The following is a 576,716-nucleotide window of genomic DNA, read 5'->3' on the forward strand; positions in this document are numbered from 1 at the left end:
ACACACAACTACGTTAGTGCAGTTGTGCACCATTTTTCATAAATATAGGCCCATGTTTGCAAAAGCATTTCAGTAAAATCAACGTAACATTTCAACACTGTGCTTCTGGAAAAATACTAAAACGTGGGCCTTTTTACTAATGTTAATATATAAAGAATAAAACATTTCTAATAATTTCAAACCATTAGTTTTGTAGTACATTAATATTATTCATGTTGTGTCAGTGTAGGAGGCTGGCCTGGTTTGTAGTGGGTACCTTGGGTACATACACCTTACACCAGGTCCAGTTATCCCTTGTTAGTGAGTGTAGTAGTGTTCTAGCAGCTTAGGCTGATAGAGGTAGCTATAGAAGAGCAGCTTAGGCTGAACTAGGAGACATGCAAAGCTCATGCAATACCACTTATAGTTACACAGTACTTATACACAAGTAAAGACAATACTCAGTGTTACCAAAAATAAAGGTATTTATTTGGGTGACACAGTACAAAAATATTTTAGAGACAATACTCCTTCTGGAAGTAAGTATTATACACAATATATACACTAGACACCAAAATTAGACAAGTAAATAGTCATAGAACAATGCAAACAGTAGGAAATCCTATAGAATGCAATGGGAGAAAATGGGTCTAGGGGCAACACAAAGCATATACTAAAAAAGTGGAATGTGAATCACAAATTCCCCCCTATACAAATGTAGTGTGTGCAGAATCGCTGGGAGAGTAGGAATACAGTAAAGATAAGTACATTACCCCAACCCAGAGCCCAGAAAAGCAGGAGTAAAGTAGTACTGCAAGTTTCCTTAGGACACACTACACCTCTTTTTTGGGATTTTGCAGCAGCCAACCAAGTCTGCAAAGAACAACTGCTGGATTATTGGACCTGAAGATCTGCAAAGGAAGGGGACCAAGTCCAGAAGTTGAAAGAAGTTCCAGGAAGGACAGGAGCCCCTGCCAACCCAGAAGAGGGTGCAAATGAAGAGTCGCTGGTTAGAAGAAGACTGCAGAAATGCACCCTAGGAAGGGGACAGCGGTTTCCTGCATGATGCAAAAGATGTCCCACGGCGTGAAGATCGCTGCAGATGAGATTTTGTGTTGGAAGGCGCTAACAAGCCTTGCAAAAGTGCATTTTTCATCAAAATGGCACCGGATGGACCCATGAGGGACCTGGGGGCCTCAACTTGTATGAGGAGGAAGAGGGGGCTCTCAGCACTTTAGAAAGCCCTCAGGATGCCAGCCAGCACCCCCAAAGCTGTAGGATCTGGGTTTAAAGGAGGTGCAAAACATGGTTGATGCAGCAAAATAAAAGAAGGTCCCACGCCGCTGGAGAACAATTCAGCAAATTGAGCATCCAGGTTGGAGTGCTGGGGACCTGGGTCAGGCTGTGCATGAAGGAATTTTGCAAAGAGTGCACAGAGACCTCAAGAGACAAAGAAGACACAATACGCAGGGGTACCTTTGTTCTTGAGGAAGGCAAGGTCTTACCTCCTCCAAATTGCATCAGCAGGACCACAGGACAGTCTATGTCGATGATACCCACCCTTTGTGTCCTTAGGAGCACGCTCATCGCCATGAGAGGAGTCCCAGGGTACCGGTGGTCTCCTTGGAAGGTGCCTGCTTGGAGCAGGGGAGTGACTCGGTCACTCCACTTGAGATTTCTTAGGTCCTTCTGGTGCAGGATGAAGAAAGGGAATCCCCAGAGCATGCACACCATTGAAACTGTTGCAGTTGCTGACTTGGAGCTGAGGTTGCTGAAGAAAAGTGTCTCCTGTAGACGCTTTGTTGCAGTTACAGCGTTTCTTGGAGCAGGCTGCGGTTGATCCGAGGTCAGAAGAGTCTGAAGTTGTTGCAGAGTATTCCTGAAGGAAACTTGCAAGCAGAATCTGAAGAGAACCCACAGGAGAGGCCCTAAATAGCCTTGAGAGGGGGATTGGCTACCTTATCAGGTATGGACCCATCAGGAGGTGTCTCTGACGTCACCTGCTGGCACTGGCTACTCAGAGCCCTCCAGAGTGTGCCCACACCTTGCAAAGCAAGATTGCTGAAGTCTGGGACACACTGGAGGAGTCCCTGAACCAGTGAAGACTGGTTTATGCAAGAGGTGCACCATCTGTGCCGTTCTGTCAACATCAGGACAGTGCGCGCTCTACGGGTAACAAAAATGCAAAAACCCAGTCTTTATGCAAGATCATAATTCATGCATTGTGTTTATATGCAGTAGGTTAACCTTTTGCATTGCAGAGTTTAACCTTGAAAAACACTATTAATGATGTTTGCAATAACTGTTCATTTGCAAGGTATTGCTGCAGGCTTACTGAGTTTGTTAGAGTGTGGTCCCTTTCTAGGACCTTCTAGAAGCTTTCCCTGCAGCATGACTGGGTGTGGTTTGTGGACTGGGGGCCAAACTCTATATAAGGGAGCCAGCCCAGCTCCACGTGCTCACTATTTAGATGTCCCGGTGCAGAGCAGCAGCAACTTCCTGAGCTCCTGTTCCGGAGGCCTACCTTGATGTTCCAGGCCTGCCCCTCATTATATTGGTGATCCTTGAGCAGGGCAGTAAGGCGGAGGTCGGACTGGGCCCCCGACCCCGTTCTCAAAGACGTTCGAGTTTTGGGCCTACTTGTGAAACTTACAGTGTTCGCAATCATTTCATGGCATTTGCATATTCTTGTTCGAATCGGCAGTGTGAGCGATTCATTCCCAGCATGTAAACCTTGACGTTCAGATCGGCAGCAGTGTGTGAGATCATTTCATGGCATTTGCATATTCTTGTTCGAATCAGCAGAGTGCGTGATTCATTGCTCTCAAGTAAACCTTGGCATTCAGATCGACAACAGTGTGCGCGATCATTTCATGGCATTTGCATATTCTTGTTCGAATCAGCAGTGTGCATGATTCATTTCCAGCATGTAAACCTTGACGTTCAGATCGGCAGCAGTGTGCGCGATCATTTCATGGCATTTACATATTCTTGTTTGAATCGGCAACAATGCGGGATTCAACCCTCGTATAAAGCGCTTGTCTCTTAGTTCAACAGTGTGCGCGATCATTTCATGACATTGAAAACTTTGGTGTGTTGTGTTTGTTGAGGTGCACACATTTATCCCAAGCTTTTGGATTTTCTGTGAAGATGCTTAATTCAAAGTGTGACATTCTTTGTGCATATTAAGTCCTTGGTACAATTCCTCTTGTTTCCAGGGAATGTTTCTGATAGCCTTTGTCCTCATGTAAAAATGCAATGTTTGTTCTGAAACATTATTCTAGACGGTTCTGGTATTCTGGACAGTATGTGATATTTAATTGAAAAGCTCATATGAAACATTGTATTAACCCATTCTAGTTTTTTCCAGGTACCTAGATTTCTTGAGGTCTAGTTATAGACATTTCTTAGGTTATCCATGGTTACAGTATGAGAAATCGTAGAACCATAATCTATTGAAAGCCAATGAGATTATGGGGGTCATTCTGACCTCGGCGGGCGGCGGGAGCCGCCCGCCTGGCGGGAACCAGGAGCCGCCCGCCTGGCGGAAACCGCCGAATGACGCACCGCGGTCCAAAAAACGCCCGCCGACCCAGCGGGAAACCCCCTGCAACAATGAAGCCGGCTCCGAATGGAGCCGGCGGAGTTGTAGGGGTGCGACGGGTGCAGTGGCACCCGTCGCGATTTTCAGTGTCTGCAAAGCAGACACTGAAAATCCTTATGGGGCCCTGTTAGGGGGGCCCTGCACTGCCCATGCCAGTGGCATGGGCAGTGCAGGGGCCACCAAGGGCCCCACGACACCCGTTCCTGCCATCCTGTTCCTGGCGGTAAAAACCGGCAGGAACAGGATGGCGGGAAGGGGGTTGGAATCCCCATGGCGGCGCTGCAAGCAGCGCCGCCATGGAGGATTCCCTGGGCCAGGGGTAAACCGGCGGTTTCCCGCCGGTTGCCCTTTTCTGACCGCGGCGGTCAGAATGGCCCAGGAAGCACCGCCAGCCTGTTGGTGGTGCTTCCGCGGTCCCCGGCCCTGGCGGTCATGGACCACCAGGGTCGGAATGACCCCCTATATCTTGATATTGTGATGTTTAACCTCTTGCCTCCTACAGGTCTCCTTCCCAGCTGTTCCCTACCTAATCCTCTTTTCCCCCACTTGGACTCTCTCAGGCTCTGTGGTATTTCTATCGGAGCTTTGGAGCTGTCTGATGGTGGACATGTTGGGAACGTGCGCAGGCCCCGAGGATCTGGTCTCCCTGACACCTTCAAAGGAGGCTACCCCTCCCCAGCCTGTAACACCTATTTACAAAGAGAGAGGGTGTAACACCCTGCTCTCAGAGGAAATGCTTTGTTTTGCCTTCCAGGGACTGGGCTGCCCTGACCCCAGGAGGGCAGAACCCTGTCTGTGAGGTGGCAGCAGCTGTAGCTGCAGTGCAAGCCTCGGAGAGCTGGTTTGGCAGTTATGGGGGTCCATGGTGGAGCCCCCAGGATGCATGGAATTGGCTCCCCAATACCAGATTTGGAATGGGGGGACAATTCCATGATCATAGACATGTTACATTGCCATATTTGGAGTTACCATTGTGAAGCTACATATAGGTATTGACCAATATGTAGTGCACGCGTGTAATGGTGTTCCTGCACTCACAAAGTCTGGGGAAATGGCCCTGATCTATGTGGGAGCACCTTTGCTAGTGCAAGGGTGCCCTCACACTTAGTAACTTTGCAAATAACCTTCAGCAAGTGAGGGTAAGACATATAGGCGGCTTATCAGTTACTTAAGTGCAGTGAAAATGGCTGTGAAATAACATGTGCGTTATTTCACGCAGGCTGCAATGGCAGTCCTGTGTAGGGGTTTGTCTGAGCTCCCTATGGGTGGCAAAAGAAATGCTGCAGCCCATATGGATCTCCTGGGACCCCAATGCCCTAGGTACCTCGGTACCATATACTAGGGACTTATAAGGGGGGTCCAGTATGCCAATTGAAATTGGTAAATTAAGTCACTGGCCTACAGTGAGAAATTTTAAAGCAGAGAGAGCATAAGCATGGAGGTTCAGGTTAGCAGAGCCTCAGTGACACAGTTAAGCACTATTGACAATACATACATTAGGCCACAAACCATAAGCATTGGGGGTCCTGGCTAGCAGGATCCCAGTGAGACAGACAAAACACACTGATATATAGGTTTTTATCTATGAACACTTGGGTCCTGGCTATCAGGATCCCAGTCACACAGTAAAAACACACTGACACACACTCACAAACAGGCCAAAAGTGGGGGTAACCATGCTAGAAAGAGGTTACTTTCCTACAGTCAGTACGCGGCGGTCTTTCAACCGCGGTATTCCATTGGCGGTACACACCGCCGTGCTCAAAATACACAAACATTGACAAAACACTGCCACATTGGACAATTCGAAATACACACACCTGATACACATACACACACCACTCCCACACACCCATTACAATATAAAACTCACACCCACATCACCCACAAACCCCTACGACCAAATTACTGAAAGAAGGCCAGAGAGAGAGACTACAAACTACTACCAAGCATCCACAGGCACACAATACCATCACCCACATAACTTCCACGCACCTCACACAACACAACACTAAATATCACCCCACTTATCACTACACACACCACCCCACACATCACCCACACCACCCCATTGCACAGCAAGACACTCCAGGTTCTCTGTGGAGGAGCTCAGGGTCATGGTGGAGGAAATCGTCCGGGTAGAGCCACAGCTATTCGGAGCACAGGTGCAGCACACCTCCATAGCTAGGAAGATGGAGCTATGGCGAAGAATAGTGGACAGGGTTAATGCAGTGGGACACCACCCATGAAATAGGGATGACATCAGGAAGAGGTGGAACGACCTACGGGGTAAGGTGTGTTCTGTTGTCTCAAGACACCACCTTGCAGTTCAGCGGACTGGCGGTGGACCCCCACCTACTCCCCCACAACTAACAACATGGGAGGAGCAAGTCTTGGCGATTCTGCATTCTGAGGGCCTCACAGGAGTGGATGGAGGAATAGACTCTGGTGAGTCAAATCTTAACTATTACATCTCCCACCCTACCTGCATGCCATCACATACCCCCACCCACGCCCTCACCCACATCACTCCAACTCCTCACAAACATCCCAATATCACAAACCACACATCCCAACACCAAGCCCTGCATGCAACAACAAAGCATGGACACCAATAACCAAAGCATGGCCACTGCACATATCCATACACCCCCGAAACCACCATCACACAAGGTCCCACACAGGAATGCAAACACTGGGGTACACGCTCACCCACCCATTGCACACCATGGCACACACATATGCAATAAACATCCTTTTATACCCCTGCAGGACCCCTACCCAACGTCACTGGACAGGAGGGTCACAGATGTCCACACCACCAACAGAAGAGGCCCACAGTGATGACAGCAGCTCTGTCCAACTGGATCTAGATGACCAGCCCGGCCCATCTGGGACCTCAGGACTGTCGGTTCCCCTCACACTGGCACAGGCCACCACAGAACTTCCCCCCTCTGGAAACACCAGCACAACACCCACCCAGCGGGCCCATACCTCTGTCCCCAGGACACGTCAATCAGCAGTGTGTCCACCACTACAGGGAACCCAGGCTAACCCACCACCCCAACAACAACAGGGACCTGGGGGCAGTGGGCACACGGTCCAGGGGACAGAGGCCCAGGAACATAGGGGAACTGGGAGAGCTGCTGTGCGACAGGGGGAGGACATGCCCAGGGAACCCACTCTCCACGAGGCCCTCTCCAACATCATGGGAGCCTACCACCATTCCCAGGAGACGATGGCAACGGTACTGGCCAAGTTTCAGGAGACCCAGCGGCTGCAGGAGGAACAGTATTTGGGCTTCAGGAAGCAACTCAGATCCATCAATTCTACCCTGCGCACCATTGTAGGGATGCTGAAGGAAGTCCTCAACACCAGGAGGGACACTGTGGCACAAAAACAGGCCCCTGACACTAGCCTGGACAATGAACTGTCCACCACCTCCGCTGGCGCTATTGGACAGGAGGCACCGCCACAGGACCACCACACCAGCACCCCACCCCCTGCAGAGGGAGAACCACCCCACAAACAGTCCCTGAGATCCAGGACAAAGACAGAGAACGATGCCAAGACCTCCGCCAAGAAATAGACCGCCCTGATTGTCATCCTTTTGTCCCACCTTGTCACCCTGTCCATCCTCAAACTGCCCCAACTCCACTTCCTATGCCCCTTTGGGCAATGCACCTGTGAGACTAATAGACTGGACTCTGCCGTGGACATTCCTCCACCATCACCTCTCGCCATTTTACAGCACCCTCCAATATTGAGCACTTAAATAAACACCCTTAAAGCACAAAACAATCTGGAGTCTGTTTGTGATTTCGAAATAGTGTATTAGCAATTACACTGTCAAAATGCTCTTTCAATTGTAATGTCAACATACCTATGTCACACAGCTCTAGTCCACAAGGAAACAAAGCAGATGTCACACAGTGGGACTCACATCTGTGAAATCATAAGGGAAAGTGACAACTCAGTGACCATACACTGGGTGAAAAGGACAGACAGTAGAGAGGTAGTAGTACATGTAGTAGGCAGGTTTGTATTCTTACCTGTGTCACACTGGAAGTATTGCAGGATCACCGAGTTCCTGTTGTCGATGTCTACTTCTTCTGCTTCCTCGTCGTCACTTTCCACAGGCTCCACAGCTGCCACAACACCTCCATCTGGACCATCCTCCTGCAGAAAAGACACCTGTCGTCGCAAAGCTAAGTTGTGAAGCATACAGCAGGCCATGATGATCTGGCACACCTTCTTTGGTGAGTAGAATAGGGATCCACCTGTCATATGGAGGCACCTGAACCTGGCCTTCAGGAGGCCGAAGGTCCGCTCTATAATCCTCCGAGTTCGCCCATGGGCCTCATTGAAGCGTTCCTCTGCCCTTGTCCTGGGATTCCTCACTGGGATCAGTAGCCACGACAGGTTGGGGTAACCAGAGTCACCTGCAAATGGCGAGGGACAACTGTTAGACACACACTAACCTGGAGGGATATCCCCAACCATTCCCACTGACTTGCTTCCAGGTGCTCACCTAATAGCCACACACGCTGCCTCTGGAGTTGCCCCATCACATAAGGGATGCTTCTATTCCTCAAAATGTAAGCATCATGCACTGAGCCAGGGAATTTGGCATTAACATGGGAGATGTACTGGTCGGCCAAACACACCATCTGCACATTCATCGAATGATAACTCTTCCGGTTTCTGTATACCTGTTCACTCCTGCGGGGGGTACCAAAGCCACATGTGTCCGATCAATGGCACCTATGATGTTGGGGATATGTCCCAGGGCATAGAAATCACCTTTCACTGTAGGCAAATCCTCCATCTGAGGGAAAACGATGTAGCTCCGCATGTGTTTCAGAAGGGCAAACAACACTCTGGACAACACGGAAAACATAGGCTGAGACATCCCTGATGCTATGGCCACTGTTGTTTGAAAGGACTCACTTGCAAGGAAATGGAGTACTGACAGGACCTGCACTAGAGGGGGCATTCCTGTGGGATGGCGGATAGCTGACATCAGGTCTGGCTCCAACTGGGCACACAGTTCCAGGATTGTGGCCTGATCAAGCCTGTAAGTGATGATCACATGTCTTTCCTCCATTGTCAACAGGTCCACCAGTGGTCTGTACACCGGAGGATGCCGCCATCTCCTCACATGTCCCAGCGGGCGGTGCCTATGAAGGACAACAGCAAGCACAGAATCAACCAACTCAGAGGTACGTACCCACAGCTTATACAGTACACAATTCATAATCCGAAATAAGCATGTATGAGTGTTGAGGCAAGGCCTAGGTATGTGTGACGCAGTTAAAAATTAAGCCATGTGGGCCCCTGAAATGACGACTGCCTGACCTGTAAAGTGGGACAATGGGATGTGAGGTAACTGCACTGGCGTTGTATACCGTCGTGGTAGACTGTCGAAGACCGTAATTCTGCATTGGTTAACATTGGAACCTATGGGTCCCAGGAGCCAATGACGATGTACGCCGGTGGTGACGGTACGCACCGCCGCGGACATGACCGTCATTTCTATCTGTTCAATCACTCGATACCTGATCTTCGACAGGAGAGGACCTACACTGCAAGTGCTGCTGTGACCTCAGTCTGGAAGAGACAATGGCTCGTGCGTCTGGGGAAAGGGCCCCTGCCTTCACATCGGAGGAGTTGGAGAAACTCGAGGATGGGGTCCTACCCAGTACACGCAACTCTACGGTCCTCCAGACAAACAGGTAAGTACACTGGGAGCATGCTGTATGGGCTATGCCTGTGTGGAGTGGGGTGGATGAAAGATGGGGGGGGAGATTGAGGTGTGCATGAAACGACGGTGAGTGCATGTGCCACATGGCAAGGGTAGGGATGGGGGCCAATGACTGTGACGGTGCAGTTGGTAATAACTTTTATTTTTCCCCTGTAGGTCAGCACCCACCAGAAGAAGGATGTTTGGCGTGCCATCGCCAAGGACGTCCGGACCCTAGGTGTCTATCACAGACGGAGCACCCACTGCCGTAAGAGATGGGAGGACATTCACTGCTGGAGCAAGAAGACGGCGGAGGCCCAGCTGGGGATGGCCACCCAACGTGGGAGGGGTGCCCGTCGCACCATGACCCCCCTGATGTTCAGGATCCTGGCAGTGTCGTACCCGGAGTTGGATGGGTGCTTGAGGGCATCACAGCAGCCACAAGGGGGTGAGTACACTCTCATTCAGCTGATTCAGCGCGCAGTGGAGGTGTCTGGGTGGGGGAGGTGGGCTGTGGGTTTCCCTAGGCCAGGGCGAGTGTGCTAGTTAGGTCCCCTTCTTCTGGCAGACCCTGTGCCACCCCCCCCACCTGTGTACAGTGCCAACTACACCTGGTCAGGCTCCTGTGACATCCATGTGTGCAGATGTCAGCCATAGCCTTGTAGGCCATGTCCCAGGGATTGAACAGTGGACCCCAAGTGTGCGGCGTAGTGCAGGGGGCTTCTGTGTCTGTTGTGTCCGCCAACAGTAGCGGTAATGCATGCACTCAACATGTCTTTCTTCTGTCGCCCCCCCTTTTTGTGGTCTCCCTCTTCTTTTGTGCATTAGCATCATTAGGCGGAGGAGCAGTGGCACCGGAGCAGGAGGGAGCTGCATTCCACATGGTCCTGGAGGGCGAGACTACGGACTCGGAATTCACCAGTGGGACGGAGGGCGAGTGGAGCTCCATGTCAGGGACAGGAGCTGAGACCAGTGATACGGACTCGTCCTCTGATGGGAGCTCCCTTGTGGTGGCGGCCACATCTGTGCCCCCCACATATACAGGTACAGCCGCCACCCCCCTACCAGCACCGCCCTCCCAGCAGCTCCTCAGCCTTTGCATCGTGCCCGCTCACCCAGGAGGGTGGGCATCACCTTTGCCCCAGGCACCTCAGGCCCTGACCCAGTCACCCCTGCTGCCCTCAGTGAGGAGGCCATTGACCTCCTCAGGTCCCTCACTGTTGGGCAGTCTACCATTTTGAATGCCATCCAGGGTGTAGAGAGGCAGTTGCAACAAAGAAATGCATTCCTGGAGGGCATTCATTCTGGTCAGGAAGCACTTCAGCGAGCTTTTCAGACTTTGGCCTCAGCACTGATGGCAGCTATTGTCCCTGTCTCTAGCCTCCCCCTCCAGCTTCCTCCACCCAGACCCACACCCCTGTACCTCAGCCTACCCCAAGCACACCATCAGACCAGCATGCACACACATCAACACACAAGGGAAGCTCTGGCAAACATAAGCACCACACATCCCACAGGCACTCACGCAAGCATCATACACATGCAAACACACCAACATCCACTGCCTCCACTGTCTCCCCTTCCTCCTCGTCTCCCTCCTCCCTCTCAGTCTCGTCTCTACTCACACCTGCACGCACTACATCTAGAGCCACTACTTCCATCACCAGCACACACACCACCACACCCCGCTCATGTGCTGTCACTACCCTCACTACCATTCACACGTCCCCTGTGTCCTCTCTCAGTGTGTCTGTGACGCCACCTCATAAGATACACAAACGCAGGCGCAAACCCACCCAACAGCCATCCACCTCACGACAGCCTCCAGCACACGCACCTTCACCCAAAGTCACCAAACGAACACCTCCTACAACCACAACCTCTTCCTCCACTCCCAAACCTCCTCCAGCTACCCGTCCCAGTGTTCCCAAGAAACTTTTCCTGTCCACCCTTGACCTCTTTCCCTCACCTCCCCCACCCCGTCAGTCTCTTAGGGCCCGAATCTCCAGGTCCCAACCTAGCTCCTCAACCACAACATCTCTGGGACCAGTGGTGCCAGTAGTCACTGGATTCTGGAGTGCACCAGGCAGCAGGGCAGCCAGTGTGGCAAGGAGCCACAGCATGGACAGTCCCCCACCTGTCAAGCATCAAAAGTTGGCCAGTGCCCGGCGGGAGAGGGGGAAGACTCCAGCCACCAAAGCCGCTCCCAGGGGTACAGCTTGGAGTGTGGAGTCAGCTGCGACACCTTCCTAGGTGGGAAAGGGGCACAAGAAACTCAGCAAGTCTGAGAAGAGCAGCATGGTGGAGAAGACTGCCATAACCCCTCTGCTCAGGAGACAGCCGCCATCATCCCCACTGCCCAGGAGGCCACTGCCATCATCCCCGCTGCCCAGGAGGCCACCGCCATCAGCCCTGCTGGGCCAGAAAGGACTGCCAGCACCAGCCCCGCTGGGCCGGACAGGACTGCCAGCACCAGCCCCGCTGGGCCAGACAGGACAGCCAGCAGCTGAGTCATTGCCAAGGACCCCACCGCAACAAGCACTGCTGAACAGGACACCGCTGCCACAAGGACCGCTGAACAGGACACCGCCGCCACAAGCACCCCTGGCCCATGACCGCCAAGGGCACTGACGCTACTGTGTCCGCCACGAGCAGGATGAAGCACTCTGGGCACAAAGCCCCCTCCAGAACCAGTGGAGATTTACATCCACTACCTCAGTCCTTGGCAGGATGAAGCACTCTGGGCACAAAGCCCCCCCCAGAACCAGTGGAGAAAGGCATCCACTACCTCAGTCCTTGGCAGGATGAAGCACTCTGGGCACAAAGCCCCCTCCAGAACCAGTGGAGATTTACATCCACTACCTCTGTCCTTGGCAGGATGAAGCACTCTGGGCACCAAGCCCCCTCCAGAACCAGTGGAGAAAGGCATCCACTACCTCAGTCCTTGGCAGGATGACGCACTCTGGACACAAGGCCCCCTCCCGAACCAGTGGAGACTATTATCCACTTGAGAGACTGTGGCTATGCACTCCCCAGGATTAAGCAGTGGGCAAACCACCCACTGTAGAGACTTGAGAGACTATGGCTTTGCACTCCCCAGGATTGAACAGTGGGCAACCCACCCACTGTAGAGACGTGAGACTGTGGCTTTGCACTTTCCAGGATTGAACATCGGGCATGTGGCCCCCTCGTGGATTTGGTGTTGTGCACTCAACCGGCTGAGGTGCCCCCCCTTTCCCTTCCTCCTGAGGCACCTGTTTTATTGCTATCTGATGCCCCTGCAGTGTTCTCTCTGTCATGTTCGGGTATTGAGTGTGGGCCTCGCGCCCATGCCGTGTGGGCCCAGTATTCCACAGACTTCAATGGAGCTATACCTGGACTACTATTCTTGGTGTATATATTTGTTAATAGTGTACATATATTTTTGCGTACTGGATGTTAATATATTACAATGGTTACACTAATTTCCTTTTGTCTTTGCATTCTTCCTAGGGGTTTGGGGCGTGTAACTGTAATGTATCATGCTGTATTAGTGTGTGTGTTGTAGTGAGGGTGGGGGTGTTGCATGTGTGTATCCCTGTTTTTTCCCTCCCCTGTGTCGTAGGTGCAGTACTCACCGTGGTCTTCGCTGCCGGCGTTCATGCTCCTGGTAGAGGAGCAAGAAGTTAAGGGCAGCTCTGGTTCCATGGCATCCTGGTTCCTCTTGGGGTGTGTAGAGGTGAGCGTTTTACCTTCGAAGTCCTGGTTCCACCGTTTTTTTGTTTGCGGTGAATCCGTCCCGGAAAAGGTAGCGGATTGGTAGATTGTTGATACTGTGGATGGTACATTGTCCTCCGCCTGTCTGTTGGCGGTGACCGCCATGCTGTTTGTTTGTACCGGCGTGGCGGTTGGAGTGTTAAAGTGGCTGTCTTTGTTGGCGGTTTCCGCCACGGTCGTAATTCCAATTTATTTTACGCTGCATGTTGGCGGTCTTACCGCCGCTTTAACACCGTCCGCCAGGGTTGTAATGACCACCTTTGTTTGTATAGTATATATCTACAGCTAGGCTTTCTCAAATGTTCAAAATTTCTCATATCACAAAAGTATCTGCTTCTCATCTTTTCCATTTCTATTTCTTCCCTCCTCTGTTCACTGTTCATCCTTTGTAATTGTATTAATATATACAGTTTGTAAAGTCTGATTACACAAATGAGACACACAACCACTAACAATAATGGCTTAGGTATCATTCCCACAGCACCCTGCCAAGATTTCCCAAACAATTTTCCCATTTTAGTGAATCGTTTGCCTAGATTTTCCTATACACTGTTTCAGGTCTTTCAAGTCAGAATTAAAATTTGTTAAATTTCTACTATAACTTCTAATTTATTTACTGTTGTCTGGGATAAAAGTGCAATGATGTTGCACCTTAAGCAGCTGAAAAACTCCACCCTCATTTGCTAAAAGTATATCTAACGCAAGACGGTTCAAAAGAACCATTGAATGTACTGCGACCATTTCTGTATCCATTAGAATTATTACCTCAGAAAAATCTGTTAACATTTTGTCCACAATGGTTGATAGTATTCATATCTCCATGTCATTCAAAACAACTTCTACAGAAGGAATAATTGCTCCAAATATATCCCCAATTATTTCTGAATAACTTGCTCTTTTTGATCTTGGTCTTTAATTCTCATGTGTATCATTTAGGTTGTCAATCTAGTGCATTTTAGTGAAAACCACTCCCTGGTACCAAGTCCCATACCATCTCCTAGGGAGACGATAATAGGCATTTTCACAAGAAATGTAATATACACCAGGTATCCCAGGATCTTGTCCATTTAGCATAAAGGCATAAAGTCCCATGTATTCTTAACTAGAAATACATGTCTGCATTCACTTATTGCCACAAATGTAGAATCAGTTCTGGTTTGCGGCATATATATGTATATATATTTATATATATATATATATATATACATATATATATATATATATATCCCTACTTGTTGGTAATCTAAAGCAATCTTTCCTTTTATGTTAATTACATGGTCATCCTTGTAATTGCACTTTACTAAACCCTTCTCTATTTTCTCCTTCATTGCCTTTCTTCTATCATCAGCCTGATTCAAGAAACTTTCTCAATTAGTGAAAGTATACATGTACAATTATTTCTATGAGCACAGGCTGTACCAAATGTCAGTGTAAGCTTCAGTCTTCCTTGAGATTATATACAGGCTCTCCAGAGCTTGTAAAAAATCAGAGTAGCTGCTCTGTCAAAATAATTTTCAAACGTCTCTTTTAGTAGATCCCAGTCCGCTGATCACTATTACTTCCAGTTTATAATGTCTCTCTTGCTCATTTGGCAATGTAATTTCAAAATCCAGCTCAAGTTTGACTTAAAGTTCCAAAATGTAGAACTGGATTCTCACGGTCAAAGCAAAAGGACATAACCTGGTGTTCCCACTCATCAGCTGAAAGATACATCCACTCAGTAACTGAGTATCTTCAACTTGTAATTTTATTCCTTTTCGATTTTCGACTTGCATTTATTTCTTCTTCACTCAGATCTGTTCCTTCTGTTCCTTCTGCTTCCTCATTTATGCTCGACAACACATCAGGAACTTTTTCAGTTGCATGCAAAGAAGGCCATTTATCTCACAGTTATTCTAGGCAGCGATGACACAGCTGGACTTACAATTCTTCTTGATTTAGCAGGAATTTGACAAGCTCTTCTTTGACTTTGACTTGCTTCGCCTGCACCATCAGCCACTTCAGGATGAGTCAAATCTGCATGACTTTGATTCAACTCCATTCTTGGATACTTCAGAAAATGAGATTTGCTTAATTTCTTTGTCTCAATCATCTGGTTCTGGGAGAGTCCTCAGACTTGACTCTCCTGCTACATCCACTTCTGATTCTGCTGATAGAGTAAGGACTGTTCTTGAGTTCATCTCTCAAAGGAGTACCTGGATCTGGGTCTTCACCAGTTTGCACTATCTTTACTTCTGCAGTCTCTTCTTCTGTTTTTGTCACTTGCGCTTTTTGAGACTGTACAGTTTCTCCAGTTGCTCTCAGAAATACTGTATCTTCATCCTCCAAAGGCTATTGCACCTTATGAGTGTGGCTTGCATGGATCCATTTTGGAATTCCAGCACACTTCACAGCAGTCACTAACTCACAAATCTAGAATATTATTAATTCCTCAGCAAATTAACTAAGGCCTTTTGATATATTTTCTTTACAAACGGGCATTCAAGTAAATGTTCCACTCCTTTCTTTCATAGACTTATCATGGTCCCCTAATTTCCTCTCATTTCCGAAACACTCTTCGTATTTGCGGAACCAGCTTGAAATATGGAATTTCTTTCTTGCAACATTGACCTTTTCAAACATAGATGAGGTATGGCCATAAAATTTCTGCTCGGACACACACTGTCATATCTTTATAATCACACGTGGTCTGTCTTACTACTCTCAGCTAAGTTAACATCTAATTGTGGTATCTGGCTGTTTACCCTATTCACGGTGACGTATGCGTTTTTCACTCTTCCACCGCCATATAATTCTTTATTTACTACACATCTAAGGTGATACATTATTTCTAAAAAAAAAAAAAAAAAAGAATGTATTCGTAATATACTCACCACACGGGGCTTCTCTCTCCTTTTCTTCTTCTTATTGCTATCAGACTCGCACATTTTTTGTTTCTTGCACGTAGCACACGAAAATGTATCCCATTAATACCAACTAGATTCATGACTGCTATATTACATCTCCCACAGCCTTGAGAAAGTCAAGAATGACGAAACACGTGTCGGCTGTTTTCCTACCATTTTGGAATCTATCTACAAGCAACCTCATGAATTCTTTTCATTGAATCGGGATATTGTGTTCTTCCTGCAACATCATTAAACAATATAATGATATATACCATGTTCATGTGATGTGCCGTGGTTTTCTTATTACTTACATGGACTGGACTGGACCCATATGGGCAACAGCTTTCCACACCCTGTGGCTGGGTGTTTAACCACTTGAGCACTCCTTTTTCTACACGAAGAGACTTTTGCTGTTATGATTTCTGTTTTCTATTGGACAAAAGCCTTTGGAAGTGCGCACTTCTTATACACAGCCACGTTTCGCCTTGTTTGTTATTGTATGCATACTCAGTGTACAGTGCTGCACCCTTGGCATATACAGACACATCATCATCAACTGTGAATAATGGCAACTTTTAGCGATAATAGAGAAGCCCTGTTAGATGAACTCTTTAACACTGACAAAACTGTTGTTATGGACAAAAATAAAAATACTAGTAACAGGATAGAAGGCTTAAGGATGAAATTCACGAGGTTAGAACGTTTAAAAAAGCAAGAACTTTCAAGATGGTGGAACTACACCATTTTGGAAAGATATTTAAAAATTGAACAAATTCCGAGGGGTCTTAGAGTTGTACTCTTTCCATCCTTTGGTGATCTCAACCCCGCATTACTACAAGAATGGGAACAACTATTGATCAATTCTTCTTTTGGCATCATGGATATACTCATTCGCGACGCCAAAGAAAAAAGAGAACGACTACTTGTGGAGATAGATAACTTGGAAAAGGAAATACGTGACACAAACCTCAAAGAAGTAATAGAAAAAAATTACAACATTCTTAAAAATGTACTCCAACAACATCAGGAATATATTAAGGATAAGAAAACACGCAAGCTTAGACGTGACGCTAACGACTATGACACAGGCAGAATTTTCACTTTTGCACGTAAATTTGATATGTCAAATTCAGACGTCAGTACGAACAGAATGCCATCAGTAGCACATAATGTCCCAAAAAACATAACTACTAGCGACACTGACCTTTCTAGCTGTTCTAGCATCACAAGCAGTGAGGCTAACAGCTCCCTAGACGAACAAAGAGGCATCACACACAACAAATCCTCTTTTTTATTAGAAATGGAAAGATTCCGCAGAGGTCAAAAATACAACAGATCAGTACAAGCTACATATACAAAAGGATCAGAAGAGGCAAGAGAAAGAGGGGCAGATCCAGCCAACAACAAGTCAGGCATGACAACGAGATCAGTCACACGAAACACAAAGAACTGAACGAACACATAACACACGAGGACGATTTATGTATCATCAACCTATCGGATAGAGTACTCGATGACCCCCAGTGTAGGGTCCTCCAAAAAGGTTTAGGGTTTGTACCCACTACATTTCCCAATTTCACAGAGATGCATATCGACCTCTTTAAATTTATACGAAGATGCAAACTTAAAAAATTTTTGACCAAAAACCTCCTCCTAACTACAACCGGAGGGTTGACCCTGAAACATGCAACTTCTCCGTTGGTGACATAAGAGACGTACAAACCTTACTCTCTCTAGAGGAAAATGTCAATAGCAGTCAAACACCTACCTGTTCTGACATTTTAACGGACTTAGGGGGTCATTCTGACCCTGGCAGTCACCGACCACGGGAGCACCGCCAACAGGCTGGCGGTGCCCCGTCGAGCATTCTGACCGCGGCGGTTCAGCCGCGGTCAGAAACGGAAAGTCAGCGGTCTCCCGCCGACTTTCCGCTGCTCGGGAGAATCCTCCATGGCTGCGGAGCACGCTCCGCAGCCATGGGGATTCTGACACCCCCTACCACCATCCTGTTCCTGGCGGGTCTCCCGCCAGGAACAGGATGGCGGTAGGGGGTGCCGCGGGCCCCTGGGGGCCCCTGCAGTGCCCATGCCAATGGCATGGGCACTGCAGGGGCCCCCGTAAGAGGGCCCCACAAAGTATTTCAGTGTCTGCAAAGCAGACACTGAAATACGCTACGGGTGCAACAGCACCCGTCGCACCTTCCCACTACGCCGGCTCCATTCGGAGCCGGCGTCCTCGTGGGAAGGTAGATTTGCCCTGGGCTGGCGGGCGGCCTTTTGGCGGCCGCCCGCCAGCCCAGGGCAAATCTCAAAATACCCTCCGCGGTCTTGCGACCCCGGAGCGGTATTTTGTCGGGGGTAGACTGGCGGGCGGCCTCCGCCGCCCGCCAGTCTCGGAATCACCCCCTTAGGCTTTTCCGACACCATCACACATAATAGCGGTCTGAAACCTAGGTCTAGGTTCACACCTGTTTTTTCCTCAGACAATTCGATTGATGTTTTCCATAGACTAGTGACTAGAGATCTATATAAATTGGAAAATCAGTATATACTGGGTAAAAAGATATGGCCTCACAACCTTAGCCCAGCTGAACATAAAGCTCTACTTTCCTTTAATTGCATGGATGACATAATAATAAAGGAGGCAGACAAGGGAGGCAACATTGTCATAATGAATCGAACTGACTACATAAAGGAAATAGATAGACAACTCGAGGACCGGACAGCCTATTGTAAAGTTCCTAATAACCCTATAGATAAAGTCATCAGTGACATAGAGATCAAATTACATTTTTGGAAGCACAGAGGTCTCCTAACTGATCTTGAGTTTAAGTATCTATACAATCCTACGCCTGTCTTCCCATGTATCTACATTCTACCGAAAGTGCACAAGCCAGCATCCTTTCCACCGGGTAGACCTATTATTTCTGGCATCAATTCACCCACGGAAAAACTTTCCGAGTTTATCGATTTATTTCTACAACCATTTGTATGCAACCTACCATCCTACATAAAAGATACATCTCATCTTTTAAGCCTTATCACAGATTTTGAATGGACAGCAGGTCATTTTTTAGTGACCCTAGATGTCTCCTCACTATACACATGTATACTCAAAACAGAGGGCTTGGCTGCCATTCAACACTTCTTGGACAAAAGACAAGCAACTCTATATGAACATTCTAACATGTTGATGGACTTAATCAACTTAGTGATGGACAATAATTTTTTCCTACATGAGGGTACCTGGTACAGGCAGACACAGGGGGTGGCTATGGGTGCAAAGTTCTCACCTTCCTTTGCCAACCTCTATATGGGACATTATGAATACTATCATTTGTGGAATAAAGGCCTTCCAGAACTTACACAATATATCCTATACTGGGGTCGTTATATCGACGACGTACTTTTATTTTGGGCAGGTGACCACATGTCCTTGGAATTGTTTATCCAATATCTGAACACCAATCAATACAATTTGCATTTTACTTCTTTCTTTAGCACAGTGAGTGTTGACTTCTTAGATCTGACACTATATATTCAAGACAATCAAATTCTTACCAAACTTTTTAGAAAGGCCACAGCTTCAAACTCAGTTCTACACGCTAGCAGTGCACACCCTTACTCTCAGATCAGAGCAATTCCATATGATGAATCGGTGAGAATCAGACGGAATTGCCTTGATGACTCTGAATTCTATAAGCAGTTGAATTCTTTGGAACGTCGTTTCTTAAATAGAGGGTATTCCCAAGAACTGCTAAACAACACTTGAGACAGAATTCTAAAAACAAACAGACCTTCCCTTTTTGCCAAAAAAACGCACAAACAAGTCGGGAAGAAAAAAACTCCGGCCTTTGTCACAACATACACCTGTGCCAGCACAGAGGTTTTTAAGATTTTTAGAAACAACTGGCAGATCTTACTTTCCGATGAGACCCTGAGGAAAAATCTCAAGGATAAACCATTGATAATCCACCGTAAAGGACGCACTTTAAGGGACAGGCTATGTCACAGTTTTCTACCTAAGCTAGCAAATGAGAGCTGGCTACCGTCCCCGCCACCGGGTTTCTACAAATGTGGCCAATGTAGTGTATGTGAATACACTTTAGTCAAGACAAAAAAATTCTGCTACAACACCAAAATGACACATACGATAAAACAGTTTATAAACTGTAATACCAAATTTGTGGTCTACTGCATCATATGCCTATGCAATAAAATCTATGTAGGCAGCACCATCAGACCACTCAAAGAAAGATTACAAGAGCATATACGGGCTATCAAAAACAATAACAATGATTACCCTTTTGCAGTCCACTACAACTCAGAACATCCATCCCAAGAAAGATAAAAAATTAAAACACATGGCATTGCCACCCTTGGAAGGGTTAATAGGGGGGGTAACAAAACTCTCCAGCTGAGACAACTGGAGAGTAGGTGGATAATCAGACTCCGCACAGTGGAAGAAGGGCTAAACTCGGACAAAGATTTACATGTGTTTCTATAATCTGCTTATATCACAGTACTGTACTTCTTATATATTGTTACTCATATGTATTTCATTTGTACATTTTATGAATTACCAATTCAATATGCCTTTATCAGCAAGATTAGCCTAATATCCATTGTTTTCTCATTACATATTTACATATACTGCATTCAATTAAGGACACCATCTATAATGTGATATATTCCCTTGTATTTGCTTACATATGTTGAAAATAACATTGGCAACATTGTAATACGGTTATGTAACGCAGAAATGATATATCAACAATTTTTATGTTTGGCCATATGTATGTACCTTACCTTTGTATTCTATACATTACCAACTTATCATGCCAATACTAATCCAATTAGTTCACTATCGATTCCATCATTATGTACATCTCCGGTTATCGCTTACTTTATAGGTGTCTATATATATTGCATATAATTGATGACAACATTCACCAATTTGAAATGTGTCCGTGTATCTATTTAGATTTGTTTCTTTAAGTATTGACAACATTGCAACACAGCTATGTAGCAGTGTATTGGAATTTTTGTGTACCCACACTGTCACCTAAACAACATAAATACAAGCGAGGTCCCCTACTTCCTCATTTATCCTCTCTTACATCTCTCATATCTCTACTGTTCTTTTCACTGATCTCTTCACATTGTTATTGACACTGCGTGTCCTAGCACAAGTCCAAGATGGCGTTCACGATTTCTGTTTCTAGTTGATAAGTCCGCTTTTTATTTCCATCATTTGCCCCTTGTTTAAATAACGTGTTGCCGACGTTCGCCGCAGACACGGCACTCGAACTAAATAACAGACGGACCGGCTTCAGGTAAGAGCGCTATGCTGCCAAAATTTCTTTTCCCCTGGTATACCAAGCGACTTTAGTTTTCATTTCTGCAAACACAAGGCGGTTAACTCAGTGGCATCCAGTGGGTTAGCTTAGTCTATATTTCTACACGCGCAGGAGTACAAGTTACTAATCGCATAAGGGCGCCATGCCGTTCACTCTGTTGAGCTGTTTCTACTATTTGGCCCCTGCCTTTCTGTGTACGGGGCACACGCCCCACGACTTAGTCTCCAGTTAATCATTTTATAGTTATTTGTTCCCCGTATAAGGTTGGGTGAATCGCCACAACACATTTTGGAAATACTAAGATTAAACCATAGTTCAGCCGTTTTTAGTAAACATTACGGCGTATGTATACTTTTCTACTATAATCCCAGATTTCCAAGCATGAATGTTTTCCGCGTTCTTGTTTTGATAGCACTTTATTCCTATGTATGACTTTTCCATTATTAATCTGAGTCTTCTAGTTCTGGTAGCGGTTCAATATCAATACTTTGAGTTACTACTAACTCACGAATCTAGAATATTATTCATTCCTCAGGAAATTAACTAAGGCCTTTTGATATATTTTCTTTACAAACGGGCATTCAAGTAAATGTTCCACTCCTTTCTTTCATAGACTTATCATGGTCCCCTAATTTCCTCTCATTTCCGAAACACTCATCGTATTTGCGGAACCAGCTTGAAATATGGAATTTCTTTCTTGCAACATTGACCTTTTCAAACATAGATGAGGTATGGCCATAAAATTTCTGCTCGGACACACACTGTCATATCTTTATAATCACACGTGGCCTGTCTTACTACTCTCAGCTAAGTTAACATCTAATTGTGGTATCTGGCTGTTTACCCTATTCACGGTGACGTATGCGTTTTTCACTCTTCCACCGCCATATAATTCTTTATTTACTACACATCTAAGGTGATACATTATTTCTAAAAAAAACAAAAAAAAAACAATTATTCGTATTATACTCACCACACGGGGCTTCTCTCTCCTTTTCTTCTTCTTATTGCTATCAGACTCGCACATTTTTTGTTTCTTGCACGTAGCACACGAAAATGTATCCCATTAATACCAACTAGATTCATGACTGCTATATTACATCTCCCACAGCCTTGAGAAAGTCAAGAATGACGAAACACGTGTCGGCTGTTTTCCTACTATTTTGGAATCTATCTAGTTTTTATGTTTACTTTGTCCTTGGGACAAGTAGGCCCAACCCTCTGCAGCACAAACCCTTTGGCTGCCTGTTTACAGAGAGTTGAACTCTCTACAGTTGAGGTAATGTGTTTCCAAAAGATAATGCTGTTCGAACTTGTATTTATGGTTCATTATTTGAAAACCTTCATTATTAGGGTGAGTGCTGTAAATAAATGTTTTAAGGTCACACTTCACTACTGACGTTGGTTCCAGTACAAATAAAAAAAACGTGTATACACATGTTTGAAAAGTTTAGGCTATGAGGCTAAGTATAATGCTCCCAGAATGCTCTCTGATTAGATGCAAATGAGGTGTCATTTAGTAAAATGTTTTGATGCATGCTAGTATTTCCCAAAAATATTTCTAATGGAAAATCAGTGTAACCATTTTCAACACGATTATGGGAAGCATGAAAATAAACAAACACTGACAAAGCCAACTGATCTGACATATTTTTATAAGTCTTTTAGTTTCATCAATGCGTGTCTTGTTTTGACATGGCTTTTGTAACACTTTATTGTTGTGGGAGCTACCAGGCCCTCAACATTGTAACAAATACTGGCAAAAAAAAAAAAAAAAAACGTTTTTGAACACTAAAAGCGCACGTTGCCACCAGTGGCATAACAAAGGTCTGGAGAGGGGGCTCCTCCATGTTCTTTGCAAAGGGGCACCCTCCAGTTTCGTTACGTCACTGATTGCCACTGTAGTTCCTGACACTGAACAAAACTACTTTGTGTGCCAATATGCTCCTTGTGGAAGAGAAGAATGCGATCACTCACAGTAAAGCCAGCCGAAAGAGAGTGAAATAGAAGTTTAATAAAAACAAAATGTTTTTAACACCAGACCTAATTAGGGACCAAGACCCACATGTAGGTAGCTTTTTGCATGTCGCAAACAGCGACTTTCGCTGTTTGCGACGTGCAAAAAGCACATTGCGGTGCACAAACCCAGTTTTGCGATTCGGTAACCTGGTTACCGAATCGCAAAACGGGTTTGCGACTCGCAATTAGGAAGGGGTGTTCCCTTCCTAATTGCGACTCGCAGTGCAATGTAGGATTGTTTTGAGAACGCGGGCGCAAACCAATCGCAGTTTGCACCCATTTCAAATGGGTGCTAACACTTTCACAAAAGGGAAGGGGTCCCCCTGGGACCTCTTCCCCATTGTGAATGTCACTGTAAACATTTTTTCAGAGCAGGCAGTGGTCCGCAGGACCACTGCCTGCTCTGAAAAAATGAAACGAAAACGTTTCAATTTTCGTTTTTGTAATGCATCTCGTTTTCCTTTAAGGAAAACGGGCTGCATTAAAAAAAAAAAAAAAAAAACTGCTTTATTGAAAAGCAGTCACAGACATGGTGGTCTGCTGTCTCCAGCAGGCCACCATCCCTGTGAGGCCGCCATTCGCAAGGGGGTCGCAAATTGCGAACCACCTCATGATTATTCATGAGGTGTGCATTTGCGAAGCCCTTGCGAATCACGGATTGTGTCAGGGACACCATCCTACATTCGGATTTGCGACTCGCAATTTGCGGGTCGCAAATCTGAACCTACCTACATGTGGCCCCAAATTCTTAAAGAAAGTCACAAAAGTGCACCCATGGTATATGTCGTACCCCTATAAAATATTTGTGAACTGTATTTTAGCATGGGTAAATACGCATGTGTAGATTTGCTTATGTGAAAATCTATTGAGCATTTGCAAGTTCATTTTCCCTCCAGCCACTTTCTTCCCAACCCTGGAAGAAGTTCTAATTCTGCCATTGTCAGGAGTAAATGTCCAACCTTTCTTATTATGGGAAAATATTCGAGAGAAGCTGGTGAAGATCTTTAAAACATGCAGGTTAGTAGGTCTGCAGACTCAAAGGCATTCCAGCCCTGGAACTATTGCTTACTGCTTCCTCCAGCCCCAGTATGCAGATCTGCAGAAAGGTGGAAAAATAAGGAAATTGCTACAGTAGGGATTGAAACTGCAAGTATTCAAGCCCTACTATGGTAGTAGCCCTGGCATAATCAGAGAGGCTATTATCAGAGCTCTTACATAATGAGATTGCTGCCATAATTAGGCGCCACACTACATGGCACCAAAGGGACAAGTAGATCTTTTTACAGGACAAGTAGATTTGAGAAGCAACCTGTCCCGTGGACAAGTAGATATTTTAATAAATTCCACACCCCTGTGATATATACCATGTTCATGTGATGTGCCGTGGTTTTCTTATTTCTTAACACTTCACAGCAGTGGCCGTCACTAGAATGATTTGAAAAGGACTCTTCCACCTAGATTACAATGCAAGTCTTCCACTCGTTCTTCTTGTTTCCTCTGAATCACTAACCCGAGGACTATGAAACTGGTCTTGGGATGGTGGCACAGCTGTAACTTCCACCTGATGAGACATAGAGCGCATCACATCAGCTAGACCCTTGCAGTAATCCTGGACCAAGTCCCAAGTCATCTGTTATGCTTATAAGCACTTTTGCAGGCAGTTAAAGGATGTCCGATCACATTGCTCTCACTTTGGGCAAGGCTGATACGAACCACGGCTACCTGCTTCAGGCAGCCTGGTAAAGCAGCAGGAACCGGATCCAATGTAGCTGAAAAATATGCTACAGGACGATTTACACCACCATGTACCTGTGTCAGGACAGAAAGAGCACAACAATCACTTTCAAGAGAAAACAGTGAAAAATGTTTTGTGCAGTCAGGCATTCCCAGAGCTGGTGCTCTGCACAGACTATCTCTCAGCTCTGTACAAGCTTTTATATAAGCTTCACCAAGGGGCATTGGATCAGTGATATCTTTGTGGGTCAATCTCTGCAAAGGCTTACAAATAACAAAAAAAGTGGGAATCCATTGGTGGCAGTAACTCATCATTCCCCAAAACACCCGAACATTTCTTTGAGTAACAGGAGGATTAATTTGTAATACATCTGTAACCCTTTCTCTGGACACTTTCCTTGCACCATTCTCTATTTGACACCCCAAGTACTTCACTTCTTTCTGACAATACTGTAACTTAGCTGGATACCCTTTGGTGGTCATTCCGTTTTTGGCGATAACCTGACTGCAATGCTGGTGGCGGTGTTGTGACCGTCACCAGGGTGGCAGTGCAGACCGCCATATAATGAGTAAGGCAGTGAACCCAACGCAACACAGACAGCTGACTGCCAGTACCGCCACCACCGACGAGCAGCATCAGATGGCAGTAGGCAATTTCAGGCTGGCGGAAAGCAATGTCGCACCCACTACATTCTGAATCACCATACCGCCAGGTTATCAGAGGTGGGCTGGCCGCGATGAAAATTCTGGCAGAAACAGAATGTACAAAAGGAGACACCCACCTCCAGGCACAGAGACGCATCTGCGGCCGCCATGGCAAAAAAAGGCTAGTCTTCCCAGCGTTGTATCTCGCCATACACCTTCATGGCCAGCGACAACAATGAAGACCACAACCGTAAGTACGCATAGAACAGAGTGGAGAAAATGGCAGTGATACACTCCCCCACACATGACACACATTCCCTGCATAGATAGTGAAGGCCATATACACAGGCACACACAAAATACGTCAAAACCAAGTACACAACACACACGCAAAGCCAAGCAGATACATGCCTAACATAAAAGACAACACACACAAACACCACCAACACAGTCATATACATCCATACACAACACCCAATAACCACACCAAGGCAACTTGACCAGAAACAACTCAACGCAGGCAGACAGGCACGTTGTGAACCACCACACATACACACACACACCATAAACTGTATGTAGCAATGACACAATCGATATCGGTGAACTCACATCCATACAATGACACAGGTGACACATCACATACAACCAACATACTAGGAAATCCACAGATGCAGCACCATACACAGGGACGCACACAACATCCTATTCAATCCCACAAGCAAGTACTCATACACATAACAACAGGCACATGGCACAACCTATCTACCCAGCGCATGCAACAACACAGACACAACCTATACACAGACCACACGCACCGTTGCACACAGATGTCACACCACCATGTAGAAGGAAACCAGGGCAAGCATCTCAACTTGCCAAGCACAGCAATTTGGTAATATGTATTTGTAAATAAAATATTAACATGAACTATATACAAAATTTGCCAAATGGCAATCCCATTGTCCGGAAATGCATAAATGTGTAAAGTCCACATATCATGGCCCAAACTTGACTCCTGAAAGCAACTAGGCCTCCACGTCATAGGGACATCAATGGGACAGACAGCCACCTCAGGTACTGGGGGGTGGTGGGGGTGGCTTGGATTTGGAAGGGGCATGTCTTAGTTTGGGCTTGTGTCAGAGTCACCAGATCCTCGGGGTCTGTGCACGTTCCCAACATGTCCACCACTGAACAGCTCCAAGACTGATAGATAAATCACAGAGACTGAGAGAGTTCAAGAGGAGAAGAGGGGATTAGGAAGGGAACAGCTGGGAAGGAGACCTGTAGTAAGAAAAAGGTTAGAACACACAAAATGTAAATTCTCCTGAAATCAATACTAGACTATGATTCTAAACCTAGTCACTCTGAAAACATGAACAATAAAAGAGTTAAGTTTAAAATGACTAAGTTTCAAGATGGCCGGATACCTGTAGATGAATTAAATGAAAACTTTCTTATTCAAGTACTTTCCTTTACATGTGAATCAGAAAAACATTCTGACTAAATTTTAAACCAGTCATATAAATCCTATTTTGAGAATGTATAGTAGAACCATACAATATTGCATCTAGAAACTCTGGCCTTCTGTGTACTCTTAAAATGTTTCAACACAAATTGCTCATATTGCAGATATATATATATATATATATATATATATATATATATATACATATATATATATGTATATATAGTAAATACCATAAAAGGATTGTTCACAATGAATAACACAATATGGATTCAGGAAACAAATCACATAACTTATCAACTCGAATATTACATAATAAATATCTTAGAATAGTGGCATACAATAAACAACATGAATTAAACTCGAGGAGAGAATCGTGCGTCTTGCCGATTCGAGTGTCACCATGTGAAATACCAAGAAATGGTAGCATGCCATGAATATCAAAGTCAAATCATCATTAATCGAATCGCGCGTCTTGCCGATTCGTAAAACACGATGTAAATGTCAAGAAATAACAGCTCACAATAAATAACAAGATCAAAGTACAATGAAACGAATCGCGCTTCTTTTGCCGATTCTTAAGCCACCATGTAAATGTCAAGAAATAGTAGCGCGCAATGAACAACAAAGTTAAATCCTCATGAAACGAGTTGTGCGTCTTGCCAATTCGTAAAACATCATGTAACTGTCAAGAAATAGTAGCGTGCAATGGACAACAATGTTTAAACACCATAAAATGAATCGCACGTTTTGCCGATTCTTAAGCCACCATGCAAATGTCAAGAAATGGTAGCGCGCAAGTAATCTTTTACTCATTTAAGAATTAAAACAAGAATATGAAAATTGTCAATAACGGTGTCGGTAAAGTCCAACCACCGTCTTACCGCCTGGAACAATGATCACCAATGAAGGATGAAGTGCAGAAGTCTGGAAGATCCAAATAGGCCGCCGGTACAGGAGCTCAGGAAAAAGCTGCTGCTCTGCACCGGGACCTCGGAATAGTGAGCACTGGGAGTTGGTCTGGCTCTCTTTTATAGAGTCTTGGCCCAGCCCAGAACCACGCCCAGGCATGTTGCAGGGAAAGTCTCTGGAAGGCCCTGGAAAGGGGCCACACCCTAACACACTCTGAAAACCTGCAGCAATGCATTGCAAAGGAACAGTATTTGTAAGCATATTAAAAATAAGTTTTCAGGATTGAACTCTGCAATGCAAAAGGTTAAACCACAACATATCAGCACAATGCATAAATTACGTTGTTTTGAGAGTGCTGGGTTTTTGCATTTTTGTCGCCAGTAGAGCGCGTACTGCTCTGGTGTTGACAGCTTGGGAGGGGTATTTTTGCACTGGGAGGGGTGGATTTCTTTCTGGCTGGAGGAGCCGGGGAAACACCAGAGGTGGCACCCGAGGAATGGGAGGTGGAAGGGCCGGGTGGGGGTGGGGGAAACAATGTTTAAGGCTAACAAGGGGGTGGGAGAGGAGTAGGGAAGAGGTCAAGGGTGACAAGAAAGACTTTTTTAGGTACACATGGGCGGTCACATGATTGAGGGTTGAGAGTGGAGGTGGAAGGAGTGCTCCTCTGACATGTTGGTGTGCTGTACTTGGATGCTGGTGTGTGCAATGTGTGCATGTCTGTGGCAGGAGAATGTTGGGTGGGTGCGTGTGCATTCATTGGGAAGAGGGAGATAGAGATGCAGGGAGAGGGAATGGGAGATGTGTGAGTGGATGTTGGGGTGGTGCGTGCAAGTGAGGTGGATGTGCTGCAGATGGCAGAGAAGGTAGTAGTGGTGAGTGTGGGTGCGGTGTGTGGGGTGGGTGTCTGTAACTCTGCTGTTGTGGTGATTGAGGGTATGACAGGAATGCTAGCAGGACCAGTGTGTGATGATGCAGTGCTGGCAGGTGTGAGTGGGAAGTTTCTGTTCTTGTGTATGCAGATGTGTGCTGTGTGTGAGGGTTCGTTTGTGGTGCTTATGTCTGTCTTTGCACACCTTGTCTGTTGTAGTGAATGTATGCTGGTCTGCAGGTGTGCCCTGGATAGGTGTAGGGAGAGGGGTTGTGGATTGAGAACTGGTCGCTGGAGGGGGGACGGAAGATGAAGGGACACTGGCTGCCATCAACGAGGAGGCCAGAGCCTGACACGGCCTTTGTAGGCCAGACAAGGCACCGTGAATGCCTTCCAGGAACACATAGAACTGCTGCATTTGGTATGCTAGTCCCTGGATGACATTCACGATGGCTGTCTGCCCCACAGAGATGGACCTCAGGAGGTCAATAGCCTCCACATTGAGGGCAGCAAGGCTGACTGGGGCAGGGGCAGAGGGGCCTGCGGTGAAGGAGATCCCACCCTCCTGGGTGAGCAGGAACGGGCAACTGGGTGGGGAGCTACAGGGAGGGTGGTGCTGGTAAGGGAGGGGGCAGACAAGGATGGGGCTGGACTCGTCCCAGATGGGTTCGCCACCACCAGGTAGCTGCCATTGGAGGAGGAATCTATATCAGATGTGGTGGTTGCTCCAGTCTCCCCTGTGGTGCACCCCTCGCCCTCCGTCCCTGTGGCCTCCTTGGCTTCGCTTGTGTAAGCCTCCTGAGTCCCGTGGGCTGCTGCATCCCCACCCACCGGTGCCCTTCCTCCTTCACTAGATAATGCTAATAAATACGTAGACAGAGGTGGAGAGAGAAGGAGGGTGGGAGAAACAGAAAGAGAGGCAATGACGATAACCCACACATCCACTTCACATACAAACAATACATACATTAGCCCATGCCAGGATAGCAAGAGACCATTTTGCAGTCATGAACAATAGTCATGCAAGCAATATCCAAACATATCAGCGAGCACCTCATCCCTGCAGCCTATACACCTGATTGAAAACTCCTACATGCCTGTCAACTGGCTAAATAACTGATCCAACAATTCAACCTATTAACCTACCCAACCACATGTCAGTGATGACAGGATGAAACAAATCTGACCTCAGAGGAACTGTGCACTCAACCTAGATGACAGGAATGTGTGGAGTACATTTGGTACAGAGATCCCTCGATGTTGCAATTGAAGCAATTGTAATGTTAACAAAACATACCTGTCATTACCTAAATACAGTTATGTTATGTTATGTTATGTTATGTGAATTTGTAGCGCGCATGGCTACCCGAAGGCCTCCCAGCGCTGAAAGCGAGACACTCAGAATCGACAGAAAAGTTATACTTTGAACAGCCAAGTTTTAAGAGCCTTCTGGAAGGATAGTTCATGGCTGATCAGGTGAAAGACTAAGGCCCTCATTACGACCATGGCGGTCTGCGGTAATTTGTGGTAAGGTACTGCCAACAGGCTGGCGGTACCTTTTCCCACATTATGACATTGACGATTTGGCTCCACCCAAACCACCAATGTACCACTCCGTCCGCTAGAGTGGTAACGGCCGCTGTGCTGAAGACTGGTGAGGTCTCCAGCCCGGCAGCTGTCACAATCCCACCCTCTGGATTATGATGCTGCCTACCGCCATGGTTTTTGTGGCAATCTTACTGCCACGAAAACCATGGTGGTAGGCACTATCAGTGCCAGAGAATTCCTTCCCTGGCACAGATCGGGGTCTCCGCCACCCAAACCCCTCCCCAGTGTCCTCCACCACACTCCCCCTCCCTCTCCTGCCCTTGCACATTTTCACACCCACACTCGCACACACATACACACATGCATACCCACATTCACCCACGCATGCACACATACATACCCACACACCGCAACACACACCAACATACTTTGCTGCATACATGCATTCACAACACACAACATACACGCACACTCACATTCAGGCATTCACGCACTCATTCAACGTGACTCACACCCGCATGCACGCAGTCATACACAGACACCACACACACACACAACACCACACACACAACACCCCCCACCACCCTCTCCTGTTGGAGCACCCGACTTACCTGCATGCAGGGGTCCTCCGGCTGGAGACGGGACATGGCGCAGCTGCCAGCAGCAGCATCTGCCAGCTAAACACCGCCAGGCCGTATCATTGCTCATGATACCGTAGGCAGAGTTTTGCTGGCGTGGCGCTGCTGCTGACAGCAGTGCCACCTTACCGCCATCCGCTGCCATGACCGTCTGCGGTATTCCCCCAGTCTTCTGGTGGAATTCCGTCCGGGGTCATAATGCGGATGCGCAGCTGGTAGCCACGGCGACTGTATGTTGCCGGCTGTCGCCATGGCCACCAATGTCTTAATGAGGGTCAAAGTGATAGTGAGTTCCATAACTTAGCCCCCTGATAGGCCAGAGAACTTCCACCCCATCTTCTTTACTCTGGGAATCACGGCTAGGGAGGCTGTAGAAGACCTAAGCTGTCTAGAAGGTGTATAAAAGGAAGCCAATGTCCTAAGCCAGGGTGGACCACTATTATGCAGGGCTCTGTGAATATATCACAGGGTCTTAAATTCTATCAGGTGTTCCACAAGAAGCCATTGAAGAGAGCAAATTGCTGCTTTTACAGATTCATGCCTTGGTATGGACAGGCCGAGGCATTCTGAACCACCTGCAGCTTTTTAATCACAAATCTGGGAGATCCAATATACAGAGCATTGCCATAGCCCAGACGCGAACTAATCATGGCCTGTATGAAGAGTCTTTTGGCAACAAAAGGGAGGATTCTAAAAACCTTACTCAAAAGCCTAGGCAAACCAAAAGAGGTAGCAGAGACTTTATTGACCTGTTGAGCCTTAGTGAGTTGAGGATCAAGCCAGACACCCAGGCTTTTGATGAGTACTTTAGGGGGTGGAAGATTTCCCAAGCCTTCTAGGATAGAGGGATTAGATCTAAGCTGTGAGTGATGTCCAAGTATCATCACCTCAGTCTTATTATCATTGAGTTTCAGCCTACTTAGGGACATCCATGCCGCCACGGCTTGAAGGCAGTGCCAACAGGATCACCTTATACTACTACAGTACACGCAGAGATTGAAGATGCAGCCAGTGAAATGATAGAACTTTTGAGCAACCAATATGTACAGTTGAATGTGTGTCACAGTACCACCACTTAAGTTCATGAACGGTTCTACATAGCTAACATGTCACACTCCTGCATGATAGGTATGACAACCAGGACTGTACACTCCCCAAATCTCATCTGACCAGGTCAATCCCAAATCCAGTGAGGGTCACAGTAAACAACCATGCAGAAGTCACCTAACAGTCTACACATACCCCCTTGTGGCTGCTGTGCTCCCCTCAAGTGCCCATCCAACTCTGGGTAGGCCTCTGCCAGTATGTGGGACATTAGGGGGGTCAGGGTCTGACAGGCACCCCTTCCACATTGGGAGGCTAACCCCAGCTGGGCCTCTGCAGTTTTCCAAGCCCAGCATCTGAGGTCCTTCCACTGCTTCCTGCAGTGAGTGCTCCGCTGGCTATGGAACCCCAGGGTATGCACTTCCTTGGAGATGGCTCTCCATAACCTTTTTTTTGTGGTGGGCACTGACCTGCACGGGAAACATTCTGAAAATGGGGGACATGATGTAAATGATACCAATTCAGCTGCAATCTTTAGCGACATACACGGACCATGCACACTGCTAATATACCACACACATCATGTGCATGCAAAACCCCAGATCAGTCATTACATGTCAACGTGCACACTCATTCTTCATCAAACACCACCCGAAATGTGGGACAAAGGATGTTGTACTGACCTGTTGCCCTGGAGCACCGTACAAGCGCCCATACAGGAGTACGACCCCTTCCACCAGTTTTTCTAGCTCCTCACCTGCGAAGACTGGGGCCCTATCCCCTGCAGTGCGTGCCATCGTTTCTCCAAGATTCCGGACACAGCAGCACTCGAAGTGGAGATCTTTCTTGCCCAAATGCCAGGAGTCAAGTGAGCTGGCCCATACAAAATGGTGGTTACGACCGCAGAGGTCATGACCGTGACCGCCGGCGGTGATTGTCATTTGTTCCAGTTTCCCATTGACATCAATGTCATCCAATGAGGAGTGGCACAGTGGTTCCGACCGCCTTCCGCCATGATGACTGCAGGCGGCGGAATGAGGTCACTTCCATCTGTGCAATGCATGCTGGACAGGTGGATGCCATTTTAGTATGTTACATGACTGTCCTGGGTTCACACTGCGTTATTACCTGCATATTGTTACAAAGTGATTCATTGAGGTTACACTTTGTGGATAATCACATATGTAGTAAGTGTCAGGTGAAATCATCACACTTGTCACTACATTTGTCAGTTTTGACAATCTGTATGGTGGAACACATTGAAGAGGGTATGTTTACATGTCCTGTCCACATACATTATCACAGGGATTATGTGGCATTGCGTGGTTAGTAATGGAGTGTGGCATAATGTGTCTTCCCACAACATGACAGCCAACTTACATGACCAATACTTTGTGATTATCGTATGTCATAGTTGGTGCACAACATTATGAGAGGTTCCCAGATTGTTGTTTGTCACGCTGCCTATATATCGTCAAAATGGAATGATGAGAAATGTACCAGTTTACCGGCCACTCGTAGATCTTGAAACCATGGAAGAGTGACACATCATCCTGACCTATCGACTGAACCGTTTGTGCATTAGGGAACTGGTCACACAGTTGAAGCCACACCTCCTGTCGGCTTTGAGAAATCCCCATACCATCCCTCCAGCAGTCAAGGTGTTTTCAGTCCTGCATTTTCTGGTGAGTGGCTCTTTTCAGGACTGTGGGACTGGCTGCCGGGATGTCACAGCCCAAGTTCATTAATGTGTTGCAGGATGTTCTGAATGCCCTACTCAAGCATGTCAATAGGTACATTAGGTTCCCATAATGTGCAGAATTGGCCACTGTTAAACCAGCCTTCTACAATATATCAAATGTCTCACATGTAATAGGGGCCATTGATGGCACTCACATTGCCTTGGTACCTCCGAGGGCCAATGAACATGTCTTCAGAAACCGGAAGAGTACATATGCGCTCAATGTACAAATGGTGTGTCTTGCAGACGAGTACATAACACATATTAATGCAAATTTCCCTGGATCAGTACATGATTCCTACGTCCTCAGGAAGAGGACTTTCGGTCTCTTGAACGCTAGATTTCATTGCCCCCATGTGTCCAGTCATGCTCTACAATACCAAACAGGGAAAGTCTGCAAGATCTTTGTTGCATGCTGCATGCTCCATAATCTGGCCCTCAGAAGGCACATCCCACTGTTGGAAGAGGAGGACATTGATGCTGGAGCAGTGTTTGGGGCTGGTGACTCTGATGCTGAGGAGGAGGCAGACGAGGATAAGGCACATAACAACAGGACTGACCTGATTCATCACTACTTTCAATGAGCAGGTAAGTGTGGTTTGTATGTCATCTGCACTTGGTATATGTATTGTTAAAGCCAGTCAGTACCCAGATTTTGCATGCATCAAGGTGTGTGGGCACAACAGCTGTACATCTTGGTTTCGGACCCTAAAAGGTAGGTGACATACCATGAGTGGCAGTGGGAATGCATTGCGGCCAATGACATGTATGGAATGCTGGTGCCATTATGGAACATCCCTATGGTTCTACCAAAGGATTTGAGGCCTAAGTCTGCCTGTTTGGGTAAATGTAAGGGGGACTTAGTAGTCTTGTCCTGCTGTGATGGCATGTCATGCTGCATTGTCAGCTGCTGTGTGGCATCTACCTGTTCCTGACTACTCAGGGAGGTGAACGGTAGTGGATGTTACCTATGTGACATCTTTCCTATCCTACACATATGTGTGAGTGACAATGCAGGCCCTTATATGCGTGGTATCATAGCTGCTGGGACAGTCCTCCTGTGTTTGTGTGCAACTGGTGTTGATGTATGACTGTGGATTACATACCTTACAACATTGTGTCTAATTCCATGTAATTTTCCCTCTTTAGGTCACATCTCTGTTTGCAATCAGCTTACTGACTTTCCTTTTGGCATCGGTGATACTGGATATTACTACAATATGGATGTACTTACACACCTGCTGGAGTATTCCACTACATCTGTCAATTTAACATATTTGTGGTGCTGACATATGTGTATATTCGTTGCCTGTTCACAGAATTGCCACTACAAACAATGAAGAGACATGCACCATTACTTGTGATAATTGGTGTTTATTTAGTATATTACATCACAGTCCAGAGGAGTGGGGTAATGGTCTAGGTGAAGATCAGAGTGGGTTGTACAGCTGTTTGTTTCACAGGTCATGTATCCATTTGCCTGAGAATGTTGGGAACATGGTATTGGACAGCCAACAGAGTGTACCGATGGCACACAAGAGTGAAAGTTCAGAAGAGAGATCACTTCCTGGTAGGGGGATTGGTCTTTGCCTCAGGTTCTACAGGATGTCTGGATGGCCAACCTCTGTTACAGGGGGGTCCCTCAGCTGCAGGGATAGGGGTGCTGGTGGCCTGTGGGTCTGCCTGCTGGGCCTCCATTCCAGTAGCAGGTGCTGATGTTGAGGGCAGTGGTGTTGACTGACTACTGGATGGGGCCTGCTGTTGGGTGGAGGATGTCCGCAGCTTGTTTTTCAGTTCCTCGAACTCCCCTAATATGGAGACCATGGTGGCAATGAGTGCCTGCCACTGCTGCATGGTCTCCTGGTGGTATTCCCCCAGCAGGCTTTGGGTGTCCTGCAAGGTGGTAAGTATCTGGCCCATCTTGTCCTGGGATTGCTGGTAGGCTCCCAGGACTAAGAGACGTGTCCTGCACCTGCCTCATCCCTTGGCGGACGATTGCCCTCCCACTGGCCCTGGCACCCTGTGCCTGTGCCCCTGGTGCAGTGTGCCCCCTCCCACTAACACCAGGACCACCACTGTCTTCGGTTTGCACCATTGACTCCTGCCCCTGTCCTGTAGGGCACACTGATGATTGTATTGTATTGTATTGTAATCGTATTTATATAGCGCTTACTACCCCTGACTCGGCGTCAAAGCGCTTTTCGATGAGTAGCACGCTACTCCGGAACCCAACAAGAATTAGTGATGGATTAGTATAGTTTAATAATGAGTACGGTTTTAGTATTATTATCAGTTAATGTGAGCCGCGGATATGAGAGTTTGTTAGTTAGATTGACTGGAGTAATGGAGGGGTGGAGGAGGAAAGAAATCCAGAAGTGTTAATTGGGAGTATATCCTTCATTTACTCAACCCAAAGGCTTGGGATGAATAAAGGGGGGCGGAGGGGGAAGAGTGTGTGGAAGGGTTAGGGAGAGCATAGTAGCAGGGTGAGATGAATGCAGGAGAATTTAGTAGGGTTGTGTGGGAGGTCACAGAGGTAGAGTGAGGTTTGGTGAGTTTGATGTGGAGGTGGAGGGAAGAGCTTAGGCAGAGATATTTAGGAGGTGAAGGTGGTAGAAGAGATTTGGGATGAGTCAGAGTGAGAATGGAGGATAGTTTGATAGAGACATGATATAAGAGTGATGAGTAGATAAGTGTGATAAGATGAGAGCTGGAATTCATAGATATCTAGTATAACAACCCAAAAACCAGGAGCCATGCAATGATCCTCGAACATGCCAAGCACAGAAATAACATATACACATACATACACATAGATATATATATGTATATATATATACACACACACACAGAGGAATACATACACATATGCACATACAATACATAATTAGAATCATGGGTAAAAAAATTACTTAGACAGGTTTAAAGGGTGTGTGTGTTTTTTATTGTTATGACAGTAGCAATACATATTTTCCAAAGAAACTATAAATAATTAGAAATATATATCTAATCTGAAGAAGAAAAAAAATTATCCACACAGGCATATGCAGTTCATAGTTGTTTGAAAAAGGTGGTTATGAAGGAAAGAGCCAACTCTTGAGTAGTTTTCTGAAGACAAGAAAGTTATCTGTGGCTCTTATAGTTGGGAGTAATGAATTCCATAGTTTGGCTGCTTGGACGGAGAAGGATGTACCACCTACAGTCTTTTTCTTGTATGGTGGTGTTCTAAGGCGGGGTGCCAGTCTTGAGCAGAGGGTTCTTTGTTTGATGTATTTGGTAAGTTTCTTTCTGATAAAAAGTCGCCCTGTTCCATGTATAGCTTTGTGGGTGATACAAAGCAGCTTGAAAGTGCATCTTCTGGCAACGGGTAACCAGTGTAGTGCTCTCAAGGCAGGGGAGATGTGGGCTTGCGGCTTTATATGTAGTAGTAGCCTGGCTGCGGAATTCTGGATACGTTGTAGTTTTTTCATAACAGATAGAGATGATTCATGGTAGAGGCTATTGGCATAATCCAGTTTGGATAGTACAAGTGAGATAGTAGCTTGTACCTTGTGTGGAAATCCGAGGTGGGGGAAGATGCGTCGTAAAGTCTTTAAGGTGATAAAGCTTGTGCGTGCTAATTTGTCTACTTGGGCATTCATAGTTAGCTTGGAATCCATGGTGATTCCTAGGTTTTTCACTTCCTTGGATAATTGAGGAGGTGGTCCGAGATCGTCAGGCCAGAAGCACAGAGGATCATAATTTTTCCAGTCACCACATATGAGTATTTCTGTTTTGGAGGTATTTAGTTTGAGATGGCTCCAGGTCATCCACTGATCAATGGCTCTGAGGCAACTGAAGATTTCTGAGTTTTCAATGTTTTTGGGGTCTTCTAATTTAAGTAGTATTTGTGTGTCATCTGCATAGTTGTAGCATGTGAGATGGAAATCATTGATCAGTTCTGGTAAAGATATCATGTAGATGTTGAAAAGCAAAGGTGAGATGATTGACCCTTGGGGGACCCCTGCTTTTGTGAGGTAGGGTTCGGACGAGAAGGGGGGCGAGTGGATCATATTCACTCTTTTTTGGAGATAGGAAGTAATCCAGTTGAGAGCAAGATGTGGCCTTGAAGCACGAGTTTGGGAAGGTGAGCTCTGCAGTGTAATGGATGCCACAGGTGAGGTTGTTTCAGTTATGGGCAGGGTTAGGCTGGTGGTGGTGGACTGACCAATCAGGCCTATGGGCCATGTTTGTTATCCATACATCGACATCCACGGGATTCCGTCACTATTAGACCTGCTTCCAGGCCTGGACTTTTTGTCACTGCACTCCTCTGCTATGTGGCAGTAATTGGGAGACCTGTGGAATGGAAGGTATTGTGTCACAAGATGGTATTGTAGAAGTGATACTCATAATTGTGTACCATAATTCACTGGATTTGCAGGGCAGTAATGGAATTGACAGTTACTGGACCACTGCTTGTGTTTCCATCAGTGGAATGTTGTAATTTTACTATGTTGGGGAATAGCTTATGTTTGTCTTGCTACTGTCATTGCCATGTACTGATGTGCATTCCAATTACTTTTTGGTGAAGGGGAGTGACATGGTTTAACGTGCAAATGCAGAGATGTGAAGTGGATGTAGCAGTCATGCAAGGGTAGGGAGTGTTGCACTGTGGTAGTTGTAGTACTTGCTACAGTGTTGGGTATCCATGCACTAGGTGGGACTGTGAGGGAATGGTGTGAGTAGGGAGCTGTGGCATGCTAGGGTGGGTATTGGGTCCATGGTGGGTTTCTGCATGTTAGGGTAGTGTAAGGTGGTGGTTAAAAGGGGGTGGTAGTACATGTTGTGCATAGGGACATGTTGGCCTGGGTGTGTAGTTGACTTACCAATGTCCAGTCTACTAGGTATTCCCGTCAGCCCTTATGGGTGTAGGATGGCCAAGACCTTTTCCTCCCACAATGAAACTTCTGTGAGAGGCGGTGGGGGCCCACCACCAGCCCTCATGACAGTGATTTGGTGCCTGGAAGCCATGGCCCATACCTTCCCCCGTAGGTCATTCCACCTCTTCCTAATGTCCTCCCTTTGGCATGGATGGTTCTCCACAGAGTTCACCTTGACGACTATCCTCTGCCGTAAGTAATTTTTCTGGGCAATGGATGTCTGCTGGACCTGGCTCCAATCTGATGATTTCTGCGACCATTACCCTCAGCTTCTCGTCTGTGAATCTTTTTTTTTTTGTAGTACCATGGTGATTGGGTTATGAGTGGGAGGTGTGTGTTGTGCAGGGATGCTGGGTTTGCTGTTTGTTGGTTTGAGTTTGGGTAATGGGATGTGCGTGTGGTTTGTGTGCAGTGGTGTGTCGTGTGATGAGTGTTCAGTGTGATGGTGCCTGTGATATCTAGGTGCAGTGCCTTCTTTCAGTGTGCTCTTGCCTCGCTCTAACAAGGTTTTTGGGTACAAAAAGTTCTGGGTATGTGTGGGGTGGTGATTTGTAGTGCTGTGGTCAGGTGTGTGTATGTGTATCCGGTTTGGTGTAATAATATTGCCCAAAGTGGTGCAGTGCTCTGGTGGAGGAGCACCTTCTTGAGATCGTGGTGCAGATTTGTGATTCCTTATTTGGCGGGCGGGATGCTCTTCGCGTGGCGGTGCTGGTGCTGCAGACGCCTCCTTCACGCCGTCGTTTTGGCTGACTGTGCCGTTTTTTGGGTGATTTTTTGGCAGTATTGTGTTGGTGACTCGTATTGCGGTGGTCTTCAGTAAAGACCGCCAAACTCGGAATGACCACCTTTATGTCCATTTTCACCCAGATGATTCAATAAGGCAATCGCATCTTGCCTGCATGCTTCTAGTGTCTTTGAAGCAATCATCAGGTCATAAAGTTGTACTGAACCAATGTTGATTGGGAAGGCATTTCCAATGCTTCCAAATTCTTTTTCAACACTTTATTAAATATTGATGTGGAATCTGAAAAGCCTTGGGAATTCTACACCAGGAATACACACAATTGCAGAATTTAAAACAAAAGAGAAACTGGGTATCCTCATGTAGAGCCACTCAGAAAAATGTTTGTGACAAGTCCACCACTGTGAACCACTCTGCATCACATGGCATTTGGAACAAAATCACTGCTGGTTTAGGTATCGCTGGCCAATATTTGACCTCTTTGTCATTACTTTTTTCACAAATCCTGAACTATGCAAGATTTCCTACTAGGTTTTCGCAAACCCATAATAGGCGAATTACATGGGCTGCTCAGCCCTTCTTTTAAAACCCCTTGCTCAAAACAATCTGCAATTACAGGAATAACTCCTTCAATTACATCTGGTGCCATGTGATATTCAGAAGTTTTCGGGAAAGCTGTATTAGGTTTAACTGTGACTTTGACTAGTTCCACTCCATTAATTAGACCAATATCTTTTCCAGAAAGATCCCACACTTTTAGAATTACTGTGTCTTGTAGTTCATTTGGCAAGTCCAGTACTGTAAATGGAGGAAAAAGACTGATTAATGGGAATTCTTCATTAATTAGATTACAGCCAGTTGGTATGCATGATTCCTCATCGTCACTATTTGTTTGAATGGCAATTCCATAATTTGTGCAAGTAATCAAACATTTTAATTTGCACAACAAATCTCTTCCAAGAAGGCACACTACACTATTCAGTCACAGACCACAAATTTGTACATGCCTTCAAAAGTACCATTTTTAACAGGAATCCTCTCTGTAATCAGATTTGTCAGGTGTTGATTCGCTACTCCTACAACCTGTACGGTTCTCCCAGAAAGTGGCATATCGGGAAATTCTGCAGTTCTAACAGTAGAGCATGTAGCTCCTGTGCTAACCATGAATGAGACTTCATGACCTATAACTGCTCCATTTACATAGGGGCCACTCTGATCCACCTCAAATGAAGCTGCTAGCACAAAATCTTCTTCGCCCGAACTCTCACTCACAAATTCATCACTCAGTTCATCCTCACTGTGTAACAGGTACTGTGTAATCTGTGGTTGACTGCTTTGGTTTAACCTTTGACCCATGCTCTACTGAGGAACCACTACCCACTGCTGTGCCATTGGAGCTTGAGATATTTGCATTTGCTCCTGCTGCGGCATCATTTGCGTCTGCTGTTGCATTTGCTGTTGTGGTACCTGAAAATGTGACACCTGCTTTTGGAGAATTTGCATTTGTAGAATTTGCATTTGATTATTCATATTCCGAACATTTACTTTAGGATTCAGATTTCTCGGTCCTCTCAAATTTGGTAAAAGATTATATTCGTTCATCTGCACAACACTTTCCTGCACCATCAATGGACACTCCTGCTTCCAGTGTCCAAGACCCCCTCAAGCATGACAAGGTAACATCTTCTTCATTGTCTGCATATCAACTAGATTAACATTAGTATTCAAATCAAAACAATTTCCATTTCCAGCACCACCATGTCCTCTTCCTCTCTACTGTCCCTGACCCAGAATCATTTGTATTTTTCCCTGTTGTTGTGGAATTTCCTGCTTCCCTGATTATGCTGCTCTAATCTGCATCATCATCGCCTTTTATTTCAATCTTTTCTGTTTAATGTCAATTTAGTCATTGCAGTATTTAGCAAACTGCAATACATCATCAACCAATTTTGCTTGCCAGCAAATCAAATGACTCTTAAGCATATTACTAATTTTGGGTCTCAATCCCTGCACAAACCTGAACATGAAATGAATCATGTCTTTGGACTCAATTGTCTCTGTACCACTGTAATTCCTAAATTCCTGCAACAACATTTCATAATATGCATGTATCGATTTCTTTGCTTCTTGAGATGCCCTATCAAGTTTCTGCCAATCAATATCTTTAAGGGAAATCCTCATTTTAAAAAATGCAATCACTTTGCAATAGCTTTTCAGACGGTGCACCTGTAACTGGATCTCATGGAGGCTTTCTTGTCGACCAGTCAACACTCCTTTTGCATTCAATCCATAAGTCAGCTGGAATCACTATTTCTAAAGGAATGTTTAAATCTTCCCGCAAACATTTTGCAAGTTTCACAGCCCTGTTTGTCTGCTGATACAATTCCACTGGCTTCTCTATCAATCTCGGGTAATCATTTGTGTATGGCAAAATATCCCTCCTGCTCCAAGGGACATAATTCCCTCCAGGAATTTCTCTCATTGGTAATATTTTTACTGAACTATCAGTCTGCTGAGTGTCTGTAGAGTTCAAAGTCACAGACTCTCTTTCCTTTGTTCTCTTTCCTTTACACATCTTCCTTCCCATGTATCTAATGCACACCAGTTACTGTGTGATGCTCATGTGGTTTGAGTTAAGCTCATGATTTATTATGCTTTCTATGGTCCCTTAAATGTTGGCCTGTGTTGTGTGTAGGTTACATATGCTACATTTTCAGTGTACCCTGAGCCACATATGCCCCATATGACACCATAATGGCAGGGATCCTGTGCGTTACTTGATGACAATCTGACGCTAAACATGGATTGGCCATTTATCTAAATTAATACAACAAAGAAATATATGCTGACAATGTATATTTTGGTCATCCATGACAGAATGAATGGGCACAGGTGTAGTCATTGCACCTGAAATGTGTCACTTATTGCCCTGTGTACCCATATTGGGTTTTGGAATTCACAGTTAGCCACATTCATCATCTTACATTAGCCAAGTAGGGAGATCAGCAGGTATACAGCATACTGACACTGTCCCATTATTGTAACACTATTTAGCAAATGTCGTACTGTGTCAATCATGATGATATAGGTTTGAAGTTGTATGTAAATTGGGAATGGCAGCAGTCACAGAAATGCTGGTCTTCTGATCTTAGCATACACCCATGTCTATGATAGCCTTCATACTGGGAAGTTAGCTATTGTACATATGCTGCACTAGATCAGCAGGGGTGTACCAAACGTAAAATAGCAAAGTATTTGGGGACTTTATATGTTTGATGGAATTGGCAAGGGGTCCCTTGCACAACATCATGCAAGTAATACATTGTGACCATGCATTTGTCAACTTCAGGTATCCCATGATGACCCAATAATTAATGAGAACTGCATGGCTATAAAGTAACACAGATGGCAAATGCATCAGCTCTGTTCCAGCTATTGTGCCCAAGGCCAATTTAAAATACACAGGAACAATGAACAGAGGGCCAGGGATTTTTGTCATTCCTCAATTTGTAGCATTTGCTTCATGTTTTACGCTACAGCTATGGAAAGTAGCACCAAACATTTCAATATGAACCTGTGTGCATTACTTTGGCATCCCTTCCTAATTTAATTGTGGCACAAACCAAGTCAAACTATCAGCCTAAGATATTACCTGAGGTTAGGAAGAACTTTGTACGTATGGCCTGGAATATAGTTGAGACATGTATTCAAAATAATTGGGGACCACATTAATTACTTGCTTTAGCTTGTGAAATACATCTCTTTCCTGGTACACTCACAGACCATGGATAAAACATATGTTTGAGCCGCATTACCATAATCTATTGTCGTGAAAGCAGCACTAATTTACAAGATCAAGTTGTGTTTTGGAAGTTTGTGCAGCTGTTGGGTCAACAAATGACCGTAATGTGTAGCAATTATTGTATAACTCAGGGCCACTGTATGTTTAACTTGCATTTTACATGTCCAAAACATTGCCTGCAGCATATTATTAAATCTGCTACTGTCACTACAGAGCATTTAAATGTGCACATTACTCTGAATTGTACTCACCATCAGGGCCACCAATCACAACACCCAGGTGGTTCAGCAGGTGTTAAAAATTCTACGCAGATGGTATAGCACCTTTGACCACCTGAGCCTCCTCGCCTCCGTGTGATACCCCTGTATCACCCTGCCACCTGCTTCAATCATCAGGGGGAGGAAGTGGCACACCAGCCAAATGAATGCCCCCAGCTCCTCCTCACCCATTCTCCCCAGATGTGGCCTACCCAACATGACAGAAATAATAGTACTAGTGAAGGGTACAGAGGTAAATAAAGGGAAAGGAGGGAGAAAAATGAAAGTAAAGTAACCCACAAACAGCCCAACTATCCCCAAACTAACAATACCCACTACACACTCCCAACAGTACAAAGACAATATTAGACACCAAATATGACAAATACACACTTACAATGAACAACTGAGACAATTACAAATAAAACAGATGACAAATAGGATGGCACACAGGAGACAAAAGCATAAAGTGGATAGACAAAACTCTCAGCACAGCCACACAGTCTAGAAAAATCACAGACTGCAAAGTGAAAGTGAAAGTACACCCACTGTACCATTTTTTAAACAGGATATCCTATTACATCACTTCCTGCCTCAAATGCGGTGCGTTTTTATTATGATGCATCAAAATATTATGAAGCTTACAGTGTGTGTGTGCCAATTTTTTTTTACGCAAATGCTTAAAAGTTACCTTGCATTCATAGTTCAAAATATTTTGCTTTGGTAACCAATTTCATGGGGTACAGTGTAGGAATTACTGCTTGGGGCCAATGGATGTATAATGGCTGTGAGCGTCATTCTTCAATGCATATGCGGCAATTCTTGACGCATATGCATCTTTTTTGGCGGGTTTGCGTCAAAATATATGTCTTTTGCTGTGTTTGTGTCATTTCTCTCATTTTTAAATTGCATGAAAGCTGTAACTGTACAGAGATAGGCTGTTTGCACCTGCATTGTGTGTTCCAGTGTTTGGGCACATGTGGCAGACCACACTTCTGCAGACCATGATACTCATGTTGTTGTACCGCATGAACACTCTTCACTGACACAATAGATACCCAAACTTTTTTAATAAATATTAGTATTACCCAGTTTGAGCAGGTTGTGTGTCAATAGAGGATAGCAAGGCTATGCAACTTAATACGTTAACTCGTTGCCTGTGTGTTAATGTCTGTGAATTGGCTATTTAAATTTTTGTTGGGCCTCTATGTGAATGTCACAAGACGTGCTTTCATTAATGTGCTTGTATGCCTGTGCTGTAAATGTGGATAACCATCAGACACTATTCAGTGCAAATATGAGTCAGGATATGTGTTAGTGATACACGTAGCATCTAATGCTGTGTGAACTGCTCTGACTTTTGGGACAATACATCTCCCATGACGAACTATGCACATGATAGATAGAAGACGGTTGATAATGGCAATGAGTAAGCCATCACATGTACAGGAATGTTGGATACCACATCCTGGTCACTTGTTTGTATACTAGCCATGAGTCAGTCATTTGAAAATGCTATGTAGGTACAGTGTTTGTGACACAGAGTCGGAAAACAGTAAAAAAATGTAATGTCACTCCACAGTTTGAGTCATATAAATGACCTATGTTTATCTTGTGGTGGTGGAGGACCAGGTGACCAAGCTGCATGTGTTCATATATTTTCAGTGGTTAATTGCACAAAGGTGTTCCGTTCAAGTGTGTGGCCATGTGTACCCTGTGTCATTATTGTCCTCCATGTTGTCACTGTTATGTGCATGTCGACTCATGAGTCTGTGGATCCATACCCTGCATTAACAGAGTATCCTTCAAAGCAGAAATTACCGAAAGCGAAAGGCGAATTGACAAAACACATGGGGATAGTCCAGCTATGGCACTGCAGAAGTTTTATGAGGCTGACAACAGGGCAACCTTGGTGTGCTCACAAATGTAATGGATCAGTAAATAGACCCCGGAAGCTTTCATCACAACATTTGTACACAGGGTGGTATTGCAAATTCCCACTGCAACAGGGAACATCTGTGCCTCTGTGCTGATTAATCTCACAGCTAGTCACCATGCAACCACCATCATTGGGTTGCAGCCAATGTGAATCTGTGTGTGGACCGTGAGGGCACAAACATGTTTTGTCCTTTCATGCACATAAGCAAACGTTGTTTGTTGTGCTGGAGGCACCATACCCAATCCATGCATACAGCCATAGTACACTGTCACTGTTTGTCACTCATGCATACATGAAACACAGGCAAGGGATAGGGCCGGAATTAGGCTATTTGAATACATGTCCCAGACCTTGATACCATATGTAAACTGATTAAACTATACACCATATTTGTGGATTCATCTTAGACCTACCAGATACAATACCTCAGGAGAAAAGTGAGGGCATGGAAAGCAACTATGAGAGAAATGTAGCCACAGGGAACCTCTATGGTAACACAAAGACAGGAAACAATCAGGCTAACAGGATGCACGCTCTGTCAGGAACTAACATGAACAAGGCAAATGCACAGTGAGCAGACTCAGATTGGGAAAAGCCTGAACAATACTGTGGAAAATGAAAACTGGTTTTGTGCTGTCGGCTGCAACGTTACACAATAACCCAAGGGCTGTGTTACACAAGTGGTTTATACAGCAATGCACAACAAGGATATACATAAAATGGCAGCTTCTAAGCAGTTCCAGGCAGCAGCAATGGCAGTGCAGGTTCAAATGTCTGGTCTGCATGGAAGTTCTCACAGGTATGTGCAGCTTCAGGCCCATATTTATAAATTTTGACGCAAAACTGCGCCGACGCACTTTTGCTTCAAAAATATTACCGCCGGCTAACGCCTTTTCTTTGCACCGTGAGGGCGTCAAATTTATACTTTGACGCACGGTGGCGCAAACCGCAGGTGTGAGTCATTTTCTTTGACACACACCACAGCGTCACGTCGCAAAGGAAAATGACGTTAACGCAGCGGAAATGACGGTGAGCCGATTTACGACACCGCAAACCGGATATGCAGCGTTTTTGGAAGCAATTGCGTCAAAATTCGTCGCAAACACAGCTATTTGTGCAGAGGAGAGACAAAATGGATCCCAGATGCTTGCATAGACCCCAGGAAGATGACAACAGACCAAGAACCAGCCAGGAGGACCCACACAAGACCCAGGACAGGGAGAAGAAGAAAAGAAAGTGTTGCTTCAGTTCAGAGGAGCAGGAAATTCTGGTGAAAGAGGTGACGGAACACCAGCACCAACTGTTTGTCACCTCAAAGTTGCCAATCAGTAGAAGAGAGGCAAAATGGCAACAAATTGTTAACAAGATTAACAGAATGGCAGAAGTATGCAGAACAGTCATTGAATGCAAGAAACGCTGGCATGACTGCAAGTGCAGGACCAGGAAGGCAGCACTGCAGACTGGAGGTGGGAGTCCAGCACACCAGGAGGCCCTGGACCACATGGAGTAGATGGTCGCAGCCGTTATCCCTGAGGAGATCGTCACAGGGATTCAAGGACAGGACAGCGCAGACTACCAGTAGACAACTCGCATGGGGAATTAAAATGCACAAATGTTAACTGCCAGCGGGGGGGAATACCTACTACACAATGCACGTAAGTCATGATATTCAGGGAGTGGAATGGGTAAAGGGTCACGGCACGGGGGCATGGCCCGTTCAGAGGAAACCTGGGGTACACCACTACACAACACCAACAACCTTTCAATGGGGGTATGCTGCTATGCCAAGGATATTGCAAAGGTAAAGCCAGGCCAGGAGGGAAGGGCACAACGTCAAACTGCCATCCCGTCACATATCAGCCACTATACTCCCTACATTAACTAGGGCCCAATTAACAACCTCTGGCCATACCTACAAGTGGAATGTAACATTGACAACAGTTGCCACTACCACCTCCGCTGTGTGTGCTGGTCAAGTAGCTAATGGCATTAATGTCCCCATGGATCTAAAACACTCAAATTAGAAGGTTCAGGATGACAACGTTAACAATCCCCTGAAACAAATGTTCCAGTCCTGTCAAATGTGAATGTCCATAGATGCCGCAAACATCAGCCAATGTCATCAACATTAGGAGGTACACAGTACTAATGTCATCCCCATGCTGCATATGTCAGGGTCCACCCTGTGCCTGGGTCACAATGCAACATCCCAAATGTCATACTGTTCAGACAACAGCATTGAGGGGGAGGACACATGCAACTGGTCACAGAAATACACCTGCACAGTCAGAGGAGGAAATAGAACACTGCTACGACAATCAGGGCAATCCAATGTACCACACATTCCCCAACATCAGCAGTACACATTACCAATGCTGACATCCATATTGTGACATAACAATGCTATGCATACTATATGCTACATTTCAACTACATATAGGTGGATGTGAAAGATCAGAGACTGGGGCAAGTCCAGATTGCTAAGTGTGGGGGTTGTGCCATCAGAACAACCACAGCCAGTGAAAGGCCTCACCATGAGAATGGAAGTGGATGGAGGGTTGAGTAGGACAAGAACGTGGCAATTCACTATTTGTCCAGAACCAACACCTAGAGGAGAGGATGCTGACAAGTCCACAAACTGACTACAATACATGTGACATGCAGGTGGGGCATAGGCCTGAGAGAATGCCAATCTGAAACCCAGGAACAATGAACAGGAACCAAGATCACAATGTGAAAATAATCACAAGGCAGGCATGTCACATTACAAATGCCACAACGCAGACACACTAATTGTGCCGTATTTCATTGCAGAGGAAGATGGATCTCCTGTGGATATGCCTGTCCAGAACTACCCTGATGACATGGATGACGAGCTGACAAACATCAGCCAGCAGACCCTCCAAGAGGTCATTGGAACCCTCCAGACCCCACCTTCAGTCACAAGGAGAAGCACAGAACTAGCAGCCATCACAGAGGACCCACCCACAACCCCTATTGTACGACCTGCCAGCTCCAATACAGCTGAGGACTCGGACGACACTGGCACAAGCTTTGAGAGAACTGTAGTCGGAGTACAGCAGGAGCTGGCCAAGCAGGTGGTGTGGGTATGCAAACTATAGCAGCCAGCCTAAAGGGGGTGCGTTCGTGCATGATGTCAACTGAAGAAGAGGCAGCAGCTATGCAAGGGCGAACAACTATCTTGCAGGAAGTAGAAAAAAGGCTGAAGGAAATCAGCACAGCCGTAATACAGTTGACCCAACACCTATAACAGCAATCCTGTCAACGCAAGCACTAATGCAACATTGAACCCCTCAGGGCCGACCTGGCTGCCTACCACCGTGATGTGGCTGCTATTCTTAAGAACCAGCAGATCCTCCTTGCTGCAGTACTGCCCTTAAGACCCCCACAGTTAGCAGCTACCGGGATGTCTGACTCCACGTCTACACACACTGAGGTGTGTGTTGCCCCTTCACAACCACGCATACCTTGCATCTCATTAAGGCAAGGTAGGTTTCCACTTCCAAAAAATGACTTTCACTTAATAAATTTGGAGCTAGACAGGTCTAGCACCAAAGTATAAATATGGAGTTAGTTTTGCACTGAATTAGAGTAAAAACAAATGACGCTAATTCAGTGCAAACAGAGTATAAATATGCCCCTTAGCGTCAAAAAAATGACACTGATCTAGTTAGAGTCATTTATTTTGACTATAACCTGCCTAATGTCATTTTTTTTTACGGTAGCCTACCCTTTGCACCGGCTTGCACCATTCCATAAATATGGTGCCCAGCTGGTGCTAAAAAATGGTGCAAGCCAGTGCAAAACTTTTTGGTGCAAAACTGCGTTAGTGCACTTTTGCACCAAAAAGTATAAATAAGGCCAATACTATCCTATACTAAACAAATAGATATTTTTTTGTATTTTTTTATTTTGTAATTTTTTTTTTAAACAATAACCCCAACATTGCCCCCACCCACCCACATAAAAATAAACAGTAGAAATATTCAGAAACCCCCACCCCCACCCACTACCACTAACTAAACTAACAGCCTATACTAACCTAACACTAAGCCCCCTAAACCCCATCTAGATGTCTACAGGTTGGCCCTCCTCAGTGTCTTCTTGATGGAACGCACCCGCCGGTTGACCTGTGCCACCTCCTGCTGCAGTCTGGTCATCTTTCTTAGGACACGGTCCAATTTCCTTTGCATCCGAACAAAAGCAGCAGGGTCAATGGCTGCAGCAGGGGTGGTCTGGGTGCCAGCCGAGGAAGTATGGGCCAGTGTTGTAGCAATGGCTGTAGGCTGCCCAGCAGGTGGTGCTGTGCTTGGTCCTGGAGCAGTTGCAGTTGATGGTCCGCAAAGGTCCCAGCTGCTGTTGGTGCCACCTGGGTGGTAGTGGTGGTGCTGCTGGTGGTGGCTGTGGTAGACACAGAAGGGCCTCCTTGTGCAAATGTCCTCCAAGCTCCGGAGGCTCGTTCATGGCGATATCTCCGGGCCATGTTGCGGTACCCAGACTCGACATCAAGTATGTGGCGGTATTGCATTGCCCGCTGTTGAAACTCCATGACCTGGACGGGAGTCATATTTGCAGCTGTTAAGACAAATAGAAAATCAAACATTAGGTACTGCATTGTGTGAAATGGCACAAGAAGTAAAACAGACAATACATCTAATGTTCTTGTAACAGCACATATCATCATACATATCATTGATTGTCCCTGAGGAAGCACATGGCAAGCCAGCCTACAAAGGTCCTATCACACATAGCACATCCAAACCCTACAAGATGGGTAACAACTGGCATGATTTTGGCATCATAGTTCTGCCAGTTGTCAGCTAAAAATCATGCTGCACATCCTCCACCACTGCCAGGGCAACAAATGTCATTGTACTGGATGGCAATCTAGGGCCACAAGATCTGCGAGTTGTAAATGGTCTGAGGGGGGGTGGACAACCAACTAATAATTTCTAACAACCAGGACACCCAGGAAGCTTAGGAAAGCTGGACATGTGTTTGGTCCAACACACACACACCACAGGTAAGGAGGATCTCCAAATAGGAGACAGCTAACCCTTGGACAATCCCATCAACACTCATGTTTGGAAATGCAGACCTTTGTCCACAGCATTTACTACCAGTAAGCCATGACTTACAACAGAGAGATGCAAGAACACCTCTGGCCATGAGTTGCATGTACACCTAGGTCATTGTACTCAAGTGCCACATACTCGTAGCACTACATATGGAGCTACATGCTGCTAGGAAGTTTAACATACAGTTCAACATGTTCATTAGTGAGTAGGGAAGCAGAAGTCTGTGGGTAAGACTTTGGCATCCCTATTCTGGGAGAATTCGGGTCTTACTGGCTGACTAAATCACTAATTGTCCACTGCTACTTTTTCTGAATCAAGTTTTATCCACATGACTCATCCCTATTCACATTGCCTTGCCTACAGAACTGACCTAGAATACCAAAATATGACAATACGATAAGGATTGGCCAGCTCAAAGATGGTGATAAAATGATATTCCACTCATGGAACAAAACAAATGATTGGCCAGCGCATCACACCTTGATATGTGTCCAATGCACAGGAGTCCATCACCCTTCAGCAGCAAACACAACACATAGCAGAAATATCAACACTTACTGGAAATGTCTGGGTTCTCAAATAGAGCCACCTCGCCAACAGTGTAGGGTGCCGGTCCACCTGTAAGGCATGGAAGGGAGAAATGTGCTCAATGTCTGTGCAATGTACAACAATTCAAAAGACAAATACTATGTGTAAGATTAAATCAGAAAGTAAAGCCTCTCAAACATGATGATACTGCATCCTACATACCACGGCAAACATGCACAGACTCAGGGACTCCAGTGAGTGATACACACATATCTGCACACATGCAGTGGCCCTTACTATCATGAGGTGGCAAACATGCTCCTTCATTAGTGAGCAGACAAAATCATGGAGTGTATTCGTCTCATCATGTGTATCAATGAGAGACATCCAAGGCCACTTTCCGTGAGGACTGCATTACCAGTCAACCAGCCATTGTGACTATGACCAATTTATGACACACAGTTACAATGTACAGAGGGCCAGGGACAGTTGTTAGCCCTCAATTTGTATCAGTTTCTTCATTTGATGTGGCACAGCTATGATGAGTTCCACCAACCATAGAGATTTGAACCAATGTGCATACCTTTTGCCTGCCATCCCTAATTTAAATGTGGCACTACAAACTCCAAATACCAGTATAAGATGTTAGCTCAGCGCAGCTAGAACTTGTTACATATGTGTTCAAATCCAGATCAGACATGTATCCGAAATGAATGGAGGGGCACAATAATTCCTAATATTTTCGGGATTTCCATGATCGGTTTCCTGACACACTCACCGAACACACATGAACATATGTTACCGCCACATTGCTATCATCAATTGACGTGAAGCCTGCACTAATTTTCAGGCTCCTGTTGTGTTGATAAAGTTAGTCTAGCTGTTGCGTCAACAAATGACGGTAATGTGTCGGAAAATGTTATACCTCACAGGCAACTGTGGCCTATATCTATACATATTTTGCACCTGATTTGTGTTGCTGTTTGACACAAAGGCGGCGCAAACTTACTAAATACAAATGTATTCAGTAAGTTTGCGGAGCTCTTGCTTCCAAACAGCTCACAATTGTGGTCCTTAACAAGTAGAAAGATGGCCCTGTATGTTTCACTTGGATTCCACACGCTCAACAACATTGTCGGCAGATATTGTAAAAATCAGCTAATGTCACTACAGAGAATTTAAATGTGCAAATTAACATGATTTGTACTCACCAACAGGGTCACCAATCACAACCCCCAGTGGTCCAGCAGATCTTGCTCCCTGGAGACAAGGTCAGCCCAGCGGTGCTTCAGCTGGTGGTCGTTTCATGGTGTATTGTATATCCGCTGCAGATGATGCAACACCTTTGCCCACCGGAGCCTCCGTGCCTCAGTGTGATACCCCTGGATCATACGCCCACCTGCCTCAATCATCAGGGGTAGGAAATGGCACACCAGCCAAATAAACCCACCCAGCTCCTCCTCTCCCATCCTGCCCAACATAATGGTACAAAACTAGAAATAGGGGATAAAGGGGAACAAAGGAGAATAGGGGGAAAGTAGGACAGGAAAAAATTTAAAAAACTACTAACACAGCCCAACTATACCCAAACTACCACTACCCACAACAGACTCCCAACAAAACAAAGACCATTGTTGACAACACAAATGACCACAAAAACACTCAGACAGGATACCACAGACAGCTTTTATACACAAAAATACAATTAAAAGACCACACTGGAGACAAAATCACTAAATGCACAGAGACAAATCGAGACACAGCCACACAGTCAGGAAATATCACAGACTGCAAAGTGAAAGTAAAAGTACACCCACTGTACCTATTCTGTAAACAGGATATCCTATTGCATCACTTCCTGCCTAAAATGCAGTGCGTTTTTATTGTCATGCGTCAAACTATTATGACGCATACAGTCTGCACGTCATATTTTATTGATGCACAGGAGTAGATTTAACCCCGCATCCATATGGTTCATAATTGTTTCAAACTTAACCAATTTTCGGAGGTACAGTGTGGAAAATACCGCTCAGGGCCAATGGTTCTTTCAGGGCATTATGCGTCATTTTTCGGGCATAAGCATCATTTGTTTACGCATATGCGGCAAAATTTCTGGCATTAACTGGGTTTGGGTCATTTTATCATTTTAATGGTACATTACAGTTGTGACAATACTGAGATAGGCTGATTGCACCCACTTTGGGCATGACGGTGTATGGGAACATGTGACACATCATACTACTGTGGACCATGATCCGCTACTTCATGGACAGGATTTTCACTCTTGACTGACGCAATAGATGGCCAAACCTGTGGCCTACATATATGTATTACACAAATTGATAGCAAGGTGATGCACATAAGTACAATAACTCAATGCCTATGGGTCAATGTGTGTGCTTTGGCTACTAATGTTGTTGACCCACTGTGTGACCATCACAAGATGCATTATAGCAAATATGATTGTATGCATGTGGAGTCAATGTGTCCAACCCTCAGATGTAAGTCAGTGTGGAAATGAGAGAGGACATGTGTTAGTCATACATGTAGCAACAACTGCTGTGTGCACTTTCTAGTTTTTGGGTAACAGAAACACCACAAATGACAAACCATGCACAGGATAGATAGCAGACGGTTGTTCATGTAAATGGTCGAAAACTTGCCCATCTCATGTCCTGGAATGTTGGATACTGCTTCCTAGGCACTTGTTGGTGAACCTACCATGAGTCAGGCACATGTACATACTAAGTGGGTACCATGTTTGTGACACGGAGAGCCAAAGATAAACCACATTTGTAATGTCACACCACAGTTGAGGTCATATAACTGAGCCACAACTTTCCTGTGGCAGTGGAGGACCAGCAGACCAAGCAGCACATGGCCACATATTTCCAGTGATCAAATGCAGAGGTGTCTGGTTCATGTGTGTGAGCCAGTGTTTAGCCTGTCTATTTTTAGGGGTCTATGCTGTCACAGTTACGTCCAAGTCTAGTCATGAGTCTGTGGCGGCTATTCCTGTATCTACTAAGTATCCATTGGAGATCAATGGAAGTAAAGCCAATGAGGATTTGAGAACCCACATAGGGATGGTCCTACCCTGTCACTTTAGACGTGTTATGAGACTGTCAACAGGGCAACCTTGGTGTGCTGAGTAAGATAATATCTCAGGATTCTTGTACCCGTTAGGTGTCATCACAACATTTGTACACAGGATGGCCTCTAAAATTCCCACTGCATCTGGGAACATCATAGCCTCTGTGCTGATTATTCTCGCAGCCATTCACCACGCACGGCCCATCAATATGTTGTGATCAATGTGAATCAGCATGTGGACTGTCAGGGTCCTAACATGTGTGGACTTTTCATGCACATTATCTGACGTTGCTGGTTCTGCTGGACGCACCATACCCAATCCCTGCATTCGGCCATGGTACACTGTCACAATTTGTCACTCATGCATACATGAGACCCAGACAAGGGATAGGCCATGATTTGGGTATTTGGAGACAAGTTCCCAACAATGGTACGATAAATAAACAGATTATGCTATACAATGTATTTTAGTATGAATTGTAGACCCACCTGACAAAATGCCCCAGGAAGAATGTGAGGGTTGGGGAAGCAACTATAATACAAATGTAGCCACAAGGAACCTTTAGGGTAACGCACAGACAGGAGCCAGTCAGGCTACCAGGATGCAGGGTCAATCAGGATCCAGACATTTCACAAGGTAAATACTCAGTGCTCTGACTGAGGCTGGTCAGAGGAGGAACAAGGCAGTTGAAATGGAAAACTGTATTTGTCCTGTGTTTTGGAAGGTGACACATTAACCCAAGGGCTGTGTTACACAGCTTATGTTTATAGCAAGGCATAACAGTGTAATCGATAAAATGGCAGCTTCTATGCTGTTCCAAGCATCTGCAAGGGCAGTGCATGTTCAAATGGCTGGTCTGCATGGAGGTGCTCACAGGTGTGTGCTGCATCAGTCTCTCACAAGTCCTGTAGGTGAGATTCATGTTCAAATGGCCAACAGTACCTTTCACATGGGAAGCAATCTACAGGTGATAACAGGGCTTAGAGACTACAAGCCTTTGCATTATTTAACCTGACGTCCATGCAGACAGAAGTACAATGACTATGTCATACCATACTAAAGGGCGAAGCACACTGGATTAACATTGTGAGTCTGGGTGTGTGTAGAGGAGGGATTATCTGGGTACACATATTATCATTCCAGGGACTTCTTAAGACGGGTGGGGTGAGACCGGGAACATGGGTGTTTCAGGACTTAGGACATGGGCTGACATGTAGATGCAATGTCATGTGCGCAATGCTTGTCATAGCTGTGGCACTTGTGGTATCTATTTTCTGCTTATATGGAATTCTAGTCACACATAGTCCTTGCAAAGATAGGTGATGGAACAGTTACTGCTGTCAAGGGTCTGGTCATACATTCCTGTTACTAATACAATTGCACATCCACTGCCTCATGTATGATGCTTTTTGTTCCATTATTGACTGATGGTGTATTAGTTGTGTGCCATATGCTGCAATGAACCATGTTGCCACATGTATGTGTGAAATAGGTGTGGTCCTCTGCTATTGCCCTTCAAAGCTGAAATGTACAGGATATATGTCATTTACAGTGTGTGAAGGTGACTGTTGATTCATACGCATCACAATTGCTTTGGAAATGTCTGTGTCCTGAACGGTATATCAGAAATGCTTCATGAGGCTACACTCTTATTCTGATAGTTAGAGATAATGTTATGCAAAAATTATTTCCCAGACCATGATATCGTGATTATTATAGGTGTTTATTTACATATGTTAAAACAGTGGTGATCGTGAGTTGAGTCGAAAGAAATTGTTGACAATATGTTGGCGCCTACGCAATGTGTTTGGTTGGTCCCCCTTATGTTGATGGCCAGCATCCTCCTCTTCCTCCTCTTCAGGCATTTGTGGCTCTGGTTCTATTAGGGGAATGTTCCTTCATACACAAATGTTGTGCAGGATGACACAGGTTAAAATGATCTTGCAGACCATTTCTGGTGAGTATAGGAGGCTGCATACAGTGATGTCGAGGCACCTGAATCTTGACTTCAGGATACCAAAGGTCCTCTCGACTATGGTGTGTGTCCTCCTATGTCCCTCATTATAGGCACGCTCTATTGCAGTGCTTGGGTTGGCAAATGGGGTCATAATCCATGGCTGTATCCCATACCCCTGATCAGCTGAAAGAGAAAATGATTGAGATCATGTTGATGTAACTTACCCCCTTAATATTACCTTGCATGGCAGTAGTTCTCTTGTGTTGTCTGTGACTCCTTTGTGTTTGTGTTATTGTGTTGATTTCTAGGGTTCTAGGATGTACCATCAGCATTGGGTTGTTTCCTTAGCTGAACGAGTGTTTGGCTGCTGACTGCATGTCAGCAGTATATTTTGAGAGTTGCAGTACAGTGTGTACTCCCTTGCATTGGGACTTGTGATACAGGTGTCCCTGTGTCTTCACTGGGGGTGAGATGATAGTTCCATACACAGAATCAAATCAACAGTGGTGGTAACACGTTTGCATCTGTGTACCCTGGACATCCAATACATTTTGACATATGCAATAGATCAATTTAACCATCAGTGAGATGCTTAGATTTTGCAAGGTGACAATTAGCCAAACTTCTCCGTACGTTGTGATAACTGACGTCTTAACATTTGACTGTACGCTATTTTCACATGTGTGACAAGTTCACTGCAGACCTAGTTCTCTGCCCTTGGCAAGTTGACTCAGGTTGTAACGTCTACCTAGACTACTACACATAGGCGGTCATTCTGACCGCGGCGGGCGGCGGTCGCTGCCCGCCATGCGGTCACCGCCAAATGGCCGCTTTTCCCGCTGGGCCGGCGGGCGACTGCCAAAGGAGCGCCCTCCGGCCCAGCGGGAAAGGCCCTGCAACAATGAAGCCGGCTCCAAATGGAGCCGGCGGAGTTGCAGGGGTGCGACGGGTGAAGTTGCACCCATCGCGTTTTCACTGTCTGCTAGGCAGATAGTGAAAATCATGGTGGGGCCCTGTTAGGGGGCCCCAAGACACCCATTCCCGCCATCCTGTTCCTGGCGGTAAAAAACGCCAGAAACAGGATGGCGGGAAGGGGGTCGGAATCTCAGCGCCGCCATGGAGATTCAGCCCAGCCAGGGGTATTCCGGCGGGAAACCGCCGAATCCCCTTTTCTGACCGCGGCGGTAATGGGCTGGGAAGCACCGCCAGCCTGTTGGCGGTGCTTCTGTGGTCCCCGGCCCTGGGGGTCTTGGACCGCCAGGGTCGGAATGACCCCCATAGTCTAGTTCAGCTGGCTAACTTGGCAGTGAGGTTGTCATTTAGAGTTTCAGAAGGTCCGTATGGCAGTACATCTGACCTTTATTGTAGTCATCACAATGCTATGTGTGTCATGGTGTTTGACCTGCAGCAAATAACATTCCACACCCCTTACACAGTACGTATTGATTTGAAGGGTGTTTGATTGGGTGTTATTGGTGTGTTATTGAATTTTAATCTTCGCAGATGTAATGCCAGTTGGTGCCATGTCTTTGTCATTGTCTTGTTTTACATTTTTCCCTTGTGTCTGTGGAGTGGCTTCAGTTTTTATTTGGAACTTTACTTTGTCCCTAGGTGTGTCTCCCATTGGGTGAGGATATCACACATGCCTAGCAGTGTCACAACCTCAGTGTGTTCCTGTCCACATGTCGATGTTGTGGTGTATGTGTTGTTTGTCCTAGAGGGTTGGTGTGCAGTGTGTATATAAGTAGGTTTCTGTAGTTACCAACAAGTAGTCCATTTCCATATCGTCCATCCTGGAAGTGTTGATTGATGGTGCAGTGACGGAAGATGAATGAATCATGTACACTCCCAGGATACTTTGCCACGATGTTGGTGATCAATCCCTGGTGATCCACAATGGCCTTCACATTGATGGAGTGTGTGTGCTTCCTGTTGCGGTATAGATGTTCAGTTGCAGCAGGTGGCACAAGGCGTACATGTGTGCAGTCATTGGCACCAAGGAATTGTGGGAATCCATTAATGAGGTAAAACCCCTGTTTTATCTCCTGCTGCTTCTGCTGTGTGTTGGGGAAGCAGATGTGGCAGGGTGTGAGTGTGATGATGGCATCCACTACCTTGGGCAGGAAGGGCTGTGAGATCCCGGCAACCAGGGCACTAGTGGTTTGAAAAGAGCCACTTGCCAACATGTGGAGGACAGCTAGCAGGTTGGTCTCTGGTGGAATGATGTGGAGTGTCTGCAAGCTGGGTGCCAACTGTGGCTCACTGTGGTGCAGCAGCTGCTGTATGGCTTGCCAGTTTAGTCTGTACCTCTGGATGATGTCATGTTCCCTGAGGCCCAGAAGGGTTGTCCTGGTCCGAAATACCCTCTCCTGCCTTCGGCATTGTCTTCGGGGTCCCTGTTGGTGTTGTGGAGCTGCTGATGTTGGTCCTGTGCTCTGCGTCTTCGTGCATGCTGGATGAATAGCACCTCCATATCTTCCTTTTTGAGCTCTGATGTTGCTTCTGTGTGTTTTCCTTAAGCAATGGTGTGTTTGCCCCATTTTAACATCTGCCCTGACCCAAGCCGTTATTTTTTTACGCAAATCGGGCTGTGCGCCATTTTCTGACTCCGCCTCCCAGCCGTGCGGGATTTTTGCGTGGTAGGATAAATATGGCGCACGGGTGTTTAAGTTATTTTTTGGATGGGAACGCCTAACTTGCATGTCAATAACGCAAGGCGGTTTCATGCATCCAGAAAATGACGCACACAGCAGAATTTTGCTGTTGGCGGCCTCTGGCATCAAATTATGAATATGGTGTTAGGTTTGTACCAAATTTGCGTCAAAAATGTTGACGCAAATTTGGCCCAGTTGGAGTATAAATTTGCCCCTATGGCTCATTGTTAACACTTGCAACATTTATCACAGAGAAGTACAGTACAAGCAGAATAGAGAAAGCATTCGCTTTCCAGTGCGAGCTTTAATAAACAATTGGCCAGATTTAAGAAACATAGCGCTACCCCCACTGCAGCACCACTTTTCTGCCCCCCCCCCCTTAGCACCCTCTTCCACCACCATGTGTGCGCTGTATTTAAACTACAGTTCACCATGGGGCAGGGTAGGGGGCAATAGCATCAGAATGTTTGACGCTATTGGTGTACTGTTCAGGGTTAGCGCCAACATTTTGGCACTGACCCTGAACAGTACATTGGGTTCCATTGTAACCAATGGTGTGCCTCCTTTTAATGCCTGCTCTGAGCATATTAGATTACACTGCACCATTATTGCTGTCCCCCTAACGGGGGGGTTGCCCCTTTTGCATATAATATGCATGGCGCATGCATAATATGGCGCAAAGCGTTACAAAGTGGCGCAATGCATGCATTGCACTACTTTATAAATATGGCACAGTGACTATTGAAGCCTAACACCACATTAGCGTCAAAACAATGACGCTAATGTGGCACGAGTGCTTCTTAAATCTGGGCCAATGTTTGCAAAAGCATTTCAGTAAAATTTGCATAACATTTTAACATTGTCCTTCTGGAAAAATACTAAAACGTGGGCCTTTTTACTAATGCTAATACATGAAGAATAATCACACAAGTGGGAGGCGGACCTAAATAATGGTTCTAAGCCCGCTTAGCGCCATTATTTAACAGCTGGTCAGACCAGGCGTTAATGTGCTGGTCGAAGAGTTTTCTTGGGGAAACACCATGGAATGGGCACAAAGATGCCCACCCCAACCTCCAGGAAGACTGCCACCCACACCGCAGGGACACTCAGGAGGAGGGAGCCCATCCCAGGTAAGTTTCAGGTAAGTGTATGTGTGTGGTGTGCCATTGGGGACCCTTTACATGGGGCCCCCTGCCTGGCCTGGGTATGTAGGGCTTGCCCAGGGGACACTGGTCCACTGTGGTGGCATTGGGGTAGTGGTAATGACTCCTCTTTAGATTAGACAGGAGTCATTATTTGGCTGCTTATACATCAAAAAATGCCGCTAGGCTGACTAGCGGCAGATATTTTGCAGCTAATCAGCCTAACTTCATTTTTTACCCACTAGCATAATTTTCCCTAACGCCATCCCTTACCGGCTAGCGTCTTTTGTTTGAGACGCTAGCCATTCCTTAGTGCCATTGTTCGTCATTTTATAAATATGGCGCACGGTTGGCGTTAGGGAATGGAGTTAGCTTGCGCTAAAACAAATTGCACATAACTGCGTTAGCGTAGTTGTGCGTCATTTTTCATAAATATGGGCCCATGTTTTCAAAAGCCTTTCAATAAAACAGCATAATATGTCAACACAGTGCTTCCGGAAAAATACTAAAACGTGAACCTTTTTACTAATGCTGAGAGAATAAAACATTTATAATAATTTAAAACCATTAGTTTCATAGTATACTAATATTATTCATGTTTTGTCAGTACATGTAGTTATAATTAATCAAAATACATTTTCACAGTCACTTTTTATTTCACATTGAACTTGAGGTGGCTGACACCATGTCCACCACATTTAAACATACACTTTTACTTTTCTAACACACGTTTTTCTGTTTAGGCCTTTTAGTGCACATTAAGCATGTCATTTTAATTACACAGTTTTATTAATAATGTTTGCTCTCTAACAGCCCACAACGTTTAGAAATATGCACAGAGATTTTTAAAAGGCGTATAAACAAGTCGCCATCGATATCTTCTTTCTAGTTATCTCTGTTCATGTAGAAAAGCAGAGCAGAAAAGGAGAAAGTCACTTTTCGGTTTTGTTTTTGAATGGAGCTACAGGCTCTGACAGCAGATATTGTGAGGTCAAAAATGGATTGTAATAAGGCGGCTAGTCATTTCTTTACTAAAGATGATTAGGTGCGTCAAATCATCTGAAATGAGGAAATTAGAAATGGGTTTATATTAAACTATTAAAGACTCCCACCCATTACATAGTAATACATGCATCCTGTAGGCAACGAAAGGGCCAAATGTAAAACCCATTGCATAGAAGCAGCTCTTCAATGAAATCTGACATCATTCAATGTATTAGTTGAGGTTGTACCTTTTAAAGCTCTTTACATGAAGACAAAATAATGACAATTATCCATAATTTTATACATGAAAGGTGAACTCCAGTAAATATCTGATATCAGGTTGTATCAAGGAACTGAAAAATTCAGTCATCATACAGGAAGGCAGTGAGGGAAGTACTAATGGTGTGTCTCAGTCAAATGCAAAATCAGCCTTGTGTGTACATCACAAACCAGTAGCCCCTAATCTGTGCTGTCCTGCACACCCCGGAAGAGGGGGCTGTGCTTTTCCCAGGGAAACAACTTTTTTTATTTGCAATGCCACCAACCCTAAAAGCAAGGAGCTGGGGGTCTCAGGAAAGAAAACTCTCCTCTCTGAGGTTTCACAGATTGGAGCAGGGTTCTGAGTAACTTACAGGAATGCAGCCTCTATTATGTTGTGCATTTAAATAATGAGTGCCTGCCAATTACTTGCCCCCTTAGCGCTCGTCCAAGCAGACATATGTGTCTGCGGAAGTGGATTTTTCACAATTCTCTTCTCTATGTGCTTAGCTTTGTGCCCCACAGATACAAGTCCTCGGCTCTGTCTAGTTCCACAAACGCCACTGAAGTGAGGAGTGCTTCACAGGTATGCAGTGTTTGCACTATGCCGCCCCTCACGCACTGACGCAGGATCGTATATGCCTCACATGTAATCAGCATCTACTCTGTGCAGTCTCACTCACTGCGGTAATGCGAACACGCATTGTCAAAGCCAATAGCACTGTACAGATGGGAGATCTCTCGGCTTTGCCAATGTTGTTTTTTTCATGCAATGTATGACACTTGTGTAGTGCGTAAGTGAGTTCAAGGTGTGGAGATGTGTTCATGACATGGCACGATTGAGAGCTCAGGGGTGAGGATGATGGCAATGCGAGTTTCACACAGAGCTTGACAGTGGGTAATAAAGGTGTACAGACTACACGTTCCTCCAATCCTTGGCCTCTCAGAAGGGTCCACAGAGCAATGACCTGTGTGGCAACTGTAATTATAATTGCATGTCAAAGTGAGTGAAGGAGGTACAGAGCTGTTAAAACATTGACAGAAAATGCTGTGTTTAGAGGCAGGGAGAGGAGAGAGGGTGTGTTTGAGAGAGAGTGGGGAAAGGGCATTGTGAAGGGGATGTGAAGAAATGGGTACAAGCAGAAGGACAGAGTGAAAAGACACTGAAGAAATTGAAGGATATGATGTGTAAAAGAGATGATGTGTAAGATATGCAGATGGAGGATTTCAGAAAGATGTTGGAAGACCAGCGTCTATTAGAGCGAGAGATTTCAAAGGAAATTGGTGTGTAAGGATGAACAGGAATGACTGAGACACTCTGTGGAGCTCCACAGCTTCAAATTACCTAAACAATGTTTAATTCAGAGAATCATGTTTTCAGAATTGAAATATTTTAGTTTATAATCTGCCAGAACTTGTTTCAGAGGGCCACGGGCAAGCAGGAGTTACTGGGCCCAGCCGGGGTGGTGGAGGCCTTTTACTCCTGATGCCATGGGGCCTGACCTGTTATGGGCTCTGAGCCACTGACCCCATTAACTTTTCAGCATTTGAATCTCAGTGGTTACTTGGGTTGAGCAGTCCAAAGCATCTTGAGGAGGAGGTAGGTGTAGAGCAAGCACAGACTCACAATTCAAAATGGATTTAGAAAGCCTACTAAAGGATAGTCCAGTCAAATACTTGCTTTATGTAAATAGGAGTATTTATCTACTAACACAAAGTAAAATGCAACACACTACAAACAATATACAAAGCCTTCTGATGCAAGCCTACTGGTGTTACCTGGGTAAGCTTTCGAGTACCACTTTGTAGGAAAATCATTCTTTTTGCCCTGATCACCCCCCAAACCTTTGGACTGATACTCATGGTTACTGACTCTGAATCTGCCCTGGGTACTGCTAACCAGTTCCAGGGCCAGTGAGTTGTATAAAATGGTATATGCCAATGAGACCTAATTATAATTGGCTCTGACAACATACCTGTAATCCCCTAGTATATGGGAAGGCATGTAGGTTTAAGGACCTCAGTACAGATAGTGCACCCAGAGGTGCACTGCTATACTGTCCAGTGTCCTTTTAAAGGCAGACCTGCATTGTTGGCTGTTTTTTAAGTTGAAGTTTATCCCAAATTCGACATTGGAATAAAAAGTACTTCCAGAGTCCTAAACTCCCTTGTTTTTACATATGTCACCCCTAAGGTCTACCCTAAGTGCCCCCATGGTTGGATGCACTGTAAATATAAGCAGGGATTTCATAAACAATGTTTTGTAAGCCCTGGTGAGGGAAAAACAACTAAATTCATTTTTCCCATTGTAGCCAATGGACCCCATTTGGAGACTTTATTTTAAAATAATAAAGTCTTATTTTCAATGGAGATGCACTACATATAGCACGTTTGGTACCAAATTAAATTTTATAATAAATCCAACAATTTGCCAATGTAGAATTTAATATAACTAACACAGGAAAACAGTTTTAAAACTCTTTCTGAAAGTTACCAAATTCAGCCCTGTAGGACCCTTTCCTGATTGCCTCATGCAGCCTGAGCCAGGCTGCCTTAATGAGGTGTGAAGTGGCAAGCGCTGACACAAAGGAAGCATCTGGGGGATGAGAACTGCTATAGTAGATGGCAGAGCTGGATGGAGAAAAGTAGCCAAACTTTTCTTCAAAGGAGGGAAAGCCACTTGGGACAGAAACTGGACCTCCCCCATTTCCTGTACCTCCAGACAGCTAGGAGCCCCACTGATTAGATTAGGATAGGGGCTAAAGGAGGTGTGGTAGGGAAACTTGGCCACACCAGTAGCTAGGCTCAACCAAATGTAACCTTCAAGGAGAGATTCTCTCCATGTTGGATGTTAAAAGAAGGTTGCATTCTGGGATTGATTTTTGCCACACTTCACAGAAATGGTCACCCAGAGGGTGTTTGCCTGCACCCATTAGACAGGAGCACCCCTGCTTTCCACCCCCAGAAGCAAGGATGAATATGTTATAACTGCCCCACAATTCAGATCCCTGCTAGAAGAAGATACTGGAGAAGAAAGACTGCCATGTTGGACTCCTGGCCTGCACCTGAACACTGCACTCAGAAGGACTGCACCAGCTGCACACTTTGGGTTTCATCAAGTAAAGGACTTTTCCCCGTCGACTAGACTTCTAGGAGTTGACTGGGACCCGCGCTGAAGCAAGCCACCGTTGTCACATCGCAGCCAGCCAGAAGAGGAGCCTCGTCTGACGACAAGAGAAAAAGCTCCAAAACAATTTATTACGTCCGAAGGTTAAATTTTGACCGAGGCCTCCTGCTCAGTGTAGCTAAGCAGGGTTCCATCACGGTAGGTCTCAAACTCTGACTTTGCCCCAGTTGAGTGCGACGAGATGTCCCCGGTTGGCACTTTTGGTTTTTTTTGGCTCTAGAAAGCATTTCTTTACATATTTTTTTTTATTCAGATCTCCAGTTCCCTACATTGCATTTTTGACATTGTGGTGCCATTTCCAAGATAAAACTAAATGTCCTATTTTTATAAATTTGTGATTTTTATTGTGTATTGTGTGTTACTGGTTTACTATTTTGTTGATATTATAGGCTTTACACACGTGTCTCCTAAGTTAAGCCTAACTGCTCGTGGGCCAAGCTACCAAGGGTTGAGCAAGGATTAATTTGCTGAGACCTTGACTGGACCTAGTGGGGGTCTGTGGCCTATTGCTAAGTGTAGGTTCCTACCTGCCCTTACCAATAATCCACTTTCCAGCACACTTACTAGTTTATGACTGTTGGTTATTTCCCATTCATGTGTGGCGACATCCAACCTAGGCCCACTAAGGTGTTCAAGTTTCAGAAATTCTATGAGGGCTCTTTAGTAAGATCCCAGAGTCCCCAACTGGAGCACTTCAATTCAGAAGACGTTCTCCATGGCCCAGCCGTCCATTTGTCAGTCTTACCTTCTCTCATGGATTGGAGATTCATAGTCCATAGGCACCCCTCAGCAGCTTGGCTGTAACCAGTCGGCGGAAAGGCAGCATTTTTGGTGCTCCCTTGATGTGGTAGGTCTCTCCTGGGCTCCAGGTTTTCAGTGTTCCCGAATGGGGAAGTTGAAGTCATTGCTCTCATTCTGCATGAGTCAGGACCTGTGGTGTCTTCTCCACTGTAAGTGGGGTCAAGGCAACAACCCTCTTACTTCTTCACAGCCGCTTCCTCCTGACATACAGGTAGGGTCGCAGCAGCACATAGAAGATGATGGCCCTCTCTCTTCACCACAATCCCCACTTGGCATTTAGGAGTAGCAGGCAGTATGAAAAAGGTGAAGGCACTCTTTGGGTCACAGCAGTGTATCGGCCCTCCATTTCTCACAGAGCAGCGCCAAGGGTGGTAACTCTTATTCTTCAGAGGCGTTCACTTGGAGAAGGGGTCATGGACTTTGGCACACAGCTGGCAGCCCATTCAGTGTGGCAGTCTGGACATACCAGCCTCTCTCACTTCACTCCTGGGCTCCACGCAAGGGGATCCTCACTGGACTTCACTCCCTCCAAGTGATCTCCTTCACCTAAAATGGCTCACTGTTCTCAGGTCAGGCAGAAGCTGGTGCTAGAGGCTCCAGTTGAATGTTCTTAATCCTCCTGGGTGATGTCCCCTCAACCAGCATGGGAGACTAGTAGACCCTTAGTCCCTAGTCCTGGTCACAACAGGCAGAACTTATTTTGAACTTCTCCACACTGATGTACAGCTCCAGTTTGACAGTTTAGGAGTCTCAAGCTCTCCTTTTATAATCCATGACTAGACATGTGTGATTTAGTGTCTCTGTATTTGAAGCTTTTTGTTCTGGGGGTTGCTCACTTTGAAGTGCCCACACCTTTGTTGACAGCGAACAGTCTATCACTGCAGGACAGTCTCCAATCTTGATAGTCCCAAACAAAGGCCAAGGGAGTGACTTGAGGTTCAAACTGGATGTCAGCCTCAGTGATATGTTTTTCAAAAGGTATCCACAGGGCCCCAGTCCTACTATTCATAATTCTTTTATCAGACCCATTTTTTTGAACTCAGATGTACCCAGGCTCCTTTCACTAGTGACCTCCTTTCAAGGTAAAAAAATGTCTATTGGAGAGCACCGAAAAGCCTAGCTCTTCCTTCCTCCAATGTGTGCCCCTTCCAGGTCTCAGAAAAGCAGCAATCCACAAATTTGCCTGGGCAAACCTCCACCTCGCGATTTTCCTCCAGCAAGCTATTTTAGCAAGCTGTAAGTCTCCCAAAATAGAACCCAGTCTCTTCTGTGTATTGCTCTCTCCAAAAGCACACACATACACCTGCGCACACATGCATTCATACGTGTGGATTTTCCAATGTACTGTACATTTTCCTGGGTACACATACAAACTTGCTCATGCAACATCACACACTATCTTCTATTTGATGTACCTTCCCACAGGTACACAAACATCCTAGAGCGTGCATGCAGCTGCTCATGCTATCCCTCCTGCACTGTACCATCTCCTCAGGTAGACGTACCACCACATGCGCACATTCAACTGCTCATGCTATTCCTCCTGTGCTGTACAATCTCTCAGGCACACGTACATCCTCGCGCGTGCACATGCACCTGCTTGTGCTATTTCTTATGTACTGTACCAGCTCTAATGCATACATACATTCTTGCACTGCACACAGCCCAATTCAGGCTAAGGGCTGAGTTAAGCACACAGCAGCAGAATTTTACCTGGGTGGGCCTGGAGGCACCACTTTAGTGACACAGGAAAACTTTACCTGTTCACACTACTGATTACTGCATACACCACCACAGCACTCGTGCTACTTGAATCCAAATGAAGGCAGTAGCCTTACACCTCCTGAGGGTAACGCTTTGGGCACCCTGTCTGGTCTAAATGGATCGCAGTCCATAAGACAAGCCTAGGTCATAGCACACATGCATGATCATATAAGCCTTGCTGCCTAACGAATCAAGTAGCACTTACTATAAACTACTAAACCAGATTAAAATGAAAACAAACAACTTCGACACACATAATATAATAATAGACATCGGCAAGCTATAATCAAAACAATAGTTAAACTGTGCCCACATGTAGCTATACAAGACTGTTACTACCATTTTAACCAAAGCATTTAGAGACATCTCCCATACTCAGCCGCCAGGGGACCACCATCACCACCAGGACCGTGGTTCCTGATAGGCTGACTGCAGACTGAGTTGTGGGCATCCACGATGCCATTGCACTCAGTGCTGCCATGCTGTTTGCAACTCAATTTCTCACCAGCCTTATTGTGGCAAGCCAGTGCACGGAGCCCCTGCACTGTCTATGCCCATAGCATGGGCAGAGCAGAGGCCTCCCTGCCCAGCACCCATGGAATGTCACCCTTAGAATGCACACAGTATGCTTTGCAGATAGTGAGCATTCCGAGAGTGCTGGAGTGCTATGGTATTTGCCTCTGCTTCCTTACGGGAGCCGAGACCATTGCCATAGCACTGTTCTCACCAGTCAGCCCGGCAGGAACCTTGTAATACAATGTTCCCATCGGTCAGCCTGGCAGGAACAATGTAATACGATGGCTGGGACGGCGCCAGCATGATGGCAGCGTTCTCCCCGCAAGCTTGGAGGTCGGCTTGTCCGACCGCCAAACTCATAATGAGGCCCTAAGTCCACTAATGAACTACTTTGAAGACACTAGGCTTGGGAGACTGCACCGCTCAGGACACAGACACCAACTCAAAAATCTAAATACCATAGTTACAGATATAATAGTGCCCTTGTGTGTAGCACATACCGTCCATTAAGTGTAGCACAGATTAAAAATGATTTGGGTGTAACATGATTATTGATATAGAGGTTATATGATGTTATTACTTTGATACCAGCAACATTTTTTATTTAGGGAACATATGTACCACTTATTTTGCACCTGGTTCAGCTGTCAGTTGGCAAAATGTGACTTATTTTGCCATAAGTATCTTGGAAATAGTGGCACTATTATTTTCAACTCATCCATTTAAGTAAATTATAGACATTAAATGACTATAATTTGGGCACAAATTCATCATGGTACCAGCCACAATTTAACCCTTGTTTTGTGCACGAAGTGGTGAACATCTTGTACAATATTTATCATGAACAAGGGGTAGAATTGGACCACTCAATTAAGCATCTTTTGACCATCATCATTTAATTTGGTATTAAATTGATCATTATTATGGATGCAAACTGACTAATATATTAGTCTCAATATAACTATTAATTTATATGAGTGCTATAAGTCAGTTCACATGGGCACAAATGGATTTTTAAATATCTATTAAGTCATCTACAAATTGGCGTTAAAGGTTTTGAAATAAAAATATTTATTTATCTGGGCACAGACTTACTTTTACATTTGGCACAAAATTATCCTAATTTTAGGGGATATTTGACAAATACTGCCATTGATATATGCATAGAATAAAACATATTAATCTACGTCTGGGAATGTGAGAGTTAAACAAAAAAAGGATGGTAGAAAACAGAGTAATTGAAAAAGAGGCAGGCCAAGAAATGGGTGCCACCTAAAGGTCCCCATAAATATTAGGAACAAGCAGAACCCGACAGTGGCAAAATAGAGAACATAGGGCCATATGTACAAACACATTTTCCCATAGACACAGAATGGGTAAAACCCTTTGCTACATCTGGCCCATAATAAGTTAATTGAGCATTTATGGATAGGGTAGGTCAGGAAACATGGAAGGAAAAAGAGACCGGTCATCAAAGTGGAAGTAGAGGCCTACCCACTGAGGAATTCCTTGCTTATAAATACATTTAGAGAAAAACACATTTGTCAGGATTACTTCATCAATATTAGCAATGCCATTTTGATTTTTTTACCTTGTACGGCCATCGGTATAACTCTGCATTCCCATTTGATTAGTATGAGTTTACCATTCCTGTCAGGTTTGTTATTTGAACTACAGATTTATGATGCAAATCCATTTATGTTGTGTTGTGTGTCAATTCAATCAATCCAAAATCTTTATTCGGCCTCAAGCAGCCATAAAAGACACAGAGCAATACAAAACATCATACTTAAAAAGATTAATAACACACAAGATTAAGGACACAAGGTCGTCCACGCCATACCAGTGTAGATGACAAAAAAGGCGCCACAAAAGATTGTTAATACACACAGGATGACTCTAGACAGTTGGCGACACTCATATAAAATGCCCTGTGCATAATAAAATGGTAAAGCATTGTAAAGCATGACAATAAAAAATACCTAAAATCCTATAGCAGCATAATATAGACTAGTTTAAATCGCAAGTTTGCAATCGGAGCGCACATCCCTCCATAGTTTTCCTCACGCCTACTGCAGCTTTTAACAAAGAGCACACGTCAAAACAAATATCAGGTGTTTTCAATAATTACAAGTGAAACAGGGCGTCTCTACATCTACGATGTCCCAATGAGCTTAAGAGGGGGTTTAGAAAGAGTTTAAGTGGGTGGCTGTAATACTCACAGAAAAACAAATAATGCATGAGAGACTCCGTAGAGACTCCATAACAAGGACAGATCAGAGCTGGCAATCCCAAAATGCATAATTGGCACCCATGTCTCAAGAGCCGCCAAACTGTGCTGCCTCTGAGACAAAAGAGAAGGGATCTTTCCCAATCGGTAAGTTCCAACGAGAGATACAAAGCAGACTCCGTGTAGGCAAAAGAACGATAAAAGACCAGCACTTTACTTTTCGCTAACTCGGATTTTAATCTTCTCTCCTCACAATACTACCAAAAAGGCGCTTTACCCTGAATTTATCGTCTTTCTTAATATTCTTGAAATGAGTGAATAGGCCAAACAACCGCAACGACTAAAAATGTTCTCGAAATGTAACTCAGCCAGGGAATAGCTCACCCGCTCCCCAGGCCCCTTAGACCTATTAACTGAATCAAAAGCTGTTGAGAGGTCCATAAAGGCCAGGTACAGAAGGCAATGCTTAACATGGACATACTATTAAACTCAAGTTAAGACACTACTCTACTGTACCCAGCCCTAGACAAAACCCAAAATGAAAAGGGGGAGAGAATATCTCTCTCCTGGCCCCAATCACATAGACAATTGTAGATCACCCTGCCAATGATCTTAACGGTACTAGCCAACAAAGAGATAGGCCTATAACATTTTGGGGACATACAATTGCCCTTTTTAAAAATAGGCACTATGGTTGATTGTTTCCAAGAACAGGGAATGTGCGCATTCAAGTTACTATTAAGAAAATTGGTAATTAAAGGACCCCACAGTGCGATGTTACATTTTTAAGATCGATTGGGATTCCGTCCGGGCCTGGTGCTTTACCTCCTTTGCTCTGGCCTATTGCCAGCTAAACTTCTGACAGGAGTACCATGACAGATGGTGCATTAGCTAGCCTGTTAGGTAAAGAATTTACCATCTCAATGTTCTCCTATAGATGAAACATTACCAAGAAATGAGCCTCCCAATCAGAATCTAGGATATTACAGTGCAACAGGGGACATTCAGAGATGCTTTTAGCTCTGATTCAAATAACTACACCCCCGAAGCTTTTACTGTTTCCCCCACTGCTACAGATTCCAACATTTCCCAGTCCTGCTTGTGCAGGGTCTCCTTCCTGATTTTAAGACCAGATTTATAAGCAAGACGGGCACATCGTACCTCGGCAGCTATTCTCGGCAAGGCAGTCAGAGCATGACGGTTAACTACTAAGCAATTCTTATCCAACTAATGCAGGATCTCCTTGTTTACCTGCATGGGCTTGTGGCGAGATTGTTTGCCAATCGAACACTGCCACTGGTGGCTGACAGACAATTAAGAAAAGTCCCCAGGTGTTTATTCAAAGGCGCACCCAAGGTTGCAGGGGGATCTTTAAGATGCCAGACTAGCCTTAGCCCATCTGAGTAGTGCTGTGTGGGGATGATGTTGGAAATGAATTTAAGCCTGCTTAACGGCAACTGCCCTATGGTTGACAGAGTGTTATGGTCCCCCCAATCAGTACGCACAACCTCCTGCTTATAAATTGCTGTAACAAGTTCCTGGTTACAAAAAGCATCCTTATCCTCTAAACGTTGGCTGGGGGATGCTCTTTCTCACTTAGGGAAGCAACTAGATTGATCAGGTCAAACACAGCCAAATATCTTACTAACTCAGCTCCCCTTGCATAGCTATAGTCTACCACAGCTAACCTCTCCAGAGCACCTCCCAACCACATAGGGTCTAACAATTTGGCATTGAAATCCCCACAAAGTACAGTAGCAACCTTCGTCTTAGCACTCTCCTGCAGATTGTGAAAAAAATCAACAATTGCAATTAAGGAAGACATGAAGAGTTTACAAAATCAGTGTTATAAAAATTAACCAAATAAAAAGTAAACAATGAAAAACTGTCCTTGATCTGTAACACTTGAAAAGCAGCAGACCCAGAGTCGGTCAATTTGGCTTCCATCCTCAGGTTCACATGGACCCAGATAACAAGACCTCCCATAGCCCTTCTGCAAGGGGATAGGATTGTTTGACTGTAATAGCATGCGTAGCCATCAAATAAAATAGGAGAGGTAGCCCAGGTCTCCTGGAGAGCAATAATATCATACTTGTGGATGAAAGCCCACCAATCTGGCTTGTCTATTTTTCCTTTCAGACCAGCTATGTTCCAGCTCAGTAGTGCATATTTACTTGCTTTGCTTGGGCTAGTGACATTGCTCTCGGAGGGAGGGGAAGGGAAGCTAGCTGGGAATCAGTAACAGTAGGGGGTGCTTCCTTTGGTAAAAGTCAATCTACATTTGCTATGGCTTCAAATCTAAAAGCAGTAGGGATGTTGAATGAAATAGCCAGCCCCGTGTGGTAGCTAAAGGTTCCTGATACTTGGCCTTAGATGGTTCCACGTTAGGATAAGAATCGAAAGATTTGCGCTGTGCTGTGTGTTGGTTGCTAATACTAACTTCGGATTGGCCTGCAAAGGATTCCAAAGGACAAACACTATTTCCCAGATATTGATTCAGAGGTTTGTAAAAGTTGCCCAAGGGAACCAAGTTAATACTACTCCTCAATGCAAGGGACACATAAGGGACATACAGTATGTTATGGGCCAAAAACAGTGACCTGATGGTTATGATGACACAGTCGCTTGTGTGACCTTCAGAGCTTGGGCCAAACCAGGCCCACCTGCGCACCATTAATATATCTCTGGTGTGGAACATTGGGAACCCTTTGTTCCGCACTAGCCAATCCAAGGATTTGTTGAATAGCTCCTCATAGGGTTTGTTCTGCCCCCTGCGCGGAGGGGGCACTCCAGTATGAACAACAACTTAAGGAGATACGGCAGGAGGAAGATTAAATATATCTCTATTAGGCACTAACAGCCTCATTACAAGTTTGGTGGTCCCACCGCGGGACCGCCAAACTCGTGGGGAGGACACTACCTCCATGCCAGGGTGACCCCCCTGCCTTATTACAATGTTCCTGCTGGTCTGACGGGCAGGAACATTGCAATACAGCATTCCCTGCGGTCAGACCTGCAGGAACAGTGCCTCGAGATAGCATTTGGCTCCAATAAAGGAGCCGAATGCTATCTTGTAGCAGAGAGGGGCTGATCAGCACCCTCGGAATGCTCTCTGTCTGCAAAGAAGGAGGTACCCATTCCCATGGTGCTGGGCAGGAGGGGCCCCTGCACTGTCCATGCAGTAGACAGAGTTCCATAACAGGCATGAATAGGTAACGAAAACATTTTTAACACATTTCTTGTCCCTATCACAAAAGCGTGTCAATCTCTGTCCAGGGCATGACTCTTATCTTGGCCTCACGGTCAAATTCCTAATGATGCCTGAGGTGAGCTACTCAAATTTAAAGTAGGCATTGAAACCAATTATCTCAAAGTCCTAAATTACTTATACTAAAAAGTCCTGGAAGATGAATACATTTCGTTTAAAGACTCATTCCTTTGTCGAGGAAAAATCATAGGAAAGCAATGCAAAGATAATTCAAATTATTTTTGGAAGGTAACATCAATGATTGACACAGTTGCAGAAAGTTTCACAGTTGCAGAAAGTAAAATTTGAGCTAATCTATTGAGATAAAATCATACAATATATATGCATCAATGCATCCAGACATTATCATGGAAAAAAACACATAAACATTAATTGGGATAAAAGCTTACGTTGCAAATAGATCATGCAGACAACAAAAAAACTAGCATAGACCATTCTTGATTTTGTTTAGATAACCCTAACCTTTTCCCCTAAAACAGAAAAAACATGGTCATGATAGTCATTATATGAGAAGAATAAAGATAACTTTGACCATGTAAAAGCTGTTGTATTGAAGTTACTATTGTGCAGAGGGAGATCACAACGTCTGATCGGAGACAACGGAATGAACATGAACAGTAATCTTCAAACTTCCTTACAAGTTTTTAAAAACTTGACACAAATGAGGGTCTTTTGTTTCTTCCCTTAACACATCAGAAGGGAACGGAAAATGAGATTATATTTTACACTTACTTAAATAAATAAATAAAAGTGTGAAAAATGCTTCTATTGAAAACAAGTTACATTTTTGGCAATGTTTTTTTCCGAATCCATCTTCACCTAGCTCAAGACAAGCATGCCAAATCCATCAATGTCTATGCTAAAATCTTTTTTTAAATAAAATATCCTTAAAATCCTCTTTGGTTTTTCATTTCGCACAAGGCACCCCTGGACTACACCAGGAATGCACATGGGTATATTGCTTTCATGTGTCGCAGATCTGAAACTGTGCCATCTTTGTGTAAGTATTAGTCGAGTTTTCTTCTTTTGCAACACCCTGGGCTCTGGACACCTGGTATTCTTGGGATATTTCAGCTCGGTGAAGGAGGTAGATCTTCAAAGAGATGCCAGCCATCCCTACAAGTGCTAAGGCCCCAATGACAACACCAAGGATAATCGGCAAAATATCTGAAAAATAATAACACTCTTTGTATTTTATTTTTTAAAGCTACATGCTATTTTTCAAAAATTATAGTTTCCTCAGACTAATCTATATTTCATGTTCCACTTATCACGGGATTGGATCAAATAAATGCCATTTTTGAGCTGTCTAAAAATGAAATTACAGCAGCAACATATACATTTTAAAGTACAGAACATGAAATAAAGTATTGCATTCTGAATATTTTTTAGAAATACCATATGTAGCAATCAACTCTAAAAATGATGACTGTCCTATTGTCAACAAACATGCAATAAAATTAAGACTCCACTAGCTTTTATTCAACTTTCAGCCACCTGACTATGTAACAAACGGTAAAATATTACACATTTGATAACATCTTCACAATCCCAAAATAAAAAAGAAAATCAATCATTTGAGTGTAGGCTCCTAAAGCAACGGAATTCCTGGGGGGGGGGTTAATCACTGGCTGTGAGAACTAATGGCCGCTTGAATCCAGAGCTCCGAACGCCAGCGGGCCAGATCACAGGAAGCAGCATCCTGAGCGTGGCAGGGGCTGCACATTATGCATTGGAGCTTACCCCCAACCGGGGGCCAGGAGGTGGCAGCCTGAGGAGAGATCATGCGCCGGTGGCCGACCCTGCTTGAAATTTCTGGGAGCGAGGGGTCTAGCTGACCAGGTGATGCAGTGGCGTTTCCTGTGAGCTGTGGACTCCCGCCTTCACCCCGACCCGAGGACACAGACTGCCATCGGCCCAATTTGCAAAGAGGGGGGCACCTCCCTCTAATGTCTCCTGGCTTCCCTAGGACTCACCCACTTAGATATCCATGCCCTCTGGACCTGAGGACCTTAGGAACCGGATAGGCCCATACCTGGCCTGCCCTTGTCGTGGAGGTGTGAGGCACAGCCAACCAACTGCCGGCCCGGTCTCCCGCCTAGCCTTCCACAGTTCAATCATGCCGCTGGCTGGAGCAGCGGCCTGTGGATCAGCCCGGCCCGCCTCTGCGCAAGTGCTGCATCTGGGGCTGACAAGTCCTTCCCTACCATGCCCTTGGGCCTGGCCGATGCTGGCAGTGGCCCTCTTCTTCTCTACTACAACTTGGGCAACTGTCTGATGAGGAGTGTGTGCTTCTGCAGCAGGAGGGGGCTCCCCTGATCCTGGTCCCTGCCCCAGCCGCCTGTCTCATCTGCTGCAGCGCTTTGGAGGCTTCCACTGCTACTGAGAACAAGTTGTGCAGTGAGGCCCGACCGGACTTTGCGCTTCCGAAGAGCTGCCCGAGCTTTCCACTCCCTGAAGGACTCTAAATGATGAATCCCACGCCTGGAGCCTTCCTCCTCCAATCTCACATGGGCAGCACCTCCATTGGAACTTTTGCTACAGACCTGGTTTGAGGGTTCTCCAGACTCTCTCAGCACTAGGAGGCGAGGCTGCATCTTCCGCCCCCTCCTTTCTCACAGAGCCTGCCCCTGACCAGCACAGGTGTGAGGTGGGTCGGCGTTCACCTGCGGACGCACCGGACTCTGACCTTGCTTAACTTCTGCCTTCTACTTCCTCAACCGAGACGCTCAACACCCTGGTGCAGACAACCTCGTCTCCGCAACGTCCTTCCTCTGCAGTGCTTTCACCTGGGCTAGCCAAGTTCTCAGAGGGCACATGCTCCCTCTCCCCTTACCCCCATTTTCCCAGAGATGCCCCAGACTGATGAACACTACTGGCACCTTTTGGAACTCTCGGACCTCTACCTCCATTCAACCGAGTGGTCTTGCCCACCCCTCCCTCTTCCTTAAACCGGCTGCACCTCTGAGACAGGCCCTTTGAACACGGTGAGGCTGGACCCCTATTGTCCCAAAGTGTGGCTTTCTTGACCTATTCCAGAAGCGGACACACGCTGTGGGCCATCTATGTAGTACTATTAACCTACCAGAAACAGTACCCCTCCTCATCTGCAAGTAGTGACCCCTTAGTCCGCACTATGCGGCTGCGACCCCTGAGATCAGCTGGGAGATGCCCTCAAGCAAACACAGCGGCAAACCTGTGAGTAAATACACACGCAAACTCCTTTTCTCAGAAGCCCTCCAACAGCCCCACTCCATGGCTGCCAAAAAGGGAAAGTTGCTGCCAGACCAATCCTCCACCCCTCCTGATTTCGTGCAGGACACCACCATGGAGCGCATCCTCCAGGAAGCCATGGCTGTGTATCACAGATTGGAAGGCGTTGGACTCCAGCATCTCAGCCCTGATGCCTGAGACCAAATGTATCCACCTGGACATTGGCGGATTCCAGAATCGAGTCAAGGACCTGGAGCGCATGTTTCGACAATGGAGCGCCACCTCAATATTGTACAGGATAGGGCCCAGGAACTCCTATTCCGATGCAGCAAGGTAAATGACCTCGAAGGCTGGAGTCGCAGGGACAATGCCCGCTTTTTCAATTTCTCGGAACAAATGGATGGGACGAATGTCACAGCTTCCTCCCTGCGCTAACGGACCTCACTTTCGACCCCCCCATTGGAATTCCAGCGAGCATACCGCATGGTTCCGAAGCATCAAGCTGGTGTGACATGACCTTACCCCATCATTGCCTGCTTCCTGTGACATGAGGAGGCCTGCCAGCTCCATAATACGAAAAGGGCCCTCTTGAGGGATTTAACCTCAGATCATGGACTGCTAACTCATTGGAGACTTACCCATCCGGTGAACAAGGTATACACTTTTCTCTTCTCCGTCCACAGCATCTGGACTATTTCCTCGTCTCGCAGAATATGGTAAAACTCACTTGGGACTCTAAGATCCTGGAAACTGAGCTCTCGGACCATCCACCAGTTCTGACAACTGTAAACATGGGCCTCACCTCTCCAGACTGCAAACCCTGGTGACTAGCCGTACATCATTACCGCGCCCCTCAGGGCAAACTTCAACTCCAGTCTCACATATCCACTTACTTACAGGATCATAAAGGCTCCTTTACCTCCCAAAGGGTACTATGAGCAGCAGCTAAAGCAACCATATGGGTGGGGGATGATGCAAGACTTGGCACTGGCTAGCAGGCAAATGATAGCCTGCCAAGGCGAACTCGAGGATCATATCTTGTCCCTTACCTGCCTTTACAGAGCTTGTCTCTTGCTACCTTCGCCAGACCCAAGACCTCTCGACATTCAGGAAACGCCTCAAGAAATGGCTTTACGACCAGTAGCTCCCCCCAGCGCCTTGAGACCCTAACGGGTGATTAGTGCGCTTTATAAATCCTTTGATTGATTGATTGATTACCTATGTGCCGCCGTCTGGACCAAGCTTGCATAGCTCTAAACAAACTCTACATGTCCAAGGCAGAAAATACGTTGCAATGACTTAAGAGTCCCCATTACGAGCAGGGTGAAAAGACTGGCCGGTTACAGGCAGCTCCGCTCGATGAGGTCCTCACAAGACCGCAGGAAATTGTCAATGGATTTGCTGCATTATATTGACGGTTGAATACCCCAAAGACGATAGCCAGTTCCCATCAAATAGCAACCTTTTTGGAGGGTGTACGGCTGTCTCTGTTGTTTGACCAAGGGATGGGTTCTGTTGGATGGGGACATTAGCAAAGATGAGATAGCATAGGCCATATCAAAATTCCCATACCATGAGCCCACTGGGGAAAACGGCTTCCCTGCAGAATTTTACAAATGTGTTGGAGATGAGATAGTTGACTACCTTTATGAAGCCTTTCTGGAAGCTAGTAGTGAGGGCTGGCTAGGCTCTCTTTCCAATAGAGCTATGATAGCTGTGATCCCGAAGTCCGGGAGGGACCCCCTCCAATGTGGCAGTTACAGACCTATATCCCTCTTGAACGGGGACGTGAAAATTCTTGCCAGAGTCTTAGTAGCCCAGCTCCACAAAGTCATCCGTCTCTAATACACCATACCCAGGTGGGATTTGTTCCAGGGCGCACCTCTAGGAATCATCTCTGCACACTGTCCCATGCCCTTTGGGAAGCTATATACCTGCCGGATGAGGCTATAGCCCTATACCTCAATGCAGAAAAGGTGTTCAACTGCATAAAATGGGACTATCTGTTTGCTACCCTACAGAAATTTGGATTTGGAGACCAATTCAACACTAAGGTTTGCTTGTTATACCAGCACCCTACAGCGCAAGTTAAATGTTGTGGCTATCTGTCTGACCCCTTCTTGATCCAGTGGGGTAGGAGGCAAGGCTGTCCGTTCTCAACCCTCCTATTTTTGCTGGCCCTAGAACCCCTAGCGGCCACTATCAGCCACTCTCCCCTTCTTACTGGGATACCCCTTCCGGGAGGAGAGTCCAAACTCTATCTGTAGTCAGATCACATCCTGCTCACGCTAACAGACCTGCAGCGATCCCTCCTGGCCTTGCTGGAGATCATAGACGGCTTTGGACTCTTGTTAGGCTACTGGGTGAATTGGGATAAGAGTGAGGCACTACCCCTCTCCACCACTAACACGAGTGCAGCGGTCCCTGGCTATCCCTTTCGGTGGACACCGTCTTACCTGCAGTACCTAGGGATCCTTGTCAATAGGGGACTGGATACCCTACTAGCCCGCATACGGCTTGACTTTCAGAAGTGGTCACACTTGAATCTCTCCATGTGGGGAAGAGCGCAAGCAGTGAGGATGGTCATGCTCCCCTGCTGTACATTTGTGCTGGCCAGCTCCCCCTTCTGGTGGCTCTATCGACCATTCGTCTTAAAGATGCAGCGATCCGTACCTTTGTATGGGGTGCCTTCTGTCCCAGTTTGGCTTCAGCTAAACGTTTAGGGCACTGCTCACGTGGTGGTCAGGGGCTTCCATGGGTGGAACAATATGCTGTCCCAGCTGATGTTCATGTTCCCAGAGATGCCATACCCCCCGCAGTGAGTCTCCACTGTACGACAGTTAATGTCTGGCCAGAGCAGCCGCGGCCTTAGCCTCCTGTACAAGAGCAGCTCTCCCCATTCTCACCCCACCAACCCAATGATTCAAGCCATGCATAAAGCCTGAAACAGGGGGCACCTACATCTTGATGCCCACCCCTCCTCCATAAGTGAGCCCTCCTATGGAGATATGATAGCCAGCGCGTCAGTGGGAAGGTCCTCAACTGGACACAGTGGCATACGGCTGGTCTCCACAGTCTTGATCAGATCCTAACTGATGGTGGACTCAAGTCCTTTGAGCGCCTGCGTGAGGAATATGACCTTCACTCTCAGCAGGAATGGAGATATCTGCAACAGCAGCACTGCCTTTGTCGCTGTCTGGGAGCCGGTCCTTGGAATCTCCCATCCTCACCTGTGGTGTCCTATCTGATGACCTGGGGCCGTTTCAAGAGCATGATGTTGGGTCTTTACGGAGTCCTTAATGACCACCTTTTTCAAAGCCCCTCCTTAACAGTCTCCACTCTAAATTACTATTTCAGCTCCATTGGAAATAGAAGAAGAGGTCTGTACAGACATGGTGGAGGCTTTAGACAAGGGCGTTCAGGAAGCAAACCTGAAATTCAGCCTGTTGAAAAACGCTGCATGACGGGCACTGGACGGTGGTAAAGCTTCATAGGGTAGGGTTCCTGCCACACACAAAATGCTGTGACATTGTGCACGCCCTCTGTGAATGCCCTTTGATTCAGCCCTTCTGGGCCACATTCAGATGCACCCTAGGGATGTCCATGACTCTTCAGATGCCTCTCTCCCTCTAGCTCATCCTCCTCCATGACATAGCGGACTACCCTGACTGATCCCGACCAAAATGCCACCTTCTACATACAGGCCTTGCGACTGCCAAGATATGTATTCTTCATCACTGGAGATCACCTACCCATCTTACACCAGAGGAATGGACAACGGCAATGATCCAGACTGTGGCCCATTAACGTGTCATTTATAATCTACATCTACAGGACCAGCCAGCATTATTTATGCAGACATGGGCACCATTCCTCAGAGACAGCCCCTAACTTAAGACATGTCTGGCACTCTCTGTTTTCCAGCTGTTGTGAGAAGTTGGGATACCCTGATATTCCATCTGCCTTCCCCCCTCACCATTCCTCCACCTTCCCATCTTTCCTTCAGGCATCCAGATTCTTCCCACCCCTCCCCTTAACCCTTTTTCTCTGCCTGTCGCCATGTCCCTGTATTCTCTTATCCTCGTTTTCTTCCCCTTCCCTCAACCCAATTATGCCACCCCCCACAGACCCACCCAGCTGCTGACAGCCTCGCCCTTTTTTCATACCTATCCCATCCCTCTCGCCTATCCATGCATCCCTGTACATCACTGACCTCACCTCTGACTAGTTTGCCCTTTATCCGCCCAGTGCCATTCTTCTCTACCTACTCAGAAGCCTTCCACCTGTCACCCTCCCCCTATCCCTACTCGCCGTACCTAAGTCCCCTTCAATTTAACAATCTCTCTGGAATCCTACTTTTCCCTGGATCTTTATTCACAATGGACGGGGCCTTTTGTGTTGTCATACCCCCACATCTGCTGATGTTTTGCAGTATTGTGTGCATTGTTTATTGCCCCCTTTCTCTCCCTTCCCCCGTTCCGCTCCTTCCTCCTTCCTTCCCTGTCTCCTGTAGCCTCTTTTTAATTTTGCCATCTTGCGTTAACCTGATTTGCACTGCACCTTAAAATTGTTGTTTTATCCATGTAATAAAAAATTGCAACTGAAAAAGAACAACGGAAATACAAATTGCAAAAAGAAGGTGATGGGGTGCCAGCTGTCTTTACACCTGCAAATATTCAATATGGTGTTTAATATATTTATTGCTCTTGCTGTTACCTCATGGAAAAGCCTTTCAGTTGCTGCAGGAAAAGCTATGACCATGGTCATTTACATCTCTTTCGTAACTGATGCTTGCTCAGTGTTCCATTTTGCTTCATTCTTATTGTGTTTACCCCTTGTCTAGAGTCCCACTGTACTTGCCCTACTCTTTGCCAATTTTTGGAAAACACTAAATTTTTGTAGGCTACATGGGTGGGACTGTGGTAACTTTAAGGAATATTCAAGAGTTGAACTTTGAGGAGTGTACAAGACATCATCTGCCACCATACTGGGAAAGAGTGCAAACAATCAGCAACAAAATTGGTATCAACACAAGAACAGTGCAACAGCATTATGCCAAAAAAGCAAATGTAAATTCACAAATCTTTTCCAGGTGTCTAATTTAATGTTGGAAAAAGGCAATGAAAGAGCATAGCTTGGCTGTGCCACTACGTCTCTGGGAAAAAGAATGTGAAGGGGTGATCATTTTTTTTTTGCTCATAAGATGGTGGCCACATTTATGTGCAACATTTAATATAATGCATTTAATTCCTGCACTGCAAAGCATGTGAGTGGAGTGCATTGTTTTATTAGTATTATTTTGCACACCAGTCTTGTATGTTCTTATATGTAGTCTTTAGAATTTATGTAATTTGAAAATATATTTATTAACTTGGCTTGAGTGAAGGCCTACACATATAATTTAGTTTTTCCATTAAAATTCAATTTTTTTTCTTATATGTTTCTTTCGAGATGCAGGTGTTAGGAGCAGAGGCGGACTCAACAAGAAGCTCATTGTGCATGAAAGCTAAGAAAGCCTGGGGCGTACTTTGCAAGGACGAAGGGAGGAGTTTTCTGGAAGCTTGGCAGTCGTAACCCTTTTGAATTTGCTGTGACCGAAGAGTATCAATATGGGATGAGTCAGGGTCTGGAAATTGTAACTTCCAATCAATTGTTCATTTGAGAAGCTTCGACTGTGATGTCATCGTCCGAGGAAATAGTGATTTAAGGAAGTTTTAGTTAGGGAAGATTAAGACCCTTTCCTATCTTTAGAGATGAACGGACCCTTCTGAGGTATAGATCTCATACTTTGTGTGGCTTCATGCCATCACACCTCTCTTGACAGAATATTCTACTGAATTTCTGTTTGTAGACCTTTCTCAAATATGTTTAGTATTAGGATGGCTAGAGTTTAGTTCAAATGATTAGGCAGGAGAGTTTGGTTCTCCTGTTATCATTGCAATAGAAGTTTTAGTCTCGTATATGCTAACTAGGTTTAAGATTGTGCAACACTTTATCTCTCCTTTAGGTATATTATATGTTTATACTATGGTTTTGAGACTCATTTATGCAACGTTGACTTTGAGTATGTAATAAACCCATTTAACCCTATGTATTGACCCACAAATGTTATTGTTTGACATTTGGGTTATAAAGAAAGTGTTTGATGAAACTGAAATTTCTTACTCTTCACCCCTCGGAACTGAAAAGAAAAGATTCATCGAACCCCAGAATTAGAGAAAGGGCCCTAGGCTCTATCAGATGGTAGCAGGAATGGATGGATATCTTTCCGAAGTGGAGAGAATTAGAACCATGCTATAGAGAAAGTAGTCCCCCTAACCAAGTTTCCAGTGTCCAGGCCCAGAGGTGGAAAATCGGAGGCATCGCAGAATAGTAGAAGGGAGTTGTTCTGGTGGCAGACGAGTGAGTATTAACAGGTTGCGGAGTGCATCAGCTTGCAATTAGATTGCATTGATTGTAAAGTTGGATGGTGTTTTGCCGAGATGTGTTGAATGTTGTGTGAGAGTGGTGCTTTATAGAGAAATTGAAATGGTTATCGGGTCTGACGTGGTCTAAGATCCCGGGATAGTTTAAAAGGTGTAGAAGACACTATATTATATTGTCTGCTGAGGATTTGCGGTCACTGTGGGACGTCGTCAATGGGCAGGTTAAAATAGAAGTTCACTTTGTGTGAATGTGAGAGAATTTGTATAGTGGATCTTATTGTGCAGAGAGAAACTGTACTGATTTGGATGTTACCCCGCAGGTCGAGGTCTCATCAGAAGTGATTGTGAACTTTCTTGTGTGATTGTAACTGTTTACTCTTTAGTAAAGCAGGCAAGGGTTTATTGTATTGTATTTTATATGCTCGTGTTGTTTGGGAGAAAGTGTGCTTGCAGATTGTAAAGGAGGGGGAACTGTTGCGAAGAGTGAGGTCTTCATCACAGTGTGCCGTGCTGGTTTGGTCGGGTGGTGTGGTTCTGCACTGTAATAGGTGGGCGACGTCACCAGTTGCTGCGCAGTGATTGGTGGTTGCGGTAGAGTGAGGGATTGTGGATTTGGCATTATTTCTAATTGAATTTTTATTATCACACCGATTTTGGCAAGATTAAGGCCCTCATTACGACTTCTGTAGTCTTACACAAAGACCGCCAAAGCACTGGGTGCCACAATACCGCCAGTGCTGGCAGTATTTGTGGCTCCCTATTTTGACATTTCCTCTGGGCCAGCAGACGGAAACAGCATTTCCGTCCGCTGGCCCAGCGGAAAAGTCACATCAACATTGCAGCTGGCTCATAATAGAGCCGGTGGCAATGTTGATGTGCAGCAGGTGCAGCAGCACCCATCGCGCATTTCACTGCCTGCAATTCGGGCAGTGAAATGCGCGATGGGGCCGTGTCTGGGGGCCCATGCCAAGTGCAAAGCAGTGAAGAGCCCCCAGGGGCACCCCGAGTCCCCCTTACCGCCAGCCTTTCCATTGCGGCGTTTACCACCATGGAAAGGCTGGCGTTTGGGGACTCATAATGCCCATGGCAGCGCTGCTTGCAGCACTGCCCTGGGGATTATGACCGCCAGGCAGAAGCCTGGTGGTCAACTGGAGGGGCCAGCGGTATGGCCGTGGCTAATGCGCCACGGTCATAATACACTGGCGGCACACTACCAGCCAGTTGGCGGTGTTACCGCCAGTGTACTGCCAGCTGCCAGGGTCGTAATGAAAGTAATACAGGTCATATTTTAGAGGAGATGTTTATATTCCCAGTACGGAGGGAGAAATGATTCCTCCTGAAGATACACCAGGTCACTACATGGCAACGAATGTAGGGCTTCATACATTTTTCTGGCTTGGTCAATGGTACAAAATCAAAGAAACGGATGGTCCATTGAGATACCAATAAAATGCCACATTTAATTTTTGAATTATTGTGAATTTAAGGAGAGTGTAATACAAAATGTAGCCGCCTCCTAGATCTTCACAGTTTGAAGTGCTTAGGCCAATATTTATACTTTTTGACGCAAACCAGCGATAGCGCAGGTTTGCGTCAAAAAGTTTACCGCCGGCTAACGCCATTCCAACGCACCAGCCGGGCGCCTTATTTATGGAATGACGTTAGCAGGTGCTGCGGCCTGGTTAGAGTAAAAAAAAAGTGGCTCTAACCGGACAGTACAGGCGTAGGGAAGAATGGGGGTTGTGCGTCAAAGAATGGTGCAAGTCAGGTTAGAGTCAAAAATCTTGGCTCTAACCGCACATTGAAATGACTCCTGTCTTAGGAAAGACAGGAGTCATGCCCCCCCTGCCCATTGGCCATGCCCAGGGGACTTCTGTCCCCTGGGCATGGCCATTGGGCACAGTGGCATGTAGGGGGGTCCAAGTTAGGACCCCTATGCCACTTAAAAAAAGGAAAAAAAAATACTTACCTCTGCTTACCTGGGATGGGTCCCCCCATCCATGGGTGTCCTCCAGGGGTGGGCGAGGGTGGCAAAGGGTGTCCCTGGGGGCAGGGAAGGGCACCTGTGGACTGCTTCCATGGTCTCCCACCATGGAACTGAGCCTACAGTTCCCTTAACGCCGGCCCTGACCCTGCGCTAATCAGGCTGGGTGCCATTTTTTAAGGCCCGCCCCCTCCTGTGCGTCAAAATGACGAGGGAGTATAAACAAGGCGCACATGCCTTAAAGTCATTTTTTGTACGGGAACGCCTACCTTGCATATCATTACCGCAAGGTAGGTTTTCATGCCCAAAAAATGACTCAAACTCCAAATGTTTGGCGCTGGACGGGTCCAGCGCCAAAGTATAAATATGGAGTTAAGTTTGCGCCGAATTTGCGTCAAAATAAATTACGCAAATCCAGTGCAAACAGAGTATAAATATGCCCCTTAGTACTTAGTGCTGCTCATGCAAAGGAAAGAGAGAAATATCAAGGTAGGGTTAAGAAAGCTATGCACAGTTATGCAGATGCTAGATGAGACGCTGACCTGAAGAGATGGAGAACAGACATGATAGAAGGAGTCACGCTGAATCCAGCTCTGAATACTGAAGCGTCTGAGGGAGAGGGGGAAAGGAAAACAACATGAAAACCGAAAGAAAGGAAATCAAGGGAGCCAGATGACATGAATTTGGATAGTGATGGGGATTCTGGAGATAGTTTTTTCGGCATGTTACTTTCAGAAGGTCCGTCCCCTTATTATGAAAATAGAGACGAGAATGGAAATCAGAATGTTAGGGGGAGTGGTCCAGTTGCTATTGCGACTGCCCCCAACAAATTCGACCCCTAGCCTGGTGGCAGTTCCTTCTACTGGGGCAGCTTGTGGGTCTTGGAGAGGAAGACAGGTAGAAAGTGTTCCCCTTGATCCTACTGTGAGTACTGTGTATGCCCTTACAGTTCCAGTCACTATTGGTACAGTGTTGGAAAATGGGTTATTGATAAGGGCAGGTAAGTACCTACACTTAGCAATAGGCCACTAACCTCCACTTAGGTCCAGTTAGGTCTCAATAAATTAAACCCAGCTCAACCCTTGGTAGCTTGGCAACGAGCGACAAGGCTTAACTTAGGAGACATATGTGTAAGGCATTTAGAAATCACAAAACAGTAAATACGAAAAACACAAAACACAATAAAAATCCAACACTGATTTATATAAATAGATTATATTTTATCTTTAAAATGACACCAAAACGATTAAAATCGGATAAGGGGAACTGGCGATATGAATTTTTAAAGAATTAATTCTTTTTAGCATTTCAGAAACGAATAGCGCCAATCTGGTCATCTGGTCACACCTTGACTGGGGCAAAGTCAAAGTTTGAGGCCGTCCGCGATGGAGCCCTGCTCGGTTACAGCTCACGGGTGGCCTCAGTCAAAAGTTTACCTTCGGACTTAGTCGTTTTCTTGAAGATTTTCTTCAACTGGACCAAGTCTCCAGTCCAATCCGACCTCCTGGAACTCTTCCTCAGATACGCATTGCCAGAGCCCTCATGGAGATTTTTACCTTCGGACGTAGCTGTTTTTTCAAGATGAAAATCCTTTGACTGGTGCAAACCTCAATCTTGATCCGACGTCCCGGGAGCCCTCTTCGGATACACTGCCTGGGAGGTCTCTGTCAACTTTCTACGTTCAGACTTAGGGCCTGATTCTAACCCTGGCGGTCGGTGATAAAGCGGCGGCCAACCCGCCAACAGGCCGGCGGTCGAAAAAATTGAATTCTGACCCTGGCGGGAACCGCCAACACAGCCCGCCACATTAACACTCCGACTGCCGCGGCGGTGCAGACAAACAGCGTGGCGGTCACCGCCAACAGGCAGGCGGCAGACAATGTACCGCCCACACTATCACAACTCACCAATCCGCCACCTTTTCCGGGGCGGGAGCCCCGCCGAAAAAAACACGGCGGAAACAGACTACGAACGGGAAAACGCGCACCAAAACACACTCCACGAGGAAGGAGGACAGCATGGAACCCGAATTAAACATCCTACCTGCTCTCGTCTACCTTCTCATCTACGACGAGTACGAACTCCGGCGCAGACGACAACGGTGAGTACTGCACCTACGACACACGGGAGGGGGGAGGAGGGAAGCTTACGGCACACACATATGCGCCCCCCCCCCAAACTATGTACACACTAATGCAGAGCAACAATGCACAGTGACACCACCCAAACCCCCCTTAAGAATGCAAAGACAGAAATAAATTGGGACGAAAAATTTATATAAAAAATAGACTCTGATATGGAGCGGTCAACTACGCAAAATATCCATAACAAAATGATACTATATACACTGGCATGGAGAGCCGAGGCAATTAGTCCTGTACATGAAAGTTAAATGGAACAGTCCGTGGGCTACAGTGTAGCGACACAAGGGCCCACACAGGAGACCTGAGTCCTTTGGAGAGAACACTGCAGGGGCATCTGTTGAAAAAATTACAGGCACCTCAGGGGGACGGGAAGGGGGAGGCACCACAGCCACATGAGTCCACGACGCCAGATCCACGAAGGGGCCACCATGCCCATTGATGTATCCTGGGGAGTGCAAAGCCACAGTCTCTCAAGTCTCTACAGTGGGTGGGTTGCCCACTTCACCATCCTGGGGAGTGCAAAGCCACAGTCTCTCAAGTCTCTACAGTGGGTGGGTTGCCCACTTCACCATCCTGGGGAGTGCAAAGCCACAGTCCATCTGGTGGATGACAGTGTCCACTGCTCAAGGAGGAGGCATGGTGGGCACAGTGAACCATAAACAGTGCTTGACAAGAAGGGCCCAGCGGAGCGGTGCTTGAGAGGAAGGGCCCAGCGGAGCGGTGCTTGAGACGGCGGGGCCCAGCGGAGCGGTGCTTGACAGGAAGGGCCCAGCGGAGCGGTGCTTGAGACGGCGGGGCCCAGCGGAGCGGTGCTTGACAGGAAGGGCCCAGCGGAGCGGTGCTTGAGACGGCGGGGCCCAGCGGAGCGGTGCTTGAGACGGCGGGGCCCAGCGGAGCGGTGCTTGACAGGAAGGGCCCAGCGGAGCGGTGCTTGAGACGGCGGGGCCCAGCGGAGCGGTGCTTGACAGGAAGGGCCCAGCGGAGCGGTGCTTGAGACGGCGGGGCCCAGCGGAGCGGTGCTTGAGACGGCGGGGCCCAGCGGAGCGGTGCTTGAGACGGCGGGGCCCAGCGGAGCGGTGCTTGACAGGAAGGGCCCAGCGGAGCGGTGCTTGAGACGGCGGGGCCCAGCGGAGCGGTGCTTGACAGGAAGGGCCCAGCGGAGCGGTGCTTGAGACGGCGGGGCCCAGCGGAGCGGTGCTTGAGACGGCGGGGCCCAGCGGAGCGGTGCTTGACAGGAAGGGCCCAGCGGAGCGGTGCTCTTCTGCACGGCGGGCCCAGCGGAGCGGTGCTCTTCTGCACGGCGGGGCCCTGTTCAGCGGTGCTCTTCTGCACGGCGGGCCCTGTTCAGCGGTGCTCTTCTGCACGGCGGGCCCTGTTCAGCGGTGCTCTTCTGCACGGCGGGCCCTGTTCAGCGGTGCTCTTCTCCACGGCGGGCCCTGTTCAGCGGTGCTCTTCTCCACGGCGGGGCCTGTTCAGCGGTGCTCTTCTCCACGGCGGGGCCTGTTTTGCGGTGCTCTTCTGCACGGCGGGCCCTGTACAGCGGTGCTCTTCTGCACGGCGGGGCCTGTTCAGCGGTGCTCTTCTGCACGGCGGGCCCTGTTCAGCGGTGCTCTTCTGCACGGAGGGCCCTGTTCAGCGGTGCTCTTCTGCACGGCGGGCCCTGTTCAGCGGTGCTCTTCTGCACGGCGGGCCCTGTTCAGCGGTGCTCTTCTCCACGGCGGGCCCTGTTCAGCGGTGCACATCCAGTAGGTCAAGGGAGCCAGACCTGGCCTGGACTCCCTGCTCAGTCGCCCTCCGACCGTGATGCTTCTGGACCCTTCGGGGACGGAGTCCTGGGCCCTTTGGTGTCCTCCTTTCCAGCTGGGATGTGGCATGTGGGGCCCACCTGCTCCGCGCTCCTGCTGCCTGACTTCTCCGCCCTGCTGCCCTTATGCTCCTTAGATGGGGCTCTCGGGCCCTTGCCTCCCCTAGATGATGTGGCTGGTGAAGTGGGCGAAGTTTGCTCCTTGGGGGCAGCCGTGTCAGTCCTCGCACGGCGGCCCTTGTGTTTCCTGGTCCTCTTGCCGGGGGGGGGGCTGGATGTGTCCTTGCTGCTGATGGAGGTGTCACTGCTGGCAAAGGGTGGACTCCAGAACCCATGCACAACAGTGACACCCGAAGCTGGGCTGGTGGTGGCTGTGGTGCTCTTGGGACTCTTTGCAGATGGAGGGGGTAGGTCATCGGAGGGAAAGAGGTTAAGATTAGCCAGGAATTTTTTTTTATGGTCAAGGTAAAGGGTAGGAGAAGTGGTGATGGGAGTGGAGGAAGAGGATGTGGTTGTAGGAGAGTCAGGTGTGCTGTCATTGGGTGAAGGTGCTGGTGCTGTAGGCTGTCGTGAGGTGGATGGCTGTTGGGTGGGTGGCTGCCTGCGTTTGTGTGTCTTGGAAGAGGGGGTGACAGACACAGTGGGAGAGGACACAGGGGACGTGTAAATGGCAGTGGCGGTGGTGACTGCACGCGTGCGGACTGTACAGGAGGGTGTGGTGGTGATGGAAGCACTGGCTGATGTTGGTGTGCATGCAGGTGTGGGTGTAGACGTCACAGGGAGGGAGGAGGGAGACGAGGAGGAGGGGGACACAGGGGTGGCAGTGACTGTTGAAATGTCTGCATCTGGGTGTTGCTTGGGTGAGTGTTTGTGGGATCTGTGGTGCTTGTGTCTGGATGAGCTGCCCTTGGGTGTTGAGGTGTGTGCAGGCTGGTCAGATGGTGTGGATGGGATAGGCTGAGGAACAGGAGACAGAGACAGGCTGGAGGCAGTCAGAAGAGGGAGGCTGGAAACAGGGACAATGGCTGCCGTCAGTGCTGAGGCCAGAGCAGTGAACGATCGTTGATGGGCAGCCTGACCCAAATGAATGCCCTCCAGGTAGGCATTGCTCCGATGCACCTCCCTTTCTACCCCCTGGATGGCATTCAAAAGGGTAGTCTGCCCAACAATGAGCGTCCTCACAAGGTCAATGAGCTCCGCACTGAGGGCAGCAGGGGTGACAGGGGCAGGGGCTGAGGTGCCTGGGGCGAAGGAGACGCCCGCCTTCCTGGGCGAGCGGGCACGGAGCGTAGGCTGAGGGGCTGCAGGGAGGGCGGGGCTGGTGCGCTGGGTGGCGGCTGTACCTGTAGAGGCGGGGGTCCCGGATGTTTCCGCCACCGCTAGGGAGCACCCATCCGAGGACGTGTCTGTGTCGCTGCTCTCACCACCGGTCCCCGTTGTGGTGCTCCCCTCGCCCTCCGGATCACTGGTGCCCTCGGTGTCTGTTCCTGGGCCCACCGGGGCCTTGTGACTTGCAGCTCCCTCGTGCTCCGATGCCAAATCTCCTCCGCCTGATGATGCTAATGCACACATGCACAAGAAGACGAAGAAGAAGGGGGGGGGGGAGAAAAAAGAAGACCAGGTTGAGTGCATGCAATGTCAACACCGTTGGCGGAGAGGACAGACACAGGAGCCTCATGCACTAAGCTGCGCATTCGGGGTACACTACTCAGTACTTCTGACTAAGACAACAGGTCAAGAGAGGACAAACGCGCAGATGTGTGAGGCCGGACCATCAATAGCTGTACATGTCACCCTACAGAGGTGGGGGCCATGCCTAAGGGAGAGGACTACACTACAGAAAGCGCCCTGGCCTAATGTCACCCACAACCCTCCTCCCCCACCCAGATGACTCCACTGCGCAGAAAGATAGCAGAATGTGCTGATACTCACCCCCTTGTGTCTGCTGTGATGCTCTCAAGCGCCCATCCAAATCAGGGTAGGCCACCGCCAGGATCCGGGACATCAGGGGGGTCAGGGTACGACTGGCACCCCTCCTAGGTTGGGAGGCCATCCCCAGCAGTGACTCGGCGGTCTTCCTGGTTCCGCGGCGGATGTCCTCCCACCTCTTGCGGCAGTGGGTGCCCCGTCTGACGTGGACCCCCAGGGCCCGGACTTCCTTGGCGATGGCACGCCAAATCTCGACTTTCTGATGGGCGCTGACCTATGTGACATGTACAGGGTGGGAAGGAAACATTCATCAACTTACTGCATGTTAGATGTGATTGGCCCCCCTCCCCAACCTTGCCATATGGCACATGCTCTCATCTGTCGTGCGTTGCACTCCTCATTCGCCCCCCACCCCACCAACTTACATCCACCCCACTCCACACAGGCATCGCCCATTCCATGTGCACCCGGTGTACTTACCTGTTGGTCTGGAGGACCGTAGAGTAACGCATACTGGGGGAGGACCCCATCCACGAGCTTCTCCAACTCTTCAGACGTGAAGGCAGGGGCCCTTTCCACAGTCGCAGCAGCCATTGTCACTTCCAGACCGAGGTCACAGCAGCACTTGCAGTATAGGTCCTCTCCTGTGGATGATCAGGTCTCGAGTGATTAGGCAGATAGAAAATGGCGGTCACGCCCGCGGCGGTGCGTACCGCTACCGCCGGCGCACATCGTCATTGGCTCCTGAAACCCATAGCATTCAATGTTAACCAATGCGGCTCCGTGTAGCGGTCTTCGACCCCCTACCGCCACGGTGTGCTCCGCCAGCGCATTGACCTCACATCCCATTGTCCCACTTCACAGGTCAGGCAGCCGCCATTTCAAGGGCCCACATGGCATAATTTCTACTGCGACACACAGGCCTAGCCCTTGCATTGCCACACATACACGCCTTTCAAAACATAGTTAACCGTGTGCTATGCAAGCTGTGGTGAACGTACCAGTGATTGGCTTGACTCTGTGCTCCATGTTGTCATTCCTAGGCACCGTCCGCTGGGACTTGCGAGGAGAAGGATGAATCCTCGCGTGTACCGACCGCTGGTGGACCTGTCGACAATGGAAGAACGCCACATCATACTACGATACCGACTTGACCGTGCCACTATCCATGAACTGTGTGCCCAGCTGGAGCCAGCCCTGATGTTCCCATCCGCCAACCCACAGGAATTCCCCCTCTGGTGCAGGTTCTGTCAGTCCTCCATTTTCTTGCAAGTGGCTCATTCCAGACAACAGTGGCCATGTCATCTGGAATGTCTCAGCCTATGTTTTGCAAAGTTTTGTCTAGAGTGTTGTCTGCCCTGACGAAACACATGCGGAGTTACATTATATTCCCTGAGGAGGTTGATTTGGCCACTGTGAAGGGTGATTTTTATGCCCTTGGACATATTCCCAACATCATTGGTGCCATTGATGGGACCCATGTAGCCTTAATCCCCCCAAAAGACGATGAGCAGGTGTACAGAAACAGGAAAAGTTACCATTCTATGAACGTCCAGGTGGTCTGTTTGGCTGACCAGTACATCTCCCATGTGAATGCCATGTTCCCTGGGTCAGTGCATGACACGTATGTGATGCGTAATAGCAGCATCCCTTATGTGATGGAACAGCTACAGAGACAACGTGTGTGGCTAATAGGTGACTCTGGTTACCCCAACCTGCCTTGGCTATTGACCCCAGTGAGGAATCCCCGGACCAGGGCTGAGGAACGGTACAATGAGGCCCATGGGCGAACTAGGAGGATCATAGAAAGGACCTTTGGGCTCCTGAAGGCCAGATTTAGGTGCCTGCATATGACAGGGGGATCCCTGATGTACTCACCAAAGAAGGTGTGCCAGATCATCGTGGCCTGCTGTATGCTTCACAATCTGGCATTGCGACGTCAGGTGCCTTTCCTGCAGGAGGATGGTCCAGATGGTGGTGTTGAAGCAGCTGTGGAGCCTGCGGAGAGTGAAGAGGAGGAAGACTCAGAGGACGACACAGACAACAGGGACAGAGTTATCCAACAGTATTTTCAGTAGCACACAGGTAAGAATCAACCACGCCATTTTACTTTTCCAGCAAGCCTCCTGCTTCTCAACTTTGTCTATGACCCCCCAGTTCTTTTAAACTGATATTTGATTTTCCCTTCCCTTTTCAGTGCTGTATGACCCACTCCGTGGCTACTGCTTGGTTAGCCCATGGACTAATGCTTATTGATCTCGGTATGTGTTCAGCACAAAGTTAACAGAACATAATTGATCGGTAATGTGTTATACATTGGTAAATAATACAGCCTGACTCCTGTTTGATTTCAGTGCATTGAGTGATTTATTTTTTGTGCTAGATAATGGTACATGATATAAACACGGTGATGGGTGGGGGTGGAGTAATGGCCATGGCAGAGTCCAGTTCTCAGTCTCACAGGTGCATTGTCCATATGCATGTGGAAGGATGGAGCAGTGGCAGTTCAAGGTTGGACAGGGTGGCAATGTGGGACAGTGGGATGACTTCAGGGGGTGTCTCATGCTGGCGGGGGTCTTGACATCCTACTCTGTCGATTTTTTTGATCTCAGGCTCCTCTTGCGGGGTGGTTGTTCTTCAGCAGGAGGTGGGGTTCTGGTGGCCTGTCGTTGTGGTGGGGCCTCCTGTCCACTAGCGCCGGCGGAGGTGGTAGGCTGTTCCTGGCTAGTGACAGGGGCCCTGTGTGGTGCCACATGGTCCCGCAACGTGTCTTCTATCCGGTTGAGGGCCTGGACTATGCTCCCCATAGCGGTAGAGATGTTGGTGAGTTGATTGGTGAACCCCATGTAGCGTTCCTCCTGCTGTGCCTGGATCTGGAACCTGGCCAGTACCGTCGCCATCGTCTCTTGGGAGTGGTGGTAGGCTGCCATGATGGTGGTGAGGGCCTCTTGGAGAGTGGGTTCCCTGGGCCTCTCCCCCCCCCCCTGTTGCACAGCAGCCCTCCGAGTTGCCCTGTTTCCCCCGGCCTCTGTCCCCTGGACGGTGTGCCCACTACCACTGCCCCCAGGTCCCTGTTGTTGTTGGGGTGGTGGGTTAGCCTGGGTGCCCTGTAGTGGCAGACACACCGCTGATTGACCTGTCCTAGAGACAGAGGCATGGGCCCGCTGGGTGGGAGCTGTGCTGTTGTTCCCAGAGGGGGTTGGGTCTGCTGTGGCCTGTGTGTGGGGAACCGACTGTCCAGAGGTCCCCGATGGTCCGGGCTGGTCATCAGGTTCCAGGTCGACAGAGCTGCTGTCATCACTGGGGGCCTCTTCCGGGGGGGGGATGGACATTTCTGGACCCTCCTGGCCGGTGTGTTGGCGTTCGGGTCCTGCATGGGGTAAGAGAGTATGGTTATTGTTTCTGTGTGTGCTATTGCGTGCCATTGATTGGTGCCCTTGTCCCCCAGTGCTGCCATTCCCTTGGGGGAGGTGTTGTGGGGGTGTTTTGGGGGGGGGGGGGTATGTGCAGTGGTCATGCTTGGGTGATGGGTGTCCATAGTTTGTGGGGGCATGCAGGGGTTGGTGTTGGGTGGGTTGTGCTGGAGAGACATTCTCAGGGAGGATGTGTGATGGGGGGTTGGGGGTGAGGGTGGTGGTGGGGGTTAGCATGCTGGGGGGGGGTGAAGTAGTTGAGATTGTACTTACCAGAGTCCATTCCTCCGTGTACTCCAGCGAGGCCATCAGGATGCAGGATGTTTAGTACCTCTTGCTCCCATGCTGTGAATTCGGGTGGAGTGGGTGGGGGTCCCCCGCCAGTCTTCTGCACTGCGATGTTGTGTCGCGAGACCATCGAGCGCACCTTTCCCCTTAAGTCGTTCCAGCGTTTGCGGATGTCGTCTCGATTTCTGGGATGCTGTCCCACCGCGTTGACCCTGTCCACGATCCGCTGCCATAGCTCCGCCTTCCTGGCTATAGTGGTGTGCTGCACCTGTGAGCCGAAGAGCTGCGGTTCAACTCTTATGATTTCCTCCACCATGACCCGGAGTTCTTGGTCCGAAAAGCGTGGGTGCCTTTGGGGTGCCATGGGGTGGTGTGGATGAGGTGTGGGGTGGTGTATATGGTGATGAGTGTGTTGGTGTGTGGTGCTTTGTGCTTCTATGTGGTGTGTGTGATGGTGTAGTGTGCCTCTGTGTGATGTAGCTCTCTATTCTGTGATGTGTCTCTCTCTCCTTCGTCTCTGATCTTCGGTCGTAGGGGTTTGTGGGTGATGTGGGTGTGTGTTTTATAGTTGTATGGATGTGTGGGAGTGTTGTTGGTATGTGTGTCAGGTGTGTGTATTTCAAATTGCCCAATGTGGCAGTGTTTTGGAGCTGTGTGTGTATTTTGACCGCGGCGGTGTGTACCGCCAATGGAATACTGCGGTTGAAAGACCGCCGCGTGGATTGGTGGGTCAGAATGGCATGGGCGTGTTTGTGTTGGCGTGGCGGTGGAGGTTTGGTCATCTCCAGTTTTCCGCGGCCCGCTGATGAGGCGGCCTTCCTTGGATGTCGGGTTTTTGGCGGATTCACAGTTGGTGATCAGAATGACCGTGGCGGTTTACCGCGGCCGCGGCGGTAGTATGGCGGAGTTCTGACCGGCGGTATGGCCCTTTTACCGCCAAGGTCAAAATGACCCCCTTAGTGACTTTTTCGTAGATTTTCTTCATCTGGACAAACCTGCAAGGCAGGCCAGGTCGCGGTTGAGGCAAGCCGGCTAGAGTTGTCGCGGCGGGTCGGTCCCTTTATGGAGCTTTTTTCCAAAAGTTCTCCAAACTTCTCCAGTCTTCTGGATCTTCTTCCAGATGTTCTTTTAAGGTTCTTTTGGTGTCCACAGCTCACCCCAAGGTTCCAGAAGCTCCCAGTTGCTCCTTGAGGGTGCAGACTACAACTCCCAGAATGCACCTGGCTCAAACTCCAAATTGGGCACTGGGCAGTGGTCAGCTGGTCAGTTTCTTCAGGATTGGGGCACTGGACTCTGGGTAGAAAATTTTCATCTGTAGCAAACAGGGAGTCCTTCCTTGAACCAGTTGAAGTCAGGCAAAGTCCTCCGTGTGGTGAAGCCCAAGTGTGCAGCTGGTGCAGTCTTCCAAAGTACAGTGTCCAGGTGAGGGTCAGGGGTCCAGCGGGGCAGTCCTTCTTCTTCTGTAGTTCTTCCTTGTTGGAATCTGGTAGGGATCTGAGGTGTGGGTGCAGGTCTGCCAGTTTTATCCTTGCTCCTGGGTGAAAAACAGGAGGGTACAGGTTCTCCAGTCAGGCGCAGGGTCCTTCCCCCTGCGATGACCACTTCCTGGGAAGTGTGGAAAAAATCAGTCCCAGGTGGCAACATTCCTCAAAAATCCATCATGGCTGAAAATGATTTTTGGAGGTTACATCTGGCTGAGCCCACCCACTGGTGTGGCTAAAAATCCTAAACACACCCCTCTCCTGCCCTCTCCTAATCTAATCAATGGGGCACCTAATTTTCTGGGTTTGCAGGATGTGAGGTAGGTGTTGGATTGCTCCAAATGTTCTTCCCTGCCTTTGAAGACCAGTTTGGCAGCCCTCCCCGCTTCCCAATCTGCTGAGTGAAGATCTCCTCCCCCAGGCACATATCTTTGTTGAGCCCAGGCCACTTCACACCTCATCAAGTCAGCCTAGCCAGGCTACCAGAGGCTGGCCAATCAGAGCAGAGCACTACAGGGCTGAAATTGGCATCTTTTCAGGGAGAGTTTAAAACTCTTTACCTGCACAAGTTATATTAAATCCAGCAATTGTAAGTTGTGGGAGTTATTATAACAATTAATTTGATACCAAACTTAAGGTATCTGACACTTAAGGGGACTTTATAAATTAAAATAAAGTTTCCCCATTCTAGCCTACTAGGGCATTCACTACAATGAGGGAAAAATTAATGTGGCTGTTTTACCTCACCAGGGCTTATAAAACTAGTTTTATAAGGTCCTTGCTTATGGCTACATGGCACCCAGCCATAGGGGCACATAGGGCACACCTTAAGGGTGACTTATATGTAAAAATAAGGTAGTTTAAGACTTTGGAACTACTTTTAATTCCAAAGTCGAATTTACATGTAACTTTACTTTAAAAGCAGCCAGCAAGGCAGGCCTGCCTTTAAAATGACACTGGGCACCTAAGCAGTGCACCTATGAGTGCACCACCTATGCTGGGGTCCCTAAACCTACATGCCCTACCATGTACTAGGGACTTATAGGTAGGTTGACTTAGCCAATTATAATTAGCCTAATTTGCATACTCATTTTATACAGAGCACAGACCCTGGGACTCGTTAGCAGGACCCAGGGCACCATGAGTCAGAAAAACACCAGCAAAAAGTGAAAAGTGGGGCAAAAAGTTAGGGGGCCTCTGCAGTCAGCCATGTTTTCTCACGTCCAATGGTTCCTATGTACAAGGCAGAAGATTCTGAGAGAAATATGTATAATCTAAATGTACATGGGAACGCTGACGACAGAGTGGAGTCTCCAATGTTTTGAGTGCCGAAGATTTTGTTCCTTTAATTCCAACTCATGCTAGTACTCCTTGTGGGGCAAGCGCAGATACGACAATGAATATGTCAGGATGTGCTTCCATAGGGTCATATCAATAGATGCTTTCTCATTTTAACCCCATCTGGGAACCATCTTTGAGTCAGGAAATTGAGTCCACCCCAAAGATTCCTGTGGTTATACGATCCATAAGTGCCAAGGAACTAGATGAGTAGGTACAATTCTTTAATGGAAACACTCCATCGAGGGAGAGTCCCAACACTGAGGTGAGTGAGAGGATGCTTCGATCACCCCCAAGGGAGAGAATTTTATATGTGACTAAATTAGTGGCTGAATTGGACACAATGATTGTTTAAAATCTTAGGTTGGAGAGGCTAGATACCTAGCAAGAAGGTGATCTCACTTTCATGTGTAGGGACATTACCAAACGAGTGGGCCAAGTACATGATTAGTTGGCAGATTGACACAGAAATATGAGGTAGATTTGAATAGAACAAAAAACTTGCAGAGAAGTTACCGGTGTACTTTAGTGACAAAGATATTTCTGAGATGAGGACGCCAGGATTAAAGACCCAGATTAAGGAACTGATTCATAACATTAGGAAACAGAATGAAGTGGATAAATGGGAGAACGGATGGGCGAAAAAGAAAGAGGCAAAGAAACCCTCTGGTGAACCATCTCCAGTTGGAGTAGAGGGAAGCATCAAAACTTGCCCTCTGAGAGAGATGCGTGGTGGGTGTTATGTACATGTGACATGGAGTAGCAGCGATCTTGCATCATTTACCAATGATTTCCCAAATTTGCGAGAGAAGCCAGTTGAATGGTACAACGGGTTGAACGATTTGTGAAGATTTCGCAGGTGTTGTGGGTTGATCTAAATACTTTGGCCCATATTTATACTTTTTGATGGAAAATTGCATTTCCACACTTTTGCATCAAAGAGTATAGCGCCGGCTTGCGACATTCCAGAGCACCAGCTGGGAGCCAGATTTATGGAATCATGCAAGCCGGCGCACTGGTTGGGCTAGCATAAGAAAAAAATGACGTTAGCCGGGTGGGGGTGGCGGTACAGGGGAAGGTTGTTTTGCCTCAAAAAATGACGCAAGGCTGGTTAGAGGCAGAAAAAATTGCTTTTAGCCTGCCTAGCGTCATTTCCTGATGCAAAACCATCCATTCCACATGACCCCTGTCTTATAAAAGACAGGAGTCATGCCCACCACCCCAGTGGCCAGGACAGGGGACAAATGTCCCCTGGGCACCTGGGATGGGTCCCCCATCCTCTGGAGTCCCTCTGGTGTGGGTGGGGGTGTTCCTGGGGCTTGGGGTGGGCACCTGTGGGCTCTTTCCATGGTGTTTGACCATGGAAATGGGTCCACACGTCCCCTCATCTGACCCAGGCATTAAATAATGGCGCTAAGCAGGCTTAGTGCCATTATTTAGTACCGCTTCCCCCCGTCCACCATTTTTGCACGGGAGGATAAATAAGGCGCTAGGGGCTTAGAGTAATTTTGTGGAAGGAATGCCTAACTTGCATCTCATTGACGCAAGTTGTTTTCATGCATCAACAAAATTACGTTAACTCTTATATTTTGGAGCTAGACGGGTCTAGCGTCAAAATATAAATATGGAGTTAAGTTTGCGCTGAATTTGCATAGAACAAAAAATTTAGCAAATTCAGCACAGAGTATAAATATGCCCCATTGTTCGACATTGCTGATCCAAGTGATTTGTGAGCGGAATGTAAAATAGCTGTTCACAGGCCTGAGAAGGAACCACCTAGGAATCTGGTAAACAAGGGTCCTTCAGCATTGGTAATGAAGAAGTATCAGGAAGTCATAACGTTTCTGAAAGGAAATGTCCATTGGGTTAAAATTGACAGGACAACTCAAGAACCAAGGGAGACGATATGTGCCTGTTATGAGAGATTGCTACAGGCATTCAAATAGTATAGTGGTATGGAGACTATAGAGGAAAAAGATATGGGACATTTTGTGTCAAGGTTTGTGATGGGTTTGAGACCAGAGATTAGTTTGATGATCCGTCAGCATTTGATTTGTTGGCAGGATAAGTCCATTGATGAGATTATGTATTACGCTAAATACTGCTATGATGAAATAGAAATGAAGCAGAAAAAAATCAAAAAGAAGTTGATGCTTGCTCAGATGAAAGCAGCTCAAAGAACTAGCCAGATGCCCATAGATGTGAGTAATGCATGGACAATGCAAAGTGTAAATCAACAATCAAAAAATCCAACACAAGGGAGAGGTGGAGGTGTCCCACTAGATCCTAGTACAGGAATGAATATTTGAAGAGGTCAACTCCATGTTATGTTTGTTCCAAACTGGGATATTGGAAGCGGGAATGTTGTTTAAATCCTGCTAATCAAGCTCAAAATGCAGGGTTTGTACCTTCGCAGAATATTAACTTTAATCAGATGCAGGGAGTCCAAAGATCTAGGAGTCCAAATTTCAATGTGCCCTAGCCCCAACCATGCAAGTCCATCAACCTCCAATGCCACAGCAAAATGCTACCGGCATATGTCAACATCCAAATCAAGGCCTGAGGGTGAGTGTGAATGAAACGTTTAATGGAAATCCATTCCAGCAATATCTTTTGTTTGAAATGGGTGAAGGAAATGGCTCCTTCGCCTATTTCAAACAACAGATATTGTTGTCTACCAGCCTGATGGTGCCTGACAGGGGAGGTAGACTGCGTACTAGCCGCAGTCTTAGAGGTAGACCACAGTGGAGCATTTGTAGATAGTGAAGTGGATGGCCACCCTGTGTCAGGTGTGGTTGACACTGGTGCTACCCGCTCTACTCTGAGAACAGAAGTCCCAAACCTACCCCTCTCGGGAAAAACAATCCAAGTTGTTGATGTGGAAAATAGACAGATGACAGTTCAGGAAACCGCCCCAGTTTCAGTTAAAATAGGGTCCGTTGAAGACAGGCACACGTTCATATTATGTGACCATAGTCCAGTGAATCTCTTGGGAAGAGAGATTTGTTGGCAAAATTAAATTGCGCCATTTATTGTACCCCAGGAGGAACAGAGGTTTATACTCAAGATGGAGATGCTACTTTTAAGTTGATGAAAAACTAGACATACTGCACATTGCTTGCTTTAACAGTCGATGATCAGCCCTTGGATTTGAGGGAAACTGTTAAGCATGAAGTGTGGGATTTTTCAGGAAAGGAAATTGGACTGATAAAAGGTGTCGAGTGCTATACAATGGCAGCTTATGAGTACAGCCTTTGCACTGAAAATATATGAACCAAGTTTTTTCTGATCATTCGTAAGTAAAACAAACTCACGACTGAAGCTTCCAATCAGCTCTCCGTCCACAAACAACTGACACTGTGGAATGATGAGTCAATCAAACGCTTCGAATGGAGTTCCATATTACATCATACATTTATTGTTTAAAAATGCTTTACCCAACTTAAGCACTTAAGCACACTACATGGCGCCTGTCCAAAACACTGTCAAACCAAATGTTGAGTTTCCAAATACCACATAATATACCTTGACACCTAAAATGATTGCTGGAATAACTCGATAATTCAGCAGGGAATTCTGAAGGAGATAATGGGAAGTCCTTCTTCAAAAACAAAACAGAAAGTACAGGATTAAACAAGATTTGAGAAAAGTAAACAATATCTTTGTTCCCTGTTGCTCTGTGGTACCGAATCCAGCTGTGATATGATTTCAAATTCCATGTGAGGCTGAGTGGTTCACTGTCACTGACCTGTGTCAGGCCTTCTTTTTTATGCTGCTGCATGAGGACAGTCTTTTCCTTTTTGCACTCCGGCTCAGAAATAGGGCCTTAACATGGTGTTATATCCCACAATAGTATACTGAATCTCTTTTGATCTCTAATCAGATTCTAAAGAAAAATCTGGAATCTTTGATTGGCCTTGCAATTCAGTCTTGATTCAATACATCAATGACCTGATGGTGGTGTTGAATACTCAAGAAGCATGTAAACAGGGTACTATTGCATTATTGAACCACCTGGCTGAGAATGGACATAAGGTGTCACCAAGGAAATTGCAATATTGTCAAAAACAGGTTCAGTACCTTGGACATCAAATTGAGAAAGGAGTAAGAAAGTCATTAGAGAGGATTTCAGCTATATTGAAAATGGGTCCACCAGCTACGCAGAGGGAGGTCTGAATGTTTTTGGAAATGGTAGGCTATTGTAAACAGTGGATCCCCAGCTTTTCCATAGTGGCCAAGCTTTTACAGAGGCTGACACAAAAGGATGTGCCTGATCCAGTACCATGGGACAATGACTGCCTTCTCGCATTTCTCGAGTTGAGAGAATCTCCCTGTCGTGCCCTGGCTCTAGGAATGCCCAATTATAATAAACTTTTTGCACTTTTCTGCAGGGAGAGGGAGGGCTGAGCTCTCTCAATGGTAACATAAATGCATGAAAATGCCAAGAGACCAGTGGCATATTTTTCTGCTATAATGGATCCTGTTGCATCTGCTTTGCCTGGCTGCCTTAAAGCAGTGGCTTCAGTAAGCAGTGCAATTGAGAAGTGTGAAAATATTGTTATTTGTCATCCATTAATTGTATACATGGCCCATTCAGTTGAACTCTTATTGACGAGGAAACACACTCAATATCTTACTAGAAGTAGACTTACAAAATATGAGGAGGTGATTTTGGCTGCGGAGAACATTACCGTTAAACAATGCAGAATTTTTTATCCTGCCAGTCTATTGCCAGTAGTGGGTCAAGGATCAGTTGAAGACTGTGAGGGATACCGTGATTGCCTTGATGTCACTGAACTATGTACCAAACCCTGACTGCAAATGATGCAAATCAGGAATTCTAGGAATGTGGGCATCAGCATACTGGTTCAGCTGAGCCTCCGTGAACTGGACATTGTGATTGAGATGTATCTGAAACTTTCATTGTCATCTGGTAGCGTAGTTTGTGCACATATTAGAGACATTTATATTGATTGGGATTGAGAACTTGGAAAGACACTTGGGGCAGATTTATGGAACGTGGCACTGCACCTAGTGCCGCGTCACTTTCCCTGCACCCCTTAGCACCCCCTTACCGCCACCATGTGTGCACTGTATTTAAAATACGGCACACCATGGCGCAGGAAAGGGGGCAATAGTGTAATTTTGTATGACGCTATTGATTTATTCTGTAGGAGTAGCGCCACAATATTGGGGCTACTCCTGCAGAGTACATAGGGGCCCATTTTAAAGAATGGAAGCCCCCTTTTAACACCTGGTCTTGAGCAGGTGTTAAAGGTTCCGTAAAAAATGGCGCAAGGAAGTCTCATAGATTTCCTTGCACGATTTTACTGTCTCCACTGATGGGGGAATGCCCCCTTTGCATACATTATGCCTGGCGCAGGCAAAATGTAGTGCATTGTGCCACTCTGTAAATACGGCGTGATGATTTTGGCCTCGTTGGGCCACATTAACATCAAAATAAATGATATTAATGTGGCGAAAGGTGGCGCTAGGGTCCTATAAATATGCCCCTTAGGTCACAATAGAAGAACAAGGTTGTCCTTTAGAAGAACACAGTGTAGGGTAAGGAAGCCTCGTGAAGATTTATATGTATGAACTTTTAACATTTGAAATATATTTTCCTGATTGTATAGATCAAATCAACGAAGAGACATATTTTGCACGATAATGTAGCTGATTCTAAAGATTCAACACAGTTGTGGGGAGAAGAAGCTTAATATATGCATCATAGTAAAATACAAAATCCACCACAAGAGAAAAATTACTGAAAAGTATATCTGTATTATTCTGTAGGTGCAAATCACCGAATCACAATTCATTATATATTAAGCCATAGAACTATTCCTAATGTATCAAATCATACCAATTTATATAATATATTAATACAATTGAAACAGGCCAATAATTGTCATAACATCATCACCATCCACATTATAATAATCAGCATTTCTTAGTACTGAAATTGGCGAACCTGCCAATGCGTGTCTCGTGGAATCTCCGCATTTTCAGAGCAGAACCAATTACAGAGATTAAATTGTAGAACCTTATGGCCCTCATTACAACCCTGGCGGTCGGTGTTAAAGCAGCGGTAATACCGCCAACAGGCCAGCGATAAAAAAATCAGGATTTGGACCATGGCGGTTACCGCCATCCAAAACCGGCGCTTTAACACACCGACCGCCAGGGTGGTAATGGCCGCTGGGCTGGAGACTTTGGTCTCCAGTCTGGCAGCCATCACATTTCCACCCTAGGGATTATGGCCCGGCCTACCACCATGGTTTTCGTGCCAATCTCACCACCAAGAAAACCATGGTGGTAGGCATTATCAATGCCAGGGAATCCCTTCCCTGGCACTGATAGGGGTCTCCACCCCTCCCCCGGGTTCTCCCCCACCCTCCTGCTCCCTCTTCTGCCCCCGCACATATACACACCCACACGCGCACCCATATACACACATGCTCACACGCATACCCACTTCCACCCACGCATGCAGACATACATACCAACACACCACAACACACACCAACATACCTTTGCACACACATGCATTCACAACACACGACACTCACAATCACTCATTCAAGCATACATTCAACGTGACTCACACCAGCATGCACGCATCCCAAAACATACACACGCCCCCCCCCCTACATACACACAACACCCCCCTCTCCGGTCAGCAGCAGCGTCCGCCAGCAGAACACCGCCAGGCCGTATCATTGCTCATGATACACTCAGCAGTGTTTTTCTGGCATGACCGTCAGCGGTGTCCGCCAGATTTCTGGGCTTTTGTCTTTAATTTAATTTGTTGGTAGGAGTTTCTTTGCAGTGGGAAGTCTGCCTGAGTTTGGTGTGAGTAGACGACTGGAACATCAGAGGTGGGGGCGGTGCAGCATTTCCTGCATATGAGTTGTTGACTGGCTTATGAACGCAGACGTTTTGGTAGAGAAGATAAAACCCTGATTGAGGTGCATGCCGAAATGTGGGAGTCCATCTCAAGCTCCAAAATTAGGACATGGATGGTGCAACTTAAATTAAAAGCCAATTAGAAAAACATTGCTTGTATATTTTTATTTTGATAAATAGTGAGAACAATATTGGATTCATTGAAAAACCTTCAAAATGTTCTTACATCTTGTGAGGCAATCTTTTGTGTGCATTTTGTTCAAGAAAGGGCTAAATTCCAGCCATTTTGTCATGAAAACCACATCAGACAAAAGTATGTACAATATATTTAAATAGAAATGATCCCACAAATCAGACTTGTAATAGAGTTTTATGGGCTAATAGCTGAATTCTCTAGAGGTCCTCTTTATTTTTGGCATCGGCAACCATTTTTTTTGCTATCGCTTTTCACTTCTTAGTTAGCATACCACCATGTCCATTTATCACTTCCTTTACTGAGCTCAGTATGTCCATGGAAGATAATCCTTTGTAAACAGAGTTTTCTTTTCTGTACATATGTGATCCTTCCTCAGATCCACTTTCCTATGTGTTGGACCTTGCTATTGCCACAAGAGGCTTAAATGTCATCGCCTGAATTGAATGAAAGTGCTCTTATACCATTGTCCTAAACCAGCAGTGTCCAGCAGTGGTATGCAAGGGCCTTAACTGTGCCAAACTAAATGTGTGTTAATTGATGCCATGTAAATATCCTGATTATCTGGCCACCTAGGATCAACTTTAAATATCCCTGTCCTACACCACTAACAAATGGTTTTCCTCTGCTAAGAAAGCAACTTACTTTATTGCTTTTCAAGATCATAAAATGGGGAAGGAAATATTGCTACCAGGTTAACAAACTGATGGTTTAAATGTAACACACAGCATACAAAAGGCCTAATCTAACTAGAAGACTTCAACTTGAAACTTATTTTCATCATGTGTGATTGACATTACCTTTTACATGAATCTCTTTTTGTTGGCGGTTGCTTCCATGCTTGTTCCGCACCTCACATTCGTAGACTCCACCATGCTGGAACTCCGCAGCCATGATGGTGACTGTGCTGTTGTCTGGTGAATAGGTAAGAGAAGAATTGTAGGGGGTCCTCCAGTGGTATGTAGGTCCTGGAAACCCATTTGCCTGACACTTCAACGTCACCTTTTGCCCTCGGTAAATGCTTTCTGAAGGGATGATTTCAATACATGTGATATCTGGCTTGTCTGAAGATGAAGAAAGAATTGTTTAATGGGCATGCTTCAATTTACTTTCGAGCCACAGATGCTGCACAGTTTTAGTATTTGCAAGGAATTCCATAACTCAGTTGTGTCAGCTATTTTGGGAGCAGTTGTAATTATGCTATACCCATGTTGAAACCACCAGCCACAAGAGGAATTACCATGCATTAAGAGAATCCCTCTTGACTGGTTCAGTCTACAAATCCCAAAGTGCACCAGCATCTGAGGATTTATACATTTTATTTATGGTCTATGAAGATTAACTGGTGTGCGTACAGCTGGTGCAATCCACCTGTCTCATTTAGAAGAGTGCAGCATTTCCACTGGTTGAGTCTCAGATGCCTCGACCAGTGGAAACCGTTGACCTGGCAATTCTTACTTCACTGGGCTGTCAGGTCTTAATGATGGTCACCTGGCTTAGCGGCCTGATCTGCATAAAAACTCTCTGCATGTCAGAGTTATTCTTTTTACACAAACTCCCACTTTAGAAGTTTAGTGGTCATATAGAGTTGGCATTTGCCTTAAAATGGTAGATGTACCATTACGGAAAACTTGACATCCCTCAGACCCATTTATAGGCTGGAGACCCACTGAGTTCCCATCTCTATACACTCTTGACTCTGTAGCCAATCTACAACTTCACTGCTGGAGCATAGTGGTGGGCACAACACACAATTTAGGGTGGGTTGTCCGTAACTTGTTTTCCCTATTTAGGATGGCCATACAGGACACTCCTTGTCCATTGGGGTGATGGTTAATTTTGTTGTGCTAGAACAAATTCACGCTTTGAGAGTTTGTTCTTGCAAAGCAAAATATTTTGCTGCACAGACACATCAAACATAGGCCCATATTTATACTTTTTTAGCGTTGCATTTGTGAAATTTTGTGACGCAAAAGTGGTGCAAACGTACAAAATTCAATTATATTTTGTAAGTTTGCGCTGCTTTTGCGTCAAGAAATTGCGCAAATGTGGCGCTAAAAAAGTATAAATATGGGCCATGGTCTGCACACAGCAAACAATCTGTGTCATCAACGGAGCTGCCACATAGACTGCTCCACTGTATTCATTGAAGGCACCAAGGGGCATATTTATATTCTGTTTGCGCTGAATATGTGGCAAAGAATTTGACACAAATTCGGCGCAAAACTTAACACCATATTTATACTGTGACGCCCGACACCACGAACGTCAAAAGTCAGCACTGAGCGTCATTTTCTGGATGCAGGAAACCGCCTTGCGTTAATGACATGCAAGGTAGGCGTTCCCGTCCAAAAAATGACTTTAAGGCCTGTGCGCCTTATTTATACTCCGCGTCATTTTGACGCACAGGAGGGGGCGGGCCTTAAAAAATGGCACCCAGCCTGATTTTGCCGTTTTTTAACGAATGGGTGAGGGCAGATGTTAAGGGACCTGTGGGCTAATTTCCATGGTGGGAGACCATGGAAGCAGTCCACAGGTGCCCTTCCCTACCCCCAGGGACACCCCCTGCCACCCTCGCCCTCCCCTGGAGGACACCCGTGGAGGGGGGGACCCATCCCAGGTAAGTTCAGGTAAGTAGAGGTAAGTATATTTTTTTATTTTTTTAGGTGGCATAGGTGGGCCTAACTTGGGCCCCCCTACATGCCACTGTGCCCAATGGCAATGCTCAGGGGACAGAAGTCATTTCAATGGGGGTTGTGCGTCAACAAATGGCGCAAGTCCGGTTAGAGCCATGATTTTTTACTCTAACCTGACTTGCACCATTTTTTGACGCACAACCCCCATTCTTCCCTATGCCTGCGCTGCCCGGTTAGAGTCATTTTTTTTTCCTCTAACCAGCCCGCAGTACCGGCTAACGTCAATCCATAAATAGGGCGCCCGCTTGGCGTGTTGGAATGGCGTTAGCCGGTGGTAAATTTGTTGACGCAAAGCAGCACTGGCACTGGTTTGCATCAAAAAGTATAAATGTGGCTTCAACATCCTTCTCAGGCAGACAGGGATCTCTGTATCTGGCAGGTGGTCCTCTGCCAGGGAACAGAGCCTCAGCGGAACTCATGGCCAGGGAGTCTGACTTTAAACGATGTCCATAGAGTTACTTAGAATTTGATAAAGAAGGACCCTCGCTTAAAATCAGCAGAGCTCCCTTTGCGCCAAACTCACACTTCACCCACATCATTGCCCACCCTCTCCCTGCCAATGCATGTATCTCCCCGATCTCAGGGCCTGTTCCCCATAGCCACTGCTTCCTTTTCTTTACTCCACCGCCTGCCCTCTTCCGATGCATTACATCTTTTGCAGGTATGTGTCTGGCGTTAGTATGCTGACGCTGGACCCGATTCACAAAAGTAAACTTAGACCAAAAGTCTAAGGGGCATATTTATACTATGTTTGCGCCGAATGTGCGTCAAAAATTTTGATGCACATTTGGCGCAAACCTTGCCCCATATTTAAACTTTGACGCCCGACCCCGTGGACGTCAGAATTCTACTGCGTGCCTCATTTTTTGGAAGTGGGAAACTGCCTTGCGTAAATGATGTGCAAGTTAGGCATTCCCTTCCAAAAAATTACTTTAAGGCCTGTGCGCCTTATTTATACCCCAGCGTCATTTTAACGCACAGGAGGGGGTGGGCCTTAAAAAACGGCGCACAGCCTGATGTGCGCCGTTTTTTCACACCTGGGTCTGGGCAGGCATTAAGGGATCTGTGGGCTCGGAAGGGGTCCAGAGGTGCCCTCCCCTGCCCCCAGGGACACCCCCTGCCACCCTCGCCCACCCCTGGAGGACACCCATGGATGGGGGGACCCATCCCAGGTAAGTAAGGGTAAGTTCAGGTAAGTATTTTTAAAAGTTTTTTTTAAGTGGCATGGGGGGCCTAATTTGGGCCCCCCTACTTGCCACTATGCCCAATGACCATGCCCAGGGGACAGAAGTCCCCTGGGCATGGCCATTGGGCAAGGGGGCATGACTCCTGTCTTTGCTAAGACAGGAGTCATGTCAATGTGGGTTGTGCGTCAAAAACAATGGCGCAAATCCGATTTGAGGCCTGATTTTTGCCTCAGACCTGACGTGCACCATTTTTTGAAGCACAACCCCAATCGTCCCCTACGACGGCGCTGCCTGGTGTGCGTCATTTTTTTTTACTCAGACCAGTCCGCAGCGCCGGCTAACGTCATTCCTTAAATAAGGCGCCCGCATGGTGCGTTGGTATAGCTTTAGCCGGTGGTAAAATTTTTGATGCACAACTGCGTTGGCACATTTGTGCATCAAAAAGTATAAATATGGCCCTAAGTTTAGTCATAAAGTTTAACTTCACTCTAGTAAAGTTAGGCCCTGATTTATACTTTCACATGCAAAACTGCAATGCTAACCTGGAGGGGGAGGCATAGGGGGAACTAGAGGTTGTGTGCCGAATTATGGCGCTACACTGTTTAGAGGCAAAAAAATTGCCTCTAGGCAGAGTAATGCCATTTCCTGGTGAAAAATCCCCATGGTCATGGCTCCTGTCTTAGTAAAGACAGGAGTCATGCCCACCACCCAAATGGCCATGCCTAGGGGACAAATGTCCCCTGGGCATGGCCATTGAAGCCAGTGCCATGCAGGGGGGCGCAGGTTAGGGCCCCCGAGAGGAAAACAAAAATTATACTTACTGGGACCTACCTAGGATGGGTCCCCCATCCTACGGTGTCCCTCTGGTGTGACTGGGGGTGTCCCTGGGGCCATGACCATGCCCACAGGACCCCTAACACCTGCCCTGACCCTGGAGTTAAATAATGGTTGACCCCCTCCTCTCCCCTGTGTGTGATTTTAGCATGGAGAGATAAATATGGAGCTAAGGCCATAGAGTCATTTTTTGCACGGAAATGCCTACCTTGCATCTCATTGACGCAAGGTAGATTTCCACATCCAAAAAATTACTTTAATTCCATAATTTTGTCGCTAGACGGGTCTAGAGCCAAAGTATAAATATGGAGTTAGTTTTGCACTGAATGTGCGTAAAACAAATGAGACAAATTTGGCTCAAAACAAGTATATATATCTATGCCCTTTAGACTTTTGGTCTAAGTTTAGACTTTAGGTCTAAGTTTAGGCCATAAGTCTTAACTTAGGCCAAAAGTCTATTTTTACTCAGAGTAAAGTTAGACTTTTGGTCTAAGTTTAGACTTTAGGTCTAAGTTTACATTTGTGATTTGGGCCCGCTGTGTTTTCATGTTTTAGGGATTCAACCCAGATCATTTGGCTTTGCCAGGGCTTTTTGCTCATGTCATTGTGTAAAAGGTGAACTTTAAGCGGGTGCATTATGTGAATATTCCACACGATGATGCAAGTGACTCAAAATCTGGTCAGAAGAAATGGTTTGACTTCTCATGTATTCAGGGAATATAAACCTAATCTTAGTAGCGATAGGAAAGATGAATAACTCCTTGTAAAACTTTGATATTGCTAATAATTAACTAACTACGGTAATGAATGCCTGGAAGAAAATGATACTTAAGTACAATAAAACAAATACTTGATACATGATATGCTCCAGTAAACCTTGATAAAGAGGAGAATGTTTCTTCCTAAACGCAGCTCGTCGGTATGCGTCTACCAACATGCATTGAAGGCTGTTGGTTATCAGTGGCGGCTGACGACGTTTCAAAGTGGTGGGGGCTGGAGCAACAAGGTGGTTGCAGCATAGGGGGCATGGGCACATTATTAAAGAACCGCACACAAAGGCACACAAACCACAGACCTGTTGGACATAAAACCTCCCGATGCACACATTAAAAGCAGATAGGACACAAAAAGAGGCATGCATGGAAAACAAGCACAGAGACATGTTCTCTCTCATCAAAAGCACATTAAGGGTGAGGTGAGCTCTCTCACTGAAGCCATGGTTGTCACAAACACATCTTTCGAGGTGTCATAGCAAATACGCCAACAGCCCTCTCACAAACATACAAGCTGGTCACACACTGCCTCCTCGTTTTTACACGCAACCTCTGACTCTCAAATGCACACACCCAACACCTCAGTTACTCCAAAATATACACCTGGGCCACGTCAGAAATGGTGATACACTTTCACCTACCTATCCACATCAGACAAACCATCTCCCTCCTCAGCTTCATGAAGGAACTGAAGACATGGCCTTTTTAAACCACCTCACAGGTACATGCTACACTCGTCCCCCCCACCTAGTGCCTTGAGAACCTAACAGGTAAGTAGCTGCACTTTACAAGCATTGATTGATTGATTGATACACTTAAGCCCCCTTATGGCAGACAAATCATCCATGCCCTCCCTCAACCCCACCCTGCTCACATTAGAGTCACCTGAAGCTCAAAAACAACAGGAATTTTGGTGAACACGGAAACCAGAGTCAAGCTCACAAATGCACGCAGGAATCCAAAGCAAATGAATTACATCATTATAAAGTAGTGTTGTGCCGTCAGCCGAGGAGAAATTACAACTAAAATAGTACGTGCCAAGAAACAGTCTCTGCTCACAGACATTAGCCACAGGCACCAACCAACACAGACCTGAGGACCAGTGGTGAAATGAAACTTGAGGGGGCCTCCCTGCAAAGTCCCTGGAAGGGGTCGCTCCCCTGGACCCAGTCAGGGGCCTGCTGCCCGGGCACAGTGTACTGTGCTGAGGGGGCTCCCTGGAGTCTCACCCCTCTACACCGCAGGGGTTGCAGGGGCTGCAGGGGCTTTGTTAAACCATTGCCGAGGACCACCAGACTCAAACGGACGAAAGAAAAGCAACATCAAAACCATACTGCCCACAAACAGCAAGCCAAAAAACACCCTATAAGAATAAACTGTAGTTTATATTAGGTAGTGTGTTTACTTTGGCACTGCACGTCTTCCTTTTCATGCCAGTAAGGGTCTCTGCATTGTGCTATACGCCCCCTTCTTACATACCACCACACACTAGTGAAATCTACCATATCAGTAGTGGCTGCTGCCAATAACAATTGGTGGGGCAGCGCGGGTGGGGGGGAGGGGTAAAACCGCTGTATCAGTGCTTCTCTGCTCCCCCCACCCAATGCAGACACTGCTCTCATACTGTTACCCAGCAGGAGAGAAGCACCGGGATTGGTCTGAGCGGGCTGAAATGCTCAGGGCCTGGGAGCCTGCACTGATTCTCTACCTGGCTGTGCAACACAGCTCGGGTGGAGGGATCTAAGTGCGCATGTCGGTTTGGCCATCCTAAAATGGCCAGCCATGCGCACTTACAGTGGACCTCCCACTCCTCCCTAGCTGCTGCTGACGCAGAGGATGCCCCGCTCCACCCTAGACTGTGACCTGCCTGAGGAAGCTGCCTTTCACTAGTGGGGTGATGCACTTCCACCATTGCCATAACCGAGGGGCTGCCCATGTACCTTACCCTATCAATGCCAATTTCTCTTTCAATGTGAAAGTAAACATACGAGGATCTACACCTCCCTCTCAAGCCCCAATATCTTTTGTACACACCTAGACTTCGTTGACCACTTGGCCAATTGCAGCTGCTGCCACCTCTTTGTGTACAACACAAGCACTCCTCTCCCACCACTCTCCACCCTTTCCTTCACCCTGCACATGGAGCAAAACGTCTATACTCCCTTCCATTCACGTTGAAACACAACTTAAACTTCATTCGCTATGACAGCAGTGGCACTATGTTGCACTGCTGGACTTTGATTCTAGAACTATAAGGCATTTTGGGAGCTGAAGCCTTTGTGCACTTCAAATCAAAATGGGCTCCTGTGTTCCCATGAATAGCATGCAGTCATCTGGTAATTCTATGTATATCCAAATACCCAATGTTCTACAGATAGGTACATGTAGGAGGCTGGCCTGGTTTGTAGTGGGCACCTAAGGTACTTACACCTAAAACCAGGACCAGTTACCCTTATTAGTGAAATGTAGTCAGTGTCTAGAAGCCAGGCTCTCTAGGGTAGGGTAGCCAGATTCTTTAAAAAAAAAACGTGGACAGGCCATGGACATAGAAGAAGGACTTTAGTTTGCAGCAACCATCGACATAAAAGTAAGACTATTTAACAGCTTTCATAGACATAGAAAAGGGGCTACAATGACAGCCTCCTCCACAGACACATATGAAGAATTACAGAAGACAAATCAGAGGTCTTTTATTGACTGTAAACTTAGTTCCTTTTTAACAGACTTTGCTTCAACATTTGGTATAGCTGGTGACTCTGGTGATTAATGTTCTGTCAGGCGAGAGATAGGATCCTCTACTGGACATTTTAAGGTAGCACAGAGAGTTAATATGCCTGTTGTAAAAAAAGTGTGCCATGCAGATTAAGTGCATACAATGCAAATAGGTCAGTGGCTTACTACTTCTGTCAGAAAGATCCTTTTATTAAGTTAGAATCCTAATATAGAACAGTGAGCTATTCCCTGTCATTAACGAGCTTCATGCAAAGTGCAAGGTATAGATTAGAGCGTTATAATTTTTTCCCAGCTTTTCTTTATTTTAATGTTGCAAAAAGGGCTCATTTTGGTAGAAATCAATTCTTATTATTAAAGAGAATCCTTAACTGTGGTGTTACATTTAAAATTCTGAGTTTGTGCTTTGCAAGACCAAGCACTCAAACTATATTCCCCACCAGGCCACTTTTGCCTTTAACAGCTGCTTGATTCTGAACTGCGTAAAAGGACAGAGCAGTGTCAGGAAGGTGGCTGGCTGGATCTTACTGCAGGTGTTGACCTTTGACTCCTGTGAGCAGGGCAGGATCAGGCTGGTCACTGTTGGTTCGAAGGCGCTCTTGTCCAGATGTCTGGCACAACACCATTGTTGCTGTTTTGTATAAAGAGAAGGGAAATCCAGAGAGAAAATGTCTCTTTTCTCTCTGGATTTCCCTTCACGCTACAACGCTCAACTAAACAACGTCACGCCGCAACTTCTCAAGCAGTGAAAAGTGAGCGTGTGCACATCGATTTTACAACAGTGCACATGCTCAACTCAGACACAACTGAAAAACCGGGATATTTCTATAAATAATCTAGCTACTTCCCAAAAACCGGGACATTTCTTCATTTCTGACTAAAGTGTTGGGACACTTCCCAACAAAACGGGACCGTCTGGTCACCCTACTCTAGGGGTAGTGTGGATGAGCAGCCAAGGCATAACTAGGATGCATGCAAAGCTCATGCAATCCCACCGTAGTCACACAGTAATCACACACATGAAAGAAAATACTCAGCTTTACAAAAATAAAAGTACTTTATTTTGGTGACACAAATGCCGAAAATACCATAGAGACTATACTCCCTTAGGAGGTAAGTAATACACAAATTATATACACTAGTATGCAGAAATAGCTGCAAAAACAGTTAGAAAACAGTGCAGATAGTGAAAATAACAATAGTTAGAAATGGTTCTAGGGGAAACACAAACCATATACTAAGAACATGGAATGCGAAAGTCGGTTTCCCACCTAGGCAAGTGTAGTGTGTAGAGGGGCGCTGGGAGTATTAGAAAACACCAAAGGTGAGTAATAAAACCCACTCCTGAGCCCAGGAAAGCAGGAGTAAATCACAGTAACTTTCCTAGAACACACAGGAACACAAGAAAGATCATGCAAGAACCAGAAGAGACTGCAAGACACCAATGATGGATTCCTGAACCTGAAGACCTGTGGAAAAAGGGGACCAAGTCCAAGAAGCACTGAAGAGTCCAGGGAGAACAGGAGCCCCTGCTAACCCGGATGAAGGTGCAAAAGAAGAACCACCGGTGAGAAAACAAAGTCAGTAATGCACCAAAGAAGACAGATGTGGGTTCCTGGTTGGTGCAGAAGATGTCCCACGCCGGATGGATGAATGCAGTCTGGGTTGCGTCATTGGATTCCACCAACAAGCTTTGGCACATGCAAAGCTCACGGTTTGCCGAAAATGGCACCACCCGGAACCAGGAGGGACCTTGTGGTCTCTACCCAGGAGGGGAGGCAGAGGGGGCTCTCAGCATCTCAGAGAGCCCTCAGAAGACCTGGCATCACACACAGGAGTCCCACAGCACGGGGACAAAGAATGTACAAATGGAGGCCCACACAGCATGACACAAAGGGATCCCACGCTGCCAGAGAACCACGCAGGAGGCTGTGCATCACAGGAAGGAGTGCTCAGGGCCGGATCTGCACGGTGTATGAAGAAGTTCATGAAAGGATGCCAACAAGCTTTGGCAACTGCTCAACATGTGGTGCACGGGGGTACTGTCTTGCATGGGAAGGCAAGCTCTTACCTCTACCAAAGTTGGACAGTGGGATGTCAGAACCATTGGGACTACTTCAGTCCACCACCTGTGATGTTCGATCCACGCACTTTGACAGGAGAGGGGATGCAAGCCACTGGTCGTCACTGCAGAGGGGTGCCTGCTGAAGCAGGGAAGTGAATCCTTCACTTCAAGGGAGATTCCTTCGTTCTTCTGGTGCAGGCTGAAGACTCGCTGTCCTCTGAGGATGCACGACTGGGAAACAGTTGCAGTTGCTGGCAGGAGCTGAAGATACAATGTTGCAGAAGTAGTCTTTGCTTCTTTGTTGCAATTGTAGAGTTCCTGGAGGGTGCAGATGCAGTTTCTTTGGTAAGAAGTTGAACTAAAGGATGCAGAGGATTCCTGCTGGAGTCTTGCAATCCGAATCTGAAGAACCACACAAGACAGAAACCCTAAATAGCCCTGAAAGGGGATTGGTCTGCTACACAGGTAGGCACCTATCGGCGGAGGGCTCTGACATCACCTGTTGGCACTGGCCGCTCAGATGCTCCCAGAGTCCCTGCCACCTTGGAATCCAAGATGGCAAAAACCAGGGACCCTCTGGAGGAGCTCTGAGCACCACCCCTGGGGTGGTGATGGACAGGGGAGTGGTCACTCCCCTTTCATTTGTCCAGTTTTGCGCCAGTGCAGGGACTGAACCCGTGTAGATTGGATTATGCAAGGAGGGCACCTTCTGTGCCCCTCAAAGCATTTCCAGAGGCTCAAGAAGGCTACCCATCCCATGTCTGTTACACCTATTTGCAAGGGGAGAGGGTATAACATCCCTCTCCCAAAGGAAATCTTTTGTTCTGCATTCCTGGGCTTCAGCTGCTCAAGCAACAGGAGGGCAGAAACTTGTCTGTGAGGTGGAAGCAGCTGGGGCTGCCTGGAAAACCTCAGAAGGCTGTAATGGCAATACTGGGGGTCCTCTAAGGAGACCCTAGAGTGCCTGGAATCATACAACCAATGCTTGCAAAACCCTTGGGGTATAATTCCAACATGTTTGATACCAAACATGGCCTTATTCCATTGTGAAGCTGGACATAGATGGTGACCTACGTCCAGTGCAAATGATCCTGGAGGTCGTGGGGGCACCTCTGCTAGTGCAGGGGTGCCCTCACACACAGGTACTCTGCACCCAGCCTTCACGGCTGGAAGGCCTGCAATAAGGGTAACTTATAAGTGACCTTGTGCAGTGTAAATGGCAATGAAAGGATGCATGCACCTTTTCACAAAGGCTGTAATGGCAGTCCTGTAGAAGCCTTTGCATGGGCTCCCTATGGATGGCCAAAGCAGCCCATAGGGATCCCCTGGAACCCCAATGCCCTGGGTACCTAGGTACCATAGACAAGCGACTTATAAGGGGGGGGACCAGTATGCCAAATTTGGGTGAAATACTGGGTTACCAGTATGCAGTGACACAATCTAGAGGAGAGAGAGCATAATCACTAGGATCCTGGTTAGCAGGATCCCAGTGAACACAGTCAAACACACTGACATCAGGCAGAAAATGGGGGTAACATGACAAAAAGAGGGTACTTTCCTACAGTACCTTGCACTCCCTACGTTCACAGCCTATCACCTTTCTAACATGGGAGCACTGCTTCTACAACTATTTGCTGCCAGCTCTGTTTAACCCAGTCTATACCATGCTCCTTTGCCTTTTCTACTTAGTACTTGCCCACTTTGGACTACTCTTTCGGTAGGTAAGACACCTCGGTCAATCACAGAAAGCTCTTGTTGTTCTCGAAGCCTGCAGTTTTGCTCTACTTCTGGGTCTGGCATTGTTTGGAGGAGGTGTGGTGCAAGGCCACCCATATTCAATCTGTGCCTGTGAAGTGTGTGGGTCTGCAGGCTGGAATATCTCACTGCCAGGAAAAGACATCAGGAGGATGATTTGAGGGTTGCTGGGAGAAGATAGAACACAGCATGTGAAACAGACACCTTGAGTTGTGTGTGGGCAATGTGTCTGCAGGAATCGTGATTATCCACTGCGCAAACTCGATTTCTATACTTCTCACCCACAGTATCTACCCCACCCTTTCACTGCTCGTTACAGGGTGGGGTCAATGTCGAACACTGACCCCCCTTCATCCTGTGACAGGCAGTAAAAGGGTGGGGTGACAATGGTCTCCACTTCCTCAATGATGTGAAGCACCGCTGCTACAGGAACTCAGCCTGATGCGTCCAGGACTTATTGTATCACCATGTCATCAGGGGATGGAGATTACACCTGAGGCTATGTCCTTGCCGCACTGAAGACCACAAAGGCCTCCGGGCTGTAAGATCATCAGCCTGGCAAACAGTAGTGTTTGAGGACAGATTTTGGGCATGCGCCAGTCTTCAATGCAAACCACAAGAGCGCTTGGTGAGTGCAGCTGCCCAAACAGACTGGCCAGGGCAAACGAGTGAGTGTGAGGGTATGCTGTTATTGAAAAGAAACAGCAATCTCTAACTACTGAATGTCTACTACTAATGTGTGAATTTAGTTTCACCATTGCCCCCGGGAAGAAATAAAGAGGGCGAAGCCACTGTGCCATGTTTAGAAGCCACCTCTAATTAAAATGGGCATTTTCCCATAATTATTTTCTTTTTGTTTTAAAAAAGACATAAAATATAGATCTGATTGTTTCGACTTAAGGAATATTTTTGGGAAGTGCAGGGAGTGATCAAGTGTTGAATAAAGGATTGCTGTGGTCAACAAAGTTGTTCATAAGCAGTACCCGAATGCCACATTTCTCACCACCATCGTAGTTAAGAAGCAGACTAGGTTGCGGGGAATTGTGGTGGTGCAGATAGTGGCTCGTCATATTCAAAGAGCAAATTCTTGCTTTGGTAGTTTGTCCGCATTTGATTTTGAGTTGGTGCATAAAAAATGGTGCCTTCTCAACAAAGGATCAGTGTTTTCAATTGACAATGAAACAATTATGTTGACAGTGCTGCTTGAGAGGCGCTGAACCAAACAACTGCAAAGATGTGGGGGACCAATCAACCATTGTGCCCAAACCTCGGTGTGTTCATTTGCTGAAAAAGCAAATAACATACACACTAATGTACTTCTGTTCCTAAATTATCATTTTCAGCTTCTGCTGTGGCGAAGAGTCTGTCACTGATGCACTATAGGGCCCATATTAATACTTTTTTAGAGCCGCATTTGTGTCATTTTTGTACGCAAAAGTGGCGCAAACTTACAAAATACAATTGTGGGCCACATTTATACTTTTTGACGAAACCAGCGGCAGCACTGGTTTGCGTAAATATTTTTACCGCTGGCTAACGCCATTCCAACGCTCCAGGCAGGGGCTCTATTTATGGATTGACGTTAGCCGGTGCAGCGGGCTGGTTAGAGTAAAAAAAAAATGACTCTAACCGGGCAGCGCAGACGTGGCCATTGGGCACAGTGGCATGTAGGGGGGGCCCAAGTTAGGCCCCCTTTATGCCACCTAAAAAAATATAAAAAAATATACTTACCTCTACTTACCTGGAATGGATCCCCCCATCCATGGGTGTCCTCCAGGGGAGGGCGAGGGTGGTATGGGGTGTCTCTGGGAGCAGGGAAGGGCACCTGTGGACTACTTCCATCGTCTCCCTCCATGGAAATGAGCCCACAGGTCCCTTAACGCATGCCCTCACCCAGGTGTTAAAAAACGGTGCAAATCAGGCAGGGCGCCAGTTTTTAAGGCCCCCCCGTGTGTCAAAATGCCGTGGAAGTATAAATAAGGCGCTCAGGCCTTAAAGTAATTTTTGGGACGGGAACGCCTACCTTGCATGTCCTTAACGCAAGGTGGTTTCCCGCATCCAGAAAATGACGCACACTGCTGACTTTTGACGTTCGCGGGACGGGCGTCACAGTATAGATATGGTGTTAAGTTTGCACCGAATTTGCGTCACAAATTTTGACGCATATTCAACAAATTACACAAACGCTGTGCTAAAAAAGTATAAATATGGGCCTAACTTTGTAAAGGTCACATTTTATGAAAGCTTCCTACCACATGATGCAAAACTATTCTCGGGTAACAGCTCTGGTACTTTGAAAGGTTTTCCCTTATATTTGGCCCACTAAATTTTGTTATAGTTTTAAACTTTACATCAATAAGCCATTCCCTTCGACTTCATAGCTTCGTGGTACATATGTATATTCTCAGATGGAATAATTAATGCATGACTAAACATCCTGACCTACATGATACTTTTTGACAACATTTCTTACTAATGGCACTCGCCTGTTTCTAAGTACTGCCAATTGGGCAGAAATCTGAAATGAAGCACTGTATGATGACGTCATTTGAGCAGGATTACGCAAGGTAATTAATTTAGAAAGTAATAACAAGAGTTCCACCTACTAAAATCCATACTTCCTTCCATTAGCTACATCTCTTGATACACCACATCTCCTCTCTAGACATGAGTGCAAACAGTTATTTGTGATGTCTATTCACATTCAACCATTACAGCCCTGACCTTGGAACCGTGTTTGTTGGAAGCGATGCACTGGTAGGAGCCGGAAGCATGCCGTTCAATGCTCGACCAATCTCCGACTCCATACTTGCCACCATCTTTGGTGCACTCAATGCGTGGGGCAGGATTTCTATTAGATCTGCAGGAAAAGGTGGCAGGCATTCCCTCAACAAATGTCAGATGGCTTGGGCACAGGGTGTCAGTAAATGCAGGTCTACCTCTAATTGGACCAATAGAGAGTTCATAATATCAGAAAGCTTCCATATAGAACGAAAGACACCTGAGTGAAGATGAAGAACACAGGACATTGGATGACTTTCATGAAGAGCTAGTGACATATATGAAATTTGTTTTGGAATTATTCATATCAGAGCATGCTGATACAAAACTAATCACATTATACTTTTAGAATCAATGCCATTAGAGCACTTTCTTACAGAGCTCATGACAACAGGATATGTTTTTATAACACAATTGACTTAAGGGATTTGTCTTTGAGAACAAATGTTACTTAAGTGTTTTTTGTTTGAAGGTTTACCCTAGTGCTTATGGCACCTTTAGATCTGCCAGCTCTTGGCGTGTTTTCCCCTGTCTTATTGCTTCTGACCTCCTGTTTTGATCCTGTGCTGAATTTCGTTTTTGCTGACTTTAGGGCTCTGTGTACTTTATCATTGCTGACCAGTGCTAAAGTGCAAGTGCCCTCTGTCTAAATTGTATTGGTGATTGGTTTATCCAAGATTGGCATATTTGATTCACTAGTAAATCCCTAGTATAGTGCACCATGTGTGCCCAGTGCCTGTAAATCAAATGCTACTGGTGGTTCTGCAGCACTGATTGTGCCACCCACAAATAGTCCCACAAACATGTCTCAGACCTGCCACTGTAGTGTCTGTGCGAGCAGTTTTAAACTGTCACTTCGACCTGGCAAGTGCTCCCTCTTTCCATGCCCAAACCTTCCTTTTTACTACATGTAAGCCATCCCTAAAGTAGGCCCAATGGTGGCCCATGGGCAGCGTGCAGTGTATTTAAAATGTAGGACATATACTTGTGTGTTTTACATATCCTGATGGTGAAATACTGCTTAATTCGATGTTCACTATTACGAGACCTGTCTCTCCCATAAGGTAACACGGGGATTGTATTGAAATATCCTTTATGTGTAATTTCCCATTGGGGGCAGATAGAGATGTGGAGTTTGGGGTCTCTGAACTCACAATTTAAAAATACATCTTTTGGTGAAGTTGGTTTTGGAATTATAGGTATGGAAATGCCACTTTTTCTTCCTTAATCATTCTGTGCCTCTGTCTGTCTGAGGAATACACGTCTGGGTCAGGATGACAGTTAGGCTGTTTGTGAATTCACTCTACGCAGACACACAAAGGGAGCTGAGGTGTGTCCTACATTTCCTGATGGGTTTTCCTGAGCTAGAGTGGTGGGAGGAACTGACACTTACACTTGAATAAGGCTGTGCCTGTCCTCACACAAAGCAGTCTTCAACTCCCTGGATTATGTCTGGGACCAGGGCAGGGTCTCGTGCACTGCAAAGACTTCTCTTTGAAGTTTGCCTACAGAAATTGGTATACGTACTGGGCCTCTGACACCACAAAGTTTGAACACTTCTGTACAGAGGACATTCTGCCAGGAAGAAAAGCTGGATTCTGTAGGAGGGACTGCTACTCTGCCTGTTTATTTGTTATGCTGGTTTGCTGCTGGCTGCTTCTGTCCTGGGACTGAAAAGACTGGACTTTGCTTTCTATATCCTGCTTACCAAGGTTCTCCAAGGGCTTGAACTGAGCTTGCATACTGTTAAAAAGTCTCAATGCCATCAAAGACTTCATCTGCCAGTGCCCCGGGTCTCCAGCTGAGAGTCCTGACTTGCCAAGTGGTGCTGACTCCAGTCCCCAATCCCTCGTAAGAGTTGGCAGGTGACATGAAGGAGAAAATCCATGCACCGACGTGCTGCAGCAGAAACATCGACGCAGAACGTGTCCCCCGGCTGGAGAATCGACACAGCGCCTGTCTCGTGGCTGCAGAATCAAAGCAGCACCTGTTTCACCACGGCTCCATCAACACAGCTTTTCTGGATTTTCCACACATTGTCCCCGGGGAATCAATTTCTCACCGACCCTGCACTGCAATAAGGAACTGAAGCTGCGTGTCCAGAAATCAACACCTCTCCTGCGACGAAAGAATCAATGCATCACCTCCACTGCATAGGAAGGAACCGATGCATCGCTTTGCTTTTCGGTGACTCACCTCCCCTGTGGCCTGCATCGTCTTTGTTTTTGTGCATCCTAGGTACTCTGTGCTAAACAGATAAAACTATTGATTCCTATGGATTAAGACTCATTTCATCTTTTAAAAAGAGAGATCTCTACTTGTGTATGTTGGATTTTTGTTGTTTTGGTCTTGTTTATTCAATAAATATTGGCTATTTTTCTAAACTGGTATGGAGTCCATTTGTAGTGTTTTCACTGTGTTAGGGTGTGTGTGTGCACAAATAATTTACTCATTGCCTTTGAGATAACCCTCACTGCTCATGCCAAACTACTGAGGGGGTAAGCAGGGGTTTTCTTAGCTGTGGGACTCCCTTACACTGACTAGAGTGAGTGTCCCTTCTTGGACAGGATGCAAACCAGTGCCAATTAGTGACCCCATTTCTAACAGTGTCTTACAAAACAGTTGACTTGACTAGAAACTAGACCACACCTCATTGTAATAAACAAACCCTATCGGAAGTAGACTGAAGCCGTTCTCACTAAGCCATACACTCTTTCACTGAGTATATCTGTCAGTAGTCTGCATTTACTTTCACCAGATCACATATCTTCTCATAGGATCATATGTCCAACTGCTAAATTATAATTTCCCACAAGTAATTTCATTCTCACATCGCATATTACTCCCTACTGGAACAAATCTCCTATCTACTTTACACCATCTCTCAAAATATCACAGCTCCTCTTATTTATAATAATTTCCAAATAGACCACTTTTCACCAGGCAGCACTTACTCTCGCTAGACAATGCTTTTTACTAACGAACACTGCTTCAAATGAGCCCATACATCCCTGCCAATGAACCATACCTCCTTCTTCCAGCACACTTTTCAATACAGTAGTCCAACAAGACCATAGGCTGCTCCCACTAAATCCCACCTCTGCTCACTTCAGCATGTCTCCTTGCACTAGACCCTATGTCTTCCCCCGTGACAAGACTGTCTTACCTCTCCCCACAAGATGACACCTTCTTTCAATAGACCACATCAGGTTTTTTGGACCACATCTCTTCTACCAGACCACATCTCCTGTCACTAGACAACAACTAAAATTAAACCATACCTCCCTGTATTAAAACACACACACACCACCTCCTACATTTTATCCTCACAATACACATTGATTCAAACATTTTATTGGGCAACAACTCTTTCAATAGATCATGTCTGTATACACCTTGCCCACGTCTTTCCCCTCATCACAGCACCCACTACCGTAGCACTTCTCACTACACTATTTTGGCTCCCATCATAACTTTCTAACCCCTTTAATGTGGAGAACACGAGGTTTACATTCTCCACACTACTTCTCTGGATGGATTTCCTTTTCTATTCTCCATTTCAACCTGTTAGGCAAGAGCTTTCCTTGCAGCCTGGGATGTTTTTTTTTTCAGTGGCAGTTGCAGTGAAAGCAGCTGGGGCTTAAGGCTCTGGTGGCATTCAGTTTGTTGTTGGGAGCACAGCTTAGCCCTCCAAGAACCAATTTGGATTGGAGAGTTACGACTGTAGGATCTCTGTTTGGGGGCTACAGCAGGAGGATGATCCATTATGATATCACAATGAAAGCACGGCCCCAGGCATGGACGATGTCTTCCCCCTCTAACGATGGACAAACTCAGTGTAGGGAGTTTAACCCAATCTAGCTGCTCTGTGGGAGCAGAAAGGCCACTAGACACCTTAAAAAGAGGTAAGGAATCAAATGCCATTGACCCAAGACAGTCTACCTGCTGTTTTTGAGAAGACTGGAGTTGAACCTTTCAATCTCCTTCCAAAAGCAGTCTGGTGCATGGTCGTGTGGTGGGAGGTGCAGCCCATTGTCAGGATGGTCAACCCAAACCACTTCTTTTCTCACTTTGTTCCTGGTAGTCTGGTAGGCTTTGCAACTCTGCACACTCTAGGTGACAGGGAACCTACTAGTCCACCAGGAAAAAAACATATCAGGAAGTGGGTAAAAAGCCCACCATGAATCAAGCATTGGTTTCCATAAAAGGAATGGTGTGTGGCGACAGCCCACCTTGTAATCAGGCCTTGATTCAGAAGCAGATAGTAGTTCAGCCCTAAAGGGTATCCAGAATAAGGGCCTTGTTCCTGGACACCGGGGACACCAGAGACTCCCATCTGTCCCCCAACGTCTTCTTGAACCACCACAGACACACTTTGGTAACAAATGATCTGCCTTTAAGCAGTGTAATTAAGCTCTTAGCCATGCTTCAGGTTACAATGAAATACAGCCACAACTTATCACAAATACATTCCTCTACCTTAGGGACAACACAAAAGGTATGGTCCACAATCACTCTTTTGAAATAGTCAACCGGCCAGTTTGTTTGGGGATCATGCAATGTTGTTATAATATGTCGAGGACTATTGTGTTGCAAAAATTCCTTCAGGAAGTGGTTTTAACTGACCCCTTTTGTCAGCTATGAGGGCCACCGGGTACCCCTTTCTGGCAAACAGCTCTTTAAAAACTCAGTCATTACCTGTGTAACTGTGTAGTGGCATGCCTGATCCTGGATTCCAATGGTAATTTATTGAAAGGTCCCACATTACCCTTAACCCTTTACAACTACAAACAATTGCCACCAGAGAGAGACAGCAAGAGTACTCAAACAACCAGAGCCACATACCACCATCACCTATACACCACCCACGCACCTTACTTCACACACCCCAGCACATCACCCTACACACCCTCACCCACACCACTCACACTACACTCATGGCACCACAATGACACCCCAGGTTCTCTGTCTGAGGAGGAGCTAAGGGTCATGGTGGAGGAAATCATCCAGGTAGAGCCACAGCTATTTGGATCACAGGTGAAGCAGATAGCCATTGCTAGGAAGATGGAGCTATGGTGGAGGATCAACACTGTGGGACAGCACCCCAGAATAAGGGATGACATCAGGAAGAGGTGGAACGACCTACGGGGGAAGGTACGTTCCATTGCAGCAAGACACCAGCTCGCAGTACAGAGGACTGGCGGTGGACCCCCACCTCCTCTACCACAACTAACAACAAGGAGGAGCAAGTCTTGGGAATCATGCATCCTGAGGGCCTGGCAGGAGTTGCAGGAGGACTGGACTCTGGTAAGACAACTCTTTACTACTTACACCCCCCTACCTGCATGCCATCACATATCCCCACCCTCACTCCCAACACCCCAACACCTCCCACACACCCCACCATCACAACCCACACATCCCAATGCCAAGCCCTGCATGCACTACTAACGCACAGACACCTATCACTACAGCATGCACACTAGAAAGAATCAGCCAGCCCACCAAATAACAACTCACACAAGGCCAATCTGCCAGGGCAATAACAACCATACAGGGCAACCCACCCATGCACAAGGTGTCACACACAGAAACAATAACACTGCATTTACATCCTCACAGGACGCCCAGCCAATGTCATCGGAGAAGAGGTGCCAGCAACATCCAGTCCCCCACAGAAGAGGCCCACAGTGATGACAGCAGCTCTGGTCTCCTTGACCTGGATGACCAACCGGGCCCATCAGGGACCTCTAGACAGTCGGTTACCCAGGCACACTCTCACACCACCACAGAGCCTCCACCCTCAGGAAACAACAGCACAGCACCCACCCAGTAGGCCCATACCTCTGTCCCCAGGACACATCAAACAGCAGTGTGTCCACCACTGCAGGGACCCCAGGGCACACCATAAACCCAGGACAATCAGGGACCTGGGGTCAGTGGCAGTGGGCACACGGTTCAGGGACAGAGGCACAGGACAACAGGGACACTGGGAGTACTGCTGTGTGACAGGGGGAGGACAGGCCCAGGGAACCAACCCTCCAGGAGGCACTCACCACAATCCTGGGCGCATACCAACATTCCCAGGATACGCTGGGCCAGATCCTGGACAAGTTGCAGGAGAACAAGAGGCTGCAGGAGGGACAGTACCTGCGGATCAGGGAGGACTTCAAAGCCATTAACACCACCCTGGTCTCCATTGCAAGGGTGGTGGCAGCCATGGCCAACAGTATGAGGGAGGCAGTGGTACACCAGCGGGCCCCTGTCACTGCCAGAACACTGAACAGCCCTCCACCTACGTAGCCGCTAGTAGACAGGAGGCCCCGCCACAGGACCAACAGGCCACCAGCACCCCTTCCCCTGCAGAAGGAGAACCACCCCCACAAACGTTCCCTGCAATCCAGGCAGAAGCCAGAGACTATTGCCAAGACCCCGCCAGGAAATAAGACTCTCCTGATTGTCACCCTGGTGTCCCACTCTGTCACCCGTCCACCTTAAACTGCCATTGCTTCCCTTCCTATGCCCCCTTGGACAATGCTGTGATACGAATAGAATGGACTCTAACCTGGACTTTCCTCCATCATCACCCCAGCCCATTGCACTACTCCCTCTTCTTCAGAGCACTGCAATAAACACACTTTGAAAAAATACAAGTATGGTGAATGTCAAATGATTTCAAAATGTATTTGTTTAACAAGGTTCAAACATTGCAATTCAACTGTACAGTAATGTTTACATGGGAGAGACCTGTAGTTGGCTGCACTGAACACACCAGGAACAATAGTGGAGCATCAACATCTGCAAACAGAGATGCCAAAGGGTACAGTGAGTGGGCATAGAAGTTGGAATGCACAGCCTGCCAGTGACAATGTCACACATCAAACTGTAAATGAAATGTGAAATAACCATGTCTTACCTGTGTGTCATTGGAAGTATTGTCGAATGAATGCACTTCTGTTGTCCTCATCCTCATCCTCTGCCTCATCTTCACTGTCCACAGGGTCCCCGGCTGCCACACAGCCATCTCCATCCTCCTCCTCCTGTAGAAAAGGCTCATGGCGGTGCAAGGCAAGGTTGTGCAACATACAGCATGCCACGATGATCTGGCAGACCTTCTTGGGTGAGTAGCACAGGGATCCACCTGTTAGATGTAGGCACCAAAACCTGGCCTTCAGGAGGCCGAATGTCCTTTCTATTATCCTTCTTGTTCGCCCATGTGCCTCATTGTAACGCTCCTCTGCCCTTGTACTGGGATTCCTCACAGGGGTCAGTAGTCATTAGAGGTTGGGGTAACCAGAGTCACCTGCAAATATCGAGGGACAACATTTAACCACACACTATACCATATGGCCCACGCCATACCCATACACCAACATCTACTGGGTGGGAACCAGGGCTCACTTATTAGCCACATCCGGTGCCTCTGGAGTTGGGCTTTCACATTTGGGATGCTGCTATTCCTCAGGATAAAGGCATCATGCACAGACCCAGGATACTTTGCATTGACGTGGGAGATGTACTGGTCCACCAGGCACACCATCTAGACATTCAAGGAGTGAAAATTCTTTCGATTTCTGAACACCTGTTCATTCTGCCTGGGGGGGGGGGACAAATGCAATATGTGTTCCATCAATTGCCCCAGTGATGTTGGGGATATGTCCCATTTCATAGAAGTCAGCTTTCACTGTGCACAAATCCCACACCTGTGGAAAAACGATGTAGCTGCACGTGTTTAATCAGGGCAGACAACATTCGGGTCAGCACTATTGAGAACATTGGCTGTGACATTCCTGCTGACAAGCCCACTGTCACTTGGAAAGAACCTGTTGCCAGGAAATGGAGTACAGCTCGGACTTGTACAAGAGGGGGGGATCCCGTTGGGGTGACGGATAGCAGCTATTAGGTCAGGCTCCAATTGGGCACACAGCTCAGTGATTGTGGCCCTGTCAAGTCTATAGGTGAGGATAATGTGCCTGTCCTCCACTGTTACCAAGTCCACCAGGGGTCTGTACACAGGGGTATGTCTCCATCTCCTATTCATCTGCAGCGGTTGCAATCTATGTGGCAAAAGAGTGAGCAGCTGGTCATTATCTGTACATTGTAACCACTACAGTTAAATGCATATTGTGATTGTTTCAATATTTTGGTGTTATAGGTCCAGAATGTGAAATTTTGTACTGTGACACAGTTATGATCCATGGCCTGCCCCCCCCTTAAAATGGGGCCCGCCTGTCCAGTATGGTGGACGTGAGGTAATTCCGCTGACGTTGTGCACCGTTGCGGGAGGTGGTCGAGAACCGCTGTGCAACTCCTCATTGGTTATCATTGGGTCCTATGGGGTACAGAGGCCAATGGTGATGTACGCCGGCGGTGACGGTACGCACCTGACCTCACTACCTGACCTTCAACAGGAGATGACATACACTGCATGTGCTGCTGTGACCTGTGTCTGGAACTGACCATGGCTCGTGTGACTTGGGAAAGCGCCCCTGCCTTCACCTCGATGGAGTTGGAGTAACTGGTGGATGAGGTCCTACCCCAGTACCGACTGCTGTATGGGCCTCCAGACCAACAGGTGAGTACACCGTGTGTACGATGCATGGGGCATGAACGCATGGAGTGCTGTGTGTGAAGGCCTCGTGTAGGGGGGGTTGGTGGATGGGCCCTGGCCAGCATGTATGTTGGGGCATTTATGTGCTAATGGGGATGGGAATGGGCATGGTGAGCCATAAGTGTAACAGGCAGGACGGTAAGACTAATACCTTGCCCTGTGTGTATTTCCCTGCAGGTCAGCGCCATCAAAAGAAGGGTATGAGGCGTGCCTTTGCCAAGGACGTGCAGACCCTGGGGGTCTACGGCGGGTGGAGCACCCACTGTCAGAAACGGTGGGAGGACCTGAGACTCTGGACACGGAAGACAGCAGAGGCCCAGCTAGGGATGGCCTCCCAATGTGGAAGGGTTGCCCGTCAAACCCTGACCCCCCTGATGGCCCGCACACTGGCGGTGGCCTATCCGGAGCGAGATCAGCGCTTGGGGGCAGCACAGCAGCAACAAGGGGGTGAGTACAGTGTCCTTCATTACAACTTACGCCTGGTGTGGTGGTATCCGGGTGGGGTGGGGGCCTTGTGGCTGCCCCTAGACCAGGCCTGACATTGCAGAGTGGGTCCCATGTTGGGCAGGGTTCTGATGTGAAGGTCCTCCAACCAAGCTAGTAGGCATCCACTACTGGACAGGTGTCTGTGGGTCTCAGGTATGCTGCAATTGGAATTAGGTGTCCCTATCCATGGGCTGGTGACTAGCATTGTGACTGGTAGTGCATTGCCTAATGCGTAGTCCCTGTGTGTGAATGTGTTGTGTACGCCAATGGTGGTGTTGGTGCCGCCACTGACCAAGTGTATCCTTTGTCTCTTCCCGCCCCCTTTTTGTTTTGTCACCCTTTCCTTATGTGCATTAGCATCATCTGGCAGAGGAGCAGAGGTACAGGCGATGGAGGGAGCTGCATCCCACGTGACCCAGGAGGCTGAATCCGCCATCGGTGAGGGCACCAGGGTGACGGAGGGCATGGGGGGCACCACGGCGGAGACAGGAGGGGACAGTTCAGACACGGGTACCTCCTCTGATGGAAGCCACCTGGTGGTGGCGGACACCTCTGTGGCCACCCCAGCAACAGGTATAGCCACCATCCCGTACCAGCACTGCCCTCCCAGCAGCCCCTCAGTGAGTTTCCAGTGCCCGCTCACCCAGGAGGGTGGGCATCTCCTTTGCCCCAGGCACCTCAGGCCCTGCCACAGTTAGCCCTGCTGCCCTGAGTGAGGAGGCTATTGACCTCCTGCGATCCATCTCTGTTGAGCAGTCAACCATTGTGAATGCCATCCAGTGGCTGGCAGCCCAAATGCAACAGTCCAATGCATTTCTGGAGGGCATTCACACTGGCTTGGCGGCCCAACAGAGATCAATCCAGGCTCTGGCCTCCTCTCTGATGACAGCCATTGTCCCTGTTTCCACCCTCCAACTTCATCCACCCAATCCCATTCCCCTCAACCCCAACCTATGTCAAGCACACAGGCAGACAAGCAGGCATCCAGAACAACACACAAGAGTGGACATGGCAAGCACAAGCACCACACTTCATTCCACAGGTACTCACACAAACACCATCCAGATGCAGACATACCAACATCCACTGCCTCCACTGCGGCCCCCTCCTCCTCCACCTTCAACCCAGTAGCATCTACACTCACACTTGCATGCACTACATCCTCATCCATTACCATCACAAGAACACCTATCAGTACACACCCTCACTGGCAGTCACCACCCCACATCCATGCACACGTCCCCTGTGTCCTCTCCCACTGTGTCTGTGCCCCCTCCTCCCAAAGTACACAGACGCAAGCACTCAGACACCCAACAGCCATCCACCTCAGAACAGCATCCAGACCATGCACCTGCTCCCAAACACAGCAGACTGACACCTCTTACAACCACTCCCTCTTCCTCCACTCCCAAACCATCTCCCTCTTCCCGCCCCAATGTACCTAAGAAGCTTTTCCTCTTCACCTTTGACCTCTTCCCTCCCCCCGTCCCTCACATCCGGCCAGGGTGGTCAAAATCAAGACAAGCACCTCAGCCACTCAGTCCATGGCACAGTAGTGTCCCTAGCAACTCCAGGTGGTAAAGGATCCTGGCCACCAGCCGCCAGATAGAAAGGGTGCCTGTCCCAAGTGCTTCAAGGAAGGGCAAGGAGCCAGCCCCAGCTACAGGAATGAAGGGCAAGGAGCCAGCCCCAGCCGCAGGAAGGAAGGGCAAGGAGCCAGCCCCAGCTGCAGGAAGGAAGGGCAAGGAGCCAGCCCTAGTTGCTTGCAGGAAGGGCAAGGTGCCTGGTGCTGGGACTCAGTCAGAGCCCCCACCACCAACCATGGTAGTGCAGCCATCCGAGGCTGCAGGGGATGGGCTGGAGACTCCCCCCACCACCAGCAGCATCACCGCCACCAGCACCACCACCAGCAGCAGTCCCAGTGGGCAGCGATCCGAGGCTGCCGGGGATGGGCTGGAGCCTCCTCCCACCACCACCCGCAGCACCGCCACCAGCACCAACTACAGCAGCAGTCCCAGTGGGCAGCCATCCAAGGCTGAAGGGGATAGGCTGGAGCCTCCCCCATTCACCATCGCCAGCAGCACCACTGCCAGCAGCACCACCATCAACAGCAGCAGTCCCAGTGGGCAGCCATTCGAGGCTGCAGAGGATGGGCTGGAGCCTCCCCCAACACCAGCAGCACCACCACTGCCACCACTGAACAGCTGTCACCACCGGCGGACAGTGTGTAGTTCTGCATTCATGGGCTATTGTGCGGCCTGGCCCCTGACAATCCTGTGGGTCTGACACCCAGGTGACAGACTGTGACCTTGCACTTCCCAAGACCTGCATCACAGGGCACAATGCCCCCTCCAGGGCCAGTGGAGATGCCATCCACTCACCCCATCCTACCCAGGATAAATCTCACTGGGCACGATGCCCCCTTCAGAACCAGTGGAGAAGACATCCACTCACCCCATCCTCCCCAGGATGAAGCTCACTGGGCACGATGCCCCCTCCAGAACCAGCGGAGAAGACATCCACTTGAGAGACTGTGGCCTTGCACTCCCCAGGACCAAGTAATGGGCATGTTGCCCCCTCCAGGGACAGTGGGCAAGCCATCCACTTGAGAGACTGTGGCCTTGCACTCCCCAGGACCAAGTAATGGGCACGTTGCCCCCTCCAGAGCCAGTGGGCAAGTCACCCACTTGAGAGACTGTGGCCTTGCACTCCCCAGGACAGAGTAATGGGCATGTTGCCCTCTCCAGGACCAGTGGCGTCGTACCATCTTCCGGCTGAGGTGCACCCCCATTCCCCTTCCCCCTGAGTTGCCTGGCTATTTTCGACCTGATGCCCCTGCAGTGTTCTCTCCATGTTGTTGATGGAGTGAGATGGGGCCTTGGACTTTGTGATATGGCCCTGTGGCACACGAACATTGAGGACTGGGCTGTGTCCCTTGATTTGTAAATATGCATATACTTTTTGATTTGGATGAACGTATTCCTACTATATTTGTCTTATTACACTCACTTTAATCTATTTTAGTTGTCCTTGCATTATTCCTGAGGGGTACGGGCCAATGTATTATGTTACTGCATCTGCTTGTGTGTATGGTGTTGTGGGTGGTGGTGTTGCGTCTTGCGTGTGTGTGTCACTCCCTTTTTCCTCACCCCTCCCCTGTGTGCTAGGCGGCTGTACTCACCATGCCCCCGCCTATTTTGTGTCCCAGTCCGACCCTCACCTGTCAGATATTTCCTGGCACTAGATCTGTTAGAAGGTCTGAGGCCTCCAGAGGAAGTGGTCGCACCCCGTCTCTGGTAAATGAATAAGTAGGTAAATGTCTTTAAACACCAATGAAACTTGTGGAAGCCTCTAAAACATTGTCTAAAACAGGAGATGTGGTGTGATGCCTCATCTGTCAACTGGAAGTACCCTGTTAAGCCAGCCGCATTCTCTCCACTGAAGTGAGTAACTTCTTACCGTACAACCATCAGCCCCTTGGTTTTCAGAGGATCTTGTAAAGCAAAATTTGCACTAAAAAAAGATTACGTGTCTGATGAAGGGGGCAATAAGCTGAAGAGAGACGGACGTACTCTACATAGCTCCAATTCTATAAAATCGTGAAGGCCAAAGTGTATTATTATGCAACTAAAATAACAAGGGGCCTATTTTGTTGCGCCCCCACAACGCCACCATGTGGGCACCATATTTAAAATACAGCGCACCATGGTGATAGTTAGGGGACTAGCATCAGAATTTTTTACTCTAGTCCGGCACGTTGCAGGATCCTGCAAAGTACACAGAAGCCCATTGTAACCAGTGGAATCCTCCTTTTAATGCCTGCTCTGAGCAGGCGTTAAAAGTGCCAAAAAAAAAGTGACAAAAAGAAATCTGTTATATTTCTTTGCACCATTTTTTTGGCTCCCCTAATGGGGAAATGTCCCCTTTGCATACATTGTACCTGTTGCAGGCATAATGTAGCGCAAAGGGTTACAAAGTGGCGCAATGCATGCATTGCGGCACTTTATAAATATGGCCCAGCGTTTTTGGCCTTCTAATGCCACATTGGCATAAAGAAATGACACTAATGTGGCATTAGAATGGTGCAATGGGCTCTTAAATATGCCCCAAAATGCCTCAAATTCACATAGAGATTAGAACTGTTTAGAAGTGTCGAATCATAGACAATTCCTACTGGAGCCAAGAAATCTCGTCCTTTTCAACAGGAACAGTACGATTCTATAACAGATTTTTTTCTTGATTAACATTCCAACTGTTTTCCAGACCTTTACCGTAAAATCCTCTTTTAATTCTTATCTTGAGGCCTGTGTCAAATGGAGCATAGTTAAGTCCTCAGAAATATGCTTGTCTGAGTTCTCTTCCCTGAGCCCCTAGGAGACAATATCGTTGCTCTCCTTAGGAAAATCTGTTTCCCCTCTGGAAATCTATCGTTGATGGATTTTACATCGAGCATCTAGACATTCTCTTCCGTCCTGTCCCCATTTTCAATGCATACTTATCATCAGCGATAGGTTCTCGGGTTCGAAAAAGCTAATGGTTACTTCTCATTTAAAGAAACCTACAGCTGACGCTAAGGTATGGAGTAACTATCTCCCTATTTTACTACTTCCAGTCACAATTCAAATTCTGAAATGTCTTCGATTTTGTCCCATTTTATTAATAAAAGAGAACTTTACGACCCAGAACAATCAAGGTTTAGACACAGAACAGAAACGGCGCTCCTGTCTATTAGTGATGCCATACGTTGGATGTTTGGCGAAGGTGACACAGCAGTTTCCAATTTATTAGATCTCTATGATACCTTAGGCAACTTCGCATGACAACCTGCTACTAAAACTACATCAGGAAGACACTGGAGGCAGTGCATTGGCTTGGACTAGGTACTAGATGGATCACAAAAGTCAAGCTGAGAAAATGTCTTTCTCTCAGTGTACATTTGTAGTAAAGCAGGGGGTACCTCAGGGATCACCATGAAGTCTGCCACTGTTTAACATCTACAGCACTCCCCTGGCCCATTTACTTTAATCTTTTGCCTTCACCCTTAAGACTTATGGAGGTGACACTCAGAAGGCCTCTCGCCTGAAAGAAGTAGAGTTTGAATCCTGTTTGACAGACATGGTGGACTTATGAATGCCTGAAAATAAACTGATGTCTCATAAATGGGATACTCTCCAGAAGTGTGGGCCACGGATTGTTGGCCTGTGCAGTTTAGAACCTCATCTTTTCTCATAACAGAGGCAAACAATCTTGGGCCCAGATTTATATTCTGTTTGCGCTGAATTCGTGGCATTTGTTTTTACACTAATTCAGCGCAAACCTAACCTAGTCTAACGTCAAAATATTGGAGTTAAAGTCATTTTTTGCCTGCAGAAAACTACCTTGCATCAATGAGATGCAAGGTAGGCGTTCTCAGGCAAAAATGACTCTAAGGCCCTAGCTCCTCATTTATCCTCCCGTGCAATAATGGTGCACGGGAGGGAGGTGGGCCTAAATAATGGCGCTAAGCTTGCTTAGCGCCATTATTTAATGCCTCGGTCAGGGCAGGCGTTAGGGGACCTGAGGGCCTATTCCCATGGTCAAACACTATGGAAAGAGCCCACAGGTTCCTGCCCCAGGAACACCCCAACCCACACGAGAGGAACACCGGGGGATGGAGGACCTCATCCCAGGTAAGTATAGGTAAGTAGAGGTAAGTATTTGGTTTAATTTTTAAAAGTGCCATTGGGGGCCCTGAAATGGGCCCCCCTACATGGCACCGAGTGCAATGGCCATGCCCAGGGGACCCTTGTCCCCTGTGCTGGCCATTGGGGTGGTGGACATGACTCATGTCTTTTCTAAGACAAGAGTCATGTGGTATGGTAGGTTTTTTGTTGAGAAATTACGTTAGGCTGGTTAGTAATTTTTTTCACTCTAACCAGCCTAACATCATTTTTCAGTGCAAACCCCCCTTCCCCATACCGCCAACCCCACCCGGCTAACGTCATTTTCCTTGACGTTAGCCCGCCCCTAGAGCCGGCTTGCACCATTTATTCCTTAAATATGGCGCCCAGCTGGTGCTCTGGAATGGTGCTAGCCAGCAGCAAATTTTTTCATGCAAAACTGCGTTAGCACAGTTTTGTGTGAAAAAGTTTAAATATGGGCCTTGGTGTCATTATTGATAATATTTAGATGGCACACCAACAGGATCACTTCTTTCTGTCTTTATTACCTAAGGATGCCTGCGAAAATATGTCCACTGCTGTCTGTTGCTTGCCAAAAAACAGCAACCATCATTTTTTCAAGACAGGACTTCTTGCCATGGCATATTTTTGGGACTCCCTAAATGTATGCTGGCCACATTTCAGTTGTTCTAAAAAAATTGGAAATACAGACTTTGCTATTTTTACTGAAAAGGACCGATGTCACCCTGGTTTTCAGAGTATCTGGTCTTGATCTTCATTGGCTCCCCATTAAAAAGGATTTTAATTAAAACAAAACGCATGCATCACTCATCGTGTCCTGCTACAGTGAGGACCTGCGTACTTACAAGCAAAATTTGGACTCTATCAACCACCCCGGAGACTCACCTCCCCAGCAGCACACTTGGCTGTTGTGACTATTTTTAAAAGGTGCAGTGCTGGCGCCATTTGTATAGCATCCTTGCACAAATAATTGGATGCCCTGCCTATAGGATTAAGGGCCAGATTTACAAGGCCCTAGTTCCACCGGTGCATCACTTTTTGCGACGCTCCGGTGGTGCTAACCACTTCTCCATATTTACAAGGAGGTGTAACGCTACTTTTTGTGGCTTTACGCCTCCTTGTAAATATGGGCCCCTCCGATGCAGTTTTCGGTGTCAGAGGGGCATGTAATGGGTATTTCAGTGGGCGTCCCACCATAACACCTATTGCTTTTGACACTGCCACAGATTTACATGAATTTGTAAATCTGAGGCAGTGCCAAAATCTAACACCACCCATGGGATGGCATTAGCATGGCACAACGAGGAGGAATACTTTTATTCCTTCTAGTTTTTTGCCATTATTGATTGTTTACGTGCAGGAAGGGACACCTTCCTGCATATAAACAATCACACCTCTCAACGCAGACACCCTTGCACTATGGTGCAAGGATGCCTGCGTTGGCGCAGGCTGCTTAATTTAGCACTGGCGCAGGGGGAAATGCAGGTGTGCACTGTATTCTTGTAAATACAGCACATCCCTGCACTTCAGAGCTGGCACAGTGCGGCGCTGCAAATTTTGGCACAGCACTGCGCCAGTTTCTTGTAAATCTGGCCCTAAGAGCTGAGACATATCATGTTACTTTTAAAAAGGAATTTAAGATAAGGCTTGTCCCCAAATGTGGATCTAGGTACTCATGCTTTGAACACCACAGCACCTCAAGGTAGCAGTGCACGGTATAAATTAATTCACCTAGTCCCAGTTTTTTATACTTGATCAAACTGCGTGATCTTGAGTGCCCACCTAACCTACTTCTTTTTCTGTTACCTGACAAAACTGTCAATTCTTAGAAATAGATTAAGTATTAAATAATATATAAAAAAGGCAGTTACTTATTATAGTTAGCATCTTTATTGGTTTCTGTCTCTGTCTTTGTATATCTATTCTTAATGAAAACCATAATATTCCATAGTATTAGGTTAGATGTGTTTTGATTATTGTAGTAAGTAACTATTAGCTAATTAAATGTGTTTTATGATTTTATCATTAAGAATCGGTTAAGCTTGTCAATGTTCCTACAACAACATTTGAATATAAAGTGAACTGTGGGTGTTAATAACTCATGACAGCTTTTGGTCTTGAATGATGAGTCCAGGTAAATGTTAATCTTGTTGAGACGATGCTCAAGTGAGAGTGTAAAGCAGTTACTTTCTTACTGGTTTTATGTTTCTCTACTGGCCACTTGGTGGCGCCAGCTCCTTAGCAAAAACGTGGACTAAACGTTTCACGCATACCTATGAATTGCAGGGTGCACACAGATTTCTGGAGCACACTTTATTCCAAATGCATAATGTTTTGCAAGAGAAAGTGTGTGAAGCAGTGAAGAGTAGTAGTGCATATCTCCTTATTTGTAACCCATAGAGTCCTGCTATAAACATTACTAGAGGCAAAAGTGCAGAAAAGAGGTAAAACGAAATCTCAGCCTAACTCTCATAATCTTAATGATCAGGAGCTGGCCATATCGGGTCATAAAGGAGGCTTTGCCACTGCTTATCATTGGGTGTCTTTATTGTCCCTCATTTATGCACTTCTCGGCATATTTACAAACCCTTAGCGCCTCCTTGCGCCACCCTAACGTCATTTTTTTAACGCTAAGATGGGTCAAGGAGGCCTTTTCCCCACACCAGATTTACAAAGTGGAGAATGCAAGCATTGCACCCCTTTGTAACCCCTTGCGCCACATTATGCACACACCAGGCATAATGTATGCAAGGGGGGGTGTTTCCCCATTAGGAGGCCCAGCAAAATGGTGCACTGAAATTTACAAGATTTCACTGCGCCATTTTTCCTCTCATTTGTAACGCCTGCCCAAGGCAGGGGTTAAAGTGACGCTCTCATTGTTTCCAATAGGCCTCCCCATGCATTGCTGGACTAGTGCCACCAGTTGACCAATGTGCCACAAAAGCGTCAAAAGTTTTGACGCTATTGTGCTATTGTGGGCCATGGTGTACATATTTTAAACAAGGCACTACCATGGTGATGTTAGAGGGGCGCAAGAAAAGTGGTACACAGTAGCTGGTGCACCACTTTCTTGTAAATATGCCCCTCCTTGTTGGATGGCTTGCCTTCCTCTTCTTGTTTTTGTTCCCCTGGAGCATAGCCTCTGCGCCATCTTTTCGATTGGATGACTTGTATACTTCCACTGTTCACATTCAGGGAACTACTGTTTTTATTTTTCTGTCAGCACTCTATATGCTTTCTAGCTTTCTTCTTCATGTGCCAGTGGCGCTGGAATAATTGTTAGAGTGGGGGTGCCACCATTAATGTTACATCACTGAAGTCATATTACATCACTGACAAACCCAAGCATCACACAAAGAACAAGAGTAGCAAATGAGCCATGTCCATTGAGTAGAATGGTAAGGGTGTGATAAGTAGCTCATGGTGTATTTTGGAGCACACTGTCACAGATATATTATTAAAGTATGGTGTGATCGAGCACTGTCATTTACTGACGCACTTTTTCCATTGACATGGCTGCTAAATTTGCAATGATGTGCTGTTTTACCGATAAAACTATCTAACACTCAAAAGATAATGTTTGAAAATCCAGTTTCAGCAAATATTTATCATTTGCACATCGCCAAATAAAGTGCCTTGATTTGTTTTGCTCCTTTACAAATCTTGTTTCCTTCACAGTTCAGAACTACAAAATAAATTAGCTTAGTGTATTCTTTATTAGTTGCAGATATATTTTGACGTATTAGCACAGTTCACTTACATGTATTTAAATTTTGTTGTGTACAAGAAACACGTTATCCTACAGCCTTTCCTTTCACACTCCTTTGTGACCAATAAATACTATCACATAGTTTTACTTTACAAAATCCTCTAGTTTTGCAGTCAAAGAAAAAAAGACCAGGTTCAATGTTTAAAGCATAAGCAGCAATTTCTAAGAAAACTGCGTAACAACTGACATTTGTCTTTGAATGCACATCAAATGTGACAAAAGTAAAAAAAAAATATGTAAGGCATCTTTATTGGCCCAGCGTCAAGTGCTTCCAATTCTTCATCACCCACTCCCCTTTCTTTTTTACAGAACACCCAACCACTCCTTTATTGCTTCCCAAATCCCTTGTGGTCTTTTACATTTTTTTTATAAAAAATTACATTTTTTGGAGGGCCTTGTTGTCATTTGCTGTGCAGTGTAAAAAGAACTTTTATGCAACATAATTTTTTTTATTTATTTACAAATCCAACTGGTGTACATCACCTTGGAGCATTAAATAAACAAACAAAATGGTCACCACATCATTCCCTAGGCCTAGGTGTATGTGGGGTGCACGTATGTCATCACACATGTGCAAGCCTAGGGGATGACATAGCCATATCGTAGGTCTTTTTTTTCAATGTTGCACAACTTATGTAAAAAGAATTGACAACGCTAATAAGTAAAAAAAACGAGACCTGTTGGCTTTGAATTTTGCCTATGAGAAAAATGCATGAATATGCAGATAATGTAATTTTTTTATCCCAGGAATAGGCAGTACCTTTTACAATACAGCTCATATACAATTATAATAACAACAGTGCTAAAAATAGTATTAATAAGGCAAATGAGGGCATTAAAGCACACATTCAATCTCATGTGGATACCTAACTCTAGGGTGAAAACAGTGTACAATAATCATTTGAAGATACCCAACAAGGTGAAACAGTATACCAGCACCTCTTGGTGAGACATATTTCTAGCGGCGGAAGCCGCAAATGTCAAGGGGAGGGGATGGAGGGGATTTTTTTTTTATCTTATTGCCGTCTCCGTGTCCTGCTGCCTTGCGCTCCTCTTCCCTCCATGTATTGTCCCAGCATTCATTGGGACACCAGCACAGGAACCCCAGCAATCCTGGTGCTGCTTACATGCTAAACATAGCATGTAAGCAGGGTCAGGATTGCTCTGAGCAGCAGGCACTGCAGCTCAGATACAAGCCTGGGGGCTGTGCAGTTTCTCCAGCTCAACTGTGTATACAGCTTGGTTGGAGAAACCTAGGTGCGCATGTGTGTTTGGCTGGCCTCAGACGGCCGGCCAAACACACATGCGCACTTAGTACACTCTCCTCTCCTCCCACCTCCCATGGCCCAGCCCCATCCCTCCCCTGCACTGCTGGCTGAGCAAGCAGATGAAAAAGAAAATGATAGTGGAACTATTGTTTCATTTTTCATCTCCTGGCCAGGGGAGCAACTGTCCTTTGCAATTCCGGAGGAGCCACCCCTGCATAATTCAAGAAAGACATCAGGAAACATCTCCTGAACATCTCAGCTGGTGTGGAGACATCCCCACACATGCAGTTCCCTAAAAAAAAAAAACTAGGGTGAAACCAACAAAGAAGCCTCACCTGAAGATTCCTAACTCTGGAAAGAAATCAGCAGACATCTCTTGAATTTAACACTCTCTGCTGTGAAAAAAGCAAACAGATTCCCTCTGGAAATATTTGAATTAGCTGTGAAGTCATCAAACAGGAAATTCTCTGCAGATAGCCAGCTGTCGGATTTATCCAGCTAAGGAACGCACCCCAAAAATACTTGACTTTACAGTGCAGTCAGGAACCAGATAGCTCACATAGCATCCTACCTCCTTCATGATGTGAGCACTCAGATGGCTAACTCCAGAGTGAAATCAGTAAGTGATCGCCTCCTGAAAATGTCTAGTACTAAAATAACATCAGGAAATAAAAATCTAACGAAGATGCCCAACTGTAGAGTGAAAACAGCAAACAATCCGCTCTTAAAGACATCTAACGTTGGAGCGAAATTAGTAAATGTGCATCTCACATAGAGTCTACCTCTAGAGTAAATCAGCAAGCAAACTCTTATTGAAAATATATAACTCCTGTATGAAGTCAGCAGTAATCTCCTGAATATTTCTAAAAGTAGAGATAAATCAGCAAACAAATATCTACTAAAGATAATAAACTGTAGAGTGAAATCAGCAAAAAATTATCCTTTCATATACTTAACTCTAAGATGAAATCAGCAAATCTATTTTGGCTAAAGAAGCTAATTCTGAGTTAAGGTGGGTAAACATGTATCTCATGAAGGCATTCCTAGTGGGATCCGAAAATATATGAAAAGACCTCATGATAATACCTGGCTTCTGGGAGAAATCAACAAACAGTTACCACAGATAGCTTACATTACATTGAATTCAGCAAAGAGATAAACAGACTTGATCTAAGGTGAAATTAGCAAACACATCTCCTAAAATACCTACCTTTAAAATGAAATCAACAAAATAAATCGTTTGAAAACCTCAAACTCTAAAGTAAATAATTACCAAACACGCACGTAGTTTAGATAACTAACTCTAGGGTAAAAGCAGAGAATAAACAACTCTGAACTTTAGGATGAAATCGGCAAACAAACACCTACTGAAGTTTCCCTACTGCAAAATGAAAGTAGCAACAGCACCCCCTGAAAATATAAATTTCAATAGCAAAAACTCCCGCCGAAAATACCCATGTCAAGAATGATGGCAGTAGCTCCTGAAGACAGAAACTCTAAGGTAAGTAAATAAAGACTTGCCACCAGCCACCATTTAAAACGGGTTAGGTGAGGCAATGGCAAAAGCCTGCAGGCAGCGGAGTGGCTCAAAGCCAGTGGCCGAGTCTTCATATAACAATGAGAAGAAAAATGAAAAGTTTAAATTGCGCTGGCTTTTTTTCTGTCCTTCATCTCTATTTCTTTGTGTAGATACACTGCATTAATATATTGTTTTCTTTAAAACAACAACATGGCCTGCCAGGCCCTGGGGTGGCTATGGAATGATACCACGTGGGCTTGGAGGGGCAGCGACAGGCAGGGATTGAGAAACAATCAGTAACTTGGGAAAATGCCAATGACCTAAGTAATGTGCCAGGAGAAAACTCATTTTGTTTAGGAATTCCGGGGGAGGACAGAGTGCAGTATTATCACTAAAAAGGCTGAAAGCAATTAATCAAATGTTTCAAAGGAGTCGAGAATATTAAAAACTGGATTAGTGTCAACACCTCCATGATTTTCCCTGAAATGAGCTTTGTTTACTATCCGGGAAGTCTTAGTTAAGATTGAAGTGGAGCTTGCATCTCGTGGGAGCACAGCTCTATGGGTCCGGTGTACTAAGAGACAGGCCAGAAACAGTGGGTGTAACTGAGCACCAACTGTATGCTACCTGACTCTGATTTTGTGATGAGACCTCTATAAGTCACATTGTAAAATCTCCATTCATAGGGGTCTCAGAGCAACATGCCTAATGAAAATTAATTAAGCAGATCACTATTTGCGACCCAACGTGATGGGCTACAAACATAAAGATGGTGGCTTGCAAGGAACAGCAGACCACATCCTTCTATTTGCATTCCCAAGCAGGAAATTTAAAGAACCACATGCTGCTTCTACAGAACAAAACAAAGGTTCACATTTGGGCACCCAATGAAGGACCCAGGGGCCACCACTTCCTTCTCACCACAGTTGCCGCCACGATTCCCAAAGGGGAAGGTGTCCAACAGGGACCGATTCCCATTTGAAAATGGGCTACCATATCCTTGAAGAGCCTGAACTTATCAATGGACTGTGACAGTCACTGCGGTTACAAACCAGGGATACTTCTGATTGCAATTCAGTTAGGAGGGAACGAGTGAGTAAACCTGTTTTAAATATTGGGAATGCTTGCCGAAATCGCAAAACAGGTTTAGTAGATAGCAAAAAGTCATTTCGGGTCGAAAATCCTGTGAATATGCCAATCACAGGTTTTGTGACTGGAAAATTGCTTTGCACATCAAACCCCAAGTCATTTGAACACCAATTTCTGGTACTGGGATATCTTTTCACGAATCGTTGTATACTAGAAATTGCAGTGGTACTGGTTTCCATGTAAATGAATAGAAAAGTGACAAGAATGTTTGCATTCATTAATTTAATGTGTTTATTATGTGTAGCCTAGCAAATCAGCAATGGCACGCTATCACTATAATGAACTGATAGGGAGAGCTGAGTGAGAGGGGATACAGAGGGAAGCCTTAGTGAGGAAAGAAGACAAAGAAAAAGACAGAGACAGAAAGAGAGGGGGGAATGGGGAACGACAATGTGCAAAGATAGAATCAGAGACAGCAAGAGTAAAAGAAACAGAGCGAGACGGAAAGACAGAAGCAGATACAGAAATGGTATTTCCAGAGAGAGACAGAGACCAACAGAGAGACAAAGAGAAAAACATAGAGACAGTACAGAAAGAGTGACAGAGCACGAGATTTACTGAGGCAACGTTAATTTGACAGAAGGAATAAGGTATGGAGAGAAGGTGAGAGAGAATGGGAAACAGAAAGAGCGGGACCTAGAAAAGTAGAGAAGTAGAGGAGAGAGGGAAATGTAAAGATAAATAAAGAGGGAAAAGAAAGTAAGATACAATCAGCGAGAAAGACTGAAATGTAGAAACTCTAGAGAAAGATTTAGGCAGAGGCACAAACTGAGAGAGAAAGAAAGGGAGAGAGAGAGAGAGAGAAGAGAAAAATCAAGAGAAGGGGAGAGAAAGCGAGTGAGGTACAGAGGCAGAGTGTGCGTGTGAGAGTGCGTGTGGGAGCGTGAGAGCGAAGCAGTGAGCTGACATGGACAGATTAAGCAAGGTTTTTTTTTCATGAGCAGGCGTGACTGACTTCATGAAACTTGAAGAAGTTCAGTTTTACTGAAAACACATCCAGGCGGATGTCGTGAGGGTACTTCACACAAAAGCTCAAGGGAACACTGTGATTTGGCCACAAGGAAGCCGCCTAAAGCCTTTTCAAACATTTTAATTTCACGTCGCACATTGGGTATCCCTCACCCTAAGATCCTGGAAGGAAAATTCAGACATTTCGGCCCATATTTATACTTTTTGACGCAAATCAGCGCTAGGGCAGATTTGCGTCAAAACGTTTACCGCCGGCTAACGCCATTCCAATGCGCCAGCCGGGTGCCTTATTTATGGAATGAAGTTAGCCGGCGCTGCGGCCCTGTTAGCATCAAAATAAATGACTCTAACCGGGCAGCAGAGGCAGAGGGAAGAATGGGGGTTGTGCGTCAAAGAATGGTGCAAGTCAGGTTAGAGGCAAAAATATTGGCTCTAACCTGACTTGTGCCATTTTTCGACGCACAACCCCATGGAAATGACTCCTGTCTTAGCAAAGACAGGAGTCATACCCCCCTGCCCAATGGCCATGTCCAGGGGACATTTGTCCCCTGGGCATGGCCATTGGGCACAGTGGCATGTAGGGGGACCTAAGTTAGGCCCCCCTATGCCACTTAATAAATACAAATATATACTTACCTGCACTCACCATGGATGGGCCCCCCATCCATGGGTGTCCTCCAGGGGTTGGCGAGGGTGGCAGGGGGTGTCCCTGAATGCAGGGAAGGGCACCTGTGGACTGCTTCCATGGTCTCCCACCATGGAAATGAGCCCACAGGTAATTTAATGCCTGCCCTGACCCATGCGTTAATAAACAGCGCAAATCCTGCTTGGTGCCATGTTTTAAGGCCCGCCTTCTCCTGTGCGTCAAAAAGACGCTGGAGAATAAATAAGGCCCACATGCCTTAAAGTCATTTTTTGCATCGGAACACCTACCTTGCATGTCATTAGCGCAAGGTAAGTTTTTCACGTACAGAAAATGACGCACACTCCATAACTTTGGAGCTGGACGGGTCCAACGCTAAAGTATAAATATGGCTTATGCTTGTGTTTGTTCAGCAAGACAGTCTGTGCACATTTTCCTGCTGACAATCTTCACCTCCCCAACGCAGATGCAGGGATTTTATGCCAGAATCCAGCGCAAACAGCTGACAAAGAGATGCCAATATACGCCCAGGACGGGACACAAGCGGCATTTTTTAGTCCAAGCAAACGCTTAGAAAATGAACCTCTATCATGTAAAGACAGAGGCCCAGAATTTAAAAAAGTGGTGCTTCATGTCGTGAAGCGCCACTTTTCTAGCCGCCGATTGCGCCCCCTAACTCCTCCATATGTGTGCCGTATTTAACATTCGGCACACTATGGTGCAGGTTAGGGACAATAGCGTCATAATTTTTTACTCTATTGTACTTTGCAGGATTAGCGCCAAAAATGTTTGTGCTAATCCTGCAAAGTACATAGAGGCCCATTAAAAATAATGGTATGGCTCCTTTAAAAGCCTGCTCTTTGCAGGTGTAAAAAATGGTGCAGTGGAATCTTATAGATTCCACTGCAACATTTTTGTGGGCCCCCTAATGGGGAAACGTCCCCCTTGCATACATTATGCCTGGCGCAGGCATAACGTGGCAAGGGTTTACAAACTGGCACAATGTGTGCATTGAGCAACTTTGTAAATATGGCACAGTGTTTTTACCACACTATTACCACATTAGCATTATCGTAAAAATAATTATGCTAAAGTGGCGATAGTTGTCGCTAGGCCCTCTTAAATTTGGCCCAGAGTTCCTTCTACATGCTTTTACCTGGCAGGGACAGAATTCCTCCCAGCCCATACATAGAGGGATTGGTGTGTTAATTTAAGCTGTGCTTAAACAATTTTTAATAAAACATCCAAATATAGAAAAACAACAGTACACTGATACACAAAAGGCACTGTGAGGCATCGTACAAAAAAATAAAATGTTCCTTCTGCTCCAGCGGTGCATAAGAAAAGACACGTGTTATTGGGGTGCCTGTGGCACAACTGATAGCTGCGTCTCTGAAGCAAACAGGGAACCCTTGTCCTCCACATTCTAGGTTTTAACTAAACAAATGCAAGAGTCAGAGCTCTTTGATCTAGGAGGCTTTCGAGCAGCTCAGGCGAGGAGGGTGCTAGAATCAGAGTTCCAAAAACTAAGAGGTGCCAAGTTACTCAGACTAGGTGGTGTGTGAGACCCTCAGACTAGGAGACTGCTTGCTCAAGTCAGAGGTCCTCAGACGAAGAGAGTCTCAAAGTCAGTGCCCCAGAGTAGAAGTTGTCTCATCCCTCCGACAAGTAGAGGGTAAGAGTCCCTGTGTATGTAGCAGTAGCTGGAAATAACAAAGCTCTGTGCATTATGGGGGTGTTAGGAGCCGATCAGGAGCACAGCTATCAGTAGTACATCAGGTGCCAAGGCACTGGTTTCCATGGTGCGAGGGCCCACATCTCCCAAATTAGTGGTTTTTTTTTTTACCATAAAACCAATAGGTGTTGGGACAAATTTCCCTCTTTACTATGCCACTGGGGATGATAGACAATTGTGCATATCAAGTGAAGATTTTAATCATGGAAGTACATAACTACATTGCATATATTTACTGCTTGTTACATATTTTTTTTTTTAGGTAAGGGAGAGTAATTGATTTACGAAAAATCACACATATTACAATCAATTAATAGGATTCAATTCCATGTTCCCAGATTCCAAAGTCAGCAGTTTAGCCACTAGACCACATCTCCTCCCTCAGATTTAGAAGGTGTCAGTGTCAGAGCCCCTCATTCACCAATTCAATTACACTGAGCTAGTTAAATGCAACATTTACTGGTGCCGACCTTGGTGCTATTTCTGCAGCATTGCTGAATTTGCAGTCCCCCACACATGAGACTCTAAAACCAAGCTTTAAAACTCTGGTTCAACCTAAAGAAATAGGCGCAGTTGTCCCTGGCCCTGACAGAGCATCGCTGGCTCCCACTTGCCCTAGAAAAACATTTACATTTCTATATACAGCTTTCAAAGTGCTTATGTGCCACAGCAGAAGACACCTTCAGAAACAGATTCCCTGCTGCTCACCCCACATTAGCCTTTTATCATGCAATGTGAATCTGATCACCCTGACAAGACCAAATCAGACCAGACAGAACCAGAAAAAGCATTTTAAGGTGGTCCTAACAGAGTATGGGACACGTAACTCTGGAACACCCTGATCCCAGACTTGAGAAACCAAACCAGACTACTAACCTTCAAACAAGCCCTGATAACGTTCATCTTCAAAGAAGTAGTTTTCGCTTATCAAGAGTAAACTGGCTTGCCCAAAAAACCCTTCCCAACCCGAGTAATCCCTGGAAAATGTCTTAATACCCTTAGGAAAGGAGCTCCTGATCTTCCTTAAGCCATCGTGTGAAGGTTAGGATGAGAGTATTTTTTAGGAATATTCTTTCTCTTTTACTGTGCTCAATTCCATTTAACTTTCTACCTTTGCGAGGTGGCCAAATGTTACAAGACAGAACACTTTAAAAATAAATAAAGACTTAAATAAATATATTCAAACAGGTCTCATGAGATAAGTTTGTTAATAAAAACAATTATAGTCTTAGAGCAGTAACAAAAGCACTTTCACAACTTGTGCATGCTTTTTGCTGACACAACGGATAGTTGGGTTTAATGAATGTAACAGTATAAAGGAGAACACTGACTTACATTCAACGATCACTTCCACATTCCAGACATCAGAGCCGTGACTGTTTCTTGCAATGCACTGATAGAATCCAGAGTCATTTCTTGAAATTTTGAGCCACTGGTTCACTGGCTTGTCTATGCCATCTTTGGTGCATTTGACGCTTGGGGTCGGATTGCCATCGGCTTCACAGGAGAAAGTTGTCAGAGAACCTTCAGTCCACGTCAGCAGGCTCAAACAGAGTGCGTCATTGAACTTAGGTGGATCTAAATCAACAACACAGGTTATTTCTACTCAATCTAGTCCTGATTCATAAAGCTTTCTTCCACAAGTAGAGGTGCTGTACTCAAGAAAGGGGTTGACATATCTCAGCGGGCAGTCAATATGTATGGGAGGGTGATGGAGTAAATCACTTCTTGACCCTGGTAGGGATGCCTCCCACCGAATTTAGAAATGACTGCCAAGCTGGTGGTCATTTCTAGAGCATTGACAGGAACCAACATCACAGTGGTCCCTGTCAATGCTTACTGCCATTTTGTGCAGGGCTTTGTTAACATGATGGAGTCTTGCACCAAACTGATTTATTTTTATTTTCGAAAAGAAAATCCTGAATTAGAGTTTCATTTGAAAAATAAAGCAGATAATGCCTCCATTGCCATGAGTCATGTTTTTTATAGTGCCATCCCATCAAGGTCTGCCTGGTGGTGAGGGACGGTAAAAAAAACAGCTAAATGTCCACCATCCTAATTAGGTGGAAAGACATAGCCAATTCTCTGACTGCCCTTACTCTGTCAGGCCAACAGAGAAGTTTGCCCATGGCAGTGACAGAGTAGTCACATCCGTAGCTGACCTATGGCCCGCCCACCCATAATTCAGGCGAGCAGACCACTGTGTTGATTAGGAAGCAACTCCATTGCCATTGCAACTGAGTTCCCACTCTGCCAACATATAAATTGCCTCTAAGTCAGTAGTAGGCTAGTAAAAAGTAATTTAAAAAAAAAGATCAATGTAAAACACGTCTATTCACAGAAAACAATTTCTGAAAATTTTTGCCCAACTTTAAGTGACGACTAATGAACACGTTGCAGGCTTTATGCTCTCAGCCCTCACAATTTATGCCTAAGTGCAGTTGGTTGATACCAGGGTTTTTTCAGAGTGTATACCAGCCTACTCCACCCCATACAAACATGGCTTCTTCAAAGCAGATTAAGTTTGAATGTGGAGTGAGCTTATTAAAGATATTGAGAAGCAGCATCTGAGGAAGTAATATTTCAATCATACAAAAAGAAAATGGACTCTGCTAAAAGAAAGTAGAGTCTTTTACAAATGATTATGTTTTGTAGTGCTTCTGGCAGCTACACTAATGCTGCTTTTCCTATAGGTTGTTTATTGTGCAAAGGAAGACGGGGGAACTGCAGACATTTCAAAGATGTTGGATTCCCTTAGGCCCCAAAGGATCATTAACCTGACTCTTTCCCTACATTGGAATTTCCATGGGTTGTAACAGCCTTTCTCTGAGTGCCCAGAGCACACATTTTGTTCAATAATGTTACTTAGGTTTGAAAAATCCATTTGAAATTCTAAGTTGAATGTGCTGATTCACAGAACTGGTATAAGTGTATGTTTGGGGGAATGGTGCACAATTGTAAGATGCACTTACAACAGTTGACAATTTGCCAGCATACTGACCCTTCACCCCAATTCTTGTGTTCTCCTCCACCTTTTCATAGCCCTCCTCTATTGATGGAGCACTGTAATCAAGATTTTCAGTTTTCTGAGCAAACTTGAATTTCATTCTAAGGACAATGGGGGTCATTCTGACCCTGGCGGGCCAACGACCGCGGGAGCACCGCCAAGAGGCTGGCGGTGCTCCCATGGCATTCTGACCGCGGCGGTACAGCCGCGGTCAGATACGGGAAACCGGCGGTGTACCGCTGGTTTCCCGCTGCCCAAGGGAATCCTTCATGGCGGCGCTGCAAGCAGCGCCGCCATGGGGATTCCGACCCCCTTACCGCCAGCCTTGTTCGGGCAGTTTTGACCGCCAGAACCAGGTTGGCAGTAACGGGTGTTGTGGGGCCCCTGGGGGCCCCTGCAGTGCCCATGCCAATGGCATGGGCACTGCAGGGGCCCCCTAACAGGGCCCCACCAAGATTTTCAGTGTCTGCCACGCAGACACTGAAAATCGCGACGGGTGCAACTGCACCCGTCGCACCCCTTCCACTCCGCCGGCTCCATTCGGAGCCGGCATCCTCATGGAAGGGGGTTTCCCGCTGGGCTGGCGGGTGGCCTTCTGGCAGTCGCCCGCCAGCCCAGCGGGAAACTCAGAATTACCGTGGCAGTCTTTTGACCGTGCAGCGGTATTCTGCCGGCGGGACTTTGGCGGGCAGCCTCCGCCGCCCGCCAAAGTCAAAATGACCCCCAATGTCTTTTAAAATACATTCATGATGCTGTTGTACAGTGTCAGTGTATGAAGGCCGGTTCCATCCTTGATTTTCTAAATAACCATTGACTACATATTAAAACTGCACTTATTCTACTTTGTGTAAATGTACCTTGAGAGGAAGTACTGAAGCCCAACATTAATCCACCCCTCATTAACCTACTTGGACCCCACGATACATGGCATATAAGTGAAACAATAAAGAAACCTGACTTACATTGAGTGACCACAGTAACATTCTTCAAAGCAATGCCATGCAAGTTGCTGGCTTTACACTGATATAGGCCAGAATGGGGTCTTGTGATTCCAGGTCCATGGCCCTGCACGTCAGGTCTATCATCTACAAAGCATTTCACAACTGGAGCTGGATTTCCATCTGCATTGCAGGTGAATATGTCCTGGTCCCCCTCGACCCACATCTGAGAACTGGGACAGAGGACATCAGTAAATTCAGGTCCATCTACAAAAGCAATAAAATGAAAGTTATTTTTTTCACTGGGCCCAAAGTTAAAGGAACATAGAGGACCATGGGCTACTGGATTCCTTCTGTATAATGTGTTATAGACTAACCAGGGAGTGGCTCATGAATGAGTTTCAATGGCAGTGTGTGAAAATAAAGAAACCATTATTAAGAAATACAATAACCACAAATAAAATATGAAGAAAGGATATGTTGACAGCAATAATGAAGAAAAATTAAAGAACGTTAAGTCAATGTAATTTTTCAACCTTCTTAAAAACATTGCAGCATTGATAAAAAAAAGAAGGTGAGTTGAGTTCAGATGTAGGGTAAGGGTTCATAACCGGTAGAGTTTAGGGCTGGAGGTGGGATTAGAAAAGAAGGTCAGTGTGAGCGTTAGGGTTAGACTTCATGTTAAGATTATTTATAAATTTAGGGTAAGCGAAAGGCAGCAAGAGTAAGTTTTAGATTTAGAGGATGAGCTATGGTAAGGAATAGGTTTAGGGTTAGGAATATGATTAGGGTCATGGTAAGGACTAGAAAAAGTGTATGGGATGCAATCAAGGGAAGGGATGGGTTTATGGTCACAGTCATTCTTAGAGTCACCATAAAGTATTGGACTAGGGTTAGAGTAAGGGATAGGTTTAGAGTAGGTGTCAGGGTTATTGTTAGGGCTGGGACCGGTGTATTAAGTAGGATTAGGGATAGAGTTAGAGCTGAAGACATATTTTCAGCATTATAGTGTTCTTGTTTATGTGTTCCTCATTATTACTATCCAAGTTGAAAACAAAGAAGTAGTCAGTATGGTTTCTTGATTATGGTGTAGTCACTGTAGCACTATGTTAATATGGTATTTAGCACTCTCACATAATGTGCTTCGATAATTTCTATCAGTCTGCTGAAACGACATGCAAACAGGACCTCTTCAAAGCATAGCAGGAGAATATAGGGCACAGAGCAGATAAAACACAGATGCAACTGAGCAGTCAAACCTTTAGAACCACAACCCACGTTTTAGAAAAACAAAAGTTCCTGATCCACCTAGTATTAATGAACATGAGGCAGGATATGTTTTTTAATGTAACTAAAGATTTGTTTAGTAGCTCATTATTATTGTATAAAGATAGCACAGTTTCCATTGAAATATTCACAAAAAATGTACAGGCATATATTATTACTGATGAAACAATATTGCAAACAAATGATAATGGGTAGAAACCTGGATTCAGTGAATATTTATTATTTGTGCACCGCCAAGTAAAGTGTTGTGATTTATTCTGATCCTATTAAAATCTTTGTTTCCATCACACTTCAGAATTGCAAAAGGTGTGCTTCTTTTTTGCTTTCTTAACTGCTGAATGTGTAAAGTTAATTTACAAGTATTTACATTTTTTGTATGTAACAAAAAAGGAAAGCCTTTCTTTTGACACTGCCTGTAACCCATCAAGATTGCCACATAACTTTTACTTTTCTTATTCTGAAGGCAAAGTGGGAGGAGTTTGTAAAAACCAGCCCCAATGTTAAAACATAAGCAGCAGAAGAAATAGCCCGTCATTTGACCTCAGACTTTGAAGCACACCAAATGTGATAAGATAAACACATAATTTAAAAGCATTTTTTTTATTGTTTGGACTTTTATGACCCACCAAAATCAGCTTTTGCACCACAGTTTGGGAAATGCTGTTATAAGCAATACATTGCCTCCAGACAATCGGTCAACACTTGACTGTCAATAGCAATCGCATGCATTTTTAGAGCATCCATTTGTTAATCATCATTCCTGGTTTGATCCTCTCATTCTAGACGTGGATTTATTATAATAGTGTTATAATATGTTACAGTATAGTAATGTGTGTACACGTGCCCTTTATACAATATAGACAACTAAAAAGTAATGGATGGAAACTCTTTCATTGATTTAAATAAACGTTACTTATTCTACGTAGAATTTAATTCCAGTGATTTTTAGCATGACAAAGTCATTAATCTAGAGAGCTATCCTTATTAAAATCAGAGTGGCACATAATCTCTGTGCTTTACTTTAACTGTTTCTTTACAGTCACAAAGAAAATGGGGCAAGTTTGTCAACAATGTAACTTCACATACATTGAACAGCCGACACGTCTTGCTCTGGCTATTTTAGCCCTGAGCTTTCTGAAGTTTAGGAAAACGAAATGTAGAAAACTATGTGGTATGATTTGATGTGTGAGATTAGAACTTCAGGTCGTCTAGTGTACAAGAGACTATTGACAGAAGTGTAGAAAAGTTGTCGAGTTCTAATTCCAAAAACAGATTTACAAGAAAAAATATCTTTCTATGGTTGCCCTTTACATTTATCCTCATATTCCAAAGTGTAGTGATGCTCACTTGTAATTGAATATTTACATAGAACTACAAAGTTTTGTATGTGAAGAAAAGTAAATACATTTAACATTATTTGATCTGAAACAAACAATACTTGATTCCATTGGGGGAGGGGATAGAGGCACAACTAACAGGCTAAGGGCCGTATTTATACGTTTTTAGCGCCGCATTTGCGCCGCTTTTTGACGAAAATGCGGCGCAAACTTACAAAATAGGGCCCGTATTTATACTCCGTTTGCGCCGAATTAGCGTCGTTTTTTTCGACGCAAATTCGGCGCAAAACTAACGCCATATTTATACTTTGGCGTTAGACGCGTCTAGCGCCAAAGTATGGGCAAATAGCGTAATTTTTTTGCGTGAACGCCTTCCTTGCGTTAATGAGATGCAAGGAAGGCGTTCCCGTCTAAAAAAATGACGGCGACGCAAATGCGTCGTATTTATACTCCCGGGCAAAAATCACGCCCGGGAGTGGGCGGGGCAAAAAACCCCGCATTTGCGCCACTTTTTAACGCCTGGGTCAGGGTAGGCGTTAAGGGGCCTGTGGGCTCAAAATGAGCCCACAGGTGCCCTCCCCTGCCCCCAGGGACCCCCCCTGCCACCCTTGCCCACCCCAGGAGGACACCCAAGGATGGAGGGACCCATCCCAGGGACATTCAGGTAAGTTCAGGTAAGTATAATTTTTTATTTTTTTTTATTTTTTTTGGTGGCATAGGGGGGCCTTATTTGTGCCCCCCTACATGCCACTATGCCCAATGACCATGCCCAGGGGACATAAGTCCCCTGGGCATGGCCATTGGGCAAGGGGGCATGACTCCTGTCTTTACTAAGACAGGAGTCATTTAAATGGCGTCTGGGCGTCGAAAAAAATGGCGCAAATCGGGTTGAGGCGATTTTTTTGCCTCAACCTGACTTGCCCCATTTTAAGACGCCCTAACGCCATTTTCCCCCTACGCCGGCGCTGCCTGGTCTACGTGGTTTTTTTCCACGCACACCAGGCAGCGCCGGTCTGCTAGTGCCGGCTAACGCCATTCCATAAATACGGCGCCCGCATGGCGCTTCAGAATGGCGTTAGACGGCGCTAAATTTTTTGACGCTACACTGCGTTAGCGCAGTTTAGCGTCAAAAAGTATAAATATGGGCCTACAATTGTATGTTGTAAGTTTGCGCCACTTTTACGTCAAAAAATGACGCAAATGCGGCGCTAAAAAAGTATAAATACGGCCCTAAATATTTGTGATAGTTTCCCATAAACTGTTGCTGGTACTCATAATGTAATCTTTGCCTGGTCCCCCAACATTCTAGTGCCAGGATTTGCATGAACTGTGTTAACAGTGAAGAAATGCAGAACAGGAATGAGATAAGGATTACTTGCTTGTTGTGATAAGCTCTAAGATCTGGATAAAGTTACATGTCCAGGGGACTATAAGGCATTATGAAATGGAACTGTTCACATAGATAAGTGGCATGGGCAATGTAATACAATGTAGATATAGAAACAAAAGGTAAATGGTGTGCCTACAATATCAAGCTCAATTTCTTAATATCTTGTGCGGTATTCCATTATGCATATGTATATTAGGTTTGGTGCTTTTACTGCACAAAATGAAGTGGTATTGTTTGAAATGGTGTTCCTGGTTGGCTAGGGTAGGTACCTCAGCCAGGCAGGGCCACCACTCTAGTAAGGGTGAGGAAGCAACACACACAAGATAACCCCTGCTCATCGCCCTTAGTAGCTTGGCATGAGCAGTCAGGCTTATCCCACAGGCAATGTGTAAAGCGTTTGCATAACACACACAGCAAATGTGACACAATAAATACACCACAAAGGAAACATTACAACAAAATATATAAAAATAAACGGTATTGCACATATATCATTATACCATATAAGACATGTATTAGTAATACCCTGCTACACAAGCAGTTGTCAGAACATCACACAGGTTCCTAGTATTCTGCGAAAGCAAGCAGTAGTCAGATGAACACATGGGTTAATACTGTTCTGCAACACAAGCAGTAGTCAGGTCATCATTATTAGCATTAATGCACGCCATAGTAAACACATTATCATAAATGCCAAGACATCATCAAGAATGCACGTAGAAGAGAAACATTTCCCAATAACATACAGCTTATAAAAAAATTATCATGCATGCCAATGAAAGGGAACAAGCACAGGTATTATAAAACATCTCCATGTGGCATATGTGACAAAACATTTCTCTTCAAGTGTACTCTAGGCCGGTCCTGATATAAATTCTTATTACCCTGACGAAGCAAAAATGATGCAATATTACATCAGGTCCTGAAGTACAGTTTTAACCCTGAAGGCACAATATCTCATTGCGAAATCAGAATATCCAGCCATCACCAAGAACATCACCATATACAGATCAACAGCCTCATCATGAGACACAGCACTCATGTGCTTTTATTCCATACGATCCAGTAAGTCATCCCCTAGTCTTCAGTACTGGGCCCTCTGCCCACTCATAGAAGGGAGTGCGGTGAATTCCTTGGGGCGCAGATACTACTTCACGCCTACTCTAGGGAATACGGCCACTGAGGGGCTCGCCAGGCCTTGGGCCTCCTTCTGCAGGATATGTGTGAATCGCCCCCTCAGAAAGATGTGCTGTAAGAGTAGGTGGCGGGTGCAAACACACCTCCCACGTTGGCAGGGAGACCTTGCTAGGTCCCCCACGCAGAGCAAGGAAAGGCCACTGCAGACTCACATGGGGAGGCCTGCTGCCGTCCTCCCTGCCATCAGAACACCCCTGCAGCCTCCCTCTCCATGTTGCTGATGGCTTTCCTGGATCCTGTGTGGCTCTTGCATGCAGGTAGAAAGAGTCAGGGAACAGGCCCAGCAACCTGTGCAAGGCTGGTCCTCGAGGGGCGGGGTGCTCCTGCCCAGCTGTGCATGAGATCCTACCGGCACTTGCCATCGAATGGGGACATTCACGGGGGTCTCCACCACACTAGGGGAATTTCTTGGCCCGTGCCCACCACCACAAGGTGCCTGCACCCGGCAAGTTGTGCTCGATCCTTCAAGAATCGTGTCACTGCCTGCAGGCTGCTGTCACTGAAGGAGGTGCCTGCTTTATCCCCACTGTTGTAAAAACTGCTCCACCTGCTCTGGGCACCAGAGGGGAGTAAAGAACACACGCTGTGTAGTATATGGGGGGAGCACTCATTACGCTGACTCCACCTGGTCACCTCAGCCCCTCCTGGGACCGCAAGAGAATTCCAGCAACTGAAGGCAGACTCTTGCAGTGCCCACCAGGCACTTCTCTTTTGGCCACAGCGCTCACTTTGCACTTAAAAGTAGAATACAGGGGGGCAGGGGGCACACCACCCAGCCCCTAGAGACAACTGTAGAACACCAGGCAGAGATCATGCCGCAGGCCATCACATCAGGGTCCTTTCTTGCAAACCAGCAGGCCACAGGCCAGCACAACAACAGGTCAGTCCAATGGCGGTTCCCTGCAGCATAACAGCACCCTCCAGCAGCATCTGGTATCAGTGTTCACGCAGTGTCTACTAACATGGGGAACAACCCTTTGTACTTATACTCATTTTTCACAGCCTCCTCAAAGGGGGATAGGAGGTTCCGACCAGCACTAATCAGTTCCAGGAATGTCCCCTTTCTTCTCCAGCACTGGCTCCAGACATCAGTAGGGGATAAATGAGCCCTTTGTGTGAGGCCAGGGCACAGCCTTTACAGATGAAGGTGTGCCCCGCCTCTACCTCTCCCAGCCCAGGAAGACCATTCAGTATGCAGATGTACTTGTGTTACACCTCCATCCTCCCTGTGTACAGGCTGTATGAAAAGTATGCACAAAGCCCAGCTGTCACTCTGCCCCAGACGTTGATTGGACTCAAGCTGCAAACGCAACAAAGTTATAAGCACAGAGAAATGCCCACTTTCTAAAAGTGGCATTTCTACAATGGTAATAAAAAATCAACCATCAACAGTAAGCAGCATTTCTCACTACCACTTCAACCATACCAAACATGCCTATTTCACCTCTGATAGACCAGACAATACCACTTAGACATATGTAAGGGCGTTTCCAATGTATTCCTATGAGATGAGCAGTGCTCACAGTAGTGAGAAACTAAATAGGCTGTTTTTCACTACTAGGACATGTACTACATAAAAACATATGTCCTACCTTTTACAAATACAGCACCCTGCCCAGAGGGCTAGCTAGGGCCTACCTTAGGGGTGACCTATATGTAGTAAAATGGGAGTTCAGGGCAGGGTAAGTAAATTAAGATGTCAGGTCTCTGTGGCAGTAAACTGCACATGCAGGCCCTGCGGTGGCAGGCCTGACACATGTTTGAAAAGCTGCTTTCATGGGTGGCACCAGCTGCACTGCAGGCCCACTAGTAGAATTTAATTTACAGGCCCTGGGTATATAAGGGATACCACTGTCTAAGGGACTTAGAGGTAAATTAAATGTGTCAATCAGGTGTAAGTCAATCATAACAAGTCTAGAAGAGAGAATGCTCTTTAGCACTGACCAGCAGTAATTTTTTTTTTTTATGTCGGCCATTTTTCTTAAAGGAAAGTGGGACGCATTTTAAAAATATATATATATTCATTTCTTTAAAGACACTAACATTTTTGACCTGACCATTCATCATCACAACACAGTCTCTATAAGCTCCAAGGGATAAGTCTGTGGCTGGAGCCCTTCTGGGCTTCATAAATCCCTTTGTCACTCTCCCACCCCATGCTAGCATCCCTTCCCACCTAGTTAGACTGTACTTATCAATAAGCGCGTCATTTTCAAAGTCCTTTAGTTCACCTATCAGGCTATCTTCATCAACATCATCGTCATGTACTTGGTGGACAGAAAAGAGAGAGGAGCTTCAGAAGCAGGTGAGCTCTTCACGGCTGCGGGGATGCGGTGGTGAAGCATGGCTGAAATGGGCCCTAATAGAAGGAAGGAAAATGGTCCCACTAGACCATGTCAGTATGGTAAAGGACTGAAATATTTCAGAGTTGCGAAGCCCCCCTCACCCTTGGGCACTGGTGCCACTGCATCTTCTTCACTACAGAGAAGCTTGCGGTGTATAGATTATAGTTCTGTAAATGTCTGTACTATGCATAAAGTATTTGTCCGGTTTCAGGTCTGCACTGGTGTGATGACATCCTGCTTTATGAGTTGCTGTCCCAAGGGCAGCAGAGGTGTAGGTGAAGAGGCACTTGGAGAACCCCATGCTGGCTTGTATGTGACTTTTAGTTTAAGCTCACACTCATTTCTTTCCTTACATGGGTCTCTTTACCCCTTCTTTCTGTTTAAGTTTGGCCTGTCTTTCTCCCATCCTTAACTGCCTCTCTCCATCTAGGGTGATCTTCCCTTTCACCCTCCTCCCTTCTGACCCACCCTTTGTGACTCTTAGGCCCATAATTATACTTTTTTAGCACTGCATTTGTGCCACTTTGTGACGCAAAAAAGGTGCAAACTTACAAAATACAATTGTATTTTGTAAGTTTGCCCCATTTTTGCATCAAAAGCGGCTCAAATTCAGCGCTAAAAAGTATAAATATGGGCCTTAATCTCCACATTATCATATCCTTCTTTTCTTTTCCTTTCCTTTCCTTTTCATTCTTCTCCCTCTTTCTTCACTTTCTCTCTACAAATCACCATGTTTCACACTCTTTTTTCCTTTGTACCTTTGTGTCTTCTTTTCTTCCTTCTTTCTCTAGCTCCTCATCTCTAGCTCCTCCTCTCTCTTAATGGCATAGGCAGATAATGACAGTGATGCTGCCACTGAGACGGTGAAGCTGGCCAACATACAAGGTTTTAGAGTAACAAGAAGGCAGAAAATAGCGGCTGGCTCAAAACAAATTGGTGCAAAGGCACTGGGAAAATGCAAGCAGAAAGCTGGAGACCACGTTGGTCCATAAATAAAGAACCAATGTAGCCTTGAGCCCTTTGATAGGGATGTACTCTGTATCAAAGTCCACACTGACCAGCTGTGATCTGATGTAGATGACATCATATGATGTCATTTCTTGTGATGTCATTGTCAGGTTGAACGTCATATGATGTCATAATTTTGCTAATTAGCATGATTGGAACTTGCAAAGTCCTACCCTCTATGGTCATGGAATGTTGGCAGATATGTTAGCCACTTCAGTTACTCTCAAGCAAGCAACATTCAATAGTGTTACAATTATGGAAAGTATATGAGTTAGTTCAGATCCGATGAGAAGTCTGGTCCTTTTAAGTCAACCTACCCATAGCATTTGAATTTTGTTTCATTATTTGTCAACAGTGCTTATTGTGAGCTGGTGGTTTCCAGTGATGCCCACCGACTCATTTTTGGGGGCCGCCGATTAATTTTCTGTATCAGACATTTTCCAAGAGTAAAGTAGAATGCGGAGGAAGGGAAAGAAGGAAACATCATCACATAGAGAGAAAACAGGAACTTGCAAGAGTGAGATAAAGGGGCAGGGAGTGTCTGGGAGTGGATTCAAGAGGCATTAGGGATTCAGAATTATGCAGCCCTGGTATATGGCGTGCCGACATATAAAAGTGTCGGCCTTGGGATTCTGAGCAGAGCTATGGGCACCAGCCTTAAGGCTTTTACAAATTAAACTCTGGCTGTCACCAAAGAACAGTTAGGCCCGTATTTATACTTTTTTAGCGCTGCATTTGCGTTGTGTTTTGACGCACAATCGGCGCAAACTTACAAAATACAATTGTATTTTGTATGTTTGCGCTGTTTTTGCATCAAAAAGCGGCGCAAATGCGACGCTAAAAAGTATAAATACGGGCCTTAGTGATTTACAAGTATTATGCATATGTCTTTATATGAGACTGCTTTCCGTGTGGTAGGCCCCTTTCTGTACAGGCACAGAGAAGCAAAATATGATTGAAAGGAATGCAACCAGAACAATTTTGAGTAATTAATAGGGATCTTATCAGGCATTTCACTCATCTTACTGTCCCACCCTTCAATACAGACAATATTCCATTAGCTGGAGCAGAGCTGCATTATTCGTCAGACTTTAAGCCACTGCCAATATACAACTGAAGGAGCATTCCATTACAAATCCATTTTTAATGCCTAAATAAACTTTTGTAAGACCATAACTTACATTCAACTGTAACTGTCACATTCTTCGCATCAAAGCCATGTATGTTGCCGGCATGACACTGGTATGTTCCATAATCGTATCTTGTGATGTGATTCCAATTTGTAAATGTCTTAGTTCCTCCTTCTTGGATGCACTCAATATAGGGAGTGGGATTTCCACTGGCTTGACAGGCGAACGTAGCATCGGTCCCTTCCACCCATGTAACAGAGCTTGGACAGAGGGTGTCACTAAATTCAGGCTTGTCTAGAAAGCATAAGGAAAAAACACTATTCTTTCTCGTAGCTTGTTCATATAATTCAATCGATGACTCATACCTACCTATATTGCAACCTACAAAGTCTGATAATGTAGGCCCTCCTTGCCAATGCCTGATTTTGGCAACAAGTTTTACAGTCTCTTGTACCCCACAGCTTTACTGGGAACCTCAGCCAGTACTCCAGAATACAATGATTTATATGAAAGCCCATCCAATCTGCATAAGCAGATCAGTTATACCTCCGAAGAAGGATTATGAGCATGCTTCCCACATGGCTATAACGGTGTCTGCTTCCTGTCTTGACCATATGTGTTCAAAATTAGTTGGGTAGGTCTTCTTTCGGCAAGACATGATCAAACAAGCCTGAGTTGCAAAGATTTTTTATGCATCAAAGTTCAACTGAGTTGTGTAAAAGTACCACTGGTCAACAAAAAGGGCAGATCCTAATTTTAAAAAAATCAGGATCTCTGGAAATTAAGGACAGCAGATGGAACTTACAGCAGTGGAAAACCCAAATGTATAAAGAATTTCTGCAGAAATACGTTTACGATTAGGACTTAGAGCCTGATTTTGAGGTTGGCGGTCGGGTTACTCCGTCACAAATGTGGCAGATATCCTGCCCGCTGTATTACCATTCCGATAGGATATAATGAGATCGAAACATGGTGGACGGGAAATCCGTCATGTTTGTGATGGAGTAACCCCATCCGCCAAACTCTAAATCAGGCCCTTGGTGTTTGGAACAGGGATGCTGCCTATGGTGGCTGGAAGATGGTGAATGTTAAGAAATGTGTAACTTCATGGGTGCACCAGAACTTAATATTGGCTTTTCACACCCAATTTGTGATTTAAACTTGATGCTCTAAAAGTCTGGAAAACGTGTCTAGATTCAGTGTGAAAAACACCCAGGTAACCTCATGTTTCCTAGGCAGTGCTAAATATGTAAATATAAACGTGCTGGTGCCCAAAGCCCTCCTCTTAAACACGCAGCTGCTGCAATTAAATGGGCAAACGCGGAGTACTAAGGCAGCATAATCCTGAAGCCATCTTGGGCCTCTTCAATCCATTTACAGCCACTCCCTGTCCCTTCAGCTCACTCTTGCAGCTTTCCGCTTTCTCCCATTATGGCGCTTTTTGTTTTTTCTCTTCCTCCGTCTTTCCCATATGTGTCTTTTGCTCGCAGTAAATGCTTGAGGCAGAAAAATAAGTGCCGGCCCTCAAAAATAAGTGCCAGTGCAAGCATTGTGCCACTTTGTAAATATGGTGCAGCATTTCCGGCCTTCCAACGCCACTCCAACGCCACATTAGTGTAAAAAAATGACGATAAAGTTGCATTGGAATGGCGCTAGGCACTCTTAAATCTGGGCCTGAGTAACTAAATGTTCCAATTGTCCATGGTCAGTCTTGAAATCTTGAAGTCTGTTACATTTAGCGGCTTTAGTTATTGCAAGTTTCAAACTTAAATGTTTATATGCAATCTATATTAGTTGAGGATAAATGTATTGTAATGTGGAAGCACACTGTCCTGGTGATTTTGCAACTGTATAAAGAAGACTGTAAACAACAGAGGAGTTCGGTGTATGCACATGGTAGAGAGTATTTGCATAAAGGGATGTCTGCTATGAAGTAAGGGCTCTTTTATGAATTATGTGGTGTATATTTACTAAGGTTTTACACCGTGTTTGTGATGCAAATCAACACAAAATCTTTTTTTACCTATTTAATTTCCAGTGCAAAACTTCTTTTGTGCTGGAAAGTACCCTTAAAGTAACTTGGCACCAAGGGGGGCGCTACAAGGGTGGTACATGGGCGTTCCCATGCAACCACCAATGTCTTTTGATGTAAAACCCATCTGCAAAAAATAGTAGTCAGGGTTTTGGGTCTAAAAATAAACCCAGGACAAAAGCAGGCGTTAAAAGGAGAATTGTTTTAATTTCTCCCTTCTTTGCATGCACGCTGCACTGTGCAGCAAACATACAAAGTAGGAAAAATGTTAAAATGTGCCTAAGCATAGTATGTTGTACTGGAAGGGTTAACGTCCAGTACAAAACCTATGCTAGACTCACACACACACACCCTTGCACTATAGTGCAAAGGTGTGTGCGTGGTGCACAGCAGCTAAAATCAGCGCCGGCGCTAGGGAGAGGGGAAGAGAGAGCCATATGACTGTAAATATGGCGCACTCCTGCTCTCTCCTTCTCACACAGCGCAGCATTTTTTGCTGCTGCATTGTGCTGCATGACTATGTAGCAGATCTGGGCCTATGTATCCCTTGCAACGGCCAAAGGTGACATATTCAAGTCCCAGCAGTCGGCTGGTCTGGAACATTTGTAGGGTTCTCCGCGATAGTTGTCAGGAAGCCTGTCACATGTTCACATTTCCATGGAGTTCACGAGTTTGTGTCAACATCCCTATACAATAGACAGTCACGTATCCAATTTGTTAATTCATTTTTAAGTGATGATTACACTTACGAATTGAATTTTCCATTTAAATATATCCTTGTATTGTCATAGTAATGTACCAATTTATATATGAAAGTGTATATAAATCTGCTTATGTTATAGGAGCAATGTAAAAAAGTAATGCACTTTTTTCAACACTATTTTTACTGTCTTTAGGTAAGGGATCCAGCGACTTTTTATTTTCCTAGGAAAGAGCTCTCTGTCTCCTCTGAGATTGTTCATGTTACAAAACTTGAGGGTTCGTTATTGATGTGGAAATTGCAGAAGCCTCCCATCAGCTAATGTGAAACCTCTAGATATGGACCTGCTTGTTAGTGTTCCTGTACTCCTGATTACAGTTGTTGTTTTGTGCTGCCCTCTTAGATATTTCCACACGGACAGTATTTATACAATAACTGTGCTCTGATAGTTTATTATGCTTGTTATTTTAAGTTTGTTCATTTTTGTCTTTAAAGGTTTGCACTTGTTGATGTCTAACAAAGGTTCCTTGGTGGTAGAACATATAAAAATCACTTAGTCGATCATTTTTTTGCAAATCAGCTTAGCTCCTGAGCTAAAAGGGCAGTCAGTCTGAACTGGTAGGCCACATCCTGCAGAATGGCAGATCAAACAAACCCCGATGTGTTTTACCTTTTTAGCATTTCTCATTGAGATGCCAGAACTTGGCTAAGATTTGGTGACTTGGTCTGAGCGACAAAGCAATCACAAATTAAGCAAACAAAACAAAAAGTTAATAGGGCTTGCAGGAACATGCCTTAACGAACTTGTCAGAAAACCAGAAAAGATACGGTGTATGATGGCAGGTGTCCACATTCCCTCCCTTCTGCCCCCTCGCTAGAAACCAAGGGCAGGAGATTTCATACCAAGAAGGATGGCCGATGGGAGAATGGATGGGTCCGTGAAGGGGCTTTTGTCTGAATCTAAACCCCATAATGTGTGCTCCAACCAGTTAAAATAAAGGGGCAAATATAGGGGAGCATGGTGATACTTCTGGCAACAGCCTCCTTATGCAGGATGCAGGCCCGATGCATGCTGGAGGAATTTTATAACACCTCCATAGCTGGCGAGTCCTTGTGCATTCTCAGGCCACTTGGCATGCGCCCATCCTTCCCTTATGACAACACACGAGTCATTGCTGGTGCAAAAAACGAACACAGTTTTATTCACACAAAAATGGTGTATGAAACTGGCACTTGTTGCAGTTACCCCCCCCCCACACTTTTTGCCTGATTTTAATGCTGAATTGACTGAGCGTGTGCTGGGATCCCTCTAACCATGCACGGGCACCATGTTCTTTCCCTAAAAATGTACCATTTTTTACACAATTGGCACACCTCTGGCTGACAGTCCCTTGTAAAAGGTACCAGTGGTACCAAAGTCCCTGTGACCAGGGAGTGTCCCTAAGGGCTGCAGCATGTGTTGTGCCACACACCCTAAGAAACCCCTCACCTAATACATGCACCCTGCCATTGCAGGTTGTGTGTGTTGGTGGGGAGAAAAAGGCAAAGTCCACATGGCATCCCCCTCAGGGTGCCATGCCCACAAAACACTGCCTGTGGCACAGGTAAGTCACCCCTCTAGCAGGCCTTACAGCCCTAAGACAGGGTGAACTATACCACAGGTGAGGGCATAGCTGCATGAGCAATATGCCCCTACAGTATCTAAGTCCATTCTTAGACATTGTAAGTGCAGTGTGGCCATATTAAGTATATGGTCTGGGAGTTTGACATTTCGAACTCCACAGCTCCATAATGGCTTCACTGAGTACTAGGAAGTTTGGTATCAAATTCAGCACAATAAACCCCCACTGATGCACGCATGGGATTTATTAAAAATGCACACAGAGGGCATCTTAGAGATGCCCTCTGTATTTTACCCAATCCTCTAGTGTAGGACTGACTGGTCTGTGCCAGCCTGCCACTAGCAGACAAGTTTCTGACCTCATGGAGTGAGGGCCTTTGTGCTCTCTGAGGTCAGAAACAAAACCTGCTCTGGGTGGAGGTGCTTCACACCTTGCCCTGTAAGAAATGTGACACCTGGCAGTGAGCCTCAAAGGCTGAAGCCTCGTGTTACAGTACCCAAGGGCACTCCAGCTAGTGGAGATGCCCGCCTCCAGACAAAGCCCAACATTTTGCCAGCCAGTTTGGCAGGAAACTTAAGAAAAACAAGGAGGAGTGACCACTTCAGCTGGGACCGTCCCTAAGGTGTCCAGAGCTGACGTGACCCCCTTCCTGCAGAATCCTCCATCTTGGTTTGGAGGGCAGGGACCAATAGGGATAGGAATGTGCACCCTCCCCAAAGGGAGAAGGCACAGGAAGGGTGTAGCCAACCTCAGGGACAGTAGCCACTGGCTACTGCCCTCTGACCCCTGTAACACCCCTAAATCGTGTATTTAGGGCTTCCCTGAACCCACCTCACCAGATTCCTGCAACCTACAAGAAGAAGAAGGACTGCTTATCTGAAACCCCCAGCAGAGAAGAAGGAAGATGACAACTGCTTTGGCCCCAGCCCTACCGGCCTGTCTCCTGATTCAAAGAACCAGCAAAATAACAGCAACACATCCAGCGGGACCAGCAACCTTTGGCAAGCTCCAGAGGGCTGCCCTGCACCCAAAAGGACCAAGAACTCCAGAGGACAGCGGCCCTGTCTAAGAAAAAACAACTACTAAGGACTCCCACCTCACTCCGAATGCGTGAGCCCTGACCACTCTGCACCCAAGTGCCCACCCTGGGTTGACCTCTCCACCCCTCCACAACGACGCCTGCAGAGGGAATCCTAAGGACCCCCCTGACCACGGAGCTCCAGATGAAGATATCCGATGCATTAAAGACACACTGCACCCGCAGCCCGCAGGCCCTGGAGAAACCGATACCCGGTGCAGCCACGTTCAGCAGGCGGCCCTCCTCCCTGTCCAACTAGTGGTGTGCCCGACACACCCAGCTCAGACCTCACTTGCAGCCTTTGAGGGACCGCCAGGGTCCCGTCATAGACCAGCATTGGAAACCCAACATCATGTTTGCACCCTGCACCTGGTCATACCTGTGCTGATGAGGGTGTGTGTTTGGTGCCATCTAACAGCCCCTCCAGTGCTCCTCTAATCCCTCCTGGTCTGCCATCCGAGCCGCGGGTAATTACCTGCAAGCAGACCGGATTCCGAGTACCCCCGTCTCCATGTGAGCCCACGTTAAATTTGCTCATCTTTGACCTCTGCACCCGGCCGGCCCCCTTTTGCTGGTGGTGGGTGTTTGGGGTTAACGTGAACCCCAACCGGTGGACTTTCTAAAACCCGGAGAATGAAACTGTAAGTGTTGTACTTACCTCCAAACATATTAACATTTCTTCCCCCCCAGGAACTGTTTCGGAAAATTGCAGTGTCCATTTTTAAAACAGATTATTGCCAATAATTCAAAAACTGTATACCTTATCAGTTTAAAACAAAGTACTGTTGATACATGTGTGAAATACAAATCTATTGAAGTACTTACTTGCAACTTGAATCTTGTGGTTCTAAAAATAAATTAAGAAAATATATATTTGCTAAATAAAAACCATCGGTCTAGAGTTAAGTCACTGAGTGTGTGCTTCTTCTATTGTCTGTGTGTGCATAACAAATGCTTTGCACTGCTCTCTGATAAGCCTAACTGCTTGACCACACTACCACAAAAGAGAGCATTAGTATTATCTACTTTAGCCTCTGTTGAGCCTCTGGGGAACGCCGGACTCTGTGCACACTATGGGCCTCACTATGAGTTTGACAGGTGGATGAAGCTGTCCACCAAGCTCTTCCCGCCTGAACCCAGGCGGCCCTATACTCCCAGATCAAATAGCCCCATTTTTTGCAAGGATCTAGCACTTCCGGCGCCTTCTGCGCTACACCTAGCTGCCAATTGTTGTGGGAAGCCCCTGTGCCTAGCTCGGGCCTTAAGTGCTGTGTCCACCCTCTGCTGATCACCTGCTGACCATTGCCCTGCTCCTCATACCCCTGCCGTCGGGCATCCCAGGGGCCCTCGCTTGAGTGGCTCCACCTTTGGCTAATGCACTCCCCCTGCTGTCTCTCTGTGCTGTCTCCACCTCAGCCCACACTTTCCTCACGTCTGCGACGCTCACTTTTCTAGTGTTGGTGGGTGGGCCAAAGGTGAAGGCTTCAGTACCCCTTGGAGCCCCTAGCTTTTTAACCCTGGTGGCAATTCCCAAGGGCCCCGCTGATTGGTTCATTTAAATAATGCCGCCTATCCGGCCCATACATTTTTAAGAACTTCGGTCTTCCTGCTCCCAGGTTCCGTCTCTCGTTTGTTGCGGGCACTTCAGTGGTCCGGCCGTGCCTCCCTGGCCCAGAAGATTTCACTGCTCTTCCTTTTCTCTCACCATTTTAATAAACAATTACAAATGCAACTATCCCAGCAGGACTAACTCTTCATCTGCAGGTTGACTGCCTTCAGTTCCAGGAAGCTTTTTAGGTATCAGTAGCATTCTATAAGACTAGTCATCATCATTGTCGTCATCATCATCATCATCGCCAAAGTCATTATCATCATGTGCCAGGCTGAGAGGAAAGAGTGAGGAGCTTCAGATGCAGATGAGCGTTTCTGCTAGGGCACCACCTGGGGAGTGGAGTAGGGGCTCCCCAGAGTCAGGAGTGTAAATCCGCCTGCACAGATCAGACACTATGGGGGTGATTCCAACCCTGGCGGTCGGTGATAAAGCGGCGGCCAACCCGCCAACAGGCAGGCGGTCCAAAAAATGGAATTCTGATCCTGGCAGGAACCGCCAACACAGCCCGCCACTCCGACCGCCACGGCGGGACAGACAAACAGCGCGGCGGTCACCGCCAACAGACAGGCGGCAGACAATGTACCGCCCACCCTATCACAACTCACCAATCCACCACCTTTTCCGGGGCGAGAGCCCCGCCGATAAAAACACGGCAGAAACAGACTACGAACGGGAAAACGCTCACCTATACACACTCCACGAGGAAGGAAGACAGCATGGAACCCGAATGAAACATCATACCAGCTATTGTCTACCTGCTCATCTACCACGAGTATGAACGCCGGCGCAGACGACAACGGTGAGTACTGCACCTACGACACATGGGAGGGGGAGGAGAAAAGGTTACGGGCACACACATACGCGACACACCCACCCCCCCACCCCAAATACCCACACCCCAATGCAGAGCAACAAGTCAGAGTGACACCCCCGAAACCTCCCGGAATAATGCAAAGACATAATTAAAATGAAGTTTAAAATTTATGTACATAATAGCTCTATTGAAGTTATTAGAAATATGCAATATGAAAGATACAAAATAAAGAATGAACATAGTGAAAAATATATACATAGGCAATAAGTCCTGCACATTTTGTCAAAGTTCCATAGTCCGTGGGCCAATGTGCACAAACACGTGGGCAAAGCCCACACAGGAGACCAGATACCATTGGTGAGAACACTGCTGGGGCATCAGATGATAAAACTACAGGCACCTCAGGGGGAAGGGAAGGGGGGACACCTCAGCCACATGAGTCCACGAAGCCCGATCCACGAGGGGCCTCCATGCCCACTGTACCATCCTGGGGAGTGCAAAGCCACAGTCTCTCAAGTCTCTACAGTGGGTGGGTTGCCCACTGTTCCATCCTGGGGAATGCAAAGCCACAGTCTCACAAGTCTCTACAGTGGGTGGGTTGCCCACTGTTCAATCCTGGGGAGTGCAAAGCCACAGTCTCACAAGTCTCTACAGTGGGAGGGTTGTCCACTGTGCCATCCTGGGGAGTGCAAAGCCACAGTCCATCAGATGGATTACCGACTCCACTGGTAATGGAGGAGGCATGGTGCCCAGAGTGCTTCGTGAAGCCCTGCTCGACACAGAACCGGCACTGTCAATGGGCCAGCGGGGCTTGAGACGGCGGGGCCCAGCGGAGCGGTGCTTGAGACGGCGGGGCCCAGCGGAGCGGTGCTTGAGATGAAGGGCCCAGCGGAGCGGTGCTTGAGATGAAGGGCCCAGCGGAGCGGTGCTTGAGATGAAGGGCCCAGCGGAGCGGTGCTTGACATGAAGGGCCCAGCGGAGCGGTGCTTGACAGGAAGGGCCCATCGGAGCGGTGCTTGAGATGAAGGGTCCAGCGGAGCGGTGCTTGAGATGAAGGGCCCAGCGGAGCGGTGCTTGAGATGAAGGGCCCAGCGGAGCGGTGCTTGACATGAAGGGCCCAGCGGAGCGGTGCTTGACAGGAAGGGCCCAGCGGAGTGGTGCTTGAGATGAAGGGCCCAGCGGAGCGGTGCTTGAGATGAAGGGCCCAGCGGAGCGGTGCTTGAGATGAAGGGCCCAGCGGAGCGGTGCTTGAGATGAAGGGCCTAGCGGAGCGGTGTTTGAGATGAAGGGCCCAGCGGAGCGGTGCTTGAGATGAAGGGCCCAGCGGAGCGGTGCTTGAGTTGAAGGGCCCAGCGGAGCGGTGCTTGAGACGGCGGGGCCCAGCGGAGCGGTGCTTGACAGGAAGGGCCCAGCGGAGCGGTGCTTGAGATGAAGGGCCCAGCGGAGCGGTGCTTGAGACGGCGGGCCCAGCGGAGCGGTGCTTGAGATGAAGGGCCCAGCGGAGCGGTGCTTGAGATGAAGGGCCCAGCGGAGCGGTGCTTGACAGGAAGGGCCCAGCGGAGCGGTGCTTGAGACGGCGGGGCCCAGCGGAGCGGTGCTTGACAGGAAGGGCCCATCGGAGCGGTGCTTGAGATGAAGGACCCAGCGGAGCGGTGCTTGACAGGAAGGGCCCAGCGGAGCGGTGCTTGAGACGGCGGGGCCCAGCGGAGCGGTGCTTGAGATGAAGGGCCCAGCGGAGCGGTGCTTGAGATGAAGGGCCCAGCGGAGCGGTTCTTGTCACGGCGGGGCCCTGTTCAGCGGTTCTTGTCACGGCGGGGCCCTGTTCAGCGGTGCTTGTCACGGCAGCCCCTGTTCAGCTGTGCTTGTCACGGCGGGGCCCTGTTCAGTGGTTCTTGTCACGGCGGGGCCCTGTTCAGCGGTTCTTGTCACGGCGGGGCCCTGTTCAGCGGTTCTTGTCACGGCGGGGCCCTGTTCAGCGGTGCTTGTCACGGCAGCCCCTGTTCAGCTGTGCTTGTCACGGCGGGGCCCTGTTCAGTGGTTCTTGTCACGGCGGGGCCCTGTTCAGCGGTTCTTGTCACGGCGGGGCCCTGTTCAGCGGTTCTTGTCACGGCGGCCCCTGTTCAGCGGTGCTTCTCACGGCGGGCCCTGTTCAGCGGTTCTTGTCACGGCGGGGCCCTGTTCAGTGGTGCTTCTCACGGCGGGGCCCTGTTCAGCGGTTCTTGTCACGGCGGCCCATGTTCAGCGGTGCTTCTCACGGCGGGCCCTGTTCAGCGGTGCCTGTCCTGTGTTTCTAGGGAGCCAGACCTGGCCAATACCTCCCGCTCAGTCGCCATCCGACCTTGCGGTAGCGGGGCCCTCCTGTGATGGAGTCCTGGGCCCGTGGGTGTCGTCCGTTACACCCGGAATGGGGCTGGTGGGGCCCTCCTGGGCAGCTCGCCTGCTGCCTGACTTCTCCGCCCTGCTGCCCTTGCCCTCCTTCGCTGAAGCTCTGTGGCCCTTGCCTCCCTTTGATGATGTGGCAGGTGACGGGGCAGGGCTACTGTCCTTGGTGGCAGCCGTCTCAGGCTTGTCGCGCCGGCCCTTAGTTTTTTTGGTCCTCTTCCCAGGGGGTGGGCTGGCTGTCCCCTTGCTGCTGGCCGATGTTCCTGCCCTAGGAGCTGGGGGACTCCAATAGCCCTGCACTATGGTCATAGTAGATGCAGGGCTGGTGGTGGCTGAGGTGCTCTTTGGACTCTTACCAGATATAGGGGGTGGGTCAGTGGTTGGAAAGAGGTCAAGGTTGGAAAGGAAAAGCAATTTTGAAAGACAGGGACGGGTAGGTGTCGTGGTTATGGGAGTGGAGGAAGAGGATGTGGTTGTAGGAGAGTCAAGTGTGCTGTCTGTGGGTGCAGGTGCTTGTGCTGGAGGCTGTCGTGAGGTGGATGGCTGTTGGGTGGGTGGCTGCCTGCGATTGTGTGGTTTGGAAGAGGGGGTGACAGACACACTGGGAGAGGACACAGGGGACGTGTAAATGGCAGTGGGGGTGGTGACTGCACGTGTGCGGACTGTACTGGAGGGTGTGCTGGTGATGGAAGTACTGGCTGATGGTGGTGTGCATGCAGGTGTGAGTGGAGACGTCACAGGGAGGGAGGAGGGAGACGAGGATGTGGGGGACACAGAGGTGGTAGTGACTGTTGGCATGTCTGCATCTGGATGTTGCTTGGGTGAATGCTTTTGTGATCTGTGGTGCTTATGTCTGGATGAGCTGCCCTTGTGTGTTGAGGTGTGTGCAGGCTGGTCTGATGGTGTGGATGGGATAGGCAGAGGAACAGGAGACTGGGACTGGGTGGAGGGAGTTAGAAGAGGGAGGCTGGAGACAGGGACAATGGCTGCCGTCAGTGCTGAGGCCAGAGCGTTGAACGATCGCTGATGGGCAGCCTGACCCGAATGAATGCCCTCCAGGTATGCATTGCTCCGATGCACCTCCCTTTCTACACCCTGGATGGCATTCAAAAGGGTAGACTGCCCAACAATGATGGTCCTCAGGAGGTCAATGACCTCCTCACTGAGGGCAGCAGGGGTAACAGGGGCAGGGCCTGAGGTGCCTGGGGCGAAGGAGATGGCCGGCTTCCTGGCCGAGCGGGCACGGAGCGAAGGCTGAGGGGCTGCTGGGAGGGCGGGGCTGGTGCGCTGGGTGGCGGCTGTACCTGTTGTGGCGGTGGGCACGGATGTTGCCGCCACCGCAAGGGAGCTCCCTTCCGAGGACGTGTCGGTGTCGCTGACGTCTCCACGGGTCCCCGTTGTGGAGCTCCCCTCGCCCTCCATCTCACTGGTGTACTCGGAGTCTGTTGCATGGCCCTCCTGGGCCATGTGAGATGCAGCTCCCACGTGCGCCGATGCCACTTCTCCTCCACCTGATGATGCTAATGCACACATGAACAGGAAGACAAAGAAAATGGGGGGGGGTGGAGAAATGAAGACAGGTTGAGTGCATGCATTGGCAACACCGTTGGCGGAGAGGACAGAGACAGAAGCCCTCAGCACTAGGCCACGCAATCGGGGTACACTACTCAGTTATTGTGACTAGGCCTACAGGTCTATGGACGACAAATGCACACATGGGTGCGGCCGGACCATGGATAGCTATACTTGGCACCCTACAGAGGTGGGGGGCGGGGGCACAGGGCCATGCCTAACGGAGGGGCCTAGCCTACAGAATGCGCCCTGGCCTAGGGATACCCACAGCCCTCCTCCCCCACCCAGACACCTCCACTGCGCGCAAATATAGATGAATGTGCTGCTACTCACCCCCTTGTGTCTGCTGTGATGTCCTCACGCGCCCATCCAAATCGGGGTAGGCCACCGCCAGGATCCGGGACATCAGGGGGGTCAATTGGCGGCTGGCACCCCTCCTACGTTGGGAGGCCATCCCCAGCAGAGACTCGGCGGTCTTTCTGGTCCCGCGGCGGATGTCCTCCCACCTCTTGCGGCAGTGGGTGCCCCATCTGTTGTGGACCCCCACGGCCCGGACGTCCTTGGCGATGGCACGCCAAATATCGATCTTCTGATGGGCGCTGACCTATGTGACATGTACAGGGTGGGAAAGGAAATATCATCACTTTTCTGCCTGGTCAATGAGAGTGGCCCCCCCTCCCCAACCTTGGCATGTGGCACATGCTCTCATCTGTCGTGCATTGCACTCCTCATTCACTCACCTCCCCACCATCTTACATCCACCCCACTCAACACAGGCATAGCCCATTCAACGTGCACCCTGTGTACTAACCTGTTGGTCTGGAGGACCGTAGAGTAGCGCATACTGGGGGAGGACCCCATCAACAAGTTTCTCCAATTCTTCTGAAGTGAAGGCAGGGACCCTTTCCCCAGTCGCAGCAGCCATTGTATCTCCCAGACCGAGGTCACAGCAGCACTTGCAGTATAGGTCCTCTCCTGTGGATGATCAGGTCTCGAGTGATTAATCAGATAGAAAATGGCGGTCACGCCCGCGGCGGTGCGTACCGCTGCGGTGCGTACCGCGACCGCCGGCGCACATCGTCATTGGCTACTGAAACCCATAGGGTTCAATGTTAACCAATGCGGCTTAGCACCGCGGTCTCCGACCGCCTACCGCCACGGTGTGCCACGCCAGCGCATTGACCTCACATCCCACTGTCACACTTCACAGGTCAGGCAGCCGCCATTTTGAGGGCCCACATGGCATAATTTATACTGCGTCACACAGGCCTAGGCCTTGCATTGCCACTCATACTAGCCTTTCAATGCATAGCGATTCGTTTACTGTGCAAGCTGTGTGAACGAACCTGTGGGTTGCTTGACTCTGTGCTCCATGTTGTCCTTCCTAGGCACCGTCCGCTGGGACTTGCGAGGAGAAGGACGAATCCTCCCGTGTACCGACCGCTGGTGGACCTGTCGACAATGGAAGAACGACATATCATACTTAGATACAGGCTTGACAGAGCCACTATACATGAACTGTGTGCCCAGCTGGAGCCAGACCTTATGCCCCCTATCCGCCAACCCACAGGGATTCCCCCTCTGGTGCAGGTTCTGTCAGTACTCCATTTTTTGGCAAGTGGGTCTTTTCAGACAACAGTGGCAATGTCATCAGGGATGTCTCAGCCTATGTTTTCTAAGGTTTTGTCCAGAGTGTTGTCTGCCCTGATGAAATACATTGCGGAGCTACATTGTTTTCCATGAGGTGGGAGATTTGCCTACAGTGAAGGGTGATTTCTATGCCCTTGGACATATCCCCAACATCATTGGTGCCATTGATGTGACCCATGTGGCTTTGGTCCCCCCCCAAAGAAAGTGAGCAGGTGTACAGGAACAGAAAAAGTTATCATTCGATGAATGACCAGGTGGTCTGTTTGGCTGACCAGTACATCTCTCATGTAAATGCTAAGTTCCCTGGGTCAGTGCATGACGCGTATGTCATGCGAAATAGCAGCATCCCTTATGTGATGGAACAGCTACAGAGACACCGTGTGTGGCTATTAGGTGACTCTGGTTACCCCAACCTGTTGTGGCTACTGACCCCAGTGAGGAATCCCCGGACCAGGGCAGAGGAACGGTACAATGAGGCCCATGGGCGAACTAGGAGGATAATAGAAAGGACCTTCGGGCTCCTGAAGGCCAGGTTTAGGTGCCTGCATATGACAGGTGGATCCCTAATGTACTCACCAAAGAAGGTGTGCCATATCATCGTGGCCTGCTGTAAGCTTCACAATCTTGCTTTGCGACGCCAGGTGCCTTTCCTGCAGGAGGATGGTCCAGATGGTGGTGTTGTAGCAGCTGTGGAGCCTGTGGAGAGTGAAGAGGAGGAAGACGACGGGGACGACACAGACAACAGGGATACAGTGATACAACAGTATTTTCAGTAGCACACAGGTAAGAATCACCCACGCCATTTTACATTTACTTAAGGCCTCCTGCCTCTCTACTGTCTGTGTTTCCCCCAGTTCCTGTTAAGTGATTTGTGACTTTCCCTTCCCTTTTCAGAGCTGTATGACTCACTGCGGGACTTCTACTTTGTTTGCCCATGGACTAAAGCTTATTGACATTGGTATGTTGTCATCACAATGTAACTGAAAAATATTGCACCGTTATGTGTAAGACATTTGTTAAGAATACAGGCAGACTCCTGTTATTTTAAGTGCAATAAGTGATTTATTTCAAGTGCTAGATATTGGTACATGATTGTAAAATGGTGATGGGTGGGGGTGGAGTAATGTCCATGGCAGAGTCCAGTTCTCAGTCTCACAGGTGCATTGTCCATATGCCTGTGGAAGGTGGAGCAGGGGCAGTTAAAGGTTGGACAGGGTGACAATGTGGGACAGTGGGATGACATCAGGGGGTATCTTATGCTGGCGGGGGTCTTGGCATCCTACTCTGTCTTCTTGTGAGATCTCAGGTGCTGCTTGCGGGTGGTTCTTCTTCAGCAGGAGGTGGGGTTCTGGTGGCCTGTTGTTGTGTGGGGGCCTCCTGTCCACTAGCGCCGGTGGAGGTGGTAGGCTGTTCCTGGTCTGGGTTAGTGACAGGGGCCCTTTGGGGTGCCACATGGTCCCGCAATGTGGTGACTATCTGGTTAAGGGCCACGACGATGGTCCCCATTGCGGAACCAATGTTCCTCAGTTCCTCTCTGAACCCCATGTACCGTTCCTCCTGCTGTGCCTGTATCTCCTGGAACCTGGCCAGTACCGTAGCCATCGTCTCCTGGGAGTGGTGGTATGCTCCCATGATGGAGGAGAGGGCTTCTTGGAGAGTGGGTTCCCTGGGCCTGTCCCCCCCCTGTCGCACAGCAGCCCTCCCAGTTCCCCTGTTTCCCTGGGCCTCTGTCCCCTGGACGGTGTGCCTACTACCACTGCCCCCAGGTCCCTGTGGTTGTTGGGGTGGTGGGTCAACCTGGGTGCCCTGTAGTGGCGGACACACCGCTGATTGCCGTGTCCTGGAGACAGAGGCATGGGCCCGCTGGGTGGGAGCTGTGCTGGTGTTCCCAGAGGGGGTTAGGTCTGCTGTAGCCTGTGGCTGTCTGTGGGGAACCGACTGTCCAGAGGTCCCCGATGGGCCGGGCTGGTCATCTGGGTCCAGGGAGACAGAGCTGCTGTCATCGCTGGGGGCCTCTTCTGGGGGTGGGATGGACATCTCTGTACCCTCCGTGGTGGTGTGGTGGCGTTCGGGTCCTGCAGGTGTATAAGGGTATGGTTATTGCTTCTGTGTGTGGCATTTCGTGTGATGGGTGGGTGACCATGTACCCAAGTGCAGGCATTCCCTTGTGGGGGCTCTTGTGAGGGTGGCTTGTGGGGGTGTTGTGTGTGTGCAGTGGGCATGCTTTGGTGATGGGTGTCCATGGTTTGTGGTCGCATGCAGGGCTTGGTGTTGGTATGGGTGGGTTGTGATGGTGAGCCATTTGCAAGGAGATGTTGTGGTGGGGGTGGGGGTGGGGGTATGTGCTGGCATGCAGGTTGGGTGGGGGATTGTTAGAAATGGGGTTTTTGGTTGGCAGTCAGGTTACCCCCTGTCCAAGCAAAAGCCCTCACTCTAGTCAGGGTAAGTCACACACAATCCAAGATTATCCTGTGCCCACCCTCTGGTAGCTTGGCACGAGCAGTCAGGCTTAACTTAGAAGGCAATGTGTAAAGTATTTGTGCAATAAATCATACAATACCACCATATAGCACCACAAAAATACACCACACAGTGTTTAGAAAATATATAATATTTATCAGGATAATTGTAGGTCAAAAAGAATAAAGTTGCAATGGGAAATTGTAGAGATATCACTGAAAAGTGATATAAAGTGTCTTAAGTCTTTAGAATAGAAACAAAGTCTCTTTCAAGCACAAGTACCTGGTTTAGCGTGGAAAAATCTCCTCAGAGGGCCACAAGAGAAGAGGTGCGTGGAAAAAGGATGTGTGCGTCGATTTCTCCCCAGCACACACGGACTTGCGTTGTTATTTTCCACGCGGGGAAGTCGGGCGTCGATTTCCGGTGCGCGGACAGTCTCTTTCTGTGGATCGCGGGGATTACCAGATGTCCCGGGTCTGTGCGTGGATTTTCCTGCTTGTTCTCCGGCTGCGCGTCGGTCTGCGGGGCTGCGCGTCGAAATTACGATCTCACGGCGGGCGTCGCGTCGATTTCTCCTCTAGACTTCGATCTGCAGGGCTGCGCGTTGAAATTACGATCTCATGGCAGGCGTCGCGTCGATTTCTCCTCTAGAGGTTGGGCGGCATTGTCCTTGCGAGGCCGTGCGTCGGATCTTCGATCGTCCCAAGAGCGTCTAGTCGATCAGCGTCGGAGTGCGGCGTTCTTCTCGCCGCGAAACAAGCTGTGCGTCGAAATTTTCGGCGCACGGAGCGTCCAAGTAAAAGAGAGAAGTCTTTTTGGTCCTGAGACTTCAAGGAACAGGAGGCAAGCTCTATCCAAGCCCTTGGAGAGCACTTTCACAGCCAGACAAGAGTTTAGCAAGGCAGCAGGGCAACAGCAAGGCAGCAGTCCTTTGTAGAAAGCAGGCAGGTGAGTCCTTTGAGCAGCCAGGCAGTTCTTCTTGGCAGGATGTAGTTTCTGGTTCAGGTTTCTTCTCCAGCAAGTGTCTGATGAGGTAGGGCAGAGGCCCTGTTTTATACCCAAATGTGCCTTTGAAGTGGGGGAGACTTCAAAGAGTGGCTAAGAAGTGCACCAGGTCCCCTTTCAGTTCAATCCTGTCTGCCAGGGTCCCAGTAGGGGGTGTGGCAGTCCTTTGTGTGAGAGCAGGCCCTCCACCCTCCCAGCCCAGGAAGACCCATTCAAAATGCAGATGTATGCAAGTGAGGCTGAGTACCCTGTGTTTGGGTGTGTCTGAGTGAATGCACAAGGAGCTGTCAACCAAGCCCAGCCAGACGTGGATTGTAAGGCACAGAAGGATTTAAGTGCAAAGAAATGCTCACTTTCTAAAAGTGACATTTCTAGAATAGTAATATTAAATCCGACTTCACCAGTCAGCAGGATTTTGTATTACCATTCTGGCCATACTAAATATGACCTTCCTGCTCCTGTCAGATCAGCAGCTGCCACTTCAACAGTGTATGAGGGCAGCCCCAATGTTAGCCTATGAAGGGAGCGGGCCTCACAGTAGTGTAAAAACGAATTTAGGAGTTTTACACTACCAGGACATATAACTACACAGGTACATGTCCTACCTTTTACCCACACAGCACCCTGCTCTAGGGGTTACCTAGGGCACACATTAAGGGTGACTTATATGTAGAAAAAGGGGAGTTCTAGGCTTGGCAAGTACCTTTAAATGCCAAGTCGAGGTGGCAGTGAAACTGCACACACAGGCCTTGCAATGGCAGGCCTGAGACAAGGAAAAGGGGCTACTTAAGTGGGTGGCACAACCAGTGCTGCGGGCCCACTAGTAGCATTTAATTCACCAGCCCTATGCACATAAAGTGCACCTTACTAGGGACTTATAAGTAAATTAATAGTCCAATCAGGTATGATTCCAGGTTACCATGTTTTAGGGGCGAGAGCATATGCACTTTAGCCCTGGTTAGCAGGGGTAAAGTGTGCAGAATCTATAAACCAGCAAAAACAGTGTCCAAAAAGTGGAGGGAGGCAGGCAAAAAGTTAGGGGTGACTACCCTAAGGCTGTCAGGTCTAACATGTGTCCCCCCCAGCTGAAAGTGGGGAGAGCTACCCGACCTCCTGGGAGCTCTCATCGCTAAGGCGGAAGTAACTGGAGAGACCATCAGCATTGGCGTGGTCAACCCCTGGGCGATGTTCCACCGTAAAGTCCATCCCCTGTGGGGAAATGGACCACCTCAAGAGTTTTGGATTCTCACCCCTCATCTGCATGAGCCATCTGAGGGGCCTGTGGTCTGTCTGAACCCGGAAGTGAGTCCCAAACAGGTAGGGTCTTAGCTTCTTCAGTGCCCAGACCACAGCAAAAGCTTCTCTCTCAATAGCACTCCACCTCTGTTCCCGGGGTAATAGCCTTCTGCTAATGAAGACTACCGGTTGATCATTGCCCTCCTCATTCAGCTGTGCTAGGACTGCCCCTATGCCATGCTCTGAAGCGTCTGTCTGCACGATAAATTCCTGGGAGTAATCAGGGGCCATGAGTACGGGGGCCGTGCACATGGCTTCCTTCAGGGCGTCAAAGGCTTTCTGACAAGCCTCTGTCCAATTCACCAACCTAGGTTGTTTCTTGGAAGTGAGTTCTGTCAAGGGTGTTACAATGGTACCATAGCCCTTGCCAAATCTGCGGTAGTATCCTGTGAGGCCTAGAAAGGCTCTTACCTCAGTCTGCGTTCGTGGTGGTTGCCAGGCCTTGATAGTTTCAATCTTGGCCTGGAGTGGCTGCACCTTGCCACCACCCACTAGGTGTCCCAAGTACACCACGGAACCCTGCCCAATCTGGCACTTACTGGCCTTGATGGTCAGGCCTGCCTGTTGCAGGGCCTGAAGCACCTCCTTGAGGTGAAGCAGGTGTTCCTCCCAGCTGGAACTGTAGACAGCTATGTCATCCAGGTAGGCTGCACAGAAGGCATCCTTGCCAGCTAGGACCCCGTTAACCAACCGTTGGAAGGTAGCGGGGCATTTTTCAACCCAAACGGCATCACCCTGGAACTGGTAATGGCCATCAGGGGTTGAGAATGCGGATCTTTCCTTGGCCCCCTCAGTCAGGGCGATCTGCCAGTACCCTGAAGTAAGATCAAACGTACTCAGGAACTTGGCAGCGCCTAGCCTGTCCACGAGCTCATCAGCTCGGGGGATGGGGTGAGCATCAGTCCGTGTGACTGAGTTGAGACCCCGGTAGTCCACACAGAACCGGAGTTCTGGCTTCGCACCTGGGGCAGTAGCCTTAGGGACCAACACCACTGGGCTGGCCCAGGGACTATTGGATTTCTCGATAACCCCTAGAGTCAACATCTTGGAGACCTCCTCCTTGATGCTGGCCTTCACCTTATCTGATAACCTGTAAATTTTGTTCTTCACAGGGAGACTGTCACCAGTGTCAATATCATGAACACAGAGGTGGGTCAGTCCAGGAGTAAGGGAGAACAGGGGGGAGAACTGCTCCAACAGCTCATAGCAGTCTCCTTTCTGGTTTAGAGTCAGGGAGTCAGACAGAATGACCCCGCTTACTGACCCATCACCTTCTTGGGCAGAGAGGAGGTCGGGGAGAGGTTCACTCTCCTCTTCCGTTCCTTCATCTGTGACCAGAAGCATGTTGATCTCCGACCTCTCAAAATGAGCTTTTAGTCGGTTCACATGGAGCACCCTTAGGGGATTCCTAGGGGTTTGGAGGTCCACTGGGTAAGTGGCCTCCCCTTTCCGCTCCTTTATTTCAAATGGGCCAGACCAGCGGTCCTGGAGAGCTCTGGGCTCTACTGGCTCCATTACCCACACTTTGTCTCCAGGTTGAAACTCTACCAGGGTGGCCTTCTGGTCATACCAGTGTTTCATTACCTCTTGACTGGCCTCAAGGTTACTTTGGGCCTCTTTCCAGAAGCGGGTCATCTGGTTGCGGAGGGCCAACATATAGCTGACCACATCCTGAGGGGGTGTCTTTGGAGCTTTCTCCAATCCCTCCTGGACAATGCTTAAGGGTCCCCTGACAGGGTACCCGTAGAGAAGCTCAAAGGGACTGAACCCTACCCCCTTCTGGGGGACCTCTCTGTAAGCAAAGAGAAGGCATAGTAAGAGGACGTCCCACTTACGCCTTATGGTCTCAGGGAGGCCACCAATCATGCCCTTCAGGGTCTTGTTGAATCTCTCCACAAGACCATTAGACTGGGGGTGATAGGGGGTGGTGAACTTGTAAGTTACACCACACGCATCCCACAGAGACTTCATGTATGCAGACATGAAGTTAGTGCCTCTGTCAGACACTATTTCCTTGGGGAATCCCACACGGGTAAATATCCCCATCAGGGTTCTGGCCACCACCGGTGCAGTTACGATCCTCAGAGGGATTGCCTCTGGGTAACGGGTGGCATGGTCCACCAAAACCAGGATGAACCTGTTGCCTAAGGTAGTTTTGGGGTCCAAGGGACCAACAATGTCGATGCCCACCCTTTCAAAGGGGGTGCCAACGACAGGAAGTGGAATCAGGGGGGGTTTAACCCTTTTGCCTGCTTTACCACTGGCCTGGCAGGTAGGACAAGATCTGCAGAACTTATCTGAGTGTGTCCTCATTTTGGGCCAATAAAAGTGGGTGACAAGCCTGTTAAAGGTCTTGTCCTGCCCCAAATGTCCTGCCAGGGGAATGTCGTGATCCAGACCCAGTAGGATGGTTCTGTAACATTGGGGGACCACCAGCATGCGTGCTGCCCCAAAGGCCGGAACCTTAGGCTCACTGTAGAGGAGATCATTCTCCCAATATAGGTGGTGAGCGCCAGAGGCGTCGCCGGCTGCCTGGTTTGAGGCTTGTTTCCTCAAACCTTCCAGAGTGGGACATTCTTTCTGCACCTTGCAGAATTCCTCCCTGGTGGGTCCACCCTCCACTTGCCAGCCAGCAAGCTCAGGTAAGTCACCTAGGGCGGCAATGTCTTCCCCAGTTGGCTCGGGAGCCTCCTCCTCAGGAGCCCCGTCAGCCACTGTGGGAACTTCTGGGGCTGGTTTCCCGTGCCCCTGGTCCCTCCTCCTGGCAGCTCTCTGGGCCATCGTTCCAGGCTCCAGATGCCCTTGACTTCCCTCTCGGTCAGCCATGGACCGTGTGGTCATGCAGACCCACTCAGGTAACCCTAACATCTCCAGGTGAGACCTGAGCTCCACTTCTTTCCAAGCAGTGTGCTCAAGATCATTGCCTAACAGACAATCTACAGGCATGGCAGGACTCACAGCTACTTTCAGAGTACCAGAGACCCCCCCCCCACTCAAAGGGAACCAGAGCCACCGGTAGGTGACTCTCGCGATTGTCAGCGACTCTGACCTGGTGGAATGTATTAGGTACTATCTGCTCTGTTGACACCAGCTGACTCTTGATAGTAGTCATACTGGCTCCTGTGTCACGCAGAGCCTCCACCTTCTGCCCATCAATGGTGACCCACTGCCGGTACTTAGAAGTATTTTTGGGCATGTGGGCCTTGGGCACCATTTCTCCTTCTCCCAGGGACACTAGGGAAATCTCTACCTGCTCCCCAAAGCTACTTGGGTCCATCTCCCCCCCGAGCGCTACACTAGTCAACCCAGGTGCCTGTCCGGTAGTGGACGGTGCCCTCTTGGAGCACTGTGGATCGCCTTTGTAGTGACCATACTGGTAACACTCCATGCATTTGGGGCTAGATTTCCCTGACCTGTCATATGTCCCTGGCTTTTTCCCAAATTTGGAAAAGGAAGGGTTGCTACCCCCTCCCTGAGAATTCTTTTGGGGGCCTTTGGAGAGTTCCTTATCTGCAAGTTTATCTCCCCCCTCTTTCTTCTGTTGGGAACCCTGACCACCTTTGTGGGAGTCCCCCCCAGGTACCTTCTTGGACACTCTGGTGCTAACCCAGAGGTCCGCCTCCTCAGCAAGCTTCCTGGGATCAGTCAGCTTACTATCCACTAGGTGCTGGCGCAAATCTGGATAAGTAGTATTAAGCATATGCTCTCTCAGAATCAAGTCATATAAACCTTTATAATCTGCTACTTTGTTGCCCCGCACCCATCCATTCAGGGCCTTACTGGAGAAATCAAAGAAATCTACCCATGTTTGTGTGGTTTGTTTGGTGCTGTCCCTGAACCTCTGACGGTATCCCTCAGGGGTCAGCCCAAACTTGGCAAGTAAAGTGGCTTTCTGAAGTGGGTATGTGTTTTGATCAGGTTGATCCAATGTGAGAAGTGTGTCCCTCCCCAATGGCGGCACATAACCCCACATAGCTACCCCCCATTGCCCTTCAGGAACCTCATGAGCCCTTAGTGCAACTTCATAAGCAGCTAACCATTTATCTATGTCATCTCCCACCACAAAACTGGGCACCACATTTTTGGGTATACGAACCTTCTTTTCTCCAGCAGGTCCTGTCTGTATGCTGCCACCATTATTGCTGGATTCAGACTGTCTCGCCTTGATCTCCAGCTCCTTGAGACTCAGTTCATGAGCCAACAATAGTTTCTTTTCAGCCAAAGCTCTTTCAGCTTCCACCTGTTTGGCTGCTCTTTCAGCTTCCGCTTGTTTGGCTGCCCTTTCAGCTTCTGCTTGAATCTGTTTGGCTGTTCTTTCAGCTTAAATCTGTTTGGCTGCTCTTTCAGCCTCAGCTTGTTTGGCTTCTCTCTCTGCCCTCCTCTCCTCCTGTTGAGCCTCAATTTTCAGTTTTGCCATTTGCAATTGGAACTCCCTTTCCTCTCTCCTTTCCTCTGCGGTCAGGCTTTGCATAGAGACACTGCTCCCTGGTCTGGAAGGGGGCACAATTGCAGTGGTAACACCATCCACAGATAGTGAAAATTCCTCTGAGGGGCCATGTTCTGGCTCCTCTTCCTCATCATCCTCTAAATGGGCTTCTGCCCAGGCCCTCAGCGCCACTTGAAAGTCCTCCTTTCTGGAGGCCCATTGGGTGGGTACCCTCAATGCCCTGCAGAATCCTCTTAGTTGTTTGACCGTATATGCATTCAACTGGACCCCTGTCTGAGACCCAGTCAGAGACATGTTGAGTGAGGATTTAGTTTTTGAAAATTGTCAGGAAAAAAATCAGGTTTTCAAAAAGAGATAAAAACCAAGTTGACCTTCAACTGTGGGTAGGTAGTGAAATACTTAGCTACTGTATGTCACTGCACAAATACAAGTCCTATCCTCACCGCTGATCACCAGTGTTAGAAATGGGGTTTTTGGTTGGCAGTCAGGTTACCCCCTGTCCAAGCAAAAGCCCTCACTCTAGTCAGGGTAAGTCACACACAATCCAAGATTATCCTGTGCCCACCCTCTGGTAGCTTGGCACGAGCAGTCAGGCTTAACTTAGAAGGCAATGTGTAAAGTATTTGTGCAATAAATCATACAATACCAGCATATAGCACCACAAAAATACACCACACAGTGTTTAGAAAATATATAATATTTATCAGAATAATTGTAGGTCAAAAAGAATAAAGTTGCAATGGGAAATTGTAGAGATATCACTGAAAAGTGATATAAAGTGTCTTAAGTCTTTAGAATAGAAACAAAGTCTCTGTCAAGCACAAGTACCTGGTTTAGCGTGGAAAAATCTCCTCAGAGGGCCACAAGAGAAGAGGTGCGTGGAAAAAGGATGTGTGCGTCGATTTCTCCCCAGCACACACGGACTTGCGTCGTTATTTTCCACGCGGGGAAGTCGGGCGTCGATTTCCGGCGCGCGGACAGTCTCTTTCTGTGGATCGCGGGGATTACCAGATGTCCCGGGTCTGTGCGTGGATTTTCCTGCTTGTTCTCCGGCTACGCGTCAGTCTGCGGGGCTGCGCGTCGAAATTACGATCTCACGGCGGGCGTCGCGTCGATTTCTCCTCTAGACTTCGATCTGCGGGGCTGCGCGTTGAAATTACGATCTCACAGCAGGCGTCGCGTCGATTTCTCCTCTAGAGGTCGGGCGGCGTTGTCCTTGCGAGGCCGTGCGTCGGATCTTCGATCGTCCCAAGAGCGTCGCGTCGATCAGCGTCGGAGTGCGGTGTTCTTCTCGCCGCGAAACAAGCTGTGCGTCAAAATTTTCGCGCACGGAGCGTCCAAGTAAAAGAGAGAAGTCTTTTTGGTCCTGAGACTTCAAGGAACAGGAGGCAAGCTCTATCCAAGCCCTTGGAGAGCACTTTCACAGCCAGACAAGAGTTTAGCAAGGCAGCAGGGCAACAGCAAGGCAGCAGTCCTTTGTAGAAAGCAGGCAGGTGAGTCCTTTGAGCAGCCAGGCAGTTCTTCTTGGCAGGATGTAGTTTCTGGTTCAGGTTTCTTCTCCAGCAAGTGTCTGATGAGGTAGGGCAGAGGCCCTGTTTTATACCCAAATGTGCCTTTGAAGTGGGGGAAACTTCAAAGAGTGGCTAAGAAGTGCACCAGGTCCCCTTTCAGTTCAATCCTGTCTGCCAGGGTCCCAGTAGGGGGTGTGGCAGTCCTTTGTGTGAGAGCAGGCCCTCCACCCTCCCAGCCCAGGAAGACCCATTCAAAATGCAGATGTATGCAAGTGAGGCTGAGTACCCTGTGTTTGGGGTGTGTCTGAGTGAATGCACAAGGAGCTGTCAACCAAGCCCAGCCAGGCGTGGATTGTAAGGCACAGAAGGATTTAAGTGCAAAGAAATGCTCACTTTCTAAAAGTGGCATTTCTAGAATAGTAATATTAAATCCGACTTCACCAGTCAGCAGGATTTTGTATTACCATTCTGGCCATACTAAATATGACCTTCCTGCTCCTGTAAGATCAGCAGCTGCCACTTCAACAGTGTATGAGGGCAGCCCCAATGTTAGCCTATGAAGGGAGCGGGCCTCACAGTAGTGTAAAAACGAATTTAGGAGTTTTACACTACCAGGACATATAACTACAAAGGTACATGTCCTATCTTTTACCCACACAGCACCCTGCTCTAGGGGTTACCTAGGGCACACATTAAGGGTGACTTATATGTAGAAAAAGGGGAGTTCTAGGCTTGGCAAGTACCTTTAAATGCCAAGTCGAGGTGGCAGTGAAACTGCACACACAGGCCTTGCAATGGCAGGCCTGAGACAAGGAAAAGGGGCTACTTAAGTGGGTGGCACAACCAGTGCTGCGGGCCCACTAGTAGCATTTAATTCACCAGCCCTATGCACATAAAGTGCACCTTACTAGGGACTTATAAGTAAATTAATAGTCCAATCAGGTATGTTTCCAGGTTACCATGTTTTAGGGGAGAGAGCATATGCACTTTAGCCCTGGTTAGCAGGGGTAAAGTGCGCAGAATCTATAAACCAGCAAAAACAGTGTCCAAAAAGTGGAGGGAGGCAGGGAAAAAGTTAGGGGTGACTACCCTAAGGCTGTCAGGTCTAACAGGGATGTCATAGTTAAGAATTTACTTACCAGAGTCCATTCCTCCGCCTACTCCTGCAAGGCCCTCAGGATGCAGGATGTGCAAGACTTCCTCCTCCCATGCTGTAAATTCGGGGGGAGTAGGTGGGGGTCCGCCGCCAGTCTTCTGCACCGCAATGTTGTGCCTTGATACCATGGAACGCACCTTCCCCCGTAGGTCGTTCCACCTCTTCCTGATGTCATCCCGATTGCGTGGATGCTGTCCCACCGCGTTGACCCTGTCCACTATCCTTTGCCATAGCTCCATCTTCCTAGCAATTGTGGTGTGCTGCACCTGTGCCCCGAAGAGCTGGGGCTCTACACGAACTATTTCCTCCACCATGACCCTGAGTTCTGCGTCAGAGAACCTGGGGTGTCTTTGGGGTGCCATGGGGTGGTGTGGATGAGGTGAGGGATGGTGTATGTGTTGTAGAGTGTGATGTGTGTGGTGGTGTATGGTGTTTTATGCGTGGTAATTGTGTGGGTGATGTTGTGATTTGCCTCTGTGTGATGGTCTACTCTAAGCAGTGCTGTCTCTCTTTGTCCTTAATTCGCAATTGTGGTCGTAGGGGTTTGTGGGTGATGTGGGTGTGTGTTTTATATTGTATTGGGTGTGTGGGAGTGGTGTGTGTATGTGTATCAGGTGTGTGTATTTCAAATTGTCCAATGTGGTTGGGTTTTGTAAGGGTGTGTGTATTGTGACCGCGGCGGTGTGTACCGCCAATAGACTACCGCGGTTGAAAGACCGCCGCGTGGATTCGTGGGTCGGAATGGCATGGGCGTATTTGTGTTGGCGTGACGGTGGAGGTTTGGTCATTGCCATTTTTTCGCTGACCTTTGGTGTGGCGGACTATTGTGGATGTCGGGTTTTTAGAGGTTTTCAAGTAGCGGGTCAGAATGACCGTGGCGGTTTACCGCAGCGGTGTTATGGCGGTCTTCTGACCGGCGGTAAGCGCCTTTTACCGCCGAGGTCAGAATGACCCCCTATATCATTGCAAAGACTGGTTATTATGATAAGGGTATGCAGTGGTGAGGCATGGCTAAAATGGGCACTAATGTAAAAAAGGGAACTGCTACCACTACCCCATGTCTGCGCATTAAAGACTCCCATATTTCAGAGTTGTGTAGCCCCCTCTAACCCTTGGGCCTCGGTGCCACGGCATCTTCTGCATTACTGAGAAGCACATTGTGTGGAGAGGTGTACTTTTAATATTGCAGGAGACTTCTGTAAAAGTCTGTAATATGTTTAAAGTATTTGTTCAGTGCCAGGTCTCACTGATGTGATGAGAACCTGCTTTATGAGATGCTGCTCCAAGGGTAGCAGAGGTGTAGGTGAAGAGGCACTCGACCAACCCTACGCTGGCCTGCACCTGACTCCTAGTCACAGCTCACACTTGTCTCTTTCCTTATGTAAGCCTTTTTACCTCTTCTTTTCTTCTATGCTTGGCCTTTCTTTTCTCCCATCCTTAACTTCCTCTCTCCATCTAGGGTGATCTTCCCTTTCACCCTCCTCCCTTCTGACCCTCCCTTTGTGACTTTTAATCTTCATATTTCAGTCTCAAATCCCTCTTTTCCACTTTTATCTCTTCCTTCCCTTCCTTCCCTTTCACGCTTCTTCCCTAAGTTCCCACCATCTCCCTCTTTCTTCACTTTCTCTCTATAAATTACCATGTTTTACTCTCTTTTTTCTTTGTATCTTTGTTTCTTCCTTTTCCCCTTCTTTCTCTACCTCCTCATCTCTCTTAATGGCATAGGCAGATATTGACAGTGCTTCTGCCCCTGAGACGGTGAAGCTGGCCAACATGTAGCGTTTGAGCGTAACAAGAAGGCAGAAAATAGCGGCTGGCTCAAAACAAATTGGTGCAAAGGCACTGGTAAAATGCAAGGTAAAAGCTGGAGACCACGTTGCTCCATGAATAAAGAATCTCAATCAGTGTAGCTTCAAGCCACATGATAGTGATATACGCTGCATCAAAGTCCACACTGACCACCTGTGATCTGATGTAGGGCACATCACATGATGTCATTTAGTGTGACATCATTGTCAGGTTGAAGATCATGTGATACCATCATTATGCTAATTAGCTTAATTGGAACCTGCAAAGTCCTACCCTTTATGGTCATGGAATTTTGGAAAATATGTTAGGCACTTCAGTTACTCTCAAGCAAACAACATTCAATAGTGTTACAATTATGGAAAGTATATGGGTGAGTTCAGATTCAATGGGAAGTCTGGTCCTTTTAAGTCAACCTACCCATAGCATTTGAATTTTGTTTTATTACATGTCAACAGTGCTTATTGTGAACTGGTGGTGTCCAGTGATGCCAACAAACTCATTTTTGGGGGCCACTGATTACGTTTTCTGTATCAGACATTTACCAAAAGTAAAGTGGAATGCGGAGGAAGGGAAAGAAGGAAAGATCATCACATAGAGGGAAAACAGGAACTTGCAAGAGTGAGATAAAGGGGCAGGGAGTGTCTGGGAGTGGATTCAAGAGGCATCAGGGATTCAGGATTATGCAGCCCTGGTATATGACGTGCCGACATATAAAAGTGTCGGCAGTGGGATTCTGAGCAAAGTTATGGGCACCAGCATTAATGCTTTTACAAATTAAACACTGGGTGTCACCAAAGAACAGTTAGTGATCTACAAGTATTATGCATATGTCTTTATATGAGACTGCTTTTCGTGTGCTAAGCCCCTTTCTGTATAGACACAGATAAGCAAAATATGATTGAACGGAATGCAACCAGAAAAATTTTGAGTGATTAAAAGGGATCTGCGCAGGCATTTCACTCATCTTACTGTCCCACCCTTCAATACATACAATATTCGATTAACTGGAGCAGAGCTATGTTATTCTTCAGACTTTAAGCCACTATCAATATATAACTGAAGGAGCATTCCATTACAAATACATTTATAATGCGTACATACATTTTTGTAAGACCACAACTTACATTCAACTGTAACTGTCACATTCTTCACATCAAAGCCATGTATGTTGCTGGCATGACACTGGTATGTTCCATAATCGTATCTTGTGATGTGACTCCAATTTGTCAATGTCTTAGTTCCTCCTTCTTGGATGCACTCAATATAAGGAGTGGGATTTCCACTGGCTTGACAGGCGGACGTAACATCGGTCCCCTCCACCCATGTAACAGAGCTTGGACAGAGGGTGTCACTAAATCCAGGCTTGTCTAGAAAGCATAAGGAAAAAACACGATTCTTTCTCGTAGCTTGTTCATATAATTCAATCGACGACTCATACCTACCTATACTGCAACCTACAAAGTACAATAAAGTAGGCCCTCCTTGCCAGTGCCTGATTTTGCCCACTAGTTTTACAGTCTCTTGCACCCCCACAGCTTTACTGGGAACCTCAGCCAGTATACCAGAATACAATGTGAAAGCCCATCCAATTCGCATAAGCAGACCAGTTATACCTCTGAAGAAGGGTTACGAGCACACTTCCCACATGGCTATAACGGTGTCTGCTTCTTGTCTTGAGTTGTGTGAAAGTACCTCTGTTCAATATAAAGGGCATATCCTAATTCAGAAAATCTGGATCTCTGGAAATTAAGAACAGCAGATGGAATTTACAGCAGTGGAAAACCCAACTGTATAAAGAATGTCTGCAGCAGTACGTTTACGATTAGGATTTAGGGCCTGATTTTGAGTTTGATGGACGGATTACTCCATCACAAATGTGCTATCCCGCCCACCGTATTACGATTCTTATAGGATATAATGTGATCGTAATATGGTGGACGGGATATCCGTCACATTTGTGATGGAGAAATCGCACCCGCCAAACTCTAATTCAGGCCCTAAGTGTTTGGAACAGGGAAGTTGCCTATGGTGGCTAGAAGATGGTGAATGTGCACAAATGTGTAACTTCATGGGTGAAGCAGAACTTAATGTTAGCTTTTCACATTCAATTTGAGCTTTAAACTTGATGATCTAAAAGTTTGGAAAACGTGTCTAGGGGCCAGATGTAGCAAAGCTTTAGCGACTCGCAAACGGCGAAAATCGCTGTTTGCGAGTCGCTAAAGACACTTTGCTATGTGAAATGCATTTTGCGAGTCGGAACCGACTCGCAAAATGCATTTCCGAGTCGCAAATAGGAGGGGGTGTTCCCTTCCTATTTGCGAGTCGCACTGGTATGCAATTTCATTTGCGACCGCGATTGCAGTCGCAAATGAAAGCGCAGTTACCATCCACTTGAAGTGGATGGTAACCCAGTCGCAAACAGGAAGGGGTCCCCATGGGACCCCTTCCCCTTTGTGTCTGGACCAAAACATAATTTTTCAGAGCAGGCAGTGGTCCAATGGACCACTACCTGCCCTGAAAAATACCGAAACAAAAGGTTTCGGTTTATTTTTCAAAGTGCAGCTCGTTTTCCTTTAAGGAAATCGGGTTGCACTTTGAAAAAAAAAACTGCTTTATTTAAAAGCAGTCACGGACATGGAGGTCTGCTGACTACAGCAGGCCTCCATCCCCGTGAGTGCCCTGAATCGCTATGGGGTCGCAAATTGCGACCCACCTCATTAATATTAATGAGGTGGGTCTTTGCGACCCCATAGCGACTCACAGAAGGTGTCTGAGACACCTTTCTGCATCCCAAATTGCGACTTGCAATTTGCGAGTCGCAGGGACTCGCAAAATGCAAGTCGCAATTTGGGAATTTGCTACATCTGGCCCTAGATTCGGTGTGAAAGACACCCAGGCAACATCATGTTTCCTAGGGGTTTTCGAAGTAGATAAAAAAAGCAAAAAAAACATATGTGCACTAATGCGTATGCCCAAAAAACTCACTGCTGTGGATTGGCTACCTGGAGCAGCTAAGAAACTCATTTAGGTTTCACTGCCTCCTGAGGGTGAGGGGCTTTTGATGGGGAGGAGGATCTTCTTCTGCTGTGAGATAGAGGGGGCAGCCTAGCATCTATTATACAGTAGATGCCTGATAGCAGACTTCCGTCTTCCACCAGTCTACCCTTCGTGGCCAGATGCCCTACCATATGACTGTGGCAATAGGCCAGTCGAGACAAACCTTGCAGCTCGGAGACCAGGCCCTCTAGAGGCTCAAGAGTGCATTAAGCATGCAGTGAAGGTCCAGAGCTAGTAAAAGGGAAAGAAGACTAGCACCTCCGAGAGTCATGCTATGTGTCACCCCTGTGGCACTGTGCAGTGCACCATACTTACAAGGCAGTGTTAAGCCACTTTTCCTGGCTTAACACAGGCTTGTAGCTATATGCCACCCCAACGCAGTTTTATGTGGCTAGGGGGCATGCAAAGGGTGTTGCACAACATCCATTTCTTTTTGACACTGCCTCAGATTTACGAGAAATCATAAACCTGAGGCAGCGCCGAAAACTAAGTCACCCCTGGGTAGGCATTAGAGTGGCGCAGTGTCCCTTCCTGCACAAAAAACAATTTCTCCTGCAACGCAGCCATCCTTGCACGATGGCGCAAGGGTGGCTGAGTTGGCACTAGGCAGCTAATTTAGCGCCAGCACAGGAGGAAACACAGGTATGCCCCTAATTCTTTTAAATATGGTGCATCCCTGTGTTTTGGAAATGATGCAGTGCCACAAGATTGCTTGCAGCACTGCGCAGCACCATTTCCTTGTAGATGAGGCTCTTACTGTCTGGAAGACTTCCTTGAACTAGAAACTGAGGAAAAAACCCCAACAATCAGACCCTTGTGGAACACATGAAGTACACCCAGCTCTCAAAGTCCTGTTTTGTTAGACTAAAGGACCAGGACATTGGTAAGATGCCTGAGCAGGCTAACGTGAGTTTGTCAGAAAGGCGTCTGAAGAATAAGACGATGGGGCTCCATCAAGAGACCACTTTCATTCTTGCAGAACAGGAGGAACCCTTGAATCAAACCCTGGGGAGAAGGCAGCATTGTCAGTGAAATGGATGTTGGGTGTCAACTGCACCATTGTCAGAATGCTCCGGTTTACTCACTTGGGGTGAAGGCGGCGCTGACCAGTCTGCCCTTTTGGCACTTACAAAATAGGCTGAGTTTGGGATGCTGCTTTCAGAACAGGATGGGCAGCCATGGCCCCATTCTGGCCCTAACCTAGTTCAGTAGGTTGTTTCCTCCTGCAACACGTGTTTGGTTTCAACATTGTTGTCAGGGTTGTTTTTGGTTTCAATCTGCCACTTCCTAGGTTACTTAACTACTGAATGGGACAACGTGCCCAGGGCCCTTACCAAAGGGAAAGGATAGATAACTAGGGGAATATTTATACTCTGCTTGCACCAAATTAGCGTCATTTTGTTTTACTCTAATTCGGTGCAAAACTAACTCCATATTTATACTTTGGTGCTAGACCCGTCTAGTGCCAAATTTATGGAGTTAAAGTCATTTTTTGGAAGTGGAAATCTACCTTGCCTTAATGAGATGCAAGGTAGGCGTTCCCGTGCAAAAATTACTCTATGGCCTTAACGTCATATTTATACTCCCGTGCAAAAATGGTGCACGGGAGTAAGGAGGGATCAAAAAATGTTTCTTAACTCCTAGGTCAGGGCAGGCGTTAAGGGACCTGTGGGCCTATTTCCATGGTGGAACACCATGGAATAAGCCCACAGGTGCCCTTCCCAGGCCCTAGGGGCACCCACACCAGAGGAACTGCGGATGATGAGGGACCCCATCCCAGGTAAGTTCTGTATAAGTACAGGTAAGTATTGCATTTAATTTTTTTAAGTGCCATAGGGGGACCTGAAATGGGCCCCCATACATGGTACAGGGTGCAATGGCCATGCCCAGGGGACCCTTGTTCCTTGTACTGGCCATTGGGGTGGTGGGCATGACTCCTGCCTTTTCTAAGGCAGGAGTAATGCGGCATGGTAGGTTTAGCACCATAAATTGACACTAATCTTGTTAGAGTCATTTTATTTTACTCTAACCTGCCTAAAGTCATTTTTTGGTGCTAAACCCCCTTCTTCTATACCGCCAGCCCCACTCGACTAAAGTCATTTTTTTTTTACTCTAGCCTACCCTTTGCACCGGCTTGCGCCATTCCATAAATATGGTGCCCGGCTGGTGCACAGAAATGGTGCAAGCCGGTGCTAAACCTTTTTTGTGCAAAACTGATTCAGTGCGGTTTTGCACCAAAAAGTATAAATAAGGGCCCTAGGGTTTAAGGGAACAGGCATTTTGCAGGGTTACCCCCACTTTTTACCCCATTTTGACTACTAGGTACTGGTGTAATGACTGAAAAGCCCTGAGCCCTGCTAAACAGGACTCAATGCATTTGCTGCGACCCTTAAAATGATGCATGTTTCATTGTGGTCCCAAATTGGCATAGCCTAACTCACTGGTAAGTCCTGGGGTGTATGTTGTGGACTGCAGCACTAATTGTGCCACCACAAGTACAACAAAGTAAAACATGGCTCCCAGTCTGCCACTGTAGATTGTAAAGGCAGTTTAAACTGCTTAGACGAGTGTGCCTTTTAGAATAATGGTAAGACCCAAACCTCCCTTTTTAATACAAGTAATGCAAGTAACTCACCCCTAAGGGAGACCTAAAAAGTCCTAAAGCAGGGCGCTGTATGTTAAAAGGTGGAACATGTGCTTTTACATGTTCCAGCATTGAAAACCCTAAATTGTTAATTTTACTGTGGAAAGGCTAGTAGTCCCATTGTCAAGTACACAATTAGAAGCTGACACCTCAGCCCTGCTAACGTCTGAATGGTACTACTGAAATTGGTACTGTAAGGTATCAAAAGAATCAGTGCATTCAATTTGATTTAATGGTTAAACTGAATTTAATATGACTGATGGACCAAGTGCAACTTTAGAAGCTGTCTTTAGTTGCCCAAGGTTTTCACTGACGATTTTCTGTTTACTCAATGTCCGTCCTGCAGACAGCTTTCTGCCCTCCAGGGGAGACATGCTAACAACTCCCAGGAAAGGATTCAATAGAGGCCTGCTTTGGAAGGAGGTGTCATCTCTTTTCAGCAGGAAGCCACGCAGGTGTTAGCCCAAAAGACAAGCTTCAAAGTAGAAGCTGTCTGTGAAGGGCAAATGGCTAACACATGGGAGAGGAGCAGGCAGGCAGGCTGGAACTGGGGATAGGAGAGGAGAAACCAGTTTCCAAACCGGTTTTCCAGTGGTATGTACCACGTTGGCAGCAGGGGGGCGGGAAGTTGGTAGGCTATTGGCTACCAACCGCATTCTGCCATAAGGACATTTTATGAGCATGACCCTGTACTCTGAACTAGACTAAACTGGAAGAAGGACCAGGAAGGACTGCCCTACTGCACTGTAGAACCAGCAATAAGAGAGTGCACCACCATGGAATGTCCCTGCTACACCTGGTGGCTAACAAAGGAGTGGGACTGTGCCTGCCATGTCCTTCTTGTCTCCAGACCCCAGCCAACACTAAGAGACTCTAAGGGCCTAATGACGGGCCTGTTTGCAGAATAGGGACAAAACAGCTAAAGAAACCTGCTGGACCAAGTTAGCCACCCAAAGTCTTCACCCTGCCGCCAACTGTCACTGTGCAACACCAAAGACCAGGACCCAATGCACTCGCTTTCTCTGAACTAGGAAGTGTTGTCCAAGTGCAGCTGGTATCCCCAGAGGACTTGTTATTGACTAAGGAAGATTGGTCTGTGACTGCAATACTGGGCGACTGGTCATCCAGTGGCGACTGGAGTTCTGCCAGCACCGAGAGGACTTCGAGACATGTTGAACCTGTAACCAGGGCCACCTCATCCCCAACGTGGACTGAGGAGCAGTCACAGCAAGACTACCATCAACCACATTGCATCCACAGCATCCTTTGAACATTTTCAGCATCCTTCATCACTTGCATCAGGACCACTTCCATTGGAAAGTCCTGCAGAAGAAATAAGTGATGGGAACTGATCGAAGGCTACTTCACTTGCTGAGGTATCTATTTCTGAGGAACGTGCTGGTCCCCATGACTGACTCCCCATTGCAGTTGTTCATCTAAAATTACTCCAAGTCAACACATTACATCTAATTCCTAAGTGTCAATTTATTTTAATTTGCCAGCGCTTGTTAGTGGTTGAGTGAAATACTTTGATTTACTATATCTTGTAAATGCTATATCTCAGGAACCCTCTGGTGGATCTTTTTCATTGCTGTGTCAAAAAATACATAAAAATACATATTATTTTTATAAATTGGTGTCTGATTTCTTTGGTATCTTATCGATTTTGACTATAATTGTGTTCATGCTGTTTGAAAGCTTTACACTTGATCCTTTGTGTAAGCCTTGCTGCTCAGAGTCACAACTACACAGAGTTGAGCTGAAGGTTGGACAGATCCAACCTAAGTGTCCTAAAGGGGCTGGTAAGTGTATTACACAGTGAGGCTGCACAGCCACACCATACAATACACCCCATTTCCTCACATTGGTGGGGAGCTCACACATCAGCAGGCAATCCCTTCAAGAAGCACTGGTAACCCTGGAGCTGAAAGAGAGAGTCCTGGTCCTGGATGAAAGGAAGCTGGCCCTTGAAGAAAGAAGAGCCAAGGTGGTCATGAAGCCCAAAGAGAATGGTGGCAGCAACAGAGGCCCAGAAATATCTGCCAAGGTTGCCCAAGTCAGATTGCGCAAAGATCTTGCCTCCAGCTATATACCAGGGGATGACATAGGCACGTGGCTGGCCTTATGTGAGAAAGCTCACAAAATGAGGAAGGTGGGTATACACCACTGGGGAAGCCTACTATGTAAGTTAGTACCAGGAGTTGCTAGGTATAGACTGATTAAACTTGAGGATGAGTTAGTAGAATCTTATTCACGTATGAAGGCAGCACTTGTCAAGTTGTTTGGCCTCACTCCTGAGGAGTACAGAAACATCACAGAAGGTGGCACCACAGACATGGGTGGACTTTGTAGATGCATCAGTGAAGACACTGGATGGTTGGGTAAAAGTTACCCAGGTAAGACCTATGAAGGAATCTATAATGTTGTTGGTCAAGGAGCACACCTTTACAAATTGCCCTCAGAAAAGTTACACCAACATCTAGTAGATTCAAAGCTAACTGGCCCATGAGAGTTGGGCAAGATAACTAATGAGTGGCTCAGGACAAGAGTACCCAAGAAGACCCCAAGCAGGGCAGTTAAGTTCACAGAAGGGAAAAGAGGGAAGTAGGAAACATATCAAATAGGTTTCCTCAAAACCCTAGGGAGTGGGTAAAGACCCAGCCCACCTCCAACATGCAGAGTAGTAGAGACCAAGGGCTGAAAAAACTTTTAGACAAGAGGTTGTGTTTTGACTGCCAGCAAGCAGGACACCAGGATGCAGTGTGCCTCAAGAAGGTTTGCACTCGGATGGCTAGTCCAGCCCTTGAGGAGGATGCCCAAGATGATGAGGTCCTAATAGCTTCCAAATGGGAGAAGGGTCATGCTCACCACCTCAAGGTGAATGGGATCCCAACCACAGCCCTGAGAGACACAGGTGCCAATCACACCATAGTGGTGGACAGGTTAGTGTCCTCATAGCAGTATTTGGCAGGAGAGGTAAGAGAATTTAGGGCAGTTCCGAGGGAGGTCACAGACCGCCCCAGGGCTTTAGTGTCCCTTAAGGTAGGAGGGTATCATAGGGTGGTAGTCAGTACTCACCTTCTCCTAGATTGTCTCCTAGACAATGGCCTCCCAGGAGTTGGTCTGAGCCCAGAAGGAGAGGCTGCCTTGGGCACTGCCACTTCCAAGGATTCTAGGGGTCCTGTCCCTAAGGTTAGGAGATGCAGGACCCAGATAAAAGGTAAAGGTGGGAGAGAAAGGCCACTCTTAGTCAGAGACCCAGAAAGCCAGGGTAAACCTACCAAGTAGGGAAGGGCCATAAGACTGGCCCTGATGAGTCCCTTTGTGACAACTACCAAGTCCTGGAGATTCAGGCACCGACTTAAATTCAGGGTGCCAACCCGAACCTGACAGAAGAAGAAGTGGAGGGAGAGTGTCTGCTGCTCTGAAAATGTAGTGAGGCTCTAAGAAACCACTGCTACTCTGAAAATGTAGTGAGGCTCTAAGAAACCAAAGTAGCCCCTCAGGCAGCTCAATCACCTGTCAGTGGAGAACTCAGCATATGGTTATGGGCACTGACAGCTCACTGTAGTCCCTGTTGGGTGCTTGCCTTTTTGGCAGCACAATAGGGCACCCCCTTGCCACAATGGTGCCTGGTAAGGGTGTTTACAAGTCCCATGAGGGGAAATCCAGAACCACCAATGCTACTATAATGGTGGTGGCCTCTAGCCATCTTGCAGGGGAAGGCCAAGTAACTGACCAATATGAGCGACTTATGTGTAGTAGCTACCCACTGTTATAATTTAGAGAGGTCATTCATCACACTTGAGGCCGAAGAGCCATATATTGATGTCTCCTGGAAATGGAGGGGACATGTATTATTCTGTCTGACAACCACAGCTTTCACCGTCTGCAGGAAAGTACCCTCTTTTTGGCATTGTTACCCCCCATTTGCCTGCTATCAGTGTGCATAGACTGTTTTCACTAGGATCCTACTAACCAGGACCCCAGTGATTGTGCTCTCTTCCTCCAAATTTGGTTATCTACAACCTTTGTGCACTCCACAGTTGTCATACCGGTGTCCCCTTATAAGCCGCAAGTATACGATACTTGGGTACCCAGGGCATTGGGACACCAGGGGTTCCCCATGGGCTGCAGCATGTATTATGCCATCAATGAGATCCCACACAAAATGTGTCTGCAGGCCTGCCATTGCAGCCTGCGTGAAAAGGTGCACGCACCCTTTCACCACAGGTCACTACAACAGATCAACGTAAGTCACCCCAGTGGTAGGCCTTCCTAGCCCAGAGAGCACGGTGCAGGTCCCTGTGCGTGACAGCATCCCTGCATGAGCAGAGGTGCCCCTATGAACTCCAGTTCCATTGCAATAGACATCATAAGTGTGAGAAAGACATTTTACCCATGTACTGGACACCTGTGTCCAGCTACATAATGGTAACACCAAACGTGGGCATGTTTGGTATCAAACAAGTTTCAATCATTCCCCAGTACTAATGGCAGTATTGGTTAAATGATTCCATGCACTATGGGGGCTCCTTAGAGGACCCCTCAGTATTGCTTTTACCAGTCTTCCAGGGCTTTCCCAAGCAGCCCGTGCTTCTGCAGCCCCTCAGACAGATTTCTGCCCTCCTGCTGCTTGACCAGCTCAGGCAAGGGAAGGTAGAACAAAGGATTTCCTGTGAGAGAGGGAGACAACACCCTCTCCCTTGGAAATAGCTGTTACAGGGCTTGGGAGGGGTAGCCTTCCCAAGTCACTGGTTTGCTTTGAAGGTTACATTTGGTGCCCTCCTTCCATAAACCACTTTGCACCAGTCCAGGGACCCCCCGATCCCTGCTCTAGCATGAAACTGGACAAAGGAAAGGGGAGTGACCACTCCACTGTCCATCACCACCCCAGGAGAGGTGCTCAGGGGTGGTGCCAAGAGTTGCTCCTGGTGGCCACTTGTAGGAAAATGGCCCTTGTTGCTGCCCCCCTACTTTTTGCCTGATTTTGATGCTGACTTGACTGAGAGTGTGCTGGGATCCTGCTAACCAGGCCCCAGCACTAGTGTTCTTTCCCAAAAAATGTACCATTGTCTCCACAATTGGCACACCTCTGGCAAACAGATAAGTCCCTTGTAAAAGGTACCAGTTGTACCAAGGGCCATGTGACCAGGGAAGGTCCCTAAGGGCTGCAGTATGTGTTGTGCCACCCTAAGGGACCCCTCACTTAGAACATGCACTCTGTCACTGCAGATTGTATTTGTTAGTGGGGAGAAAAAGGTAATGTCGCCATGCCCACAAAATACTGCCTGTTGCATAGGTAAGTCACCCCTCTAGCAGGCTTTACAGCCCTAAGGCAGGGTGCACTATACCACAGGTGAGGGTATAGCTGCATGAGCAATATGCCCCTACAGTGTCTAAGTCTATTCTTAGACATTGTGAGTGCAGTGTGGCCATATTAAGTATATGGTCTGGGAGTTTGTCAAAACTAACTCCACAGTTCCATAATGATTGCACTGAATAGTCGGAAGTTTGGTATCAAACCTCTCAGCACAATAAACCCCCACTGATGCCAGTGTGGGATTTGTTTAAAAAAATGCACAGTTCTGGCTTCTTAGAGATGCCCCCTGTATTTTACTCAATCCTCCAGTGCAGGACTGACTTGCCTGTGCCAGCCTGCCAATGAGTGACGGGTTTCTGACCCCATGGGGTGAGAGCCTTTGTGCTCTCTGAGGCCAGAAACAAAGCCTGCATTGGGTGGGGGTGCTTCTGGTGTGCCTTCTCTGAACTCATAGGGCCAGATGTAGCATTTTCCGAATCGCAAATTCGGATGCAGAACGGTGTCTCAGACACCATCTGTGAATCGCTATGGGGTCACAAAGACCCACCTCATTAATATTAATAAGGTGGGTCGCATTTTGCGACCCCATAGTGATTCCCTGCACTCACAGGGATGGTGGCCTGCTGGAGACAGCAGACCCCCATGTCTGTGACTGCTTTTTAAATAAAGCAGTTTTTGTTTTTTGCATTGCAGCCCGTTTTCCTTAAATACAAAAAAAATAACAAAACCATTTGGACCACTGCCTGCTCTGAAAAAACATTTTGGGCAACATTCACAAAGGGGAAGGGGTCCCATGGGGACCCCGTCCCTTTTGCGAATGGGTTACCACCAGTGTGACACTGGTGGTAACTGCGAATTGCTTTGTGACCGCATTCGCGGTCACAAAGCAATTTAGCATTGCGGTGCGAGTCACAAATAGGAAGGGGACACCCCTTCCTATTTCTGAGTTGCATTCACATTTTGCGTGTCGGTACTGACTCACAAAATGTGAATGAGCATTGCAATCTGCATTTTGCATGGCGCAAACTGCGATTTTTGCGGTTTGCACCATGCAAAATGCTTCCTACATCTGGCCCTTAGTGCCTTTATAATGGCAAATCCCCAGGCTGTACCAATAGCTCTTAACATGAGACAACCACTTACGACACATTTACTAGCACATGGTCTTACAGCACATGGAGGTCCAGTCACATTTGTGGTGGACGCTCACGCAGCCTATAGAAAAGAGCTGTTTTACTCTTGGGTCACATTTCCAGCAGTTGATGGGAACACAAATACATTTCGTGCATATACAGTTGCGAACGCGCCTGGGCAGTACAGGGCGTATGCATACTTAGAGATACCTCTATCTTATCAAGAACATAATAATTGGCTTGATGGCGCCCTACCCCATACAATATTACAGGTGAGGTTAGGTCCACTAAGTAATGATGGTCCTACCTGGCCTTTATTGGCCACATATACACCTCATCCTGTGGTTGCGAATATGGCGGAAGCTGAGGTTCACCGCTTATATATTGAATTAACAGCAATATATAGACGATTAGTACAATTTGTGATGCAGACAATAAATACAAACCCAGCGAATGCTGCTCCAGCACAACCACATGCAGTAACACCAGGTATAAATCCGGTGACTGTACACTCTATTATGGGTAAAGTCCCAGCCAAACGAGAGAAAACTCTGTTTTGGCTAGCACAAAAAATTACTACGCTGGAGGCAGTATTTCCCCATACGGGACCTCAGGATAAACATAGAATATTAATTATGTGCCTGCCCTTTGGGATGGTTCCTACAGTTGAACACTGTAATACATGGGCACGGTATTTGCCACGCTCTATACACCGGCACACGGTACACCAACGCTAGCCAACCTACCAGAAGGGCTTATACAAATTCAAGATGAATACGGGGCTGCCCCAGTCCTAGACTCGGGAATGCAACTGAGGGGCAACTTTGCCACAGTTTCTTCAATTATCCTAAGTAACCTTAAAGGGGAAGCATCTGCACTTGCAGTGCGCATGCGTCTTCGTGACATTCCGCCACAAGATCAGGAGCGAGAACTGCCTAAAATAATAGCTGAAACATATTCCAGTACTGGTCGAGATAGCCTTGGGGCTAGACCACAAAAACCTCAAGTTCAAGGTAAAATTAATAAAGACAATACTAAACAACAACCTGAAGGCTCAGGCTTTGTGTTACAATACTCCAAGGTACTTCAGCTACTGGAGATGCCCAGCCTCCAGACAAAGCCCCACTTTTGGCGACAAGTCCAGAGGGATAATAAGGAAAGGAGTCACCACTTCAGCCTAGACCACACCTAAGGTTTCCACAGCTGAAGTGACCCCCTCCTTGCAGAATCCTCCATCTTGTTTTGGAGGATCAGGGCCAATAGGGATAGGAATGTACCCCTCTCCCCAAAGGGAATGGGCACAAGGAGGGTGTAGCTACCCTCAGGGACAGTAGCCATTGGCTACTGCCCTCTAATCCTAAAAACGCCCCTAAATCGTGTATTTAAGGTCTCCCTGAAACCAAGCTAGTCAGATTCCTGACGACCTCACAAGTATAAGAAGGACTGCTTAGCGGAAACCCCAGCAGAGAAGGAAAGGAGACAACAACTGACTTGATCTCAGCCCTACCTGCCTGTCTCCTGCTTCAAAGAACCTGCATAAGAAAAGCGACGCGTCCTACAGGTCCAGTGACCTCTGAAAAACCTCTAGAGGACTGCCTGCATCACAGAGGATCAAGAACTCCTGTGGGCAGCGGCCCTGTCCAAAGAAGAACAGAAGAAGAAACCTCTTCTGAAGGACTCCCACCTCACTCCAGAAGCGTGAGTCCTAACCACTCTGCACCTGGTGCCCGTAGGCTGATCCCAGGTGGCCCAACCAACCAGAGAGGACCCCCAGGCAACGGTGACAAAGTGCACACCTTGGGTTGACCTCTCCACCCCTCCACGACGATGTCTGCAGAGGGAATACCGAGGACCCCCTTGACCGCGATTCCCTGGACGAAGATAACCGACGCCAAAGGACCCACTGCAGAAATCGACACCCGGTGCAGCGACAATTAACAGGTGGCCCTCTTCCTGGTCCGAGGCAAGTACCCCCGGAACTCGCTTGCAGCGCCTGAGTGACCCCCCCGGGTCCCCTCAGAGTTTACTTGGAAACCCAATGCCTTGTTTGCACCCTGAATCCGTCCGCGCCAGTGCCACAGAGGCTGTGGGATTGGTACCAACTTGGGGCCCCTCCAGTGCTCCTCTAATCCCCCCTGGTCTGCCCTTTGAGCCGCGGGTATTTACCTGCTGCCAGACGGAATTCCGAGTACCCCCTGTCTCCATAGGAGCCCACGTTAAAATTCCTCAACTTTGACCTCTGCACCCGGCCAGCCCTGTGTTGCTGGTGGGGGGTGTTTGGGGTTGACTTGAACTCACAATGTTGGACTATTTATAGCCCAGAGACTTTAACTGTAAGTCATGTACTTACCTCTACATCTGTACTTTATTTTCTTCCCCCAGGAACTGTTCTGAAAATGCACTGTGTCCACTTTTAAAATAGATATTCTCTGTTTACTTAAAAACTGTTTTCTTTGCTAAAGTGAAACAAAGTTACATTGATGTCATTGCTAAGAACGTACCTGCAACAGTATTCACTTCTGAACTGAGTCTTGTGGTTCTAGTAATAAAGTAACACAAATATATTTTTCTATATAAAATCCTATTGGTCTGGAGTTAAGTCATTCAGTGTGTGTTCTTCTACTGCCTGTGTGTGTACAACAAATTCTTAACACTACCCTCTGATAAGTCTAACTTCTCTACCACACTACTACAAATGGAGCATTAGTATTATCTATTATTGCCTCTGTGAACCCCTGGACTCTGTGCACACTATGGGGGTCATTCCAACCCCGGCGGGTGGCGGGCGCCGCTCGCCGGGCGGAAACCGCCCAAAGACCGCACCGCTGTCAAATGACCGCGGGGGTCATTATAACTTTCCCGCTGGGCCGGCGGGCGATCTCCAGAAGATCGCCGCCGGCCCAGCGGGAAAGCCCCTGCAAAGAGGAAGCCGGCTCCGAATGGAGCCGGCGGATTTGCAGGGGTGCGACGGGTGCAGTAGCACCCGTCGCGATTTTCACTGTCTGCCAAGCAGACAGTGAAAATCTTTGTGTGGCCCTGTTAGGGGGCACCTGCACTGCCCATGCCAGTGGCATGGGCAGTGCAGGGGCCCCTAGGGGCCCCACGACACCCGTTCCCGCCAGCCTCTTCCTGGCGGTGTAAACCGCCAGAAACAGGCTGGCGGGAAGGGGGTCGGAATCCCCATGGCGGCGAGGATTCCCTGGGCCAGGGGAAAACCGGCGGGAAACCGCCGGTTCCCCTTTTCTGACCGCGGCTTTCCCGCCGCGGTTAGAATAGCCCAGGAAGCACCGCCAGCCTGTTGGCGGTGCTTCCGTTGCCCTCCACCCTGGCGGTTTGAAACCGCCAGGGTCGGAATGAGGGCCTATATCTCATTTTGATATAGCATATACAGAGCCAGCTTCCTATACCACTTGGCTCTGCCATCTTGAAAACAAGATGTGCAGAGGACCCTGGGAGCATCTGAGTGGCCAGTTCAGGCAGGTGACATCAGTGACCTCCTCTGATAAGTGGTCACCTTGCAAAGTGACCAACCCCCTGGTAGGTCTATTTAGGGACCCCCTTGCGGGTGGGTCCCCAGATTCCACCAAGACTACTCTGCATTGTTTACTTCTGCTCCTGGCCACTGGAACCGCAACTGACACTTCAGGAACCAACAAGACTGCAACTCCCGGGACGACCTCCCCTTGCAACATTGTTTTGCCAGCTCTTTCCAGCAAATGCAACATTTTCCCGGCTGTGTATCCTCTGGCAACGGCAAGACTTCAGCTTCATCAAGAAGCAAGAAGGAATCTCCCTTAGCGTGAAGGAGTCACTCCCCTCCATCTGCAGGCACCTACAGCAACGACGTCCAGCTGCGTGGATCTTCCCTCCTCTGGAACTGTGCGGATCCTGCATCACAGGTGATGGTCAGGAGTGGTTTCCTTGGTCCTCTCTGCCAGCTGTCCAACTTGGGAGACAGTGAGCCCTTGCCTCTCCCTGCAGGACAGTACCCCTGTGCGCTGCGACTCTTGCAGCAACTAAGGCTTGTTGAATCCTGCTCCAAGGGATCTTCAGGCTCCAAGTAGCCCTGACCTCCATCCTGCCAAAGACAGTCTCCTGCTCCAGCGACGTGGGGCTCCTCTCCAGTTGTGCTGATTGGGCCTTACTGCAACTTAATGTGCCTCCTGCCAGTGGGTTGCCTGAGGGGGCTGGGGCTGCTTCTGCCAGCTCTTCCGACTGCTGAGGGTCAGCCCGGACCCCCCTCCAAGGGTCAAGTCCCCTGGACCTTCTTCCTCTGTCGACCCAGATCTTCATCCATAGAAGGGTGGGTAGTGGCTCCTGCCCCCACTGGACACTCCATCGTCTCTGTCCGTCCCTTCCTTTATAGGTCCTCTTCTTCCAGAATCCACCTTTGGGTTCCTTTGGTCTGGTCCTGTGCTTGCACAATCCACTTTCTAGGTCATCTTATTAGTCCTTGGGGAAATCCGATACTTACCTCTGCTATCCTGGTCGCTGGTCGCTGGTCGTACTCATCTCTTGGGGTCCCGAGTTCTCCCAGCGCCCCTCTAACTACTCCATACCCTTGGGTGGGGGACTTCATTTCTCATTCCACTATTTTAGTATATGATTCGGCCCTCCACTAGGGCCCTAGCTATTTTCTACAATTCTTGCCAATGCTTGTTGTTTTCTATGCTAATTTCTGATTAATATTGTGTGTATATATAGTGTATACTTACCTACAGTTGGGGGGACTGCCTATAAGCAATCTAGTGTAGTGTTACTGTAATAAAGTACTGTTGGTAATGGCCTTTCTGCAGGGTCACCCCCAAACTTTTAGCCTTCCTCCTTCTCTTTTTCTGACCTCACTTTTGCTGGTTTTAGGACTCTGTGCATTGTACCACTGCTAATCAGTGCCTAAAGTGCATATGTGCTATCTTTAAAGCATGGTGACATTGGCTCATACCCAATTGGCATATTTAATTTACTTGCAAGTCCCTAGCAAAGTGCACTACATGTGCCCAGGGCCTGTAAATTAAATACTACTAGTGGGCCTGCAGCACTGGTTGTGCCACCCACATAAGTAGCCCCTTAACCATGTTTCAGGCCTGCCACGGCAAGGCCTGTGTGTGTAGTTTCACTGTCACTTCGACTTGGCATTTAAAAGTACTTGCCAAGCCTTAAACTCCCCTTTTTCTACATATAAGTCACCCCTAAGGTAGGTTCTAGGTAACCCATAGGGCAGGGTGCTATGTAGGTAAAAGGCCAGACATTTACCTGTGTAGTTTATATGTCCTGGTAGTGTAGAACTCCTAAATTTGTTTTCAACTACTGTGAAGCCTGCTCCTTTCATAGGATACCATTAGGGCTACCCTTATATTCTGTTTGAGTGATAGATTCTGATCTGAAAGGGGTAACCAGGTCATATTTAGTATGGCCAGAATGGTAATAGAAAATCCTGCTTACTGAAGCTGGATTTAATATTGCTATTCTAGAAATGCCACTTTTAGAAAGTGAGCATTTCTCTGCACTTAAAACCTTCTGTGCCTTACAATTCACGTCTGTGCTGGGCTGGATGACAGCTCCCTTTTGCATTTCACCCACACAACCACAAACACAGGAGGCTCAGTCACACCTGCACACATCTACATACTGAATAGGTCTTCCTGGGCTGGGAGGGTGGAGGGCCTAACACTTACATTTGAAAGGAAAGTGGCCTGCTCTTACACAATGGACTGCCAGACCCCCTACTGGGACCTTGGCAGACAGGATGGAACTGAAAGTGACCTTGTGCACGTCTAAGCCACTCTTTGAAGTTTCCTGCACTTCAAAGGCACATTTGGGTATATAAACTGGGTCCCTGACCCTACCAACTCAGACACTTCTTGACAAGATACCTCCTGGGAAAGAAGCTCTGAACCAGAACCTGCAGCCTGCTAAGAGAAGCTGCCTGGCTGCCCAAAGGCCTCGCCTGACTGCTTTGCAGTAAAAGACTGATGCCTTGCTGTTGCCCTGCTGCCTTGCTGCTCCCTGGCTCTACTGAGAAGTTATCTCCAAGGGCTTGAATTGAGCTTGCCTCCTGTTCCTTGAAGTCTCAGGACCAAAAACACTTCATATCTGCAAAGAAATCCTAGTGCGGCGGAAATCGATGCACAGCCTGCCAGAATCAACGCACAGCCTGCCCTGCGGTGAGAAAATCACTGCATTGCCGAACCAGAATGATGCAGCGCCAGCGTTGCAACCGGAACTTCAATGCATGGCCCACTGGATCGACGCATCGTCGAGCCAGAATGATGCAGCCTGACTTACTGCGAGGGGAATCGACGCAGCACCTGCCGTGCAACAGAAATTTCCCCACATGGTCCACCGGATCGATGCAGCTCCTGTGACTTCGCCCTGCATGCCCACGATTTCTCTGCATCGTTCCCGGGGTGTCTAAATACCCCACAACCCGAAGAGGACCTAAGCCTGTGCGTCAGAAATCGACACAAAGTCCTTGCTAATCAACACATTATCTGTGTGCACCCGGAGAAACCAACGTACACCTCCCCATTTTCCACGCATCACCTCTTCTGTGGTCCTGTGCAGATAATTTAGACGCAAACCTGGTAGTTTGTGCTTGCAAGAGACACTTATTGCTTTTTAAGAACTAAAGACTCTATTTATAATTACAAAAGTGATATTTCAACTTGTATTTATCAAATCTTGATCCATTTGACCTCAATCTACTCATATAAATATTCTATACTTTTCTAAACCTGTGTGGTGTATTTTTGTGCTGTTATACTGTGTTATTGCATGATTTATTGCTCAAATACTTTACACATTGCCTTCTAAGTTAAGCCTGACTGCTAAGTGCAAAGCTACCAGAGGGTGGGCACAGGATAATTTAGATTGTGTGGGACCTACCCTGACTAGAGTGAGGGTCCTTGCTTGGACAGGGGGTAACCTGACTGCCAACCAAAGACCCCATTTCTAACAAGTACCTTTATTTTTGTAACACTGTGTGGTTCCTTTCATGTGTGCTAAGTTACTGTGTGACTATTGTGGTATTGCATATGCTTTGCATGTCTCCCAGATAAATCTTGGCATCTCATCCACAGCTACCTCTAGAGACCGTTGGTTTCCTAGACACTGTCTTCATTCATTAATAGAGGTTACCTCGACCCGGTATAAGGTGCCAACCCCATAGGTGTCCACCACACACCAGACCAGCTTCCTACACCCTCTAAACGTAAATCAAAATGTTCTTGCCATAAGTAATTAAATAAAGCCAACCAGTCATGAGAAGGGTAATTTTTCTATGTCTCTCTAAGTCTCTTTTTGATTACTTTGGGGGTTATTACAACTTTGGACGAGGTGTTACTCCGTCCCAAAAGTGACGGTAAAGTGACGGATATACCACCAGCTGTATTATGAGTCCATTATATCCTATGGAACTCGTAATACGGCTGGTGGTATATCCGTCACATTTGGGACAGATTAATACCTCCTCCAAAGTTGTAATAACCCCCTATATTCCTTCAACCTCACTCTAACTTTTCTGTATTTTTCATTCTTTTCACCCTATTCTTCTCACATGACTTTTTCTACGTACTTGTCTCTTACATTTCACATCTTTTTTCTTTCCTTACATTCTTTATCTCAATCTACACTTCTTTCTTCCTTTCTTTCTTCCTTTCTTTCTTTCTTTCTTTCTTTCTTTCTTTCTTTCTTTCTTTCTTTCTTTCTTTCTTTCTTTCTTTCATTCGCCCTTCACAAGGCGGGATAAAGAAAAAAGAAGCATTCTTCCTTTTGTTCTCTATTTGCTTCTCTTTTCCAGTATTTTCACTTTTAAAACATAGCTGCCAAGGCTTCAGATTGCTGTGATATTTTCATAATTTCAGTGTTATTATGAGTGACAGTTCAACAACCATTAATGACACTTTTTTGCCAGCAAAATCAAACAATGAAGACGAGGTGTAGGAAAATGGCTTCTTGTTGCAGTTACCCCCATAGTTACTTTATTGATGCTGACTTGACTGAGAGTGTGCGGGGATCCTGCTAACCAGACCCCAGCACCAGTGTTCTTTCACTAAAAAGGTGCCGTTGTTTACACAATTGGCACACCTCTGGCACACAGATAAGTCCCTTGTAAAAGGTACCAGTGGTACCAAGAGCTCTGTGACTAGGGAAGGTCCCTAAGGGCTGCAGCATGTGTTGTGCCACCCTAAGAGACCCCTCACCTAACACATGCACACTGCCATTGCAGATTGTGTGTGTTTGTGGGGAGAAAAAGGCAAAGTCGACATGGCATCCCCCTCAGGATGCCATGCACACAAAATACTGCCTGTGGCATAGGTAAGTCACCCCTCTAGCAGGCCTTAAAGCCCTAAGGCAGGGTGCACTATACCACAGGTGATGGCATAGCTGCATGATCAATATGCCCCTACAGTGTCTAATTCCATTCTTAGACATTGTAAGTACAGTGTGGCCACATTACGTATATGGTCTGGGAGTTTGTTAATCAATCAATCAATCAATCAAACATTTGTAAAGTGCGCTACTCACTCACTAGGGTCTCAAGGTGCTGAGCGGGGGAGGGAAGGACTGCTACTGCTCGAATAACCAGGTCTTGAGGCGTTTTCTGAAGGTCAGGAGGTCCTGGGTCTGTTGAAGGTGGGTGGGGAGGGTGTTCCAGGTCTTGGCGGCAAGGTGGGAGAAGGAGCTGCTGCTGGCTGCAGTTCGATGGATGCGAGGGACGTGGGCGAGGGAAAGGTTGGCGGAGCGGAGTTGGCGGGTGGGAGTGTGGAAGGTGAGTCGCTCGTTGAAGTAGGCCGGGCCTGTGTTGTGAAGGGCTTTGTGAGCGTGGATGAGGAGTTTGAAGGTGATCCTCTTGGTGAAAGGGAGCCAGTGCAGGTCTCTGAGGTGGGCTGAGATGTGGTCGCGGTGAGGGATGTTGAGGATGAGGTGTGCGGAGGCGTTCCCTATCCGTTGTAGTTTCTTCTGGAGCTTGGCTGTGGTCCCTGCGTACAGCGTGTTGCCGTAGTCCAGTCTGCTGCTGACGAGAGCTTGGGTGACCATCCTTCTTGTTTCATTGGGGATCCATCTGATGATCTTGCGAAGCATGCGAAGGGTGTTACAGCAGGAAGATGAGACAGCGTTGACTTGCTGGGTCATAGTGAGCGATGAGTCTAGAATGAAGCCTATATTGCGTGCGTGGGTGGTGGATATTGGTGCGGTTCCTAGGTTGGCTGGCCACCAGGAGTCGTCCCATGCGGACCGGTTGGAGCCGAGGATGAGGACCTCTGTCTTGTCCGAGATAAGTGTGAGGCGGCTCTTCTCCATCCAGGTGGCAATGGCGTGTAGTCCGTCGTGGAGGTTGGTTTTGGCGGTGGCGGGGTACTTGGTGAGTGAGTGGATCAGCTGGGTATCGTCGGCGTAGGAGACGATGTTGAGGTTGTGGGATCGGCGATGTTGGCGAGCAGTGCCATGTAGATGTTAAAAAGAGTTGGGCTGAGAGAAGATCCTTGGGGAACGCCGCAGATGGTTTTGGTGGCCCCGACAGGAAGGGAGGAAGGCGGACTCTCTGCGTTCGGCCAGAGAGGAAGGACGTGATCCAGTCAAGAGCTTTGTGGAAGATCCCTGCATTGTAGAGGCGAGTGCAGAGGGTGTGGTGGCAGACGGTATCAAAAGCAGCTGAGAGTTCCAAGAGGGTGAGGGCCGTGGTTTCGCCCTTGTCGAGCATGGTCCTGATGTCGTTGGTTGCGGCAATGAGGGCAGTCTTGGTGCTGTGGTTCCTAAGGAATCCTGATTGGGAGATGTCCAGCGTGTTGTTGTCTTCCAGGAAGTGGGTCAGTTGGCCATTGACTATCTTCTCAATGACTTTTGCTGGGAAGAGGAGGAGGGAGAATAGGTCAGCAATTCTTGAGGTCTTCGGGGTCTGCTTTGGGTTTCTTCAGAAGGGCGTTGACTTCGGCGTGCTTCCAGCTCTCTGGGAAGGTGGCGGTCTCGAGGGAGCTATTAATGATCATACAGAGTTGGGGGGCGATGATGGGGTTCGCTTTGTTAAAGACATTGTGGGGGCAGGGATCGGAGGGAAAGCCAAAACAAAACAAACTCCACAGTTCCATAATGGCTACACTGAACACTGGAAAGTTTGGTATCAAACTTCTCAGAATAATAAACCCACATTAATGACAGTGTTGGATTTAATAAAGAATTTTACCCAATCTTTTAAGTGCAGGACTGACTGGTCTGTGCCAGGCTGCCACTGAGAGACGAGTTTCTGACCCCCTGGGGTGAGAGCCTTTGTGCTCTCTGGGGCCGGAAATAAAGCCTGCACTGGGCTGAGGTGCTTCACACTTCCCCCCTGCAGGAACTGTAACACCTAGCAGTGAGCCTCAAAGGCTCAGGCTTCATGTTACAATCCCCCAGGGCACTCCAGCTAGTGGAGATGCCTGCCCTACGGACACAGCCCCCACTTTTGGCGGCAAGTCCAGAGAGATAATGAGAAAAACAAGGAGGAGTCACCCCTCATCCAGGTCCACCCCTAAGATGACCAGTGCTGAAGTGACCCCCTCCTTGGAAAAACCTCCATCTTGTTTTGAAGGATTTAGCCCAATAGGGATAGGGATGTGCTCCCCACCCCAAAGGGAAGGAGCACAGGGAGGGTGTAGCCACCCTCAAGGACAGTAGCCATTGGCTACTGCCCCGTGACCCTAACACCCCCCTAAATTCAGTATTTAGGGGCAACCCTGAACCCAGGAGTTTAGATTCCTGACGACCTAGCAAGAAGAAGGACTGCTGACCTGAAAACCCCGCAGAGAAGAAGGAGACGACAGCTGCTTTGGCCCCATCCCTACCGGCCTGTCTCCAGATTCAAAGAATCTGTAACAGCGACGCATCCAGCAGGCCCAGCAACCTCTGCTGACTCCGAGGACTGCACTCCAAACCCAAAGGACCAAGAAACTCCTGTGGACAGCGGCTCTGTACAAAGCAACAAAGAAGAAACCATCTTTAAAGGGACTCCCACCTCACTCCTGAAGCGTGAGTCCCCAACACTCTGCACCCAACGCCCCGGCCCATGTCCAGAGAAACCAACACCGCAGAGAGAACTCCTGGTGACTCCAACGACGTGTCCACCCTTAGACAACCTCCCTGCACCCCCACGAAGACGCCTGCAGAGAGAATCCAGAGGATCCCCCTAACCGCGACTGCCTGGTAACAAAGAACCTGATGCCTGGAAGAAGCACTGACCCGCAGCCCCCAGGCCCGAGAGGAACCAACTATTGGTGCAGGAGTGACCAGCAGGGGGCCCTCATCTTTTCCCAGTTGGTGGCTGGCCCGAGAAGCCCCCCTGTGCCCTGCCTGCATCGCCAGATTGAACCCCGGGTCCCTCCATTGATTCCAATACAAAACCCGACACCTTGTCTGCACACTGAACCCGGCCGCCCCTGTGCCACTGAGGGTGTATTTTGTGTGCCTGTTTGGGGACCCCCCAGTGCTCTACAAAACCCCCCTGGTATACTCCCTGAGGACGCAGGTACTTACCTGCTAGCAGACTGGAAACGGAGCACCCCTAGTCTCCATATCACCCATCTTATTTGGGCCCCTTTTTGACTTCTGCACCTGACCGGCCCTGTTTTGCTGGTGCTAGGTGTTTAGGGTTAACTTGAACCCCCATTGGTGGGCTGCCTATGCCCTGGAGACTAGACTTATAAGTGCTTTACTTACCTGACAAACTAACCTTTACTTACCTCCCACAGGAACTTTTGAATTTTGCAGTGTCCACTTTTAAAATAGCTTTTTATCATTTAATGCTAAACTGTGTACATTACTGTTTTGATTCAAAGTTCTACATTTACCTATGCCAACTACCTTACAATTGATGTACTTACTTGATATCTGAATCTTGTGGTTCTAAAATAAATGAAGAAAATAATATTTTTCTATATAAAAACCTATTGGCCTGGAGTTAAGTCCTTGAGTGTGTATTCCCATTTATTGCCTGTGTGTGTACAACAAATGCTTAACACTGCCCTCTGATAAGCCTACCACAAATAGAACATTAGTATTATCTATTATTGCCACTATCAACCTCTAAGGGGAACCCCTGGATTGTGTGCACACTATCTCTCACTTTGAGATAGTGTATACAGAGCCAGCTTCCTACACGAGTGAAACATATAAATATCAGAAATTAAGCCCATTTGAGCAAGAGAAACTCTAAGAAGATCATAAAACTACTGCAAAGCACTAGAAATGGAAGGGTACTTCACAAGCCTAGTGCCCTTGTAACCCGATCATAAACCAAGGCAGTCAGCCTTTAATTACAACAATCTGGAGATCAGCTGACTTGCGGATTCCACCGCAAATAGACCCCAGGCTGTATTATTTCAAAAGTGACAGTACTGTGCAGTATTATAATAAAAATCAACAATTATTAGCAGTGAGCACACTGCCCCCGGGGTCCGTGAGAGTGTTCAAGTTGCAGCACAGCTCTAAGAAATTAACGTTTAGTTACCATGACAGAAGTGCACTGCTTTAGGTCAAATACCACCACTCACTCAGGCCTGGTACTTTACGTGACAGTGCTGAGCAGATTATAATAAAAATTAATTTATTAGCTGAGGCTGCAAACCACCCCAGGGGTTGTACGGTGCACACGCCAGCCACTCTTAATGAGGCTGAGTGAGAGTATGCACTGCACAGCTCTCTAATCAATATTACAATCATGACACAAGTGTTTTAGGTTAATACCACCTCTGGCGCTCACTCAAGCACAGTTACTTGATGCTTGCACTTTGGCCCAGTAGGCTGGGGACAGGTCTGAGCCGTACCGTATTGCAACTGCAGCTCTGAGCTAGGCGTCTGCAGTGCGTGTGCAGCTTCCGACCACCGGGCCCTTTCCAGTAGGCGTGGGTAATTAATTCCACTCTGCTGGCGGAGTACATGGAGTTTTGTCCACTCTGCAAGTTTTGCCCACGGAGTGTGGAGTTCTGAAAAACACCACAGAGCAGACTTTTTTCCTCTCTCACGGCTCACCAACATTAGGTGCGTTGAGGAAGCTGCCACTCGAGTAGAAAATCTACTCGAGAGGCAGAACGAAGCAGTGCTCTCTTGCGTTGCACGTTGCTCTGATTTTACAGCACAGGACAAACTCACAGCGCTAAAAATCAGAACAAGCACTGCAACTTACCGCACTCCGCCACTCGTGTAATTCTGTGGAGTGCTGCATAGATTTTTTTTTTGCCACTTCGCAGAGTTCCACATAGCAGATCTCAGCAAACTCTGCCCGAACCTACTTTCAAGTAGTCCTCGCTGCGGAACGATGCAAGGTACCAGTGCCATGGTCGGAGGTGAACATTTGCCTATTAAGGACAGCCAATAATTTAATGCCACCCACTTGCTTAATGGGCAAGAAGGACCGTATTTACTGACCTTAGCCTATAACTCCCTATAACTCTAAGTGTCTCTCACACTACAAACCATGAGTAGATGGGCACTGCTGTGACGTCAGTTATGTTTGTGTGTCCGGAGGGGGTGATACACTAGCGAGTGAGCAGTACTCTGAGCTGATCAGATCAGCCCAGCCTCCTTAGCCTGCTGAGAGCAGCGTGCACCATGCTACTGCTCCGCCCATCATGATGTGGTGCATTATAGCAGTGCTTTGCATGACAGCTTAGCAGTGCTATAATGCATAATTAATGCATGTCAGTTCAGTGATACTGATCACCACACTGAAATGCGTTAGAATAACACCTGATGCGTGGTACTTGGAAGAGCTGTTAAAAGCGTACATATTGAACTCCGCTTACAATTCACACAGTGTCCTAAATGTTAAGTACTCTGCTCGGCTTATCTGATAGCTACACGGTGGGAATATAACTTACATTCAACTCTGACTGCTACATTCTTCAAAGCAACACCATGTCTATTGCTTGTGTTACACCGGTATGTGCCAGCATCGTGTCTGGTGACTGTAGGCCAATGTCTGATTGCATTCGGGCCGCCATCTTTGGTGCATTCGACGCGCGGAGTTGGCCTTCCATCTGCCTCACAAGAGAAAGTGGCTGCTGTGCCTTCCACCCACATCAGAGTGCTCGGACAGGTGAATTCGCTAAATGCAGGTCCATCTAGAATTTTAAAAAAATTATACCTTGAAAAATATTACATATTTCTTATGGCTGCTTGTGGCTTTAGATCACAACAGCCATCTATGTCTTAGTGTGCATTTAACTTTTAAATATATGATGAAGTGTTCTGTTACCCACTTAATTTTGCCACCGACCACAAAATAAATAGGCAAATTATATACCGAAACGATGAGCACAACCTAAATATGACTCAATACAGATGGAAATATTAAAACAAAAACAAAAAACACAGGAGACTTACTTATAATCCATTTTTATTCACAGTTATTTGCTAGTTCATGGGGCAACATGGTCAAGCTACAAAGTTTTTGTAAAAAACAGATTTAAACCCTTATTTATGTGAAACTTGTTTTGCAGCGAATTTGCGTCATTGTTTTTCACAACTCGGTGCAAAACTAACTCCATATTTGTACTTTGGCGCTAGACCAGTCTAGCACCACATTTATGGAGTTAAAGTCATTTTTTGGACGTGGAAACCTACTTTACGTCAATGAAATGCAAAGTAGGTGTTCCCATGCAAAAAATTACTCTATGGGCTTAGTGCCATATATATCCCCCAGTGCTAAAATCACGCACAGGAGGGGGGAGGGGTCAGGGCAGGCGCAGGAGTTAGGGGACCTGTGGGCCTATTTCCATGGAATAAGCCCACAGGTGATTTCCCCAGGCCCCAGGGACACCCCCACCCCTACCAGAGGGACAGCGGAGGATGAGGGACCCCATCCCAGTTAAGTATAGGTAAGTACAGGTAAGTATTATTTTCTTCAAAGTGCCATTTGGGGCCCTGAAATAGGGCCCCCCTATATGGCACTGGGTGCAATGGCCATGCCCAGGGGACCCTGGTCCCCTGTGCTGGCCATTGGGGTGGTGGGTATGACTCCTGTCTTTTCTAAGAAAGGAGTCATGTGGTATGGATCGTTGTGCGTCAGAAAATGACTCTAAGCAGGTTAGAGTCTTTTTTTTTTACTCTAACCTGCCTAACGTCATTTTTCCATACCGCCTGCCCCATCCAACTAATGTCTTTTTTTTTTTGCGCTAGCCTACCCTTTGCACCGGCTCGCACCATTCCATAAATATGGTGCCCGGCTGGTGCACAGAAATGGTGCAAGCCAGTGCTAAACTTTTTGGTGCAAAACTACATTAGTGCAGTTTTGCACCAAAATGTATAAATCAGGGCCAATGTCTCTGAAGAATATCAAACTTGACAAATACTTGAAAACACTAAAACTTCTTTTTTAGGTATCTTCATGTATGGATTACCAGGGGTCTTAACGTTAACAACGGTATGGTACTGTTACAAACAAGTTTTAGTTCCCATTTCTAGGCACCAATGGGAGAAAATGAAATGCATTATACGGTGTGGTTGTGCAAAGTCACTGTCACTGTGTAATACCCTTACCAACCTCTTTAGGACCAGCAGGTTTCATTTGTAAAACCCTTAGCTCAACCCCGGGCAGCTGTGGCACTGAGCAGCAAAGCTTACACAGAGGAACATGTCTTAAGCATTTAAACAACACAGAAACAACTAAAGAAGAAATCAACATGATACTCAAGAAATCTGATAGCAATTTATAAAAAATAGACTTTATTTTTATGCGGATTTAGACCATAGAATGAAAAAGATCCATTGGAGTGTTCCAAACATATAGATTTTGAAAGAAATAATAAACTAGAGCAATTTCATTCAACTGGGAACAAGCCTTGTCAAAGTAAACAAACTGAACATTTATAATTTTTTTAAAGGAAATGTAAGTGTTTTTTGCAAGTAGTTGGGGGTGACCAACTCCAGCAGGGAGCTTAAGGATGTTATATATGTGACAAGGGCGACAGGGGTCTTCCTGCAGGAATTCCTCAGTCCATGAAGATAGTAAGGGGGTCCCGTTTACAGGGTCAATGTTCCACAAAGTCCTCTCCGGGCTGGCTCAAGTCCTGTCCCTTCTGGATTACCAGTCACCCGTTTTTGAGGTCACAGGCCTATAATTCCTGTCTTGATAACTCACCTTCTGTGGGTCCCAGCAACTCTCCGACAGCACTCCCAGATTCAGCGAACTCAGGTGCAACTCTATGCATTGGGTCTTGGCCATTGGTACTGCACGGCAGCGGCGGTAGCAACTTGAAGACCTTGGGCTACTAACTTGCCTGAGTAGGTTTCTGCAGCTGTTGTGTCACTGTGCTGCAAACAGGTGGCCAGTCAGCTGGCACTTTAAGTTCTCTTGGCTTGAAAGGCTCTGAAGACAGCTTCTCCTTGAGCAGAAAACAGCAAGCACAGTCCCTCTATTCACTAGCCACCAAGTGCAGCAGGTGCAGTCCTTGTAGGTGAAACCTCTCTTTGCTGGTCCCTCAGTGGAGCAGGGCAGTACTTCTTCGGTCTGTCTTCCAAGTTGTCCAAGGTCTGAGTTCTGATTGGTGAGGGTGCCCTATTAATCTTCAGAAAATACTGTCAGGGTAGGATGGGGTTGGTAGCCAATAGGCTAATCGGCTCCCTTCCTCCTGATAACCACTTCCTGGGAAGCGTGGCATCTATCTATCCCAGGATGCACCATTCTGTCTGCTCTCAACATGGCAAGACCCCTTTCTCAACACTCAGCGCTCCCTAGCCCACCTCCAGAGCTGTGGCTAACAAGATGCCACACACCCCTGGAAAAAACGGTTTGACAGCTGATTTCTCCACTCCTTTCCCAAGTGGCAGCTTGTCGGCCTAAACAATAGAGTGTCCCTCTCCTTAGTGTTACCCTTTTGAACTCCAAAGGTGGCTTCTCCTTTGATGTTCGCCTTTTCGGCTAGCATATGTGTGGCTTCCTGAAGGATGGATATAACACCTCTTTACCATGCAGGTCCCTATTGTGTTGTGTCTCTCCTGGGAGTCAGTGTAGGAAAGTGCCCCTTTTGGCATGGTTACCCTCCCACTTTTTGCCAGATATTGATGCTGACTTTACTGAGAATGTGCTGGGATCCTGCTAACCAGGCACATCACCAATGTTCTTTCCATAAACTGTATCCTAGCTCCCACAATTGGCACACCCCTGGCATACAGCCAAGTCCCTTGTAAAAGGTACCGATAGTACCAGGGGATCTGTGACCAGGGAGGGTCCCTAAGGGCTACAGCATGTATTATGCCAACATAAGGGACCCCTTACCAAGCACATGCACTCTGCCATTGCAGATTGTGTGTGCTAGTGGGGAGAAAAAGGTAAAGTCGACCCTGCATCCCTCTCAGGGTGCCATGCTCACAAATCACTGCCTGTAGCATAGGTAAGTTACCCCCCTAGGAGGCCTTAGAGCCCTGAGGAATGGTGCACTATACCACAGGTGAGGGCAGAGCTGTATGAGCAATATGTCCCTACAGTGCCTAAGTCTATTCTTAGACATTGTAAGTGCAGTGTGGCCATATTAAATACATGAGTAGGGAGTTCGTCATTACAAACTCCACAGCTCCATGATGGCTTCACTGAAGGCTGGGAAGTTTGGTACCAAACTTCTCCGCACAATAAACCCACACTGATGCCACTGTTGGATTTATTCTACGATGCATCCAGAGGGCATCTTAAAGATGCCACCTGTATTTTAGCCAACCCTTTAGTGTAAGGCTGACCAGTCTGTGCCCGCCTGCCACTAAAAGACAAGTTCTGGGTGGAGGTGACTCACCACTCGCCCTCCAAGAACTGCAACACCTGGCAGTGAGCCTCAAATGCTCAGGTCTCCTGTTACAGTGCCCCAGTGCACACCAGCTAGTAGAGATGTCCGCCCCCCCGACAAAGCCCTACTTTTGGCAGCAAGTCCTATGGGAAAATTAGGTAAAGCAGGGAGTAGTGACCACTCCAGCTAGGGCCACCCCTAAGGTGTCCAGAGCTGAAGCGACCTACTCCCTGCAGAATTCTCCATCTTGGTTTGGAGTAGAGGGACCAATAGGGTTAGGAATGTGCCCCCGTCCCCAAAGGGAATAGACACATGAAGGGTGTAGCCACCCTCAGGCAGTAGCCATTGGCTACTGCCCTCTGACCCGAGTAACGCCTCTTAATCTTGGATTTAAGGACACTCCAGAACCTAGCTCACCAGATACCTGGCGACCTCAAGAAGAAAAGAAGAAAGAAGCAAGAAGAAAGACTTTTAAACCGACCCCAGTAGAGAAGGCACACTGAGATTTCCTTGCGTCATTTTGTACAGCAGTTTTAACGCCTGCTAAGAGGAGGCATTAAAAGGGGGCTTCCATTATCTAAAATGGGCCCCTATGTACTCTGCAGGAGTACGGCCAATATTTTGGCACTACTCCTGCAGAGTACATCAATAGCATCATAAAAAATGACGCTATTGCTCCCTACCCTGTGCCATGGTTCGCCGTATTTTAATACAGTGCACACATGGTGGCAGTAGGGGGGTGCTAAGGGGCTCCGGGAAAGTGGCGCTGCACTTGGTGCAGCACCACTTTCCATAAATCTGCCCCACAGTCGTTGTTGAGACCGTGTTGTAAAGGCATGCGTGATTTACCCATGCGTTGTTGCATCATATATCACCTCGTAACTCTGTACTTGCCTATAGGGCTTCTAGCTTTTCCACAGTAAAAATGATAATTTAGTGTTTTTACTGCTGGAACATGTAAAAGTACAGGTTTCACCTTTTAACCTACAGTAGTCTGCTTTAAGACTTGTTAGGCCTGACGTAGGGGTGACTTACATTCATTAAAAATGGAGGTTTGGGCTTTGCTATTACCTTCAGTGGCAAAATTGAGTTAGCAGTTTGCCCTTCCAGTCTGCAGTGGCAGACTGGGAGCCATGTTTGACCTTGTCATACTCATGAGGGCCCAACTAGTGCTGCAGATCACAAGAGACACTTCACCCTATTGGTTCTGGGTACTTATGGTACCATATTCTCAGGACATACAAGCAAGTCAGATATGCCCGTTGGGGACAAACCATTTAGAGGTACACCTTTTTAAGGGTCAGAGCACATGCACTGAGCCCTGTTTAGCAGGGCTCAGACATTTCAGAGCCATTTCATCATTACCTTGTAGTCAAAATAAGAGCCGAAATTTGGTTAGCGGTAAACGTGCAAAAGACTGTTTCCTTACACAACCCCCTCACCAGCTAATACATCCAGGAGGACTCAACCAGACTTTTGGTAAATCTCTTTGACTATTGATCGAGGAAGGATGTAGGGAAACTGGCTGAACGTTGCAGGGCCTACTCCACCTTATATCCTTCTGCCCAGGTCACTGCCTCCGGGGGTGGGGGGTGACCTACCTCAACCATGTCAGGCCCCAACCTAAATTGGACCTTGGCAAGGATGGTGTCTTTGCCAACTGTCTCTCTACCCTCTACTTTGAATTGGAGGTACATACCTCACCTAGCCCTACCTTAGCTAGGGCAACAGCTAGATGACACAAAGAGGTTAACCAACACTTGAGCAATCCCACCATGATCAACAGTGCCAGGAGGCCCACCTTACTTCTTGTAATGGAGTCTGACTCCCATGCCAATGATAGTGCTACCACAAAGGGAAACACCTAATAGAGGCTACTGGCAGCTGTCAGTGCCTGGAACTACACCCTGAACACTCCACTAACAGGTGGATGGGCTACCTTAGGGGCTATTGTGGATTCTGGGGCCTCTCTAACTTTACAGAGTGGGATGGCTACCACCTCAAGTGTCAGATTCCCTCCTCTAGCCACTTTTGTTTCAGGGTGGACAATCTGGCTGCGAGTAGTTGCCTGCTTCTCCACAACTTCTTGTCGGTCAGGAGAGGCCACAACAGGGTCAGTTTTGGAGCCCTCCCCTACTTGGGTAGGTTGACCCCTGCCTCCCTAACTAAGAGTGGCCTTTCTTTCCCATCTTTACCTTTTTTTTGGGACCTACATCTCCGAACGTTAGGGACAAGATCTCAATGATCCTTGGGACTGGCAGCACCCTGGGCAGCTGCCCCCTCTGGGCTCAGACCAACCTCTGGGAGGTCATTGTCTAGGAGACAATCTAGGGGGAGGTCAGGACTGACTACCACTCTATGCCAGCTAAGGGACAATAATGCCACAGGGTGGTCTGTGACCTCCCCTTGGGCTACCATAACTCTCCTTGCCTCTCCTGTCAAATGCTGGTCTGGGAACACTAACCTACCCACCCCTATGGTGTGACTGCCACCTGTGTTTCTCAGGGCAGTGGATGAGATCCCATTCATCTTGTGGTGGTGGAGGGGGGGCGTGGCCAAGATGGCGCACGCTTAAGAACGTGGCTCCGGAGGGGCCTACTATTAATCCTTGAAAATAGCCCACTCTCGGGCAACATCGACTTATGGAGTCGGTACCCGGAGGCACCGGGGGTCCAGAGGAACAAGGGGGAGTCTGATCCCGGAACGTTGGGGTTGCGGCCGTGACCAAGACCGGGGACTCGCGTAGTGACGTGGTCCCCCCGGCGGCTTCGGCGCTTGCCAGAGGAGCGCATTGAAGGGCGGACTCATCCGACTTAGCAGAGAACACGCTGCAGTGCATTGGATAAAGCGCCCGTGTGCGCTGGGGGCACGGTCCGCCGGCTGTGACGGTGAGGGCCCGGCACCCATGACGAGGAAGTAATACCGAGGAGTGAGGGACGAGGCATGGAGCAGACTCCCAGGGGGCTTGTAGGGGACGTTGAAGAGCGATCCCCACTCGGCCTGGCAGAAGACACCCTACAGCACACTGGACAAGGCACCCAAGAGCACTGAGGGTGCGACGGAGTGCGCGATCCGCAGGCGGTGTCGGTGCCGGCCTAGTGCCTACAACGAGGATCGAGGTACGGAGCGCACCACCAGGGGAATTGTAGAGGTCGTTGAGGGGTGGTCTCCCCCCGGACAGGCAGAGAACACGCTGCAGTGCATCGGATAAAGCGCCTGTGTGCGCTGGGGGTGCGGCGGAGTGCGCGGTCCTCCGGCGGTATTGGCGCGGGCCTGGCACCCACGACGAGGAAGCAACGCTGGCGAGCAATGACTAAGGTACGGAGCATAGCCCCGGGGGACCTGTAGAGGACACCGAGGAGTGGCATCGACTTGGCCTAATAGAGAACACACTACGGTACACCTGTGCGCGCTAAGGGCACGATGGAGTGAGCGGGACACTGGCGATGCCGACACAGGCCCGGCATCCACATCAAGGAAGTAACGCTTGGGAATGAGGAACGAAGCACGGTGCAGGTGCAGGGCCCTGGGGGACTTGTAGAGGGCATGGAAGGGTGGCTTGGCGGAGAACACGCAGCAGTGCACCGGATAAAGCGCCCGTGTGCGCTGGGGGCGCGGCGGAGTGCGCGGTCCACCAGCGGTGCTGGCGTGGGCCTGGCACCCACAACGAGGAAGCAACGCTGGTGAGCAAAGACTGAGGTACGGAGCACAGCCCCGGGGGACTTGTAGAGGACACCGAGGAGTGGCCTCGCCTTGGCCTAATAGAGAACACGCTACAGTACGCCTGTGCACGCTGAGGGCGCGATGGAGTGAGCGGGACTCTGGCGATGCCGACACAGGCCCGGCATCCACATCGAGGAAGTAACACTGGGGAATGAGGAACGAGGTACGGAGCAAGGCCCCAGGGGAACAAGGACAGAGGTGCTGAGCATAGCCCCACGGGACTGAGAGTGGACGTGGGGGGGCGGTCCCGCGTTGGCCTAGCAGAGAACATGTTGCAATGCATTGGATAAAGCGCCCGTAAATACTGAGGGTGTGATAGAGCACGTGGTCAGCCGGCGGTGTCGGTGAGAACTTAGCGCCCACAACAGGGAAGGGTGCTGGGGAACGAGAACCGAAAGTAAGTGAAACGCGTAGGTGAGTAGAACAATCCCACACTACACACGAACCTTGGACACCAGGAGTGAGCCCAGCTCCGCATAAGGATGTAAAGCAGAAGTGAGGGGGTGAGTCCTACTGAGGCCTGTAATAATCACTGCTGCCCTGGGTAGTGTACTGCACCCGATAAAGGAAACCCTGGAAGTGGAGAGCAGCAGAGACCTGGACCCGGTGCTTATGGCAATAATAAGAAGGGGCTGCTAGGCCCCTAGGAGTGAGAGAACCAGGTAAAAGAGGGGGAGCACCCTAAGAGAACCACGATACTACTGGGTGGAAGAGCTGAATTGGGCTGCTGGATGACACTGATTGGCGCAAGATAAGCCTTTGAGCTTATGCAACTGATTGGCGCAAGATAAGCCTTTGAGCTTATGTGAATGAGTGCAATATAACAGTCCAGCTTACCTTCCCGTTAACACCGAAGTGAAGCACTGCAAGTTCAATGTCATCCAAAAGTCGGCACAAGACCAAAGCTATGGACCGTCCAACACACACTGATCCTAAAGAGGGGGAGCCTCTGAACTTCTTGCAAGCTAGAGTGCAGGATACCCTGGACAAGATCCTGGGGGCAATCGAAGACACAAAAGCTACGCTACAGCACAATATCAATCAAGTGGCTGTAGAGGTGGGGCTTCTGAGGGCAGACCATCAAAAATTAACTGACAGAGTTAAAGAGGCAGAGACTGCATTGGCGGATATCACTCCTAAACAAAGAGACACAACAATTATGGTGGAGAATCTCAACGACAGAGTGAAGTGGCTGGAACAGGGAGCTGAGGACGCAGAAGGGAGGAACCGAAGAAATAATATATGAGTGGTAGGCCTGCCGGAGGGAGCAGAAGGGACGAATATGGTGGCATTTCTGGAAAAATTGTTGCGCACGGCTGCACCAGCAGACTACCTGACTCCATTTTTTACACTTGAACGAGCACACCGAGTGCCCTCGAGACCCCTTCCCCGGGGCAGACCACCCAGAGCGGTGATAGCCAGAGTCCTGCATTACAGAGACAGGGATGCCCTAATCCAGAGGGCCAGGGAGGCAGGCCCCTTCAGAGTTGAGAGCGGAGAGGTGACGTTATTCCCAGATTTCACCTTTGAGGTCCAGATCAGGCGAAACTCGTACGTGGCAGTCAAAAAGGCCCTCAGAGCTGAAGGAATCCAGTATTCGCTCTTCTTCCCGGCTCGCTTGAGAGTGACACACAAGGGTAAATCTTTGTTTTTCCAGAACCCTGAGGAAGCCTGGGAATGGTTTGAAGCCCACGGAGGCCAGTCAGCCCAGAGCGCAAAAGTTAACGTGAAAGAGACTGGAAAGCGCAGAGTCCTAGGAAGGCGGAGGAACAGGGACCGCTCTCGTGGGATGCCAACGCAGACACAGAAGGAACTTGGAAAGCGAGCGGCCCTTGAGGTGGTGGCATCCATGGGCAGAGAGGAATCTCCCCCTGGAGGCTCCGGTGTAGACTCAGATGGCACGGCCGGGTCCTCCATAGGATGCTCGGAGTCCTCGCCACATGCTCCGAAGGTGACTCCCCAGACATCAGACAAACTTGTGTAACGGATGTGAAACCAAGGCCCTGGGGCAAAGTGAATGGTATGTACACGTGGCCCCTCCGGACTATGCCCCCCCATACGAGTTCTCGTCCAACCAATCAGACTGGCGAGAATTTCAGATACTCTTTTGAACATGTTGCACAGTTTATTGGGCAACCTACTGTTTGCGAGGCGCTCTGGGGTTAGGGAGTTGGGTTTTACAGTTACAACTTTTGCAGGTGCGATGGGCAGGGTGGAGAGAAATACTTATTTATAAATTCCATGACACAGGGAGACTGTACCCAGGGCAGGGGTGGGCAACCTGGAATGCTAATTAGATAACCCTATGGTGGAATATAATATACTAACATGAAATGTATGCGGTATGGGGTCCCCATCCAAGCGTCACAGAATACTGTCCTTTTTTCAAAGAAGGGGTGTGCAGGTGGCAATGCTACAGGAGACCCACTTAACCGCAGGAGAGGTGGACAGATTGAAGTGTAGATGGAGAGGACAGGTGTTTGCCACTGGCTATTCAGCGTATGCGAGGGGCGCCTTGATTTGGATAAGAGTGGGGGTTCCCTTTGAAGTCATATCTAAGGACATAGACCATGAGGGTAGGTTTGTGATAGCGGAGGGGAGACTTCATAGAACTCCAATTGTCCTGGCAGTGTCTACGCCCCTAATCAAGATCAGGTCCCCTTTATAATGCAATTGTCGAGTCATCTCACATGCCAACAAACTGGGGGTATCTTAATCGGGGGGGACTTTAATGGAATATTAGACGTGGACTTAGACCGATCCTCTCCACCGGTTATAGGGGCAGCAACACATAGAGTGGCAAAAAAATTGAGAAAATGGATGAATGCGTGGGGCCTAGTGGATGTATGGAGGGTCCAACACCCCACTGAAAGGGATTATTCATTCTATTCAGGACTTCACCAAGTACATACCAGAATAGATAGGGTGGTGTGTACAGCAGATATTGCGCAGGGAATGACCCGCTCAGAATACCATGCTCGCACATTATCGGACCATAACCCCCTACTGGTCACTTGGAAAGCTACAGTGGATAGGCTTCCTGTCCCGACATGGAGACTGACCCCTGGCTCGTTAGAGGACCAGGCATACAGAGAATCCCTTCGCCTACACCTCTCAGACCATATTAAAATCAATAAGGGATCAGCCTCTTCAAGATCCTTGGAATGGGAGGCTCTCAAGGTGACAACTAGAGGTTTTTGCCTAGGTCAGATGGTTGGAGTGAGACGCACTCTAGAACGCAAACTGAATAGTTTAGAGAGGATAATACATGAAGGGGAACGAGGTGACGAGAATGGGGATACATAGCACAGGAAAGATATGTCCAGGCATGGAAGTCATATGCCCAGGCGGAAGAGCAGCTTCGCTGTCACAGTCTCCGGGAATATCTGGCATCACTCCAGGCTGAGGAGGGCCGATCAGGTAGAATGCTGGCATGGTAAGTGAGTGCTGAAGGAGACAGTGGACCTATCACCAGTGTCTATGACAAAGGGGGGAAACGTCAGTGTATGCCGGGACCCATAAATGACGCCTTCAAAGAGTACTACTCCCACCTCTATGGGGCCCCGGTAGAGCTTAGAGCGGATGATCTCAATGATTTTTTGCGCCCACTCCCTCTGACCACACTAGCACACTATCCTGAGGAACAGGATAGTTTAGGAGGCCCGCTGACGATAGATGAGGTACAGGAGGCTATTGCACAGCTGGCCTCCGGTAAGACCCCAGGGACGGATGGACTTCCCATGGACTTTTACAAAAATTATACTGCACTGTTAGCCCCCCAGTTGGTGGAGATGTACACGGTGGCATTGCAACGCGGAATGCTACCGGACTCACTTAGGGAGGCACTGGTGGTCCCTCTGCCCAAAACGAAGTCGGGAGAGGTCTCAGTAATGGACTTTCGACCTCTATCGATGTTAAATAATGATTTTAAAATCCTTACTAAAGCCTTAGCCAATAGACTCCTACGCCACATCACCGGGTTAGTACATACTGATCAAAATGGCTTTGTCCCAAACCGTAGCACCTCTTTGAACTTGAGGCGCTTGTTCGCCATCTTGCACATGCCCGAAAAAGATAGGTCCGGGGTGGGAGTGCTGCTTGCAGTAGATTTTGAGAAAGCATTTGACTTGGTTAGATGGGACTATTTGAGAGCAGTGATGCGGCAGATGCGAATGGGAGAAGGCTGGATAAAATGGGTCGATTTACAGTATTTGTCACCGTTGGCGAGGGTGAGAACGGGCAGAACAATATCAGATACTTACCCTATATATCGGGGGATGTGACAGGGGTGCCTGCTATCGCCGCTTTTATTTGCTCTGGCCATAGAGCCACTGGCGGTTGCAATGCGTAGCAAGGACACTGGCAAGGGAGTAAGATGGGGTCAATCAGAACATATCATTTCACTATATGCTGATGATATACTTATATACCTCATTGATGGAGAGTTGGGTCTACCTTGGCCCTTGCAGACACTGGACCCTTTCGGTGCACTCTCAGATCTCTGCCTCAACAGGAGCAAGACATTCATTTTTCCCCTAACACAATCTTATGGGCGACCCTCCTCCTGCCCTGGGGATATAGTTTGGGCTCCATGCACGTTTAAGTATTTGGGTATACAGGTATACCACGAGACTGGGGATCTGAGAGATGGAAACATTGGAAGGGCATTTCGCTCCCTGAAAGCCTCAGTAGGTTTCCGGCGCTCATTAAAACTATCCATCATGGGCAGAATTTCTTTATCTAAAATGATCATGCTTCCCCGCGTCCTCTATTATTTTGCCAACCTACCAGTATCGATTCCCTCAGCGTGGTTTCGAGAGTTAAATACCCTACTTAGGGAGCTTATCTGGGATGATGGCCGCAGACGTACAGCACTCCGACCCTGTGTAGACCAACTCTAGCAGGGGTCCTGGGGGTTCCAGATTTTGAGGCCTACTGTCTGTAATGCCAACTACAATGGATCACCAGTTGGTTCGCTGGAAAGGGATGCCTGGACAGATGGATTACAGTGGGAGATAGAGGTACGGACCGAGTCATAGCGCAATTGATTAATAAGAAGGTGACACGCCAAGTGGACAGTCTAATGACAAAAGTAGCCATTCTTTGCTGGAAGAGGTGCGCAAGACGAATGGGGGTGGGATCCCCTTATTCTCCAGCCCTGCCACTGACCGCCTAATACTAGATCAAGGGGAGGAGGGCTTGATGGGTACAGGGCTCGGGATTTGGAAAAGGGCGGGAGTAGAGACGGTAGGGGACTTATTCCGGGATGGGGTGTTGAGGCCCTTTACTGATCTAGTGAATGACAGAGGAATCCATCCGGGACAATTCCTTCTATATCAAAAGTTAATGCATAATCTGCGGGAACACTGGGAAACAGTGAACGCAGAGCCCACCACCCATCAGATATTACACCTCCTCCTAACATTGGGGGATGATGCACACCGCATCACAAGACTGTATCGAGCCAACAGGAAGGAGCCCTTGACCCAATGCAATCCTTACGGGAGGGGTGGGAGAGATCCTTGGAAAATGAAATAACAGACTCAGAATGGAGTAGAGTACTAGCGTACCCAAAGGAAGTATCGAGAAACACGAGACTGAGATATACTCAATATAATTACACGCACACGACGTACCTCACCCCACACCGTCTATCCTTAATGTACAGGGGGGTCCCCAGGGCATGCCCCAGGTGCGGTGATGTGAACGCAGACTTTGACCACATGGTGTGGAGCTGTCCAGACCTGCGTAAGGGCTGGGGCAGGCTGATGACGGAGCTCTCTAGACTGCTTGAAAGGGACTTGGCCCTATCTCCCAGTGTGTGCCTATTGGGTCTTGGAACCAGACTCCCACGTAGGAAAGTGAGGGGTCGTTTTCTGAACTTCGCTCTGGTTTTATACCGGAGACTGATCACCTTGGGGTGGAAATCCCCCAGATGCTCATCACTGATGGAATGGAGACGGGAAGTAGAGAAGTGGGTCAGAGCAGAACTGCAGATACTGAAGAGAGAGGAGGAGGGTGGACTCCGCCAGACCCCTGGTGCCCCAGAATGGGAGGAGATACTGACAAAGTGGGAAGGGATGCTGAGGGGTACGGACACAGCCACAGAGGGACTGACATAAAGATCAAAATAAAGACCAACGATAGAGACCAGTAATGACACAAATCATGGGGTAGGGAAGGATAAATCCAGGGTTCAGAACCTAGAAGACACTAGAAGGGAAACGAAAACAGACATGGAATGTACGGCCGAGGGCACAGAAATGACCGAGTGGGGTTAGAGGAGACGGGCATTATTTGAGGGAGTTACCGTCTTGGGATTAAATTAGGGATGAATAGCATGAAAGGTGCCAACCCCGCTCCAGGGTAATGGAGAGGAGGTTGAATCCGGACAATGGAACCACCTGCCCACACAACGTTCATCACACCATTAACCTGTTTAACTTTAGTTAAAGACTGTTCTAGATGTATAACAATCAGATCGATGGCATAGCTCTCAGGTGGTGCACAGGCAAATATATGAGGCTTCAGAATTAGACAATAAGCAATTCAAAGTGGTGTAAAAGAAAATACATGATATTTGACCAAATATGTAATACCTTGAACTATATGTGTAATCTCAACTGCCACGCCAAATTACTCTGTATTTGTATAACAGCAAATTGTTAATAAAAATATTTGTAAAAAAATAAATAAAAATACAAATCTTGTGGTGGTGAAAGTGCCTACTCCCTCCCTCGGGGATTAACAGCTTATCATCTGATCCTTCTCCCAGTTGGAAGCTCTTAGGACCTCTTCATCTGAGGTGCACTCCCCAAAGGCTACACTAGCCACCCAGTGACACCCTTCCTCTTGGGACACACCAAATTCCCTCAGTGGTGTCCTGAATGCTGGCGGTCAAAGCAAAACCTCTTGCCCAAGAGTTATTTACGCCACTTCTCTGCTTGCTAGAGGTGGACTGGGTCTTCTCTCCCTGCTTAGGGTTCTGGGGTTCTGAGGGATTCTCCTTGGTTGGCTGACTATCTCTCTTTTCCCTTCTGTGGGCCTAACACCTCTTTCTTGGAATCACCCCCTGGGCCTTCATGGGTACTCTTGTCCTAACCCACTAATTAGCTATCTTGCCCAGCTCTCTGGGGCTAGATAGCTTGGAGTCTACTAGATGTTTGTATAACTATTCAGAAGGGCAATGTGTAAGGATGTGCTCATTGACCACCAAACTGTAGAGTCCTTCATAGGTACTTACCTGATTTGTGTTTGCCCCCAGCCTACCTATCAGACCAGCCCATGGGGCACTGCTTAATTGTCCACTGGGCCAGTATGGCCTTGCTTATTAGATACTTTTACAAAGTAAATACTCAAATGAGCATAGAAGTGATAAACTAATGGGGTCCTTAAAAAATGTCCACTGAGAAAAAAGGCTAACATGGACCACCAGTGACTGAAACCAACTGTAACCTCCACATTATGAGGCACAATACATGCATTAATGTGCTAGAACACATAATGATAATTAATGCTATGCAAATTAACTGGTAGTCACACACTTCCACTGAAATGTTTTCTACTGAGGCATATTTCTGAAAGGATTTGAAAAGACAGTACACATTTGGTGAGCCTTTCTTAATCATGCAAACAGTGCCATAGGGAGAGGAACAAAGACATGTATCACAGCCTGAAAGCTGACCCAACCACCCAAGTATTGATGAGCTGTCACTTTTTGTTCTTTCTATGACAGCGTAATCACTCTCTGGGACTATTTCCCTGTTGTAAGCAAACGTATTTCACACATCCCAGTGCACTAAAAGCAGTGTCCCCTTATATTTAGCACATTAGCTATAGTGTTCCTGTGCTTGAAACCATGCTTGAGAAAATAAAACTAAACCAACTTAATATGGATTTAGACTGCTTTCTACACCTTTAACATAGTTACTGAAGTGAATGAGCTTAACTTACATTCAACTGTCACTGCTATATTTATAGCATCGTGTCCATGCTTGTTGGTAGCCAGGCATTGATAGATGCCTGACTGGTTTCTAGTGATCTCAGACCCATTCCACCTCACATTGACGCCAGCATTGTTGGTGCATTGTACATGTGGGGGTGGATTCCCAACGGCTTCACAAGAGGGTATTATGGCCTGGGCACCTTCCACCCAAGTGTGAGTTTTAGAGCACAAGGATGAATTGAACTTCGGTGCATCTAGGAAAGAACACAAAGAGAGCATTACTAGGATAATTCCTTCATGCATTTAGGTGGGTACATGAAAGATAATCTCCATTTTCACAAATAAGGCAAACATCATAATACCACTCTTCATTAGCAAGAGGGTTCATAAGTAATTATTCATCACATTTGTTATTTTCTCTTTTATTTAATTTTCATCTTACTGGCATGTAATAATTTCCCCCCAATTAGCATATATAAATTTTTTCACTTATTTGCTATTTTCTCTGTTCTACTTTCTATAGCTCTACGGCATCGGGTTTTCAATGGTTGGGAGTAATCTCCAAAGAGACGAATGTGCCTTCAGAGTGTGAGAGCATTCCTCAATGAATAGGAAGTTTCTCCAATGTGCATTGGAGGTTTCTTTGAATTGGGAGGGTCTTTTAAACATAAAGTAGAGCCTTAAATTAATTAGAATTGTGTTCAATGAGTTTGATGTATTTGCAATAAATGGAAGTGGTGTTCAAAAAGTGGGATCCCTTTTTAATGACAGTAAGTGGATTTCAATCAGTGAGAGTGGTCTGGGATGAATGGAAAGTGAATCTGGGCTCAATGAGTTACACTGGTCTTTTACGGGTGGTATAGCCTATATTTAATAGGTCAGCCTCTGACTGGGAGGCTCATTTTCATAAAGTGGGTAAGGTTCAAATCATCAATGAAAGTGGCAGGTCTTCAAAGTATATATAAGGTCTTCATTAAGTAGGTTATATCTTCATTGAGTGGATCTGGTCTCTACTTAGTGGGCCCAAGCGTTAATTATTGGACTAGCTCTTTAATAAAAGGGAGGGTCTCTAATGAGTAGATGATGCACTTACAGAGTCCTCCACACTTCCACTGGTCTTCAATTAGTGGGGCTGGACTGTAAATAGACAGTTCATGTACCAGTAAGGTCTCCAAGGAACTGACCAGGTCATGTATGAGTTGGTGAGCTATACAGTGAAGGGGATGAATGTCAACCTCAAACGAGTGGATCATATCTACATTGAGTCTTCCTGGTCTCCTATGATCAACAAGTTCAATGAGTAAGATGGGTGTTTTTCAATAAGTGGGACAAACGTTCAAGGAGCCAGTCCGGTCTACGAAGTGTGGGTCAGATCTATATCAGTGCATCACATCTTCAATGGGATTGTGAAAGGGATCCTTTGCAGGTTGGTGAGTCAAATGCTGTACAGCTGGGGTGGTGGAGATGCCAGCTCTGTCACACCAGTTGTTGTTGGGTCAGCAAATCTGGTGTTTGCCAACAGGACTTTAATATGTTTCCTCCTGCAATCTCCTGTCACCGCAGCAGCAGCCACATTCAGGACAAAAACATTGCGGGATAGGTCCCTCACTTTTATTTTACCCAAAAATAAAACACCAGAGTTTTTTTGTGGCAAAAGCGAAACTAAGGACACCAACATCCACTCACCTACCTTTGTTAAGAGCTTTCTCCCAGCACCTTTGAGATATTCGTGGTGTTGTTCTGTCTGGGATCACTATTACTGACGTGGTCACATAGCCAGGACAGATATGGGTGGGAGTGGCATGAGAGGGCTCTTTGTGTGCAACAGTTTTCCTGAAAAATCACATTGTCATGACTTCTAAAAGAAAGGAGTGAGCGGTTAGATGGGCAAATGAGAAATACTCTATTGTGGCAGATGCACTTTAGCACCCTCTTCTAAATGAGGCCCACAATCTTTAATGAACGTGCTAAGTCTTCCTTTTGATGCTTTCTTTACACATCCTTTTCCTTCTTTTTCTTCACAGCTGATGCCTTGTTTTTCACTTGTTTTCTCTCTATTCTCTATACATCTTTCCCTTACCTTTTGTCTGTTTCTGTCTCACTATTTTCATTATTTTAGTGGTCTTTTCCATTGATCCATATATTTTCCTTCCGTAGTTGCTCCAACAAAACTTTTCCTCACTTTCAAATTTGGCTTTTCAAAAATGAAGCAAACACTAATAAGTATGGATCGAAGGAGGGATTTTTTTCAATTTCATATTGTTTCCAGCTTACTAGTATAACACACAAAAGTGAAACGTATTATTTCTCCCAAAATCTAAATTGTGTGATATATGTTATATAAGGATCTGGCTTACATTCAACTATAACTGTAACGTTCTTCACAGCCACGCCATGTCTGTTGCTTGCTTTACAACGGTAAGTTCCAGAATCATGCCTGCTGACTTCAAGTCGATGTCCGATGGCATTGATCTCATCATCTTTGGAGCAATTAATGTGTGGCTCTGGACTTCCATCGGCCTCACACGAGAACATATAGGGTGTACCTTCCACCCACGTCAGACTGCTTGGACAGAGGGAGTCACTAAATTCAGGACCATCTAAAATATATAAAAGAGTAACTGGGAAAATAAACAACTTATAACCCATTTTCCAGATATGCTCATTTACCTGTTGTTGGGCTACTTTAGTTATCAAATATAACTTTCTAAAAACAGTGGTGTTAACAGCCCCAAATTCAGAAGCACTTGAAATATGAGACACTAACATGACCCATAAACTAAATCCAACAGTCAACAGGCACATCACATGAACGGGTATGACTAATCACTAGGCCACAGAGCCTCTGGGGGAACTTGATTTGACTGTAGTGCCTATGTGCTGAAACCATTGTGGAATTGCTGAGACTTGTACTCACTAGTGAATCCTAACCTGAATGTTGCCTCAAGTAAATGGGGAACAATCACAGTCTGTAGACGGGGAAGTGAGACCCAAGATTTGCTGGCTCTAGGAAGAGTCTTTATTATGTGGTATGCTGTAATTCACTTAGTGTTCGTTCATAAATATTACTTTTGAGTCTTGTGCTCGGGCACACCTGCACATAACTCCCCCTGAGATGCCTTGGACTGCTCGACCCACACTACCACTGAGGGTCCAGAGGTAAAGGAGTAGTACTTAGCCCAGTTACTCAGAGCCAATAATAGGTCAGACATAAGGAGTAAAAGGCATCATCCCCCATGGTTGAGCCTAGTAACGCCTACTTGCTCTGTGGCCTTCTGAAGTGTATTCTGACAGCAACTGAATGTCCTGTCTCAACCATGTATTTGCCGCTTTTTTCATTTCCTGAAAACTGTAGATTTCAATGTATAAAAATTAATACTTGGGTGCTGTGGAAAACAGACCTAACCTGACAGTATCAGTTCTTTTTAAAAAGTTATAGTAGTTAAAAAGTGTATATACACAACTTACATTCAACTCTCACTGTTACATTCTTGACACGGTGGCCATGAATGTTAGTAGCCAGACATTGGTAGACCCCAGACTGGTTCCTAGTGACTTCAGACCAACCAGTGATTAGATTGTCTCTACCATCCTTGGTGCATTCAACATGGGAAAGTGGGTTTCCATCAGCTTCACAGAAGAAGGTGGCCTGGGCACCTTCCATCCATGTCACAGTGTCTTGACAAAGGGAGGGACTGAAATCAGGTGCATCTAGAAAATATCACAAGGGAAATTAAGGTAAATTGTTTTGTGAGCATTCCTAAGTGCTTCTGTGCAAAAGAGCACAGATTTAAAAAAAACAATTGCACAAAATGTAAGTTTAAATATTTGGGGCCCGATTCACAAAGGCAAACCTAGACGTTTGGTCTAAAGTAGAATCTTTCGGACCCCACTCAGGGCCGAGATCTGCCACAAGTGCAGACCTAAAGATACTACTCGTAAATGCCCTTTGTGAATTCCCAAAGTCGTAAACTTAGATGTTTGGTCTAAGTTTAGACCAAACATCTAAGTTTACCTTTGTGAATCGGGCCCATGGTTTCCTTTAATTAAGAATTTTCTATCTCTATCTTTTCTATTGTTTGCCTCCTTTTCTCTGCCAATCTATCTTTTTCTTTTTGTTTCTCTCTCATCCCTTTCTCCTGTCCCTACACTACTGTAAATAGGTGGACTAGGCAAATAGAATGGAGCACATTTTTAATGAGTAGGTCACGTCCACAATAAGTGCATCAATGATTCGTAGAATTATGGGTGTTTGATGAGCAAGAAGGGCTATAAGGATCAAACCGGTTCTTAAATAATTTGGGCACAGTATTCTGTGCAAAGGTCAGTTTTTTAATTTCAATAGTTGGACCAAGTCTTTAAGCTGTTAAAGGGTGGTTTTGTTTGTCTATGCTACATTCACCTGAAGAGGGTGGCATGTTCAAGAAAGTGACTATGTCTTCAATGAACATTGTTTGTCTTCAATGAGCAAATTAGATTTTCAGTGAGGGAATCATATCTTCATTAAAGTGATCTGAACTTCAATGAGTGTGTCAGGATTCAAAGAAAGCTCCATGTTTAATTATCAGATCAAGTGTTCAAAGAAATGATTAACACCTCAATGACTGGGTCAAGCATTCTCTGAGCTGACTGAGCCCCCATTGTATATGTCATGTCTTCAAACAGAGAGTCAGGTCTTCCATGGCTGTGTCAGTGCCTCAATGAGTGGGCCAGGCCTTCATTGATTGGACCAAGAGAGCTGGATGAGTCTTCAGTGAGTTGGGCAAGTTTGCAACAAGAGTAGGCTTTGATTTCTAATAAATGGGCCAAGTAATTCATATAAAGGTCTGTCACATGGCTGATGGCTGATGGAGTCTCTGAGGTTCCTTGCAGGTCTGGACATCCAGATCTTCACAGTCCTAATCTGCCAGAGGTAAGAGATAACCCGTCCAGTAGCCATGCTGCTGCCAACACTGGGTAACTCCTAGCAGAAGGTGGATATGGCTAGGGGGCGTGGCTCAAGGAACACCTAGGCAGACAATTAAGGAGGTGATGAAACCAGTAGAACTCCAAAATCACCAACAGGAGTCATGGAACAGAAGCTGGAGAGGCAGGAATGAACCTGAAGGATGAGAGGAAGGAAAATCAGGATGCAGGACTGACAATATCAAGGAGATTACCCAAGAAAAAGGTCAGGTGCAAGGAAACACAACAAAGACCTGCTTGAAGCATTGTGATGCAAGGAGTATAAGGTTCTCTCCCCTTTTACAGGTTAGAAGCAGGAAATGACGTCAGAACCAATTGCCCTCCATCTTAACTTGGGCAGATTCCCCTAGAATAGTGGTTCCAGCCCTGTGGTCTTGGGACCCCTAGGAGTCAATGAAGCCTCTGTAGGGAGTCTGCAACTGCTTAGTAAATGAAATATTAACATATTTATTAGGTGCATATGAATAAAGTGGCTAAGGTCCATATTAATACTTTTTTAACGCCGCATTTGTGCCGCTTTTTGATGCAAAAACGGCGCAAACTTACAAAATACAATTGTATTTTGAAAGTTAGCGCCTCTTTTGCTTAAAAAAATTATGTAAATGAGGCGCTAAAAAAGTATAAATATGGGCCTAAGTGTGCAATGAAAATGTAAAAATGTACTGTAAATGTCAAATAATTTAAAATTGGTGGCTAAAACTTAAATTAGTATCCTCAAATAGATTCGTGGGAAGCAGTGCAGGTGCATCAAACAGAATATATTATGGAGGATTCAATTGAATTTAGAAAAGCTCCAAGCTTCCCTTTAAAACTAAAATGTTTATTTTTTTATTTACATTTGTTTGCAAATCAAATAATATGTGTTATCATTTGTGTATGTTTGATGAATGCATGTTTTTATATTTTTGTGTATTGTTTTGTGGTTCAAACCATAAAAAATGTTTAGACCCGGGTCCTCAGCTTCCAGTAATGACTCAGTGGGGGATCCCTAGATTCCAATAATGATTCAGTGCGGGTCCCCAGGCTCCAGTATTGATAAAGTGGGGATCTCCAGAAGTCAAAAGGTTAACCTCTTAAATGCGGGCGTCGGCCACTGGCCGACGCCCACACACCCTCCCTGGTGCGGGTCACGACCAGTGGCCGACACCAGGAAGGGCATTAATAAATCCTCGGGTGCGTCGCACCCGAGGATTTATTTTTTATTTTTTTTCCCCCCCCGGGAGACACGGAAGCTACCGTGTCTCCCCCCGCCCCCCACCCGCCCCTTTGTGACGTCAGCGCGCCGCGAGGCGCGCTGACGTTGCAAAGGTGTTTTCCCCATGAAAGCAGGAAGCAGCCTTGCGGCCGCTTCCTGCTTTCATGGGGAAAACGGCCTTTTTCACGTTCGGGAAGGCCTCGTAAGAAAGGGGAGAGTCTCCCCTTTCTTACGAGGCCTTCCTGAAAGTGTTTCCTGGCCCCCGATCGCAGCACAGCTGTGATCGGGGGCCAGGAAACACTTTCAGGAAGGCCTCGTAAGAAAGGGGAGACACTCCCCTTTCTTACGAGGCCTTCCTGAAAGTGTTTCCTGGCCCCCGGTCGCAGCTGTGCTGCGATCGGGGGCCAGGAAACACTTTCAGGTTTCCTGGCTCCCCCGATCGCAGCACAGCTGCGATCGGGGGGGTCAGGAAACATTTTGAAAAGGCCTCGTAAGAAAGGGGAGACTCTCCCCTTTCTTACGAGGCCTTCTGAAACTGTTTCTGGCCCCCGATCGCAGCTGTGCTGCGATCGGGGGCCAGAAACAGTTTCAGAAGGCCTCGTAAGAAAGGGGAGAGTCTCCCCTTTCTTATGAGGCCTTCTGAAACGGTTTCCTGGCCCCCGATCGCAGCACAGCTGCGATCGGGGGCCAGGAAACCCCACTAGACACCAGGGATTTCACTTTTGGGGGGCAGCCCCCCCCCGGAAAACGGGCCGCCCCCCCCCGGATAATTTTCCTAAAAAAATAAAAAGGTAGGTGCCCCCTGGGGAGGGGGGGGGGGGGCGATCGCGCCCCCCCCCCCAGGGGATTTTTTTTTTTTTTCAAAAAAAAAAAAAAAAATGAAATGACAGGGGGTCGCCCGTGGGCAGGGTGACCCCCTGTGGGGGCATTTTTTTTTTTAGATGTTGTAGGGTTTCCCTGGGGGGCATTTTGGCCCCCAAGGAAACCATACAACAACTAAAAAAAAATATATGTATATATCTATATATATATATCTATGTAGATAGATATATCTAGGTACATGGATATATCTATAGATATATCTATGTAGATATATATTTATATATATATATATAGGTAGATCTGTATCAAAGAGATTTATAAAGCGCGCTACTCACCTGTGAGGGTCTCAAGGCGCTGGGGGGGGGATGGGGGGGAGGGAAAGGGGCTAGGAGGTTCACTGTTCAAAAAGCCAGGTTTTGAGGCCCTTCCTGAAAAGAAGTAGGTTTTGGGTCTTGCGAATGTGGGTTGTGAGTGCGTTCCATGTTTTGGGTGCAATGTAGGAGAAGGATCTGCCCCCGGTGGTGGTGTGTTTGATGCGGGGGTCAGAGGCGAGAGAGAGGTCAGCTGAACGGACGTTTCGTGTGGGGGTGTGGAAGGTGACTCTCGTTGAGGTAGGCAGGGCCTGTGTTGTGGAGTGATTTGTGTGTGAGGATGAGGATCTTGAAGGTGATCCTTTTGTCAATGGGGAGCCAGTGGAGGGATTTGAGGTGTGGAGAGATGTGTTCGTGTCGGTGGAGGTCGAGGATGAGTCGTGCTGCTGAGTTCTGGATGCGTGTAGTTTGCACTTGAGTTTTAGAGTGGTGCCGGTGTAGAGGGCGTTTCTGTAATCAAGCCTGCTGCTGATGAGTGCGTGAGTGACAGTTTTTCTGGTCTCTGTGGGGATCCATTTTAATGTTTTTCAGTATACGGAGTTTGTTGAAGCATGAGGAGGTAAGAGCGTTGATTTGTTGGGTCATAGAGAGGGAGGAGTCTAGGATGATGCTGAGGTTGCGTGCGTAGTTGGCGGGGGTGGGTGCAGGGCCTAGCGTGGTGGGCCACCATGGGGGGTCCCAGGTTTTTTTGGTGAGGGCCAAAGAGGATTATTTCGGTTTTGCTTGAGTTGAGTTTCAGGTGGTTGGCTGTCATATATACATCACTTTTGTCAATATGTGTGTGGTTTCCCTGGGGGGAAAAGGGTCCGACTTGTCTAGTGGCAGTTTTAGTGCCATAAAGAAGCGCAGAAGGTTTATATGCCTACTGCAAAGAGCACATCTGTATTTTATGTAAATAGCTGAGTACATTAGTAAAGTCTATGGAGAGATGAAGGGCACTTTTGCTGGGTGGTAATGAGGGAATCCGAGGAGGAGGGAGTGGGAGCACCAATAATGATTGTTGGACTGGGCGCAGGAGGTGCTAAAGACTGTGACGAATGGTATGTGACAAGGTGTTTTTTGAGTGTCTTGAAAGTACATGCTGATTGAGGGAAGAAGCGCAGGTAAGGTGGCCTCTACTGTTGCACGTATCTCACACACACCATCGATTTTGTGACTGTCTACGTAGGCTAGTGTTTTAGAGCAACAGTTTAGCCAATAGCAGAGATGGCATCTTGATGGATGACTGCTGCCTGCACTCGGGTTATAGAGGACCGCTCTGACATAGGATCAGAGACTGAGACATCAGATACTGAGACAGCATCTGAGGGATAGGACAATGGCGCAGACTCTGGGAGTGATTTTTCAGTCAGAGGAGTCCCATTCGAAAACTCCTCTTCCAGTACATTATGAGGGAGGTGATGAGGACAGTCCTGCTGTCCCTTCGCAAGCTGTTCGTGCAACTGGGTAATAGTGGGTTAGGCCAACCCAGAGAGCAGGTGAATGCGGCGGCAAGCAGAGAGAGAGTGCTCTCTTGGGAGCTCACCAATTTAGTTCAGCCCCAAATTCCACCACCCAAATCATATTGTGGAGACATCAAAATTGTCTATGGCAAAACAAACTGGTTTTGTAAGGCAGGCACCTGTGTTTTTGGTCCTGGATTCGGCGGCCATATAGAGAAACACACTAAACCCAAACATTTCTGGAAACTAGACATTCGGGGGAGTCCACAGAGGTGTGACTTGTGTGGATTCCCCAAAGTTTTCTTACCCAGAATACCCTGCAAAGCTGAAATGTTGAGAAAAAACTCTATTTTTCTCGCATTTCTGTCACACAAACTACAGGAATATGCTGGGATCCACAACATTCCTACCACCCAGTGACTCCTCACCTGTCCTGATAAAAACACTACCCCACTTGAGTGCCTACACCTAGTGCCTGTGTCAGGAATGGATCACCCCAGGGTCAACAGCTGCCTCACGTAAGGACCAACATTGACCGTTGTGTGATCTATTCCTGTCGCAGGCACCAGGCCTACCCACACAAGTGAGGTATCATATTTATCGGGAGACTTGGGGGAACGCTGGGTGGAAGGAAATTTGTGGCTCCCCTCAGATTCCAGAACTTTCTGTCACCGAAATGTGTGGAAAACGTGGTATTTTAGCCACATTTTGAGGTTTGCAAAGGATTCTGGGTAACAGAACCTGGTCCGAGCCCCACAAGTCACCTCATCTTGGATTCTCCTGGGTTTCTAGTTTACAAAAATGTGCTGGTTTGCTAGGTTTCCCCAGGTGCCGGCTGAGCTAGAGGCCAAAATCCACAGGTAGGCACTGTTTTCTATGAAAAAATGTGATGTGTCCACGTTCTGTTTTGGGGCATTTCCTGTCGCGGGCGCTAGGCCTACCCACACAAGTGAGGTATCATTTTTATCGGGAGACTTAGGGGAACGCCGGGTGGAAGGAAATTTGTGGCTCCTCTCAGATTCCAGAACTTTCTGTCACCGAAATGTGAGGAAAACTTGTTTTTTTAGCCACTTTTTGAGGTTTGCAAAGGATTGTGGGTAACAGAACCTGGTCCGAGCCCCGCGAGTCACCCCTCCTTGTATTGCCCTAGGTCTCTAGTTTTCAGAAATGCACAGGTTTGGTAGGTTTCCCTAGGTGCCGGCTGAGCTAGAGGCCAAAATCTACAGGTAGGCACTTCTCAAAAAACACCTCTGTTTTCTTCCAAAAATTTTGATGTGTCCACGTTGCGCTTTGGGGCGTTTCCTGTCGCGGGCTCTAGGCCTACCCACACAAGTGAGGTATCATTTTTATCGGGAGACTTGGGGGAACGCCGGGTGGAAGGAAATTTGTGGCTCCTCTCAGATTCCAGAACTTTCTGTCACCGAAATCTGAGGAAAACTTGTTTTTTTAGCCACTTTTTGAGGTTTGCAAAGGATTCTGGGTAACAGAACCTGGTCCGAGCCCCGCGAGTCACCCCTCCTTGGATTGCCCTAGGTCTCTAGTTTTCAGAAATGCACAGGTTTGGTAGGTTTCCCTAGGTGCCGGCTGAGCTACAGGCCAAAATCTACAGGTAGGCACTTCTCAAAAAACACCTCTGTTTTCTTCCAAAAATTTTGATGTGTCCACGTTGCGCTTTGGGGCGTTTCCTGTCGCGGGCGCTAGGCCTACCCACACAAGTGAGGTATCATTTTTATCGGGAGACTTGGGGGAACGCCGGGTGGAAGGAAATTTGTGGCTCCTCTCAGATTCCAGAACTTTCTGTCACCGAAATCTGAGGAAAACTTGTTTTTTTAGCCACTTTTTGAGGTTTGCAAAGGATTCTGGGTAACAGAACCTGGTCCGAGCCCCGCGAGTCACCCCTCCTTGGATTGCCCTAGGTCTCTAGTTTTCAGAAATGCACAGGTTTGGTAGGTTTCCCTAGGTGCCGGCTGAGCTAGAAGCCAAAATCTACAGGTAGGCACTTCTCAAAAAACACCTCTGTTTTCTTCCAAAAATTTTGATGTGTCCACGTTGCGCTTTGGGGCGTTTCCTGTCACGGGCGCTAGGCCTACCCACACAAGTGAGGTATCATTTTTATCAGGAGACTTGGGGGAACGCCGGGTGGAAGGAAATTTGTGGCTCCTCTCAGATTCCAGAACTTTCTGTCACCGAAATCTGAGGAAAACTTGTTTTTTTAGCCACTTTTTGAGGTTTGCAAAGGATTCTGGGTAACAGAACCTGGTCCGAGCCCCGCGAGTCACCCCTCCTTGGATTGCCCTAGGTCTCTAGTTTTCAGAAATGCACAGGTTTGGTAGGTTTCCCTAGGTGCCGGCTGAGCTAGAGGCCAAAATCTACAGGTAGGCACTTCTCAAAAAACACCTCTGTTTTCTTCCAAAAATTTTGATGTGTCCACGTTGCGCTTTGGGGCGTTTCCTGTCGCGGGCGCTAGGCCTACCCACACAAGTGAGGTATCATTTTTATCGGGAGACTTGGGGGAACGCCGGGTGGAAGGAAATGTGTGGCTCCTCTCAGATTCCAGAACTTTCTGTCACCGAAATCTGAGGAAAACTTGTTTTTTTAGCCACTTTTTGAGGTTTGCAAAGGATTCTGGGTAACAGAACCTGGTCCGAGCCCCGCGAGTCACCCCTCCTTGGATTGCCCTAGGTCTCTAGTTTTCAGAAATGCACAGGTTTGGTAGGTTTCCCTAGGTGCCGGCTGAGCTACAGGCCAAAATCTACAGGTAGGCACTTCTCAAAAAACACCTCTGTTTTCTTCCAAAAATTTTGATGTGTCCACGTTGCGCTTTGGGGCGTTTCCTGTCGCGGGCGCTAGGCCTACCCACACAAGTGAGGTATCATTTTTATCGGGAGACTTGGGGAAACGCCGGGTGGAAGGAAATTTGTGGCTCCTCTCAGATTCCAGAACTTTCTGTCACCGAAATGTGAGGAAAACTTGTTTTTTTAGCCACTTTTTGAGGTTTGCAAAGGATTCTGGGTAACAGAACCTGGTCCGAGCCCCGCAAGTCACCCCTCCTTGGATTCCCCTAGGTCTCTAGTTTTCAGAAATGCACAGGTTTGGTAGGTTTCCCTATGTGCCGGCTGAGCTAGAGGCCAAAATCTACAGGTAGGCACTTTGGAAAAAACAGCTGTGTTTTCTATAAAAAAAATAGGATGTGTCCATGTTGTGTTTTGGGGCATTTCCTGTCGCGGGCACTAGGCCTACCCACACAAGTGAGGTATCATTTTTATCGGGAGACTTGGGGGAACACAGAATAGCAAAACAAGTGTTATTGCCCCTTATCTTTCTCTACATTTTTTCCTTCCAAATATAAGAGAGTGTGTAAAAAAGACGTCTATTTGAGAAATGCCCTGCAATTCACATGCTAGTATGGGCACCTCGGAATTCAGCGATGTGCAAATAACCACTGCTCCTCAAAACCTTATCTTGATCCCATTTTGGAAATGCAAAGGTTTTCTTGATACCTCTTTTTCACTCTTCATATTTCAGCAAATGAATTGCTGTATACCCAGTATAGAATGAAAACCAACTGCAGGGTGCAGCTTATTTATTGGCTCTGGGTACCTAGGGTTCTTGATGAACCTACAAGCCCTTTATATCCCCGCAACCAGAAGAGTCCAGCAGACAAAACGGTATATTGCTTTCAGAAATCTGACATCGCAGGAAAAAGTTACAGAGTAAAACATAAAGAAAAATGGCTGTTGTTTTCAGCTCAATTTCAATATTTTTTTATTTCAGCTGTTATTTTCTGTAGGAAAACCTTGTAGGATCTACACAAATGACCCCTTGCTGAATTCAGAATTTTGTCTAGTTTTCAGAAATGTTTAGCATTCCGGGATCCAGCATTGGTTTCACACCCATTCCTGTCACTAACTGGAAGGAGGCTGAAAGCACCAAATATAGTAGAAATGGGGTATGTCCCAGTAAAATGCCAAATTTGTGTTGAAAAATTCGGTTTTCTGATTCAAGTCTGCCCGTTCCTGAAAGGTGGGAAGATAGTGATTTCAGCACCAGAAACCCTTGGTTGATGGCATTTTCAGGGAAAAAACCACAAGCCTTCTTCGGCAGCCCTTTTTTCCCATTTTTTTGGAAAAAACAAAATTTTCACTGTATTTTGGCTATTTTCTTGGTCTCCTCCAGGGGAAACCACCAACTCTGGGTACCATTAGAATCCCTAGGATGTTGGAAAAAAAGGACGCAAATTTGGCGTGGTTAGCTTATGTGGACAAAAAGTTATGAAGCCCTAAGCGCGAACTACCCCAAATAGCCAAAAAAGGGCTCAGCACTGGGGGGGGAAAGGCCCAGCAGCTAAGAGGTTAAGAACCACTGCTCTAGAATGTAGAAAAGTGGCACTCATCTTAGAATGGGAAGAAAATAACTTCCCAGAGGGCTCTGCTGAGCAAGCCTGCGAAGGAGGGAGTCCAGTTTGCTGAAAACGCTGCATGCATCTCATGATGGGATTTGCCCACAGAGAAGACCATCAGAGAAGAGGACTACATGCGGCCAGCCACCATCAGATATGTCTGTTTATGGAAGGTGGCAGCCCACCGGTGTTGACACAGACCTCCTCACACTCAAGTGTGGAAGTGGCAGCATATTCCCCCACCCAAAGCAGAATCAGAAGAGGACAGTGGGCAGGTGACAGCCGCTGCAGTGACAGTACAAGGTCAGATGTTCAGTTGAGCAGGCCTTATTTGCAGGTTTTCAGTGAGAGGGTTCAGGTTGCAGTGAGGTGATCTGGTATTATATAAGTTATCTGATCTTTTAATAAGTAAGTTAGATCTCAAATAAAGGGCAAAGTTGTTTGAGTTTGTCACATTTTCAATAAGTAGCTCTGATTTTCAGTGAGCGTGTAGCACCTTTATGGAATTAAGTGTTCAGTGAGTAGATGAGATGTTCAAAAAGAGAGTCACATCTTCATTGATTGGGTGGAAATTGCATGAGCAACCTATAGTTTTAAATAGGGTGTAATATATTCAGCCAGTGAAAGACATGGTGTATAATATGTCTTCTTTTTCAGTGGGTGTGTTTTCAATGGATAAATGAGATTTTCACAGAGAAGGTAAATTTTTTCTGATGAGTACGTCAGATGTTTTCTGAGTGGAAGGGGTTTCTAATAATTGCTCTGGATTTCCAGTGAGGAGGTGTGTCTCTAATGAGTAGATCAAGATATTTGTTACAAGAATGCATCTCATCTGCAAATAGTCAGTCCATTCTTAAAAGTGCTTGTCAGTTCTTTAAAGAGTAACTCAGGTCATGAAAAGGTGGGTCAGGTATATTAAAAGTGAGTTTCATCTTCGAAGACAGTCTATAGACTTCAGGTTTTAAAAGTACACATTCAAGGAACTTGTGCTTAATAAGAGGGCATGCAGTCAGGGAACAATCCATTTCGTCCAAGTTCTGGTCCAATTGTCAGGTAAAGTTTGTAGGAACTTCGTCATATCTACAGTTAGTTGCAAGCAGTTGTATAAGTGCATATCTCTCTTCAGGAAACGAATGCTACACACCAAGACCTTAAACAAAAAATATATATAGAGGCCTCCACACACACCCCAAAAACTGAAAGTAGGAACATAATTCAGGTGAGTTCAGTAAGGCAAAGGCCCTTTCCTGGTTGTTAAGAGCTGGCCTAACTATCCAATGGAGATGGTCTGAGTTTTGGGCAGCTTCTTGCAGAACACAAAGGTAATTACACTTAACAAAGCAGCACAAAGAACGATGGAGGAGATCAGTGAGAATGGGACAATTATGATGAATGTTTCATGTAGTGAGTTTATAGTATAGTGGTCTTACGTGACAAGCAATGTGTCTAGGGCAAGCTTGACAAAATGGAAAACTACAACTATTGGTAACTAGGAACAGGTTGTTTACTTACAGGAAACATTTAGCACGAATGACGCTGTCTTAAATATATTCAGAAATCCGAGTGTCGCTTCGCATGTAATTTTTCGGTTGTGATCTTCTTTTTCTATCCTCAAGATGTGGCTGCATGAAATCTCTGTTCTTCCTTTACAAGTCTTCAACGTGGCATTGCCCTTGATTACTACTAGAGCTTCACGTGGATCAGATTTCTGCAACACACATGTAATATTAACGTCTTGACCAGCCAATGTATTCACGTCTTGAATATTCAGGTAAGGTTCAGGAAAGCCTAAAAATATAGTTATGAAAGATAATTAGTACCTCAACTGGGGGGGTGTAAATGTAGCATGGAAACATTTTTTCCCACATTATCTCCCTACAATATAGAGGTGTGCATATGTGTGAATGTGCGTACTATGCGCACTGCTTTTTTCTCATTTACGAGAACTTATTAATCTTTGCCCCATTCTGTGTTACTCTCTAGCGGTAACTATTCACAACTGCCTCACTCACTGTGTAAAATGTTCGCTTAAATTACATCAGCACCAAGTAGTACAAAAGTTAAACGCCATGTTATATACATCTCTAGCATTTGAAATGCATTTTGCAAAGGTCTGGTCTGGTGTGAAAAGGCATTGCTTCCTTCATAGGAGAGATGTAGGATGTTGCCTGCCCTGCTTCCATGTGAAACCGAGGACTGGCTGTAAATATGAGACCTCCGAAATCATGGACTCTTGCAAAATGTCTCCCTGTAAATGTCAACTTGTTTAAAAGTTATAACTCGAGCCTAACACACTTTCTACCTGTTTTCAGTTTATTGGGATAAACCACTGACTGTGCAAATACATGCATATCAAGAGTTTTTGTAGGGAGATGTTTAATTATGATATATATGTGTATATGAGTCAAACATTTTGTTGTTTGTTTCATATTCTGACGAGTACATCTTGTTTTGTCGATTCAGCCGTTTAACTCTGTATTCGACAGCAACGTCCATTGTGATGGCTGTGTCAATCTCCGGGTTTGTTAAGATGCACTGAAGTCCACTTGTAGTTGTAGCTTTAGGCTAATTTATTTAAGTAAGGTACAGGTAATACTACCCCACCAGAAGAATGTTGACACCAGCTCAGCCCTAGCACTTCTGCGCTCTTCCAAATGACATGTGAAATCCACGACACACCAGGGTTCTGTATTACCTCGCTGATTCTATAGACAGCAGACACTAGATGCACAGAATACTAGATAGGACATAAAACATCCCCCTTTTTTCAACAAGCACAAGTAGACAACCTCCACTATACACATAAAACAAATCACAATAGAAAGCATTAAACTGCACCCAGCCTGCCCATGACATGTTCATAGCATGGAACACAAGACCCACAAGCAGATCCACAGCACAATGTAACCTAAATAATTAACATGGGACAACACAGCTTGCCCATGAATTACACTCAATCTGAAGCATTGCACTCAATCAATAGTTTGCCCATGAATTACACACAGCTCAAACAAATGATGTATGCAACCCATCATTTGCCCATGACCCACAACTTGCCAACGATTTACACATAATGTGGTGCAATGAATGTGACCCTCAAACCGCCCATAACTTAAATACACCGAAGGTGCAACACATGCGCCCTACAGGTGGTCCATGACATATGCACAGTAAAGGTGTGACACATGCAACCCATAGCCTGCCCACGACTTATACACCAACATAGCATGAAGCATGCAACTACACAATTTGCCACATTTTGCCAATATGACAAAAAACACAACTAACGTGTTCAAGACCCAAACAACACATGCAGCACATGATCCAGAACTGGATGAGTGGAATGAAAATCAGCACCAGGATATCCTTGCTGGTGATAGGGCTCTAAACAAATACACATGACATAAAAAACTACACATAATACCAGCCTGTGGACTTGACTGACTTAACTATGGCCCTAACATGCCCTTTTTCAATATGCTTGTCAAAAGCTCCCAACAGCATTACTCCAAAGTACCAGACACCAACACAATACTTATAACATAGAGAGCCAATTTTTGCGCTAGGCACTAGCATGCTTGAAACCTGCAACACCAAAAATTACACCCGTAGCCCATAAAATAACCTATATTGGTAAAACATGTGCACCCTTAAACATTCATACACCAATAAACAGTACAGCCCAAACTTCCACGCCAGTCTCCCTGGGGAGAGAAACAAAAGCAACCCTAGACTGGTTTCAATATATTTAGGTATAATTACAAAAAGAGGTCCCTGAATGAAATATATAGGGTAGCCCTAGCGGGGGAAATAGCTGTAAAAGTATACACTAAAAAGGCTACCCTACTGTAATACCTGTACCATTACAGGATTCATATATCATATCCATAAAGCCCATAATTATATACAAAAATATTTCTCTTTATTACATATAGATTTACATTCAGTTGATAATAAGCATAAGTATCACTTTCTCAAAATTGCATTAATATACCAGCCATAAAGCATAATCAATTAAAAGATTAAAAAGAGAAAAATAAAAAAAGAATTTAAAACATTCAGAGAGAAAAAGACACCCCCCTAACTCAATCAATCACACCTTACATTCATAATCCAAAGCAGCTATCACTCAAACCCATTCAATCAATTTTCCACAACAATCTAAGTACAATTCATCCATCCTAGATCATTCCCCTACTATAACAACAACACATAGGCCCTCATTATGACATTGGCGGTATATTCAGAAGACCGCTGTGGTGAAGGCTGCCAATAGACCACCGTGGAGGCGGCAATCCGCCCGCCAGATTATGACACACAAACACAAAACCGCCAGAAAGCAGCCAAAACAACAATTCCACCAGACATTACGGAGGTGAAAAACAGTCGGTCCCACCACCGTCCCCGCCTGCAACACACCGTGCTCCAAATAATGACCCACGAATAACCAGAGGTCACTCAATGGTGTCGCTCATTGGCAGAGCGGACCGCCGCAGTCGATTTGGCCACTCAACACCAACAGAAGACAACATTGGCCAAATTGAAAAACCCACACCTGACACATATACACACACCTTACACATGCACTAACAGCACTATAAAGCACACCCCCACACAACCCATAATTGTTTGCAAACTTGAAAATATTGCTACACGTTGCCAGCCCACATATCCTTAGAACTGCACACACAAACCACAGCCACCTATACACCCTTCACGGATCACACATCACACACCATACCTCACACCTAACACCCTCTGCGCAACACACATACTACACATTAGGCATGTTCCCACAAAAACATTTCACTGATGAGGAGTTGCGGGTGATGGTAGAAGAAATTGTTAGGGTAGAGCCACAGCTGTTGTGTACAGGTCTAGCAGATTTCCATTGCCAGGAAGATGGAGCTATGGTGGAGGATCGTGGACAAGGTGAATTGCGTGGGAACCTATCCATGCACAAGGTATGACATTCGAAAGAGGTGGAACGACCTACGGGGAAGGTGTGTGCAATTCCTCCAGGCACCACATTGTCGTAATGAAGACTGGCGGTAGACCCCCACCTCCTCCCCCACAGTTGACAGAATGGGAAGAGAAAGTCTTGGCTATCCTGCATCCAGAGGGCCTCACTGGAATCACTGGAGGGCTGGACACTGGTAAGTCACCATTACCACCCCACCACTACCGATACCTGCACAGCATGTCACCCCCTCACCCTGACTTCTTTCACCCCACTCCATCCCAAACAGAGAACCACCCTCAACTGTGTACCCCTGCATGCCCTACCCACTGCGAGCACACCCCTCCACGCTCTGCATGCACACACAACAGCAATGCATGGGCAGCATGTAGCACTACAAATCTCACAATCCATCACCTTACACTAACCAACGATTGAAGGACAACACCCATCCCATGGGGCAAGCCAGAAATGCTGAATATGTAACTGACAATGACTGTAAAAAATCTTATACATGTCCACAGGTACCCCAGCCAATGTCAGCGGCCAGAATGTGGCATGGCAAATCAGTCCTCCACCTGAAGAAGGCTCCAGTGATGACAGCAACTCTGGATGTCTGGATCTGGATGATATCCCTGACCTATCTGGGACCACTGGTCAGTCAGACACCACAGTCAACACCCAGTCCACCACAGGGTCCCCCACATCGGACTCCAATACCACAGCAGACACCCAACGCCCCCAAACCTCTGTCCCCAGGACACGACAATCAACAGTGTGCCTGTACAGGGACCCGAGTCGACACCACACAGGCCAGACGATGAAGCTCCTGGTGTCAGTGGGAGTGGGCACACAGTTCAGGGGACACAGGCACAGGGGGCCAGGGCCAGTGGGAGGATCGCTGTGTGCCAAGGGGTGGGTCAACCCAGGGAACCGAGTGCCCAGGAGGCACTGTCCCATGTCCTGGGAGCATATCAGAAATCCCAGGACAGGATGGGCCAGGTACTTACCATCTTGCAGGAGAACCAGAGGCTGCAGGGGGAACACCGCCAGGAGGTCAGGCAGCAGTTGCAGTTTTTAAATGCCAACGTGGCCTCCATTGCAGGGGTGCTGAGTGATATGGCTACCATCATGCTTGAGTACACAAGACGCCAGAGGGCCCCTTCCACTAGCCAGTGTACTGACCAGCGCTCCACATCTGCTGCAGCTAGTGGACAGGAGGACCTGCCATATTTATACTTTGATGCTAGACCCGTCTAGGGTCAAAATATCCCAGTGTGCGCCATTTTCTGGATGCGTGAATCCGCCTTGCATCAATGAGATGCAAGGTAGGCGTTCCCATCTAAAAAATGACTTAAACACCCATGCGCCATATTTATCCAACTGTGCAAAAATGGCGCACGGCTGGGAGGCGGAGCCAGAAAATGGTGCAAATCCCGATTTGTGCCAAAATGTAACGCCTGGGTCAGGGCAGGCGTTAAGATGGGGCAAACACACCACAACTTAAGGGAAACTCACACAAGCAACATCATAGCTAAAATAAGAAGACATGGAGGTGATACTCATCCAGCATGCACGCAGATGCAGAGCACAGGACCAACAACAGGAACTTCCACAACACCAGCAGGGACCCCAAAGGCAACGCAGAAGGCTTGAGAGGATATTCCGCACCAGGACAACCCTTATGGGACTCCGCCAACAAGACATCATTCAAAGGTACAAGCTTAACTGGAAAGCCATTCAGCTGCTGCTGCACAGCATTGAGCCACAGTTGGCACCCAGCTTGCAGACACCCCGCACCATTCCACCAGAAACCAAGCTGTTAGCTGTCCTGCACATGTTGGCAAGTGGCTCTTTTCAAACCACTGGTGCCCTGGTTGCCAGGATCTCACATCCCTCATTTTCTGCCTCCTTCCCAAGGTACTTGATGCCATCATCTCCCTCACACCTCGCCACATCAGCTTCCCCAGCACACAGAAGAAGCAGCAGGATACCAAACAGGGGTTCTATCAAATTCATTGCCTCCCGCACGTGCTTGGTGCCATTGACTGCAACATGTTTGGATTGTGCCACCTGCTGCAACCGAGCACCTATACCGCAACAGGAAGCACACACTTGTGGACCACCGTGGATTGTTCACCAACACCATGGCAAAGTATCCTGGGAGTGTACATGATTCATTCATCTTCCACCAAAGCACCATCAATCGGCACTTCCAGGATGAACAATATGGCAATGGCCTACTTGTTGGTAAGTACTGAAACCTAGCTATTTACACACCCAACACATACACCACTACATTGACACGTGGCCAGGAAGACACTGAGGTGTGACACTGGTAGTCATGTTTGATGTACTGACCCAATGGGATACACACCTATGGACAAATAACAGATGCAAATAACAAGAGATGCCACTCTAGAGGCACACGGTACCAATTTAAAACCACACAGTGACAATGACATGGCCTTAACTGGCGGTACAACTTGGAGGATTAACCTTTCAATATCACATCAATAACACTCGATCCCACACCCTTCCAAGCAATACATCCTGTGTAAGGGGTGTGTAATATGTGGTGCTGCAGGTCAAACACCATGAGACACATAGTATGATGACTCCTACTCTAATGAAGGTGACATGGAATCATTGAGGCAGTACCAACATCTCATATCACTCCTGGGGTGACATTGCCAGTTAGCAATAAGGAAGTGGACTGTGCTATGAAAACATGTGTATGTGTATGTGACATTAATGAAAAGTGCACACTGCTACACATTGAGACAATTCGTCATATACATAACAGATGTACAGGCAGATGGTCCTTCTGACACTAAAACCTTCACCCCCACAACCAAGTTAACCAGCTTACCTGGAGCAAGTTCAGTAGTGTAGGTACACGTTTGCACATGAGCCAACTCAGTGAGGGCACAAAAATAGGTTGGCATAGAACTTGCCACACTCAATTATGAGCACTTCACTGCTGCCAACTTATGGAGATGTGCTGTGCATTGTCACCTAGCCAAATCAAAGGGCCTCACTGTTGCATTTCACCTGTAATTATATATGTCGAATTGGATGGGATGTTCAGCCCATATAGTGCAACCGTGTTACCACCACAGTGGAATCGATTGTGTGTGTGGAAGTATCATGTCACCTCCTGTGAAGTCCATCTGACACTTCTTTCACATTACATAACTCATGGGAGATACACACTGAACTGCAAGTTTCGAAATATACCACTGATATCATGTCAATCAGCCAAACACCAGTTTTGATAGTTAAACAAGCCAATGCAGAAATAACATCACAGAAGCCTAGGATCCTACACAATACCACAAACACAGATGAGTTACAGACGACACAAGATAACAACTGCCATGCAAAGTGACAATCACGGTGCAACCAACAACCAAATACTTACCCTCATTTTTTTTCTCCAGCTGATCAGGGTTACGGGATCCAGCCATGGATCATGACCCCAATTGCCAACCCAAGCACAGCAGCAGAGCGTGCCTATAATGAGGCACATCGTAGGGCACGCACCATAGTTGAGAGGACTGTTGGCATCCTGAAGTCCAGAATCAGGTGCATGGACATCACCGGAGGCAGCCTCCTATGTTCCCCTGAAATGGTCTGCAAGATCATTTTGACCTGTGCCATCCTGCACAACATTTGTGTGAGGAGGAACATATCCCTCTATGAACCGGATGAACAAATGCCTGAAGAGGAGGAAGATGAGGATTCTGTCCATGAAAATGAGGGGGAACATCCAAACACAGCTGAAGGATTGCGTCAGAGACAACACATTGTACAAAACTTCTTCTAGCTGTGGTCACCATCACCACTTTGTTATCATATGTAATTAAACACCTCACTTCATCACTCAATCATGCTCTGGGTAATTATTTATGCACCACATGATTTCTAGGAATCATATTCAGAGTTTTGCCTCATGGAACATTGCAGAAATACAAATTTGCATTCTGAAAAAGCCACATCACATTTGATAGGTATGAATGTACAGCAAACATCACACACAGTGTTAATGACATATATCCTGTCTATTTCACATTTGAAGGGTAATATCAGAGGACCACTGCCATGAGACACATCCATGTTGCCAACATTGTCCATTGCAGCATATGACACACAACTAAGATACCATCAATCATAAGGTAAAAAGTGCATCATACATAAGGCTGTGGATGTGCAATTGCATTGGCAACAGGAGTGTATGACCAGACCCTTGACAGCAGTAAGTGTGACATCAGCTATCTCTGCAAGGAGCATGTGTGAAATTAAGTGCATCAAACATAAAAATGGGTAGCACAAGTGCCCCAGGTATGATAAGCAATGCTCACAAGACATGCCTTACACAGTCCATCCCAGGTAATAAGTCCTGCCACTGCCATGTTTAAAGTCTCTGCCCACCCTTCTGCAGGGGCCCCTGTAAATGGACTATCTGTACCCTGAGAATCTTCAACTAAACACACCCAGACCCCCATTCTGACTCCTGTGTGCTTACCTCTTCAGTATGGCATGCCATAGTTATAGTTCATCAGTCTGCATAGACTTCATCTCCAATAATGCACTGCCTGGTACTCGGTAGGACCTGTAATCAGCTGTCCACTGCTTCCCATGTGAAAGGTCCAGTTGGCCCTTTGAACTTGATTCTCAACTCCAGGACTTGTGAGAGACTGAAGGTGCACACACCTGTGAGCACTTCCATGCAGACCAGCCATTTCAACCTGCCCTGCCCTTGCTGCTGCCTGGACCTGCTTAGAAGCTGCCATTTTCTGAATTTCCTTGTTGTGCATTGGCGTACAAATCACTTGTGTACCAGAGCCCTTGGGAGCTTGTGTAACGTTGCAGACCACAGCACAAACTGTTTTTAGTTCCCACAGTGTTGTTCCTGCTTGTCTCAGTCAGAGTCTGCTCACTGTGTATTTGCCTTGTTCATGTTTGTTCCTGACAGAGCCTGCATCCTGTTAGCCAGACTGGTTCCAGTCTTTGTGTTAAACATAGCGGTTCCCTGTGGCTACATTTGTCTCATAGTTGCTTTCCATGCCCTCTCTTTTCTCCTGGGGTATTGTGTCTGGTAGGTCTACGATGAATCCTCAAATGTATAGTATAGTATAATTAGTTTACTTAGCGTATTCTGTTCTGAGGCATGTATTTGAATGGCCTAATCCAGCCCCCATCCCTTGTCTGGTTTTGCATGTATTCATTACCGCCAAACAGTGACAGTCTGCTATGGCTGTATGCATGGATTCGGTACGGTGCCTACAGTACAACAAACAAGGGTTGCTAATGTGTATGTAAGGACAAAACATTTTTGTGCCCTGACGGTCCACACACAGATTCACTTCTGCCCCCATCTTTTGATGGGGCTTGCGTGGTGACTAGCTGTGAGATTAATCAGCACAGAGGCACTGATGTTCCCTGTTGCAGTGGGAATTTTAGAGTCCATCCTGTGTACAAATGTTGTGATGAAAGCTGCCTGTTTCCTATTACTGACCCATAAAGTTTTTGAGCACACCAAGGTTGCTCTGTTGTCAGCCTTATAAAAGTTCTGCAGTGCCATAGCTGGACTATCCCCATGTGTGTCTTTAGTTGATCTTAGGCTTTAGGTCAATTCTGCTTTGAAGGATACTCTGTTAATTCACGGACTGGCTCCACAGACTCATGACTAGACCTGCATGTAACTGTGAGAACATGGAGGCCAATACTCATACAGGGTACACATGGCCACACACTTGAACTGGACACCTTTGAGCAATGAACCACTGGAAATATGTGAACACATTCAACATGGTCTGCTGGTCCTCCACAGCCACAGGAGAAACATAGGTCATTTACATGACTCAAACTGTGGTGTACATAACAACTTTAGGATTGGATCTGAGACTCTGTGTCACAAACACTATACCTACCTAGCATGTTCAAATGATGGACTCATGGGTAGTATACACACAAGTGACCATGAAATGGTATTCAACATTTCCTTAAATGTGATGGGTTACATATCTGACATAGCCATTATCAACCATCCTCTATCTATCCTGTGTATAGTTCGTCATGGAAAATGTTTTGTCTCCAAAGTCAAGGAAGTACACACAGCATAAGACGCAACAGATATAACAAACACATATCATGACTGATGTACCTCAATGAATGGCATCTGATGGTTATACACACTTATAAGGCATTCATACATGCACATTACACCAAACTTTTCTCATGACGTTCCCACAAAGGCACAACAACAATTTGAAGAGCCAATTCACAGAGATAAACACACAGGCCAAGAGTCAATTTGTTTAGTTGCGTAGCCTTGCTATCCTCTATTGATGCAACACCTGCTCAAACGAGGAAATACCAATTGTATTCCAAAAATTTGTGTTGCTGTTGCGTCAGTTAAGAGAGCTGATCTTGCACAACAACATGAGTATTATAGTCCGCAGTAGTATGGTCTGCCACATGTGCCCAAACACTAGAACCCACACTGCAGGTCATACAATCCTACCTTTGTATAGTTATAGGCTGCATGAATGTAAAAAAATTAAAAATCACACAAACACAGTTTAAGACATTTTTTTACGCAAACGCATCAAAAAAGGTGCATATGCGTCAAAATATAATGCATATGCATTAAAAAATGCCGCTCACACCCATAATACATCGATTGGTCCCTAGTGTTAATTCCAACACCGCACCCCAGGAAATCAGTTATCCACTAAAAATGTATTGATCCTTGAATGCGGGGGAATTTTCATGCATATGCGTAAAAAAATATTGACGCAAACCCCGTAAGCATCATAAAATTACACACAATATAAAAAAAAAAACGCAATGGAGATAAGAAGTGATGTAATAGGATAACTTGTTTACAGAAATGGTACAGTGTGTGTACTTTCACTTTCACTTTGTAGTCTGTGATTATTCTAGACTGTGTGGCTGTGTCTTGAGTTGTCTCTGTGAATATTGTGCTTTTGTCTCCTGTGTGCTATTGCTATTGTATTCTGTTGTTTTGTAAGAGTCTGTGTTAATCTGTGTAAGTGTTTTATTGTTATTTATTGTGATTAGATTTGTCTTTGTACTATTGGGAGGATGTTTGTGGGTATTGTTATTTGGGGTATTGTTAGGCTGTCTGTGGGTTAGTTACATTTCCTTTTCATACCTCCTTTCCCTGTTTTTCCCTCTTTACCCTTTCCTATCCTTTGTTGTTTGAGATGTTGGGAAGGCCACGTATGGGGCGAATGGCTGAGGAGAAGCTAGGGGCTTTTGTTTGGCTGGTGTGCCACTTCCTCACCCTGATGTTGGAGGCTGGGGCTGGGTGATACAGGGGTATCACACAGAGGCAAGGAGGCTCAGGTGGGCAAAGGTGCTATTTCACCTAAGAAGAATCTTCAACAGCCAGCGCAATGACTATCAATTGAAACATCGCTGTGCTGACCTGGTGGCCCGAGAACAGGACCTGCTGGACCACCTGGGTGTGGTGGCCCTGTTGGTAAATACAAATTTGACTAATGTGTACAGTACAGTTCTCTGGAGTGACAGTAGCAGATTTTGTGACATGCTACATGCAATGCTTGTGGACATGTGGAATGAAAGTTGAACAAACTTTGGCCCTGATTTAGACTAATTTTGCAATCCATTACCGTCATTTGTTGACGCTAAAGCTGCACAAACTTACAAAAGACAATTTTATCTTGTAAATTAGTGCTGCTTTGTCGTCAAGAGATGGTGGTAATGCGGCACAAACAAATTTATGATTCAGGGCCTGTGAGTGTACCAGGAATGGGATGTATTTCACATGCTAATACAAGAAACCAATGTAGTCCCCACTTTTTTTAAACCATGTCTGAACAGTATTCATGGCCATACGTACAAAACTCTTCCTAACCTCTGCTAATATCTTAGGCTGATATTTCAACTTTGTTTGGGTAGCATTTGCATTATTTCTGGATGCCAAAGTATAGCACACTTGCTACAATCACATTTTTTGTGCTAATTTCAATAGCTGTAGCGTAAACAAATGAAGAAAATGCAACACAAAAAAAGACACATCTGGCCCTAAGTTAATTGTTTCTGTGTGTTCAAGTCTGAACAGATAATCTTTCACATGGCCAAACCCAATTGTGCCCGGATGCTACCAGACTTCAGCAGCACAAAACAGGTTAATCTTGTGGCTTTTTGAAGTAGGCGTTGAAATCCTATCATTGAGTAGCATGGCCCAACAACATTTTTGCCTTGGGCGCAATTGCTGGTACAGAGCTGGTGCAGTTACCATCTGTGTCACTTTATCGCCAAACAATTTTGTAAAGTGAATGGGATCCCTGCTCCTTGTGAATGCATGGTCACAAACTATTTATTTGCATGATGTTGTGCAAGGGACCACTGACTGCTTCCATTATACAATTTAAGTGACTAAATAGGTTGTTATTTTACTTTTGGTACACCCCTGATAATATAGTGCAGCATATGTACAAATATTAACTTCTCAGTATGAAGGCTATCACAGACGTGGTGGTATGCTAAGATCAGCAGGCCAGCATTCCTGTGAGTGCCACCATTCCTGAGGTGCTTTCAAATAGAGACCTACCTCATCAAGATTGCAGAAGTAGGACATTTGCTAACACATGTTTTAATTAGCGGATAGTGTCAGTTCGGTTGTATTACCACAGATCACCCAGCTTGGCAATTCTAAGTTAATGAATGTGGCAAAGTGTGATTTACAATACCTGATATAGGTACACAGGGCCCAGAGTAACACATTTCAGGTGCAATGACTACACCTGTGCCCATGCATTCTGTCACGGATGATCAAAGTAGACACTGTCAGCAAACTTTTTGTTGTTTTGAATTAGATACATGGCCAATCCATGTTTAGCGTAACATTGTCATCAAGTATCACACAGGAGCCCTGCCATCATATTGTCATAGGGGACATATGCCAATGTGACATATGTAACCTACATGCAACACTGGCACACATATAATGGACCACTGAAAGCACAATAATTCCTGAACGCAAATCAACCCACGTGAGCATCACACAGTCAATCATTGTTCCTCGATGCACAAGTCACAATACCTGAGCCACTGGTATTGCAGTGCAAAAGGAATGTGGCATTGCATGTCTCTCATAATTACAAATTATGAAATGGAGTACCCTCTAGAATGAATTAAGCACAAAAATAAGTAATCATGTTTGGCACCACGTGATTGTTAGGGCCAGTGCATGTGTGCAAATGTGTGTCTATCACTCATTGGAGTGACAGTGTCAATGCATGTTTGCAGTAGTATGTCTGTTGGTGTGTCTACATGCCTGATGTGCAGCTCTATCATATAAAATGTCACACACAGTAATTTGTTGTTCCAAGTTTTGTACAGTGAGCAGACATTGAGCACATATCACCGTTCCATGTTTTACAGATGGACCCGTCCCCTATACAATTGGTGAAGTGGCTCGATTTACGGACCCAGACGTATCCAGTAAGTGTTAATATGTTTGTCCTGTGTTGTGTCTGCAGCTGTTGTGTGATTGACACCTGTGTGTTGGACTCATTGCAAGGTATGATGTGCTGGCACGTAATCTGATATGTGACTTGACTGGAGGTTGACATTTTGTTCTATGTTAGAGTTAGACATTCTGTGGCGGAGAGTCATATATTGTGAATCAAGTGCAGCGCTATAGGCATGGGAAGGTGAACTGGGTGATTTGTTGCTACATGGATGCCAATAATTAATTTGGAGGTGGCCAGTGTCATAATTTAGTCAGCAACTCATACCCTGATTCACACAGACCAGTGATGCATATGTTTTAGACACAGACTTGAGCATCCCTGTTAAGTAATGAACATGTAGGACTGTAGGGGTGACTTTCCGGCACCATCTAACTTCACATGTTGTACTCCATTTATATGGCACTTGAGTGAAATGTCATAGGCATGCATGCAGGTCAAGGCCAGATGGGTGCTTGCATCAATGTGCTTGATTTTGGAAAGGTGTCATTGAGATCTAATGATGTTGACAATTGGCTGCAATTAGAAAAATAAATGTAGATGTGATTGTCCAATGGTTGACTCAATCCTAGTTGCCAGCCCTCCTTACCTGTGATGGACTGACTAAACCCATGGACAGCTGTACAAAGCTTCATGGTTGTCCTTGATGTTTGAAAGTATGGGGGTCATTACGACCTCAGCGGTCTTTTAAAAAGACCGCCGGGGCCGCGGGAGACAGAATACCGCCATTGCCGGCGGTATTTCTGTCTCCCTATTATGACATTTCCGCTGGGCCAGCGGACGGTAACAGTGTTACCGTCCGCTGGCTCAGCGGAAATGTCACATCAACATTGCAGCCGGCTCGCAATAGAGCCGGCGGCAATGCTGATGTGCAGCGGGTGCAGTAGCACCCGTCGCACATTTCACTGCCCGAAATTCGGGCAGTGAAATGCACGACGGGGCTATGCCTAGGGGCCCCTGCACTGCCCATGCCAAGTGCAGGGGCCCCCAGGGGCACCCCATGTCCCCTTCCTGCCGGCCTTTCCATGGCAGTGTGTACCGCCATGGACAGTCCGGCGGTCGGGGACTCATAATCCCCAGGGCAGCGGTGCTGGCACCACTGCCCTGGGGATTATGACCGCCAGGCGGAATCCTGGCGGGAAAGTGGAGGGGCCGGCGGTATGGCCGTGGCAATTCTGCCACGGTCATAATTGCTGGCGGAACACCGCCAGGCTGTTGGCGGTGTTACCGCCAACATACCGCCGGCTGCCAGGGTCGTAATGACCCCCTATGTGTTGCCTGTCCATCCCCCCCTGAGGCACAGGGTTAGGTCTAGAAAATATGTGTTCCTAGGTGTGATGATCCCAGTGTAGATGACAGACATGTCATTCAAACATTCATGTGTTCAAACTATAATGCCCCCTCATGATTACCAACTGCATACCTTCCTGGCAGTTCCATATACAAATCACAGGTCTTGTGTGTCTTGATTGTGATCCTGAAGATAGTTATTAGTTGGCCTGGCACACGTGGAGTACTTGCAGCGTTTATTATTTGACTAATAGCAGTACAAAGATGCACGGATCATTTAATTAAGTACACACCTTGTTGTGCATTGCTGTGCTGTTAGATAGTTGATGGGTAGGCTGCGTTGGCATGCCATTCCTCAGAGACATTCTATCATCTGTACTGTGATTTGGACTGTATGTGCTATTTTTGATGAAGTGTTAGAATATCATCTGTAGATGTATCACACAATGATGTCACTAATGTTTGTCTTTCTCTATTTTTACAGCTGCCAACATGAATGCCCATTAGATACGGGAATTCCAGAGGCGGGCAGTGTGTTACCGCCACATACTCGATGTGGGGGCTGGGTTCCGCAATATGGCACGTAGATATCGCCATGAGAGAGCCACAGGGGTACGGATGGCATTTGCCCAAGGGGTTCCAGCATTGCCCACAACTGCCACCACCACCACAGCTCAGACCACAGTGGCCCCAGGGATGATAGCCACTGTAGCAGGTCCCTCGACTTCGTCAGCCTAGGCCCCACAAGCAGCACCTCCTGCGCCTCCCCCTCCAACCACGGCACCAGCAACTGCTTCTACAAGTGGTACCCAGACAACCCTAGTTGCTTTAGAAGATAATCAGGATTTACAGACACTAAAACGTGACATGCAGCGAATGTTGCGCAGGATTGACAGGCTGCAGCAGGAGGTGTCCCACAATAGCAAGAGACTGCGGGGTATTAAAAAGATCCTGCAGAGGGCCAATTTGTAACTTTTGGATCCCCACCCATGATTCCCTCCCCTCCCTCCTCTTTCCTTGTTTTTTCTTTAGTGGGTTTAGGGGGCTTAGTGTTAGGTTAGAGTAGGCTGTTAGTTCAGTTAGTATAAGTGGGGTGGGGGTGGAGGGTGTTATATTATTACAAGCATTTTTGTGGGTAGGTGGGTGGGGGATGATGTTGGGGTTTACGTGCATAAAAAAATACTAAAAGAAAAAAACAAAAAAAAAATACAAAAACATATATATTTATTTAGGATACGTTAGTATGTGTTTAGGTTAGTATATATTGCCCTACATGTGTCCCGTCATATAAGGGGGGTGGGGGGCTTGATGTTTAGAGTGTTTAGTTAAATGTGGTAAGTAAGTTTAGCTTAGGGTAGTTAGGGCCAGTTGTGGGTAATGTATAGTTAGGATAGGTTAGGTTAGTTAAGGTGTTTCCCCTAGTTTAAGTTTCCTTTATTACTGTAAAATAAAGTTTTAGTTACTCCTTTACAGTATGTGTCATATGCTTGGGGATCAGGACCTCTGCATGGGTGTACAGTGTCAATTTAGTATATGCATTTGTGTTCCATCCTGCATCAGAATCCCATTATTGACATGGTTATTCCCAATTCCAAATGAGCTGTCACATTGGCAGCTACAACAAAGCTACTTCTCTATGCATCTGCCATCCATTGTACCCACCACTCAAGGTAACTATGGTTCCCAATGTGTTGTAAAGGTTGGTGTGTTTTTAAATCTGTCATTGTTTGAGTCCTGTATTGGATTCTTGGCCACTGTGGGACGTCTGCCTGCAGCCTGATGTTCATGTGAACCATGATAAACTGAGTGATGTTATAATCTTATGACGTTCTGTATACATAACTCACACCTATAATTTATTACATTGTACTCCCAGGTTACATAATTGTCCATACACTCGTACACATCCATTCCTGCTGTATGGTGTGTGTGTGTGAGATTAAAGTTTATAGTCAGATGTCACATACATAAAGATTGTCTTGAAGGGAATGTTGGCCCCATTGAGTTTCATTTTATACATACTTTAGAGCTGACTTTTTCAGTGCTACACAGCATTATACTGTTTGTTCTCTTTAACTTCACAAATAAGCCTAAGAAAGCCCAGATGATGATAAAATCCAGACCCCAGTGCATAGTTATCACCCCACATTCTTTCTACACTGTTGTATTGACATTCTATGGCCATTGACATGTTACATACATCACAAATCTCCTACACAGTTGATGTGTCACATTACACAGATACAAAGTGGTTGTGAAAGTGCTATTTATTTTAAAGTGCTGTAGTGCAATATTTACATAGTCCAGGATTGTAAGTCCATTAGTGTGACACCTTCTATTGTGATGCAACACAAGTGCAATGGTGAGGGATATGTCATTGGACATGCTGTGGTGAAGTGTCATTCAGTGCAGAGGAACATGAATTGCCAATGAGTTAGTGAGAGACAATTGCAGTGCATAGTGGTAAGGTAAACAGTGTGCTGGAAAACAGTGCATGTTACCAACTGTAGCAAGACTGGCATGTTAACAAGCACAGGACCTAGGAAATTAGTGCCCATGTGGCATGGACATGGGCTACCGGGTACTCCTACGGGTGAAGGTGATCTGTTCCACGTCTTCATCTTCTGATGTGTGTATCGTCTCCTCTGCCCTTGGTGATGGTGGGTTTGAAGGGGCAACAAACACTTCAGTGTTTGAAGATGTGAAGTCAGAATTCCGGGTAGCTGCCAACTGTGGGGCTATTAAGGGCATTACTGCAGCAAGGAGGAGCTGCTGCTTCTTGAGATTGCATTCATGCACTCTGTGAAAGGTTTGGGATGCCAGGTGTTGTGGCAACTCCCTAACTGCTGTGGTGAAACCCCTCACACATTGTTGTAGTCCTTGCAGGATGGATGGAGGCACATGCATGGCCGCTGACTGTTCTGCAGATGACATCATGCACATACGCATCCCCTCAAGGCTGGCTGCCATATTTTGCATCCCCACCCGCGCTTCCTTGGCCAGCTCCCGCTGTAATCCCACTACTGTCCTCTCAAAGGTGGTACCAGTGTCATCAGAGTCCTCAGCTGCATTTGAGCTGGCAGGTCGTACTATTGGGGTGGTGGGTGGGTCCTCTATGATGGTGGCTGCTGCATCTGTACTCCTCCTTGCGATTGGAGGTGGGGTCTGGAGAGTTCCAAGGACATCTTGGAAGGTCTGCTGGCTTATGTTTGTCAGCTCGTCATCCATCAGGGAAGTCCAGGACAGGCATATCCACAGGAGAGCCATCATCCTCTGCAATGAGATATTGTACAATTAGTGTGTCTGTGTTGTTGCAGTTGTAATGAGTCGTCACTGACTTCCAATTAGTGAGACATTGTAATCTTGGTTCCTGTTCATTGTTCCTGTCATTCATATTAGCATTCTCACAGGCCTATGCCCCACCTGCATGTCACATGTAGTGTGGGCAGTTTGGGGAATTATCTGCGTCTCATCCTCTAGGTGTAGGATCTGTCCACATTGTATGTTGCCACCTTCTTGTCCTACTCAACCCTCCCTCTACTTCCATTAGCATGGTGAGGTCTTGCAAGTGCTGTGGGTGTGTGATGCTACTTGCACCACACTTAACAATATGGGACTGACCCAGTCTCTGATATTTCACATACACCCATGTGTTGCTGAGACCAAGCACATACTATGTATATCATTGGCATGGCACGATACAGGTGTCAGCATTGGTAGTGTGTCATGTTGATGTTGGGGAATGTGTGCTACATTGGATTGCACTGATGGGACTGGCAGTGTTCCATTTCCCCTTATGTCTGCGCGGGTGTGTTTAACTAGCTAGACACATAAGTCCTCCCCCTCAATGCTGTTGTCTTAGCAGTATGACAGTTGGGATGTTGCAAGGTGGCATTGCAGCTATTGTAACACAGGCACGGGGTAGACCCTGGAATGTGCAGCATGGGTATGACATTACTACTGGGTATTTCATAATGTAAGTAACAATACCTGATGTTTATTGCACCTATAGACATGAGCATTTGACAGGATTTACACTTTGTTAGGAATTACAAGGGATGGATAACGTCGTCATCCTGAACCCTGTATTTTGGGTGTGTTTGATCCATGGGCACCTAACTGCTATTTGCTACTTGACCAGCACACACAGCACAGGTGGTAGTGGCAATTATTGTCAATGGTACATGGCACTTGCGGATATGGCCTGAGACTGGAAATTGAGCCCTAGTTCATGTTGTGACAATACCAGCTGTCCTGTGACAGCAGGCCAGTTTTACGTTCTACCCTGCCCTCCTGGACTGGCTTTGCCTTTCCAACAGCCTTAGCATGGCAGAGTACCCCAATGCAAAGGTTGTTGGTGTAGTGTTGTGCTGTGCCCCTGGTTTCCCCTGCACAGTCCATGCACCCATCCTGTGCCCTTTTGCCCTTTCGACTGCCTGATTTCCTTGGCTGACATGCATTGTATATGTCCCTCCCCCTGCTTGCAGATAACATTTAGGCATTTTTGTCCACCATGCAACTTACCCTTCATCTGTGTTGTTTCCTGGTAGTCTGCGCTGTCCTGTCCTTGAATACCTGTGATGGCTGCCACCATCTCCTCCATCTGGTCCAGGGCCTCCTGCGGTGCTGGACTTCCACCTCCAGTCTGCAGTGCTGCCTTCCTGTTCTTTGCCATTTTTTCCTTGGTCCTGTTCTCCGTACTTCTGCCACACTGTTTATCTTGGCCACAATTAGTTGCCAAATTGGCTCTGTCCTCCCAATTGGCAATTTTGAGGTGACAAAAAGTTGATGCTGGTGTTCCATCACCTCTTTCACCAGTATTTCCTGCTCCTCTGCACTGAAACAACATTTCCTTTTCTTCATCTCCCTCTCCTGGGTCTTCTCTTAGTCTTCCTGCCTGGTTCCTGGTCGATTGGGGTCTTCCTGGGGTCTCTCCTGGCTTCTGGGACCCATTTTGGGGCTCCTTAGCACATTTTGCTGTGTTTGCGCCGCTTTTTGATGCTATTGCGGGGAAAAATGGCGCATATCCGGTTTGCGACGTCGTAACGGTTAGTGTAAAAAATGTACTCTAACCCATGGTGTGCGCCAGGGAGCGGAGTTTTGCGTCAAAAAGTATAAATATGGCCCCTAGTGTAGGCCAACCTGTCAGGGACATTGAAGTCACATAGCGGTTGTGTGAGCAAATTGTAATTCACATGACATTCCTAGGAACATATGCTAAGTCCTGAATGGAATGAAGACACACTTTGCAGTGGGCATGTATTGTAAAAAGCTAAACTAGTAACACATTGCATGGGCTGAATAACCTTGTTCACTATCACCATAACACTGGCACGACTGATCACAGATGGAACAGTGTCAGGTCACATAATGCACACATTTGTGCTTGGCACAACACAGCAGCCACACGGCACTTAAGTGTAATAGAGGTATGAACAGAAGAACAGTCTTATCTGAGTGCTATTGGAAGTAGTGTTGTATGAGATGTGTCCTGTTGTCCACATCCTCTTCCTCCCCATCCTCATCACCCTCTTCAGTGTCCTCTGCTGCCACAGGTGCATTGTCTCCCCCCTCCTCCTTCAGGAATGGCACATGGCGTCTGAGGGATAAACTGAGCAGCATGCAGCAGGCCACCACTATCTGGCAGACCTTCCCAGGGGTGTAGAGTAGGGATCCACCAGAAATACAGAGGCACCTGAACCTGGCTTTCAGTAGCCCCAAAATCCTTTCGATTACCCTTCTGGTCCGACCATGTGCTTCATTATAACGATTCTCTGGCCCTGTCCTCGGATTCCTCACTGGTGTCAACAGCCAGGATAGGTTTGGGTAGCCAGAGTCATCTGAAAGTAGTGAAAGACACATTACTCATGTACAATAGCACAGAGTACAACTCCAGGTGGCATACAGTGACATACATTGTGAAACCTCAAGCTCACTTATGAGCCACACCGTCTCTCTCTGTAGATGTGCCATTACCTGTGGGACGCTGCTTTTCCTTAATACATAGGCATCATGCACAGATCCAGGAAACTTGGCAGTAACGTGGGAAATGTATACTGATCAGAAAGGCACACCATCTGGACATTTATTGAATGGTAACTTTTTGTATTTCTGTAGACCTGCTCATTTGTCCTGGGAAGGATGAAGGCAACATGGGTCCCGTCAGTGGCCCCAATCAGATGTGGTATGTGTCTCATGGTGTTCAATGCAGCCTTCACAGTGGGCAAATCATCACTTTGGGGGAATGAGATATAGCTGCTCATGTGTTTCAGCAAGGCAGCCAAAGCTCTTCTAAGCAAATGTGAAAACATTGGCTGTGACATACCTGCAGCTAAGCCCACAGTCATCTAGAAAGAACCACTGGCCAGGAAGTGGAGCACTGACAGTACCTGTGCTGCAGGGGGTATTGCTGTGTGCAACGAATAGCAGGAATTAGATCTGGCTCCAATTGCTGACACAGTTCAGTAATTGTGGCCCTGTTCAGACAATAGGTGAGTATAATGTGGTGTTCCTCCAGTGTAGCCAAGTTGACTAGGGGTCTGTACATGGGTGCCTGCCTCCTCCTCCTCCTCTGCAGTGGTTGGTATCTAAGTAAACCAAACATCAGAAGTGTGTGACAATAGGAAGGATGGACAGACAATATCACAGTACACAGAGCAGTCACATCCAATTGACGCAAACAATGATTCTAATTTGTATTGGTGTCCTCTACATTCAAAGGGACTTTCTCAAAAATACATACTTTTTATTTGCCATTGTGTCTCACAGATGTAGTCGGAGTTGTGTGTCGTGATTAGTAGTATCCCATTTTACATGTTCTGTCAACTACTCATCTGCCAGCAGTGCTCTGGTATGAGGCCTAATTCGAGTGCCAGAGTCTACAACCAAACCAAAGTATGTAGGGGACTGGAATTGCATTGGTGTCTACCATCGGAACCTAGAACGCACATGAAATTGACCGTCATGAGTACCAGCATCAGGAAATGGCAACCGCCTGTCCTGCATGCAGGGGAGGTGGAAGTGACCTCACTCTGCTGGCGTTTGGCGTCATGGTAGAGGGCGGTCTGCACCGCCAGGCAACTCCTCATTGGTTAACATGGAAGTCTAAGGAGCACAGGGGCCAATGATGATCACCGCCGAGGGTGCGGTGTTCACCGGCGCAGACGTGACCACCATTTTCTGTATCCCACTTCACTTGATTCCTGACTCTCACCACATCAACACCTCCACTGCGTGTGCTGCTGTGTCCTGTGTCTGGAACCCACAATGGCCCGGGCTACAGGGGATAGGGCCCCAGCATTCACATCTGAGGAACTGGAGAAGCTTGTGGATGGGGTCCTATCCTTGTATGGACAGTTGTATGGGCCTCCAGATCAACAGGTGAGCACCTTTTGGGTACTTTGGATGCAACATGGCTGTATGTAGATGTATGTGTGTGCTGGCAGTGTTCATTTGGGGAGTGTATTTTTGCTGCATGCATTGTGTACGCAGAGGTATGAGTAATGTGTAAGGTTAATGTGGGATCACTGCAGTATGTAAGCCATTGCTGTAACAAAATGTAGTGTGGAGCTCACGGTGTCCCTCTGTCTGTGTTCCCTATGCAAGTCAGCACCTATCAGAAGAAAGGGTTGTGGCGTGCCATCGCCAAGGACATGCGGACTCTGGGGTACATATCCGGCGGAGCACCCACTGCAGAAAGAGGTGGGAGGACCTGCGATGCTGGGCCCAGAAGACCGCGGAGGCCCAGCTGGGGACGTCCTCCCAACGAGGGAGGGATGCCCGTCGGACCCTTCCCCCCCTAATGGCCCGCATATTGGGGGTGGCCAATCCGGAGTTGGAAGGGCACTTAAAGGCAGCACCACGGGGAGACAGGAGCTACAACAACAGACTCTGATTCCTCTTCCAATGGAAGCTCCCTGGTGGTGGCAGACCCTTCTGGGACCACCCCAGCTACATCAACTTCAGGCCCCCCGTACCAGCACCACCTCCCAGTAGCCAGTGCCAGCTCACCCAGGAGGTGGGCGTCTCCTTCTCCCCAGGCACCTCAGCTTCAGTCAGCCCTGCTGCCCTCACTGAGGAGGCTATTGACCTCCTAAGATCCATCTCTGAAGGGCAGTCAACCATAGTGATGCCATCCAGGTGCTGGCATCCCAGATGCAGCAATGTAATGCCTACCTAGAGGGCATTCACAGTGGCTTGGCTGCCATACAGAGATCATTTCAAGGTCTGGCCTCCTCTTTGACAGCAGCCAGTGACCCTGGTTCTTCCCTCCCCCCTCCAACTCCCTGTTCCCAGTCCCAGAGCCCTTTCCCCCCACCCATCCCAAGCACACAATCAGACCAGCATGCACCCAGGACAACAGGCAGGACTCGCAAAGAGAAGCACAGACACCACAGATCACACCATGAGCACACACACAGTCAACACTCAGGTGCACACACAACAACAGCCACTGCCTCCACTGTCTCCCCCTCCTCCCTCACAGTCACATCAGCACTCACACCTGCAAGTACTGCATCCTCGGTCCCAGATCCTGCCACCTGTACAGCCTTGCCCACAGTCACCACAACAGCAGACATGCAGACTAGAACCCCATTCACCAAATGCGCAGTCACCACCACCACCAACACAACATGCCTCACACCTTTCACTTGCAGACACTACCACAACATACATGCTGACCTGTTTGTCCTCTACCACCCTGTCTGGCTCCCTCCAAAAACACATAAATGCTCCCACTCAGACACTCAACAGCCATCCACCTCACACATGCACACCGTACATGCACCTGCAACCTAGTCCAGCAAACCTACTTCTCCTACAACCACTCCCTCTACCTCCACTCCCAAACCTCCTCCCACACTCCTCCCCACTGTATCAAAAAAACGTTTCCTTGCCAGCTTTGACCTCTTCCATCCTCCTCCCCCATCCTGTGTTGTCCGTAAAAAAAAGGTCTGCTCCCCTGGCGAGTACCTGCAGCTCCCAGTCCTCCCAGTCCTGTCATGGCCCCTCTGGTATTGCACATGTCCCACCCTGCAGAAAAAACAATGGTCACTACCTATGTACAGCTACATAATTCAAACTCCGAACATAGGAATGTTTGGTATCACACATGTTGGAATCATACCCCAAGGCTTTTGCAAGCATTGTTTGTATGATTCTATGCACTCTGGGGGCTCCTTAGAGGACCCCCAGTACCGCCATTCCAGTCTTCTGAGGTTTTCCAGGCAGCCCCACTGGCTGTCACCTCTTAGACAGGTTTCTGCCCTCCTGTTGCTTGAGCAGCTCAAGCCCAGGAAGGCAGAACAAAGGATTTCCTTTGGGAGAGGGGTGTTACACCCTCTTCCTTTGGAAACAGGTGTTACAGGCTTGGAAGGGGTAGCTTCTCAGAGCCTCTGGAAATGCTTTGAAGGGCACAGATGGTGCCCTCCTTGCATAATCCAGTCTACACACTGCTCTGGGGCAAAACTGGACAAAGGAAAGGTGAGTGATCACTCCCCTGTCCATCACCACCCTAGGGGTGCTGATCAGAGCTTCTCCAGAGAGTCCCTGGGTTTTGCCATCTTGGATTCAAAGTTAGCAGGGAACTCTGGGAGCATCTGAGTGGTCAGTGCCAGCAGGTGATGTCAGAGCCCTCCCCTGATAGGTGCCTACTTGTTGAGCTGACCAATCCCCCTTTTAGGGCTATTTAGGGTCTCTCTCTTGGGTGGTTCTTCAGATTTGGATTGAAAGACTCCAGCAGGAATCCTCTGCATCCTTTACTTCACCTTCTCACCCAAGAAACTGCATCTGGACCCTCCAGGAACTCTACAACTGCAACAAAGAAGCAAAGATGACTTCTGCAACATTGTATCTTCAGCTCCTGCCAGCAACTGTTTCCCAGTCATGCATCCTCAGAGGGCAGCCTGTCTTCAGCCTGCAACAGAAGCTCGAAGGAATCTCTCTTGGAGTGAAGGAGTCACTCCCCTGCTTCAGCAAGAACCTCTCTACAACGATAACCAGTTGTGTGGGACCCCTGTCCTGATGGGATGCATGGATCCTGCATCACGGGTGGTGGACTGAAGTGGTCCCGATGGTTCTGACGTCCAACTGTCCAACTTTGGTGGAGGTAAGAGCTTGCCTCCCCACACAAGACAGTACTCCAGTGCACCATGCATTTTGCAGTTATCAAGGCTTGTTGACATCCTTCCATGAAGTTCTTCACGTACCGTGCAGCACTGGCCCCCAGCACTCCTTCCTGCGATGCACAGATTCCTGTGTGGTTCTCCGGCGGCGTGGGGCCCTTTGCTGTAGTGCTGCATGGGCCTCCTTTTGGCCCTTCTTTGTCCCTGTGCTGTGGGACTCCTGTGCACGTTGCCTAATCTTCTGAGGGCTCTCTGAGTTGCTGAGAGCCCCCTCTGACTCTTTCTCCTGGGTAGAGTCCACCTAGTCCCTCATGGTCCCGGGCAGCGCAATTTTCCTCTAACCGCAAGCTTTGCGTGTGCCAAGGCTTGTTGGCGAATCCACCGATGCAAACCAGACTGCAATCATCCATCCGGCGTGGGACATCATCTGCACCAACCAGGAACCCGCATCCATCTTCTTGAGTGCAGTACTAACTGTTGTTCTTTACCTGTGGTTCTTCTTTTGCACCTTCAGCCGGGTTAGCAGGGGCTCCTGTTCTCCCTGTACTCTTTAGTGCTTCTTGGACTTGGTCCCCTTCTTCCACAAGTCTTCAGGTCCAGGAATCCATCATTGCTGTCTTGCAGTCTTTTCTGGTTCTTGCATTATCTTCTTTCTCGTGTTCTTGAGTGTTCTAGGAAAGTTAATGTGATTTACTCCTGCTTTTCTGGGCTCTGGGGTGGGTTCTATTACTTACCTTTGGTCTTTTCTAATTCTCCCAGCACCCCTCTATATATTACACGTGCCTAGGTGGGAAACCAACTTTTGCATTCCACTTTCTTAGTATATGGTTTGTGTTCCTCCTAGGCCCATTTCTGACTATTGTGGTTTGCATTATTTTCACTGTTTTCTAACTGTTTTTACACCTATTTATGCATACTAGTGTATATAATTTGCGTATTACTTACCTCCTAAGGGAGTATAGTCTCTATGGTATTTTTGGCATTTGTGTCACCAAAATAAAGTACCTTTATTTTTGTAACACTGAGTATTTTCTTTCATATGTGTGAGTACTGTGTGACTACACTGGTATTTCATGAGCTCTGCATGTCTCCTTGTTAGGCCTTGGCTGCTCATCCACACTACCCCTAGACAGCCTGGCTTCTAGACACTGATTACATTTCACTAATAAGGGATAACTAGACCAGGTATAAGATGTAAGTACCTTAGGTACCCACTACAAACCAGGCCAGCCTCCTACACTTATCATCTCTTTCTCCATTTTACCTCTTTCCACTTGCTTCTCTCTCTATTCCTTCTGGTATTTTTCTCCCAGCTCCATTCCGGCTTTCATTCCCCTAATGTCCCATCTCTTTCTCTCCCCTTCACACCTGATATACTGTCACGTAGGCTCTCATTATCCTAAAGAGACTACTGGATTTTGAGCAGCAGGGTCGTCCGCGGTGAGGGAGACTGAATCTAACCCACTGCGTGTGACACCTGTCGCTCTAATCCGAGTTTTGCTCTGGCTAACTAGCATTGCCTCATCCCTACCAAAGGATAGTGATGATTGGGCAGCCGAGCGCATGACATACTAGGCTTCTCAGGAAAGTCGTGGTCACTCAGGTCCCATCCGGTTGTCTCATTTATAATTCAGTCTCACATACAAATGACAAACAGAAGCAGTATATGTTTCAATAATGAGTTTAATAGAATGACTGCATCTTAGATAGCAGAGCGTGAGCTGCAATAACCAGGACGACACAACATGACAGTATTAAAATTGTGACGAGAAGAGTGAAGAATAAAAACAACGCTATCATATTGGTACTATGATTGATAGATTACCTCCTATCCAAGTTATAAATTGAGCACAGCATGTTAAGCTCTAGTTCTGCCTTTCAGGTTCCCCTGGGAAGACATCAACCCCCATATCTGAGCAAAGGCCTGTGGTCTGCGTTAGCATCAGTAGCGAAGCATTCAGCAATCAGCATACAGTCATGGTTCCCTGGCTGGAATCTCCCTCGAACGTGTAAGGGACAAGGAAGTGTTTATATAATAACACAGATAATGTTCTGAGAAAATGTCCCTATGTAAGGATGTGTATTTTCTACGAATGTTGGAGACTAAACCACCTTGTTCACCGTCAATGTACCGAACTCCAGCCTTGAATGAAGCACATAGTGAACAAGAATGTATTGTTTGAGAACAGAGTGCTGGCCTAGGCAAAAACAATTAGATAAATGAAAAATAAAACAAGGCCATAAAAATGGTTATTGTAATAATAATAATGCGAAGCTGAATAAAATATATCTAGGTTAAAGTACACAGCGGCCTAGTGTGTTAAAATAACGTGCATGGAGCTATAACTAAAATGGCTACACAATACTACCTCATCTTTCCTGCAACATTTAGGCGGCTGTCCTTTCTCCCTTCTTCCCTGCTCTCTTTCACATCTTTCCCCTCTGATCCTGCCATCCAGCATTTCTCAGGCCTCCACATCTCATTGGTTCATGAGAATAACACTCTGACATTAGAACACCCCTGTAATTTTGTCTTATTGCATAAATTAGGAAAGAACGAAGGCCCACATACATGTTGATATCTTGATTCAATTCGTAAATTCTTTGCTTGGTGTTATATAGCCTGTCAGTGTAGTATTTGACTCAGTAATCCCAGGCTCAGTGGTGGGCCTTCGGATGGACAGTATTTCCTTTTAATTATGGCAGGTTTGTTTTGGCGATAGCAGAGCAGGGATGGAGGCATGACTTAGCAAGATCTGTCTTTCCATACAAAGAGGATGGCTTCAGCATATCCTTTGACTGCTCGTGCTGTGGACACCTACCTAGACCCTCAGTGGAGTCTGCTCTGCTGCCTGTGCACAGCCAGGGACAGTATGAGCCTCTGTAAGATGGCAACTGCTTACTGCTGCTGGGCAGCACAGTGCAGTCTCGGCTCAAAGTGGACAATATCCACAGGCAGATTCAACTGAGCCGGTGAGTCCACCGTGCCACTGCACCAAATCCCTACTTTGGGCAGCACTTACCCCGGGGTCCACCATGGTACTCAGGTGGCACTAGCCACTTACATAGGTGGCATGGGAAAGGAGACTACCAGGGCAGGTGGCACAATACTTTCACTTTTGCTTCATAGTGCTGTCTGTGCCCATGAGGTATGACAGATCATCCCATCCTGCCAAAGCTCAGCAGCAGCCTAGTGTCTACTGGTGCTGCATCTTCAACCCAGGACACTGGTGTCCTTGGCGAAAGGACATGTAGCCAATGGACATTTCCACTTTTACAGAACTGGATTGAGACTGCCACCGTGCACTAGCAAAATCAGTACCAGTCCCAAAAAATAAGTGCAGGTAGGGACACCTCCGGCAACTAGCAGCGTAAGTTAAGCACTTGTGCCACTGTCGTTTGGGCAGGGGACGGTCACAGGAATGTTACTCCGTCCATGTTTAAAAGCTGTCATTTTTTATAAATACAGTACACAAAATCTAATGTATTATGGTAAAATGCTGCCATATGTGATTATATATAAGACCACCAAGGTGTGTATATATATATATGTATATATATATATGTGTATGTATGTTCTCCCGTGTTTTTCGTCATTGTAAGCTAATTTATGCCCCCTTGCCTCCCGTGCCTTTACGGGCACCGACAAGGGAAACCTATTTTAAGGGTCCTTGCACGCCTCCCTTGATCCATGGGAGGGGGCCATCTTGAAAATTCAGCAGTCTAGTGCTGCAGGCTGCAGCACACCAGTACGCAAAGGCAGCAGTCCACTTAAACTCAGCTCCGGTGTGAGCTCGAGTGTTTCAGACCCCAGGGAGATGAGCATTAGGTACTGAGCGGGAGTGTCGCTTTGAAGAAGTAAGTGTTATTTATCTTTGTTATGTCACGTCACGGATATTGACAACTACGACAAGACTAATACTCTGCTTAACCGTTAGTGTGTGACTACAAGCACACCACCCTCCCGGCGGTTCTATGACACAAGAGTCCAATTACCATTGGGTAGGTTACGCATGCACCACATGTGCATTTATGGTGTGCTTCAGATGTTTACATTTCTTTTTAAATGTAGTATGTCTTGTATTGTCTAATATAAAGGTACTTTGATATTCGCGACTGACTCTTCCCACAAGTGGGGTACAGTTTGCAATTTGGTGGCACCACACCCACAAGCAATATAGAAAGGAGCCCAAAATCAGTGAAGGCTATGATAACTGTTGTTTTCTCATTTCTACAGGTATCACAGACAGACATTGCAAACAATAGGTATCATCTTAAGGCACTACCTCGGTTAGGTGTATTACACCATACCACGTAGCATGTAATATTATTATTGCTCTCAATTGTGGTAGTCATACAAGGAGTGACATCAGGGAGTCAACCTTGGTCTTGAAGAGGAGTCTAAGGGTAAGGCTCTGAAATATGTAGACCAGAAAGCAGGATACATAACACACCTGACTTCCGATGCCCCCTTTTTAATCATACAGTCTTCGTGAGATCTCCGTGAGGCAGGTATTTTTAACTCACGAGACCCCATCACTCCTATCTCTTTTATGATTCACATTCATGAGACTACAACAGAGTTCCCACATATTTCATCATAGCACGCCCTGCTCCGTAGCGGAACAAGAAGAAACCCAATGATGAAGCATGCCACCAAGGGGTAACCCTGGTGGGTGAGAGCTTTTCTAACAAGAAGATTTTTTTTCTTTCCCTGTCCATCTTGTGGCATTTCTTTGAGCTAGGTCTCTTTTTGTAAGGAAAAGTTATAATATAAATGACCACCAAGGTGTGTGTGTGTGTGTGTGTATATATATATATATATATATATGTATATATATATGTATATATATATATATATATATATATATTTATATATATATATATATATATATATATATATATCTATATATATATATATATATATATATATTTGTAGTAGCTCCCTACGTGCAGGAGATGGGGGCCTCTGGGACCGTAGGCACTTTGAAGCTCCCCCGCACAGTTCCCATAACTTTACACTGGGTGCCTTGGGTACCCAGTAACATGTGGCCGGGCCCAGGGGATGGAGTTCCCAGGGTTAAAATCGACCTAGTGAGGTGGGCAACGTGGCTCCACTTCCTTCTATTAAAAAATGTATTCGTCCCCAGGGAGCTGGTACTCCCCCGTTCTAGGGCCATGCAAAATATTTTTAGAATGGCCCTGATGAGGTAGTGGTTCTCTGGGTTTGGGTGGGGGTCTGTGCAGCCCCCATATATTTTTTCTATGTTGTCCTGGAGAGGTAGTGGTTCTCTAGACTTGGGGGGGAGCCCGTCTGGCCCCCAAGGAGTTTTTAAAATGTAGCCCGAGAAGGTGGTGGTCCCCAGGGCACAGGTGATCCCTGCAGCCCCCCCATATGTTTTTCTATGCTGTCCCAGGGAGGTAGTGGTCCCTGGGGGCATTGGGGATCCACACAGCACCCCCCCACAGAGTTTTTAAAATGTAGCCCTGGAGAGATTGTGGTACCCAGGGCACAGGTGGGGGGTCTTTGTGCCCCCCCCATATATTTCTCTTATGTTATCCTGGGGAGGTGGTGGTTCCTGGGACCCAGGGGGGTCTACATAACCCCAAGATGTTTTAGTATGTAGCCTTGCGGAGGTGGTGGTCCCTTGGGCCTAGGGGTTATGCGCAGCCCTCCCTAATATTTTTTGATATGTGGGCCTGGGGAGGTGGTGGTCCCCGAAGCCCTGGAAGGTCCATACGGCCCCATTACATATATGTATTTTATGTTGCCCCCTTTAAGCTCGAAATACCTTTGGCATGCATGGATTAGGGTATGGAGCTTAAAGTGGGTTGACTGCAGGTCAGGCCCTGTGGCCAACCCCCATCGTGTGACAATGGGTTGGGTGGTCATAGGGAGGATGGCTGCAGGGCCTGGCAGCAGGCAAGACCCTGATGTTAACCCGTGCAGTGCATGGCCAAAAGTTGTGCATGGCGTGGGGTTGGGTGGTTATATGGGGGAGTTGGCTGCAGAGCCTGGCCCAGGCCGTGCATGGCGTGGGGTTGGGTGGTTACAGGGGGCTGGCCAAAGGCCTGTACCGAAGTGGTTGGATTAACATATAGGCCCTCATTTGGACCTTGGCAGTAAAAACTGCCAAAAGGCCGTCATCTCGGCTACCAGCCGTCCGCCAGAATATGACCACAGCCGGAGTTCCACCAGAAGGATGTTGGAAATCCGGGTGTGGCCAAGCCGGCGGATGGCGGTAAGGTGGCACTGCTGCCACCAGCAGCGCCATGCCAGTAGACCACCACCAGCCGCATTATGAGAAATAATACGGCCTGGTGATTTTCTGCTGGCGGACGCTGCTGCTGGCAGCCGTCCCCCGTCCCATCTCCTGCCGGAGTACCCCCTGGACACAGGTAAGTGGGTGCTCTGACAGGGAAGGGGGCTGGGGGTGTTGTGGGGATGTGTGTGTATGTCTGTGCGTGCATGTATACGGGTGTGTGTTGGGTGTGGTATGTGTGTGCATGTCTGGGGGTGTGAGTGCATGTATGTTGAGTTGTGTGAATGCGTGTCTGCGTGTATGTATGTAAGTGTGAATGGATGTATGCATGCATGGATGAATGTGGGACTGGGTGTGTGTATGCGTGCGTGTGTGAAGGGAGGGGCATTATAAAGTGGGGTCTGGAGAGGAAGGGGGGTGGAACCTTTGGAGGGGGTGGGGGTAGGGATTCCCTGTAACTGATAGTGCCTACCACCATGGTTTTCGTGGCAGTAAGGAAGCCACGAAAACCATGGTGTTAGGCGGGGTCATGATCCCGCAGGCGGTACAGTGACGGCCGCCAGGCTGGAGATTGATGTCTCCAGCCCGGGGGCCGTTACCGCTGTGATCATCGGTGTGGTACATTGGAGGTTTGGCTTCAGCGAAAAAACCCCAATGTCATAATATGGATGAAAGTACCACCAGCCTGTTGGCAGTACTTTCCTACATATTAACGCCGACCACCGGGATCATAATGACCCCCATAGTACTTTAAATTACTTTGCGTTAAAAAAAGACATAGAAATTCACTTTTTAAAAAACCAAAGAGTACAGCTTCACATTTTAAGTGTATAAAACTATAGAAATTCACCTGTTATAGTTAGTGCCTCGTGCCCAAAGGTGAGTATAACTCACGCCCTCACCATGCACTGCTAATTACCCCAGATATTACAGCACTCATGACATCTTTGATAACATCATTGATAGTGTCACTGTAACATTTGCAGTAAGAGTATTGATGAGAAAACTGTGCATGACAGGGGGGCAAGTTATACTTACCTTAGAGCACAAGTAATAGTTACTTGAAGCAGCTCTAACTATAACAAGAAATCTCATCCACTTCAGCTCCTTTTGGAAAGTTTTGGGATGATCCCTCAAGTGGGGTTCTAGAAAATGTAGGGTTTCCATAGAATATTTAAACACAGCTGTAGCCTAAATGGCTGAACGGATTTACACCAAATTTGACACAAAGCTAGACCTTGGTCCAGAAAGCAGTCCTTTTATGATTTGGTGTAAATCTGTTCAGTACTTCATGAGATATTTATGCTCAAAACTTTGCATATTTCCCCCTATGGAGGATCCACAGGACCAGCAGGTGACGAAATGAGATCAAATTGGGTGCTACCACATCAACAACGATGTGAGGGCGGCCATCTTAGAACTCTGGAATTAGCCCCTTGCCTTGTAAAAAATGTTCAAACTAAACATATTAGTGGGCAGAGTGGGGATACCCTACCCCTCTGGGTCTGGTGGTGGATATCCAAATGGTGCTCCCTTGGCCCAAAAATGATTATTTAAAAAAAAGTACAGCAAATATGCAGTGGATCCACAAACCTTTAGCAATTCTTAATTTTTTTAAAGTGCAGGTTCCTGTGCAATATAAAATACATCCCCAGCGGGTGGGCTGGGTTAGATCTGTGGCACACAAGAAGATCCAGCCTACCGCATGGACCGTTGGCATATCGGCAGTTACCCTCCACTGCACAACATATACGGGAAATGGCTGCGGTATAGGTCCCTTTTCCACCTACAAAAGCCACAGTATGAGTTTGGTGGGCATCTCTAAAAGACATGGGAGGTGAAAGTGGCATATAAAAACTCCCTGAGCTCAGCCCCCTAGAGTCAAAACTCATGATGGGCCCACTCCCCTTCTAAAAGCTGAATATTCATAATCTACAAATCTCTAGTACTAACCACACCTGACTCCAACCCATGGCTACAATAACAACAAGACACTAACCTTGGCAGTCTGGAGGACACAGAGTGGGCACTCTGACAGGCAGCAGTGTTGACATGTTTGCCTCATACAATACAAATACCTATTACCTGACTCCCCAGCACCTGTGGCTCATTGACGGAACATCCAACCCCCACTGCCTCTAATTCAGAAACACAGTCAGTGACGTATTCCACACAATGTGGGACTGTAAAGTCCTCTGAACTTTCTGGAAACCTGTGAGAGACAAACTAGGAGCTGTCCTGGGATTCCCTATCAACCTCACCTCTAAAGTAGCCCTTCTCCAACTGGTAAATAATAAGGGATATACACACACCCTGAAAGTACACTCTTTAAACTGGGGCTGGTGATAGAGAAAAGGGATATTGCACGCTTCTGGCGGCGGGCACTTGGAGAACAGAAATGCACATTTGTTGCATCTGTGAGGAACCTGTACATGAATCTGTGGTATGCCTGTAGAAAAACGACAGCTTTGGGGAGCATGGTCAATACATGGAGAAGGGGAAAACTAACTCCCTCAGAAACAAGGGATGCAGATCCAAGCCTGGGGCCACATAGACTTGGATACACCACATGGACTTGGATACACCGGGAAGTGAGAGACCCTACGAGGGGACAAAATAGTGTGTAACTACTGTATATAAATGCTGTAAGTTGATTGCGATGGTGCTGTTTTCACATTAAGGCCCTCATTAAACCCCTGGCGGTTGGTGATAAAGCGGTGGCAATACCACCAAGAGGCCGTGGAAAAAAAACGGAATTACGTCCATGGCAGAAACCGCCAACACAGACAGTCACTTTAACACTCCGACCGCCACGGCGGTAGAAACAAACACCGCGGCGGTAACTGCCAACAGACAGGTGGAAGACAATGTACCGCCCACACTATTACAAGGCACCAATCCGCCAGCTTTTCCGGGGCGGTACTAACGCCATCAAAAGCACGGCAGAAACAGGAATTGGAAGGGAAACCACTCACCTCTCGACAGTCAACGAACAACCAGAACGCCATGGAGCCCGAGTTACAGGTCCTGCCGATGCTGGTCTACCTCCTCATCTACCAGGAACATCAAAGACGGCGGCAACGACAACGGTGAGTACTGCACCTAGCACACCGGGAGGGAAGGAGGAAAAAGAGAGTGACACACGCATGCAACACCCGCACCACCCACCCCCCACCCACAAAAACACACACACATATGCAATCCCATCACAGATACAGCCTGTCACCCCATGGAAGAATGCAAGGACCAAATGAAACAAGTTTAACGAGTGTAATATTCAAACAATCAGATAGCCCAAGATAACTTTAAATCATCAGTATATACAAATATTAACAGCAAGTAAACAAGTCCGTACACTGTCCCATTAAATGTCCGTGGACCATTGGTCCCAAAAAGCATGGGTGAAGCCCACACGACACCTGCCTCAAAACGGAGAGAACACTGCAGGGGCATCAGGTTGAAAAAAAACAGGCACCTCAGGGGGAAGAGGAGGGGGGGGCACCTCAGCCAGATGATGGGATGACGCCACTGCTCCTCGAGGGGGCTCCATGTCCACTGCCTGGTCCTGGGGAGTGCAAAGCCACAGTCTCTCAAGTCTCTCAAGTGGGTCCACTGCCCACTGCTTGGTCCTGTGGAGTGCAAAGCCACAGTCTCTCAAGTCTCTCAAGTGGGTCCACTGCTACTGCTTGGTCCTGGGGAGTGCAAAGCCACAGTCACTCAAGTGGGTGCTTTGCCCACTGCTTGGTTCTGGGGAGTGCAAAGCCACAGTCTCTCAAGTGGGTAGCGTCTTCCACTGGTACTGGAGGGGGCTTTGTGCCCAGAGTCCTTCATCCTGCAAAGGACTGTGTTAGTGGATGCTTTTCTCCACTGGTTCTGGAGGGGGTTTGGTGCCCACAGTGCTTCATCCTGCCAAGGACTGGGTTTGTGGATGCTTTTCTCCACTGGTTTTGGAGGGGGCTTTGTGCCCAGAGTGCTTCATCCTGCCAAGGACTGGGTTAGTGGAAGCTTTTCTCCACTGGTTCTGGAGAGGGCTTGGTGCCCATAGTGCTTTATCCTGCCAAGGACTAGGTTAGTGGTTGCTTTTCTCCACTGGTTCTGGAGGGGGGTTTGTGCCCAGAGTGCTTCATCCTGCCAAGGACTGGGTTAGTGGATGCTTGGTGCCCAGAGTGCTTCATCCTGCCAAGGACTAGGTTAGTGGATGCTTTTCTCCACTGGTTCTGGAGGGGGCTTGGTGCCCAGAGTGCTTCATTCTCCCAAGGACTGGGTTAGTGTATACTTTTCTCTAATGGTTCTGGAGGGGGCTTGGTGTCCAGAGTGCTTCATCCTGCCAAGGACTGGGTTACTGGTTGCTTTTCTCCACTGGTTCTGGAGGGGGCTTGGTGCCCAGAGTGCTTCATCCTGCCAAGGACTGGGTTAGTGGATGCTTTTCTCTAATGGTCCTGCAGGGGCCCAGAGTGCTTCATCCTGCCAAGGACTGGGTTAGTGGATGCTTTTCTCCAATGGTTCTGGAGGGGGCTTGGTGCCCAGTGTTGCAGCACCAGGGGTGTGGCAGTTCCCATTCCCTCACCTGGGTGTCTGAGCCACAAGTTTTTCTTTCCGGTAACAGGTAGCATGATACTCCATGGAGGCAGAGCCACACTCTACCTTGCGATGACTTAGGGTGCAAACTGCTGGTAGTGCCAGTACTGGTGGTGGTGCCTTGTGTAGTGTGTGCAGGGTCCATGACATCTCCTGCAGCCTCGGACGGCTGCACACTGGGGATGATGCTGATGTCCGCTGTAGTGGCACTGGCTGGGCACTTCGCGGGCTGGTGGCGGTGGCTGCGGCGGTGTCTGCAGTGGAGATGCTACCGGTGATGCCCGTGGTGCAGGTGTCTGTAGTAGTGGAGGGAGACACCAGGCCGTCTCATGCAGCCTTAGAAGGCTGCCTACTGGGGATGATGCTGGTGACTGTAGTTGTGGCAGCTGCTGTGCAGGTGGCGGTGCAGATGGCGGTGCAGGTGGCGGTGCAGGAGGCGGTCGTTGCAGCAGTGTTCACCACAGTACAGGTTGCTGGCCTGTCTTGAGAAATGGGGGTCGCCAGTCCCTCACCCAGAGGCTCCGTGCCCTGAGGTGACTTTCCTTTGCTCTTGTGTCCCTTCCCCACCTTGGAAGTCGCTGCTGGGACCTTGGCACTGTCCTCTTTGGTTCTGGATGAGGCCTTGCTGGGTGGGAGGTGCAGCTTTTTTCTTCTGCATTCTGGCCCCTTCTTTACCTTGGCAGGTGGCGGAATAGGGTGGTCCTTGGCTTCAGTAGGTGGCCCACTGGCAGCCCTGATGGGTGCCCCCTTTGATCCTCCCGGACTTGCAGGGACCACAGTGGACGACGATTTGGTGGCTGAGGTGCTGGTCTGGGCTCTAGACAACCTGGCCCTAGGGGAAGGATGGGGGGAGGTTTACAGAAGAGGTCAATGTTAGCCAGGAAACGTTTTTTTAGATACACTGGGATGGGAAAATGGAGGGGGTTTGGGAGTGGAGGTAGAGGTAGTGGTTGTAGGAGGTGTACATCTGCGGAGTTTGGGTGAAGGTGCATGGGTTGGAGGCTGTTGTGAGGTGGATGGCTGTTGAGTTGGTGTGTGCTGGCATTTGTGTACTTTGGGAGGAGGGCTCACAGACACACTGGGAGAGGACGCAGGGGACGTGTGAATGGTAGTGGGGGTGGTGATTGCACATGAGCGGTGTGTAGTGATGGGCGTGCTGGTGATGGAGGTAGTGGCTGAGGATGTAGTGCATGCAGGTGTGAGTGGAGTTGAGACTGGGAGGGAGGTGGAGGACATGGAGGAGGGGGACACAGTGGAGGAAGTGGATGTTGGTGTGTCTGCATGGGGATGGTGCTTGTGTAAGTGCCTGTGGGATGTGTGGTGCTTATGTCTGCCTGAGCCACTTTTGTGTGTTGATTTGGGTGCATACTGGTCTGATGGTGTGCTTGGTATAGGCTGAGGTAGAGGGAATTGGGTCGGGATAGTGGATGTTGGAGGGGGGAGGCTGGACACAGGGGCAATGGCTGCCATCAGTGCTGAGGACAGAGCCTGAAATGCTCTCTTTTGGGCTGCCATGCCAGAATGAATGCCCTCCAGGTATGCATTCGTTTGCTGAAAATGCCTCTCGACACCGTGGATGGCATTCAAAATGGTTGACTGCCCAACAGTGAGGGATCTCAGGAGGTCAATAGGCTCCTCACTGAGGGCAGCAGGGCTGACTGGGGTAGGACCTGAGGTGCCTGGGGCAAAGGAGATGCCCACCCTCCTGGGTGAGCAGGCACGGGAAACACGCTGAGGGGCTGCTGGGAGGGCGGTGCTGGAAGGGGGGTGGCTGCTGTACCTGTTGTTGCGGTGGGCACAGAGGTGCTCGCCACCGCAAGGGAGCTCCCATCAGAGGAGGAGTCGCTGTCGCTGGTGTCCCCTCCTGTCCCTGTCGTGGAGCTCCCCTCGCCCCCCGTCACACTGGTGCCTTCAGACTCCGTACATTCACACTCCTGGGCCGTGTGGGTTGCAGCTCCCTCCTGCCCCAGTGCCACTGCTCCTCCGCCAGATTTTGCTAATGCACACAAGGACAGGGTGACAAAACAAAAAGGGGTGGAAAGACAGAGGAGACACATGGTCAATGCCAGCAGCACCACTACTGTTGGCGGACACTACACACAGGGAGCAGCCATATGCACTAGGTTATGCACTAACAGTTCGTAGGAAAATCAACTGCCCATGGGGGACTATGCCTAACCCCATGTGCTGCACACCTGGAACCCACAGGAGCCTGACTACTTGTAAATGACCACTACCACTTTTGGGGTTGGAGTGCCACAGAGTCAGCCTAACAAGGGACCTACCCTAGCAACGTGGAACCCACAGCCCACATCCCCCAACCAGACACCTCTTAAAGCATGCAGAGCCAGCTGAATGAGAATGTACTCACCCCCTTGTGGCTGCTGTGATGCCCTCAATCGCCCATCCAACTTTGGATATGCCACCGCCAGGATCTGGAACATCATGGGGGTCATGGTGCGAAGTCACCCCTTCCACATTGGCAGGCCATCCCCAGCTGGGTCTCCGCTGTCTTCTTGCTGCAGCAGCTCAGGTCCTCCCATCTCTTGCAGCAGTGGGTGCTACATCTATGATAGATGCCCAGGGTCCGCACTTCCTTGGCGATGGCACGCCAAATACCCTTCTTCTGGTGGGCACTGACCTAGAGGAAAGGTACAGGAGGAAAGGAAATTACTCCCCTGTCCAGTTCGTCATACTCATTGCCCACCACTTCCCACCCATGCCCTGACACACATACACTCACCATCCACACATGCAGGCCTCAGACCCCCGCCCCAACATGTCTCTTCCATCCACACCACTCCATACATTCATGTCCCATGCATGATGCTCACAGTGTACTCACCTGTTTGTCTGGAGGATCATAGAGTAGCGTGTACTGGGGGAGGACCCCATCCACTATTCTCTTCAACTCCACCACAGTGAAGGCAGGGACCCTTTCCCCAGACACTGGAGCCATTGTCGCTTCCAGACTAAGGTCACAGCAGCACTTGCAGTGTAGGTCCTCTCCTGTTGAAGGTCAGGCATCAAGTGAGTGAACAGATAGAAAATGGCGGTCACGTCTGCGGTGTTGTGTACTGTCACCGCCAGCATACATCGTCATTGGCTCCTGGAACCCATAGGGCCCAATGATAACCAATGCTGAATTGCGCGACGGTCTTTGACTGCCTACTGCAACACTGCACAACACCAGCGCAGTTACCTAATTTCCCCTTGTCCCTCCTTACAGGTCAGGCAGCTGCCATTTCAGGGTGGCACATTCAGGGCACCTAACTGCGTCACAGCACATTTGGGCACAAACACAGACAGACAACACCACACACCGATTTACTCACATTAGTGCAAAAACCTTGTGCAACCTATGTGGTACATGACCCTCTGCTCACCATGCTCCTCCATAGGGCCCATCCGCTGGGGCAGATGATGAGATGGCGTCATCCTCCGGTGTACGGACCCCTGGTGGATCTGTCGACAATGGAAGGCAGACACATCATTATCACCTACAGACTTGATCATGCCACAGTCCAAGAACTGTGTGCCCAATTGGAACCAGACCTGATGTCAGCAATCCGCCATTTTTCTGTTGAGACTTTTGTTCTGGTTGGTCATGTTGTCCTTGTAAAAATTTTTACAGTGCTGGAAAAAAATACAAATTAAAAGAAGAAAAAAAGTTATTTTCAGAATTAACCAAATGTCTCAAAAGATAATGATACTAACCACATTGAGCTAATTGGTAAGTTTGAGGTGAGTAGTATGTGCCTTATGTTAACTACATGGTTACTTGATAATAAACTACTAGAGCAACATAACACAAAGTTAATCCATGAGTCTTTTCCTTTTTATATGTTTCTAGACAAAACAACCATTCCTGTTACTCTACATCATTAGTCAGAACATTTACAGTTCAAGTTGATCATATGGTAGTGGTCATCATGAAACACTGGGGCAAAACAAATCAGTTGGATTGAGAAAAAAACTCATAGATGGTGTCCATGAGAATGAGAATACACCTGCAGGCAAACCATTCCACCAGGTTGGCACGTGTAGAAAGAACAAGTTTGAAGGAGATGAAACCAGAGGGGATAGAAGAGGCGAAAGAATGAAGACAGGCAGCAGCTACTTCTTTGGTTAATGCAACACATTCAACTTCTGCTCTATGAGCAACTCCACCTACACCCAGGGCATCATTCCTAAATGCTATGCATGTCCAACTGGTAATATATCTAATGAAGTAATTTGATATATGCCTGCAAGTTGGAGAAGTGAACGGTAGTTAGTTGTCACTCTTCTCTCCCCACCTAACTCCCCATGCCCCCAACCCTCCTGCCTATACAATTAGTTGCTAGGCTGCCATCTTTCATATTAGTCATCCGAAATGACTGAGGAGGATAAAGACCTGGTGAGTAGGCTAAAATTCATGTTTATTTGGTGTCTACACACCGCTGCTGCTGGTTACATATTCCTATGTAATTCTTAGTGTTATTATTTAATGATTTTAGTGTATGTTGCTAACGGTCTGGCTTTGGAGACCAGACACATTTAAATTCTTGAGGCTGTAATGAACAATTGATTGCTACAATGAGGTACAAGATACAACTCCAATGTATTATTTCCCTTGTTTCATACAATGATTATAATAAATATATTTTTTGAAAAGAAATTATTCTATACATGTGAAAGCATACAAGGCAACAATACTTAGAGCAGATTTTTAGAAATATTGACTCCCATGGCAGGGCACATAATGGCACATTTCCTGAATTATCGAAATACAACTCATTAGTTCCATTTATTGTATTATACCGATGGTAACATCGTAACTTAGAATTTTTTACGTAAAATAAGAAGGTAAAAGTCTTGTACGTTTCTAGACAGTCTGTGCTTAAAATAATAGGATTATTACATTCTACTCAACCTGTGTTAGACAAGCTCTGGTTCACAGTTTGTACAGCTTCAGATATTAAATTGTTAAATGGAATAGATTTAGATATTGGTACATATACAAATCTTGTAAATTTTGTAACAGTGTCGCTGGAATGCAGACACTTTAAGCGTTCATGTTCCCAAGAGTAGCTTCTACCAAACAGGTCACAAGTAGGGTGAGTTTCGGTAGCTATTATTCCTAGAACAGTCATACAGATCTATATAGAAATGGACATGTTTTATGTAGAAATAAGTAGAAAAAAGTGAAGAAGTATAATTTTCAATTTTTCTGTTATGTCCTTGAAGAAGAAATAGCACTTTATTGCTTTACAACAGTCAGCTGAGTCTCTAGGATTTTGGTGGTATTTAGCAGCATTGGCTTGTGTTTATAGCCCATTTTGTGTTATTAACAATCACATAACTCATTACTTCTTAATTTTATTTATGTAGTTTTATTTTCATAGTCATGAGGCAAGAAATGCATTTATCTAATGCCTTTTAACTTCACTGTTGCGAACTAGTTGATTTTCCTTACACAAAAAGGGGGAGAGGTAATGAAGCCAAACCTGTAACCTCCCTTCATAACGTTCATAACACACACAAAAGGGTTTGGGCTTCTATTGAGCCTTACTAAGAAACTATCCTATGAATTTCCCTCTGGGAAAAGCAAAGCCCTCATCCACATTGAGATGTGGCATGCTCCATCATCAGGCTTCCCACACTTCTCACCCAAACGAGTATGGTGCGAGATTCCACTACAAGGAATTCTGTGAAGTGTCTAAAAAACGCTGCGGAATTCTGCCAGTGGGCAGAAATGCTCGACACACCCATTCGTGCTCCTTTTTTCACAGTCAGTAGTGTGATGCGTGTTCTCGCATTTAAAACATTGCACAAACGGCTCCACGTAGTTCACATGTGTGCAGCCATTATGTTTTCTCTGACTCTCTGTGCATGGTGCTGGGCCTAACTTTAATCTGCCCCTAATCTTTTCAATGCCACCCTTTTCTACACTATCCACCACTCATTTTCCTTCATTTCATTAGTGTGTGTCTTTGCGTTTGTGTATTTTACGTTTCTGTCCTGTGGTCTTTTTGTGACTTTTTTGAATGCTTTATTTTTTTTTGCTTTTCCCTTTGCTTCTTCTTTTTTTCTTTCTTCCACCCAGTGCCATGGCAGAGCAGGGCAGCAGAGGGTGTGGCGGCACTGGGGCAGCTGCTAGCCGCTTGCCTTGCGGACATAAGCACCTCCCTAGGGTGCAGCCCCAGCCCATTTTCACTGAGGTGGAGGTTGCAGCACTTGCGTTCTTTGTGCAGCGTCGCCTCCCCTCCATGCTGACAGCAGGTGGCAGGTCTGGGAGGGGTTACGCCCTTTGGGAGCGTCGACTTGTGTGAGGGGGAGGCCGCCGGTGTGTGCGTTGGCACACTGGAGTCCAGAGTAACCAGCAGCAGTTGACACACTGTTGGGCAAACATACTGGACCACAAGCAGGACCTGCTTGACCTGGTGGGCATTATGTCAGGACTCAGTAAGTTATAATTATTTATTTGTTGTGTGTGTTCCACAATGCTGTTTTGTTTTCTAATAGCAGTGCTGAGTCTCAGAGGTAAGTTAAGTTTATGTTACAATGAATATTATGTGATCCAGTTTGAGCTAACCAGGTGCTCAGACATCGCTTCCTAATTGTACTTGTCGGGCGCATCTGGGCCGATTATTTAAAAAGCCATGCAGACTGAGACTCCTCCTATCACCAGGAATAAGATAGTGGCAGTAGCAGTAAGTAATGTCAGTGAGTTAGCATTCCCTTCTCTGTGCCTTTTTTATGTATCTTATGCAGCCCCTCCCAATCGCAATCTCCCGGGGATGTGTAGTATCATAGTATGTATCTATGCATTGAAACAAAAGGGAGACTGAGTTGGCCAATCAAAGGTGGTTGAGAAGTAAAGATAATTTGTTGCAATGTGAATGCATTAGTAGTGGTACGTAGCTGCAAATGTAGTTTAGGAAATTTGAAGTAAGGCTTACGTGTAGGAAATTAATAGGTCAACTCAATTCAAGTCGATACTAGTACTATTAGGAAAGTACAATGTTACCTGTCAAAGTGTTTTGGGGAGATTAACTGTACCCCTAATCTACTTTTTATCTTCATTATTTCTCACCTCAGCACCCAAGGGGAAGAAGAAGCCAACATCTGAGGTGGGTCCAAGAGACAAGGGTGCCAGTGCCACCACCAGTATGGCAGCTGGCTGATCTGGTAGCCCCAGTAAGTCGTCCTGTTATATTATTATTATTTCCCTAACTTTCACCTCTCCTCATTTAGATTTTTTTGTTCATATTTTTACTGTACCTGTCTACATTTTGTTGTACTTATTTTTGTTCTATCTAAGCTTTAATTCTTGATATCCTTGCAGTTTTCAATTTTGCATGTTTCTGTACCTGATTTCCTCGTGTCTGTATTAGTATGTAGCTTTCTTCTGCTTTGTTACTAAGCTTAGCTTTCACTTCTCTCCTTATATATCTTGCGGACTGGTACTGTAATACTAAGAGGACAGATTTTTAGGACAGGTACCCTACTGACAAGATTGCATGCCTAAGTCAGCTTTTCTATGCATGTTTGTGAAGGTTTCCTTTTTCTTACTCATGCTCATTGCATTTGCCAAACAAGACTTCACCATAGGTCCTACTAGATTGACCAAAATATTCCACCCCTTCATTGCACTTCAGTGACTTAGCTCTGCCCCTCCATTACAAAATATTTGCAGTTGATTTGACTACCTGGCTTTTCTAACATTATTACCCTACAATATTCCTAAAGTGAATGATAAAAGAAGACAGAACTGTAGTGATGACAGAGGAAGGTATAACTGTAGTGATCTATTGTGGTTGTATTTTATTGAATTAGTTCTTAAGAAATAAGAAGGGGACTGTTTCTGGCATGTAAAATGTTTAACATTTTATCCAGCTGCACCGACCACCAGTGCAGCGTCCAGCGGCAGCACCAGTGCGCTGGATGCAGCAGCAGTCGGAGGGGAGAACCAGCCATAGAAGGGACAGGCATAGGTAAGCCATATTGCTTGCTTATTGACAATTAGTTGCATACTCACTGCAAAGGTATTGCTTGTGAAGCCCCTGCTTTAGCAGCTACAGTGGGGGTTGAGTTCTTAATTGCCTCTTCTATGTGCACCTCAGCAGACACAAATATCATAATAAATGGATGCTTCAAATGATGGGTTAATGGATAAGGGGACGAAGGATGTGCGGATAAAAGAAAGGATGGGTAAAATGGTATATGAGTGAAAGGCTGTGTGGGTGGGTGAAAGGATGTGTAGGTGGGTGATAGTGGGTGAAACAATGGATGAAAGGGTATATGGGTGAAATGATGCCTTGGTGGGTGAAGGGTGGATGGGTAAAAGGATGCTCAGGTGGGTTAAAGGATGGGTGGAAGTTAACTAATGATGCATGGATAAATGGGTGGATGGGTGAACGGATGGTTGAAAGGGTGGATACTGGATAGATGAATATGGATGGATGGGTGAATATATCAATGGATGGATTGTAATGTTGAAAGACTGGATATGAGAGTATGTAAAGCTTAAATGGTGGGTATTTAAGTGAATAGAACAATGAAAGGATGAATGGATAGTTGTGTATATCAAGAAATAAGGGAGCTCTTCTGGAGAGGGATGTGTCTGTTTACCTACTTTGCTTGGTTATCAAAGCTTTGGTTCAAAGTGGGGAGTATTTTAATTTTCTGTCTACTCCCTTAACTCACTGTAGTTGTTAAACAAGGCAGATATGTATCCTATCACCCATCGTCATACCTCCCTGCCCTTTAGTCACCCATGCTACTATGACCTAAAGGTAGCATGGTTCAACTCTGCAGTACAATAGTGTTGTTGTCTATGCAATGTGCATCTGCTTTAGTTAATGCAGCATTTACAATGTTGTCAACCCACTAAAAATGTAAAACAATGTGTTTACCCTCCCTCCCTGTGCCTACTCTGTGACCTCCTAGTACTTCAGTCCTTTATTCTTTCCAAAGTTCTATCCCAGCAACCCAAACAAATTTGAAAAATCCCTTTTCGGCATGTGTCACATTTATGTACCAGTGATTTCATGGCTTCTATAGCGTATTCAGGTGAGTTCAAATTTTACCCTTTCAACATTCATCAACTACAGTGAGGCATGTGGGGGAGAAAAATGGCCCTGTGACTTGTAATCAGCCACATCAAATTTCAATTGCACTAGGGGACCAGCAATGTACTGCCACTGTGCCACTCTACTGTATTTTTTGCACAGAGCACTGTTTATAATTTGTCATTTTCCTTTCTTGCTATAGCTATTCCTGGTGGACATCCTCCTACACACCAGGAGATAGCAGCCCAGATGCAGCAGCGGAGTCTAGAGGCCATTGCGCAGACTATCAGTGGCTAGAGGCCCTTCAAAAGGAGGAGGTCGAGGTTCAGGCATCTGCCAACATGACCACAGGTCTGAGCTCCTTCAACCAGCCGCCAGCACCTCCAGCCACCTACCATCAGCACCTCCACCAACTTGCATCAGCCCATCTATGTCCCACCACTGCTGCCCCTGTCACACTAAGACCTCAATTTCCAGCACTGTGTCCTGCAACACTTTGTGCGCCTAGACCGCTGGGTGGCACACATAGAGGCAACCCTCGAAGATCTTTAAACCTGCAGAGAGAATGCCCTCTTTTAACCCTTTTTTATTTTTTTTGTTTTCGCAGGAGGGACACTTGTTGTGGGTGGAGAGGGTGGGAATGGGAGTTGGGACCGGGTTTTTTTCACTTTGGACTTTTGTTGGATTTTGGACTTACATTGGACTTTGGATGGGGACAGGTTGATTTGTTTGGGAAGAGGGGTGGGCCTGTTGTGGGTGGAAAAGGTGGATTTTCTATTTGTAAATCATAAAAAGGGAATAATTCATTTTATTCATGCCTCAAATCTTTATTTTGGTGTTTTTTTTGCACTGCTGTCTTTTAGTCTAGCCTGTTTTTTTTAAATCTGCTTAAAAAAGTGAATGTCAGTTAGTTACAACCTTGCTCTACTGTCCCCCTAATAATATTGGCCACTAGAATGTGATGGTCATTGTCTTCAGGAGAAGTTAATTACTAACTAAAAGAGTTCACTTCAATCCATAGTTCATTTACCTGAATAGATGAAGCAAGGCCTGCTACCTCAGTCTTATTACTGCAGGGTATTCCCAAGGTGGCATCTGGAGGTGGTGGAGGTAGTAGCAGGCTAGTGCGCTAATGGGGAAGACATACGGTGCCACTCCCATCTATGCAAACTCCACCTGCAGGATTAATCAAAGGGTTATCCATCACTGTAAACTAGACTGAAAGAAAACAGAGAGTTAGTGGGTTATATTTATTTCATAACTTTAGAAAGACTGAGATAAGACCACCACAATGACAGTATGATTGATAACGTACAACAAAGAAGGCGTAATATGATTAAAAAAGAAAAATAGCAATATCAACTTCTTCTGAGCAATGGGGAGCTAGTCTTTAATAAAAACTAAACTTAAATAATTAAATCCTCGAGTCAGGAGAAGTGGGCTCAGAGTCATGGTTGGTGTGGACAAGGTTAAGCGTTTATGAAACACACAACATAAGGCCTGAATGATGATGTCAATGAATGATGCGTGGGTGCGTAAATGGAGCCGGCATGGCCTTTTGCTCAGGTAATGGAAATCATGCAATGAGTTGGTGTTGCTTTCATTACATCCGCCCTAGCAAGTGTGTGATCCGTTTATGGTGTAAAATTAAGTTACACCTCAATAGAAATCACACAGCCTGGGAGAAGAGGGCTAGGGATTTGATGAATGGATGGGAAAGGGGATTTGGAGAAAGGTGTAACTAAGACAAACACTACACAAAAGAAACACCTACAATATTCATCAGGTGCTGAGCAGCACACCATCATCAATCTGTTGTGAAAAGACATGAAGGAATGAGTATGATATATTTCAGTTAAATGCATAGCAAACAATCCTTTAGCACCAGAGAGGCCCAAGATAATATATTTTTAAATGTTATGTCTTCTAGGTTTGAAAAAAATAATTTATGGAGGAGTGAAGGTAACCTACAAATTTCTAAAAATGATGATGGTTAAAAAGAAAATGATACTATATTGCCAAATTAGGTAGCGCATCTCCAATCTTTTCGGAATGTCCCTCACTCCTGGGTGCCTGGCTGAACCTGTCCCGTAAGTAAGCTAGAGTGTTTTGTTCGTGCAAGAGAGGAATAGGAGAAGGTCTGAGTATTGAAGAACAGTAATTGTATTTTAGAGTAAAGGAGAAGGATAGAAGGAAGCAAGGTAAGCTTCAGAAATTGAGTAGTTTGTGTATAAAAAAGTGACTGGTCTGGCCTCTGAAGAACTAGAAAAACTGATGAACCTTGCAGGTAGGTTTTGCTGAGTTTGAAAGGCCAATCACTTTCAGGAAAAAATTATCACCCATCAGCCCCCAAACATTGCAAATCGTCAAATCAAGTTAGCAAATTTGTTGAACTCCCTACCTCACTGTCTGCTACCACATACATCATCAATCATCACTCACAATCACTCATTGTTGCGATAGTTAGTAGTAGCCTCTTCCAATCCAAGCATGGTGGTAAATGCAAAGTTGTTTCTCTGCTTTGATGCTAGCAACACATTGGAATTTGACATTGGCACCGCCAGTCTTTTAATCAGTGATCATAATCAATGATCTTCTGTGGCAGTCCTGCTAGGTGATGCAAAAAGGATAAGCAATGGCATGTGAAGGAGCAGGCATTGTCTCCAATGTCCTGAGGGGAATGTGGATGCTTCTGCACTGCACACTGGTCCAACTCCAATACAGCTATATGTGTGACAAAAAAATGGTGGAGCAGCATAAATCCGCCACAGAAGAATGTTTTTGTAGCGTGGATCAAGTAGGTTACTCTTTGGCCGAGATAATGTCATTTTAAAGCCTTGCATGACAAGTGAGGCGATAGCTTAAGTTCTCAACCAAGGCATTCGCTACTGGGTATTTGTTCACACCTCCAAGTGCAAACCTTTCAGGCACCTTCTTTCGCTGGTCCTGTTGCTGATGCATCAACTGGATAGCTTGGCCCATCGTATCGTCCTCCTTGCTAAATTCCAGTGTGAAAACCTCAAAAGGGAGCAGTATCTCTATCAAGCATTTGAATAGGGCCCATTTGTCCGCATCAATGGTCATAGCTTTCCCAATAGCATCCCCTCCTCTTTGAATGACATATTAGTCTGTCTGCTACTCTACTAGCATGTTAAGAAATCCACAACTGCTTCCGAGCTTTAAAATAACATCTGAAATGAGTGCAAATTCATCTGCAGGTGATCAGTGTGTTGCTGACTGTGGACCTGATTTAGATATTGACGGATGCAATACTTCGTCACAAACATGATGACTATCCCGTCTGCCATATTACAATCTTCATAGGATAAAATGGAATCATAATAAGGAGGACAGGATGTCCATCATATTTGTGACATCGCATTCCCCTCTGCCAAGAACTAAATCAGGCCCTATGTCTTCTTTTTTGAGAAACTCTTGCACATTCAGGTTGATGCAGTGCACCAAACACAGGAACCTGAAATAGCCACCGCCTGCCATGGGCTTGTCTATGTTACCACCATTCTCCGTAGCAACAAATCCAATTGAGAGACCTCTGGGTCGCAGTCATTTAGACACCTTGCTGTTAAATTCATGCAAGATATTTACAGCTGTATGTGATTTCTCCATGGCAAACATGGCTACTGTTGCATGCCACTGAATGCTCTTCAAACTTTCTTCAGGACCAAGACCTGTAGATAGCTTTTGCTTTACCCGTGCAAAAGAGATCCAGTGGGCAGTGAGCACATGTAATCATTAGCCTGACAACTGGTCCTCATGTCTATCGTCAGGTTGATAGTATGGACAACACTCTGCTGCAAAGCTTGTCCAACCAATTGCAGCACATCATGTTACAGCACTGGAACAGCATCTCTGGAAAATATGCCGACCTGAAACCTTCAATTTCGGGCAGATGGCTGCCACAAATTTTAAGAATCACACTTCTTCTACAAAAGAAAAAACAGAGGAGGTCCAGAGCTAACATTTTTCCCAGCTTCCCATTGGACAAATGTGCCATTGGGTAGTTGCGGTCTTAGGTCCCCTCTTGCCTAAACATGTCTGTACTAGTAGCCTGGATTTTCTTCTTTTCTGGGGGGTCACTGGTGCAGGAAACTTTCGAGACGTAGGTGGTGAGGGACTCAATATGCTTGTTGGGTGCTCACTGTATGCCGTGGAGTCTTCATCTGACTCTTAGGCCCATATTTATACTTCTTTAGCGCCGCATTTGCATTAGTTTTTGATGCAAAATCAGCTGAAACTTACAAAATACAATTATATTTTGTAAGTTTGCTCCTCCACCAGATTGCCTGATGATTTTTCCTAAGGGTCATCTGGCCTTCAATACCATAATGTTAACCAGACTTACCTCTATTAAAACTTGTGTTGCAAATTGAGCATATTACAATTTTTTCCTCCAGTTTGCTAATGATAAAAAAGTCCCAAACTGGGGAGGAGTATTTTCTTAGGGGGCCAATGACTGAAGAAGAACTGGAGGTGGGTAGGTGTGTCGTCAATTGCCTCTCAGCAGAGCATACTTCTACTGAGCTAGGGGTATGTGTAGGTCTCAGCTGGGGCTTTATAAATATGGGAGCTGGCGGTGCTACCTGTGCCACATCCCTTGGAGCAGGTTGAATAGTAATGCCAGACTCCTCTGTGCCAGCTTCAATAGTGAATGGATCATTTTCATCATCCTCCTCATCCCCTTTCATGATTCTAAGTCTTTCAGGAACTTTTCTTTTCCCTTGCCTCTCCTGGCATCTCATGGACTCTGTAGGGGTCCACTTTATGTGCCTATCATCATCAAAAGTGGAGCTTGGAGAAGATGGTGGAGTAGTACCCTTCCTTTTACATGCTGGAGATCTGGGATCCAATGAATCTAAAAGGGGAGGTTCTTGCTTGGCAGGAAGCTCGACCTCCTGTTCTGCTCCAACTTCAGCAAGATCTTCTTCTATTGCTGGCTATGACTGCTGTCCACTTTGCCCCATTTCCTGAAACAACTGGGTACTACTTTGTCAAAGGGACAAATCCAATTCAGCGTTACTGCTTCTCGGCGTCGCCATGATTACAGTGGCTGCCTCACTGACAGACATGGTCTTGGGCTTAGGTTGGGGTGGTGCTATGGGGCAGGAGTGCTGCTCCCTAGTTCCCCCCCAGAGGATGGTGTGGCAGGCACATATCTCCCGAAAAAGGTTGCGGTCGGCACATCACTGGTGGAAAGCTGCTTCTTCTCACTGACCACTTTCTTGGGAGCAACATTCTTTGGGGCCATCTTAAAGCTCTCAGTTGGCCGTGGCACTAAGCTGCACAAGCGGAAGAGACTGGAGGACTGAAATCACTGTACAAACCTTCTCTTTGGCAATACTGCGTGTGATGTCAAGCAAGAAAAACATATAGTGAAATGTGACAATGTTGAAAGTTGAAATAGTACAGACAAATGCAAAATTAGTGTGGTTGGTTACTTATGTAATAAATAATTTATTCAAACATTGTAAAGTCAACCCACACCACTACACCATAAAATTTCATTTCAAATCAGGCAACACAACATGTAGCTCTGTGCTTTATCTCTATCTATTTTAAAGGAGACACCTGTGGTAGTCAGAGAGGTGCATGAGTAAATGGAATAATCCTTAGAAAAACCTATGGCGGCAAGGTAGTCCAAGGGAAATAGAATAATCATTAAGAAAATGAATGATGCTGCTGATGTATCTGCAGTGCACCACAGCCAGTGTGTCCAGGACAAAATGGAATTATATATCTAAAGAAACTGGATGCTGTTGGGCAAATGTGCATCTATGGTGGATGAATGGACGGATGGATCAAGGCAAAATACAAAATTAAATAAATAAATTGTGAGAATGAAAAATAAAATAAAAATTTCTAAAAATAAGAAATTTAAATTATAAAAATAAAAAATTAAAAAAAATTTAAACTTAAATTAAACAAATGATCAATAATTGTGTATGTTTGTATGGGAGGATGAGAAGAAAGAAACCTATTGTGAGAAAAGGAGGCGCAAAATAAAAAATGCAAAAAAAAAGCATTTAATGATATAAACAATTTTCATCAAAATCCTATTGTTAGTATACATATACTACAATGATCCCCAAGCATATTATTAAACTGGCATCACACATCAATCCATGCAAGCCTATGGCAATGGCACACTGGCTGGATGCACAAAATATCCCCCAGCCACATGGTCAAACGACAACAGCTAGTAAGGAAGCTTGGAGAACAAAGAACACATGCAAGACTATGGCAAATGCACACTGGCTGGATGTGCAAAATGGCCACCAGCCACATGGTCAAACAACAACAGCAAGGTGGCACGGGGAACAAAGAAAAATGCAAGCATATGGCTCATATTAGCTGGATGTACAAAAATGGCTGCCAGACACATGTTCAAACAACAGCAAGGAAGGAGACATGGGGGACAAAGAACACATGCAAACCTGTGGCAAAGGCACACTGGCTGAATGCACCAAATGGGTGCCAAACACATGTTTAAATAAGAACAGAGAGCAAGAAGGCATGGGGATAAAAGAACACATTCAGGCTTGGACATAGACTACTCAAAATGCCCCCTGGCCACATAGCATGGAGAACAAACACAAATGGAGGCCGATGACAAACACACATACACACTGGTCAGAAAAGGAGGCATGAGGGTAACACTGAAGAAAACACAAAAATTAATTCTGCAATGCAAACACAAAAATTAACTGAGCTTTAAACATTATACAACACAGGCCCTACTATGCCATCAAATATCACCCCACATGTACACTTTTTTGCAGACAAAAAAAAGATGCAAACAATAGCCAATATTCTCGCACTAAAAACAACTTAAAGGGTCTATTGGAGAAACAAATCCACTCAAAAACCTCTTTCTAGGTAGAGTTAGGTGTATCTCGAGTAGAAAATCAAGCAAGGTGTATTCACAAGCGGCTCTGTATACGGTGCCGCCGTGGCCGAAAGTCGCATGAGTGGGCGGGAAATCTCATGTGTGCTCACTAGTGGCCTTAGGGTATTGTAAAATAACAATCTCACTTGTGGGAACAGAAAACAAAACTCTGCTTCGAGCCGGATGGTGGAATTTGGGAACTGCGTTTTACTCCGAGTAGCGCAAAGTGCCCGAATTCCGAAAACTCTGCCAGTGGAGTGGAGTTTTGTGTCCAGGCCTATGAATGGGCCCAAATTGAATGTTAAAATGACCTAGAATTGTCTTAATACATTGATTTAATCCATGATACCCGGATAGGATTAAAAACATTGAGGCATGAATGACTGGGAATAATGATCCTATCATCTTGAACAGGTCAACATGATTTGGCTGTCTCTAGAGCCCTACAGGGTCAGACGCCTTTATCAGGACCCTATGTTGCTGGCCTGCTTACTGAGTAATATTGTCCCTTACTTCTATCATTCCCTAGATACATTCCCTAGATACATTTTTAAGCTCCAATAACCTAAGGGGAGGATGTTCTGCTCTAAACTATTTGCAGATCATTGCTCTGAAGGTTATAAACACTTAAAAATGGACATTAGCCAAAGTTTGAGCTGAACGCCTTGCGTACCACATAAACATACCGACAACGGACGCATACCGTCTGCTACATGCCATTAACTTGGGAGGTTTGTCATAAAGAACACTGCAAAGCTCACTGTGCCCTGCTGGTGTCCTAAAAGCTCCAAATCTAACCAAAGCCAAAAAGCCCTGTGAGAACACAATGCTGTGTGATCAAAAACACTGTTGTGCGGTGCCCTACAGACTGAGGGCCTAATCTATGAAAAGTTAGCACTGCCTTTATGTAATGATTTGATGCAAAAGCGGCACATACTTACAAAATATAATCATATTTTTGGAAGTTGGTGCCGCTTTTGCATCAACAAATGATGTAAAGATAGCGCTAACTTTTCATAAATCAGGCCCTGAGAATCTTCACACACAAGAGCAAAGCATGCATGACACTAAAATGTCTTACCCAGATCAGTCAGAAACAATTCCCAATCTGGGAAACACAAGGAGGTGTCGCTCTGTAGTTACACTCCAACAAATATGTCCAGGTTTAATTTATCTATTCACTCTGCTTTATTTACCAGTTATTCGTTCTCATACTTCCTGGTATAGCCCTATAGATTATGTTAATATCCTAACCTGCTATGTGCAGTATATGTATATATATATATATGGGATTTCAAAATAGGGTTATCCTTAATTTCTAATCATAATAGTGGTCATCGCTCTTAAAACAGTCGCACTATATGTTGACTATTTGCCATGCTAAAGTAAGTAAGTTCACCACATAAATCGCCGTTTTACATGAAAATGGCATTAAGCATTTACTCAAATCCCATAATCTCTTGTTATCAACAAGTAAACCCATTGCCGTAAATTTGTAATGTTATTATTAATAAAGCCCAGGCCCACCTTTCATGATGTAGAAGACCCCCAGACCTCCACTTTCTACTCCAAGAGTTGGGCGTCATGTCCCTGCCTTGGATTTATTTCCATCACTGATAACCAGTCACAAAGCGGCTGATATTTTGAAGCTGGGCCCCCCATCAGCGTGATGGGGGTGATAGATAAACGCTCGTAAGTATCAGTGCAGCCGCAATCTTGAAGGTCCCAAATGTACATTACTAAATAGGGACCGTGATGTTGATAGTTAATTTCACGTAAGGTTCATAACCAAATGTACAGAACTAAATAGGAATAATATCATAAAATATTATAAACTGGGATTCCCATGGACGATTTCCAAGAATTAGATAAAATAGACTGATGCACTGAGGCTAAGTAAAATAGTATTAACCCATCATCAATGGCTTTAGTGTGGGTAGGGAAACATGCTTCTACCTGCTGGGAGCAGACTTTGTGTTTGCTCCTGCTAGGTGGGAGATTTGAAAGTGCTCCCACCAGGTGAGAGCAAACATAGGTTTCCATACCCTTGTCAGGGAGGGAAGCTATGTGGCCCTCCTCCCCTTTCTATTTGCATCCGGGGATGGGTCCATAGGGCGGATATAGGCCTCGGGAGGGTAGCACATGTCGCCCCTTCCCATTACATATATGGTTGGGCGCTAGGGATGGGATCCCTGGGGCTGAAATTGTCCTAGGGAGGCAGGCTGCATGGCCCCTTCCCTTTTTTTAATATGGTCAGGCCCCAGGGGATGGGGTATCTGGACTGAAATTGGCTGCTGATTGGGTTTTGGTTATTTGGTGTAAATCCGTTCAGTAGTTCATGAGAAATTGAAGGAAAAACAAATTTGTATTTCTGAGGCTGCAAACTCTTTGCAATGACTTTCCGGAGAATAAGAGCTCATGCATGGAGCTGCACATTTCTGATTGACTGTCAACACTTCAACCAGGAAGTGTTGGCAGCCATTTTGGGACTCAGCTTCAGCCAAGTCCCTCAAGTGTAAAATAGTGGGCCAGGGTAGGGACACCATGACCCTTAGCTCTGGTATTGGGTCCCCCCAGAGCTAAAAAGCACTTTTTTAAAATTTTCACTGTGATTTATGGCTGATCTGCGAATCTGGGGACATTTCTTTTTTTTAAAGTGTGGGCTCCAGTGCTTCTTGTTTAGTAAGTCCCCGGTTGGGCCAAGTCCCAGAGGTATTTCTATTTTAGTGCAGGAGGCTGCCCAGCCTTCCCGCAGCCCCAGGGACTGCACCTCCTGAGGGCATTGCTGCGCAGCCCACCACCCAAAAAAATTAAGGGGGTCATTACAACATTGGTGGTAAAAGCCGCTTACCGCCATGCAGAAGACCGCCAACGCACCGCCGCGACCGCTGAATTCCGCCACAACTATTATGACCCATAGCTAGGAATCCGCCAAAATTTAGACACCCACACAAGTCCGCCACACCAAAGGTCAGTGATAAACTGGCGATAACAAAACCTCCACAGTCACGCCAACAGGAATACGCCCACACTATCACGACCCACGAATCCACGTGGCGGTCCTTCAACCGCGGTATTCCATTGGCGGTACAAACCGCCACACTCAAAATACACACACATCTACAAAACACAACCACATTGGACAATTTCAAATACACACATCTGATACACATACACACACCACACCCACACACCCAATACACTATAAAACAAACACCCACATCACCCACAAATCCTTATGAAAACAATTGCGACAGAAGGCCAGAGAGAGACACCACCAGAAAGAACAATAGCATCCCCAGGCACTCAACACCATCACTCACACAACATCCATGCACCTCACACAACACACCTCTAAATATCCCCCCACACATCACAACACACACCACCCCACACATCACCCACACCACCCCATGGCACCGCAAAGACACCCCAGGTTTTCTGAGGAGGAGCTCAGGGTCATGGTGGAGGAAATCATCTAGGTATAGCCACAGCTATTCGGATCACAGGTGCAGCACACCACCATAGCTAGGAAGATGGAGCTATGGTGAAGAATCGTGGACAGGGTCAACGCAGTGGGACAGCACCCAAGATCTAGGGATGACATCAGGAAGAGGTGGAACGACCTATGGGGAAGGTGCGTTCCGTGGCCTCAAGACACCAGATTGAGCTTCAGAAGACTGGCGGCGGACCGCCACCTCCTCCCCCAGAACTCACTACATGGGAGGAGCAGGTCTTGGCTATACTGCATACTGAGGGCCACGCAGGAGTAGCTGGAGGAATGGATTCTGGTAAGTCAAACCTTTAACTACTTCATCCCCCACCCACCTGCATGCTATCACATACCCCCACCCTCGCCTTCACCCCCATCACTCCAACACCTCACATATGTCCCAATATCACAAACCACACATCCCAAACCCAAGCCCTGCATGTAACACCAAATCATGGACACCCATCACCAAAGCATGTTCACTGCACATACCCATATACCCCCCTAAACCATTATCACACAAGGTCCCACACAAGAATGGAAGCACTGGGCTACAGGGTCACCCACCCATTGCACACCATGGCACACACAGATGCAATAATCATGCTTTTACACCCCTGCAGGACCCCTACCCAACGTCACCGGACAGTGGGGTCCAGACATGTCCACTCCACCCACAGAAGAGGCCCACAGAGATGACAGCAGCTCTGTCCAACTGGATCTAGATGACCAGCCTGGCCCATCTGGGACCTCGGGACAGTTGGTTTCCCTCACACTGGCACAAGCCACAACAGAGCCTCCCCCCCCGGAAACACCAGCACAGCACCCACCCAGCGGGCCCATACTTCTGTCCCCAGGACACGTCAAGCATCAGTGTGTCCACCACTATAGGGAACCCAGACTAATCCACCACCCCAACAACACCAGGGACCTGGGGGCAATGGTAGTGGGCAAACGGTTCAGGGGACAGAGGGCCAGGGAAACAGGGGAACTGGGAGGGCTGCTGTGCGACAGGGGGAGGACACGCCGAGGGAACCCACTCTCCATGAGGCCCTCTCCAACATCATGGGAGCCTACCACCATTCCCAGGAGACAATGGCAACGGTACTGGCCAAGTTTCAGGAGACCCAGCGGCTGCAGGAGGAACAGTATTTGGGGTTCAGGGAGGAACTCAAATCCATCAATTCCACCCTGGGCACCATTGTAGGGGTGCTGAAGGAACTCGTCAACACCAGAAGGGACACTGTGGCACAACAAGGGGCCCCTGACTCTAGCCTGGACGATAAACTGCCCACCACCTCCGCCAGCGCTAGTGGACAGGAGGCACAGCCACAGGACCACGACACCAGCACCCCACCCCCTGCAGATGGAGAACCACCCAGCAAGTGGTCCCTGAGATCCAGGACAAAGACAGAGAACAATGCTAAGACCCCTGCCAAGAAATGAGACCGCCCTGATTGTCATCCTTCTGTCCCACTTTGTCACCCTGTCCATCCATCACCTGCCCCAGCTCCACTTCCTATGCCCCTTTGGACAATACACCACCATCACCCCTGACCATTTTATAACCCCCTTCACTATTTAGCACTTAAATAACCACCCTTAAATCACAAAACAATCTGGAGTCAGTCTGTGCTTTCGAAAATGTGTATTTGCAATAACAGTGGCAAAATGCTATATCCAATGTAATGTCAATATACCTATGTCACACAGCTCTAGTCCATGCGGAAACAAAGCAGAGGTCACACAGTGGGACCCACATCTGTGATATCGAAAGGGAAAGTGACAACTCAGTGTCCATGCACTGGGTGAAAATGACAGACAGATGAGAGGTAGAAGAATTAAATCTGATGTAGCAGGCAGTGTTGTCTTCTTACCTGTGTCTCACTGAAAGTATTGCTGGATCACAGTGTTTCTGTTGTCTATGTCCTCTTCTTCTGCTTCCTCGTCTTTACTGTCCACAGGCTCCACACCTGCCACAACACCTCCATCTGGACCATCCTCCTGCAGAAAAGTCACCTGTCGTCGCAAATCCAAGTTGTGAAGCATACAGCAGTCCACGATGATCTGGCACACATTCTTTGGTGAGTAGAATAGGGAACCACCTGTCAGATGCAGGCACCGGAACCGGGCCTCCAGGAGGCCGAAGGTCCTCTCTATAATCCTCCTAGTCCGGACATGGGCCTCATTGTAGCATTCCTCTGCCCTTGTCCTGGGATTTCTCACTGGGGTCAAAGCCATGACAGGTTGGGGTAACCAGAGTCACCTGCAAATGTCAAGGGACAACTGTTAGATACACACTAACTCTTAGGGACATCCCCAGATCCAGACACCTAGTCACACTGTATTGGGTCCATGTCCTCACCTAATAGCCACATACGGTGCCTCTGGAGTTGCCCCATCACATAAGGGATGCTGTTATTCCACAGAATGTAAGCGTCATGCACTGAGCTAGGAAATTTGGCCTTCACATGGGAGATGTACTGGTCTGCCAAACACACCATCTGCACATTCATAGAATGGTAACTCTTCCGGTTTCTTTACACCTGTTTACTTCTGCGGGGGGTACCAAGGCCACATGTCTCCCATCAGTGGCACCTATGATGTTGGGGATATGTCCCAGGGCATAGAAGTCACCTTTCAGTGTAAGCATATCCTCCATCTGAGGAAAAACGATGTAGCTGCGCATGTGTTTCAGCAGGGCAGACAACACTCTGGATAAAACGTTGGAGAACATAGGCTGGGACATCCCTGATGCTATGGCCACTGTCGTCTGAAAAGACCCACTTGCCAGGAAATGGAGTACTGACAGCACCTGCACTAGATGGGGCTTCCTGTGGGATGGCGGATAGCTGACATTAGGTCTGGCTCCAACTGGGCACACAGTTCCAGGATTGTGGTACGATCAAGTCTGTAGGTAGTAATTATATGTCGTTCCTCCATTGTCGACAGGTCCAACAGCGGTCTGTACACTGGAAGATGCCGCCATCTCCTCACCTGCCCCAGCGGACGTGCTCTATGGAGGAGAACAGCAAGCAGAGAGTCAACCAACACTGAGGTACGTAAACACAACTTAATTGGAAAATGTTTTTAAATCGACATATGGCTGTATTAGTGTTTAAGCAAGGCCTAGATATGTGTGACGCAGTCAAAAATAATGCCATGTGGCCCCTGAAATGGCGGCTGCCTGACCTGTAATGTGGGACATGGGGATATGAGGTGACTGCTCTGGCGTTGTAAACCGTCACGGTAGGCGGTCAAAGACTGCGGCGCAATCCTGCATTGGTTAACATTGGACCCTATGGGTCCCAGAAGCCAATGACGATGTACGCCGGCGTTGACGGTACGCACCGCCGCGGACGTCACCGCCATTTTCTCTCTGTTCACTCACTTGATACTTGATCTTCGACAGGAGAGGACCTACACTGCAAGTGCTGCTGTGACGTCAGTCTGGAAGAGACAATGGCTCGTGTGTATAGGGGGAAAGGGCCCCTGCCTTCAGCACGGAGGAGATGGAGAAACTAGTGGATGGGGTCCTCCCCCAGTACACGCTACTCTACGGTCCTCCAGACAAACAGGTGAGTACACTGTGAGCATGCTGTATGGGCAATGCCTGTTTGGAGTGGTGTGGATGAAAGATGGGGGGGGGTGAGAATGAGGCGTGCATGAAACGATGGTGAGTGCATGTGCTTCATGGCAAGGGTAGGGATGCGGGCCAATGACTGTGACGGTGCGGATGGTTATATCATCTCCTTTTCCCCTGTACTATTCCTGTAGGTAAGCGCCCACCCGAAGAAGGATAGTTGGCGTGCCATCGCCAAGGAAGTCCGGACCCTGGGGCTCCACCACAGACAGAGCACCCGCTGTCGGAAAAGATGGGAGGACATTCACCGATGGAGCAAGAAGATGGCGGAGGGGTGCCCGTCGCACCATGACCCCCCTGATGTTCCGGATCCTGTCGGTGGCGTACCCGGAGTTGGATGGGCGCTTAAGGGCATCACAGCAGCCACAAGGGGGAGAGTACTCTCTCATTCAGTTGATTCAGCGCGCATTGAAGGTGTCTGGGTGGGGGAGGTGGGCTGTAGGTTCCCCTAGGCCAGGGTGAGTTTAGTAGGCAAGGTCCCTTCTTAAGGCAGGCCCTGTGGCACCCCACCCTACCTGTGTACAGAGCCAACTACACCTAGTCAGGCTCCTGTGACTTCCAAGTGTGCAGCAATCGGGCATAGCCTTGTAACCCATGTCCCTGTGATTGATTAGGGTACTCCAAGTGCACGGCGTAGTGCAGGGGGCTTCTATGTCTGTAGTGTCTGCCAACGGTAGCGGTATTGGATGCACTCAACATGTCTTTCTTCTGTCTTATCCCCCCTTTTTGTGGTCTCCCTGTGCTTGTGTGCATTAGCATCGTCAGGCGGAGGAGCAGTGGCACCGGAACAGGAGGGAGCTGCATCCCACATGGCCCTGGAGGGTGACACAATGGAGTCAGGAGCCACCAGTGGGACGGAGGGTGAGGGGAGCTCCACGGTGGGGACAGGAGCTGAGACGAGCGACACGGACTCCTCCTCTGATGGGAGCTCCCTTGCGGTGGCGGGCCCCTCTGTGCTCCCGCATCTACAGGTACAACCGCCACACCCCTACCAGCACCGCCCTCCCAGGAGCCCCTCAGCGTTTGCCCCATGGCCGCTCACCCAGGAGGGTGGGCATCTCCTTCACCCCAGGCACCTCAGGCCCTGCCCCAGTCAGCCCTCTTGCCTTCAGTGAGGAGGCCATTGACCTCCTCAGGTCCCTCACTGTTGGGCAGTCTACCATTTTGAATGCCATCCAGGGTGTAGAGAGGAAGTTGTAACAGACCAATGCATACCTGGAGGGCATTCATTCTGGTCAGGCAGCCCATCAGCGAGCTTTTCAGACTCTGGCCTCAGCACTGATGGCAGCCATTGTCCCTGTCTCTAGCCTCCCCCCTCCAACTTCCTCCACCCAGACCCAAACCCCTGTACCTCAGCCTATCCCAAGCACACCATCAGACCAGCATGCACACACGTCAACACACAAGGGAAGCTCAGGCAAACATAAGCACCACACATCCCACAGGCACTCACGCAAGCATCATACAAATGCAAACATACCAACATCCACTGCCTTCACAGTGTCCCCCTCCTCCTCGTCTCCCTCCTCCCTCCCAGTTTCCTCTCCACTCACACCTGCATGCACTACATCGGCAGCCTCTACCTCCATCACCAGCACACCCACCACCACACCTCACTCAGTCACCACCCCACTACCATTCACACATCCCTGCGTCCTCTCCCAGTGTGTCTGTGAGCCCCCCTCCCAAGGTACACAATCACAGCCACACACCCACCCAACAGCCATCCACCTCACGACAGCCTCCAGCCCATGCACCTTCACCCAAAGTCACCAAACGTACACCTTCTACAACCACTACCTCTTCCTCCACTCCCAAATCCCCTCCATCTACCCGTCCCAGTGTGTCCTAAAAACTTTTCCTGCCCAACCTTGACCTCTTCCCCTCACCTCCCCCACCCCTTCAGTCTCCTAGGGCCCACCTCTCCAGGTCCCAACCCAGCGCCTCAGCCACAACATCTGCGGGAACAGTAGTGGCAGTAGTAACCGGCTTCTGGAGTGCGCCAGGCAGCAGGGCAGCCAGTGTGCCAAGGAGCCAGAGCACGGACAGTCCCCCACCTCAAAAGCACAAACAGTTGGCCAGTGCCCGACAGGAGAGAGGAAAGAAATCTTCCACCAAAGCCTCTTCCAGGGGTATAGTTGGGAATGTGGAGACAGCTGCGCCACCATCCAATGTGGGGAAGGGGCACAGTAAAACAGGCAAGTCTGGGAAAACCTGCACGGCGGACAAGACCGCCACAAGCACCACTGCCAAGGACACCACCGCCACAAGCACAGCTGAACAGGACACCGCCACCACCAGCACCGCTGAACAGGACACCGCCGCCACCAGCACCGCAGGCCAGTGAGCGCCAAAGATTCCGGCGCTACTGAGGCCGCCACGAGCAGGATGAAGCACTCTGGGCACAAAGCCCCCTCCAGAACCAGTGGAGATAGGCATCCAATACCTCTGTCCTTGGCAGGATGAAGCACTCTGGGCACAAAGCCCCCTCCAGAACCAGTGGAGATTCACATCCACTACCTCAGTCCTTGGCAGGATGAAGCACTCTGGGCACAAAGCCCCCTCCAGAACCAGTGGAGAAAGGCATCTACTACCTCTGTCCTTGGCAGGATGAAGCACTCTGGGCACAAAGCCCTCTCCAGAACCAGTGGTGAAAGGCATCCACTACCTCAGTCCTTGGCAGGTTGAAGCACTCTGGGCACAAAGCCCCTCCAGAACCAGTGGAGAAAGGCATCCACTACCTCTTCCTTGTCAGGATGAAGTACTCTGGGAACAAAGCCCCCTCCAGACCCACTGGAGATTTACATCCACTACCTCAGCCCTTGGAAGGATGAAGCACTCTGATCACAAAGCCCCCTCCAGAACCAGTGGAGATTCACATCCACTACCTCAGCCCTTGGCAGGATGAAGCACTCTGCGCACAAAGCCCCCTCCAGAACCAGTGGAGACTGTTATCCACTTGTGAGACTGTGGCTTTGCACTCCCCAGGATAAAGCAGTGGGCAAACCACCCACTGGAGAGACATGAGAGACTGTGGCTTTGCACTCCCCAGGATAAAGCAGTGGGCAAACCACCCACTGGAGAGACTGTGGCTTTGCACTCCCCAGGATAAAGCAGTGGGCAAACCACCCACTAGAGAGACTTGAGAGACTGTGGCTTTGCACTCCCCAGGATAAAGCAGTGGGCAACCCACCCACTTGAGAGACTTGAGAGACTGTGGTTTTGCACTCCTCAGGATAAAGCAGTGGGCAAACCACCCACTGGAGAGACTTGAGAGACTGTGGCTTTGCACTCCCCAGGATACATCAATGGGCATGGAGCCCCCGTGTGGATCTGGCGTTGTGCACTCATCTGGCTGAGGTGCCCCTCTTCCCTTCCCCCGGAGGTGCCTGTTGTATTTCTATCTGATGCTCCAGCAGTGTTCTCTCCGTTTTGATCGGGTATTGAGTGTGGGCCTCCCCCATGCATTTTGGGCCCAGTGGTCCACGGATTATGATGGTGGAATACCTTGGACTTTTATTCTTTTTGTATATATTTGTTTCTAGTGTAAATATATGTATATGAATGCATTTTGATTACTGTTTTTGAATAGATTACAAACGTTCGAATCATTTCCTTTTGTCCATGCATTCTTTCAGGGGGAGTTGGGGGTTGTTAATGTAATGTATCAACATGTACTTGTGTGTGTGTGTTGTAGTGGGTGAGGGTGGGGGTGGGAGTGTTGCGTGTGTGTGTCACTCTTTTTTCCCTCTCCCCTCCCCTGTGTCGTAGGTGCAGTACTCACTGTGGTCTTCGCCGCCGTCTTTGTTGTTCCTGGTAGAGAAGCAGGAAGATAAAGGCTTGCAGTATCTGGAGCTCGGGTTCCATGGCGTCCTGATTCCTCGTGGGGTGTGTAGAGGTGAGCGTTTTCCCTTCCAAGTCCTGATTCGGCCGTGTTTTTGTTCGCGGTAAATCCGCCCCGGAAAAGGTGGCAGATTGGACTGTTGTGATACAGTGGGCGGAACCTTGTCTTCCGCCTGTCTGTTGGCTGTAACCGCTGCGCTGTTTATTTGTACCGCTGTGGCGGTTAGAGTGTTAAAGTGCCTGTCTATGTTGGCGGTTTCCGCCATGGTCGTGATTCCGTTTTTTTTACCGCCGGCCTATTGGCGGTTTTACCGCCGCTTTAACACCGACTGCCAGGGTTGTAATGAGGGCCTAAGTGTTTAGGTCGGGCTCCAGGGAATGGAGTCCCCGGGGCCGAGATCGGCCTGAAGAGGGGGTGCCATTAGAAACTCACTGAAAAAAACAAAGGTTACAGGAACGTTATAGTCAGGAAATAGAATTTAAAAAAACCTTAGAAATTCCATGGAAAAAAACAAAGGTTACAGGGACGTTATACTTAAGTTCTGAATTTACTCGTACAAAACCATAGACACTTAGCAGTTATAGTTAGAGTTCTTTCAAGTAACTATAAGTTGCGCCCTGCACATATATATATATAATCTATCTCTTTCTCTCTCCATAGCCATAGAAATTCAGCAGTTATAGTTATGGTTAGCTCCAGTAACTATAACTCGAGCCCTGAGGTAACTGTTACTCACACCAGCACCATGCAAAGTTTTCTGCTAAATAATGTTACTGCAAATGCTACATTGATATTATCAATGATGCTATTAAAGATGTCATGAGTGATGTAATTTGTGGGGTAATTACAAGTGCATGGCGGCGGTGCAAGTTATAGTTACCTTAAGGGACGAGTTATAGTTACTTGATCTAACTATAAAAATAATTGATGAATTTCTATGGTTTTGTGTGATTAATTTCAGATCCTAATTATAACATCCCTGTTTTTTGTTTTTTTTAAGGGAATTTCTATGTTTTCTTAACTCTATTTCATAACTATAGCATCCCTGTAACCTTTGTTTTTTTCAGTGACTTTCTATGGTATTTTTAACGTAAAGTAATTTTAATTACTATATCATAATGCAACCACCGCCGCGCATGTGCAGCGGGAGTTGGCTGCATACTCTGGACTGCGGTCAGGCCTTACAGCTAACCCACTCTAACTACTCAATCCCTTGCCATGCACAGCCTTTGGCTGCTGTGTGCACCAGGAGTTGGCTGCCTTGCCCCCCTATAACCTCTCAGTCTCACATGCATAAGTCTCTGAGTGGGTCTGTGACTGTGTGCATGAGTATCTCAGTGGGTCTTTCAGTGGGTCCATGGGTCTTTGAGTGGGTTGTGTGTGGGTGCAGGAGTCTCTGAGTGGATGTGTTAGTGGATGCATAACTCTTTATTGGGTCTGTGAGTGAATGCATGACTGTCTGAGTGGGTCTGTGAGTAGCTGCGTGAGTGTCTGAGTGGGTCTCTGAGTAGGTGCATGAGTGCCCGAGTGGGTGTTTGAGTGAGTGCATGAGGGTCTGAGTGGGTCTGTGGGTAGGTGTGTGAGTGTCTGAGTGGGTCTGTGAGTGGGAGCGTGAGTGTCTGAGTGGGTCTGTGAGTGAGTGCACGAGTGGCCTGATTGGGTCTGTGAATGGGTTTGTGATGGTCTGAGTGGGTCTATGAGTGGGTGCGTGAGGGTGTGAGGGGTCAGTGAGTGGGTGCATGAGTGTCTGAGTGGGTGTGTGAGTGAGCGTGACTCTGGATGTGTGATTGGGTGCATGAGTCTCTGACTGGGTGTGTGATTGGGAACATGAGTCTCTGAGTGCATTTATGAGTGAAGGAATTAGTGTCTGTATGAGTTTGCTTTTTTATATATTGTTTTCGCTAATATTTGGGAATTCCTTGCGATGTTACATGGGGGGCCACACTGACGTCACAACAATTCATGAATATCACACGTGGGATAAATACCTGTTCCTCAATATATTATAAACCTCAGGGTCCCTCAAAGACCCCTATATGCCAAACATAGGGTCATGGAACCTCTACCTTGACCCCTTATGCCAATATTGATTTTAAATTTCTGCCCCAGGGACTGTGTCCCATTACCTAAAATGGAGGCCACAGCTTTCTGCTCAGGTTGCGGCCAGCCAATCACAGCATTCGTAGTGGAGTGCGTGTTCACGATAATCACAAAGTTGTTGCGAAAGTTCTGCAGCCCTACATATGCAAATGTATTTTCCCTTTAATATCTCTAAACTACCAAACATATTTACACCAAATAACAAAAAGCACAATCTGCAGAACAAAATCTAGCCTTCTACCAAATTTAGTGTAAATCTGTCCAGCGGCTCGGGCTGTAGTTGTGTTCAAAACTCCTATGGGAATGAACATGGGAAAAGCACTTTTTTACCCCCACCCCCTTTTTCTTGGCCCCCGCTTGACAGGTCACCCTGAAACTTTCCATGCGCAACAAGAATCACCTGCAGTTTTTTCTTAGAAAATTTTATGAAGATTCGTCAACGACATCAAAGATACAGGCAAGTCAAAAAAAATGCTTTTCCTATGGAATCATGGTCCTAAATTTGACTACCTCCTGGCGACTACCAGTAGGTAATTGATGAATCTTCATTTTCTCAAAACTTTCCAAAACAAAAAATTAATCCCCCTCAGTTCCATACTGGAAGAGTTTGGGGCAATATGTCAAGCAGGTTACCATGAAAAGGAAAAAGGGGGTTCCCAAAACGTAATTTCACCATCCAATTTCTATAAGAATTTTAAACAGTGCTACAGTCCAAAGGGCGTGGGGGAACGGAATTACACATATTTGGCAGGAAGCTAGATGTTTACCCAGAAAGCAAAGCATGCTTTTTGTGTTTTGATATAATTCTGTACAGTAGTTTTTTAGACATTAAGGTTTACAATGTATAGATAGCTGTACCATTGGGCCGAAAGTCAAAAGTTCAAGCCTTCTGATTGGCTGAGAGTACAATTTCAAAGCTTGTGCTCTGATTGGCTGGACAAACATGAACAAAAATATGAAATATTGCAGTGGCCATTATAGAAATAGGGGACTTAGTGCTAGGCCTTGAAAGTGTCTTATAGAAGGACATAAGGGGGCAGAGTAGAGAAGTGGTGGTAAAATTAATTCTTTTTTTACCTATTTTATGGCCCTCAGGACCAGCAAATAAGTATTGGACACCTTTTTATTACACTGTGGTGGGCCAGGGCTCAGGTCTAGATGCATTTAGAGTTGTATTTAATAATGGGGTGAGAGTGTGCATGGTTTCCCACCCCCTCAAGCCAACTTCCAGCCCTGGGGACCCCATTCTCTGGGTCCCAAAGCATTGTTGTCCAGTGGACCCCTTCCCATGGGACTATGTAAGTGGTTAGTTTCCTGCCCAGAGTGGATATGTGAAAGAGTGATTTGCTCCTGTTGGGGGAAGCCAAGAAAAAAGGATGCTCCCACCCGGTGCAAGTACACAGGAAATGATGCCAGCTTCACCGCAGCCCTAATGGACAAGTGATGCATCTGTGATCCTAAGGTACAGTGGGAGCCTTGGAGCACCCCCCCCCCCCCGGTCCCCCCAAAAAAGAAGTGATGATCCGGGTAGGACCAGGCACCCCAAAATAAAAGATTAAAGGCAGAAAAAATATTAAGAAATGAGATACTGGAACCACCAATTTATTCACTGCTCCCAGACAGGAATGTCCCATAATACCCTTCATAGGATTTTCAATTTATTTCCTGCTTTGTGGTGCCCCAGTCTGGGCACCAACATCTTACAAAAGTGTTGTGGGGCACTGCAGGTAAAGCAGCAGCCCCCAGAAATAATTTATAAAAAGTAACCCTATATTTCCAGGGATGTATACAACATGACCAGAGGAAAAGTTGATTGCCTTTCTAAGTATTCTTAGAGTTGGAGCTTTTGCTTTTCGGCTGATCATTTACAAGGCCTTGTAATTGATCTTATGACTGCATTATGTGGCCTAAGGGGTGTAAAGGAGAATCTCTAATATTTGTTTCATGTTATTGTTAAAACCAGTGGGTTTGCTTTCACATATTGGTATGGTGACTCCTTGACAGCACCAAAAGGTTTGCCTTGTATATTTAAGTGGCCACTCTTTGATATAGCTAACAGGACTTCCTTTCATATAGTCATATTGTTATTTCTTAACAAGGTCAATAGGTTTGCCCTGAATACTGATGTGATTGCACTCTGACAAAGCCAATAGGCTTCTCTGGTATGATAAAGTAGTCACCACTTGACACAGTCAATTTCTGTTTCTTCAAATAATGATGTGTTGACTCCTTGACAAAGCCAATACGCTTGACTTGTATATTGATGCAGTCACCCCTTTACACAAAGCCTATAGGCTTGTCTTGTAAATTGAAGTGGTCACCCTTTGACATAGCCAATATGACTTCCTTTCATATAGTGATATTGTGATACCTTAGCAATGCCTATAGGCTTGCCTTGAATATCGATATGGACATTCTGTGACAAAGCCAATAGACTTGTACTGCAAAAGGATGTGGTCATCCCTTGACAAAGCTGTTAGGCTTGGCTTCATATAATAATGTGGTGACCCCTTAACAAACCCAATAGGCTACCCCTGTATATTGATGTGGTACCCCTAGACAAAGCCAGTAGGAGTTCCTCTACATAATGATGTGGTGGGCTCCTTGACAAAACCAACAGGAATTCCTTGAATACTGATGTGGTCCCTTCTTGCAAAGCCAATTGGTCTGCCTTTTATGTATTGATGTAGTGCCCCTTGAGCAAGCCAGTAGACCTGTATTAGTTGAACTGACACCCCTTTATACTGTAATGAGTGCTCTCATTGGCTGGCTGTGCACGGAGGTAGGGGGTCACCACCTCATGAGGGATAGATTGTCCACCCCTGGTGGGGTTGGGTGCAGGCCTTGTATGCCACAGGCCAATAATGTTATGGTTATTTATGGTAGTAAAATCATATATTGCGTTATAAAAAACAGAAGAAATGTGCTGACAAAACAAAGGTTAAAGTGACATTATAATTAGGTAAGGCAATATGATTTTACTCTTGTTAAAAACACTCAGAAATGTACATAATAAAATACAAAGGCTGAAGTGCCATAATAGATAGGTCTAGTAATAATATCTTAATTTACATAGAAACAAAACTCTGAAATTCACTGAAAAACAACTGAAATGCACCTGTTATATTTTACTGAGCTAACTACATATATATAGATACATAGTTTCGCAGCCCTAGATATACACATTTCTTTTCCCTTTAATATCTCGAAAACTACCAATGAATTTACACCAAATAACAAAAAGCACAATCTGCAGATCAAATTCTATATATATTATTGATCGTTCCATAAACAGATCTCCGAAAACAATACTTACTTCTGATTTATAAATACCCCTTGCTACCATTATAGTCTGCCAATCACTGCGTCCTATGCAATATCTATTCCTCTGGGGTAAAAATAAATTATTTAAATGGTAAACACTCATTTATGTGGCCTAAAACCTAATCAATCACAAACCACAATACCCATTCCTGGCCCTAAAAACTAGTTATGAAAACAAGTGCAATACCCAACCATGTACCCTAAAAACGTAACCTGTAATCTGCCAAAGCACCCATCCCTGCACACTAAAAACAAACTAGTATAAAATAATTAGTTGCTCAGTGCCTACTACCAGCTTTCTCTTCTAAAGAAAGTGGACATGTTTCTTATAGAAAGTGATTTCAGAACTTCTATTTAGGCCCTTGTTATCTCCCATCTCGATGTTGGTAACACCCTGTTACATGGCCTCCCAGACTCTACAGTGGCACCCCTTAAGGGCATCCAGCCCCCACCACCTACAAAACCAGCTGCATTATTTAAAAAGACATCATAATAAGCACCCCTGCTTATCATGTAAATATGCTCACCATCTCTGGTGTTTATTGAAACACCCACACTCAGGTCTTGATCAGACTACAAACTAAAAAATGTAAAAAAGAAAAAACAAGGCGTATGCCTTGTTTTGTTTATGCAACCAGGATCTGGAACAACACCCCCCTGACCATCAGGACTGTCCCAATGCTGCTCCTATTTATTTAGGAAATCGTTGATGATGCATCCTTTATAGAAAACCTCTTCACAATGCATTAACAGTCCACCAACCAGGTACCTCCCTTATCGAGCGTTCACTTAATATGGCGCTCGCCACTGGGTAGTTATGGTTAGATCAGCATTTCCATGGGAAATGCCTTCATTATTTTGCTAATAACTTTGGCACAATTTGGCAAATCTTCACAAAACTTCCTTAAAAAGTGCTCTTTTTTACCTAGTTTGTACATGGAAGGTATCAGGGTGATCTGTCAAGCAGGGACCAAGAAAAAAAGGTAATCTTCAAAACACATGATTCCCAAGGGACCCAAAAACCCCATCTCTCAGTGCCAAATTCAACTAAAAAGGGGAGGAAAGTCCCCATGGTCCCCTCCCTGAGTCTTCATAGGCCCCAGGGAACTCATCCTCGGGGCCATATTATATTATGCATTCAAATATGTGTTGAAAGCAAAAACGGGATATTCGACATGGCAAAGTCACCGGTTCTCATGCCCATGATCATTCCAATAACCCCATGATAAAAATGGTCCCCCTCAGATCCCAAAGAATTCAAACTTTTTATACTCGGGGGTCTAATGGGACAGTTTTTATTAAGGTGTGTAGTTCCAGATTCCCTTATCGCAGGATTATTGGACTGATCGTGGGCATGAGAACCAGATATTTTGACACATCATGCATTTATTTTTTGCTGTCAACACATATTTGAAACCTGTCATATATTATTGGGAGGACTTGAGTACATTGATCCAAAATCTTTAGTCTAATTGACATATTTGTTTCATCCTGAAGACGTGACTATGTCGCGAAATATGTGTTGGCTGTTCTGGCAGTTTTTTCCATTTGCATTTAATATTTGGATGATGAACTTTACTATGTTTTCCACTTTGATACTGATATTAATATAAACTCCATATATTGAGGATCAATGGACTGATTGATTTGAGGAATACACACACACAGAGAAGATGCTTAGTGACTTCCCCCCAGGAGACAAAACTCAGCACAGGATTGAAACCTAATGTTATTCAAGTGTGTACATCTACAATTGAAGCTCTGAATGAGCAATTAGTGGGAGTTCTACAGATATGTGTTATGCCACTGGAAAGAGACCACACAGCTCAGTGAGCCACAGCCACTGTTCACAGGGTTTAATTTCCTAAAAAATAAGCCCAAGTCAATGTTTTCTCCGAAATGTGAAACCGGAAAAAATACCCAAAGATCAGCTTTATGTGTTTTGCTGAAATTTCAGTGGTTCTCAAAATCATGTGTGGGTGAAATTCTGCAAAATTGCACAAAATCCCTCAATATCATCCCAGCTGAACATATTTGCAAAAAAAAATAAAAAATACACAATCCATTCTACAAGAAAGATTTCTACACAAGTAGATTTTGCAAATTAGGCATTTCAGCAAAATAAATTCACCAACCGCTGGTCAATAAGAACTAAGGCAACACACCTAGTGATCTAGGCCCATATGTTCGAACTTTCCCCTTTGCGATTCCCAAAGAGTAGATCCGTAGAAATCACAGTTTGGGAATCACAAAACAGAACGTATGTAATTTGCAATTTCGTAATAGCAGTTTTAAATTGCTAAATTGCGATTTCCTAGTAGGAAATCACACATTTTACACACATGGGCATATGACCTTTTGCACAGTAAAATATCCACGAATATAAAGGCAGGGGAATGCAACTTCTTTGTGAATAGGCTGTTTACATCAGGATACATAGAATGAAAAGGTCCTCATCACAGTACACCAGAATCACTGCACCACAATCACAGTTTATTGCACAAAAAGGCTAAAAAACGAATTCGTTGAACTTTCTGGTACGCAGGTTCTGATTCCTCGTACCAGTTCTTAAAGTGGGATGATTGAGGTGGGGGTTGTATGAGAGCAGTGTGACCACAGAAGTGTAACTAGGAGACCTTTACAAGAGATATGGCCTGTGCATTTGCAGGTGTGGCTAATGCATGTGAGCTAGATTCCTGTGCTTGAAACACCATGCCACCTGACCAGCTTTGAACTTGTAAAGACACACTGTTAGGGTAGTTCATGCGAGGTATGGGGGATTGCACTCATTTGTGTATGCAGCAGGCAATGATGGTGGTAATATCATGGAACTTAACAGTAAAAACAAGCATTGCCAATGCCAATAGATCTGGTGTTACAAGAATGTTGTATAGAAATGTAAAGCATTACACATAAATACCATAGGAACAAATATGTACTTTTGTGGTTGTAAAGACACACTGTTAGGGTAGTTCATGCGAGGTATGGGGGATTGCACTCATTTGTGTATGCAGCAGGCAATGACTGTGGTAATATCATGGAACTTAACAGTAAAAACAAGCATTGCCAATGCCAATAGATCTGGTGTTACAAGAATGTTGTATAGAAATGTAAAGCATTACAAATAAATACCATAGAAACAAATATGTACTTTTGTGGAAGCAAATAACTGTCGAATAATATTGGTATATGTTAAAAGGCCAGGTGACAGGTGGGGAAGGTGTGCCAAAGGCAAGCCGTCTGCACATGTCTGTTCCTGGACCGTGTCGAGCGGCAGGACCTGCGTGTCTGATAACCCAAATGTACTCTGTCGCCAAACTCCAAGTCTTAGACCCCAGATGCCACAAAACTGCTGTCTCGCTTCTGCTCGCTCAACTGCAGAGCCGTTCACCTGCCACCCCTGTCTCTTCACTTGCAACTAAGGACCTCCGCCTTCATACATAGAAGCACCATTCCCACTTCGCTGACCTCAACCCCACAAAACCTCTCTGATGCCTCCTGCTTAACATCCGATGTCTCTGCAAACATGACACCAAAGTCTATGACACCATCACCACATTCACACCTGACACGCTTGTCATCACAGAAACCTGCCTCAACGCCACCTCCAACCCAACATCGCCACCGCAACGCCCAATGTAGACAAGATGGCACATCGAAACCACATCAACAAACACGGTGGAGGCCTCTCCATCATGCACAAAGAAACAATTTGATGTACCACCAACGAAGACAACACCACACCGACCATGAAACACCCTAATTTCTAAATACACACCGACAACAGAATGACCATCAGAGACACCCTCACCTACAGATCCCCAGGACCATGCATCAGTTTCTGCTACGCCATCACCGACTTCATCCCCCCTACTAGTTATCAAGTCCAAACACTACTTTTCCCTCAGAGACCTCATCTTCCACCTGAACGAACCCAAAGACACTAAGGGGGTTATTCCAACTTTGGAGGAAGTGGTAATCCGTCCCAAAAGTGACGGTAAAGTGACAGATATACCACCAGCCATATTACGAGTCCATTATATCCTATGGAACTCGTAATACGGCTGGTGGTAAATCCGTCACATTTGGGACGGATTACCACCTCCTCCAAAGTTGGAATAACCCCCTAACTCCACTAACCTCCTGGAACACAAGAGAAACATCGGCCTGACCCAATTGGTCACCAACCCCATAGACAGAGCAGGACACGCACTGGACCGAATCTTAATGGCCAGCAACAGAGTCAAAAACAGCCATGCCACAGAACTCACCTGGACTGACCTCTCATTCGCCTACTTCACCATTGCAGGATCACCATGCACATCCACCAGCCCCCTCCCAATGCCTCTTCTACAGCTGGAGTAATGGAATTGTATTATTAAATTGAATTCCAAATTCCCAATGAATTGAATGGGGAAGAAGATCTGGCTGTACATATTGGTAAGTACCCCATTTATGTGTTTCTGTTTTTTTTGCTTTTATGTTATTTTATTTTGCACATTTTGCACACTCTTTTGCACTATCTTGAACTGATCCTGGGAGGATGCGATGGGGCCATTAAAGCAGATATTTAAGTGAATGTATTTGCACATAATCTGACCAGTCTAGCTTGAAACTTTATTGATGATAAAACTATGAAATTGCTGTTTGGTGCACTAATTTTCAAACAGCACTTGCTTAGTATTTCTCTAGAATGATGCGTTAGATTTATATTGTATTTACAATACCAAGATGAATTGTTGCTTGAGCTGTACGTGATTTTCTTATTTGGTGCGCCACTCTTCAGAGGGCACTTGCCCAGTATTCCTCTAGAAGGATGGATGCTAGATTCATGATTGCAATGATGACACCAAGATGAAATGTTGTTTGAGCTGTACATGATTTTCTGGCCGAACATGGCTTTGAGTATTTATTCGGAACCCTTCCATTATCTCCAATATGTTTGCTTATGGAAACTGGGCAGTCCTCCGGTGTCCTTTTGCGACTATATATGACCCACCAGCTTTGTTAAGAAATTTATGCTTCTATATATTTGCATTTTGTTTTTGGACAATAAGACAATGGAATCATTTTTTAACCACCTAGCACTTGAGGTCTAAGATGTGCTATTTAGAATTGAATGAATTATTATGGAGTTATGAGGGACTGACTAATCAGTTACTCCATTATCCTGAGCTCCTGATTTTTGCTTATGAAATGAGAGGTCTTCCGTACATGTAATAGATTTGGAATTCAATACGTATAATTTTCAGTCATCTATTGTTATACAATTACAACTGTTATGACATATTGCACGTTTTGAACTACTCCTGCAAAAACAGTTTTTTGGTTTGTGCATCAGTATATTTTCTATGTTGATTAACAGTCCGAGTTTTATTGCTGATGCATAAAAGTATTCCGTAACTTGACAAAGGCTGCTGCATAGCCAAAATGCGTCATGCTGCTTGGCCCATTAAACAATGGTACACAAACTGGTGTGTTCTGTCTTCATTCCAGGATAAGTTATATATATATATATATGTATATATATATATATATATATATATATATATATATATATATATATATAGATGGAAAATGTCACTTACCTAGTGTATATCTGTTCGTGGCATGAGACGCTGCAGATTCACACGCTGCCATCTAGTGTTGGGCTCGGAGTGTTACAAGTTGTTTTTCTTCGAAGAAGTCTTTTCGAGTCACAAGACCGAGTGACTCCTCCCTTTCGGCTCCATTGCGCATGGGCGCCGACTCCATCTTAGATTGTTTTTCCCGCAGAGGGTGAGGTAGGAGTTGTGAGTATACTAGATGTGCCCATGCAATGGAGTAGGTATGTATGTACTTAATGTGTATCAAAAGAATATTTATTTACAAATTTACAATTTTCATTCAATTAAGAACGGCTACAGGCTACCGGGGAGGTGGGAGGGCGCATGTGAATCTGCAGCGTCTCATGCCACGAACAGATGTACACTGGGTAAGTGACATTTTCCGTTTGGTGGCATGTGTAGCTGCGGATACACATGCTGTGTATAGACTGACAAGCAGTAATCTCCCCAAAAAGCGGTGGTTTAGCCTGTAGGAGTTGAAGTTGTCTGAAATAATGTTCTTAATACAGCCTGCCCTACTGTGGCTTATTGCGTTGCTAACACATCTACACAGTAATGCTTAGTGAATGTATGAGGCGTAGACCAGGTGGCTGCCTTACAAATTTCTGTCATAGGTATATTCCCAAGAAAAGCCATTGTGGCGCCTTTCTTTCTAGTGGAATGTGCTCTTGGTGTAATAGGTAAATCTCTTTTTGCTTTAATATAGCAAGTTTGAATACATTTAACGATCCATCTGGCGATGCCTTGTTTGGATATGGGATTACCTGCATGAGGTTTTTGGAAAGATACAAACAATTGTTTTGTTTTACTAAATTGTTTTGTTCTGTCAATGTAATACATTAGTGCTCTTTTTATGTCTAATGTATGTAAGGCTCTTTCAGCTACTGAGTCTGGTTGCGGAAAGAAGACTGGGAGTTCCACGGGTTGGTTTAGGCGGAATGGTGATATGACCTTTGGTAAGAATTTCGGATTTGTACGGAGAACCACTTTATGTTTATGTATTTGTATAAAGGGTTCTTGCATATTAAATGCTTGTATTTCACTCACTCTTCGAAGTGATGTGATGGCTATTAGAAAGGCTACTTTCCAAGTTAGAAATTGGATTTGACAAGAATGCATGGGTTCAAAAGGTGGGTCCATGAGTCGTGTTAATACAATATTAAGGTTCCACGAAGGTACTGGTGGTGTCCTTGGGGGTATGATTCTTTTTAGTCCTTCCATAGAGGCCGATATTGCAGTGAGATGGATTTTAATGGAAGAGAAAGCCTGATTAGACTTTTGTAAGTGTAGTAAATAACTTACAATGTTTTGAGTGGAGGCTTCTAGTGGCATAATTTGATTAGCCTGACAGTAGCAAACAAATCTTTTCCATTTGTTCACGTAACAATGTGTTGTTGTGGGTTTTCTCGCTTGTTTAATGACCTCCATACATTCTTGTGAAAGGTTTAAATATCCGAATTCTAAGACTTCATGAGCCAGATTGCTAGATTGAGCGATGCTGGATTCGAGTGTCTGATCTGTTGTTTGTGTTGTGTCAACAGATCTGGTCTGTTTGGTAGTTTGATGTGGGGTACTACTGATAAGTCCAACAGTGTTGTGTACAATGGTTGGCGAGCCCACGTTGGTGCTATAAGTATTAGTTTGAGTTTGTTTTGACTCAGTTTGTTGACTAGATAAAGAATGAGCGGGAGAGGGGGAAAAGCGTAAGCAAATATCCCTGACCAGCGGATCCATAGAGCATTGCCCTTGGACTGAGGGTGTGGATACCTGGACGCAGAGTTTTGGCATTTTGCATTTTCTTTTGTTGCAAATAGGTCTATGTTTGGTGTCCCCCAGCGGTAGAAGTGATCCTGTAGGATCTGGGGATGTATTTCTCATTCGTGAGTTTGCTGTTGATCTCGACTGAGATTGTCGGCTAACTGATTTTGAATGCCTGGTATGTATTGTGCTATCAGGCGAATATTGTTGTGAATTGCCCAGTGCCAAATTCATTGTGCTAAGAGACACAGCTGTGACGAGTGCGTCCCCCCGTTTGTTTAGATAATATATTGTTGTCATATTGTCTGTCTTGACAAGAATGTATTTGTGGGCTATCAGTGGTTGAAACGCTTTTAATGCTAGAAATACCACTAGCAGTTCCAAGTGATTAATGTGAAGTATTCTTTGTTGATTGTCCCATTGACCTTGTATGCCGTGATAGTTGAGGTGTGCTCCCCACCCAACCATGGAAGCATCTGTTGTGATAATGGCGTGAGGCACTGGGTCTTGAAAAGGCCGCCCTTTGTTTAAATTTATAGGGTTCCACCATTGAAGAGAAGAGTGTGTTTGACGGTCTATCAACACTAGATCTTGTAGTTGACCCAGTGCTTGCATCCATTGTTGTGCTAGGCACTGTTGTAAGGGCCGCATGTGTAGTCTTGCCTTTGGGACAATAGCTATGCATGAGGACATCATGCCTAGTAGTTTCATTACAAACCTTACCGTGTAGTGTTGGTTTGGTTGTATGCTTGATCTTACATTTTGGAGTGATTGAACTCTTTGTGGGCTTGGAGTGGCAATTGCTCTTTGTGTGTTGAGTGTTGCTCCCAAGTATTGTTGTAGTTGGGATGGTTGCAGATGTGATTTTTGGTAATTTATAGAAAACCCTAGTTTGTGTAGAGTTTCTATGACGTATTGCGTGTGAAATTGACATTGTTGTTGAGTGTTGGATTTTGTTAGCCAATCGTCCAAATATGGGAATACGTGCATGTGTTGTCTCCTTATGTGAGCTGCTACTACGACTAGGCATTTTGTAAATACTCTGGAGGCTGTTGTTATCCCGAACGGTAGCACTTTGAATTGATAATGTTTGCCTTGAATTACAAACCTTAGTTATTTCCTGTGAGATGGATGGATGGGTATGTGGAAATACGCATCCTTGAGATCCAGTGTTGTCATGTATTCCCCCTTTTTTAGTAAGGGAACTACGTCTTGAAGTGTTACCATGTGGAAACGATCTGATTTGATGAAGAGATTCAGGGGGTCATTCCAACCTCGGCGGTAAAAGACGCTTACCACCAGACAGAAGGCCGCCATTACACCACCGCGGTAAACCACCACGGTCATTCTGACCCACAAGAGGCAAACCGCCAAAATCCCGACATCCACAACAGTCTGCCACACCAAAGGCCAGCGATAAACTGGCGATGACCAAACCTCCACCGTCACGCCAACAGAAATACGCCCACACTATCACGACACACAAATCCCCGCAGCGGTCTTTCAACCGCGGTATTCCATTGGTGGTACACACCGCCACACTCAAAATACACACACTCTTACAAAACACAGCCACATTGGACGATTCCAAATACACACACCTGATACACATACACACACCACTCCCACACACCCAATACAATATAAAACAAACATGCACAACACCCACAAACCCCTATGACCACAATTGCGACAGAAGGCCAGAGAGAGACATTACAATCTACAACCAAGCATCCACAGGCACACAACACCATCACCCACACAACATCCACGCACAAAACACCACACACCACTACATATCACCACACTTATCACCACACACTCCACCCCACACATCACCCACACCACCCCATAGCACCTCAAAGACACCCCAGGTTCTCGGATGATGAACTCAGGGTCATGGTGGAGGAAATTGTACGAGTAGAGCCACAGCTGTTCGGGACACAGGTGCAGCACACCACCATTGCCAGGAAGAGGGAGTTATGGAGCAGAATAGTCAACAGGGTCAACGCAGTGGGTGGGACAGCACCCAAGAAATAGGGACGACATCAGGAAGAGGTGGAACGACCTACGGGGGAAGGTGCGTTCCATGGTATCCAGGTACAACATCGCGGTGCAGAAGACTAGCGGCGGACCCCCACCTACTCCCCCAGAATTTACAGCGTGGGAGGAGCAAGTCTTGAACATCCTGCATCCTGAGGGCCTCGCAGGAGTATCTGGAGGAATGGACTCTGGTAAGTCAAAACTTCACTACTTAATCCCCCCACCCCACCAGCATGCCAACTCATACCCCCACCCTCACCCCCACCCACATCACACCTACTCCTTGCAAATGTCTCACCATCACAACCCACCCATCCCAAAACCTGGCCCTGCATCTGACCACAAAGCATGGCCACCCATCACCAAAGCATGCCCACTGCACATACCCATCCCCCCCCCAAACCACCGTCACAACAGCCCCAACAAAGGAATGCCAGCCCTGGGGTACACGGGCACCCACCCGTTGCAAACTATGGCACACACAGATGCAATAATCATACTTTTGAACCCCTGCAGGACCCGAACACCAGGTCACCGCGCAGGAGGGTCCACAAATGTCCACTCCACCCCCAGAAGAGGCCCACAGTGAGGACAGCAGCTCTGTCGACCTGGATCTAGATGACCAGCCCGGTCCATCGGGGACCTCTGGACAGTCGGTTCCCCTCAGGCAGTCACAGGCCACAGCAGACCTTCCCCCCTCTGGGAACACCAGCACAGCACCCACCCAGCGGGCCCAAACCTCTGTCCCCAGGACACGTCAATCAGCTGTGTGTCCACAGCTAACCACAGCTGTGTCCACAGCTGTGTTAACCCAGGTAACCCACCACCCCAACAACAACAGGGACCTGGGGACAGTGGTAGTGGGCACACGGTCCAGGGGACAGAGGCCCAGGGAAACAGGGGAACTGGGAGGGCTGCTGTGCGACAGGGGGGGGACAGGCCCAGGGAACCCACTCTCCACGAGGCCCTCTCCTCCATCATGGGAGCATACCACCACTCCCAGGAGACGATGGTGACGGTCCTGGCCAGGTTTCAGGAGATCCAGCTTCTGCAGGAGCAACAGTATATGGGGTTCAGGGAGGAACTCAGAAACATCAGTTCCGCAATGGGTACCATCGTAGTGGCCCTGAATCAGGTAGTCACCACATTGCGGGACACTGTGGCACCACAAAGGGCCCCTGACACTAGCATGGACCAAGAACTGCCTACCACCTCCGCCGGCGCTAGTGGACAGGAGGCCCCGACACAAGACCAACAGGCCACCAGAACCCCACCCCCTGCAGAAGGAGAACCACCCAGCAAGCGGGCCCTGAGATCCAGGAAGAAGACAGAGTAAGATGTCAAGACCCCCGCCAGGAAAGGATACCTCCCTAATTGTCATCCCACTGTCCCACATTGTCACCCTGTCCAACTTTAAACTGCCCCTGCTCCACTTCCCACAGGCATTTGGACAATGCACCTGTGATACTGATAGTCTGGACAATCCTCCACCATCACCCTCACCGATTTGCAACCACCCATCCAATTTAGAGCACTTTAATAAACACACTTGATTCACAAAACAATCTGGAGTCTGGCTTTGATTTAGAACAAATGTATTAGACATGACCGTGCCAAAATGTTCATACACATTGTGATGCCAACAAACCGCTGTAACACAGCTGTAGTCCATGGGGAAACAAAGCAGATGTCACGCAGTGGGGCCCACATCTCTGAAAACGGAAGGGAAAGTCACAACACAGTTACCATACACTGGGGGAAAAAGTCAGACAGTAGAGAGGTAGAAGTCTTTAAGTAAATGTAATATGCCGGTGAGTACTCTTACCTGTGTGTCATTGAAAATACTGCTGTATTACTGTGTTCCTGTTCTCTATGTCGTCCTCTTCGCCTTCCTCCTCTTCACTCTCCACAGGCTCCACAGCTGCTACAACACCACCATATGGACCATCCTCCTGCAGAAAAGGCACCTGGCGTCGCAAAGCCAGGTTGTGAAGCATACAGCAGGCCACGATGATCTGGCACACCTTCTTTGGTGAGTACATTAGGGATCCACCTGTCATATGGAGGCACCTGAACCTGCCCTTCAGGAGGCCAAAGGTTCGCTCGATCACCCTCCTAGTTCTCCCATGGGCCTCATTGTAGCGTTCCTCTGCCCTGGTCCTGGGATTCCTCACTGGAGTCAGTAGCCAGGAAAGGTTGGGGTAACCAGAGTCCCCTAATAGCCACACCCGGTGCCTCTGGAGTTGACCCATCACATACAGGATGCTGCTATTCCGCAGGATGTAGGCGTCATGCACTGACCCAGGGAACTTGGCATTAACATGGGAGATGTACTGGTCTGCCAAACAGACCACCTGGATATTCATGGAATAATAACTCTTCCTGTTCCTGTACACCTGTTCACTCCTGCTGGGGGGACCAAAGCAACATGTGTCCCATCAATGGCACCAATGATGTTAGGGATATGTCCAAGGGCATAGAAATCACCCTTCACGGTAGGCAAATCCCCCACCTCAGGGAAAACTATGTAGCTCCGAATGTGTTTGAGCAGGGCAGACAACACTCTGGACAACACCTTGGAAAACATGGGCTGGGACATCCCTGATGATATGGCCACTGTTGTTTGAAATGACCCACTTGCCAGGAAATGGAGCACTGACATCACCTGCACTAGAGGGGGGATCCCTGTGGGTTGGCGGATGGGTGACATCAGGTCTGGCTCCAGCTGGGCACACAGTTCCTGTATAGTGGCTCGGTCAAGCCTGTATGTCAGCATGACATGTCGTTCCTCCATTGTCGACAGGTCCACCAGCGGTCTGTACACGGGAAGATTCCTCCATCTCCTCGCATGTCCCAGCGGACGGTGCCTAGGAAGGACAACAGCGAGCACAGAGTCAAACAACCCACAGGTACGTTCCCACAGCTTGCACACAACACGATTCACTATGCATTGAATGGCTTGTATGAGTGTTGATGCAAGGCCTAGGTATGTGTGACGCAGTACAAATTAAGGCATGTGGGCCCTTGAAATGGCGGCTGCCTGACCTGTGAAGTGCGACAGTGGGATGTGAGGTCAATGCGCTGGCGTGGCACACCGTGGCGGTAGGCGGTCGAAGACCGCGGCGCAAAGCTGCATTGGTTAACATTGAACCCTATGGGTTTCAGGAGCCAATGACAATGTGCGCCGGCGGTCGCTGTACGCACCGCCACGGTACGCACCGCCGCGGGCGTGACCGCCATTTTCTATCTGCTTAATCACTCGATACCTGATCTTCCACAGGAGAGGACCTATACTGCAAGTGCTGCTGTGACCTCGGTCTGGAAGGGACAATGGCTGCTGCGACTGGGGAAAGGGCCCTGCCTTCACTTCTGAAGAATTGGAGAAACTCGTGGATGGGGTCCTCCCCCAGTATGCGCTACTCTACGGTTCTCCAGACCAACAGGTAAGTACACTGGGACCATGCTTTGTGGCCAATGCCTGTGTTGAGTGGGGTGAATGAAAGATGGTGGGGAGGGGAGCGATTGAGGCATGCATCAAACGAAAGATGTGAGCATGTGCCACATGGCAAGGGTGGGGATGGGGGGCCACTCACATCCAGCATGCAGAAGGTGATGATTTTTTTTCTCCCCCTGTACATGTCACATAGGTCAGCGCCCATCAGAAAGTCGCTATTTGGCGTGCCATCGCCAAGGACGTCCGGACCCTGGGGGTCCACAACAGACGGGGCACCCACTGCCGCAAGAGGTGGGAGGACATCCGACGCTGGAGCAGGAAGACGGCGGAGGCTCAGCTGGGGATGGCCTCCCAACGTAGGCGGGGTGCCAGTCGAACTTTGACCCCCCTGATGTCCCGGATCCTGGTGGTGGCCTACCCCGATTTGGATGGGCGCGTGAGGACATCACAGCAGACACAAGGGGGTGAGTACAAGCACATTCTGCTATCTTTGCGCGCAGTGGAGGTGTCTGGGTGGGGGAGGAGGACTGTGGGTATCCCTCGGCCAGGGCGATTTCTGTAGGCTAGGCCCCTCCGTAAGGCATGGCCCTGTGCCCCCACCCCCCACCTCTGTAGGGTGCCTAGTACTGCTGTTCATGGCCCTGTGTCATCTATGTGTGCAGTTGTCGTCCATAGGCTTGTAGGCCATGTCCCACGGATTGAGTAGTGTACCCCAAGTGCGCGGCGTAGTGCAGGGGGCTTCTGTGTCTGTCCTCTCAGCCAACGGTGTCGCCCATGCATGCACTCAACATGTCTTTATTTCTCCACCCCACCCTTTTTTTGTGCTCTTCCTGTTCAAGTGTGCATTAGCATCATCAGGTGGAGGAGAAGTGGCATCGGAGCACAAGGGAGCTGCATCCCACATGGCCCTGGAGGGCCATGCAATGGACTCTGAGTACACCAGTGGGACGGAGGGCGAGGGGAGCTTCACGGCGGGGACAGGAGCTGACACCAGCGACACAGACTCGTCCTCGGAAGGGAGCTCCCTTGTGGTGGCGGCAACATCCGTGCCCCCCGCAAGAACAGGTACAGCCGCCACCCAGCGCACCAGCACCGCCCTCCCAGCAGCCCCTCAGCGTTCGCCCCGTGCCCGCTCACCCAGGAAGGTGGGCATCTCCTTCGCCCCAGGCACCTCAGGCCCTGCCCCAGTCACCCCTGCTGCCCTCAGTGAGGAGGTCATTGACCTCCTGAGGACCATCACTGTTGGGCAGTCTACCCTTTTGAATGCCATCCAGGGTGTAGAGAGGGAGGTGCACCGGAGTAATGCATACCTGGAGGGCATTCATTCTGGTCAGGCTGCCCATCAGCGATCGTTCAACGCTCTGGCCTCAGCACTGACGGCAGCCATTGTCCCTGTCTCTAGCCTCCCCCCTCCAACTTCCTCCACCCAGACCCAAACCCCTGTTCCTCTGCCTATCCCAGACAAACCATCAGACCAGCCTGCACACATCTCAACACCCAAGGGAAGCTCATCCAGACATAAGCACCACACATCACACAAGCATTCACACAAGCAACAGCCACTGCCTCCTCTGTGTCCCCCTCCTCCTCGTCTCCCTCCTCCCTCCCTGTGACGTCTCCACTCACACTTGCATGCACAACATCTTCAGCCACTACGTCCATCACCAGCACACCCACCAGAACACTCCGCACACATGCAGTCACCACCCCCCCTACCATTTACACATCCCCTGTGTCCTCTCCCAGTGTGTCTATCACCCCCTCTTCCAAACCACACAAACGCAGGCAGCCACCCACCCAACAGCCATCCACCTCACGACAGCCTCCAGCCCAAGCACCTGCACCCAAAGACACCAGACTTCACAGTCCTACAACCACATCCTCTTCCTCCACTCCCATACCCACTACACCTACCCGTCCCTCTCTTTCAAAATTGCTTTTCCTTTCCAAGCTTGACCTCTTTCCAACAACTCCCCCACCCCGTCCATCTCATAAGACTGCAATCAGCACCTCAGCCACCACAAAACCCGGACCTACAAAGACAATAGTCCAAGGACTTTGGAGTCCCCCACCCTCAAAGCCAACTAGTTCGGCTAGGAGCCAAGACATGGCCAGCCCACCCCCGGAAAAAAAAACAAAGATTGCCAGTGCCCGGTGCGAGAGGCCAAAGACTGCAAGGTCCAAAGGCCCTACCCTGGCTCCGTCAGGAAGTGGGGTGCCACCTGGCACACCGCCAAAGGGAGGAAAGGGCCACAGACGAGCAGGGAAGGGTGGCAAGGGCAGCACGCCCGACAAGTCCGGCAGCAGGCCAGCTGCCCAAGAGGGCCCCACCAGCCCCATTCCAGGTGTGCAGGAAGACACCCACAGGCCTGGTGCTGCAGCACAGGAGGGCCCCGCAAGCAAAAGGACAGATGGGCAGGAAGGCCCCGCCAGCCACATGTCAGGTGGCGAGTGACATCCATGGCATGGCCGGATCTGCTGACCTGGACACTCATCTCAAGCACCGCTGAACAGGGCCCTTCAAGTCAAGAACCGCTGAACAGGGCACCGACGTCTCAAGAACCGCTGAACAGGGCCCTTCAAGTCAAGCACCGCTGAACAGGGCCCTTCAAGTCAAGCACCGCTGAACTGTGCCCTTCAAGTCAATAACCGCTGAACAGGGCCCTTCAAGTCAAGAACCGCTGAACAGGGCCCTTCAAGTCAAGAACCGCTGAACAGGGCACCGCCGTCTCAAGAACCGCTGAACAGGGCCCTTCAAGTCAAGCACTGCTGAACAGGGCCCTTCAAGTCAAGAACCGCTGAACAGGGCACCGCCGTCTCAAGAACCGCTGAACAGGGCCCTTCAAGTCAAGCACCGCTGAACAGGGCACCACCGTCTCAAGAACCGCTGAACAGGGCCCTTCAAGTCAAGCACCGCTGAACAGGGCACCGCCGTCTCAAGAACCGCTGAACAGGGCCCTTCAAGTCAAGCACCGCTGAACAGGGCCCTTCAAGTCAAGCACCGCTGAACAGGGCCCTTCAAGTCAAGAACCGCTGAACAGGGCACTGCCGTCTCAAGAACCGCTGAACAGGGCCCTTCAAGTCAAGCACCGCTGAACAGGGCCCTTCAAGTCAAGCACCGCTGAACAGGGCCCTTCAAGTCAAGAACCGCTGAACAGTGCACCGCCGTCTCAAGAACCGCTGAACAGGGCCCTTCAAGTCAAGCACCGCTGAACAGGGCCCTTCAAGTCAAGCATCGCTGAACAGGGCCCTTCAAGTCAAGAACCGCTGAACAGTGCACCGCCGTCTCAAGCACTGCTCCGCTGGGCCCTTCATCTCAAGCACCGCCCCGCTGGGCACCGCCGTCTCAATCACCGCCCCGCTGGGCACCGCCGTCTCAAGCACCGCCCCGCTGGGCCCTTCATCTCAAGCACCGCTCCGCTGGGCCCTTCATCTCAAGCACCGCCCCGCTGGGCACCGCCGTCTCAAGCACCGCCCCGCTGGGTCCTTCATCTCAAGCACTGCTCCGCTGGGCCCTTCATCTCAAGCACCGCCCCGCTGGGCCCTTCATCTCAAGCACCGCTCCGCTGGGCCCTTCATCTCAAGCACCGCTCCGCTGGGCACCGCCGTCTCAAGCACCGCTCCGCTGGGCCCTTCATCTCAAGCACCGCCCCGCTGGGCACCGGCGTCTCAAGCACCGCCCCGCTGGGCCCTTCATCTCAAGCACCGCTCCGCTGGGCACCGCCGTCTCAAGCACCGCCCCGCTGGGCCCTTCATCTCAAGCACCGCTCCGCTGGGCACCGCCGTCTCAAGCACCGCTGGCACATTGGCAGAAGGGGCAGGCCCGCATCTGTGTCGGGCAGGGCTGCACGAAGCACTCTGGGCACCATGCCTCCTCCAGAACCAGTGGAGTCTGTCATCCACTTGTGAGACTGTGGCTTTGCACTCCCCAGGATGGCACAGTGGGCACCCACCCACTGTAGAGACTTGAGAGACTGTGGCTTTGCACTCCCCAGGATGGCACAGTGGGCACCCACCCACTGTAGAGACTTGAGAGACTGTGGCTTTGCACTCCCCAGGATGGCACAGTGGGGAACACACCCACTGTAGAGACTTGAGAGACTGTGGCTTTGCACTCCCCAGGATTGAACAGTGGCCATGGAGGCCCCTCGTGGATCTGGCGTCGTGGACTCATGTGGCTGAGGTGCCCCCCCTTCCCTTCACCCTGAGGTGCCTGTAGTTTTGCTATCTGATGCCCCTGCAGTGTTCTCTCCATTGGAGTCAGGTATCCTGTGTGGGCTTTGCCCATGTGTTATGGCCCAGTGGCCCACGAACATTGGCTGATACACTATTCTGACAGGACAATTTATATATATAGTTATAGATGTTTGATATATTTTTTACTCAGCCTTACAATGTAATCCAAAATTCATAATCAATTTCTTTTGTCTTTACATTCTTCCGGGGGGTTTGGGGGGGGGGGGGTAACTGTGATGTATTTTTTTGCATTGATGTGTGTGTTGTAGTGGGTGAGGGTGGGGGTGGGTGTGTGGCGTATGTGTGTCCCCGTAATTTTTTGCCTCCCCCCTCCCCTGTGTTGTAGGTGCAGTACTCACCGTTGTCTTCTGCGCCGGCGTTCATGCTCCTGGTAGAGGAGCAGGAATACAATAGCTGGCAGTATGTATAGTTCGGGTTCCATGCTGTCCAGATTGCTTGTGGGATGTGTTGAGGTGAGCGTTTTCCGTTTGAAATGTCTGTTTCCGCCGTGTTTTTATCGGCGGGGCTACCGCCGCAAAAAGGTGGCGATTGGTGGGTTGTGATAGGGTGGGCGGTACATTGACTCCAGCCTGTCTGTTGGCGGTGACCGCCGCGCTGTTTGTTTGTACCGCCGTGGCGGTCGGAGTGTTAAAGTGGCGGTCTCTGTTGGCGGTTTCCGCCAGGGTCAGAATTCCATTTTTTTTACCGCCCGCCTGTTGGCGGGTTAGCCGCTGCTTTAACACCGACCGCCATGGGTTGGAATGACCCCCTCAGTGTTCTGAGATCTAAGATAGGCCTTAACATTTTGTCCTTTTTTTAAATAAGGAAATACAGTGAGTAAACGCTTGTTCCTTTTTGGTGATTGGGTACTAGCTCTCTTGCTTGTTTTTGTAGCAGTGCTTGGACCTCTACAGTATATGTAATAGGTCTAAGTGTTGTGGAGACAGTCTGTGCGGTTTTGGTGGCACATCTGGAGGGAATGTTGTGAATTCTATGCAATAAACATGTTGGATAATTGAAAGGACCCATGTGTCTGTGGCAATATGTGTCCAATTGTGGTAGTATTTGGTTAGCCTCCCCACCACTGGTGACAAGTGGTGGGGTGTTGTGACATTGAAGTCACTGCTTGCTAGGGCTTGGTTTGGCGGGCTGGAATTTCCCTCTTCCTCTTGGGAATTGACCTGTATAGGAACCACAAACCCCCCCCCCCTTTGGTATTGTGACTGATAGGTGGGTTTTCTTTGGGAGGTGGATGGTTCAGATGTTTGTTGCCGAAACCCCCCTCTAAATTGTGGTTTCCTAAAAGTGCCTCTGAATTGTTGGGAGTAGAGCGCGCCCATGGCTTTGGTCCTGTCTGTGTCTTTTTTCATCTTTTCGATGGCAGTATCGACTTCCGGCCCAAACAACTAGTGCTGGTTAAACGGCATGTTTAGTACCGCTTGTTGTATTTCTGGCTTGAATCCAGAACTCCGCAGCCATGCATGCCTTCGAATTGTTACAGCCGTGTTGACAGTCCGTGCTGATGTATCTGCCGAGTCTAATGAAGACCTTATCTGATTGTTTGATATGGCCTGTCCCTCTTCAACTACTTGCTGGGAACGTTTTTGGTGTTCCTTGGGCAAGTGCTGGATGATGTCTTGCATATCGTCCCAGTGTGCCCTGTCGTAGCGTGCAAGTAGTGCTTGTGAATTTGCAATTCGCCATTGATTGGCTGCTTGTGATGCCACTCTCTTGCCCACTGCGTCCAATTTTCGACTCTCTTTGTCAGGTGGAGGGGCATCCCCTGACGATTGTGAGTTCACCCTTTTTCTTGCCGCCCCTACAACCACTGAGTCCGGTGTGAGCTTTTGCGTTATAAACACTGGGTCTGTTGGTGGTGGTTTATATTTCTTTTTGACCCTAGGCGTTATAGCTCTTTCCTTTACAGGTTTTTGGAAGACTTGTTGTGCGTGCTTAAGCATGCCCGGTAGCATTGGCAAGCTTTGATAGGATGCATGAGTGGATGCCAGAGTCTTGAAAAGGAAGTCATCCTCCACTGGTTCAGAGTGCATTTCTACGTTGTAGAACGTAGCTGCCCTGGCTAGTACTTGCGTATATGCTGTACTGTCTTCTGGTGGTGACGGCTTCGTTGGATAACATTCTGGGCTGTTATCCGATATTGGTGAATCATATAAATCCCGTGCATCAGCATCATCTTGGGTCATCCCAGTATGTGTGGGTGGGTGACTGCATTAACGGTGTTCCCACTGGTGACAAGTGTGGTGAGTGCAGTGGAGATGGTTGTGGTGAGACCTCTGGTGGTGGTGACTTGTCTCTAACCACTTTGGCTTTTGGTTGCATCTCTGATTCTTGAAAAGCTAGTTTTCTTTTAGATTTGAGTAGAGGGATGGTCTGAATCTTGCCTGTATCCTTTTGGATTTGTAACCTTTGTTGCCTTTGGTCAGGTTCTTCTATATCCAAATCTTGCTCAAATCTATGCTTTTCTTCGAGTTGCATCGAAAGCCCTTGCTCCTCAGTGTATGAGGGTCGTTTCGGCTCTGAGGCTGTTTTTTTCTGTACCGAAATTTGTAGTGTAATATTCTTTTTCGGTTCCGAGGAGCTTTTTCGGGGCTTGCTTGATTCGACCACTCGATGTCAAAAATTTGCAGTGCCGGAATCTCGACCGAAGTCGGAACTCTTCGGCAACTCTTTGGCCTTTTTCGGTGCCGATGTTTGGTCACCTTCCCTTCTGTGGGTTGAGCCATGGCCTGTTGGCGGTGGCGTCCCCATGGCCTTGAGTTTCTTGGTGTGACCCTGGGTTTGGGACGGGGCAGGTTTACTCACGGTTTGTTGCACAGTCGAGGGTCGTTCACTGTCGGATTCATCCGAGTCCGTTTCTTGGATGGAGATTCTTTCTTCCTCCTCGACGTCGAGCTGTTCTTTCAGCTTCAACGCCATTTGTAGTCTTCTTGCGCGTCGATCTCTCAAGGTTTTCTTCGATCTAAACGCTCTGCAAGCTTCACAAGTATCCTCTCTGTGTTTGTGGCGACAAACACAGGTTACAGACCCGGTGCTGGTCTGTATAAGGATACTTTGCGTGACACCTAGGACAGAAACGGAAGGGGGTCCGGTCCATTAGTCTTGGACAACGGGTGTGGTCGGGCTGACCAGGCCTCGATGAAGAGTGGAAGCCCCGAAGGGCCGCCGAAGCGGTCTTGATGTCAGTGCCGATACACTAACACTAAACCGTTACCGAACGAGAACAATACCATCGAATTTTTGATACTTAGCTAACTTTCCCGATTCAAAATACGGAGCGAAGAGGAAGGCGTCCGAACTCGATGGCGGAAAGAAAACAGTCTAAGATGGAGTCGACGCCCATGCGCAATGGAGCCGAAAAGGAGGAGTCACTCAGTCCCGTGACTCGAAAAGACTTCTTAGACGAAAAACAACTTGTAACACTCCAAGCCCAACACTAGATGGCAGGAACAGTGCACAGCATGTGTATCAGCAGCTACACATGCCATCGAACATATATATATGTATGTATAGATATATATATTGTTTTGTTTCACTTACCTGCGAAATTCTTTTCCTTATTATTCTTATCCTCCAGGATGGCCAAAACTGCCGATGGGAATGATCCTGATGCATTTTAGGGTCATTTTTTTTAGATTGCACCTGGTTACCACCTAATCTGATTCAACAGTAACAGCATTTCCTAAATGCCCATTTTGCAAATAGGAAATTCTATGTACATGCAGTTAGGAAATCGCAAAAAGGAAATCCATATTTGCGACTTCCTATTTTGCGACTCACGAAATGCGGTTTCTACGGGATAGAAATTGCATTTTGGGATGCCGCATAGACCTTTGGGGCACATGTACATTTGCTACATTTTGCGAGTTCCTAATTGCAACTTTTTGTGACACACAATTAGGAACTCGCAAAATGTGATGTACAACAGTGTGTGTCACACTGTTTGTGATTCCTAAATGGGTCGCAAAGGACCTGCCTCATTAATATTTATGAGGCAGGTCACAATTTGGGACCCATTGGGAATGACCTGCAGGGATCAGCATACCTCCATGTCTGTGACTGCTTATAAAATAAATCATTTTTATTTTAAATGCAGCCTGTTTTCCTTAAAGGAAAATGGGATGCCTTTCAAAAACAAAAATAAAAAGTTTTATTTTCATTTATTATGAGTGACAGTGGTCCCTGGGATCAGTGCCTGCTCTTAAAAATTGTTTGTGCCCCCATTCACAAAGTGGGAAGGGGTCCATTGGGGAGTCTTTCCCATTGCGATGGGTTAAAACCCTTTTGAAATTGGTGGTAAACTGTGACTGTTTTGTGGCCACATTAAGGTAGCAAAACATTCATACATAGCCCGCTGAGTCGCTATTAGGATGGGACATCCTTTACACACCCCTTCCTAAAACGGAATCGCAAACCGTATTTTGCAAGTCTATTATAGGTAACCGACTCACAAAATAGGGTTGGTACATGTCAGAAGGCTATTTAGCAGTCGCAACGTGCCTAAATTCGATGTTTACATGCGCTAAATCCTTTCGAACATATGGCCCTTTGTTTATTAGAAAGGCAGTTTGCATTTCTTAATGACCCAAGTTAGCGATCCGGACCATTAAGAAATGCTAAATCCTTTTGTCCACAGGTCCTTACTACATCTGGAAAGGCAGTTTTGCATTTCTTAAAGGTCCGAAATAGCGATTCAGGTTGTTAAGAAATGCAAAACACTTTCGTACATTTGGGCCTTCGATATGCACCAAAGTGGATGGGAGAAGATTACATTGGGATCAGACTGATTACGTTTGATTGGACTAGAAGCATTAATTTAATCAGTAATGCAACTATTTTGCTTAAGTAATTGGAACCACTGCTTCTAGAAGTTTATAATACAGAGTTTGTTCCATGGGGAGTTTTGATATTTTACTTTGCTTTTTTGCTTCCTTTCGATTTTTCATTCTCAAAGTAATGACTGAATGCCAATCAAGTACCTAATCTGAGTATTTTTTAACCATATTATGTTTGATTACAAGTATAGCTTAGCTTTTATAACATGAGTGTGACTTTGATGCTGAAAATTAACTAGATTTTTATATTATTTACCTCTACTAGTGCCCAAGATATCAAAGTTAAGAAAATTAAATGACTTACTGTAAATGTAAACAAACCGCTCTACTGTTTTGGCTTCTCCTTTAGGGCTTACTGTGGCTTGGCACGCCAGCATGTGCTTCCCAGGCCAGTCCGACGGTACAGCTCCCTCCAGAGTCAGCATGTCATTGTCCCTGGTCACCGAGACGTTCAAATCCCTGCCATCAAATTGCAGGGCCACTTCCACATCTTCAAGTGGGAAGGCCTCGGCCACCTTGCACGTGGCCATCACAACTGATCCTAGCTCCATGTAATCTAGGACATCAATGGTGGGTTCCTTTGGTAGGCCTGCAGTCAAAAATGAAAGAACGGGATGGCTTTAGTATTGAGTTTGTTGATAAAAATGGCATTTGTGGAAACAGGAAGTTGGCTCATTTACACTTCCTGTTCCTAATAACTCGAGAGAGGATGACATGCTCATTCTTAAATTATGAGATTTGTTTTTACTATCCTTGAGCCCCCTGGAAGGCCGCAGTGGAGGCATGATGGTGAATGTAAGCTTCAAGATCCCTGCCTAACAGTGAAATATCTCAGCTTCTCACTTAAACTCTCCACCTCTCTTGACAGGATGCATCCTTACATTAAGAATAAGGAACCCTCCCTGTACTTTAAATGCTGTTGGCCAACAATCTCCTGCTAAACATGGAGATAACCAAAATTAATTGCTTTGTTTCTTTAATGATTCAACTAAGGAGTCGTGAATAACATTTTGGTAACTTTTCAGAACACAGTTATGTTGTCCTTGCATTGGTACTTTTTTAATACATCAGAGCCAGTGAGCAATGGCAATGAACAATACACAATCCTTGGGGCTCAGCCAAAGCACCTCTTTGAGGCACTATCTGAATGTTTAGCTTGCACTTCTAGAGAACCTTCTGCCCCCACACATACTAGCATTAAAGGAAGATTTATGTTTTTGGCAGTGAGACACTAGTTTTCATGTACCTGTGTTTGCCTATTGAATCTGAATGCTCTAGTCTGTTTTTGGGAAGCTGACCAGTACCTAGATCGTGGTGTTTCCACATTTTCACTAGATGCATGAGATATATTTAAAATGATGATATGGAAATGTGTCTTATGGGTATCCTTAAAAGTCTGTAAATATATTGGTCAGCTCACAATTGGCTAAAATATAAGAAAACTCTCTAGAGTTAGCTTGAGATTTCCCTGCAGGCACCTAGCTTGGAAAGAGTGGTAGGGCTGGGGCAGAGACCTTCGAAATTCATTCCAATCCGTGGCTTTAGTTAATCTGGTTAAATCACTTTATCACATTGACTCCCTATTGCCTTGTCTGTCCCTCACAAATCTGAAGTGGCCTAAGGCCATTCATTTTCGCTTGCAATGCACTTAGGTTGGGTCTCCAAATAGTAATGAACATTGAATGTTCACGAGGGATTTTAAAATAAAAAGACCAAAAGGGGGGACAAGAAAGTAAATGGGGTGACATAGGAATTTGAGAAGATAACTAAGGTCAGCAGAACTGGGGCAGGGGCATTCATCACATGAAAGATGCACACGTACCAAATGTGTGGACAAGTACACTGGCAGACTTCTCAAAGAGCTCCCCACTTGGCGTAAGATAGAGGCGGGCCAAGCAAGTGTACTCCACTCCGTGGTCTGCTCGCTGGGCGATGATGATCTGGCTGTGGGTGAAGTTGCTATTGCCAAAGACATTGTGATAGCTCGTCGCATGAAGAGTGGTGTTCCCTTTCCTGAGGAACATTGTGAAGTACTCCATTGGTGCAACAGCCTGGACACTACAGGTGAAAAAGTAGGGATGCCCCACCTGCATCAATGGGGGTAGGGAAATGCTCACATTTTCTGGAGGCTCTAGGAGGAGAAAGAATATGACAACTTACATTCATGCAATCTCACCAGATCTGTTTTTACATTGTGGTGACATACAACAACATTCCCAGCATTCCTCTCCTCTTCCCAACTACCTGCCCACCCGACCAGATGCCAAAGCTTACCAACTTATAGTGCACTATTGTTCAACCTGTTAGTGAAGTACTGTTCTAAGTAAGAAAATTCCAGTCATGATTCTCCTCTTTCATTTGCTCTCAACTTTTTCCTTCTTCTTTTGGCCTGGTCATTCCCCCTCACATCCCCTGCCCTCCATTCCCATCAATTGGAGGTGGTTTAGGCCTGCCTACAGTGCTTTACAAGTAACCCAATACACAGAAGCGTATCTTGGTCAGTAAGATTGGGGACGGGATGAGCATGTAGATTGGGGGAAACAAAGAGACAAATCCTGGTCGTTATGTGTGGAGTGAATTTATTTCAAAGGGCAAAGAACCCATGACTTCAGAACAAGAGAAATGTGACAACAGCCCACGGCAAACCATGACTCCAGGAGCTCGACAATGTCCACTTGTAACAGCGTCATTCCTTAAATATGACGCCCGGCTGGCGACCAGGAATGGCACTAGCCGGGGGTAAACCTTTTGATGCAAACCTGCGCTAACTCAGGTTTGCATCAAACAGTATAAATCAGAGCCTAGGTCTGCAGGCCTGCCATTGCAGCCTGCGTGAAATGGTGCCTGCACCTTTCACTCTAGATATACGGCTTGCCTTATATCGCTGTCACTGCACTTGGACCTTTAAGTCACCCCTCTGGTAGGCCCTTGAGCCCAAGGGCAAGGTGCATGGTCCTGAGTATGAGGACACTCCTGCATGAGCAGAGGTGCCCCCACAAACCCCAGACTCCATTCCCTGGGCTTTGTAAGTGTGGGGAAGCCATTTTAAGGTATCTAGTGGACTCTTCAAGGAACTGCCTGCAAGACATCTTCTGCTCCTGGCCTCAAGAACCGCTGATGGTCGGCTTTTGAAACTGAAACATGACTGTATCCAGCTTGGAGGGTTCCCACTGTAACATTGTTTCTCCAGCTCCTGCAAGATTTCTGCAGCATCCGTGGCTGTGCATCCTCCTGGGTCACAAGGAGTCTGTGTGCATCCAAGAAGCAAGAACGAATCTCCCCTGGAGTGAAGGAGTCACTCCCCTGTATCTTCAGGCGCCTTAGGATGTCAAAGACCCGCTGCTGGATCCTGCTGTCACACAGACATTGAAAGGCTCTGCAACACAGGTGATGATTCTGGGGTTCTCTACGGGTCCAACTTGGGAGACGGTGAGTCCTTGCTGCAGCCACTGGAATGGAAACACTGTGCACCGTGACTACTGCTCTTACCAGGGCTTGTTCCCTCTTCCTCCAACAGATCCTCGAGTTCCAAGAAGCCCCAATCTCCAGCACTCTGCAACTCCAAGTTTAGCTTCCACTCTGCAACTCCAGTGACGTGGGACTCCTGCTTTGTTGTGCTGCCAAGGCCTCCCTGCAACTCCCTGTGCTTGCTGCCAGTAGGTCACTCATGGGAGCTCTTCTGACTCTGGCTGGCTTTCCTTCCTGCTGAATGCCTGCCCTGGCTCCCCTCCAAGGGTTGAGTCACCTAGACCTTGCTACTCTACAAAATCCTGCAAACTTCCTGTGGGCCACTGACCCTCCTGTAATCCGGTGCCTGACATGGAACAGCTTGTGGGTGACTCCAAGAATCTCCTGCATCCCATGGACTCCTTCCCTCACCGTCCTGCATGAACTTCAACTCCAAGAGGGTGGGCATTGCTTACCTGCTCCACCTGAACACCTCTGAGTGGTCTGGACACTGTCCCCTTGTTTTTCAGGTTTGTCACATCTGGAATCCACCTTTGGGTTCCACCGACCTGGTCCACGGGTTGCAACAGCAGCTGGACAACCAAGGCGTCCATTGACTCCAACAAGGGTTTCCAATGTCTTTTCACCCCTGGTGTAGTTACTCGGATTTTCTGGGTCCCCACTGGTGAAAGTACTATCCAACCTTCCTTGTGCCACCTGGTTTCCTTGGGGTCCACGGGAAGGGTCTTGAATCTATAAAAATCCAACCCCGACAGTCCTTTGATAGCCTGTGGGACACCAGGCTAGATAACAACTTTGCACCCAGGCTCCTGTGGGGTTTCTGGTACTTACCTCTGGTAATTTCTTACTCCCACAGACCCTGGGATTCTAACACTCTTACCTTGGTTGGGTACCTCCATTCTTATACCACTTTCTTAATATATGGTTTGGTCCTCCTTAGGGCCCCATGTATTTCTATTCTACTCCTGTTTGTTTCTATGTATATATTTTGTGTGCGGATAACTCCAAGGGAAGATATACCAATGCTAGTAGAGTAGTGGTACTGTAATAAAGAATGCTCTATTTTTGCAACACCTGGTGTGGTTCTTTCTTGTGTGTCAATCACTGACTGACTAGTATTGCAAGTGCTTTACAATCCTCCTGGATGAGCTTTAGCTGCTCACCACAGCTACCCCTAGAGGCTTTTGCCATCTGGACACCTAAACACTATCACTAAGGGTTGTGTGGACTCAGTACAGGGTGCCACACCCTAGGCGTACACCATGAACTGAGCCGGCTTCATACAGTTCTAAAGAAGAAAAGATCTGATGAGTTGATATTATGAGTTGATTTGAGGTCGCTCAATACGAACATAATTATGGACTGTCATCCACTTCCTCATATACAGGAGTTGATCGAGTATTAGTGGAGCTAGATATTTCTCTGTTATTGATCTACACTCAGCAGACCCTCAGATCCCTCATGATAAAAAGTCTTAAGATCTCAATAATTTTGTGACATCTCATGGAACCTATAAATATTTGAGGCTACCTTTTGGACTGGTGTCCATTGCTGGCGTGTTCCAGAGGATGATGGACTTTTTATTTGGTGGTTTAGCGTATGTGCAGGCTTTCAAGATGCCATTTTGAGCCTTACAAAGAAGAAACAGGAACACATAATGGTATTGGGAAGGGTGCTTAATAGTTTGAGAGAGAGAGGCATGACAGTGACACCTGAAAAACGCAAAATCATGATTCAAGAGGTTGACTATCTTGTGCACACTATTTCTGCAGCTGCTATTAAACCCAAGTTCACTAATCCTGAGGCTATTCAAAAGGCACCAGCACATTGTTACAAAGACACGTTGAGTTCCTTTTTAGGACTGTGCAAATATTGTGCCCATTTTGTGCCGGGATATGGCATTGTAGCTCAACCTATGAGAGAACTACTTTGCAAGGGAATGAAGTTTATCTGGACACAAGAGATTATTGATGGTTTGGAGAAAGTTAAGGATACGGTGATCATGGCTCCTGTTTTAAAACCATGAGTCTACAGGAAAATGCTTTGTTACAGTAGATGCTAGCTTAAAGGGAGTAGGAGGAGTTTTTAGACACTTTATTGATGGGAAAGAAACTATTATAGCGTTTGCCTCAAATACTCTCTCAGAGGCTGAAAATATTTATAGTACTATCGAACTTGAGGTACTGGCCTGTGTGTGGGCTGTGCAAAAGTTTAAGGTTAATATTTGGTGTAAACCATTTGAAATATTCACAGATCCTTGATACATCTACTTTCTGGCAATGGCTTAGGTAAGGCACCTGCACGTCTGCTACATTTTCTAGCTACGTTACAAGAGTTTGACATGAAAGTGAAATATATTCGAGGGGATAAATACCTCAGGGCAGACTGTCTCTCTCATTTACGACCGACAAATGAGGACAAATTTGATCAAGATGATTCTAAATGTGTTGTGGGAATAATTGATGCTGTGCAGGGTAAGGATTGGCAAGATTCAGAGAGTGAATGGGAAAGGGCCATGGAAGAGGATGTCATCCTGAAGAAGGTGAGCTACAAAGCTATGCTCAGGTGTCATCTGAGCTTACCTGCAATAGTAATATTTGTATGTGTAATGGATTATTTGTGCCTCCTGTGAGTCTCCGGATAAAGATTATAAAGATCTCTCATGTAGATAATATGGGAATGTCTGCAACTTGCAAAAGACAGTTCTTTTGGTGGTCTAAAATGGAGTAAGATATTTTAATAATGTTTGCCTGCAATGTGTTGCTTCTGAAAAAAACTCTGGATAGTGTGGGAGAAACCATTATCACCAGTTTCATTGCCTGAGGGCCCTTTGCACAAATTAGCTTTAGGTTATTCTGGTCCATTTCAGTTATTACCTCATGGGAGTCAGGATGTCATAGTTTTAATTGATTATTTTTCTAAGTGGATTCATTTTGACTTTGTTGATTCTCCTCAATCTAAAAATGTGATTAGTTTGCTCCAAAAAGTTTTTTGGGAGGGCCCACCAAAAGAAATTGTTACTGACAATGGCTCCTATTTTCTATTCAAAGAAATGGGACAATTCTTACAATCTCAACATGTCAAGCACATTCAATTAGTTTTATATAGTCCAGCAGCAAATGGATTGGTGGAAAGAGCGAGCCGTTTCCTGAGGTAAGGAATATAGGGGGTCATTTTGACCTCGGCAGTCTTTTCCCAAGACCGCCGAGGGACCGCCGTGCGGAAGGCCGCCAGTGGTGGCGGTTTGCCGCTCAGCCTATTATGACCGTTGGCAGCTCTCCGTCCATTTACGGACGGAGAGCCGCCAACAGCCATACTGGCGGGTGGCGGGGAAGTGGAGGTTGCTCCACCTCCACTGTCACGCCAACAGAAGCCCGCCCAGCGAATCACATCCTGTGATTCAGCGTGGCGGTGTTCTGTTGGCAGTGTAGTGTCGGCGGAGCAGCCCCCATGGCTCCTGTCCCCTCCTGGAGGATCGTCGGACCAGGTAAGTCGATCGTCTGTGAGAGGAGGGGGATTGGGGGGCATTGTGTGTTGTGTGCGTGCGTGGGGGTATGCATGTGTGTACGTAGAGGGGGTGTGTGAGTGCGTGTATGCTTGCGGGGGTGTTGTGTGTATGGGAATGAGTGCGTGTATTTCTGTAGTTATGTCTGTATGGATGTGTGCGTGTATGTTTGAATGTGGATGTGCGTGTCTGACTGTCTGTGTGGATGTTTGCATGTATGTCGGTGTGTCGGTGTGTGTGCGTGTGTGTGTGTTGGTAGTGCCTGCGTGCGTGTCAAGTGTGTATGAGTGTTGTTATTTTGGGGGTCGGGGTGGGGAGGGGGGTCCTGCCACCTTTGGGGGGTAGCAGGGGTGGTGGGGGGGTAGGGGAGGGAGGGAGGCTGGGGGTGGGGGAGACCCCTATCAGTGCCAGGGAAGGAATTCCCTGGCACTGATAGTGCTTACCGCCATGGATTTCATGGCCGTTTCAAAACGCATGAAATCCATGGAGGTAAGCCGGGTCGTAATGACCCCCATAGTCTGCAGTGTCCTCAGGTATGAAGGCTATACGCTATCTTTAAAAAAAAGGGAGGGCCTATCATACCACACCTCACTCAACCACTCAACCATTTAAATTGTTGAGAAGTTGAAATCATATTTTGAAGTTTGATCCCACTTGGTTAAGTGGAGGTATGGACAGATCCTCACTGTGAAACAACAATATGTGAGGCTAGCTCTTACATTCACAGGGATGTTGAACACCAATAAAGATTCTCCTTATCACAGGTCTATTAATTTGTCTTCCAAATGATTAGATTATGACTTTTCCTAGTATATTAGATATTTTTTTTAAAGGAGGAAGGTGTGTAGTATGTTATAGTAATATAGTTATATGTGGTGATATTAACATATTAACATAGTAGTTTCTAGCTAAAAGTATTTCTTTCAGTGTTCATTGCATCATTACATGTGTACATTCTGGGAGGAGAGCATTGTCGAGTTCTTTGGCTTGTGACTTGCCCTGGGCTGTTGGCTCAACAAGGCTCACCTTTCTCTGGCTCTGAAGTCATGGGTTCTTTACCCTTTGGAATACATTTACTCCACACATTGTGACCAGGATTTGTCTCTTTATTTTCACCCCTCTACATATTGGTACCAGACTGGGGTTTGGAAAGAGACACTTTGAAGAATTTGGCTAGATGACAATGCAATTATCTTTGAACAGAAAACACCTGAGCCCAGCCAAGAAACCGGAATTGCTGTGAGTAAGGAACTGTAGAGGTGCACCAAAAATTATTTTTATTTGTTTTACTCACACGGCAGAAAACGGTGACTTGTTACCTGGATGTATACGTTTGAAGCATGGTGAGAGTTTGCAATAAACGGTGAGAACTTTTGGCATAGTTCAGTCGGACTCCATGACTATGCTTTGCATTGTGAGTCATGTAGTAAGTGCGAAGACATTCACCAGCTGGTAAAGTTGTGAAGCGTATTGCAAAAGACTACACTTCATGTTTTGACGTTTGCAGCTCGCTCTTGGCCAACATTTTGAATCGGGCGGAAAAGACAACAACTAACTTTGATGTTGTACCTGCAGTGTGAGCAGCATTCTATGCATCTGTGTGCAGCATAAGCTCACATATTAAACTTGTGTTCATGGTAACAATCTTGGTTTTACAGCTCCGGTAGAAGCATCTTCAGAATGCATTGTTTAGTGTATGCTCAAATATTGACCCAGCACTCATAGCAACAGTATTGGTTTTACTGCACATGTAGGAACTGGCATTCACAGTCACAGTGAGGTCGCTTTATTTATGAGTGGAGTTTCATTCTAAAATCAATTACAAATGGCTAACACTATCAATGTAATTCAGCCACAGTCTTTTCTAAAAAAGTCCAGGGAAACCTGTAGTAAAGTGGAAACAATGGCTATGTATCTTCGAAAAATATTTGGTGGCGATAAGAGCATCCAGGTATGAGGAAGAACGCAACACTGCATTACTTTTCAACCCCTTAGGAATAGCTGGTCAGAACATTTTTGATAATCTGCCCATTGTGCCTACACCAATTGGGGAAAATGTCAGGTGGGATGTGTATGAAGAAGCAAAAGAGAGAATGCACAGACAAGATTCAGAAGAGACATGTTTTCCTGGAGTGGCATCATTTTTTCAAGGTAGGCGGTGGAGGAAATTACTGCTGCTTTGCCTGTTTTAGCATCAACATGGGAATTTGAGAAAAGCGTAGATATCCACATCTGTGATCAATTTGTCTTTAACTGTTTCTCAAAGAAAATTCAGGAGAGACTATTGACTTGCAGAAACCCTACATTATCTGAGGTCATTGATGTAGTAAAAAGCATAGTATATTATTTATTTATTTATTTGATAGCTTTAGCTGGAAATGAGAATTCTTCTCCTGTGGTGTGCATTGTTGATGATGATCTGATGTGTGCAGCGAACACAAAACTTAAAAAAAAGAGGGGGGCAGGTTCTGTATTTCCATTGTGGTTCACATACATATATCAGCAACTCTATATTGTGCTCAGCTATTAACCCCCTGGGTGCCCGGGTGAGCTGGTCTCGTCCAGGCACACGGTTGCTGTGTGCGTGGGACGAGACCAGCTCGTCCTGCACCCGGCCCGCTCCCCCAATGGGCCTCACACCCACACACCCCAGTCAAGGATGGAAGGGGAATCGCTTATCCTTCCACCCCGACCCCCCCCCCCCCCCCTTGGCAATCTGATGATGTCAGCGAGCTCACAGCACGCCAACGTCATCAGAAGCTGCCGAGGACGTGCTGGAAGCCATTTGCTTCCAGCGCGAGTGGAAAGAGGACATGTTTCTGGTAAGTCCTTCTCCTGGGGGGTGGTTAGGGGTGGAAAACAGACACATGGGGAAAGTAAAGAGTTTTTCCTTTCCTCCTGTGTCTGTTTTCAGTGGATTCCTGCTCCACGATCGCGGGCAGGGCCCGTGATCATGGAGCAGGAATCCCCACCAGGCACCAGGGATTTTCTTTTCATTTTATTTCGGGGAGCGACCCCTTGGGCAAGGGCCTCTCCCCTGGGGGGCTATTTCAAATCCTGTTTCGGCCCCCCCGGGGGGCAGATCGGCCATTTCCTTGGCCGATCTGCCCCCGGGGGGGATCGAAAACCACTAGACCACCAGGGATTATATTTTTGTTATGTTTTTCGGCAGTGACCCCTCAGGCAAAGGTCGCTGCCCCGGGAGCAATAATTTTTTATATGTTTCACCCCCACTGGGGCTAGATCGGCCATTTTTTGGCCGATCTAGCCCCGGGGGGTTCGAAACCCACAGGCGCCAGGGATTGTGTGGTGTGTGTGTGTTTAGTGTGTTTGGGGGCACCCCTTGGGCAAGGGTCGCCCCCCCCAAAGGGGGGATAATTAGTATTGGCCATTTCTGCCCCCCTTGGGGGAAGAAGGGCCTATTTTTTTTAGGCCTATTTGCACCCAAGGAGGCAGAAACCACCAATACGGCAGGAATTTTTTTTTTCCCCTTTTTTGTTTTGTGCTGGGTTGCCCCCTTTTGCCCCCTTTGGCAAGGGTCACCCCCTAAAGGGGGCACAGAGCTGTTGGACATGTGTGCCCCCCTTGGGGGCAGATCGGCCTATTTTATTTACACCCATCTGCCCCCAAGAGGGCAGAATCCACTTAGGCACCAGGGATCCTGTGTGTGTGTGTTTTGTGTGGGGGGTGGCACCTTTGGCAAGGGTCGCCCTCCAAAGGGGAACACATTACTGATGGCCATTTCTGCTCCCCTTGGGGGCAGATCGGGCAATTTTGTTAGGCCTATCTGCCCCCAAGGGGGTAGAAGCCACCAAGACGTGAGGGAATTTCTTTTTTTGTTCCCCTTAGTTTTTTTGTGCCGGGCTCCCCCTTTCGCCCTCTTTGGCAAGGGTCGCCCCCTCAAACAGGGAACAGAGCTGTTGGCCATTTCTGCCCCCCTTGGGGGCAGATCAGCCTGTTTTTTTAGGCCTATCTGCCCCCAAGGGGGGCTGAAGCCACTTAGGCACCAGAGACAATTTCTAAGTTCTTGATGGCAGGGTGTTTGTCAACTGGTGAAGTATTTGTATTTGTGATTATAACAGTTTATTTCTTCTTTTTGTTCTAGTTCAAAGATTTAGCTTCTTTTGTTGTGGATCCTTGCGGTTTTGGCAGTAGTTGTCCTGCGGTTTGCATAGTTGCATGTTTTAGGTAAGTAAAAGCAATTTACTCCAAAAGAGTATTGTTGACATGCATGAATGACACGTTTGTAGGTGGTGTACTAAATGCAATATTGTATGTGAAATTGTCCTTAGATTTGAGCACAATATTTGTGTTGTCATATGTCAAATTTTTATTTTTTTTGTGGGATATCATTGGTGATTGCTGTGTCTGTGCAGAGTAGTTGCTGGTGAGTAGCTTTTTCAGACAGGTGAGTGGTATAGTTTTTTTGTACTTAACTATCTGTGATAAAGCTTGTTAGAAATGGGGTCTTTGGTTGACAGTCAGGTTACCCCCTGTTCAAGCAAGGACCCTCACTCAGGGTAAAAGAGAATCACCCTCAGCTAACCCCTGCTTACCCCCTTGGTAGCTTGGCAGAGCATTAGGCTTAACTTCAGAGTGCTAGGTGTACAAGTATCTGTACCACAACACACACAGTAGCTTAATGAAAACACTACAAAATGACACAACACAGATTTAGAAAAATAGGAAATATTTATCTAAACAAAACAAGACCAAAACGACAAAAATCCACAATACAAAAGTCAAGTTATCAATGAAAAATCAAAAAGAGTCTTTAAGTAGTTTTAAACACACACTAGTGCTGCTAGAGTGAAAATGTACCTCGTGCGAGTCACAAATAACCCCGCATGGGAGGGTGTGCGTCGAAAAGGGCTTGAGATGCGTCAATGTCACTCACAAGCGAGACCTTGTGTTGTTTCCCCCTTCTGTCGAGTCGGTGTGCATCGGTTCTTCTCTCCACAGGAGAGAGATCCGTCGATTTAGTCCGCACATGCGTCCAGGCAGGCCTTGCGTTGCTTTTACATGCACGTGAAGGTTCATGTCAGAAATTCTGCCGCACGATGGTCCGAAAACCATGCAGAGCGGGGTGCGGTCTCCCAACCTCCGTCAGCGATGCTGCACGTAGTTTCTCCAGCCACGGGCGTCGATTCTTCGGTCGCATTGCAGGCGATCATAGATTTCAGCTGCTACGCCAGCGGCGCATCGATTTTTTCAGAGGTCGCATGAAATTTTCCCCACACGGCGTCTGTGCATCGATTTCCTCTTCTTGTTCGACCAGCTTCTCCTTTCAGAGCCCCGGGAACTGGATGGGCAACACAGGTCAGAGTAGGGGTATCTCCAGAGACTCCAGGTGCTGGCAGAGAGAAGTCTTTGCTGTCCCTGAGACTTCAAAAAACAGGAGGCAAGCTCTAAGTGAAACCCTTGGAGATTCCTTCTCAAGATGGAAGGCATACAAAGTCTAGTCTTTGCCCTCTTTCTCTGGCAGAAGCAACAACTGCAGGATAGCTCCACAAAACACAGTCACAGGAAGGGCAGCTCTTCTTCCTCAGCTCTTCAGCTCTTCTCCAGGCAGAGGTTCCTCTTGGTTCCAGAAGGGTTTCTAAAGTCTGTGGTTTTGAGTGCTCTTCGTATACCCAATTTATCCTTTGAAGTAGGCCTACTTCAAAGTAAAGTCTCTTTTGAATGTGAAATCCTGTCCTGCCCAGGCCAGGCCACAGACACTCACCAGGGGGTTGGAGACTGCATTGTGTGAGGGCAGGCACAGCTCGTTCAGGTGTAAGTGACCACTCCTCCCCTCCCTCCTAGCACAGATGGCTCATCAGGAAATGAAGACTACACCCCAGCTCCCTTTGTGTCACTGTCTAGTTTGAGGTGCAACCAGCCCAACTGTCAAACTGACCCAGAAAGGGAATCCACAATCAGGCAGAGTCACAGCAATGGTATAAGCAAGAAAATGCTAAATTCTAAAAGTGGCATTTTCAAACACACAATCTTAAAATCAACTTTACTAAAAGATGTATTTTTAAATTATGAGCTCAGAGACCCCAAACTCCACATGTCCATCAGCTCCCAAAGGGAACTGATCACACTTTAATCATATTTAAAGGTAGCCCCCATATTAACCTATGAGAGGGACAGGCCTTGCAACAGTGAAACACAAATTTAGCAATATTTCAATGTCAGGACATCTAAAACACATTACTATATGTCCTACCTTAACCATACACTGAACCCTGCCCTTGGGGCTACCTAGGGCCTATCTTAGGGGTGCCTTACATGTAAGAAAAGGGAAGGCTTGGCTTGGCAAGTGGGTACACTTGCCAAGTCGAATTTACAGTAAAAACTGCACACACAGACACTGCAGTGGCAGGTCTGAGACATGATTACAGAACTACTTATGTGGGTGGCACAACCAGTGCTGCAGGCCCACTAGTAGCATGTAATTTTCAGGCCCTGGGCACCTCTAGTGCACTTTACTAGGGACTTACTAGTACATACACAAACTTTATTTGACTCTCAACAAGTCATAAAAGTCATAAACGTATCCAATTATAATACATTTCAATATATAATAATAAAATTAAATAAATAAAATAGTAAAAGAATAAGAACACACAACAACAAACTATCTAGTGTATCGATAAAATCCCTATCACAATAAATTACAATTACATCACCACCCCCATAGATTTCCTTATCTTTAGTACAGAACATAAAAAGTTAGCCAGAGTTCCACACATCTCTAAAGAGGATAGTGACTGAAGGCAGGCGTAAGCTGTGCGACACTGGGGGAGATTGATTGACCTTAAAAGTGGGACTACTAAGCACTTCCTCTGGTAGGCATAAAATTTGCCGAATAAAACCACATGAATTGTGGATTGAGGTGCCTTTGCATCACAGGGGCATGGCTTTAGTGTGGTGGACCAATCGTTCATGGTTGGAAATGAAACTAGGCGATGAAACGTATCTAGCCTGAATCTGGTAAGAACGTAACGATGACAAAGGTGTACCAGGTTTGCCAGGTACGGCTGCATGCCCTCAACCGTCAGAATTATTTGGTTGTGAATGACGGTGTTTTTTTTTTATTCAGCCCCCCAGCGTATATCTTCTAGATACTTTAATGCCAGGACACTCAGGTCCTTCCTGGATATTTTCCCCAGCGAGGCTGGGTTTGTGTAGTAGACTCTATTGCCCATTTTTTCGAAAAAGGTCATAATGTATTTTAACCATGGTACCCTCGGTGTATATAATGACTCCATGCAATCGGTCAGGATGGCCTTATTTAAACCGGTATGTTTCGAGGTCCAAACTTTATGCCATAATAATAGTGGCTGGATCTTTATCAAGTCTACAATAAAGGGGACCCCCAGTTCTGAATGAATGACGTGCGATGAAGTGCCATTTGGTACCCTCAGCAAATGTCTTAGAAAATCGTTTTCCACTGTCTGTACCATGTCACAGTTTGCATGTCCCCAAATTCCTGCCCCATACATGACGGCCGGAATGCACTTGGCTTTATAAATCTTTATCATATTTGGCGGTGTAATCCCCCGAGCCTTTTGGAAAAAAGCCTTAATGCCATCGTTGTTTTGATCAGGTGCACTCTCTTCGTCTTCCTACAGTTGGCCCAAGAACCCTGCTTATCGAAGATTATGCCCAAGTAAGAAAAGGTTTTCACGATTTCGACCTTCCTTTCCGCAATAGTAGTGTTATAAGTCTTGCCGCGCTTCCCTCCACAATTCATAATAAAGGTTTTGGAGCGATTGACAGTAAGACCCAGCTGTGACATATATGTGATGCAGGTTGTTAAGAGTTTTTGGAGAGCTATTGGGGTCCTGGCCATTAATACTGCGTCGTCTGCATAAAGTAATGTCGGAACAGCTCGGTTGTCTATTTGGGGTAGATCTTTACACTTAGTAGCCAATTCTTTATCTAGGTTATTTATATACATCGAAAACAGGAACGGAGCGTGAACGCAACCTTGGGGCACTCCTCTGTATAGACCAAAGGGGCAAGTACATTCCCCTTTTAACCCATACCTCACTCTTGCTCTGCACCCTGTGTACATTTCACGTATAAATTGAATTAAGGCCGCTTCTACCCCCATACTATTTAAAATGTCCCATAATTTATCATGAATTACACAGATGAAAGCCGATGATAAGTCAATAAAGGCCAGGTACAGATTGCCTGCTCTGATCTTAGTATACTTTTCAATAATGAGGCTTAAATTTAAGCTTTGCTCCACTGTTCCGATTCGTTTCCGGAATTCGTACTGGACCGGGAATAAAACGTTCTTTTCTTCCGCCCATGATTGCAGCCTATTCAGAATTATTCTCCCCACTAATTTGGCTGTTGTGTCCAGGAGGGAGATTGGCCTGTAGCAGGCTGGATTAAGGCGCTCACCCTTTTTGTATATTGGAATAATGTTGGAATCTCTCCAAGATGGTAGGGGTCCGCATATACAGATAGCCCTCAATGTCTGCGTCAGTACTGGTCCCCACAGCTCAATATTGGCCTTGAATATGTCGATCGGAACACCATCAGGGCCCGGCGCTTTCCCTGATTTGCTTAGTATTATAGCTTCCTCTTCCTCCTGAAGACTAAATTGGGGGGTTATAACCAAGCGCGGACCTTCCTGTGAATCTTGATCATGTGTGCGGTCTGTTGTATCACTAGTCAATGAATATATTTTAGAGAAATGTGCAACCCAGTCTTCGGAGATCGCAATTTCCATCCTAGGGATGTCTCTATCCCCTAACACGGGGGAATTTATTGTCTGCCAAAAGAGTATATTGTCTTTCATACGACTTGCTATGTGGAGAGTTTCCCACAAAGTTGTTTTCATAATCAGTTTCCTTTCCTTTATTGCTGTCTTATATTCCTGTCTACGTTTACGTATATCACTTAAGCACCTTATTAGGGCACTTAGAGCCTTTTTCAGTCTCTTATGTGCTTGGGTACAGTTATGGTCAAACCATCCACACATCCTTTTTTTCCCTATCTTACTACTTCTAATAGTGAGGGCTTCTTTTATGGTTTGAGTAATCAACATAAACGCACTTAGACATTGCTCTGGTTGTGGGTTTTCTCTTAAACAGTCTGCGAAAGCATGTTTGCATTACCAAATTAACTGTTTCAACAAAGACTTGGGGTCTGTCTGTGACCACTTCATAGTGTATCCATTGCGCGGCACTAATTCAATATCGTCTACCAGTGTAATCCTAGCCTCCCTAGCTGCTAAAAGGGGGTATAGTAAGAGATTCATACTCTGGGTGTAGTGATCGCTAATTGCGATGTCATGCAAGGTGTAATTTGTAAGATAGTGTGCAAAGTGAGTTGACATTAGGACATAAACGATCACAGTGTTTGCGCCCCTTTCATTGTACGTTGGTTTGAACTGTGATTCGTCCAAGAATAGTTCATTTACAAAGGATAGGTTATAAGTTTGAGCCAATAGATTCATTTCATCTCCTTGAGTGTTATGAGAGAAATGAAGCCTTGCACCTACACCTTCCGACTCCCAACCACATATCTTATCAGAAATTTCTTTACACGGATGGACGTTAAAATCACCACCCCAAATCAGTAGAATCTCGCGGTTATTGTTTTTCACATATTTTTTTAGGTAATTTCCCATTTCCAATAAAATGTTAGAGAATTCTCCTGGAGCAACATTGTTATAAAAATTAATAATTACGAAATGGGTCTTGTGGTCCAGGTTACTCTCTATCATTTGGTAATATGGACCCATAAATTGCATCTCTAGATTCTGTAAGGATAACTTATTGGAAATATATGTGCACAGTCCCCCTTTAGGTCTACCATACCTAGACTGCTCGGCAGGAGTATGAAATGTTTTGTAGCCATTTAGATGAACAGGGGTTAAAAGCCATGTCTCTTGTAAGCAAACACATGAATAATCTTCTAAAAAATTAGCCCAGGTCTCATTGCCTAACTTATTAACTAGACCTGCAATGTTCCAAAATAATAAGACTATTTCCGATTTCTGGTTAAAATTCTGTTTAAAATTGCAGTGCTGGTCCTTTGGGGAATGAGGGGGGATATCGCCGCGGGTTGTTTGGTATATTTCTAGAAACATCGCACTGACTTAGGTGAGGTAGTATCTTGTTCCTTATAGGAACCATTGTATGCGATGTGCCTTCCTTTTGTAGGTCCGTCCCTGGTGTATGTATTATCTGGGCTACTCTATCAAAGAGAGCTGACTGATTCTTATCAAGTCAATCTATATTTTCCAAAGTTGAAAGGGGATAGAATCGGTTGCACCTTATAGATAAGTCTGGACTGGATAAGGGTGCTACAACTCGATGTGGGTAGATGGGGTTATTCCCCACTGGTCTTTGATAGAAATAACCCAGGGGTAGTAACGAGATTCCTTGTAAAGTACCTTGTCTGGCTCCTAAGTCATGAATAATTCGATTCACTAGATTTGGTGAGCCAAAAGAGAGGACCACACAATCTCCGGCCAGCGCTTTCTTACTGTTTCCTATCCACTTATTTCTTCTGACCATTTTTATATCATCAAAAAGAGTCCTCACCGTTCCAGGGCCCATTTGGGCCCCGATCCAATTAAGGGCCTTGTTTCTCAAGGCCGTCCATGTTTCTCGTTGTTGATCATCTATCGGTGGGACGTTGGCCAAGACCACTACATATGGTGTAACCTCCGGGGGGAGATGTAGTAGGACACTAGGGAGGTAAGCGAGATTCGGGGATCTGGTCCTACTAGATGTATTTCTCCCTGGATTTAAATGGGGGTAGGTAGTCGCTGTCCTACGCATAGCACTACCTGCTGTCTTACATAGTGTAGGATTTAAAACATTTTTATCTGAGGAAAGATTATGTGGTGTGATCGGTGAAAAAGAGGGTTGAGTATTTTGGTTCAAAGGAGGAGCTAATCGTTGAGATTGTGACTCATTCTGGAAGTTAACATTCCAATGTATACCAATTGGCCTATTGTACGAGATATATTGTATACTATTCTCGTGTTCTGAGGACCACAATGTTTTTTTGGAGTCCTTACTTTCATAGTGCGTGTCTTCCCGTTGTAAGGACTTTATCATTTCAAGACCTGCCTCAAGGCTGCACTCCACCCTCTTTAGGCGCTCCGACATAGAGTCAAGAGTGGCTCCATTGGATGATTTCAGTGAATTTACTATCTCATGGAGATTTATAAGGAGCGATCGAATGGTGTCTCCTGCTAAGCTTGAGGGTTTCTTCTGTGTTAGTCTTTTAGAATGTTTTTTAATTGGGGTAGTTATTAGGTCTATCACTGGCGTTTTTTTTTGGGTCTTGTCCGCCAGACCCATCTCCGGTTTCCTTGGTCGCTTAGCAACAGGGGATATTTCATCCACGGAATAGATTAAATTTGAGGTGTCTTTAATACAACCATTTGTAAGCCTTACTTTTGAGTGCTCATCCCCAAATTCACTAGATGGGGAGTTATGATGCGATTGTACAGACCCTGGAGATTCGTGGGATCGGTCTTTAGGTAATGACAATTTCCCTTCAACGGTGGCGATTTGCTTATCTATCATTCCCATCGCACCAGAGATGTATTTTAATATAGATGAACTATCTTTTAAATTTGTTGAATTATTTAATTTTGAATATTTCCTTTTACCCATGTTTTACGTAATGGCCAGTTACTCAGGGGGCTGTTTTCGTCTATATAGAACAGTATCCCTTAATGCAATATCTTAAAGTCACTTGGGATAGCCCTTGACCTTCCCCTCCCAGTCAAACTGCACAAGAAGGAAAAAGAACGTTCGCTAGCTAACAACTGTGCAGGGTACTTTCAATATTTCACTTTGGGCACAGGGTTTGAAGGCTCTAGTCACTGGGGGACCAAATTAGAGCAATAATTAAAGAGGGGGGGCCCAGCCCAGCCTCTTCCAGTCGATTACGGGCGAAGGACGGGCCCGCCCGTTGGCTGGGGCTTCGCCCGGGCGTGTCCCGCGCGCGTCCCACAGCAGCGGGCGCGCTTCCTTAGTGAAATAAGGCCTCGCGGCCAATCAGATACCGATGGCAAAGGTTAAAGGGCTCCTGCCCCCTCGGCAACACACAGAGCGTCCCGCGGCAGCGGGTGCGATTCCTTAGTGAAATAAGGCCTCGCGGCCAATCAGATCCCAATGGCAAAGTTTAAAGGGCTCCTGCCCCCTCGGCAACACACAGCGCGTCCCGCGGCAGCGGGCGCGCTTCCTTAGTGAAATAAGGCCTCGCGGCCAATCAGATCCTGATGGCAAAGTTTAAAGGGCTCCTGCCCCCTCGGCAACACACAGCGCGTCTAGTAAATCAAATATGCCAATCATGGATAAACCAATCAACAATACAATTTACACAGAGAGCATATGCACTTTAGCACTGGTTAGCAGTGGTAAAGTGCCCAGAGTACAAAAGCCAACAGCAACAGGTCAGAACAAATAGGAGGCAGGAGGCAAAAAGATTGGGAATGACCCTGCATAACGAAAAAAGTCCAACACAACCCCCTACCAGCCTAAGCCAGGGGAGCACAATCAATACCTTGATGTACTTCCATGATTGGGGCAACAGAACAAGGACCCAGGCCCACAACAGCAGGGGCATGTTCCAGTTCTACGCCTTCCTGACTCCAGTTGGATCCCTCTGTCCAAACTCTCAGGGCCCACTAAGCTAACCCATGGGGACCCCTTCTCCACATCTGCAGATGCCATCTGTGCAGCACCTAACTTTACTTTGCTCACAGATTTATCCCAATGGGCAGATAGTGCCACCAGGGCCAACACGGTGGTGTTGGCCACTCCACCCCTGGGGTGTGACTCTCATTCCCCACCACCCAGGGGCAACTCTGTCCACCACAACAGCAAGCTACAGTGACCCCTGACAACTGTCAGGGATGAGAGCCCGACCTGAGGCCTCTCCAACCACTGTGACTGGGGAGAGTGGGGGCGGTAGCCCCAGGTGCCTGGCACCCTTTGACCACTCTCCCTTACACCAGGTCAGGGATGAAAATCTGACCCTGGTCCTCCCCTCTGGGGCTCTGTACCCTCCCTCCAGGAGCGGCACCCCCAGTGTCAAATACTGTCAGGGTGCTTGTAGAAGCAGTCCTGCACAATTCTTCCACCAGTGCAGGGATGTTAACCTGCAACTGGTCCTCCAACCTGGGGTCTGTACCTTCAGGTTGGACCAGGGCCAGGGGTGAGGCTTCCCTCCCGCCCCCCCAGAAGACAACATGGTAGGGGCACTGTTAGCAGTAGCCCCTTCCAACAGGTAAGGGGGGACACCCTGAACCTGGCCTTCCAATCCAGGGTCTGTACCCTTAGATTGCACTGGGGTCAGGGGTGAGACTCTCTCTCCCCTGCCCCTACTCTCAGGGTTCTGCACCTCCTCCCTCAGGGAGAGTACCCCTAGAAATCACACCGGGGGGGTGATTGGGCAAACTGCCCCCCCTTCAGGTCAGGGTTTACCCCCTGCACCTGATCCTCCAGTCCAGGTTCTATACCCACAGACTGGACCACTGCCTGGCAACTCAGGACTTCCTGAGGGGCATATCTACCTTCCACCAAGTCAGAGTTTACCCTCTGAACCTGGTCATTCCACCCAGAGTCACAACGCTGCGGTTGAACCACTGCCTGGTGCACTAGGACTTTCTTGGGAGCACACCTACCCCCCATCAGGTCAGAGTTTACCCCCTGAACCTGATCATTCAACCCAGAGTCACCACCCTGCGGTTGAACCATTGCCTGGCACACCAAGACTTCCAGGGGGGCACACTTACCCCCCTCTGGGGACACACCCTCCCCAAGGGCCACACAAGAGTCTGGATGGTGCAGGTCTCCTGACCCCTACCCCTCTGGCAGAGTCTGGATTCCACCCAACCCAGAAATGGTCTCACCAAGGTCATTATTGGGGGGCTGTGCTCTCAGAGCTGACCCCTGACCCTCCAGCTTCTCCACTGGGGTCCGCAACCCCCTCTCAACCCTCTGTCTGGACTTCTGCACCCCCTCACTAGGATTAGTACTGCCAGACACCAGAACTGGTGGGACACTGGCTACAGCCACCCCTCCACGTTCTCCTGACACTGTGGGGTCTCCCTCAACAGATGGCCGTAGGGTACAGGCTAGACTCCCCTCCTGGTGTTCCCTCATGGAACCCTCCAGGACCTGGGACCAGATCTCAGGCACCTTGGGCCTCAACCCATCCCCATTCCCTCTCCTCTGAGACTGGACATGGTGTCCCTCACCTGTCCCACTACACTGGGACCTACCTGGGACACTACAATCCTTCACTACCTCACCTGGTTGGGAAATACCTTGACCACTACTCTCATGAGCACCCCCAAATGCCTCTTCAGACTCTCTGGTACTTACCCAGCGGTCTGCCTCCAGTGTAAGTTCCCAGGAGTCAGAAAACTCACACTCCACCTGGTGTTGGCTTACCTCTGGAAAATAAGGACTAGACATATGGTCTCCAGCAATTACATCACTCAGCCCCTCGCATGAATTAACCAAAGTACCCTTCACCCAACCATCAAGTGACTCTGTTTTGAAAAAGCACCCCACATCACCCTCCTGAGACTGGTGAGACAGTACCTGACTGTCCCTGACACTCAACCCACACTCTTCTGGGATGTCTTCACACTCCATAACCAGGACTTGTACCTGGGGGGAACCCCTCTCCCTGTCGCTCTCACCTAGAGTCAGTAGAGTGTCCCTCCCTCCAGTAGGAATATGACTCCCCATGCCAGTTCCTCAATCCACCTCAGGGACCCTGTGCATCACTGGAGCTACCTCATACCCCTGAACCTCCTGGCGTGTGTTAACTCCCTCCTTCAAGTAGGGCACCACATCTCTGGGCATGTGCACTTCTTCAGCAGCACTGGATAAAAATTTGTTGCTGCCACCATTCCAGCTGGACTCAGCCCTTATGACTTCCAGCTCTTTAATTTTGAGCTCATAAGCCTAAATCCTCTTTTTAATCTCTAAGTCCCTCCTCCTTTCTTCCAACTCCTTCTCCCTTTGCATCCTCAACTCCTTCAACTTCAACCGGTGAGCCCTCTCTGCCTGTCTGTCCTGTAACTCTTTAGGAGTCAGACCCTTGGGTGACACCCTGCTATCCCTCCTGGGGACCATCCCCCACGTTTAACAGGTACCTCCACTACACCACTGTGTATCCTCTGCACTTCCCCAACCACATCCTCCTCCTCTGTGTGCCCTCCAACCTCCTTGACTGTCAACCAGGCCTTCTGTGCCTTTTGCAGCTCCCACTCCCTGGAGGAGCTCTTAGTGGGACAGTCAAGATCTTGAAGGAACTGTTTCAATTGAGCAACTGAGCACTCCTTCAGTTTCTCTATTTCAAGGACAGCTCCAGCTGTTGCATCTCCAGATTGAGACATGATGGTCACAAATGCAAACTTCCAAAGGCAGAAAATAAGTTCCCAATTAAGTAAAAAGAAACACTCAAGGGATCAGCAAAATCATGGAAGTAGAACAAAACAGAGTCCTTAAGAGAAAAAGCAAAAGATCACCAAACAAGTAGTATGTTTGTCACGTAGCGGTCTGCATTCAAAATAGTAGTGTACACTTAATTACTGTATGTCAAGTACAAATACAAGTCCAAATCCCAACCGCTGATCACCTATGTTAGAAATGGGGTCTTTGGTTGACAGTCAGGTTACCCCCTGTTCAACCAAGGACCCTCACTCTAGTCAGGGTAAAAGAGAATCACCCTCAGCTAACCCTGGCTTAACCCTTAGTAGCTTGGCAGAGCAGTAGGCTTAACTTCAGAGTGCTCGGTGTAAAGTATTTGTACCAAAACACACACAGTAATTTAATGAAAACACTACAAAATGACACAACACAGGGTTAGAAAAATAGGAAATATGTATCTAAACAAAACGAGACCAAAACAACAAAAATCCACAATACACAAGTCAAGTTATCAATTAAAAATAAAAAAAAGTCTTTAAGTAGTTTTAAACATACACTAGCGCTGCTAGCGTGAAAATGTACCTGGTACACGTAAAAAATAACCCTGCACGGGCGGGTGTGCGTCGAAAAGGGCTTGAGATGCGTCGATGTCACTCACGAGCGAGACCTTGCGTCGTTTCCCCCTTCTGTCGAGTCGGCGTGCGTCAGTTCTTCTCTCCACTGGAGAGGGATGCGTTTGTTCGTTCCGCACACGGGTCCAGGCAGGCCTTGCGTTATTTTTACATGCACGTGATGGTTCATGTCAGAAATTCTGCCGCACGATGGTCTGAAAACCACGCAGAGCGGGTGCGACCTCCCAACCTCCATCAGCGATGCTGCGCGTCGTTTCTCCAGCCACGTGCGACGAATTTTCGGTCGCGTTGCAGGTGAGTGTAGATTTCAGCTGCGAAGCCGACGGCGCATCGATTTTTCCAGAGGTCGCATCCAAATTTTACCTGCACGGCGTCTGTGCATCGATTTCCTCTTCTTTTCTACCAGCTTCTTATTTTAGGGCACCAGGAACTGGATGGGCACGACAGGGCAGAGTAGGGGTCTCTCCAGAGACTCCAGGTGCTGGCAGAGAGAAGTATTTGCTGTCCCTGAGACTTCAAACAACAGGATGCAAGCTCTAAATCAAGCCCTTGGAGATTTCTTCTCAAGTTGGAAGGCACACAGGCCCATATTTATACTTTTTGATGCAAACCAGCGCTGGCATCTAGCATCAAAATATTGGAGTTAACGCGATTTTTTCCTGCGGAAAACTACCTTGCATCAATGCAAGGTAGGCGTTCCCGGGCAAAAAATTACTCTAAGGCTTTTACGCCTTATTTATCCTCCCATGCAAAAATCACGCACAGGAGAAGGAGGGCCTTAAATAACGACGCTAAGCCTGTTTAGCACCATTATTTAATGCCTGGGTCAGGGCAGGCATTAGGGGACCTGTGGTCCATTTTGCATGGTCTGAGGCCACAAGTGCCTTTCCCTGCACCCAGGGACACCCCCACCCACCCCTGGAGGACACCTAAGGATGGAGGGACCCATCCCAGGTAAGTCCAGGTACGTTTATTTTTTGAAGTGCCACGGGCGGCCTAACTTGGGCCCCCTATATGGCACTGTGCGCATTGGCCATGTACAGGGGACATAAGTCCCCTGGGCATGGCCATTGGGCAGGGGGCATGACTCCTGCCTTTACTAAGACAGGAGTCATGTCCATGGGGGTTGTGCGTCAAAAAATGACGCTAGTCAGGTTAGCGTCATTTTTCTGACTCTAACCTGACTAGCGCCTTTCTTTGATGCACAACCTAATATACTATAACATACTACAGAGTGTCAGATTTTACCAACAATCATGCAGGTATATGATGTAAAAATACATTATAAGGGAGCAGGGTGCATGAGAGAGGTTTGAGGGGCAGTGGACTGGGCGAGGAATGCAGATGGGTAGGGGTACTAAGTGAGGAAAAACACAGTATTTTGTAAACTTACCAACATGTTTGAAGACTTTCAAAACAGAGAAAGGGAGATAGTGTGTGTGAGTTTTTGTCTGTGGGTGTGTAAAAATTTGTGGTAAAATCCGAAAGAGACCTCCCCATACCCAACTGAAAGCACTTGTGCCCAGCTATTTACCAGAAAAGACATTTATTGGGGGGATTGTAACACCCCAAACAGCCCCCTGAAGCTATGCCCTTGCCAATACATAGCAATAAAATGAAGAGATGCAGTCTAGTGGTCAATGTAGACCACTGCCCAAGAATATTTGGTTCTAATCTCAGCTTTCACACACAGATAATGTCATTCTATGATATTCGCTACAGGTTAGATTAAAAACATGTTGCATACCTGAGTCCAACTTAGATGCACCAATAAATCCATCCAAATGTTGCAAATGGCACCCTCTTCACTCCAGAATAAAGATCTGTGGACATTTTCTCCCACAAATGGAACACAGAGCCACAGAAAAAGAATGTCTGCAGGACTAAATGTACAGTGATAGCAAGAGCATGGGTATTCTTGTGGAAGGAGCAGAGGAAAATACTTAGTATTTGGGTATTCAAGTATTTCAAATGGCCTTTTAACCTATTCAATCAATCAATCAATCAATAAAATGTGTAGAGGGTGCCACTCACCCGTGAGGGTCTCAAAGCAATGGGGGGGGATGGGGAAACAGGGGGGGCAGGGAGGGTCACTGATCGAACAACCATGTCTTGAGCTTCTTTCTGAAAATCAGGAGGTCCTTGGTTTTGCGAAGGTCGGTGGGGAGGGAGTTCCAGGTTTTGGGGGCGAGGTAGGAGAAGGACCTGCCTCCTGTGGTGGTGCTGTGGATGCGGGGGACTGTGGCTAGGGCGAGGTCGGCTGATTGGAGGTTGCGTGTGGGAGTATGAAAGTTCACTCTATCGTTGAGATAGGTTGGGCCGGTGTTGTGGGGGGATTTGTGTGCGTGGATGAGGATCTTGAATGTGATTCTCTTGTCTATGGGGAGCCAGTGAAGGGATTTGAGGTGTGGTGAGATTCGTTCGTGGCGGGGGAGGCCAAGGATGAGGCGTGCAGCTCTGTTCTGGATTCTCTGGAGTTTGCATTTGAGTTTGAGTTTGAGTGTGGTGCCGGCGTAGAGGGCGTTACCGTAGTCCAGTCTGCTGCTGATGAGTGCGTGGGTGACTGTCTTTCTGGTTTCTGGGGGAATCCATTTGAAGGGTTTTTTTAGAGTGCGGAGTGTGTGGAAGCAGGAGGAGGTTAGAGCATTGATTTGCTGTGTCATTGAGAGGGAGGTGTCAAGGTTGATGGCGAGGTTGCGTGCGTGGTTCGCAGGGTGGGTGCGGGGCCTAGTGCGGTGGGCCACCAGGAGTCGTCCCATGTGGTTTTGTTGGGGCCGAAGATGATGATCTCGGTTTTGTTTGAGTTGCGCTAGAGGTGGTTAGTGGTCATCCAGTTGGCGGTGTCCAGGAGAGCGGCGTGTAGGTTGGTTTTGGCGGTGGTGGGGTTGTGGGTGAGGGAGAGGATGAGTTGGGTGTCATCTGCATAGGAGAGGATAGTGATTCCGTGTGCTCCGAGGATGTTGGCTAGGGGGATCATGTAGATGTTGAAGAGTGTGGGGCTGAGAGAGGACCCTTGGAGGACTCCGCAGGTGATCTTGGTAGTGTTGGAGTGGAAGGGTGGAAGGCGGACTCTCTGGGTCCGCTCGGTGAGGAAGGAGGTGAGCCAGTCTAAGGCTTTGTGGTGAATTCCTATGTTGTGGAGGCGTGTGCGGAGTGTGTGGTGGCAGACGGTGTCAAAGGCTTCGGAGAGGTCTAGGAGTATGAGTGCGACGGTCTTGCCTTTGTCGACTTCGGTCCTGATGTCGTCAGTGCATGCGATGAGGGCGGTTACCGTGCTGTGGTTTTTGCGGATCCCGGATTGTGAGGGATCAAGAGTGTTGTTTGCTTCGAGGAAGTGGGATAGGCGGGCGTTGACTAATTTCTCTTCAACCTTGGCGGGGAAAGTGAGGAGGGAGATGGGGCGGTAGTTGGAGAGGATCTGTTTTTTTTTTAGGAGAGTGGTGATTTCCTCATGCTTCCAGGGGTCTGGGTAGGTGGCGGAGTCGAAAGAGGAGTTGATTATGTTGTAGAGTATGGGGGCGATGGTTGGGCTAGCTTCGTTGTAGATGCGGTGTGGGCAGGGGTCGGAGGGGGAACCGGAGTGGATGGAGTTCATGTTTTTTTCAGTTTCTTCGTGTGTGGTGGGGTTCCAGGTGGAGAGTGTGGTGGGGGGGTCATGAGTGGGGGTTGGGTTGGGTGAGTGAGGGGTGTGTGTGGTGGGTGAGTGTGGTATGAAGCTGTTGTGGATGTCCAGGATTTTGTGGAGGAAGTGGTTGGAAAGGACGTCACATAGGAGCTGTCTGTGTGTGGGGTCTATGTTGCTGGCTTTGGGTTTGGCAAGTTCATTGATGATTGTGAAGAGTTCTTTGCTGTTTTGGGAGTTGTTGTCAAGGCGTGACTTGTAGTGATCTCTTTTGGCAGTGCGTATGAGTTGGTGATGGGTGCGAATGGTGGTTTTGAGGGTGGAGAAGTTGGTTGTGGAAGGTTCTAGTCGCCATATTTTCTCAGCTTGGCGGCATTTGCACTTGGAGTCTTGGAGTTCAGGGGTGAACCATGGGCCGTTCTTGATGTTGCAGGTGGCGATGTGTTTTCTGAGGGGAGCTAGTGTGTCTGCACAGGGAGTGATCCATTTGGAGAGGTTGAGTGCTCCTGTGTTGGGGTCGTTGGCGTGGGGGGGGTTATGGGCCAGTTGGGAGTTTAGTCATTCTGTGGGGATCTTGTCCCACATGCGGTAGGGGGTGGTGTGTTGTTGGTAGTGTGTGGGGGGTTTGGTGAAGGAGAAGTGGACGCAGTGGTGGTCAGTCCTGAGGAGTTCGGTGGTATGGGTGTAGGCTCTATGTTGGCTTGCGGTGAAAATTGCGTCAAGCGTTTGTCCTGCTGAGTAGGTGGGTGCGGTGACCAGTTGTTTGAGTCCGAGGTTGGTGAGGTTGTCTATGAGGGAGGTAGTGTTGTGGTCTTGTAGGTGAAAGTTGAAATCACTGAGGATGATGTAGTCTGTGGAGGTGAGGGCGTGTGAGCTGATGCTGTCGGCAATGGTGTTGCAGAAGGCAGGGCGTGGTCCGGGTGGTCTGTAGATTAGTGTACCTCTGAGGGTGGAGTTGTTGTTAATGTGGATGAGGAAGTGCATGTGTTCAGTGTTGTTGATAGTGTCTTGGGAGCTGGTGGTGACTTTGATGGTGTCTCTGTGTAGGATGGCGATGCCATCGCCTGGCCTGTTGAGGCGGTCTTTGTGTTGGAGTTTGTATCCCTTGGGGGTGGCTATGGCTATGTCGGGTTCTGAGGAGGGGTTGGTCCAGGTTTCCGTGAGGAAGGCGATGTAAGGTGAGTGTGATGTGATGAGGTCCCAGAGTTCTATGGCATGTTTGTGAAGGGAGCGGATGTTGAGGAGCAGGCAGTTGAGGTGATTGTGGTTGGTGTGGTGCGTGAGGGTGTTGTTGCGGGGTGTCTTCTGGTTGTGGGCTGGTGTGCGGCGGGGTTGGTTGGCGGGGGCAGGGTGGGTGAGTGTTGTGTTGGGGGTGTCGTGTTTGTTGAAGGTGGGGTCGCTATGGTTGGTGTGTGGTGTGAGGGATGAGGAGCAGGAGAAGTGACAGGTGTGGCAGGTGAAGGGGCCATGAGTGTGTGTGGGGCTAGATGGGGTGCACGTGGGGTGGGGGCCTGGGTTGAGAGAATGGAGGGTGTGGGGGGAGTAGGTGTGTCTGAGAGGGCCAGGGGGACTGGCGCTGGGGGCGGTCTTGGCACAGACGGGCGCAGTCGGGTTTGCCTTTGGCGCGCCAGCTGCGCGACCGCGCCGTGGCTGCCATAAGAGCAGGGGAGGGTGGGAGTGGCAGCTGGGAGGAGGGAGGGCTTGACGAATGAGAGGGCTGGGGGAGGGGCCGCAGGGGCCGCAGCAGCAGGAAAAACCAGGCAAAAGGACGGTGAGGACGAGGGGGGAGGCGGGAGGGGCCGCAGGGGACGCAGCAGCGGGGAAAAACCAGGCAAAAGGACGGTGAGGAGGAGGGGGGGGGTGGGAAGGGCTGCAGGGGACACATCAGTGGGGAAAAACCAGGCAAAAGGACGGTGAGGAGGAGGGGGACGTGGGAGGGACCCCAGGGGACGCAGCGGCGGGGAAAAACCAGGCAAAAGGACGGTGAGGAGGAGGGGGAAGGGCCGCAGGGGACGCAGCAGCGGGATAAAATGGAAAGCAAAGCCGGTGAGGAGGTGGCGCGGATGGCGGAGCGGGGAAATCTTACATCTTGGTCCAAAATAAGCTGGTTTAGATGTGCAAAGTGGATGTTAAAAAACACCTCCACTACACCCATATTTCTTGGGCTTGTACCGAAAGCGAAAACTCTTCTATACAAACATTGTTCCTGCATGTGTAAATAAAGAAACACAGTTTTCATCACGTTTAATCCTGTCTGTCCATCCATCGATCCATCCTTGATTTATAAACTTATAAAACCACTAGTACGTAACCTTTACACAAAATATTATATGACAGACACATAAACAGATACAGTTAAAAAGGTCCAATAACTTAAGACAGGGGTTCTGTAAAATTATGTGAAGCACATTATATGTTTTTATACTATATGGAAAACCATATTTGCGGAACTTTGTTCACTAAAGATAGCCATATGTGAATACACTCACAGTAGGGCAGACTGGACAGCCAGCATACTCTAAATCCACCCCATGGTGTTTTATAAATGCTCTAAATAAGTTATGTGTCTCATGAGAGGAATAACATTTCTCAAGAAGTATGGGTAACACTAAATCACTTCATGCCCATGTTGGGCTGTAATGCTTTGCTTGTACTTTGCTGCTGAGCCTATGTAACGCTGCCACCATCACACACAGATAGAATGTTGGGAGGAATGGTTCTAGAACTGTGAGAATGTGGGTGGAAGTAAGACTAGTGGCTAGGTCTTCTTGTTCTGCTCGTGAAGAACAAAAGCTTCATACTTACCTGTGGCGCCACATCTTAATATTGGCGACGAGTTAACAACAACAGCAAGGCATCCATCGTGAAAATCGGGGTCACGATTATTCATTATCCGGTGGGTCTCAGCTGACTTCCAGCTTTTAGGAGGAATGTAGGTCACTGCTACTGCAATCACGGTGGCCCAGGAGGCACATATGGTGCCTGCGTTTGGCAAAATGTCTTCCATTGAGGTACTGTACGTTTAATACATTTTTCAATACAAGGAGCGCCCTCGTTGACGCGAGCCTTGTAAGCCTTTTTAGCCTCATGCTCAAGCGGAGCTGCGGAGCATCTGGGGTTGTAGAGTTATTACATTTGACATACAGACAGTGGCCATCTTTAATCGGGCCGCCTTCAATTTAGAAGCCCTGCTGCACGTGTATTCCCGCTCTGTGACATGCACACCAAATTCCTCACGTAGTGGCATCTTTAAATGGGCTGTCTTCTCTATTTGAGCTTAGCTCTGTGTGCTTTCTCCCTCGGTGACATGCACTTTTCTGTAGCATTATTTGGAGGGGTACACCTTTTTCCTTAAACAGCGGCCATCTTACATTGAGGCCATTTTCTTCCACAAAGCCCAGCTAAGCATGTGGTCATACATGGTGACACGCACACTACGTTGGCATTAGTTGATTTGGCAAATTTCCATGCATAACAGTGATACGCATGCCCTTGCATCACATTATTACAATAATACACGCTAAAGTAGCAAGCTTTACAGTTTACTTTCAGTGGTGCGCACACTGCCATCAAGGGTCCGATGTGCACTCCACACTCAATACCACTGCTCATTTTGTGTCTGCATTGTAGTTTGCATCACATGCTCATTGAATATTGTGAAATTGAAGAAGTGCATTTCAACCTGCCTGATTTGAAGAGCAGATTACCGATAAACATTGGTGCAATATATTTGCATACTGATACTGTTAATAATTCTGTCCATCATGCTCCGGTCAATTGCACCACCTCCTGCATTTTTACCCAACCCATTGGAACTTAAGAAAGATTGGCAGCAGTGGAAAGAAGGCTTTGAAGCGTATCTTGATGCTCTCGAAGGAAAGTTTTTCACACACAAAAAAAAGTTTGCGGTTTTAAAACACTGGCTCGGCACTGAGGGTCGTAAAATCCTAAAGCATATTCCTAAAGAAGTGGATTAATAGTGGATGGTGAAGAGATTGAGCAGAAGACGAATATGCTACAGCCATTAAATCTTTGGATGTGCATTTTAAGGCATGCAAAAATGTCATTTTAGAAAGCCATAAATTCTACAAGAGGGTACAAATGACAGGAGAATCTCCATCTAGCTATGTAGGGGTTTTATGTATGCTAGGCTGTCCTGTGAGTACCTTTGAGGAAGAAATAATTAAGGACTTGTTAGTGGAAAAGACTGACAACAAGAAAGTGCAGGAAGCTTCATTGTCCACCGCTAACTTAACGTTACAAAACGCCCTGGACATTGCAACCAGGATTGAAAGCACAACATCATACATGGAAAAAATGTCAGTAGCTGACACTAAGTTGGCTGTTAAAATTAAATAGAAGAAAAACAAGAAAAAGATGACCTGGAGAAGACCAACAAAAATGATATGGTTGACTAGAAGCCTGTGTTCAAACATTTAGAATGTTACAGGTGTGGTGTGTCACCTTGGCAATGCTAAAGTGTGTCCGGCTGTAGAAAAAACATGTGCCAAATGCATGAAAAAAGATCATTTTATGAGGGTCTGCAGGTCATCTGGAAGAGCGTTTTCAAGCAAGGTGCACAGAATAGAATCTAACAAGCCTGACAAGGGGGACACATCATCTAGTGAAGAAGACGAAAGAGGAAGTGTGGCGTATGATAGTGCAAGGAACAAGAAGACCCTTTTGTTTATTGAACATAAACAGGGTGGAAATTAAAGTAATGGCAGATATAGGGTCTCCATTTACACTCATGAGTGAGGAGAAGAAGAAGAAAGAACTATTCCAAGAACAAAGAACGGCTTTAAGGTGTTCTACTATTCATTCAGTGGGTTATGGAGGTAAACCCACTGAGGTTCTAGGAGCGTTTGATGCAAACTTAAGTTTCAGAGATAAGTCTGGGGGGATTGTGTATGTAGTAAAGGATGATATGTGCCTATTAGGATGGTACGGTCAAGTAAATTTGGGAATCCTATTGGACCCCAATAATCCTGATCATGTCAGGGTAGAGAAAGATTATGTGCAAGTACTAGCAGTGCAGGAGAAAGCATGGGAGTTGTCATATACTGAGGTATTCAAAGACGAACTACGATTCTTTAAGGGATTCAACCACAAAATAGGAGTTAACAAGGGAGCTCAACCGATAGTTCATAAAGTCCACAGAGTTCGATTATCAGCGCAGAGTTGAACAAATAGCTTGATAAATTATGCAAAAATTATGTAATAGAACCTGTTGAAACTTCTTTTTGGGTTGCGCCTATCGTTTTGGCTAGAAAGACCAATGGTTCTCTGCGTATGTGTGTTGGCTTGCCCGATTTGAATGAGCAAATATGTGTGAATCAGTATCCCTCACCAAACATTACAGAAATGCTTTCTACACTCAAGGGTGGAAAAGTGGTTAGTCTGCTGGATATGACATTGGAAAATCACCAAATTAATTTACACTCAGGTTCTAGGCACCACATGGCGTTTATTACTTCAGAAGGGTTGTTTCAGTTCTAACACATGCCCTTTGGGCATGCTTCTGCATCCATCGTATTTCAAAGGTGTCAGGAATAAGGCCTTGCGAGGTCCAGGTCTCGCCCGAAACTCCGCTGTGCGACTCTGCGGCGCTTTATGCACACCACTTGTCATCCCCTCTTGTTCTAGAGGTGACAGTCAGCGTCGTCTGCCCTGTGGCAAAGCTCATAGAGCTGCAGGTTCAGGACATTGGTGGACAAGATGCACTTATCTGCTATTCTATGAAGGGACTACAATTCCCATGTTTTTAGAGGCAGCAGCCATCTTGGGGTGTGGCAGGCCTATAAAGCCCAGCCACACCCAAGCACGTTGCTCACTATTTTGAAGACTTCGATGCAGCCAGACCTTGTGGGGGTTTCTCTGAAGAAGAGCAGAGTTCCTGAATGGCAGAGTGTCGTCCAACCCAAGTATCCTTGTTTCCATGGTGCATTCAAAAACGAGTAGGTCGTACTCATAGCGGTAAGGCTTCGATGAATCCAAGTTTGGAGGAAGTCATTATTGCCAAAAAGTAAAGCGCCCCTTAGCTTAACGAGCAAAGCGTTTCCAGTTTACAGAATACAGCGGCCTTGGCGCAACGATCAAAGGCATTTCAGAGCACAGATGTGAAGCGCTCTTTTGCACAGCAATTCAAAGCGTTTCAGTTCACAGATGTAAAGCGCGTTTGTGAACAGCAATTCAAGGCGTTTCCGTTCACAGATGTAAAGCGCTCTTTTGCACAACAATTCAAAGTGTTTCGTTCATAGATGTAAAGCGCTCTTGGCACGTCAATTCAGCCGTTTCATTTCATAGATGTAAAGTGCTCTTGGCACGACAATTTAGGCGCTTCAGTTCACAGATGTAAAGCGCTCTTGGCACAACAATTCAAGCGCTTCAGTTCACAGATGTAAAGCGCTCTTGGCATAGCAATTCAAGCACTTCAGTCCTCAGGTTTAAAGTGCTCTTGACACGACAATCAAAGCGCTTCAATTCACAGAAGTCAAAGGTTCTTGGCACAACAATCTAAGTGATTCAGGCTACTTGAGTAAAAGCGCTTCCTGGTGTTATTAAGTAAAGCACTTCAAGTTCAATGAGTAAAACGTTTTGGCATTTATTGTTGTGAATGTGAAAGTATTTCTGGAGATAAGCAAATCATAGTTTTCATTGTTCTTTGAAAAGCTTAAGATGTGAAAAGCATATTTAATTCTTTGAGATTTTCTAAGTCATTATCAAAGGTTTATGTTGTGAAGGCATAGATATTACAGGATTGATATTCTGAGTATAATTGTAGTCCAAGATTCTTGCCATCTCTTGATTCTGAGGTCGTAGTTTATTCTTGTTCCATGTTTCAAAGAAGGGGCTTTACCCTCATTTCAGAAGTGGTCTCCATCTGATATCTCGGAGACGCATTTAGTCAAGAGTCTATTGATAAGTTGCATTTCTATGAATGAGTAAATGCATATTTGTTTTAACCTTTTTCTTTTCAGATCTCTCTCCCTGCTGTTCCCTACCCTAATTACTTTCCCCCTGACTGGCTTCACCATAACTCTGTGCTATAATAGCTTTCTAAGTTGGTGACCCCGGAAGGTGGGCCTTTTGTTCAGCGACGTGCAGATCCCGAGGAAAGGACACTGTGACAAAGGATAGTGGAAAGCATGTTCAGGGTCATGGTCAGAATTATGGCCTTTCAAGACGTTGTTTTGATTTACGGTGAGATTCAGTAACAGCATGATGAAAGATTGCATCAGGTATTGTCAATTTTAAGAAGCAAAGATTAAACCCTTAGTCCTGAAAAATGCAAGATGAACATATGGACTATAGAGCATTTGGGTTACACGTTATCCTCTAAGAGAGTGGAACCAAAAACCAGTCTAGTAAAAGCCATAGAGGATTTTGGTTCCCCAGAAAATAAGGACCAATTAAGGTCATTTATGGGTCTAATTGAGTTTTAGGCAAGATCTGTGCCCAACTGTGCAGAGAAGACATTTAATATGATGAGTCTTCTTAAAAAAAAATCCAGAATTGTATGATATACTGAATGTGGTACGGGGTATAATCAAATCAAAAGGAAAATAACACGGGCCATGCCACTTAAACCTTTTGATACCAGAGATCAGATCACAGTTATGACTGATGCCAGTCAAAAAGCTTTAGGAGCAGTGCTCATGCAGCATAGAGGGGGTAAGGATGAAGTGGCTGCATTTGCTTCAAGAAGTATGAGGGCAACCGAAGCAACCTATTCTGTCATAAAGCGGGAGAGACGCAGGCTTGTTGGTGGGACATAGTCCATTTTAAACCATATTTGTAGGGTTCAAAATTAATTGTGCGAGTAAACTGTAAACCTTTGGTACAGTTATTTACCACTAAAGGCGGTGAACGAGCAACACCCAGAATTGCCAAAAGGCAATGCAGGCTTCAAGAGCAAATTTTCTAAGCTGAGTATGAGCCAGAAAATACATTTTTGTTAGCAGTTTGCTTGTCCAGATTGCCTGGAAATGTTAATAATGGTATCAAAGAGGAATTTAAGGGAATGGCACTGAATTCATATGCAGTGTGGAGAGCAATTCTGAAGGTGCAATATCAGACCAGGAATGGAGGAGTGCGTATGAGTTGGATCAGGAAATTAAGGCTGTCATGAGTGGTATAAGTCTGGGCTAGTCTAGATGGGGTGCAATGAGTGGATCCAGTATGACATATAAACATGTTTTTGAGGACTTTTGTAGTTCTGTAAGTGATGAGGAAAAAAAGTACTCACTTTGGCTCATGAAGGGCATATTTGCATGCATGCTATGAAAAGAAAAATCAGAGAGATATTCTGGTGGCCTGGGTTAGATATAAATGTGGAGCACTTTGTGAGGGACTGTATGGGTTGTGTCATTAGCAACACGTCACAGGTGGCTGTGCCTAGTCCTATGGAGGTAATTGAAGTTCCTAGTAGAGCCTGGGCTAAGTTAGCCATTGAATTATTGGCCAATGGTGTTTTCTGGTGGAGTTCCCGACTATGGCCTATTGGTGATAGATTGTAATTGCTGTTTGCCTGAGGTCAAGTTTATGAAGGTTACCAATTCTACATGTGTAATATCATTTTTAGAATTTCTTTTTGCCTGGGGAAGGGGTGCTTGATGAGGTTTTCTCTGATAATGCGTGCCAATTTACATCTGTACAATTTGAAGAATTCTTGAAGTTTATGGGCATAAAACATACCAAAACATCCCTATATCACCCAAGGAGCAATGGTCTCATTGAGAAATTTAATAGAGTTAGCAAGAAGAACGTACAACTGGCTAAGGCCATTGGGTTAAACTGCAAATTAGAACTGAAGAAATTGTTGTGGGCAGTGTGTACCATGACAAATGCCTACACAGATGTTTCCCCTTTCATATTATTGAGAGGACGCGTGCCGGCTTCCAAAATGTTGAGAGAATGGATGGGTAAGTTCGAGATTCCAAAAAAGAAAATTAAGACAGTGGAAAAGAAGAGAGTTCAAGCACAAAATAAATATGCTCAAGCACTGCCGAAACATGGGGCCACCTTGTGATGGTGATGTCCCAGAGAATCATACCCAAAGGAGAATAAACATTTTCAGAACTTAAGAAAGCGGTGGAAGTGAGGAAGAGTGCAGTGAAAGTGGAGGATGGTGAAACAAGAATAAAGTTACGGTGTCTCATTGGCACCAAGAGTATGTGAAGCGAGAAAAGATGTGTGATAGGTGTGTGGAGTGAAAAGGCGTAGGGAGTCCATCTTTATCCAGGGAAACAAGATTACCTGACAAGTTCCAGGATTATGTTTTGTAACATCAACGTTTAAGTATTGTTAAGTATAAGTTTTTGTATTGTGACAATATGCTCTTAATTTTCATAGAAGTCATGTTAGTATTTTCTCTTATTTAATGGCCTTCTATTGTTGTAGGGGATTTTCAAAGTTGTAGATATTATTATGATTTTGCATGTTCTGTTGTTGTTGAATCCCTATAATTGTAAATCATTTTGTTTCATTTGTTTTGATGTAAAGGAGGAAGATATGTTGGGTTGTAATACTTTGCTTGTGCTTTGCTGCTGTGGCTTTGTAATGCTACCACAATCATGTGCAGATAGAATGTTAGGGGAAATGGTTCTGGAACTGGGAGAATGTGGGTGGGAGTTGGACTGGTGGCTGGGTGCGGAGTGGAAGCAGTGTTCTTGTCCTGCTGTTGAAGAATAAAAGCTTCATACTAACCTGTGGTCCCACATCTCAAGAGCACACTCAAATAAACCATTGCCTCAATTATCAACAGCATAAATCTATGACTAAACATGGGCATTTAATAGCTGTATTGTGCTCCTCAGGTTTGAAGAGTTTTCAAGCAGGTATTAGTAATCAATGTATCAACCTTTCTCAATTTTCCTCCATACAACATTTGTACCATAATTCTGTGGGGGGGAAGGGGTCTGTTTATTCCCAATTTGGAAAAAATTGATTCCTGCCAGCCAGGTCATTATCACATCATTGTCCTTCAAGGGAGTGATGCGTAGACATTTATTTGCATGTCATTAGCCGGGGAGCGACCTTTTACCCTTTCAGTTTTGATCCATCACTATGTCAACCTCATGAAGACCCCTCTTTAGGAGTATTTTATAGAATAAAAGGTGTCCTTTGAAAGGACAAATGGGCCAGAATTCAATAAAGTATTAACTTCCACCTCTCAAGCTAAATGTTTACTACGTTTTGAAACATAGTTGAATGGTAGCATCCTACTATTTGGTTTATGTTTAACAGTCCACAGATGCAAAGTGAGTAAAGTAGGACCTTTCCTTCCCCAGCTTGGAGCAAAACATCTTATTATACCATAGTAAAACCACAGAGATTTCTTCATGATCTTGGCATATAAAAGAGGGCTAACAAATATGATTGTTTATAAAACAGTCTTTAGTCATCAATACTGAAAGCTAGCTATATGGCACCTTAATAACACTTTCATAGACGGCTCACTCACGTAGTACCAGTTTGGATTTTGGTTTGGAGAATGTAATAGTTCTAGAAGCGATCTTTTAGTGACTGCTGTAGGAGTTTTTGAGACACCTACACACAATATATACACAAAATAACCCACAGAAATAGCATTAAATGTACAGGGCCCTATGGAGGTGGGGGCAAACCATATGCAAAAAAAGTGGGATGTGAAATAGTGAACCCAACCTAGGTAAGATTGGTAGTTAGCTAGGAGTAGATGAAAGCACCAGAGGTAAGTACAGTAAGTGTCCCCAGAGACCAGGTGCAAGTTAGTTACCCACCCAGTCATCCCAAAGGCTAACACAGGTAGTAGTGGTTAGAGTTTGTGTGATTCAGGACTGTTCCCGGTGGACCCCGAGGAAACCAACAGACAAGAGGAAGGTTGGAGAGTGCCCTCACCCAAGGATACCCAGAAGACAGGAGTACCTACACTAGGGGACCCGGATGCAGAGGGAAGAAGGGACTCTCTCTGAAATCAGTGGAAGCCTTGGATTCTCTGGCTGCTGTCACGACCCATGGACCAGGCCGGTGGAACCCAGGGACAAATTCTGAAAGTGGAGGACCTGAAAAGGAAGAGGACACAGTCCAGCACTCTTGGAGGTGCCCAGGTGATATAGGTGGCAATGTCCACCCTCCTGGAGGTGAGGTTCCTGCAAGTCGGTGGAGGAAGAAGTCCAGCTGCAGGGTCCAGGAGCTGCAGAAGACCCCAGGAGTCACCTACAAGCTGTCCCTCGATGGTCGTCGTATTGCAGGAGGGTCACTGACCAGACAGATCACTAAGAAGCACTGGAAAATGCAAGGAGAAGCTGAAGAGGTATTCGCAGAGTTGTGGGGACCTGCAAGTTCCAGGAGGCGCTACTCTTGAGGGGGAGCCTGGGCTGGCCCTCAGCAAGCAGAAAGGCAAGCATCAGTTGTTATAGCCCCCACGAGTGACCCACAGGTGATGGACACAGGGAGTCACAAAGAGGCCTCAGCAGCACAACAAAACAAAAGTCCTACATCACAGAAGTGGCAGGACAGGGGCTGATCTTTGAGTTGCAGATTACTGGAGACTGGGACTTCTTGGTGCCTGAAGATCTCCTGGGGGAAGAGTCAACAACCCTTGGCAAGTGGAACAGTCGAGGTGCACATGGGTTCCAGTCCATTGGCAGGAGAGGGGCCCACAGTCTACCAAGTTGGTCAGAAGACAAGCAGGACCCAGAGGAAGCCTTAGGCTCACTACATGTGAAGCAGAGCCTTTCGACGTCCGTAGGACAGCAGACCCAACCAGCTGGTCCACGTTGTCTTTATGTGCCTGCAGATGCAGGGAAGTGACTCTTTCACTCCAAGGGAGATTCCTTTGTGCGTCCAGGTGTAAACAGAGTCCTTGTGACCCTGGAGGATGCACAGCCTTTGATGTTGCAGAATTATTGCAGGATCTGGTGAAACAATGTAGCAATGGGAGCCTTCCCACCAGAAGCAGATTTCGGTTTGAAAGCCGACCAGCAGTGGTTCCAGAGGCCAGGAGCAGAAGATGATTTGCAGAAAGTTCCTTGAAGAGTCTTTCTCTATGAATCTGAAGACCCATCCACGAGAAAGACCACAAGTAACCCTAAAAGGGGATTGGTCACTCTCTGAAGTGACCCACCTATCAGATGGGGTCAGGAACATCATCTAACTGGCCTAACCAGTCAAATGCTCCCAGTGGTCTATTGCCATCTTGTTTTCAAGATGGGAGTGTGAAGTGGCCACCTCGTAGAGCTCTATGCACCTCCCTAGGGGAGGGACTGGACAGGGAAGTGGTCACTCCCTTGTCCTTTGTGCCACCCCACCCCAGCCCTTAGACACCTAGGTGGTCATTACAACCCTAGCGGTCGGTGTTAAAGCGGCGGTAAAACCGCCAACAAGCCGGCGGGAAAGAAAATGGAATTACGACCGTGGCGGAAACCGCCAACATAGACAGCCACTTTAACACTCTGACCGCCACGGCGGTACAAACAAACACCGCAGCGGTAACCGCCAACAGACAGGCAGAGGACAATGTACCGCCAACACTATTACAACCCACCAATCTGCCACCTTTTCCGGGGCGGATTCACCGCGAACAAAAACACAGAGGAAACAGGACTTCAAAGGGAAAACGCTCACCTCTACACAACCCACATGGAATCAGGACGCCATGGAACCCGAGCTCCAGATCCTGCTGCCTTTATCTTCCTGCTCCTCTACCAGGAGCACGAATGGCGGCGGCGAAGACAACGGTGAGTACTGCACCTACGACACAGGGGAGGGGGGAGGGAAAAGAGAGTGACACACACACGCAACACCCCCACCCTCACCCACTACAACACACACGCTAATACATAGTGATACATAACAATTAAACCCCCCAACCCTCCCCTGGAAGAACGCAAGGACAAAAGGAAATGAGTCGAATAATTGTGATATATTCAATTACATACATCAAAAATATTTACAAATACATACATTTATACTATATACAATTATATACACCAAGAACACAAGTCCAAGGGATTCCACCATCATAGTCCGTGGATCACTGGGCCCAAAAGGCATGGGCGAGGCCCACACTCAATACCCGATCAAAACGGAGAGAACACTGCAGGGGCATCAGATAGAAATAAAACAGGCTCCTCTGGGGGAAGGGAAGGGTGGGCATCTCAGCCGGTTAAGTGTATGACGCCAGATCCACGAGTCGGCTCCATGCCCACTGTTCAATCCTGGGGAGTGCAAAGCCACAGTCTCTCAAGTCTCTACAGTGCGTGGGTTGCCCACTGTGCAATCCTGGGGAGTGGAAAGCTGCAGCCTCTCAAGTCTCTACAGTGGGTGGTTTGCCCATTGTGCAATCCTGGGGAGTGCAAAGCCACAGTCTCTCAAGTCTCTACAGTGGTTGGTTTGCCCACTGTGCAATCCTGGGGAGTGCAAAGCCACAGTCTCTCAAGTCTCTACAGTGGGTGGTTTGCCCACTGTGCAATCCTGGGGTGTGCAAAGCCACAGTCTCTCAAGTCTCTGCAGTGGGTGGTTTGTCCACTGTTCAATCCTGGGGAGTGGCAAGCCACAGTCTCTCAAGTGGATAACAGCCTCCACTGGTTTCTGGAGGGGGCCTTGTGCCCAGAGTGCTTCATCCTGCCAAGGACTGAGGTAGTGGATGTGATACTCCACTGGTTCTGGAGGGGGCTTGTGCCCAGAGTGCTTCATCCTGCCAAGGAATCAGGTAGTGGATGTGATACTCCACTGGTTCTTGAGGGGGCCTTGTGCCCAGAGTGCTTCATCCTACCAAGGACTCAGGAAGTGGATGTGATAGGCCACTGGTTCTGGAGGTGGCCTTGTGCCCAGAGTTCTTCATCCTGCCAAGGACTCAGGTAGTGGATGTATCTCTCCACTGGTTCTGGAGAGGGCCTTGTGGCCAGAGTGCATCATCCTGCCCATGGTGGACTCAGTAGTGTCGGAATCATTGGCGCTGACTGGCCTGCGGGGCTGCTGGCGGCGGTGTCCTGGGCAGTGGTTCAGCTGGTGGCGGTCTTGTCCTGGCCTGTGGGGCTCCTGGCGGTGGTGTCCTGGGCAGCTGTTCAGCTGGTTGCAGTCTTGTCCCGGCCTGCGGGGCTGCTGGCGGCGGTGTACTGGGCAGCGGTTCAGCTGGTGGCAGTCTTGTGGCTTTGTGGCTGCTGGCGGTCGCTTCCTGGGCAGCGGGGCTGCTGCTGGCGGTCCTGTCTGTGGCAGCAGGGCTGCTTACGGTCGCTTCCTGGACAGCGGGCTGCTGCTGGCAGTCCTGTCTGTGGCAGCGGGGCTGCTGGCGGTCGCCCCCTGGCCAGCGGGGCTGCTGCTGGTGGTCTTTTCTATGGCAGCGGGGCTGCTGCTGGCGGTCCTGTCTGTGGCAGCGGGGCTGCTGGCGGTCGCTTCCTGGGCAGCGGGGCTGCTGCTGGCAATCCTCTCTGTGGCAGCGGGGCTGCTGGCGGTCGCTTCCTGGGCAGCGGGCTGCTGCTGGCGGTCCTGTCTGTGGCAGCGGGGCTGCTGGTGGTCGCTTCCTGGGAAGCGGGGCTGCTGCTGGCGGTCCTGTCTATGGCAGCGGGGCTGCTGCTGGTGGTCCTGTCTGTGGCAGCGGGGCTGCTGGTGGTCGCTTCCTGGGCATCAGGGCTGCTGCTGGCAGTCTTCTCCTGGGCAGTGTGGCTTCTGGCGGTCTTGTCCGCCGTGCTGATCTTCCCAGACTTGCCGGTTTTACTGTGCCCCTTTCCCACCTTGAATGGTGTCGCAGCTGTCACCACACTCCCAACTGTACCCCTTGGAGCGGCTTTGGTGGCTGGTTTCTTTCCCCTCTCCTGCTTGGCACTGGCCAACTTTTGATGCTTGACAGGTGGGGGACTGTCCGTGCTGTGGCTCCTTGCCACACTGGCTGCCCTGCTGCCTGTTGCACTCCATAATCCAGTGACTACTGGCACCACTGGTCCCGCCGATGTTGTGGCTGAGGTGCTAGGTTGGGACCTGGAGAGCTGGGCCCTAGGAGACTGAAGGGGTGGGGGAGGTGAGGGAAAGAGGTCAAGGCTGGGCAGGAAAAGTTTCTTAGGAACACTGGGACGGGTCGGTGGAGGGGGTTTTGGAGTGGAGGAAGAGGTTGTGGTTGTAGGAGGTCACGTTTGCTGACTTTGGGTGAAGGTGCATGGGCTGGAGGCTGTCGTGAGGTGGATGGCTGTTGGGTGGGTGTGTGGCTGCGTTTGTGAACCTTGGGAGGTGGTCTCACAGACACACTGGGAGAGGGCACAAGGGACTTGTGAATGGTAGTGGGGTGGTGACTGCATGTGTGTGGGGTGTGGTGGTGGGTGTGCTGGTGATGGACGTAGTGGCTGAGGATGTAGTGCATGCAGGTGTGAGTGGAGATGAGACGGGGGGAGGAGGGAGACGAGGAGGAGGTGGACACAGTGGAGGCAGTGGATGTTGGTGTGTCTGCATGTGTGTGATGCTTGCGTGAGTGCCTGTGGGATGTGTGGTGCTTATGTTTGCCAGAGCTTCCCTTGGGTGCTGAGGTGTGTGCATGCTGGTCTGATGGTGTGCTTGGGATAGGCTGAGGTACAGGGGTGTGCGTCTGGGTGGATACATTTGGAGGGGGGAGGCTAGAGACAGGGACAATGGCTGCCATCAGTGCTGAGGCCAGAGTCTGAAAAGCTTGCTGAAGGGCTGCCTGACCAGAATGAATGCCCTCTAGGTATGCATTTGTCTGTTGCAACTGCCTCTCTACACCATGGATGGCATTCAAAATGGTAGACTGCCCAACAGTGAGGGACCTGAGGAGGTCAATGGCCTCCTCATTGAGGGCAGCAGGGGGTGGCAGGGGCAGGGGCTGAGGTGCCTGGGGCGAAGGTAATGCTCACCCTCCTGGGTGAGCGGGCACGGGGCAAAGGCTGAGGGGCTGCTGGAAGGGCGGTGCTGGTAGGGGGGGTGGCAGCTATACCTGTAGATGCGGGGGGTACAGATGGGGCCGCCACAGTAAGGGAGCTCCCATCAGAGTCCGTATCGGTGGTGTCAGCTCTTGTCCCCGCCGTAGAGCTCCCCTCGCCCTCCGTCCCACTGGTGAATTTGGAGTCCGTAGTGTCACCCTCCAGGGCCATGTGGGATGCAGCTCCCTCCTGCTCTGGTGCCACTGCTCCTCCGCCTGGTGATGCTAATGCACACAAGTACAGGGAGACCACAAAAAGGGGGGGGGGGGAACAGAAGAAAGACATGTTCAGTGCATGCAATACCGCTACCGTTGGCGGACACGACAGACACAGAAGCCCCCTGCACTACGCCGCGCACTTGGGGTCCACTATTCAATCCCAGGGACATGGGTTACAAGGCTATGGACGATTTCTGCACACATGGATGTCACAGGAGCCTGACTAGGTGTAGTTGGCACTGTACACGGGTGGGGTGCCACAGGGCCTGCCTGAAGAAGGGAACTTAACTAGCAAACTTGCCCTGGCCTAGGGGAACCCACAGCCCACCTCCCCCACCCAGACACCTAAAATGCGCGCTGAATCAATAGAATGTGAATGTACTCACCCCTTTATGGCTGCTGTGATGCCCTCAAGCGCCCATCCAAGTCCGGATACGCCACCGCCAGGATCCTGAACATCAGGGGGGTAATGGTGCGACGGGCACCCCTCCCACGTTGGGAGGCCATCCCCAGCTAGGCCTCCACCGTCTTCTTGCTCCAGCGGCGAATGTCCTCCCATCTTTTCCGGCAGTGGGTGCTCCATCTGTGGTAGACCCCCAGGTTCCGGACTTCCTTGGCGATGGCACGCCAGATGTCCTTCTTCTGGTGGGCGCTGACCTACAGGAATAGTACAGGGGAAAAGAGAAGTAATTACCAACTGCACCGTCACAGTCATTGGCCCGCATCCCTACCTTTGCCATGACGCACATGCGCTCACCATCGTTTCATGCACGCCTCATTCTCACCCCCCCTATCTTTCATCCACCCCACTCCACACAGGCATTGCCCATACAGCATGCTCACAGTGTACTTACCTGTTTGTCTGGAGGACCGTAGAGTAGCGTGTACTGGGGGAGGACCCCACCCACGAGTTTCTCCAACTCCTCCGTGCTGAAAGCAGGGGCCCTTTCCCCAGACACACGAGCCATTGTCTTTTCCAGACTGAGGTCACAGCAGCACTTGCAGTGCAGGTCCTCTCCTGTCAAAGATCAGGTATCGAGTGATTGAACAGAGAGAAAATGGCGGTCACGTCTGCGGCGGTGCGTACCGTCACCGCCGGCGTTCATCGTCATTGGCTCCTGGGACCCATAGGGTCCAATGTTAACCAACGCAGAATTGCGATGTGGTCTTCGACCGCCTACCGTGACGGTGTACAACGCCAGCACGTTACCTCATATCCCCTTGTCCCACCTTAGAGGTCAGGAAGCGGCCATTTCAGGGGCACACATGGCTTTATTTTTGACTGCCTCACACATACCTAGGCCTTCCCTAACCACTCCTACAGGCAAATTTCAATTTATGAATATGTTCAGAGTAAGCTGTGTTTACGTACCTCAGAGTTGGTTGACTCTGTGCTCGCTGTTCTCCTCCATAGGCACCGTCCGGTGGGGCATGTGAGGAGATGGCGGCATACTCCGGTGTACAGACCGCTGGTGGACCTATCGACAATGGAGGAAAGACATGTGACCATCACCTACAGGCTTGATCGTGCCACAATCCAGGAACTGTGCCTAGTTGGAGCCAGACCTGATGTCAGCTACCCGCCATCCCACAGGAATCCCCCCTCAAGTGCAGGTGCTGTCAGTACTCCATATCCTAGTAAGTGGGTCTTTTCAAACAACAGTGGCCATAGCATCAGGGATGTCCCTGCCTATGTTTTCCAACGTGTTGTCCAGAGTGTTGTCTGCCCTGCGGAAACACATGTGAAGCTACATCGTTTTCCCTCAGGTGGAGGAATTGCCTACAGTGAAAGGTGACTTCTATGCCCTGGGACATATCCCCAACATCATAGGTGCAATTGATGGGACACATGTGGCATTGGTACCCCCCCGCAGGAGTGAACAGGTGTACAGAAACCGGAAGAGTTTCCATTCAATGAATGTGCAGATGGTGTGTTTGGCAGACCAGTACATCTCCCATGTTAATGTAAAATTCCCTGGCTCAGTGCATGACGCTTACATCCTGCGGAATAGCAGCATCCCTTATGTGATGGGTCAACTACAGAGTCACCGGGTGTGGCTATTAGGTGAGCACCTGGACCCAAATCATTGGGAATAGTTGTCTGGGTCTGCAGATGTCCCTATGAGTTAGTGTGTGTCTAACAATTGTCCCTCGCCATTTGCAGGTGACTCTGGTTACCCCAACCTGTCATGGCTACTGACCCCACTGAGGAATCCCAGGACAAGGGCAGAGGAACGCTACAATGAGGCCCATGGGTGAACTAGGAGGATTATAGAGTGGACCTTCGGCCTCCTGAAGGCCAGGTTCAGGTGCTTCCATATGACAGGTGGATCCCTATTCTACTCACCAAAGAAGGTGTGCCAGATCTACGTGGCCTGCTGTATGCTTCACAACTTGGCTTTGCGACGACAGGTGCCTTTTCTGCAGGAGGATGGTCCAATTGGAGGTGTTGTGGCAGCTGTGGAGCCTGTGGACAGTGAAGACGAGGAAGCAGAAAAGAAGACATCGACAACAGGAACATGGTGATCCTGCAATATTTCCAGTGAGACACAGGTAAGAAGACAAACCTGCCTGCTACATCTAATTTTATCGACTACCTCTCTACTGTCTGTCATTTTCACCCAGTGTATGGTCACGGAGTTGACACTTTCCCTTACTATTTCACAGATGTGGGTCCCACTGTGTGACATCTGATTTGTTTCCTCATTGGCTAGAGCTGTGTGACATAGGTATGTTGACATTACATTTGAAAGAGCAATTTGGCACTGTAATTGCTAGTACACTATTTCGAAATCACAGACAGACTCCAGATTGTTTTGTGCTTTAAGGGAGTTTATTTAAGTGCTCGATATTGGAGGGGGTTGTAAAATGGACAGGGGTGATGGTGGAGGAATGTCCATGGCAGAGTCCAGTCTATTAGTCTCACAGGTGCATTGTCCAAAGGGGCATAGGAAGTGGAGCTGGGGCAGTTTAAGTATGGACAGGGTGACAAGGTGGGACAAATGGATGACAATCAGGGTGGTCTCATTTCTTGGCGGGGGTCTTGGCATATTTCTCTGTCTTTGTCCTGGATCTCAAGGACCGTTTGCGAGGTGGTTCTCCCTCTGCAGGGAGTGGGGTGCTGGTGTGGTGGTCCTGTGGCGGTGTCTCCTGTCCACTAGCGCCGGCGGAGGTGGTGGGCAGTTCATCGTCCAGACTAGTTTCAGGGGCCCCTTGTTGTGCCACAGTGTCCCTCCTGGTGTTGAGGAGTTCCTTCAGCACCCCTACAATGATGCCCAGGGTGGATTTGAGTTCCTCCCTGAAGCCCAAATACTGTCCCTCCTGCAGTCGCTGGGTCTCCTGAAACTTGGCCAGTACCATTGCCATTGTCTCCTGGGAATGGTGGTAGGCTCCCATGATGTTGGAGAGGGCCTCGTGGAGAGTGGGTTCCCTGGGCCTGTCCTCCCCGTCGCACAGCAGCCCTCCCAGTTCCCATGTGTTCCTGGGCCTCTGTCCCCTGAATGGTGTGCCCACTGCCACTGCCCCCAGGTCCCTGGTGTTGTTGGGGTGGTGGGTTAGCCTGAGTTCCCTGTAGTGGTGGGCACACTGGTGCTTGACGTGTCCTGGGGACAGAGGTATGGGCCCGCTGGGTGGGTGCTGTGCTGGTGTTTTCAGAGGGGACAAGCTCTGTAGTGGCCTGTGCCAGTGTGAGGGGAACCGACTGTCCCGAGGTCCCAGATGGGCCGGGCTGGTCGTCTAGATCCAGTTGGACAGAGCTGCTGTCATCACTGTGGGCCTCTTCTGTGGGTGGAGTGGACATGTCTGGACCTTCCTGTCCGGTGACATTGGGTAGGGGTCCTGCAGGAGTGTAAAAGCATGATTATGGCATCTGTGTGTGCCATGGTGTGCATAGGGTGGGTGACTGTGTACCCCAGTGCTTGCATTCCTGTGTAGGACCTTGTGTGATGATGGCTTAGGGGGATGTATGGGTATGTGCAGTGGTCATGCTTTGGCGATGGGTGTCCATGCTTTGGTGTTACATGCAGGGCTTTGTGTTGGGATGGGCGGTTTGTGATATTGGGACATGTGTGAGGAGTAGGGGTGATGGGGGTGAGGGCGAGGGTGGGGGTATGTGATGGCATGCAGGTAGGGTGGGGGATGTAATAGTAAAGATTTGACTTACCAGAGTCCATTCCTCCAGCTACTCCTGCGAGACCCTCTGGATGCAGAATAGCCAAGACCTGCTCCTCCCATGTTGTCAGTTGTGGGGGAGGAGGTGGGGGTCCGCCGCCAGTCCTCTGTACCGCGATGTGGTGTCTTGAGACCATGGGACATATCTTCCCCCGTAGGTCGTTCCACCTCTTCCTGATGTCATCCCTATTTCTTGGGTGCTGTCCCACTGCGTTGACCCTGTCCACAATTCTTCGCCATAGCTCCATCTTCCTAGCTATGGAGGTGTCTGCACCTGTGATCCAAATAGCTGTGGCTCTACCCGGATGATTTCCTCCACCATGACCCTGAGCTCCTCCTCAGAGAACCTGGGGTGTCTTTGCCGTGCCATGGGGTGGTGTGGGTGATGTGTGGGGTGGTGTGTGTTGTGATGTGTGGGTTGATTTTTAGTGGTGTGTTGTGTGTGGATGTTATGTGGGTGATGGTGTTGAGTGCCTGTGGATGCTCGTTTGTAGATGGTGGTGTCTCTCTGTGGCCTTCAGTCGCAATTCTGGTTGTAAGGGTTTGTGGGTGTGGGTTTTATATTGTATTGGGTGTTTGGGAGTAGTGTGTGTATGTGTATCAGATGTGTGTATTTCGGATTGTCCAATGTGGATGTGTTTTGTATATGTGTGTGTATTTTGAGCACGGCGGTGTGTACCGCCAATGGAATACTGCGGTTGAAAGACCGCCGCATGGATTCGTGGGTCGTGATAGTGTGGGCGTATTCCTGTTGGCGTGACGGTGGAGGATTTCTTATCACCAGTTTATCACTGACCTTTGGTGTGGCAGACTTGTGTGGGTGTCTAGATTTTGGCTGATTCCGGCCTTTGGGTCATAATGACCGCGGCGGAATGTCGCGGCGGTGTGTTGGCGGTCTTCTGCACGGCGGTAAGCAGCTTTTACCGCCAATGTTGTAATGAGGGCCCTAATACACAGGGGGAGGTGGTCACACCTCTCCCTTGCAGGAACTCCTTTGTTCTGCCTCTCCAGACTGAGCCAGGGTTGTCAGCAGAAGGACAGAACAGGGTCTGGGGTCAGCAGCAGTGTGGGCTGGCAGTTAGACCCTGTAAAGCTGCACAGGTAGAACTGGGGGATCCTCTAGGAATCCCCCCAGAGTGTGTGGTATCCTGCAACTACCACTGGAATTAGTGTAGTTGCATGATTCCACCATGTTTGATGCCAAACATGCCTAGGTTCGGAGAAGCCATTATGTAGTGTGACTAATCATGTTTACCAGTGTCCACTACATACCTTCAGGTGGCTTCCCCACACTTAGAGAGTTCAGGAAATGGGGCCTGTGGTCTGGAGGGGTACCCTCACACTTAGGGACATGCACCTTGCCCCTGGGCCGAAGGGCATACCAGAGGGGTGACTAACAGTGTCTAAATGCAGTGACCAGGATATAAGGCAAGCCTCATATCTGTGATGGAAGGGTGCATGCACCATTTCACGCATGCTGCAATGGCATACCTGCAGACAGTTTGCATGGGCCCAAATGGGTGGCATAATACATGCTGCAGCACATGGGGGGGCCCTGGTGTACCAATGCCCTGGGCACCTAGGTAAAATATACTAGGGGGTTTCACAGGTGCACCAGTATGCCAATTGTGGGTGTAAAATGTTTACCAGCAACCAAATTTAGAGGAGAGAGCACGGACACTAGGGACCTTATTAGCAGGATCCCAGTGAAAAGCATTCTAAACACACTGACATCAGGCAAAAAGTGTGGGTAACTTTGCTAGAAAAATGGCACTTTCCTACAATGGCCTCTTTGAGGCACCATTAAATGGATGTACACCAAACTTGTAAGCACAAGGGTTAGCACTATTCTATCAGTTACGGCTGGTTCCAACCCTGTCTCAGATTTACCCTGAGGTTTAGCCCCAATTACAAGTCTTATCCTTAGAGATCTAATATTTAAAGAAATACTTTTGGCATAGAAGGCTTCCATCTATTCTTTGAAAGGATTGATTTGGGAAGAGATTAATACTCCCTCCACAGAAATGGGCAATTGTACGGGACAGGGCAAAGTTGGTGGCCTTTATGAATGAATGTGAAATGGCTAATGAATGGTCCCCCTACATTCCTTTAAAAGAAATTCTCATTGTAAAGCCATGCTAAAGTCTAAATTGATTGTTACATCTTATGAGACAGTTTTCATGAGTTTTCTCTCAAGAAACACTCTAGATGGTAGGCATTTTGTCACAGAAGTACAACAGTGATGTCCTAATGAATTATTCTCAAGCCAAATAATACATTTTTCATTCACTATAGTTTATAACACAAATTACTGCCAGTAAAATAAAACCTTCATTCAGAGAAAAAGAAAGCTAAATAGTTGTGAAAGATGTTGGTCCTTTACAAGTACCATATTTGCAACCTTATACCTACTGGGAACCAAGTACCCCATTGTAGCACTTGACACTCTCAGGGCAGGAAACTAGAGCAGTCCAAGGCCTACTAAGGGGAGGAGGTGTGGGCTAGTAACCAGTCCTCAGGCATGCAACAAAGAACACCGATTATAAATGGAAGAGCACTCTGTAACACACAGACTACTCAATAGTATGCATTAATTTACAAATATGTACATGATAACTGGTGGACATAACTATGGTAAAACATTCCTAACAGTTCACGCCCCATTGAGCTCGGAATCCTAATACTGCAATACACTACCAGCACATCCACTTGGCACAACACAATGGGTGGTAGTTATGAAAAGGCAGACCTACTGGCTTTGTCAGTATGTCACCACATTAATAAAAGCAGAAACATGTCATAACAAACCAATGCAACACCATTAAAATCACTAAGGATAACACATCTTACCATGACACTCATTAGGACCTATAATGACTCACTGTTAACTTTGTGGTTGCCAATAAAGTATTTCAAAACATTTCAATTACTTTCCTTAAAACATGTTATGATTTACTGTTAACCTTGTTATTATTAAAAAATAATTTCAATAACTGTCTTGAATACATGTAATGATTCACTCTTAACTTTGTTTTTGTTATAAAAGCAATTACCTTTTGAATACACTGTGTGAAAGTCTTTCTTAGATTTTTAAACATGCCCCAAAAAAGCACTAGAACCCACGAACAGGAATACTCCAAAGCCTTTTGGAGAGAAGCCCAAGTTCTAAGAGTTTTTAAAATATGCTGAGACTTCTCACGGGATCATGGGTTTGACCCCCTGGAATAGTCATTGCAACATTCAAGGATACTTTGTAGGGGCTTCTGTGCAGACTGATGCAATCCTGACAGCCCCACAAACAGGCTGTTTGACGTTGGTGGTGTCATTGCCCTTCCTGGGCACCACAATAAGCAATAAATACCTTTAGCAAGGCTTATCAGGTGCTCCACTGCCCACCATGCCATGGTGGACCTTTTTGTATTTTTTAGAAGAGAGTGCCAGGCCCAATTGGGGCCCCTACATTATTTATTTTTGTGGGGGCTGCAAGGAGTTCCCTTGTGCATGGGACAACTTCTCGGGCCAATGCCATACCCACAGTTCCCTCTTTTCCTGCCTCTATGAACCACAGGCAGGAACAGCTGCAAAGATATGCCTGCCTCCCTCTAGACACAAGCACAGGTGGGCGGGGGAAACCGCCTCTGCTGTCTGGGCTCTGGCCAGTCCAGGGAGATTCTAGACCTTTTTTTTGTTCCCAGGGAGGTGGGCACCTCAGGGATATTTCAGAAAGATCACAGCAGCACCCATTATTTTTGTCCTCAACAACGGTTGTTCCTGGAACTAAGGGCCAGATTTACAAGGCCCTTGCACCCCTTAGTGCCACACTTGCTGCAAAAATGTTGCAGCAAATGTGATGCTAACTGGCCACTACCATAACGCCATATTTACAAGGTGACGCAAACTAGATTTTCGCCTCCTTGTAAACCCTTTATGCCACATCATGCATAACATATGCATGATGTATGCAAAGGAGCATTCCCTCGTTAGAGGGTCACTAAACATGGCGTAATGGAATCTACAAGATTCCATTGCGTCATTTCTAGCGTCATTTGTAAGGCCTGCTTAAAGCAGGTGTTAAAATGAGGCTCCCATTGATTTCAATGGGCCTCTTAACACTATACATGGATTAGCATAATTTTTTTACGCTAATCCAGTATAGCTTTACAAAAGCGTAACAAAAATGACGCTGGTGCCCTATTGTAAATAGGAGCGCCCCATGGTGGCGTTAGGGGCCGCAAGAAAAGAAACGCATCACAAGTGATGTGCTACTTTCTTGTAACAACGCCCCTAAATTCCACCATGGACAAAGTCTCACTGGCGGGAGAGACCAACGCACACCCCCCCAAAAATTTAATTTTTCTTGCACCAAACTCTTGAGCCCTTAGCCCGCCTCGGGTATCTTTTGAAATCTGAGAGGGACACCTTTTACCTCCCGGTCTAAGTCATCCCATAGAGGACCAACATTCTCCTTGAGCTTTCTCAAGGTCCATTAGGTAGATATGCCCTTGGCAGTGTGACCTAGACACCTGAGCCCTGATTTATACTTTTTGACGCAAATCTGCGTATGCGCAGGTTTGCGTCTAAAAGTATAGCGCCGACTAACACCATTCTACAGCACCAGCCAGGCGCCATATTTAAGGAATGGTGCAAGCCAGCGCTAAGTCCCGGTTAGCGTCAAAATAAATGATGCTAACTGGGTGGGGGAGGCGTAGGGAAAACTGGAGGTTGTGCGTGAAAAAATGGCACTAGTCAGGTTTGAGTTAAAATAATGACTCTAACCTGACTAGCGCCATTGTTAGACGCACAACCCCCATGGACATGACTCCTGTCTAAGTAAAGACAGGAGTCATGCCCACCAGCCCATTGACCAGGCCCGGGGGACTTCGGTCCCCTGGGCATGGCCATTGGGCACAGTATCATGTAGGGGGGCCCAAGTTAGGCCCCCCATGGCACTTTAAAAAAAAGGGAAAATACTTACCTGTACTTACCTGGGATGGGGTCCCCCATCTTCCGCTCTCCCTTTGGTGTGGGTGGGGGTGTCCCTGGGGCCTGGGGAGTGCATCTGTGGCCTCATTCCATGGTGTCCAACCATGGAAATAGGCCACAGGTCCCATAACCCCTGCCCTGACCCAGGCGTTAAATAATGGCGATTTAGGCCCGCCTCCCTCCTGTGCACCATTTTCGCACAGGAGGATAAATGAGTCATCTTTAGCCTGGGAATGCCTACCTTGAATCTCATTGACGCAAGGTAGTTTTCCGCAGGCACAAAAATGACTTTAACTGCAATATTTTGGCTCTAGACATGTCTAGAGCCAAAATATAAATAGTTTGTGCTGAATTAGCATTAAAAAAACGACGCTAATTCTGCGCAAATAGGGTATAAATATGCCCCCAGGTCTCTTGAGTTTCTGTCCCCGAGCCTCTAAAATGTCTTAATTCTTTGGGCTCTCAATCTCATTTGTTACTGCTCTCCTTACTAAGGACATGTCCCCACTCCAGCACCTGGTGTTTTCCTCAGCTTGGGGTTCCCTCCAGAGGTCTCCAGCTGCTCTTATATCCAAATACCCTTCATGTTAGCACTTTTAAGATTACATAGACTCTTTGGCCACATGCATGGCACCCATGTAACAGCAGAAGTCAGAGGGGGCCCTTTTATAAGGATTATTCCTCTGCAGGCTCAGAAGCTCCAAAATAGCTCTTCTCTTTTGACAGCTTAAGCCCTATCCCTAACTGCCACAGCTGCCTGGTCCCCTCCCTCTAAAACCTCAAAGGGAAATCCCTTCTACAATTGGCTCCAGAGGTCTGGCATTTTACCTTTGCCTAGGGCACTGTAAAAAGTAATTATTACATCAAGGCTTTACCTACACCCTGTCCTTTCCCAGACACAGTCCCAAGCAATGGAAATTGGGAAATCTGATCTTCCGGCTGATCAGCAGAGTAATTAACTTGGCCCAGCAGGGGAAACAAATGCCTGAAATCGAATTAATATCTAAGAGAGATATTTGAAATCCTCAAGTGCTAAAAGGACTGCAGATTTGACAAAAGTGGCATAGAAACCAGATCCAATTTTACTATTGGAATGGTGTGCCATGCTAATTTCTAGGCCTACCTGTCCAGTGCTTAATTTGTAAATTAAAACGTGCTGGTGCTCTAAGCCCTTCTCTTAAACACGTGGCTGAAGCAATTAAATGTGCGAACACGGAATACACAGGCAGTGTAGTCCTGAAGCCACCTCGGGCCTCTTCAATCCATTTAAAGCCACTCCCTGTCCCTTCAGCTCACTCTTGCAGCTTTCTGATGCCTCCAATTGTGAAGTTTTTTTGTTTTTCTCTTCGTCCGTCTTGCCCATGTGTGTCTTTTGCTCGCAGCAAATGGTTGGGGCAGAAGAATAAGCGCCGGCCCGCAAAAATAAGTGCCGGTGCCCAGCACCGGAAACAACAAGCACAAATTAAGCACTACCTGTCACAAAGCTGTACTATGTACATGAGTCAGAACACATTTCCTACACGTGCAATAAGAACACTAATATATATGTCACAAGTAATACATCACAGCCTTCAAAAAACATTTAGGTTATTTAATTCTCTAGATTTGGCAACCTCTAAAAAAAATAAAAATGTCTTAGTAATTTAACAGTAAACTTAAACGTTTGGGCCAAGATGCACCAGTGATTGTGCAGTGGCTTAAATGGTGTTATGCACGTTTGCTGTGTCCAGCAGGCTTTTTTAATGGTAAGTAATTTAATGTAATGCTCAGCAATTGATTGGCCCACACATGCGCCCATGTAAAACATTAGTCATAAAAAAAAATAAGTTCTGGATCCAAATACAGCTCATTATTTTTATAAAAACATTGTTGTTGAAATAAGGCCTATCATGGTCATTATTAGCAATCGTCCAATGGGTACATGTGTAACCTTGTTTAGATACTCAAATTTCAGAGGCCTGTTCAAAATATGCTCCTTGAAACTTTGGATTGCTTAATACTTCCTTTATAGGCTTTACATACGATTGAAATTCACGATTATTTGGAAAAACTCCAATCCCATGAATTACAGGTTATATAAACATTGCTGTTTGTGTAATAACCAGACGAACCTTAATACCTCTTAATTGTGTTCCTCTCAAAGAGTCCTTAAAGATGTACAACTCACAAGCAGGTCGGATCTGTGCCTCACTTTCTTAAAAAGCAATATTTGAAGGATTTTACAATCCTTCTGATATAGCCCAGTGAGCTATGAACCTATATCAAAGAACTACATCAAAACTGCAAGGCACAGGTATAGAATCTTATTTTTTCTTTCTTGAACGTTTGTTATTTGAAGGTTCCTAAAAGGGTGTTCCTATATGGAGTAATATATTTTTATAAAATAGATAACCCCCAACACATTTTAAATTCCGAGTTTGTGCTTCTCATACAGCATCCATTTTAGGACATCCTCATTCCTCACTCCTCATCCCTACTTCTCATCCATCATCCCTACTTCTCATCTATCATCCCTACTTCTCATCCATCATCCCTACTTCTCTTCCATCATCCCTACTTCTCTAAAAGCAGCCTCAGATGTAAACATGTTATTTGTTACAAATAAAAAGCAGGCTCAGGTTTAAACATTTTGGGGGTGATTCTGAGACTGGCGGGCGGCGGAGGCCGCCCGCCAGTCTTCCCCCGACAAAATACCGCTCCGCGGTCGCAAGACCGCTGAGGGTATTTTGAGATTTGCCCTGGGCTGGCGGGCGGCCGCCAAAAGGCTGCCCGCCAGCCCAGGGCAAATCTACCTTCCGGAGCCGGCGTAGTGGGAAGGTGCGACGGGTGCAGTTGCACCCGTCGCGTATTTCAGTGTCTGCTTTGCAGACACTGAAATACTTTGTGGGGCCCTCTTACGGGGGCCCCTGCAGTGCCCATGCCATTGGCATGGGCACTGCAAGGCCCCCAGGGGCCCCGCGGCACCCCCTACCGCCATCCTGTTCCTGGCGGGAGACCCGCCAGGAACAGGATGGCGGTAGGGGGTGTCAGAATCCCCATGGCGGCGGAGCGGAGGATTCTCCCGAGCAGCGGAAAGTCGGCGGGAGACCGTTGACTTTCCGTTTCTGACCGCGGCTGAACCGCCGCGGTCAGAATGCTCGACGGAGCACCGCTAGCCTGTTGGCGGTGCTCCCGTGGTCGGTGACCCTGGCGGTCACCGACCGCCAGGGTCAGAATGACCCCCTTTATTTGTTATAAATAAAAATGAAACCAGAAAAGGTTTGGATGAATTGGATTGCACTGTCACCAGAGTTGATTTTAAACATTTTGTTTCTACAGATGAAACTGAAACCAGAAAGGTTTTCGGTTGAACTGTAGATGACCTGTATAACCCTTTCTCCAACAGCTGGTTTATGGCCAAGGCTGTGCACTCCTTGTATATCCCAACCCAGCAGAGCTTTCTGCAGAGGCCTGTGCAAAAAGAAAAACACTGAGTTAAATAAAATGAAATATTGTGCAGCCTTGAATTCACTGGAAACAAACACACAGTTGCATTTCCTCTTCCCTCTCTTCACCCACCATGTGCAATGAGGAGGCTGTTTTTCATTGAAATAGAATGCAGCTCTCTCTCATAAATCTGATTGGCTGTTCCTAACCAATCTGTGTGAAGGTATGTTTCACAAAACTGAAAATGTGTTGGTATGACTGAGGGATGAGGAATGAGGAGTAGGGATGATAGATGAGGAGTAGGGATGATGGCTGAGGCATGAGAAGTAGGAAGATGGATGAGAAGTGGGGATGAGAAGCAGGGATGAGGGATGAGAAGTAGGGATGATGGAAGAGAAGTAGGGATGAGAAGCAGGGATGAGGAGTAGGGGTGATGGAAGAGAATCAGGGATGATGGATGAGAAGTAAGGATGATGTATGATGGATGAGAAGCAGGGATGATGGACGAGAAGTAGGGATGATAGATGAGAAGTAGGGATGATGTATGATGGATGAGAAGTAGGGATGATGGATGAGAAGTGAGAAGTAGGGATGATGTATGATGGATGAGAAGCAGGGATGAGGATGAGGAGTAGGGATGATGGATGAGAAGCAGGGATGATGGATGAGAAGTAGGGAAGATGGAAGAGAAGCAGGGATGATGGATGAGAAGTAGGGGTGATGGATGAGAAGTAGGGATGATGTATGATGGATGAGAAGTAGGGACGATGGATGAGAAGTAGGGTTGATTTATGATGGATGAGAAGTAGGGATGATGGATGAGGAGTAGGGATGATGGCTGAGGCATGAGAAGTAGGAATGATGGATGAGAAGTAGGGATGAGAAGCAGGGATGAGGGATGAGAAGTAGGGATGATGGAAGAGAAGTAGGGATGAGAAGCAGGGATGAGGAGTAGGGCTGATGGAAGAGAAGCAGGGATGATGGATGAGAAGTAAGGATGATGTATGATGGATGAGAAGCAGGGATGATGGACGAGAAGTAGGGATGATGGATGAGAAGTAGGGATGATGTATGATGGATGAGAATTAGGGATGAGGGATGAGAAGTGACAAGTAGGGATGATGTATGATGGATGAGAAGCAGAGATGAGGATGAGGAGTAGGGATGATGGATGAGAAGCAGGGATGATGGATGAGAAGTAGGGAAGATGGAAGAGAAGCAGGGATGATGGATGAGAAGTAGGGGTGATGGATGAGAAGTAGGGATGATGTATGATGGATGAGAAGTAGGGATGATGGATGAGAAGTAGGGTTGATATATGATGGATGAGAAGTAGGGATGATGGAAGAGAAATAGGGATGATGGAAGAGAAGCAGGGATGATGGATGAGAAGTAGGGATGATGGATAAGAAGCAGGGATGAGACACAGGGATGAGAAGTAGGGATGATGGAAGAGAAGTAGGGATGATGGATGAGAAGTAGGGATAATATATGATGGATGAGAAGTAGGGATGATGGATGAGAAGTAGGGATGATGGAAGAGAAGTGGGGATGATGGAAGAGAAGTGGGGATGATGGATGAGAAGTAGGGATGATGGATGAGAAGCAGGGATGAGAAGTGGGGATGAGGAGTGAGGAAGGAGGATGTCCTAAAATGGATGCTGTATGGAGTAATATATTTTTATAAAATAGATAACCCCCAACACATTTTAAATTCCGAGTTTGTGCTTCTCAAGACAATATAATCCCTACTAGTATGGATAACACGAGGCTTCTTTGCCTTGTAGTCCGCTTTGTCATATATTTCCTAACCTGATTTACACACTTGCATGGTTTATTGTCTCTTTATAATATGTTTGAGTGATGTAAAGCTCTCTGACACCCCTCACTGGATAAGCAGCACTACAAACCAGGTTAAATAAAAGTAAGAGATGGGCTATGAAGAGATGAGGGGCACCTTTGGAGGAAGACGGTGAGAGAATCTATGGAGGAAGAGGGCACTAAGGAGGGGATGGGAGCAAGGCGTCAATAAAGATTCTTGCTAGGTGGGTCGCCTCTGCTAAATCTGGCCTTGCCATTACTATTAGAATGCATTTTAAAAAACGGCCAATTATTTTTCCATTCACCGTTCGAAAAATCTGGCATGTCAGAATCACTGTTTTTGTTTTTTATTTATCCTTATTTGTCCTACAAATCACTGCATCATAGCCACGCTACCAAGAACTTACGATAAGCTTTGATGGTTGTATTGGTTACTGATACGTCCCCTTCCACATCTATGACGTAGCATTGTGGGTAGGACACCCACTCTCCTATGGCCACAGTAGTCCATGTCCAGTAAGAGCCTTCACTTAGCTCAGTCTTCTTCAAAGAGGTCTCCCAGCCTTTTGCGGAGTTTGGGCACCTCATAGTGCAGTTCAGAGAGATGGATTTTCCATATTCTGCAAACAGAGGGACAGGTCCCAAAATCCTGAGGTCGCACGGATTTCTTGCTGACACTGAAATCACATGAAAAATAGTAATTATTAAATTAGTAAGTACTTAAGAATGAAGGTGGAAAAGTAACATGTTTTACTCTATATATATCTGCCAAACCTACCCACCTTAAGGATGACTTACTGAGTAGGTTAAAACGATTTCTATGTTAAGGGACAATTATTACTAGTGAAAAACTAATGTTTTCAGTGATAGAAAAATAGCTAATGGGAGGGAATAATGACTGGCAAAATAACTAATGAGGAATTATAACTGACATTAACCAATGGGGCATATTCAATGGCAATATAACCCGCACAATAAGTATCTGACAAGGACACTGATACTGGAAAACAAGCATTTGCAATGCAACAAGTCTCACATTTGCTTGTGTTAGAGCTATTGGCATTGTAAATTCATATCTGGACTTTTCTTGCCACATAAATTGGTCAACCCTGCCTCATAATTTCGTCTTTTTCTTCCATATAATTCCAGTGGCCCTGCATATAGCTAAAGCATTTCTATTTACCTTCTTCCTCTATGTGCAGCAAAAAAAAAAGAGAATGTTGTCATTTAGCATCCTAATTTAAATCTGCCATGCTAATTCCAATAGAATACCACTTTCACTATCCCACCATCACAGTTTGAATAGTAACATTACACATTGCAATTTACATGGCATTCACGTGGCTACATTGTTACACAGGTAACATTAACTGCATGCAGTTGGGTACATTTACATGGTTAGTGGTAAATTACCTTGCATTTTTACACCACTACATGAGTGGCATTGACAAATCTCTGTCAACATGTTTCTGGTAAAACGCCATGTATGTGGTATTTTCATTAGGTTATTTGCATGTTAATGGAACAACATTTGCATAACATAATTGTGCACAGACTCCGCGGTAACCACATTTTTCGCTAGTAGGTCACACACATATGGTGGTGCACAGTGAAGTGACGTTGTGACGTGGCCAAGGTTAGTCCTTGTTACACTTTTTACAGTTTCTGGATAACTGAAGAAACAATTTGGCAGTCACCCCTCCCACTGTTGACTGCTCAGACCGTGAACACAAATCAAGACATACTGTAAACATGGCATAAAGTGCCCAAGTAAATGTCAGATCAAGGGGTATGCGGTGTGCTGTGGTGCATGTCTGCTGTTCCCAAAGGCCTCTGCATTGACCCGCTTTCGTTTGGAGCTGTATAAGGTGAGTGTCTGCCAATAATCACAGTAGAACAGGGGGGAGAGACCTGTGGGTGGCGGGAGATGGGCCGAGCTGTAAAAACCGCAGCCCAAGTCCCAGCCATGGATCGTGTGTCAAGCCCTTAAAGGTAGGGGAAATTAAAGATATGGGGGAGGAGGGATGGGTGCGTACAATGGAAAAGTGTGGAGGGCAATGAGGCCCCCTCCTGAAAATCTGGTGCAGGGATTAGGGAATTTCATTGTTGTGTATGGAGACATATTCAGGTTTTGGTTCAGCCGGGTCTTGTTGCTCCTCTATTGTGCCTGTTCGTGCTGTGAGCGCCATGACCACCATGCAGCACGAAGGGGAGAGAGAAAAGAAAAAGAAATCACCCACGCTGAAGTATATGGACAATCGTGCAATAATCCATGTAACAAGAGCAGTCTGCAAGGCGATAACAAAACCGCCCCAAGGCGGGATAAATGAAAAGCATTTACCAATGACATCAAGGGATTTTTGAAAGGCAAACCCATTAACGAGTGAAACGGGTGGGTGTGAGATGGGAGTGGGTAAAAGCCCACAATACATACAACAGGCCAAAGCACTTTCACGCTCGACTTAAAAAAAAGGAGCTTGATAACAGACTAAACAGCTAGCAACTGGCATGATTACCGACAAAATATTTAATGGGTGTTTACTGTTAGAATAACACACATGGGCATGTCTACTCTGGCAAAATATCGTATGTAGGACTGATTACATTACCAAACAATCCATGAGGGCATGATTCTTGCAAAGTAACTCATGGACATGATTAAGGCTTATTAAGAATTTGGAACATGATTACTGAAATCTGAATAGTTTGTGTAGGAAAACCTGAAAGAAAATTATACTAACAGGATTACTAGTAGAATTGATGCTAATAAGAACTCATCCAATTCAGTATTCTGCTAAAATGTTTGCATGCATAGCTACCCCAGCTGACCGGAAAATTGTCACTTCCTGATACTTTACAACCAATTTGTTAGCTCTCTCTACATGTTTGGGTCCTTTTATTACACAAAATATATTGGTAGAAAAACCTATATTTTACAGGGATCCATGAAGTTTAGAAAAATCTCACAGGTCCCCGTGAAATATGGATGACATCATTATATCCCAACGCACTTTGCGGATCATTACCATTGATGATTCTATTGAGGATTGTGTAACAATGAACGACTACTTTAGGCTGCAGATTATCCCAATTATGTGGCAAAAAAAGCAAATCGTGTGGCATTACGCACCAAATTCTATAGCAGTTTGACTTTTTGATGCATTTGTCTAGTAGGGTTAACGGCCAGATCCCCTGTCATGGTTTCCCTTACCCCTTTCCTCAATCAATGCTTTGTTTAAGCCCCTTCTTCTCTCCTTTCCTAGCCTCATTCTTCCCCAAAGTTAGTCACCACAGCTCCCTCTCCTTGGACTTTGCACCTCTCACTACTGACTGTTGCACCAATCCACCCCTCGATGGTCCTACTAAAACATTCCATATTCTTCAACACTCTTCTTCCTTAACCCTTTTACGTTTACCCTAATTGAAACCAAACAATTCACTCTGCAGCATTTTTCAGTTAGTTCACTCCTGCTCTCCCGGGCACACCATGTACTCATTATGAGTTGCATCACTATCATCCTTAGAGGATCAGACTCAGTGGCTTTCTGAGACTCATCCTCTAGGAGGGATGCTCATCTGTTGCAGGCGGATGCTAGAAACCATAGACTGTGCTGAACAGAACTGTACCACTTTCCTTACATTGTGATCCCAAAAGGTAGGTGACAGCTTGAATGACTACTTGCTTTGCAGCACCTGTTACAGATAAGCGTCTTAGCCATAACCTCATTTTGCTTCATGTTCATGTAAAGGTGAAAGAGCTTCAGCATCTTGTCAGTAGTAAGAAGCAATATATATGCATAATTTCAAATAGTGCAGTAATTTCTGTAGGCATGTTTACAAGCAAAATGTACATTGGTTAATGACAATATATATTTTTTTTTAACTCTCCATTGGTGGACTGCTGCAGCAAAGGCCAGGGCAACATGCAGAAAGAGGCACACCAAAATATGGAAAGCAGGATTTCACAGATAACCTGGTAACATCTGATTAGTCAACAGGTATTTGAGAGACAAAAACAGAGAAGTAGGACTAAGGGTTTTCAGTGCACCATTCTTCAGCAATCCCCAAAGCCAAGGGACAATACCAACTTCTCACAAACTTGCAAAGGAAATGGTCTCACAACTTACAGGATAGTGATGGATGAATATCAGATGGGAGTATTACGTCGCATATGCTTGGGCTATTGCAATCAAAAAACCCTTTTGTGCTTATAAACTCTACTGAACACCCCAGGTCGTGCCAGAATCAGAAAATTGTGACTTGCTTCACACCTAATGTTTGCTCTGTATAATGTACATTAACCTACTGAGATGTCTTTACACACATTCTAAAGTTCTGGTTAGACAGTAGCAAGTAGACCACTGCAGCAGATGAATAAACTAAAGGAGGCATCTCTGAATTCTAAAAGCTGATTGTTACTACAGGCAAACAGAGCACATGGGCTATCTTAAAAGAACTATGAATCTGTTGTCTTCATAGCACTTTGAACTGAGAGACGTGATGAGGGCACCGTTTTATATCTCAGGAAACACAAAGGGGAATGTGTACGTCCCCTGTCATGTGGAACCCCTTCATTGACGTCAACTGGAGGTAGCCGTAGGCAGCGACTGTTAAAAATGACCTCACCTTGTTTTCTTCTGTACCCCCATCCCTTCCTAATCCTTGTCTTGTGAGTCATTAAGGTATGGTCAAGAAGAGAGCCCAGTTTACTTTCTGTAGTGCACGCTTCTTGCCCATCCAACGAAACAGAAACTATGAAAGTTAAAGGTAGGAAAAGCTGCCAACCTTGTGATATCTTCAGATGTGAACAGTGTATTCAGATACCCCTGACATTTTGGTGAATCGTGATCCAGGTGCACTCTCCACCAACCCTGACCTGTTAGCCAACGGCACACTGGAAGGTGCAATAAAGGGAGTCAAAATATGCCTACCACATGGTGATAGGCTAAGAAAAGAATGTCAACATTTGGCCTGGTGGACTAATAAAATGTTTATACGAACAACATCAGATTTTATCCTGAAACGCAAAGCCCAACACCTGTTGAGCACCTCACCTCCTCCCTGGTACTAGCAATAACCTGCTCTGTGGTCACTAGTGGTTCATAGAGACTGGCTATTCAGAGACTACTACAAAACCGAGATAAGACAATATGAAATTAAGTTGTAGAAAAAACAGTGTTTAGATTGCAAACAAAAAAGAATAAGTACCAGGACCCTCCTCAGGCGGTCACTGCAGCTTGTACAATCCACTGCCTCTGAAAATCTGGCCGGTGAGAGGACCAGCACAACTACTAACCATTGCACTCCTACAAGTCTGACAATTAATGCAATGCCAGGCCACCAAAAGCTGTAAGAATGGATTGGGCAGCAGGTATTAGTCAGTTTTAGATCGCTTTGACCTGTTGTAAGTATTATGGGCTTTTAACCACGGCCACCTCACGCCCATCACTTTCATTCATTCGTGGGCTTGCCTTTCAAAAATCACTTGATGTCATTGATAAATGCTTTACGTTTGTCCTGCCTTAGTGCAGTTTGGTTCCTGTTTTTAGTACCGACCCTGTTACAGGGATAATTGAATGATTGCCGAAGTACTTCAGCATGAGAGAACTACTTTCTTTTTGTCGCAGCACTCAGAGCGCGAACTCGATCGACGGTATAATTTTTACATTATATGCACTCTGATCTGCTTAGTACACGTTCTTTGCTGCAGGCATATTAACCGTGCGCACTACCTTATGATGACTCCAAGCTTCCATTAGACAAAAGTGCATTCTTTCTCCAGTAAGAAAATAAACCACCAGTGTAATTTTGATATTTTTACATTACATGCACTTTGTGATTTGCCTAGTACACATTCTTTGCAGAAGGCACCTTAACCCTGTGTGCTACCTTATGATGACTCCAAGTTCTAGTAGACAAAAGTATCTTCTATCTCCAGAAAGAACATTAACCCTCCGCACTACCTTATAACCAGTCAAAACTTCCACTAGACAAAAGTAAGTTCTGTCTCTAAAAAGAACATTAATCGCCAGAGTTAGGTTTTGACATTTTTACATTATATGCACTCTGATCTGCTTAGTACACATTCTTTGCAGCACACATATTCATTCTGGGACTTGTAGTTTCTTTTTATAAGGTGATACAAGCTAGAAAACAGCCCTTGGAGTAGTATTCGTAGAGTAGTCCAGCTCCCTAGTTCGATGCGTGATTCGCTCATTTAGTTTATGTTTCAGCTTTGCATTCTGGGACTTGTAGTTTTATTTTTAGAACATGATACAAGCTGTGTATACAAAGCAGAAACCTGACTTGATGAACTATACACATGGGCATGCAATGGTGGAATAGTACAGGAGGGTTCCAACTTGGATTCATTTCAAAGAGGCAGGGTACGCTCAAGACTCGATTATATTATGCACAGTATAACTTCAATGGATAGGATAACAACATTTAAAATAGACAATAAAAGAGAAAGTGATCACTTTCTGTTAATTATAGAACTGAGGGGGTAGCACCCAGATTTAAGTTGTCAAAGGAGGACCAGGATAGAATTTAAACCTTCTGTCAGTAATAATCGTAGGTCAGTAAAAAGGGCTTCAGTACTGAGTAGTTTGGAGGTTATGGTGAATATATATAATCTATTCGTCAGCTGGTTGAACCCATATTCCATAGACATTCCACTGAAATACAAATACTTGCCATACACCAATCCCTGAGTATATCCTTGAGGCCTTGCTTTACTAAAATAACACAACAAAAGTTAGATCAGTGAGGAAACCGCCCTAGGCAGTCCAATCTCTGGTATACAACTGAATGTAAAGAAGGGAAGAAACTATTATTTCAAGCCCTAAAGTAGAAAAACCCAATAGGAATACAATAAGCAAGGGCTAGTTACAGGAAAATCTTGGCCAAGGCAGATAAAAACTGGGAGGATCACAATTGGGCTGACCTCTTTGCTGCAGCTAGACATAAAGATACAGTAACCTTTTGGAGGAGTTGCACATTGAATTAAAGAGGGAATATCTGACACCGAGCACTATATTGAGCCTGGTACATGGGTCAGCCACTTCACTGATTTTTACTCAGATCCAACGGAGTACCCTTACCATCTCAATCCTACCGGGGAGCAAATAACAACACTAGGTTCACGAGAGACTATTTGCTTTAGTCTAGATGAAACAGTAGTGGCTATACGAACCATTAAATTAGGTAAAGTCCCAGGTCTGGATAAGATCCCTGAGGATCTATTCAGACATAGGGGGTGATTCTAATTCTGGCGGGCGGCGGAGGCCGCCCGCCAGAATTCCGCCCCCATAATACCGCTCCGCGGTCAGAAGACCGCGGAGGGTATTATGAGTTTTTCCCTGGGCTGGCGGGCGGTCTCCAAAAGACCGCCCGCCAGCCCAGGGAAAAACTCCCTTCCCACGAGGATGCCGGCTCGTAATCGAGCCGGCGGAGTGGGAAGGTGCGACGGGTGCAGTAGCACCCGTCGCGTATTTCAGTGTCTGCAAGGCAGACACTGAAATACCTTGCGGGGCCCTCTTACGGGGGCCCCTGCCGTGCCCATGCCATTGGCATGGGCACGGCAGGGGCCCCCAGGGGCCCCGCGACCCCCCCTACCGCCATCCTGTTCATGGCGGCTTTCCCGCCATGAACAGGATGGCGGTAGGGGGGGTCAGAATCCTCATGGCTGCGGAGCGTGCTCCGCAGCCATGGAGGATTCAAACGAGCAGCGGAAAGTCAGCGGGAGACCGCTGACTTTCCGCTTCTGACCGCGGCTGAACCGCCGCGGTCAGAATGCTCGTTGGAGCACCGCCAGCCTGTTGGCGGTGCTCCCGTGGTCGGTGGCCCTGGCGGCCACCGGCCGCCAGGGTCAGAATGACCCCCATAGTATTGACATATGGGCCCCATACATAAACCTAATTAGCAAAGCAATAGCAAAGGGAGGCCCTGTCCCCGAATCGTGGAAAGGTGCGGACATTATTCCAATCCATAAAAAAGGATCTAGGCAAGAGCCTGGAAACTATTGGCCGATTAGTCTGATTGATGTATCACAAAAAATCTATGCCAAACAGCTGCTAAATAGAATTACTGATTGGATGGAGGAGGGCAACATTTTAACATCTTGCAAAGCAGGCTTGAGGCGAAGAACCACTGCAATCGACCAGGTCTTCAGGCTCCTATGTAATATGTGGAAATACTCTAAATTGAAAAAAAGCCTCCTTTATATTGCATTTGATCTGGTTCCGAGGGGCAACCTATGGGCCTCGTTAAGGAAAACAAGGTATCCCAGAACATCTTTTAGCCCAGATAATTAGGCTACATGAAAACAACTATGCAAAGGTTAGGGGGGGTCCGAATTGGGAACGAACAGATCCTATCCCCATTAATAGGGGAGTGAGACAGGAGTGCGTCCTCGCACCTACCCTATTCTCTCACTACATTAATGATGTAGTTAATTACCTTAAACAATGTGTCAACGATTCCCCAAGATTAAGTGGGGATTTTGTCCGTGCACTTCTCTTTGCAGATTATACAATTTTAATGCCCAAAATGCCTTTGGGGCTACAGTCCCTATTAGAGAAATGCAATGAGTACTGCATGGCAAAGGGGCTACAATTAATGTAAATAAAATGAAATGCCTAATTGTTAAACCCCATAGACTGCTTAAGAGGAACATTTTGATCCATGGGCAAACATTGGAACATGTAAAACATTTGAACTACTAGGTATAATGCTGGATTCCAAGTTATCGTGGGATCCCCATGTGGACATAGCTAAAGCATCCCTTGTGCAATTCTACAGCGTTCAGTAACAAATACCGAAAGTCGAGGGTAAAAGTAGTATCCCCCGTGCTCGAGGCATATAGATACAAAGCACAAGCTGCTGCTTTATACGGGGCAAAGCTATGGGGATCAGCAAATTTGACACAACTAACGTTGAAAGAATACAACTTTATGAGAAGCATATTAGGGTTACCTGCCTCAACACCCCTGATCAGAATCTTTTCAGATCTGAACATAAAGCAAATCGACCACTTGGCTATTTTAAGACCTTTTCTCTATTGGTGCCGGCTCTGGAAAGCACCAGATCTGGTTTATTACAGAGAAGCACTAATCAAACTAGTCGACCTAGATAGATCTGTATCCTTCCCCTGGCTTTGTCACATGAGGTCTTGGTTCTTTAAACTTGGGCTTAAATCCCTCTGGGAGGAACCTTATACCCTTACTGCCCACTCAAAGGTTCTCCTGAAGCCTCCATCGAAATTTCGGTTTGGGAAGATTAACCACTCAGTTTTTAAATATCAAACCAAATCATAGTTTTGAAGAGTGGCTAGATGTAATTCACCCAAGGCGTGCAAAAATACTCTATATGAAATTCCGGTATGACATCCTGCAAACTAGGGTATTTATTGTAAAATGGGATCAGCTGAGGAACAATAAAGATGATTCAATCTGCAGTTTATGTAATACGAGGAGCATTAAAACTATTGAGCATGCGCCACTGTTCTGTAAAGTCTATAAGAAGCCTGGAAGGAAATGGATCCATCTTACCTGTATCAATTTAGGAACAAGGAAGTATAAGGAAGCGATAAGAATCCTAAGGTCCTATACTACCTCCTGTATAGTGTTAGAAATGGGGTTTTTGGTTGGCAGTCAGGTTACCCTCTGTCCAAGCAAGAACCCTCACTCTAGTCAGGGTAAATCACACACAATCCAAAATTATCCTGTGCCCACCCTCTGGTAACTTGGCACGAGCAGTCAGGCTTAACATAGAAGGCAATGTGTAAAGTATTTGTGCAATAAATCATACAATAACACAATATATCACCACAAAAATACACCACACAGTGTTTAGAAAAATATATAATATTTATCAGGATAATTGTAGGTCAAAACGAATAAAGATGCAATGTGAAATTGTAGAGATATCACTGAAAAGTGATATAAAGTGTCTTAAGTCTTTTAAAAAGCAAACAAAGTCTCTTTCAAGCACAAGTATCTGGTTTAAAGTGGAAAATCTCCGCAAAGGGCCGCAGCAGAAGAGATACGTTGAAAAATGGTGTGTGCGTCGATTTCTCCTCTGCACACATGGACTTGCGTCTTTATTTTTCACGCGGGGAAGTCGTGCGTCGTTTTCTGGCGCGCGGACAGTCTCTTTCTGTGGGTCGCGTGATTACCACATGTCCCGGGGTCTGTGCGTGGATTCTTCGGCTTGTTTTCCGGCTGCGCGTCGTTTCGGGAGGCTGTGCGTGGAATTCTCGTTCTCACGGCAGGCGTCACGTCGATTTCCCCTCTGGAAGTCGGGCGGCGTTGTCCTTGCGAGGCCGTGCGTCGAAGTTCCGGTCGCCCCAAAGGTGTCGCGTCGATCAGAGTCGTGTGCGGCGATTTTCTCGCCACGGAGCAAGCTGTGCGTCGACCTCAGCCACTGTGATTGTCTCACTAAATTTTCAGAGTTCTAGGTGTAATACAGAAGATGCCTTAATGGTTGAAGACTTATATGCTCCTTCAGATGTGCTAAAAATATCTGTAAAGAGCTCAACCCATTCTTGTTCCAATATACTAATATCTACATCTGTAGGTGAGTTTTCGAGAAAAAAACGGTCTTCTAGTAGTCTCCCAAAATGCTTGTTATCCTTTAAAAAGGCTGCTTTTTGTATATACTCCCAGGCTTACATTCTGATCTCCGCTTGTCTATTCTCAATAGCTTCATTATAGGTCCTACTCACTTTTCTCACTGCAGCCTGATCCTGGGGAAATATACTGGTAACCTTTGTTAATGTTTTATAGATGTTTGTGCAATCACGGTTAAACCAGGATTGCACATGAGGCTCTGCTCTGGGTTTTTTGGAGATTAGTGCTATAGCGGCTGATTTGCATATCTCACTAAAACTTCCACATACATCTATTGGATCTACGACATCCGATAAACAGCATAAAATCTCAACCCGATTCTTCACATTTCAGTCCCTAAATATATCATCAGGGTTAATGTGTGACCATTTGCTAAGTACCTCCTTGTTCGGTGCATATTTTTGGGGGGGATTGGGCTTAATGAGTTGAGAACCTGGTAGAGGCAATGCAAGACTAACAGCAAGGTAATTATGATCACTAAATGGGGAGGAGAGAACCATGAATCCTTCAAGCAAGGGGACTAAATCCTAAGACAAGAGGATGTGATCAATCCTGCTACTTTTCTTTACCTCTCCCTACAAAAGCCAGAACTACCATACTGTGATCATTAATTAGCTCTGATGTAAAGGACAGGTAATTAGCTAGAATAAAAATTGTCAAGACTTCCCCGAATGGAGAATGCTGAAACTGGTCCACATGCGACCCCCCTCGCTCGTCTATAACCTTGCAAGCCCATGACCCCCTATGCTGACATTTAACAATATTAAAGTCCCCTGCCCAGATAATAGAAACAATTGCGGTTCCCTATCCATTAGATTTATAATGGCGCCTTCCAGGTCCTCAATGATTCCATATGAAAACAATTATAATAAAAATTAATTAGGATGATATTACATACCCTAGGCATGGATAACTTTAAAACTTGGTAATAAGGGTTGGAGCTTAGCATCTTCACTTTTAGACACCTTAAGGAGGTGGAAATCAGGACAAAAAACATGCAATTAGCTGCCCACTGATATCTTCCCTGATTTATACTATAAAACTGTGAAAAATGTTTATGTATTTTAAAGCATGTGATGAAAATAAAAGTAAAAGTAAAATTTAACACTTTCATGTTGTCATACTACGAAAGGAACATAAAAATCACTGATTATTCTTCCCCTTTCAGGTGACATCATTCATTGGTGTGTTTTCATTGTCTGCTTGTACTCCTGCATTTACAACAAGGAAAAGTAAACTACGGTCCCCAGAGTGCAGAGAATTAGGTCTGATGAAGTACTCACACTTAACAAGGCACTGCCTTAGAACTTCTGACTATTCACACCTGACCTGGGACAGCTTGAGGTCTGTGGCCTGGGTAAGCTACTCACACCTTACATGGGACAGGTTGAGATCTCCGGCCTGAGTTTAATACTCACTCCTGACACTGTACCATAGATACAAACTCCCAACTTCCCTGAGGCTGCTCAGTGGCATGGGCAGTGCAGGGGCCACCAGGGGCCCGTGACTCCCGTACCGCCAGCCTTTAAGGCTGGCGGTAGGGGGACTCGTAATCCCCTGGGCAGCGCTGCTAGCAGCGCTGCCCTGGCGGATTACTACCGCCGGGGCCATTGTGGTGGGAAACAGCCAGCCCCGGCGGTGCGACCGCGGCGCTTCCGCCGCGGTCATAATGACCCTGGAAGCACCGCCAGCCTGTTGGCGGTGCTTCCGTCATTTCAGCCCTGGTGGTCCTGTACCGCCAGGGTTGAAATGACCCCCAGAGTGTGTGATTACTGTGTTGTTCAGAAACCGCACAGATAGTGCATGCAGACAAAGTTGTTCTAGTCCCTACAGAGAGTGTCTGATTACACTGTATTTCAAGTACCCACAGAGATAGGGTGTGGGTGTGTGTGTGCAATGTTGTTTGAGTCCCCACAGCGCTGTTGTGTGTTTACAGTGTTGCTCAGGTCCCCACAAATACAGTGTGATCACAGTGTTATTTAAATACCCACTGAGATGATATGTGATTACAGGGCAGAGACATAATGTCTGATTACTTTGTTGTTCAAATTCCCACAGAGATAGTGTGTTTACACTGTTTTGCAAGGGCACCCTGCAGGCTGCCGCATGAATCACCAAGAGCCTGTCAAATCACATCAACTCCATCTTGATGACTTCCACTTGCAGCACTATCTTCAAAACTAGCTGCATCATTTAAAAAGCCATCACAACTTTCACCCCTGTTAATCATGCAGCAAAACTCTCCATCTCTAGAAAAAAGTGTAATGGCATGGCCACCATGTCATTTTGTCGGTGCGTGTATGCATTCAACATGTGTACACCTACAAAATGACATTGGTGTGTTCTTTCTTTTTGTTTACTGATCCAAAATGGATCAGTAAATAAAAACAAAACAAGTATTGCACAAGCATTTTTAAAAAACATAACACATCCGAGCATTGGAAAAAATGTGGGCACTGTTCCACACATATTTAAAACAACAAGGTAGAATTGGCCTAGACACAGAACATATGCCTAAAATTTTACATGAATCTAAGCTCTGTGATACAAGTTATTCTGAGAGCTTCCCCTCCTCTGTATCTGGGGACGCCTTGGGTCCACATTGACTCCAGGTTTCTGTTATATGAGTAGAATCTCAGAGACTGTTTTTCAAGTCCACACAGAGACAGTGTGATTAATGTTGCCCAAGTCCTCTCAGAGTTGGTGTGTTAGTTTTAAGTCCCCACTGAGATGGTGTTTAATTACAGAGTTCAAAGATACTTTGTGACTACAGTGCTGTTCAAGTCCTTACAGTGCTTAGGTACATTGAAGAGTATTTCAAGCTCCCTCATAGATAGTGTGTGAATACAGTAGAGTTCAAGTCCTCCCACAGAGATAGTGTCATTACCTTGCTGTTCAAGTCCCTACAGAGTTAGTGTGGGATTAGTATTGTTCAAGTCCGAACAGAGCTGATGTGTGATTATAGTGTTAAAAGATACTGTGCGAGCACAGTAAGGTCCAGGTTCCCACAAAAATCGTGTGAAATGGTAGTGGGTTTCTAGTAACCAAAGAAATACCTTGTGATTATAGTGTTTTCAAGTCCCCACAGAGAAAGTGTATGAATAGTGTTGCCCAAGTCCCAGTAGAGTTGGTGTGTGCTTACAGTGTTAAGTTCCCACTGAGATGGTGTGAAATTACAGCGTACAAATTTATGGTGTGATTACAGTGCTGTCCAAGACCCCACTGTGCTTGTGTACAATGAAAGAGAGCTTCAAGTGCCCACACAGATAGTGTGTGATTGCAGTAGAATTTGAATCCCACAGAGTGTCATTACACTGCTGTTCAAGTCCACACAAAGTTAATGTGGGATTAGTACAGTCTTGTTTAAGTCTCCACTGAGATGGTGCACAGTTATCGTACACTTTTGCTGCATAGTGATAGTGTTATGATTTTGTGAATGCCTCATTATGTCTCAAAAACAATAAAAGTGGTACTTATTTCAGTCTCACCCATAAAAATGCCTGTGGAGACGACAAGCTGGATAAAGTAAAGAATGCATCAACAGCAGTGGAATCTCTGTTGTAGCATGTAGAAATGCAAAGTAATCAGCCACACAATATTCAATGAAGGACGTGGGATCACAAGTGTAACACATGGCGATTAAGATTAGCTAGATGGAGGAGGAGACAAGGCAGATTCTCCTCTTTGAAGTCCTCAGCTTGGTTGCACAGGGTTGCTGACAGGAGCTTCTACTTGTAAGATCAGAACTTTTGAATTAGGGTAACACTGCAATTGTGTGGTGTCCAGGCAAGTGGAAGATAGAATTTGAGGACTAATCATGTATTTTGCCCTCAACAAGGTGGAGCGATCGTTCATGGAGGAGCTTACGGAGGCAGCAATCCGGTGATACAAGGCATGTGAAATGGACAATGGATGTCAGATACATCTGGATAGCCACACTGCTTGAATTCTCTTGTAGACTTTTACCAGGTAGGGATTTTGAGAATGTGTGCAGTGGATATGGAGAGTGTTGAAAGAGTTTGCTGCTATTGATTTCACTTGGCTTCCTCTGTGTATTGCATCTCTGCACATGCCTTGTTCCTTTTATCCCTAATTCCCTTCCTACTCCCCTCTGCTCCATGCTTTCTCCTGATATTCCACATTCCACTCATTAATTTCTTTTAAGGTAGGAAAACCCTCACTTACCGTGTGTTGGCATATTTCATCATCGGGTTCCTCCATGCCTCCATGGGTGGGTAAAACAAAGTTTTTTGTAGGATATATCTGATCCATTTTCTTTACTCCAAGAGTATTACAGAGGGCTAATATGACCCTGGAGTTGTTTGGTTTGTTCAGACCCCTTGCATCTTGTGTGTGTCTGGATTATATTCAGGAGTGATGCAGGTTGGCTCTTGCAATGTTCCCCTATGATCCCAGCTGTGTTAACAAGGCAGAAAATGCCTACTTTCTAACAGTGGCAGTTTTAAAATTGTAATAAACAATCTGACTTCACCATGTGAGGGGATTTTTCATTACAATTCCAAAGACACCAAACATGAACTGGCTACTTGTTCCCATATGGATATTACAGCTTTCTAAATGTAATAAGGTCACTCCATTGTTACCCTATGGGAGAGGCAGGCCATGTAGTGGTGAAACATGAATTTTGGAGTATTTCACTACCAGGACATATAAAACTTGAAAGTACGTGTCCTGCATTTTAAATACCCTGTACCTTGCACCTGGATCTGTCTAGGGCCTATCCTAGTGGTCACTTGTGTGTATTAAAAAGGAAAGTTTGGTCCTGGCAAAAGAAGCATTGTACTAGGTTGAAAAGGCAGTTTAAAACTGCCTACGGCTTCATTGGCAGGCCTGAGGCATGTTTGAAAGGGCTACTTAGGTGAGTGGTACAATCCGTGCTACAGGCCCACTAGTGGCATTTAGGGGGTCATTCTGACCCTGGCGGTCGGTGACCGCCAGGGTCACCAACCACGGGAGCACCGCCAACAGGCTGGCGGTGCTCCGTCGAGCATTCTGACCGCGGCGGTTCAGCCGCGGTCAGAAACGGAAAGTCGGCGGTCTCCCGCCGACTTTCCGCTGCTCGGGAGAATCCTCCATGGCGGCGGAGCGTGCTCCGCCGCCATGGGGATTCTGACACCCCCTACCGCCATCCTGTTCCTGGCGGGTCTCCCGCCAGGAACAGGATGGCGGTAGGGGGTGCAGCGGGGCCCCTGGGGGCCCCTGCAGTGCCCATGCCAATGGCATGGGCACTGCAGGGGCCCCCGTAAGAGAGCCCCACAAAGTATTTCAGTGTCTGCAAAGCAGACACTGAAATACGCGACGGGTGCAACTGCACCCGTCGCACCTTCCCACTACGCCGGCTCCATTCGGAGCCGGCGTCCTCGTGGGAAGGTAGATTTGCCCTGGGCTGGCGGGCGGCCTTTTGGCGGCCGCCCGCCAGCCCAGGGCAAATCTCAAAATACCCTCAGCGGTCTTGCGACCGCAGAGCAGTATTTTGTCGGGGGAAGACTGGCGGGCGGCCTCCGCCGCCCGCCAGTCTCAGAATCACCCCCTTAATGTACATTCCCTGGGTATATGTAGTACTATTTTACTAGGGACTTGTAAGGAAAGTAAATATACTATTTCAGTATAAGTCAAAGTTACCATGATTTTAGGAGTGAGTGCATGCACTTTAGCACGTTAGCAGTGGTAAAGTGTGCAGAGTCCCAATGCAAGCAACAACGAGATCAGAAAAAGTGGAGGAGGAAGTCACAAGTTTCGGGGGAAGACCACACTAAGGTTAACAGGTCCACCAACTATCTACTCCTGATGTGTGCTCCAGCCAGACCATCCTCTTTTGGTCATGTTTAAAGGATTTGACTTTGCTTATTCTGCATCTCTAGAGTACTAGCTGCTGAGTTTGCCTACGGATGCATGGGAAATGTAGTCTTGAACCAAGGGAATGCTCCTAATGATTGCATCACATCTAAACCTTCTTCTTAAATGTGGGAAAAGAAGGGCATTGCAGCAAGCTGTTCTACTGTACAAAGGTGGTGAGAAGGTGATGAGGAATCCGGTTGCAAGGCACATCGTAATGCACTTATGACTATAGAACTATCTCTCACAGGCCAAGGACCATTATAACTGTACAAATACTGATACTAAAAATTACATTCATATTGCCCCTTGTCCTGACTGATTACTTTTGCATCTTTATTGATGACCTGCTTCACCACAGGATGAGCAATTTCGTCCCCCACAGAAGTGTGGAAAATGTGTTTGAAACCCAGGAAATGGGACCAATGATGGGACCAATGCTGCCTTAAAGCCTTCCCACCGAATAGGGGAAGGAAGGTGGTTAGGGCTGGCTAACCCATTAGACAATGAGGAAGGGCAAGTCCAGGTAACATCAGTAACCTACAGGCTGCACTGTTCTCTCTAATGTGATCAGTTCACTGAGCTATTTACAGCTTTTCTTACTGTCTATGAATGATGATATAGGTGCCCATTTAAAATCTTATTGATTAGAGCCTTCTAAATATCTCAATACTGAGATATGAGTGGCTGTTGTAGTTTAGAATTAGGCCTGTGCAAATTTCCGATACTCTGATGTAATCTCATGTAATTTTGGGAAATTTCAGTTACATTTGTTATGCGAAATTCCCGAAATTACACCATTGCGCCACATTGCATAATTATGCCCCACTTGCACCAAAATACTATAACTGATACATGGGAACAATGTGAATGACCAGAATCTGATTGGCAGTTGCTGTGGCACTTTGCTTTATTTCTCTGTTTTTTAAAGCAAAATGTGCTCTTACTTCCAAAATTGACACAAGGGTGCATTTTGCAGCAAAATACAGGCTCTCATTACAACCTCGCAGCTGGCGCCAGAATACCACCAGTGCTGGCGGTATTTCTGGCTCCCTATATCGACTTTTCCGCTGGGCCAGTGGAAAAGTCACATCAACATTGCTGCCGGCTCGTAATAGAGCTGGCGTCAATGCTGGTGTGCAGCGGGTGCAGTAGCACCCGTCGCGCATTTCACTGCCCAAATTTCGGGCAGTGAAATATGTGATGGGGCTATGCCTGGGGGCCCTGCACTGCCCATGCCAAGTGCAGGGGCCCCCAGGGCACCCCAAGTCCCCCTTACCTCCAGCCTTTCCATGGCGGTGTTTACTGCCATGGACAGGCAGGCGGACGGGGACTCATAATCCCCAGGGCAGGGGTGCTTGCACCGCTGCCCTGGGGATTATGACTGCCAGGCAAAAGCCTGGCGGTATAGTGAAGGGGCCGGCGGCATGGCCGTGGCTATTGCTCCATGGTCATAATAGCTTGCGGAACACTGCCAGCCTGTTGGCGGTGTTACTGCCAGCTTACCGCCGGCCGCCAGGGTCGTAATGAAGCCCATAGTGTTAAATGCCAAATTTGCATTTCGCATAATTATGCATAATTTTGAGGATTGAGGGATATGGCTATGCTTAAATTTAAAGCCAGGGCTGGTCGGTCGGTAGGAGTTGGTTAGACCAATGGCAGTTGTGTACATAGCATTAGTGCTTAGATGATATTATTTATATTACCAATACATACAGTTATTTGTATTACCAATATTTGGCTGCATATTAAATCTGTGTGCCCACTTTTTCGTTATCAGCTTCATTTTGCTCCTCCTTTTAGAACTCTATCTTTTGGCTAGGTTTCACACCTCTTGAGTATTTACTTCCCTTTCTGAGAAGTTTTTTTTTCTCTGTGGAGGAATTTGAGTCACACAGGAAGGATGGAGGTGCAGAATATCAAGTAGAGCATTGATGTCCAAGAATTAAGTGCTTTCTCAGCGTAAGCACGCAAGTATTGTTGACCATCTGTTTGAGGATGATGGCTAGTAGATAGTGTGGATGTAACTTGAAGCGTTTTGCACCATGTTTTCCAGAACTTGGAGGCAAATGGTGATCCTCGATCGGAGAGAATCATTCTAGGCAGCCTGTGATAATGGACCACTCTATTCAGAAGGATGGTTACCAGTCCACTGGAGTTGGGCAACTTCTTGCAAGCAATGAAATGTCCATATTTCATGAGACTATCTACCACCACAAGGATGAATGAGTGCTGTTGAATAACTGGTAGATCTGTAATGAAGTCTAACGAGATGTGTTCCCAAGGTCGAAGTGGGATTGGGAGCGGATGCAACAAACCTTTCGGTTTTGAATGACTTGTCTTGATACGAGCACAGACTTTGCAGTTAGTGACCATTTGTTTGACGTCTTTTGTCAGAGTAGGCCACCAAAAGTAGCATTGGATTAATTCAAGAGTTTTAGGAGTAGCTGGGTGACCTGCCATAGGTATAACATGCAACCAATGAAATACTAACTTGCGAAGCTTGGTAGTGGGAATGAACAAACGTGCGTCATGGAAAGGTAGCCCTTGCTTGCTTGATCTTTTGGGATCTGCTTGAGCCCATGTCTGCCATTTTTCAATGGTGAAGGAATTGCGGGTTTCTTAAAAGAAGTCTTCAGTCCTTATGATACAGAGGACCTTGTCTGGAGCAATGATAGCTCTGAGCTCTGGAAGGCTAGACTGTGGGTAAGGTGGTAGACTCTTGGCGGGACAAGGCATCTGCTTTGCGATTGTCTTTACCAGGACCAAAAGTTACCACAAAATCGAACTCTGCAAAAAACAGAATCCAGCGTAATTGGTAGGGAGTCAAAAGTCTATCTGAACTCATGAACTGGAGATTGCAATGACCTGTGTATACGTGATAGTGTATTTGGCGCCTAACAAATGATGTCTCCACTCTTTTAAGGCATCACGGAACACCAAAAGCTCTTTCTCAGCAATGACATACTTCCGTTCGGCTTCGTTCAGTTTTCGAGACATGTATGCTACAGGATGAAGTTGACCAATGTCTTTACTTCTTTGAGACAATACTGCACCAATTGCCACATCAGAGGCATCTGCTTCAACTATGAATGGACGCTCCACATCAGGGTGAGTCAAGACTGGGGCAGTGGAAAAGCTTCTTTCAAAGTTGAAAAGGCTCTGTCAGCTTCTGGAGACCACACAAATTTTTCTTTCTTTCTCAATAACTTGGTGATTGGTGCCACTGTCTGAGAGAAATAGTTTATAAACCTGTGATAAAAGTTTGCATAACCCAGGAAGCACTGTACATTTCGAACAGTCTTTGGAGTGGGCCAATCGGATACTGCTTGTACTTTCTTTTCTGCCAGGACCATACCTTGAGGGGTAAGGATGACCCCTAAAAACTCAACTTTGGTAACATGAAATTCACACATGGTTAGTTTGCAATATAGATGATGCTTTCGAAGAGCTGTGAGAATCTTCTTGACATGTTGTACATGTTCGGCTTCATTGTCAGAGTAGATTAAAATATCATTGATATAGACTATTGCAAATATATTTAGATACTCTCTAAGGACGTCATTCAGGAAAAATTGAAATGCGGCTGGAGCATTACACAGTCCAAAGGGCATGACGGTGTATTAAAAGAGACCATATCTTGTCTTGAATGCAGTTTTCCATTCGTCACCTTCTCTCATTCTGACTAAATGGTAAGCACCTGGTAGATCGAACTTAGTGTAGATTTTTGCTTTCTTCACTTGATCCAACAAGACAGGAATCAGAGGCAAGGGGTATCTGTTCTTGACTGTGATCTTATTCAAACCCCTATAGTCAATACAGATTTGAAGATCCCCATTAGCCTTGGGGATAAAAAACAAAGGAGAAGCTGCAGGAGAAGGGTGGATGAGGCCATTCTATAGAAATTGATCTAAGTACTTTCGTAGGTGTTGATTTTTATGTTCTGACAAGGCGTACACACTACAACTAGGGAGTATCGCACCAGGATTTAGATCAATTTGACAGTCATAAGGTCTATGAGGAGGCAAGGTTTCTGCTTCCCTTTCATCGTACATGTCTTTATAGGATGAATATTGCCAGGGTAACTTTATTTCTTTCTCTGCCGCAGTGGCTAGTGAGAGTTGCAATGTTTGGCGACTCGAGACGTCTGGAGACATTTCTCATTACATAAGGCGGAAGAGAACACGACTTTCCGTTCTGCCCAGTTAATCTCAGGATTGTGATGAGTTAACCATGGTAAGCTAAGGATAATTCCATACTGAGGAGCATGGATAACATAAAAAATGAGCTTCTCTTCATGTTTGGTTCTTTGATCTCCCCCATCACAGATCACCAACAAGGGGACAGTCTGAAGAGTTACTGGGCCTCCAGTCAAGAGTTTTACATCTACTGCTTGTATTATTTCTGGAGTCTTCTTCTTGGTACATGGGATCCCCCATGCGCGAACCAATTGGGCATCAACAAAATTCCCGGTAGCCCCAGAATCTACTAGGGATTTCTTGAAATAGTTATTTTTCTTTACTTGAACTTCAATGCCCAACTTGAGGTGTCTAGACCGTGAAGGGTCTATGGTGACACCCAAGAGCATCCCTTCTTTACATCTTGGGTGATCTAGTTTTCTGGCTCGATTTGTACATTGACTGCAATTTACTGGACAGGACCTTGTTTGCTCTTTGGTTTGATTGGACAATCTTTGGCGAAGTGACCCTTGCGCCCGCAGTAAAGACATTGTCCGTTCTTTCTACATAGGTCCTTTTCGTCTTTGGTCAAAGGTCTCCTGAGAGTTCCGATTTCCATGGGTTCTGGGATACTCTCTTTCTGAGTTCTTGATTTTCTATGTTCGTCAACATGCCAGGAATATTTCTCAGTCTTTTTGCGTGCTCCCTGTCGTTCTGCAAGACGATGATCTAGTCTCAAAACAAGGTTTATCAGAACTTGACAATCTGTAGGCTGAGGATCTATTTGGGCAAGAATGTCCTTTAACTCATCCTTGAGTCCTTTATAGAACAATGCCGCTTGCTTTTCTTCAGGCCAGGGTGTCTCTGCTATCAGCCGATTAAAACTAGCGAAGTAGGAAACTAAGTCTTGGTTACCTTGTCGCAAGTCTAACAGTTCTTGATCTGCCAACAAGGTCACTGTTCTTCGATCAAACACTTGTTCAAACTCATGGACAAAATTTCTCCAATTGTAAAGCAGGGGACTGTCTTTACGCACAAGAGTGATTGCCCAGGTGGCCGCGTCCCCAGTCAGGTAAGATAACAAGAAGGCCACCCTGGATTGGGCATCGGGGAAAGTGTTTGGTCGACAGGTAAAATGAAATTCCACTTGAACCAAAAAAGATTGTGCTTTCAGGGGATCTCCTGAAAAACGTTCTGGAGGAGCCATGGGAATAGCTGAGGGAAAATTGGGGGAAATGTTCGTTGGAGGATTACCTCCTGAAGCTTGAGGAGGAGGACCAGGCCAAGGTGCACCCAAAGGACTTTGCTCCTTCTTTTCTACCCTTTCCTGCAACTGACTCACTCTCTCAGCTAAGCTAGCTACTATGTCTTTCGATGATTCTACCTCTGCTTGGAGCTGTGTGATAACTTTAACTAGCTCGTCCAATGTGGCCATACTGAGAACAAACACAAACCGGGAGGATATTAAATTAGTGGGCTCACTATTCTGTCAGGGAGACCAGATCCTCGGGGCCTGTGCATGTTCCCAACATGTCCACCACTAGACAGCTCCAAAACTCCAATAGATATACCACAGAGCCTAAGAGAGTTTAAGTGGAGGAAAAGGGGATTAGGTAGGGAACAGCTGGGAAGGAGACCTGTAGGAAGCAAGAGGTTAAACAACACAATGTCAAGATATAATCACATTGACTTTCAATAGACTATGATTCTAAGAATTCTTATACTGTAATCATAGATAACTTAGGACATGACTATAACGAGGCCTCAAGAAATCTAGGTACCTGTAAAAATCAAGAATGGGTTAATACAATGTTTCATTTGAGCTTTTCAGGAAATATCATATACTGTCTAGAATACAAGAACCTTCTTCAAAATAGTTTCAGAATAAACATTGCATTTTTACAGGAGGACAAAGGCTATCTGAACATTCCATGAAAGAACAACAGGAAATCGCGCCCTCAGCCGATCTGAAAATCAAGAGTTTACTGCCAGAAAAGAATAGTGCACCTTGCTGCCGATTCGAAGTTTCACAATGCTAATGTCAGGAAATGATAGCGCACACTGCCGATCTGAATGTCAAGAGTTTTTATGTCAGGAAATGAATCGCGCACCTTGCCGATTCGAAATATACAATGCAAATATCATGAAATGATTGCGCACACTGTTGCCAATCTGAATGTCAAAGTTAAATGTCAGGAAATGAATCGCGCATCTTGCCGATTCGAAATACACAATGCAAATATCATGAAATGATTGCGCACAGTGTTGCCGATCGGAATGTCAAAGTGAAATGCCAGGAAATGAATCGCGCACCTTGCTGAATCGAAATACACAACGCAAATATCATGAAATGATTGCGCACACTGTTGCAGATCTGAATGTCAAGAATCATATCCCAGAATTGAATTGAGCACCTTGCCGTTTCAAACAAGAATATGTTAATGTCATGAAAACACAATCACACACACAAGGAGTTTCACAACTAGGCCCAAAAACTCGAATGTCTTTGAAAACGGAGGCCGGGGGCCCAGCCCGACCTCCGCCTTACCGCCCTACTAAAGGATCATCAATATAATGAGGGCAGGCCTGGAAATATCATTGTAGGCCTCCGGGACCGAAGCTCAGGAAGTTGCTGCTGCTCTGCACCGGGACCTCTGAAAAGTGAGCATGTGGAGCTGGGCTGACTCCCTTATATAGAATCAAGCCCAGCCCACAGACCACACCCAGTCATGGGGCAGGGAAAGCTTCTAGAAGGTCCTAGAAAGGGACCACACCCTGACACACTCGGTAAGCCTGCAGCAATACCTTGCAAATGAACAGTTATTACAAACATCATTAATAGTGGTTTTCAAGGTTAAAATCTGCAATGCAAAAGGGTAACAAACTGCATATAAACATAATGCATGAATTATGCCTTTGCATAAAGACTGGGTTTTTGCATTTTAGTCAGCCATAGAGCGCGTACTGTCCTGATGTTGACAAAAGCTTCCTTTCTGCCTTCTGGTGACCGCCAGTTGGTTTTAAATATATATCTATATCTATATATATATATATATATATATATATATATATATATATATATATATATATATATGCACACATGTATATATATCGCTACTTGACGTGTCAACATTTAGTCCTATTTCTATGTATGTGCACATCACGCATTTTGGTCCTGAAAATCTGGTCACCTTACTTTTAGTGCCACAGAATCCAAAATTGACACACTAACTGCCATTGGACCATATGAAGGAGAGGTTGGACAAGCATGGTGGACATATTGACCAGGTAGAGACTCAAATCTCAGTGATGGAGGACATGGACACAGCACCTTCTGATGATGGAAAAAGTCATGAAGGTTATATAAAAAAAAATTAGGAATTTGAGGCCCGATCCCCACAGAATAACCTCAGCATTTTTTAGGTCAACTGCCATGGACAGAACAGGCACCTATGTTGAGGGGTAGCTCCGCTACCTGTTCAGCAATGACTGAGGACTCTGGCATGAACAATATTGGCATGCCTCCTCAACTTCAAACACAGAGACACTGTCTTGAGGCTGGCTAGGGAACAACGAAACAACCAGTACCAATGTAATGAACTATCATTATACTCAGACTTCACAATATCTGTACAAATGGCCTGCCATGAATTTCTACCAGCTAAACCCCTACTACAGAAGGCTGAGGCACAATATTAATTGATTTATCCTGCTTAACTATGCTTCTCATTCCTTGGAAAAAAGCACCTTTTCAAGCACCTTAAGGTGACTCTGAAATTCTCCTGCAAGCTTGTGCCCCTTGGGGTGACTCGCCTCGATCTGCTGGAGGTGGTGGCGGGCCATGCTCCTAGTGACAATGATTGAACTGGATTTGATGTGCATGCCATGAGGACCTGCTGAAGTTACATACTGCGGCCTACTGTCTGTGCCCCGCTCTGCCTGGACAAGCCCATAGAAACAATACCTAAACATTAGCCGCAAAGCCCTATGTTTCATGTATGCTTGCAGTCTTGGCCACCCAACGTGGACTTGCTAGCTTGTTCGCTAGGCCGTCTGGCGCTCTGAGGGATGTATTCCTACATTCTTTCTTACCATGTTCCTTTTTAAGGAGGGAGAAGGGGGTTGTGGGTGGTTCAACTAGATTACGTGGTTGAAGTGGGTAGTGTGAGGGTTGTTACATTTTTTGTTTCTATTGTTGCAGAGCACATATAAATTGTTATACCGTGATTCATCTGTGACCCCTTACAGCTTCCAGTGCCCTCGTACACACCATACACCCAGTGCTCCCATTCTGTAGGCTAAGATGACTACCCTTAGGTGCTTGACCTAGAACATATGCGGATTGACTGACCAGCATAAGGCACAGGTAGTGCACGCTTACCTTCCCTGACATCTCACTGATATTTGCCTTCTACAAGAACCCCACCTCACTAGAGATTCACATCCCTGACTACACGCTGGCTCGCAGAGAAGCATGCCACAGTACACTCCAACTGCGCTTGCAGAGTCGACATTCTAATTAAGAAGGGGTCTCAATGGCAGACAAACATGTCCCTGTGTGGCACGCAAGGGAGATAAGTCATTTTGCATTGCACACTCATGGGCAGGCCTCTCATATTTGTCGTTGTCTATGGGCAAACCATTGGCATCCCCACTTTCATTGCAGACCTCTGGTATCACATTGGCAGTGCATGGCCTGCAATGGTTTTTAACCTCATGTTTGATCCTCATCTGTACCGATCCAGGGACACAAGATGGCCGCACCCAGGGGCAGCGGCTCAACTGTGCCTTACAATAGAAGAGCACAGGGTTACTGACCTGAGGTGGTGTGCCCTTCCCCAAGACAGAGAGGGTGCTTGCATAGGTGCCACACAAAACACCTGGTCTAGAATCAACTACTGGCTGACGACTCAGGATGCAGTATCCTGGATGAGGTACACTGAACACCTCCCAGGGACAGCTCCAATCCTCCTTGAACTCACAATTCCTGGCATGTAAAACTGCTCCTTCACATTGGAACTCCCAACCAGTGCTCTGTGTGAACCGATATTCCGAGATGAGGTTCAATCGAGTAATTTTCCCTTAACTCACAATCTTTGTCTTTTGCTTCCACACTCTGGGAGGCTTTTGGGGCCTACATTTGGAGTGTATGCATAGCTAAGCAGGCTAGGGTGTAGAGAGCAATCAAAACGCAACTCGCTAAGCTTGAATCTGATATTGAAGCTCTCAAGTTTGCCTTGTTCCTTTCAGGTTATGCGGACATCCACGTCTCCATCAAGCAGAAAGTTTGGAGAGTATGAGGAGGGGGCTCTAGAAAAGATGCACTATGTTAACGAAGAGACTGTGGCCTGCCACAAAGGGGAGGAGGACAGGGCGGGTGGATGTTGGTCAACCTGCCGCTCCAGCCCTGACCTAGGGAACATATCACAGAGCTACTTGATGACCAGCAGGTTCCCTAGGCAGACCCAGAGGGTGTCAAGCACACTATGGTGAATGTTTACGCTTACCTCTACACCCCCCAGAATGCGCATGACCCAGGCCAATTAGATTAGTTTTTTTTACTCTATTCCTCTCCTCCGGCTCAAACATATGTACCTGTAGTATCTTGATGTCCCATTCTCAGGTGAAGACATAGCACAGGAGATTTAAAGCATTTTGTTTGTCTGACTGACGCTTTATATAAAGAGTATGCTCAGTTACCTCCTGGCTGTATATGATATGACTTAAGGTTGGGACACTTGCCTCCCACATTGCGAGAGGCAGTGGTTGTCACTATTATAAAACCCAGAAAACTTCTCATTGTGACTCCTATTGCCCTCTTTCAATGATAATATTGATAACAAAATTCTGGCTGAAATATTTGTGACTTACCTGATGCCACTGCTGCCAACATCATCCATCCGGACCAATCGGGCTTTGTGTCTGGATGAAAAACGTATCATAACCTCCGTACAATATTTGCACTCATGCAGTCCATAAATCCTCACCTCAAGGAGGTGGCCATCTTTCTTGACACCACCAAGGTATTTGATTCCCTGGAGTGGCCCTTTCTGTTCCAGCTGATGAGACACCTGGGTCTCAGCCCTAGTTTCATGGGCTGGATCAAACTACTTTACATGCTCCAGTGCACCAGGCTGCACATTAATGGCAAGATCAAAGCCCTCTTCCAGTCACAGGGGGCACTGGGCAAGGCTGTCCCCTCTCACCTATCCTTTTCCCCATTAAAATGGAGCCCTTGGTGGCCCACCTGTGACAGCACCACGCACACAGGGAGCTTGATTTCTACACTGGAAGTATCCATTTATGCAGACAATGTCACCCTATACTTGTGGGACCAACACAACAACATATCCCCATTTGTCTGTGAGGTAATCCAGTATGGCGGCAATTCTGGCATTCATGTAAACTGGTCTAAATCAATTATTTTCCCTCTCATATCTGTGATGGACAGCTTTATTGCAGAATGCCCCATACAATGGGGGGATGGACCAGTCTGCTACCTTGGCGTATGGATCAGTAGAGACATTGACGATATATGGAAAACCAATTATAGCCCGACAATGATGTGGCTTGAGGCGAATGCCCCATTCTAGACCCGCTTGCCCTTCAAAGGCAGGAATAATCACCATTGCAAAGATGCTCATTCTTCCAAACGTTCTGTATCTATTCATTAATATTTCCCCCTACACACTTCTTCAAACAACTCTTCACGCAGCTTGTGACTCTGACCTGGGCTGGCAAGCAACCAACGGCCTCTTGGTAGATGCTAACCCTTCCCGTTGAACAGGGTGGACTTTGTGCCCCAGATATGGAACTATACTATTACAGTGCACAAGGTTCAGGATAAACTCACCCCCTTTCAACCACATCTGACCATTAAGGCCTCCACCGTGGCACCCTTCCTGCTAAACACCACACTATACCTGACTTCCCAGTGCCTCAGAGTTCAAATAAACACTGTTGCGCTCTCAGCTTCAGATGATGAGGGGGTATCCCGGCTGTTGAGCTGACTACGTCTCCTCATGCTGGGCAATATATACCCCAAGGGATGGTTTCTCTTGGTGCAACACATAACTGTACTGCCAGAGAACGCTCAACTTGACATTTTCACATACTTTAGATTTTGAGCTGCTCTTTGAGTCCTGCATCAAACACAAACAATACGGTCGACAGGTAGGGATAAGTTCAATCAATATTTTTAAAGACCAGTGCTCAATACTGTCCTTATGGATCAATTACTTTCCATTATTTATTCCAACTAGTTTTATACAGGGCCAGCAGTGGCTCATCAGTGAATCATATACACAACACAAATATTTACAAGACAATAACATTGCTTACTTACACATACAATAACAATTTATTTTGCCTACAACTGAGGCATCCTAATAAATTATACGGGATCTAAACACTGGCAAAATGCCAGAAGAGGGTTGTGCCCAACAATGTTTCTTAAGTGGTGGTTGCCATTACAAGATTGTGATTGAAATCCACTTGGTTGCGATGATAGAAGGTTCAAATATCAGGATATTTTGCAGTGCATATTACGTTTTTTCTTGTCAAAATAACTTGACTTAGAGAACACAATCTCGCCAAAATATGTGTCAACAAGTTTCGGCCTCTTCAGTCAGGGCCTCATCAGGACTATCAGGGGGCAACGTTGCCTCTTTTTATGATAGTATCAATATTGCTCAAGAGCCGCAGCGTTCTTTCCAATATTTGTTACCACACAACGGTTTAGTGGAGACGCGAGGAGTTGCGAGTAAGCGTCTCATTGAGGCGGAATCCGAACCGCCAAGACGGCTTTATGTTGTCTATTTGTAGGCGCTCGTAAGCGCACAAGCTGGTGCGAATGTTCCAACCTCGACGGTGTTCAAACAAGGTTTAGCCGTGTCTCACCGAGTTAACCGGTATTGAGGGATTTCGTTACCTTGTAAAATATCCTTAAAAAATAAATGGTTCACTGATGAGCCACTGCTGGCCCTGTATAAAACTAGTTGGAATAAATAATGGAAAGAAATTGATCCATAAGGACAGTATTGAGCACTGGTCTTTAAAAATATTGATTGAATTTATCCCTACCTGTTGACCGTATTGTTTGTGTTTGTTGTAGTTTAACCCAGGTCAGGTTAGGGTTACAGGGTTCCCTCTTGTCTGTATAGCTTTGAGTCCTGCATGACACAATCCCTACAATGCCTCCGACATTTCATGCACTGAACATGATCCTGGCCAACCCTTCACCACGGAAATTGATCATGCAAAACATGGCACCTAAATGCATCCCCTGGGCATACTCCAACTGGGCAGCTGTGCTTGGCCTGACTCTCACTGCTGTATAATGGCGAATTGTTGCAAGGTAACTAAACCACTTTCCTCCAACTACTGTCTGCACTTAATCTACATTAAATTCCTTCATCAAATATGTCGCACCTCTGAGCAGATACACTGCATCTCTCGAATGATGGCCATGGGTGTGGACATGACAGTGCCTCCTTCCTCCATTTAACCCGGGAGTATCCTGCGGTAGAACACTTGTGATTGGCTGTCTATGATGCCATTGCTTTAATCACTGACCACTGGCCCCATAGGACTCTATTGGTTGCTCTTCTGGGATATGTCAAGAAGGTTCCTGATGGGGTCTGACTCCTGACTGCAATGTTATTACTCCTGGCCAGGCATCAGGTTGCAAATCACTGGAGACGCTACCCTGCACCCCAAATGAATAACTAGTTGCATGATTTAACTTACTGCAAGAGCATCTTACATCATGCTGGGAATTAGTGCCTCAGGTCTCCTGCCCGGTAGATCTCTGGCCCCTCTTCATCACATATTTTGCATCCCGTGCGGACCTTGTGGGAGCTGATGGTACCCTTCAATCCCCCAATACATGAGAGGATTGCCCACAAAATCATCAATACTCCTACATGGCCAACCCCGCCCCTTCCCTGACTGAGCCGACAACTCGACCAGAGTGAGCCCCATTGATCAAGGTGTCACACACTCTTCAGTCCTCTTAGCTCCTGTGTTTGTGAAATCAAAAACTGTGGATCCAATGGGTTGAAATTGTTTATTTTTGTTGCTGGGTCTGTGATGCTGTCACTCATGTTTTTTAAAATGTTCACTCATATTGTCCTTTCCCTCTCCCTATTTTCTTTTGTGGTTGCCTACCATAGCTGCTTGAGGTATTTTGTATTTGTTGTGGCCTTGATAAACCCGAAAAAATAATAACAAATCAGGGCAGGGAAACACACCTGTATTCCAAGCAGGGCGACAGTCACATCCCAGCTACCAAACACAGAACCACCTAGAACTGGCACATCTGTCTGTCTCAGTAAAGAAACTGGTACAGAATAAACGCTGACTGAACGTCCTCCTTGTCTCCTTCCACAGCAAGCATGATGAGCTCTGTTAGTAGTGTAATACCCTGAACCCTCCATCCCCTCAAACCTCAGGGCTCTCGTGGCTGCTCTGACTCCTTACCAGTTTCCAGCTTACAAACTTGCGTAGAGCCATACAGTTTGCAGTGCATAACTTATTCAAAATTCCATATATTTTGTCATATTTATGATGAATTCCCCCTCCCTGCCGTGCAACTCTCTGCTACTCAGGGAAGCTGAGGTTTTATTGAGGTCTGGGTGAACTTTTATGTGGTGAAATTATATTAATTCGTGAATTGTGTGTTACAGTTTACAAAATTTCTAAACTTCGAAATGTAAAGTGTCTCCCACATTGAAATGCCTGCTTGTAAGGCATGTTCGTTTTACTGGGGAGGCTGCTGCAGTGCCTGAGAGTTTGATGAGAGTGTCTCTGTCATTGTATATTGAGAACAGTAAAGCAGCATTGCTTTTGATGTGCTCAGATTTATTTTATTGACATCCGTACTGGCATGACTTAATCATTTACCACGAAAGATAACATTTTACATATAAGTTAACTCAACCTATATGTCAAGAACTGTGCTACTAATTTAAAATATTTGACAGTTTACGAGAAACTGACGTTGAGTTGAGCCTACAGAGTAAGTGGGTTTCTATTGGTGGTTCCTTGACTCATATTTGTCAGCAGTTCAAGAGAGTAGAGGGCTTTTTTTTATGAAAATCCACAAGATTTGTCTGTCAGCATTTATGGAAAAGACAGACCGCTTAGTTTTTTCAATGCCCCTTTTTGCCCTTATATACACTGGTAACAAACAATGGTGAGCCTCCGCTCTTTGAATTGGTAGACAATCTTTTTTAAATAGTCGAGGTTGTTTTCAAGTAGGACGTTGATTATTAACAGAAATGCATCCTAGCTCACTTACAGATAATAGGACACAAAAAAGAAGATGTAGATTTTTTCGAAATGTTCACAGAAAAATAATGCCTAGAAGCGAAAATATGCATTTAAGCGGGATTTCCTTGCTATAGTGAAACAAACATTGCTATTATACTTTCTGCATGCTTGTGCAGGTTAACACAATGTGCTATTTTGTTTGATTTATTAACTTTTACAGGATGGTTAGCTCTTATTAAATCTTGAGAATGCTTTGGCTATTGCCATTTTTACATTTCAAAATATTTACACTGTTTTTGCGGTTCAGCGCACAAGCGCTCTAGCCTGCTGTAATCTCTCTGTGGGCTTTTAACCATGCCCACGTCACCTCCGTCACTTTCACTGGTTCGTGGGCTTACCTTTTAAAAATCGCTTGATTTTATTTGTGAAAGGCATGCATACGTCATGCCCTTTCCGGTGTTCAGCCCTCCTCGAGCGCACTGGTAAAGTACTGAAAACATACGAGGATCCATGTTTTCAGCATGGCTTTTGGACTTCTATTTCTGTTTATTTCCTACACAGCGCAATCTCGCTCGGCAGTAGTCGAGCGCTTTGCATGACATCGACCCTGTTACATGGATAATTGCCAATAGGTTTGAATTTGAGTGAACTTCTGTTTCCTTTTGTGTCTCTCCTTCGCCATGGCGCTTTAAATCAGCTCATTTTTGCATGCTCCGAGAATGCTCTAGGTGAGTCTGGAAAATGTTCTGTTTACAGTGTATGGGCTGTGATCGAGGTCCAAAGTTCTGTGCAAGGATGTGTGTGTTTGTCCTCTATTGTCCATGCAATGTTGTACTCTTTGCATTGTGCATGGATTACAAGAAAAAAACGAGAAGACTGATAACGTATCTCAATTGCACTGTTAATCAACACAGCCTTATCAAAAGCCGTGTTAGGTACTGTGGAAGCTGAATTTTACTTTGTGCATACTTTATGTCCCACACGGTGTTTTACACCTAAAATGCAGTTGCACTGAAATTGAGCGTGACACATCATCTTTACCAATATACTTCACCAGCAGGCATTTCATTTCATATATTTAATATTTATTTAACTTAGGGAGGGTATGACTTTGATCCAGAGACTTACAGTCTGTGCAAGTCAGAGCTCAAAATTTAAAAATATTAGTTTTAAATTCAACTAATGTAACCACCCAGTCATGCCTTGTGTGCACGTCTGGAATGCAGAATATGAGGGATCACTTTGTTTCAGTGCCTTGAATGAATTCCCATACTAACTCAACTCCCTAAATTACAATATAATGGAAACAGTTATAAATGCTGCGTTTCTCAAATGAGTGTCCATGTTACAGCCTGCTAGAAAATATTTTTTTGTCGTTTGACACTGATGTGGACATGGGCAAACCATCTGTAGTTGGGCCTTATTAACTTTGGCATAGTCATTGTTTTTTCATGGCAGGTTGGCCAAGCTATTTGTTTTTCCATATAATTAGCCATTCAAACCCCCAAATTCATGAAGTGATCACCGGTTACAACCAGCTATGATGCTTTGTACAGAGGACCTGTAATTTGTTGTCAGCTGTGGGTGTTGGTGAAGCGGGCTGATGTTGGTAAGGAAACAACATAATACTCCATTGATGGAGGTGAAGGATGTCAAACATCAATCTATGGAGTCAAGAGGCTCACTGTAAATACATGTGGTGAGCCGGGACTTGTATGGCCAGTGATGTAGCACAGTTCAGAGGTTTGCAGAAAATTATGTGGTAGAGTACTTTTTAGGTTGAGCATAGGAGCGCGTAAGTGCTGCTTTTCTGACGTGTTGGTATGTATCTGGGCTTTTAACCACGCCCACTGCACGTCCATCACTATTACTCATTCATTGGCTTGCCTTTCAAAAATCCTTTGTTTTCGTTGGTAAATGCTTTATGTTTGTCCCTCCTTCTAGTGGTTTGGTTACTGCCTTGTACATCAACCCTGTTACACAGCTAATTGCACTTTTGCCAATAAGTTTGAATGTGAGCAAACTTATTTTTCCTTTTGTGTGTCTCCTTCCCGCTTATGGCATGGCGCTTTGAATCGGCTCACTTATGTGAAACTGTATTACTTTTCATTTTCAATTTATGTGGCAAGAAATGTCCGGTTAGGCTAATAGCTCTAACTTGAGCAAATGCAAGACCCATTGCATTGCAAATTCTTGTTGTTTTTGCTGTGAGCCGAATAACAAACAAGCATTTGCAATGCAATAGGTGTGACATTTACTTGAGTTGGAGCTATTGGCATTGTAAATACATAACTAGAAATTTTTGCCACATTAATTGGTCAACCCTGCCACATATTTCGGTCCTTTTGTACCACCTAGTTCCAGTGGCGATGCATATAATGGGTCAGGAGGCCTAATGGAATATTTTTTCAAACAAGGCACTTACAACTCAAACTGCATGGTTCTACCTAGTAGTGCATCAAAATGCATTGGAAATTCTGAAACAATTAAAAAGATTCCTGTCCACAATTTATTTCCGAATGATTGAAGTTTACAGAATGTTAAAAGGCAAGAATCTCTTGGTACATGATAACAATTACCTTACTGTGTGTGCTATTTAAAATAGGAGTGGGAGGATGATTAGTTGCTTTTGTCAATTGTGTGGTACCAGGGGAAATACAGCTTAAAAAAGAGTAAACAGCAGAGAGATAGAGCGTGCCATGCAAACGCGACGGAAAGTAACATACAAAGGGTGGATAAAGCCCTCCTGTCACAAAGGTGAGTAGACTGATCAGTGTAAAGGCTGAATGTGTCACAGATTCCAGTGTTTTTCACTTTTGAGAATTCTGCACTATAACTTGCGTGGGTCTTTGGCTGGACTGCAGGGAATGATGTAGGCTTGTGGATGGATACAGTTTGACTGTAACAGCATAAATTCCGCTCAGATTAGCCTTTGTCCCTTGAGGTATGTCCCACCAGACACACCTTCCAACAGCAGAAAGTTGAAAAGGCGAGCATCATTCGTTAAAAATATGAATACATTTTAAGTGCCCTTAAAATGCAAACGAACATAAAGGCACGGCACAGAGAGGAGGAAAAGCTTCCACTAAAATGGTAAATTCTAGGTTTAGAAAGCGGACAGTAGCCCATCTTAGAGAGAAAGGCTAGGACTGGGGATACAGGGCAGGAGTTGAATGCCCGCGTTCACCCTGTCCCATGCAGCACAGCACAGCACAGTAGTTTGTTTAAGATTGCACAACAACTATTCAGAGACCAAAAAGATAGAATGCACAAGCCCTCCCATGCAAAGACAATGGCAAAGAAAGACAATCTCCTTGTAGCCACCTATCCATCCAGGAGGCACAGCGCGCCTGCCCAAACAGAAAAGGGGAGATTTATATTTACTCAACTTCCTCTTCAATCTCTGCGATGTCTGCGAAAATCAGACAGATAACGAGTAGCGTGGCCGCCCTGAGCATCCAGCGCCTGCCTTCCAGATGCATGGCTCTGGGTGGGTAGAGAAGGGCAGCCGCACTGCGAACTCGGCAACAAAAGAGCTGCGCGGGGATTCTCGTGCTCGCCTTCTCCTCACAAACTGCTCCAACTGCATTCAGTTTGCATGCGAAGCACACACTGCCTCTGCCACAAGGAGGGCAGATCCCCTATTGCTTTCCGTCCCTCTTGCCTGCACGGGTCTCAGCAGCACTTCTTCCCGGTTTGTGTGCCGGCAGCTCCTTTTACCTTTCTGCGTGGGGCATGGTGCCGCCTTCAAGACCGAGAGATAGGGGGTTCAAAGAACACGGGGGAGACCGAGCAGCTCCCTTTCTGCCACTCACAGCAAGCCCTTTCTGGAGCCTGTTCCTCGCAGCATGTCCCTTCTCTCTTAAAGTTTGTCTGACAGTGAGAGAGTAATGGAAGGGCTGCTTCGAAATCGAGATGTGATTAAGTGACGCCTGCCTTCCTGACAGAGCGAGTGTGGAGTGGGTGGGTTTGTGATGTCTCCTTGGCCCACTGCCTAAAGAGACTGTAGGATAAGAATGGAAAAAGGCATTTGGAATGCAATAGTCTCCTGTTTGCTCGAGTTAGAACTCTTAGCGTTGTAAATTACTGACTGGACTTTTCTTGCCACAGGACTAACAAGCATTTACAATGCAATGGGTCTCCCGTTTGCTCATGTTAGAGCTGATAGCGTTGTAAACTCCTAACCCGACTTTTCACCTATCGCAATAGTGCATTTATGTAGGTAACCAAAAAAGTGCAATTAACTATGTAAAGCGCTCGACTTCTGCCAAGCGATATCACGCTAGTAAATTAGAGAAAAAGTAGTCCACGAGCCGGACAGAAAACAGCGAGCCTCGCATGTTTTCTGTACTTGGTCGCTGCGCTCGAGGAGGGCTAGCCACCGGAAAAGGCATGATATATGCATGCCTTCGACTAATGAAAGCAAGCAAATTTTATTAGTCAAGCTCACAAACCAATGAAAAAGACTGACTTGACGTCGACAGGGCTCCGAGCCCTTTTCTAAACACTAAAGCGTCGCACTGCAATACGCATGCGCGAGCGCATGCAAGGCAGGCTCGACCCTAAAAATAACAAGAGGAAGAGAGCGAGAGCGAGCTGGACCTGGAAAAGCCCCCCACTGCTGTTGGTTTATGTTTACAGAGAGAGCTGGTGGGGTGGTTGGGCTGATTATGCACCCAGTGTCAGACAAACAGGCCAATACTGAAAGAAAAAGGCCCCTTAGAAGAGATAAACAGGCCATAGCGTAATTAGACATTAGTTTGTGCTGCTCCCAAAGAGAAAAAATGCAGGACAAAGAGGCAGAACTGACCACTAGCAAGCAAGGATTTTTGAAGGACACTGCAACTAACAAATCAAATAGCTTTTCTTCACAGTATAAGTATACTAAAAGTATACAACACATCAAATGCTAACGCTCGACCTAAAAAAAACTCTGGGCAGGTCTTGTGCCTCAAGTGCGCAACCTCATCCTGCCTGCTACTAAAGTTTCAGGCCTGTTGCACCTACTGCCTGTTTGCTCCAGCAGAGTCTGCTCACTTTACTAAGGTGTGTGTATTACATCGCAGGAGGACCCATCCCCGAGTGTCTGACAGTCGCTGTGACCCTTTGTTATGCAGGTATGTGCATTCGCACATCTTTGACTGTCCATAGCAGTGTCCTTACTCCCTTTTTTTTGCCTTAGATAGGATCACTGCTCCTTGAAGGGAAAGGATGGAGGTGGGAACGGCTAAGTGCGCTCTTAATATGGAATTATATGTAGCCAATATAGCGAATAGAAAGCAATTTAATCTGCAATCTGGCTATTAGAAAGGCATCAATGTTGTTGTCATTTAAAAATAAAAAAGTAAAGATCTCCAATTATCAGTTTCTCTGAAAGACCTTTTCCTGCCACCGCGCCTTATCGCAGACTCAGCTGCTGCTTGCATAAGATGAATGCTTTCTTTCATTTAAGGGTGCCATTTAAAACAACAGTTAAGCGAGGGCACTTGAAATTAATACTTTGTATTCATAAGAACATAAATACGTTTTCAGCTTTGCATGGCGATTTGAGACAGCATATTTCCTATACACCAGTCTCACTCTTGCTATTGTCAAATGATCTACAAGACAACCAGACATCTGTCCGCCAGCTCTGCAATGGTGAGTTCTGTTGCAACCGACCCCCCAGACTGTTTTCACCAAGTTCAGTGACTTCCAGAGCACTGGCCTGAGGTGATGCTAATCTGTCTTTTGTTATGCGTAATGATGCATTTGCACATTGGTGGCTCCCCAAACAAATCTTGTTTGGGGTCTTCTCTCTACCAGTAGTAATGAACGTAGCGTTGGGTTTATTTGTAAAATATTCTTATTCCTACATGTTTTTAATTCTGTTTCTTTATTTTAAAGAGGTAGGAAAAAATACAATCAGGACATGATGATCTGGTGAGAGGCAAAATTTTCTGAATTACAGTTGAATCAGCAGGTCTTCCTAAATCATAAAATCATGTGCATGGGTAACTCGCATAATCTCCTTTTGTTATCATCCCTACTAGTATTGGTTCCATTCTGACTGAAAACAAGACTGTAAAATTCATGATGTAATATTGTAAATAACATTGAGTAGCCAGAAGCACTTTTACTTTAGAGCACAACTTTTTTACAGGGGCGGTTCCTCCTCAAGAGTGGAGGAGCATCGCCCCGCCTGCTGCGAGTGCAGCAGCCAAACATAATACCATTTTATTTTGCCCTCATGCTTTTGCTGTGTACAGCATGAGAGTGAGGGGATGGGGCGGGGCTGAATCCTGCAATTGCAGGAACACTGCTGCCCTTTGGCCGGCTGTCTAGATACGGCAAGCCTGGCATGCACACTGTAGACCCAGCAATCCCAGGGCTGTCAAACAGCCGGGGCATTGTTGGCACAGGCCCCCAGCTTCAAAATGAGCACTGAAGCAGCCTGCTCCCACCAATCCTGGAGCTGCTCTCATGCTAAAAACAGCATGAGGGCAGTTCTAGTATTGGTTTAATTTGCATTAAACTGAGCAGAAAGGAAGTCCTTCCATCCCTGCTTGTGGACACCGGGAGAGAAATTCCTTACCAGGGGGGTAGTCTCAAATATGGTGAGTTTGGTGTCATCGTGCCCCCCATATATTTCTCCTGCAGACCGCCACTGATGGATTATTAGGGGATTGCAATATTGAAATTAGGTGCATTTGTTGCTGTGCTTGCATCAACTTTCAGTGGAAAATTCCTTTTGAGAGTGAAAGTTTATCACTGCTATAGCTATAATCGCATTGAGTCACATGGTGCTCTCATTAAAATTTAGTCAATGTAGGCCAACATTGCTTTCAAACTGTTCCCCAATCCTGAATATCCAAACAAGAAGGCATTAGACACACAAAGTTCTGGTTAGCCTCAGTGGAGTTTTAGTGCTACACACATCAGAACATTACATGAAATGTATAATCACTACTTGCTTCAGTGCTAAAATAAGCAAATAGTGACCAAGCCTAGAGTTATATCTACTGTATAGTGACATTATTTTCTTTGTCAACACACATAGATGCATGTTGGTGAACAAGGGAGTAGCCAGAAAATTAAAATACCCCCCACTTTGATCTTTACCTCGAATGTCATCCAGTAAGGCAAGGAAGCAAGCCCTGCCTGGCATAGATGAGGTCCCTTCATCACATCTTCCACCAATCAATCTCTCCATCCTTTAAGACTTTCATTCTTCCATACATCCACCCATCCATCTTTTCATGCTGCCATCCATCCAACCTTCCACAATTTCGTCCATCTTTCACTTACCATTCTGTCTACCAACCCTTTTATCATTGCATGCTTCCATCAATCGTTCTATCCTTACACTCAAACTTTCAGTCATTCATCCATCCTTCTCCCATCCATACATCCATTCTTTTTGATTCCATCCATCATTTCATCCTCCTTTTATCGATTCATCCATTCAGGTCTCCATTCATACATCCACTCATTGATCCAGCCTTTAATTATTCCAGCCAATCGCTCTTTCACCCACCCATGCAAATATTGCTCTAAGTTTCTATCCCTCAGTTCTTTCAACCTTGCATGCATCTTTTCATGTATATTTTCCTTCATTCTTGTTAGTCTCAGTAGTACAGCCAGTGTACTGCGGGTCTTAGAGCAAGGAAGAATATGGGTCCCCAGCTACTATTTAATTGATCAAATGCAGCAAAAATCAGAGTTCAATAAGCCCCTTAGGTCTTTGGGCCTTGGTGCCACTGCACCTGCTGCATCTATTGTGAGATGCAGCAGTAAGGTCTCCCTTAGTTTTTTTAAAGAGCTCCTGACTACAGAGCTGGGACAGAACAAGCTTGTAAATAATTACGTGTCAACACCATCCAGCTTAAGCTGTGAAATGGGGGAGAAGGGGCCGGTTCACTGAGCCACTGTTCACGAAAACAAATAAGCTGAGGAGAACATATGTAGGGAGAATTTTAAAAACTGGTGGGATAACGGTACTGATGAACAAGTGGTGATTCATGCAGTTTCTCAGGCTATTTCTAAGGGCACCTACTTTTATTCGTGAGAGAATTTACTCAGGAAGACACCATTACCTCCTGTGCCTCCCTCGCCTTCCTTAGTAACCAATGAGGCCCCTTTGCCTCACCTGGACCCCTCCCCTCTCTTTTTAAAAGGTCCCCCTGCCCCCACCTACTCCTGTTTCTTTTTGTCTACAACTTCAGACTTAACTCTCTCTCCTCCTTGGTGTGGCCGGGGGGAAAGGCTTTGTCCTTTACCTCGATGCCGGTTGCAGAGCCTCTGGTGCCGATTTTCCTGGCTGGGCGACAGCGATGAGAGGTGTGTGTAGGTTCCTCGGTCGGTGTTGCTGCAGCGTCGTCTGATGTGGTCGGCTGGCTCTGTTGTGGCTGAGGCTGTGCTTCCAGGTCGCAGTATCGCAGAGAAGGATGGGCGCCTAGCAGCATGGTTTCTCACTTTCTGTGTGGTAAGGCAGGCTTTTGGGCCCGCGTTTTTTAATATTTTTTGTGGTTTCACAAGATTAAATTTCTGATACATTTCTGATTGGTGGCGTTTTTTCCCTTTTTAAAGTGCTGAGGGTGGATTTGGGCATTTCTTGTGCTCCAGCATGTCATCCTCTTCCTCATCTGAGGAGGGGGGTTCCTGTTCCATTACAGTCTGCTAGAGTGGTCAGGAGTGATGTTGCCGGGACTGCTCCTCTTATGTCTTGGGAGAAGGTTCAAGATATAATTGAGGTGGCAGTTTCAAGAGTTCTCCAGGCTGGGGCTGTCCGATCAGGTCGTTACTATGCTGCTCCTAACTCCGTGGAGGCTGCTGGCTCATCTTCATCGGAGGAGGATCTTCCTTCTACCCCTTGTGGGGGCAAATATGTGCCTCGTGAAGAGATGTGGAGCATTTTGGCTCATATATGTGACAATCTGGGATTTCCTGCTTTTCGGCCTGCAGGGGAGGATTCTACTTTATTTCCTCAATATGTTACCCCTTTGCGGTTTGCTATGCCTTTCCAGGAGCCAGTAAAGGACATGGTTTTCCGTGAGTGGAAGGAGGTTGACAAAGCCCAGGTTCCGGGTTTTCACCATAAATTGTATTTACTGGAAGGGGAGGATGTTCTACCTCCTTCTGTGAATTTGGATTCCATGCTGGCTACTTTGATTGGTAAAACCGCTGTCAATCCTGAAGACTATACTCCTTCTGATGCCACCGTCCGGAAGGTTGACTCTGGTATGAAACAGGCTTTTGCTGCAGGGAATTTGACTCTTTGGGCTGGTATATTTTCTGCTTATTCTGCGCATTCCTTGGTTCAGGACATTGACAGACTTGCTGTGGCTGTGCAGGATGGGTCGGAATGTTCTGAATTACTGTTGGTTATGGAACAACAAGCCCATTTGTTAGCGGAAATTTCTTCTAGTATCTGCTCTGCTTCTGGGGCCGTGATTGGAGCCCGCAGATCTCTGTGGTTGCGGCAATGGAAGGCTGATCCTGGGGAGCAGGCATCTCTCCTGAGGCTTTCTTTTGAGGGCCAGGCTCTGTTTGGTGATCAGTTGCCTGGCATGATTTCTAAAGCCTTTAAGGACCGCAAGCATGCTTTGCCTTATACGGGGAGTTCCGCATCGGGCAAGGGCTGGAAGTCGCATTCTAGGTCCTCTCCCAAGTTTGTTCCTCTGTCCTCTTCTTCCAGGAAGCGTAGGTTTCAGCCTTGGTTTTCTCCAAAGAGGTCTGTTCCCTCGGCGAAGGGTGCTCCAGAGAAAGGCTCCTGACAATCAAGGTTCTGGAGAGTGGCCGGTGGGAGGAAGACTGCGGCATTTCCTGTCCAACTGGTGAAGGGATGTCACCGATCATTGGGTCCTGAATGGTATGGAGAATGGATACTCCATAGAGTTCGATCTTGTTCCTCCGGACACTGGGGTTTGTCCAACTCCTTTGCCTGTGGAAGAAGGCAGACAGGGGGCCTTGGTAGAGGGAGTCTGAGATTTGCTGTTCAAAGAAGCCTTTTCCAGAGTGCCGGTGGAGGAATGAGGAAAGGGGGCTAATTCTGTTCCTTGTTCCGAAAATAACTGGGGGGTTTTGTACTGTTTTGAATCTCAAATGGGTGAATTCTTGGATCAAGACTGTGCACTTCCAGATGTTGACCATTCAGGATATTCTTCCTCTGATTGCTCTAGGGGATTTTGTGGGATCTCTGGATCTTCAGGATGCTTACCTCCACGTGCCTGTCGCAGTTTCCGCTCAAAGGTTTTTGCATTTGCAGTCGAACCGGACCATTTTCAGTTCTGTGTTCTTCCCTTTGGCCTGAAGTCCTCTCCTATGGTGTTCACGAAAGCACATGCTCCTCTTGAGGCTCTTCTGCATCCGGAAGGGGTGTATCAGCATACTTACCTGGATGATCTTTTGATTCAGGCTTCAGACGATGATCTCATGAGGAATCATGTGGAACTGGTCTTCGGGGTCTCCAGGGTCATGGTTTCTTGCTCAATTGGGAGAAATTGGATTTGGTGCCTTCCCAGGACCTCGTGTTTATCGGGGCTCAATTTCTGACTCTGCGAGGGTTGGTGACTGTATCGGAGTGGAGGTGGCGGGGCCTTCAGGATCAGGTGAATGCTGTGCTGTCTCAGGTGGCTCCCAGGGCACTTTAGTGGTTGCGGCTGCAGGGTCACTTGGCTCCAGTAATATTCTTGGTTCCTTGGGCCAGGTTTCATCTACTTTGTCTGGTCAACTGGCCGCTGTCCCGGTGGTCTCCGGATCCTTGCAATCTTCTGGCCCGCATTCCTGTGTCGGATTACATTCGCCGGGAGTTGGGTTAGTGGATGGTGCTGACTCCTCTCCAAATAGGTTTTTTTTTGTCTCCTCCAGTGCCTGTGATGCTGACAACCGATGCCAGCCTCTCAGGGTGGGGCTTGGCTGGGGTCGGAACAGCTTCAGGGATTTTGATCTCTGAGAGACTCAAAGAGGTTGTCGAATTGGAGGGAGTTGACTGTGGTCTGGCTAGCTCTGGTGCATTTTCAAGTGATCTTGCAGGGGCAGCTGTGTTAGTCCAGACGGACAACTTGGTGGCCAAGTCTTATACCAACAGGTGGGGGGACCAGGTCCCGCTCGCTGAATCTGGTTGCTCAGGCCATTTTTTTATGGGCTGAGCATTCGGTTCTGTCTCTTCGGCCCACGTACATTCAGGGGGTGGACAATGTTCTGGCGGATCGATTGAGCAGGATCATTCCCTCCTCCCCGGATTTCTCCCTTCAGTTGTATCTGTTCCATTGTCTGGTGCGGAGATGGGGTCATACGGTTGTGGAATTGTTTGCCTCCCCAGTAAATGAAGGTGGGGAGGTTCTGCTCCCAGTTTTGGTGTCCTTAGGAGTGGGCATTGGACAGTCTGACTTGTCAATGGCCGCAGGGTCTTCTTTATGCGTTTTGTCCTTTTCAGTTGATCAGATCCTTTCTTGTCCGGGTCAGGCAGGTGGGGGCTCTGGTGATTTTGATCGCTCCACATTGGCCTTGTGCGAATTGGTTTCCTCTGCTTCAGCGGCTGGCCTCCGGGACCGAGAGGGTTCTTCCTCTCCATCCCTCTCCTCTGATGTTTCCTTGCCTCTCCTCGGGATCATTGCAGGGGCTTGATGGCTTGGAGTTTGAACTGCGGGGTTTGACTGGACTGGGGGTTCCTGGTCCTTTGGCTGTGACTTTGCAGGCTGCTAGGCGTAAGTATATGTTGCATTCCTATGGACGTCAGTGGAAGGTTTTTTCCTCTTGGTGTTTGCGGCAGCAAATTTACCCTATGATGGCTTCTCTGTTTGTGATCATGCAGTTTTTGCAGGATGGGGTTTCCGAAACCTGTACGTTATTTTCCAGGCTTGAATCTCCAGTTGGTTTTGGATGTGTTGCTGGACCCCCCATTCGAACCTTTGGGGGACATTGATTTAAAACATTTGACTTTGAAGACTTGTTTTTTGGTGGCTATTGCTTCGGCCAGGCATTTGGAGGAGATGGCTGCGTTATCCTGCTCTTTTCATTTTTGCTAAATTTTTCCTGATCCGGTTGTGGTAGGTCCGGTTCCCTCTTTTGTGCCTATGGTAAATTCGGCTTTTCATGGCCGACAGGAGGTGATTCTCCCTGCCTTGTGTCTTACCCTCCCTCGGAGGAGGAGGTCAGATTATATGCTTTGGATGTGCGGCGGGCCTTGTTGTGTTATTTGAAGGTGGTTGCTGCGTTTCGTAAAGGGGATTCTTTGTTTGTCAATTTTCATCCTGCACGGAAAAAGGAGAAGTCTTCTACTGTTTCCCTGAGTCGCTGGTTCCGGTCGAAGGTGCTGTTGGCCTATGATTTGAAAGGGGTGGTGCCTCCTTCTAGGATTCAGGGTCGTTCCACTCGGGGAATGGCTGCTACAGTGGCTGAGTTGCAGGGCGCTTCGGTGGTGGAGATTTGAAGGGCCGCTACTTGGGCGTCTCCATCCACTTTTGTTTGCCACTACCGTATTGCTGAATTGGAGTGTTTGGAATCTGTTTTGGGGCACAGGGTATTGTCCTCTATGAGGGAATGGGGGTCTTTCTGTGTCTGGACTGGTTGTAATTAAATGTGTTTTTTATGCATTGCAACTCAGTTGTCTGTCTCATGTTTTTCTTGCTATGTCTCATTGGTTACTAAGGAAGGCGAGGGAGGGACGGGAGATAATGCGTCCATTACTTATTGTTAATGGCATTACTCCTAGTCCTACTCCCTCGCCTTCCTTACAGTTCCGGCTCTACCCCCGGTACAGGACAACTGAATTGCCTTTGGCTTGTTTCTGTACAGGAGTGGGAGGGGGCGAGGAGACCTTTTAAAAAGAGAGGGGAGGGGTCTAGCTGAGGCAAAGGAGCCTCATTGGTTACTAAGGAAGGCAAGGGAGTAGGACTAGGAGTAATGCCATTAACGATAAGTAATGGACACATTACTTTGCCCGAATGTGTGGCAATAAGGCAGATTCATGGATTTGGTACAACATGCATTGGAATACATTCATTGTGCCTAAATAAGTGCCTGCATCAGCTTTACAAATTTTTAATGGAAAAAAGTGGAAGACCTCTGTCTGATGCTTTCAGAGTGGTGAATTTAAAAAATGAGAAAGCTGTGTTACTAAAAATATTTAAGGACTTTTGACAAAGAAACATCAGAAAAAGTATGCCAAGAAAATAGTACAAAAATGATGTAGGAAAAATAAATGGTGAGGTAAAGAGTTACTTGGGTGTGGGTAATGATAGCAGTGGTGAAACGGGAAACACTATATAGTAGCTCAGAGTACAGGTATAGGTAAGGATATAAGCATGAAGCTTTGAGCAGGGGTAGAGATAATAGGGTAAATGCAGGTAAAGAAGAACTATGATACAGGCAGGGTAAAGATCCTAGCGCATAAGCAAGGTAGAAGTGCTACAATATATGCAGTGGTAGAGGTAATACGGTAGAAACATGGGTTAGATGTACTAATGTTTGAGATAGGGATTTAAATATTGTGATATTGACGGGGAGCAGAACTATGGTATGTCTGTCACATCTGTGTAAACAAGAAAATGTGCAGCATAAATTTCTCTTATATGTGTGGATAAATCCTAGGAATATCATGTGATTAGGCTTCCCTCGCTCGTAAAGTGTGACTTTGGCATAAATTTCTCTTATATGTGTGGATAAATCCTAGGAATATCATGTGCTTAGGCTTCCCTCGCTCGTAAAGTGTGACTTTGGTGAATAGAGGGCATGACGTGGGGTATTGCAGAATGTGTAAAAAAACAGCATCTCATGTGAAGTATTTGTCATGAGTATAATTGATGATCTTCACACCATGGAAAGCCAAAAACCTGTTCTGTTTCAGTGACTACGGGATCAGAATGCAAGTTAAACAATCAGCTGTTTTTAAAATATAAAATATTTATCTTAGGTCTTCCTAATAAGGAGACATACCCGCCTCACAAGTTATGTGGCAAACAAATGTATCCTGCACTGTGTGCATTTCACCAAGTGATTCTCTCTCTCTCTTGGGTATGGACAAAATCCTGAATCACTGAATGTGGCTGAACCGTTATGGAAGTGATGGGTATGGAAAAGTGAACTATGAAGTTAGCACACACCGACAAGGAGTTCTCTGATTTTGGGGCCCCTTAATTACATTCCTTTCTACTGAATTTAGGGAGCAAACCTGCCCACTCCATAACATACTTACAAGTTCGGCACATCCTAAATCGACCAACAAAAGGTTTCAATTAGCAATCTTTGCCACACAAACAGATATAACCAATGGCTAGAAAAGTATTCAATTGGTTGTACGCCTCTCCGAAGTGAACTCATTTCTGATTGTTATGTTGGAAGAGAGGTGGTTAGTGGGTTGACAGGTTGATATAGCCCTAGACTGCAAGCTGACGTCCAGGTTCTTGACTACAATGCAGTGTAACTGATTAATTATGATTGTCTTTTCCCTTTTGTTTATTGAAAATATCAATAAAGAAACCTCATTGATATAATGTAAAATGACTGTTTTGTATACAAACATGTACAAATCTGTTACTTCAAAAAGGGTCACCAAGTTCCTCACACAATAATCAGAATGTTAATACACATTTCCATAGCCAGAAACGTAACTGATAAGAGAAATTAACTGTGAAAGAATTTGGTTGTGCTCACATAGTTTGAGTTTTGGCTGGGTTGTGTTTGAAAGCAGCTTTACAGGAGTCCTCAGAGCTTCTGTCAGAGGACATTGTTCAGAAACTCTGTGGCAGATCAGGCATTATTGGACAAACTGTGTTAGTCCATTATAATAGTCCAGGCAGAACTCGAAAAAAGCAAGGCTGAGTGCAATATTCTGTGAGCAGAGATAAGATCCCCTTCAGCTCATGAAGGTGGAACCAAAGCATTTTTGCATATTTGGAGTATGATGGTTATTTAATGCTTTAAGGACAATACAGAGTTCCTAGGATTTTGTCCTTTCATTCATAGGGAGCCAAATGAGAGATTTAAGAGGAGGCGGCTATATGATTATGGCATTTGAGAATGTACCCCAGTCTGGGACCATAGTTTATCACTCAAGGTTGGTTGAAGGAAGTGAAGTGGAGACCTGACCAAAATCCATTAGAGAAGGTTAGGTGGAAGGTTAGGTGGGACATCACCACTGCAAGAATCAGTGCAGTCTTCTGTGATCAGTGTAGCAGAGGTAAGATCCCTTTCAATTGACAGTGTTTGAATAAGGTTTATGCATACCACATTTGCAGGGAAAATGAGAGATTACCATTGAAGATCACTCCCAAGTTATGTGTTTGGTTCACTGGGCTGGTGTGACATCCCAAATTATAATGTCCAGCAAAAGGGATTGAAGTGCTGACTAAACCGAACAGCTAAATTTCAGTATTCTTCCCATTAAGCCATAGCCAACTATCTGGCATTCACCTGGTGCTTGTAAGAGAGAATTTGTGAAACATTGAGGGAATTATCATTGTCGTCTTCAAGTTTAGGAAAAGGCAAGGTGTCTGCATCAAATGATACTCAATCTTGGAAGATCCAGAATTTTGAATAAGGGGGGGGGGGATCATCTAAATGATAAACATTGTAGGTTGGAAGAGAACTATACAACAGCTGTATCACCTATGACAGCTGACGTTGCCTGTCGACCTAGAAGGACTGTGTGTTCATTGGTGCTGAAGGTAGCAAATAGGTCACGTTATACCAGCACACAAGGAGGGCCCTGGTTGCGGGCTGATAGGGTCTTCTTTCTTATGTTTAATAGAGTGGTTTTAGTGCTTTTGCGAAGCTTGAAACCAGATTGTAAATTACTGAGGGGGTCATTGGGGTCAATGTGACGACAGTTTGAAGAATATTGAACACATAGTGGAGCTTAGAGATGGGTGTGTCGATTTCAAAGTTGGACAGGCCCAATGTGGATGTCCTTCTCTTAGGGGGTCATGATGATTTGCTTGAAAAGCTGGGAATATCTTCAATGATGAACAAGCTATTTTTAAGATTTGTGATGATGTGTTTTAATGCAGATGCCAATATTTAAAACCTTTGCATTGGCCAAGTCCCGGGGAGGAGGGGGGGAGGCTGAGAACTTCTTAAAGGAGTTAAGGAGTTTGCTGACTTTGTTTTTGGTTACAGGCCTGAACTCACTTAAGATTCACCTGCTTATGGAATGAGGCTCCGGGTGGCAGTGCTTTGGGAAGTATGTCAAGAAGCTGATGATTCTAGATCTCAAATAGATAATTTTCTCATTGAAGAATGTCATGAGGTTGTTGCAGAAATTGGATGATGGAGCAATGATGTTTTTAAGGGTGCTAGAGGAACCCATATGCTTATATGAAGAAACTTTGCTTTGTACAGCTGGAATATGCAAAGATACCTTACAATACTTTACTCCAGTCTACTGCACAGACCACCACTCTATGCCACTCTGTTCCACTCCTCTCTATTGTATGCCACTCCACTCTACCCACTCTATTCAACTGTTCACCTCTGTACTCAACTCTATACCACTCTACTCTACACTTTACTCCACTCTATGATACTTTACTCCACTCTCCTCCACTCTATGACTGTACAGTCTACAACACTCTACTTTACAACACTCTACTCTATCATATTCTACGACACTCCATGACACTCCACTCTATGACACTACTTTCCATCCTACTCTACGCCACTCCACTTTACAACACTCCATTCCACAGCACTCTATGCCTCTCCACTCTATAATACTGTACAACACCCTTCTCCACTCTACCCCACTCTACACAACTCCCTCTAAGTACTCCAAGCCACTTTACTCTGTCACTCTACTCTGCTCCACTCTACTCAATGAGACACTTCTCCACTCTACTCCACTATTCCGCTATATACTACTCCACTTGTATGCAACTCTATACCACCACACTCTACGACACTCAATGCCAATCCACTCTACAATACTCTCCACCCTACACCACTCTACTCCACTCACTCCCCACTCTAGTCCCTCCACTCTAATCTACTCCACGAGACTCCATTCTACTTTGTGACACTCCACTCCACTCTACTCTACCACACTCTACTCTACTCCATGACACTTGACTCTATGACACTCCACAACACTTCTCTCAACTCTATCCCACTCCAAAACTCCCCACTTCACTCTACATCCTTCCACTCTACACCACTGCATCTTACTCCACAACACTCCAGGACATTCCACAACACTGCTCTCCACTTTATGCCACTTCACAACCCTCCACTCTCCTCACCTCCACACTACACCACTCCACTCTACTTCACTCTACTCCAATCTATTCCACTCCACTGTACCACACTCTACTCTACAAAAGTCCATGACTCTTCATTCTATATTGTCACTCCACTATACAACACACCACAACACTCCTCTCCACTCTATGTCACTCCACAGGCCTCTACTCCACTCTACACCACTCTTCTCTATGCCATTAACATTTAGCCATGCTTAACAGCAGCCACACTTCTGCACAAAATGGCTAAAACACATTGGCAAAGCCAATAGCTCTTGCATAGGCAAGACCTATTGGCTTTGCCAATGCTTGTTATGATTGTTGCCCCACCCCCCTTGAGAATGGCAAAAACTGTTTTAATTTGGAAAGCTTTAGGAACAGTTTTTACATTAACCATTTCAAATGTTTTAAATGTACTCACATATTATGGCTGTATTTGAACATATCTTCTAATAAGTTCACTATTATTATAAGAACTTGCGTTTTCTGCTAACACTAAACTTACCCATGCTGTGGGCATAACATTGCTGCAATGCGCTGCCTGTGAGGATGTAGGCCTTACTGCAAAGCAACACTAGTATCTCAATCTATCTAAAAGAATATTTTCCATGGTGCATATTAATATTTAAACAAAGGCAAAGCAATATAAAGGCTCTGCATTTCTGGTACAAGAATTACAATGTAACATTTGGCATTGATGCCTCTAGGTTACTTGCCAAAAATGGTAAAATCAGTTTACATTGTATCACATTGTATTGCACCATATTTCTTTAATTGCAGATAAGGATCAAATGACAATAGTGACGTATTCTGGGATTCACAACTGACCCAAATAGCTTTTAGCAATGTTGTAAAACCACTAATAATTTTTAGACCCAAAAATCTAAATTCAATAGCTTCATATCAACAAAGTTTTATATTAATAAATAAAGAAAAGGTTAATTAAAATAAACAATATTTGGATAAACATATGGCTATGCAGGTTTTACTTTGAAATGTCTGTCCTTTTAGCTGCTAGTGTGTGATTCCGGTGAGCAAGGTGTGTTTAAATGCTGTGTTTTTAAGGCTGCAGTAGTGCCTCCTGTCAGCAGGGGTAGAGCTGAGAAAAATATAAACACACTTAATGAAACATAGGTCCCAACAAGGCAATTAAAAAAAAAAGGTAAAAAATTGACATAGATGTTCATGAAGACATTGCCTCGTGGGGACCTAGGTTCAGGTCCGCACAGTGCCATTAAGTTTACACAGTGTGAGAGTGTTATCACACCAAGTCCCCACAAGGATAGTAACACAAACCCAACCACCCCCATCATCCCCCACCACCACCACACATACACACACATACACATACAGTAAACGCCGCTTACACAGACAGGCAGTCATGAAAACACACACAGCATTCACAACATTTTTTGATTACCTTTCCTGGTAGATGGCACAGCCTGCTTCTGCTCTAGGGGAGCCTGGATTTCAGTGCCAACGTTCTTTGAATAAAACGCAGACCAGGCTGATGCTTCTTGTGCACTCCTAGCACCTGCCCTAACTTCTCCTCTATTTCTTCCTGATGCAGACTGACCCACTGCAAGCACTTTGTATGTAGGAGAAGCACCACACTGGCACCACTCCAGGGAAATAAATACAAAGTGGGATCTCTTTAGTTTTCGCCACAGAGTTCTTTCCTCGGGTAGGCATGAAACCATAAGCCTAAAAGCCCATTGTAAACCAACCTCGCCGTAACGAGGCACCTCTGCATGGGACCAAGTGAGATCCCTAGGATTTATGGGTACTCACATATCTGGACTGGGAGAGCTGCTCATAGCTGCCATGGGCCAGCTCAAGACTTTTTCATGACATTTTCTCTGGTGCTTGTTTTTCGTACTGTAAAACAATGGCATAATGCACATTACAAAATGATGGAGCTTCCCAGCAGAATGTGAAGAGGGTCCCCTACCTGTCCCATATCTAACAAATATTAATTGGCCTTGTGCTGAATGGGTTTAGCAGGGGGGTTAGGGGCCACCTGAAGGGTTGGGCCCCTCTGCACTTTAGGGCCTGCAGGGGCCTACCATTCGCCCCTGCTGTAAAGTGCTGTGACTAGGTTGTTTTGTAACAGTACTTTACATACAGACATACATACATACATACACACATACATACATACATACATACATACATACATACATACATACATATCTTTATTCACTCACCTGCCAGAAGGAGCCAAACTCCCAGGTGGGAGATGCAGGGACACACAAGTCCGAGGCCGCGGTTCATGGGAGCAAACGGTACCTCGTGCCGGTCAAAAAGAATGTGCAGTGACAGAAATTATGTGCAGAAATAACAAAATAATTTAAAAGCGAATGACAGGGAACGGTGGAAAAAGAAGCAGGAGAGAGGGCAATTTGAGAAAGAAGGAGTAACGAAAGATGTTATATAAGAGAGGGCGTGAAAGAGTGAGCGGTTGAGAAAGGCATTGAGAGAAAGTATGTTAGAGAACAAGTTTAAGAACAGAAGCAAAGAGAACTAAGGGGCTCTCCAGAAAGCCTCCCTTGCCGGGCGGGCCCTACTTGTGCAATAGGCATGTGCTGTGTATTTTCATTCACGAAAAGTCTCGGGGTCTTTGTGCTTCGAAGCGAGGAAAGACATGCACGTTCTCTATTCGCTAGTACTTTCTTGGCGAGTCCTCTAAACACACGGTGGCTGCCAAGGGCGGCTGATCCGAGTCCCCTCCCCTCCAAAAGCTCTCCCGCGGTCCTCTGACTCCATTTAAATCTCTCTCTCATATGCTGATTTTTTTTACACAAAGGGGGTTCTTTGAGGCGGAGGTTGCTTGCGACCCTTTCTCGGAGGATTTGGGAGCCTGGATTTCCCCTAAAACAGATGTTGCAAGGTTGAAAGGGAGGTGGCTTATTTTGATGACTAACAGGGGGATTGATCACCCTCCCCCATATCTCAGCGATGGGTGGAATACTCCTTACATTCTTCTCAAGTTGCCTGTTTCTCGTCTCCGCAGGTCGCCTTATCGCTGTTGTTAGTCTGGGCAAGGGTCCGTGCTGCCTTCGTAAGGCTGTTTCCACATGTCCCAAGTAGCCAGACGTGTAGAGTGAACCACATAACTGCTCGGTGTTTGCGTTTTGATATTTGCGGTTCTGAATTTTCGACAGGAAACCAGAAACCTGCAGGTTGTGAAAGAAGTACCGGAAACAAGAACATGACATGGGGAATGGTACGGCAACATTGCACTGGTGCACAAGCAAAGATCAAATCTGTTTATAAACGACTTTTACCGACTAGCTAATATTTTTTGGCGTAAAAAAGTGAAATTTTTGCTGCTTGTTTAAAGTTTTAAGCTGATTTTGCCTCAAATATAGGGCCATATTTACGACCCTAGTTGCGTCTGTTTTACGAGAGCGGCGCAACTCTTAAGGCAAATTTATGAAGCCACACACGGCCTTAAATCTGGAGTAATAGAACGCAGCAAAAATCGCTGTGTTGCGTTACTCTGCCCTGGGAAGGCATTTCATGGGTATTGCGTTGGTGTTCTCGCACAACTCCCATGGATTATGAAGTATTCCTAGATTTATAAGAAGTAAACCTGGGAATGCGCCAAAATGCCACACCTTCCCAGGGGAAGCACAACAAGGAGAAATATCTTTACTATTTCTCCTCATTTTTCCCTCTTTCTATGTGTGCTGCATCTTGCAGCACACTTAGAAAGAGGAAGAAGTGTCCATGAAGTCTTTTTGTGCAAGAAGGCCTCCCTTCCTGCACAGAAACAATAATGTCTGCGACACAGGTATTCTCGCACCACAAGGGTGCCTCCGTCAGAACTAGGCAGCCCATTGTGCGCCAGAACAAGGGAAGAGGACAGAAATGTGCCATATCTTGTATATACAGTGCATTTCTGCCCTTTCCCAGTGGCGCAGGGCAGCGCAGCAAGGTTACTTGCTGCGCTGCCCTGCACAACAGGGCTTGCATATAAGCCCCATAGTTTTCACATTTTGAAGGTAGGAAAGAAAGGATTTGATCCACTTCTGTGTAAACACTAAAGGCCTGATTCACAAAAGGAAACTTTTTTTTGTGTAAGTCTTCACTTGCTGTAGTAACTTTAGTAATATTTGGTATTCACAAATTATGAGCTTAATTTACTACTAATATAATTACACTCATAGTTTGTGAATCTCAAAATAGTAGTAAACATATCACAAAGTGTAAGTTTACATATGTGAATCAGGCTCAAAAGGACTGTCTCACATAGGTAAGTTTACACGTTGTAGTAAGTTTAGTACTGTTTTGGTGTTTTAGTGTTCACGAACTACGCGCACAATTCACAAATGTAAACTTACACTTTTGTGTAAGTTTACAATTGTTTGCTATTCACAAAGGTATTTTAAGAGTAGTACCTTTTAGGACTGCGGAGTCTCCGCACATAAAAATATAGAACAGACCCAATGAGCGCAATTTTACTACTAGTAATTCTACTAGAAGTAAAATTACATTAGTAGTTTGTGAGTACCAAAAAGTAGTAAAGATACTAGAGCAAGTGTAAAATAACAAAAAACGAAGCTTACCTTTGTGAATGAGGCCCAAAGGGAATAGTGCAATATCAGCTTTTCAAGGCTGCAACTGCAGTTTCCACCCATCCTACTAAACAAGCAGCAAAAATGGTGCAAATGTATTCACACTGCTTTTTCTCTCCCATGGCACTAAGTTTTTGTGATACGGCCCTCGACGACATTATCATGAAACATAAAACAAAAATTTAAACTTTTGCAGTCAACTCACAAAGAAAAGGTTACATTTGTAATCTATCATATGCATGAACTTGTGCGTAAATTGTGACTGTTTGCAAATTTTTGTAAATTGGGGTGTAATTCATTTGTAATGTACGTATTACACAAATAATGTTTGCAGCTGCATGGTATTAACACTTTAATTATTTCAGATCAGTTTTCCTAGTTCTAGCCTAGCAATCACATAAGGAGAGCTGCACAATGCCACATACTTTGCACATGAGGTGCAGTTAGTAAAATTCACCCTTTCGAGATGTATTTTCTCTTCACATTCTTCCCTCCTAATTAAATACAATCCTGCCTCCTAGCACGCCTACCAGCATATATTTTGTGCATACTGCACGGATTAGTGCACTTTATTGCACTTTCTGCACAATTTATGTAATTTCCCTTTTGTGTATATTTAGTGACTTGAAAATTGTGAGAACTGCATGTTCAAACTTTTGTGGACTCTTAAAATTGCTACCTTATGGTTGCACTCCAGATCTGCACTGCACATATTTTCGTTTTTTTTTCCTAATAACAAGCCTAAATTCCCCTGTCTGCTACTGGAAATGTATATTTGGAAATTACACATTTGCAGGCCTATTCAAAAAGGCATTCTGTAGTACATAAAGTAGTATTCCAGTAACACTCTTTTGTGTACTCTTACATCTCTTTTAGAGTTTGCCTCACAATATGTACAACGGAAATAAAATGGGAATATTCAGTGAATATTCATACACAATTAGTGCACATAGAAAGTATTATGTCATGTTTGCACATTTACTAATAGAGAATTTGACATTTTCAGGCTGATTCACAAAGGCGTGTAAGTGTACATAAAAGTGTAGTCCTGAAATAATGCTTTGTATGTCCACCTGTAGAATGCACTTCTGCGTGTAGTGTTTTTTCTTTCTAAATTACCTGTACTTTAGGCTTGCTAAAGTTACAGGGTCAAAGCATAGGTTGGTCTATGCAAAAGTAATTTTTCCACTGGTAGGTTGAGCTGGGAAAAAACTAACCAGAGATACAATACATATTATCGTTCGGTGATAACTGAGTTTGGTCACCCGATTTTGCATGTGGAAACAAGCATTGGAAAAACCAACAGGATTCATCTATAAGATCTATTGGATTTGTTAATATTTTGTAGCCATGCTGTACAGCATTGCGGCTGCTGTGCAGCATGGCTAAGAAGAGAAGATGTGATGACGCAGCTGCATTGTCATTTCATAATCATGCGAATGCGTTTAACACGCATGCATCCGCCTACAAAGGGACACTTTTTTATGTACTGAACCAAGATGGATCAGTAAATAAAAGGTACTGCAAAATCACTGTATTAAAACGTAGCATGGAACTGCTTTATAAAAAAAATAATGGCTGAGTGGTTGCGGGTGTGGACTGTGGATGAGGAGTAAAGCAACACAGCAGGCAGGGAGAGAAGCAATGTGGAAGGCAAATGGGGGAGAAGTAACAAGAATGCGAAAACACAGGTGAAAATGAACAACATGGAGCGTAGGTGGACAGCAGTGGTGTAACAAAGGCCCCCACAGCCCCAGCGGTGTGGGGGGCGAGCTCCAGGGGGTCCCTTAGCACAACACCTGGCCTGAGTGAGTACAGAGGGGGCCCACTCCATGTTTTTTGCAGGGAAGGGGGACTCCAGTTTCATTACACCACTGGTGGACAAAAGCATACAAGTAAGAGAGAGTAACACAAATGAGGGTGGGGGAAAGAAGCAGATGAGCAGAAAGAGCGAGGTGGGAAGTAAAGGTCAAGAGAGAGACAGTTGAAAAACACATGCACTCTCATGGAGTGCTTAAAAAAATAAAAAGTAGTTCCCTAAAAGTGAGCAGAGGAAGTATAGAAGCCAGCCAAACAAAGGAACGGCTTCCTGAGAAATACAAACACAAGAGTGACAAAAAAACATCATATAGGAAGCTGCCAAATGAGAGTTATAGATAAGCCAAACAACAGTAGCCAATGGGTGGGCTTTAAAGCCCTTTTTGTTTTGGTAATCCTAAAACATTTATTTTAGAACTAGACAGCTTGTATTGTCTGGGAGACTGCACCTAAAATAAGCATTTACAATGCAACAGGTCTCGCATATTTCGAACAAGTTAATTTTCATCTTTTAACAACAGCGCCCACAAGCAAAACCAAAAGAAAACATGAGAAAAAACTGAGAAAAGACGACTTGGCAAAATAAAATGATGTAAGCTTTAAAAAATAAAAATAAAACGTTGCAATTTTGTACCTGCTGTGCATGTTTTTGCCAGTCACAAACCTTCTGTTGCGGGGCACTCGAAGTTAAAGACAACAAATAGTACCACAAACACGTTGGGAGCAGTGGACTGGCACAAATTAAGATGCATCAATTAGTGCTTGATCCCTGCTCCACACAGAGAAACGGACATGAAGCCAGGTGTGCCTTGACGAATTACGAGGCTGTAAAGAAGAGTGCTACGCAAACCAACAAATGGTGGGCGACAGTCGGGCTCCAAGCCCTGTCCTGAACACAACAGAGTCTCGCAAGTGATGCGCTAGCGGATGCACTTGCAGACTCTAAAAATGAGGCATAGCTGGCGCAGTTGGTTTTATTGCTAATCTTACAACCATAATTAACCTTTTTGTTCCCTCCTCTTAATCATTTTAAATCTCGGCTAGTATTGCTGAAAAAGTAATCTCCTAGCATAAAGAGCACAATTACCATGCAACTCTTTATCAGCGCTGATGAAAAAAGAGTGAAAATATTGTTTACAACTGTTTTTGCAATAGTGCTGACACTTGAAGTGCACCCTTGTGTAGTGCTTTGAAAGGAAATATAGAAGTGCTGGTTCTCACTAACCCAGAGTACCTGTTTGGTCTTTGGAAGTGTTGGTCCTCTTCCCATTAAATGTATTGCAGCAGTGCTGAGATGTGCAGGTACTCTCCCTTTCAAATTAAAAAAAAGTGCAGGTACTCAGTACCGGAGAGTACCTAGCCATTTGAAGAACTGCCCTCGTGACTTTCAATTAGGTGAAGCTTGACTTAAACTTGGAATATTCTTTGACATTTTATTTTATTTCTGGTTAAATTGATTTCATGAATTCGTGCCTTAATTTTCTAGGGGAATGAACTGGACAAGGTGTGTCAGTAGAAGGGTCATACCTGGAGAAAGGTATTTTTTAAACGTTTAACACTCAAAACTAAAGTGTGACCTCCAAGTTCCTCTCAATATTTGAAAATGTAGCCATGTATTCTCTGGGCACAAAGTGTATTGGTGGCGCAAAGACCACTTGGACCAAATCAGCCTATGGTACAATGCATTTAGGCACTTACTCGACGAGTGTCATAAATATTTTTCAATATAAATCTTCCTGCCCAAATATTTCTCTGAGCACAAATTCATGCGATGGCATGGACGTTCTGGGCATTAACATCCTCAGTGGCACAGTCTCTGTTCACAAACGATCATAATTAATTATTGGTCAGTTATATACTTCACCAACAGATCGGTTTATGGACAATTCTGAGCTAACTCGTGAACATACAAAATAAGTTTTCATAATGCGGTGAGGACTATCTGACAAGGTGGAGTTTTGAAACCAGGGAATTATTGTTGGTAAATAAGAGGGAGTTCTTACCAGGAAGTTCACGATCAGATTACTTAAATTCTTACAGACAAGGGGACTGGCAGTTAAAAAAACCCATACTTTTTGCTTTGGTCAGCCCGTGCAACTGTGATTTTTTTCACTGGTTGATTTGTCCATTGGCTATACGATGCAAAAGTAATTTTCCAACCGTCAGAACATTGATTAATCTGTGCAAAAGCAATTTTCCCATTGCTACTTGGTGTAAATGTCGTTTTCGCATTAGTCATTAGCCATTTTAAGTGGTTGTTTGATGCAAATATCTTTTTTTGCATGTGTTGGTTAATTCAAAAGTTACTTTTTCGACTGGTAGGTTAGTACAAAAAAAGTTTTCGCATTGGTTTGTCGCTTGGGACGCTGATGCAAAATTACCCTTCACTTGTGCAAATTTATGCAATCTATATTTACTTAAAATCAACGACAAAAGGGCAGGGGAGGGCACCGGTTCCACAATCGTGGGAGAGATTAGTTTGATAAAAAGTAATGTGAAGAGAACAGGAGGACGGGAAGGAGTGTCAGGTCAGGCATTAGGATTTGTGAAGGGGGCGGGAGAAGACTGGAGTGTGGAGACGAAGAAACAAGAGGGCAGCAGCAGTGGGAGTCAATGCACGAATTGATTTAGAAACAAAGCTTAAAAGTATAATTTAAAACTGAAAAAGATGTGTAGTGGGGAAAACAAATGGTGAGGGGAGGCAGGAAAAAAAAGAGCCAGATCAGATACAAACTTTAGCAATGCCAAAAAATCGGACTTATTTATGTTGTATAAACAAATTGTTAGTTTTGTTTAAAAAAACTTGTAATAGATAATATTTTTTACTTAATACAGTAGAATATAAATAACAAAATCTAGTTGTATGACTTTCAAATGAGTTCAAATCAAATTAGGTTGTTTTTTTCAAATTATTACTTTCTTATGCACACATTTAGTTTAATTACGAAAATCATATAATTAAACAGTAGTAGAGAGTAGTGGACTAGTGCTAATAGAAATTACTGTATTTTTAAACGTGTTAAAGTATAGCTGAAATGTGGGTCATAGTACTGTAGCAATAATTTGAGGTATCGAGTGTTTCGTGTAAGGGCGCTGATACGTTGTTACTTTCATGCTACTGTGAAGTGCATTAAGAGTGCTTGTAAACTATGTTTGGTTCCTGTTAGTTTGTAAGATATTGCGTGTTTTTTGTTTAAAGTGCAAAAGATTAGGAGAATCTCGGTTTTTACCAAGCATGCATTTACCACACATTTTACCACGCATTTAATACAACGGCGTTGACATTTACACCACATTTCATTATATCGGAAGTCTTTATAAAATCGAAGCATAAACCCATATACATGCACACATGTATGTAAACTAGACCATCTACATCCTCAGAGATACATATTTTTGCCATGTTTTAGTATACATGTAGGGATATTATATATATATATATATATATATATATATATATATATATATATATATATATATATATATATATATATATATATCTATACTTATATTGTCAAATCCTTATAGAAAGCAAAAAATATATGGATTGGATAGGTACAGTGTAGGAAAGTACCATCTTGCCTGGCATGTTACCCCCATTTTTCACTGTATATATGTTGTTTTAGTTGTATGTGTCACTGGGACCCTGCCAGCCAGGGCCCCAGTGCTCATAAGTGTGCCTGAAAGTGTTACCTGTGTTATGACTAACTGTCTCACTGAGGCTCTGCTATCCAGAACCTCAGTGGTTATGCTCTCTCATTTCTTTCCAAATTGTCATTAACAGGCTAGTGACCAATTTCACCAATTCACATTGGCATACTGGAACACCCTTATAATTCCCTAGTATATGGTACTGAGGTACCCATTGTATTGGGGTTCCAGGAGATCCCTATGGGCTGCAGCATTTCTTTTGCCACCCATAGGGAGCTCTGACAATTCTTACACAGGCCTGCCACCGCAGCCTGAGTGAAATAACGTCCACGTTATTTCACAGCCATTTACCACTGCACTTAAGTACCTTATAAGTCACATATATGTCTAACCTTTACCTGGTAAAGGTTAGGTGCAAAGTTACTTAGTGTGTGGGCACCCTGGCACTAGCCAAGGTGCTCCCACATAGTTCAGGGCAAATTCCCCGAACTTTGTGAGTGCGGGGACACCATTACACGCGTGCACTACACATAGGTCACTACCTATGTGTAGCTTCACAATGGTAACTCCGAATATGGCCATGTAACATGTCTAAGATCATGGAATTGCCCCCTCTATGCCATCCTGGCATTGTTGGCACAATCCCATGATCCCTCGGGTCTGTAGCACAGGCCCTGGTACTGCCAAACCGCCTTTTCAGGGGTTTCACTGCAGCTGCTGCTGCTGCCAACCCCTCAGACAGGTTTCTGCCCTCCTGGGGTCCAGCCAGGCTTGGCCCAGGATGGCAGAACAAAGGACTTCCTCAGAGAGAGGGTGTTACACCCTCTCCCTTTGGAAAAAGGTGTTAAGGCAGGGGAGGAGTAGCCTCCCCCAGCCTCTGGTAATGCTTTCATGGGCACAGATGGTGCCCATTTCTGCATAAACCAGTCTACACCGGTTCAGGGACCCCTCAGCCCGGCTCTGGCGCGAAACTGGACAAAGGAAAGGGGAGTGACCACTCCCCTGACCAGCACCTCCCCTGGGAGGTGCCCAGAGCTCCTCCAGTGTGCTCCAGACCTCTGCCATCTTGGAAACAGAGGTGCTGCTGGCACACTGGACTGCTCTGAGTGGCCAGGGCCAGCAGGTGACATCAGAGACTCCTTCTGATAGGCTCCTTCAGGTGTTGCTAGCCTATCCTCTCTCCTAAGTAGCCAAACCCTCTTTTCTGGCTATTTAGGGTCTCTGCTTTGGGGAATTCCTTAGATAACGAATGCAAGAGCTCATCAAAGTTCCTCTGCATCTCTCTCTTCACCTTCTGCTAAGGAATCGACTGCTGGAAGCCTGCAAAACTGCAACAAAGTAGCGAAGACGACTACTGCAACTCTGTAACGCTGATCCTGCCGCCTTCTCGACTGTTTTCCTGGTGGTGCATGCTGTGGGGGTAGTCTGCCTCCTCTCTGCACTAGAAGCTCTGAAGAAATCTCCTGTGGGTCAACGGAATCTTCCCCCTGCTACCGCAGGCACCAAAGAACTGCATCACTGGTCCCCTGGGTCTCCTCTCAGCATGAGGAGCGAGGTCCCTTGAATCCAGCAACTCTGTCCAAGTGACTCCCACAGTCCAGTGACTCTTCAGTCCATGTTTGGTGGAGGTAAGTCCTTGCCTCCCCACGCCAGACTGCATTGCTGGGAACTGCGTCTTTTGCAGCTACTCCGGCCTCTGTGCACTTCCGGCGGAAATCCTTTGTGCACAGCCAAGCCTGGGTCCACAGCACTCTAACCTGCATTGCACGACTTTCTAAGTTGTCCTCCGGCGGCGTGGGACTCCTTTATGCAACTTCGGGTGAGCACCGTTTCACTCCTCTTTGTAGTGCCTGTTCCGGCACTTCTGCAGGTGCTGCCTGCTTCTGAGAGGGCTCCTTATCTTGCTCGACGCCCCCTCTGTCCCCAGACGCAATTGGCGACATCCTGGTCCCTCCTGGGCCACAGCAGCATCCAAAAACCCTAACCACATGATTTGCAGCTAGCAAGGCTTGTTGGCAGTCGTTCTTCAGGAAAATACTTCTGCACAACTCTCCACAGCGTGGGGCATCCATTCTCCAAAGGGGAAGTTTCTAGCCATTGTCGTTCCTGCAGAATCCTCAGCTTCTACTGTCCAGTAGCAGCTTCTTTACACCCACAGCTGGCATTTCCTGGGCATCTGCCCATCTCCGACTTGCTTGTGACTTTTGGACTTGGTCCCCTTGTTCCACAGGTACCCTCGACTGGAAATCCATCGTTGTTGCATTGCTGGTTTGTGTCTTTCCTGCAGAATTCCCCTATCACGACTTCTATGTCCTTTGGGGAACTTTAGTGCACTTTGCACTCACTTTTCAGGTTCTTGGGGTGGGCTATTTTTCTAACCCTCACTGTTTTCCTACAGTCCCAGCGACCCTCTACAAGGTCACATAGGTTTGGGGTCCATTCGTGGTTCGCATTCCACTTTTGGAGTATATGGTTTGTGTTGCCCCTATCCCTATGTGTCCCCATTGCATCCTACTGTAACTATACATTGTTTGCACTGTTTTCTAAGACTATACTGCATATTTTTGGTATTGTGTACATATATCTTGTGTATATTTGCTATCCTCATACTGAGGGTACTCACTGAGATACTTTGGCATATTGTCATAAAAAATAAAGTACCTTTATTTTTAGTATATCTGTGTATTGTGTTTTCTTATGATATTGTGCAAGTGACACTAGTGGTACTGTAGGAGCTTCACTCGTCTCCTAGTTCAGCCTAAGCTGCTCTGCTAAGCTACCATTATCTATCAGCCTAAGCTGCTAGACACCCTATACACTAATAAGGGATACCTGGGCCTGGTGCAAGGTGTAAGCACCCCTTGGTACTCACTACAAGCCAGTCCAGCCTCCTACATACAGGTACCTACACAATAATCATGTTTATATATTCTGGCATATATGTATTTTCATACGAAGAAACGAAGAAGCATAAAATCATATATAGACACATATACATATTGCATTTACATACTATTACATACATATATATGTAATGCATAAACACTCATCTATAGTTATATAAATTACAGATGTTTATTTATATTTTTCTGTATGTATATTCCTTTTATCCTTATGCAATGCATTTTCTCAAATACATAGATACATCTACATGCTCAAACCATGAACATACCTAGAAACTCTTGTCTATCTAATGCATAAATATGCTTGCATTCTCTTAATTGTATTTTTTTATTTTTATTTCACATACCTATCTATCTATCTATCTATCTATCTATCTATCTATCTATCTATCTATCTATCTTCATATATACATATGTACATATACTTTACATATGCAGGTACATCCCTATACAAAGCCCGACTCTCATTGATGCAAGAATGCATGTGCAAAAAACAACATATCCAGATACACATATTTATGTAATGGAGAGATATACATATATTCCTATATACTATTAGATTTACATCTATCTATCTATCTATCTATCTATCTATCTATCTATCTATCTATCTATCTATCTATCTAATGTTTGATATAGAAATAGATATATATAGACAAAGATACATACAGGCATATATAAATGCAAATGCATTCATATTTAAATACATGTAACAGTGTCATGCCTATACAAAGTACAGACTCATTTACTTACATATTTGTCCATATTCATTACAGTACATTATTAATTAAATCGATATATATATAGATGTGTACACTATGATTATACATGAATTGTAATATATACATGGCAGAGTTTTTTAAATGATAGTTTTATTGTTTTGGTCATAATATTGGTGTACGTTGCTGTCTTCTGAAGCTGAGATAGTTTTCAGTGAATCTTGTCTTTGGCGGTAACAGTGGTGTGTGGCCAAGATGGCGGCAGCAACGGTCGAGCTTTAGAGAGCTCTATGGCTGACCTGGTATAATCCACTCGGAATCCTGCTCATCCCCTACTGCAGCCCACATAGCCCTGTGCACTGCTTGCTTCTTCAGTTAGGTAAAAGGATTTTGACTACTGCGGAGAGTGAGGGCCCCCTCTCACGGCTTGAAGACCAAGGGGCGCGTGGCAGAAGATGGCTGCTGGGGTGAACATTACCAGAGAGGCCCCACCGTTGCAGGGGGGCACAAGCAGAGGTCAAGCATCCCCCTGAAGTGGACCCTTGAGTCCTGCCGGTGACAGCGGTACCAGAGGCAGATTCGTTGTGGGAACAAATGTGGCAGGCTGGCCCTCACTCAGTGGCCGAAGCCTCTGAGGGAGGGCTGTCTATGAGGTGAGGAGTACTGCAGTGCTTAATTTCTAAGTAAAAACATGCCTGTGCCAAAGCTCTCCTCTGAAAAACGTGGCTGCTGAATTAAATGTGGGAGCACAGAATCCTGAGGCAGTGTTATCCTGAAGCCATTGCGGGCCTCTTTAATCCATTTACATCCACACCCTGTCTCTCTTGCAGCTTTCTGCTTTCTCCTTTTGTGACGCTTTTTCTTTTTTCTCTTTCTCTGTCTTTTCCACTTGTCTTTTGCTTGCAGTAAATGGTTGAGGCAGAAAAACAAGTGCCGGCCCTCAAAAATAAGTGCTTGTGCCCCACACCGGAAACCACTGGCTCAAATTAAGCACTGGAATGCTGCTTGCTGTGAGGAAGTGTTGGAGTGTAGTTTTATATTCAATATTAACATGAAAAGTTTGCAACATAATGTATAAATAATGCAGAATAGAAAACGTGGTAGAATAAATATTAATGCACACGTTTGAAATGTGTCCATGGGGAGTGGCCACCAATGTATACGATGATTAATGAAACTGACTAATAATGAATTAATAATGTACGCATGTATTCTTCTGTATTAGCATTATGTATTTTGTATTAAGGTTTTGCTGAATTAATCACTAGGACTTAGTTAGCAAGGGTCTGGGCCTAGCTGCCTGGTCTTATATTAACTGTGTTTTTTCTAATGTGCAATGTGCTGTCTTCCTGAAGGACATGAAACTGTAATTTTTCCAGAAGCTAGAGAAATGTGTGTGTAACCGTAGTAAATTCTTTCTCATGAGACCCGACTTGCTCAAGGAGACATTCTTGCTGAATGCAACAGTGTAATTCACAACAGGAACTACTGACTGGAGTGAGGAGTGTTACTTTTCTTACCTGACATTCTACCCGCTGAAGACATCAATCACAGGAACCAATAAACTGCATGAGAACTGTCTTAGGTGAAAATTCTACTAAGGTGATCAACACATTATTGGACAGAGATAACGATGCACCAAATATTGCCCAATTGGAAATTAGAAACTTGTTCGACACATTCAATATAACGGCATGACACAAGGAGAAATCAGTCCTTTCTTGGCATTCTTCCTTGCCACTTTGATGCCATTACCTAGCCATTACATGCCTTTTACTGAGGGACACTCTTGCTGTGGTACCCTGCTTTAAGACTTTGTTGTTCTGATACCCTAACCCATCCTCATCCTCTCTTTGCCCTATAACACACTTTTCCTCCTTATGAGGGAAACATTCCTTCTCACCCTATCTTGCTAAGTCTTTGCTGCTTATCCTGGCTGATGGCGAATCGACTGCTGTCCTGAGGACGAAGACTGACTCTGTATGCTGACCCATTGCGAAGGGTAACTATATGATAATGAATTGTAATTGTCTGTTTGCCTTTTCTTTCTAGGTACCAACTGCTCTTTTGACAGAGACCATAGTTAGATGTTTTCTAAATTTGTGTTACTAAATTGTTTTGCATGTAGCCCAACATGCTGATGCTAATTAGAGGTTAGTTGAGGAATTCACTATTATTGGGTGCATATAGACAAACAACTGAATCTTTGCTTTGTTGAATACTGCATTAATGATACTCTGCTAAAGTTGATTCATGTTGACATCGTGCTTTGTTCTGATGTTTCTGATTTTTGCTTTGATGAAGTCTTATTCAAGTTGCCAGATTATGATGCTTTTGATGTGCTTTTTGATATTGAGACTAATAAACTTGACCTTAGAATTGTAACTAATAGGGAATAAATATCTTAACCTTTATTAGCTTTGCGTGATCATTTATTTGCTGAAAGGTCATGGTGTTTCAGTCTTATTGGAGGGTTTTGGTAAAGCGAATCGATTAGTTATTGTGAATACTGATGAAGTGATTGATCTACTGATTGAAATGCCAAATAGCTATCTCGTCTCCCACCTATCAGGGTCAAAAGGTTCATTGGCCTAAAACGAGTCCCTGTATAAACAACTTAGCTAGGTCAGGATGGGTTATCAGTTCTGGTAGCAGAGGATGGTTTAGGCCCTTTGGGGCCCTAAGACGAGGGGCCATTGTTTTAGAATTGTTTTCGAGATAATGCAAATTGGAAGGATGATGTGCCCCTAAGTCCCAAATGACTTTCCCGGGACCCCGGAGCCTGGCAAAGTGCATTAAGTATGTTCTCAGCGTTCTAGTGATGGAGTGAGTGGCGTAGGGTTTGCGCTTGCACAGCTTATGCATACCGCAGGTGAATTGTGAAGTTTGTGAGGATTTGTAGGCCAGGTAATGTTTTAGTAGAAGTGTGCGTACTCCGCAGTATGAGAGTAGGGAAGTCGGCAAACTTCATGTGAGTGTGGCGCTTTGTGCTAAAAAATTGTCCACGTGGTTGTTGGTGATGTACGGACCCTGTGTGGTCTAAGACTCCGGGGTATATTGATAAATGTATGAGACACTTGGTTTATGTTGTAATTTGCGTGGTTTAATAGGTCAATCGGGAGTGGTTGACGAGTCGAGTTTGAGTCAATGTGAGGGAATGAAAACTTAGATGGAGATTTTGTGGGTTCTAAAGTGCACTAGGACGAACCATTGACAAGTCGAGAGTAGAATTTGCGGGTCAAATTCTGCTTGCGAGTGCGGGATCTGAGAAGGAGAGAGTAGCGGCCGAGGCTTAAAGTGAAATCTCTGTAAAGTTCTGAAGCGATTGTGTTACCCTTCCTATAGTAAACCGGCAAATTTGAGTTTACGGTGCTCGCAATATATTGCATTCGTTTTGTGTGGATTGAGAGTGAGGGAGACAAGCCGCAAGACTTTGTCAGCCACAGAGTGTGAGTGTGACGTCATTGGAGCCGCACTGGGATAGGTCGATCAGTGAGAAGGGTCGCGTATGGATTGGCAGCCGTCCGTGAGAGTCAATTGGTTGAGAAGGGAGACGAAGGGTGTTCTGGGAATTAAAGTCACTTCCTGATTCAGTTATAAACTAAATAAAAGATGCAAAAAATGAAGTTTTTCAGGGCGCTAAGGAGCGCTTTGAGGGGAGATGTGTACATTACCGTGAGTGTGGGGAGCCTACACCGCCAGAGAATACTCCGGCTTATGCCGTAATGGAGGAGAAGGGAGTCGCGCCATGTCTTTGGCTAAAACAATGGTGCAAATTAACAGAAAAGGATGGGAGCTTAGGGTTTCCAGAAAACGGGTCATTTAATATAATGATCTTAGAGAATTTGCGAAGGGGGTTAAATGAGCAAAAGCCGCCTCCGAGACCAGCACAGTTTGAGGCCTTAGCAATTTGGGAACTGATGGCCATACGACAATGGCAACAAAAATTTGAGAGGAGAATGAGGAAAGCAGAAAAGACACTAGCGGAGGCTAGATGGGATAGTGAACACAGAATGTGGAGAAGGGAGATTATAGACAGAGTCAGGATGTTCCCGGCAATAACTCAGGAAGCCGACACGCAAGGAAGAAAGACCACTTGTAAAACGGATAAGGGTTGTAGCAAGGAAAAGGAGACTAAAAGGTCTTCGGCAGATGCAGATGACTCAGATGATGATGAGTTTCTCAATCAGTTGTTTCAAGATCGTCCACCGCCATATGCCATGGATGACATTAGACCAAGTACTAGTGCAGGTCCTATAAACTCACCACAGAGCCAGGGAACAGCGAATACAGCACAGGTAAATACAGTTGCGACACCAGCTCCAGTACAGAATAGTGTCAGTGTATCCACTGCTCCAGAGATGCAGATGCAGTTGCAGCCACCACCGGTTCAGAGGCTCTACCCTGATGTCCCGATGTTAGAAACAACTACGAGTTTGATGGTGCCGCCTGAACAGGCATATATGAGACCAAAGTTAGTGCAGATTGAGCCAACTCCACTTTTACTGCCCCAGCCGCAGCAACAGATGGTTCCGAGTTATACTTTGGTCACAGGACCGCAGTTAGCTATGGCACAGATAATGAATCAGAATATGGGGGCCAGTGTTCCACAGGTTGTGGGAAATAAGCCAGCACCAGCCGCCATATCCTTACCCTTCACAGTTGGTCCACCGGTACCCTTGTACGCGCAGGACAAGCCTAGCATGTGTGATCAGGGAGTAATGACCGAGGACATGACAAGAGGAGGGTTCATAGGGAGCTCGCCAGGGATGACTCCAGTGGAACAGATGGTAGAGAGGTCGAGGTCCCTGTTAGACTTCAGTCCGATAGGGGTTCCGCCAGATGCCATGAGACACTCAGGTTTGGGACTGCTAACTCCGCAGGTCTCAAGTGCAAATTTGCCACAAACATCAGTGATGCAGGCTGGGAATATCTCCCTGCAAGGTCTAAATGTGCAACAACTGAATGAATGGTTAGACAAGTTAAATTCACCACAGATTACCCCTGCGACAGCAGAGCGGTCAGAAAGAGAAGAGTACCTACATTTTGTGAGGTTGGGCATGGAAGCAGCTGAACTAGTTGAAGAAAGCATGGGAGTGAAAAGACTAGAGTCTTATACTGAGGCAGAACTGAGGTACTTGTGCCCAAAAATAACTAAAGAAGTGAGCAAGGTGCATCAGAGTTTGGCAAACTTAGCAGACAAATATGGCATAGACTTAGACAATACTGAGCATCTGAAGAGGAGCTACAGGTTAGACTTCGAGCCGAAGGATTTAGATCACATGAGGTCTACTGGGATGAAGGCACACCTCAAAGAGATACTGCAGAGCGCCCAAGTTTGGGGAGCGTTAGAAAAGTGGGAAGGCAGATGGGCAAAGAAAAGAGATAAAAGAAAGAGTGATTGCTCAGAGCCGCAGCAAGCGAAACTAGCACCGGATACTGGTACAATAAAAATGCTACCCATGAGAGAAACAGCTGGAGGGGTCCTTGTCCATGTACCATGGTCTAGAGGTGACATTTTGTCATTTACAAATGACTTTCCCAGGTTGGGGGAAAAGCCAATAGAGTGGTATCAGCAGACAGATAGGTTTGTGAAGCTTGCGAAGTGTCTCTGGGAAGACCTGAACACCCTGTTTGAGATCATTGTTCTTGCTGATTTGTGGCTCGAGTGCAAGAGAAGTGTTGACTGGCCGACCGCAGAACTGGCAAGGGACAGGGTTACTTGAATTATTACTATAAGGTGATTGAGTTTTTGAAGCAGAAGGTGTCGCCACAGAATACTGATTGGCAAAGATTGATCGAACGGCACAGGAAGTTAAAGAGTCGATACATGCCTACTATGAGAGGTTGTTGAAGGTGTTCAAGCATTCAAGGGTACAGAGGTCATAGAGCCGAAAGACATGAATCACCTTGTGTTCAGATTTGTTGAGGGACTGAGGCCAGAGATTAGCCAGATGATTAAGAATCATTTGATCTGTTGGCAAGTGAAGCCGATTGATGAGGTGTTGCAGTATGCAAAATACTGTAGTGACGAGATGGAGTTGAAGCAGAGAAAGTTGAAGGAGAAAGTGATGGTGATGCAAATTAAGGCAGCGCAAGCAGGGATGCAGGGAAATGGAGTACAACAGATGGTGCAACAGGCGCAAGGAAACAGGATGTTTCAGGCCAAGCGAGAGGCAGAGGTCGAGGAGGTTTTGTGAACCGTGGTCCAGATTTAAATACCGTTACAGTTCAAAATGATGTACAGGGGATGAAGAAGGTGTTACCATGTCATGCGTGCGGGGGCGTCGGACACTAGAAGCGGGAGTGCCCGATGATGGTGCAGGAGGGTGTTGTTCAACAAAGCAATGATGTCAATGAATTTCAAAATGTTAAAGGACCAAAAATGAGGGGTCTGAATCCGAACTTCCAGAATAATATGGTTCAGATGCAGGGTCTTCAACCCATGCAACAAGTGCAGATGCCATGTGTACACCAGTGCAGATGCAGCAAATGCAAAAGCAGATTCCCATGGTACCTAGACAGCAAATGCAGTTGCCCTTAGCACCAATGGGACAGCAACAGGTGATGCTTCCTCATCAGGTCGCAGGTCAAGGAATGAGTCAAAGTAACACAGTACAACAGTTCCCTTTGCATGGCGAGAATAGAATAAACGATGAATGGTCCGATGACAGTTCAGATAGTGAGGAGTGTAGACTTGCAGCGTCCCTAGAAGTAGATTAGAGGAGGCCCTATGTGCAAGGGAAAGTGATGGGTCACAAGGTTTCATTCTTGGTTGACACAGGAGCTACGCGCTCTACAGTCAGAAGTGCAGAGGTTCCAAAATTGTCCCTTTTGGAACGTACAATAAAGGTAGTAGGAGTGGCAAACCAACTCCTGACTAACCCGATTACAGATCTGGTTCAGGTTGAGATTGGTACCTTCCAGGGATTGCACGGATTTGTAGTTTGCGACTCAAGTCCGGTGTCCCTACTGGGAAGAGACTTACTGTGCAAGACGAGGTGTTCTATCACTAGTTCCAATGAAGGGATAGAGGTGCAGACAAACAGTGATGATGAAGGGGATGATGGTCAGATCTCAGAGCCTGAGACGGAGACAACAAATGAGGAGTACCCCCTGATAAGCTTCTTCCCAATGTTCACAGTGACTGATTTGCCCGCAGACCTGCAGGAGACAGTCACAGAGAAAGTATGGGACTTGACAGGAAAGGAAGTGGGACTGATAATAGGAGTAGACCCAGTCAAAGTCGATGTGAAGCCAAATGCCTTCTTTCCCCAGGTACCGCAGTACCACATGGCACAGGATGTCCTCATACAGGTAACACAGATAATTGCAGACTTTGTGAAGCAAGGGGTCCTGAAAGAAGTGATGAGCAGTACATGAAATTCACCTATAATGGGACTGAGGAAGCCTTGTGGGAAAGTTCGGATTGTCCAAGGCTTGAGAAAGATCAATGACATAGTGGTGAAGTGTTGCCCAATAGTGCAAATCCAGCGGTGATTATGTTCCAGGTCCCATGCGATGCAGAGTGGTTCACAGTCGTGGACTTGTCTCAAGCGTTCTTCTCTGTGCCTCTTCATGAGGACAGCCAATTTCTCTTCAGTTTTAAATTCTTGGATAAGGTTTACAGTTGGTGTCGAATCCCTCAAGGGTTTTCGGAGTCACCTTCCATCTTTAATCAAATCCTGAAGAAAGATTTGGAATCATTGGAATTGCCTTTCCAATCAACACTAGTGCAGTACATTGATGACTTGTTGATTGCATCTAAAACGAGGGATGATTGCAAGTACGATACTATTGCCTTACTGAACCACTTGGGAAAGAATGGGCATAAGGTGCTCCCAAAGAAGCTGCAATATTATCTGAAAGAGGTGAAATACTTAGGTCATCTAATTGAGAAGGGATCAAGGAAAATATCTAAGGAAAGAGTGACCGCCATATTAAAGATGAGTCCCCCAACGACACGGGGAGACTTTAGGATGTTTTTGGGAATGGTGGGCTACTGTCGTCAGTGGATCCCTAATTTCTCAATTATCTCCAAGCCGCTGGTGAGACTGACGGTTAAGGAAGTTAAGGATGGCCCAGATGCTGTAACTATGTCTGAGAAATAAATGAAGGCGTTCATTGAATTGAGGGAATGTATGTGCAGCGCTCCAGCTTTAGGTATGCCTGATTACACTAAGCCTTTTGTCCTGTTTTGTCATGATCGTGATGCTTGTTCCTTGTCTGTCCTGACACAGGTCCATGGAGGTGCAAACCGACCAGTAGCATATTTTTCAGCTACTTTGGACCCAGTCGCAGCAGCCTTACCAGGTTGTCTGCATGCCGTTGCAGCAGTTGGTCAAAGCCTCACACAGTGTGAGGGCATAGTGATGGGACACCCTTTAACAGTTATGGTCCCACATTCAGTCGAGATTTTACTGACCTGGCCAAAACTCAGCACATGACAAATGCCAGATTGACGAAATATGAAACGATTATATTGGGGTCACCAAATGTGTCACTGAGAAGATGTACTGTGTTGAACCCGGCAACTTTGCTTCCAAATGAAAATACAGAAGTTGAGGATGCTGATGAGGTAGAACATGATTGTCTTGAGGTAACCGAACTGTGCACCAAACCGAGACCTGACATTCGAGATACCCAATTGGAAGAAAATGATTACATTATCTTTGTTGATGGCTCGTGCTTGAGAGACTCAGTAGGAGTACTGAGAGCCGGACACGCTGTGTGTACAATCACTAGTATCCTAGAAGCCTCTTGGCTTGAAAGAGTATACTCTGCTCAAGTGGCTGAATTGGTTGCTCTTACCAGGGCATGTCATGCCGCTGACAAACTGAAAGTTACTATCTATACCTGACAGCAGATATGGATTTGGAATTGTCCATGATTTTGGCGAGCTATGGTCACAGAGGGGTTTCCTGACCTCTTCTGGTTCTCCAGTGAAAAATGGTGAGAGAATTAAGGAGTTGTTGAACGCGATTCAGTTACCTCTTGAAATTGCCATGGTGAAATGCAGTGCTCATGTGAAATCGCAAGGCTTTGTGTCAATGGGAAATGGATATGCAGATCAAGTCGCTAGGTTTTGTGCATTGAACTACTGTATATCGTTCAAGGATCAGTGGGAATTATTACCTGAAACAGAAAATGAGACATGCACAGGTTACGCATAAAGAGTGGTTGACACGCTGGAGAAATGAAAATTGTTGCAGGGTCGTGCCAGCAGAGAGGAGAAATGCTCTTGGCTTAAGATGCAATGTGTACAAAGACCAGATGATTTGTGGGTTTCATATGAGGGGAAAATGGTTTTGCCGAACAGTCTTCTGTCACAGTTTGCAAGGTTTTACCATGGACAGGCACATATTGGAAGAGATGCCATGATCAGGATGTTCAAGATTGATTGGTTCAACCCGAAGTTCAGACAAGCCACAGAAGTGATTTGTCACAGGTGCATTATCTGTCAACAGATGAATGCGGGGAAAGGGACAGTGGTGAATTTGAGCCACATTGGGAGATCAAGAGGTACATTTAGCAGAATGCAACTGGACTATATTGAGATGCCTGTGTGTGGAGGTCTGAGATATGTGTTGGTGATTGTGTGCATCTTTAGTCACTGGATTGAAGCTTACCCTGCACGCAGAAATTACAGTCTCACAGTAGCAAAGCTGCTGCTTAGGGAATTGATTCCGCGTTTTGGGTTTCCGATCTCTTTAGAATCAGATAGGGGAAGTCACTTCAACAATGAGGTGGTTAAGCTCTTGTGTGAAGCTTTGAACATTGCACAGAAGGTGCATTGTAGTTACCGCCCTGAAGCTTCAGGACTAGTGGAGCAGATGAATGGTACTCTGAAGTCGGGAATGGCAAAAATGTGTGCAGCTACAAATTTGAAATGGCCTGATGCGTTGCCCTTAGTGCTAATGTCAATGAGAAACACACCCAACAAGAAAACAGGATTGTCTCCTCATGAAATTCTCATGGGCCCAGCTATGAGACTGCCCGCGGTGCCTGCAAATGCTCTTGTGAATATCACAGATGATATGGTGTTGGACTACTGCAAGGGTCTTGCTGACGTGGTCCGCTCTTTCTCTCACCAAGTGGAAGCCACCACATTGGCACCGATTAGTGATCCAGGTCACAACCTGAAAGCTGGTGACTGGGTTGTCATCAAGAAACACGTGAGGAAGTCGTGTTTGGAGCCACGTTGGAAAGGGCCATATCAAGTAATACTGACAACTACTACTGCTGTGTAGTGTGCTGGAATTTCAAACTAGATCCATGCCAGTCACACAAAGAAAGTGACGTGTCCAAATGATGAGGAACTTGAATTGTCGAAAGTAACAACAGCAGAAAAGGAAGTCTCAGGGCCGGAGAGTAATCAAAGGGGAACTGAGACAGAAGGAGAGCCCGTTGAGGATGGCTTGGTCACTAAAACCGTAAACGGGACCCAGAGGAGTGACGGTGAGCCTATCTCAACTGAGGCGCCAGGAGGACCGACCCAAAGAGAGGTTAGAGTCATTTATCTGGAGTTCGAAAAGGAATTGCTGCTGTATATCGGGATCCTACTGCTTTGGGCCGGTGACTTCAACTGCTTCCTGGATGGCCGGCTGGACTGGCACCTGCCTCGTCTTCACACCAACCCACACTACACGGGGTGATGGAGCACCTGCACTGCATGGATATCTGGCATGTCACTCACCCTGCCCTGCAGGAATACACCTGCCACACCCTCACCCATGACACTCATAGTCCCCTGGACAGATTTTTGATAACGGAGTCTCTGGAGAACACTGTGCAGTCTGTTAATATACTAGGATGATTCCTTTCAGACCACGCACCACTACAGGTACACTGGGGGCCTATCAAGACTTGACCATGGACTTCCCTATGCTGCCCCTGAGGCTATGACAGATGCAACATTTCATGTGGAGCTTCAAGAGGTGATGGTCAACTATTTTTAGACAAATTGGTCGACAGCGAAGCAGAGGGAACTGGAATGGGAGACCCTCAAAGTGGTGACACGTGGTGAATGTATGTTCTGGATTTGTGGTGCATGGCGTCATCTTGAGACAAAGATGACAGATGAGGAAAGAACCTAGCAAATATCCAGAGGCAGGGACATGTAGGCAGAGAGGTCCTGGAGGCCCTCCTGCAGGCACAGAGACACATTGGGGAAATGTGGGACAGATTAGACTGTCTGACCCAATGAGATTATTGCCAGGGCCTACATAAGAGGGAAAATATGGGTGCCTCCTAGCATGGCTGCCCAAATAAGAGCACCCAGCACCGCTTATTCTTTCACAGCGGTGCAACAATGGCAAACTGGTTAACATTCAGGTGCAAATTAACATGCTCCTACACAAATACTTGGCAACCTGGCAACGGTTTATAGCAACGGGGATCGGGATGACTGGGCAGACCCCTGTCAGTTGCTGGACAACCTTGAACTCCCCCGCCTTACGGAAGCCAATAGGCAGTGACTAGATGAGAAACTCCAACTAGAGGAGCTGCGAGAGGCGGTCCAGCCAGTGGCCAGATGTAAGTCCCTGGTACCCACTGGCTTCACAATGGAAGATTATCAGATCTTTGCTGACCTTCCGATGCCCCGCTTTCTCGAGACTCTCCGGGAGTCCAGAAGCCGAGGAATGCTTCCCCCATCTATGCGGGCAGCCCAAATTATTATGCTCCGCAAACCAAACAAAGACACAACAGACCCAAATTCCTATAGACCATTCTCTATGCTGAGTGACACCAAACTTTTGGCCAAAGTATTGCTGTCAAGTTTGGGCAGAATGGTGACTCATTTGGTGTATGCTGATCAGTGCAGCTTTATTAATCTGCGCAGGCTGTCCCATGTTCTACACTCCACAGCTGACTTTGATGCTCCAGCCGCAGCGGTGGCATTGGACATCGAAAAGGCTATTGATACCCTCAGATGGGAGTAACTCTTGACAGTGTTGAGACGAATGGGACTAGGCCCAATATTCATGTCATGGGTGTAGGAAAATGGCTCCTTGTTGCAGCTACCCCCAACTTTTTGCCTGATATTGATGCTGCCTTAACTGAGAGTGTGCTGGGACACTGCTAACCAGGCCCCAGCACCAATGTTCTTTCACAAAAAATTTACCATTGTTTCCACAATTGGCACACCCCTGGCACACAGATAGGCTCCTTGTAAAAGGTACCAGTGGTACCACGGTCCCTGTGACCAGGGAAGGTCCCAAAGGACTGCAGCATATGTTGTGCCACCCTAAGGGACCCCTCACATAACACATGCACACTGCCATTACAGACTGTGTGTGATGGTGGGGAGAAAAAGGCAAATTCGACACAGCACCCCCCTCAGGATGCAATGCACACAAAATGCTGCCTGTGGCAGAGGTAAGTCACCCCTCTAGTAGGCCTTAAAGCCCTAAGGCAGGGTGCACTATACCATAGGTGAGGGCAAAGCTGCATAAGCAATATGCCCCTACAGTGTCTAAGTCCATTCTTAGACATTGTAAGGACAGTGTGGCCATATTAAGTATATGGTCTGGGAGTTAGTCAGAACGAACTCCACAGTTCCATATTGGCTACACTGAACACTGGGAAGTTTGGTATCCAATTTCTCAGAATAATTAACCCACACTGATGGCAGTGCTGAATTTATTTAAAAAATGCACACAGAGGGCATCATAGAGATGCCCCATGTATTTTAACCAATCCTTCAGTGCAGGACTGACTGGTCTGTGCCAGTCTGCCACTGAGAGACGAGTTTCTGACACCCTGGCGTGAGAGTCTTTGTGCTCTCTGGGGCCAGAAACAAAGCCTGCACTGTGTGGAGGTGCTTCACACCTCCCCCCTGCAGGAACTGTAACACCTAGCAGTGAGCCTCAAAGGCTAAGGCTTTGTGTTACAATGCCCCAGGGCACTACAGCTAGTGGAGATGCCTGCCCCCCCCCCCCCCCCCTCCGGACACAGCCCCCATTTTTGGCGGCAAGTCCGGGGAGATAATGAGAAAAACAAGGAGGAGTGACCCCCTCAGCTAGGGTGACCAGAGCTGTAGTGACCCCCTCTTTTGAAAATAAATCCTCCATCTTGTTTTGGAGGATTTAACCCATTAGGGATAGGGATGTGCTCCCCTCCCCAAAGGGAAGGAGCACAAGGAGGGTGTAGCTACCCTCAAGGACAGTAGCCATTGGCTACTGCCCTGTGACCCTTACACACCCCTAAATTCAGTATTTAGGTACGACCCTGAACCCAGGATTTCAGATTCCTGACAACCTACAAAGAAGAAGGACTGCTGACCTGAAAACCCCACCGAGACGAAGGAAGACGACAACTGTTTTGGCCCCAGCCCTACATGCTCGTCTCCTGATTCAATGAACCTGCGGGCCCAGCAATCTCTGCTGACTCAGAGGGCTTCCCTGCAACTACAAAGGACCAAGAAACTCCTGTAGACAGTGGCAAGCAAGAAGAAATCATCTTTAAAGGGACTCCCACCTCACTCCAGAAGTGTGAATCCCCACCACTCTGCACTCAACGTCCCTGTCCCGTGTCTAGAGAAACCAACGACGCAGAGAGGACCCCCAGGTGACTTCGACGACATGGCCACCCTGGGCCAACCTCTCTGCACCCCCACAACGACGTCTGCAGAGGGAATCCCGAGGACCCCTGTTAGAAATGGGGCTCTAGTTGGCAGTCGGTTTCCACCCTGTCCAAGTTGGGACCCTTATTCTAGTCAGGATAAGGGAGATACCCGCTCAGATAACCCCTGCTCACCCCCTTGGTAGCTTGGCACAAGCAGTCACACTTATCTTTGGAGCAATGTGGGGGGCGTGACCAGTGGCAGATGAAGCCGCACGCTTAGAGAAGAGCTCCGGGACGGCAAACGGGGCCCGGCCCGCTTAACACCATCGATTGGCGCCTAAAACCAGCACCAACCGCAAGCGATCCCATCGAAGAGCAGCTGGATTGCAAAGGAGCCCTCACAGACTTGAATCCAGCTAAGAAAGCAACATAAGATAACTTTTCCTGCCGCGGCCGCTCAAGGCAAAATGGCGGCCGAGACCAACTGATCGCGCAACGTACCTGTAGTGAGGGGCCGAAGAGTCATAGCAAACACAACAGAGCCCAGGAGGCTGCCGCCAACCAGCGGGACTACCAGGTACAAGCGACTCCCCCAGCTGGGCAGGGGAAGAACCGGTGAGTGGGGGAGCCGTAGTCCCCCGCCCGATCGTAGATCAAAGACTGGGCCCGACGGCCCGAGGCACTGAGAAAGACGGCAGGTGAAGCAGGGGAACCCCTGGCAGTGGCAGGGGGAGCACGGGGGTCCACCCACCACTGCCGCGGGAGCGCGTCCCCAAATGAAACCCAGGCTGGGAGCACCCTCGCAGCTGAGTGCCACGTGCACACGGGGGAAGCAAGCCCTCCGTGTGCTAGGACCACTAAATGGAGCAGAAAGTTGGGGGCAATTTAATTAACAAACCCCCCCTACCACCATCCAACATGGCTGGCCACACCCCCCGCAACGTTGAACCCAAAGGGGAGGAGGAAAGGAGGGGAAGGGACCATAAATCGCATCCTGCAGGCTAACAAGAGAAACACAGAGACGCAGGGGCGCAAGCCCACCTCCATAACGACAACCAACTGGCCCAGATCACGGGAGGGGGCTCTCCTGCGCCAAAAATCCCTTGCCAGGCTCAGAGACAGCCGTTGAACGAAAGAGCGAGCGTGGACTCTCCTTCAGGAGGCTCTGAAAAGCCAAGAACTACCTGGAGGGCTCCCCAAAATAAAACAGAATAGCAGTCGACAAGTAAATAACTGGAGAAACACCACCTATGCAGTCCCTGCAGCATAGAAACAATCGGATTGAAAAACCCTGTAACCAGGAAAAGAGTGGGGCCCTCACATTTCTAACTTGAAGGGGAAAAGTGGCTGAAAGCACCCCCGACCCTGTCTCCATCTCCCGCAACTCTGTGACATCGGGGGCCTTGGCACCCCCGCCGCGCTCACTCCCCGAGGAAAGGCGATGAGCCTTAAAGACACTAAAGAGACCCTCCGAAACCCCAACAAGGAGTAGCAGATCCTCTACCGACTCAGACGTAACACCCCCTTGCCTAATCTATCGACTCCTTCAATAATGGGGAAAACCAAAAGACACGGAGAGCAAAACCAGGACTAAACCGCAAGCGCTAAACCCACTAACCACCCCACAAAATCATATCCCCCAGATGATTTGTCACATCAGGAAACAACATTGGACACGGTTCTCCTGGCCATTAGAGATTCTAGCGAAGCAGAGAAGAAAATAGATTACTTAGTAACGGACCTTACATTACTGAGAGATGACCACCGCAAAGTAAAGGAGAGAGTAAATGAAAAATCTCTTGCGGCGGCGACTTTAACACAAAAATCAACAACTGCTGAACTGATGGCCCTCACCTCCCGCATTAAGACTTTAGAAACCAGAGCGGAAGACACTGAAAATCGCGCACGCAGGAGTAACCTCAGGCTGGTTGGGATACCAGAACGAACAGAATGATCTGCAGACAGTATGGAATCCTTTCTAGAAAACTGGATTAAGACCACAGTGGCCCGGAGGGCCTCTCAGCATTCTTTGCAATAGAAAGAGCCGATAGGGTACCTAACAGATTGCCACCCCCAGGAGCTAGACCACGACCAATAGTGGCTAAGTTGGTACATTACAAAGACAGAGACTACATTCTCTCACAAACACGTCAACTTGAAGAGATCACATGTAACAACCAACGGATCATGATTTTGCCGGACTTCACCAGGGAAACACAAGCACAAAGGGCCTCTTTTAATGACTCCAAACGTGCACTACGTGAAAACGGCATAAAATATGCAATGCTCTTCCCAGCCAAGCTCCGGGTGGAACACGAAGGTAAAACACACTTCTTTCCATCGCCGCAACTAGTATGGGAGTGGCTGGAAGCCTGGAACATAACCAATCTGACCCATCCCTCCAGAACCCCACGCAAACCTGGTAGGAAACGCAGCAGATCCACCAAACGAATCACAGAAGCAGGCCCACTGAGGCACCAATCCCTCTGCGAGATGCGAAATGTGGTAGAAGCAGCAGCAGCTTTGAGCGGGGGAACCAGGCCTCGATCACAAACTCCGGACAACGCCTCGGACCTTGACTCGGACTGTGGGGGTTCCTCAACGTTGCGCGACACCTTAACGAGTCTGTCCAAAATCACACCAGGAGCCGCAGAGGAGATTATCTAATCACTATCTACAAAGATTAAGCTTTCTATGAGTACTAACATGATCTTAGCTGACGCATATAGGACACAAAGTAGAGTCCCCTTTAATCCTGACGATAGATTAAGCTTATTACGTAGACCCTTCTGGGACCTAGATATAACACAGCCGGGCCCCGGGAGCAGCTCGGAGCGGGAGCTCTCGGCCTCTGTCACACCACCCACCTATAGGACTCTAAATTAAGAATGTTTATGGTTTGGACGGGGAAAGTTCTGGCCACCAGTCCTGGGGAGTGGGAGTTGGGATTTAAATTTGTTCTTATAGTTAGAGGGGTTCACACCGCACCAGTCATTAATGAATCTAACAACTCTCGACCTAGTTCCTCAACAATCAAATATAACAGAAGATTTGACCAGCGATCCGCACCCGCCCACAATCACCAATCAAAAACTCATGGTCCATGGCCGTAGTCTATAAAATGATAACATGGAACGTCAGAGGCTTAAATAACATGTCCAAACAATATAAAGTACACAGCTACCTCAAACGCAGGGGGGCACACATAGCCCTATTACAAGAAACACATTTACTAGAAAAAGAAGTCACAGCGCTCAAAAAAAGATGGAGAGGCCAAATATTTGCCACTAACTACTCAGCATTTGCTAGGGGAGTACTAATATGGATCCGACCGGGGGTGCCATTCCAGGCACTACTAACAACAATAGATAAAGAGGGGAGATATGTGGTGGTCAGGGGAAGGCTGGACGGAAAAGAAGTGACAATTGGAGGCCTATATGCACCGAACTCTGATCAAAAAAATGTTTTTGATAAATTATCACGAGAACTAGGCCTGACCCTTACAGGCCCGAAAAATACTTGGAGGGGACTTCAATTGTATAGCCAATATACACTTAGACAGATCCCACCCACCTTTACAACACTCGCAAACTCAAAAAACTGCCAAATCCTTTACAGAATGGCAACAACACTGGCAATTAGGAGACTACTGGTGGCGACATAACCCACACTGCAGAGACTACTCTTTTTACTCGATAACACATGACCTACACGTTAGACTAGATACCTTCCTAATATCCCAAGAAATGCAATACATTGTAGTAATAGCTGAATACCTGAGCCGTACTTTATCGGATCACAACCCCCTGATGGTCTCTCTAGCGTGGGGCGGGGAAAAGTCATCGATCCCCACTTGGCGTCTGAGAACAGAGGCAATCGAAGAGGAGGCATTTAAACACACTCTACACAAAAACATCGAGGAACTTTTCACACTAAACGCAGGGACAACATCCTCCATAGCCCTAGAATGGGAAACCTTCAAAATAGTGACCAGGGGCAACTGCATTGGCGAGAGCATTGGCGTTCATAAATCAATCGAAACTGAACTAAAAAAGCTCGAAGACTCCCTCAGAGAAACTGAGCGCAAGCACCCAACACACCCCGAACTGACCCCCCTCCTGAATGAAACAAAAACTAAAATAATCGAAGCTAGCACCAGATTGTCTTGCTTTGACTACAAGCAGTATTTAAACAAACAACACGCAGACGGTGACAAGGCAGTAGCCCTATTGGCATGGCTTGCTAAGCCCCATAAGCAACAAACTGCCATGGTCGAGATCGAGACACCCTCAGGTGGCAGTACACACGGTCAAAGGGAGATAAACACCTGATCCTTGAATACTACTCAATCCTATATGCCTCTCCAACGGACACTATTAGTAACATTCAGGTACAGGAATTAGAGACACTCACTCTCCCTAAATTAGATGCAGAGGACAGTCATGCACTAGCTGCGCCTATCTCAATTACAGAAATTAAAACAGCAATACAGGGCATGGCAAGAGGTAAAGTCCCAGGAACAGACGGACTCCCAATGGAGTTTTATTTACTGTACCAGGACTACTAGCTCCAAGACTATGCACAATGTACGCAGAAGCCTGGCACAACAATAGACTGCCTCAATCAATCAATGAGGCCATAATGATCTCCCTACTAAAGCCCGATAAACCACCCATGGACGTTCGTTCCTACCGCCCACTATCCATGTTAAACATAGATTATAAAATATTAAGCCGGATACTGGCAAATAGACTCTTACCCCACATGACGTCACTAATCCACCAAGATCAGTCGGGATTCATCCCGCAGCGCAGCACAGCGCAAAATATCAGACGCTTAGTTTCAATACTACATGCCATACCCTCAACAATACCTCCAGCAGCGATAATATCAGTAGACATAGAAAAAGCCTTCGATAGACTACGGTGGGACTACCTAGAACTGGTTATGCTAAAACTTGGACTAGGAGAGGGTTTCACACGCTGGACAAGGGTACTGTATACCAACCCCACAGCGAGAGTACACACAGGTAGCACCATTTCCGACTCCTTCCCGGTGGGCAGAGGGACCAGACAAGGCTGTCCACTATCTCCCCACCTGTTCGCTATGGCAGTAGAGCCCCTCGCACAAACAGCGAGATCTAGGAAGTGCTATGAGGGTATCTTAATCAATAACCGAACACACCACGTAGCACTATATGCAGACGACATGCTACTATTTCTTAAAAATCTGGATACAGGCTTACCGGAGGCAATAGATATGCTAGAAAGTTTTGGTAAGGCTTCTGGTCTCCGAATTAATTGGAGAAAGTCCGCCATCTTTCCACTAACTGTGGACACTCCTGAGCCGACACCAGAGGTCTACCCTGGTCCCCGAATGCATATAAATACTTTGGGGTCAACATATACCATAAAGTAGAAGACCTCCTGGAGGGAAACGTACAGAGAGCAATTAGAGGACTCAAAGCTAATATGCAATTCTGGAACACACTTCCCCTGACTGCCTTTGGGAGAGTTGCCCTGCTTAAAATGAGAGCACTGCCCAGGCTATTATACTACTTCTCCACCATCCCATTAATAATCCTGAAAAGAGTGTTCAAAAACATAGACTCCCTAATTGTGAATTTTATATGGGGACCGAACAGGTGCAGAATCGCACTTAGCACTCTCCAAAGGCCCACCTTAGAAGGTGGCTTAGCCGCACCAAATTTGAAGATCTACTACTGGGCAGGGCAACTACAATGGATAGCAAAAGTAATCAGCGAATCCCTAAACAAAAACAATTTGTGAACCCCCCTAAACTGTCCACTAGAAAATATTTTAAATATCCTACTGAACCCCCCAAAAAAAAAACAACAGCTCCGATTAGAATGGAAGGCGCCGAGATACTGCTGGGACCAATTCCTAAAACGCACACGCATAATAACCCCCTATACGCCTGAGATCCCCCTAATAGCTTTAGATCTCATCCCGAAGGGACACATCATAGCACATACTAGCAAAATGATAACGTATAACATCACGAAAATAGGAGATTTGTTCAGCAACGGCAAATTTTGCGATTACGCGGAACTGCAAGAACGGTTCAATCTCCCCTCTTGCTTGTTCCTCACCCACACTGCCCTAATTAACACTGTCCAAAGACTATGGGACACAAAATCAAGTGAACCAGATATACATGAAGGCTGTCACCTTCTCTGCTCACTGGGAGACCAGAAAGGGGTGGTATCGAGAATTTATAAATCCCTACAGAGCGGCACCTGCTTACCAATGAATAAACTTAGATCCAAATGGCAGACTGATCTAGATACTATATTAGAGGATACTCAATGGTCCAGAATCACGTCCCACATTTATTCAGTATCCAGGAACGCAAGGTTTAAACTGATAAACTTATATATTTATCATAGAGCTTACTTAACCCCACAATTGTTAACCAAATTTTACAATACGAACAATTGTAAATGCCCCCGATGTGAAGAACCATCAGCAGACCTATTAGGGGGATACACATGTTAAGGAACTGCCCGAAAATTAACTTGTATTGGACCGAAGTGTTCAGGAAAATAACCTCCAGCACAGAAAGAACAATCCCGACCACCCCAATAGTTGCAATATTGGGGGATTTCCCTCGCCCCTCAGCTCAAAAAATAACCAATAGGTTCATAGGCCTGGTGCTGGTACTAGCAAAGAGAGAAGTAACCTCGCACTGGAAGGACCCAGGTGGCCCTCTAGTGAACAGGTGGCAAAATGCACTAGTGAAATGGGCCAAAACTGAGAGCACAGTTCTACTGAAAGAAGCACTGCAAGGACAAAGGCCTAGAGGCAATGCCAAACATTGGGACTCACTACTGGATAATCTAAAGACAATGGATGCTTCCACTTCAGAGGATAATACTTCTGACACTGAATCGAACTCCGAACAGACAACTACTACCACAACATAAAAACACCAAGGAACACTGATTAATCCCCTGACAGCAGAGGAATGTTATAATAAGACTATTAGATGACGGACAAAGTGCGAGATGGGGGGAGGGGGTTAGAACACACAATTGGGACTAATATCTGCATTTGTTATGCGCAATAATCCTTTGTTAAAAGCAATAAAAGATATATTAAAAAAATAAAAAATCTCAGGAGCAATGTGTAAAGCATTTGTACCTAACACACAGTAATAAGTGAAAACATTACAAACGGACACCACACCAACTTTGGAAAAATAGCCAATATTTATCTATATAAAACAAGACCAAATACGATAAAAATCCAACAGACAGTAATAAAAATATGAATTCTGCAAGATTTACTCAAAAATACAGTTCCTTGAAGTCAATAGCTCCACCTGGGGCTATCGCTGCGTCGTGATCAACAAAACCAACAGTTCAGGAGGGCCATGGTGTCGCGGGCCAGCCACAGTGTCGGGAAGACCCACAAACAGTACCTTGGATTTGTAGGGCATCGTGATCCTTCCTCACAGTGAGCTCCAGAGAGTGGCGTCACTGACGTTGCGGTGTCGGTTCCCGAGTCGGTGCAGTAGTCGTCGGGCCCTTGAAGTCACACGCATTGCAGATCGAACTCCGGGCTGATGAAGTTAGGAGCACTGGCGTGAATGGCGTCGGGCCTGCTGTGTGAAGCGGGACGATGTGACGTGTGGTGCCCACAGGTCACGATGCAGGCAGTGGCATTGGTGACGCCAGGGCTGCGGTGTGAAGCGGGGCGGTGCAACATGTGGTGTCCACAGGTCACGGTGCAGGCAGCGGTCGTTGTTGTTGCAGAAGCGCTGTCATCGGGAGGCCCAAGCCAGCGGTGCGGGACGGGATGGGACACTGCTTCATGACCCTCACGAGCGGTGTCCACAGGCCACGGTGCAGGCAGGGATGCCTGGTGATGACACTGGAGTCGATGGTGCTGGCGTCGTTGGACCGGGGCTGCGGTGTGGGACAGGATGGTGCTTTGTGCTCCTCACGAGTGGTGTCCACAGGCGACAGTACAGGCAGCGGCGCCGTTGTCAGCAGGAGCGGCGGCGTCAGGAGGCCCAGGCTGCAGTGTGAGCAGGTGATGTCGGAGTGCAGGACCCACGGGTCGTGGTGCGAGCAGCGGCTCGGTGAAGTCACCTGATGACGGTGTCGGTGACACCAGGGTCCTGGTTCCAAGCAGGCCAATGCGACTCCTAGTGGTGTTGGCAGGTCACAGTCCGACCAGTGGCTTCGTTGGTGGCGGCGCAGTGGTTTCTCCTCTTGAACAGCACAAAATACACATTTCTTAGTGCTGCAGGTCGAAGACACTGAAGTTTTTCATGTCCCTGAGACTTCCAACAGGAGGCAAGCTCTACTCCAAGCCCTTGGAGAACTTTCTCAAGCAAGACACACAGCAAAATTAACCCTTTGCACTCTTTTTAGGCAGAAACAGCAACTGCAGGCCAGTACAGCAAAGCAGCACAGCAAAGGGACAGTACTTCTCCTCCAGCTCCTCAGCTCTTCTCCTTGGCAGAGGTTCCTCTTAATTCCAGAAAGATTCTTAAAGTCTGGGGTTTTGGGTCTTCTTCTTATACCCAGTTCTGCCTTTGAAGTTGGCAAACTTTAAAGAAAAGTCTCAAGTGTTTGCAAGATCCTTCCTTGTCCAGACCAGGCTCCAGACACTCACCTGGGGGTTGGAGATGGCATTGTGTGAGGGCAGTCACAGTCCTTTCAGGTGTGAGTGACCACTCCTCCTCTCCCTACCAGCACAGATGGCTAATCAAGATATGCAGGCTACACCCCTGCCCCCTTTGTGTCACTGTCTAGAGGAGAGGTGTGAACAGCCCAACTGTCAAACTAACCCAGACGGGAATCCACAAACAGGCCGAGTCACAGAATGGATTAAGCAAGAAAATGCCTACTTTCTAAAAGTGGCATTTTCAAACTAACAATCTAAAAACAGCTTCACTAAAAGATGTATTTTTAAATTGTGAGCTCAGAGATCCGAAACTCCACATTTTTGTCTGCTCTCAAAGAGAATCTGCGCTTTAAGGATATTTAGAGGCAGCCCCGATGTTAACCTATAAGAGAGATAAGCCTTGCACAGTGAAAACCAAATTTGGCAGTATTTCACTGTTAGGACATATACAACACACTAGTATATGTCCCACCTTAAACATACACTGCACCCTGCCCATGGGGCTACCTAGGCCCCAACTTAGGTGTGCATTACATGTAGTAAAAGGGAATGTTGAGGCCTGACAAGTGGGTACACTTGCCAAGTCAAATTGGCAGTTTGAAACTGCATACTTACACACTGCAATGGCATGTCTGAGTCATGTTTACGGGGCTACTAATGTGGATAGCACAACCAGTGCTGCAGGCCCACTAGGAGCATTTGATTCACAGGCCCTGGGCACCTCTAGGGCATGTTACTAGAGACTTATTAGTAAATCAAATGTGCCAATCATGGATAAACCAATCCCCAGTACAATTTATATGGGGAGCACTCGCACTTTAGCACTGATTAGCAGTGGTAAAGTGTGCAGAGACAATAAACCAGCAAAAACAGAGTCTAAAACCAGGAGGTCAGAAGGCAAAAAGACAGGGGAGACACGCTAAAAAGCTACCAGGTATAACAACCCCTATGACCGCGACTGCTTGGTAAGATAAACCGGATGTCTGGAAGAAGCACTGCACCCGCAGCACCCAGGCCTGTGAAGAACCAACCATCAGTGCAGCAGTGACCAGCAGGCAGCCCTCACCCTTCCCCAGTTGGTGGCTGGTCCGAGAAGTCCCCGTGTGCTCTGTCTGCAACGTCCGAGTGACCCCCGTGTCCCTCCTTTGATTTCTATTTCAAACCCGACGTCTTGTTTGCCCACTGCACCCGGCCGCCACTGTGCCGCTCAGGGTGTACTTTGTGTGCCTACTTGGGACCCCCCATTGCTCTACAAAACCCCCCTGGTCTGCTCCCTGAGCAGACTGGAACTGGAGCACCCCCTGTCTCTATAGGCATCTATGTTATTTGGGCCCCTCTTTGACCTCTGCACCTCACCTGTCCTGTGTTGCTGGTGCTGGGTGTTTGGGGTTGACTTGAACCCCCAATGGTTGGCTGCCTATGCCCCAGAGACTGAACTTGTAAGTGTTTTATTTACCATACTAATCAACTTGTACTTATTTCCCCCAGGAACTATTGAAATTTGTACTGTTTCCACTTTTAAAATAGTTTATTGCCATTTTATGCCAAACTGTGTACATTTCTGTTTTTATTCAAAGTCCTACCTATACCTATGCCAAGTACCTTACAGTTAATATACTTACCTGCAATTTCAATCTTGTGGTTTCTAAAATAAAGCAAGAAAAGAATATTTTTTATATTAAAAAAACCTAGTAGTCTGGAGTTAAGTCATTGATTGTGTGTTCTCATGTATTGCCTGTGTGTGTACAACAAATGCTTAACACTACCCTCTGATAAGTCTAACTGCTCAACCGCACTACCCCAAATAGAGCATTAGTATTATCTATTATTGCCTCTATCAAGTCTCTTGGTCTGTGTGCACACTATCTCTCATTTTGAGATAGTATATACAGAGCCAGTTTCCTACAGGCTTTTGATAGCCTCAGATGGGAGTACCTCTGGACAGTGGTGAGACGGATGGGACTAGGCCCAATATTCATGTCATGGTTGAAACTGTTATACGCACACCCAATGGCTAAGGTTAGAAATGGGCCCGTGTTCTCCGAGTAGTTCCCTATTGAACATGGCACAAGGCAGGGATGTCCATTGTCACCACTCCTTTTCGCCTTGGCCATGGAGCACTTGGCGATCTGACTACGTTGCGACATTTCCCGTGTGGGCATACCAGTGAGGGATGTCACCTCTCTGTATGCCAACGACGTGCTCATCTATGTTATCCACCCAGAAAAATTGTTGTAGTCACTATTTAATATCATGTTGGAATTCGGGCTAGCATCTGTTGTGCGACAGAAACCAACAGAAATCAGTGGTATTCCTTCTGGCGACCCAGACACATGCACCTCAGAGGTCCCTTTCTGAGCTGGGTCTCCCCTGGGATAGTGATCATTTTCGATATTTGGGCATACAGGTTGCCCACTCCAAGGAGGCCAATTACTTGCTAAATTTGCGAAGGGTGATTGTCAACCTGTAAGTGTCCATTGACTTTTGGAATCGATTGCCTTTATCTGTGACAGGCTGAATGGCATTGAGTCAGATGATACTGTTGCCTATACATGCTGCAAAGCTCCCTCTGCAGAATACCCGCAACCACTTTAACTATGTTAAATAACCTACTGGTGTCCCTGATCTGGGCCCGCAAATGGAGCAGGGTGAGGTTAAAGATCCTGAAGCTCGACAATGAGTTCGGAGGACTTGGTGTCCCCAATCTCCGAACGTACTACTTTGCAGGACTGCGACCATACGCAGCACAGTGGTATGCAGACGGCTTAAATGATTAGAAAGCCTTACTGGCAGACTGGGTAGCTGATACAGATCTTCCTGGATAGCTGGAGTCTCTGAGGAATGCCCTTTTAATTGTTCACCAGGTGGTGGAGTTTGGGAGCAGGCAGTCACCTGTGTATTGCGAAGGGCCTTGTATGCTAGGCTTCTCCCACTTGCGTGGCTGTAGTGCATCTGACGGATCCAATCAGTGATTGATCTGTCCCGGTAAAATGAGGAGGGTTGTGTCACCGTGGACAACACGTACCTAAACGGTACCTTACTCACTTTTGCGGAGGCGTAAGACCTCTTCCAACTGGTGATCTGGCCAGTTCACACAACACATCAAGATATCCCCGGTGGCCAGCAAGGTCTGGATTGGTTTCCCTGCGGAGCCTAAGGTGTCCCAAATGCTCCAGCTTCTACTGGACCCAGGCCCCTCGAAGGGCCTGATTTACTGACTGAACAAGGCCCTGAAAGCTGAACGTAGGGTAGACATGTCGGAGTCCGTGACAGATGGACGGGTGACCTACCTGAGCCACTCACGGAAAGCTAGTAGAAAACAGGTTAAGGAGGTAGCTAGAAATGTGCGCCTTTAGCTTACGCAATTCCACTATTTACATCACACATACTTAACTGCCATACTTAACGCCACCAAGGCTACATAGGATTGATGCAACATGGCGGGTGGGGTGTCCCAGATGCGGAGAGGAACGGGTAACATTTCTATACTGGAAGTGTTGGAAATTGCAGGAATTCTGGTGTGGAATGCTGTAGGTATTCCAAAGGACCTTTTGAGTCCATCTTGACCAATTGATTAAACACTGTCTATTGAGAGTCCTCCCGACCCCTAAACAGGAAACCAAGATAAATCATAAATCTGCCCTGCTGAGACTAGTGCTGGCCAAACACCGCATTGCCAGCCACTGCACTCAGCCCGACCCACCAGAAACACGCAAATGGCTAGCAGACATGTGGGAATGGGGAGTGGCAGAAGAGCACATGCTAAGAATAGTAGGCACTGACGAATATGCTGAGAGAGACTTGGGAAAATGGGGTATCATGTTAGAGCAGCTTGACAAGGCCTCCCCAGTCCTGATGACCCCGCTGACTGTCCACTATGCTCGGACCTGACGTCACCTGCCATGGAGCCTGAAGAACCACCCTTGGCCCTGACTAGAGGCCTGCTCACACATATCCTGCTCCCCTGTGACTCTCTCCCCACTGGGGCATCTGAGGGTACATTGCATTGCATGGAGGCCCCCCTGCCCCTTCCATGCCCTCATAAATGCCATTCATAGTCTGGATAGCATGGAAAATGTGATGGAGTGGTTTTATCAGGGCAATGTACTGCTTCTGCTGCCATTGGAATTAGCATTTTATTATGCTGGTATCCTTTGGGAGGGAAAGTTTTTCATGAGTTGCAGGCTTTCTGTCATACACAAGCGAGTGATGGGGCGGCTACTTTTTGAGCCAGCGTTTGGGTCCACTATGGTGCTCCACATGTATAAGCAATGTTCTGTATCTCAATGCTGCCCTACCAATGTATTCCTGTATGGTATTGCCAGAAGATGCACTTTCAAGCTGCTTTGTATCACCCACAAAGCTATACATGGAACAGGACCGCTTTTTATCAGAAACAAAATAACCAAATATATCCAATAAAGAAACCTCCACTCAAGATTGGCACCCCGCCTTAGAACACCACCATACAAGAAAAAGACTATAGGTGGTACTTCCTTCTCCGTTCAAGCAGCCAAACTATGGAATTCATTACCCTCAACTATAAGATCCACAGATAACTTTCTTGTCTTCAGAAAACTACTCAAGAGTTGGCTCTTTCCTTCATAACCACCATATTCAAACAACTATGGACTGCATATGCCTATGTTGATAAATATTTTTTTCTGATTATGCGTATATTTTTAGTTATTTATAGTTCTTTAGAAAATATGTATCGCTACTATGTCATAACAATAAAATACACACACTCTCTTCAAACCTGTTTGACTAAGTATATTTTACCCATGGTTCTAATTATGTATTGTATGTGCATATGTGTGTGTATTCATGTGTGTTTGTATGTGTGTGTGTATCTATGAATTCCTGCTCTCATCTTATCACACTCATCTACCCATCATCATATGTCATGCCTCTATCAAACTATCCTCCATTCTCACTCTGACTCATCCCAAATCCTTTCTACTACTTTCATCTCCTAAGTAACTCTGCCTAAGCTCTTCCCTCCGCTTCCACATCTAACTCACCAAACCTCACTCTACTACCGTGACCTCCCACACAACCCTACTAAATTCTCCCGCATTTATCTCACCCTACTACTATGCTCTCCCTAACCCTTCCACATACTCTTCCCTCCTCCATCCCCCTTAAATCACCCCAAGCCTTTGGGTTGAGTAAATGAAGGATATACTTCCAATTAACACTTCTGGATTTCTTTCCTCCTCCACCCCTCCATTATTCCAGTCAATCTAACTAACAAACTCTCATATCCGTGGCTCAAATTAACTCATAATAATACTAAAACTGCACTGATTATTTCCCAATATTAATCCATCACTAATTCTTGTTGGGTTCCAGAGTAGCGTGCTACTCACCGAAAAGCGCTTTGACGCCTCGTCAGGGGTAGTAAGCGCAATATAAATTCGATTACAATACAATACAATACAATTACAATACAATTGCAGCTCATGTGTGTTATGGTGTGTTCAAGAAAAACATGTTGAAAAAAATCTTTGGCTGTAACAAATTCCATAGTTTACCTGATTGCACATAGAAAGATGTTCCACCCATGTTTCTTTTCGAATAAGCAGAATTGTCAGATGGTGTGCCAGTCTAGAGTGTAGGTTCTTAAGTTTGATGTATTTTAAGATATTTTTCACAATGAAAAGTTGCCCTTTGCCCTTATTGCCTCGTAGGTGACACTAAGCAGCTTGATGCAGGATTTTCTGGCAATTGCTGTGGAGTGCAGGGCCTGCAAGGGAAGGAAAATATGGGCTTGACGTTTTATATGTAACAGTAGTCTGGCAGCAGAGTTCTGAATTCTCTGCAATCTTCTCATGGTAGATAAAGATCGACCACAGGGTATCCTAGATTTGATAGATCCAGAGAAACAGTGGTAATGCCCATATTTTTAGCAGTACATATCAATTAGGGTATGAGAAGTATGTGGATAGTATGCGTCTGTTGTGTTGGTTTCATCACAGAATAATTTCCAGTGCACAAACATTAAAAAAGACTACATCAAATTTAATAGGAACATGTTTGATGAATTCTTTAATGTTGTCAAAATCAACATAAATATAGATTGTTCTATTTACACATATCTACTACCTCAGGGCAGGAGTAAGATGAAGAAATTGCAGAGCCAGATGTGGATTAGGTACTGTAGGTTTGATATATTAAGTATGGTATTTATTGCAGATAAGTGTTGTCGTTATGGTGAGTAGTAATAGGTTAGTATGGTCAGTAGGGTAGATAGGGGTAGAAGGAAGACCTGATAGTTATGGCAGGTATGGTACATGTGGGAGGTATGGTAGATAGGTAGGTATGGTAGAGGAAGTTTAGTAGTTGTGAGTGGTATATTAGGTAGATATGGTGGGTAGGTATGGTAGGTTATATATAGCCTGTTTGGCATTTTAGGTTAGATATGCTTTATATGTTAAGTATGGTATGCAGGTGAAGTTGGTTAGGTATGGTAGGTAGGTAACTATGGTAGGGTAGGGGGAGGTGGCCTAGCCACCGACCAAGACAGCTACGCGGCTCTGAAGCTCCTGTGGCACAGCCAGCCATCCTACACAGTACACTGCCTTGCCACCCCACTCTGGGGTCACTGATCCCTGGGATGACGCCTGGAACCCATGTGTGGCAGTGTTGGGGTGTGGGGGCTTGGAGCACCGAGCGGCATGGCCTGATGTGGTCCGAGGATGCCCCGCAATGACAGGGGCCGCGGGTGAGCCTGGGAGGCACAACATGCTTGGTGGCTCGCCATGGTGCTGCCTTGACATCCTGCGGCTTGAGGGGGCTGATGTGTTGGGTGTTGGTGGCCGCTTCACCACCCGCCCTTCAGCCGAGGCGGTGCACTGACAACCAGGTTTGTGTGCTCTGGGCTTGTATGGGCCTTGGGCCTGGTTTGGGCCTGATGTGTGCTGGGGCGCGAGGCCTCTACTGATCCCCTGGAGCCCCGGCCTGGTTACAGCGCTGCTGAGTGGATGCCTCCTCTCACTGGTGAGTAGGCACAGAATGGTCCAGTGAGTGAAATCCTTCCCTAGCATCCCAGGGCCTTGGCTCTACGTGAACTTGACCATAAGCTGGTGGCAATATCAAGGCTCATAATGCCTGCGATCCTATATAACCTGCTGAATTTGACCTGTGGCTAATGTGGAGCCCCGGCCTGGTTACAGCGCTGCTGAGTGGATGCCTCCTCTCACTGGTGAGTAGGCGCAGAATGGTCCAGTGAGTGAAATCCTTCCCCAGCATCCCAGGGCCTTGGCCCTACGTGAACTTGACCATAAGCTGCTGGCAATATCAAGGCTCATAATGCCTGCGGCCCTATATAACCTGCTGAATTTGACCTGTGGCTTATGTGGGGGACATTGGTGGCTTGCACCCACTGGCCTGACTCTACTGGGCAGCTGTTAATTGACCATGGTGGTGCAAATGTGGATTGATCATGCAGGGATGATCCGCCTTTGTTCTACCCTTGCCCCATTATAAGTTTGAGCATTATACCTTGCTATCCCGGCAGCTGTTACTGGCCCCCCTTCTTATCGAACATTTTAACATGCTAAAAAATGCCAAATTCCATTTGATTTAACCAGGACCACAAACACCGGGGGACTGGCGACTCAGTTAACATGGACACATTGGAGATCACCCACTCTGCTCCCCCACTGAAGGGAAATGCTGCCATAATGGCGGAGTTGAGGGTGGGCTTCAGGGCTATAGACACGCGCTTTGACACTCTCACAGCGAGGCTGGATAGCATGCACCAGCGCCTTGATGATCACTCATCCTGGCTGGGTGCCGATGAGCAGCAGGTGTCGGACACCGAGGATGATGTGATGGCACCAACCAGGCACATGGAGAAGATTGAACTCCTGCTGAAGACAGTTGCGGCGCAGAATGAAGACTTAGAGGCCCACTCACACCTCAATAATATCCGGATCACTGGAGTGGCAGAGCCACCAATACAGGCCCCAGGAGCATTTTTGTTGAGCATCTCTTTGTAGAGCTGTTTGGCAGAGACTCCTTCACTCCCTCATTTGTGGTGGAAAGGGCGGACCGCTCCCTCTGGCCACGGCCTGCCTGTGGGACACCCCCATGCCCAATTATGGCACTGATTTTGAACTACTGAGATCGCAATATGGTATTCCGCCAAGCCCATGATGGTGCCACTGCAGTTTCAGGGTACGTCGCTCTTGCTGTACCCGGACTTCACTCCGCTCATCCAGGAAGCTTGATGAAAATATTCTGAAGCGAAGGGTCTATTGTAATGAGCCGGTCTGCGCTATGGGATGCTCTACCCTGCCCGCTTGAGCATTGAAGTGCATGGCAGATCTCATGTTTTCAACACCACCGGCGGAGGCTTCAGTCTGTTTTCAACAGTGGAAACTTGACAAGGCCCCTTCTGCCCATGACCCCACGCAGAGGCCCCCGAGGTCTTCACCTGTGGAGACGCAGGATGCTTAGTCAGAGTGAGGCACTCGTTGCTGGATGTCACTGGTGACACTTAACATATTGACCAGCTCCGCAATTTGTCTTTGAAGGCTACCTGCTTGAACTCTTTTTAGAACTGCCACACCCTTTTACATTGTTCTAATTGCCGGATCTGTACCGAACGTTGCTAGCTTATTTCTTTCACTTATGGCGGCTCAAGTGTCCCTGACTGGAGCGTTGCTAACCCCCTCAGGTGTACACCTCTCCCTGGTTTATTATGTTATTGTTGGGGTTGGGGCTTTCACTGGGGGCTGTTGGTTCCTCTGGTGTGGGTGGTGGAATTGTAGTTGGTTGTGTTTTTTATCTTGTTGACTTGCTTGTTTTATTTTTGACATATACACATGCGATTAAGCACACCACAGTCCCTACTATGCACTCACTGCCTCATTCCCATAAAGATGCAGCACTAATTCATGAGAAACTCTGCTCATAGTGTTTGCCGCACCACGTGGAACATTAAGGGGCTTAACAATCCCCGGTAAGGCAAGTTGGTAATCTCTTATTTAAATAGGCACTGAATTAAACTTGCTTTCCAGCAGAAAACTCATCTTTCACCCTCAACTACTTGTGCCTTTGCCTCATAGTGGGGTGGAAATCAGTAATTATGCCAATTCTAATTCCTATTCTAGCGGAGTATGTATTCTAGTACATAAGAGCTTACGCTTTGTATGTCATGCATCATTTGCAGACTATGGTGGATGCTACCTGGTGGTGCATGGGTCCCTGGCTGGCACCTCTTTCCTTTTAGTCAATGTTTATGCACCTAATATTGATTCCCTGGATTTCTTTAATGATTTGAAGGCACAGATGGAGCGTTTTAAGTCCAACCATATTCTGCTGGGTAGGGACTTCAATTTGACCTGTAATCCACGGCTTGACGATACTGGTGTTTCCGTGGTTACTAAACCTCGCTCCATTCAGGCACTAAGCGGCCTGTTAGACACTTTTCAGCTCACTGATGTGTGGCACACTGGTAACAATTTACACTTATTATTCTAGCACCCACTAGCTCCCACAAAGTAGGGTCCCAATTGATCATTGGTATGCGACTCTGGCTGCCTCCCTTTGGATGGATGGTTTAACTTATCTGCCTCACACCCTATCTGATCACTCCCCAGTAATAGCCACTTTGTGCATTACGGCCCAACTTCCCCCTGCCCACTCATGGTGCTTCCCTTTCCATGCTCTTCTTGATGAGGTGTTCTGCTCTAAAGTCCGCAATGCTATTGTAGAGTATTTTACTTTGAATGCGGCATGGTTCCTACATATGCAACACTCTGGGATGTCTTAAAGGCATGCATCTGGGAGGTATGGATTGCCAAACAGGCTGGGGTACTCCGCTCCATCCGGGAAGAGCTTACTCGCATTAAAGGTGAGCTGCAGGCAATTGACCAGTGAGCTATGGTGATCCCCTCATTGTCTGTCTCCTCATGGAGATCTATTTTACTACGGTACTTTCATGAACCCACTGATTGTGTGGTGCTGTACCTTGGCAAATATGCTATGGCTAGGTGATACGCAGAGGGCGAGCGTTCTGGTCGCACGCTTGCTCATATACTTTGTCCATCATATCAGTCTTCTTATGTTACTGCTCTTCAGATGGAATCTGGAGAGATGGCTACAGACTCTCCTGGCATCGTTTCCAGTTTCAAATCCTACTACCGATCTCTTTACCCGTGACGTTCGGCTGCATCTGCCGCTAAACTTGCAGATTACCTGGCAGAAGTGGCTATGGTATGGCTGGAGACTGGCCAACAGCAGTTCTCTGCCTTGCCCATTACTGCCGAGGAGGTCTCCCAGGCCATTGACACACTCGGTGCCACGAAGGCCGTGGGCTCTGACGGCTTTTCTGGGGGCTTCTACAAGGCAGTACTCATTCCCCACCTCCTTGAGGTCTATGTTGAATCCCTTGAATCACTCATCCTCCCCCCTTCCATGTGAGAGGCAGTGATCGTGCTCCTCCTCAAGCCTGTGAACACCCCCCAATATTGTTCCTCATACCATCCACTGTCATTACTCAATCATGATAAGATTCTTGCTAAAGTTCTCCCTACTCATCTGTCCTTACTTATGGAAGTGTGGTTGCCCCCATGCAATCATGATTTGTACTGCACTGTTCCACATCCATCAACTTGTGTACAGTTTTTGATATTCTAAATCAGATATCTTCAAGCAGCTGCCGTTCTGCTAGATGCGGAAAATGCATTGAACTCTCATGGACAGTCATTTCTCCATGCTGTTCTGCGCAAAGTGGGAGTGCCACGCAGATCCTGTGACCTGAAAGCACTCCTATATGCAACCCCCTCTGCCTGGATCTGGGTGACCGGGGCATTGTGTGATTCATTCCCCCGTCACGTAGCACTCGCCAGGGATGCCCACTCTCACCTCTTTTATTTTTCGCATGCATGGACCCCTTGGTGCACCAACTCCAGAAGCGTCATCTTTATTGTGGGCTCCGGTATCACCATGGCCCTCTACTCGCTTCCCTATATGCAGATAATATTCTGCTGTTCGTCAGGGACCTGATTGATAATCTAACCCTCTTCATTGAAGAGGTGATACATTTCATTTTTTTTCCAGCTTGTCTATCAATTGGAACAAGTCGAAATTGTTCCCGCTCACAGATGCCACTAGGCCCTGTCACCTTGCATTTCCCTTGATCTGGAGGGATGAATTGACAAGATATCTTGGCATACATCTGCATAGGTGCAGAGCTGAGGACGTTCATCTGAACTATGGCCCAGCGGTCAACAAGCTTGTTACACAGGTGGAGCGTTGGATCACCTTGCATGTATCCTTTGCTGTCAGGGTTGCCATTATAAAGATGGTGGTTCTTCCTTGCTTCCCGTACTTGATTCTGAATATTCCCATTGCTCTGCCCAGGCACTTTTTAAATATGCTGCAAGGTATCCTCATATGGCTGGTGTGGGTGGGTAGGCATCCCCGAATACGCTGGTTGACATTGAAACTACTGTTTGAGTGGGAGGGCTTTGGAATGCCGGACTTCTACCTTTCTTACTTGACTAATTAGACTCATTTTTTCTACTACTGGTACCATCCTGACAGTAGAATTCAATATCTCAAACCTTAACAGGCACAGACCCCCTCTATTCCACTTACTGTGATGCTTCCCAATGGTCTGCCCAGAACCCCTTCGGAAATACAGACACTCCTGACAACGTGCTGGGCATAGATGAAACTGCTTCATTATCTAGGCTTTGATACTCTCCATCTCCACGCATTCCCTTATCCAAAAACCCGTGGCTCCCGCTTACATGTGTATGGTTGACGCAACGTATCCTTGCTTCCTTCCACTTGTGCACTGTTGGCAATTTGTTCACAGACTCCAGGCTCTGCTCGGCCACTGAGGTGACGGAGGGACATCACACCTCCTCACTTGACAGGTTCATTCTGCACAGACTGCATGCATGTTATGAACCATATTGCCTGCTTACCCAACTGAACCAAGGAAATTTCCACCCCTATCCATTACCATTACGGAACCTGGCAATGCTCATTTCATCTCTCGCCTATACCATACGTCTTTGCAACTTAGACCTACCGGACCCAACAAGTCAAGAGTCGCCTGGGAGAGAGATCTCGATCATGCCCTGTCAGACAAAATATAGTATTACTGCTGCACACAGGTCAGATTAGTATAAAATAACTACTGATACAAACTTTTGCATTTTAAACGTATAAACTGTGCATACGCCAATCCGTCCGCTCTTCCCCGTCTGGACCCTACAATCCCACCAATGTCTCAAATGTAAGGCCGACCATGTCGACTTCTTTCATTTAGTCTGAATATGCCCCGTTATCGCTGCATATTGGAGCAATATCTCTATGGTGCATGACGGAGCAGGAACTTACCCCATATCCACTCCAAGCTCCACTGGGTTACATGAAGGCACTGTCAAAATCCATACAGAACTATGTGGAGCTGGTGCTGTTGCTTGCTAAACGTTGGATCGCCCTTTACTGGGTCAGCGCGGCTCGCCCAACCAAGGCGGCCTGGATCGGGGACCTTATTCATTGTGTTACTAACAGTGAGCTTTGGGCCAGATGTATCAAACGAAATTGCATTCGCAAACGGTGCAAATCGCTAAAATTGGCCGTTTGCGAATGCAAAAACGTGGCCTGTGATGCATGAAAGGCATTCGCAGACCAAAAATAAGGCATCGCAAAAATAGCGATTTTTTTGTGTTGCAACCTGGTTTTGCGTGTCGCATTTTTCGTCTCGCAATTTGCGACATGAAATACCGAATCGCAATTAGCGATTCGGTATTTCAAGTCGGAAATTGTGAGACGCGAAATCCGACTCGCAAAACCTAGTCGTAATTCGATGCATAAAAAAATAGCAAAAAGCGATTTTTCGCAGAATGGCATTTTGCAAATGCAAAATACCACTAAGTGAAACCCAGATGGTAACCAGGTGCAACCTATATAAAGAGGCCCAGAATGCCTCAGACTCTTTTCCACAATGGCTGCACTCTACGTCATGGCTAGGAGAATGAGGATCTTGGCAGGATGGAGGAGACAGGAGCGCATTTTCAGAATGTGCATTACCCTTTTTGAACAGACTGAGGAGGACATTTTTTAGAAGTACAGGTTAAGCTCAGCCATGATACTTGACCTGATAGCTGAGCTACAACCCATACTGCAGCGCACAACACACAGGACCAATAGCATACCCACCCATGTGCAGGTATTATGCTCCCTGCACCTACTTGCCTCAGGGAGCTATCAAGGGGTCATAGCAGCAGCTGGAGGAGTATCACAGAGTTCCCTCTCTAGATTTTTCAATGCATTTATCAACAACATTACATCAGGTTCCCCCACACCCCACAGGAAATACAGCTGACAAAAATAGATTTCTACCAGATAGCACAGTTCCCCCACATCCTAGGTGTCATAGATGGGACACATGTTGCAATCTATCCACCATTGGCCACAGAGTATGTCTACCGCAACCGTAAATACCAACATTCCATGAATATACAGGTGATATGCAATGCCTCCTATATCATAACTGATCTCATGGCCAGGTACCCAGGGAGCACACATGATTCATACATCTTTTGCCACAGCGGGATTCACACAAGACTACTAGCTGGGGAGTTTGGTGAAGGATATCTACTAGGTATTGACCCTCTGTACACTGGCGCATTGGTGGTGTTGTGATGTCAGATGGCTCACTTACTCATCATACTTTCTGTTCCTTCCCGGAGACAGTGCCTACGCAGTGTGCACCTACATGATGACGCCCTACCTCAATCCTACAACACCATCAGAACGGAGATACAATGCAGCACACAGGGCAACCCGCAATGTGGTGGAGTGCACCTTTTGGCTGCTGAAGAGTCGCTTCCGGTGCCTCCACAAAAGTGGAGGGGCACTACAGTACAGCCCGGAGACGACATGTAGAATAGTGGCTACTTGTGCGATCTTGCACAAGATAGCTACAACAAGGGGCATACCTGTGGAAATATCTGATTAAGACTCTGATGAGGATGATGATTCCATACCCCCCTACAGCCAGCAGACAGGACCAGTGCAGCAGAGGGCAGGCAAAGGCGTGCTGACATCACGCACAACCATTTCAGATGTAAGTAATGAAAACACAACTCCACTGACATGTGTGCTTGTAGTTAGAATATGTATTACCTTAACGTCAGGTAACATAAGTTTCACCAGCAGCACAAATAAGATTATGTAACTTAAAAAAAGCAGATAACAGTATCTCACTATTCAATCATAGTTTATTGTATCACACAATGAGAAAACAGTTCCCTGTGGCCATTACTGTCACTTTCTACGGCTACGCAAGCCACTCGAGTGTGCAGTGGCCTCACTGATACCTCTGTTTTTGGCCTCAGTGGCAGTGCTGTGCCTGGCACTGTGACACCTAGCATCAGTGGTGAGCACTGCTACGCTGCTGAGGCTAGATTTGTCCTCAATGTCCCCCAGTCCCAGTTCACTGGGTGTGGCAGAGCGGTTACCCAGCATATTGTCAAGCACATTTGTGATCTGCACCAGTCCCTGTGCCACATCCCTACTGCTTTGCGCTGCCTCCACCTGTGCGGCCACATCACACCACGATATGAGGCCTGTTGAAGTTGCAAGGCGATTGACCGAGCGACAGAAACCACCAAACATCCCCATAAAACGCCTCTCCTGCCTGCGGTGGCTGACTCTGTCGTGCCGCAGCTCTGTACACAGTTCCCTCACTGCACTTGTCAGCTCCCTGGTGTTCTCAGAAGCTTGGATCTGTCCGTCATGAAGTTTTGTGAGGTTGAAATTGAGGCACTCCAACTGCTGATGCAGCCCCCCATGTTGGAATTGTGTGCCTGCATCTGCCTTTGTAAAGCTGAGATTTTCCTGTTTTACAGGCGCTGCTGTTTCAACATAGTAGATTCCAGGTCACCGAAGACTGATGGCCCCTCTCCTGCTTTAATATGCTGTGCGCCTGCATACAAAGGCCTCCTGTGGGGTGTTGTGCTACGCTGGGGCTGGGACTCCTGCATAACAGTGCATCTGCCATCTGGGGAAGGTGTGTGGCCGTCATCCCGCATGTCGTCCGAGTCCTGGCTCAATTCGGGTAGTGGTATAGCCATAGCCCTGCGTCTGATAGGTGCTATATTCTGTGACTCACTGGTGTTTGAGTCAGATGCTGGGTGGGTTTCAGTATCCCCCACAACGGCACTTGCAGATGCTGCTGGGCCTGGGCCACCTGCAACGACAATGTGCAGCATGTCAGTTATGTATGTATCACCAAAGGTCACACAATGGTAATAAATGTACAGTTACATCATATCACAATGTTGTGGGTGTTGTGTTCTTCTGGGTGTCGCTCGGCCTATTATATTCTATGTGCTACTTTCAGCTCTGGGTTGTGGACTACCAGTCCCATAAGGCATTGTTGTGCCACTTCTAAGATGTGGAATGGACTACTTCTCACAATGCTTTGCACTACTTGCTAATTCCTAAGGGGCATTTGTACATACACATATGGGGTTACATTTCAATATTGTACTTACCTTTACTGGTGCTTAAGTGCCGGATGTGTCGATGTCAGTGACCCCACTGACAGCTTCTGGGAGGAGTGTCGACTCCACCAGGTTTTCCATTGGGGTGGAGGGTGTCTCGGTGGGTGGTCCACATCCTGTGCTCCTTGCCTCCTGCAGTCGTCTTGCCACCCTCTCCTTGGCACAGGAACACAGGTCGTACCACCTCTTCTTTATCTCCTCTACAGAGCGCTGCGCAACTCCCACAGCGCAGATTTTTGTCTGAATGTCTGCCCAGAGTCTGCACTTTTCACTCTCAGGGACCTGGAGTGAGCTTTTTCCAAACAGACGGTCATGGCTCCACACCACCTCCTCAATCAGCACTTCAAGTTCCTGCTCACTAAACTTGAGTTTCCTTTTCCTCTCTCCCTTCTCCTCTCCCTGTGCAGAGGTGTCCATGGTGGTTGTGCAGTCCTGCCTTGTTCACAGACTTGCTCACTGTGACTGGGCTTTCTCTCTCTCAGTGCTCCTTTTGGGTGTGGCACCTGCAAACTGCTTGGAATGACTCACTTCCTGCTTGTGATGTCATCAGGCTCTGCCAGGTGTGCGTTCTCGCAATTTGTGATTTTCAATTACCGAATCGCAAATTGCGTTCTCGCAATTTGCGATTCGGTATTTGGGCCGCGCAAACCACAAATAGCGATTTTTAAGAAATCGCTAATTCAGAATCGCAATTAAGTTACATCGCACATTGCGACTCAGAAATATCGATTTCTTAAAAATCGCTATTTGCGATTCGCAAACGCCTTTCTTGATACATCTGGCCCTTTATGCTTCCCTTCCGCCACCAGCCTCTCACCCAAAGGACATTTGGCACTCTGTAAGGTGCTATCTTCAAGCTTTGTTGCTTGCACCACCTGAAACTGGTGATAGGCGGTCTCCCCTTGAACCAGTGCCATCTATGCTGTGAGGTCAAAGAATAATGCTGTGAAACGGAGAGAGAAGACGTTTTGAGTTGTAACTTGTAAGACTTAAAAAGCAAACCTCAAAATACTACATAGCACATACTTATGACAAAGAGCCAGTTTTTTCATAACATAGGTAGCAAATCCTTTGTTCAACATATCCTTACTACGTCTACTAATAAATCTGCAAATCCATCAAATGCTATCATGATAGCAAAGCGAAAAAAATGAACATGCAGAATCCGTTAGCACTGGGCATTTATAAAAGGCAAACGTATCCAAATATTAGTCCATGCTAAATAAAAAAAAGCATAAATTAGCAATAAAAATGTGTCTCTGCCACTAAAATACACACAAGAATGCACATTGTCTTACAAAAGCATTCCTTAATGTAATGTAATGTGTATCCAGTGCATAATTTGTAAATAAAGATGTGCTGGTGCCCAAAGCCCTCCTCTAAAACACGCGGCTGCTGCAATTAAATGTGCGAGCACTGAATGCTGAGGCAACGTAATCCTGAAGCCATCTAGGGCCCTTCAATCCATTGAAAGCCACTTCCTGCCCCTTCAGCTCACTCTTGCAGCTTCCTGCTTTCTCCCATTGTGACATTTTTTCGTCTTTCTCTTCCTCCCTCTTTCTCATATGTATTTTGTTCACAGCAAATGCTTGAGGCAGAAGAATACGCACAGGCCCTCAAAAAATAAGTGCAGGTGATCCGCCCTGGAAACAAAAAGCACAAATTAAGCACTGGCTTCATCATGAAAACCCAATGGGAACACAAATGTGACAATTACATCTGGGAGAGATCCAGCCCATTAGATTCAGTCATTCCAAGTGCATATTAGTTACTGCAGATTATAGTAGTTTACGTGCTCACAAGTAGAAAATGTTTGCCCTTAATGATAGTGAACCATTAATCAACATCTTTAGACATCTTTAGACACGTGTATCTTGGCCATTGGGGGCTGTGTGGAGGGATTGAATGTTGCTTAAGTTATCAGGTAAAGTACCTGCCAAGCATTCAGGTGCATACAATGACTCCACAGCTAAAGGGCTTCAGAAGAAGCCTGACAATTACCGCGGGGAGGAAGCACACTGCCGACATATCAACACCAGTTCGAAGTGCATTCTGGTTTTTGCAGTTCCATATAGTTTAAGTATTCACAAATAGTGTTATCGCCTACTCTCTGTTAATTAATGGTAATGACCTAGAAACAAGTGTCCAGAGATGTCTAGCACTGGCAGAGGTAACACTGATGGCTTTACTTGTGAGTGCTTAAACTACTATGAAATGCAACAGTTAAAATACACTTCGGACAAATAGGGCTTATCAGCCAGCGTGTGCTCCCTCCCCAGTACAAATGGGACAATGCTGCTGTCCATGTAATGTCATGAACTTGCTGGATATCCCATACAAGCAATGGCTTTTTTAATTTTTATTTAAGATGACACTTAATTACAATCTGCATATAAACCACAGTCTTCAAAAAGTGCACACAATATCAAATGTTTCAAAGCCAATCACCCAAATTAGTACTGAAGTTAGGGGCATATTTATACTTTTTGGTGCAAAAGTGCACTAACACAGTTTTGCACCAAAAAGTTTAGCACCGGCTTGCGCCATTCCTGAGCAGCAGACGGGCACCATATTTATGGAATGGCGCAAGCCAGTGCAAAGGGGTGTGCTAGCGTAAACAAAATGACGTTAGAGCAGTTATGCAAGGTGGAGCTGGCGGTATGGGAGCAGGGGGTTTTGCACCAAAAAATGACGTTAGGCTCGTTAGAGTAAAAAAAGATGACTCTAACCAGCCTAGCATCATTTTCTGACACAAAACCATCCATACCACATGACTCCTGTCTTAGAAAAGACAGGAGTCATGCCCACCACCCCAATGGCCAGCACAGGGGACCAGTGTCCCCTGGGCATGGCCATTGCACCCTGTGCCATGCCTGGGGTCTCAAGTTGGGCCCCCGATAGCACTTTAATAAAAAAAAATTACTTACCTATACTTACCCTACTTACCTGGGATGGGGTCCCCCATCCTCCGGTGTCCCCCTGTTGTGGGTGGGGGTGGTGTTCCTGGGGCATGAGGAGGGCACCAGTGGACCCATTCCTTGGTGTTTAACCATAGAAATGGGTCCACAGGTCCCTTAACGCCTGGTGTGACCCAGGTGTTAACTAATGGTGCAAAGCAAGCTTTGCACCATTATTTAGCTAATCCTCCCACCTGTGCGTCATTTTAGCACGGGGTGGGGGGATAAATATGGGGCTATGGGCTTAGAACCATTTTTTAGATGGGAACGCTTACCTTGCATCTCGTTGACGTAAGGTAGGTTCACACAATTAAAAAATGGTTGCAAACTCCAATATTTTGACGTTAGACGTGTCTAACGTCAAAATATAAATATGGAGTTCGTTTTGCGCCAAATTTGTGTCAAAAATGATGCAAGGTGCCCAGGGGAGAGGACCCCTGTGGGTATTGGCATGTACTCTGCTGGCTAGAAGACTTTTGTTTGGGACAGGCATCAGGTTATTCCTGCATAAGCTGCGATTGGAAACCAGTACCAACTGCTTGTGCTGCCCGGTCCCAGTGTCTGGCGCAAGTGGGTCAGCTTGAGACGTTGCCTGCCTGCGCACTTCATACCCCCTCCGGTGGCCCCGGGGGGTGGGACCACCTCACTCTACTCTTGCATTGTATGTTAGTTCTAAGTAACCGTAAGCTGACCACAGAGGATGGTCCTGGAAAAAGGCCAGTCAGGCCAGGCCAAGATGGACAAAATCATGGCCCCTCTCGATAACAACGGAGGCCCCCAAGGGATCTGGACTGGAGGTACCCCTGCCAAACACAGCACAGCTATCATCTGACAAGCCATCAATGACTCAAAAGTACAGCTGGAAACTAAAATTGGGGAGGTGCGGACGGTCGTTTCCCTGCTGAGCCAGGACCTCCGCCAAACTGGTCTCAGAGGCAGAAACGCGGATCTCTACTATAGAAGATACTGTTAAACATCTCTCCTCATCAGTAACATGACTCTCTTGTGATGCAAATCTTCACCAGGATCGCGCACAGTAGGCTGAAAATAGAGCCGAGCTTAATAACCTAAGCTCTGTTAGATTTCGTGAAGGTTCTGAGGGCCAATCTCCTGAAAACTTCTTGAAACAATGTATTCGCACCTGGTTCAAACCTGATTAACTTTCCTCTTGCTTTTTTCTCAAACGGGCCCATCGATCCCTGGCCCCAAAGTCCCCACCGGGTTCTCCTCCCCGGCCTCTGAAGGCCCGTTTTCTTAACTATAGGGACTGCGGTGCGGTCTTGAAGGGGGCTCGCCAAATAAAGGATCTTAAGTAAATATCAATCGGGATGAATATTGTTTTTACCAGACTACACGTACTCGATCCAGGCCCAACTCAAATCTTTCGACCAACTCAAGGCTAAACTGCGGGCCCTGCATATTTCCTGTATGCTGTTATACTACCTGACCAAACTCAGAATCATTCACCAATCTAAAACTATCTTTTTTTTAATCTAGACAGGCGGAAAAGACCTGGCTAATTGAACTAGTCCCCTCAATGTCAATTCCCCTCTTCTCTGGGGAACCTCTGAGTCCCCTCAACTGGACAGGCACGCGGAGCATGGAGGGAGGGAGGCGGGGGAGTTAAGCCAAAGCCTCAACACCAGCAGAAGTGCTCATGTTGCCGCCCGATGGGCCACATGTACATGGATGCCACTACGGACTCAGAGGGGGAGAGGAGCAGTCAGCCAGGGAATTCCGTGGGCGGGAAACGGCCAGTGTCTGACACCATCACACATACACAATCTGGCTATATCTTTGTTTGCACTCTAGCACCAACACATCCTTCATGAATTTTGTTCTGGGTAGCTTGGGAGCACCAGTGGGAGACTCTTTTAGCCCCCTCAGAATTATCTTCCCTCAATAAGTTTGGGGTTTTTCTTTCCTCTCCTTCTTCTTCTTAGGTATGGGCGACAGATGCTTCTTATGGGGGAGAAGTATAGGGTGAGAGGGTTTGGGGGGATTGAGGAATGTTCATCTTATTTTAGTTATGTTTCATTTGCATTTCTACTTTGCATCGCATGCATTCTACGTGGGCACGGATAATGTTCCCCCCACAGAAAGACCCCTTAATGTCGGTTCTTGTTACCCACTTTCTCTTTTGCGCCCATCACTGAATCTCCCTGACCCTTGGTGCACACTTGTTTTTCTTACTCCTGTTATGTCTCACACATTCACTGTATTGACTTGGAATGTCAATGGCCTGCTAGCTCTCATTTAGGGGGATTGTATTCCGTTTCCTTCAGCGCCACTCCACACAGGTGGTAACGCTCCAGGAGACACACCTCTTGGGCAATAACTGCCAATTTCTAACCCGCAACAGTTGCAAAAGGATGTTCCATGTTGGGCACACTACAGCCTCCATGGGGTTGCTATCATTCTCCAAAGATTGCTTCCTATGGTGGTTATCAAAGGACACCCAGGGAAGATATATCCTGCTGGAGGGTTCACTTGAAGTTACCTTATATAATGTTCGGTGTGTTTATTTTCCTTCCACCCTACAGGCACCCTATTAGGGATCTAATAGATGCTCTTCCTCAGGTAATGACGAGAGGGGGTGACTTCGATGATATTATGAACCCACAAGACTGGTGCAGTCGGGCGAATTCCAACCCTAGACATGGTCGGGGCCTGAGGGATTGGACAAGGCTACTTGGCCTTAGAGACTCATGGCATACGTGGCATCCCGATAAATTGGGTTTTACACATGCGTTGGTAGCCCACGGCTCCTGTGCCTGACTGGACTACCTGCTTCTGTCATCTAATGACTTCTTCCGCAGTTCAGGCTACCAGATCCTTACTCAGGGAATATCAGACCATGCTCCTGGTCATGCTCTGGTTTGACCTGTCCTCCCGGGGTAACCGCCCTATCTGGCATCTCAACACCTGGTTCCCCCATGATGAAAAATTCAGACCACCTCTCCACTGAATTTAAAAGCTACCTTGTGAATAACAAGGGATCGGTGAAGTCCGTCGCAACCTTCCGTGAGGCAGGCAAGGCATACATGAGGGGGGTGGCTTGCTCCTTTATTCGGGGTGCAGATCGAGAAAGACACCGCCGAGTGGGTGAGTTGAAAGCGCACTGATGCTTATTGATGGCAAGGACCCGGGACTTCCTAAACACATGGAGACACACCAAGCTGAATTAGATGGGATTTTGCTGTGTCAGTTATGCTTAGACAAGTCTTGCAAATGCTGGATGGCGTCTGCATGTCAGGTATACGAACTGGAGGACAAATCCAGTAAACTCTTGCACTGGCCTACCACATACCAGATGGAAAACAGGGTGATACCCTGCTTCAGAGACAACTCTGGAGCATGGGTGGAGGACTGGCAGGAGATTTCTAACATCTTTGCCCAGTATTATGAGGAGCTTTATACTCACAAAGCACACAGCTAGGAGGCCACATTGACCCACTCTGGTGGAAGAGCTCCCCATGTCCCGTCTTTCTCTGCAGGACAAAGCCGCCTTAGATCAGGAACTCACCTCAGACTAAATTGGGGAGGCCTTGGTGGACCTCAACCCAGGAAAGGCCACGGGACCCGATGGACTACGTATGGAGTACTATCACAGGCTCCATTCTAGTTTAATTCCACCCCTCCTTGCGCTGTACAAAGAGGCAATATCTCTCGGCCGCTTCTCCCCGGAGATCGACCTTGCCACGTCGTAGCCTTGCTACTTGTGCTTCATTTCGGCCCATTTCCCTCACTAACAGTGAGGTCAAAATATATGCCAAGATCTTAGCCAAGCAGTTATTGCACGACCTTCATGTCTTGGTCCACCCAGAGCTATGCAGATTTATACCCTGACTAGACACTTTATCCATCACATACATACTGCGTTGTCCTGTATTAGACCTCTGGTAGGCCCAGCTACTCTCTTGCTATTAGATTTTAAAAAGGCCTTCAATACAGTGGACTGGGTCTTTCTGGATGAAGTGCTTGGTGGAATGGGCCTCAGTCCTCGTTTCTGTGCTTATGTAAGAGTCATCTATTCGGGCAGCCAGACTCGAGTGCGGATCAAAGGTGTTGTATCGGACCCGTTTCCAGTGCTGAAAGGCACCAGGCAGGGGTGTTCACTGTCCCCACTGTTGTTTGCCCCTCCTATCAAGTCACTGGCAGTGTGGATTTGGTACAACGCCCAGGTGCGGGGATTCGACTGGGAAGTGACGTTGGAAGATCGAATAGTCCTATACCAGAAGACGTCCTCTTGTTCATGTCCAAATTGGCTGACACTTGGCCAAGAATACTACTGCAAATCCTTAATGTTTTTGGGAATGCCTCAGGGCACCAGATTAACTGGCGTAAATCCTTGCTGGTTCCCATACAGGGTGATTGCAGTGAAGAAGCCTGGCAAACGAGGATACCAGTGCATTGAGTCAGTTTTCAATTAAGTCCCCTGGAAAATAAAATCCTTATGTGTCCCCTGGGCTGGGGAGGGACATCCCAAATTTATAAATCCCTTGTGATACATTCGCTAACCTCATTATTCACATTGATGGTATGTTGGGAGGGCTGAGTGGGTTTGTAGATGAAGCTGATTAGCGCAAAGCCTGTATGACCCATCGCACTTTGGCTATTTTATCCAGACTCTGTTTCATTTAATTCAAATACTTTTATCAGGTTTATATGACCCCCCTCCTCTTATGGCAGGTGGATCTGACCTGTTATAGATGTGATAGCCAGCGGGGGAATTTTGTTCATGTTTTTTGGCAATGCTCTATAATGCAAAGATTCTGGCCTGCTGTTTTCACTGTGCTGTCGGAGATTGGTGTGTATGATGATCACTGTTCACCCCAAAATTGCTGTACTTGGGATTCTAGATGAGCTGGGTGGATCAAAAGGAGACAGAACCTTAGTGGGTCTGGGCACACTAATTACTAAATGTGACATTGCTCGCAACTGGACCTCCCAGGGGTCCTCTCCATAGAGGCGTGGACTAACGGAGTGGATTGGTGTAGTAAGATGGGGAGATGATCTATGAGGCCAGGGGCTGCCCCTGCAAATATGAGAAAATATGGAAGAAATGGTAGGACTATCACAGACTAATGATCTAGCAGCATGTGGTGATGCACTTGGGTTGATGGTGAAGGCCATCTTGTGGGACTTGCACTTACTTCATGTGACACTGCTGCCACAATGTCTATTGATTTATTTTCTGCTTATGCTTTAGTTTCTCGGTGTCCACTGGGATCCCTTTTTCTAGGACCAACGAGTTTCAACCACAGGCACACGTAGAGCACACATTTCCTGTAGTAGTCTCCTCAGGGCATTTAAGTGTCCTCTCTTTGCACGTCATCAAAGTCCTAGGTCCTGTTGTCAGTGACAGCGTCTTCTTTGTGCCTCTTCTCAGTTTCAAGTCAGAACTGAGGTTCTGGTGCCAGAGGAGCATCTTAAATACTATTATAGTGGGTTTAAGAGTGTGAAGTACAGTAGCCAGTGGGCCTCAGAAGTGATGACTTCCTGTGGAAGTACGTCACCTTTTTACACAGAACCCACTATTACTAAGGTTTTTCAATATGGCAGAACCTTCCTTTGGCTGTACAGACCTCCTAGACCATCCTAAACGTGTGGCTAGTCTTTTGGAGGTGTACGCCTCCTGAATAACTAATTTTCCCACCTGTCAGCCTGGACAGGGCGGGAAAGGCTTTGTCCTCGAGTGGGGTACAAGAGATTACATATCAAGGGATGTGAAAGCCTTTGAGGCTCACCGCCTTGATTACTGTAGACATCCTGGGAGGGAGAAGATGTCACCTCCTTCCTGCCCAGGCCCTTTGTCTCCATCCTGGGGAAGTGCTAGCACAACCAGCAGGATGACAAACTCTTGTCTCAGTGGCAAATGGCTCGGAAGAGCCGGCCAAGGCACGAGAAATCTGAAAACATGGTGGGCATGCTCTAAGGATGCCACCAGGGTACATGCTAGCTAATCCTGGGCATCAACATCCTGCTCAGGGTTGAAAAGCACAGTGTTTTGTACCAAACACAGGGGAATCGGCCCGGCCATCATGGAGCTGGACATCTGGGATTTGCCCTGGTGCCAGCCTGTGTTATCCTATGGGGCCTCCAGTCACTTGTGGTAGCATTAAGGGGGTCAATATGACCGCGGCGGTGAGTGGAAGTAATACAGCTAACAGGCTGGCAGTACATACCGCCACATTATGAGAAAGGAGGGTTGGCTGCAGCCAACCCCCCACTTCTCCACTCATACCGCCATGGCAGTATCAGCCTCCAGGCAAGAGATGTCAATCTCCAGCCCGGCAGCCGGCATAGTACCGCCGGCGCCATTATGAGCCTGCCTACCACCATGGTTTTCATGGCGTTAGCAACCCCACGAAAACCATGGTGGTAGGCCCTACCAGTGACAGGGAATTCTTTCCCTGTCACCGGTAGGCGGCTCCCCCACCACGCAAACAAAATGAACCCCCCCATCCAAACTCCCCCACCCCCTTCGATCCTCACACTCCCCCCACCCCCTCCGATCCTTACACTTACCCCCACCCCCTCCGTTCCTCACACACACACACCCACACCCCATAAGCGCACACACCCGGAGACACGCACCACGCATACACCCATTCACTCACACTGGCATACATGCATTCATACACACACTGGCATACATTCATTCATACACGCATACTTCCAGACATGCTTGCACACATTCTTACACACAATCACACTGACATGCAGACACGCACTTACTTCACCATTCTCACACACATTCATTCACATGCATACAACCACGCAAACAACACAACACACACAGAAGCATTCAAACACACATTCACACATTCATGCACACACTCAGACACACACATACACACACACAACACCCCACACCCCTCCCCTGACTTACCTTTGTTGAGGAAGTCTTCCGGCAGGGAACGGGAAGGGGCGCTGCTACCGCCAGCAGCGCCCCACCAGCAGAACACCACCAGGCCGTATCACAGATCATGATACGGTTGGCGGCGTTCAACTAGCGCGGTGGTGCTCGTGGTAGCAGCACCAGCTTACCACCATACGCCATTATGATCACTGCCAAATTTCCGCCCTTCTTGTGGCGGAAGTCCAGCAGTGATCATAATATGGCAGACGGATGGTAGCCTCTGTGAAGGTATTTTGGCAGCCTTTACCGCAGCGGTAGGTAGTTTTTATCGCCAATGTCATAATGAGGGCCTAAGTTTTAAATTTTATCATAGGGCCATGTATGTTTGTGCGTATATGTCTGTGCACACACACAATGCACCCTGCCTCTTGGGCTATAGGAGCCTGCCTTAGGGGTGACTGACCTGTGCTATGGGCAGTGAAGGGACTCTGCCTGCACCTGGTGTGGGCACAGTTGAACTCAAACACACAAACTGCTCATGCAGGCTGACATGGCAGCTCTGCAGGATTTGCTTTTAATGGGGTCACACAGGGTGGTGCAATCAGCACTGCAGCTCTGGTGACTCCTTTACCAATCCCTACCCTGGGTACCACTGGTACCATTTACTAGGGCCTTACATGGGTGGTAAAGTCCTTGCCAATTGGATTTACCAATCCATATTACTTTTTAGGGGCAAGAGCACTTGCACTGGGGCCTGGTTAGCAGGTCCCAGTACTTTATCAGAGTCAAAAACCAGCACCTAGCAGTTAAAATGGGGGCAAAAGGTAGGAGGGGGCATCTGCAACGAAGCCCAGTTTGCTACATACCTCCAATGCTGCTGGAATCTTTTGTCAGCTTGTAGGATCTTAAATGTAATCCTTTTATCCTTTTATAACAGTAAAGGTCACAGTGATGTAGAAGCCAGGTGGCGTTTCCCGGGCAGGTCAGCTGCACTGGCTCCCAGCCTCATCTTCGAGAGTTGGGTGTCCGAGCATCCCGTATTTGCCAGGACACTCCAGTTTTTAGGTTGAACGCTTTTCTTACGTGTTGGTATCTCTGTGGGATTTTAACCACACCCACCTCATGCCCATCAGTATCACTCGTTCATGGGCTTGCCTTTTTAAAAAATCCTTTGTTATCATTGGTAAATGCTTTATGTTTGTCCCTCCATGGGGCAGTTTTGTTACCGACTTGTCCATCGACCCTGTTACATGGATAATTGCACATTTGGTGATGCGTTTGACTGAGCGAACTTCTTTTTCCTTTTGTGTCTCTCCTTCATGCTCATGCTCCTGGTGGCCGTGGCACTTTGAATTGTCTCGGTTATGTCAACTGTTTTCTTTTCATTCTCAACTTACATGGCAAGAAAAGTCCAGTTAGGAATTTACAACACTAATAGCTCTAACTCGAGCAAACGTGAGACCAGTTGCATTGTAAATGCTTTGTCTTTATTATTACTGCCGGTAAATCACCTGGTCCTGCTGCCGTTGTAGGTTTTAACATTTTAATCGTTTTTTTGGGTGGTGCTGAAAATCTCTCCTTAGTTTCTTCCTTTACAAGAAATCTTATTGGGCAATCTGTAAGTGTAACGTCTTTGTTATAGGTCTCCTCCACGAATTCTACCCAAGTTTCCTAACCCATCGTCAGTTTCCCCTGGGGATTTCTTATCCCACTCTGTACGAACCTCCAAAACGTCTTTGTATTTTCAGAATCTATTGTCTTGATCATTACTTCCCAACATTTTGCTTTAAATTTCCACTTCTTGATAGCCACCAGGAGATGTAACATGCATGGACGTCATTTACGGGCTTGCCAGGGGTTGCAGCTGCGACCTCTTGTCTTCAGCTTGCAAACCCTGGCTTGTTGCTTGATACCCCTGGCTTCTTCAAGGGGATGAGGCAAATCCACGGGAGGCTAGAGGTCCCGGATGTCAGTTTCAGTGTCCCATGGGCTGCATCACTGCTTAGTAAACTATTAAAATAGTACAGCATGGTTTTGAAACCATACTACTGTCTGGTTTCATTTGTGAGTCAGTTGGCTTCACAGCAGCATCGGCAGCACTTGCTGCAATTAAGCAGAGAGGCGTCAAGAAACAAACTATGAGGAGAGAAGAAGGTGAGTGAAGTAAGGGTTTGATGTTTCAATCTAGAAACAATGGTTTATTTGCAAATAAAAATCATAGATTCCACTGAAGCAGAATTTTACAGTATGCCAGCACCTGAATTTTATCCATAGACTGACATCGAGGGCAACGTAATTTTAGAAGTCAGAGCACAAACCCCTCAAAAAAGAATTATGTAATTTTGTTTTTTAGAGCAGCATATAGTTGCAAATGTGCTTGGAGAAGGCTTAAATTGATTTGTGTACCTAATAACCGAATCAGAAAGACTGCCAGGAGCCTGGTAGAGTATTAATGCATGGTAAATTAGAGGCTTTTTTTTTCTTTGAAAGAATGACGTTTCCTTGAACGCTAAAAAGCTAATTTGATTTTGATTTTTCTTCTTTGTTTCGATACCTGTGTTTTGATACCTGTGAGAGCCTTTGATCATTGGGATTTAGGTGGAGCGCCAAAATGAAAAGCTATGGAGCATTTCTATTAAGCATGTAGTATCTATTTGCCCGCTTTGTAGGAGCCTGTGCAGAATAGGGGAACGTGACGCGTCTTGCTATAAGTGCTATATCAGACTACCAATACTTGGATGAAAGAGTAAACCATATGTGAATGCGCTACAAAGCTCTCAGGTTGTCCCATGACTTGCATGAGTAATTTGCACAGCCCTGATGTTGTGTTTTACTCTGATACCTCTGCTTCTGCATTAAGAATGGGAAAGTATTGTTACTAATAGCAGAATGCTAAGATAAAAGCAGGACTTAATACGCTTCTAGTTCCAAATTACGTCTCCGTAGTTCGAACTTCTACAGCTCCAAGTTTTCCAGAAACTACTTGTGTAAATCGGTTGTCTGATCCTTCACATGAGATATTCACATATTTAGGGCAAATCGGATGCTGGTTTGAGCACTATGAAATTCAGTAGTTCTGATTTTTTTTAGTGCTTTCTGGATGATAAAATTACAAAATAATGTGACAGCCCTTCAATATTTCAAAATAAATGAGCCACGAGGTCATGGCGATGGAACCTGCTGATACCAGCAGCCCTCTTACCCATAAAACCATGTCACCCATGGGCAGTGAATTGACAGTTACCAGCTGTATAGGGCCAGTTCTTGTTAATACTTAGATTTGTATTTCTACCTGTAAGTTGAGGGTGGGAATGCTTTGCGCTCTTTTTTGTTCCCGCGCAGAAACTAGATCAGAATTGCCAGGGAAACTAGAGTTGCATCAGAAATCACATTCCAATGCATTTCTCTGCGTTAGATTCTACACTTGCCAGATCCATCATTACAACGTTTTTTGTGCGGTAAGATTTGTGTGCACAAATTGCATTCTTCTCTTGTGGAAATCACGTTGCTAATTTACACATGCAGAAAAGGAAACCGTTTTTAAGCTCTACAGTAGGGTAGCTCCGGTAAAAAGAGTGTGGAGACAACAGGTAAGGGGGCTGGGCATCTGAGCGCAAGAGCAATTTAGTACACACAGGAGATAGAGGAATCTGTGTAAATAGGTAATAAGGGGGATTTGTGTTCACAAATCATAGGGTACTAGGTGAATACATGCCCATGGGTGAGATGGAGTTAGCTGCACATCAAAAAGGTGTGCATTGGTAATGTAAGCTAGTGCAAATGGACTATAGAGTCATTGGTGCTTACAGGTTAGCAGGATTTATATACAGGTAAGTGGGGTGAAGTGCACACAGGATAGATGGGGGCTAGGTGAGAGGGACTAGGTGTCTCCAAAAACTCAGTATGTTCAATTCAAGTCTGACTTGGGTGGGGGTTGGCTCTGTTCAAACAGGTCACAAAGGCTAGGTGCATAAACGTCAGAGCCATAAGGATACACCACTAAGGGCTAGGCATGTTTAGGTGAGGGAATTCTTAGGTGAGGGAATTCTATGTGCAGACAAGTGAGTAGTGTTAGGTGGATGCAGATAACACAAGTAGTTACACACAAGTTGGAGTGACCTAGGCTAGGTGCACACAGGTGTGATTATGGCCTACAAGCACACAAATGAGAAGGGGGCAGTACATATACAATTATAATGTATGGCTTAGTAAACGAAGGTGCAGGAGACACAGGTGCGCATAAGAGAAAGGTGTATAGGAGCACATTTGTGACACATGATTAAATGCACAAAGGTTTAACATGAACACGTCTGCTATTGGCTGTTACCTATTAATGAAGCAGAAAGTCCCAATTCAGTTTGTGACTTGCTTCTCATAAATGGCTGACAAAATTAGTGTATAACAAGGGTGTCCAAAACAGGTGTATGCAGGCAGAGTCCATACCAGATTTTTGTGACAGCTTCATAAAATAAATTTGCATTCAATTAATCTAAATGCAGCATAGAGTCAATGGTTATCCTGAATATTTCGTATAGATCAGACCCTCTAGAGCCTAAGTTGCATTCTCTCAGTATGTATGATTATGAATATATTATTATTAACATTCATAGGTTAGGTGGATGGTACACCATTTAGTTAATAAACTAAATCTGCTCTTCCCATAATAAGCACTCACATTTCCCAGTCCTGTAGGCAGTTGTGACTCAAGAATGGGATAGGCTTGGAAATTGGATATGAAATGAGTATTTGTGTTTTTTGGTGGGCATATTCACATCCAGAGTTGGGTCTGTGGAGTTTGTGTATAGACCTGGTCAGATAAGGCATATTGTGATTGTTCTGAGGCAAATAATAGCAATGTTTAGTAAATTATGGCTGTGCCTGGAAATTCAAGTCTGTGACTAGCCATTTAAAGAAATATTTACTATTATGATAACTGTAGCTGACCAATAAATGTTTTCCCTGGTCTATAATGGCTGTGCTCCTGACTTTTTGTGGTTGCACACTTGGCATAGCATGACATCAGCCTACTCAGTATGTGGCAAATAACCAAAATGTTCTTTTATCTACTTTAGTATCCTTTTTCATTACTACTTGTTGTTAATTTCTTTAGTTTAGTCAAGTCACTTCCGGTAATTCCAAAATGGTCAAAGGCAAAGTGACACTATTTCCTGTGATGTTACTAGGTCAAAGATCATCTGATGTCACTTCATGTGATTTCATCTAAGAGTCAAAGGGCAGATAGTGTAACTTCTGCTACCCCTAGCATCTTGGCAATTGACGTCCATGGTAACATGCCCATTTTAATTCTCATAAGCCTTGAATATCTTTCAAGCTTCCTTATTTTCTGTTTTAAAACCTGCATTCTTTGTCAAACCAACTATTCATGGAATTAATTTTATCTTGAGTATTATTCAAAACTGTGAGTTCGAGGCATGCAACAACCTCTTTTATTATTTGCTCATACCATGATAGAATGTCGGAGGGTACCTCTCCAGATACGAATTCCCAATATTTGTATTGGAGGGCCTTTAATTAATTTAAACGGTTCTCAGAGATTATTTTTCTTAGGCGTTTCAGATATCCAATCTTTATAGGGAGTACCTTTGTCTGTTTTGGGACAGTACCCAAGTTAAGGGTTGTGCTTAAAGGGTAATGATCACTCCCCTCCATTTGTAGAACATCAAAATTCTTAAATAAATTGAAGGCCCATGCTGACACAAACACATAGGGGGTCATTACAAGTTCAGTGGTCTCATGACTGCCATGTTGGCAGTCGTACCTCCAACAGGCTGGCAGAGAAGACCGCCAAATTATGACATAGGCGGTCTTCCCAACAGAAACCAGCCAATCCACCGCCGGCTGTGCCAGTGCGGTCAGGCCGCCACAGATGACGGCAGACACCTTCAGGCTGGAGGAGATCATGTTGCCGCCAGACAGATTACGAGGCTGCACACCGCCAAGGTTTTCGAAGTGGTCGCACCACCACAGAAACCCTGGCAGAAACCAACTCTATAAAAAGATCGGAGCTGGGATCGGAGGAGGAACAGCTCCCTTAGGGGACTCCAATGACCTGTTAGGCTTACAAATGACATAGGTTTAACAAATTGTGAAATGGATATGCCCTAACAGGACTGGACATGGGGGCTGGACGGGGGCCATGCTTAGGGTCTCTCCCCCCCTTATTTTTCTTTTTTGCAGGGATAAGACAGATGAACTTAAGCACAGAGACAAGCAGAAGATCATCTGCAGTGATTGCTTAGATCACGCCTCAGAGAAATCCACCGCAGGGGACGAGGTTTCCCCTTTTGGAGTTCAGGTTGATACATGTCATGAATTGGGGGGTGGTTCATTCAAAAATCACTGCATGGTAAGGTAGGGAGGGGGCAGTTGGGGGGCTGGGTTGTCAGTTTGATTTCATTAAAAGGGTGAGGGGATAACTTACATCGGTACAATGGGCAATGGGGGTATGTGAAGAAGGAACCTTTGACGTGTAGTAAGACTATCGAGATTTGCACCATTACAATGCCCACTGAGAAGTTATCTGTCCTGACATGGAAGGAGAATGGACTGGGGCATAAACTCAAATGGGGTCTAGTACTCAAATCGCTCTCTAGGTATCAGTCTGATATAATTTACCTACAAGAAACCCACCTCATGGATACGCAATACAGAGTCATGGAAAGGGGGAAATATAAGCTAGTGGGATATGCGCAATACAAGTCAGGATCTAGAGGAGCTATGGTGCTTATAAGAAAATCCCTCCCATTTCACACTACTAGCACATGGGTGGACTCTTTTGGCTGTTATGTAGCGATACTAGGGGAATATGAAAACACCTCTGTACTATTATTCAATGTATATTTACCCCCAGGGTTACGTGGCGAGGTGCTCCAAAAAAGAGGTGCCATACTTATGGCAACCCCACCAGCTTATATATACTTATGGGTGGAGACTGATGCCACACTTGCATGCAGCTTTCCTAAAAGCATTTGAAACCAGAGAACTCCTCAAAGACATGAGGTCCTTGACGATTGTCTTGCTGCCTAAACCGAGCAAGCCCAGGGACTGGGGCAACTCATATCACCCGATCTCAATATTAAAGACTGATGTCAAAATCCTAGCTAAAGCGCTGGCGATCAGACTTAGGAAAGTAATGACGATCCTGGTTTACCCGGAACAAACTGGGTTTATACCTGGCCGCTCCACGACATTGAATCTACTACGGCTTCATAGTAATCTGGCTTTGATAACACACTCCACCAAAGGGAGAGCAATACTTTCTCTGGATGCTAATAAGGCATTCAACTCCGTGGAATGGAGGTACATGTTTGGAGCTCTTGCAAAAAGGGGCTTTGGCCCAAAATTCCAGAGTTGGATTGGACTATTATACAACAACCCCATTGCAAAAGTGAGAGTCAATGGTTATCTCTCCCAAGAATTTAGATTACATAGCGAGACAAGACAGGGCTGCCCCCTGTCGCCAATGCATTTTGCACAGGCGATTGAGGGCCTGGCCAACTGGATTAGGATGGATCCTCTGATATGGGGATGGCCGACCAATAGTGGTAAAGAGGAATGTATTTCATTGTATGCGGATGATATTCTGCTATATTTAACTCAAGTATCCTCTTTGGTTGGACGTCTGGGAGATACCTTCCGGGCATGTGGTGAGAAATCTGGGTTTGGAATTAATTGGGATAAATTATTGTTATTCACGGTGGACAAATGGTCGCCTGGCCAACTATCTGCCATTGAGAGAGGAACTAGACAGGTTCAAATGTCTAAGTATTTGGGTTACGGGCAGACCCTCCCTCTGTTATGATGCAAATCTGTCACCCTTTCTCAAAAGGTTTGAAACAGAAGTAAAGCACTGGCAATCTCTCCCGATCTCATTGAACGGGAGCGCCGCACTGTCTACGATGGTGACTCTTCCTTGTTTCCTCTATATTCTGCACAATTCTCCCTATCCCATTCCAGACTTGTTCTTTAACAGAGTGGACTCCTTGGTCCACATATTTCTCTGGACAGGTAGGCAGCCCAGAATCGATCTTCGCACACTGCAAAGGTCAAAATATGAGGGGGGGCATAGCCCTCCCGAATATTCAGAGATATTATGAAGCGGCATAAGTAGGCATAGTAAATCATTGGGCTTTTGCTTCATGTGAGGACCCGGCGTTCCGGGTAGACAGGGGAATCTATGCGCAATATTAGTTACTTACATTGGTTATACGTGGGTAAATTGAGACCCGCATTCAGTCCAGCAACAGCGAAGGTCATCCAGACATAGAGGAAACTTACCAAGTAAATGGGATGGGCCAATTGTCTGACTCCACGGACAACTATATAGGAGGACACAAGACTGCCTGAGGTAAATGCCATGAGAGGGTTTAGGAGCTGGGATGCTACATGGATATCATACATGGCTAAAGTGTGGGACACAAATGGGGTGGCACCATTTTCATACCTCAGAATATCAAATGCCTGAGACGCAATGGTTACAATATGCCCAATTGGGGGTCGCCCTGATTCACAGTATCCCCGCTCCATTAGAGATGGGACTTTTGGAGGGTGAGATAACAAGGAAATTAATTTCATTGACGTACGGTACTATAATGAGAAAAACAAAACCCTCACTAAACACACTATGGTAGACGTGGAGAAGGGGCTGCAGGGAGCTGGAGGAGGCAGATTGGGTGAAGTGCTTATGTTCTCAGCATATGTAGTTATCCCAGCATCACTTAAACTAATACAACTTAAAATACTGCACCGGGTGTACTATACAAGGTCCTTGCTTCATAAAATAGGGAGGGCAATGCATGCTAACTGTTTGCAGGGCTGTGGGGACAGTGGTACATTTTATCACACCCTTTGGAGCTGCTCTATGATTGCCAGGTTCTGGAGGGAAGCAGGAAAGGCTCTGGAAGATACCAAGGGGAACACGTTGGAACTGAAACCAGAAACATTTCTCCTGGGTATAGGGGGCCAAGCCGATCACACCAGGCACCAAAAGCTACTGACTAATCTCGGTTTTATGATTGCTGAAAGAGACATTGCCAGAAAGTGGGGATCAGGGACACCACCAGGCCATGATGAATGGTGGGAGGGCATGGGCAGATGTCGAATAATGGAAAGGGAAATATACTGGGACAGAGGTAAAGAAAATAAATATGAGAGAATATGGGGTGGATGGGAGGTGGGATAGGCACAAAATTTAAAGACCTAGACTTTGCTGCACGACCCCAGACAAGAAAGGAGAGATGAGGGCCAATAATGTGATTATAACAATGTATTTCTTCTTTTTCTTCTAGTTCAACGCTTTTGCTTCCTTTGCTGTGGATCCTTGCGGTTTTGGCAGTAGTTGTCCTGCGGTTTGCATAGTTGCATGTTTTAGGTAAGTGAAAGCAATTTACTCCAAAGGAGTATTGTTGACATGCATGAATGACATGTTTGTAGGTGGTGTACTAAATGCAGTATTGTGTGTTTGAAATTGTCCTTAGATTTGAGCACAATGATATTTGTTTTTTCATATGTCTAATTTGCTTCATTCTTTTTTATTTTTAGTGGGATATCATTGGTGATTGCTGTGTCTGTGCAGAGTAGTTGCATGGTGAGTAGCTTTTTCAGGAAAGTGGTATAGCTTTTTTAGTACATAACTCTTTGTGCTAAAGCTACACTTTGTTTATTACTTATTTTAGTGCTAGTTGTTGTTGGCAATCCATTTGTTGTTAGTTAGGATCATGTCTAGCTGCAGAGTGACTGCTCAGCAGGTTGTTCGCATGCTCTTTGAGTCGTCTTCAGACCATGATTACGACACTGACTCTGCATCTGAGGCAGAGGAGGAAGCAGGAGATTCTGGAAGTGAAATTTCTGTCCGAGAGTATTCTTCTGATGAGGAAGCTACCCTCAGTGCAGATGAAGGGCCTGTGTTAGAGAAGGACATTGATGTGCCAAGAGTGCAGCAGCAGCGGTGCCAGCCAAACGCCAGTCCACACTCCCATCAGCTGGTGTGATTCTTGTATCAGGCATGTGGGCGTATGTAAGTGATGGGCCCTTGAGTGGCGCGGTCTGTCGATGTGAGTGTTGTAATGTGCTGGGCGCGTGGCTGGCGGTGTGAATGGTCTTGTGCGTGCCATGAATGAAAGATGTGTGAATGGACTGTAAAGCGGTTGGTGCCTTATCGCGGCTTTACAGCTCACGAGCTGTGAGTCATTGGTTCAGTTTTTTGCCTTTCAGTTATTAACAGTGCATTTCATTTTTGTGAAATCTCTTGTTAATAAAATTTGATTTACTGAACCATCACTCACCTTCGTGCCAAATCCAACCAGTATGTGTGGTAAAAATGATAAAACCTGCTCCGCTCTAATCAGGCGTCGCAGCACACCTGTGACACGCTAGGTGCCTCAGGTGGGACCGCAATGATGAAACATGCCACCAACTTGGTTGGTAGGTGAGGGGTCTTTTTCACATAACCTAAGTGCGTTTCTTTTCACAATTTTAGTGTTTGGCACATCACGGACGTATGTGGACACATCAAAATGATGTATTACAAAACTACCTGTGTTTGGGGGGGAGGGGGCACCTATGTTTTTGGTCCTGGGTGCGGCCTTCATCAAGGGAAACCTACCAAACCCAGACATATTTGAAAACTAGGCACCCCAAGGAGTCCAGGGAGGTGTGACTTGCGTGGCTCCCCCAACATTTTCTTACCCAAACTCCTCTGTAAACCTCAAAATTTGCTTAAAAAAGCATATTTTCCTGACTTTTCTTAGTAGGATCACCGCTCCAGCACAAAATTCCTACTCCCCGGTTTTCCCCTCAGTCTCCCAAGTAAAATGACACCTCACTTATGTGGGTCCCCAAAGCAGATCAGTCTAAAGATGTATAAAAGAATATGTCCTTATAAACTCGCTGTGCTATCCCCTCTATCTCTACAAGGTTTGGGCCTTATTCTGTTGCAGACACCTGGCCCACCCACACAAGTGAGGTATCATTTTTATCGGGAGACTTGGGGGAACGCTGGGTGGAAGGAAATTTGTGGCTCCTCTCAGATTCCAGAACTTTGTCACCGAAATGTGAGGAAAATGTGTTTTTTTAGCCAAGTTTTGAGGTTTGCAAAGGATTCTGGGTAACAGAACCTGGTCAGAGCCCCACAAGTCACCCAATTTTGGATTCCCCTAGATCTCTAGTTTTAAAAAATACACAGGTTTGGTAGGTTTCCCTAGGGGCTGGGTGAACTAGAGGCCAAAATCTACAGGTAGGCACTTTGCAAAAAACAGCTCTGTTTTCGGTCAAAAAATGGGATGTGTCCACGTTGCGCTTTGGGGCATTTCCTGTCGCGGACGCTAGGCCTACCCACACAAGTGAGGTATCATTTTTATCGGGAGACTTGGGGGAACACTGGGTGGAAGGAAATTTGTGGCTCCACTCAGATTTCAGAACTTTCTGTCACCATAATGTGAGGAAAATGTGTTCTTTTACCCAAATTTTGAGCTTTGCAAAGGATTCTGGGTAACAGAACCTGGTCAGAGCCCCACAAGTCACCCCATCTTGGATTCCCCTAGGTCTCTAGTTTTCAAAAATGCACAGGTTTGGTAGGTTTCCCTAGGTGCTGGCTGAGCTAGAGGCCAAAATCTACAGGTAGGCACTTTGCAAAAAACAGCTCTGTTTTCTGTCAAAAAAGGGGATGTGTCCACGTTGCGCTTTGGGGCATTTCCTGTCGCGGGCGCTAGGCCTATCCACACAAGTGAGGTATCATTTTTATCGGGAGACTTGGGGGAACGCTGGGTGGAAGGAAATTTGTGCCTCCTCTCAGATTCCAGAACTTTCTGCCACAGAAATGTGAGGAACATGTGTTTTTTTAGCCAAATTTTGAGGTTTGCAAAGGATTCTGGGTAACAGAACATGGTCAGAGCCCCACAAGTCACCCCATCTTGGATTCCCCTAGGTCTCTAGTTTTCAAAAATGCACAGGTTTGGTACGTTTCCCTAGGTGGTGGCTGAGCTAGAGGCCAAAATCTACAGGTAGGCACTTTGCAAAAAACAGCTCTGTTTTCTGTCAAAAAATGGGATGTGTCCACGTTGCGCTTTGGGGCATTTCCTGTCGCGGGCGCTAGGCCTATCCACACAAGTGAGGTATCATTTTTATCGGGAGACTTGGGGGAACGCTGGGTGGAAGGAAATTTGTGCCTCCTCTCAGATTCCAGAACTTTCTGCCACAGAAATGTGAGGAACATGTGTCTTTTTAGCCAAATTTTGAGCTTTGCAAAGGATTCTGGGTAACAGAACCTGGTCAGAGCCCCACAAGTCACCCCATTTAGGATTCCCCTAGGTCTCTAGTTTTCAAAAATACACAGGTTTGGTAGGTTTCCCTAGGTGCCGGCTGAGCTAGAGGCCAAAATCTACAGGTAGGCACTTTGCAAAAAACAGCTCTGTTTTCTTTAAAAAAATGGGATGTGTCCACGTTGCGCTTTGGGGCATTTCCTATCGTGGGCGCTAGGCCTACCCACACAAGTGAGGTATCATTTTTATCAGAAGACTTGGGGGAACGCTGGGTGGAAGGAGGTTTGTGGCTCCTCTCAGATTCCAGAACTCTCTTTCACCATAATGTGAGGAAAATTTGTTTTTTTAGCCAAATTTTGAGCTTTGCAAAGGATTCTGGGTAACAGAACCTGGTCACGGCCCCACAAGTCACCCCATCTTGGATTCCCCTAGGTCTCTAGTTTTCGAAAATGCACAGGTTTGGTAGGTTTCCCTAGGTGCCGGCTGAGCTAGAGGCCAAAATCTACAAGTAGGCACTTTGCAAAAAACAGCTCTGTTTTCTGTCAAAAAATGGGATGTGTCCACGTTGCGCTTTGGGGCATTTCCTTCGCGGGCGCTAGGCCTACCCACACAAGTGAGGTATAATTTGTATCAGGAGACTTGGAGGAACGCTGGGTGGAAGGAAATTTGTGCCTCCTCTCAGATTCCAGAACTTTCTGCCACAGAAATGTGAGGAACATGTGTTTTTTAGTCAAATTATGAGGTTTGCAAAGCATTCTGGGTAACAGAACCTGGTCAGAGCCCCACAAGTCACCCCATCTTGGATTCCCCTAGGTCTCTAGTTTTAAAAAATGCACAGGTTTGGTAGGTTTCCCTAGGTGCCGGCTGAGCTAGAGGCCAAAATCTACAGGTAGGCACTTTGCAAAAAACACCTCTGTTTTCTGTCAAAAAATGGGATGTGTCCACGTTGCGCTTTGGGGCATTTCCTTTGCGGGTGCTAGGCCTACCCACACAAGTGAGGTATCATTTTTATCGGGAGACTTGGGGGAACGCTGGGTGGAAGGAAATTTGTGCCTCCTCTCAGATTCCAGAACTTTCTGCCACAGAAATGTGAGGAACATGTGTTTTTTTTAGCCAAATGTTGAGCTTTGGAAAGGATTCTGGGTAACAGAACCTGGTCAGAGCCCCACAAGTCACCCCATCTTGGATTCCCCTAGGTCTCTAGTTTTCAAAAATGCACAGGTTTGGTAGGTTTCCCTAGGTGCCGGCTGAGCTAGAGGCCAAATTCTACATGTAGGCACTTTGCAAAAAACACCTCTGTTTTCTTTTTAAAAAATGGGATGTATCCACATTGCGTTTTGGGGTGTTTCCTGTCGCGGGCGCTAGGCCTACTCACACAAGTGAGGTATCATTTGTATCGGGAGACTTGGGGGAACATAGATTAGCAAAACAAGTGTTATTGCCCTTTGTCTTTCTCTACATTTTTTCCTTCCAAATATAGGAGAGTGTGTAAAAAAGACATCTATTTGAGAAATGCCCTGTAATTCACATGCTAGTATGGTCACCCCGGAATTTAGAGATGTGCAAATAACCACTGCTCCTCAACACCCTATCTTGTGCCCTTTTTGGAAATACAAAGGTTTTCTTGATAGCTATTTTTTACTCTTTATATTTCAGCAAATGAATTGCTGTATACCCGGTATAGAATGAAAGCACACTGCAGGGTGCAGCTCATTTATTGGCTCTGGGTACCTAGGGTTCTTGATGAATCTACAAGCCCTATATATCCCCGCAACCAGAGGAGTCCAGCAGACGCAACGGTATATTGCTTTCGAAAATCTGACATTGCAGGAAAAAGTTACAGAGTAAAACGTAGAGAAAAAATTGATGTTTTTTTCACCTCAATTTCAATATTTTTCTTTTTCAGTTGTTGTTTTCTGTAGGAAACCCTTGTAGGATCTACACAACTGACCCCTTGCTGAATTCAGAATTTTGTCTACCTTTCAGAAATGTTTAGGTTTCTGGGATCCATCATTGGTTTCATGCCCATTTCTGTCACTGACTGGAAGGAGGCTGAAAGCACAAAAAATTGTAAAAATGGGGTATGTCCCAGTAAAATGCCACAATTGTGTTGAAAAATTGGGTTTTCTGATTCACGTCTGTCTGTTACTGAAAGCTGGGAAGCTGGTGAGTTTAGCACCGCAAACCCTTTGTTGATGCCATTTTCAGGGGAAAAACCACAAGCCTTCTTCTGCAGCCACTTTTTCCCATTTTGTTGAAAAAAACGAAATTTTCACTGTATTTTGGCTAATATCTTGGCCTCCTTCAGGGGAACCCACAAAGTCTGGGTACCTCTACAATCCCTAGGATGTTGGAAAAAAAGGACGCAAATTTGGCTTGGTTAGCTAATGTGGACAAAAAGTTATGAGGGCCTAAGCGCGAACTGCCCCAAAAAGGCAAAAAAGGCCTGGCACAGTAGGGGGAAAAGGCCTGGCAGCGAAGGGGTTAAGTAATGTCCTGTGATAGTAAACAAACTTATTTCACAGACCACACAGCAGCTGCCGATCACATCACATGCCTGACTGAACCCTCTGTACATATATGCCACAATGGAAACTATCACTGATATTTATCCACAACATGAGGCACTACCACTCAGGTGACATCTGATGTGTATACTACATGTCTGGAGAGCAGAAAGGGGACCACATGCACCCAATTCCAGAGAAACCTCTGCAGATACACCGCATCACTTCATACATGCATGTGCAGTTACAGTGGGCAACATAGCACACATGAGACATCCACTGACAATCATTGAGTGCAGTGTAAGGACACCTAAACATTAGCCAGCCATGAACAATTCATAGGGCACCTGACATATCACTTGACATGCTGTTACAGTTCTACCCCATGAGTACATGATTAAAGCAGAACCACTCACACCTTTCCTGACATGTGATTAGTTGTAACTAAGTGCACACAACACACATGTCCCATTGAAGAGATATGAACACATCATGAACACATGGAATTCCACGACTGCCGTTGCACTGGCAACATATCCCACAGCAATACCTGTCTTAGAAATGGAAGTACAGCAAAACCATCATACAATGAAATTATAATTCAATCTATGACTAATCCTGTCCAAACTGTCCACATCATCTAAGCAGAAGGTATTAATGATTGACCCACTCTGTTACCTGTGACCCCAAGTAACAATTGAGACATGATGTAGGCAGATAATAAGATATGTGTCACTATAATTGATGGGACATTGGCACACATTGCATGAACATTGCCTATAGCGATAGGGTAGCACTGCCTAGCTACTTATCACCTAGGGAACAAAGCCATTGGGCTAAATGTGATTTGCCCATATAGCAATACCATGGGCATGCATGTAAAGGGCAAGTAGACAAAATCAGACACCCACAGTTGAATAGCTTTTCCTTACTCCCTTCACATATCCCATACTATGAAGAAGATGGGACAATGGGGATACATTTACAGGCCCATATGTACTGTTTTATCCTGACCGTATCTGTGCAGTAATGGAGTCAACACCTGTACCATGAAAAATGTGACATGGCACCCGTACAAAATATGTCAGGCAACCAGCGGCTAATACAGGTGATCAAGACAGATGGAAGTGCTTAGACACCTAAGAGCTACTAGAGCACGACTGCTGAAGGATGGAACAAGACATACTCTATGGGCAGGATGAAACTGCAGCTTACAACTATTAAAGGGCTGGGTGAACTCACACATGTGGCATTACCATCTGAGCATCTCCACTTGCAGTCATAGATACATCTTAACACAGGTGAAACAAATGTATACTAAGCAAATCATTCATGCCAGATCTACATCTAATAGTCAGGCAATGTGGGTACTTTGTGTTCCCACTAATCTACATACCTGTAGCACCTACACGATTATCACAGCAGCTACAGTGTGAATGCAAAAACCATAGAACCAGAGCAAAGTACAAGGATACAGTCAGTACTTATCCCCTTGTGGCTGCTGTGCTGCCCTCAAACACCCATTCACCTCAGGGTAGGCTACCTCCAAGATGCGGGCCATTGAGGGGGTCAGGGTCCAACATGCACCCCTCCCTTGTTGGGTAGACATCCACGGCTGGACGTCCGCGATCTTCCGGGCCCAGCATCTCAGGTCCTCCCACCGCTTGCGACAATGGATGCTCTGCTGGCTGTAGACCCCCAGGGTCCGCACTTGCTTGCCGATGGCACGCTATAGAACTTCTTCTGATGGGTGTTTACCTGCATTGATGACACAGACAAAAGGAGAAAGCCATGTATACATGCACCATGGCAATAGGATTGTCACTACACATCGTTCACTGCAAGTAGGCACACATTCCCATCCTCTCTGCTAAGATGCCTTCACAACATGGCATTTGCATGCATCTACACACTCACCAGTTCACATGCCCCAGTAAACATCACACACAACATCTATCACACATGATTGGGCCACTGTACTCACCTATTCCTCTGGTGCCCCAACTAGCTATCCATACAGGGGTAGGACCTCCTCCACTAGCTTTTCGAGCTCTTTGGGGGATGAAGGCAGGGGCCCTATCACCGGCAGGACGTTGCATGATTGCTCCCAGAGGCAGTACACAGCAGCTTATGTTGTGGAGGTCTTGCTAGCAACAGTGTCAGGAGGAAAGTGAGCATAATTGCAGAAAATGTCAGTCACGGCTGCCATGTACAGGACCGTCACCGCTGGCGGTCATGCCCATTGGCCTCAGCCCACCAAAGGCAGCAATGTTAACCAATGACAAGTAGTAGTACAGCGGTTGCGACTGCCTACTGCCATGATGACTTCCACCGGCGGACTTAGGTCACTTCCAACTGTCCATTACAGTAGGTCAGGCGCCTGCCATTTTGGGCACATATCATTGTGGATGTGCACAATAATATGCATCACTCACTTACTTCCCCTATTTGCAGTGTAACCATATGTTGGCCCTCCATGGTTGTGCAACATATCATGACTATCTTTACACAATGACATGTTCAGGCTGTTTATATGTTGGGAACAATGTAAAGCGGCTCTGTGGTACATAGGTTACAGCTAGGTATGGGAAGATACCGAAACATATTTGTAATGAGTCCATGACAGCAAAGTCACCCACACATGTACAATGACATCTGTTTCATATGTACAATTTACATGTAAGGCAATTTGCAGCAATGAGGGTTAATGTGTTACATATCTCTGTTCTGCACTTTATATGTCGCCAGTCCTATGTCCCCTCTACAGATGTTAGGTGTCAGGTAATATACAATGTGTTGGTGATGTATGCATATTGCATAGCTCAGTGTACATTCTCTCTTCTCAAAATAGTTATCCTGCCATGAGGAGAGTGAGACAACCACCAGTGCTCAGTCCACAAGTTGACCTGGTAACCATGGAGGACAGGCATCGCATCCGGACATACCATCTGAATCGCCATACCATCATGGATCTATGTCCACAGTAGCAGCCAGATCTGATGTCAGCCATTCGCAATCCCTATTGCATACCCCCATTGTTCGAGTCTTGTCAGTGCTACACTTCCTGGCCACAGGGTCCTTTCAGAATACTGTGGCCTTAACATCAGGAATGTCTCAGCCCTTGTTCAGTCTGTTGTTGAAGTATGTACTGTGTGTATTGTTGAAGCACCTGGACAGCTACATCAAGTTCCCCCAAAGAGCGGATTTGGCTTTTGCGAAGGCAGACTTTTATGAGATGGGATACATTTCACATGTGGTAGGAGTCATTGATGGCACCCAGGTAGCCCTGGTCCCTCTCAGTGCTAATGAACAGGTGTATAGGAACAGGAAGAACTACCAGTCAATCAGCGTAAAGGTGGTGTGTCTTGCAGACCAGTACATCTCACAAGTCACAGCCAGGTTTCCGGGATCAGTGCATAATTTCTACATAATGCAGAACAGCAAAGTCCTACATCTGACTGCACAACTACAAAGTCATGTAAGATGGATTCATCAGAGTAGCAGCTACACCAGTTGGTTACACTGGTCCAGTGTCCTTGAACCATGGGAAAATGGAGTCATGTCTCAGGACAGTCTACAGGGTGTCTTAGTGGCACACAAGGGTGATATTTCAGGCAAGGTTCGCTTCCTGGCAGTGGGTTTGTTCTTGGCATCTGCTCCAGACAGATGTCTGGGTGGATGTCCACGTTTGTGGGGGCGTTCTTCAGCTACAGAAGGAGGGGTGTCTGAGGCTTGGAATTACCCACAGGGCCTCCATTCCACTAGCTGTTGCAGATGTAGATGGGCTAGATGTTAGGCTGCTAGTGCAAGGGGCCTGATGGTGTGTTGAGGAACCACACAGGGTGGTGTTGAAGTCCCTCAGCACCCCTGCAATGGAAGCCATGGTGGAATTATGTGCTTGCTACTGCTGCATGACGTCCTGGTGGTATTCCCCACCATCTGGCCCATAGCATGCATCAAATGCACCCTAGCCCAGGCTGCCTGTGTCCACTCCCAGTGGTAGCAGGCCCTTCATTGTCTAGGATGTCAAGGTTCAAGTCAGGTCCCTGTACTGTGGGACACACAATAGATTGAATTGGCCATGCGACACAGGCTGGGGGGTGAATGGTTGCTTGTGATGTGGTTGCACCAGGGGTGGGTGGTGTTGACGGGGCAGGGTGAGGTAGGGATTTGTTGACTGGCTAGGTGTCCCACGTTTGTACGTTGTTGTTCAGACATCCAGGCATGTTGTCCTCATGGGGCCTTCATCCTGAGGGGGACTGGCAGTGTCTGGTATGCTGTCCATGGTGGCAAATGGCAGGGTTACCTGTGGAGGGAGTAAGACACAGAGTTCAGGTTGGACCGTGTGTTAGATGACCTTAGATGACATCTTCAAGAGATGCCTGACAGTGGCTCTGCATGATTCCCTGCAATGGCATTGATCGATGCTGTACAGCATAACTTTGATATAAATATTACTCTGTGACTTGATTTCCATACACCATGATGGGAGATGTCATATAGGTTTGGTACAGATTGCACTGCAGATGAGTTCTGTTATTGTCTGTTAATTGACATGACTGTTCACCTCTGTTACTAGTGATTTGTGAGGCTTGCTAGATGTCACAAATTATAGCTGTACAATGCACAAATGTGTCCTAGTGGGAGCACAGTATGTGGGTATGCAATAATTATAGTCCTATTTCTAGATGTGTTTCTTGCATGTTGTCTTAGCCATCTTACTTTCCTACACCGGTGAGTCTATTTCTGGATTGGGATCTGTGATCTTCAGCCATTAGGAATGGTCACTCAGCTGTAGCTGTATGATGTTTTGTATGCTATTGAGTGTGCCATTGCATATCTGTAATTGCCATGTACTGGTCCTCACCAGGTCAATCTAGATGGTGCAGCTAGTACTTTAGTTATACAAGAATAAAATGTGATGTGTTGTGCACATTCAAAGTGTTCAAACAATATTGTTGGTGCATGCTGGGAGTCCTAGTGGTTTGATTTGGCAGTGGTTAATGTGCCATTGCCAAGGGCTGTGGGCCAGTTGGGCTGGGTGGAGTGGTGGCATGCAGGAGAGAGGAATTTGGTGAATAGGTGGGAGGTGCTGTGAGTAATTAAGTGAATTAGGGGGTATTTGGGTGGTGAGAAGGCATGCAGGACAATACAGTGGTGTGACATGATTGTTGTAGGTACTTCAGTCCCCCAGGTATTCCTGTCAAGCCCTCCAGGTGCAATATGTCCAAGACCTTCCCCAGTAGGTCATTCCACCTCTTCCTGATGACCTCCTTTGTGCGTGGATGGCTGCCTACTGAGTTGACCCTGTTGACTATCCTTTGCTACAACTCCATTTTCATGACAATCTATGTTTGTTGGACCTGTGCTCCAAACAGTTGTGAAGCTGTCCTGACAATTTCATCCACCATGACCCTCAACTCCTCATCAGTGAAGCATGGGTGTTTTTGTGGGGACATGGTAGTGGTGGTAAAGACAGTGAGGATGTGATTAAAAAGATGTATAATATTTGTGGGGATGTGTGTGTGTGTGATGTAAGTGGGTGACAGTTGATGTGTATTGTTTGTTTTTGTTATTTGTGTGATGTGTATGTAATTCAAGTGTGGGATGTGTGCTGAGTGTAATGTGTAGTGGTGCCTATTGTTTGTTTGCTAATTATATGTTCTTTGCTAGTGTCTGGCTGTGAGTGGCATTCTGGTTGCAAAGGATTGTAGGCTGTGTAGGGGTGTGTTATATAGTGCAGTTAGTACGTGTGTTGGGTATGTGGATGTGTGTCAAGTGTGGCGTATTCAAACTATCCAATGTAGTGTGGTGTTCTGGCTGATGTGAGTTTTGACCGTGGCGGTTTGCACCGCTAATGGTTTTCTGCCGTGGAAGAACCGCTGTGGTGATTTGTGGCTCATAATCTGGTGGGTGGAATTTTGTCGGGCTTGCGGTGCTGGTGGTAGAACCGCCTCTTTCCTGTCCTCCAGTGTCCTGGTGGTCTCGAATTTTTGGCTGATTTGTGGCGTTCTCCACTGTGTGACTCTTAATACGGCAGTCAGATGACAGCCAACATGGCAATTTTTTGGCATCCACGACTGCAACTGTTTTCCGAGAAGATCACCAAAGTCATAATGAGGTCTATAGTCTGTAAGGCAGTGGTGATTGCTGTACTGAAATGTTTTCCTTTCTGGAATATCTACTAATACATTACCATTTAGGCTCACAAGCTCATTCGATGAGAGAAGATCTAACACGGCTACATCCCCTACTGAAGCATCGTTTGCGAGGAGCAAGCACATTTGACATTAAAAAGCAGCTAAACAATCCTCATACCTTTCGTCCACCATCTCGGAAAACAATTTATGATTGAAATCCCCTATTAGAATAAGCAATCCCCTATTAGAATGTGACAATAATCACATCTTCTTTAAACAATTCCATTATGACTGTGAAGTCTTCTTGCATGTATATAAATGTTAAAGAGGATTACTCAGTGATTACCTTTACTTGCATTTCGCAGTTTTATACCATAGGCAAGGATCCATTTACAGCGTGTCTTAACTTCCCATATCCTGGAGGTGATTTTGGAAGATTTCAAAGTTATCAATCCCCCGAAGGCTTCCCTGTTATGTTAACTAACGCCTTTCGGTCAACTTCCAAAAACCCATCTATCTGTGGGGGGTACTGCGCAGCCATCTTCCCTGGAAACACAAAAATGATTACTTTTCTGTTATTTCTCTAAAATGTGCAGTTTCTTTAGGTTATTTAAGCCACGAGTGCTCCAGGAGACCAAGGTGATGCTATGCAGTGACCCCTAGTCCACATTACCAGCCCATTCACTCACGTCCTCATCCCAGCTCAGGGTATCACACTTATTTTGAACAAAGGGGATGCCCCTATATCTTTCCCCTTGGGACAAGGTACCTTGAAGTCTACCTTCTCTGTGTTCCATGATGTACTTTTGCCTGGAGTAATCTCCATGTAAGTCCCAAATAACTTAGGAGAGGAAGCTGGTCTACGTCCATTTCCCTGGATATTGTCACTCCCTGGGACTTTAACTCAGTTTCTGCCTAGAGAAGCGTAGCTCTAATCAGTCCCCAAATTTTGTGCATGCAGGCGCAATTAATATGTGAAACCGTAGGTCCCACCCGGGGCCAGACTGGGTGTTTAGTTTTTAATAAACAATGCAAACACAAATGATTTTAAAGTATGCTTTACGCACGCTTTTAAACCACATGTTTTTGCATTCTTTATTTAGAAGAGCTGTAAGTGGGATTGTGGCTGGCAAGTCCCCAAAATCGGCCCCCATACATCCAGTAGCCAGTCCATCCCTGGCCTTACCTCTTTTATCCCCTGTTGAATGCTTATCCAGCCATACATCGATTATAGATCAAAAAAATCTAAAATTTTACTCACACTTAGAATTGCAGCTCAAACCTTAGGTAATATTTTGGTCTTTGCAGGATTAGTGGATTCTCTTCTACGAGTCACCAGTGCTTAATTTGTTCTTGTTGTTTCCGGTGCTGAACACCAGCACTTATTTTTGAGGGCCGGAGCTTATTCTGCCTCAAGCATTTGCTGCGAGTAAAAGACACATATGAGAAAGAAGGAGGAAGAGAAAAAAAGAAAAAGTGTCACAATGGGAGAAAGCAGAAAGCTGCAAGAGTGAGCTGAAGGTGCAGGAAGTGTCTTTAAATGGATTGAAGAGGCCCGAGATGGCTTCAGGATTAGCTGCCTCAGAATTCCGTGCTCGCACATTTAAATGCCTCAAGCCCGTGTTTAGGAGGAGGGCTTTGGACACCGGCACCTTTTTGTTTACAAATTAAGCACTGCGTGGCACAGGTCAGCTAAGATCGTCACAAATAATATAAGGCTTCTGCCAGTTAGCTAACTTAAAGGTCACAAAGTCAAGTGAAGACAGATTATTGTTAATTGTACCGTATACAGAAAAGATTGTGTATTGCTGTCCCCCAAATGCTAAGGAAGCTATCACCTACCTCTCTTGATTGTTAGCCATTGCCCTTAGTACCCTGATACTTAGCATTCCAAGTATATATAGTGATAGCAACGCTTTTGGTAACTATGGCTTGTGTTGTCCAAGCTATTATGGTATGTCACAGCTGCTTAAACAGTGCTCGTTCTGTATATACAATACGGGGCTCTTGCATAAAAACAAAATGATAAATGTATTTACCCAATTAAGATTTGACCAGCTAGTGCTTACATTGTGATGTAAGGCCATTGATAATCCAGCTAAGGATCTTTATTGACTCCATCATCATAACCTAAGTTATTCCACTATTACTCCCATGGCTGCTAACAAATAAGGAATGAACAAGGGTGAACAGCTGGTTAATCTGTTTATAATCATATCACTAGTGCATCTATCAGTGTTGGAGGCAGCACGTTCTGGTTGGCTGAGATGAGGCCCTTGCCAGGCAGAACCTACCACTCCCATCAGGGGTGGGTGATTGCACTCACTGTGAAACCTGTGCTCACCCTTGGTTAGCTTGACACTGAGAAGTCAGTCTTATCACAGGGGCTATGTGTAAAGCATTGGCACAGCACTCTTGTACAATAAATAAACTGAGCATCACAAAAGAGACTTCATGAGAAGAGTATGTAAAGAAAGTTTGTATTCAACACGCACATTAGTTAAAACAACATGAACATCATGTAAATGTGGGCATGGAATGAGGCACAACATCTGGTGCGCAATGATTTGAGTCACACCAGCCAATTCCAATTGCATACAAAAAGTGACAAATGCCGTACCTCCCTGGAATGAGGCAAAACATCTGGTGCGCAATGACTTGAGTTATACCAGACAATTCCGCACACACATGGAAAGTTACTAATGCCGTTCCTCCCTGGAATGAGGCACAACGTCTGGTGCACGATGACTTGAGTCGCACCAGACAATTCTGATCACCCACAGAAAGCTACCAATGTCTGTACTTCCCTGGAATGAGGCACGATGTCTGGTGCATGATGACTTGAGTCGCACCAGACAATTTCAAACACACACAAAGAGTTTCCAACTTCCATACCTTTCTGGAATGAGGCACAATGTCTTGTGCACAATGACTAGAGTCACATCAGACAGTTCTGCCCACACACAAAAAACGCAAGTTCAGTGGTACCACACCAGGTAGAATGCGGCACTGCTCAGGGTACACTCCTACCTACGTGGGTTGCAACCTGTGAATTCTTCTCCAGTTAAAGTCCATTGACTAGCATTTTGGCTGCAGGGCTACGGGAAGAGGGATGAGGCAGAGCTACTTTTGAAAGGATTTCAAGAAGGGTTTCAGGTTGCGGTGGTGCCAAAAAAGAAGGGTCAGTCCAGGCTAATTCAACACCAGAAGGGCAGTCAGGTAATGATTACATACCAAAAGACTTGGCTGTGGTGTCATACGCCACAGTTGATGTGACAATTGAATCAGTGAATAAAGTAGGGGTGGGAGCACTTATGATGAAGAGTGATATAAAATCTGCTTTTAGATAATAAATTGTCCACTCCGCAGATTTTGAACTACTGGGAATTCAGTTTGAAGGTAAACGGTATGTGCATAAAGCATTGCCAATGAGCTGCTCGATTTCATGTGCATTGTTTGAAACCTTCAGTTCATTACTCCAATGGTTATGCATGCAACTGAGTATAGTAATGTGACATACTATCTGGATGATTTCTTCGTTGTTGGGCAACCTGACTCCACAGAATGCCAGTGCATGCTGGATGGTTTTAAGGAGCTTATGGAGGACGTGGGTTTCCACTGACAGAGAAGAAAGTGAGTTCACACACAGTGCTGTCCTTTTTGTGGGATAGAAATTGGTACCATGCACGTAAAGGGAAGGTTGCCAGATGGCAAAAAGCAGGCAATGATATTGCTGATTTGAGCAATGCTACAAACCAGGTATGAGTGAGAGAGGTGCAAGTTCTTTTGGGACACTTGAACTTTGCATGCAAAGTGGTACAGGCAGAGAGGACTTTATGTAGGAGGTCGGGTCTGGCCTTGGCAGGTTTATCTTTGCTGCACCACAGGGTTCAACTGAAAGTGGTGGTAAAGGAGGATTTGAGAATATGGTGTTTTTGCCTTGGGAGTTCCAATGAAATACCTTTGGCTGGTTTGCAATACAAGGCATTTTCATGTATTGAATCTGTTGAGAGTTGTTTTGTTGGGCTAAAAGGAGCATATATTTAGTGCTCGGCATGTGCCCAGTATTGATAACAGCACTGTGGAATCTTTGCCTTATTTTCAGTGGCACAGGTTTTGTATTCTTGCTTCAGGAACAGACAAGGACAGAACAGGAATGCTGGCAAAATACTGTGAGGATACACACTGTCGGCGGGGGAGCTGGGACAAAGGATTTTAGAAGTTTGGGCAAGGGAAAGAGGCAACAGGGGTGCAAGCAGCAGCTGATGCTGTGGTCAGAGTTTGGCTAAAGTCTGAAGTGGTGGGGAACCTGAGGACGGTGTGTTGCGGTGAGCTGGAAATGGAATTGTTTTCATCATTGATGCCATAGATGTTTTTTGGGGCTTTTAGACTCTCTGACTTGGTGGGGGAGCAAGGTGAGATTTGTAATGGGAGGATGTGGAAGCTGCAACAGTTACACTGTTTTTTTTCCCCAGTGAAGCGCTTTTGCCCTGTGTATTGGGGAAATAGGCTCAGCGGGCAGGTGGGAAACCGGACGGGCAGGATTTTTCGGCATGAAAGTGCAGGATCGGCCTTTCAATTGCTAGTGGTAATGCGCAAGACGAAGGTGCATGAAAGTCTCCCTGCAACAGTATGCAGGGTGCATTCTTTTAGAATTGGTGCAGCTACAGAGACAGGGAGGCGGGGTTGGTCTCGGGACAGGATCATGATGTTGGGGAGATGGTCCTCAGACTGTTATAGAAGATATATGTGGTAGGAGATTATAGGTATGACAGCGGTTGGTTTTGAGGTGGTGACGTTTATGTAGGGCAATAATAAGGTAGAAGAGATTTTCCCTGGTGGCAGTCTGATGACAGGTTTTCAGGGGTTTGAATACATTTTATTGTGTTGAGGTGCATAAAGCAGTTTGAAACAGAAGGAGGGGAGTATGTTTATAATTGCATAAGACAGGAAGTTACAGGTAACAGTTTGAGGAGTTAATTGTCCTGCAAAGTAAGATAAGGTGTAGTTTTTCAGTGTTATAGCTGGAGGAAAAATGGGGGGGGACATTTAGGGGTGGGGTAAGTGAATTGTAGAATGTTTGATGTATAGTGAAGTCAGTAGTTTTGTAAGGCGCTTCGCCTAGGAAGGATTATGTATTGTTATGTGTACCTGCTTCACTAAAGCAGCCTTTTATACACTACAAGTTATTAGTGGTTGGAGGGGAGGAGTCCACTGGAAATAAAAATGTAATAAAAAAATAAATAAACAAAAACTTACCTCCTCCATTGCGCCGCTCCTCCACTCTGTCGCTGCAGGCAGGCACAGGCTCCAAGCCTGCCCTGCGGCCAATCCTAATAATTCTTAGAGGAGCATCAGGACTGGCTGGGAGTGCCCAGCCGGGGTGCTCCCAGTAGGACTGGGAGCCTGTGCAGGCTCTCTCCAGCCCGGCATACTTCCCTTGCAGCCCCAGACGGCTGGCCACTGGGGCTGATGCTGCTGGCGGCGGTGCTGGTGGCAGCGCTGCCAGTGGTGGGGGGAGGCTCCAGCCCTTCCCTTGCAGCCTCGGACAGCTGAACCACCATGGTTGGTTGTGGGGGCTCTGAATGAGTCCCAGCACCATGCCTCCTGTCCTTCATGTCTGCTGGTGCAGGCCCCTTGCCCTTCCTGTCAGCAGCCAGGGACTGCCTCTTGCCCTTCCCTGTAGTAGCTGGGGGTGCCTCCTTGCCCTTCCTAGCACCAGCTGGTGGTGACTCCTTGCCCTTCCCTGTAGCAGCTGGGGGGGCCTCCTTGCCCTTCCTAGACACAGCTGGTGGTGCCTCTGTGCCCTTCCTAGATGCAGCTGGTGGTGCCTCCTTGCCCTTCCTAGATGTAGCTGGTGCAGGCACCCTTTCAGTGTGGCTGCCTGGTGCCCCTGATCCTCTCCTACCTGTAGTAGCTGTCGACATTACTGTGGCCGTGAACTGGGTGGCTGAGGTGCTAGCCTGGGTTCTGACCATCCTGGCCCGACACGAAGGATGGCGGGGAGTGTTAGGGAAGAGGTCAACAGTGGAGAGGAAAAGCTTCTTAGGGACATTGGGGTGGGAACAGGGTGAAGGTTTGGGAGTGGAGGAAGAGGTTGTAGGAGGTGTCTGCTGATTTTGGTGCAGGTGCTCGGGCTGGGTGCTGTTGTGAGGTGGATGGCTGTTGGGTGTCTGAGTGCCTGCGTTTGTGTGTGTGGGAGGAGGGGGCACAGACACAGTGGGAGAGGACACAGGGGACGTGTGTATGGATGTGGGGGTGGTGACTGCCAGTGAGGGGCGTATAGTGATAGGTGTGATGGTGGTAGTGGATGAGGATGTAGTGCATGCAGGTGTGAGTGAAGACGCTACTGGGAGGGAGGTCAATGAGGAGGAGGAGGGGGACACAGTGGAGGCAGTGGATGTTGGTATGTCTGCATCTAGATGGTGTTTGTGTGAGTGCCTGTGGGATGATGTGTGGTGTTTGTGTTTGCCTGAACCGCTCCTGTGTGTTGTCCTGTGTGCATGCTGGTCTGCCTGTGTGCTTGGGATAGGTTGGGGCTGAGGGGAATGGGATTGGGTAGAGGACGTTGGAGGGGAGGCTAGAAACAGGAACAATGGCTGTCATCAGGGAGGAGGCCAGAGCCTGGTTTGATCTCTGATGGGCCGCCATGCCAGAGTGAATGCCCTCCAGGAATGCATTTGTCTTTGCAAATGGGCTGCCAGCCCCTGGATGGCATTCACAATGGTTGACTGCCCAACAGAGATGGATCGCGGGAGGTCAATAGCCTTCTCACTCAGGGCAGCAGGGCGAACTGGGGCACAGCCTGAGGTGACTGGGGCGAAAGAGATGCCCACCCTCCTGGGTGAGTGGGCACGGGAAACAAGCTGAGGGGCTGCTGGGAGGGCGGTGCTGGTACGGGGGTGGCGGTTGTACCTGTAGTTTGGGTGGGCACAGAAGTGTCCGCCACCACCAGGGAGCTTCCATCAGAGGAGGTATCACTGTCCGAACTGTCCCCTCCAGTCTCCGCCGTGGTGCTCCCCCCGCCCTCCGTCCCCCTGGTGCCCTCACCGTCAGTGGATTCGGCCTCCTGGGCCCTGTGGGATGCAGCTCTCCCCGTCACCGGTGCCTCTGCTCCTCTGCCAGGAGGATACACTTGGTCAATGGCGGCAACAACACCACCGTTGGAGTACACGACACACACACACACAGGGAACAGCCCTACGCACTAGACAATGCACTAACAGTCACAATGCTAGTCACCAGCCCATAGGCAGGGACACCTAACACCAGTTGCAGAATACCTGAGACCCACAGACCCCTACCCAGTAGTGGATGCTTACTAGCTTGGTTGGAGGAAGTTACATCAGACCCTGCCCAACAAGGGACCTACCCTGCAATGTCCAGCCTGGCCTAGGGGCACCCACAGGTCCACATCCCCCACCCGGATGCCACCCTACCACGCACAAGTAGTATATTGGGGCACTGTACTCACCCCCTTGTGGCTGCTGTGATGCCCCCAAGCACCCATCCAGCTCCGGATAGGCCACAGCCAGTATGCGGGCCATCAGGGGGGTCAGGGTTCGACAGGCATCCCTTCCTCGTTGGGAGGCCATCCCCAGCTGGGCCTCCAGGGTCTTCCATGCCCAGCGTCACACGTCCTCCCACCGTTTCCGACAGTGGGTGCTCCGCCTGCTGTAGGCCCCCAGGTCCCACACGTCCTCGGTGATGGCACGCCATATACCCTTTATCTGATGGGCGCTGACCTTCAGAGAAATACACATAGGAGAAGGTATCAGCCAGACCGTCCTGCCTGTTACACTCATGGCCCACCATAGCCCTCACATCCCTTTACGCACAGACATGGCCCACCATACATGCAGCACACTGCCCAGGGCCAAAACCACCAACCCCTACACGAAGCCTTCACACACACCAATCCATGCATTCAAGCACCATTCATTGTGCTCACAGTGTACTCACCTGTTGTTCTGGAGGCCCATACAGCATTAGGTACTGGGGTAGGACTCCATCCACCAGTCTCTCCAACTCCGCCGCAGTGAAGGCAGGAGCCCTTTCCCCAGTGACACGAGCCGTGGTCGGTTTCAGACACAGGTCACAGAAGCACATGCAATGTAGGTCCTCTCCTGTTGAAGGTCAGGTAGCCAGTGAGTGAACAGATAGAAAATGGCGGTCACGTCAGCCGTGGTGCAATCCGTCACCGCAGGCGTACATCACCGTTGGCCACTGTAACCCATAGGGCTCAATGGTAACCAATGAGGAGGTTCACAGCGGTTTTCAACCATCTCCCACAATGGCGCACAACATTTGTAGAATGAGCTCATTTCCACATGTTCCTCCTAACAGGAAAGATTGACGCCATTTCAGGGGGGGTGCTGGCCATGGCACCTAACTGCGCCACAGTACACATAAGCACCATTTGGGCCTATCCAACAATATACTGTTACAGTCACAACATGCAAAACATGCAGTGAAGTGTAGTGTTTGGAAATGTGGGAAAATGACCAGCTGCTCAACGTTTTGCCCACTAGATTGCAACTGCTGCAGATGAATAGGAGATGGAGACATCCCCCGTGTACAGGCCCCTGGTGGACTTTGCAACAATGGAGGACAGGCATATTATCCTCACCTATAGACTGGACAGGGCCACAATCACAGAGCTGTGTGTCCAATTGGAGCCTGACCTGATATCTGCTATCCGTCAACCCACCGGGATCCCCCCTCCTGTGCAAGTACTATCAGTGCACCATTTCCTGGCAACTGGCTCCTTCCAAGTGACAGTGGGCTTGGCACCAGAAATGTCACAGCCAATGTTCTCAATAGTGCTGACCAGAGTGTTGTCTGCCCTGATTAAACACATGCGCAGCTACATCGTTTTCCCCCAGGTGGAGGATTGGCCACAGGTAAAGCTGATTTCTATGCAATGTGACATATCCCCAACATTATTGGGGCTATTGATGGTACACATATTATATTTGTCTCCCCCCGGACAAATGAACAGGTGTTCAGAAATCGAAAGAGCTTTCACTCAATGAATGTGCAGATAGTGTGCCTGGTGGACCAGTACATCTCCCATGTCAATGCAAAGTATCCTGGGTCTGTGCATGATGCCTTTAGCCTGAGTAATAGCAGCATCCCATATGTGATGGCTCACCTCCAGAGGCACCGGGTGTGGCTAATAGGTGAGCCCTGGTTCCCACCCAGTGGATGTTGGTGTATGGGTATGGTGTGGGCCCTAAGGGTTAGTGTGTGGCTAACAGTTGTCCCTCGATATTTGCAGGTGACTCTGGTTATCCCAACCTCTCATGGCTACTGGCCCCTGTGCGGAATCCCAGGACAAGGGCAGAGGAACGTTACAATGAGGCACATGGGCGAACAAGAAGAATCATAGAGAGGACATTCTGCCTCCCGAAGGTTAGGTTTTGTTGCCTCCATCTAACAGGTGGTTCCCTGTGCTACTCAACCAAGAAGCTCTGCCAGATCATCGTGGCATGCTGTATGTTGCACAACCTTGCCTTATGTTGCCAGGTGCCTTTTCTGAAGGAGGATGATGCTGAAGATGGGCGTGTGGCAGCAGTGGACCCTGTGGACAGTGAAGATGGGGAGTCAGAGGATGAGGACAACAGAAGTGCAATAATTCGTCAATACTTCCAATGACACACAGGTAAGACAGTTAACTTAATTTTCAATTGACAGTTTTGTGTTTGACATTGTCACTGGCAGGCTGATTTTCCCACTTCTATGGCCGCTTACTGTACCCTTTGGAATCTCTATTTGCAGATATTTGTGCCCTACTATAGCTCCTGGGACCAGATGTATCAAAGGGTTTTTCCCATTCTGTGTCAATGGGAAAATGTGTTCGTACATGTGGCCCCTGGTGTGTTGACTCCAGCCAACTACAGGCCATTCATATGTATACATTACTGTACAGTTGTATTGCAGTGTTTAAAGCTTACTAAACAAATACATAGATCAATCATTTGACAGACTCCATACTTGTATTTTTTCAAATGGTGTTTGTTTAAGTGCTAATAAGTTGAGGGGTATGTGCAATGGGCTGGCGTGATGGTGGAGGAAAGTCCAGGATAGAGTCCAGTCTATGTGGATCACAGGTGCATTGACCAAGGGGACCTAGGAACTGGAGCAATGGCAGTTCAAGGTGGACAGGGTGACAAAGTGGGATACAAGGGTGACAATCAGGAGAGTCTTATTTCCTGGCGGAGTCTTGGCAATAGTCTCTGGCTTCTGCCTGGATCGCAGGGACCGTTTGTGGGGTGGTTCTGCTTCTGCAGGGGGAGTGGTGCTGGCGGCCTGTTGGTCCTGTAGTGGGGCCTCCTGTCCACTAGCGGCAGCGGAGGTGGAGGGCTGTCCATCGGTTTGGCTAGTGGGAGGGGCCTGGTGGTGAGCCACTGCCTCCCTCATACTGTTGGCAATGTCTGCCAGCACCCCTGCAATGGAGACCAGGATGGTATTAATGGACTTCAAGTCCTCCCTGATCCCCAGGTACTGTCCCTCCTGCAGTCGCTGGTTCTCCTGCATCTTGTCCAGTATCTGGCCTATCATCTCCTGGGAATGATGGTAGGCACCCAGGATCTTTGTGAGTGCCTCCTGGAGAGTCGGTTCCCTGGGCCTGTCCTCATCCTGTTGCACAATAGTCCTCCCAGCTTCCATGTTGTCCTGTGCCTCTGTCCCTTGAACCGTGTACCCACTGCCACTGACCTCAGGTCCCTGATCGTCCTGTGTTTGTGGGTGGCCTGGGGTCCCTGTAGTGATGGACACATTGCTGATTGACGTGTTCTGGGGACAGAGGTCCCGCTGGGTGGGTACTGTGCTGGTGTTTCCTGAGGGGGGAGGCTCTGTGGTGGTATGGGACTGTGTCTGGGTAACCGACTGTCCGGAGATCCCTGATGGGCCAGGTTGGTCAGCCAGATCCAGGCATCCAGAGCTGCTGTCATCCCTGTGGCCCTCTTCTGGGGGGGACTGGATGTTGCTGGCACCTCCTCTCCGGTGACGTTGGCTGGGAGACCTGTGTGGATGTAAATGCAGTGTTATTGTTTCTGCGTGTGACATCTTGTGCATGGGTGTATTGCACTCTATGGTTGTTATCACCCTGGCAGCTTTGCCTTATGTGAGTAGTTATTTGGTGGGCTTGCTGTTTCCCTCTAGTGTGCATGCTTTAGTGATGGGTGTCCATGCAGGTCTGTGATGGGGGTCCATGCATTGGTAGAGCATGCAGGGTTTGGTATTGAGAGGAGTGGGTTGTGATGGTGGAGTGATGGGAGTGAGGGTAAGGGTGGGGGTATGTGATGGCATGCAGGTGTGGGGGGTGATAGTAATAGAGATTTGACTTACCAGAGTCCAGTCCTCCTCCTACTCCTATCAGGCCCTCAGGATGCATGATTGCCAAGACTTGCTCCTCCCATGTTGTTAGTTGTGGGGGAGGAGGTGGGGGTTCACCGCCAGTCCTATGTACAGCTATTTGGTGTCTTGCTGCCACGGAATGCACCTTCCCCCGTAGGTCATTCCACCTCTTCCTGATGTCATCCCTTGTTCTGGGGTGCTGTCCTACGGCGCTGATCCTGTCCACAATTCTCCGCCATAGCTCCATCTTCCTAGCAATAGATGTCTGCTGCACCTGCGATCCAAATAGCTGTGGCTCTACCAGAATGATTTCTTCCTCTGAGAACCTGGGGTGTCGTTGTGGTGCCATGAGTGTAGTGTGAGTGGCGTGGGTGAGGTTGTGTGGGGTGATGTGTTGGGGTGTGTGATGTAAGGTGCGTGGAAGGTGGATAGGTGACGGTGGTGTGTGGCTGTGGTCTTGTCTGTGGTCTTGCTAACTCTCTTGTGGCACTTGTTTGTATTCGTAAAGGGTTGTGATCGTTAATGTCATAATGAGGGCCATAATGTTAAAAACATGACTGTTTTAGCGAAAATATTTTTATGTTTTCTTTTGAAGGTGAGTCCCAAAACACCCAAGAAAGGCAAGGCTTGACTTGCACATCACAAAAGTATTCGAATATATCTTCAATGCCTTTTCAAAACCTCCAGATTTCAAAGTAATTTATGCGGAGATTGGGCTCCGACATGAAGAATTTTTATAAAAGTTTGCAGGGGACAACCATTCAAGTAAGATGGGCTCTAGATTTGTGTGCTCGCTTGTTGAAATCCGAGGACAGTATTTATACCCCACCACTTTCAAAGTTCACTAGCTGCCACTGGCGTTTTGGGCTACCTGCCACTATTTTGTGTTGAGGCAACATGGGGGCTGGTGCCCCAAAACAGTAGGATCAGCATTTTTATGCCCCTCCTGCCTAACCCCTATTTAGTGAAAAGGGGGGTGGAGAAGTTTATGATGGGTCCCTTTGGTGAGGCAGGAGCAGTCAGGAGAAGACATGCAGGGGTTTTGTCTCTGATGAGCTGGTGCTGTATGGTGGTCTGATGACCAGTTTTCAGGGGTTGAATACATTTTATTGTGTTGGGGTGGGTGAAACAGTTTGAAATGGAGGGGGGAGTTAATGGTAGTGCAAGGTAAGCTAAGATATAGTTTTGGATTTTACAATTGGAGGAAAGGTTGGGGGGACATTTAGCAGTGGGGGTGAGTGAATTGTAAGATGTTTGATGTATTGTGAGGTCAATAGGTTTGTAAGGCTTTTCACCTAGGAATGGTTATGTATTATTATGTGCACCTCCTTCATGACAGCAGCCTTTTCCATACTACAAGTTATCAGTGGTCCATGCTTGACCCTCTCCCCCAATACATGCCTCCGCTCTGCCTTGATTCTCAATAGAATCCACGGTGATTGAGGATTCTTTAGCTCTGTTCCTGTATCCGATAAAGCAATTATCAGGTCTGAGTAGACATGAGGCCTGAGATTTGTTTCTAGGATTCCAGGTTATTCTTAGATCTTTCTCTAGCCTCCCCATAGGTATTTTCGCGGCTAAGTTTCTCCACACACACTGTTCTTCAGCCCATTTCTTGGCTTTCTTGTCTCTTAGTTTGTTAGTTGGATTGACTAGAGTAATGGAGGGATAGAGGAGGGAAGAATCCAGAAGTGTTAATTGGGACTTTATAGTAATAGGATGAGGCTCGGGATGAGTAAAGAGGAGATGGAGGATGGAAGAGTCTGTGAAAAGGGGTTATGGAGATCATTGCAGCAGGAGGGTTTTTGGATGAGTCAAAGGTGAGATAAATTAGGGTGAATTTAGTAGGGTTTTTGGGAGATCATGGTAGTAAACTGAGGTTTGGGGTGAGCTAAATGTGGTAGAGGAGGGAAGAGCTTAACCAGGGGTATTTTGGAGATTAAAGTAGTAGAATGGGTTTGGGAAGAGTCAGAGTGGTGATAAAGGATAGATTTATAGAGGCAGAGGGTGGTGGGGAGCATATTTGTATTTATTTTTTATTTTATATATATATATATATATATATATATATATATATATATATATATATATATATTATTATTATTATTTTTTTCTTAATTTTCATTTAATTATTTATATTTTGAAGGTTATTTATAGATAAAAAAAATTTCTTTACTTTTTCTCTTGTACAGTAGGACTAGAGTAGTAACAAAATAGATATGTAAATACACAGTAAGGGAATATGGGCCAGATGTAGCAAAATACCAAATTGCGACTTGCAATTTGCGAGTCCCTGCGACTCGCAAATTGCAAGTCGCAATTTGGTATGCAGAAAGGTGTCTCAGACACCTTCTGCAACTCGCAATGGGGTCGCAAAGACCCACCTCATTAATATTAATGAGGTGGGTCGCAGTTTGCGACCCCATTGCGAGCATTGGCACTCACGGGGATGGTGGCCTGCTGGAGACAGCAGACCACCATGTCCGTGACTGCTTTTTAATAAAGCAGTTTTTGTTTTTCGAAGTGCAGCCCATTTTCCTTAAAGGAAAAAGGGCTGCACTTTGAAAAAAAAAACGAAACCTTTTGTTTTGGATTTTTTCAGGGCAGGTAGTGGTCCATTGGACCACTGCCTGCTCTGAAAAAATATTTTTTATTCCAGTCACAAAGGGGAAGGGGTCCCGCGGGGACCCCTTCCCATTTGCGACTGGGTTACCATCCACTTCAAGTGCGTGGTAACTGCGATTTCATTTGCGACCGGAATTGAATCGCATTGCGAGTCGCAAATAGGAAGGAAACACCCCTTCCTGTTTGCGAGTCGGAAATGCATTTTGCGAGTCGGATCCGACTCGCAAAATGCATTTCTGCATACCTGTGAGGCTTTTGCGCCTCGCAAACGGCGTTTTTCGCCGTTTGCGACTCGCAAACGCTTTGCTACATCTGGCCCTATATGTGTGCAATGAATATAATAATGGGTGTAATAATATGAGAAGAAAAGTAGTATTGTATAAACACAGACTTTCAAGATTTGTAATATTTAAAGTTAATTAATAAGTGTACTTTTCTAACATTCATTTATCTTTCCTCAATTTTTGAATTGCGAAATGCTGCTGTTAAATAGTTAAGATAACATTTACTCATTGTGATGTAAAAAAGAAAGTAGGGATTCATAAGTATCTAATATAACAACTTATCTCAGAGCTATGCAATGACCTATGAACATGTTAAGCATAGAATAATACACACACATATATATGTATATACACACACACACACACACACATATATATATATATATATGTATATATATATATATATATATTTATACACACATGCACACACAAACATATACACATATATGTATATTTAAACCGCAAGCAAATATACATTTGTTAAACAAGCTTTAAGGGTATGTGTATAATTTATTATTATGAAATAGTAACATTACATATTTCTTCACCCCTTTCCTGCCAGGCCTTTTCCTCCTCAGGAAAGTAGTCTTTTTTGGCTATTTGAGTCAGTTCGCGCTTAGGCCATCATAACATTTTGTCCACATAACCTACCCACGCCTAATTTGCATCCTTTTTTTGCAACATCCTAGAGATTCCAGTGGATTGCCATGGAGGATACCAAATACAGCAAATTTTTAAATGGGAAATAAGGGCTGCAGAAGAAGGCTTGTGTTTTTCCTCCTGAAAATGGCATCAACAAAAGGTTTGTGGTGCTAAAACCACCTCCTTCCCAGCTTTCAGGAACAGGCAGAGTTGAATCAGACACAAGTTTGACATTTGACTGGGACATACCCCATTTTTATTATGTTTTGTGCTTTTAGTCTGCTTCCAGTTAGTGAAAGAAATGGGTATAAAACCAATGCTGGATCCAAGACATCTAAACATTTCTAAAAAGTAGGCAAAATTCTGAATTCAGCAAGGGGTCATTTGTGTAGATCCTACAAGGTTTTCCTACAGAAAATAACAGCTGAAATAACAAATATTGAAATTGAGGTAAAAAAAACAGCCATTTTTCTCCACGTTTTACTCTGTAACGTTTTCCTGCAATGTCAGATTTTCAAAATCAATTAACTGTTACGTCTGCTGGACTCTTCTGGTTGTGGAGATATATAGGGCTTGTAGGTTCATCAAGAACTGGAGGTACTAGAGCCAATAAAGTAGCTGCACCTTGCAATGGGTTTTCATTCTATAGAGGGTATACAGCAATTCATTTGGTGAAATATAAAGGGTCAAAAATAGGTATCAAGGAAACCTTTGTATTTTCAAAATGGGCATAAGGTAAGGTGGGGAGAAGCAGTGTTTATTTGCACATCTCTGAATTCCAGGGTCCCCATACTATCATGTGAATTACAGGCCATTTCTCAAATAGATGTATTTTTTATACACTGCCTTACATTTGGAAGGAAAAAATGTAGAGAAAGACAAGGGACAATAACACTTGTTCTTCTATTCTGTGTTTCTCCAGGTCGCCCAATAAAAATGGTACCTCATTTGCTTGGGTAGGCCTAGTGCCCGCGACAGGAAACGCAACATGGACACATCAAATGTTTACTTTGACATCTGATGTGTTTTTTGTAAAGTGTCCAACTGTGGATTTTGGCATTTAGCTCAGCTGGCACCTAGGGAAACCTACCAAACCTGTGCATTTTTTAAAACTAGACACCCCGGGGGAATCTAAGATGGGGTGACTTGTGGGGCTTTCACCAGATTCTGTTACCCAGAATCCTTTGCAAACCTCAACATTTTGCAAAAAAACACCTTTTCATCAAATTTCGGTGATGGAAAGTTCTGGAATCTGAGGGGAGCCACAAATTTCCTTCCACCCAGCATTCTCCCAAGTCTCCCAATACAAGATGGTACCCCACTCGTGTGGGTAGGCCTAGTGCCCGCGACAGGAAATTCCCTGAATCACAACATGGACACATCATATTTTCCCAAAGAAAACAGGCCTATTTTTTGCAAAGTGCTTAGCTTTGGATTTTGGCCTCTAGCTCAGCCAGCACCTAGGGAAACCTACCAAGCATGTGCATTTTTGGAAACTAGACACGTAGAGGAATCTAAGATGGGGTGACTTGTGGGGCTCTCACCAGGTTCTGTTACCCAGAATCCTTTGCAAATTTCCAAATTTGGCAAAAAAAACACTTTTTATCACATTTCGGTGATCGAAAGTTCTGGAACAATAGAGAAGCCACAAATTTCCTTTCACTCAGCATCCCCCCAAGTCTTCTGATACAAAATGGTACCTCACTAGTGTGGGTAGGCCTAGTGCCATGACAGGAAATGCCCCAAAACACAACATGGACACATCACACTTTCCCAAAGAAAACAGACCTGTTTTTTGCAAAGTGCCTAGATGCAGATGTTGCCCTCTAGCTCAGCCGGCACCTAGGGAAAACTACCAAACCTGTGCATTTTTTAAAACTAGACACCTAGGGGAATCCAAGATGGGGTGACATGTGGGGCTCTCACCAGGTTCTGTTACCCAGAATCTTTTGCACACCTCAAAATTTGGCAAAAAAACATATTCTTTCCTCACATTTCGGTGATGGAAAGTTCCGAAATCTGAGAGGAGCCACAAATTCCCTTCCACCCTGCATTCCCCCAAGTCTCCTGATACAAATGGTACCTGACTTGTGTGGGTAGGCCTGGTGCCCGCGACAGGAAATGCCCCAAAGCACAACATGGACACATCACATTTTCCAAAAAAAACAGACCTGTTTTTTGCAAAGTGCCTAGCTGTGGATTTTGGCCTCAAGCTCAGCTGGCACCTAAGGAAACCTACCAAACCTGTGCATTTTCGAAAACTAGGCACCTTGGGAAATTCAAGATAGGGTGACTTGTGGGGCTCTCACCAGGTTCTGTTACCCATAATGCGTTGCAAACCACAACATTTGGCAAAAAAAACACTTTTTCCTCACATTTCAGTGATGGAAAGTTCTGGAATCTGAGAGGAGCCACTAATTTCCTTCCACCCAGCATTCCCCCAGGTGTCCCGATAAAAATGGTACCTCACTTGTGTGGGTAGGCCTAGAGACCGCAACGGGAAATGCCCCAAAATACTATGTGGACACATCAAAATTATCAAATACAAAACTACCTGGTTTTGCGGGGGCACCTACGTTTTTGGTCCTGGGCTCAGCAGCCATCTAAGGAAACCTACCAAACCCAGACATTTCTGAAAACTAGACACCCAAGGGAGTCCAGGAAGGTGTGACAGGTGTGGATACCCCAGTGTTTTCTTACCCAGAATCCTCAGCAAACCTAAAATTTAGCTTAAAAAACATATTTTTCCCATATTTCTGCGTAGGATCACTGCACCTGCACAAATTTCCTACCACCCAACGTTCCCCTCAGTCTCCTGATAAAAATGATACCTCACTTGTGTAGGTGGGCCAAGTGCCTATGACAGGGAAGAGGCAAAAACAGGTAGAAAATGAGGGCGAACCGAAGCGGGTCCAAAAGGGCAGTTTGAAAAAAAAAATGTTTTTAGTCTGACAAGTGGGGCACAATTTTTATTGGTATAGATGCAACAATGCTGGGTGATAGGAATTTTGTGGATTCCTGCAGATTCCGGAACGTTCCATAACAAAAATGTGGGCAAAATGTGTGAGGAGGCATGTGAAGCACACCATCCTGGACTCACCCAGATGTTTAGTTTTCAGATGTGTCTAGATCTCGTAGATTTTTCTAGATGGCAACGCCCCAAAGTCGAAGAGGTGCAGCCCTCACCATTCCAAGTGGGACGATTTTGAGAGTTAGACAGGCTCTCAAGGCCCAAATGTAAAACCAAAACCTCTTGCTTGTTGTAGGATAATATGTTTTAGTGTGTGGGGGGAGAGGTGAAAGACTGTTACCCCCTTCAGTTGGGGTGGGGGCATAACCCTGCCTCTACAGGTTGATAGCCACCACCCCACTATTTTTTTTTAATTCCCTGGCATCTAGTAGCCTTTCTACCCCCCCCCCCACCCTGGGAATGGATCGGGGGTAATTGCCCCATCTGCCCATGGTGGGCAGAACAAATTTGTCCCCATTTATTTGGAGGTGGGGGTATGGCCATACCCTTACCCTCTTTTAAAAAAAATAAACCTTCCCTGGTCTCTGGTGGGCTTTCTGTCCCCTTGGGGGCAGATGGGTCTTACAAAAATAGGCTGTTATGGCCTAGATAAATTTGCCCCCCCTCAGGGAAGCGACCCTTGCCTAAGGGGTTGCTCCTCTTCTGTGAAATTGGTGCAAAAAAAATCCTTGGGGTCTAGTGGTTTCTGCCCCCATCGGGGGCAGATTGGCCTAAGAAAAAAAGGCCGATCTGCCTCCAGAAGAGGCACAGAAATGGTATAAAATAAAATTGGCCCCCAAGGGTGCAACCCTTGCTTAAGGGGTCGCTCCCCATCTGTAAAAAACAAAAACAAAAAATCCCTGGTGGTTTCTACCCACCTGGGGGCAGATCCGCCTAATTAATATAGGCCAACCTGCCCCCGGGAGGGCAGGAAAGGACTACTAAAAAAATTGCTCCCTGGGGGGAACATGAAATTGGGGCAAAAACAATCCCTGGTGTCTAGTGGTTTCTGCCCCTTTTGGTGGCAGATTGGCCTAAGAAAAATAGGCCGATCTGCCCCCAAGGGGGGATGAAATGGCATAAAATAAAATTGCCCCCCAAGGGAGCGACCATTGCCTAAGGGGTCGCCCCCATCTGTAAAAAACAAACAAAAAATCCCTGGTGCCTGGTGGTTTCTGCCCCCCCCTTGGGGGCAGATCTGGTACGGGCTACTCGTCGTTTATGTCTTTGGCCCACTGGAACTGGAGAAGGGTCTTGATTCTTGTAGATTCTGCCTTGACCAAGGTTAGGGTGGCCCTTTCTGGTAGCCACTGTGCTACCGACGAAGGAACGCCAAAAAGCAGTCCATGCCCTACAGAAGGAGTCCTAGAGGAAAAAAAAACCAAAGGGAAAAACCTCTATAGCAGGAACTCCCTGGAACAAAAAGAAGCAAAAAGGAGAGTCTTCCAACAGGAAAAAATAATACTGGAAGAAGCTGGAAAAAGAAAGGTAAATAACTGGAGAAAATATAACAGGAGCGAAGATCACCACCAATGGAAGTGTTGCAGCGCAAGGAGAACAAGAATCACTCACCTTATATAGCCTAAAACAGGAAATGACCAACAGGAAGAAGAAAGTCACCATATTGGATTGGGAAAGAATCGTAGGAACATATAGAAAAAAGATGCCATTTTGAAAAAGGGTCCCCAGGCATGCAGGGAAAAAGAAAGACATGCTGGGAGAAAGAAAGAACATGGCTGCTACATGTAGACATAAAAACAAGAGGAAAAGAAGAAAAAAGAGAGAAAAGAAAAAGAAGAAAAGGACAGGCTCACTAGGTAAGTGAGGGGTAGGGGGGAAGGTACCTACAGTTAATATTGAGGGCACGCCCAAGACTCACCGAGGCCCCATGCCCACCTTGGTGTCTTGTGCAAGGAAGTTAGGAACAGAAGGGGTGTGGCATTCCCGGCCACCAGGAACCGCGGCCGCACCCCGAGCCGAATGCTCGGCTCGTGCCATGGTCCACCATGGCGCAACAAGATCCTCATAATATAGGCCAATCTGCCCTGCCCCCATACCGAGGAGAAACTAATCTGTTTCTCCTCAGTAGCGCTGGAAGCCATGCTTCCAGTGCATTAGGAGGGGACCTCTGAGGAGGTCAGTGTGGAATCCTGCGCTGACGCCATCAGACGCCGCTGGGGGGGTGTCGGGGATGATGGGGAAGCGATTACCCTTCCGTCCTTGCCGTGGGGGTGAGGCACTCCGGGGAGCGCTAGCGCTTCCACCGAGGGCCAGTAGCAGGACGTAATGGTTACGTTCATGGAACCTCAGCTCCGCGCCACCGGATGTAATCATCACGTCCATGGGGGTTAAGGGGTTAAAGAACTATACATATGTAGAATATACATATAATCAGATTATAAATATTTATCAACACAGGCGTATGCAGTCCATTGCGGTGGTAATGGAGGAAGGATCCAAATCTTGAGTAGCCTTCTGAAGGCAAGATAGTTATCCATGGATCTTATATTTTGGGGGTAATGAATTACATAGTTTGGCTGCTTGAACAAAGAAGGATGGACCACCTATTGTCTTTGTCTTATATGGTGGTGGTTAAAGGCATGGTGCCAATCTTGAGCTGAGGTTTCTTCGTAGAATGTATTTGCTTATTTTGTTTCTGATCTAAAGCGGTCCTTTTCCATGTATAGCTTTGTGGGTGATACAAAACAGCTTGAAGGTGGATCTTCTGGCAATGGGTAACCAGTGTAGTGCTCTGAAGACAGGGGAGATGTGGGCTTGTGGTTTTACATGTAATAGTGGTCTGGCAGCTGAGGTCTGAATATGTTGTAGTTTTTTCATAATAGATAGAGATGATCCATGGTAAAGGCCATTGGCCTAATCCAGTTTGGATAGTACAATAGATATAGTAGCCTCCATCTTGTGTGGAAATCTGAGGTGGGGGAAGATGCGTTGCAGAGTCTTCAAGGTGATAAAGCTTGATTGTGCTAATTTGTCCACTTGGGCATTCATTGTTAACTTGGAGGCCATGGTAATTCCAAGGTTTTTAACTTCCCTGGATACTTGAGGAAGTGGTCCGAGATCCCTCAGGGCAGGCGCACAGTGTGTCATAATATTTCCAGTCGCCACATGTCAATATTTCTGTTTTGGAAGCATTCAGTTTGAGATGTCTCCAAGTCATCCACTGATCAACGGCTCTGAGGCAACTGAAGATTTGTGAGTTTTCAATGTCTTTGGGGCATTCCAATTTAAGTAGTATTTGTGTGTCATCTGGTAATGACATCATGTATATGTTGAAAATCACAGGTGAGATGATTGATCCTTGGGGGGCCCCTGCTTTTGTGAGGTAGGGTTTGGACGAGAAGGGGGAGAATAGATATTAGTTCTGTTTTGAAGATAGATTGTAATCTAGTTGAGAGCAGTCCATTCTATGTCGGCTTCGTGGAGTCTTTGAATTAGGGTTTCATGGTCAACAGTATCAAAGGCAGCTGAGAGGTCCAAGAGAAGTAGTGCAGCAACTCCAGTGGGGTCGACTGTGTTTTTACGATCATCTCAGATTGCTATGACTGCAGATTTAGTGCCTGTCCTGAGCAGAATCCAGTTTGGTAGTGTGAAAGTATGTAATTGTCTTCAATGAATTGTGACATCTGGGGGAATGCTGCTCTTTCCATCACTTTGCCCAGGAAAGGTCCATTTGTGATTGGTCTGTAGTTGCTGGGGTCTTGTGGGTCTAGATTAGTTTTCTTAAATAATGGACATATGTATGCCTTTTTCAGGTCTTCAGGAAACGTTCCTGTAGTTAAAGAGTTATTGATGATTCTTCTTACAGGTGTGGCAGCAGAAGTAGATAAAAGTCTTGAAGAAGTGTGATGGACAAGGGTCAGAAGGGCATCCAGAAGGCCTGCTTGTTTTGACCAAATCCATAAATTCATCTTGTGATATTTGTTTGAAGAAGTGCAGAGGCTTGGTTGGTTTACTCTTGGAGGGGATTTTAGGAAACAGGTTGGTTCCTGATGGTTTTCTTCTTTTTAAATAGGAGTCCAATGTGTCTGCCTTGGTTACGTAATGAGTTGCTAGTTTGTTTGTGAAATCGTGAGTAGTGGGATGAATTCCTTCTATGCATTTAGGTTTTCGAAAATCATTGAGAATTTTATAAAATTCTTTAGTTGCAGATTTAGCATTTAGAATTCTGTCTGAGTGGCACCTTTTTTCGATTTTTTGATAGATGATTTATTTATTCTGTTAAATTTGTGTAGCTTAAGTTTGTCTTGAATGTTGTTTGTTTTGAGACAGGTTCGTTGCAACATTCTCATTTATCTTTTTAAATTCAGTGTTTCTCCAAGGTGTTGCTTTTCTTTTATCCTGTTTAGTTTTTCTGAGTGCTATTAGGATATACTCCTTAGTCAAAGCTCGCTCCCCCTGTAGCCACTCATAAAGTTTTGGAGCAGAATGAATTTTGTCTAGATCTGTGTTGGCTGTTAGTTATGTTTCGAACTCTTCAAAATTGAGTTTGCTTGATGGTCTATAAATGCGTATATGTATGTTGCTATGGGGTGTGTTGATTTGTGGTGTTTTATGTCGGAAAGTTAATAAATGGTGGTCTGTCCATGTGATTGGCGTGATGCTTTGAAAGGTAACTAATTCAGGCTTTGCAAAAATAACATCAAGGATGTGTCCAGCAATGTGTGTGGGATTGTATACAATCTGATGTAAGTTCAATGTGACTAGGCCAGTGGTGATAGCTTTTGGATGGGGGCATATTGGGTTTGTCAAACCAAATGTTTAGGTCCCCAAGAATGCATAGGTTTGAGTATAATGTTATGAGGTTTCAGACTGTAGCTAGAAAAGTGCCTGAGAATGTTGAGTTGTTAGGTGGAGGTCTTTAAAGGAGGAGAAAGTTACAGGAGGAGGTTAGTATAGGGTTGCATTTGGTGAGGAGGGCTTCACAATCTTGTATGGAAATGTTGTCTGTTTTACTGAAATGTATTGCTTGTTTGAATATAATAGCTAGTTCACCTCCTCTCTTGCCTGTACGGTTTTGCGTGATGGTTTGATAACCTGGGGGAACGGCTTCATGCAACACTGGGGCCATGTCATCTCCCAACCATGATTCCATTACGAATAGTAAGTCAGGTTGTGTGTCCGTGTGCAGGTCATAGATGTGGTGCTTGTATTTTGAGAGTGATCGAGCACTTATGAGCAGCTTAGAAAATTTGTGTTTGTGGTGGTGTTATTTTTGTTTTGGAGAAGGGCGAGCAGTATATTTTGAGTTTGTAGCAGATGTGTTGTTAGTTGTGATAACTGTGTGAGGGTCACAATAGTCCTGTTTTTCTATAAAGTGTGCTTCCAGCAGGCTTATGAGGCATTTTGTTGGGTCTGTGTCTGTTGGTGGTGGACTTGGTGGCTGAGAATGACATGATAAGTGTAGTTTTTTTGTAGAGTAGCCTTATTGTGAAATAGAGAAGGGAATGCAAAGTTGTTAAGAGTGGCATGTAGTTTATTTTGTTTGTGTCTGTTTAGTGTGGAAGGAGTATGGGATAGGGGTGGTGGAGGAGCATGTAGACAAAAATGTAAGGCTCTAAATTGTACAATGGATGAGAGGCGGGTGAATGAATGCTGCTGTGTTGGGGTGCTTGTGGTAGATGTTTGTGAAGAGTGAGAATTTAGGAGTAAAGATTGGGCAGGTTTTATATTATTTGTGTATGTCATGAGGGTGGGAGTGGGTGTGATGGAAAGCATTATGAAAGTTTGTGTTATTTATATGTGCTGATGTGTGTGGTCTGTTTTGGTTTTGGGGAATATTGAGTGGAGATATTGATGTAGTAGTTTACTGTGAAGGATTTGTACGTGAGTTAGTGTTGGTGAGTGGTATTAGAATATTACAGGGGTTGTTGATGTGTCTTGGAGAAGGTTATACGAGGTGTGTAGAAGGGGAATGGATGTGGGATAGGGGTGTTTGTGTTAGTTTTGATCACTGGAAGAGGTAATATGTGTAGTGGGGTGAAGTATAAGGATTGTATGGTTGTGCCTAATTGGTGAAAAGAGGGGGGGAGTGTTTGTTGATGGTGTGTTGGAAGGCTGGGTTTAGGTATTGTCGTGATAAAAGGGGGTCGGGCAGGAGCAGATAGAGGATAGTGCTGTTAGTTTGTCTGAACAGTTTTGATCACTGGAAGAGGTAATATGTGTAGTGGGGTGAAGTATAAGGATTGTATGGTTGTGCGTAATTGGTGAAAAGAGGGTGGGAGTGTTTGTAGATGGTGTGTTGGAAGGCTGGGTTTAGGTATTGTTGTGATAAAAGGGGGTCTGGCAGGAGCAGATAGAGGATAGTGCTGTTAGTTTGTCTGAACAGGGAGTGTGTATCTGGATGGCTGAAAGTAATATATAATGTGTTTAGTGTGTGGGCGTTGACAGGTTGAGTTAGTGGGAATGGAGAGAGTACTGTTTGGTGTGAGAATGAAGGTGTCTTACTGTTGTAGGTGTGGTGGGTATGTGTATAGGTGTGGTATGTGGGGTTTTGTGTTGTTGATGAGACTTTGCAATCTGTAGGAGGTCAGGTTGTGGTGCAAGAGATGGATGTATTTGCTGAAAATGTGTCTGCATGTTGAAGGATGTGTAGGGAGTAAGGTCCGTTCTGGTAAATGTTAAATTGGGCAGCATTTCTGGCCCGACCAGTGCTGAACAGTCCCAAACAGGCAACTGCCCTTGTCCTCTCCACACTTAGCCTCGACGACTGGGTTGAGCCCTAGGCTTAAATAGCCCTATTGGCCAATAGAAACATAGGCGGTCATTATGAACTCAGTGGTGTGGGCCACCATGCCGGCGGTGGCGGGAAATCCTGCCAGCCGGCATGGTGGCCCACACCGCCACATAATGAACCCATGGAGGGCCCCCATAGGCGGCCCTAACTCACCGCCAGGCTGCCTGACGGAGGCAGCCTGGCGATGGTCGGCATCATTATCCGGCGGTGCTGCCCCTCGGATAATGATCCCTTAGCCTCCAGCCTTTCCTTGGCGGGTTTCCCCGCCAAAGAAAGGCTGTCAGAAGAGGTGCACCGGGGCACCCCTGGTGGCCCCTGCACTGCCCATGCACTTGGCATGGGCAATGCAGGGTCCCTGTGCAGTGCCCCATCGCGCAGGTCACTGCCCGATTTACGGGCAATGGTCTGCGCGACAGGTGCAGCTGCACCCGCCGCACAGAGGCATTGGCGGCGGCTCCATGTGGAGCTGCCGTCAATGTCCCGGCCAGGAATTCCTCTGGGCCGGTGGGCTGAAACAATGTTTCCACCCACCGGCCCAGAGGAATGTTCTTAATACGTCCGGTGGGGTTCCGGGGGAGCTAGCGGTCACTAGTAAGACCACCAGCATGAACACGGCGGTTTCGACCACTGTGTTCATAATGAGGGCCATAGTCCTAACCCCAACTAATCAGATTTGTAACCCTAAAATCCAAACCTAATGGGAGACTCAGCTCTACTAACCATTCACAACCCTAGTCCTGACAACCAATCACAACACTAACCCTAAAACCACAAACCAATAGGAATCTAAACCCTAGTACCAGTCACAACACCAACCCTAAAATCATGAACTAATAGTAATCTCAACCCTAGTAACAATCACAACACCAACCCTAAAATCATGAGCCAATAAGAATCCCAACCCTTGTACCAATTCCAACACCAACCCTAAAATCATGAACCAATAGGAATCCCAACCCTAGTACCAATCGCAACACCAACCCTAAAATCAGGAACCAATAGGAATCTCAACCCGAGTACCAATCACATATCCAACCCTAAAATCATGAACCAATAAGAATCTCAACCCTAGTACCAATCACAACACCAACCCTAAAATCATGAACCAATAGGAATCTCATACCCAGTAAAGCCAGTACGTTTAACATATTATACATACTTACAGATAGCACAGAGAGATTTGCCCAAATTCATGCACTGTTTCAGTTAAATTCCAGAGCCAGTAGGAGAGACCTCTGACCTCTGGGTTCTAAAGTATACAAATCAGCTAGGAGCCCACAGCCTCCCACATGTTACATTTTAATGTATGTGCTCCCATTTGTTTGGAATAACAATATAAATATCATTAAAATGTACTGGAGAGACAGGTTACAAAGGTAAGAGATCACAGCTTCTTATTTGAGGATTTGTAAAGTGCTATATGCCACCTATGGTCGCATCAGAGCAATAACTGGTCAGTGAGGGCACTGTCATAACCATTAGCAAGGGACGCATGGAGGGGGTGTAAGCATTTCATACAACATTAAATTGAGGTACAGGAGTGAGCAAACATTAATAGCTGAACATCAGAGGCTGTTTGGTAGACAGTTGTGTTATACCTGAACTGCTGAGGTAATGGTTCTCCAAAATATTTTAGCTTTTTCTACAAGTCTTTGCTGATTCTCTTTAAGTGGTCCTTGGGCCACGAGCACTTTCCCACTGTAAGTACAGTGTGAAAGTGCACAACCCCTTCCAACATCTGCTAGGAAGTGGCACAGATTGCCAGAATGTGCACGTTTGCACAACAGTGTTTGTTTAAGTAAATACTGAGTCTGGCCTAGCTTACCAGTAAGTGCACACTTGCACATTGGTGTTTTTATATATAAACTGAGCTTGGCACAGCTTGCCAGATGCGCACACTTGCACAGTGATGTTTTCATAGACATACTGAGCCTGTCACAGCAGGCCTGTATGGGTGTACTTGCACCTTCGTGGTGTTCTTAAACCTTGTGTCCAGCCTGCCCTTGCAGGCTTATGCATGCACCAGGGTACATGTGACCAGGGATTGAAGAATACCCATGTGCGTTTTCACTACCATTGAGAGCTGCTTGGCCCATAAGTTATTATGGCCAAACATTTACAATTAATCTTAGCTGCAATAATGGATTGCAGTAGAACAGCCTCATAATGTTTACTATCATTGGGTTCACAATGACAAAAACCTTTCCAATGGTAATAGTGGCTTTGTCGGTAATGCCTTGGAAATGCCATTTCTAGAAAGTGGGCATTTCTATGTTCTAAAACTACTTTTGTGTGCCTTCTTAATTCAGTTCAATTTCTCTGGAAGCTGTAGGAAAACACATCTGTGCATTCCCTAGCGACAGCTATAAAATCTGAGCAACTGGAATGATAGATCTCTGACACTTGAGGGCCTGGCTGGATCGATCGACAGGAGGGAGAGGTTTGACACTTGGCCTCTCGGAGCCAGATCATGGTCCCTCTAAAGATTAAGATCTGCATTCCATGGTCTCATGGCCGACAGGACTAAAAATTTAGGGGTGACATCTGTGGTTCAAAGAGGGAACCCTTTCAACCACTCCCAACTTCAAAGGCACACTTCAGCATAACTAGGAGTATGATACTTCAGCACTGGAGATATACACTTGCAGGAACGCGGGACAGAGGCCAGGAACTGTGTGGTGTACACTGCTAGAGGAGTCTGTTGTGCACAGGGGTATTGAAGCCTAGGGAGGGACCATGCACACTTCCTGCATCACTGGGCAAACTGCTTTCTGTAGTGCCATGTGCTCTCCATGGGCTTGTTAGCTTGCCGCCTGTTCTTTGTGGAGGTATCAAGGACATCAAAGACCTCCTGTGAGGGACCTACAACTTCTACCTGTGTCATCTGGAGAGCAGTGCTCTCCTACACATGTATGTTGTCTGCTGGATTCCACCGGATAGCAGCTGCATGAGCATAGAACTGAGTATTGCACCTGGAGACCTTATTTGCCTGGTGCAGAGCCTTCAAAGGCTATCGTGGGGCCAGGACACACACAAGCATCTGGTTGGTAGTGAGGGGATTCACAGCTTGCAGGACCCCGTGTGACTCGCTTTTGTTGATCGTGCCCCATTTCTCTAGTGCAACACTCTACTGCATGCTCATTGTGTGCCGTGTTCGTGTCACTGGTAGCAACCCTCGGAGGTGAGGGGACCTACCTTGTGCAGCACTGTTGAACTTGTATCTGTGGGTATGTGACTGGATTTGTCTGGTGCAGCTCAAGACATTGTGAACCAGACATTGTGCCGCATTCCAGGGAGGTACGGGATTGGAACAAATTGTGTATTGTGGATTGTCAGACATTGTGCCTCATTCCAGGGAGGCACTGCAGTGGTACCTTTGTGCATGCTATCGGGATCGTCTGGTGCCACTGAGGTCATCATGCACCAGACATTGTGCCCATAACAGGAGGGCATGGAAATTGGTAACACTTCATGGGTGATCAGAATCGTCTGTTGTGACTCTAGTCATTGTGCACCTGACATTGTGCTTCCTTTCAGGGAGGTGCGGATTTGGTAACTCTTCTTGTGCAACCGGGAATCCTGGGATGGCCCAACTCATCCCGCCCCAGATGTGGTGCCTCCATTCCTGTGAGGCATGGAATTGGTAACTATTTGTGGACTGGAGTGTCTGGCTTGGCTGGGTGCCACTCTGAACTGCGTGTGTTTAAAGGTGACCCTCCCCTTTGTTTTGCAGACCAGGGGTGTGCCAGAAGGTTGTTGTGGGGACCCCTGAGTGAACTTCCAGAGTTGCGGCCAAACCTCTATTTGTCGACTGTTGCCTGATCAACCATTCTCTCCTTCTTACCCCCTCCTTTGCCCCAGGACTCTGAATAAGTGTAACCATAGGCCGCGAGTGGCCTAGTATCCGGGGAAAGGTTACTACATCTCTAGCTCTTGGGGGCGGGAATTGGTTGGAGGGTGGAGGAAGGTTTGGGTTCAAGAGGGTTCTGTGAACTCATTGACCACTCACCTGCCAAATGTCAGAGCACCGTATTAGGGTGCTAGAAGTGAGTGTCTGTGAGTGCGGGCATACTAGACTACCTGATATCTGTGCCACCGCATAGCTGTGCAGAGTGAATGTGTGGGAGTGATTGCATGGGATTGACTACACTGCACAGCGGGGGAACCATGTGCATTGTTTACTATTGCTGTTGACATTGTTGTTAACGTGTGCAGCCTAGGCCACAGAGCTGTCTTAAAGTGCTTAGATTCTCTGCATGTACACAGTGCTGCTATCTTTGGAGACCGTGATGCATCCTTTAACTGTTTAATATTGAATTGGGGTGATTGCTGGGGTGGGTCTTGTGCTACCAATGTGATTGCACTGCATGAGGGTGCTGGAAGGGAAAGTATTATTTTTTCTCATGTGTACATGCTGTTAATGTTGTATTAACACAGTTGGGCCTCGTACTACTAGTTATATTTCTAAATATGATTGATGCCCAGATTTACATCATGTTCATATTGTGTAAATTAACGTGTGGTGTGTGTTCAATACAAACTTTATTTACATATACCTCGTGTGAAGTCTCTTTTGTGATGCTCAGTGTAATTGTTGCGTGGTAGTGCTGTGCCAATGTTTACACATCACTTCTGTGACATGCCTGACTGCTCTGTGCCAAACTACCCAAAGGTGAGCGCAGGTTATATAGTAAGTGTAATCACCAACTCCTGACAGAACTGGTAAGTTCTGCACCTCAGCCAACCAGAACGTGTATTCTCCAAGTCGTCCTCACATAAGATTAAGGGGCATGTGAAATAAATCCATGGGTGTAGCTACCATTCGTTTAGCGGGTGCAGCGGTACAGGGGCCCAGAGCCATGAGCGATCCATTAAAGTTAGATAATTGCTTTATTTTCTACACCAACAGTAGTCAAAGGGCAATATTCCTTGTTTGCACCAGTGACTATGTCATCCTTGTTACGCTACTAAAGAAAGGCTTACCTTTGTCAGCAAAAATATAAGATTTGATGGCAGACTAGGAGAGGGCTTTTACACTTTGTGAAACTGTGATTTTTCTTTACCTAACCACGGCTTTGATTTCCAGCTAAAGATTTTTGTGGCAGAAATATCCACCTGAAGTAAGTTTGGGCAGGGATGTTATAACTTGACTTTTTTTTCCAACTTTTTTTTTAAATTCAAGAAGCTCACCAGGTTAGCAAATTTAAAAAATATGAAATTTACAGAATTGAAATCCCACAATTTTGCACTCAATTACCTATTAGTTATATAGAACTGGCAGATGAGCAAAGCGCTTTTATACACCATGCTTATTACACAACATTATTACCCAACTGAAACCGTATTTATTTTATGGACTTAGGAAAGATGAAAGACTGATTTGAATCTATAGCCTACAAAGCACACACACATATCTCTGCAGCTAGCATTCAAACAAGGACAGGCAGAGGAGGCAAGTGAAAGCCATAACAATATATGTGTGGGAGCAATTTGAAAGACAGGAGGTTGAGGATAGCCATTAGTTCATTATTTCTGTAGCAGCAATTCAAGGAAGAGGCAGTCTTTTAAAAAAGAAGTGCGTTCCAGAACAGTAACCAGAGGCACTGAATTGTTGCAATAGCGACAGAGAGATTTCCAGTGCCATGCCTACTAAGAAATTGCACTGCAGTTCACTTCCCCAGCAGTAGTACAAAAACAGGCTCTCTAGTTCCACACCTTTGCACCATAGGGTGAAGTTGTGCGTGGGGTGTCTTGCATAGATTTTGTACTGGAAGGATACCATTTGAGTAAATATATGATGCTTAGACTAACTTTAAAATGTTTTACACATTAGATAAGTGCAGTGATGTACATCACAGCAGTCGCGGCTCTCAGCTCCTAAAAGGGGAAGGGCGGGTGCGGGCGACGGGGAGGGAAAGGGGGGGCAGGGGGAGGTAGGAGCAGGGGGGGCGAAATGCATAAAATTATAAAATAAAAAAAACTTACCTGAACTCGCCGCACGCTGCTCCTCTGTCTCTGCTGCCTTCTGCTGCAGATACAGGCTCCCTGCCTTCCCAGCGGCAATCCTGACGCTCCTCAAAGCAGCGTCAGGATTGGCTGGGATTGGCTGGGAGCACCCAGACAGGGCGCTCCAAGGCAGACTGGTAGCCTGTGCAGGCTCTCTCAGGCCAGCAACACGGTTACCGGGCTGCAGACAGCCTACTGCGCATGTGTGTTTGGCCGGCCCAAGGCAGCTGGCCAAACACACATGCGCACTGATCTGTGCACATAACCCTCAAGCTTCTGCTGCTGGTGGAGGGTCGACACTCCTCCGCCCAAATACAGGACCTGCCCCTGCATCACATCAATGAGTGAAAATTTAGAAGAAATTTAGAAGAAATAAAAACATTTTTTCTTGTTAATATTTCCCTCAAGGAGGTGTTTTTTGGCACAAAGCCCTGTCTATTTACTTTAGTAGATAAGATTTAGGGGGTCATTACAACATTGGCGGTAAAAGCTGCTTACCGTCGTGCAGGAGACCGCCAACACACCGCCGCGGCCGCGGAATTACGCCACGGTCATTATGACCCACAGCTCGGATTCTGCCAAAATCCAGACACCCACACAAGTCCGCCACACCAAAGGTCAGTGATAAACTGGCGATAACAAAGCCCCCACCGTCACGCCAACAGGAATACGCCCACACTATCACGACACACAAATTGGACACTTCCAAATGCACACACCTGGTACACATACACACACCACTCCCACACACCCAATACAATATAAAACACACACCCACATCACCCACAAACCCTTACGACCACAATTGCGACAGAAGGCCAGAGAGAGACACCACCTGAAAGAACAATAGCATCCACAGGCACCCTACACCATCACTCACACAACATCCACGCACCTCACACAACACACCTCTAAATATCACCCCACACATCACAACACACACCACCCCACACATCACCCACACCACCCCATGGCCCCGCACAGACACCCCAGGTTCTCTGAGGAGGAGCTCAGGGTCATGGTGGAGGAAATCATCCGGGTAGAGCCACAGCTATTCTGATCACAGGTGCAGCACACCACCATAGCTAGGAAGATGGAGCTATGGCCCAGAATTGTGGACAGGGTCAACGCAGTGGGACAGCACCCAAGAACTAGGGATGACATCAGGAAGAGGTGGAACGACCTACGGGGGAAGGTGTGTTCTGTGGTCTCAAGACACCACATTGCGGTACAGAGGACTGGTGGCGGACCCCCACCTCCTCCCCCACAACTAATAAAATGGGAGGAGCAGGTCTTGGCTATACTGCATCCTGAGGGCCTCGCAGGAGTAGCTGGAGGAATGGACTCTGGTAAGTCAAATCTTTCATTACTTCATCCCCCACCCACCTGCATGCTATCACATACCCCCACCCTCGCCCTCACCCCCATCACTCCAACTCCTCACGTATGTCCCAATATCACAAACCACACATCCCAAACCCAAGCCCTGCATGTAACACCAAAGCATGGACACCCATCACCAAAGCATGGCCACTGCACATACCCATACACCCCCCTAAACCATTATCACACAAGGTCCTACACAGGAATGCAACTACTGGGCTACAGGGTCACCCACCCATTGTATACCATGGCACACACTGATACAATAATTATGCCTTTACACCCCTGCAAGACTGCTACCCAACGTCACCGGACACGAGGGTCCAGACATGTCCACTCGACCCACATAAGAGGCCCACAGTGCTCTGTCCAACTGGATCCAGATGACCAGCCCGGCCCATCTGGGACCTTGGGACAGTCGGTTCCCCTCACACTGGCACAGGCCACCACAGAGCCTCCCCCCTCTGGAAACACCAGCACAGCACCCACCCAGCGGGCCCATACCTTTCTTCTCAGGACACGTCAATCAGCAGTGTGTCCACCACGACAGGGAACCCAGGCTAACTCACCACCCCAACAACACCAGGGACCTGGGGGCAGTGGCAGTGGGAACACAGTTCAGGGGACAGAGGCCCAGGGAAACAGGGGAACTGGGAAGGCTGCTGTGCGATGGGAGAGGACAGGCCCATAGAACCCACTCTCCACGAGGCCCTCTCCAAAATCATGGGAGCCTACCACCATTCCCAGGAGACGATGGCAACGGTACTGGCCAAGTTTCAGGAGACCCAGCGGCTGCAGGAGGAACAGTATTTGGGGTTCAGGGAGAACTCAAATCCATCAATTCCACCCTGGGCACCATTGTAGGGGTACTGAAGGAACTCGTCAACACCAGGAGGGACACTGTGGCACAACAAGGGACCCCTGACACTAGTGTGGACGATTAACTGCCCACTACCTCCGCCGGCGCTAGTGGACAGGAGGCACTGCCACAGGACCACCACACCAGCACCCCACCCCCTGCAGATGGAGAACCACCCCGCAAGCAGTCCCTGAGATCCAGGACAAAGACAAAGAACAATGCCAAGACCCCCGTCACGAAATTAGACCACCCTGATTGTCATCCATCTGTCCCACTTTGTCACCCTGTCCATCCTTAAACTGCTTCAGCTCCACTTCCTATGCCCCTTTGGACAATGCACCTGTGAGACTAATAGACTGGACTCTGCCATGGACATTCCTCCACCATCACCCCTGACCATTTTACAACCCACTCCACTATTTAGCACTTAAATAAACACCCTTAAATCACAAAACTATCTGGAATCAGTATGTGCTTTCGAATATGTGTCTTTGCAATAACTGTGGAAAAATGCTATATCCATTGTATTGTCAACATACCTATGTCACACAGCTCTAGTCCATGAGGAAACAAAGCAGATGTCACACAGTGGGACCCACATCTGTGAAATCAAAAGGGAAAGTGACAACTCAGGGTCCATACACTGTGTGAAAATGACAGACAGATGAGAGGTAGAAGGATCAAACAGATGTAACAGGCAGTGTTGTCTTCTTACCTGTGTCTCACTGGAAGTATTGTTGGATCACTGTGTTCCTGTAGTCTATGTCCTCTTCTTCTGCTTCCTCGTCTTCACTGTCCACAGGCTCCACAGCTGCTACAACACCTCCATCTGGACCATCCTCCTGAAGAAAAGGCAACTGTCGTCGTAAAGCCAAGTTGTGAAGCATACAGCAGGCCACAATGATCTGGCACACCTACCTGTCATATGAAGGCACCTGAACCTGGCCATCAGGAGGCCGAAGGTCCTCTCTATAATCCTCCTAGTTCGACCATGTGCCTCGTAGCGTTCGACTGCCCGTGTCCTGGGATTCCTCACTGGGGTCAGTAGCTATGACAGGTTGGGGTAACCAGAGTCACCTGCAAATATCGAGGGACAACTGTTAGACACACACTAACTCTTAAGGACATCCCCAGACCCAGACACCTAGTCACACTATATTGGGTCCATGTCCTCACCTAATAGCCACACACGGTGCCTCTGGAGTTGCCTCATCACATAAGGGATGCTGCTATTCCTCAGAATGTAAGCGTCATGCACTGAGCCAGGAAATTTGGCATTCACAAGGGAGATGTACTGGTCTGCCAAACACACCATCTGCACATTCATCGAATGGTAACTCTTCCAGTTTCTGTACACCTGTTCAATCCTACGTGGGGGGACCAAGGCCACATGTGTCCCATCAATGGCACCTATGATGTTGGGGATATGTCCCAGGGCATAGAAGTCACCTTACACTGTAGGCAAATCCTCCACCTGAGGGAAAACGATGTAGCTCGGCATGTGTTTCAGCAGGGCAGACAACACTCTGGACAACACGTTGGAAAACATAGGCTGGGACATCCCTGATGCTATGGCCACTGTTGTTTGAAAAGACACACTTGCCAGGAAATGGAGTACTGACAGCACCTGCACTAGAGGGGGGATTCCTGTGGGATGGGGGATAGCTGACATCAGGTCTGGCTCCAACTGGGCACACAGTTCCTGGATTGTGGCATGATCAAATCTGTAGGTGATGATCACATGTCGCTCCTCCATTGTCGACAGGTCCACCAGTGGTCTGTACACCAGAGGATGCCACCATCTCCTCACCTGCCCCAGCGGACGTGCTCTATGGAGGAGAACAGCGAGCAGAGAGTCAACCAACACTGAGATACGTAAACACAACTTTATATGAACATTTTTCTAAATCGACACATGGCTGTCTTAGTGTATAATCGAGGCCTATATATGTGTAACGCATTTAAAATGAATGCCATGTGGCCCCCTGAAATGGCAGCTGCCTGACCTGTAAGGTGGGACAAGGGGATATGAGGTAATTGCGCTGGCGTTGTACACCATCGCGGTAGGCGGTCTAAGACAGCGCCACATCCCTGCATTGGTTAACATTGGACCCTATGGGTCGGAGGAGCCAATGACGATGTACGCCGGCGGTGACGGTTCGCACCACCGCGGACGTGACCGCCATTTTCTCTCTGTTCAATCACTTGATACCTGATCTTCGACAGGAGAGGACCTACACTGCAAGTGCTGCTGTGACCTCAGTCTGCAAGAGACAATGGCTCATGTGTCTGGGGAAAGGGCCCCTGCCTTCAGCACAGAGGAGTTGGAGAAACAAGTAGATGGGGTCCTCCCCCAGTACACAGTACTCTACGGTCCTCCAGACAAACAGGTGAGTACACTCTGAGCATGCTGTAAGGGCAATGGCTGTTTGGAGTGGTGTGGATGAAAAATGGGGGGGGGAGAATGAGGGGTGCTTGAAACAACGGTGAGTGCATGTGCGACATGGCAAGGGTAGGGATGCGGGCCAATGACTGTGACGGTGCGGGTGCTTATATCTTCTCCTTTTCCCCTGTACTATTCGTGTAGGTCAGCGCCCACCAGAAGAAGGATATTTGGTGTGCCATCGCCAAGGAAGTCCGGACCCTGGGGGTCTACCACAGACGGAGCACCCACTGCCGGAAAAGATGGGAGGACATTCGCTGCTGGAACAAGAAGACGGCAGAGGCCCAGCTGGGGATGGCCTCGCAACATGGGACGGGTGCCCGTCACACCATGACCCCCCTGATGTTCCGGATCCTGGCGGTGGCATATCCGGAGTTGGATGGGCGCTTGAGGGCATCACAGCAGCCACAAGGGGGTGAGTACACTCTCATTCAGCTGATTCAGCGCGCAGTCGAGGTGTCTGGGTGGGGGAGGTGGGCTGTGGGTTCCCCTAGGCGAGGGCGAGTTTAGTAGGCAGGGTCCCTTCTTAGGGCAGGTCCTGTGGCATCCCACCCCACCTGTGTACAGAGCCAACCATACCTAGTCAGGCTCCTGTGACATCCATGTGTGCAGCAATCGGGCATAGTCTTGTAAACCATGTCCCTGGGATTGATTAGGCTAGTGCAGGGGGCTTCTGTGTCTGTAGTATCCGCCAACGGTAGCTGTATTGCATACACTCAACATGTCTTTCTTCTGTTCCCCCCCCCCTTTTTTGTGGTCTCCCTATGCTTGTGTGCATTAGCATCATCAGGCAGAGGAGCAGTGGCACCGGAGCAGGAGGGAGCTGCATCCCACATGGCCCTGGAGGGCGAGACAACGGAGTCGGAATCCACCAGTGGGACGGAGTCCTCCTCTGACGGGAGCTCCCTTGCAGTGGCGGGCCCCTCTGTGCCCCCGCATCTACAGGTACAGCTGCCACTCCCCTTACCAGGACCGCCCTCCCAGCAGCACCTCAGCGCTTGCTCCATGGCCGCTCACCCAGGAGGGTGGGCATCTCCTTCGCCCCAGGCACCTCAGCCCCTGCCCCTGTCACCCCTGCTGCCCTCAGTGAGGAGGCCATTTACCTCCTCAGGTCCCTGAATGTTGGGCAGTCTACCATTATGAATGCTATCCAGGGTGTAGAGAGGCAACAAACCAATGCATACCTGGAGGGCATTCATTCTGGTCAGGCAGCCCATCAGTGAGCTTTTCAGACTCTGGCCTGTGCACTGATGGCAGCCATTGTCCCTGTCTCTAGCCTCCCCCCTCCAACTTCCTCCACCCAGACCCAAGCCATGTACCTCAGCATATCCCAAGCACACCCTCAGACCAGCATGCACACACCTCAACGCACAAGGGAAGCTCAGGCAAACATAAGCACCACACATCCCACAGGCACTCACGCAAGCATCATACACATGCAGACATACCAACCGCCACTGCCTCCACTGTGTTCCCCTCCTCCTCATCTCCCTCCTCCCTCCCAGTCTCGTCTTCACTCACACCTGCATGCACTACATTGTCAGCCACTACCTCCATCACCAGCACACCCACCACCACACCCCGCTCACGTGCAGTCACCACCCCCACTACCATTCACACATCCCCTGAGCCCACCTCCCAAGGTACACAAACGCAGCCACACACCCACCCAACAGCCATCCACCTCACAACAGCCTCCAGCACATGCACCTTCACCCAAAGTCACCAAACGTACACCTCCTTCAACCACTACCGCTTCCTCCTCTCCCAAACCCCCTCCATCTACCCATCCCTGTGTGTCCAAAAAACGTTACCTGTCCAACCTTGACCTCTTACCCTCACCTCCCCTACCCCTTCAGTCTCCTAGGGCCCGCCTCTCCAGGTCCCAACCCAGTGCCTCAGCCACAACATCAGCGGGAGTAGTGGTGCCCGTAGTGACTGCCTTCTGGAGTGTGCCTGGCAGCAGGTCAGCCAGTGTGCCAAGGAGCCAGAGCACGGACAGTCCCCCACCTCAAAAACACCAGACATTGGCCAGTGCCCGGTGGGAGAGAGGAAAACAATCTTCAAACAAAGCCGCTCCCAGGGGTACAGGTGGGAGTATTGATCCAGCTGCGCCACCATCCAAGGTGGGGAAGGGGCACACTAAAACTGGAAAGTCTGGGAAAACCGGCAGGGCGGACAAGACCGCCACAGGCACTGCTGAACAGGACACCGCCACCACCAGCACCGCTGCCAAGGACACCGCCGCCACCAGCACAGCTGCCAAGGACACCGCCGCCACAAGCACCGCTGAACAGGACACCGCCGCCACCAGCACCGCTGCCAAGGACACTGCCACCACCAGCACCACTGCCAAGGACACCCCCGCCACCAGCACCACTGAACAGGACACCGCCGCCACCGGCACCGCAGGCCACTGAGCGCCAAAGATTCAGATGCTACTGAGGCCGCCACAAGCAGGATGAAGCACTCTGGGCACAAAGCCCCCTCCAGAACCAGTGGAGAATGATATCCACTACCTCTGTCCTTGGCAGGATGAAGCTCTCTGGGCACAAAGCCCCCTCCAGAACCAGTGGAGAATGACATCCACTACCTCTGTCCTTGGCAGGATGAAGCAGTATGGGCAAAAAGCCCCCCCCCCCCCCAGAACCAGTGGAGAATGACATCCACTACCTCTGTCCTTGGCAGGATGAAGCATTCTGGGCAGGATGAAGCACTCTGGGCACAAAGCCCCCTCCAGAACCAGTGGAGAATGACATCCACTACCTCTGTCCTTGGCAGGATGAAGCACTCTGGGCACAAAGGCCCCTCCAGAACCAGTGGAGACTGTTATCCACTTTAGGGACTGTGGCTTTGCACTCCCCAGGATGCAGTAGTGGGCAAACCACTCACTGTAGAGACTTGAGAGACTGTGTCTTTGCACTCCCCAGGATGCAGCAGTGGGCAAACCACCCACTGTAGAGACTTGAGAGACTGTGGCTTTGCACTCCCCAGGATAACGCAGTGGGCAACCCACCCACTGTAGAGACTTGAAAGACTGTGGCTTTGCACTCCCCATGATACATCAATGGGCATGGAGCCCCCTCGTGGATCTGGCGTCGTGCACTCATCCGGCTGAGGTGCCCCCCCTTCCCTTACCCCTGAGGTGCCTGTTTTATTTCTATCTGATGCCCCAGCAGTGTTCTCTCCGTCTTGTTCGGGTATCTTGTGTGGGCCTCACCCATGCATTTTGGGCCCAGTGGTCCACGGACTATGATGGTGGAATCCCTTGGACTTGTATTCTTGGTGTATATATTTGTTTATAGTGTGACTATCTTTATATATGTATATATTTTTGATTCATATCTTTGAATGAATATATTACAATCATTCAACTCATTTCCTTTTGTCCTTGCATTCTTCCAGGGGGGTTGGCGGGTGTAACTGTAATGTGTGTGTTGTAGTGGGTGAGGGTGGGGGTGTTGCGTGTGAGTGTCACTCTCTTTTCCCTCCCCCCTCCCCTGTGTCGTAGGTGCAGTACTCACTGTGGTCTTCGCCGCCGGCGTTCGTGCTCCTGGTAGAGGAGCAGGAAGACAAAGGCAGGTAGAATCTGAAGTTCCGGTTCCATGGCATCCTGGTTCCTCATGGGGTGTGTAGAGGTGAGCGTTTTCCCTTCCAAGTCCTGTTTCTGACGTCTTTTTGTTCGCGGTGAATCCGGCCCAGAAAAGGTGGCGGATTGGACTGTTGTAATTCTGTGGGCGGTACATTGTCCTCCGCCTGTCTGTTGGCGGTTACCGCCGCGGTGTTTGTTTGTACCGCCTTGGCGTCGGAGTGTTAAAGTGGCTGTCTATGTTGGCGGTTTCCGCCACGGTCGTGATTCCAATTTTTTTCCGCCGGCCTGTTGGCGGTTTTACCGCCGATTTAACACCGACCGCCAGGGTTGTAATGACCACCTTTGTGTCCAAAACCATGGCATAGCTTTGTAAACACCCCATGTACAACCCACAGACTCCCCATAGATGCACAGTACCACAAATCACTACTTGCCTTTAGTCACAAGTTAATAATTGTGACCGAAGACACAAAAAAATAATTTTGATCCATATGTTGAGTGCCTTCCTGTAACAAGATTTCAAAATATCAGCAAAGCATACACAGAACACATACAGCACATTAGAGAGAGGGCATGCAATTGTAACAATTCTCTCCCTGTGCTTTTGTGCTCACCCTCAGGGGGCCAAATAGTGGAATTTTTCAGTGTTCTAATAAGCTTCCGGGCCATCCACCTGTATGCATATACTTATTTCCTGACTCTTGGACGCTATTGAGAAATTCATATCCATTCCCGATCCATGCTGGGTTTTGTAGAAGTCAGTCTGCTCTTGCTAAAAACATAATTTAAAAAAAAAAATTGTTGTTGTCCTTATTCACCTCAGGCTCCAAATCGTCTAAAACCACCACCTGGGCATCCTCTCATTAGTGTAGATGGATCATAGCCAGGGAAACCTTTCTTCCCTCAACCAAAACCAGTTGGGGCGCTGCTATATCATTGAAGCAAGGGGGCAGGAAAATAGGTGTAATCATTGGACAAGGATTTAATGTTTGACCAGCCACTAAGCCAAAGGTGTCCAAACTTTTTTAGCACTTAAAGTTCCGACCACCGTGCCCATTTTCAGGAAATGTCTAAGGGGCATATTTATACTCCGTTTGCGCCGAATTCGCGTTGTTTTTTTCGACGCAAATTCGACGCAAAACTAACTCCATATTTATACTTTGGCGTTAGACGCGTCTAGTGCCAAAGTTCATGGAGTTAGCGTCATTTTTTTGCGTGAACACCTTCCTTGCGTTAATGATATGCAAGGTAGCCGTTCCAGTCTTAAAAAATGACTCCGATGCATATGCGTCGTATTTATACTCCCGGGCAAAAATGACGCCCGGGAGTGGGTGGGACTAAAAAACCCGCATTTGCGCCGGATTTTAGCGCCTGGGTCAGGGCAGGCGTTAAGGGACCTGTGGGCTCAGAATGAGCCCAGAGGTGCCCTCCAAGCCCCCAGGGACACCCCCTGCCACCCTTGCCCACTCCAGGAGGACACCCAAGGATGGAGGGACCCATCCCAGGGAAGAAAAGGTAAGTTGTGGTAAGTATTTATTTTTTATTTTTTTTTTGGCATAGGGGGGCCTGATTTGATTTGAAGTCCCCTGGGCATGGCCATTGGGCAAGGGGGCATGACTCCTGTCTTTACTAAGACAGGAGTCATGTTAATGGCGTCTGGGCGCCCCAAAAAAATGGCGCAAATCGGGTTAAGACGATTTTTTTGCCTGACTTGCCCCATTTTTGGACGCCCAAACGCCATTTTTCCCTACGCCGGCGCTGCCTGGTGTATGTGGTTTTTTTTCACGCACACCAGGCAGTGCCGGTCGGCTAACGCCATTCAATAAATACGGCGCCCGCATGGCGCTTCAGAATGGCGTTAGCCGGCGCTAATTTTTTTGGCGCAAAACTGCGTTAGCGCAGTTTTGCGTCAAAAAGTATAAATATGGGCCTAAGTGCTTCCAACCATTCTGTATATAACAGGGGTTCTTCTCCTATTTAACATATCTCCCTTCTTGCTATCAGTTTGCAGTAGAAAACAAATTTGTGCCTATCTGTACCCGATGTCCCGGACCTTTCCTTCAAGCCTAAAATGATTAGCAGAAGGTGTAGGAAGTTGGCTCTGAATATACTATCTCAAAATGAGAGATAGCGTGCACAGAGTCCAAGGGACCCCCTTAGAGGTTGATAGTGGCAAAATTAGATAATACTAATGCTCTATTTTGTGGTAGTGTGGTCAAGCAGTACGCTTATCAGAGGGTAGTGTTAAGCATTTTTTGTACACACAAGGCAATAAATGAGAACACAAACTCAAAGACTTAATTCCAGACCAATAGGTTTTTATATAGAAAAAATATTATTTTCTTAATTTATTTTAGAACCACAAGATTCAGAATTTAGGTAAGTACATAAATTGTAAGGTACTTCACACAGGTAAGTGTGGAACTTTGAATTAAAACAGTAGTATACACAGTTTTGGCAAAAATGGCAATAAGCTATTTTAAAAGTGGACACAGTGCAAAACTCAACAGTTCCTGGGGGAGGTAAGTATTGGTTAGGTTCTCAGTTAAATAAAACACTTACAAGTTCAGTCTCCAAGGAGGGCACAAACAACATAGGCGCCTATGGAGAACAGGGTTGCTCCGGTTCCAGTCTGCTAGCAGGTAAGTACCTGCGTCCTCGGGGGTAGACCAGTGGGGTTTTGTAGAGCACGGGTCGACACACACAAGCACACAAAACACACCCTTCGTGGCACTAGGGCAGCTGGGTGCAGTGTGCAAAGTAGGTGTCGGGTTTTGCGTTGAAAGCAATGGAGGGACCCGGGGGTCACTCTGGCAATGCAGGCAGGGCACAGGGGGGCTTCTCGGGCCAGCCATCAAATGGGCTAGGATGAGGGCCACCTGCTGGTCACTCCTGCCCTGGTAGGTGGTTCCTCTCGGTCCTGGGGGCTGCGGGTGCAGTGCTTGGTCCAGGTGTCGGGTTCCTTTGTTACCAGGCAGTCGCGGTTAGGTGGAGCTTCTGGATCCTCTCTACAGGTGTCGATGTGAGGGTGCAGGGAGGTCGACTCAGGGTGGTTTACATCGTTGGAGTCGCCTGGGAGTCCCCTCCGCAGTGTTGGTTGTCCTGAACTCGAGCTGGGGGCGTTGGGTGCAGAGTGGGAAAACTCACGCTTCCGGCGGAAGGATGGAGTCTCTTTAAAGTTGTTTTCTTGGTTGTTGTTTTGGAGAGAGCCGCTGTCCTTGGGAGGTTCTTGGTCCTTCAGGTGCAGGTCAGTCCTCTGAGTCCTCAGAGGTCGCTGGTACCGCTGGATGCGTCGCTGTGTAGGTTCTTTGAGTCTGGAGACAGGCGGGTAGGGCTGGACCCAAGTCAGTTGTTGTCTCCGTCGCCTCTGCAGGGCTTACAGGTCAGCAGTCCTTCTTTCTTCAGGTTGCAGGAATCTGATTTCCTGGGTTCAGGTTTGCCCCTAAATACTCAATTTAGGGGTGTGTTTAGGTCTGGGTGGCAATAGCCAATAGCTACTGTCCTGGAGGGTGGCTACACCCTCTTTGTGCCTCCTCACTGAGGGGAGGGGGGCACATCCCTATTCCTATTGGGGGAATCCTCCAAAACAAGATGGAGGATTTCTCAAGGCAAGGGCCACCTCAGCTCAGGACACCTTAGGGGCTATCCTGACTGGTGGGTGACTCCTTCTAGTTTTTCTCATTATCTCCTCCGGACTTGGCGCCAAAAGTGAGGGTTGTGTCTGGATGGGCGGGCATCTCCACTAACTGGAGTGCCCTGGGGCGCTGTAACAACAGGCTTGAGCCAGGTGTTACAGTTCCTGCACGGGGAGTTGAGAAGCACCTCCACTCGGTGCAGACTTTGTTCCTGGCCACAGGCATTCACCCCATGTGGCCAGAAACCCACCTGGATGTGGCAGGCTGGCAGGAACTGGTCAGCCTAACACTAGGAATTTGACTGGTATACAGGGGGCATCTCTAAGATGCCCTCTTTGTGCATTTTGCAATAAATCCCAAACTGGCATCAGTGTGGATTTGTTGTGCTGAGACGTTTGATACCAAACTTCCCAGAATTCAGTGTAGCCATTATGGAACTGTGGAGTTCGTATTTGACAGACTCCCAGACCATATACTATTTATGGCTACCCGGCACTTACAATGTCTAAGATTTGGCTTAGACACTGTAGGGGCATAGTGCTCATGCAACTATGCCCTCACCTGTGGTATAGTGCACCCTGCCTTAGGGCTGTAAGGCCTGCTAGAGGGGTGACTTACCTATGCCACAGGCAGTGGGTTGTGGGCATGGCACTCTGAGTGGAATGCCATGTTGACTTACTCATTTTCTCCCCACCAGCACACACAAGCTCTGAGGCAGTGTGCATGTGCTGAGTGAGGGGTCCCCCGGGTGGCATAATACATGCTGCAGCCCTTAGAGACCTTCCCTGGCCACAGGGCCCTTGTTACCAGGGGTACCAGTTACAAGTACCAGTTACAAGGGACTTATCTTTGTGCCAGGGTTGTGCCAATTGTGGAAACAAAGGTACAGTTTAGGGAAAGAACACTGGTGCTGGGGCCTGGTTAGCAGGGTCCCAGCACACTTTCAATCATAACTAGCATCAACAAAAGGCAAAAAGTTAGGGGGTAACCATGCCATGAGAGGCATTTTCCTACAGGAGGCTTATCCTAATCTCTTCCCCCACAACGACTGTTAGTGACCTAGGGCCAGATGTACCAAAGGATTTTATCCATTCTGTGTCTATGGGAAAAAGTTTTCGTACATATGGCCCCTAGTCACTTCCTGACGAAACAAATATATTACCGGGGCTAAAAACATAATTACCTAGAATTTCCTTCTCAGTGTTTCGTCTCCACCTCTGCTAGCCAAGGATGTGTGTTAGGAATTCAGTAAACCTGTGGCTGGCAGCTGCTAGCCTGCTCACACCTGATCCATGTGATTACTGTGAGCTCTTTTAAACCCCTGCTCCCTTCAGTCCAGGGTTGGTCATTGTAGCAGTGTTCCTGTTTGGCTGACCCCGTGTTTGCTGAGCTTTTTCTATCCTTCTTTCCAGAGTTCCTGAACTATAGTTATTCCTTGCTTCTTGTTCCTGAGCTGTAGCTAATTCCTTTATTCCTGAACTAGCACTGCCTGCAGTGCTTCCTTGATTCCTGAGAGGTTGTTAAGCCTTGTTCCTGAGCTAGCATTGCCTGCAGTGTGCCCTTCAATTCGGACCCAGCACTATTTAGTGCACCCTTGAATTCTCTCTCCTCCTGTATTTTCATTTTTCCCTGCACCTGCTTTCTTTCCCTTTCTTCTAGTTTCTAGTTTGCTGCCTTGCTATTCCTTCTGTTTAGCACCCAGATTCCTTGTGTGGTTGCTACTTGCTTTCTGCCAACTGTGCCCTTTGTTTTCCCTTTGTTCCTGTTAAGCACGCCTCCTTGTCCATTTATGGCTGTGTATTTAGTTCTACTCCCTTGCTGTGTCTGACTTGTGTGTTCCTTTTTGACATCTCGGTTCCGTGAGCAGCTTATAACCTAGGTGGTGTTTCTTATCCACTGTGAGTATTGTCTTTGAATACGTTTTCTAACCTTACCATAGTATCAGCTCCATAGACCCACCTTTCCGTGTATTGGGGATTTGCAGTCAGTAGCTGTAACAGCAGTTGTGGGTTAAGAACTTACTGAGCTTCAGTCTTACCATGTGAGCTTCCCAGTGCTTTACCCCACATTCTCTTTATTGTTAATGTTGGTATATATATGTCTTGTACATCCATCCTGGGTGTTAGTCTGAATGCTAAACTGACTCTTGAGTGCCTGTCCTTTATGAGCAATGACCATCTTGTTCCCTTGTGCAGAGCTTCCCCTTTGGATCCCTCTTCACCTCTGACTCTCTGTGTGATTTTGGGTAGATCTGATCCCCAGATTTTGCTTAATTCTTCTACCCTGCCACCAGTCCTTGCCAGAGTTCCCGACAGCAGTACTCATTCAGACAAAATGTGCAGCACAGGCAGCAGAAATGCAGGTTTCTCCACTCAAAGAAAATAACCAGCACAGGAGCATGTATGCAAGCTTCCCTCCCACTCATCCATACACACAGACACACACACACACACAGACATATGAACACACAAAAACATAACTAGATGCGTGCACAAGCACATATCAGATTCAGACAGGAGCAGTACACAGATAGCACCAGTGAAAGCTTCACTTACACGCAGAGCAACTAAAACATGGGCAGGAACAGTGGCAAAAAGTGTCATACAGAGGTAATGGCAATGAACACCACACTCAAACACAGAATAGGGAAATCACAGCCATCAACAGCACAAAATGCCCCACTGCACACAGAACTGGTACAATATGTGGAGCAGCAGTGCAAACGTCACATACCCACTCAGGTACACAAAAACATTGTAAGCTTCACACATCAGGTAGACAATATAGATAAGCTAGCAGCTGTGAAAGTCTACCTCCCAGAAAAGTACAGCACAGGCAACAGCAGCACAATCTTTCCATAAATAAACATGGAGCACAACTCAGCGGATATAATAGCACAGTCAGCAATAGCACACACTTCCTTTACACAGGGAACAGCAGCAGGAAGGAAACTGCAGTGCTGGCTTCAGCACAACACACAGATAAGGTAGAGTAGAACATTTTCCAGCAGACTGCAACAAGAATTCTAGATTCTGATAAGGACACAGAGCCAAGTATTATGCTTTCTCTATCATCTTTACTACTGCAAATAGCAGCTAATCAAAAAACAGTAAAAACACATGTAAAAACTACATTTCCCAAGAGGCTTTGAACCAATCCTCTTTCACAGTTCACCAATAGTATATAAACATAACCGACAAAACAGTGAAGCACCATCCTGACTGCCTCTTTCTTTGTTTTAAGAACAGTCCAACTTATAACCAGAAGCAGAGTCCATAACAGGAATGAACCACTGGACCAGCAATCCATTCAACATAGATTCGCAGAATTCCACCCAAGGAAACTGGATCCCCAATACATCTCACCCTTGCTTCTGATCTGAGCCTAAAAACAAAAGGGAATATATGAACCCAGAACCATAACCCTGAAATAATCACAAGGGCGGGCAAAAGAGAACAGTAACGATCATGATATACATAGCAGATATCAAACCAACATTGTCACAACATCTTACCTGTCCTAATGTGTCCTTAAATGAATCTAGAATTTTTGTCACAATCTTCTAAAAAAATGTCTATTCTATGTCAGGACCGGAAGCTCTGATTATGCTCGTTCAAAGCTGACAAACCACAACAGAAGAAACATGCACAGTAGGTTTGTAATAAAAGGTTTTAAACACAGAATCAGATGGCCAATCAGCAGCACGTAAAATATATTCCAAACTGGAGCCAAGGACAAATGCTTTGAAGGCCATAGCCCCCTGAGCAGAATGAGCCCCATAACCAGACACATCAGTGCTGGCCTCGGCCATGACCCAAAGAACCCAATGGGCCAAGATTGCAGCAGATACTAGTTTAAAAGGTTTCTGAAGTGCTAACAATAGAAGGCCCAAGGGATCAGCCCTACATTTGAATGTGCATTCCTCATATACCTTCAAGCATTTGACTAGACATAAGTTTGCATTATGAGGAAATTAGAGCAGCCTGAGACATAGGCCCTCATTCTGACCCTGGCGGTCGGTGATAATGCGGCGGCCAAGCCGCCAACAGGCCGGCGGTCCAAAATATGCAATTCTGACCCTGGCGGGAACCGCCAACACAGCCCGCCGCATTAACACTCCGACCGCCACGGCGGGACAGACAAACAGCGCGGCGGTCCCCGCCAACAGCCAGGCGGCAGACAATGTACCGCCCACCCTATTACGACCCACCAATCCGCCACCTTTTCCGGGGCGGGAGCACCGCTGATAAAAACACGGCGGAAACAGACTACGAACGGGAAAACGCTCACCTCTACGCACTCCACGCGAGATTCCGGCAGTATGGAACCCGAGTTGCAGGTCATCCCCGCACTCCTATACCTGCTCCTGTACCAGGAGCACGCCCGGCGGCGCGGAAGACATCGGTGAGTACTGCACCTACGACACAGGGGAGGGAAAAGATTACCGGCACACACCCACCCACCCATACCCACTACAACACACACATCAATGCATTCCCACAGATCACTGTCACAACCCACAAACCCCCCCCTCCGAAATGATGCAAAGACCAAAAGAAGAGATCATAAACGGGCAGATATATTGAAATATGGACACCAGTAATCCCAATAAATAAATAAACTATGTACAAAATATATACAGCTACTAAATGTAGTCCAACCACTGTCCGTGGACCACAGGGGTCCTGTGCAAAGGGGCAAGGCCCAGTCCCACGACAAGAACTCCATGGAGAGAACACTGCAGGGGCATCAGAAAGAAAATAGGACAGGCACCTCAGGGGGAAGGGAAGGGGGGGCACCTCAGCCACTTGAGTACACGACGCCAGATCCACGAGGGGACTCCATGACCACTGGCCCATCCTGGGGAGTGCAAAGCCACAGTCCATACAGTCCATACAGTGGGTGGCCTGCCCACTGGGCCATCCTGGGCAGTGCAAAGCCACAGTCCATACAGTCCATACAGTGGGTGGCCTGCCCACTGGGCCATCCTGGGGAGTGCAAAGCCACAGTCCATACAGTCCATACAGTGGGTGGCCTGCCCACTGGGCCATCCTGGGGAGAGCAAAGCCACAGTCCAAACAGTCCATAACAGACCCCACTGCCACTGGAGGAGGCATGTTGGCCAGAGGACATCCTGCAGCCCTGCCCGAGACAGATCCTGCCCTGCCACGTCTGCCAAAGGGCCAGCGCTTCTTGCCTTGAAGGGCCCAGTGCTGCGCTTCTTGCCTTGAAGGGCCCAGTTCAGCGGGTCTTGCCTTGAAGGGCCCAGTTCAGCGGTTCTTGAGACGGCGGGGCCCAGTTCAGCGGTGCTTGAGACGGCGGGGCCCAGTTCAGCGGTTCTTGAGACGGCGGGGCCCAGCGGAGCGTTGCTTGAGACGGCGGGGCCCAGTTCAGCGGTGCTTGAGACGGCGGGGCCCAGCGGAGCGGTGCTTGAGACGGCGGGGCCCAGTTCAGCGGTGCTTGAGACGGCGGGGCCCAGCGGAGCGGTGCTTGAGACGGCGGGGCCCAGTTCAGCGGTTCTTGAGACGGCTGGGCCCAGTTCAGCGGTGCTTGAGACGGCGGGGCCCAGCGGAGCGGTGCTTGAGACGGCGGGGCCCAGTTCAGCGGTGCTTGAGACGGCGGGGCCCAGCGGAGCGGTGCTTGAGACGGCGGGGCCCAGTTCAGCGGTTCTTGAGACGGCGGGGCCCAGCGGAGCGGTGCTTGAGACGGCGGGGCCCAGTTCAGCGGTGCTTGAGACGGCGGGGCCCAGCGGAGCGGTGCTTGAGACGGCGGGGCCCAGTTCAGCGGTGCTTGAGACGGCGGGGCCCAGCGGAGCGGTGCTTGAGACGGCGGGGCCCAGTTCAGCGGTTCTTGAGACGGCGGGGCCCAGTTCAGCGGTGCTTGAGACGGCAGGGCCCAGCGGAGCGGTGCTTGAGACGGCGGGGCCCAGTTCAGCGGTGCTTGAGACGGCGTGGGCCCAGCGGAGCGGTGCTTGAGACGGCGGGGCCCAGTTCAGCGGTTCTTGAGACGGCGGGGCCCAGTTCAGCGGTGCTTGAGACGGCGAGGCCCAGCGGAGCGGTGCTTGAGACGGCGGGCCCAGTTCAGCGGTGCTTGAGACGGCGGGGCCCAGCGGAGCGGTGCTTGAGACGGCGGGGCCCAGTTCAGCGGTTCTTGAGACGGCGGGGCCCAGTTCAGCGGTGCTTGAGACGGCGGGGCCCAGTTCAGCGGTTCTTGAGATGGCGGGGCCCAGTTCAGCGGTTCTTGAGACGGCGGGGCCCAGCGGAGCGGTGCTTGAGACGGCGGGGCCCAGTTCAGCGGTGCTTGAGACGGCGGGGCCCAGCGGAGCGGTGCTTGAGACGGCGGGGCCCAGTTTAGCGGTGCTTGAGACGGCGGGGCCCAGCGGAGCGGTGCTTGAGACGACGGGGCCCAGCGGAGCGGTGCTTGAGACGGCGGGGCCCAGTTCAGCGGTGCTTGAGACGGCGGGGCCCAGTTCAGCGGTTCTTGAGACGGCGGGGCCCAGTTCAGCGGTGCTTGAGACGGCGGGGCCCAGTTCAGCGGTGCTTGAGACGGCGGGGCCCAGCGGAGCGGTGCTTGAGACGGCGGGGCCCAGTTCAGCGGTGCTTGAGACGGCGGCCGGTCTATGGCCAACTGCTCATTGCCTGGTGGTGCCCTCCTGGGCAGCGGGGATGGTGCTCCTTCAATGCCCACCTGGGCTGTGGGTGGTGGGGCCCTCCTGGCCAGCTGGGCTGGGTCCTCCCTGGGCAGCGGCTATGGGGGTGGTGGGCTCCTCCTGGGCAGCAGGCCTGCAGCCTGACCTCTCCGACTTGCTGCCCTTGCCCTCCTTAGTCGGGAGTCTGTGGCCCTTTCCTCCCTTTGGAGCTGTGGCTGGTGACTGTCTCTGGGTGGTGTCCGGGGGGGATGTAGAAGCCGGGCTCCTGCGGCACCCCTTCCGCCTTCTGCTCCTCTTCCCAGGGGGTGGGCTGGCTGTCCCCTTGCTGCTGGGCGAAGATCCAGACATGCGGGCTGGTGGGCTCCAATACCCCTGCACCCTTGTCAAGGGGGCTGCAGGGCTGGTGGTGGCTGAGGTGCTCTTCTTACCCCGACGAGAAGGAGGGGGGGGCTCAGGGTCAGGAAAGAAGTTAGCAGTGGCGAGGAAGAGTTTCTTGGGACAATGGAGAGTGGTAGGTACAGTGGGAATGGGAGTGGAGGGAGAGGATGTGGTTGTAGGTGAGTCACGTTTGCTGTCTTTGGGTGCAGGTGCAGGAGGGATAGGCTGTCGTGAGGTGGATGGCTGTTGGGTGGGTGGGTGGCTGCGTTTGTGTGGTGTGGAAGAGGGGGTGACAGACACAGTGGGAGAGGACACAGGGGACGTGTAAATGGCAGTGGGGGTGGTGACTGCACGTGTGCGGACTGGAGTGGAGGGTGTGCTGGTGATGGAAACACTGGCTGATGGTGAGGTGAATGGAGGTGTGAGTGTAGACGTCACAGGGAGGGAGGAGGGAGACGAGGAGGTGGGGGTCACAGAGGTGGTAGTGACTGTTGGCATGTCTGCATCGGAATGTTGCGTGTGTGAATGTCTGCGTGATCTGTGGTGCTTATGTTTGGATGAGCTTCTCTTGGGTGTTGAGGTGTGTGCAGGCTGGTCTGATGGTGTGGGTGGGACAGGCAGAGGAACAGGAGACTGGGAGGAGGGAGTTAGTAGAGGGAGGCAGGAGACAGGGACAATGGCTGCCGTCAGTGCTGAGGCCAGAGCCTGGAACGATCGCTGATGGGCAGCCTGACCCGAATGAATGCCCTCCAGGTACGCATTGCTGCGATGAACCTCCCTCTCCACCCCCTGGATGGCATTCAAAAGGGTAGTCTGCCCAACAATGAGCGTTCAGAGGAGGTCAATGACCTCCTCACTGAGGGCAGCGGGGGTAACAGGGGCAGGGCCTGAGGTGCCTGGGGCGAAGGAGATGCCCGGCTTCCTGGCAGAGCGGGCACGGGGCGAACGCTGAGGGGCTGCTGGGAGGGCGGAGATGGTGCGCTGGGTGGCGGCTGTACCTGTAATGGCGGGGGGCACGGATGGTGCCACCCCCGCAAGGGAGCTCCCTTCCGAGGACGTGTCCGTGTCGCTGCAGGGTCCAGTCGTCCCCGTTGTGGAGCTCCCCTCGCCCTCCGTCTCACTGGTCCAGTCTGACTCTGTGGCATGGCCCTCCTGGGCCATGTGAGATGCAGCTCCCTCCTGCCCCGATGCCACTTCTCCTCCGCCTGATGATGCTGATGCACACAAGCACAGAAAGACAAACAAAAAGGGGGGGGGGAGAGAGAAATAAAGAGATATTGAGTACATGGATCTCCGGTACAGTTAGCGGACATGACAGACACAGATGCCCCCTGCACTAAGTTGCGCACTTGGGGTCCGCTACGCATTCCGTGGAACATGCCCTACACGCCTAGAGTTGACAACTGCACCCATGGATGACACGGCCCAGGGATGGCTGTACTGACAAACTACTGAGGGTGGTGGCTGGGGACACAGGGGCTTACGATACACACTGATACAATAATTATGCCTTTACACCCCTGCAAGACTGCTACCCAACGTCACCGGACACGAGGGTCCAGACATGTCCACTCGACCCACATAAGAGGCCCACAGTGCTCTGTCCAACTGGATCCAGATGACCAGCCCGGCCCATCTGGGACCTTGGGACAGTCGGTTCCCCTCACACTGGCACAGGCCACCACAGAGCCTCCCCCCTCTGGAAACACCAGCACAGCACCCACCCAGCGGGCCCATACCTTTCTTCTCAGGACACGTCAATCAGCAGTGTGTCCACCACGACAGGGAACCCAGGCTAACTCACCACCCCAACAACACCAGGGACCTGGGGGCAGTGGCAGTGGGAACACAGTTCAGGGGACAGAGGCCCAGGGAAACAGGGGAACTGGGAAGGCTGCTGTGCGATGGGAGAGGACAGGCCCATAGAACCCACTCTCCACGAGGCCCTCTCCAAAATCATGGGAGCCTACCACCATTCCCAGGAGACGATGGCAACGGTACTGGCCAAGTTTCAGGAGACCCAGCGGCTGCAGGAGGAACAGTATTTGGGGTTCAGGGAGAACTCAAATCCATCAATTCCACCCTGGGCACCATTGTAGGGGTACTGAAGGAACTCGTCAACACCAGGAGGGACACTGTGGCACAACAAGGGACCCCTGACACTAGTGTGGACGATTAACTGCCCACTACCTCCGTCGGCGCTAGTGGACAGGAGGCACTGCCACAGGACCACCACACCAGCACCCCACCCCCTGCAGATGGAGAACCACCCCGCAAGCAGTCCCTGAGATCCAGGACAAAGACAAAGAACAATGCCAAGACCCCCGTCACGAAATTAGACCACCCTGATTGTCATCCATCTGTCCCACTTTGTCACCCTGTCCATCCTTAAACTGCTTCAGCTCCACTTCCTATGCCCCTTTGGACAATGCACCTGTGAGACTAATAGACTGGACTCTGCCATGGACATTCCTCCACCATCACCCCTGACCATTTTACAACCCACTCCACTATTTAGCACTTAAATAAACACCCTTAAATCACAAAACTATCTGGAATCAGTATGTGCTTTCGAATATGTGTCTTTGCAATAACTGTGGAAAAATGCTATATCCATTGTATTGTCAACATACCTATGTCACACAGCTCTAGTCCATGAGGAAACAAAGCAGATGTCACACAGTGGGACCCACATCTGTGAAATCAAAAGGGAAAGTGACAACTCAGGGTCCATACACTGTGTGAAAATGACAGACAGATGAGAGGTAGAAGGATCAAACAGATGTAACAGGCAGTGTTGTCTTCTTACCTGTGTCTCACTGGAAGTATTGTTGGATCACTGTGTTCCTGTAGTCTATGTCCTCTTCTTCTGCTTCCTCGTCTTCACTGTCCACAGGCTCCACAGCTGCTACAACACCTCCATCTGGACCATCCTCCTGAAGAAAAGGCAACTGTCGTCGTAAAGCCAAGTTGTGAAGCATACAGCAGGCCACAATGATCTGGCACACCTACCTGTCATATGAAGGCACCTGAACCTGGCCATCAGGAGGCCGAAGGTCCTCTCTATAATCCTCCTAGTTCGACCATGTGCCTCGTAGCGTTCGACTGCCCGTGTCCTGGGATTCCTCACTGGGGTCAGTAGCTATGACAGGTTGGGGTAACCAGAGTCACCTGCAAATATCGAGGGACAACTGTTAGACACACACTAACTCTTAAGGACATCCCCAGACCCAGACACCTAGTCACACTATATTGGGTCCATGTCCTCACCTAATAGCCACACACGGTGCCTCTGGAGTTGCCTCATCACATAAGGGATGCTGCTATTCCTCAGAATGTAAGCGTCATGCACTGAGCCAGGAAATTTGGCATTCACAAGGGAGATGTACTGGTCTGCCAAACACACCATCTGCACATTCATCGAATGGTAACTCTTCCAGTTTCTGTACACCTGTTCAATCCTACGTGGGGGGACCAAGGCCACATGTGTCCCATCAATGGCACCTATGATGTTGGGGATATGTCCCAGGGCATAGAAGTCACCTTACACTGTAGGCAAATCCTCCACCTGAGGGAAAACGATGTAGCTCGGCATGTGTTTCAGCAGGGCAGACAACACTCTGGACAACACGTTGGAAAACATAGGCTGGGACATCCCTGATGCTATGGCCACTGTTGTTTGAAAAGACACACTTGCCAGGAAATGGAGTACTGACAGCACCTGCACTAGAGGGGGGATTCCTGTGGGATGGGGGATAGCTGACATCAGGTCTGGCTCCAACTGGGCACACAGTTCCTGGATTGTGGCATGATCAAATCTGTAGGTGATGATCACATGTCGCTCCTCCATTGTCGACAGGTCCACCAGTGGTCTGTACACCAGAGGATGCCACCATCTCCTCACCTGCCCCAGCGGACGTGCTCTATGGAGGAGAACAGCGAGCAGAGAGTCAACCAACACTGAGATACGTAAACACAACTTTATATGAACATTTTTCTAAATCGACACATGGCTGTCTTAGTGTATAATCGAGGCCTATATATGTGTAACGCATTTAAAATGAATGCCATGTGGCCCCCTGAAATGGCAGCTGCCTGACCTGTAAGGTGGGACAAGGGGATATGAGGTAATTGCGCTGGCGTTGTACACCATCGCGGTAGGCGGTCTAAGACAGCGCCACATCCCTGCATTGGTTAACATTGGACCCTATGGGTCGGAGGAGCCAATGACGATGTACGCCGGCGGTGACGGTTCGCACCACCGCGGACGTGACCGCCATTTTCTCTCTGTTCAATCACTTGATACCTGATCTTCGACAGGAGAGGACCTACACTGCAAGTGCTGCTGTGACCTCAGTCTGCAAGAGACAATGGCTCATGTGTCTGGGGAAAGGGCCCCTGCCTTCAGCACAGAGGAGTTGGAGAAACAAGTAGATGGGGTCCTCCCCCAGTACACAGTACTCTACGGTCCTCCAGACAAACAGGTGAGTACACTCTGAGCATGCTGTAAGGGCAATGGCTGTTTGGAGTGGTGTGGATGAAAAAGGGGGGGGGGGGGAATGAGGGGTGCTTGAAACAACGGTGAGTGCATGTGCGACATGGCAAGGGTAGGGATGCGGGCCAATGACTGTGACGGTGCGGGTGCTTATATCTTCTCCTTTTCCCCTGTACTATTCGTGTAGGTCAGCGCCCACCAGAAGAAGGATATTTGGTGTGCCATCGCCAAGGAAGTCCGGACCCTGGGGGTCTACCACAGACGGAGCACCCACTGCCGGAAAAGATGGGAGGACATTCGCTGCTGGAACAAGAAGACGGCAGAGGCCCAGCTGGGGATGGCCTCGCAACATGGGACGGGTGCCCGTCACACCATGACCCCCCTGATGTTCCGGATCCTGGCGGTGGCATATCCGGAGTTGGATGGGCGCTTGAGGGCATCACAGCAGCCACAAGGGGGTGAGTACACTCTCATTCAGCTGATTCAGCGCGCAGTCGAGGTGTCTGGGTGGGGGAGGTGGGCTGTGGGTTCCCCTAGGCGAGGGCGAGTTTAGTAGGCAGGGTCCCTTCTTAGGGCAGGTCCTGTGGCATCCCACCCCACCTGTGTACAGAGCCAACCATACCTAGTCAGGCTCCTGTGACATCCATGTGTGCAGCAATCGGGCATAGTCTTGTAAACCATGTCCCTGGGATTGATTAGGCTAGTGCAGGGGGCTTCTGTGTCTGTAGTATCCGCCAACGGTAGCTGTATTGCATACACTCAACATGTCTTTCTTCTGTCCCCCCCCCCCTTTTTTGTGGTCTCCCTATGCTTGTGTGCATTAGCATCATCAGGCAGAGGAGCAGTGGCACCGGAGCAGGAGGGAGCTGCATCCCACATGGCCCTGGAGGGCGAGACAACGGAGTCGGAATCCACCAGTGGGACGGAGTCCTCCTCTGACGGGAGCTCCCTTGCAGTGGCGGGCCCCTCTGTGCCCCCGCATCTACAGGTACAGCTGCCACTCCCCTTACCAGGACCGCCCTCCCAGCAGCACCTCAGCGCTTGCTCCATGGCCGCTCACCCAGGAGGGTGGGCATCTCCTTCGCCCCAGGCACCTCAGCCCCTGCCCCTGTCACCCCTGCTGCCCTCAGTGAGGAGGCCATTTACCTCCTCAGGTCCCTGAATGTTGGGCAGTCTACCATTATGAATGCTATCCAGGGTGTAGAGAGGCAACAAACCAATGCATACCTGGAGGGCATTCATTCTGGTCAGGCAGCCCATCAGTGAGCTTTTCAGACTCTGGCCTGTGCACTGATGGCAGCCATTGTCCCTGTCTCTAGCCTCCCCCCTCCAACTTCCTCCACCCAGACCCAAGCCATGTACCTCAGCATATCCCAAGCACACCCTCAGACCAGCATGCACACACCTCAACGCACAAGGGAAGCTCAGGCAAACATAAGCACCACACATCCCACAGGCACTCACGCAAGCATCATACACATGCAGACATACCAACCACCACTGCCTCCACTGTGTTCCCCTCCTCCTCATCTCCCTCCTCCCTCCCAGTCTCGTCTTCACTCACACCTGCATGCACTACATTGTCAGCCACTACCTCCATCACCAGCACACCCACCACCACACCCCGCTCACGTGCAGTCACCACCCCCACTACCATTCACACATCCCCTGAGCCCACCTCCCAAGGTACACAAACGCAGCCACACACCCACCCAACAGCCATCCACCTCACAACAGCCTCCAGCACATGCACCTTCACCCAAAGTCACCAAACGTACACCTCCTTCAACCACTACCGCTTCCTCCTCTCCCAAACCCCCTCCATCTACCCATCCCTGTGTGTCCAAAAAACGTTACCTGTCCAACCTTGACCTCTTACCCTCACCTCCCCTACCCCTTCAGTCTCCTAGGGCCCGCCTCTCCAGGTCCCAACCCAGTGCCTCAGCCACAACATCAGCGGGAGTAGTGGTGCCCGTAGTGACTGCCTTCTGGAGTGTGCCTGGCAGCAGGTCAGCCAGTGTGCCAAGGAGCCAGAGCACGGACAGTCCCCCACCTCAAAAACACCAGACATTGGCCAGTGCCCGGTGGGAGAGAGGAAAACAATCTTCAAACAAAGCCGCTCCCAGGGGTACAGGTGGGAGTATTGATCCAGCTGCGCCACCATCCAAGGTGGGGAAGGGGCACACTAAAACTGGAAAGTCTGGGAAAACCGGCAGGGCGGACAAGACCGCCACAGGCACTGCTGAACAGGACACCGCCACCACCAGCACCGCTGCCAAGGACACCGCCGCCACCAGCACAGCTGCCAAGGACACCGCCGCCACAAGCACCGCTGAACAGGACACCGCCGCCACCAGCACCGCTGCCAAGGACACTGCCACCACCAGCACCACTGCCAAGGACACCCCCGCCACCAGCACCACTGAACAGGACACCGCCGCCACCGGCACCGCAGGCCACTGAGCGCCAAAGATTCAGATGCTACTGAGGCCGCCACAAGCAGGATGAAGCACTCTGGGCACAAAGCCCCCTCCAGAACCAGTGGAGAATGATATCCACTACCTCTGTCCTTGGCAGGATGAAGCTCTCTGGGCACAAAGCCCCCTCCAGAACCAGTGGAGAATGACATCCACTACCTCTGTCCTTGGCAGGATGAAGCAGTATGGGCAAAAAGCCCCCCCCCCCCCCAGAACCAGTGGAGAATGACATCCACTACCTCTGTCCTTGGCAGGATGAAGCATTCTGGGCAGGATGAAGCACTCTGGGCACAAAGCCCCCTCCAGAACCAGTGGAGAATGACATCCACTACCTCTGTCCTTGGCAGGATGAAGCACTCTGGGCACAAAGGCCCCTCCAGAACCAGTGGAGACTGTTATCCACTTTAGGGACTGTGGCTTTGCACTCCCCAGGATGCAGTAGTGGGCAAACCACTCACTGTAGAGACTTGAGAGACTGTGTCTTTGCACTCCCCAGGATGCAGCAGTGGGCAAACCACCCACTGTAGAGACTTGAGAGACTGTGGCTTTGCACTCCCCAGGATAACGCAGTGGGCAACCCACCCACTGTAGAGACTTGAAAGACTGTGGCTTTGCACTCCCCATGATACATCAATGGGCATGGAGCCCCCTCGTGGATCTGGCGTCGTGCACTCATCCGGCTGAGGTGCCCCCCCTTCCCTTACCCCTGAGGTGCCTGTTTTATTTCTATCTGATGCCCCAGCAGTGTTCTCTCCGTCTTGTTCGGGTATCTTGTGTGGGCCTCACCCATGCATTTTGGGCCCAGTGGTCCACGGACTATGATGGTGGAATCCCTTGGACTTGTATTCTTGGTGTATATATTTGTTTATAGTGTGACTATCTTTATATATGTATATATTTTTGATTCATATCTTTGAATGAATATATTACAATCATTCAACTCATTTCCTTTTGTCCTTGCATTCTTCCAGGGGGGTTGGCGGGTGTAACTGTAATGTGTGTGTTGTAGTGGGTGAGGGTGGGGGTGTTGCGTGTGAGTGTCACTCTCTTTTCCCTCCCCCCTCCCCTGTGTCGTAGGTGCAGTACTCACTGTGGTCTTCGCCGCCGGCGTTCGTGCTCCTGGTAGAGGAGCAGGAA

The 576,716-nt window shown here is 47.0% G+C and overlaps 1 protein-coding gene across 7 annotated transcripts; it reads right to left on the reverse strand.

Moving 5' to 3' along the window:
• Positions 1–63,830: 63,830 nt before the first annotated feature.
• On the reverse strand, positions 63,831–439,549 carry ICAM5 (intercellular adhesion molecule 5). Of its 7 annotated transcripts, none has more exons than XM_069231791.1 (14): positions 439,011–439,548; positions 389,058–389,327; positions 333,292–333,600; positions 331,774–332,058; positions 241,923–242,198; positions 230,685–230,927; positions 229,574–229,816; positions 227,225–227,470; positions 211,652–211,894; positions 186,769–187,011; positions 148,829–149,071; positions 146,195–146,437; positions 105,009–105,272; positions 63,831–74,254 (listed from the first exon to the last, which is right to left on the reverse strand). In XM_069231791.1, exons 1-14 carry the CDS (start codon positions 439,075–439,077, stop codon positions 74,052–74,054), a joined length of 3,378 nt encoding a protein of 1,125 aa, XP_069087892.1. In that variant the 5' UTR covers positions 439,078–439,548; the 3' UTR covers positions 63,831–74,051. The 7 variants fall into 7 exon arrangements, with proteins under 7 accessions (XP_069087892.1, XP_069087894.1, XP_069087893.1 ...); XM_069231793.1 differs by lacking the exon at positions 439,011–439,548 and adding an exon at positions 427,846–427,917; XM_069231792.1 differs by lacking the exon at positions 439,011–439,548 and adding an exon at positions 427,799–427,882.
• Between the last annotated feature and the right edge of the window lie 137,167 nt (positions 439,550–576,716).

This window comes from Pleurodeles waltl, chromosome 4_2 (assembly GCF_031143425.1).
Source record: "Pleurodeles waltl isolate 20211129_DDA chromosome 4_2, aPleWal1.hap1.20221129, whole genome shotgun sequence".
Lineage (NCBI taxonomy): Eukaryota > Metazoa > Chordata > Amphibia > Caudata > Salamandridae > Pleurodeles > Pleurodeles waltl.

Coding starts and splice junctions, on each gene's coding strand:
- ICAM5 (XM_069231791.1), bottom strand. CDS start 439,077: ATGAACCGCGGCCTCGGACTTGTGTGTCCCTGCATCTCCCACCTGGGA. Junction 389,328..439,010: donor AGTTTGGCTCCTTCTGGCAG/GTGAGTGAATAA, acceptor ATGTGATTTCAG/TGTCAGCAAGAAATCCGTGC. Junction 149,072..186,768: donor TGTGACAGTTACAGTTGAAT/GTAAGTTGTGGT, acceptor TTGCTTTTGTAG/ATGGACCTGAATTTACTGAT.